General features: G+C 36.9%; 56 protein-coding genes, 1 long non-coding RNA gene and 1 pseudogene across 94 annotated transcripts; 24 read left to right on the top strand and 34 right to left on the bottom strand.

Moving 5' to 3' along the window:
- Window positions 1–2,488: 2,488 nt before the first annotated feature.
- Window positions 2,489–79,671, bottom strand: mub (poly(rC)-binding protein mub). Of its 9 annotated transcripts, XR_010752227.1 has the most exons (10): window positions 51,305–51,407; window positions 49,754–49,884; window positions 39,153–39,209; window positions 38,974–39,090; window positions 38,191–38,457; window positions 37,727–38,017; window positions 36,672–36,783; window positions 35,980–36,256; window positions 33,049–34,210; window positions 2,489–2,502 (listed from the first exon to the last, which is right to left on the bottom strand). XR_010752227.1 is itself a non-coding variant. In XM_066392425.1 (9 exons), the coding sequence occupies exons 2-9, from the start codon at window positions 49,829–49,831 to the stop codon at window positions 31,268–31,270; spliced, it is 1,287 nt and encodes a 428-aa protein (XP_066248522.1). In that variant the 5' UTR covers window positions 49,832–49,884; window positions 51,305–51,407; the 3' UTR covers window positions 30,313–31,267. The 9 variants fall into 9 exon arrangements, 8 of the variants coding, with proteins under 8 accessions (XP_066248522.1, XP_066248523.1, XP_066248516.1 ...); XM_066392425.1 differs by lacking the exons at window positions 2,489–2,502; window positions 33,049–34,210 and adding an exon at window positions 30,313–31,355; XM_066392426.1 differs by lacking the exons at window positions 2,489–2,502; window positions 33,049–34,210 and adding an exon at window positions 30,313–31,355 and having other exon boundaries at window positions 36,690–36,783.
- Window positions 5,581–7,638, bottom strand: LOC136410326 (putative ATPase N2B). Its single transcript, XM_066392438.1, has one exon. It carries the CDS (start codon window positions 7,464–7,466, stop codon window positions 6,156–6,158), a length of 1,311 nt encoding a protein of 436 aa, XP_066248535.1. The 5' UTR covers window positions 7,467–7,638; the 3' UTR covers window positions 5,581–6,155.
- Prp3 (pre-mRNA processing factor 3) lies at window positions 7,874–11,002 on the bottom strand. The gene is made up of 5 exons (XM_066392511.1): window positions 10,329–11,002; window positions 9,528–9,875; window positions 9,098–9,344; window positions 8,770–8,989; window positions 7,874–8,713 (listed from the first exon to the last, which is right to left on the bottom strand). Exons 1-5 carry the CDS (start codon window positions 10,875–10,877, stop codon window positions 8,176–8,178), a joined length of 1,902 nt encoding a protein of 633 aa, XP_066248608.1. The 5' UTR covers window positions 10,878–11,002; the 3' UTR covers window positions 7,874–8,175.
- On the top strand, window positions 11,644–12,865 carry Rab27 (RAS oncogene family member Rab27). Its single transcript, XM_066392274.1, has 5 exons — window positions 11,644–11,805; window positions 11,859–11,926; window positions 12,012–12,126; window positions 12,312–12,424; window positions 12,484–12,865. The coding sequence occupies exons 1-5, from the start codon at window positions 11,662–11,664 to the stop codon at window positions 12,668–12,670; spliced, it is 627 nt and encodes a 208-aa protein (XP_066248371.1). The 5' UTR covers window positions 11,644–11,661; the 3' UTR covers window positions 12,671–12,865.
- A 195-nt stretch (window positions 79,672–79,866) lies between the features above and the next one.
- Window positions 79,867–81,191, bottom strand: LOC136410293 (fatty acid-binding protein, liver-like). Its single transcript, XM_066392376.1, has 4 exons — window positions 81,054–81,191; window positions 80,823–80,995; window positions 80,648–80,755; window positions 79,867–80,137 (listed from the first exon to the last, which is right to left on the bottom strand). The coding sequence occupies exons 1-4, from the start codon at window positions 81,118–81,120 to the stop codon at window positions 80,066–80,068; spliced, it is 420 nt and encodes a 139-aa protein (XP_066248473.1). The 5' UTR covers window positions 81,121–81,191; the 3' UTR covers window positions 79,867–80,065.
- Window positions 81,192–85,683: 4,492 nt separating this feature from the next.
- LOC136410360 (uncharacterized protein KIAA0825 homolog) lies at window positions 85,684–89,252 on the bottom strand. The gene is given in 13 exon segments (XM_066392493.1): window positions 85,684–85,866; window positions 85,925–86,080; window positions 86,185–86,363; window positions 86,420–86,548; window positions 86,645–86,764; window positions 86,819–87,329; window positions 87,332–87,538; window positions 87,584–87,808; window positions 87,861–87,967; window positions 88,014–88,295; window positions 88,626–88,685; window positions 88,741–89,065; window positions 89,121–89,252. Coding segments are annotated over 13 exon segments (2,559 nt in total). The 5' UTR covers window positions 89,196–89,252.
- Window positions 89,253–90,743: 1,491 nt separating this feature from the next.
- LOC136410538 (uncharacterized) lies at window positions 90,744–99,055 on the bottom strand. The gene is made up of 14 exons (XM_066392730.1): window positions 98,813–99,055; window positions 97,849–97,960; window positions 96,389–96,537; window positions 95,148–95,396; window positions 94,391–94,615; window positions 94,172–94,337; window positions 93,713–93,723; window positions 92,352–92,405; window positions 92,188–92,299; window positions 91,991–92,139; window positions 91,686–91,934; window positions 91,205–91,426; window positions 90,995–91,151; window positions 90,744–90,840 (listed from the first exon to the last, which is right to left on the bottom strand). The coding sequence occupies exons 1-14, from the start codon at window positions 98,859–98,861 to the stop codon at window positions 90,786–90,788; spliced, it is 1,959 nt and encodes a 652-aa protein (XP_066248827.1). The 5' UTR covers window positions 98,862–99,055; the 3' UTR covers window positions 90,744–90,785.
- Window positions 99,056–99,588: 533 nt separating this feature from the next.
- Window positions 99,589–101,381, top strand: Rab39 (RAS oncogene family member Rab39). 2 transcript variants are annotated; one of them, XM_066392574.1, is made up of 5 exons: window positions 99,589–99,873; window positions 99,939–100,114; window positions 100,219–100,342; window positions 100,395–100,541; window positions 100,764–101,381. In XM_066392574.1, the coding sequence occupies exons 1-5, from the start codon at window positions 99,766–99,768 to the stop codon at window positions 100,866–100,868; spliced, it is 660 nt and encodes a 219-aa protein (XP_066248671.1). In that variant the 5' UTR covers window positions 99,589–99,765; the 3' UTR covers window positions 100,869–101,381. The 2 variants fall into 2 exon arrangements, with proteins under 2 accessions (XP_066248671.1, XP_066248672.1); XM_066392575.1 differs by having other exon boundaries at window positions 100,395–100,547; window positions 100,770–101,381.
- A 1,721-nt stretch (window positions 101,382–103,102) lies between these two features.
- Window positions 103,103–103,841, top strand: LOC136410368 (uncharacterized). Its single transcript, XM_066392502.1, has 3 exons — window positions 103,103–103,325; window positions 103,410–103,564; window positions 103,623–103,841. Exons 1-3 carry the CDS (start codon window positions 103,214–103,216, stop codon window positions 103,764–103,766), a joined length of 411 nt encoding a protein of 136 aa, XP_066248599.1. The 5' UTR covers window positions 103,103–103,213; the 3' UTR covers window positions 103,767–103,841.
- Window positions 103,842–108,373: 4,532 nt separating this feature from the next.
- On the top strand, window positions 108,374–109,942 carry LOC136410246 (facilitated trehalose transporter Tret1-like). The gene is made up of 2 exons (XM_066392301.1): window positions 108,374–108,424; window positions 108,540–109,942. Exons 1-2 carry the CDS (start codon window positions 108,376–108,378, stop codon window positions 109,856–109,858), a joined length of 1,368 nt encoding a protein of 455 aa, XP_066248398.1. The 5' UTR covers window positions 108,374–108,375; the 3' UTR covers window positions 109,859–109,942.
- Window positions 109,943–112,861: 2,919 nt separating this feature from the next.
- bs (blistered) lies at window positions 112,862–142,428 on the bottom strand. 3 transcript variants are annotated; one of them, XM_066392448.1, is made up of 4 exons: window positions 141,802–142,428; window positions 133,340–133,591; window positions 114,471–114,934; window positions 113,526–113,685 (listed from the first exon to the last, which is right to left on the bottom strand). In XM_066392448.1, exons 1-4 carry the CDS (start codon window positions 142,216–142,218, stop codon window positions 113,631–113,633), a joined length of 1,188 nt encoding a protein of 395 aa, XP_066248545.1. In that variant the 5' UTR covers window positions 142,219–142,428; the 3' UTR covers window positions 113,526–113,630. The 3 variants fall into 3 exon arrangements, with proteins under 3 accessions (XP_066248546.1, XP_066248545.1, XP_066248544.1); XM_066392449.1 differs by lacking the exon at window positions 114,471–114,934 and having other exon boundaries at window positions 112,862–113,685; window positions 141,802–142,413; XM_066392447.1 differs by lacking the exon at window positions 113,526–113,685 and having other exon boundaries at window positions 113,952–114,934.
- A 7,981-nt stretch (window positions 142,429–150,409) lies between these two features.
- On the bottom strand, window positions 150,410–153,678 carry sotv (exostosin glycosyltransferase sotv). Its single transcript, XM_066392415.1, has 8 exons — window positions 152,953–153,678; window positions 152,695–152,895; window positions 152,333–152,643; window positions 152,039–152,274; window positions 151,803–151,983; window positions 151,546–151,743; window positions 150,874–151,115; window positions 150,410–150,815 (listed from the first exon to the last, which is right to left on the bottom strand). The coding sequence occupies exons 1-8, from the start codon at window positions 153,486–153,488 to the stop codon at window positions 150,594–150,596; spliced, it is 2,127 nt and encodes a 708-aa protein (XP_066248512.1). The 5' UTR covers window positions 153,489–153,678; the 3' UTR covers window positions 150,410–150,593.
- Window positions 153,679–153,842: 164 nt separating this feature from the next.
- Zfrp8 (Zinc finger protein RP-8) lies at window positions 153,843–154,959 on the top strand. The gene has a single exon (XM_066392453.1). It carries the CDS (start codon window positions 153,965–153,967, stop codon window positions 154,934–154,936), a length of 972 nt encoding a protein of 323 aa, XP_066248550.1. The 5' UTR covers window positions 153,843–153,964; the 3' UTR covers window positions 154,937–154,959.
- Window positions 154,960–155,168: 209 nt separating this feature from the next.
- On the bottom strand, window positions 155,169–179,839 carry LOC136410309 (receptor-type tyrosine-protein phosphatase H-like). Of its 2 annotated transcripts, XM_066392402.1 has the most exons (16): window positions 179,337–179,839; window positions 178,654–178,926; window positions 178,307–178,597; window positions 177,346–177,687; window positions 175,543–175,875; window positions 175,182–175,490; window positions 174,415–174,708; window positions 174,104–174,361; window positions 173,785–174,052; window positions 157,469–157,555; window positions 156,972–157,201; window positions 156,844–156,923; window positions 156,527–156,787; window positions 156,188–156,472; window positions 156,073–156,133; window positions 155,169–155,437 (listed from the first exon to the last, which is right to left on the bottom strand). In XM_066392402.1, exons 1-16 carry the CDS (start codon window positions 179,443–179,445, stop codon window positions 155,352–155,354), a joined length of 3,567 nt encoding a protein of 1,188 aa, XP_066248499.1. In that variant the 5' UTR covers window positions 179,446–179,839; the 3' UTR covers window positions 155,169–155,351. The 2 variants fall into 2 exon arrangements, with proteins under 2 accessions (XP_066248499.1, XP_066248500.1); XM_066392403.1 differs by lacking the exon at window positions 157,469–157,555 and having other exon boundaries at window positions 155,171–155,437.
- Window positions 177,139–275,461, bottom strand: LOC136410314 (neutral alpha-glucosidase C-like). Of its 2 annotated transcripts, XM_066392411.1 has the most exons (15): window positions 275,389–275,461; window positions 275,255–275,335; window positions 274,978–275,199; window positions 274,767–274,920; window positions 274,501–274,712; window positions 274,257–274,443; window positions 273,625–274,197; window positions 273,308–273,565; window positions 273,004–273,253; window positions 272,793–272,950; window positions 272,631–272,738; window positions 272,468–272,580; window positions 272,333–272,409; window positions 272,225–272,277; window positions 177,139–177,149 (listed from the first exon to the last, which is right to left on the bottom strand). In XM_066392411.1, exons 1-14 carry the CDS (start codon window positions 275,406–275,408, stop codon window positions 272,225–272,227), a joined length of 2,466 nt encoding a protein of 821 aa, XP_066248508.1. In that variant the 5' UTR covers window positions 275,409–275,461; the 3' UTR covers window positions 177,139–177,149. The 2 variants fall into 2 exon arrangements, with proteins under 2 accessions (XP_066248508.1, XP_066248507.1); XM_066392410.1 differs by lacking the exon at window positions 177,139–177,149 and having other exon boundaries at window positions 272,181–272,277.
- Window positions 180,540–181,708, bottom strand: LOC136410218 (uncharacterized). Its single transcript, XM_066392270.1, has 3 exons — window positions 181,445–181,708; window positions 181,194–181,389; window positions 180,540–181,140 (listed from the first exon to the last, which is right to left on the bottom strand). Exons 1-3 carry the CDS (start codon window positions 181,596–181,598, stop codon window positions 180,636–180,638), a joined length of 855 nt encoding a protein of 284 aa, XP_066248367.1. The 5' UTR covers window positions 181,599–181,708; the 3' UTR covers window positions 180,540–180,635.
- Window positions 182,044–183,914, top strand: Sar1 (Secretion-associated Ras-related 1). Its single transcript, XM_066392461.1, has 6 exons — window positions 182,044–182,175; window positions 182,474–182,522; window positions 182,779–182,898; window positions 182,999–183,064; window positions 183,115–183,350; window positions 183,405–183,914. The coding sequence occupies exons 2-6, from the start codon at window positions 182,480–182,482 to the stop codon at window positions 183,519–183,521; spliced, it is 582 nt and encodes a 193-aa protein (XP_066248558.1). The 5' UTR covers window positions 182,044–182,175; window positions 182,474–182,479; the 3' UTR covers window positions 183,522–183,914.
- Window positions 189,329–201,898, bottom strand: Gbs-70E (Glycogen binding subunit 70E). 3 transcript variants are annotated; one of them, XM_066392452.1, is made up of 3 exons: window positions 201,574–201,898; window positions 191,971–193,027; window positions 189,329–191,026 (listed from the first exon to the last, which is right to left on the bottom strand). In XM_066392452.1, exon 2 carries the CDS (start codon window positions 193,018–193,020, stop codon window positions 192,025–192,027), a length of 996 nt encoding a protein of 331 aa, XP_066248549.1. In that variant the 5' UTR covers window positions 193,021–193,027; window positions 201,574–201,898; the 3' UTR covers window positions 189,329–191,026; window positions 191,971–192,024. The 3 variants fall into 3 exon arrangements, with proteins under 3 accessions (XP_066248549.1, XP_066248547.1, XP_066248548.1); XM_066392450.1 differs by lacking the exon at window positions 201,574–201,898 and adding an exon at window positions 196,725–196,987; XM_066392451.1 differs by lacking the exon at window positions 201,574–201,898 and adding an exon at window positions 194,040–194,853.
- LOC136410537 (transmembrane protease serine 9-like) lies at window positions 207,976–212,603 on the top strand. Its single transcript, XM_066392729.1, has 15 exons — window positions 207,976–208,186; window positions 208,239–208,433; window positions 208,482–208,636; window positions 208,689–208,795; window positions 208,880–209,300; window positions 209,353–209,537; window positions 209,716–209,813; window positions 210,512–210,697; window positions 210,757–210,813; window positions 211,132–211,305; window positions 211,370–211,500; window positions 211,582–211,691; window positions 211,748–211,980; window positions 212,050–212,234; window positions 212,385–212,603. The coding sequence occupies exons 1-15, from the start codon at window positions 208,123–208,125 to the stop codon at window positions 212,544–212,546; spliced, it is 2,463 nt and encodes an 820-aa protein (XP_066248826.1). The 5' UTR covers window positions 207,976–208,122; the 3' UTR covers window positions 212,547–212,603.
- Window positions 212,632–214,043, bottom strand: LOC136410328 (thiamine transporter 1-like). Its single transcript, XM_066392441.1, has 3 exons — window positions 213,705–214,043; window positions 213,452–213,656; window positions 212,632–213,401 (listed from the first exon to the last, which is right to left on the bottom strand). Exons 1-3 carry the CDS (start codon window positions 214,011–214,013, stop codon window positions 212,632–212,634), a joined length of 1,284 nt encoding a protein of 427 aa, XP_066248538.1. The 5' UTR covers window positions 214,014–214,043.
- On the top strand, window positions 214,846–217,017 carry LOC136410317 (uncharacterized). The gene is made up of 4 exons (XM_066392416.1): window positions 214,846–215,189; window positions 215,244–215,445; window positions 215,495–216,760; window positions 216,813–217,017. The coding sequence occupies exons 1-4, from the start codon at window positions 214,958–214,960 to the stop codon at window positions 216,988–216,990; spliced, it is 1,878 nt and encodes a 625-aa protein (XP_066248513.1). The 5' UTR covers window positions 214,846–214,957; the 3' UTR covers window positions 216,991–217,017.
- On the bottom strand, window positions 217,434–219,458 carry LOC136410426 (sialomucin core protein 24-like). Of its 2 annotated transcripts, none has more exons than XM_066392582.1 (4): window positions 219,237–219,458; window positions 218,732–218,818; window positions 218,600–218,674; window positions 217,434–218,547 (listed from the first exon to the last, which is right to left on the bottom strand). In XM_066392582.1, exons 1-4 carry the CDS (start codon window positions 219,307–219,309, stop codon window positions 218,201–218,203), a joined length of 582 nt encoding a protein of 193 aa, XP_066248679.1. In that variant the 5' UTR covers window positions 219,310–219,458; the 3' UTR covers window positions 217,434–218,200. The 2 variants fall into 2 exon arrangements, with proteins under 2 accessions (XP_066248679.1, XP_066248680.1); XM_066392583.1 differs by having other exon boundaries at window positions 217,434–218,532.
- On the top strand, window positions 219,752–220,967 carry Prosalpha2 (proteasome alpha2 subunit). Its single transcript, XM_066392633.1, has 5 exons — window positions 219,752–219,880; window positions 219,938–220,014; window positions 220,072–220,329; window positions 220,506–220,659; window positions 220,712–220,967. Exons 1-5 carry the CDS (start codon window positions 219,840–219,842, stop codon window positions 220,884–220,886), a joined length of 705 nt encoding a protein of 234 aa, XP_066248730.1. The 5' UTR covers window positions 219,752–219,839; the 3' UTR covers window positions 220,887–220,967.
- On the bottom strand, window positions 222,165–223,215 carry LOC136410536 (brachyurin-like). The gene is made up of 4 exons (XM_066392728.1): window positions 223,078–223,215; window positions 222,846–223,027; window positions 222,537–222,784; window positions 222,165–222,484 (listed from the first exon to the last, which is right to left on the bottom strand). The coding sequence occupies exons 1-4, from the start codon at window positions 223,165–223,167 to the stop codon at window positions 222,165–222,167; spliced, it is 840 nt and encodes a 279-aa protein (XP_066248825.1). The 5' UTR covers window positions 223,168–223,215.
- On the top strand, window positions 226,537–227,738 carry LOC136410535 (brachyurin-like). Its single transcript, XM_066392727.1, has 4 exons — window positions 226,537–226,613; window positions 226,669–226,823; window positions 226,881–227,125; window positions 227,170–227,738. Exons 1-4 carry the CDS (start codon window positions 226,551–226,553, stop codon window positions 227,496–227,498), a joined length of 792 nt encoding a protein of 263 aa, XP_066248824.1. The 5' UTR covers window positions 226,537–226,550; the 3' UTR covers window positions 227,499–227,738.
- msi (musashi) lies at window positions 234,108–255,980 on the top strand. Of its 4 annotated transcripts, XM_066392682.1 has the most exons (7): window positions 234,108–234,485; window positions 239,076–239,136; window positions 248,351–248,429; window positions 252,695–252,950; window positions 253,065–253,421; window positions 253,479–253,735; window positions 253,852–255,980. In XM_066392682.1, exons 4-7 carry the CDS (start codon window positions 252,702–252,704, stop codon window positions 254,093–254,095), a joined length of 1,107 nt encoding a protein of 368 aa, XP_066248779.1. In that variant the 5' UTR covers window positions 234,108–234,485; window positions 239,076–239,136; window positions 248,351–248,429; window positions 252,695–252,701; the 3' UTR covers window positions 254,096–255,980. The 4 variants fall into 4 exon arrangements, with proteins under 4 accessions (XP_066248779.1, XP_066248778.1, XP_066248777.1 ...); XM_066392681.1 differs by lacking the exon at window positions 248,351–248,429; XM_066392683.1 differs by lacking the exons at window positions 234,108–234,485; window positions 239,076–239,136 and adding an exon at window positions 244,755–245,022.
- Window positions 258,359–259,943, top strand: Scgbeta (sarcoglycan beta). Its single transcript, XM_066392685.1, has 2 exons — window positions 258,359–259,200; window positions 259,358–259,943. The coding sequence occupies exons 1-2, from the start codon at window positions 258,501–258,503 to the stop codon at window positions 259,624–259,626; spliced, it is 969 nt and encodes a 322-aa protein (XP_066248782.1). The 5' UTR covers window positions 258,359–258,500; the 3' UTR covers window positions 259,627–259,943.
- Window positions 259,942–261,796, bottom strand: LOC136410496 (interleukin enhancer-binding factor 2 homolog). Its single transcript, XM_066392684.1, has 3 exons — window positions 261,695–261,796; window positions 261,342–261,639; window positions 259,942–260,973 (listed from the first exon to the last, which is right to left on the bottom strand). The coding sequence occupies exons 2-3, from the start codon at window positions 261,633–261,635 to the stop codon at window positions 260,086–260,088; spliced, it is 1,182 nt and encodes a 393-aa protein (XP_066248781.1). The 5' UTR covers window positions 261,636–261,639; window positions 261,695–261,796; the 3' UTR covers window positions 259,942–260,085.
- Window positions 266,896–270,723, top strand: LOC136410313 (neutral alpha-glucosidase C-like). The gene is made up of 14 exons (XM_066392409.1): window positions 266,896–267,002; window positions 267,062–267,145; window positions 267,207–267,431; window positions 267,483–267,642; window positions 267,700–267,911; window positions 267,965–268,154; window positions 268,211–268,783; window positions 268,834–269,091; window positions 269,153–269,402; window positions 269,456–269,613; window positions 269,676–269,786; window positions 269,836–269,945; window positions 270,447–270,520; window positions 270,583–270,723. The coding sequence occupies exons 1-14, from the start codon at window positions 266,983–266,985 to the stop codon at window positions 270,642–270,644; spliced, it is 2,487 nt and encodes an 828-aa protein (XP_066248506.1). The 5' UTR covers window positions 266,896–266,982; the 3' UTR covers window positions 270,645–270,723.
- An 898-nt stretch (window positions 275,462–276,359) lies between the features above and the next one.
- LOC136410337 (interleukin enhancer-binding factor 2 homolog) lies at window positions 276,360–277,290 on the bottom strand. The gene has a single exon (XM_066392458.1). The coding sequence runs from the start codon at window positions 277,249–277,251 to the stop codon at window positions 276,409–276,411; it is 843 nt and encodes a 280-aa protein (XP_066248555.1). The 5' UTR covers window positions 277,252–277,290; the 3' UTR covers window positions 276,360–276,408.
- A 5,703-nt stretch (window positions 277,291–282,993) lies between these two features.
- LOC136410342 (neutral alpha-glucosidase AB-like) lies at window positions 282,994–284,268 on the bottom strand. 2 transcript variants are annotated; one of them, XM_066392463.1, is made up of 4 exons: window positions 284,130–284,268; window positions 283,863–284,075; window positions 283,619–283,805; window positions 282,994–283,559 (listed from the first exon to the last, which is right to left on the bottom strand). In XM_066392463.1, the coding sequence occupies exons 2-4, from the start codon at window positions 284,015–284,017 to the stop codon at window positions 283,362–283,364; spliced, it is 540 nt and encodes a 179-aa protein (XP_066248560.1). In that variant the 5' UTR covers window positions 284,018–284,075; window positions 284,130–284,268; the 3' UTR covers window positions 282,994–283,361. The 2 variants fall into 2 exon arrangements, with proteins under 2 accessions (XP_066248560.1, XP_066248561.1); XM_066392464.1 differs by having other exon boundaries at window positions 282,994–283,545.
- Window positions 284,269–284,436: 168 nt separating this feature from the next.
- LOC136410347 (uncharacterized) lies at window positions 284,437–287,259 on the bottom strand. The gene is made up of 3 exons (XR_010752228.1): window positions 287,167–287,259; window positions 287,030–287,113; window positions 284,437–284,560 (listed from the first exon to the last, which is right to left on the bottom strand). It is a non-coding gene; the product is annotated as an uncharacterized lncRNA (long non-coding RNA).
- Window positions 287,260–291,653: 4,394 nt separating this feature from the next.
- cpo (couch potato) lies at window positions 291,654–337,989 on the bottom strand. The gene is made up of 8 exons (XM_066392471.1): window positions 337,477–337,989; window positions 299,121–299,198; window positions 298,646–298,699; window positions 298,520–298,582; window positions 297,007–297,148; window positions 295,819–295,976; window positions 293,234–293,448; window positions 291,654–292,437 (listed from the first exon to the last, which is right to left on the bottom strand). The coding sequence occupies exons 1-8, from the start codon at window positions 337,546–337,548 to the stop codon at window positions 292,113–292,115; spliced, it is 1,107 nt and encodes a 368-aa protein (XP_066248568.1). The 5' UTR covers window positions 337,549–337,989; the 3' UTR covers window positions 291,654–292,112.
- On the top strand, window positions 307,056–307,599 carry LOC136410405 (uncharacterized). The gene is made up of 3 exons (XM_066392551.1): window positions 307,056–307,187; window positions 307,247–307,419; window positions 307,470–307,599. The coding sequence occupies exons 1-3, from the start codon at window positions 307,182–307,184 to the stop codon at window positions 307,573–307,575; spliced, it is 285 nt and encodes a 94-aa protein (XP_066248648.1). The 5' UTR covers window positions 307,056–307,181; the 3' UTR covers window positions 307,576–307,599.
- A 1,476-nt stretch (window positions 337,990–339,465) lies between the features above and the next one.
- Window positions 339,466–340,925, top strand: LOC136410444 (3-hydroxyisobutyryl-CoA hydrolase, mitochondrial-like). The gene is made up of 4 exons (XM_066392601.1): window positions 339,466–339,585; window positions 339,641–339,887; window positions 339,941–340,696; window positions 340,751–340,925. Exons 1-4 carry the CDS (start codon window positions 339,583–339,585, stop codon window positions 340,885–340,887), a joined length of 1,143 nt encoding a protein of 380 aa, XP_066248698.1. The 5' UTR covers window positions 339,466–339,582; the 3' UTR covers window positions 340,888–340,925.
- Window positions 340,926–346,003: 5,078 nt separating this feature from the next.
- On the bottom strand, window positions 346,004–351,362 carry LOC136410248 (uncharacterized). Its single transcript, XM_066392305.1, has 4 exons — window positions 351,132–351,362; window positions 347,125–347,311; window positions 346,588–346,750; window positions 346,004–346,424 (listed from the first exon to the last, which is right to left on the bottom strand). Exons 2-4 carry the CDS (start codon window positions 347,309–347,311, stop codon window positions 346,376–346,378), a joined length of 399 nt encoding a protein of 132 aa, XP_066248402.1. The 5' UTR covers window positions 351,132–351,362; the 3' UTR covers window positions 346,004–346,375.
- A 2,032-nt stretch (window positions 351,363–353,394) lies between these two features.
- Rassf (Ras association family member) lies at window positions 353,395–355,884 on the bottom strand. Its single transcript, XM_066392417.1, has 8 exons — window positions 355,740–355,884; window positions 355,157–355,416; window positions 354,557–355,104; window positions 354,333–354,506; window positions 354,095–354,284; window positions 353,845–354,043; window positions 353,570–353,789; window positions 353,395–353,522 (listed from the first exon to the last, which is right to left on the bottom strand). Exons 1-8 carry the CDS (start codon window positions 355,777–355,779, stop codon window positions 353,462–353,464), a joined length of 1,692 nt encoding a protein of 563 aa, XP_066248514.1. The 5' UTR covers window positions 355,780–355,884; the 3' UTR covers window positions 353,395–353,461.
- A 1,858-nt stretch (window positions 355,885–357,742) lies between these two features.
- On the bottom strand, window positions 357,743–364,431 carry LOC136410278 (uncharacterized). 2 transcript variants are annotated; one of them, XM_066392351.1, is made up of 7 exons: window positions 363,981–364,431; window positions 360,767–361,032; window positions 360,470–360,684; window positions 360,259–360,404; window positions 359,377–359,497; window positions 359,194–359,321; window positions 357,743–359,137 (listed from the first exon to the last, which is right to left on the bottom strand). In XM_066392351.1, the coding sequence occupies exons 1-7, from the start codon at window positions 364,097–364,099 to the stop codon at window positions 358,129–358,131; spliced, it is 2,004 nt and encodes a 667-aa protein (XP_066248448.1). In that variant the 5' UTR covers window positions 364,100–364,431; the 3' UTR covers window positions 357,743–358,128. The 2 variants fall into 2 exon arrangements, with proteins under 2 accessions (XP_066248448.1, XP_066248447.1); XM_066392350.1 differs by having other exon boundaries at window positions 357,746–359,137; window positions 360,470–360,711; window positions 363,981–364,430.
- A 5,435-nt stretch (window positions 364,432–369,866) lies between these two features.
- Window positions 369,867–372,833, top strand: LOC136410221 (progestin and adipoQ receptor family member 3). The gene is made up of 7 exons (XM_066392273.1): window positions 369,867–370,048; window positions 370,591–370,688; window positions 371,018–371,250; window positions 371,305–371,461; window positions 371,513–371,665; window positions 372,290–372,478; window positions 372,527–372,833. Exons 2-7 carry the CDS (start codon window positions 370,593–370,595, stop codon window positions 372,758–372,760), a joined length of 1,062 nt encoding a protein of 353 aa, XP_066248370.1. The 5' UTR covers window positions 369,867–370,048; window positions 370,591–370,592; the 3' UTR covers window positions 372,761–372,833.
- An 8,115-nt stretch (window positions 372,834–380,948) lies between these two features.
- Ptx1 (pituitary homeobox homolog Ptx1) lies at window positions 380,949–402,891 on the bottom strand. 3 transcript variants are annotated; one of them, XM_066392400.1, is made up of 5 exons: window positions 402,601–402,891; window positions 396,593–396,935; window positions 391,696–391,830; window positions 387,203–387,438; window positions 380,949–382,399 (listed from the first exon to the last, which is right to left on the bottom strand). In XM_066392400.1, exons 2-5 carry the CDS (start codon window positions 396,858–396,860, stop codon window positions 381,809–381,811), a joined length of 1,230 nt encoding a protein of 409 aa, XP_066248497.1. In that variant the 5' UTR covers window positions 396,861–396,935; window positions 402,601–402,891; the 3' UTR covers window positions 380,949–381,808. The 3 variants fall into 3 exon arrangements, with proteins under 3 accessions (XP_066248497.1, XP_066248498.1, XP_066248496.1); XM_066392401.1 differs by lacking the exon at window positions 402,601–402,891 and adding an exon at window positions 398,699–398,983; XM_066392399.1 differs by lacking the exon at window positions 402,601–402,891 and adding an exon at window positions 397,124–397,234.
- A 12,872-nt stretch (window positions 402,892–415,763) lies between these two features.
- Window positions 415,764–420,364, top strand: Sap-r (Saposin-related). Its single transcript, XM_066392304.1, has 11 exons — window positions 415,764–415,920; window positions 417,086–417,203; window positions 417,265–417,745; window positions 417,798–418,006; window positions 418,061–418,580; window positions 418,644–418,928; window positions 419,062–419,284; window positions 419,340–419,467; window positions 419,518–419,710; window positions 419,790–419,929; window positions 420,020–420,364. The coding sequence occupies exons 1-11, from the start codon at window positions 415,884–415,886 to the stop codon at window positions 420,146–420,148; spliced, it is 2,463 nt and encodes an 820-aa protein (XP_066248401.1). The 5' UTR covers window positions 415,764–415,883; the 3' UTR covers window positions 420,149–420,364.
- Window positions 420,365–423,761: 3,397 nt separating this feature from the next.
- Window positions 423,762–424,313, top strand: LOC136410534 (ras-related protein ced-10-like; annotated as a pseudogene).
- A 3,030-nt stretch (window positions 424,314–427,343) lies between these two features.
- On the bottom strand, window positions 427,344–429,379 carry LOC136410533 (uncharacterized). The gene is given in 5 exon segments (XM_066392726.1): window positions 427,344–427,828; window positions 427,873–428,197; window positions 428,236–428,536; window positions 428,590–428,911; window positions 428,962–429,379. Coding segments are annotated over 5 exon segments (1,851 nt in total).
- Window positions 429,380–430,772: 1,393 nt separating this feature from the next.
- jvl (javelin-like) lies at window positions 430,773–456,759 on the top strand. 4 transcript variants are annotated; one of them, XM_066392560.1, is made up of 10 exons: window positions 430,773–430,841; window positions 449,025–449,262; window positions 449,323–449,553; window positions 449,604–449,826; window positions 450,676–451,075; window positions 452,663–452,761; window positions 452,817–452,977; window positions 453,131–453,312; window positions 453,445–453,704; window positions 456,267–456,759. In XM_066392560.1, exons 1-10 carry the CDS (start codon window positions 430,788–430,790, stop codon window positions 456,579–456,581), a joined length of 2,163 nt encoding a protein of 720 aa, XP_066248657.1. In that variant the 5' UTR covers window positions 430,773–430,787; the 3' UTR covers window positions 456,582–456,759. The 4 variants fall into 4 exon arrangements, with proteins under 4 accessions (XP_066248657.1, XP_066248660.1, XP_066248658.1 ...); XM_066392563.1 differs by having other exon boundaries at window positions 453,445–453,800; window positions 456,267–456,408; XM_066392561.1 differs by lacking the exon at window positions 430,773–430,841 and adding an exon at window positions 442,983–443,272 and having other exon boundaries at window positions 456,267–456,756.
- Window positions 456,760–456,926: 167 nt separating this feature from the next.
- Window positions 456,927–459,847, bottom strand: LOC136410414 (polycystin-2-like protein 1). The gene is made up of 10 exons (XM_066392566.1): window positions 459,824–459,847; window positions 459,572–459,776; window positions 459,295–459,519; window positions 459,014–459,242; window positions 458,733–458,963; window positions 458,593–458,682; window positions 458,387–458,539; window positions 458,027–458,232; window positions 457,856–457,962; window positions 456,927–457,481 (listed from the first exon to the last, which is right to left on the bottom strand). Exons 3-10 carry the CDS (start codon window positions 459,405–459,407, stop codon window positions 457,300–457,302), a joined length of 1,311 nt encoding a protein of 436 aa, XP_066248663.1. The 5' UTR covers window positions 459,408–459,519; window positions 459,572–459,776; window positions 459,824–459,847; the 3' UTR covers window positions 456,927–457,299.
- On the bottom strand, window positions 459,614–460,495 carry LOC136410418 (uncharacterized). Its single transcript, XM_066392571.1, has 4 exons — window positions 460,389–460,495; window positions 460,219–460,329; window positions 460,050–460,162; window positions 459,614–459,997 (listed from the first exon to the last, which is right to left on the bottom strand). Exons 1-4 carry the CDS (start codon window positions 460,480–460,482, stop codon window positions 459,872–459,874), a joined length of 444 nt encoding a protein of 147 aa, XP_066248668.1. The 5' UTR covers window positions 460,483–460,495; the 3' UTR covers window positions 459,614–459,871.
- On the top strand, window positions 460,309–464,208 carry LOC136410413 (GA-binding protein subunit beta-1-like). Of its 2 annotated transcripts, none has more exons than XM_066392564.1 (9): window positions 460,309–460,356; window positions 461,235–461,333; window positions 461,394–461,546; window positions 461,598–461,961; window positions 462,026–462,142; window positions 462,202–462,312; window positions 462,389–462,514; window positions 462,568–462,806; window positions 463,889–464,208. In XM_066392564.1, exons 1-9 carry the CDS (start codon window positions 460,324–460,326, stop codon window positions 464,048–464,050), a joined length of 1,404 nt encoding a protein of 467 aa, XP_066248661.1. In that variant the 5' UTR covers window positions 460,309–460,323; the 3' UTR covers window positions 464,051–464,208. The 2 variants fall into 2 exon arrangements, with proteins under 2 accessions (XP_066248661.1, XP_066248662.1); XM_066392565.1 differs by lacking the exon at window positions 460,309–460,356 and adding an exon at window positions 461,009–461,041.
- Window positions 464,209–465,527: 1,319 nt separating this feature from the next.
- eff (ubiquitin-conjugating enzyme E2 eff) lies at window positions 465,528–470,518 on the bottom strand. The gene is made up of 5 exons (XM_066392570.1): window positions 470,194–470,518; window positions 469,655–469,718; window positions 467,838–467,869; window positions 467,479–467,662; window positions 465,528–466,686 (listed from the first exon to the last, which is right to left on the bottom strand). Exons 1-5 carry the CDS (start codon window positions 470,215–470,217, stop codon window positions 466,547–466,549), a joined length of 444 nt encoding a protein of 147 aa, XP_066248667.1. The 5' UTR covers window positions 470,218–470,518; the 3' UTR covers window positions 465,528–466,546.
- A 1,261-nt stretch (window positions 470,519–471,779) lies between these two features.
- Window positions 471,780–477,454, top strand: LOC136410171 (cytosolic carboxypeptidase-like protein 5). Of its 3 annotated transcripts, XM_066392202.1 has the most exons (10): window positions 471,780–472,254; window positions 472,868–473,011; window positions 473,068–473,213; window positions 473,272–473,604; window positions 473,725–473,996; window positions 474,049–474,209; window positions 474,297–474,600; window positions 474,914–475,118; window positions 475,311–475,502; window positions 476,055–477,454. In XM_066392202.1, the coding sequence occupies exons 1-10, from the start codon at window positions 472,161–472,163 to the stop codon at window positions 476,739–476,741; spliced, it is 2,538 nt and encodes an 845-aa protein (XP_066248299.1). In that variant the 5' UTR covers window positions 471,780–472,160; the 3' UTR covers window positions 476,742–477,454. The 3 variants fall into 3 exon arrangements, with proteins under 3 accessions (XP_066248299.1, XP_066248297.1, XP_066248298.1); XM_066392200.1 differs by having other exon boundaries at window positions 474,049–474,600; XM_066392201.1 differs by lacking the exon at window positions 471,780–472,254 and adding an exon at window positions 472,297–472,417 and having other exon boundaries at window positions 474,049–474,600.
- Window positions 477,455–477,971: 517 nt separating this feature from the next.
- Window positions 477,972–479,898, top strand: LOC136410429 (leucine-rich repeat-containing protein 15). The gene is made up of 2 exons (XM_066392586.1): window positions 477,972–478,155; window positions 478,355–479,898. The coding sequence occupies exon 2, from the start codon at window positions 478,356–478,358 to the stop codon at window positions 479,502–479,504; it is 1,149 nt and encodes a 382-aa protein (XP_066248683.1). The 5' UTR covers window positions 477,972–478,155; window position 478,355; the 3' UTR covers window positions 479,505–479,898.
- Window positions 479,899–480,126: 228 nt separating this feature from the next.
- Window positions 480,127–483,384, top strand: LOC136410275 (8-oxo-dGDP phosphatase NUDT18). Its single transcript, XM_066392345.1, has 5 exons — window positions 480,127–480,675; window positions 480,921–481,058; window positions 481,110–481,256; window positions 482,629–482,905; window positions 482,954–483,384. Exons 1-5 carry the CDS (start codon window positions 480,416–480,418, stop codon window positions 483,143–483,145), a joined length of 1,014 nt encoding a protein of 337 aa, XP_066248442.1. The 5' UTR covers window positions 480,127–480,415; the 3' UTR covers window positions 483,146–483,384.
- Window positions 481,252–482,632, bottom strand: CycJ (Cyclin J). Of its 2 annotated transcripts, none has more exons than XM_066392346.1 (6): window positions 482,426–482,632; window positions 482,269–482,376; window positions 482,042–482,213; window positions 481,704–481,982; window positions 481,489–481,654; window positions 481,252–481,431 (listed from the first exon to the last, which is right to left on the bottom strand). In XM_066392346.1, the coding sequence occupies exons 1-6, from the start codon at window positions 482,465–482,467 to the stop codon at window positions 481,308–481,310; spliced, it is 891 nt and encodes a 296-aa protein (XP_066248443.1). In that variant the 5' UTR covers window positions 482,468–482,632; the 3' UTR covers window positions 481,252–481,307. The 2 variants fall into 2 exon arrangements, with proteins under 2 accessions (XP_066248443.1, XP_066248444.1); XM_066392347.1 differs by having other exon boundaries at window positions 481,252–481,425.
- A 724-nt stretch (window positions 483,385–484,108) lies between the features above and the next one.
- Window positions 484,109–486,315, bottom strand: LOC136410415 (uncharacterized). The gene is made up of 4 exons (XM_066392567.1): window positions 485,788–486,315; window positions 484,920–485,063; window positions 484,571–484,863; window positions 484,109–484,508 (listed from the first exon to the last, which is right to left on the bottom strand). Exons 1-4 carry the CDS (start codon window positions 485,794–485,796, stop codon window positions 484,334–484,336), a joined length of 621 nt encoding a protein of 206 aa, XP_066248664.1. The 5' UTR covers window positions 485,797–486,315; the 3' UTR covers window positions 484,109–484,333.
- Window positions 486,316–488,170: 1,855 nt separating this feature from the next.
- Cam (Calmodulin) lies at window positions 488,171–498,996 on the bottom strand. The gene is made up of 4 exons (XM_066392569.1): window positions 498,837–498,996; window positions 498,318–498,492; window positions 491,194–491,436; window positions 488,171–488,989 (listed from the first exon to the last, which is right to left on the bottom strand). The coding sequence occupies exons 1-4, from the start codon at window positions 498,837–498,839 to the stop codon at window positions 488,961–488,963; spliced, it is 450 nt and encodes a 149-aa protein (XP_066248666.1). The 5' UTR covers window positions 498,840–498,996; the 3' UTR covers window positions 488,171–488,960.
- A 1,229-nt stretch (window positions 498,997–500,225) lies between these two features.
- On the bottom strand, window positions 500,226–505,857 carry Ttc7 (tetratricopeptide repeat domain 7). 2 transcript variants are annotated; one of them, XM_066392558.1, is made up of 13 exons: window positions 505,591–505,855; window positions 504,936–505,087; window positions 504,757–504,884; window positions 504,474–504,688; window positions 504,290–504,416; window positions 504,065–504,239; window positions 502,682–502,879; window positions 502,329–502,527; window positions 502,104–502,272; window positions 501,612–502,045; window positions 501,322–501,560; window positions 501,075–501,271; window positions 500,228–501,028 (listed from the first exon to the last, which is right to left on the bottom strand). In XM_066392558.1, the coding sequence occupies exons 1-13, from the start codon at window positions 505,715–505,717 to the stop codon at window positions 500,896–500,898; spliced, it is 2,493 nt and encodes an 830-aa protein (XP_066248655.1). In that variant the 5' UTR covers window positions 505,718–505,855; the 3' UTR covers window positions 500,228–500,895. The 2 variants fall into 2 exon arrangements, with proteins under 2 accessions (XP_066248654.1, XP_066248655.1); XM_066392557.1 differs by having other exon boundaries at window positions 500,226–501,028; window positions 504,290–504,688; window positions 505,591–505,857.
- Window positions 505,858–506,154: 297 nt separating this feature from the next.
- Window positions 506,155–507,028, top strand: LOC136410625 (cytochrome c oxidase assembly factor 5). The gene is made up of 3 exons (XM_066392889.1): window positions 506,155–506,490; window positions 506,542–506,643; window positions 506,699–507,028. Exons 1-3 carry the CDS (start codon window positions 506,383–506,385, stop codon window positions 506,738–506,740), a joined length of 252 nt encoding a protein of 83 aa, XP_066248986.1. The 5' UTR covers window positions 506,155–506,382; the 3' UTR covers window positions 506,741–507,028.
- Window positions 506,839–510,974, bottom strand: LOC136410623 (uncharacterized). Of its 7 annotated transcripts, none has more exons than XM_066392882.1 (9): window positions 510,643–510,974; window positions 510,274–510,494; window positions 509,629–509,679; window positions 508,626–508,795; window positions 508,456–508,575; window positions 508,140–508,398; window positions 507,975–508,089; window positions 507,726–507,913; window positions 506,839–507,674 (listed from the first exon to the last, which is right to left on the bottom strand). In XM_066392882.1, exons 2-9 carry the CDS (start codon window positions 510,470–510,472, stop codon window positions 507,457–507,459), a joined length of 1,320 nt encoding a protein of 439 aa, XP_066248979.1. In that variant the 5' UTR covers window positions 510,473–510,494; window positions 510,643–510,974; the 3' UTR covers window positions 506,839–507,456. The 7 variants fall into 7 exon arrangements, with proteins under 7 accessions (XP_066248979.1, XP_066248980.1, XP_066248981.1 ...); XM_066392883.1 differs by having other exon boundaries at window positions 509,629–509,661; window positions 510,643–510,973; XM_066392884.1 differs by having other exon boundaries at window positions 509,662–509,679; window positions 510,643–510,971.
- Window positions 510,975–511,186: 212 nt separating this feature from the next.
- LOC136410622 (sodium/hydrogen exchanger 9B2-like) lies at window positions 511,187–514,706 on the bottom strand. Its single transcript, XM_066392881.1, has 7 exons — window positions 514,456–514,706; window positions 512,699–513,046; window positions 512,416–512,649; window positions 512,128–512,368; window positions 511,799–512,069; window positions 511,618–511,748; window positions 511,187–511,561 (listed from the first exon to the last, which is right to left on the bottom strand). The coding sequence occupies exons 1-7, from the start codon at window positions 514,554–514,556 to the stop codon at window positions 511,373–511,375; spliced, it is 1,515 nt and encodes a 504-aa protein (XP_066248978.1). The 5' UTR covers window positions 514,557–514,706; the 3' UTR covers window positions 511,187–511,372.
- Window positions 514,707–520,790: the final 6,084 nt, after the last annotated feature.

The raw sequence follows: 520,790 nt of genomic DNA, 5'->3' as shown, positions 1-520,790 counted from the left end.
ACACAATATAGACTAACTTTTCATAAGTCTGTTCCCTATTTATTAAAATGTTCTTGTGTATTCCAATATGTTTTTTTTTGTTACAGCAACGAAAAGTAAGTGTTCTGTTATGTTGGATCACTACTGTACAAATGTGAAACAATCATAAACCATTAAATATCAGAATCTTCGAAATTTTGAATAAAATTATTTGTCCTAATATTAAGTCACTCTTCTTTTACCTATAATAGTAAAAGCTGCAAAGCATTCATTAATATTATATGTCTTACATTCATTTCACTTCCCATAGGACAACAGTGGGCAACAGAAATATAGATAACAATAACAACACACTTGAGACTAATCATTTGGAATATAATTCCTGAATAAACTTGAACTGAGAATTTTATGCCATGTTGCAGGAGCATAATGAACAGACCATCCTCACCTGGTGATCTGCATGGCTGAAAAGACAGAATTATCATTTTCAGTCCAGATTGTCTTAGGACTCTTTTGAAGGCTTCTCAGCCTCCCTTACTGGGTTACTTCTAGTGACCTTGATGACGCGGCTTCTATTCCCTCCTCAGAATCAAACTGCTTGAGAAATGTCAGTTTGCTAGAAATTCTAACATTTCTTTCTGATGGAACAACCTGAACTAAGCCAAACAACTATAGATGTAGCAGACTTTCTTCATAAATTAACATACAGAATTATTTAAATTTGCTGATTATTATTGACATCTCAAAAATCTGAAGAGATGTTAAGTTCCTTAAACTGAGTCAAGGTTGGGCATTTTTATGCCTAGCAAAACTGCCTTTGAAAATTCAGAAAATTTTAAAAAGTCCGATTCCGAATTTGATTTAATGCAATGGTATTTATCCTTAGGATTTATGGTTTTATCATTAGGACATTGGAAGGTTTTTCTTAAAATAAATTTAACTTCATAGTTTTTCTTTCTTAAAAGGTGACGTGATCAGATTTGCAATGGGACAATTTTGGATTTTCTATTCATCTATTTTCAGTTAGTTTCACTTGCTTTTGTGGAGACATAAACATTCTTTGTGTTGCCATCAAGTTCCTAAATTTTCAAACAAGGCAAAGAAAGGTTTCTTATTGTTCATTTGATGAATGGGTACCTTAATATTGCATAAAATGTTTAGAAATATACCCTTTTTTGGCCTGTATTGCAGTGACTTTTAATTGCTGACTTACTTTTTAACCTAAATTAAACCGGTTTTCAAGAGGAAGATTGGTGATAAATCTTTATGCATCAAAAGACGTTAGAAATGTCTTGAAGTACGGATCTGGAAATCTACTACTTCTTGAGATTGGTCAATTCAAATATCTTAATTATAATCAATAGCTGGTAACGAATAATATACTAGAAATATAAAAAATTAATACAATTTTACTACTTACTGTATGTTTTGTTTTGTTACAAAGTGAGGTTATGGACATATGACTTTACCTCGCTATTGCACAGGCGCGTTGTTAGACCACGAATTATTTTTACAGTTCGCTGTGACAACGTGGATATTATCTTGAAAAACCGTGCAGTCAAACATCATTCTTGTAAAGTTGCAAAATATGCACCATAACAGAATGGGACATAACGAAAAATCGCCCTACATTAAGCTGGGGGATATACATAAAAAACGTCCCAAACTTATAATTAAAAATAACCGATATTTGGAATGGATTCAAAGTCGTACATGACAAAAGTCAAAGCTCTTGATCTTTATTAAAATCAATTTATTAGAGGGCTCTGTATTGTCAATTTGACAGGACTGAATGTTTTCAATTGCAGCTGATTCATATTGAGTGCAGCAGTGCGGTGAACTCGTTGCTCCAAGTTCTGAGATAGGGCAGCTAGTTGAGAATATGGCAACATGGTTAAGAATGTACAGAGAAGCTGCTCTATTATTTATTTTGATCTACCAGCCATCATTTCATCTAAATTTCAAGAGTGAAAATTACCATGGACTTACAAGGCTCAAATCAGAACCCATGAACCTGTGTATCAATTGTGCACCCATTAAAAAAATTCCATGTTCTTTATACTAACAGTGTACTAACTACCTGAAGAGAAAAGTGTAAATTTAGTTCAGCAATATGAAACAAATGTTTTGTTAAGTTGAGTTTATAACAGGAGCTCAAAAAGAATTGACCTCTAGTCTAGGGAGTATTGGAAATGGAATGAATTGCATGTCTAAGATTAGATTGTTGAAGTACCTAATTTAAGCATGTACTTGTTAATTAGAGCAGTTTTTTGGTTGATGTGGTTCCAAATTGTACATCCTCCAAGGTGTAAGAGGATAAGGGTGAAGACAGGGTCTTTATTTTGTATGCACTGTAAATTACTGTATTGCTAGTTGCTTAAACTGGGTGCCTTCACCTTGCCAGAAATTATTTTTTTGCATTTTATACAGGGTGTCTTATTTAGGTGTGTCCACTATTGCTATCTTCGAAATGGTGATAATTGTGAAATTGATTAATGGGGAAAAAATTGTAATTTTTGAGAACTCCCATTGTAAGGCATTATCATACAATTCACATTTTACAAAAAACATAAAATACTTCAAAAACAGTCTGATAAAAAGAAATATTAATACATTTTCAGTTTCTTTGCTTTTTTATTCTTTATGTTGTACTTTGCTTAGCTGATGCCTTAGCACAAAAAGACACACTTTTACACCTAATATAATCAACTATTAATAGTAATCCTAATTTTATGATTATTGTGTCTTGATTAATCAAATGATTTATCAATTCATTAATTTGATCCTTTGGTCATTCCTGAAAAAACATATAGCAAACATAATATTGTAGTGTGGGGTAGCAGAAACTACCAATGCCACATCACAATAATTTCCTGGGAGTTCTAACTTCTCACGAAAAAAAAGTTCATTTTAATTTTTATCTATGGTAAACAATCCTATTTTCCATACTATTGCCATAAAAGACGCTATTATGGGGCCTGTTGCATGTCTTAAAAGTATATTTTCTCCCCATGTTTGGAAAACATGTTATTAATGACAGGCTATATGACCCATTATCTACCTAGGAGTATAATGAAAATAGTTGCCATGGAAACGAACGTTGTATTTTTGTGTTGTTGTATTAATTTATTCTTAACTTAGGCAAATTTTTACCAAAATCTAGTAATGGAAATAATCGTATGCAAGGTACCCCTTTTATGACCCCTCTACTGAGATCATAGTTATCTTAACAAATAGAAGGTCCCTTAAATTAGGGCATTGTTGCATGATTTAAAACTTAGTCTCAATACATTCTAAAATCTACAATGTTGCCAATTCTTCTCTAAATATAATATAAACTTATAAGTCCCTTGGCTCATAAGAAGATGGAACCAAAACATCCTTAAGGCCAATTTTGGTGTACTTTTGAACAGTGTTGTCAGTTTTCTTGTATTGTGTCCAATTTTCTAGATATGAAATGTAACTTTTGCTTGCCTTATAGCCGTCACATTAAATTATCACACATTTAGGTAGTTTTATTTTTTCCAATTTTATTAATATGACGTGTGAATATTCATGTTTTTATATTGGTCAAAATATGAAATACTCTTTTTTTGTAAGAGTACCTTGGGGTAACAAAATGGTTTACTGGCTAGTTTTTGACAGTTTTCGAATAGATTTGATATTCTCGAAATTTAAAATAATTATATGTGCAAAACAGTTATAAATCAGAGATATACACAACTCAAAAAGTAACAAATAATATGATATTAACAAATGACAATATCGTTCAAAACTAGTCTTAAAAGGAGATAAAAACTATTTTGGTTTCATCTAATTATGAGTAATTTTTAATTTACCAACATTGCTAATTTCAAAATGTATTATTATTAATCTTTAAATTATATACAACACCTCTCTTGCAAAATAACTGAGATCTCACTGAGTAAAGACATCAGGGTTGTAAAATGCTTATGACCCTTATGTCTCAATTCGTCAGGGCTGCATGCCTCATGACTTAAACTTGAAGTCTGGACCAAGATTCTATTTGTAAGACTCCTAAAAGATGCGCCCTGCACAATATACATAGTAGATTTTTAGGGCTGCGGGCTTTATGACTTAAACTTGACTTTCGAGTCGTAATGATGCACTGTACAAACTTAGTGTATAATATGGAGGTGTGATTTTGATAAAAGTAAAATTTGTCTATTGTCCCAGAATCTATGTAGGGAGACCTACATACCTCAAGAGTGTTGGATTACCTACATAATTTTTAATTACAATTCAGTAGGTCATGGAATGTTCATTTTTCCCTGTCTTTTGTCTTCCTATCCATCTTCCTTACACATGCGGGAAAAATAGCAGAAAAATGTAATATTTTCCATGGCCTACTGCTGTGATGTTTAATTAGAAGAATCTACTGATACTACGTAAAAGTAAAGTACCGTGTGATTATTAAATTTGGCTTTTTCACATTTGGGATTTGTTCTAAAATTAAAATCCCACCTTGGTCGGCTGTGCCGTTGGCCTTTTCGAGTAAGGGAGCAATGGCAGCAAGTTTTACCGCGACGCTTTAATTTTCTTCTTGGATTTCCTCGAGGATCGTTCCTGTAAACAATAATGGGTGAGCGCCTCCATTTTTACTGCGTCGGTGCTGCCCAGGCGTGAATATCCGACCGCGATATGTTTGGATGACACATTCCACCGGTTTCAAATTCAACCACTAATGCACTAAACACACACGCGTCGGTGCAGGTATCTCTCCCAAGCCCGACAGACGAGAGATAAATAGCCGGGATCACAAACTAGGCCACGATATTCGGCAGATTTCCGACGCGATCTCGAGTTTTTGCCTTTTTTCCATGGCGAATTCGCAGACGGCAGTTGACAATGTCACCCCGAAAAATCAATAAAGTTAACCAACCCCTTATCCTTTCCCCACCCTCTGCTCATTCAAAAACATCACGATTATCATTACACCGGTCGGCGGCGTCAAGCGGAGCACGATTTTTCGACACTTGCCGCTAAACGAACGAACTAACTTTGCCGGGCTTCGGCCTTGCTTGACTCACGCTCAGACGTCACTGTCGCCTTGCCACGTCTCCCCAAACTAAGTAGAGCAGCCATGAGAACCATCGGTCTGTTACGTTACCAGATTCATGGTCGTTTTACGGTGTAGCGCGATCAAATCGTCGTTACTTTCTGTCCCTTGTTCATTCGCATTAAAAGCTTCAAAGTAGAAAAGTGTGGCCGGCATCGGCACATGCTGACTGCCACATACCGAAATAATGTAATAGAGGGGATGCGCCATCTTTCGTTACTCCATTGTCGTCATATAATTCAATGACGTAGAGAAGCATAGAGCATGGTCTTACACTGCGCTCCTGATTTTTATGCATCTTTTTGTGGCAAAGATCTTCAACATGGTATCCTTCAGGGGCGGAATAATGACGATTAAAACAGCAAAAATAATTAAAAACTTTCTTTTGTGCCACAGTGAAAAAGTCGCAAGAAAATCAGATTTGTTACCTGAGTTAAGAGAGGAGGATTTAATTTTTTTTAATTAAAGAAGAGGAAGGGAAACAGGTCTCTCTTTAAGAGGGGAAACCATTCAAACCCCTATACTGAAAAATAGCTTCTATTTAAGTACAACTAATCACACATTTGAGACTAGACGCACTGCTACCAACAGAGCTGTAAAAGGTACTTCAAAAAAGTATCTAGATATTTAGAGATATTTTACCCAAATATATACCTAGCGACTTAGTTTAATAAATATTTTGGCCAAAAATATTGGGAATAAAAATGGAGACTTTCAAATTAAGTCTGTTAGAAGTAACAAGACATTAAAAGACAATTTAAACCGACAAAAATACGCGAATTGAGGGTATTTGAAAGTTTGGTTACTACGACCATTCAAAACAGGGTACTTCTAACCTCAAAAGGGTGTGTCACACCCTCTAAAATGGTCAAGTTAAAGGCACTTTTATGGAGCACCTAAAATACAGTTACTTCTTAAACCTTAAAGAAAATATTTAAAATACTAGGAACCAGGCACCTTTTTTTTTATCTAAATACTTTAAGGGTATCTTGCAGTCACTCTGCCATTCACCAATTCATTTTTTCGGAATTCAAACCGCAAAAAGAACATTTTTAAATTAAACTATCATTGAAACTTAACTATACAGGTATGTACACTACTTCCCCTTATCACACCAATAATCTTCGCTCTGCATTTCGGTCAATCTAGAGATCGTCCTATCAAAAGCAAATATCTCCTCATCCCCTGTAAATATATTAGCAGTAAGATCTTGGTCTCCAATCTTCAAATCGTCCATCAACATCCTGTGCTCGTCACTAATACTGTCTTTGCTGCTCTTGGAGTAGGTGAATAGTTCCTTTATGGGGCAGCTTGCTGATAAAATTACTTTCGTCTTTTGATCGTAGAAGGCATCTATCAGGGTAATGAATCTCCTTGCTGGAGACCGCATTTTAAGTAGATCAATTTGTGGAACGTCTCTTATAATGATAGTATGGAAGAACTGAGTTAAATGAAGGTAATCGTTAGCCCCCAAAGGGCGATCGCACAGCTCTTCAAAGGTACTGTCCAAAATCCCCCCACAGATTTTCCGAAAAGTAACATCCCTGCCCAAGATGACAAAAGTTTTACTTCTGACTATATCATTCTCTTTTGAACATAGGAACTTAAATATAGGTTCAATAGGATCAAGTTTGTGATCCTTCTTTACGAAATAATTAGTTTTATCTCCTACAAGTTTCTGTCTATAATCTATCCCAGAGTCTAAGTTGGCTACTGCACAGTGGCATTTTAAAACATCTATGAAAGGCAAAAAATGTGATCTTTGTAACCCATTTTTGTACAAATCCTCTGGAGGCCTGTTACTAGTTGCCACCATCACTAAACCATTATTAAACAGCTCTGTAAATAACCGCTTGAGAATCATAGCATCTGCTATGTCAGTTACTTGGAACTCATCAAAGCACAACAGCCAAGATTCCTGGACTATCATTTCAGCTATAGGAGGAATTGGGTCGAATGGTTTAGCTTTCCTTTCAGAAAAGTCTTGCACCACTTCCTGCTTCAGTTGGTGCATGCGATGGTGCACCTTAATCATGAATTCGTGGAAGTGAATTCTCTGTTTTCTCTCTACAGTACAGATGTCAAAAAATAAATCCATAAGCATGGTCTTACCTCCACCTACGGCTCCATAGATATACAACCCTTTAGGGGCTTTTTGCCTGTTTTTAGACAATAGCTTACTAAAGAAGGTCTTCTCCAAGGGCTGATAAGTTTTTACATCTTCATACACTCTTTGCAGTTGTTCCGCTACTGTGAGTTGCACTTTGTCTTTTTGCAATTTGCCGGCTGTGATTTTGTTTGTAAGTTCTCCCACTGGACCATCGCTGAGGGTTCTAGGGTTTATTTTTACGGCATAATATCTTTTCAGTGTACCATATGCTATTGGTCTCATAATAAAACGTTTCATGCTGGTATTTTGAGTTGTAAGGCAATAACATTATTAAAATTATTGACTAGACAGGTACAAGGGCTTCTGTAGCTGAGGAATTACTACATTTTAGCTTACGTAATAGTTTATTTAAATGTTTTATAAGCTATTTTTGAAGGAAAGGCGCGAGAAAATTCCCTTTATCGATTTATTCCCAATTTTTCATAGCTGACACTTGACATATGAAATAAGAGTAAAAAGAGTAGATACATTAACAACAGACCACGGTACTGAGAGTTGAGTGATTTCTAATTAGAAGATTTATATGAACATTTAAAAATATTTAAGAAAATGATTGTTCTCATAAAAATCCCTTTTAAAATATTCAAATCTTTCCAGTAATATATGTCCATTTGTTTCAAAATCTTTCATAGAAACAAACATCGTACTGAAAATCAGGTTTATTTTCCACTTTCTCATTCACAAATTATCTGGTCAACATAATATAACAAAATCAGTGATATCTGACGCTAAACAAAAATCTACTTTACGTTTAATTCAATAGATTTATTTTCTCCCAGAAATAGTTTAAATTTGCAATTTTTAGCGTTTATGTAGAAGTCGATACCATTAAATGGAACCAATAAAATTACAAAAACGTAAATGCTAAAAATTGCAAAGTTATTCTACGTTGGTCAAATTGCTTAATCTAATATTAAACATGTAAATCAAGAATCGCCGCACAAATTTAATCCACAATGTCACTGGCTTGCTCCAAGACTGCGCCACTGTATGCCAAATCCCAATAATGCTCCACCCGGTGCTTCTTAAAGTGCTCCCGGGCCAATCTTTCTGTGGGACACACTTTAAACTTCACCTCTCCGAAATTCCTCTGCTTGGTAGTGCCCTGCCATACCAGCACACATTTATTCGGAACGTCGTTGCCGTCGGGGTCTTTTACCATATCTTCCTCCCATTTAATTCGGTTCATCATCAATCTTTTATACTTTTTCAACTGTTTAGTTCCACCTTCTACAACGACGACGCAACAATCCGGATATAAAACCACGCACCCGGTCATATAGAGCTGTTTCGCATTTGTTTCCACCTTGAATTTTTTGGCCGCCAATTCGTGAAGATGGAAAATCCGGAAAATGGCCACGTGGACACCTAGAGAAGTGTCTTCTTTCAGCTTTTTTATTTTTTTTTCGCGCTTTTGTTCGGCGGTTAGTTTACGAGCCGCATTTGCGTCTTCGTGCGCTTTTTGCCGTTTGGCCATTTGCTCTCTGAAAAGTTTATAATAATTAAGAGGAAATTGTGTCTCTCTACAAAATACTTTTACCTAACATGCGCCTCAATTTTAGTGGGGTCTTGAACGGCTTCAGTTCCGAGAGCTCTCATCAAATTCGAAATTCTGAGTTTTGGCTCAGGAGGCGGTTCTAACCCCAGTCGAATTTTTTCCTGTTCCTCCTTCCAAGTCTCTCTCCTTGTCTGCCTGCGCAGCTTCTTTCTCTCCTTTTTGGTTAAGAACACTGGCATGTAAACCGGCTTAATAGGGTCGGCTAAAAGACAAAAAAAATTGTCATTTTACTTATTTGAAAGCAGGATACAACTACAAACATGTGGTTGCACTTTAATCTTAAGAAACCTTATTAGTTTATGGTACTTACTAGGGCATCTCATTTGTGTAGGATGTTCCACTAAGTTGTTAATTGCATCTTTCTTTATATAAATTTTACCATCTGGTGTTAAAGTCTCCAAGTTATCTTCCAAAATGACAGAGTCCCACCATTCCATTTGCGGCACCTCGTCACTAGTACCTTCAGATTTTGCTATTAGGGCTAGTTTGGTCGCCGATGAGATTCCAGTTTTTTTCGCAATTTGGGATATTTCATTTTGTAGTTTTTCCAGTTGGGTCTAAAACAGATGTACTTTTTAATTTTTTTTTTTTGAACATCAAGGTAAACAACAAAAAAATTGTTGAGGAAAGACTTTAACATGCTTAAATTACATAAATAAGGAACCGACAACTATTAAAAACCAAAACAAAGATAACAATAATAGGAATAAAAATTCTCCTCTTTGAATTAATTTATTTACCTTCATCCTAAGCCTTTCAGCCAGTTGCTGAAACTTGCCAGGTTCATGAAACCGTAAAACTCTTTTAGTACGAAGAGCGGGTTTCAACCCGATTCTGGGATCAACGAAACGAGTCTCAGAATTATCTTCGTCTCGCTTCTCAGTTTTTTCCTTGTACTGATCTCGTTTCAGAGCTCTTAAATTTGCTTTTAGTGTGGGTTCTACAAGAGTAAGTTGTATCGCTTTACCTGATCTATCAATTGTCCGACCCTCCTCATCCAAAATGAGGGGTTGCGGTTTATTTGGGATGATGGGGATTTGGAGGGAACTGCCCAACAGGCCCGTTTGCAATTTACTCTGAATTTGGGCCTAAAAATAACAGTTTTTGTTAATCAAGCAGGAAATTTCGTGTAGTCTAATGAGAATAACAGTTTACTATTCAGGTGCCTCAAATGGATTTTTGTTTCTGACTTCATATGATATTAAGAATATTTTGTCAATGTAAATCAATCTAAGCCATTGTTTATGCAAGAAATTGTGTTTCCTGCACTTTTTAAAAGACATTTCTTGGATACAGGGTGATTAAATAAAAAATAATAACAATGGGCCTACAGGATAATAGGCCAATATATCTCTACTACTCATCACTATTTTGAAGATTCTAGCATTTTGCCAAGCAGTGGACTATTTACTAACTCAGTATTATATTAAGTATATTTCAATCAAAAAGTGTAACAAACTTGATATTTATTTGGTGCCTGGATAGTAGTCAATTACCTTAATAACTAAGATACTTGCTATGGCTCAAAAAAATGAACTTACCTGTAACTGAGCAATTTTTCTAGCCTTCTCCGCATCCCCTTTTTTCAATAAGCCAGTAGGAATACCATAAATGCTAGGTTGTGGAATTCTAATATTCCCAATGCTTATATTAGTTTTGCTTGGGGGTGGCAATGGATCCATTTTAAGGTTTCTAACAATTCCATCTTTTTCGGACAAATGCTTATCTTTTTCATGTCCTGATTGTGAATCTCTTCCTCTGTCCCTCTCTCTACTGCCATCGCGTTTACCTCTCTTTGAACCCTTATCTCGATCCCGATCTCTCTCATCATCATAGGAACGCTTTTTGGACTTACGAGAGATCTCAAAATCATCAATCAAACCCTGAATGCGATCAGCAATTTTCGTGGCCTTCTTGCTGTCCACGTAGGAGTCCAGCTTATCAGCAATTCTTCGACGATCATAACCGTTGTTAAGGCAATCTATTGCTACCCTGAGCACTGAGGTGTCACCATTGCCCAACGTTTTATATATGGCTTTCTCTATGTTTGGTTTCAGATCCTCGATTTCTCGACGAGACAAATAGGCCATATTTAAGCACTTTTATTACAATTTGATAGTTTTTAATACAGGAAAAAACCAGAATTTTTGTTCAAATTTATAGAAATTATTACAATACGACACAAACTGTAAATGATCACGAAGGGAGTGAAGGGCGAGGCGAAGGGATATTTCACTTTGACATTTATATGTCTATGTCAAATGACAATTTTCGTTTCATGGAGTAAAAAGTGTTTTCGTGATCAGATCACTCAGCTCTAAGTTAGGCCTAAAAGATAAAATCTTGATTATCACGTGGAAATAATTAAGTACGAAATTAATGAAGAAATAAACATTACTTAAAAGGTATAATAATTCTAAGGCCTCCATCTGGATTCAAAAAGACCTACAAAATATTATTTAATATAAGTCGGAGCAGTTTGAATAGTCCATTTCATCGAGACGGGACAATACCAATTGTTCTATTCTCACGCGTTAGGACAGGTTAGGTTTTTAACGAAAAAAGTAAACAAGCCGCCGTTATTAAATCCAGCAGCAGGTAGTTGATTTTAATAATAAATTTTTTCAATTAAAGTTTCGTAGTATTTATAGTTTATAAGAGTTTCTAACTGATATTTTTGTAAATTACTATATTTTCCCTACTTAAGACAAGTACTAAAAACTAAGCCTTTATAGTTTAACATTAAAACCTGTGATTTCGGAGATAAAATTTACATACATTTCATTTAATTCCAAATACCTCCAATTCCTAGTCCAATATGTAATAAGCCACAGTATAGTGATTAAACATTTATTCCCTGCTAAAATTTCTAGAATGGATTACGATTATCTGATGAAGTTTCTTGCTCTGGGTGACTCTGGAGTAGGCAAAACCAGCTTCTTGTACCAATATACTGATGGTACATTCAATTCCAGATTCATTTCAACCGTGGGTATCGATTTTCGTGAAAAACGACTGGTAAATCTTAACAATAACCTCATTTTGCAACCCTAAATAAAATCAATTTTCAGATATATCAGTCCAAAGGACGGAACTACAGAGTGCATTTGCAATTGTGGGACACTGCAGGGCAAGAAAGGTAACCCTTAATATTTTATAATAATTTTCATATTAAAGCTTAGGACTAAGTAGTGAGTAGCAGTTAGGACACATATTTTTAATAGGTTCCGCAGCCTAACAACCGCCTTTTATAGAGATGCTATGGGTTTTATACTTCTATTTGATTTAACTAATGAACAGTCCTTTCTAGAAATACGTAATTGGATAGAACAGCTCAGGGTATGAGTACCACTGATTTTTCTATTAATTTTGGCTTGTTTTCTAATTATTTTAGCACCAGCACTATATCGCCTTAATGCACCTTCATTTTTTGATAATGCTTTCTTGTTAAGTTATGATTTGCCACCTATTTTTTTTTATCTCTTTTAAAGCTTCAACATATGTAATAATGAATCACTTGTTAGGTTCATGCCTACTGTGATACACCAGACATAGTGCTATGTGGAAACAAGGCTGATTTGGAAGATCGACGGGTCATATCCGAATGGAGAGCAAGAGACTTTGCGGAACAAGCCGGGTATCAAATTTTACGTTTTTATGAATGAATAAATAAAAATACATATGTGTGCTCGTCAGGCTTCCTTATTTGGAAACTTCAGCAGCAACAGGCCAAAACGTGGCTCGCTCCATTGAAACTCTACTGGAAAGGGTGATGTTCCGCATGGAAACTGCAGTAGACACAGCTATGTTGCCAAATCGGCGCCGTAACTTCGACGAAGTGGATTTAAATGCCTCAACTTCTGCTCAAAAATGCCTTTGTTAAATGGTCTTCCAACTATGTATTATTGTGGATATCCAGGGTGATATTGGATAGTTAGTTTATACATGCTCGATAAAAATAAAGAATAGTTCCCTTGCGGTGGTTGTGGTATATAATCTGTAAGTCTTAGATCTGCCAAAGAGTCATTTCTGTGAATGTTCAGAGATTGTGTTAAGGGTATGAAAACACATTATTTAGGCGGCGAGGAAGGTAAATGCTTATATGACGTCTCTGTGGTAGAAATATATTACCAACAAAGTAAAGATTTTTTTTTGTATAAAAGTAAACCTACCTGTTACTATCTTCGTTTGCCCCTTTAAGGAGAGTAAGGAGCAAATGAAAAATAGATAAAATTCCCATATAAAAGAAGCAAATTCCTGTATGGGGGGCTATTATTGATGCTCTCTTTTAAATTCAAGTCTCTGCATTTTGCAGTTTTCTTGTAGATTGGCCAAAGATAATGTTGTTTTCTAGTTTACCAGGTGCGCAAATCAAACAACACGTTCGTAATCCACACTTTATTAAACAAAAAAAAACGTATCACACTAGAGTATTTTAAGTATTAAACATTCTAAACATTTTGCGTAATAATGGAAAGAACAGCGAAGAGTGTGCAGTAAATCTAACATTGTTCCGTTTGCTATAATATACGCACAATCTTTAAGTCTAAAACATTTAATTATTACTTTAACACCGTGTCTGCATAATCAAAATATAACATGCTTTTTTCAGATAACACATTATAGCCCCATCTACCGTTATTGCACATGATGAGGAACCTTCTTTGGCTTCAAAAAATAAATAGGAAAAAATGGAGATATGGGAAGAACAACTGCAACTTTTTCCTCATTGTTAATTGACTGAAATGTTCAGAAAAAGTTGCTTTCATCGAAATGGAAGATTAATAAGCAGGTATAAAATATTGAGCAATAAATCTACCAGGTGTGTCTATCACACCTCCTACTTACCGTTTTAAAATAAGCTATTTAATATTACGTCTGTGAGATATGAGTCGGGTCAAAGTTAGTAAATACAACATCGATAAGTAAGTAAGAGCGCGTGCATCTAAAGGCTAAAATACGATAAGTCGTGTTGTGAACCACTTAAGCAAAGCTTTGCAGCTATTGGAGTAATATGTAATAATTCAGTTTCAGCTACATTCCGTAGCTTAAAAAGTAACTACAAATATATATATGTATGTATATATATATAAGCTCTTATTCTTGAAAAATAAGCATTTTTACCCTGAAAATTTAGTTGCCAAAGTGTTTGTCGTATATACAGAGAGAGCTCATTTTTTAGAATATCGTGGTTTTTGGCAACTCAATTTATGCGCTGCCGCGATTCAACAGCGATAAAAGAGGAATAGTCTCGTAAAATCAATACTGCGTCATTTGCATAAATAGTAAAAACAACATCTTTCAAAATAATCTACGATATTTGTCTAATATATGTTAATAAGACCCTGTATTCGAAAGGCTTTAAACGATATTATTACTTCTTTATGATTGTGTTTATAATTATTTGTTTCATGATGGGGTGGGGGTCAGGGCGTTAGTAATCTTCCTTTTATTTACATTAATACATTTTTGTCGTTAGTATTTTCAAGGTATCATTGCAAAAATATTTTTATGGTCATCAGTCCACGTATAAACGAGTCATTAATTTCTTCTACTACATAATACTTACTTACATAGAAATAATTACGTAATCACCATGTATACTCATATATAGTGTGTAACATATCATTATTGGGATATTTTAGAGAAAACTATGCACTGCAAGATAACAAAAAGTGCTAACAAACCTATGGTCGAAACCGCATCACTTTCGCTATACAGGGTGGCAAAGTTTCACATTTGCAAACGTCTTAATATAAAATGTCAAAAATCAAAACAAAATTATTAAAATAGCTGAATTTCAGCCATGGCATTCTAGATTACCGACCGGAATATGTATTCTTAATTTGCATCGACAGACATTAAGATATGAAATATTGCAAGAAACCAAAAAGCTGAAAAATTGGAGAAAGAATTTAAATTTGATATCAGAATTCATACAGGGTGTTCCAAAGAAGATTCAAAGCATAAAATAGCGCATGACCAAAAAAACCTAACACCCTGTATATAGCTATCGACGATTTTCACATTTTATCGTAGAAGGCGTTAACGCGTTGAATGCGCATGACGTTCCGGTGAGTCATTTCGTACCTTAGAGCGGCGCGCGTGACGCACTGGTACGTCGACTGTTGTAAAAATCTCGTCAGTTTTACCAGAGCATTCGTTGCATGATGTTGGATTAATACCAGCATTTTTAGCAACGGTCTTGACATCTATATTCAACGCAGTCCCGCGATTCCAAGCTTTAGAAACGAAAAACAAGGTATGCTTTCAAATATTTGAAAAATGGATAAAGTTGGTCCTGGCATTCGAAAGTGAAAGACAATTATCAATTGACAAATCATTAACTGGTGAAGAGCTTATTCGTATTTTAGAGGAATTGGACGTGTCTGATATAGAAATTGATAGTGACAGCGATGCATACGTTCCGCATGAAGATGAATCGCCTTTTTTTGAAGATGAAGATGAAATTTTCTTTTTTTCGATAGTTTAGCTAGAACGAATAACTCGCTTATTTTATATTTTCAAACGCAGATCTATATAGTTTAGTTAATAATCCAAACCATACAATTAATGATTCTCCCGATTGGTCCGAAACCCAAACATAAATGAAAGACGCACCATTCAAAAAGCTTTCAGGTTTGTTTAAATTCGGTAGATGGCACAGAATATATATCTAACTTTTTGAAAAATCATTTGTGCTCATATTAGTGCTATATAATTATAGATGAATAATAGTGATCTTCAAGCAGTCTTCTTCTATGAGTTTGAACGACGCGGTAATGCGGCTGCAACCACTCGAAACATCAGCTCTGCATTTGAAGAGGACTCAATGAAGGAACACAAAATACATTATTGGTTAAAAAAATTTTAAGCTGGTAAGACAAACCTCGATAAAGACCGTGGACGACTGGAGCTTGCAATTAATAATGACCTGTTAAAGGTTCTCATGGAAGGGGATCCACGTACAATTCGAGCGTTCGTAGAAGAACTGGATGTTTCAATCAGAACAGTTTTCAATTATTTGCGACACGTCGGCAAGTCGAAAAAGCTCGATAAGCTTCATAATATTTCCCAAAGAAAACTTGCACCAGAAAAAGGTTATGGTGACTGGTGGTCTGCAATTGGTTTCATCCATCACAGTTTTCTGAATCGCAGCGAAACGATTACGGCAACCGTCAACAAATCGTCTAAATGCGTCAGAAATTCAATGCTAGAAAAGTTGAATGAATTGGGCTACGAGACTTTGCCTCATCCACTATACTCGCCAGACTTCTCACCTACTGACTACTAACTTTTTGTGCGAGAAGTGTTTTAGACGCCGCGATGATGTTGAAACGGCCTTTGACGACTTTATCGCCTTCAGAACTGTGGAATTTTATGCAACCGGAATAAATGGACTTGTTTCTCATTGGCAAAAATGTGTTGTATCCAATGGATTTTAATACAATTCATAAAAGTTTGTTTGAATTAAAATATGTGCATTTAAAAAAAGATAAAAATCTACAACTTTATTTTGAGAACTTAATAATTCGTTTTTCCTATACAATAAATACTCCAAAAAGTGTTTATCATACTATGATTTCCGTTTGGCAGTTATAGAAGAAATGCTTCCAGAAGAAGTAGCTGCTGTAAGATATCTAACGTTCAAAGAATCAATTCATAACCACGTTCCTTACAAAATTCAATTTCGTGGAGGTAAAGGGAATAAAATAATGCGAAAAAATACAAAATTTGTTGCAATAACGGAATCAGGAAATATTTCGCTTATCACTGCACATCATGTTCTGATGCACCGAGTTTATGTATTGGAAAATATTTTGATGAGTGACATAAATTCAAATATCTTTTTTCCTACTATTAGGATGGACCAAAAGTTCGTGCGTTTTCAGTGTTGTTGCAGTTTGTGCAATTTTATGAAGTCAATAACATTATTTTATAGGCAAATGTTATACAGGCATCACCAGTTCAAGTGGAAACAGGAATTGTGCAAGTGGGAGAAGGACCGCGTAAGGTTTAATATGTTTCCAACAAAGACCAACAAGAAGTGGGCGGAGTCAGTCCGCTTGATGTTTCCACTTCGATGTTTAGATCAGTATTGAGTTCCCTGCGTTCACGGTGATGGAATTTTTTTAAAATATTAGAGCAAAAAACAGCAATGAAATAAATAAATAAATAAATAAAAATGATTAATTAACCCCTTGAGGCCCTGTGTGCAAAATTATGTACATTTATTTTCAATATATTCTTTGAGCACAAAATAAAAATGTCTTACGCTCATACTGAAACAGCATAATTCTGAACATATTATGTTTAACGTGGAGTAATAGGAAGTATCATCTTTGAAAAATTATGGAATATACAAAGTTAGTCGCCTTTAGTTGCCGCCATGTCGAGACGTGTACAAGGTAAGTGCTGCACACATCTTTGTTAATCCTTGAAGTATTAGAGAAATACTTTCCTTTTTCTAAAACTATGTCTCAGATAAATGATAAGACATGACAAATGTTCGCGAATTTCTGAAATTTTATTAAGTTTGAGGATACATCTGAAGGGCTGTCTGCTCCATATGCATAATTATGTGCCTAATTGGTTTCAACGTTAACTTTTTTTTAGGCAAAGAATACGACCCTGAGAGTGAAGAAGGTATTTCTATTCTTCTCGATATGCTCGAAAATAGTTCAGATTTGAAAATTTTAGTCGATTTAATTATATCAACATTCATATGATTTTTAAATGCACTACCTGTATATTTGTTACAAATGCGAGAAATGTATGGTTATTTTTTTAAAATGTTCGTTTATAAGAATTATTTACACGATTTTAAATATTTGCCTGGAAAAAAGTATAGAAACTATTATATTTTTTATTAAAATACAGAATTTATATTTTCAATAATATCGTTCAGTATGGTGTATCACAGTAAGCAACAATAGCCACAATATGCCAAGAACGCGTTATTTTTTCTCTAAATTAAATAAAAAAATAGTAGACTTATGTAAAAGTGGAAAAAAGCAAATTGAGATCGAGAGATTACTACATATTAGCAAAGGAGCTGTTTGAAAAATTTTTATCACAGTATCGGACTCGTGGTGGTGTAGAAGTTGCTAGTAAAACAGAATGGTCCAGAGGAACCTGAGCGCGTATCGACAAATTAATTAAAAGGATATCTCAACCGACCCTCGAAAAACACCAAAACAAATCAATGAAGACATTTCGGAACAATTTGGTGTCCAAGCAACGTCAAGGGCAATAAGGAACCGTTTGATTGACACTGGACTAAACGGCAGAATTGTCGTTAAAAAACCTCTCCTTTCCAAGAAAGATAGGAAGGCTCAGTTGGAATTTGCTAGAGCTCATTTGTCGTGGACAAGTCAACAATGAAATACCGTTCTGTGGAGTGACGAAAGTGAATTTAAACTTTTTGGTTCGGACGGAAAATGTTATGTGCGTCGACCAATACACAAACGATACTATTTTAAGTACCAAATTCCGACTATCAAACATGGAGGTGGCAATTGCATGGTCTGAGGTTGCTTTTCAAGGTTTGAAATTGGGCCAGTAGTTCAAGTAGATAAAAAAAATGGATAGATTTCAGTAAAGGGACATTTTGAAAAACACAATGCTCCCATTTGCTGAAGAAGAAATGCCTCTGCACTGGAAATTTTAGACAGGACAACGGTCCGAAGCATAGATCGAAATTGGTAAAGGAGTCGTTTTTCGAAAGAATGTTATTCTACTTGAATTGCCCTCTCAATCTCCAGATCTTAACCCCATAGAACACCTCTGGGAGATTCTAGATCGTCGTATTTGCAATAAAAATGTTAAAAACAAAGATTGAAGAATTGTCTACTACACTAAAAAATGAATGGAATCAAATTCCTCTAGAGACGCTCAGAATTAATTGTTACAGAATGGTTATTTAGAAGATATGATTTTTAAAAATTGAATAGTTATCTAAATTAATAATAAATTCCATAGAATTAGCTATATATTAGTCCAATAAAAGATTGTTTTATTCTCACTAGAAAGTTTTTATTTGACTTTTAAAGTGGATACTTTAATATGGAGAACCCTGTAATAGTAAAAATTTTCAAATGGTGGGAAATCTGGTAACACTGGACTGACTCCACTTATATCAGCCGCAACCCACGTCGTTGGTATTTGTTGGAGGCACATTAAACCTTACGCGGTCTTTCTCCCACTTCCAAAATCTTTCTTTTTCCTCTTGAACTGGTGATACTTGTATATTATTTTGTAGCTTTTGAAAAACTCTTTCATATTTACTTATTAGTTACAATTAATTGTTTCGTTTTAGTAAAATTATAGAAAATTTTGAAATTCGAATTCTTTTACGTCATTACTGAAATAGAGCCAGTGAAGCAGCATAAAACATATGAGAACTGGAAAGAGAAGAGGTCGTTTCAGTTCGAGCTGCATAAAAATGGTTCAAGGTCAGTGAAGGGCACGCGGACCTCAGAGATGGGCCATGCTCGGGTCGTTCTATGACGATGAATACTGAAACCATCTGTGAAACCACTGAAGCCAATCTATACTCGCAGAATGTCGGCTGAATTCAATATTACACAAACATCAATCGTTCGTTATTTTACCACTATTGGAAAGATCAACAGATGCTATCGTGAAGTTACACATGATTTAACAGAAAATAGAGTTCAAAATCGTGTAGACGCATGCAGTAAATTGTTGAAAAATTCGCGTGACAACCGTTTTATCTGTCGAATTGTAACTAGCGATGAGAAATGGGTTTACTTCTGCAATCCAGACAAGCAAAATCACTGGCTGAATCCTGGACAAATGGCGGAACTGGTAGTCAAACGAGACCGTTTTTCCAAAAAGACTTTAGGGTGTCTTAAGTGTGACTTAGGGTGTCTGGTGAAATTTTGGAGGTGTGAGCTTGTAAACAATCGTACCATCAACGGAGACTTCTATTGTGCTCAGTTCGATCAAATGTGCGCAGAGTTGAGCCGAAAATACCCAGCAATTGTTAATTGAAAGCGAGTACTTCTGCAAAAAGACAACGCCAAACCGTAGTCAGAAAACCAAGGAAAAGATCAAAGAACTCGACGTAATTGAACGTCTACCACATCCATCATACAGTCCCGACCTTGTGCCATCAGACTGTCATCTTTATGGTTCAATGGCACATTTTCTGCACGGTCGTAGCTTTAATAACTTCGACAAAATCAAAGCAGGGCGTTGCGAGTTTTTTAATTTTAAGGACAAGGAATGGTACCAGCATGGAATTAAGCGACTCGCCGATAGATAGCTTGGGACAATAGAATCAAATGGTCTTTACTTTGATACTTGATAATGATTTGTTGTAAAATTTACTTTGGAAATATAGCAATACTTAAAAAAAAACGCGCAGAAGTTTGGTTCATCCTAATATTATTTATGTTTTGTTGTTCTTCTTATTGCATTTTAGATATGCATTTTTTTTACGCTACTTAGGACTTCTGTGTTTAGTTGACTGTATGCTTTTTTTGGTTCTATTTATTACTTATCATACCTTTTTGTTTGTTTATTTCCTATTCAAAACTATTATTTGTTCGATTTATTGGTTATTCTAAAGTTATTCAAAACCAAGAGTTAGTAGATGTAAATGAAGGAAAACGCGTCATTAGCGACTGATACGAAATATACACCGTTGCGATAGGGTTGGATTATAGTTGCAGGTACATCATATCATTTTTATCGAAAATGTGTACTGAAAGTTTGTGGTTAGTTTAATTACAGTTTAAATATTTTGTGATCGTAGTGTTTTTTCGCATTTCGGGACATAGACTTGTCTATTTTGAATATACTCTTTTGGTATTTTATAATCTTTCCTTTCCGGGTTTATACGTAATCGTTTTTAGATTTTTAGATACTGGTTATCCGTTGTACTATTTTCGCTTTCGAAACATATCAGAATGTCTGACACCGTTAAAATGTCCAGCAGTACAGATACCGCAGATGAACCTATGCTCATCAACTTATCTTCACCTAAAAAAAGATTTTAAAAATTCCATTTTGATACAAAAACTAAAGCGTTAATTTTAAACATATATAAATCTGATATTCAAGATAATCCCATTTTGGTAGTCGATGAGGCTGTGCAAAAGATAGCAAATAAAACAGAAGTTTGTAGCTGCAGTGTCCATAGGATAATCAAAGAGTACAAGGAGAAACATGAATTTTTGGCTCCTAAAGCAAACCAAAATCGTAAACATGTTATCGATTTAGTTGACGAATTTGACAAAAATGCTATAAGGAGAAAAGTTCATGACTAGAAGCGATTTTAGAAGTGAATTGCCGACCACTGATAAGGTGCTTAAAAGCGTAAATGAAGATCTCGATTTGCCTAATTTTAAAACAACCACATTTTATAAGTTACTAAATACATTACATTTTAATTATGAAAAACAGGGTAGAAAGAGCATGTTGATTGAAAAGGATGAAATGGTAATATGGAGGAGGGATTATTTAAGAAAAATAAAAGCGTACCGAAATGAACACCAAAAAATTATTACCTGAACGAGACCTGAATCGATGCTGAGCACACCAAATCAAAAGTTTGGGTTGATAATTCTATGTCAATGTCCAGAGAAGCACTTTTAGAGGGTCTTTAAACAGGATTAAAAAATCCGGCAGGTACATACATATTCGTTTTCATATATGCAATAACAATAATCAAATTTTATTATGGTAAATTTTGTAAAAATAACATAAGGAAAATGTTTTAAGAAAACATTTTTGTAAAATTTTTGGGAAAAGGAAAAGAATTAATTATCTGTCATATTGGAAATGATGATGGATTTGTTCCTAATGGCTTATGGGCATTTAAATCGAAAAAGACAGGAGACTACCACGAAGAAATGGACGGAAACTCCTTTGAAAAATGGTTCGATAAAAAAATTTCCTCACCTCCAGGAAAATAGCGTCATAGTATTAGATAACGCCTCATATAATTTTAGAAAATTAGAAAAAATCCCTACAGAAAATCTGAAATACAACAATGGCTGCGATCTAAACATATCAATTTTGAGGAGGTGGACTTAATAAGGTGGAACCTCTATTAATAGTTAATGAACATAAAGGAAAATATAACAAATATGTGGTGGACGAAATGGCCAAGGCTCAAAATAAAACAGTGTTGAGACCCCCACCTTACCACTGTGAGCTTAACCCGATAGAACTTATATGGGCGAATGTTAAGAATTTTGTAGCCGACCATAACAAAACATTTAAATTTGCCGATATGAAGACCATTTTTACTGACGCTGTAAAAAATATTACTGCCGATAAATGGCAAAGATATGTAAACCATGTGAAGGAAAAAGTAGAAACCAAAATGCGGAAATTAGACAATATAACGAAGAATCGAGTTGAACCGCTGATAATAAATGTTGATAGTGACACGCCTGGTGCAAACAATGAAATTTAAACATATACATGTGTATTTCATTTTCAGTAACATGAAATATATCCTACAATAAAATATAATTTTCTACATTTTCAAAAACTAGTAGATACCTATCTATCAATGAAATATATAGGGTGTCCCTAAAGTCGAGGTCAATCGTTCGGAAGGTGAATGGGGAACCAAAAACAAGAGAAAAGGTTCATATAAACATAGGTCCAATTGTCCTTTGTTTTCGAGATAGAGTGTTGAAATTTAAGAAAAAAAACTTTCATTAATTAATTTTCAAACGGTTTAAGGTTTTTAAATCAAATTTTATACATGAGTTTGGTATATTGGTAGGTATAATCCAAAAAATTAGCAGCTTTAATCATTCACCAGTGACGGAGGTATGGGTGTCATGTGTCCTTAGTAATAAAAAGTTGTAACACTCAGTATAATATGTCATTTAAAGTAGTCCATCATATGTGCCAATGTATCCTGCAAATTTTTTGTCTCTTCTTAATTTGTCGTATTTCGAGTAGTTTAGCCAAAAAGGCTTTGATTAAAGGCATTTTTATGTTAGAATTTGAAATTGCTTTTTTTCGATGTTTTTTTTGCAGAAATTCAAACTTAAGATAGTTTTTATTCAAGACACAATTAAAGTCACATAACAGTTGTGGTCTACTTTAGCACTATCCAAGATGCACCGCATCTCTCGAATGCTTACTTTATACCTAAGCACTTCTTCGAGTTTTCGTGTTATCGTACAAGCTTTGTTTTGATTTTTTGCTTTGTTCAACTAACGAAGTAAACACATCGAAATTAGTGAGCATTTGTTAGTGTGTTTTTCAGCCATATCAATTTATTTGTATGTAGTAATGGATCGTTTAACCGTTAACGAATTAGTCAACATGCATTTAATGTATGGGCTCGCTCAAGAGAATGCTACAAAAGCAAAAAGGTTGTATATGGAAAAATTTCCTCGGCGGTAGGCACCAAATTAACGATTTTTTGAAAATCTTGACCAAATGTTGCGACAAACGAGACAGTTAATACAACATCGAAGAGAGGGTGGGTAGGCCTCGAATTAACGCTAACACGGAAGAAAGAATTTTGAACGCATTCCAGTTAGACCCTTCTGCTAGTATCAGAAACATCTCAGGAGTGTTGGACCAACCAAGAACTACAATATGGAAATCTCTTAACAGAAATTCTATGTATCCCTATCATGTACAACGTGTCCAAAGACTGACCGAAAACGATATGGTTCACATCTCAATTTCTGTCAATGGTTCGTAAGCAAATTGGCACGAATGCCTACTTTCAGTGAAATAATTTTGTTTACTGATGAAGCAGCATGCGATAGAGACGGTATTACGAATTTTCATAATACACATGAATGGATGGAAACTAACCCCCACACATTTTAAAAAAAAGCACCAACAACAGTTCAGTTGTTCAGTTTGAGGAGAAATCATTAACAATTTACTTGTTGGGCTACATTTTTTTGAAAATAGATTAAATGACGAAATATAAGTTGAAATCCTTAGAGATAGATTAGATGTACTACTTGAAAACGTTCCTTTGAACATTCGAGTTAATACGTGGTTCATGTACGATGGTGCAATTTTTGCAAAAAAATCGAAGGAAAAGCAATTTCAAATTCTGACATAAAAATGGCATTAATCAAGTCCTTTTTAGCTAAAGTACTCGAAATACAACAAATTAAGAAGAGAAAAAAAAATTGCGGAATACATTGGCACACATGATGGACTACTTTAAACGAAATATTATACTAAGTGTTACAACTTTTTACTACTAAGAAGGACACATGACACCCCTACCTCTGTCACTGGTGAATGATTAAAGCCGCAATTTTTTTGGATTATACCTACCAATATACTAAACTCATGTGCAAAATTTGGTAAAAAAATCTCAAACTGTTTGAAAATTAAATAATAAAAGTTTTTTTCTTAAATTTCAGCACCCTGTATCTCAAAAACAAAGGATATTTGGGCCTATGTTTATATGAACTTTTTTCTTGTTTTTTGGGGGGGGGGGGGCCATTCGCCCCCGATCGATCGACCTCGACTTTAGGGACACCCTATATATGGAAAAAATACCATCTCTTAGTGCGGTCCTGGTTACAACTCACGTGCATTTATTTACTTCTACAGACTCTTGGTTTTGAATAGACTATAGTATATAAAGAATGTTTGACGCACCTGTACATCGCAGCGCAAATCATATTGACCAATTGCCCGTATTTTAAATGTATTGTTCTACTTAAATTATACGTATACCATATTGATTCCCCATTCTAATGAGAGCGATAATGCATGTTGCTTAAATTGCATCTTATCTAATATAAAAGCAGACAATGCTTCACCGTATTATTGTTGTTTTCAACCATCCGTTATAGCAATAAGTCTCCGATATGTAATTTTTATTTTAAAATAAAGTTTTTTATAACTTTATTGAGATTAGAAATATAACTCGCACACTAAATGAAATCCTTACAGCAGCGAGCATGAAACACTTGTGCGTTATTCCATTAAACTGCCGGAATCTATAATTTTCCATTAAGTTTTGAGATACAAATTTCGTATATCTCATATTTAAAATAGGAGGAATGATTCAAATATCCAGCGCGAAAATTGAATGTTCTGATTGGCTAAATTCAAATTCGATTTACACAATATCACTGATAAATGTCAAGCGCCAATACCGTTGAAATTTTAGTTAAACAGCTAAATAATCGTTTTATTACGTTCGATAGATCGATTTTCATCACGGTTTTTTAGTGTTTTTTGTGATTTATTGTTATTACAATCGGAAAAATATTTGTTTTTAAACTGGTCTGGCTATGGATGCAATTCCACATACGAGTGTAAGTGCGGGTCAAGCTCCTCTTTCGCCATCCAAGAAGTGCAAGCTTTTGGGGTATTTAAGCGTAACGGAAAATTAAAGTATTGTTAATACGTTGAAGATAATAAATATATAATCCAAATTTAGGAATTACTGCTGTGGCTTCATATGGAGCTGGTACATTAGGTAGATTAAGAATATTTTAATTTATGTGTTTTCTGAAATAATACGAGGGCCGTTTGATAAGTCAGTGACTTTTTGAATTTCCCGCGTAATAACTTTAAATGCAACACTACTCCCGTCAACTGTCATCTGTTAGTAGACTACTGTCAAATTTTGAGCAAGTTACGTCATTTAATTTGTGTTTAACAGCCACTGACGATCTCGTGAATTTCGACGAAAATAGAAAAAAGTGAATTTCGTGTGCTGATCAAGCATTATTTTTACATTATAAAAAAACCATCATCGAAACCAAGGAAAGGCTTGATAAATACTATGGGGACTCTGCACCATTAATTTCAATGGTTAAGAAGTCATTAACTGAGTTTCGTTGTGGTCGTACCAGCACAAGTGACACAGAACATTCAGATCGTCCAAACACCAGAAATTGTCGATAAAATCCATGGAACAATATTGGGCAATCGGAGAATAAAAATACGTGAAGAGGCTGAGGTTGTAGGAATCTCAACTGAGCGGGTACATCACATTTCACATTCATATTCACATAAACATGTGGATATGAAAAAGCTATCCGCGAGATGGGTGCCGCGCTTCCGTGTGACCATTTCAAAAGAGTGTTTAGCGATGTTCAGCCGCAATTCGAACGAGTTTTTACGCCTTTTCCTAACCGTTAACGAAACGTGTATCAATCGCAACACATCAGAGACCAAGGAACAATCGAACCAGTGGGTTTCTCCAGGTGAACGTGCACCAAAGAAGGCCAAGATGGGTCTGTCGGTCAACAAGGTGATGACCCCAGTTTTTTTGGGAAGCAGGCGGTGTCATTAACATCGATTACCTTCAAAAGGGTAAAACGATCATTGGTGAATATTATTTAGAGCTTTTGGACAGATTTGATATTGAATTGAAGCAAAAACGACCGCATTTGGCGAAAAAAAGCGATATTCCATCAAAACAATGCACGAGTGCACACGTGCGTAGTCGCCATGACAAAAATCTATAGATTAGGCTACGGACTGCTAATCCACTCAGCATATTCTCCAGATTTAGCCCCCTGCGACTATTTCATGTTTCCAAACCTGAAGAAATGGCTGGGCGGTAAGAGATTTGGGTCGAATGAAGAGGTCATCACTGAAACAAGCGCCTATTTTGAGAACCTTGATAAAACCTATTATCTGGAAAGGATAAAGAAATTGGAAAAACGCTATGTATCGAGCTAAAAGGAGACTATGTTGAGAAATAAAACGTTTGTTGACCCGAAAAAATATCTTTCATTCAAAAAGTTACTCATTTATCACACGGCCCTCGTATTTCAAAGGAGAGGCAAAATCTACAGTATTTCGGGTACGACAAGAACATTTCCAAACAAGAAAACTTTCAGAGCCTGGAAAAGCCCCCAGACGAAAATCTTTGATTGCCACATTTGATGATAGCATCAAATTTGGAGTACATAAAATAGTATATGACTTTTTCTACAACAATGGGATACCCATATGGAATAAAATTTTGAATGAGATTAAAAATGGTCCAGATTTGCTACAAATGAGTCGTTGAACTTTATATAAATTAATGGAACAACTAAATTTTAAGTAAGTCTATATACGGTTATTATTTTTTATGTGGTTGCCTTTAAAATATTTAAAAACCTACACAAATCTACGATCGAAAAAGCATATCAAATATAAATAATAGATACCTACATATATGTATATATACAACTTTAAAAATTAAAAAATCAACGGAACTAGGCAACCATTTGAAACAAGTACATGTTTTTGAAAACTAAGAATTGATTATTAACTTTTATCTTTGTACATTTTATTGTTTCAAAATGTATCATTTTATATTTACAGATTTTTAAAAAGATCTAGAAGTATGTTAATAAAGAAGCAAGACATTGTTACACGGAGACGAAATTACTTGAAAAGAATAAAAGTGTTTCGAGAACAAGGAAGGCCAATTTTTTATCTAGATGAAACATGAGTCAATGAAGGACATACAAAAGCTAAGGTGTAAGTAGAAAATTCAGTGACAAGTAAACGCAAAACATTTAACGATGAATTGACAACAAGTTTTAAAAACTTTCCTAGAAAAGGAAGGTGTTTAATAATATTTGCATATTGGTTCCGAAAATCGATTTTTAAATGATGGATTATTAGTATTTTAAGGCAAAAAAAACTGTAGATTATCATGATGAAATGAATCGTACTGTTCTTGAAGAGTGGTTTGAGAATATGGTGCTAAAATCTCCGGATAATGCAATAATTCTAACGGATAGTGCTCCATATCGTAGTCGTAGATCTGAGAAAATTCCCACTTCTCCTTCAAAAAAAGCAGAAATGCAGGACTGGTTACGCTCAAAAAATATAGACGTTCTAGAAGGCTCCGTTAGAGTGGAACTATTAACAATAATTCGTTCTCACAACGACGTTTATACAAAATATGTCACAGATGAAATTGCCGAACAGAATTTTAAAACAGTATTACGATTACCTTCTTATCATTGTGAATTGAACCCAATTGAATTAGTTTGGGCACAAATGAAAAATGAGGATGCTAACAAAAACACTACATTTCAATTTAATGATGTCAGAAACTTATTGGAAAATGTAATTAAAAATGTTACCTTGGGAAAATTGAAAAATTGTGAGAAACACATTGTTGAGGAAGTGAAGCAAATGAGAACCTTGGATGGGCTGATAGACACTGTTGTGGAACCTTTGATAATATCCCTACAAAGTGAAAGTGATACGAGTGACTAAGATTCGTATTTAGATAATTAAAAGACACAGATAAACCGCTACGAATTGATTTTTAATTGAGTATTATTTAATAATGGCGAAAACATAATTTCAATAACTGCCCTATGAAAGTAATTTTCGTTTGATTTTCCTGCCTTACTAAATGTAATCACATAAAAATATAACGTAAACCGAAAATAGCCCTGAACGGCAAGAACATAAAATTAAATATTGTATTAAAGATCTGTCCATCTCAATTTGTCTGGATATGTGGATATACGGAGTTTTGGTAGAAATATTTAGAAATACCTATAGACCACCGCAAAGATTTTATATGCAGCTCTAGAAAGTTTCCTAGTGTAAATCAGTCTTCACCTCTCACTCCTTCTATTAAAAAAATGAACTATAGCATTAAAAATGTAACTAATTCAACCATAAAAAATCTATTCGCTCCGTTCGTTGGGTCACACAATGGTTGTACGCATTCAACGTGTTAAAGAAAATTGGTATACGAAATCTAAAAAAATTAACTTAAGGCATACGTAAGACAAACGCGAAATATGAGACAAAAAAAGTGAAACTTTCCATCCTGTATGTCGAGCATGGTACGTATTTGACTATGAATCTATCAGCATTTTTAAATTATTTTGCAGAGCACTACCGCCCCCAGGAATATCTCCATAAGGATGTGTTACACTCTGTAGATTTAATAATAATAATATTGCACTCTAAATATGGTCTATTTACTAATGGTTTTTTAATATACAATCGGAAAAAAGTTCAAGAATTTTAGGCATCGTTAGCCGGCAAATAAGGTAAGTCATTTCCCGTAAGTGACGAGGCGATGCGAGCGGCAAAAACAAAACAAGCATCGATTTTATTTCCACAATCCCTGCCATTTATATGTAATAAATAAAAAAGTGAAATTATTCACTGAAAAGTCGCATTCAAACTTAAATTTTGTGCATTTTCTTTGAGGAACAATTGTTAACTATTTATACTCGATTTTCAAGATTCTTAAGTTCTTCCATTAACTGTGTGGGGAATAACTAATTAATCAACCTCTCATGTTGAAATTCACCACGTTAAATCTTCAACTTCTTTCCATGCTTAATACGGTGTTGCCCTAGTCTGCACCATTCAAAGAGCTCTTTTGCTGGATTTTACTCATCGCCTGTATATCTTATTAGCACATCACGAAATCACCTACCGAATTACGATTTCGACGACATATATAGCATTCTAAAACAACACAAAATAATGTTGTAACAATGTAACAACGATGCGCTTCGAACGCGTCTACAGCCAAGCGAATATCAACTGCCTGCTTGCACAACACGACGCCTATAAGAGCCCTATAACTGCTACTGCTTTGCTCTCAAAAACTCTATTATGTTATGTATGGTCGAAATGTTTATAACTCTACATTTCATGTGCGGATGAGCTATTCGAGTGCTATTAGTAATAGTAAAGTCGATTGTCCCTAATTATAGTCCAAGTCAGTAAGGGAGAAGAAAGGTCCTAATTTTAGCACTGTAAATTAGGACCTAATTTCTTGTACACGTTAAGCCTAAACATTGACAAAGACAGGGTATCCTGATCTAGGTTAAACGAGCTTGAATGGGGACACCCTGCCCGATTTAAAATTACCCTACAGAAGAGAAATCCAAATTAGAATTTTTGGTCCACTAAATTACTATCAAATTAGTAATAATGTCTTTTTATATCGCGCGAAGTGTTATACAGGGTTAATTAATTTTGAACTAGAATGACTAGATGATTCTCTACGAGAAGAATATCACTAACGATGCATTTTACCTAATATAAGGTTAAAAAGTTAATAGACACAACAGAGCTTTTTAAAAAATGGGAAGTGTAGTCTAGAACATTCGACCGATCCCATGTTTTCCAAAGACCTCGTATAATAAGGTACGTCTCATTATGTTAAGTATGGGATGGAAGTCCATTATTATGGCAGGAGCAAATCTAGAGACTTGCACTCCAAGAATAGTTCGGTTTTGACTGGGTATTTGCTTGTATAGTTGGGTTAATAACAATATTGGAAGATTTAGGTGAAATCGCAGTTTAATTAGGACACCTGACAAAAGGCTAAAATCAAAGAAAAGCAAGGGAACAAGTCAGCCATTTTGCCGCATGTCCGAATTGGTCAACATGGCCGTAATAGCGTCATTTACCATTTTCAATACGGTTGTTATGACGTTAGAAGAAACGCCAACTTAACGTAAAATGACAGCATTGTTTCAAAACTTCAAGCTGACACCTAAATAAGCTTCATGAAATGGCTCACTATTCAACATGGCCAATAACAACGTCACCTGTCGTTGTCGACTACTCAAATGGCGGCTTGTTTTGAAGTATCAATATGGCGTCCTAAGGTGATTTCACCGTTTGCAAAGCGGAAACAAGGATTATTTACAGGAGATTATTCCCGTAAGATGAAGTGACGTGAGCACGAGGTCCTCTATAGGAGCACAAAACCGTGTTAGAACGCTACCATTTAGGCATTGATTATTTTTTATTTACATGTTGAACTTTCTGTTTTTTTTTTCAAGTAACAAGGAAGAAAAAATTTGGCACATTTTTTACAGGAAACTACTTAACAAAATACTTTATCCACAGCCCGATTATTTAAAAATGCAAAAATCCTAGCTCGCATAATACTCACTTTGCTCGATTAAAGCACGAAATTGCCCAAATCACTCCAGACTTTTTTTCAGGTAAAATTTCTTAACTCTTTGTAAAATTCTCTAAATGGTCAACAAAAAGAACTCCGTTGCCCCTATACCAGCAACGCTGTAATAAATCAATTACGAACCGCAACTTAACGTTACAACAATCCAGTGTTTAATCGCGCGTAGACTACGTATACACCTCAATAAATATAACGCTCTACAAAAACTACTCCTACGTAAATATTGTATATATAAAAACGGAAATTCTTTGGCTTTGTTCCCAGAACCAATTTTACTTCCGGCATTGTAATATTGTCTAATATTGAACTTAAGGCCCGGTCTACATTTTTTCGGCATATGAGCAATCTGCATTTAGAACCTCCTTAAAACGTTGATATGTAAGTTTACAGGGATATGTTAAGTGTAGACCGGCCTTACCTTGAGAGAGACAAATTCAGCACAACTGAAAAGAGCCATGACGAACACCTCGTTATCCGCATAATGGGTGAATAAATATAGATATATAAATATGTCTTTTACGTGTTGGTGACGACACCTCGTCTGACGCAGATGTGATTGGTGAGTCGGTCTTAATGGATGGGTGCTTTCACGATGTGATGAGGAGTCAAGTAGTGGTAGCCGGGCAATCCTGGGAGGGTCGCAGTTTCCATGGATATCCTAAGAAAACATTTCCGAGTTAGTAGTGTACAGACCCCGTGCTGCAGTTCATTAATCAGGTGAGAATAGCCTGGAGATGAAAAGTATTTTTCGGTATAGATCGGGGATAGAAAACGGAATGGAAATCTTACCAGGATGTGAGAGTCTTCTCCGGAGGTTGTTGGTTCAAAGGCATCGGTCTGTTAGCAGGCATTAGGATGGTTTTGGCATGTGGTTGACACACATACTTTCACACGAATTAGGTTTTTTTGGTATTATTTTGTGTATATGGAGGGACTTGCTGGGTTTTAGAACTACACACTTTTAGGCGGATTGAGGTAATCGCCTTCGAAGGATCTGGGGAACAGTCAAATGCATAAGTTATATTAAATGGGAGGAGAGGCTACCTTGTGCTTATTCACTTGCTAAAGGTCTCGATATACAATTAAATAAAACTGAGAATGTGTTCTTATAGACGTTATCAATAGTGATGAGATGAAGGTCATAATAAGGTCGTAAACAGGTAGAAGTACGTACAATATGACTGCGGCATTGCTCATCGCTATTGATGATGTCTTGAAATGTATTTTTGCCGAAATAAAATGCATGGAACTACTCGCTAATTTTTCCTTCAATCCTTGAAATAAAATACATCCTTTCTACACATGATTACAATATATTGTTGAAATCTATGCCGTACAGTTTTAAATAATAATAAAAAACTAAAGGCAGCCTAAACGACTATACCTAATATAAATCTAATAATATAATCAGATATGAAGATTTATAAGACAGAAAGTAAAAAGCCGAATTCTAGATTAAATACACAGAGTATGCATTATACTCTTGTAATGTTATAAATGTGTGGCAGCAACAAGCATTAATGCTAATGCCTACAATACACTAATGAAAACAAATGTATAACATAAGTAAATATATAAAGTTAACCGAAGCGAACGGACCGCAAAAGATTTCTTGGTGCTCAGGTATGTCGATCACGGACATATTAGTGTTATTTGAGCATCCCCGTATATGTTACTTAACTTTAACTTCGATTATGCCATGGATAGCAGATATTTTCCCTTGCGATGGTGACATTTGACAAACAAGTGATGTTTCATTCATCAAATGTCAAATTTTATTAGAAAAATGCCAAATTTTGCGAGAAAAATCACTGCTTTTCATGGAGAACCATGATTTTTTTATTACTTGGAAAACACATAATAAAGATCAAAAATAAATTACGCAAACTGTATAATTGGTATAATTTCTCGGGTATCCATTGAAGTCAAATACCTACATCTAGGAGATTAAACAAACAGTTAGTATTGGTTTATACCCTGTAGTCGTTCTTAAGGTCTAAAGTGCTTTTGTTATAGTAAATGTTAGAGCAGAGATTTTATTTACAAAAATACCATTTGTGCAGTATAACAATTTTTAGACCAATGATACAGTTTTAAAATAAATCTAGCGAGCGGATGGGAACTTTGGTAGTTTAGTCGGCCAATTTACTTGTAAATCTGTTGAGATAATCGTGATAAAAACGTATCTCGTAAAAATTCAAAGTAAACTCTTACGTCAAAAAATGACATTAGTATGACCTAACTTCTACAACGTCCACATCGCGTCTAAAATATGACGCCTAGGCAATAAAATGGCAAATGACGTATAATAAACGTCAAATTGCAATTCACATTTTAACTCATTTTAAGACGTAAATTCGCCGACTTTACAAGATTCTCGCACGCAATAAAAAATATCGCTATACTTAATAACAGCTGAAATAATCGGCACAGTGAGCTGGGAATAAACCATCGACTTTATATATTTGAAGAAGCAATTACTATAAATCTAAATGGGAACTGAGACTGCTGATAAGGGAGCTGGGAAACGCAAACAAAGCGACGACTAAAATTTAAACAAATTGAGAAATAAATCACAACCGCCCATGTCAAATTTAAAATCAGAATTTAACCAGGGGTCGCATAGAAAAGGTTTTTTATAATTCAGTCTAAAATTGGTAATTATAATTAAATAACAAAATTTTATCTTAATATACCAGGTGCTTGTGAAAAGTGGTGATTGATTTAATGCATATTTTGAATTTGAAAAACTTACAACAGGGATAAAACACCCTGTATATATAAATATTTTTTTCAGGCGACAGCGCAGTAATTATAATTATAAATTCCTTGAGCTGTTACGCCCATATCAAGGATTGCTACTAGACTACCGAAGGTAGACCAAACCTACCCTAAACTACCAAAAATGGCCCCAATGCGTCGATACAATTTATGTCCTACCAGCGAATTCTAAAGGCGCTTTCTACCAACAACCCTAAGGACCAACATATCAAAGTTATTTTAACTTTATCAAAAGGATGACTTTCTCTATGGTTAATCTGAGATGAAAATTATCTGCCTGGCAAAGTTATCAATACGGTGATATATCGACCCTAATCCGAATTCGTGGTCACTTCCCCGAAATAACCACCAACCACTATCAAAAATATAAAGTCAACGGGTTTCCCTCAAACCGGCATCTAATACGGATTATACTTATTTCTCTCGTTCTTCAGTTTATGGCCCTCGTTGGACCTCCCGTAACTGGAGGAGGAGGAGGATTTGTGCGACCTATGCACTCCGGTCGTCTGCACGGGGGCCGCGGATGCGCCGGCTTGCGCGCTCAACAGTTCGGTCAAGCCGCCCAATGTGCTCAAACTGGTTAAAGCATTTAGGGCGCCCGGTTTGGCTAATAATTGGGCTATCGGGATGGCACTGGCCAATGAGGAGGTGGCCGCAGACGTGGATGTGGAATTGGAGCTGCTGGCATTGGGAGAGCCTTGGGATTCTAAGTTGGCCTTTTGGAGCTCGACGCTGCAGGGATACAAAAGGGCATTAAGGCCGGCCAGGTGCGGTCGGGAGGGGGAGAGATTCAGGTGTCTTCTACTACTAATGCTTCTTTCAATTTGCCAGGAACCTTCCGAAAAGGGTTACGTTTTCCTTCAAGTCGGAAATCCCAATAACGTTACAAAACAAGTGGTTCATTTATTAAAATGTCAAATAAAAATCAGGAACAAGAAAGCGTAGATTATCTAACTGAAAATCGATAATCGAGCTGTTTTGGAGTTCAAAAATTAATAAAAAAGGAAAATTTTATGAGCTTTTATGTGATAATTAGTAGGTTCATAAAAATCAGTAATACACGTGATGTCTAGGCTGGTGCAGGTTGTTTCAGTTTCTAATGTGAAAGGAAGTTGAAAACATGATTTTCGAAGCTTTTAAATCTAAGCTGAGCATGAAACATCTCTAATACCTGTATGCTCTCCGGTAGGCTGTTAGCAAAATTCAAGTTTGCTCCTGACAAGAACTGATTAAACTTGAAAACAAGAAGTCCTTGTCTCGGAATTTAATGCAAGCCATCAGTATTCCCGGAAAGTTTTCCTCGGTCAAGTTATTTTAAACGCACATCGCGCCTACCTAAGTTTTCGAGACAGCCCGAATATGAGAAGTTTGTAATGTGCAGGTAAATCGCAACTTGCCCATTTGAAACTTTGTTGCGATTCCATCTCCATATCATTATTTGAATTATTGATACCTATATGTATAAAGGGTGTAACATAATATCATGGAGATATTTCAAGGGGCAACAATACTTTGTAAAACAATAAAAAAATGCTAATAGACCCAAGGTCGAAAACGTACCACTTTTAATATACTAGGTGGCGAAGTTTCACATTTGGAAATGTTTTACTTAATGCAAAATGTCAAAAATCAAAACAAAATTATTAAAATGGCTAAAACACAGCCAAGGCATCCTAGGTTACAGCTTGGAATATGCAGGCTGAACTTTCTTAATTTGCAAGTTCTATGAAAACGATGGAAAATACGAAAATACTCCAAGAGACCAAAACGCTAAAGATAGAAGAAGAAATGTACATTTGGTATTAAAATTCATATAGGGTGTTCCAAAAAAATGATACAAGGCATAAAACAGTACACGACTAAAAAAAACATAACACCTTGTATATGGCTACCGACGATTTTGATATTTTATCATATAGGGTCTTAAAGAAAATAATTGTACGACATTTCAAAAATTTGACTCAACACATGCATGATAAAAACACAAAATGAAAACAAATGTGAAACTTCCGCCCTGTATATCGAAAATAATGTATTTTTGATCATGGGTCTATTAGCATTTTTAAATTTTCTTTGCAGAGTACTATCGCCCCCTGAAATATTTCCGTAATGATATCGTACACCTTGTATATGTATACTATTTTGTTTCCTATGTGCAGTGTGGGTTTTGAAGCGCTTAGTAGTATCAGACAGAACTCAAAAATAAATTGGAATTAGGTCAGGCTTGTGAAAGATGTTACAGGGGAATGCCTGCTTTGAAAAAACCGAGGTTAAGGTTCGAACACCGGATATAAAACAGGAAAGAGTGGTTTCACTCGCACCTTCTTTCACACCGCAGGAAGTGTCACACAAAATGAGGGGTTATGCGTTGCAAGAATTGATTTAAAAATGCTACGAAAAAGTCCTGAAAAAGCTCCAATTCGCACAAAAAAAAAACACATAAAAATCGAACATTCAGGACTCAATAATAGTAATCGAAATCAACTTCTATTATCACTTACCTCATGTTGATCAAATATTGAGCCAACGCTACCGCATCCGGAGCACCGGAAATAGTGATTGTCCGGTCCGAAGATCCGGTTTCGCGATCGTCACAATTGGAGATGCGAATCATCGCTCCGGAGATTTGCCTGATCTCAGCAATCTTAGTGCCCCCTTTGCCAATCACGCAGCCGATCAGTTCATTGGGAACGGTCATTTCGGTGGTCTGCTGATTCGTGTTTTGTTGGGTGCGCGAGTTGGAGGTGCGTAGCTGCGAACCCGCCAATGCGGCCAGTGCTAAAAACAAGATAAGTTAGTTGTTATTTGTCATTTATTGGTAGAGTAAAAAAATGTTAAAAGTAGAACTACGTTGTGAGAAAACAAGCATGTTTTTTTTTGAATGGAAAAATAATTTTACGCCAGCTTCACGTTATACTTTTTAACAAAAATTTTGAAAGAAACTTAAATATACATATATTTGTAATTCCCTAAATGAAACAAACGGACGAAAAAGGCAGTTTCGTCACAGTCGTTTGTCTAGCCGCCATTTTTTTATTATATGACTAATAATGGCTGTTACGTCACGACTATTGCAATAGGTAACATCTTTTGGCAAAGCGTTTAACAAAGGAAAACATTACTGTCAGGACAAATTTGGAGAAGTACTCATAGAACTTGCCAGAAAGGAAATGTTACTTTTATGGGCACCAACCTTGAGTAGCTGTCTCACCTGCAGGATTTAGTCCTCCAGTGTTTGCAGGGGCCAATCCGCCTAATCCTAAAGCTGCTAATCCAGCAAGCGGGTTCTTGGTCAAAGTGGCCACCTGAAACAAACAACGTCGCATCTCCTAAAGTTTCATTTCTGTACATATTTTAACACTTTTCGATATAAATTTTACTTAATATCTGGAAGAGAAATTAACTCCTGTAAGGGACTCATTTATTTGATAATTAAAGATAACATTACCCTCCTCTTTATCGATAAAAAAACTTGAGTATCGCCTTAGTATTGTCGCCGGCTGCCAGATGTAAGTGATAAAATGAACCACCCATAGGTTAAAACCCCCCCCAAAAAAACATGCGAATTTGGCATTTTTTTAAGATTGAGAAGCAGTCGATCGTGGAATGTTTCCCATAAAGTGTTCCAAAATTAGTGTAAAAGATTTCAGTGCCAAAAAGTATTGACAAAAAAGATACAGGATGTCAAATTTTAAAATAAATCTTTATATTTTTACGTCAGCAAGCTGTGATACAGTTTTGTACCATTAATTATGGGATACCTTGTATATTTGTAGATATGTTGCCGTCAAATCTCCATGATCTACGCTTTTCCAATAAATATAGAATGAATTAAACAATATTAAGTTTATAAAAAATACTTTAGAAGGTCATCAAGCAATAGGACAGTAACAAACACATTATACAGGGTGAAGCAGAAATAAAGAAATAAAATTTTCTGAATTTAATTTATAAAACGCCTTCGGAACCACGACGGATTCCGGCTAGAAATTTGCTTCTGATTCACTCTGCGTATCTGAAACATACCCAAAAGGTTCTTGTAAATCGATGCGGAAAGATGATGTTTCGCCGAATGAGGCCCTGGAAAAACTACCCCTAAATAACACCACCAACTACCTCCTAAGTCACAACAACCTTGCGGGTTCAAAACGGGCTAAAGATAGAGACAGATGAAGGGGGGCATATCACAGAGGAAGAACGATGATATCACTGGAGGGTGGTGCGGGGTCACCAATACGTCAAACTTACGTCTGGCAGCAGGTGCTGGGGCGGGAGGGCGGCGTGTGCCGGCAACGGTCCGTTCTTCAGCTCGAAGATGGCGGTCGGGGGCGGCTGGGGGGCGACGGCGGCCATTGCGGGCCCGAAAGCGGCACCGTGATGGGGTGCGAGGAGGGGGGAAATGAGGGGGGTACTTACGTCAGCGTGTGCGGGTACGGCGTAATTGCCTTGTATCGTGTACGCCTGACCGCCGGCTAGGATCACGGGACCGCCGACTTGGGGTTTGGGGCGGTAGGGAATTGTGGCTCCTTTAGGGGGGGACTGAAATGAAACACAAAGAAAAATCATCAATTAAATCTTCACCTCAAGGTTAAGAGAATTAACAGTTAATACATCATAGAATTTTTCGGCATTTGAGCTCAATTTTAAATGCATTTTATGGGATTTTTCGTACATTAACTATTATTTCCTTTATCCCCACTAAAAAAACTCACCTCGAGCATGACGTTACAAATGTGATAAATGCACTGTGTAATCGCTTCTCCGGTACCCGAAATGGTGACCGCTCTCTCAGTGGAATTGGGCAGCATTTCGCTGGCCACTTGAATCGACGCCCCTGTCACTTCCCGGATCTCCTTGATTTTAGAGCCGCCTTTGCCGATCAACGAACCGCACTGGCTGGCCGGTACTATGAGCCGCAGAGTAATGGGCGGCCGCGGCACGCCGCTGTTCACATTGTCCTGGAACTGCGACGAACACCACTACGTTCGGGAAATAAGGGGATTAACGACACTGAGAAATGCGAAAAACATACACAAAGTGTGATAAATAAAAATGCGAAGTTCCGGAGAGTGACTGAAAATTACTGACGATGTTAAAGTTGAACATCTTTATCTGTATCAAATAACAGAAGTAAAATTTGGATCAACGTAATTCCACGTCTACATATATCTTTGTAGCTTTATTTAACACACCTCAGGATAAAATAACTAGTGTTATTGCTAACCACGAGATACCAATTACTGCTTGAGAAAACATTGACACAGGCACTACAAGTTTTTTTTCATTTTTTGTGTATCACCACATTTTTTTAAAGGACAATTTTCCAAAACTAAATATTTTCTATAAATATTTGAATAAATTAAACAGGTGGCTCACAGGTCTTTATTTTCTTAAATTAAATTAGATCAACCTATGTTTTTTTTGTAATACTCTGCGGGTGTGCCCTGTATTTTTGGAAGCAAATAAAAGTTACACAACATCAAAAACGACCTTACCTCTTCAAACTTCTTCGCAATAAGCGAAAAAGCCTTGAATATGGAACTGGGGGGTCCCGTAACTGTCACAATTCGTTCTGGACACGATCCGTCTGAGATATTTATTTTGGCTCCAGACTAAACAAAACGGGGATAAATATTATCGTTGAGAAATTGCCACAAAATAATTAAACACTCACCTCTTCTCTAAACCTCTTGACGATTTCCCCTTTTTTTCCTATGATACTACCAACTTCCTGAAAATAAAATTAATATTAGCAGGATTTTCCATTTCTGTTCGTAAAAGTACTATTTTTGTGTGGAAATTAATTAATGTAAAATATAGTTTTAGATATTTTTCAAACCACAATGTGATATAAAAGTGGGATTTTGAACATAGCCCTCCGAAACTTTGACCTCGACCCTATGCCGACTACGTAAGGCTGTCATCAACCACGTTCAAAAATTCAATTTGCGACTGCTGGTTCCATAACATTTAATAAATATTTAATTATTCTGACAAAAACTTAATTATTATCACTTCGACTCCTTATTCTCTTTAACATATAAAGGTCAATTATTGTCTTATCTGTGTTCTCAAGATATTTAACATTTTTTAATATTTCTTGATCATAAATAATTATCCAAAGAAGACCCCCTCGGAGATGTTGCTATTCAAATTTTATTTCATGTATCAAATTAACTTTCCATATTCCCAATATGCAAAAACATTAAAATTTAAATATATTATTTCGCGTCATGTATCGATTTTTAGGACCGATGAGCTGTACCTTTGCAAAAGGTTGTGAAGTTTTTTGTATGTTTGGAAGCGATAACATTTCTTAGATGATTCAGTTGGGTGTTAGCGCGGTGACAAACAAGATGTTTCTTATCCATGGGTAATAATCATTGGAAATTAACACTGTTTTTTTATTTTAAAGACGGGCGGTATAGACACTAGTGTAGTTGGCATTCTGTTAATGAAAGGGGGTGTTATCCACAAATTGTTTTCAAAGAACAATGACAAACCACTAGGTAAGTTGTCATTTAGTAGGCAAGAGGGGATGTTCCTAATTATATTCCGCTCCTTTTTTCTAAATTTTGGGGTTGTTTTTTATTTTAATGTCTATTCTGGAGTATATGGTGATATGATAGTATTCTACTGTTTTAAAAACATGGCAAAACTCCTGCTACTTAACAACTCAAAATAGACGTTGCCGCCAAATTTTTAATTTTTCATTAAATCATTTTGAGTTTCAATCCGAGATGTGCGATGGTAAACGGCAACATGGGAGTCTTCTGTTGTTCCAAATGGAACATAACAAATTCTGTTTAATGAGTCAAAATGGAAAATTGATCCTGTATTTTATTCTTTCGATTTTAATTTAATTATAAAAAAAACTTATAAAAAAAGGAAAAAAATACAAAAAGTCAATTAAATTATACCTATAAGCCACAATAACTCTTGCCACATTTTCGATTTCTTTAGCGGCAACATTTTAGTTGTAGCGTCTACGCTTATTTATCCCTTGCTATGAGTTGTCCAAGTGATTGGGAATTTTAAATAATACGAGCGCCTCTTTGATAATCTCTTTCCCACTACCCCGAACCGCGGAATGCTACCATCGATCCAATGAATCATGCATTCCACGGCACGTAGACAGCAAGCTGTTTATTCGCACTTTTGAAGGGCATACACTACATCTTTTTTTTTCTTAACAAAATTGTGTTTACCACACTTGTACAATAATTGAGATAATAACATAAAATTGATACATTAACTAACGCAACTAATTGTAACTAAGATAACACTACTAAACTATCGTTGAGATATTCATGCAACATAATAACTTATATGTATTAACATTAAATCATGACAACTGGAAGCAATTAAAACTATAATTTAAATTATTACTATATTACTTAGTACTTTTATTTTGAGCATAGGAAATCATGATTGCTCATTATTTTGGTCTTCTGTGTGTTCTATTACCTTTTATTTTCCTTCTTCCTTCTTCAAATGTACAACATTTCATCGTAGCTGTTGTTTCGATTCATCATTTTCAATTTGTAACTTGTTTTCGTTTTTCCCCGTTGCCGTATGTAAAGTAGGATTGAAGTTAGGAGTTAGTTTATTTTCTTTTATTACATTTTTCATGCATACTTTATCTCCCACTCCAATATTATTGGCCTTTCTCTCTCACTATATTCTTTTCCCATGTTTTTCTCTAATGTATCACTGTCCTTTATTTCTTGTTCAATCATTCTGGTTTCTGCATTGATATCAGTTGGTATTTTGTCTCGAAATTGCCTCCTGAAGAATAGTTCTGATGCTGGCAATGTACATCATCATATAATCTAACAAATACTCTTTCCAATTTGAATGTTGTGAATGATTTATTTTCAGCCGTTTTAATAGATCCTTATTTTACCTCTCTACTTCCCTGTTTTGTTCAACAAGAAATTGTATTATATAGCTCTATTCCAGAGTTTTTACAGTATTTTTTCATTTAGTCACAATATAAATTGTCTACCATTATTAGCGGTTATTGACTCGGGATATCCTGATCGTGAAAAGATTTCTTGGAGTATTTTTGTGGTGTTTGTTGCCATGATTGATATCATAATGTGTACTTCTTTATAACGACTAAAATAATCAATAATTACGAATAAATAATGGCCTAGGAAATCGACCGCGATATCGACCCAGACTTCCGTCAGTAACTCTTTTCGTTTCATGGGGTCTGAAGGATTTGGTCTTGTAATTATCGTACATCCCTTACAGCAATGAACTGGTTTTTCAGCACCTGAACCAATCTTTAGCCATCAGACTTTCGTTCGAAATAATTTTTCAATGCTTGGGTGCCCTTCATGTGCTGCTTTTAGTACTAAGTTTCTGAGTTTATAAGAAATGACTATTTTACTTCCCCGGAGTAAAATACAGTCAAAAAAATATAGCTCTGATGCAACTGCTTGGAAAAGTTTTATGGCGTCCTGATACTCATTCGTGTTAAGCCAAGTTTTAATTTTCGTGATTTCCTGACCTCCAAGAGATTTCTCTTTTTATTTCTGTTAATGGTGCAGCCACTGGTCAAGAGTATTCAACAATTTGGCCAATGTGTCCTTTGTCGAATGACTCTTTCTATTTTGACTTCGCATAATCTAGACAATGAATCAACTATATTTGTTTCGCCCGGTTTGTAAACTATTTTGAATTTATAACTTTGTAGTAGGAATACCCGTCTTTCAATACGATTACAAAGTTTTGATTTAGGCCCAAAAATCACTTCTAATGGTTTGTGGGCGGTAACGAGATCAAATTCTTTTTTTCCGAATAAGTAGATAAGGAAGTGCTCTACAGACCACACCAACGCAAGTGCTTCCTTTTCGGTCTGGCAGTATCTTTTCTCGCAACTAGATAAGCTTTTGTTGCCACATGCAATCAATTTGGGCCCTGCTGCATTATGCTGGACTAAAACGGCGCCTAGTCTCACCGGACTAGTATCTACAAATACCTGAGGTTTATCTTTGGGGTCATAATACCCTAAAGTGGGTAAATTATATAATCTCCTTTTTAAACTACTAAATGTACTTTCTTGTTTTTGTCCCCAATACTTTTTGATATCAGCATCTTTCCCTGATTTGAAGTGTTGAATTTTTCTTTTAAGGTTTAAGGTTAAGGTGGCTAAACTTGCTATCCATTTATCTATATAATTAATTAATCCTAAAAAGCTATGCAATTTTTCGATTGACTTAGGAGCCAGGAAAAACTTAATTACAGATACGTATTTATTCAACGGTTTACCTCCACTTGAGCATAACTCGGGATGTAAAAACTTAATGGTATATAGGTTAAAGGTACATTTTCTTTACTTTAGGAGTAAAATATTTTCGTATAGAATTGCTAAAATGGCCTTCAACCATTTATTGTGTTCCAATTGATCTCATCCAAATATAACAGTGTATCATCGATATCACTCGCAGTACCTTCACAAGATGCCAAAATCCTTTTTAATATCTTTTGGAACATTTTGGGCGCACACGACATACCAAACATAAGGCGCTTATATCTAAAAAGACCTCTGGCAATAAAAGTAATTATATATCTGCAATTTTCGCTTAATTCAATTTGATGAAATGTATCCTTAATATCTAACCTTGAAAAGATCTTTGCTTTGTGCGAATTTGTAATAATTGATTCATAGTTAGTAGTGGATGATTTTCTCGCATTATTGCCATGTACGTTTTTCTCATATCCACACATATCCTGACGTCTCCATTCGGTTTCAAAATTGGTACAATGGCTGAAACCCATCTGGATAGACCATTCGCTGGTTCGATAATATCAGAGTTTAATAAATTTTGAATTTGCTTATTAACTTTATGTTCTAAAGGAATTTGAAGTTTCCAATGCGGTTGAACTACTGGATTTACTGATTCGTCAATAAGAATGGTTACTAAAATGTCTTTAAATTTTGGAAAAGCGAATATCGCATTAATGCTGATTAAAACTTCAGCTCCGACGCGTAGTAACCTAATTCTTTCGCCGCAGATTTGCCTAACAAATTCTTCGTTTTATTTTTTCTGACAAAGAAAGTAGCAACAATTTCAATTTTATTTGCAACACTAATTTTAGCATCAAAACAGCCCAAAACATCTAAAGACTTGTTACTGCCATAAGCCATGAATATTTTATTTGTTTTTTTTTTCGATTAAACGTGTTTACGTTCGAATTTTTTAAGTAGTCACACGCCTCGTCTTTAATTATATCACGTTTATTTCCCGAATCGATTATCATATCTAAAAAAACTTTTCTACCTTACATTTGATATTGGAATCGTCATCAATGTGAAAAATGTAATTTATTTAACTTTCATCGGGATCTGATAGTTTCTATCTTGACCTCTTCAGTTTCTTTGTTCCGTCACTTTTGAACTTCCGTTTTGGTTTTTTAAATTTGCTTGGCTTAGTCACACATTTTTTTGAAATATGTCCTCTGTATCCACATCTTTTGCACACCTTATTTTTTGATGGACAGTTAAAAACGAGACGGTTTAAAGAGCCACACCTAAAGCATAACTTGACTTCTCTCCTTTGTTAATGTGAGGTTGTTGCGTCACTGGTATATATTTTATTTATTTCCTGAAATATTGATGTTTTGCTTTGGAACTCCTCCATTTGTCACGAAACTGTTTCAAGTGCGTTAGCTTCTTTAATGATTGCATCTAGTGTGATGTCGTCGCTAATCGAAAGAATTTTCTTCCTTAATTCGTTTGAGTTGCACTTCTCGACGATTTGGACTATTAAATTTTCTTCCTCGTTAGTGAATTTACATTTTCCGGCCTGATTTCTGAGCCGCATCAAAACTTTTTCGAACTTTTCTCCTGGTTCCTGTTTGAGAAGCCGAAACACGTGTCTCTCATATATTTTACTCTGTTTAGGAGCAAAATATTCATCTAGCTTTTAAATGGCAATTTGGTAAACGTCACTCCCTTCTGTAGCAGCTATCACATGGGCTCCTGGCAAATTGCAATAAATTTCTTGGAAGCTTAATCCTCCCACATGTAATAATGTTACTTGCTGCTTCTGAGATTCATTAATATTGGCAGCGTCTAAATAAATTTCTAAAGCCTTCTTCCATTTCTCCTATTTGATTCAAATCGTTTCTGCCTCTCCCTCACATGCAAATGCTTCTATTGGCAATAGCTTTGACATGCTGTATGCCTTCAGCTTTCAAGTTTTACTCCCAGTTAAATATTTTGCTAATCGATTTGCATCTTCTGCAAGGTTTTACTTTTATTATTTTATTTATGGTGTGTATCGTATTCACAGACTCATATTTTTCGCTGTTTACGATGTATTCTATTCACAGATTCTACTTTTATTATTTTGCTAAGTATCTTATTCTATTTATTGGTTTAAATTTTTAACCTTATTCGAATTCGTTTTACGATTCCGTTTATATTGATTTTATATGGCATTAGACCTTACCACTTGTACTTTTCTATATCTTCATCTTCGTCGTCAATATGTAATGTTTACGCTTATTTATCCCTTGCCACGAGATGTCCAGGTGATTGGGAATTTTAAATAATACGGACCTCCTCGACAATCTCTTTCCCACTACTCGGAATCGCAGAATACCATCGATCCAATGAATCATGCATACCACGACACGTAGACAGCAAGCTATTTATTCGCACTCTTGAAGGGCATACCCTACAGTAGTTGAGCCACTAAGATCATTCTTTTCTTTTTTTAACTTGAAGTGTATTATTTGTTGAGCCCACAAATCGATACAGATCTTTTCGATTTCCAACCTTATTCGTCGCCCACCGCAAATATGTATCTTCACTGCTTACTTGAAAACACTCATCATTAAATAAAAGGTAAAATCAAGTGGGTTCGAACTTGAATTAAGACTTTTCAATATAACTTCAGTTTCGTCATTATTAATAATGGTCTGTAACGCTCCTGACAAATGCGAGTTTTTTTTGTAGAACCATTCCAAATCTGTCTTTCTATGAATAATACAGTAGCACAGCTAGTTTCAAACGCCATTGAAGATCAATCACTTTTCAGTTTATTTAGATTCATCACCACATATTTTCACCTATTACGTTCCTGACTTTTGATATCTAATTGTCCTCATCATTTTCAGTGTTTGTGGAGTCGTTTTAATGATATTTTTGTATGGAGTAGAAAGTGTGACCCAGTTTCAGGTTCCATTGGAGAATTTAAATAAATTAAATTGGTTTGATCAAAAGACTCCAAAGGTTTGTTCAATTTCGTCACTATAAATTAACGCTGCTGACTTTTCGCAAATTACCCAGGCAATTTCTGTTTCCATAGAGCAAACTCAAGACTGTTTTTCGTTGAGTGCTTTACAGTAGCGTCTTAGTATCGAGAGTTGTTAAAAATTCAAAAGAAATTTAGTTGGTTTGAATGACTTTTTTTGTGATTTTAAAACGAACTAATAACTTATCGCATTTTGCATCTCCAGATTTTTTAACTAGCTATCCTCGCAAGTTACAGAATTTCAGTTTCTGTAGAACTACCTTAAGGTCTGTTTTTTATGAGCTTCAATACAATGGCGTATTCTCTTTCAAGTGTCATTAGGTAATTGATTTTTTTTATTGTACATCGACTTCCATGTACAGATCCCTGAAATCGGCTGTTTGCGGAGACGTTTTTTTAAGGCCACGTGGAGATCGATAACATCTCGTCCTGACTACTTTTTGATTAAAAAATGCCTGTTACTGGGGGGAAATGAACAGAGGAAAATACAATATTTGAGGAAAAAGTCCCGGGGGGCATGAAAGGAACTTGTTAATATAGCTAAAAACATTTTCGGAGTTGTGATTTTCGGATCGAGCGCCCCCAAAACTGAGTTCGGAGCCGCAGGAGATGTGATTGAATATTTCGGCTTTTTTTATGTCTTTTTAACAATTTATCATTCAATCTTGGCCCTGTTGGTGTAGTTAACAAATTCGCGAATTACTTTACGAAACGTATTTGTGGAAGATATTATCGAAAACTAAGATCTTTGTTTAAAAGGGTTATTGCGCAATGACTGGTTCTTCTCTGTAACATTAATGTCGTAATTAATGAATAAGTTGTAGTTTACAAGTGCTATAATGCATTAATGAAACTGTTGTTTTTACTATGACCTTTCATGCAAGCGAAACTTAATTTAAAAAGATTCTCTTTGTAGTTACTCTAATACAAAACCTGTTTGGATCTTCTTTGCACACAATAGATTTAACTATATATGTTTAACATCAAATGCCAAGGTTTTTCCTTAAGTTCCTAAAGACTGTTATTAATCGATTTGGTTACTTTAGTTCTCAATTGAAGAAAAGGCATAATTCATGGCTTTATACGTATTCCAAAGTCGTTTGAGGCAATTTGGAAACGTCAAACAATACACACAATTTGCTTCGGAGACGGCTTTTGAATTAATTTTTAATTTATGCGAGACGTTCAGACGAATATAATTTTCGAAAGCCATACATAGACGCCCTAATAGGATTTGGGGGGATATTAAAGAAGCCCTTTATTTGCCCGAAACCGGCTAGAATTTCATATTTCTCCTGTCTTTCTCGTAATCGCTTTCCTCGACGAAAATTTCAGTTATGATTCATATTTAATGTATAAGATGTCCAGTGTATTTTTGAAAAATTAAGTCTTCAAGCAAAAACGCTATAGATACATAACTTTCTTTTCATAAAAGTTCAACCATAAAGATTATTGCTTGCCCGAGAATACATACAAATTTCAATAAAACGGAGAAAAACATTCTCAACGACGTGTGTCTTATCTGCTAAACCCTCTGCGAAAGAGTTGATCCTTAAGTAGGAAATTTTACTTTATTTTCTGCACGGCAGATTTGAAAGGGCTTTCATGCGCGTCATGCTGCAATAATTTATAATTTCAGACCAACTCCTATAGTGGAAATTTGTAACTTTCCTTGCAAAACAATAATTACGAATTCCGACAATAATTAATATTTACTTAGACCCTAGCCCCTGTCAGCTTGTCAAAAAAGGACGTTTCCCTTCTCTCAACGAAGTGGGACGTAATTATTTATTTAACATTTGCAATTAGGGTAATCGTCCTTTATTTGGAATTGATGGACAACTCTAAGAGAAAATTACTCGTCTGTCTTGGACGACCTAAATTTAATTATTACAACAAAAAAACGAATGATAAATTGGTTACGCGTTAGCGCAGTTTACTGAGTAATAAATAAACCGGCACAGATGCGGTTTATTCCGTAATTTTATTGCCTAGTGGTCATTCGCACAAAGAAAAACATTTTGCTTTTAAGACGTGCCAATTAAAAATATAATTTTAATTATAGATTGATAGTGCCGGCCGCTGGCCAACTACTTAAACAAACAGGCGGTCTGGGTCAGTCTGAAATCTCTGCCAAAATATGCAATGATTTGTTTTGAAAGTATGCGACACACAGTCACACTTATCTACTTATATCTTGTTTTTGCTACGTTTCCTGAAACATTCGCAATTGCGCATGGAATTCGACAATACGAGACTAAGTTGGTAGACGGAGAAATGATCGATTAAATGGCTTGATTAATTTATATTCTCTTTTAACGTCAAGGAAACAACAAAAAATAAACAATTTCTCCAACAAAATTTAATAACAGAAGTGGAATTTCGATCACAGTCATCTTAAACAATTGACGGTTGCCATATGCTTGCAACGTAATTAGCTAACCACCTGCGTTCCGAATTCGAAATGGAGAATTTTCCTAAAAATTTATAGTAAGAAAAATCGTTTTCTCTTAAATCTAGTTACACAGAAATTTTATTTTGACACGCTATTGAATACAAGGCAGGTAATTTTTTAATTTGCAATCTTCAAAAGGGACCGTTGGTATTACTGTAACACCACATCGACGTGAATTGATTTTTTTAGCCGAGGTACTCTTTCACTAATTGATAATAAGAAAGATCGATTTATTATTTTTTCCACATGAAATAATTAATTGCTTTTTTGTATTCTGTCTTTCATTTCAGTTTCAATATTTTTTTTATCAAAAAAACTTGACACAAAAGTTGAAATTTCGAACACAGTCACCTCAAACAATTGATAGTTATCGTATGTTTATAATGTAAATTTATTATCAACTATGGTCCATTTTTTTCGAATTTTTCTTTTTAACCTTCGTCATTAATTTTTTTTATCAATGACAAACATGTAAATTGTGATCTGTTGATGCTCGGAAGCGCGTTCCTCCCTAAAAGCTTTGCAGGACGAGGTCTCCATACGTGCTCTCTCGCATTAAATCGTGGTTTGATGTGGAAAAGTGCGATTACACGTACGTTTTGGCAGGTCAATAAGACCCAGGTAAGTGGAAAGACGTCGTTGGATGGTGTCATAGTCAGAACGAGGCTATGGAAGTCAAATGTTGGGGTAAGATAATTTGTGTTTACACGTAAGTTCAGGTAAATCAATAAGAACAACTTAATTGAAAAGATACAGTTTGATGGTGCGACACTCCAATACGCCACTTAAAAAGTGGAAAATTTTCAACAGTCACCACAAATACTTAACAGTGGCCATGTGCTTATAATGCAATGTTCTACTCAACTATGTCTTAAAATTATTATTTCTACATAAGGGAAAAAAAATTAACCATTTTTCTCCACTCATAACCAATAAAAACTATTCCACGAATGTCATAACTTCGGGAACATAGGGAATCCAATAAACACATTCCTCAAAATGGCAAAACTTTCATGTTGGATGGATAATAAACCGTCTGACTAATAAATCATATTAACTCTAGAGTAAAACTTCCCGATACGTAAAAATGCTATGCATATAGCTTTCCTGAAAGTTATGTGACAAATATGCTGGCTAAATACTTGGTAGATATTTCCTAGTATTCCAGGAATATTAATTAAATTGTCTGGCTATTCTGGGAGAGGTCTCTGTTTGGGAGAAATGCATACAATATTTAAAACAATGCGGCAACAATGTAGAATCTGTCAAAAAGTGTCTTTGACTATTCAACATGACGCACAGAGATGGAGCTGCGAAAGTGTGGAAGTACGTTAAGAACTACATTAGTCAACTACTTTTCACTGATTGAAATTTTTTATTAATTTCAAACATTCCCAATTCTTTCACAAAAACCTACACATGTACATATTAATACATTATTCCTTTCAATCGTTGTCTATATTTAATGGTTTCAAATACATGATGAATGTATCATTTCTCTGTTTTTAAACAATTTTCAATACAACAAATATGTACATTAAAACATACCTTTCCCTGCATAATCAGTCTGATAGTTAATGTGACGTTTGGGTCATCGTTACTATGGTGCTTGTGGTCCAAGTCCATGGTATTTTGGCTAGGGGGTTTCAGGGTGGTGGGAGGGTGCAGTGTACTTTGTTCTGCAAAGAAAATGGGCATGTGTTTTTAACATAATCGGGCAAGTAGCTGGGGGTGGTCTAAGATCATCTATAAAGCAATAGGGAAAACGGGTAAACTAACTACTTACTTACATCCCTTATTTAATTAAGTTTTACTAATTGATGAAAGTAACTTAAACGCTTTAATCAAGGAGCAAAACTTCAGGCAAACAATACTTTTAAAAGTTTCGAAACGGGTCGTTTCTAGAGAAAAAAAAGGAGTACTAGGGCTCCTCGGTTAGTCGAACACAGAAAAGAACTATAAATTGGATGAGACTTTTCAATTTTTATATTACGCTCAGTTCTAGATTGCGGTCCGAATTCCTTCAAAAAGCATGTTACAAAGGCTTTGGTTTGATGGGAAATGTAGCGTGTTAAATAGAAATTCCTGTGTTTATGGTTAAAGTTGCAGTAAGTAATGCTTAGGTGTTGCAATATGGCATCAGCGTTTCTTCCTTAACTTATAATTTTTTCGTGCCAAAAATATCACTTCTGTTCTACACTACTATTCCTCATTCTCAATTCTAATTCATATAATTTTAACATATTTTTATGTTGCACATGTCTAGGAGCTATTGTCAACTTAGTAAATATACTAATTTAATAAATTTTTGACTATTGATAAATTTTGAGATAATTCAAGAATTTTTTCGGTTTTTTTTTAAATTTTGATGTGACCATTTTATTGAATTTAATTAAATTTACAGGTTAAGCTAATTTAGAAATTTTTTTATTAATTACTCTATCTATTTAATTTGTTTAAATTTATCTAAACCCAACTAATCGGAAGATTAATCGTAACAATATGGAAAATGCCTGGAGAAATGTTAAATTTCCAAGGCTGATGTGACTTACTTTATGTAACATTAAAAACGAAAGTTATAAAGAAAAAAATTACATTTTTAAAACTAACTAGACAAATCAAACATGGGGTCACCAAATACATTTGGACACTTTTAGATTCTCTTAAATGGGATCTATGTCTATGAAACAATTCAATTATTGGGGTCAGTATCTGTATCTCATCTAGAAAATTCCAATAAAATTAGTGTAGAGACCTTATTATAAAATAATTCTCTGAGGAGCATTAACTTCAAGAGGTCTTTCATTCAAAAAAAATTCGACACTTTCTCTCCTTTTTCTTACTTTATACGAAAACACTTGTAATAACGGAGTATAGACCTAAATATCAATAAAAAGCCGCTATTTAAGAACTAAAATGTCCCCACACAAACTGAATTAACATAGCAAAACACACCAGCCAACGTCGAGGCAAACTAACACCATAACCAAGCATTTTAAATTGGCCCCAAAAACCATTATTAAGAGACCTTAGTGGGGTTAAACCTTCTTCATGTGACCAGTTACCTTTGTTACTATAACAATCACCAAGAAAACTTACGTTTAATTAGTTTTTTTCGGTAGTAATTGCAAAATTATATTGTGAGAAACTCGGCGACGCGACCCTACCAATCACACGTGCTTCAGACTGCTGTGCTATGGTGCCACTTTATTCAAAACAAAAAAAAAACTTTTGTTCTTAAGCCAGTTTAACTCGAGATCCTTTGAACAGATTACATTGGAGACTAGAAAAATGTGTTATTATAAACTTGGATAACTTTCTAGTATCATTTATAGAAATTTAAATATATAATAATCTAATTTCATCGTCGGATAACGGCTGGAGTTTAATAAAATGCGCGGAAGTTTGGCAATGCGCAGCGAGAAGCGCCACGGCGCGGTCATTATTTGAACTCACAACCATAGAAACAAACGAATATCGAATCCCGGCTGAGTGAAGCGGGTTTCGCTGCACTTGATGGTTATGAAATGTTAGAGAAATAATTAAAAATGTATAAATTAACAATGAAATCCCGCAATTTTGCAACTTGACTCATGGTAAGTACGTTCAACCTAAAAGTATTTCGCTTTGGAATGTATCGAGGCGAAATTTTTTGCAGTAAAATTGAAAAAAAATTATGCCGAGTGAGCAGAGTACTTGGAATTAATACAGGTATAAACATGGATGGCTCTAAATTTTATTTGCCCCATAAAAATGAAAAATTCTAACGGTGTCTTCAATTTTCATCATGTTTTCGACGTTCCAATTATGCAGCGTTTGGAAAAATAATGTTTCCAAAGGTATTTTCATTTACTTCCCGTTCCAAATTGAGCGTTCACCTACAACAAACCAGTTTTTCGGAATAGCGCATTAACGGTAATTAAATTCCGCGAATTTTATGCCAGGATTAATGGCGTCATTTTGATATCGGCCGTTTTCGTTTTGAGACTTTTTACAATTATTATTACTATTACTATGAGTATTATTGTTATTATTAATCACGTACTTTAATGTCGGGTATTGCTCTTGTTCATTCTTTCCAGCATCATTCCGGGCTGAAATATTCCCGTTTCCCAATTAGAAAAAGCGGCCTCCACAACTAAGACCGCAATTTTTCCTTGAACATTTAAGGTAACTTCCCTCCATTTATAACCTTCCCAGGTGGTAATTACTAATCACGACACTTTACTTTTACGCCTCCCTTACACCAATGGCGTCCCGCCTAATTTAATTACGCCGTTTCGGAGCAGATTTTCCGGACACTTAATATGCGCCGTAAAACGTTCCTTATGGCAAAAAGACCTTAGAAACCCAGGTGAATTATAACCGAAATTTAATTCACGGTTAATATATTATTAATGGAGAAAATATGGGGAAAATTGGGATTTTCTTCCCTCTCTCGTGTTTTATCGCTTCAAAAGTTTGGCCCTCTCCGTGCAGCGCTTCAAAAAACGGTTTAACCATATGGAAGTATGAAGGGATATTCACCCCCATATGTTAGTTTTTAAAAATGCATCGTATTGTTTCCATTCGGGGGGTTTCGAGATTAACCAGCTGGAAAAGTTTTTAGGCGCGCTCTGGATTACTGCGAGGCTATAATTAACGGCAAAGTGGATGTTAACCCGAAAACCGAATAACCTGGTTGGAGGCGAAATATTTCAAAAGCTAATTAAGCTGTTGTATGCATATAAGAAGTGTTATTAATGTAACGGTAAAAAGGGCTTTTGCTGAGAGGAACATTTTGTTTCAATTCCGGCAGGTTCATATATTTCAATTAATAAACGACCTGCAAATTTGGAATTTTTCTATCGTCTTTCTTAGCGTAAATGTGATAATACACAAATTTTCGAGGTTCTGATGACCTTGTTTTGCATTTTTATAAATACAATATCTAGCACGATAAGCATCTACATTTTCTTCAACATTCAAGAAGTATTTCCTTTTGTAATATAATATAAACGCTTTTAGCGTAATTGAACATTTGAGATATTGTTTGGCTGCTAAACAGTACGGCAGCGCCTTTAAACAAACAGCGACATTTTGCCTCATATCTATTTTATAACAGCAGAATATTCAAAATTTCAGATGTTTACGATTTCCATTTTATAATCTGAAAATTGGGAGTTAAGCAGATTTGAGTTTGGTCTATTACATACATGGGACCTCGTAACTCTATCTTACTTTGTTTGAGAGCCGTAGTAACAAAAATTGAAAAAATCAGCGTCAATATAGCCCAATATTTCATCGAAGAATAAAAGAAACCTTACAACCGTGTTTGGGCATTTTTCATGCAAATTGAGCACATTTGCAATGCAAACATTCACACACAGCTATTCGAACTAAATATTTAGTGTGCATGTGGTTATTAGCTTATTAATTGTTCTATGATTAAATCAAATCATCCGTTAATTGGTAAACCGTGCGGTAAGCCTAATTATGCAGCATAGGCATGTATTTGTTTTCCTGAAATTGCATATTTCCAGGAAAAAATGGTAACCCTTTATATCCCCTTTAAGCCACACTCAATCCCGAATAATTTATGCAACTACCTATTTGAGGGTTTGATTTGTCACAAATCAATCAGGTGTACCTATAGTGAGGCACCTTTCCAGCTCATTTGTTGAAAATCTGCAATGGCTGAGGTTAAAGGGCTTCGTTCTTGCTTAATTGATAGCTCTTGTTAATAGAGTCGGTAATCCTTTGGATTACAAGGATCTCTCTTTTGTAAGCCGGATTATGCAAATCGAGGAACTGGCAAGTGCATTAGAAACGGGAAGCAATAAGCCATATGCGTATAAGTCGTGTTTTTTTTTAATAATCGTTATTATGTTTTCTCTCCAAAGGAATGTAATTTACCTAAATGTTTTGTCTTCCAAAGTCAACATTATCCCTCGCATTTCATTTGATTACCAGGAGGTATGCTATTAAATTCCCTCCAGTCACGTCTTATTTGGAACATTTAGCACGCAAAATTTACGATTTGTTAAAAGACGTTAAAACCTAATAATTTCCTCCTCTCCTCGAGTTTTCCGGTTATCTTTTCCTTCCCCGTTCACGACAATGAACTGCAGGAATTTTATCCTTTACGATCATCGTGATGAGGAACATTTTTTGATTAAAATCCTAACTGATTTCTGTGTAGGACCATCTATGCTGTTTTAAGTTCAAACTCTCGTAATGCTGTTTCATATTATATAAACAATAGAAAGTTGTTTTGATTATGATTTCATAATAGTATATGCTTCATGGTTCCTCAAATGGCATAATAATAACCGTAAATGGACTTCTGGCCCATTAAATGGAGATATCAAACAGATTACATAATGCGCCATGACCTCCTGGGTCAGCCAGCAGCCTATATCACGTTATCTGTCATTATATCCAGATGTACACATACGAGTACAGTCCATTAACCAATTAGACACTTTATTAATTAATGCTTTAACGTCGTTTTTAGCAATTTTAATAACGTCTAAACAAAATAAAAAGTCAATACTAATTGTGTTGCACAAACCGCGTTAAACTCGGTAATAATGGAGAAACATTTCAAACAGCCAGTGGTTTAATTAAATGTAATATAATAAGTATTTGCATTTTCAGTGTGTACAGTACCCGTTGTTTAACCGCATACAGGGTCTAATTTTGCCAACTTTTTCAGGGCTTTTCTCATGCAAATACGATTTAATGAATTCGACTCAGCTAGAAAATTGCCTGGAGGCACGTCATAGTGTACTCTAAAAAAGAAATTGAAAGTTTGTTGTCCAAGTTTATAATGGCAGCGATTGGGGACAAGAGTTTTTAATTAAAAAAACCTTGACGAGGACATTTTAGTAAAGGTATTTTTATGATCTTATTCTTGGAGTAAATGTTATAATGTAATTTCGTCGGAGTTTTACGAGGAATTTCATGAGGAAAATTGAGTTCGTTATTTATGCCAATTTCGGTTTTAAGTTTTAATGACCCTAAGTACCCAATCAACCAATTTTTTGTGGAAAATTATAAGAGGGGAGTGTCCTCTGCAATGAACATATAACATTCAGACCCAAAATCTACGTGGGAAATTTAAATAGCATTGTTTCGGTCAATATCGATTGAATTATAAAAGCCTTAAGAACACGATTAATCAATTTTTCATGAACATTTTTTGCAAGAGGGAAGTGACCTTCGTAATGGACGTAGAATTTTCAAATTCAAGCTTGGTACAAACTTCTCAATCAAATAATTTGTAAGAAAAATTTCGATAAGGAATTGCCCTTTAGACTTTAACCATACGTTAGCAACATTTCTGGTAATTATCGCGTGTCGAAAAACACTCCCCATTCGACGATTTCAGTGCAACTGCAAACAATATTCCTTCTCAACTTGATCCTTTTCAGAAAATTCCAAGAAGCCCAAACAATAAAAGTGCATTTTAGCCTTATAGTTCTCAATCTTAAAACCCCTTTTTATCTCAAAATAATATTTCACAGCTCAAGGTCTGAAAATTGAGCCGAAAAATAAAATATGGTTTCCTCGCAACAACAAGATTTACGAATAGAGCATACGTGAGGTCGCGTGTGACTTTCACATTATTGTGGCAAACCGTGCGTTCCCTCCTTCAATAAATTATCTCTTTGAGTGTTTTATTTCCATCATTGAATTCACAAGAGCTAAAACTGTTGCTCGTTTTAGATGGATTAGTTCCGCAAAAATTGCTCAAAGTAGGTTTATTTTACCGAAAAATGTGTGTGTTTGGAGTTATATGTCCCACTGGAGTCCCCTAATCCTTAATTACGGCCAAAATCCGATAACAGCGATTTTCGTTTCGTTTTCCAAAGTTTCCCTTTCTCGCACGCGCTCCCACCAAAAGCGAAATTGAATATTTGGCTTCGCAGTCTCCTTTATTTCCCGATTTCTCCCCAAAGGAATTTAGCTCATCCCGATATTTTATTGGGTAGTTTCTTTTCCCGTTGGCTTGACATAAATATACTTCTTCCTATTAAAAGCCACCTGTGTTTGGGAGACCCTTTTCAATTATTTAGTTTCGAAGTTGAATCGTTATGGAGAATGATCAGATCTTTATCCCATAAGATGCAAATTATTCCGTAAAGAGTAATGACATTCACGAACATTAATACATTTTAAGCGTGCCGTCAAGTATTATAAAGGCCGAAATTTCCAAGCTAGGAAGGGCGGATTTTTCTTCATTTAAAGTAAAGGAACGTCAGCCCTTAAAGCACATCACCCTTTCCGTTAAAAGCCTGTCCTAGCTATTTGAGTTAGTTTCGGCGAAGTAATTTTGTAGGCAACGAAATATTGACTGAGCTTTTTTGTAACGTAATAAGTAAAGATTTTCCTATAATGTAAATAAATGTTCCCAAACACCATCTTTTCCATTGCTAAAAATATGATTTTTTTAATTTAATCGGGGGCTCGAATCCACGAAACCGCGAAATTTTAGGAAAGAGCTTGAGCAATATAAGCGTAGTTAAAAGTTCAGTAATCCTTTGATAAATTAATGCATTTTATACATAATAGAGGACGATAATTTGAATATAAAAACGATAAATTTTGCGTGGTGTAAATACAGCCATTAACTGAGCACTGTGGTCAAGAAAAATGTGGAATGTAAACTGACGCTAAATCCATCTTTTTTAATTTTCAGAAAAGTGATTTTTGAGCCATGTAAATATAGTCAAAAGTGACGAATGATTTGATAAATTGATGCATTTTTCATCCTGTAGAGGAGTGAAATTTAAACTCAAAAATGGTGAATTTTGTGTAATGTAAACACAATCAACAACCGAGCCCTGTGATTAAGAAAAAATGCAAGTTTGAAATCCACTCAAAATCTGTCTTTTTAATTGTCATGGGGGAAAGGGCAATATTTGCAAAACGATATTACAGCTTGATATTTGGTTGAGGTTCTGTGACAACACAATTACGATTTTTCACTAAGGCTTAAAACAATTCTATGGCCACTTAATTGGAATGAAACAGCGAAACGCAAGCTGTGCGAAAAATTTCCCGCTGATGCTGAAAACCCTCGAGTAAAACAATGGAGACGAGTTCGTAGGAATTTTCCTTTAAAAAAGTTTCCTTCCTTGAGATAAAACAGTTGCACGACTGCGAGGAAATCAATGCTTGACAAACCTTTTCACCGATTTTTCACTCTTTGTGACTTAAAACTTAATGACCTGCCTTTGGTTAAACACAGAAATACTGTTTCATTTTCCATTGAGTTTAATTTTGTGTTTATGTTGGGATACCTCGTTTTTAATTGAGTGTCTATTTTTTTGGGTAACTTCAATTCCTGTGTTGATATCTTTCACTAGGAAAAGCCTCTTAACCGCATGTTTTGCTTTAAGCTTCCTTACATTTAAAGAACTTTTTATGAAAAAACTTTTTAAGTATCCAATAAATTAGTTTTTATGAAAAAGACTGTATATATCATCCAGTAAATGGGTTTTTGTGAAAAACGTTCGCAAGGACTTTCGTCCGAGTCCTTAATGAAGGGTGAATGTTAATCTCGGTTAGTTTTAATTCAGAATAGAGCGCAATTACACTACTCCAACAATCGCTACTTATGAGTGCGGCCTTACTCCCAAATCGAATAAAAGCGAAAAAGGGAAAAGTGTCCTTCACAATGGACATCCTATTGTTTTTACCTTAAATATGTGTAGAAAATGCTAATAACATCAGCTGTGCAAAGTGATGCTGAATTCTGTTGAGTCTAATTACCCAGTCAATTGATTTTCATGGAAAAAATTCTAAAGGGAGTGCCCTTGATGTTTCAATTTGAACGATATCTCAGCATTATCAAGGCTGTTGTTTTTTCTCTCGAATACCTGTGCGAGATCCCATAGCAGAAAAAGCTTTTGCAAGAAATCTATATTTCCCTTCGCATATTTTGCTTGAAATTTACTTACATTAAAAAAACAGTTTCCTGGTTTTTGTTTATTTTGTCCTTGAGACATGGGAAAGGCGGTTCGATATTATAAGTAAAAAAAGGTAAAAGTAATTGAAAATGTGCAACAGGTGTTCCATGAGTGTTTTCGAGTGAGGTTTTTGGGTGAAAATAAAAGTAGGCAGGTATTATTGTTATCAATTTCCGCAAAAATTTGCCAAAATGTTCCTTCACCGATTACTCTCCGATAGTAATTTTCTGCTCTAAATAGTTTTCTAGTAAACTATCTGAAACTCAATGAATACGAGAAATTTGCACGCAATATGGTTTTTCAAAGCCAAGTTATGAAATAATATTTCCACTCCTATTATATTTCATCAAAGACATTCTTTCAAAGCTTTGAAAAACTGATCAAATACTGTGGTGTTTACCCAGGCAACAATTATTCCCTTTTAAGTGGAAACTAAATGCAAAGTTAAACTCGATAAATTAAATTTGCTAATAAATAAATAATGAAGCAGAAGTTTTCAGGCTGTCAGGAAACATTATCTCTAACCTGCGTAAAAGTTTAATTGGTGTTAAACTTTTACTCTACCCTATTATTGAGATTAATGGCAGTTTTTATCTTGCAATTGAAGTAGAAAAATGTCCAGTATTTTAAACGCGAATATGCGTATCATAAAGCAATATTAGGCAAAATTCTGAAATCGCCGAATATGGTTTGTCAATATTGGAGAATCTCTAATATTATTCAAACCATTAAATTGCAAATCTCCAGTAGAGGCGCACAGCAATAAAGTGAAGCTACCGGGTCTGTTTGAAGCGTTTGCAAATAGTAAATTTCGACGAAGAGGGCCATAATCATTATTTACCCTTGTTTCCACATGGAAGGCGATAGAAATTAGGGACCTCTCCGTAGGGCCAAACCCGATATAAAGGGACGCGAGCCGCGCGCACAAAAGAAACTTTCGCGCTCATCAAAATGTAAATGGCTCAATGCGGTTTATATCCAAACCGTCTCGCTAACATGCCAAAGTTAACTCTGTATGCCTCGGTGTGGATCGCTTCTCAAAATTATTATCTATTCAATTTGTACGCCTAAACGTTCCAACTTCCTGCTAAAGGGGAGGTTTATGCAAAGTCGATTTCCTGGATTTGGAGTCAAGCGTGAGAGATAATCAATCCAGTCGTTGGGACAATGAATAAAAGCGTGAATTGTAGCTACGAAACACGTGTTCTTGATGGCTGGATGAATTTGCGTTTTCTTTCCATGTTATAGTGCCTTGGTGATTTACTACTCCTCGGGGAAATCTTTGATAAAACCACTTCATTTGATTTAATGCTTCGCATTATTTAGAAAATAATGCTATTTATCAAAGGTTTTAAATGCGAACACTGCACTGGGAGTGAAATCGTGGCAGCACTCACACGAAGCGTGCAATTTCTGAACATACCCCCTAACGAACATTCCATCAGGAACAACAGTTGCCATTGTCATTGATTGAGCAATATGGTAAGCATTTCAATTAAAAATTTAATTGCCTGTGATTCAGGTTTAAAAATTCCTTATTTAAAATTATTTTACACGTAGATTTAGGTTTTACTATAAAAAAATAGATAAGAAATTCATCAGCTTAGCAGCTATTTAAAAACAGGTAAGCCAGAAAGGTTGTTTGAAAATGTGTCTTCTAATGCCCTCCTTAAAGGCACCTGTTACTACTGTTATAGTATGCACTTAATTCGACTTAATGGACATATTCCATTGGTTTCTCACTCGTGAAGTAACCTCAATACGTCCCCCAAGACATTCAAGTAGGTATTGTTAAACAGAATATAGTGCCAGATTTACTCTATAAGGATTCAAGAATTTAGGTCTTTAGTAAGCACTTGCAGTACACTGGTATTACGATTACTATAATGTTAGAAGTCTTTAAGGGATGCTTTGCCCAAAATTGTGCCTACATAAGAGCTTAATTTAAACTTAATAGGGTGTTTCAAAAGGTTACTCAAATGATTTACCAGTAACTGTGAGACTGTTCTTAATCCGAGCCTACTCAGCTTTAAAAGGTTTTCATAGTAAAGTAATGTATATTCAAGAATTGACACGGTAATTTAATTAATCTGACTAATTTATCGAAATAATTGTTAGTCGATGCTGTGTTAGGCACCTTAGGTTACTCACGTGTATATATTTTCAGTGTGAACTAATCAAACATTGACGAGTTCGTAGAGTAAGTGAGTTAGTAAAACCTATTAAGGGAAAATTTTTATACTAAATTGCGGACCCTTGAGTATCAGGTAATTACTGAATTTTTAAAAAGATTATAGAAAGAATTTCAACCCCATTAGAAATTTATTAGCAGCATATATTAAGGGAGTAGAACAATAGTATTTTCATTAGAAAGTCGCTACCCTTTAATTTGGAGAAACCAGGCAAAAATACATATTAAGTTTTGTCTGTTTTTTTCCATTTTTTTATAACCAAAACATATTTCCCACCTAAAAGTTTAATGGTGTTTCCGCCTCAGTCGATGGAACTTTGAATCGATCTGTTCCCTAATTATACCCCAGGGCAAAGTACAAAATACCTCACCTAATCCCCAGCCATTTACTTTTATATTAAGACTAAATCCTTTGAGCCTCGTGTGGGTTTCAAAAGCTATAAGAGAGTCTAATTTTCCTCTCCTTTAAAAGGAGGAAATTTTCTTTTAATGCAAAACTGCCTTCGTCGATCGCTGCTGCTCTATGTAAATGTAGCCGATACCTTTGCATATCTTATTACATTTGGCCGCATTTGTCTGCCAGGCGCAATTTCCTGCCCAGTGCCATTTTAGGTGGATGTAAGGCCATTATACCATCAGAATCTTGGCAAAGGCCCGTGTTACTATCTCGTATATAAAGATTGCCCTGGAATATTACCATTGAATTGCTAGGAATAAATTCTAACAAATAATCAACAAAGGGGAATAAAATCCCATATATTGAGACATCAACGTGTTTCGGATTGTTTCATTTCCTTTGTGTCTCGAAACATATTGTTGGGCTCATACATATACCCCCAGATGTCCGCGAATACATTCTGCCTTTAGGCCGCATTATTGTATGTACATTGCAGCGCTCCATGTTCGACATGGTTTAAATCTTGCTTTCAATAATGGTATGCTCGCCATTACGATATCGCCAAGCCCATACCATAACATTGCCACCACCTTAAAGTCAAATTTTAGTCACTCATTTTCTCTAGTAACTCAGTAGACCTCAATGTAGCCCGAGGGTATCGTCAACTACAGCAACATTCTCCCTCTTCTCAAACGTCAAAACGTCGTAACGGAAGTTAATTGATCTTACATTAACATAATACGTTTCTAAACGTTGTTTGTAGTTTCAGGAGTGACATACATATTGATAAAACAGATATCTTCTAAGAGCCATCATTGCTTCTTAGTCTTTATTAACATACTAATTTTCCATAATAATTAATAATCATAAATTGCAAAGACCTCTTTATTCCCTTCCATTCGGTTAGACCATGATGCCAATCAACTTTATCAGCATTAATAGCTGTGATGTCCGCACCAAATCTAAACAGGGTTTTAGAGACATTTAGTTTATTTTAGAGCTTTTGGTATTTTTCTGGGCTGCAGGGTTCGCATTAATATGTATGGTTTTGCTCAAAAAATAAATAATGTAAAACCGTTTGAAAAGAAGTGTCATGGGGACTGAAGTTTGCAGAAAATATTTTAAACAATTCAACCAAATACAAAGCAAACCTTTCTGCCGATTCATGAATATTCAGTGTATTTTAATTCACATTCGGCCCCCTTTTGAGGTTAATGTATCGACTAAATTCTTTGTAGTATTTATAAATGTGTACGATTGATTTGAATTAAATGTGCCACAATAATCCATTCATTATTATTTCATTTTCAGCACTATATTTTAAATTTTTGAAATATTTCAAAGATATGAAAGTCCTAGATTTATAGGCCACTCTATGCAATTAAGGTCCCAGGGCTCCCATTATCCCGCAACACAGAAGAGTACTAAAAAATATAAGCCATAAACGGTAACGACATTGCACCTCCGATGTAACGTTCCTCCCTCGGCCATTAAATTATTGCAGAGGTTTGATGCAACCATCTTCGAGGTAAAACCGACTTTCTGCGCTTTTACAAGTAATTGTTATCGAGTTGGTTAAAACGGCAGTTCAACGATCTCAATCGTTTGAGGGTTGGAGCCACTTAAGAAAATTAATGGCTCAAACTGAGGAAAAATAGGTAGAAGAAAAAGAGAACAATTAAGTCGATTTTTTCAATTTTCGACACATATTTCATTACACTAAACAAAGTCTAAAGCCAAAATAGAAATAAACCCTCACTTAATTTGCTTAAATGAGCGAGACTAATGCATTAGCCAAAACATAAAGCCCCCAGAACAAACCCCCGACTTCTAGCCATTCGCTATTATCACTGTCCATTATTCTCCACGTTCGCCCTCATATTTAATTTATGAACAATAAAATATGAATGAAGCTTGTTTTCCTTGAGTTGCACCCACGTTGTGATCTATTCGAGGTAGAGAGAAATGACCCCAGAATAAAGCAGGAATGATACATTTTTATGAATTAACGTTGGTGACGTCTATCATTTAGTCCACAAATTCAAATAGTTGATTCTTAAAAAAAGATTAAAAAGCGAATTTAGCTTTTAATTGCTATAATTAAACCCTTCTTCGCTGAAACTTAAACATTTAATTGCAGACTTTATGGCTTCAGCCAAATAAATTCACCTTAACGACTAAATAGTAATAAGCAAAACCAACAAGGCCCCCCATTTATATTCCGATTGCGCGACTTCTTGATACCCATTGATTATGCTCCAGGGACGGGACGACGTCAGATCCGACTCGGGTTAAAATTCAGTTATGAAGATTTAGTTTTGGAGATCTGATCCGGGGGAAGAGATCCCAGTAGCGTGAAAATACGTGCGGAGTTCTCAAGCTCGCAGATTTCGCTCACTTCAATCTCCCATGTGTTTAGCCTGATGGCAAATAGCGTATAAGTTTCAAGGTTCAAGAATTATTCAACCAAATACTTGAATGGAATTATCTTGCATGTTTGTTTCCGGCGTCATGTATTTGTCAATTTAGAGACGCGAAATACTTATATAGGCGTGTAGAGATCTCTAAAGCCCCGGTAATAGTTTTCCATATAGAGTCCTTGAAACGGATACCCAATTATGTCCCCTCAAAACCCAGTTAAACCCGCAAACAACGAACTTCGAATTAAAATTAGGTGCAGCGGACCAAGGCATTACCCTTTTGTTTCGGTTTTTGACCCTTTTGGTTAATTCGCAAACCTCCTCTGCAAAACAAAAAATAGCCTATCCTAATTAAGTGGCCTATTGCGACGACGACTAATAAAATAAAATGATTAATTGCGGCATTATGAACCGGACAAAATCCCCATCAACAACACAAATTGATTGATTGGAAAAGAGAGTGAATCGTTCGTGCAATAATGGAGGAGGGTCATGTCAGACCAAAATGGAATTTGTATCTCCGGGGATATACGTGTAAGAGTCTAAAGCTAGCTGAAATCGACAGGGCGTTATGAGATTATCTCTAGGAAAGTGCCGTGTATTTTCCGCCTTTTTAGGTCTTTTATATGGCCGACTACGTTTTCTGATTTCCTGTTTGTAACAGTTTTTGAAAGAAAACACCTTTTTTGCTTTGTTCAAATTAGTGAAGTTTTTTTTTCACTCAAAATTCCATTGCTTAATTACTTTGAGTTTGGAGCAAAATGTAAACTCAGTCGTATTCACTGTTTACTGTAGAATTTTCTTTATTATTGCATAATCACTTAATACTAAAACTAAACTTTCGTATACAACTCATTTGAACATTGCGAAACCCAATAACACAATGTGAAATGAGCTTGGGAACAATACGATGCTCCAAAGTTTTAAAATTGCGTCAAACCCATTAAAATCGCAACAGAATTACCTGGAACTAACCCTGGAAGAATACTACGGCAAGAACAAAGAGACTGTTATTCCACAAGGGCATTATAGCAAATTAAATTTTGCGAATGTAATTTAAAATACTGATAATCTTGAAGCCTTATAATTAACAGGCAGACAATAGAAAATAATTAGCGAGACTAATGAAACAACATCAGCCATCGGGCAAAGCGAAGTCTTAAAATCTGGCAATTTGTCTGCACTATGTTCGGGTTTTGTGCCCCCTTAAGTTATTCCCGTCAAATTCAGGATTCATTGCGTTTCAGACGAGTATCCAAAATGGAATTTAACAAAATGGAACAACAACCGAACAAGCAAGACAAGTGGAAACTAATTTATTTCCTGCCAGTAACGTTGTTTTAACCCCCTTTTGTAGTTGGTTTTTAATTATCAGATGTTTTTCTAAGGTTTGTTCGAGCTGAGTCGGGAGATTTTACCTTTTTAGTACGTTTGATACGCGGACATTCAATTAAATCAGGATTAAGCTACAAAAGTTGACTTCAACGAAGGGTTAAAGAAAATCCTCCGTAAATTCCTTATTTAATTACATATATATTTTTAGTTTGCTGTACTAGACAAACAAGACAATTCCGCTTGGAGACACCGTCTTGGAATGGCTGAAAGGAAATATCTATATACAGAGTGATGAGGGTTGAGAATTTACGGATATTTGGGTTGAATTCTCTGAATGAAAACGAAAATCGAAAAATAAGTCAACAGCACACAAAACTGCAGAAACTCTCTCATTCGGACAGTCCCGTTTTAATTAGCATGATAAACGGGAGATGCGGAATCGACTGCTGAAGAGGGTAAATCTGGAATTAATCCGCTAAGTCAGAAATTCCACCGAGTGGATCCTGTACTGCGATAAAGTCTCGAAAGCTGCTCATTAGATGCGTCCTTCGAAACATTGAAAGCGCTAATTGCCGGAATTTAGATTTAATTAAACACTGATGTATATTTCCTTCAAAAATTCTATTGGAAAACCTAATCCTAATTGTAGTACATTAACTTGGTTAAATAGAATAACTGAAAATATATTATATTTAAATGATTTCAGGAACATTCACATCACATTCACATCTACATTATACTTGGTATTACCGTATTTATCATATTCCTCAACGATTGAGCGGGGGAATTTAAGAGTTTTTCCATATTTGAGACATTCACCTTCCATACATTTTATAAAATTGTTAATTTTCATGTTTCCTTTTTTTGTGTCACCGAAACAGTAAAAACGGTTGTCGTCCGAGTTCTTAATAAAGAGCGAATGTTAATTTCAGTCAGTTCTAACTGAGAATAATGTGCTATTGCACCGCTCCAATAACCCCTTCTTGCGTACGAAGCGTTATTACCAAATAAAATGGAAGAAAAAAAAAATCAGTCGGCTTCAAACGTATAGAACATATTTATAAATTATTCAATTTCGGCTACGCAGGCTAAAGTGGATGCCCCAGTAAATGCTCAGTTTTATTCAAATTGGAAAAGTTTCCATAACGGCTAAACTTTGCCGACTTCGGATTTTTTACCAAGACCTTTATTTACTCCGTAAAGAGTTTCTGCGGATTAAATTTATGTCAACACTTTCAAGTTTTATTTAGGTCCCTGAAACGGCAATGAATAATTAACCTTTCGCGGCATCAAGATCTTCAGAACAAATCAAATCGTAAAAAACTGAAAATATTGATTAGTAATAATAATAATTATAAATGTATATTCCTACATGACGTTAAAGTCACGGTGTCAACGATTTTTAATGTTTTAGGGACTTACATGTTTAGTATTTGGTAATAGATGTCAAAAAATAAACTGTATATTCTTTGAGAGAATACTCACGCTCAGTTTTCAGCAACGTTGCAAGTCCCCGGTGACTTCAATCCTCTGGATATTTGACACCATAACGTTTGCTCTTAATCCCCATAAAAATTCCCCCAGTCGTGTAAATTTATCCAAACCTTGAGACGTCTGGGAATGTCTCTTTGTGACGTATTTTCTTTATTCAAGAGATGAAAATGTCTTCTAGTCATTCCACAATAAAGAAGCGTTTGTCTTCATATTTGCCAGAGCTAAAATTGCTTTCTTGGTTTTTGGACATTAATCGGAACAAAGTTCCAAATGGGCAAGTTGCGATTTACCTGCACATTATAAACTTCCTATATTCGGGCTGTCCCGAAAACTTAGGTAGGCGCGATGTACGTTTAAAATAACTTGACCGAGGAAAACTTTCCGGGAATACTGAAGGCTTGCATTATATTCCGGGGCAAGGATTTCTTGTTTTCAAGTTTAGTCAGTTCTTGTCAGGAGCAAACTTGAATTTTACCAACAATCGACCGCGGAGTTATACACGTATTAGAGATATGTTGTATGTGACTTAGGTTTAAAAACTTCAAGAGTCGTGTTAAAAACTCCCATTTATTGAGGAACCCTGTATATTAGTGATTTTTCTGAGCCTTCCCATCACAATAAATAACTCCATCAGATAAAAAAGTTCGAAAACCGTTCTAAAAACGCCAAAAACCTTTACCAAAGATTAACCAAATCAAGGCAATACAAAGCTACTTTCAAATCCATTTAACTTAACTTTTAAAATAATCTAATGTGCCTGCGGAAAATTATCAAATACGCAATTAAGTTTATTAACTGTTCGTTGCAGTTTAAAACGAGTGAGATAGAACAAGAATTTTCAAAAATTTTAATAACGTTTGACAGCTCCATCCATTTGTCAAATGAGTTCAAAATGACGTAAGTGTGACGTATTGACTGTATACTGTTATCTATAGTGGCAGATAGCGGCTCGATAAAAGACTAATACAGGGTTGCCATTTTCGCTTTTCATTTTATTACAGGGGAATTCAGTAGGGATATAGCTACAAAAAGATCTGAGAAAATATCTTTATAGATTAGCTTCATATCGCCTGTCTGACAACGCAAAATTTATCAATATCTGTCTTCCTTTAATTCATTTTTTAACTACAAAACATCTCGATTATTGATTTCTGATAATGTGCGCTTTATTGTTCCCGATTTTTATTAGAAATTTTAATAAATGAACCACATTGTTATGTAACATTATCGAGGTTTCCAATTTTACATCAAAGAGCTATTTCTGCCATGGCAACAGTGGAAATATTCATTTAAATTAATGCTGCCAAATATTTACGTAATGCCGCCGGTTTAATTAATTTGCAAGTACCTCTAAAACAGGTGCTCATTGTTCGAATTAGTGAGGTACAGAAAAGTGTCTAATTATTATTATTGTGAGTTCTTTGGACACTTAGGAAGCAAAATATTATCACACTGGGTACATAGGTATCGATGTAAATTGATAATAATAATAATAATAATAATAATAATAATAATAATATAATAATAATAGTGTAATACTAATAATAATAATGATAATAATAATAATAATAATAATAATAATAATAATGTAGAGAAGGGTAATAATATCGATTTTTGGTTATTTATAACCCAGATATTGGTAGCTGCAGGACAAATTCGAGGCAATATGTATATGGAAAATACTGTTGCGGATTGCGTTTAAATCCGAGGAGTTTTCCCGCAAAATCGACGTCGAATGATCGGGCCGGAAATTCTATTTACCGCCTTTATCGCATTTCGATGTATTATTTCGTGCGGGGTGGCGTTTGTGGGTTTTGGCTTGACAGGCCGAGTGACAAACACCCGAGCATTAGACAGCTCTCGGGATTGTCTTGTTTCCCATCAAATGTCGCGGGATCCTTTCTACGTCGGCTGCATTATTTATTATATATTTTGTATTGTTAAAGAAACTTTGTCTCTCCTCGACAGAGTTTCGAATTATTGTTTGTAGTTGAATCAGAAACCAGAAAAATGCTTGAGTTGTAAAAAATGCGTGCGAGCAAAAATTTATCCATATTTTATCAATGATGTTAGTAAATCTTAGTTGGTGTGACAATAAAACAAAAAAAAATTAATAGAGGACGTCCTGCGTATTGTGTGCCATCACTGTCATATATATAACTTAACTTTGGCATTCCAAAGAGTCTGGACAGACAGACATAATGACTTTAGCCATATTGGAAACAATACGTGGCATCGTGGGACGTCCTAGATCTGTCACTTGGAAAGTTCCATCGCGCTCATACGAGAGAAACTCCATCCCAAAGTACCAAATACACTTTTAAAACATAAATGTTTGAGGAGCATAAATGTATCATTGTCAATTTCAGTTTGAGGGGAAACTCGAGTCGAGACGAGGCGAGATTGCGAGAGTATCGAACGGAAACCTTCTGCCGGTCGCATATGTCGGCAATTTATTTCGGTTACAGTTCTTGCGATATCGAACTGTTCACCTGACTGACAGCTTGGTGCTGTGGGGAAGTTTTCGAATTAAAATTGTTTAATCCAAAGTGGATGATAAGAGGCCAGTCGTTATAAATATCCACTGATATCGAGAAGTGGGCAAAACTCTTCTCGGATTTATTTAAAACTCGAAGGGAAGATAAAGGTGCCCTCTGAATTATTTAATAGCGAAGATGGCCGAATTTCGCGAGTGAGCTTTTCTTACAGCGAAGAAATTTAACGTAATTAAAATCCTCCAATATTACCTATTATCACAGCATTTTTCGTAGGAGATTATGATGTAATTCTACTATGTACAGGGTGGCGCACTTCACCTCCCGTCTCCTATAGCTCGGTTATCATTGACAGTAGGATTTCGATATTTTGTATACTTTACCTGTGTCTTAGGAAGTACTTCAGGAAAATATTTCTAATTATACAGGGTGTCCCAAAAAAGTGTGACGATACCGAACTTCTTTTTTTTTAATGGAATACCCTTTTTTTTTCATATTTAAATGCTTTCTATGATTGTCTACATATTCCTAAAATTTTGTTGAGATCGGTTAAATAATATCAGCGAAAAAAATTAAAAACTGAAAAAAATTACATTTGCCCCTCTAGCTTGAAAAAATAATAAAAAATAGAGATAATGTCTATGTAAAGAAACTACTCAAGATGCTTATTAAGCATGGTTTAATAGTTATATTTAAAAAATTTCGATGATCGATATTGTACAGGGTCTCCAAAACTTAGCGTCACATTTTTCAAACTTCTAAGTGTTTTATTTTTCTTATTTTAAATTGGGACTCCCGTATATTTTAATTTAGTTCGATGCAGAATTCAAAAACAAACATTTTTCGAATTACATGTCTGTCGCAATTCCCAACACTTCAAGAGTTGTTCGCGGAAAACCATTCCAATAGTAATTAAATTGATTAAAAAACTACGGTTGCTATGACAAACGAATTATTTATAGGACTTATTTTATAATTACAATTATCTTACAACCATTACACATATAAAGTATGTGTTCGAAATGTCCTCCGTTCTGTTGAAGACACAAATTAAGATGACTATGGAAGGTCTTGTAACCTTCTGCAATTCATAAAAAAATCGAAGGTGGCTTTGAACAAATTCGAAAAAAAATTTCGAACACATACTTTATATGTGTAATGGTTGTAAGATAATTGTAATTATAAAATAAGTCCTATAAATAATTCGTTTGTCATAGCAACCGTAGTTTTTTAATCAATTTAATTACTATTGGAATGGTTTTCCGCGAATAATTCTCGAAGTGTTAAGAATTGCGACAGACATGCAATTCGAAAAATATTTGTTTTTGAATTCTGCATCGAACTAAATTAAAATATACGGGGGTCCCAATTTAAAATAAGAAAAATAAAACACTTTGAAGTTGGAAAAATGTGACGCTAAATTTTGGAGACCCTGTACAATATCGATCATCGAAACTTTTTTAATAAAACTATTAAACCATGCTTAATAAGCATCTTGAGTAGTTTCTTTACATAGACATTATCTCTATTTTTTATTATTTTTTCAAGCTAGAGGCGCAAATGTAATTTTTTTCAGTTTTTAATTTTTTTCGCTGATATTTAACCGATCTCAACAAAATTTTAGGAATATGTAGACAATCATAGAAAGCATTTAAATATGAAAAAAAAGGGTATTCCATTAAAAAAAAAGTTCGGTATCGTCACACTTTTTTGGGACACCCTGTATAATTAGAAATATTTTCCTGGAGTACGTCCTAAGACACAGGTAAAGTATACAAAATATCGAAATCCTACTGTCAATGATAACCGAGCTATAGACGGGAGGTGAGGTGCGCCACCCTGTATACATAAGGGGTTTATTTGTTCATTTTTAAGTGTAGTACTTTTAAAAGCGTAGAAAATTGAAGTGTAGGAAAATAAAAAGTAAGAAAAATAAAGCAAAGCAAAATAGAGCGTAACAAAATAGGGCGAAACAAAATAAAGCTAGACAAAATAGTGGCAGTAAAATAATGAGTAAAAGATTCGTTATTGAAATGTTAGCAAGAGTTTTCGTCCGTACCCATAGTAAAGAGTGAGTGTTATTCTCAGACAATTTTAACTGAGGATAGTGTGCAATTTCACCGCTCTAACAACAACCGGTTGTGTGTGAGACCTTACTACCAAAGAGAATAAAAGAAAAAAAATATACTCTTGAAGTATCGGTACCTGTACTCGCTAATATTAACTTTGCAAAACTTCAGCGAAACGAACCAATATGATTATCGATCTAATGCGGCGAATTGGCACAATTCAATATTGGATACTCTACATGAAATGCATATTTTCCATTTTTCCTTTTCGGGCCCGGGCAGAAACATTCGAAATTAATTAACTTCATTGCGAGTTCTATATTTAACGAGTCCAGTTTTTGCGACCTTTGTTTTTGATAATAGAAATTATTTTAAATGTTGCATTAGGATTATACTTTGATCAGGTTTAAGTAACTAAATACGTTTTAGCTTTTCCTTTTCAAGGGTTGTGAGGAGAACTGTTTCTTCCAGGCAAATTTTGATTTAGTTCGAGGTGAAAGCAAAATCTCCTGAAATGCGTCTGTTCACTAAACGGTCAAAAAATAATGAAGATGTTGATTTCTTTTCAGGTGGAACACTCGGTATATGGGTGGAGACTTCATACATTTTATGTTTAACTGCCTTAATACATACATGGAAAAGCTGAAAGTCGTGTTCGACATAAAATAAATGCATGGTAGAAAGCTTTCGAAATTCCATTCAATTACTTTATCCCGAGCGAAATAGTTTTTCGAGTTTTCACTCTGTCAGACCTTCGTCAGTCGAAGATTTTTCTTTTTCGGCAGGAACACGTTAACCGACATTTTATTCAGATTATTGGCAGTTTTTCCCGCTTTGTGTAATTGCCACCTTTCGATAAGCTGATGTCCTGAAGCTCGATTTTTTTTCATGGGACACTGTGCAATAAAAAGAACACTTTAAAATTTCATATAAATCCTATAAATTTGGAATTGAAGTCTCAACAAGTGTCCTTGTTTCAATATTTACTTTATGTCATTTCAAGCTTTCTTGTCAGGCGGACAGCGTTGTCAAACGTTAATAAAATTCCCGTTCATTTTCGCATATACTTACATATTAAAGAGATAATGCAGAATGTATGCTCAATTTGGTGGAAAATGAAGATATGCAAATTGGCTCTCTTAATCGAAATTGCTGACAGTTAAAATCCCGAATTTGTGGCCCATAAGAGGGATTATGGTAATTTTTGTAAACACTCTTCCTGGATTCTAGGCTAATAAGATTCGGTTCTATAATAAGGGAATTTCGAAGAAAAAAATTTAAATGAAACAATAAAAAGGAAACGAGAGGGTCGAAGAGGGTTTTTCTCCATTAACTGCCAGGCCATTCATCTGGAACATTTCCGAGATAACAATGTCAACTGAAAATAACTCGAAAATCGACGTTCTTAGCCGATTTAACGGCCAAGAAATTATTTAGTTAACAGTTTAAATAGTTCAACTCGTTTTGTTGGACTATTCCGGATTGCCAGCTCGGAATAAATGCCGCCAGAGTTAAATTAGCTTTTAATTTCGCTTTGAAACAGGAGACGTAGTATTTTTCGTAAAAAAATCGCCCGTCATTATAAATTCATAACTACGTTCCAAGTTTTTTCCTCTGGTACTTTTACCTGACCTTTTTCTACTTCGAGCAACCCGATATGCATACCGCGAAATAATAGGGTCTCTCCTCCAGTTAACGAAGAGACCTTGCATATTTTAATGGCGAAGTTGGATATGGATCCGATTACGGATCCAGAGAAACTCCGAATTGTTTTAGAGGAAAAACTGTCTTTACATGATGGAAGACACGATAAAAGGAAATAACGAGCTGGGATTTGGATGTTTTAGAATCTGAACAAGTTTTTTTTCTTTCTTAATTCATTTTAATTATTAAGCGTTTAACCAGGAATTACAGCATTCCTGAACCGATGCCAAACGCACAAGCCCATTTGGCTCGTCAGCAAGTCAGCTCTTAAATAGCTGAGCTAAATGAATGTAGCATCCATTATTGTCTTTGTCGGCGCTAGAATATGTAGCTGGCAGAGTGTACTGATAAGTCTCTGCGAATGGATTTCAATAAAATGGGACATAATGGCCCTTTGTGCTCCTGCTCAGTTGAATGGGGTGCGAGCACAGTGTCGATTAATGGAATGATGAAATGTCAAGCCTGTTTGCCATAACCGCAATATAAATCTCCCTGGAAGGGCAGATACAAATTTTAATAGAAGAAATGGGCCCTGTATAAGGGCCCTATCATCGGATAACGAATCCATTTACTAAAACTAATATTTTCGAGAGACGAACCTGCTTTATCTGCCTTTTAAAGATGAGCGGGAACGTGCCAATTTTCATTTCGAATTATTGGCCGTAGATCTGGAAATCCCGTTCCAGGAAAGACATTTCAAATTGAGTTAACGGCTTAATCTTATTAGAGCACTTGATAACCGGGTTTATCTGATGTTCGATTTCGAATGGAGCAATTTGCTTTCAGATCATTTTTATGCAGGGATGTATTCAATTTCCGTTTGTGAAAATTGTAAAAATCATGAGATCTGCCGATTTCGTCTCATAATATTTCCATCAGATACTACGGCGATAAGCGAAAACGGTAACTCTGCAACGGTTTTTTGTAAGACCGCTATCTTCTTCTATACACGTACTTTGTACGGATGACTTACGTCTAAGTCATTTGGATCCTTTTCAGTAAAAGAGCAACATTATCAGACTTTTCTCAAATTCTGATTAATTTTTTTTTTCAAAAATTCATTTGCTTATTCGGTTTGCAACTTGATATGTTCACTTCAATGTGTCTGCCGATTCGCTAATTGAATTTAGAATTTTAACTAAATTCAAAGTTGTTATTTACCTGTCGAGCACACTGCATGAAAATCACGTCGAGTATGCCCCTGTTTATTCCCAAATTGAGTCGTCAATTTTAAGAATTAGATAGGGAATTTCAGTCTACAAATCCCAGTAAAAGGCATTGGAGTAGATGGTTCTTGAAGACGGTTATTCAATATCTGTGTATCTGCATCTTCAAAGGGAACTCCGTCGATATAAGAATGAGCCTTTCAATTCAAAATTCATCATAAACTCGTAACTTTTCCTTTAATAATTATTGGAAGATATCGAAACTTGTTTAATCAAAATCGAGCTATTGACTGCTATAAATAGTCATTACCGTCTTGACTCATCCAATCAACTAATTATAGCGAGACATACTGAATAGTATCTCTTACCCAGTTCTCTGAAAACTTTCTCAATTAAATATCGAATTGATTAATATAAGCGCCCCCTTCCCCCTCTGATGCTTGAAAGTTCGGTTTCTATATATGTCATTTCTCTTTGAAATTGCTAGAGCACACCTGAAAGATATTAGAGACTCGACGAGAAATTCATTATTGAGAAATTAATCAAAAATTCATTTTTCAGTGAAGGATTTTTTTAATCGGACATATGGTCGTATTGTCAGGATTTCATTTCAAACTGGCAGTGTTCAGTTAATTAAAACTTCAAGCTCTATAATTGATGCGAAATTTTAATGGACGGCCATTAGCGAAAATATGCAAGTATTAATTAATGATTTTTCCGTTTTCCCTCAGGGAAATTAGCTGTGCATACCTGCAATTGAATTGTGTATGCATGTGTTTTCCAGGTTGAAATAGTAGCGAAAGCAAACATTTCCATCATGGCAACTCTTAATCGAAAAACTTGACTGCAAATTACAGGTTCGTTAAGTGAACTCCCGGAATCTAATTTAATTTTAATACTAAATTCGTTTAACAGTGAATTAAGAGCACTTTTCCACGAGAACTTTTTAAATTTCGAAAGTCGTTTCTCACGTAATAAAACAGTCGCCCTTCGCCGCTCTTCTCTTTCAGTTTTATTGGAATAATTGATTCGTTATTTTAAGATAAGTTTCAAAACTAGGTGGGTTCTCTCAAGACAACTCTCCGGGACACAAACTTTTTCAATTGCAAAACAAATCCCTCTTGAAAGTTCCGAACGTGTATTATATTGTAAAGTTTTGATAGTATTGAGTGCACAAGGGCGAGGCTTAAGGGATGAAGTTCCTTTTTTTCCTTGTGTATAAATCACCGTCAATTTTAGTCCGAATTTGTTCGACCTTAGACGTCAAATAAATCAATTAGGAGGGGTGAGAAAATTGAGACTACACGTCATTTCGCGAAAGAGTTTATATTAGGAATTTCCATTTTGTGTGCTTGATAGGGTTGCAGAAATCTATCGAATGTATCCCAATTTGTCAATCGATTTGGGCTACTAATCTATGTAATAAATGGCCTAAAATCACGACCCAGGTACTTTAGTGATTTTAAAATTTTGTCGCGCCAAAAAATCTTACATAAAATCCGTAAATCTTGCACTAATCAGGTCCGAGCAGCGGCGATTTTTAGGGCAATTTTTACAGAATTGGGGAATTGTATCTTCTTCTTACTCAGTTTTCGAACACCTTAATGTCTTATAATGGGGGTAAGATAACTGAGGCTTTAGGGTTTTGCGCAAATTTAAAAAAATTAATATGCAAAGCTTTCGCTTATTACTAACAGGTAAATAAACATGTTTCGTTCCAGTAATATGCGTTTAAAAAGTCGTTTCCCATTTAAAACGCGTTCATTCGGCCGAATAGGTTTTTCAAAAATTTGCATTTTTATATGATTTTGATCACGGTTGTTAGGGCGCGGATGCCGCAGCAAATAAACCAAATAAATTAAATTATCATCGACATGTTTTGCGCAATATTGTTGATATTTCACCATAGGGTCAAGTTTTTATGTATTATATAAAAAGTGGCTTTCCCGCCTTTACGGTGTTATAAACCACCAATTTTTGCACTATTATTGCACTGTTTTTCTTTACGATTTGTTAAGCGAAATGGCACAAACTTCGCAATATAACCCATTAAACTTTTCAATTTACAGTCTATTTTAAAGTTTAAGCGTAAGCGGCTTTGCGTATTTTGTTATTCTAACTATGTTAATATCCAAAGGATTTACCTTAATTAGATTAGAATAAGTAAGTAGGTAACTTTCTGCTGCGGTTTCGCCAACCTACTCGAATTATTCAGGGCTTAAGATGGGGCGAAAATTACTATACTTACATGTTTAACAACAGGGATTAGCTAGAAAGAAAAAATGGCAACACAGCGCTTAGAATTTATTTCTAAACTAATGCTGAGGGCGCTACGAATGGCGGGTAAACATGAATACTGTCTAATTTCTGCCAATTGATTGGCTGGGATTCGCATTTTTTTGCCAATACATTTTTGAAATCGTCAAAATGCAACGTTGTCGGATGAATAAAAACTATTTTCATCTTCCATGGAAGCGATGAAAAATGCCTAAAAGGGCTTTGCCAGGAGTGATTGAATTCCGACCTGCATTACGAAATCTCGAAAATGGATGTAATAACCCTGGTAAGAATGTCAGAGTTCCTTCCATGAAATTGAATTTAGTTCTGATAAATGTGGGAGGATAAAATGTAAAATTTCCCTATGATTTCTTGGGCATTTTAGTATTAAAGCAAGTGTTTGCTTAAATGTATCAAAAAAATATTGATACCTCACTAATCTTCATTGGAGAACAAACATCTGGAGACGATGCACAAATGGAAAAGTGAACAAACAAAACTCCATCAAAGTTTGCCACATTCGCCTCCTACAGGTGGCATTAAATTAAATTTGCAACACTCAGTTTGGGGATTAAGGGAGAAAATTAGACGGATCTTCCATTACGTGTTTAACTTTTGCTTGTGTATGTTTGTTTTGGCGCATGGCCATTTTATGTTACGTGACGGTTTTTGTTTATGCTCGATAGAAAGTAGTTTTGTAGGCTTATAGGGCTTCTAGAGACGATTAATTTTGGGTACTTTTTGAGGCAATTTTCATCCACGAATTCTTAAATTAATTTTACTCACACTTAATGCAGTTGATGCAATTAAAAGCTTAATTAAAGAAATATTTCCGGCATTCCTGGAATGTAAGACATTGTCTTTCGTCCGTTCTGGAGAACTTCCTCAAACAAGACAAAAGGAAACGTTTCGCTTTCCAGGCTCACCTGGAGTGCCTCCTACAGTGTCTTATATACACATTGCCATTTGTGATGTGCTTTCCAGATGCATATTTTGCCCCTTTAACGGGAAATATATTTGAAGGTATTATTTGCAAGCGCTTATTAGATTAGCCATAAAACACAATAGAAAACCGGTACACAATAGAGTTACATTTTGTTCTCGTTCGAATAAAGCGCACCTTTTGTACCCTTAAATCTGAACAGGCGTTTTATTCAACGTGTATGTGTGCTCGGCAAGGCAAGGGATCATTTTTCACGGATTTTATGTATAGAAAATGCCCGGAATATCGGAAAATTTTATTTCCAAGCAAACTTAGAATTATTCTCAAATCTTAACATGAGTCACAATGAGTTTCCTCTTGATTCAACATTCGGTTTAAATGGCGCTGAATATAGCGCACATTGTCCTTGCAGCTGACAAGGAGCACAATATCTCGGAATGAAGCTAAGTGTAAACGCGATAAGTAGCTGGATAATGAATTTCAGTTAAATTGAAGTCTGAATGGCCTTTTGTCGCATTCAATGTCGTCGGTTGGGAGGAAGGAATCGACATGTTTTACGTTTAATATACCGACACCTGATAAGGCCTTTTATAAGTTTAGAGCATTAGAACTTTCCGGTAACAACGTTATGGCGCTAATTAATGCATTTCTAACAGACCCGACTACTTCAACCAACTTAATCTAATAACAACACTGTTTCAGTGCGCCCTCATAGTCGCTTTATGCCCTTCAGTTAGAATTAAAGGGAATAAATTCAAAAATATCGGTCAAGAAGTACTGTAAAAATTAGTTTTTTTTGCCGAAAAGTGAAATTTCGAACGCAGTGACACAAGGGACGTTCCAGAATTTAGAATTATGTAAATACTTCCGGAATTTTTTTCCTAGAAAAAGTTGAGTAATTTTGAGAATAACAAAATGTTCCTCAGCAATGATTCATGCTCTTTTAACGTTGTTACTTTAATTTGTTTAAAAATTAACCTTTAAAACGATTTACCGACTGCTTTAAATCTCCTTATCTTGGATAAGGGTAAGGGCTTTCTAAAGGGTCTCGTAAAACCCAAAAAATGCCATTTACCTTCTCGCAGGAGGGAATTTTCAAACGTAATAACGAGTTACGTGAAGGGTGTAAGGACAGGACTATTCTTTTTGGTCGGTTTCATTTAAAAGTTCGTTTACCGTGTGTGCCCAGGCCCAGCTAACACATTTATTACAATTAGGAGCTCTGTCCAGAATGTGGACTGAGAGTATGTGGGGCTTTATTTGTATTAATAGCTTTTGAAACTTTCAGAGATCATTTTGGGTTAATTGGAGGTATTTTTTTAAAGTCAATCGCTTCTTGAAATCCCGAGATATCTGTATTTGAGATTAAAAAGGCGACAAAAATCTGATTCCTCCCCTTTCTCGGAAATTAAAAGATATATTGCAATCCGTCCAACGGACTCTAGCGTAGGGTGTTTCAAATACAGAGAGTTCCATGGGGATTATTTCAAAGGGAGAAGATACAATGTCACTTAATTAAAAAAAAATGTTTTTAGAATTTTACGAACAATTCTTTGAGTTAGTTCAAGTTATTCCCTATGTAATAAAATCAGCAGTCAAGCGGTGCCCGTCATTCTTATATCATAAATTTTCCCTTTAGTTTAGGCGTTTCTTAAACATCTATTAATTCCTTATAATTCTCATTCTTATAATCCTTTATAGGCACATGAATTCGGTGCAGCGGGCCAGACCTACAGACAAAGGTGATGTTCCTCCTTCACTGCTATTAGGACAAGGTCTCCACACGTGCTCTCTGTCATTAGAACATGTTCTAATGATAGAAAGTGCAATAGGATGTAAGGACTAGGGCTTTGAAGGGTATGGATTCACTTTTGTGAGAAGGTGACAAACACGAGGAAGAGAAGTTGCAGCCGAAGGAATAACAAGGCATAAAAAAGAGGTAAGAGTATTACTTGAATAACTCGCAATTATCTTTAAAAAAATGCGAATTTAAGTAGCTTTTTCAGTTAGAATGGTGAAATTAAATTTGTCTCTTTAAACAGTTACAAACACGGGTACAAGCAAAATCTGGTTTTGTTTAATTAAAAATAAACTCGCTTTGAGAACACACTTACTTGACCTAACCAAAATGACGTACATAAGGCATTTACTTCATGAGTTCCCGAAATATCCATTTTTTCTTGCTATAGATGACAAAATTGGGCATTTTTATCATCAAACAAAATCCCCGTTTTGAGGTGTTTAGTTAGTACGTTTGAAAATATTGTGTGCGAGTGGAATCAAATATAGACTTACGTGATTTCTCATGTATCAAAGAGAGATAGATATATGATTTTGGTTCTAGTTTTGCTAATTTCCCGGATTTTTCCAATTATTTTTCGAGCTATTTTAATATAAATCTTCTCTATGGGTAATGTGAATATATGAAAAATGGCTTTTTCTATAATATTTTCACCGTAATTGAGAGGTATGAGTTCTGCTATATTGACCCCAGACGAAGCCCTGAAAATGCAATCGCGCAAAATCTCTAACGAACTCTGCTTGCACTTTGAGCACGATTTGATTTAATTAAGCGACATTTGAAAAGTCAATTAGAAACCGCAACCGTGGTTTATAAATACGCATCTGTCTTGCTCAAACCAATTGTCAGCCTGGCATGAAAGTGCGTTTCGTGAGTCACCCGCGGCAATAAAATACCGAACAAAAGTATATAGTACATATACTTACCAACGAAGTTGTCGTAGAATTATTTTTGCCCGAACGTGTGTACGCTCTTTCCGAAAATAAACTTTCTAAAACCGGCCTTAAACGTACGAAAAAACGCTCTTTTCGCCTCCACAATTCGCAAAAACTTGAGCTCAAGCCGAGTTCACTAGGTGCGCGTTACTCAGGTAAGTGGGCTTACGGAGAAAAGGGAAGGTAACTCGGGATCGGAAAAACGTAAACCGCTCTATTCCGGTGCCCACTTTGGACTGGAGCGAGATAGCGCGCACGGGGATGCTGGCAGAGCGTCGCGACGCCTCTGGATCGGGCGTCTTCGTTCCACGCACCGTCCAGACCGACACCAGACGCAGAAAGCCAATGGACCACGTTGCGAATCCCCCCTTTTTACCTGAATAAGGTATGTGATTTATGCCGGGGTTATTATTATGATTCGTCGGCAATATTTCATGGCTGATTTCCGTGGATCGTCGTAATCGCGTTAATAAAATCGATACGGTTTTTGATTTTCCTTGTATTGCGGTTTATTGTTTCTTTGTCTTTCCAATTATTGAAATAGTCCGCATTATTATCCTTCTTATTCGCCTCTTTTGAGGGTGAGCTTGGGCCGCTTGAAATACCACTAAAACTGTCGCTTAATTAAAAGAAGAATTTGATTAAAATAAATTAATTTGCATGTTAAAGATGGTTCTTCAAAGATTCGATGATATTCTGGAGTAATACCGTTTCGCCACTGGTATGTTTTGGTTGTTGTTTTGAATGATCTAAAAAGGAAATCTTAATTACAAGAGAGTGGTAACTAAGGAGAAGCAACTCTTGACAAATCATTGATTTAGAGTAGCAGTTAATATTTCTAAAATTTGATGAAATTACATATTTTTTTGCCATGAAAAGTAGTCCGAATTGCGATTTTAAATGTATTATAGCTTTGCAAAACAAGGGACTACTATAGAGGCAATGGAAAAATATTGCCAACTACGTTCGAAATTAACAAAAAAAAAGAACAAGGACTACCTTGATTTTTTCATTTAAAAGTAAGTTTCTACGATTTAAAGAGACAATACTTCTTTGCTTAAATGGTTAAACCGAAAATGAGATGATTCAGTGACGTGACCGTTATCATTATCGATTTTTAGATAGTGTTTTAGACTTTGTCTACCAACACTTTTGGGTTCAATAATTGAACGTTAACTAAAATTTGCACGTCCCTTGATGAATGAAATTAATTATTACATCAGGGCTTTTAAAAGCACAGATAATTGCATTAACCTCACCATAATCAGGCTTTTATCTGAAAATTCGTATCGTCTGATCCCTCTGTCGAGCGTCGTGCCCGTAGATTCGATTTCCAGTGTGTGATCGTCGATTTTCCTTACTATGCTCTGATGGTCGTTTGGAAAAGAAAAACTTATTGAAAATAAATTTTTATATTGTAGTATTATGTATTACCCTTAGTTGATAGTCAATGGCGATAGTCTCATCTACAAGTTCGTCCAAAAGCAACACGGTTTTGTGATGAAACTCCCCGCTGTAGCTTGTGAAAGTCACTTCTTTCCCTTCGATCAATATTTCCAGCACCGGTTTCAATTTGTTCACACTTTTGGCCCGGTCCTCAGGAATTCCTTTAATTAAACAACAACAGAACTTAATAAAGCCCTTCGGCTGTGGATTAGAGGTTACCTAGAGCGATGAGATGTTCGTAAAAATTCTCATTTCTGTCCAAGAGAAATTTCCCAGTTACCGACATGCTCGTAATACACAGGACGATACTGATCCGAATACACTTATTTCATTATCTATTCATAGAAATCACCGATAAATGATTTTCTCGTTATCACTTTACAGGTAAATGTGTCATTTGAGATAACGGTGAACTTTGGTTTCGTTTCGACAATATTTACTTAAAAAAAAAAAACACTATTTTCGGCAAATATGGGGGTGTTCAGTTTGTTGACAAGCGGATTAGCCAACTTATGGGATTAATTAGCCCATAGTACTCTCTTGCAAGCATATTGGCAGAAGATTAAGTTATCTCTAGGGGTCTGAGCCAGTTCAATTATTAACATTGACATACATCGGCGAACGCTGATCTGTAAATAGGCTTACGGCTTTGTTTAATAACCCATCGGCTTTACCATGGCTGGTGTTTCTCCCCCTCAATTTTTCCATCGATTCTCCTTCAAAGGCACAAAAATAACATCCTTTTGATTAGCGAAACGTGCGCTAATCTCTTGACTGTAATCGTGCTTTCCGGATGTGTGGACGCCTCGGATAAATCTGCCTACGGTTGAATTAACTGTTTGATGTTAATTCTCGTGAACGCGGCCTAATTCTAGAATTTCGACAGTTTGCACTATAAATAATATAATGTGGGTTAATTCCAGATGGGTTGTGAGGCCCTCCTGAAGATTTAATGCGGGCGGACTGTGCGCCATCGTTCGGAATTTCACATATTCTATTCAGGGTAAAAAATGGCTAAAACCAGACCTGGAAATATTGCCTTTTGTAGTATGCTCGAATATTAGATACTAGGACGTAGAAGAGTGTTGGAGAAATGTATCAAATGAGATTTTTTGAGGGAAATTTATCATGCGAGGAGGATTTTTTTCGTTGGAAAACTATAGGAAAAAGAGGTAAAATATTTGCTAAAAAATCGTAGAAAATTGTTACTTATATCGCAAGCTCAACCAATACATGAAATGAATTTTTTTAATTACAGAAAATGAGAATTTCGAAGCAAACTGTATGAAAAAAGGGGCAGTTCCTTATGCTGATAATAAAAAAATATAAGCAACTGCATTCGAAGTAGAAAATATTAAAATCACTTTAACATTTTATACAGACTGTCCCAGATAAGAGTGCTCTACACAGATCTTGTAAACCATGAGAAATAGGGAGGTGATTAAATTACAGAAAAGTTGCTCCTTTCTGTGTTCTGCAAAATCATGTCTTCAAATTTGAAAAGTTCCGAATAAATTCGAAGTTATTTGAGAAAAACTGATTTTTCGTGATTTATTTTTTACTGTTTTCTGATTTTGTTTCAAAAGATATTTTAAAATAAATTTGATATTTTCATTGCTACTTTTTTCTTCTACAAGATGGTGTTCTTAGATTTTCGATCCGACGTTTCTTTTCTTCGAAATTATCATAAACTTTATTTTTTTAAATAGTTATCAAATTTTATTTTACATTCAGTAAATTCTACTTTTTCTTCTGAATCCAACGATATATTGTAGTTATGATTTATTAAATGGTTTACTCCAAAAAATCTCATTATCCTTTTTTCAACATAATATAATAATTAATATTTTTGAAAATATTGCATCTCAATTTAGGCACATCCGGAATTTTTCAAATTTGAAAATATGGTTTTGCAGAACACAAAAAGGTGCAACTTTTCGCTAATTTAACTATCTCCCTATTTCTAATGGTTTACAAGATCCCTATAGAGTGCATTTTTATCCGGAACAGTCTGTATATTATTATTTTTTATCAATTTAATGCTAACGGACGTACACCATCACTATTAGCACACGATTCTACATTTCCTCTTCCATTTTTGTTTCGTCAAGTTTGTATACAGGGTGTCCCGAAAATCAATGTCAAAAATGGTATCACGAGATTATTTGGGTCAAAACATTAAGATTTAGGTCAAAAGTTATTCGAAGAAAGTTTCTCGTTTAGATGATATTGGCGGTCAAAGTTCTTAAAAAAAAAACATACTTTTTGCTATATCTCGAGAATGCTTCAATGGATTTTAATGAATCCCATTGTGCATTTATTCATTGGTACGGGGATTATTTTCATGTAACATTCACGTCTTTTCGCAATGTGAAAGTGGTAAATTCTTAGCCATCTTCGTACAAAAATTATCAGAACTTTTCATTGGGAAGCTGCATCGTATCATTTTTTTTCTAATGATACATTAGCCCTTTCTCCAACTTTTCTACCTCTTGGAAATTTCTCGTACGGTTAACATTTCACGTCGAAAAAAATTATTTTCTTTTCTCATACAGAACACCAACTTGCCATTCCTTCGATGATTATCGACACTTGTCGATGTGAACACTGACGTCAATTATAGAAAATGTCATAAAAATTAATCCAAATTTTTTGACGTTTCTTTTGAGTTGTTTCTTTTAAGAACAATAATGGCGTTTTCTAATGAAGAAATGACTGATATAGTTAAAATATGGGTTTTTGCAAGTTTTTTTATTTTTTTAAAATTTTTATGAATTCAGTCTTTTGATTCATTTTTATGACATTTCCTATAATTGACGTCAGTGTTCACATCGACAAGTGTCGATAATCATCGAAGGAATGGCAAGTTGGTGTTCTGTATGAGAAAAGAAAATAATTTTTTTCGACGTGAAATGTCAACCGTACGAGAAATTTCCAAGAGGTAGGAAAGTTGGAGAAAGGGCTAATGTATCATTAGAAAAAAAACGATACGATGCAGCTTCCCAATGAAAAGCTCTGATAATTTTTGTACGAAGATGGCTAAGAATTTACCACTTTCACATTGCGAAAAGACATGAATGTTACATGAAAATAATTCCCGTACTAATGAATAAATGCACAATGGGATTCATTAAAATCCATTGAAGCATTCTCGAGATATAGCAAAAAGTATGTTTTTTTTTAAGAACTTTGACCGCCAATAGCATCTAAACGAGAAACTTTCTTCGAATAACTTTTGACTTAAATCTTAATGTTTTGACCCAAATAATCTCGTGATATCATTTTTGACATTGATTTTCGGGACACCCTGTATATGTATACAGGGTTATTCGCCCAACCCGTTCATTAGAAGTTTACTAGGATCTAAAAGTGATACGAATTTGAAAATTTGGAATTAAGTTAAGCCATATAAATAGTGAAAGAGTGAACCCAAGACTATGTATTGACATTCTGCAAAATATGGATATTATATCTTTAATAACTACAGAGATATGCAATTTTACAATTGGTCATTACAGAGGCATGTTTTTAATTCAAGGTCAAATATCTCAAAAACGGTAAGAACTAAGTATAGAACATTATACAGAAAATGTACCTAAAATATTATGTAGAATCTAAAAATAAAATAATATACTGGGGGTTCCATTTGAAATTGAAGCAAGTTACAGCTATTTCCGATTAAACCGGAAGTGACAGGAAGTTGAAAATATTTAAGAAAAATAGTATATGTCGAACTTAACTTAACTCCAAATTTTTAAATTCGTATCACTTTTAGATCCTAGTAAACTTCTAATGAACGGGTTGGGTGAATAACCCTGTATATTCAATCGATTGTTTTTAACTGCTCTTTTGCCATTTAATTGCTTCTTCGCGGAGATTGGGAAGCCAGCAGCAGGTAAATTAAGTACACGTAAGCTTTGAATGTCCGTCAAAGCTATCTGGAGCTGACAGGCCTCGGACAAAATCATTATCAGTTTATTATAGCTCGCGGTCTCCATTATGCAAAGTTAATTGCCGCTTTTTGTGCGCATGAAAGACGGTGTACAAATAAGAAGATTTATATAGAAATTGATCGTTTATTAGATTTGTACAGTTAATTAGAGGAAATAAACATTTGCGTATAGGACCGAACGTCATTGGAGCTAATGCCGGACAGTTAATTTCCCGGCTTGTCCCAACTGCCCTTCTGCCGGCCATAAACGTACATTTTAATACCCGCATTAACGTATCAAAAATAAGCCCTCTGGAATCAGACTGAATTTCAGAAATCCGCATTTCAACTATGAATACGTTCAATTCAGACATGTTTTAATTATATACGTTCCAGGAACAGAAGCGAGCAGATGTCGCGGGAAGCTCAAGAAAAATGTCATTAATTTGGGGCGAATTAATTCGCCCTAGTTACGGAGAGAAATTGGGATCCGGGTCAGCAAAATACGAGACAACTGTGTGTTGTGCAATATCTTTTAATTAACTCTACCTGGATCGTATGCCCACAGGGGGTTCAATTTAACCGCTGAAGGAAGCTCCACTAATAAAAATTCGATGAATTATCAAATTCTGAAAATATCCCGATTCTTGAATCTGGGGAAAGATTCATCCATGAACGTTATTCAATTGATTCAATTTCTTTTTAGATTGAAATGTCAATTTTAGTTTTAGAGAATAAGGTACACAGTGGATTCAGACATATCTCGTGAGTTCAAAAACGTACAGGGTGATTCACTTAAAATCACAAAGCTGTATAGGCATTTTAGTAATAACTTTCAGTAATCAATGCAGATTTTCAAACAAGAATCTAACCCCACAATCCAATTAATTTAGGGTTAACACTCTCCCATTTTAATAATCACTGCTTCAACATCAGACTCAAATTGCCAACAATCTCATTATCGCATATTGATAATCTGGCTGAAGCGCCACTTTGAAATTCCCATCTACAAGACAGCTGCGTCCACACTTTTTCCCTAGTTATTCCCATGGGATTTTGCAATAAATGCTGCCAGTTTGGTTTCAGATTATTTGTCAGAAGCTGTGGAAAACTGGAAATTGTATTCAAACTGCCAGTTATTGCCTAGGGCAAAAATTACCTGGTCAAAAGGGTGATATCCAATATGGAACATCTTGTGGAGCAGGGGTTCGGGGTTGTTGAGAACTCTGTTGGGTTCATCTGTGGTTGTTTTGGGACTAATTCCCAGTTTGAAGAAGAGCCATTCTTTGTTGTATTTCATGAAATGGAAGAGTATCTGGAAATGTATTAATATCGTAAAAAACTTAATTATTTGATTGGTCATCAACTATTTTGTGGGAAATTGATTTATTAATTTTATATTTGTACCATCCAACCAACCTTAAGGCTCCTTTTTCCTCTAGTGGTAGTCAATAAATCACTGACAACAATCTCAACTATCTCCTGATTTAGTTCCAACTGCGTGGAGCTTGCATTGATGAACATACTGAAGTTTTCTTCAGCTTCATTAACTTGAACTAAAAACTCTTCAATCTGATCGGTGTGTTTGTTATCCTCATCTGTTGTTTTCATAACTTTGTAATTTTCATTTCTTAATGAAACAACTGAATCTTACCAATACTGCAAAGCGCTTCAGCTGCAGCTATTGCGGAGCTGCTCAGCGACGCAGTGCTGGTTCTTCTGGAAGAGCTGTCTATTGATTTCCTTGAGAGTCTTCTTTGTTCTTCTGCAGCTGGAACAGTGTCTTCAAATGTGACTTCTTTTTTGAAAGGGAGAGTTTCGGATCTGGCTAAAATAATTATTATTGGGTAATTGAGAAAACTTTAGTTATTGGTTTTACCAATGAAACTACTGTAGAGGGCACTGACCAAAATCTGCATTAGCACAGAGTTACTCACAGGAGTTACATCTACTGGAATTATTTCTTGGAGCAAATTGGAGATTTTCAACAGAGAGGGATCTACAATGATATGATTGTTATTTATGATCAAAGATACCGTTTGATGAATCACACCAATCATGTCCCAAAACTGGCTCAAACAGGCGATAACCAGGGACATTGCTTGGTACATGGTGGCTCCAGTTTGTAGAGCATTGATTACATTCTCCTCAATTAAACTCAAAATTGGGGAGGCAATGTTGAGCATGGCTTCATACCACGGAGGACGAATTTGGTTCCATACATTGCGTCTTTCGAAACATTTTGCCCAATTCACACTCTCCACAATAATTTCCAGTAAAATATTCTTGATTTCTTCAGCATCAGCCACATGTAGCAAAACTTCAGTTGCAGAGAAGATAAGTTCGTGATAATGGTAATTGTTTAACGTAGGAGTAGTAGTTTCTACGTCCTTGCAACTGCCATCCCCTGGACACAAAAAGTTACCACAATCGGAGGTTTTAGGGTTATTTCTTTGGATTTCTCCTTGGAATTTCTCCATGAATTCTTTAAGCATTAAATGGAGGATTTTGAAGTTGTTTTTACATAACACCTGGAAGATGTATAAGTTTGAAATGAGTTTGTTGTAATGGGGTGAAGCGGTACTTTTAAGAGTAAAGCCCAGTTGGGTTGGGGTTGTGCTAGAAGCACGACGAGTTCAAGCGTGTGTAATGGTTTTTGCGAATTGCTAAATATGTCCGGAAGAGAGAATATTAACCAGCCGGCTGGGGAATTTGCTTTGGGATTGAAAAGCACTGCGCTTTTCTTAAAAACCTGTAAATGATTTCTATATTGCTTAGGTTACTAAATTTAATGGAACGTAATACCAATAGTACTTACCTTTTGAAGCGAATCCAACGAAGCCCCTCTCAGCAACAAACATACGTACAACTCTTGACATTTAACATGAATGTCTCTTAATATTTTGCTTTTTATTTTCTCAATTTGAGTTCCGAGAAGCTCTTCTGCAGTTTCGCAAATTGTTGGCAGCAACTGAGCTACGCACATGAGCAAATTGGTCACATCAACCAGGAGCAGTTGGTTTCGGGCCTCGGTAGGAACGCTCTTAAATTGTTCGTTCTGCGAAATAACCTGCTTTTTGAGTTTCAACACTCACCTGAGTATACCTCACTGTGAGTATGGTGAGAGACTCATTGAGCATTCCAGAAAAAACGCGTTGAGCCATTTTAGGAGGAACCGTATCCCATAAGTCTTCTTTAGTTCCTATTATAATTTAACGTCAAAAATTATTTGGTTTTTTATGAATTACCTTGCATATATAACCACCACATTTGAATGGTATAAGATCCTCTTTCGGATTCAAAAAAGGGTTTTTCATTCTCCCAATCAAGGCAATCTGCATCCTGTAGGATATACAGGGATAGTAATCTGGAGTGTAAATCCAGCAGTCGTTCTGCCAGGGCTTCGCACATTTCGTTGTACTTTTTATGGCCTGCTTGTAGAGTTTGAATGGGAAGGTTTTTATCGTCGTTTAAGACTTGAATGTAGAACCACAGGCAATTTTTAAGGAGGGCTGCGGCCCCAATTGTCCCTAAAAAGTATAGGAAACTAAACAATACTAATGGTGACTCCGTATCTCAGAAACTAAAAGAAATATTGCAATAGGGTTTACGTTTATAAAGTTTATAGAGATGAATTTAAAATATGTTTTGAGAAAGTTTCTCCACGACTTCCCGAGATATTGGCAATTCAAATTTAAAAAATAACGATAAGTTGTACCTCCCCACTCCAGATTTGCCTTTGTAAATTCCCATGTGTACGACGCTGATTTTTCACTCACTATTGTCTAAATTACGGTCCTAACCAGTAGCGTAACTTGCTTAGAGTTAAACTACTTTTTCAAAACACTTTGTTTACTCACCTGTCAAAACTGTCAAATCAGCATGATCCAGTGCTTCTTGAGTCAAAAGGTGTAGATGTTCTAAAAATTGATATTTTTCATGTGTTTATGCATTTCGGACACTTGATTCGAGTACCTAAAAGCTGATCAGCAGATTTACTCAAGTTTACTATAAATTTTGAAGGATCTGATGATCGCACAACTCCCCCACACCCCCCAAGAGCTTCATCATTCTCCCTGTTTCCCTCAATGTTCTTTTGGAACAGTCCTGCAAATGTGGAGTTGTTATAGTTTATTTTGTGGTATTGTTGAGTACCTGAAGGTTTCCTATAAGCAGCAACATATTCCTCCTCCCACCAAACTGCCAGTTTGACCGCTGCAAATGAAGCTGACCGTGGAAAATCCAACTTACCTCCTATAATTCCAGGACAAATGGTTTCTTGCAGCACCGCCTGTTTCGCCTGATGCGAATGGAAAATTAATGTTTCTACTAAGTGGAAATGGCCCGGGAAATACCTTGTAATATTCCATATCGCGCTGAATTAAAATATTTACTTTGTCCATTAAATTTCCATCTTCCATTACCTCCATTTCGGGCGAATTAAAAATATAAATCGCTCTTAAACGGAACAACAGTGTTCGCTAAAAGCTTTATTCGGGAAGTGTATCGACCAAACAAAACATGTGCGCTGCCCCAACAGTCGAGTGCTTTTGTTGTATTTTAGGAAATTAAAACATTTTTTTGTTAAAAAAAAAAATTGGACCAAAAATATTCATCAGCGGCATCACTTTTTCAATCTGGAATGTCAATACAATCTACTTCAATTTTTAATGCATTTTTTAAAACCCATCAAACCCTGATATATAGTAATGTTCACCATTGCTTATAGTGCTCGATATACTTTAACTGATTAGCGTATTCATAGTCTGTTGAGATTTAGTCATGTGTGAAGTTTATGTCTTTCATTGTTTTTTTGTTACTGCCGGTTCTTCACTTGTAAATTGTGTTTTGAACAGCATTGTTTTTACTGAATTAAATCTGCATTTTTGTGAAATTACATGCAACTTCTGCAGAACTCAATATATAACGAATTATTGACGTATCAAAATGTTTTCAAACTGAATAATTTTTAGAAATAAGCGCGTTCCAAATTTGCCTCTTTTTCGCCCAGTTTTACGATACAAAATTGCGCCTAGGACGTCACTGCTTTTGCTACACTCACATGATAGCCACTTGTCAAATGAAATTGTCAGATAGAAACCACCACAAGTTTAGTTCAAATGTTGGATCTTCTGAATATGCCCATGAACAAGTCGAACATTCGGCAAGAGTATTTGATTATGCTCTTACATTAAAAATTAATGTAACATGCACCTTTTTGGTTTGATTTTTTCCCAAAATTTTCAGTCAAAAATCCAGCAACAGCATCATTTTTTCAATCTAAAACCTCGATTTCGTTCGTTCGTTAATGGATTTTACAACCCAATCAGGAGACTCACAGGAACTCAGATCAATAGTGTCAACAAAAGGCGATATGACGTGTTTGACGAGCCCGAGTAGTTCAACAGATATTTACGTATGTAGGACCGAGCAGGGAGAGATTGAAAATTCAATTTCCGTGAATTAGTTCTGTTTGAATAGCGAATCTGTCATGTAGAACGTAAAATGAACATTCAATATCAATTCCGTTTTGTATCGAATCTTCCAGGCCGCTCTCGCCATTCGCCGTTTAGTCCATGATGGAGGAAAATAAAGTACTATACGTAGACTTAAATATAACTCATTTTATTTATTAGAATATGAAACAAACAACGTATTGAATCATGTTTTACGTGAAATATTCACGTTCTGTGCAAAATATCACAATCATCAGGAATCTTTAATTTAAGAATCTAAGTTCTTTTGGCTGCCAGTTGCAAATTCGAAAACATTCATACATACATGAAGTTTTGTAAAGATGAAAAAAGTATTTTAAATTTTTTTGTATCGTCTGATACATTCAACAACCAAAAAGATTTAAATCAAGGCGCACACCTCCCTTTTTCATGCATATAGTTGCAGTGCGCGGTACTAGAAGGCGCCACCGTTTATTACCTTCGAGAGCAGTTAACAAATAAGCACAGAAGGAAATACTGAACAGTCAAAATAAATTATTCTACACTATGTTTAATAGTTTAAAATCAACCGATGTAGATTCCTGTATAGCCAGTGTCCAGATAGTAATCTCCTTGATTTCTAGAACAAAAATTGAAATGTTTATTGAGGGTTTTTTGCGGTAAAATATTGCTCCATTATAGTGCTGTCCTGTAGGTTTATATGTGGCATGTAGAAATTCAATTACTTCATTTAGTGCTTAGGAAATATTCTATTTTAAATAGACCGAACTTACCTAGGCTCAGCTAAGTACCCCAAGTAGGCAACATCATTATTCCTGCATTTTCCCAACTTAAAAAAAACATTGTTCTTGCACTTCTTGGCCGGCATGCTTTTCGGTGACAAAATCGATTCCGCGTACAATTGATACGATCTAAAGTGATTGCAAAACACTACAAAAATGACATGAAAAATAATTTTTTTTACGTCTATGTAGGGTGTAAACCTAGCCAATTTACGGCGATCCCGTATCTGGATATCACCTCTGGAATGGTGCATCCGGGCTGTTTTGTGCCGCCATTTGGCCAGAAATTCGCGTGTCCCACCGCGTATTTCATGCCGAAAACCCCGGAATTCGTGTAAATTACATCGACGAAATCGGCATCGGTGGGGTCCAATCTCTCGTCAATAGGGTTGCCGTTGAATAAGGGTCCAGCGGGGTCTAAAGCTAGAAGTTGAGTGACTTTTTTTCTGTAACTCAACTAAATTTGTCAGATACGCCTCTGGATTTTTTATTGGTAGTATTTAAACTATAATAAATTAGTGATGCAGCCTGTCCGCAAAGGCAGTAATGAAGTTTTCCAAGCCAGAATTTTGTTGCTTTGTACTTGAATTTTCAAATTTCCCATAAAATGGGAATAATAACTCAGAAATAAACTGTGAATATAATTCACTGGCATAACTAGTCTTGAAAGTCAAATTCTCACCAGTAATTCGAGGCAATTTTCCGCTTTTCACATACTGTCCAGTCATCCCCGCAATTTGTCCCCCCAAGCTCAAACCAATCACATGCAAATTTTGCAATTTCAGCCCTTTGGTGACCAGGAAATCAATAAAATTTGCGGAATATAGTCCAATTGGTCTACAGTTTTTGGCCGCTGTGAAGTAGTCCGGTCCTGCAATTAACCGCTCGTTTTGCACTAGAATTATATTGTAAGTTCCTTGTTGTAGGTATGCTAGAAAAGATTTTAGAATTTTAAGGAAAAAAAATATTTAGAATGTTTTGTAATACCATTTTTGATTGATTGAGCATCGTCTGCTAGATGGGATTCCAAGAATCCATGGAAGAATATTATGGTGTTGTAAAAAAAGTCTATTCCTGAGGCGATTAATGATTCGTCATCATCAGGGATTAGGATTTTTGATTCGTCAGGATTATTCCTAAAAACAAAATCATTCATTACGTCTCTTTTTTATTTCATTAATTACCGTGTGTATAAATGAAAAATTGTATCTCTATAAGGGTCGATTTTCGGGCACAATCTTCTATTAACACTCCACAATTGAAGAGAGAAATTTTGCCAATGAATGAGTGGCGGTCCTAAAAAAGAGTCTCTTTACAGTACAATAAACTTCCCATAAAAAATACTTACCAGGTAAGTTGGTGAGCAAACAAAACACAGACACACTCGCCGACATATCAACGACTGCGATAAATTAAACAAACATTGTTAATTAAAATTTTGTATATGAAATTGAAACAAACCACTATTTCTGGTCAGTAAAGCGTAATGGGCATTGCACAAGCTTGATATATTATTAAAACATGTCTTGTGGCACAGGCTCAGCGACTAAATAATTTTCGTAGTTTTTATCATCGAATATGAAATATAAAACCATAAAAAATTGTCCAATGGTTACAGTAATTAATATTGGATGCCAAAGAAGCACAAGGTCCCTTAAGAGGACCTTGTTTCAAATGTTAAAACAGTTAAATGCCTGCTTTACTATCATATTGTTCTAAGTGATAATTAATGATAATTGATAATTTGGTGATTCATATAATATTAATTATTCGTAAGTCAATTCGTGTCATTAATATGCGTGGGTAAATGGACGGGAACAATGTTGAAAGGGATAATAACTTAACTTGCAATTAATGCTGCGGTTAAGAAAAAGCAATATAGTTTTGAGAAAAGTGTCATTGATCTCAGTTTTTGTGTCACTTGTTTAGAGCCGATGAGATAATTTCCCCCTATGACAAAACTACCTCGCAATTTTCTAGATACAGAAGTAGAGATGATGATTTTCTCTTTTTTTTTTTGATAATTTGCTTCCCCACTGAAGCGATCCTAAATTTCTCAAATCCAATTTGCAGGGTGTTTCACTTTATTGAGATTTTTTTCGAATTTTCGAGTGGTTTTCGCGTATTTAAAGGCGGTCAGACTTTTTCAAAGCATATAGTTATAAAGGGCGGGGTTTTCCTTTGATTTTTAATATTTTTTATCTCCTCCCTTGTAATAACCCTGAAATTATCGATACCACTTTTTTTAGAAATCTTAAAATGTTTTGATGATTTTGTTTTTATTTGGGACCTGTTTATTCTTGGCTTTTTTCTTTAACCCTTCTTTACTGAACTGAGCTTCTAGTAACATAAATTAGTAAGAATTTTTTCAAATAACTTTTGTAAAAACATCCCATTTGTAACACCACATGTGAATCACTGGCGTAACATTTTCCTATAAGATTAGTTCTTGAATACTGAATTTTTTCTTATACTGTAGAAACGTGTAATGTTTGCTCCTGATTTTTGAAGCAAATGTTATAGTTAAATCAGAGCCGCAACGTGTTCCTATAATTTTTAAAATTTTTTAAATGATTAGTCATGCCTCTGAGTTTTAAAGAAAAATATAATGAATTAAAGTTGTTAGGATGGAGGAACGTTGAGGGTGTTTAAACTGTAAATAAAACTTTTTAACTCAGTGATGTAGCACTTCTTTATCAGTTCAACCACCAGCCAGAAACCTAAAAAGCAAGATTAACCTAATTCAAAACCCATTTTCATTTTATTCAATAAATAAACTATATATTAAACATGATTATTACTTTGTACACAACTAATTTTACAAAATATACAATTACCTACCAAAGATGTAACAAGTCTTCGAAATTATCATATAGTGGTGAAATGGTGGTAGTAATGTTATTAGCAAATGTAAGAGAGAGAAAGATCAATATAAATAAGATTGTAGACATGAGAGAAGGTAACGATTACTATGATAGGAACAACATAGCTATGAGAAAAATATGTACTAATTAGAAAATCCTATATGAATATTATGAAGGTAAATACTACGTTTTTGAGTATGGAGAAGCAGCGTTGGTTCTAAGGTAAAAATTCCCTTTTGCTCTGCAAAGAAAACATAGTACATAAATGTTTTAGGAGACATAATTTAACAAAATAAGTTTTTACCTAGGATCTACGTAAAGCCCCATAGGGGAGCTAAAGCTATTCTCCTCATTGCACACCCCCTTCGCATAATCACTCCAACTATCGCAGTTTATGGCTCCTAAAAATGCATGGGGGTTCACTACTGATTCCGCAAAGAATTGGTAAGATCTCCAATGGCTGCAAAAAGCTAAGGAAACAAGCTATTTTAATGTAATTTCAAGTGAGTTGAACTGGACTTACCATACTCCATAAGAGCATCAGGGTTTCTCTTTTTGACTTCATTTAAATTGCATCCGGGCTGCGGGGCTATGCCCTTATTGGGCCAAAAGTCTACGTGTCCAATTTGATGGGGGTACCCAAAAATCCCGGCATCGGTGTGGATGACGTCGACGAATTCAGCATCGCTCGCGTCCAATTTCAGACTTTTCGGCCATTTAGTGAAGAGAGGACCCGCTGGATCCAGACCTGGGAACAGAAAAACCCTTTAAGTGAAAAATTCATCCCCTAAAACACCCTTATCCCCTGGTTAAAAATGCACGAGGTTTCCGTCGATGGGTCACGGAAAAATTGATCTGCTTAAAATTTTCAAGGGGGTCGTCCGTAATGGAATGGATTACTTTGTGGAAAAGCAAAGTTTTTCCTTTCCAGGCCCTTTGTACGTAAAAGCCCTGATGGCCGGCAATCCGTCCTGGATTGAGTGTCCAACATGTGGGGATTTATTTAGGGATTTGCGGACAGATTTTTGACTTCTTTTGTGGATGGAGAAAAGAAAGAGCTTTGGCGGGATCTAGGCGAATTGTTGCCAATTACCGTTTCGTCCCTTCCAAAGCTCTTAAATTTCCCAAAGTTTGCTACAATAATCGTATTATTCAAAAAGGCAACCCTGCAATTATTTTGTCAACTGTTTCATCGGCGTAACTGGGTTTTATGAAAGTGTCAATTCAAGATTAAATAATGGCTGTTAATATTTTTTTATTATGCATAAATCTCCATTTACCAGTGATGCGTCGAATTCTCCCGCTCTTTACATTACTTCCGCACACTCCCGCCATGTGTGCTCCCAAGCTCAACCCCGTCAAATGTAAGCTGGGCAGATACAACCCCCTTGATACCATGTAGTCAACGAACTGCGCAGCATATTCACCAACAACTCTGGTGTTCTGCGCAGCAGTTATGTACCAAGGTCCCGCCTCCAGACGCGGTGCATTGAGGAGGATGATGTTGTGGTCGCCACGTTGTGTATAAGCTGAAAAGGTGAAATAAATTGCCGTCATCTGACGATATAACGGTGGGAGATCAGTATTAATCACAAATGATAAAAACGTACGATGTCCGATCAAAGTGCAAATCTGGATAAAATTGGAATGGTTATCGTACCGCATGATGAAGGATGCTCGGGACAGAAGCTTCGAGTTTACCTCATGCATCCGTCATCCAACGATATCTTGAGATCAATCAGAGTGGTTGTTCTATCGTTGGATGATGGATGCATACTTTACACAGTAGCTTTATATGTAAATCGACAAAAATCTTATTATTTTGCCTCATGAATGACCCAGTATGTGTATCTCACATATTTTGAACGACTAGTTGCATTAATTACACGCTTATTAACTATTATTACATGGGTGTAAGAAACACGTAATATATTACACCAGGAACGCATTTCTATGTCAAGATCGGTCAATGTCGAGAGACTTTCACTACGCTGTAACAATCTGCAGTTTGAACAATGTTTAGAAAGGTCAGTGCAGTTCGTAATGATGGTCAATTTTTAACGAAATTCTGCATTTTATGTGGGCGAAGTGTTAGTATAGTTTCCGAGCTTAATTACCTGCCTATTGGCATACGAAAATTAGAAGTGGTAAATTTAGTTCTTTGAAATTTAGCGTTACAGCAACTGAATTTATTTAAAGCTGCTGCGTGAATGGAAGCTCAAAACTGAGACAATGTCGGCGTTTTTTGGTCAATTTCGGTGATCAATACAGATAACACGAAAGTAACTAATCAAGATATCATGACACCAAATCTCCCTTCTTTACCACCAACCATAACCTTGCTCTGAAATATTTAGGAAAACTATTATTGAGAACCTTTCACCACACAATTCTTTCCTAGAGTATAGTTAGAATTTTTAATTGCTAAAAATGCAAGGTTATCTCCATAAATCGCGGAACATTTCTATGGGGGTTTATTATTCATTAGTCCTATTTTAATAAATTAAACAAAATATCTTACCAGTTCGAATGTACGTGGCAGGTATGAGCTGGTAGGACTCAAAAAAGGCGTGGAAAAAGAAGATTGTGGGCTCGGAAAAATTGAAGTGCGAGTTTGCTAGAGCTGCGTCATCGTCTATGCGCAGGGGGGTGGGTGCTAGAGGGTTGTGCCTGTGGAAAACATTTCATATCATTACTTTGAAAATTATATGTCTGGATAAAATGGCGGATGCGTTTGATGTGTGAACAAAATAATTTGTACTTGCAGGGGTTGCTGTTAGATGGCGACTCTCTTGCGGTCTCCAGGGATCACCGTAATAACTTACTGAAGTCAGAATTACGTTTCTGTTCCGTGTGTAAAATAAACGAAATCTTCATTTGACGATTCATTATACTTAATCCCATGGTCAGCAACATTGACTTTCCTGCAGTTACACCTAAGAAAATCGCTATAGAAAAATTATACGCCCATGAAATTGCACTTTCGTTATTTGTCATTGTGTGTCAATCTATCGCACATTTCTTAAGAGGTGAATGGACCAGGCTTGATCGAAATGACATTTTTCCTTCTCTTTGATACATTCGCCCAGACAAGCAGGTTAATCTAATACATGCATATTTGCTAACACTAGAAATTAATAATTGTATGCTTTTAACGTAAAAGTGGGTCATTATTTTCAATCATGCAATTGGTTAATCATAGACATTGATGTAAAATTCTCTAGCATATATAACATATTTAAAATTGTATTGTCATGCATGCAAAATTCTTCACTTAAGGTGTAGGATTTTGGGAAACAAGAATTCTGTCAAGGCAAAAAAAAATTGATAAATTTCTTAACGGTTTAAGAATTATTGATTGAAAAAGTGATAATCAAATTTGTGGCTTTGTGGGTCATAAACGTCTAAGTGTGTCATTTTTTTCTTATTGGCTAAACACAAGGTGATGGACTACCTCCTCTCTCCATACAGCCCATGCATCTACTGAATTTGACACACTTCATAATATAATAGTTAAATTACATGCGTTTTAATTAAATAATAATTTATATGATTTTTATTGGTTTTATGTTTTTTTTTCTAAAACAATGACTCGCTCCGCGTCTTTCATGCATCACTTGGAAAGTGGTCGATAAGGAGTGTCCGGTAACTTAACCAATGGTCATTGTTTTCATTTAATAAAACGTAATTAACTTTTATAGTTTCTATGATTTTATGTAATATCTTAATTATTATTATTATACCTCAAATTATTCAATATTGCTTATAGATAGGAATAGGAACATATGGAGAAAATGATCCCATTTCAGGGGTGTTTCATTTAAAAAATCGAGTTTTGCGACGTCAAACGTGAGATAGTTGGAGATCAATTCATATCGTCACTGAAAAACTCCAGTTTTTTGGAAAATACTTATCGATGTGCGTAGAAACATATATGGATATACAAATATAGATTTAGATACAAACGGAAATATGACTAACCTGGTGTAAAGTTGAAAGGATATATCCCTCACTGGGTCAATATGATTGCACTTATTCTTGTTCAGTGGATAAAGCTGCAAGTTGGCGCCGTCCAGAACCACACTAGGTGGCCCTAAAAATTTAAATAATATTTAATTCTTATTATATTTCTATGTAATTGAATGAATAACGTTACATACATACTTAGAACGCCGCAGTGATTATATGAGAATTTCAACACGTGCATAAAACATAATATATTCAAGGAAGAGAGATTGAATAATAAGCAATTTCAAAGGTTCATTGAGGACGTAATGGGAAATTGAAACACAATAATCACTCGAGTGTGGTATAATGTATTTCAAGTTATGATGAGCATCAGTAGTGGGCAAATAAATAATTATCCACCTTATTAGATATTAGGAAATTGCAGTTGAGTAATAAAATTGTATACTGAACGGGCATAGAAATGCTACTTTTTATTTTCCTTTTCAACTAGGGATTAAGGGTCAATACATGATTTGCAATAAACCAAATTCATTGCAATGAAATGATTAATTGCCATCAAAATTTGAGCAAAAAACGTGACTATTGATCGTGATTGTAGGTGGCATTAGATAATGATTATTCATATGGTTGGAGAAATGGAGTAATGAAGCAATTTTGCCCTGAGCGATAATTATTTTTTCGCTAATAAGGCCAGGTCCGAGTCAAGATAATATGTAAAAGACATTCTCCTCCTTCGTTCGCATTAGAAAAATTTGAAATATTGAAATCTAAATTTGCCTAATTATCATATAATATTAAATTATATATTAATAATATAATATTAAAAAAATAAGCAATTTCAAAATCCTCCTTAAAACCCGTTCGCAATCACGACAAAAGCCGAAAACTACTTACGCAATTATTTCAGTAAGGCACAAACCAACCGCAAATGTATGTATGTGAAAGGGAAAGTAAATAGTAAAAATTTTCGACCTACCTGGCAATGCGCTCAGCAAACACACGAACATGTAATCCGAGACACCCATAATGTGCAATATCAAAGTGGTAATTGACCGGGCCAATTCCCTCTAACATTTCGTCTAGACCTAGAAACAGTCATCTAGGCAGGTTGGGGCAGGGGTTTACACCAAGAGTATCAACCAAAAAACTATTACCGAGCGTGAGTCCATACAGCTAGAGAAGGCCGCACTTGCGGGAACTAGGTTTGGGAAGTTACTTCGTTATTTTTGATCTAATACCAAGTAGATACATAGATATTGCTCTTAAAAATCTAGGTTTTTTGAAAGAAAATTAGGTTTATAGCAAGAAAAGAGAATTGTTGTTTTTTTCCGTTTCAAACATTGATTGTAATTATACAATACAGATATCGTTGTTTTAATGTTGATTTAACCGTATTTTGATTACATTAATTAATTCTGCAAAGGAAATCTCCTGAAATTCCTATAACCGTAAGTGGAATTTAATTACCTAAACAGTCATTAATTAACTTAGAAATGAACAATGCGCTAATTAAGAATTAATCACTGCTACTAGTAACGTAGGAAATCATTAATCTTGATGATATGGTGAAGGAATGCGCGCCAACGCTGCGTATTCTTATAAACGTGTTATAAAGGTTATTTTCAATATATAACGAAAGATGTCGCCACAATTTTCAACTAATACGATTGTCTTTATCTTTATTTCTCTAATAGAAACGAAAGATATAAAATCATATGGGCTTATTTTACTCACACACGACGTAAGTCATTGTATGTCGCATTTGACACTGACACTTGTGAAATAATAACATTACAAATAGAATTTATAAATAATACAAACCCAAAAAAAAATGTTTCATAATTTTCCCTTTAAACTCACATAAACTGCGCTAAACTTGTGGAATAATCAAGATTTAATTGCAACAATTACAAGGGTCAATGGTTTAAGATGGTCGAACCGATATTCGACTACCAATTTCGCCTAATCCTAATAGGCGACAGCACAGTGGGAAAAAGTTCTTTGTTGAAGTATTTCACCGATGGAAAATTTGCTGAGGTATGTTGGAAAGCTAGTTATCAGTGAGGAATGCCATTGGAGCAACCTCAGTATTTTTATTAAAGGTCTCTGACCCTACTGTTGGGGTTGATTTCTTTGCCCGATTGATCGAAGTGAAAGATGGGACTCGGATAAAGCTTCAGTTGTGGGACACTGCAGGGCAGGAAAGGTTTCGCTCAATTACAAAATCGTATTATCGTAATTCCGTTGGAGCTTTGTTGGTGTATGATATTTGCAATAGGTAATGCAATGACATGTAAAACCTGGTTTTGCTGTAAAGCTTAATTATTAAATCTATTGTAAAGTTTGGTACCTTTTGAGAGTGACAGATAAACAACTTCTCAGATCCAGCTTTGAACACATCCCTCAATGGATGAGCGAGGCCCGGCATCACATTGAGCCTCATAGACCAGTTTTTGCTCTAGTGGGTTGCAAGGCTGATCTCGTCAGCAACGGAGGCCAAAGAGAAGTAGGAAAATGACTTTTAAGTAACTATATTTTTGCAATTGGTAAATGCCTAGGTATCAAAAGAAGAAGCAAAATCGTTTGCTGATAATCATGGTTTATTTTTCATTGAAAGTTCAGCAAAAAGTGGATTGAACGTAGAAGATGCTTTCAGGGCTGTTACACAAGTGGTTTATAACAGAATAAAAACTGGAGAATATAAGGTGGGAGTGGAATTCAGAGATCCACTGAGGGCAAATTGCATAATGTATAATTGTTTTTTATGGCAATATTTAATGCAGTGGTGACCTAAGTCCATAATAGTACATATGTTGTCACCCAATTAAAAAAGAAATGAATATAAAGATCTTCTCATTAACCAAAACTGCAGTTTGCCCCGCAGACAGATAAGAAACATTGGGATTAAATCGCCGACTTTATTTTAGGTTGAGGATGGTTGGGATGGCATCAAAACAGGCTTTTCTAGACCCAACAGTCTAGATTATGATATATCTGAAGCCGAGCCTACAGAACCGTCATGTTGTTTGTAGTTTTGTATATAGAATTTTCGCGTAGGTTGTTCAATTTTATACCAAGTATTGTGACTATATTAAGGTAGAAAAGTAGAATAACGTAGATTCAGACTGGGACAATTCGTTTTATAACCAAACATAGGAATATTTTATGGAAATTGGTCTGGAGGAACTGACTTTATTATTAGGTTGTTTTGTTCATCAGTTTTAGTCGCGTTTTTCAACATTCACTCAAAAAATACGTGCCGAAAAATGAAGATCAAGATAATTTAGTCAAGAGGTTAATTTCCATAGAAACAACGAAGACATGCCAATCCATAAAAGTTATCTTCTAGATAAAGTTGTTTTCAGTACATAGTTTTATCACAGATTAACCACTAAAACGACTATTAATTATTAAGTATAATAATCTAGTCTTGGAATGTTTTGTAGATTACTCTTAAGGGTACCTATTTGATTTAAAGGGATTTCCATCCCTGTATTTATCTTTGTAAATATGAAATAATGAACATAAAGGAATCTCAATATAATTCTTTTGGTTTATTAAAATCAAATACACGGTAGATAATAAACCATTACAATTTTATTCCCTGTGTAATGTTCATAATTAAGCTTTGTTGCCATCGATTTGAGTGGGAGGTTCTACCAACGAATTCTTTTCGTAGCCCTTAATCCGAATAGACAAACACTTCCTTCACCATACTATCCAGAAACATTGTGTTGTTTTGTTAAATTATAATTAGGTCAAATATTTTTGAAATTTATGGTTGAAGCATTATTTTCTAATTAAAAAGATGTATTAGGTAACATCATTGTATACTTGGCCCAAGCATTGATTTGCTGACAAAAAATAGAGATATAGAAAAATTTTGGTTATTTAAATTTGTGCGAAATTCATCAGGAGTCATGGCGTGCCATTTTGGACTATGAAAACTCAAGGTGTTCCATATAATTTACAAATTCTTTATTGCTTTTAACTAAAGTCGGGTACAAACCAGAGCGGTTGAAATGAAATTCCGGAGAAGTAGAGGGTTTGTTTTTTTGTTTCTTTGCTTTCGCATCCGTTCAACATTGAGGGCCGTATGGTTCAGGAACAACTGCTGATAGCATCACAGTGGTGCCAATTATAAATTTCAATGGACAAACAAAATTTTTTTATGGAAATTATTTTTTTTGTGTCCATTATAATGAATTCGTTCGATTCGGTTAGGACTTATCGTTATTAATTTACGGTGGTTCCCAAAATGGCTGCGAGCGAAAATAAGGAAACATATCGCCCCTTTTGCGGTGTTAATTACGGCCAAATGTCCCATTCGGGTATTGTCATATGTCAGTTTTTGCGCTTATTATTTCAGGCTCTTTTGGAAAGCGGATTGAGCAAAAAAGGAACTCTCCTAAAAACCCGATTTGGCACATTAATTTGCAACAAAAAAGATAAAAACCTGCAACATTGAATTACTACATCGATGAGGTATTAATCAAATCAATGAAGAACCAAATCGACAAATCATCGAACGCCTCGAAACATAATAATAAAATATAAATAATGGGGCAACGTTTTATTCTTCATTGCTTGGGAAAGAAAACGTAATGGGTTATGGGCAGAAAAAGGATGAAACGTATAAGTGTTTTACAACGCGAATAGGCCTGATGGAGGTTCTTGGCAAATGTCCCGGACAAAAATAAAAATCCAATGCAATTTTGCATTTATATTTAGCATCAAATGCGTTATTTTTGTTCAAATACTTATAAGAAATAACAGAGAAAAATTCTTAATTTGGGTTAAAGTTGACCTGATTCTTGGTAATCAAATCAATTGCATTTCGTGCGGTGTCCCTAATCAAACATTACAGAAAATCAATTTATTTCCCATTATAACAATGGTCCTATGTCCGCATTGTTATGCTGTATATGTATGGTTAACAATTTGTGGAAATCCATGGTAAAAGGGCGCAAGTCAGTGATGGTTCGCCCTAAAGTTAGTTCGAGGGAAATTATAGGCGGTTTGGGGTTTTTAAATTGCAGTTCTGACAAGACAATTCATAGTCAAATTCATTAGATTTCTTAATCAAGCAGAGGTAAGAGTTCCTTGATTTTTAACAATCATTAGAAATTTTCCCAATTTCATACTCTTCCAGGCATAAAATTCTGGACTTAAAATCCTGAAAACTTCACAGTAATCCTAGAATTACCTTTCAAACCATTCATAGGCACAAAAACATAAACTTGCATTTTTCAAAGAAATTTCATATCACGGCTCAAGTAAAAAAGACCACATATATTTCACACGATGCACGATCGATAATCCACCCATCATTACTGTAGACATTTCAATGCCATCGCTATAACTATTTCACTATAAAATGGGCTGCAATGCCGCCAAAAATATGGCAGTTGTGCCCATTGATGGGGCGCATCGAGATTTGGAACCGGGCAAAATTGGGAGCGCCATTGTGAATAATGTTCAAAAAGCAGGTTCGTACTCAATACCGTACTCAATAATCTCCCTCTCCATATTAAAAAAAAAAAAAAAACAACCTTTTAAATGCTTCATAATAGAGCATGGGATGTCATTTGAAATCACCTTTGATGACCCTGGAGGAGAACCTCCAAAGCGACTATTGGAGTTGCATCAGGAAAGTGATAGTAAAGGTGTCGTGACGTTGGAGAAGCTGCAGGAGAAGCTGGAGGAGGCGGACATTAGAAGGCAACAAGTGGGGGTTTTGAACGTTTTTTTTTGTTAGGATAAGGCAACGGGTGAGTGTTTTTCAGATTTTGCAGCAAAGAGTGCAGTCCGCGAATTTGCTGAAAAAGCAAAAGAATGGTGATAGTAATGAGGAACAATCACCGAATCACTTAAGAGTTCCGAAATCGCAGAAATCGTCGTATCCTTCTCGGAAAACCCACTTGAAGTGAAGATTTAAGTTTCCGAATTCCGTAATAGTTATTCATCAGAAAAGCCTTTTGTTTACATAAGGATAACACATATTACAAAACTTGCATTATATACTACATATACAGGAAAAAGAAAAGGGTCTATTTTTTTATATGTATATTTCTGGAAGGAAAATATTCATCCAGTGTCTAAAATTGGTACTGAACTGAAGTGTTATGTTAAAATTCCAGTATGATTTCACGGCAAAAATCCAGGGAAGTTCGTCTGCCTACGTGTCAAAACTCCATTTTGATAGTCCATTACCAAAATAGTAGTGAAAACCAGTGGCGCAACTACGTGGATTATTTTACTTCGAAGGTTCTAGTTTTGGGGTAAAAGAGTTTTCGCATGGTTTTTCGCAAATTCGTCTCAAATTTTACATAGAAATACTTACGCATCGCTTTGAACGCATTCGGTTTCAACACTGCAGGAATTCGTTGCTTTAAATTTAATAAACATGCACAAGGGGATTTACAGAAATAAGAAAGTTGAGCACCAGGAAGTTAGCTGCTTCGCATGCTCGACCAGCAACACATTTTCTTCTCAAGACTTGCTTACAAATGGGCATTTAGGAGTGCTGACACATAGTAAATATCCCCTTTCTTTCTCGATCTCCACTCGACATGAGATTAGCAGGAATGCTACAATATTACACGTCGGGGCCCGACACCACCTTATCTCCGATATTTTCAAGTCGCATTGTAAGAATTTATCTCCTAAACACCCTTTTGCATTCCTGCAAATTATTTTCTGACTCCGGTCATAATCTATCGGAGATGCAGTGACCGCGGCGCGCTTTGATGGGTCAGCAAAAATGGCGACCCAGTATATGACCGTCACGGTTAACAGTAACCGGAGGAACGGCCGTAATTTGCAGAATTGGTAGGCTTAATCTTATGCGTTTTCTGTAGTGCAAATTACTGTAGACGAAAAAAATTGGTTTCAGATACATTTAGTAAAAACCCAAAGGACCTAAGAAAAAGTACTTTTTGACCGTAAAAAAATGTCTCAAAAACTAAAATAGATATGATACATATTTCGCAGGTGTTAGCGCAATAACCCTCGAATTCTTCCCCGAAACTCCAATTTATTCCTTCTCAACCAAAGATAATTCACTGCAAAAACCCATCTAGCAGTAAATCACGAAATCCCCGGCTTTAAGGTCAATTCAATTGGCACCTGCACCGAGAAATGGAAAGATATACATACAGCAAGAGCAGCAGGAAAGGGACAAAAATGCTGTGAGATGAATGGTGCGGCCGTTACTCAGCCAGATTCCTGGGCCATGGTAAAAAGGGAAGCCACACCACGGTCAGATGGGTAAGGTCACAGTGCAGCCGTAAACCGCTCGCAGAAGAAAAAACCAAATATATGGGCGTTGTGCACACATGTAATTAATCCAATAATTTACTGTAAACGGTCGGCAATTGCCTGAAAGGTCTTTGAAAGATATTTGCGTCGTTCGATTTATGGGGCCCATAGACGGTGGGGCTCCGTGACGGGGGGTGGCAAATTTCGTCTCGTTGGGCTCGTTTGATGGATCTCGCGTTTCTTGGTTATATTGCCCACATTAGCGGGAAATATTGGTCGATGTATGCGATGCTCGGTGGGAGATCATTGCTGACATTCTTTGCTTTGCTGCGAACCAAATTCAAGAAAATTGTTCTTATTCGTGTTTTATACTGAAATTCTCATTTTTTGAAACTTTTCGCGCAAATCTTTCGGGAATGGATGGAGTAATCGTTTTAAAAAATTGCCGAAATTCATCGTTTCGACGAGCTCTTTAATTTTAAACTGCAGAAAAATTGCACAGAATCGTCCCGAATCAGGCCCTGCCCTGTAACAATCACTGATGTCGTAATCTACTTGACTAATACTTTTGATCTCTTTTTTTACGCATGCAGCAAACAAGGACCGCGATGCCCATTTGACACATTGCGACCCGGGAAAGTGGCCGAATTTCCTGGTTTAATTAATTGGAAATTAAGTATGAGGTACGTAGGAAATTACGGGAAGTTTTATTTGGGTATGAATCATTCATTTTCCAATAGTTCGTTTCGTATTGGGTTACAAATACAGTAACAAGGTGTGGTATATAAGACACATCGTCGTAACACATAGTACCAACCGGGGACGATAGAGGCACTTGAGCATGCGGCGGGTAATTTGAATTTGAAACTGCCTTTGGTACGATAACGATTCGATAAGAATAATTCGAGCGAAGTTAAACTAAAAAGAACAATTTCTAGTAATTTTATAATACAAAGTTGCAGTGTGCTTCAGATAGGTAAAATGCGTCCTTTTTACCAGTACTTTCTCACGGAAAACATCAGCAACAATGCGACTTAATGAATAATTCCCTCATCGATTCCGACAATACGAATTTTCCCATGATTAAGTCGACTTTATTCACCTTTTTCTCCCTCGCCGAACCAGCCCTGCCAGTTCCTGGCGTGCCTCGTCATTCTTCCAGAGATTGGGCGGCTTTTTCAGCGGCGAATAATTAATTATAATTGGCCCGATATTACGCGGAGATGACCGACATTTGATAATTATTGTTGTCGGTGACGGTGGTCACAGGAATTACCGATAAGGTAGCCGTTTCCGGCAGCCTTCGCCAAATAGGGCGGCCGCGGGAGCCGCCCATATTGGGGGCCCCGCCAGACGCATTTTTACACGTAAAAGGTTGATGTGCCTTATGCGGTTTCTCTTTTTGATAAGCCACTTAAGTAATTAAGCTAATGCCTGGAAACCACTAGATAAGTCGCAATGGCGGGTCTAGGGGCGCTCAGTGCGCCGAACTGTCCGAATTTACGTCTGCCACTGCTCGCAGTGCAATTTTGGAAAATATTTTGATTTTCACAATTGCTTCTGGCACGCCATTAATCCGTTGTAACTTAAACCAACCTGTTTTTACTGTACTTAAGTGCGCAATTTTCGTAAATTCTGCAGCACTTAGGATGCCCTAAAAATCATTGGCGTATCACGTCCGTGTGATATCCAGCAATAATTTTTGTTTTTAATTCGGCTCGTCGAAATGGTTCCCGCGTGAAAATTGCGATCCAGCCCGTTTTTCAAACCGCGAAGAACCCTCAGAGTGAGAGAAGAGATTTCTCGGAATAGGGTCAAAGTTAAAGCAGTTTAAGGTGACGCACGACACCTCCGATCGTTGCGAAACGGCAACGAGATCGCGATCTTTAGCGATTATCTGCGATGGCATGTGAAACCGCTTAAACAGGATCGCAGCAGATCGTTTTTTACCTTGTATTTATTATCTTTAATAGGAACTATTATTCGTTTTAGAAACTTGTTCAATGAAACGGCTATAAACAATGGAACTCGGGTATAGAGCACCTGTGCAGCATTGAACCGCACGCAAATTTCCGTGTAACACTTAAGATCAATTTATTTATTGGAACTCCGTTTCAGTTCAATGCTGACATAAAAATGTCTGCCGTGGTGACAACATTCCGAAGGAGCAATTTCAGGTAATTAACACATACGCACGTATGGGTTATACTTTTAATTGCCATAGTTAAGTCGATACTTTATACGCCATCAAGATCGAATTCTTCGATTAATGCTGGGGGATCTGACCCTGGACTACCCACCAGAAGGGCCACAGGAGCTTCTAAGAAGATAGAAATATGTTTGCCTCGCCGAAACCGCATAATCCGCCTATTTCCACCACGGTCTTTCAAAACGTTCTCAAGGTGTTCCGTACGCCCTTGAAGGTCTTAACTATAACCTTCCAAAATTTTCAAAATCCTACTATTTCTAAGAAGTCGATTGAAGCTGTCCGAACTGTCACTGCTCTAACCGTTTTAGAGACATTTTGAAAGCTTAATAGCGGCGTTATTTCACTGCTTAGATTGACGGAGTTTGGGTTCGTTTTCAGCCGATTTTTCCCAAGAAATCGATTGGCACTGTTAAAATCGACGCAGCTCTAACCGTTCCGGAGATATTTTAAAAATTCCGAAGTTAACCGTCATTAATTTTTTACAACACCTGAGATGGTTCTTTCCTCAATTAAGAACTCGTGTAGGTACCACGTGAGGAGCGAATTACTATGCTAAATCGGTGCTTGAACCATGACAGTACTTAATGTTGGAATCAACTTGTCAAAATCATAATCTTGCTATTGTCCTGACACGAGTGATGATACGAAAATCCTGCTCACAGTGCGCGATAACCTTTCGGAGGTGAAGAGGAGAAACATAATAGGACATAGTAAATTATCCTACTTACGATTGTTTGCCTTAAGATAATATTGGAAAATCGTATACTCCTTGACTATTGAAATGCTAAGTTAAAACCCAAATTATGAATATGCGGCTTTATGAAAGAAGTAGGCGTTTTGCGTATAAAACTCCTCATTTTTGGGCCGAAACTTCATCAAAAACAGAAAGAATTTCAATGCGAAACGGGGCTGAACCGCAGCATCACTTCAATGTTTTCTCAGTTTTCGTGTTCATATGACGAATAGCAAATAGATTAAAATGTTTAAACTTTACATAGGAATTTTTACTATAAAAAAAAAATTCAATCCTATAAATTGTTTCATTTTGTCCGCCTCTGCATAGCTACAAGATGCTCCAATTAAAGAAGCGATACTTCGGCCATTTAGCAGCATTCTCTGGTAGATATCCAACAAAAGTCCAGGCAACTTCATCGGGAGAATTTACCTCCCTGATAAAGTAGCCAGTGCTTTGATTAATCGGTCCTAAACATTTTACAGAATTTTTCCGTTTCAGCTTGCCTAATCGCCTTCGAAACTGGCATTTGCTATGTCTGGACCTCGCCCATTTTGCCCAAACTGACCTCAACAGAGCCCGGCGTTAACCCTATAGGGACAGCCGTTACCATTACAGAATCTGCCTGGATAGTCTCCTCGATGACCTTAGCCCTGATTGTAGGCCCTTTCTTCTCAGTTGTAGGACTGAGGTACTACACCAAGAAAACCATATTGCTGATCTCCATGGCTCCACTGGGGGCCTCCCATGTGGTCTTGTGCTGGGCGGATCGCGCCTGGATTTTCATTTTTGCAAGAGTTTTAATGGGACTAGGCACTGGGGCTACGTGGGCCGTGTTGGGGAGCTACATAGCGGAAATATCCGAGGACCGAAATCGCGGATTTCTAGGGAGCGTCTGCGGAATTAATTCAAACTTGGGAAGCCTCCTGGCGTACATATTAGGACCGTACTTGAGTATGCAGTATTTCAGCCTTGTCAATCTAATCCCGGTCGCATTGTTCTATCTCACTTTCTCTTTCATGCCGGATAGCCCTTATGACTTGGTTTTGAGGCTGGAGTACGATCTTGCGAAGAGAAATTTGGAGATCCTGAGGCAGAGCAGAGATGTGGAGAAAGAGTTCGAGTTTGTCAAGGAGACAGTTGAAGTTGGAAGTAAAGATAAAGTGCGTCTAAGTGATTTTCTGAAGGATAAGGCATTGCGTAAGGGATTGTTGTTTTGCGTGGCCTTGATGGCCTGTCAGGTTAGCTCCGGCATCAACGCGGTGTGCAGCTATGCAGAGACCATTTTTCAACTAGCAGGGAACTCCATTCCTCCTGAATATTCTCCAATGATCTTTTCAGTGTTCTCCACTGCATCGATCATTATCAGTTCGTTTCTGATAGACAAAATCGGCCGGAAAGTACTAATTACCACTTCTTGCATCATAGAGTCAATCTCCCTTTTCTGCTTAGGCTTCTATTTTTTCCAATTGGAAGGAAATAGAGATGTTTCAAAAATCTCCTGGCTACCCCTGAGTACTGTAATTGTCTTCTCGATGGCCTTCAATTTCGCCCTGGGGGTAGTTCCTTGGATCATCGCAGGGGAGATTTTCCATTCCAGTGTCAAAGGAATCGCCAGCACTATAACGTCGTTGAGCAACTTCTTTATGTCTTTTATAGTGACAATGTATTTTCCTTATATGGTGGCCAGTGTCGGGATGGGCTGGACCTTTTGGAGCTTCGCCGTTCTTATGGTGTTCGGGTCGATATTCTGCCTGGTATTTCTGCCCGAAACGAAAGGGAAAAATTTTCAAGAGATTCAGGACATCCTGAAGAAATAATTGGGAATGTACGAATTGTCAAGTTTGCGATCAATGAGGCCCAGTGCTGTTGTATATTGTATCAATAAAATTATTTTTCTATGATAGAGCTATTTATCTAACCATTTAGGAGATTTATAGTTTTGTGTAGCGAGTGGGAGTGACACGAGTTACACCAAATAGCATTTTCTAGAACATACAAAACATTTCTGAAAGTGTTTTAAAATCCCTCTCACTGAACCTCTCATTTTTACCCTACGTAGAGAGATCACTTAATGACGCACTAGCCATGGTCGTGCGTCGACATTTAAAAGCAGCTTTTGTTTTTCTCTTGACACCTTAGACATTGACACTTAGTCAATATAAGATATTGACATATACAAAACAACAATGTCAGACGGTTAATTTACATACAAGTGATTAAGACAAGAAAAATATCCTCGGTGTTATGGGGATGATTCAAATGTCTGTGAAAGTGTGACTGATTCACGTAATACCTTCACGTCTCGACACCTCAACAAATGACAAAGTGAAGCGCAATTTCGTCGATAAACAAACTTAATTGCAAATCTGCTGGTTGCAAAAATTAAAATAAAATTTATTGGACAATAAGGCAATGAATCAGAGGCGCACTACCGGGCGAAGAATATTAATGGTGTTTTGAAAGACATTGAAATTCCTCCCAAGCGGTTCTCAGTTATTGGCACGATTCGCCTAATCATCGGTACGCAAAATGACTGAAAACGATCCTCGATCGACCCGTGACACAAATATCTACGTGGAACTGTGCTGCACATCACATATTGCTATTTCCGGTTTTAATATTAATGCTATTTAATTATATTAGATTATTATGTAGCCTCAAATTTCTCAATAAACAATTTCATGACTATTGACCATCATCAATAGGCACATAAAATTTAATATTTGGCATTGAAAACATTGAAAATGTTTTAAAACTCCGAGAAGCGATGTAGGACATTGATATTCATGAATATGGAAAACATTGAAAAAGACGAGGTCAGGGTCATCGTACGAGGGGCCTGAAGACTCAAAGATTAAGTCATAATCCTCGGTTTGTCACTTTGAAATTTTCTGGAAACCCTATGAAAGAGCTACACTACTAAGTTCTGTAAAGGGATTCAAAATGTGTTAACAAAATACGTTTCTTCACCACCGTCATTGCATGAAAATATTAAAACATGGTCCTGTTCGCTTCTCTTTTTCTTTTTTAATAGTAAAGGTTGATTTTTTTGTAGTAAACTTTAATAGTAAATCGTTGAACAATAATGTTCAACATAAAACGTTGAACAATGGTGTTCAACGTTTTCAACGTGAAGATGTCAAATACCGAATGACAGTTTTACTTTGATGTGACATTTGGACAATGTAGAGGGGCCCTCTCTTGTAGGATAGTCATATTATAATATAAAGTAGGGTATTCACATATAGGGTGATTTACTTTTTCAAGTCTAATGCGGGTTTCTTAATTTGCATAAAATTCTAATACTTGTTTCTTTTTCAGGTCCATGTAGAAACAATCGAAGTTTATTTTATCACTTACCGTGTTTAAATGGTTTGAAAGGTAATAAAATTATAATTATCGAGTAAATATTGTTTCATTTTTTGCGGAATATGTCGTTTCCTATAATCCATCTACAAAGTGCAAAGATAAAATTTATCTACACTTATGTACGATGCACCAACGATGTATGTAGTGTTTGCATTTCGAAGCCAAATATTTTTGAAATCGGAGCAACTAAAACTTTCGGGTCAAAATTTTCGTGATGTGTGCGAAGATTGAATCGTCTAAAAACCAGTGGCGTACAGGACAATTGTGCACTAAAAAAATGAGTTAAAATTAAGTGCTCCGATTTCAGCGAGATTGGGTTCCGCAGTAGGCGTACAGTACAGTTTTGATATGCCGCAGTCAAAACTGGAATAGGACAATTTCAATTTTTGAGTCCAAAAAATATCATGAACTATACATCATGACAATTTTTGGAGCAAAAAATCGTAGTTGTCCTATTCCAGTTTTGACTGCGGCATATCAAAACTGTACTGTACGCCTACTGCGGAACCCAATCTCGCTGAAATCGGAGCACTTAATTTTAACTCATTTTTTTTAGTGCACAATTGTCCTGTACGCCACTGCTTTTGCGAACACCAAATTTTGGCGTAATTATGAATTTTTTTGTGTAAAATTTTAGATCTCAAAAGTTTTACTAAAAATTTAACATGTCGTATCAGGAAAGCAGAAATGCGAGGAAGTATATTTAGCTCCTGATAATCCTTGAATCGCCGGCCTTCGAAGGACCAACACGGTACAATTTTTATACTCTTACCACTAGATCCTCCATTGTTACTGATTATAGTGAGTGAGGAATTTTGAACGATTTTTGCTTGAAAATACAAGGTAACATTCCCCATAACGCAGGCAGGTATTTATTTTTGGATGAGAAAAATAGGAAAACGAGGCGCCTGTTCTAAGATATGTTTGGAATGATTTTCCCCCGCCGGCCAGGAACATTTCCTTAGATTACGCTCCCATCTATTTTTGGCTATTATTCGGCCTTAGTTGCGAAAATAACACCGTGAGGCATCTGGATTTGGTTTGATTTATTTCTTATAAGGCTCGCATTACCGGAGACTTTAAAATAGACGCCCATCTCGTTATTAATTCAAACTATGGCTAAATTTAGGCCGTCAACCCGGAAATTTTCCTGCGAAGCCGAAATTGATTTTCCAAGAACGCGAGTGAGTACAGTAAGACGAAAATTGAACGTGAGCGTAAGGCCATTAAAATTGACCGGAAGAGGTAGCCATGTCTCGGATTTACTTCCTCTTGAGGGTCGGACTTCTTTCCTTTTGCATCGGCAAAATCTAACGGTTCGGCTGGCGAACATTAGGCCGAGAATAACAATTTAACTTCAGTTATCTAATGCACTCTGTGAATGACAATAATTAGGCCAGCGAAGTTCTGTTTTATCTGAATTTTTGGTGACCTAAAAAATAGTCCAAGTGATAGTTTGAAATTTATTTATTAATAACAAGTCAAATCTTTGGTAAAAACAGCTTACATTTATACAAAAACTACGCTTTTTTGGTTGAGCACGTGAGTAAACAAATAAATAAATACGATAATTTACGACTTAGAAGTACTACCTAACACGTAACGTACGAGTGAGGGCTCATGACAAACGATTGAATGGAAAGAACTTTCCAAAAAAAAAATGATGGCAGTAAGGATAAATGACGTAAAAGTCCTTTTGTGAATACAGTCAATTCCAGAAAACGACACTACCACATAAATAAATCCCCAAATAGTTCTTTTTTTCACCTAAAATGCAATTAACGTCAATTCCCATTTTCATCATACCCAAATTACATTCTACCATTAACAAAAACCACCCCAAATCTCGCAACCCTTAATTCGTCTTCTTCTTTGTCACTTCCAATCCGCTTCCCTGCTCATTCATCATACTGAAGGGAATAGTGATGAACTGATGTTTACTGTTCGCATCGCCTTGAGCTAAACTCAGCAATACTCCCCCGTTAGAGGGGGTAGCATACATCATCCCCTGGGGGGTCTGGTACATCAAGGGCCCCAGCACACTTGCTTGTGACGTATTTGGAGTCGTAGGTTTCGACGCGGTAGAATTTGTGGCTGAAGGGGATGATTGCTGTCTGGGGATGGGTTTGACTTCTATCGGGGAAGAAGGGGGGGAAATGGAACTGAATACCTCGTGGTCGGGGGTGACGAAGACGGAGAGAGGTTCCGGCTCGGTGCCATTCATTTCGTCATCGGAGCAACTGTCGCTAGATTCTGCGCCTGATAAGTTGCCAGCCTGAAAAAAAAGTAAATTAGGGGTTAGACTTGTAATAAGTAAAGTAAGTGGAGCTACTCTTGAATCTCTCTCTTCAGGCATTTTTAAGTATTGAAAAAATGAACAATCTGTGAAGGTCTGGCAACATGGCTGGCTGTTTGACAACTCGCGTCACCGTATTAATCGCTATGTCACTTTTGAAACAGAAGAGCAATGCCACGTTGCCATTTTATTAACTTGAGTTTAATAATTTATTCAAAAATGAGAAAAAAAAATAAAAGGAAACGTTTTGGTATTAAATGTTTTTTATTTTTATCATAATAATTATTACAAAAATAGTTCCAAATAACAAGCGATTCTATACAAACAATTCAATCAAACCACGGAGAGCATTACAGAAAATAAACTAAAAGTGCGGTAACGTAACTTTACCGCACACTAAACCAAACATTGGGCAGAAACAGAATATTTTCGTAGGAAAATCGTATTGCTAACGAAGTACGGGAAGCAACAATAGCAACAGCAGTAGCAGTCAAATTTTTTTCACCGATTAGGCCAATTTTAGCACAGCCATTACCTCACTGACTCAAGAATAAGTAAAAAACTTCCCCACCTAGTCTTATAGTCCAATGAATCGACCCTAAGTAAAGAAACACAGCTACTCTGACAGAGTTTAGTAACTTTTGTGGAAGAATCTTTCTTAACTCTCAACCGATAACCCAAACTACTGATTCACCGTGATGGTGGTAGGAGCTATCCCTATTTCCCCCCTATTCACCACCGAACTAATGGGCATTATCACGTACTTAGATTCGGGGGTAATACCCAAAATCATCCCCTCTGACACACTGGCGAAAGCCACACCATTTGGGGTTTTCACCACTAAGGGCCTCGCTTTGGGGCTGTCTGCGGACGGTTGCGGGGTTATCACTAGTGGGGTTGATGGGGGAAGACGCTGCAGTTGTGGAGGGGGTGGAATTATTGCTTTAGAAGGTTGGGGAGGACTAGTAGATGGGATGGATATTTTGACTTTATTGGATTGGATCAAGGCGTTATTGAATTGCTTAATTTGGCTTATGATTGAGGACTTGTCTTTGGTTTCTGGAGTAGTGGATATAGGGGTTTGCGAAGAAGAGTGATTATTGCTCGAAGAGAGTTGCGGGATGCCGTTGTTTTGAATGTGCAGCTTTTTAGGCGGTTCCTCTTCCTCTTCGGAGGCGTCCTCATCGTCCTCCTCTATTTCGCTGTAGTCGCCTCCTGGGAGGTCTTCCTGGAACAAAAGAGAAGGGTTTCAGCGCAAAAAAAATCATGAAATCGGGAGATTTTTCGGTGTTACACAAAAATCGAGAACAATTGGTTATTTATTAATTGATGAAGATTAAATCAGTGAGGATTAAAAGAGAAGCGGCTTGGATTGAATTAATATATGATTTTTCACTAATGCATGATTTAGCGCGCGTTTTGATTGGCTTAATGTGGCCATAACTTCTCGTATCTGGCCAATCACAACTCATGCTTCACATGTTACTGGCGTCTTTCACTTTCCGTATTAAATGTTTTTATAAATAATTTGCAACACTTTGTATGTGATATAAAGGCAGTAAGCTCAGTGTTAAAATGCGTTATTCTAGCACAAAAGGCAGGATTATTAGCGTAATTCTATGGCAAAAACTTCATAATTATTCGGGGTTTAGTAATGTAATTTGAAAACCACGCACATGCCAAAATGAAAAATTATGCCTACATACCTCAAAAACGAACCTGAACTGACTTTTTGGGAAGAACTAGAAACTGGACTATAAATCTGATATTCCAGTCTAAAAGTGGTTTAGATTAGATTTGATCATCCATAGGAGATTTTATGAAAAGTTTAGTGTACTAATGATGCTACTAATATATGGAGATGGAAAAGTTCTTCTCCTGCAAGTTCTCCCATCAAAGGATTTATAAGAGGTAGCATTTCTCGCTTTGTCCGGGATCCTCGAACAATCTGTAAACAAATTGTGACGAAACACTGCTTAAATCATCCGGCTGTCCGAGGCGGCAGTAAAAGTATGATTTCTCTCTCGAGAACAAACACATGGCGCGTCGGACTGCATTTTTTCCGCTTCCCAAACTGTGAGAATTCCTTCGGTTTTCAGACTGAAACGAACTTGTCCCCGCGCAGGTTTCGGTCGGGGGTTTCGGGGGATGCGAAAAGAGACCGCGGGGGTGTCCCCAACGGGGTGAAACGGAGTCGGAAGCGGTCAGATGGCCAGGGGTCAGTGCCCCACTGATCAAAGACCCCGGCGCCAAAACGCTTGACAGCCGCCGCGCTGTTCCCGATAGCCTTGTCCGCCGGTACCACCGCCGCACTATTAGTCCAGTGGCGGGCAATTTGGGGTTTAAAAAATAATTGAAACCATCGAAATTCTAACATTGGGAAAAATGGATTTTCGAACGCAGTCATAGCAAACCGTTAATAGCGGCCCCATGTTGACATGCAAATTAATCGTCAGCTATGTTCAATTAATAATTTTTTCCGTCATGTTGCAATATGAATATTGCATACGTCTATGTAAAGGAAAACTACATACTTTTGGTAATAAATAAGTGTTCTTATTATACATGATTAAATGCCCAATGCACCGTTTCTTTATCTGGCAATTTTCGTTGCCCGATTGTTGTATTATTGAAATTCCCGAATGCCGAAAACTCATTAACGTACAGAAATTGTGTAATTACTAAATGAAGCCAATTTTTTAATTTTAATACGGCAGAATTATCTTTCCACCTGCAAGCCGATGGATCGGGTTTTGCAACCGGCTCTCTCGTAAAATTAATTCATTTTTACACATTTGCCTGGCCGATGCGAACGATAATTTATGTACTTAATTAGGGGCGTCGTTTCTTCAAAATCTTCAGGTTTTTATTAGCAACGACACCGGCAAAAACGAAATTGATTGAAAACATCTACACGCAGGAACAATTTGCGTTCACAAATTTGCTTTTTTTTTTAAGTGAAAACTTGGAAATCCTTGCATATTTGGCAACACTGACACGCATCTGGCGGCTCACGTCACTTTGGCCAATCCACGACATTTTGAAAACAAATGAAGAAACTCATGTTGCCATTTATTGATCGTTGTGCCCTGAAGTGTTTTTAATAAGGAAGACAGAATTTGATAACTATTCATAGAATGTCGAAAACAACAGCTTATGTCACCCTAGCAAACGTTGTGCCATGGAAAACTTTGTTTTAAATTCTTTTTAAAGTAAAATTTGCTATTTTTTTAACGTAATGTGTCCTAATGTTACGCCTATGTACATCGCCATTTTTTGGTATACCCAGCGTGATTAGATTTTAGTACCCATTATCCCTTTTGTCCTGTATAACAAAGCTTTAACCACTTTTCTTTGTAAATACTAGAGGTCGAGTATACCCACTTTTCGTTGAATATACGGTATAGCTGCAATACCCCAACAGAAGATCAATCTGGCTATTCATTTGAGTGTTGCGCTTTGGGGATAGAGACAATAAATTGGCCGATAATTGCCTCTTAACCGAAGTAAGACTACGTGTGGTACCCCTCAGTTTTAGTACTTCAGAACTTCGCAAAACTTGCAAACTCTTTCTCGGTCAAACTGTCGCGTTGACGTGTACTTCGTTAAACGAATTCTTCATTTTTGCAAACCTGATTGGGATGCATTATTTAACAATGAAACAAATCACTTTATAAGTTGTTTCGGAGTTTGCTGGACCAAGAACAATTACGTCAAGCCCAAATATTCTTATAAGACACTTTGGTTGCGTGATTCGCCAACCAACCAACGAATGATGGTGCGATGGTCGGCTCGTGGGCTTCCGGATTGACGGGACCAAAAACTTGCAAGATGCTTCTCGTAGAGTTACAGGGAGGTGATGAAGGGAACTACGGACTGGATAATCACAATCGGACCATCCTAAGTTCGCACACTATTTCGGGCACGAATTACGAACAAGCTTCCTAACTAGAGCTAAGGTGTATTGGCAAAAACTAATGATTCAAGTGCTAAAAAGTATCGATAAGTACAAGCGAAAATATGGTGCCAGCTAAGTTCCTGGAAAAGGGTGTTTATGTATGACGAAAGAAACATAAGCAAAAATATAATAAAAATAGCGCTCCACGGCGAATGGCGAGAGGTTGACTCTTAACTTGGGTCTAGTAAAACACAACAATAATCTTTTCAAAACAAATTAGCACGTTGCCAATGTTTCTGATTCAGGTTGACTTGGATGAAGTTGGGTCAGATACTTTTTTTCTAATTTACAAGGTTCATGTATGGTCCACATAATAATCCACAAAGGCCCACTTCTAACAAAATTATGATTTCATGAGATATCGATATAAAACCACCTCCCTATTTACTCTAGCAATTTAATATAGCTCAGGAGACAGGAGACTCGTCTGTATCGATCTGCGCAAGAATTGACACAATCGCTCATCTCTACTACAAGTTATGATTTTTCAAATATTTATGAACTTTGCAAATTAGGGGAAGTGTCTGCATTGATTAATGTCTAAAAATCACAACTCTTAGTAGAGATGGGCTATGGTGTAAATTTTTGCGCAGATCAATGCAGAAGAGTTTCCTCTCTCAAAAGCTACTTTAAATTCCTAAAGCAAATAGGGAGGTGGTTTTATATCGACGTTCAGAATTTCATAGTTTCTACTGCTCTTTCTGGACTTCTTTGCTAATAAGTATTAACATGCAACATCATTCAGTTCAACGTCATTAACACCGACTTATTACGAAGTGAAAAAACGAGTTTACACGACTCTTACATATATCAAACTATTTTTAAAATATTACGACCGCTTCAATAAGGGAATAGCTGATTCGTACGTGTATAATCAGTAGCGACTCGTGAATAAAACAAACTCGTTTATGAGATAATGGACGTGCGATTCGGCATTGATGGTCGTGTTTGCTCATTTCTGCATTAGAGTTCCAAATCCATTAAGACGTGGAAAAAAGCACAATGCGATCGATTCCGATTAACAAATTATCGTGCTAATAAGACTCTGCGTGGGGGCTTCGCAAGAGAATGATTTCACGTTTAGGGCAAAAAGATCCATTGGCATCTGCATAACCGAGCAGCAAGAAGTATGCGAAGGTATTTGTGTTTCGTTTATTGATAACAACTGCACGAAATTCTCGAGATTCGCAAGAAACGAAACAATAACAGTTCCAGGGGCGGACTGCACGGGATTGGCAGACAAAGATGATGGAAAATTCGGTTTCCAAGATTGCAGAACTTTTTTTGTTCCCCTCTCCCCCTGTTTAATCCGCCCCTGATAGGTTCTATTTTTAAACCAAACATGCTTCTAGGAATGCGAATTCGATGCATCTCTCCTCCTGGAGCAAAAAACGGGGACGAACCAGCAGCGACAAAGCAATTTCCATGATACAAGTGGGTTTTTCATGGTTGTCTTTCCCCATTTGGTCTGGTCGCAACCAATAAACCTATAATAGGCGAGGCAAAGCCACGCTGTCTACGCTTTTCTATTGGAAGCGACCAGAAGTTGTCTTCGTCAAATTTGGAAGACGAGATGCGAGTGTAAATCTAGTCGCGGTCGAGCCAAGACTACTAATTATTCGAATTAATTGTTGTTTGTTGCCGGGCGCATTGTCCTGCTTGCGCTGAGGATTTGTATCTGTCCTTATCGAGGGATTTATCTGCGATTTGATGACTTTTAAATGTATGGAGAGGCCGGAGGACGTAAAGGAACCTTGTCCGACATTCGGTCCGAACACGGCCGAAGACTTAAGACCGGCCTCGCACAATGGGGTGCTAAATCGAGACCCAATTTCAAAAGGAAATATTTCCTATCGGTATTTTGCATATAAGGACGGTAAAGTGGTGCCAATATCTTCTACACAGCCAACAACCTACGTAAATCTCATCATTTGCGACTCTCATGTGTAAATTTTTGGAAGATAAATGTAAATCGGAGGCATCGCCTATGCTTTAACCTCAACTTTACATATATAAAATGATGAACGCAGGTAACGTCAAATTTCTATTATGGGTATAAGGCAACTCTCAATTGTTTAAGTCGACTGTGTTCGAAATTGTCACTTTTCCTACTACTTTCCCTATTTATCAATCAAGCTTTTGAGGCTCCGTTGAAAATCGACAAATTCCTGTTTAGTAAGCAAAAATTTGGGACTCGATATCTCCTTTTTGGCTTGAAAATGATGGTTAATGTTCTATCTATAAATCAGTCAAATAGAAAATGCTTCGTTCCTTCTGGAAACAAGGATGGCAAAATTGAAATTTATGAAAGAGCAAGCAGTTCTCTACGAAATTACGACCTTTTTACCGCATGGAACTTACAGTTTCCAGGGATTTAAATTCAAATTTGAGAGTTATAAAAGTACAACAAATGTGGCTCTCATTGGATTCAATTATGTACCAAATTTTTTCACTTCTGGGGACAAAAAAGGGAACAAAAACACGCAGTACATCACGACCAGCATTTCGTCTGTTTCCTAGAAATTTTCTCTAGGAAGTTTCGCCATTTCTGCATTTTCACAGCTGTCAAATTTCGAAAAATTCAATATTTATGTTCTACAACACAGGTTAAATTTCTCAAATTATTCCGGGAGATGAAAACAAAATTCCCGTGCATTTTTGATTTTCGTTGAACAAATTGGAGAGAATGCACCGTCAAATTCACAGACGGAGAAGCCTTCATATTGCTGCATAATGCACGAAAGCAAAAAGAGTGTGATCGATGTAGAGAATTTACGTCACATACAAAGTGAGCCTGAGAACGTGACCCGGTGCCGAAGAGTTCGACGAAACGGGTTCCGAAAATATTCCCGAGACAAAATATTAATTTCAGCATGATGAAAAAATTTTTTGTTCCGTGAGAATCTGCCAATTATTATTGATTTTGACAGGGCACATAGATGGACAAGACTGCGTGAATAACTGTAAGACCATCTCTTCTTGAAGGGAAAAAGTCGATTTTTAATTAAAAGTGCTCAGAAATTTGTTTTAAGATCAGGCACTAACAAGCACCAACTCCATGTGGGACAATTGTTATCATCATCTCGGCACAGTTATTCAAGGAAATCATCATCGTTGAAGCGCCCATGGGCCGTTTCGTCGATTTTGCGATAGCAGGTAGTACCCACACGCCCATAACCGTTCCCATATGGTTTTATCAGGTCCGAAAATCGGAAAAAGGCGATCATATGTCGTGTGCGCCCACGCAACATAAGAGTTGCTCCCAAAGACATAACGCATGAATATAATAAGTCAATATTTTTACCCGATAACAATATAATGGCCATTGTTCGGGTAATTGTCGTCTCGAAGGCCATTCGTTAAGTCCTGCGAGTCGGTAGCAGAAGAAAGACCCAGATTAGGATCGGTCTCGCAATAATATCCAGATGCGTCCATGATATGGGCCACTAAAGATTGTAACATCCGATTTTATCTGCTGCTTATTGAACATAATTGAACCTGTGTTCTCGGAGCGATAAAAATGTCCATCTTTGTTACTGCATTTGCTGCTACTGCTGTTGCTACTGCTGCGCTTTGTGAGTGTCCCATCTTGATGGTTAATTTAGGCTAATTGCGGACGGTTTTTGTACCAATTTGCAAAAAGAAAATTAGCAGACAATTTTCGAATCCATCCAAAACCATCTCTGAGCTCAAAATATTATGAATTGCACTCGAATCTTAACGAAAATATCTGGCCAGAATTGTAAGTTTGCTCTAGAAGGGGACGCAAAATTTTTCACCCGTTCTACACTTTCATAATCCTCAAATTTGGCTTAAAAAACTTGTCCTGCATTGCGTGTCTTTCTTGTTTTCGCAGAGACAAGAAGTGAAGAACTTGGCTTCACAATTTGAATATTATGAAAGGAAGTAATTAAGAGTATTCCATTAAATTATGAACGGAAAAAATGGCGTAATTCAGCATGAAGGTTTTTAACCAAAACTGGACGATTATGAAAGTACATGACCAAATAGCGAATATTTTTTTAGATTAAATTATTAACTATACGCTTCACATTTTGAATCTCCAAAAAGGAAAAAAGAAAGCAACACAAGACAAGGATATTGATCGGTTTTTGAGTTCAGTGAAAGTGCAGAAATTGGGAGCAATCTTGGGTCAAATTGTGAAGTAAATTCTCTTCACTCTTTGCGAATTGGAACGAAGATAAGAAGGCAGTTCAGGACAATGATTTTGACCAAAACTCGATTGCTATAAAAGTGTAACTGTAGAAGAAGAATGTAACTTTGTCTAATCTTTTTGAATCTTTGAGATTTTCCCCACAATTTGAGTTTCGTGAAAGTGTAGAAATTGCGAGAATTCTTCACTGTTTGAATCTTTGGAAAAGAGAAAACTGACAAGGATTGTGACGAACATTTCACTGAACGTGTAGTGCAGTTGTGAAAGTGCAGATATGACGAGTACTCTTGGGCAAATTGACAGAATTAAATATGAAAACTGTAATTTATTAAAATTTTCCCATGTTAGCTTTTGATATAGACAATAGTCTCTCATGTAACATATCGCCGATTCGAAATAAGAATAAACCAAAATCAATGTTCATGTCAGCGAAAACTTCTATCTCATCACGAAGAACGAATACCCCATCATACTTACCCAACGGTTTTTAAAAAAGCAGGAAGTGGACACTTACCTGAAACAAAAAAAAAACAATTAGGCAATAAATCAATATTAAAACACGGTTTTTAGGCCTTTCATAACCGAAAGATTGAGACAGCTTTCAGACAGGCATGAAAGTAGACAACAGATCTAATTATTAAGTAATTTCTAATTTTTGAACCCACTGAATTTTATCCCAACAAAAAAATAACATCAGTGGTACCCTAACTATCACGATTCCTGCAATTCTCCCAGCCAAAACGGACATTCCCCGGCTTGCGCTCTTAATTTATGCGAAGGTTGGTGGTACCCGCCGAAAGCATGGAACCCTTGAGCATTCTTTCGGTGGCAAGATGAAGCGCGTGCCGCCACGTGATTTTTTGCGCGGTGGTACCAAAGGGGCCCCGCGGCTCGCAAAGCCCGGTAGCCCCAACAATAGCCTCGCCATTTACGGCACCAGCACCATGTAAGGCGGTGCGAGGCGGGTACCACCGACCGCAGCGCCACCGACCACAAACGCGGCCCAGAGGTACCATTCAGCGCAGTGCAGTTCCTAAGTTTGTTTTGCGTGTCTTGGTGACGGGTACCACGGAAGACTGCGGAAAATGGTGAGTTATTTTTTTGGGTTATTGGTGAATTTCAATTTTTTTTGTTACTGTAAATAATTGTCTTCTAAGCGTGAAATCATTTTAAGTTTTGTGTAAGTTTACCCGAAGGAAAATTTCCATTGAAATGGAGAAATATGACAAAAATTTCAGATTTTTTTCAAATAAATTTAGCTAGGATTTTGATGAATTGGAATTTGGGTGATATGTATGTGGTTTTAATGTTCATTTTAACGATTTAAAAATTCAATTTTATTAAATCAAATGCATCAAAAGTGTCTTCAAAATATGCTAAAATTACCCCTGTGTGAAATTTTTGACATTTTGGCGAATGTGCTTTTATAAAAAATCATGAATTTCAATTGCTTTTTCGCCACTTGTACAACTTTCTTTAAAGTTCCTTAAGAGTAATTTACAGTTCAAATTGACCTAGGTACGAAGTTGCACGACTTCTTTGTAACTTCAATAAAACAAACATCCTCAAACTCCCATTATTTTATTTTTCTCAAAAGAAATCTTAATTCTCCTTCATTATCTTGAAGCAGTTTCTTTCATCAGCCAATCCTCTCCTATTCTAATATAAGATGGGTAAACAATCCGAGTGCTTCTCTCTGTTTAATTAACTGCCATCAAACATCCTCCTTTAAATCCAACAATCCGCGATTCCCATGGAGGAGAATGTACCATCTGCCACCCGTCAACCCCGAAAAACTCTTCAAATCGACATTTTCTTCCATGGGTTTCAGTACCACCGCGACCGGGTGCTGCGGCGCTTGACCTCGTATCCGCACATCTGGTCTAGGAAATCCCGGTTTTCGCCCTCTTGTTCTTGCTCCAGAGGGATGAGCTTCGCAGGAGGGGTGGGTGATGGCGGAAGGGAGCCCTGGGGGGCGGTCGCAGCCCCCTGGGGATGAGGGGGGCACGTGAAGGGGGACGAAACGCGAACAGGTGCGAGCGGCCTGTCCCCCCCGGGCCCCCGTTGGCCGCGAAGAAGTCGGTCACATCGAGAACGCCGATGTTGTCGAAAAGCGTCTCCGGAGCGGCTAGAGCTGCGGGTCAAAGAGATCGTCATGGGTGATTAGGAATGTGGGGTATGTGCATAATAGATAATGGGCCCATTACGCACGCTTTATGTTTTCAAATTTGGAAATTTTTCATTCCAAATTGTTTGTTTATTCTCGCATCTCCGATAGTTTCCGACACATTCAAGTTCTCAGGCAAACAAATAAAAATCCTTGATATGTCCACCTGTCAACGTCAAAAATAACTGACAACATTAAGCGTGGAAACATAAAATTTATTTCTATTTATTTCTATGATAAGTTTACCATTTTGAAATCTACTATTTTTATTTGGAAAAATCTAACCAGACCTATCCGTCAATTTCTGCACTTGAAATCCAACAAATATTGACGGCTTGTAATGTCACTTTCTGTCATCTGTCAGTCACATGGGATTACTGAACTGCTACTGTCAGAGCCTCCCTGACAGAAAAATGTCTTCTTTTGTTTGTAAACCGACAGAGGCCATTTTGAAGCGTTACAGAAATAGTTTTTTTTGGCTAACAGCTGCCTTTTGAGCCTCAGCGTGGGCTTGTGATAAATCGTAGCAAAGGAAATTTAATGCTATTTCAAGTATTGTTTCAAGTAATATAGAAATTCTTTGCGTTACCAATGTTGCATTAAATGAACCCATTATTTATCTAAGGGAAGCTGGAATGTTTGTTAAGGAATTTAATAAGGAAATTTCGGATTTTATCTATTAAAACAAAACATATAATAGAAGACTCAAGTCAAACTTAAAAGCTAAGTTATTTCGTCATATAAACTAGAGCGACATTTTTTATAACTTATGCGCAAATGCATATTCTTTTGCAATTATATACGTCCGATCCAATTCGAAGATTTCATCACAAGCAATAAAAAGAAACTTTTAAACAAACTTGCTTTAATAGGCCAATAAGATGCGAGAAAACAATAAATTACAAAGTGGCGCCAGACTTGCTTTATGGCTTAAGTTTTGTTTGTTTAAAAATGACATTATGTGTTGATTGCTTGAAAACCAAAGCAGTGCATACCAACGACAGTGAAGCATTACCAACTTTTAAATTTAATTTAGAGCCACCCTGTAGCCTCTCACAACGTCAATTCGTTACTGAATAAATTTGCGCAATATTTTCATAACATTATTATTATCAAACATTGTTGTTTTCCCTCCTTCAAATCCCACTCTAATACAATGCAAAACACGATATTACGTCTCATTCAAACCCATGGTGGGCGAATTCTTAATTACCCACAAATTGAGAAATCCTTCAAGAGTAGAGATGTTAAACACATATTATATCATTGGAAATGCTACACGGGTAATTAAATACTGGAGAAGTGGTGGAGCCTCACCCGGTACAAGCCGATAAAACCCTCCATTAGCCAGTGGGCGTAACTTCGGCAAATTGAATTAAAAAAAATCCTTCGTCATTGAAATATTAATTACTCCCATTAATATTTATGTAATCCTTAAATGCTCGATGTAATTAACGATTTTATAATTTCGCTTTTTTTCCTTTGGTTTCAGCTACACGAGAGAGAGAGAGAGAGAGAGAAAGAGATAGGGACATAAAGAACCAGACATTCAATGGAGGAGGTGAAGACGAACAAAATATTTCTACTGGTTTTCATTGATTTAAGTCCCTATTAATTATTATTGTTGTTTGAAACTTTTATGTATACATAACCATAAGATAATTATAGGTTAAGATCTGGGAGATAAACTGAGGATTAAATTCGTAAATTTAAAAGGATTTTTTGGCTAAATTTATCCTCAGCTTAACTCTTAATTTTGAAATCGGCATTAACAACGCCATTTGGAATTAATGGAAGGAAACAACTACTTTCTTGTGTGGTGTTGTGTGAAATATATTGAGTGTTTCAATGATTTTAATGCACAAAAATAGTGCACACCCTGTAAGTTATGTTTTTTTTTGTCAAGAGGAATTCTCTTGAATATATCTGGTGTCCGAAAACAGAGTCTAAGTCAAGGAATTTTTTTTTTTCAATTTCATGACAAATTTTTGGCCGATGTCATCAAGTTTATACAAAAATTTCATTAAAATTCTTGTTGATTTCTATGTATTTTTAAGGTGAAATTTCAACTAACTTTGCGAAATGTTCTTATTTTCTTTTCTTGCAGAATTTCGACGAAATTCAGCTAATTTTGCGATATGCCAATACATTGTTTATTGGCAGAATTTGAATGAAATCTAAGGTAAAATGAAGATTTTGAGAAATATTATTACGCTTTTTTTGAAGAATTTTTATGAAGTTTTTAATAAAATATGATTATTTTAAGAGGAAATTCCGATCTATTTCTTGACTTTTAACTCGTTAGTGATCGCTAAAATTCAAAGTGATAAGCTCAATATAAACTTTTCTATTAAAAAAATTCATTGAAATTTTTATTGAAATCAGAATTTTAAAGTAAAATTTCAATAATTTTTTTTAGAGTTTTCATTAAATTTGTGGGAACATTTGAAAGAAAATTTTTTTTAGAGATATTTCTAAAGAAACGTAAAGTGTAAATAAAACTTACAAAATGGCTGAAGAATGGCTTTAAATATTAATTGTTATAGTCACTAGTGTGTGCGTGTGTGTGTGTAAATAATGCTTTAAATATATGTATGATTTGAAAAAAATTTTGTTTCTTTTTTCCTAAACATTCCTCCGTTACGAATTGTTGTGGCTTAGACCAAATTTACAGTACTGTGGAACGTTGGCTTTATTTTTAAAAATTTTGAGCACAAATTCATAATTAGTTTCACTCTCGGCTTAAGCACACTTCCCACGGCACGGTCGTCCCGCAAGGTGAAACCGTGGAACGCCGACCTTATCTCACTTTAATAAGTATAAATTAATCTTATCTTCGGTCCCCTCTAGTTTAACTATATCAAAATGCGCATATTTACTGTCATTAGATCGTGAGAATTCCCTGTTTCGGATGCGTGACATAATTGAAAATATCTTTGAAGCAATATGATAATCGGATGGTTACATTATGCGACGAAGACTCGTTGTTCGGACGATAAAATTGCAAAAGCGTTACATTTAAAACATGTTTATTATCACATTCGGGGAACATGTCATTCTAAGCTCCTGCACGAACATATAAATATACATTTTATTTATTTATTTAATCATAATACAAAAATGAATGGACGCCAAACACTTTCTCTTAACTAAAAAAATGTTGTTTTTGGTTTTCCCTATACAGTTACAATATTAACAAAAATAACAAACTAAAATAAATAACAAATATAAATATTGTCACTGAAAACATGCTTTATATTATAGAAATTGTTTATGTACACAATGGTTTTAAGGCACGTTCACATTGTGATTTCGTTGCTCAAAAAAACACTCTACAAAATTGCCTATTATACATGAAACTAACCGTGACATTTTTCATTTTTCAATGGACTAAATCTAGAAACGTATTTACAAGAAAATAAACCATTTCGAACCACTAAAGTTACTCTAAAGCAGACTAGAGGATCATCATGTCGCAACATTTAAAGCTCTTCATGTTTTAATAAAACCGAGAAATTGCAACAAATCAATATAGTAGTAAAGCACACTAGTTTATATACCATTCAAAATGGCACCGTTCAAAATGGCAACCCAAAATGGGCGGTTAAATAATATTCACAAATATATTTTAATCCATTTTAAGGATCTTCTGTCAAGCGATAGAGGATTTAAGGGGATCTCATTTTATGCGATTAATTTGAATGAGAAAATTTCGGAATTTTGAAAAACGGTCCTAGTGCAGCATTTTTCGAAATTTCCGAAGGAAGAGAAAGATTTTGAGAAATCTGAATCAATGAAATCAATAATTTCATATCCCAAAAAATCTCTAAGAATGACGATTTGTTTATTACAGTCCTGTCTTTACTCAAAAATCACAAAACATTTTGAGTATGTCTTTTTGTGTGTGCCCTTTTAGCCATCAATCTCTTCAAAGCTTTATTCAATTTATTGACTAAAAATGAGCATTTTCTTACCTTTATTACATTTCCTCCTTTCTACACTGAAAAACCTTCGTTTTTTTACCCAAAAACAAATGTGCAAAACAACCTGATTAACCACCATAACAAAAAATCAGCAAACCTTCTGGTTTTAACACTTCAATGAATTTCACTCCTTTGAGAATCTGCAAAAGACAACGATAAATCCTGCAACAAAGCACAATAAAACTCGACTTTATTAGGTGCAGAAGAATTCCTCGTTGTCACCTAATTACATATGGAACGTCATAAAATTCTCTATAAGTAAACAGTTATGACTGCCATATCCGTGGGTATGACTTTTTACATCTGAAATGCGAGTAGTCAGTATCGAAATTCAGGGAATCGAACATGGAGATGTGCTTTTGTCTCGTTTTGCCTTGAGGCAAGTGAAACAATATTTTTATTAGCTCAAATGCACAAGATTACAGGAAAAGTAAGTGCACGGTCGAAAACATATAATAATATGAAATAAAGAGAGTTTCTTTTAGAGAGACGTCGCTAGATGGAGCAGTTCAACTAACACCATCTAGCGTCGCAAATTCGCAATATTTCTATATTGATTTTCAATAATTGAATTGTCAGTAATTGAAAGTCGGTCCCTCCCCGGAATTTTTCCGTTAATTATAAAATTTCTAATTAAAAACTAGACCGCTCTAGTAGGAGATTAATTTTTTTTGGGTCTCCGTTTGTCCCATTAGATGCGTATCATGGTTTCGATTATGTTAATTACTTGCATATTTTTCATTCGTTGCTTAATAACATATGTAAATTACGATATGCCGCCTGATAAAACTTCGATATATGATACATTACACGTCCGTGAAGATGGCAGATAAGTCGAAACGTATCCTTAGGACGTTTAGGATTGAATTCTACGAACTTCGATCAAAATACATACGAAACATTCTTCTGACGTGTGAACCATCGGCGATAGAATTACCGAAGACTGTTAGGAGATCGAAGGCAGGAGAAGAGATGTAGGCCAATTTTCGAACAGTGTTAACACCGAAAACACCCAGAATTTAGACCAAACTCGCTCACACAAAACTCACGGTAATCGTGAAGAATTCTCCTTCGTCGACTCGAAGTCGACTCGAAAATGGTCAAAAACTCGATTTAGGATTCTTTCTTTCTTTTGCATTTCCTTCAGCTGATTAAGATGCAAATGATCAAAGCAAAGCAAATATTACGCGAAGCATAAACAAATATAATAGGCATTGACCCTGATTCCGGCGGCAAGGATATTGCGATTTTAAACGGCCGCTGCCCACGCTGAAGAAACCACGTAGGAAGACCGTAGGATACATTTCAGTTACCTTATGACTTCATTTGTCATTTTTAATGCCCATAAATGGAGATCGTTCGGGGAAGTGCCAACACATGGAAAAATTGCCTAAAATGGCCGCAATACTTCTACATCTACAAAAAAAAATGTCAATTAAAGAAAGGAATCCCTCGTCAAGTTTTTAGTTGATATTGACAAGAAGTATGGAGCTTCCTGAGGAATATATATGATTTTGCTTTTTCATGCGAAAACGAACCAGAAAGCATCCTGCAGGCAAAAAGTCTTGTAACTGTAGATTTGTTATCAGGTTGATTTGCACAAATTCTATCTTCGCCGAGTGAATGCCCTTTAACGCCCCAATAAATCAATTATATGCCTCAACTTTCCCGCATCTACCATATAAGGGCATCTTCCTTTTATTCTCGAATCCAGTATGGAAGCAACATTTAGAACTACACACATTTTCATGCAAAACCTATAGCTACAAGCGAACAGCTGCTACCGCATACGCACTCTCGTTTTTGTAAACAACGTAAACTGTGGAAAATAGGTGACATTTCGAATCGAAGTCAGGTCTTAGTCCGCTTAAAAGTACCATATAATATCAAGAGAGATCATGCAATTGGAGGTGAGGCTATTTTTTCCACTCTGAAACTATGAGGAAAGACGCACCTTTCTGTCCCTTATTAATGGCAATCTGTTTGATCAGTTCGATTAATTTCGTTTCTTAAGGCAAAAATCCTGAAACTGACGTTCTCCGGAAAATGACAACAACGCAACGCTCTTCTGTTTACGATGGTCCTAGGTAGATATATGACAGAGGCGACTCCCTTCCTGTCAAATCCCGCTCCTTGTTGCCAGATTTCACAGTTTTTCCCCAGAGATGCGTCGTTTTTTGAATGTCGACACTAATTAAATCTTTTGCAAATGCAAGTTTTTGAAAAATTATCTGACAATTTCCAGAGCAGCTAAATGTTTTTCCACGTCAATTAGTGCTTAGTAATAATTTTAACCGAGCCATCGTTTCTCATTTTTAATCAGTTATTAGTCCCCGTCATTTCGGCACATAATATTCATATTTCCCTCGCAAATGCGCAATTAATATGTTCGGTCAGTAATTACCTGTTTAATATTGGATGCTGGTTTCGAAACCGGCCATTAGACAAATACTGTGCCATTATGTTCCCTTATTAAGTGGCCCCGCGGTCTAAAGTCTTATGCAAATGTGCGCGGGTAGCACGCATTGCTTATTCAGATCCGTATCGCGCACGAAAGGCTCATTGACATTACTTCCTTTTCGCGCAAACGGAAATAGGCGAACGGATCGATACTAATCGAACGTTTATCAAAGCACATATGCCTGCTTTAAGCCCCGAAATCGACTTTAATGGGGCTTCGACGAAAAGGAACAGTCAAAGAGAAGCTGAATAAACGGTTCGAATGAAAATAGTAAGTAAGAAAGAAATTTTATGGTTTTTTTTTATTTATTTTTTTTTTTTTAAGAAAAAGTGAGGTGCAAAACAAAACATTCCCAAGACCTGGGACTGAAAATTGAGCCGACTGCATCAACTTTTTTTGCACGTTAAAGGACTTGTTAAAACCGCATGTAAACTCCTAATTAAACGCAATCATCCGTGAAATCTTACAAATAAGACAACGTAATTTGGCTGCGCAATGAGTCACCGAACAAGTTGTCGACAGCTCCACCTGACAGCTGTACTGTACGGCCTTAATTGCTCGTGAGAACACCGGTGCAACCCCCGAAAAAATTCCCAACCGGCAAAAACCACATCGGCAATTTTCCGATTTCCAAATGCGACGGGCGATGAGAAACTAAATAAATCTCACGTCTTCGAAATGCGTGAGGTCCGTGCTCCTTTGAATTATTCACGAAATGTCGGTCAATGTGGATTTTTTTCCGAACACAATATACAGAGGAGGTATGCGGCCTTTTTGCGCCTCCGAGATGTCTAGATAACCGCACAAATATTATGTTCATATATTAACGCGTTATGACAACAACACACTAATCGATGGGCATGCGAACTCTTTCTTCACATGGGAACATCCATCAAAGCATCGCGCTAACAGGCAAACAAACATAGGTACAAGAATCTGATGGTGGGTACTATGCGTAAAATTGATCAAATTTGTAAGTCGAATAATGAGACCTTTTCAGACCAGAGTTAAAAAAACACCACGGTGAAAAATCGGTATATTATTGACAGCAAACCAGGCTTCTTGAGCGATTATCTTAATTGCGATCAACGCGGTTAATTATTCAGATTTAATGCGAAAATTATCGAAGAGGTTTACGTAAAGCCTAAATGGTTCGAGAAGCCAGTTTAAGGTGAAATAAACTGGAAATCAATCACGAAGGAGCTCTTTAAACACCCCTATTTCTCTCCCTATTGCGAGTTAATGTCGCCGAGACATCAACAGTGAGTTGAGACGGAAAATCACCTATCTTCGATTTATATTCATTTTTGAGTCATTGTCCTTTTTTCTATGCAAGGCTCATCTCTAGGCATCCGACTATTTGTGCTTAGTAATAGCAACGCTGCGGGCCAGATGATGTTTCTTAAAGACGGGCGTCGCATCTTGCCACAAAGGCACACTCCTCTAGTTTTTGATGGTGAAACTCAGATTTTGAAATTTCATTTTAATTGGGAAATTTTCAAATCTTCTATCATTTTCTGGCTTAATTAAGCTTCCTCCCCGTATATAAGATTTTTCTATTATTGAAGCTGTGTGTATGCCTGGTTGCATATTAAAATTTGATACCTTAGAATGCGACGGAACGATTGAGTGTGACTATCAGGGAAAATTAACAAGTGAATTAATCTTCTGCACGAGGGAGAGAGTGGGAAAATGAGATACGATTTGGGAAAACACGGGCGAATGCGTGGAAATGGTGGAGAAATTTTTGAAAATTTCAAGTGTTTGTGAAATATTTCTTTGTCCCCCATCACTTTTTGGTCGCGACGAATTTTAAATTTGCAAAAGATTTGTAACGTTTCCCAAGCGATTTTTTTCGAATCGAATCGAAATTTTCCCATATATTTTCAAGCATTTCTGTACGTTTTAGTTTGCGGTTTACCGACGCTCTCAGACATCATCTTAACAGCGTCTCATCTTAAGTGATTTTATTTATGCAAACCACTTTTAATTAAGCTCGGCAAGCTCCGCTTTAATATCAATTATTAATATCTCTATATGCAATTATTCACGGTTTTAATTGTACAAGTAATAATTACTTGTATGTCCCGCTAGGCGTAAAGTAAACATGAAAAAAATCCTTATTAATTTCATCGAACCGATCTGGTAAATGATTAGCGCTTATTAATAGAGCCATTTCTGCATTTCTGTAAGATTATTTAGAGGTTCCCACGCAATATGTGTTCTCGCCGGCTGGTAGCCATCATCGAGTGCTCTTCATCTGAGCCACATTAGAGGTACTATAACGGTGGAGGCCCGTTAAGTGCAGAAATCGATGTTTGAACTAGACAAATCGTTTACGTAATATGGGAGGTCTTTATTATTGGACGGAAACACTCGATTTCAAGAAGTCTTCATGAGTTCGGAGCGGGAAGTGCCTGCTGCAGCTTTGGCTTTTGCCATTGGGTGTGAATATGTCAATACTTCTCTTTAATAGTTTCGACAATTCAAGATTGCCTCGAGAAATTGAATTTAACCCGACTTATTGATTTCCGAGATGTACAAATTTCATTACCATAATTGGGGACTCAGGCGAGCACGTAGAGCCTTATAGAAAACTCCCCCAAATATCTAACACGACTGCTCCAGAGCCATCTAACTATAATACACAAGCAACGAAAAATGCTCATCGCTGCGGGTGCGAGTGCATATGCGAGTGGGGATGTTGAGGGTGGCCGTAGCCCTGATGGGGCGGCGGCAGGGGGCTGGGGCACGCTTGCGAGTAGCCCCCGTGCTGAGGCGACCCCCCCAACGTCAGATGGCCCTGGTCTAAGTGGGAATAATGGCCTTGACTAGCTAGCGAGTGCGAGTGCGAGTGCGGATGCGGCGAGCCGTACACCATTTGTCTTACTTTGGAGTCCTCGTCGGAGATGTTGTACGTCAGTTCCGTTTCCTCGAAACCAGTGGCGGACATCCGCTGGTCCCCTCCGGCCGAGCCCACCGGGGGATCTGGAGAATTCAAACAGGTCTGGATCAGCGCTTTTCCCGCCTCCGAAGTGATCATGGGTTGCAGCTTCCGAGTGGCAAAAGTGTACACGTGACCCGTTTCGGAGGCCACCAGTAGCATCACTTGAGTGCCAGTTAACGTTGACAGCTCGTACGCCTGAAAAAATAAATAAAAAGCCGCCTTAATGAGTGTTGCATTCGAAGCGTAATTGCGCGTATGTGTGTTAATCCAACTTGGAAAAAATCTCCATAGAAAACAAATGTTGTCAGTAACATTTGACACACAACTTGGCACATATCTAACAAAATTTGGCATTTAGTCAATATCAACTCCATTCATTGGCTAAACTTCACTATTACAAAGAAAAGAACATCTGCTCTCTATGGTGAACCGGTATTTTTCCTAAGTCGGAATAACACATATATGAATATACCATTTCATGAATCATCAACTTCTTCTAACAATAACCGTGATTAGGGCTCGTTATGCAATCGAGCGCTTCGATGATATCTCGATTGTGTAATTGTACCTTTACAAAGGTATCGTACTTGCCACATTTTAACGTCTTGTTGGAGCGTTAAATTTGTTATTAATTCCCGGCAGCTTTCACGAATGGCGTGGGTTCCATTATATTTCAGTAGGATGGCTCGTGGTATGGGCTTTGGTGTAAACGGTCTGAATTGCCAGATTAACACACTTGACCAAAAATTAGTGTGTATAAAAATACAATCTGGATCGGTGCAACTTGGACCGACCGGAAATAACCAATCGGTCTAACAACAGACTCAATTTTCGAAAATTGAGATATTATTGAACAATTAAATTTTTAGATTAAGAGTAAAATTGTCCGGAGGTGACGAACACCTAAATTGCATGTTAAAAACCTTGTAGGTGAGGGAGGAAGTTTGCACCTCCGACAATCGCTTTCAGAACAACTTTACAGACGTACAAAGACGTCTTTAAGATCCATTTTCAAGGAATTCGACTATAAAAAAAATCCAAAAGCTTGTTCATAAATCTACGAATTAGTTATCTTGCGGTGTCAGCCATCCGATTATAGTAAAACATTACAGGTCAATAAAAAGGTCGATTAGCTCTCTATTAGGCATGGTATGTGTGTATGGTTGTGGTACAAAAAAAATGAGGAAATGCTTCTAAATGGACACCTGAACTAGGCATTTGCAAACAACTGCCATTTTCAATAGTCATAAAAACATTCCCAAGTAAAGGCGGATAGTAAACAATAATTTATCTGGTTAATTTGTCAATAAGTCAACAAATCTGCGTGTAACACGGCTGAATCGGCGGGCACTTATTAAATAACCTCTCGATATGGTAAGTGCGCCCATACAACATTTCTTTAGGTCTCTCCTCCTTTTGGGTCTTCCTTAAACAAAACGATGGCCTTAACCTTGCCTTGTATTGTTAGTTAAAGATCTGCATCTAAATTGGCGTCAGCATAATGAAAAAACTAAAGCAAATAAACACAACTGAAGAAGATATTAAAGGCGAACGGAAGATAATTGAACTACCACACTATACCGAGTGTTAAACAAGTAATAGATCACAAATTAAATGCACATATAAAGGAGCGTAATTAATGCAATGAGCTTATTGGTTAAATAAAATTAACGATTAAATGGCCGTGCTCATAATTCATTCTGTAATGACGACGGTTCTCACACATTTTTGTGCGGCCTATTGAACACTCGTCTTGATTTACCAGGAAGTCGCTGATGATTGCTCTATTTAATTCTCATCGCATTGAAGATTATCCATAAATGTCTTCGATTTGTATTCTGTTGGTCCTATGATGAGAACCGAAGAATTATTCGTTTTACCACTCGAAATGTTCTGTGTGTGTTAAAATCACGACGCATCTATTTTAGATCGGTTCGAAGCTGTTTTCGATTTCATCCGTTGCACACGTTCCATTCTAAATTTGGTATATACACATATAAAGTGGCCACATTCATAAAAGAGAAGTTGTTAACATCCGACGGCTATTTTAAAAATAGCACCTCTGGCCGGGCTTTACTTCCTTTTTGAGTGAAACGGGATTTATGTGACGTATCCAGAAATAATGATCCCAAATTTAGACCAAAGTCAGCATAAGATTGAACACCCGAACCATCTCTCGTGCGATCAAATCGATGCAAATAACTCATCAGACAGCTCTGACGTCCATTAATTGACTTAATAACAGTTGACGGAATTGTTTCCGATATTTGTCTTCGGTAGTTGCCGATTGATTTGAAGATACAGACTTCATCAAGTCGTTTCATCATCAATATTCTTCGTATATAATTGATCTGCTTCATTACACTATTTGCCTATCCATAACATGGGGAAGACACTAAGTGGACTGTTCGATCAGGAGTTTGTCGTATAGGGTCAGATAGAGGAGGCTAAAGAGAGGACCAATTTTGTGCATCTTTATTCATATCCGGGGACATAAGCGTAGTAAACTAAACTTTGTCCACAATCTACTGAGTAACTATTACTGCATCTAAACAGATGATTTCATGATTGATCATATATCCATCTCTCTTGCGCTCAAGGTGACCTTTTAGGAAATTTTCCGTCCTAACTACTCAACAAATAAACCTCGAAATGAAAACCAAACAAAACTGAAAGCATATCCCCCCAAGTCCTAAAAGACGCTACTTAAAATCCATTTATTTCTGTGTGGTGCATTTCTAAATTATTCCATAACTTCATTTATTCATATTAAATAAGTGATTGTGACAGTGCCACTAGAGTCCTCCTATCTAGAATCCAACATGAACGAAATCCTTATATGTATTCATATGTACGAGGATCGGGTTTAGTAGAGCCCCAAGATAGACCCAATTCATCAACAATGAACTCTGATTGATGCTGGTAAGTACATAAAGCATTAAACTTGGAGAGAGGAAGATCAGCATAAACAGAAATAGTGATTCCCCTTTGGGATTAACAAACATTTATGATGAAATTAGATAAGTTAAATTTAAACCCTAAAACAAATATTAAGAGACAGATATCCGGTCCCTAATTCCGATATCGATTTATGTTTAGGCAAGAATTGTGCTTCAAATGACGTACCACGTGCATACTAGACGATACATAATTCCCAGATTCGGCATCAGAAAATCAGCTTTTGGAAAACTGACACCAATGTAGCATTGTAACATATGGCATGTATCGAGGGTTGCCGGCCCATAACCCTATATCTCATATGAGGGTAAGGAAGCAGAGTTGCCGCTTTCAATTAGCACATTTGCTGACTTTGAGGTAATTTGACAATCTCGAGTGAGACTGAGAATCAGCAACTGTTTTATAGAAATTCGTACTTTTGTCAATATCCACAAAATTTTAGGACTTAAATTCATCCTTAAGGATACATTTTCATTTGCTTGAGTAAAGATTTATATTGTTGTCTCCCCCATTGTTCAATTATTCAACTTCCTTTGGTTGTATTTTTTTAGTCTTCCTGTTCACACGACTCTTCCTTGATATTCTTACGTTTGCCCCTAAATGGACTGGGCGTTCCAAGCTCCTGCCCACCGAAGGTTTTCCCCCAAGAAGCTCTCAAATAACCTCTTTTTGAACGCATCGCTGGTCAATCTCACTGTGCACATTCCCCAAATTCCCATGAAGATGCCTCAGAATCTTTTTTTAGGGCGATAATAATTGTGATCCGAAAGCCTCGAGGCGCCGTGATCCGGCAACGGCGCTTCATCGTCGTGGAAGATCTTCGTCATAAAAAATCGCATGAGATATGCATCTGGGCACAATAATCCAAATTCCCGTCTATCCAACACTCGATTGGGGCGGCTTTTTGGGGCAGAAGGGGCGCAACCCCGAAACCATCCGAATCCGCCCAGGGCCGGAACGATTCCAGCACCGCAACGTTTAGAATAACGCGATATAGGAACACGTGACCGAGATAATTACTATCGAGTCGGCACATGGGTATTATTATTGTGGTACTGTTACATTGTCGAAGCATGCCCGCATCTTCAAGAAGTCGGAAGTCTACGCACATAAGGATTTTATTTTCTTCTTTTGTTTCATATACACAATTTTAGACAACTTAGGATAACAACCGACAGATGTCGTTGGATTCGAACTGCCCCTACTATCAGGTGCCGCCGCTGAAGAAATTATTACTTGTTCGGGTATGTTAGGCATGAAGAAATTTTAATAAACATCGTGTAGATTTAATAACGTGCAAACTTTAATTGGGTTAGTACGAGGCGACTCGCAGAGAGATGCTTGATTTATGCTTTTTTATTTAATTATGGCAATCGCAGTTATTTATACCACCAGTTGAGGGGTTTTTGATAAGGCTTGGAACAGGAATGTGGTTCCATGGCATCTTCCTAATTAACCGGGGAAATGCGGTTCTGTCTTCGGAACCCGGCCACGTGTTGGTGTTAGATTATATAACTAATCTTGAAGTAATAATTGACTGTTCGATTTAGTTTGAACTTTGAACTTACGCACCCATATACCTACGACTTAGGTAGAACTGAATGTGCAATTGATGGAAGATTAGGGCTATGTAGACGCAGCCCAAATCCCTTCAAAACTTGTCAACTTTTTATTTGTCCAGGTCTGGATCTTATTTCTCTGACGCGAGAACAAAAATATTTATCCTCCCTTCATATTCTTTTACGCATTTTGGACAGATCATTACTGTTTAATCGAATAAAACAAAACGAAGCACATCACAAATGACACCATATTAATCATTCCTTCTTCCAGCCACGACTGTCTCGATTAAGCACGCTTAAGGCCCCATATGGTCGTCTAATGAACGGTTACATGGGCGAGAATGGCGGTGATAATGAGATAAATCACGGCTATCCGGAATTGGGTCGGGTTCTTGTGGATTACTAAAGCTACTAATTGAACCTGATGACCGGAAGGTACCAGCGACCATCATCTCTTGGTACGCGGTGATGCATCGATGCCCACGGATCGAGACGGGAGATATTATCATTTTTATAAAATACAGTCACGGAATTTTAATCGGTTAAAACACATGTTCGTACCGAGAAGAAAAGGAAGAAGAAACGTGCTGGCACATGCGGTTTTTTTATCAGCTGTAAAACTCAACTAAACAAGTCTCTCTCGGGACAAAATGGCGGGTGTCTATTGAAAATTTTCCTCAATCCTAGAATTTCTGAATTACTACATGAAAAGCACGAATGTTCTTACATAATGCATCCTCACTTCTCATCGTCCGACAAATGATGCATTTATATTTAGCATGATGCGAGTTCTCAAAGCACGTTTAGACAGCATTTTACGAATAAGTTTTACACGCCCCATATATTTCTGAAGGAATAATAAATGAAAGAGATTAAAAGCAAATAGTAAAATTTGAGTTTGGCTGGCTGTCTCGCAGCATGCGGAATCCACGAAATGGGTCATATTATTTTAAGTCTCAATGCAGAGATAAATATTTTCTATTTTGAGATGTGTTTCGAATCTGTGAACGCGACTAGAAAGCACATAAGAGTATGTTGGACATTTTAGAATGAATAGAGAGCAAATCAGCTTCATTACAGATGTGGACATATAAGTATCATCAAGATAGTTTTCTATGATCTTGTGAGACAGGACCTAAAAGAAAGATAAGTTGAAGTCAAGGTATTTTGGAGATATATACAGGGTGTCCCAGATAAGGATGAACAGCATGGGGATCTCGGAAACGGTAATAGATACAAAATGGTTTAAATTGGGAAAAAGTTAGGCAATTTAAAGCAAATTAATAATCTGTTTTTATATCGACGAAATTCCGAATGGTTACGAAGATATCCGGAAAAAAACGAATTTGGCGGTTTTCGTTTTTTGCAAATAACTCTTATACGGTTATAGTTAGAGGAATAAAAGTTTTACATTATTAAAGCACTTTTTTGAGAACTGTTTAGCAGTGTTGCCAGTTTTCTTGTTACATCCTTACTTTCGGAGAAAAATGAGTAAACTTTTGATTTTCATATGGGCGTGATATCAATTATTTATATTTTCAAAATCGTCATAAAATTCCCTTTTCAGCCATGCATTACATTTAATATTTTTCTCAGAAACTCTATGAGTTATAGCCATTAAAGCATTTTTTGATAAGTAGGCCATGATTTTGACTTATAGTAATGGTGCACATTAAATAAATGAATGCTGTGGAAACGTCAACATTATTTAAAAGTTGTAAAACCTTAAATGTTGTTATTAAATACATAATTTGAAACAATTATTTTTTTAATTTTAGGGTGATACCAGTAATATATTTATACTTTTAAATAATGTTGACGTTTCCACAGCATTCATTTATTTAATGTGCACCATTACTATAAGTCAAAATCATGGCCTACTTATCAAAAAATGCTTTAATGGCTATAACTCATAGAGTTTCTGAGAAAAATATTAAATGTAATGCATGGCTGAAAAGGGAATTTTATGACGATTTTGAAAATATAAATAATTGATATCACGCCCATATGAAAATCAAAAGTTTACTAATTTTTCTCCGAAAGTAAGGATGTAACAAGAAAACTGGCAACACTGCTAAACAGTTCTCAAAAAAGTGCTTTAATAATGTAAAACTTTTATTCCTCTAACTATAACCGTATAAGAGTTATTTGCAAAAAACGAAAACCGCCAAATTCGTTTTTTTCCGGATATCTTCGTAACCATTCGGAATTTCGTCGATATAAAAACAGATTATTAATTTGCTTTAAATTGCCCAACTTTTTCCCAATTTAAACCATTTTGTATCTATTACCGTTTCCAAGATCCCCATGCTGTTCATCCTTATCTGGGACACCCTGTATATATATATATATATATATATATATATATATATATATATATGTACATGTACAAACTGGTTTATTTAACTGAATACCCAAATTAAACTATCACATCATCTTCAAGTGTCACGGCTAATTAGTGAGGTGTGGGTTAAACGCCTCAAATTCCGCTAGAGCCATTGTCCCTCCTAATACGTCTAATTCCAGAAGAGCAAACATCAGACACATTTGACGATATTATTGTGTTCGATAATGCCTTTCCCACGGATTCTGAATAGTACCATAATGTGTAATGTACATGACTCGAAATGTCTTGTCAAGACAAATATTGGCTCGACGAGTCGCGAGAACCGAAAAGTCCAATAACGGTTAGTTCTTGAGATCTTTACCGCGACTTGTTACGCCATACGCATTCTATTATGATTCACCCACCAACCCACATGTTATACGTCTCTATGTTGGAGGGTGCTTGGTGTTAATGTTTGTGTTGGTTTAAATATCAATTTTCCAACGTTAAGGGATTCCTGACTGCGTTCAAACTCAATTTTCATCATTCTAGAACTGATGATATTTTGTAAATAGTTATTAGGCATTTTTCTGGAGATTTATATTTGTAGTTTTAGAAGTGGAAGATACGGGCTTTTAAGGCATTTTGTTAATGGAAATTATGAATTGGTGACAATTCTATTACACAGTGAGAACTTCTTTCACTATTGTCAGCTGAAAAATGATTAGGAAAACAGTGAGGAAAAACTCTGTGAATTTTTATACCTATCGCTTATGAGAGCAACGATAATACCCACTTAAATTGGGTTGTAAAATAACTTATTTTTTCAAGTATAAAAATGCATGTTAGTTTTCAGTTCACAGACAATTTCAAGTTTTTCTTGAATACCAATTAATAAAATTAAGCTCGGTTTTTAATGAAAAATGTTCAATCAAAAAAGGAAAATCCAAAACAACGTTCGGGAAATTCGGTGAATTATAGGAAATTAACTGTCACGTAAAAATGACAAAATATGAGAAAACATGAGTATATAATATGCATATTACTGAATTTTACCTAGTAAGAGTCAAAATCATTACAGAGGGGAAAAAAAGAGGCAACATCGCAACATATAGCGGCCTATGCGCATGGTGCCACTCACGTGTATAGGCCCTGTTGACAAATTTACCTGTAGTGATGTCATCGGCTTTTGCAGCCTGCTTTTCGAGAGTCAAAATTGGGGGAAAAAAACAATTTTTTCAGCCAAATTTTTAGGTTTTTGAAAGAGTTTAGGTGAAAACTTAACTATGCAAGAGAAGATAGAAAACTCATAATGGAAAAATTATTATCACATTTTTCAAGAGAAAGATAATTAGATCTTTTAGGAATTTAGAGTGCGACTTGCACAAAAACTAGAGAAATTTTACTTTTAAGTACGGAAAATGATTAAAACCTCTCACAGCCGGTTATTTAGGTGCCAAGAGAAATTTGGCGATCCGGCAACATAGCTAATACTTCACCATATGCGTCTGACGTTTAAACGTCACAAGCAGTAAACATTGAGGTTAGATTCGACTCACCTTCTTCATAATTCCCGTTTTTCGTTTAGAAAAGGTGGTGTACCGCCTCAGTTTGTTCTCAATGTACTCCATTTTGATCTTGACGCGGCCTTTCGTCTTTTTCCCGTTGCTGGGGGGCGACTTTTTTGCCTGCATCGCACTGTACGACTCGTCGTGAATGTCATTTACCCCGCTGGATTCAAATCCCATGCCGTGTTGGGGAGTGAGGCCCCTTTCGTCATAGCACACATCCGTTTTGAGGCCCCCCCGAGTGCCGCAGGCACTGGATACCATGGTGTGCCGGGGGGACAATTGCTGGAGGCTGGTAGAGGGTCGCCCCAGGCCCCCGCCGTATATTTCAGGGGGCGATTCCCCGCTTAGCAGGTTCATACTGTAGCCCAGTTGGAAACGGGAATCTCTCCCGCCAGGGGGCTCCATTTCGCACCACAGCTTGGGAATAATATAAACAAACACACGGCACTGAAATGCGGCGTAAGATAATACGCAACTCTGAGGGCAGAGGGCACGACAAACTCACAGTTTCGCTCGCGACAGTGAGACAACGACTGTTCCGCCCAGCGCGCTCCTACGGCCAATGCTTACACTACCGATATGCGCAGGCGTCTAGCTCAGACGTGCCTTCCTTTTGGCTCCTCTCTACGTGATCGCTACGAATCCTGTTTAAATCCAACGAACACACTTCCGAGATAACTGTACGTAATCCGACCTAAGTGGTCTCGGCATGAAAAATTATTCCGAAAATACACTAAATTTTCCTCCGAAAATGTGGGGCCGCAATTAGATGTGTGCACCAATACGCTCTCCGTTCCCCCAAACAAATCGAACAATCATCGCAAAAGTGGGATGTATTATTACATGCACTGGGACAGCCCAATACCATATTTAGAACCGAACCGTGCCGTATATGGTAAAGATATCCCTAAATGGTGAAACGAAATCCCTCCTTCATTGGCGGCACGATGGTGCGTCGTCAAAGAGGTATTAAGTGCGTTTGTTGTGCTGCAAGAAGGCGCCGAAGCGGTGTGGTGGCAGCACCCGCTCATTAAGATCTTCCCACAAATTTTAGTCCTTCCAAAGATTTTTTTGTGAAAATTTGGGCTCAAACTACAGCGCGACGGCACTCCAGAATGTGAAAAAAATAAACAAGGAATAAATCATGACCCCAAATGCCAAATTAATAATTACTCCTTTGGTGTGCAACATCAAAATCATCTACATAAGGGCAATATTAAAAATGCAAGACACATGCGTCTAAAAACAAACGAGCGCCCTCCTGGGAATAACACGTCCGCATGTGTGCAAGATTTGATGTTATCTGACTTTCTTGACAGCTCCAAAAATTAAAGTTGATCATGCCAGCGTTGCATTGTTATTTCATTTTATATGCCCTTTTCATCTAACATAACCGCTGTGAACTCGAAAATTCCCAAGAAACAAAATAGAACTTGTTCTAGTCATTGAAGCTTGAGTTCCTTCCCAACGTCACTGTTAACGATCACAAGGTGCATAGAAAAAGAAATCGAAAATACTTAATCGATATTAGAAAAGTCTAGAACGTTCCAAAGTCTTTAGAGTTGGATGGATGTTCTCATAGATCACCATTGTTAGAAGCTGTGTTGTATGCGAGAAAATTCTTTAAAGCTCGAGAATTTTTTCTGGAAAGATCTAAAAAGTGGTCAGAACTAATTATTTTTTAAGTTCTAGTTTCTAAATCTTGAGGTCTCGATCACAATGAAAACTTGTGGAGTTCAAAGCAGCTCACAAATGGTCCATGGAAGATTCTAGAATATAATTCTAGACATTTCTAGAATTAACAACTTCAAGCTCTCCGATATCGTATGTTTCAGGCTCACTTTCCTCCTTAATATTTTTTGATTATTTTTCTTTTCTTTTTTTAATTAGTTTACAGCGCTTTTCAATGAATCTTCGTAATTCGGTATCATCATATCATCGAATGGCAGATGCACGAAAAAGAATTATAAATTGAATTGTGAGGAGCGCAAAAAAAACAGCACAACTGTCGTTTTCACAGAGAGTTATCGTCATAAAATCATATAGCTTTATGAGAAAATGGTTTCAACGCGACGTGATAACGGATTGCTACGTCATTTTGAAGTGGTTACAAAAATTGTCAATTTCTAGAGAAGCGATGTCATAGTTTCGTTATAAATTTTAGGGGTTTCCCACAAATTTTGCTTCTTCCTCATCTACGAGGCATAATTTTTCCATATCTCTAATTCCCCATTACCCCAAGGTTTTGAATATAGATGCTCCCTCCTCCTACTTCGGTGATTATATAAATTTTTTTCTTCTCAATTTTTTCAATCACTCTTTTGCAGTGCCCTTAATGAATGAAATTTCCTTCATCCTATCTTTCTTCGCTTTCATCGGCTTCCATATTCTCTTTTGATGCGATGCAGCATCCTTCCTTTTCTGTTCAGTTTGGAACGCACTAGGATCAAATCAAAGTTTAGAGTCAAGGAACGTTCTCTCAATTTTTATAACTTTAATCATTGAAGCTTCATTGATCTTTACGATCAACAGATGATTGTCATATGGTCAACTTGAAATATCTTTGTCTGATCGAAGCGGCAACTAGACTCGAAATCAAAGTGTTAAATTGACATTCATTCAGCCTAATCCCCCTTGCTCTCTAATTGAATTTACGCAATGCTCAAATCCATTTAAGGAAAGCAGATCTGAAATTATGTCAAGTTTAATAGTTAGTTACTAATCAGCAGAACATCATTAGATGTCATTAATATATGCATGGAGAAACAACTTTTCTTTTGCACGTTACCATTTTTCGTATATTGCATAAAACAATGTGTGTCACTATGATGATATTATTCTATATTCGGCTAAAACCGAATAAGGCCCGATACCATTTCCGGCAACATTAGACGCAAAAGTGGTCTACCGGGTCCACCTTCGTATACTGCTCAAATAAAGCCATCGCCTAATTTGGTGGTTACACGTGGTTCTGATTTGAACTGGTTTACTGATCGTTTCTTGATCAGCTGAGTCGCTGCCATTTAAATATCTATACCAATTTTTCATCAGTGAAATTGACTTTTATTCAGTGGCCAGTCTAGGAGGGGTAAGGCGAAGGAAATTCATATATCCGCCCCTGCTTACGGTACTCAATGTGCAGCACGTTTTAACGAAGTTTTTCAGCATTATCTCTCCTGTTTATGATTATTCTTTCAGGTCCCACGAAATTACGCCCGACACACCATTCGGCCACCTGTCATTAGACGATTTAATGTGTTCCTCTAGCAATATCTACTGGTTTTGAATGCAAATTCATGGCTCAATAAGTACGGAAATTTGTTGTTTTATTGACGCCATCCGTCGTTAGGTGATTTAATGTCCTCCTCTAGCACAATTCCCTGGCTCTGAACGCAGATTCATGGCTCAATGAGTTCGAATTTTTTTTCTTTACTTGGCGCCATCTATCATTACGCGACTCAACGTGCTCTTTTATCACCATCTACTGGTTTCGAAGTCAAATTTACGGGTGACCGCGCAATATGCTGTTTTTGTTGTTATTGGAAATACATATCTTTAATTAATCATAAATAATGCAAATTAGCGCCGCCATATTTGGTGGTCAAGAGGTAAACACTGTGTGAATATTAGTCAGCGATTTATTTTAACCGATGGTGGTGTGAAATGTGATAATCATAATTAAGAGTTTTTGCGATTACTGAAGTAGAGCACCAGATGGTCGGTCGCGTCTTCGAATCGCAGGAATCAATTGTGAGTCACATAAAACAGGTTACAATTATTTATACGTCGAATAAAAGAAACAATAGTACTCGGAGTCGGTGAGTACTGGTCGTAGGGAGTCCCTTGACCGCTGGACAGCGCACATTGTTCGTCCGAAGAAACGTAGAAGTTGTTTCCCGCGAAAAAAGCGGCTCTAACCACCGCAGCGTTGGATTATCTGTCGCGGTTCACCTGAAAAACTGCCTTATCTTGCACATTACGGACAACTAATTGGATATTTTAAGGATTTTTTTTCGGTTTGCGAATAAATACTTGTTACGTGTTTGAAATCTTAAGTAAGACAGCACTCAACGAGGAGAGACATTTCGTTGCCTCGCATTGTTCGGATGTCATCCGCTACGTATACTACGCCAATGTTTGTCCGACGAAAGAATGCGATAATTAAAACGATATATCGGTCGATTTGTGGGTTCTGGAATTCTTCATACTTCGCAAACCAAAAACAGCGTCTTCGGCCGCGATGCGTACGTGTTTGCGCCCGAAAAGTCCAACTGAAATAATGTAGTTTGCATTCATAATTTTGGCGGAAAAAAGTCGTCATAAAATCATTTCTGGAAACACCCATTGGAGCCTCGCAAAGATACCCTTGGCAAACACCCCTCGATTTGTAGATGTCGATCGTAAAAAATTCCCAGATTTCATCGTTCGAATCGTAGCGAAAATGTGAAATGCATCAGCACGCAAATAGGCGCAAAACTTACGTATCTCCGCAACAGCAGCACCTCCCTGCCATCCTTTCTTCGTCTTCTTCTGACAAAGGAGACTCCATGCCCTTCAAAGCCCTAGTCCTTACACCCTATCGCACTTTCTCTCATTGGAACGTGTTCTAATGACAGAAAGTACGTGTGGAGACCTTGTTTATAACTCCGTTATTCCGCACCAAAATCATTGATCTATAAGGGAAAAATGATATTTAAACACAGATCCGAAATTTTGCCTCAGCTCTCCTCTCCTATCAAATTTCCTTGGTTCGTGCAATAATGGGCAACCGAATTCCAAAGAATGCAGTATTTTTTTAAATTTGAGTAACGAACGAATATGAATCATAAAGTGACTTTTCATATCACATAATATACGTATCTTTTTCGAAACGCTCTTTTTTTAAGTTTAGCTAACTGCATTTCTACGGCAAAAAAAACCTTTTCCTCGATAAAATTCAGCAAAGCGGCAGTTGCTGCTTACTGTTAACAATCAATCGAAACGATTCCAGCTCGCCGAAGTGAATCAGGAAGTAAGTGTAAGTTTAGTAATTATATCGAACGATAGTTTTCATCTAATTACTCGCAACTCCGCGGTCTTTATGGACAATTACATAGAAACCGAAGTGATTATCGAAGCGGTCAAACCAGCTCTAACTCTCAAGTAAAAAAACAATGCCCGCTGTCGACTATTTTCAAACAGAATCTGCTTAGGAATCGATAAGTCGTTTTTCCCATCGTAAACATCGTTTTTCTGAGGCTATTAATAACCGAACCCCACAGAAAAATCCGCTAATTAGATTTTTCCCTCTTCTAAGAATATCGCAATCAAAAGCACCAAATACGTCTTCGGGACAAGGCCAGTGCGGTACCTTGAACATCATCGATTTGAATCTCAAAATGGAGAACTTACTTATAGGAATTTTGTATGGGGAATGAAATTACTGATGAAGCTCTATTAAAATGTCTAAATGAAAATAACAAAAGTGATCAGTATCAAAGTAGATTCGGTTGTAAAGGTTACTTGTAAAGAAAATTGTACAGAATTTCTTTCATTTCTTAAAGTTTTAATGTAGTTTTCCTTGTGACACACCACTGGTATAGGTATACCCATAGGGAGTACCTCTACCATTTGTGGTAAATTGCAACGGCTCGCTAGACCGCTTGGCACCAACAATGCTACTTGCTAAATCACTCCGTATAATTATTAAAGGGAGGTCGATTTATTTTATTGTTTGTTTATTCTAACATCAGCCATTTACTCAATCGGCTTTGTAGAGGCTTATTAAGGTGTTATTTATGCGGCTTTTCAATGTCGAAGGGCACCCGTTTGTTTCTTTCGCTATTTATGTGAGTAAAAGTGCGGGTGTGTCTAGTAACACGCAAGTGAGGAAAAATTTTCATTCAAGTTGAGTGGTAGAACCTTTTTTTTAATTAAAAATATTCTGGTGGGAGCCAAAGAAACTTCCCTTCATTATGTAATGTTCAATCACATATGTAATAATATTAGTGACGAATAATGAATATAAATTTCACTTTTCTAATGTTTAAAATGGTTTAAAAATTGCACAAAACATAACAAACATGTAATTAAAATTTTGGGATTTTTTACGTGACACCAGTGGGAATTTTAGTAAAATTATAGAAAATTTTAGAAACATTCTCATTTTTTATGCTCAAAAAATCTTAATTTACTTCCTCCATATTTCAAAAAAACCTTTTTCCTTCTTTCTCGTCAAACCTAAGAGGTAAATTACTGACAAATTTATAGCGAGACTCAACGATTTCTCCTCACTACTGGAAACTAAACACGAATCGTTCATGCCACGTACAAGATAAAGAAAAATGAAGTAGAACGCAAAAACGCAACCTCAGCATCATTAACGCAGCCGACGTATTGTATATTTCTGCATAACGTTTGTTGAGGTTTAAAGTAAAAAAGCCGATGTTTTCAAAGTACCCGTTGTCGCATTCCCAGTACTACTGTGTGTCGTACCGAAGAAATGCCTCGATCGGCGAGTATCGATCTCGAATAAAAATAACATGTTCAATTGCAAAAAATCTATACGCAGAATTGGACGGAAAAAATCTCTTTTGCGGTACATTTATTGCGGATTGTTCGCTTTTTCTGTGGAGAGGTGAAAAGGGACGCCTGAAATTGCGCTGGATAGCACGGAATTTGATTCAACAAATGAATAAAAATCTAATAACGAAATCCCCATACGGAGACAGGAAAAGAATGCCTTTAGCCTAATACAGGAGATAGATCTATTAAATCCAAAATTGTTTTATGAAGGACGCGAGCCATAACTTGAGACGACCAAAGGAGAATAAAGAAGGATCTTATCATGTTGCAATACCAGTCAATCATCGCGGTGAAGATCGTAAATAGCGGTTTAGTTCCTTTGTTTTCATTTTTATTGCCCCAATTATGAAGGAAAAGAAAAATCAAATCAATTGAAGATCAGAGAATTTTGTGCCAAATTGCCATTATCATCATCATGAATTTCCGCGAAAGGATCAAGAAAGGAGTTTTTGCTGAGCAGTCATATTTTCATGTACAATTTGAAGGAAAATAGACGCATTAGTGAACGCTATTTGATCTATGATAGCCGATAAGATTCTAAAGCAGGCCCTAGACGAAGCAACATAGAACCGAAGAGCAAAAATGGACTTTTTGCTGGTGCGCGGTTGTTGAAGTTCCCCAACATAAACACGTATATCACTCAACGTAGAAATATTAAAATTTTTATATCGAACAGTAATGATTTTACAAAAGAATGTGTTTAATCGATATTCTTCATATCAATACAAGACCATGCGAAAACTCCCACTCACGTCAGTAACGAAGTTGTTTCCGGAAAAACGTAGTTAATCAAGTGAAGAATTTTTTCAATACATTTTTTGTATTAAATCATGTAAAAAAGGTAATTTTTGTTCCGTTGTAACTTTAATTTATGTTTCATTAGTAGAAGCATTAATATGAAGTAGCAGGTAAACTAAAATGTTAAAATATATCACTCTACAACATACACTTGTTTAATGTCGAGAACATTGTAACGGAATTAGTTTGTTGATACAGTGTTATTGAGAATATTGTTCAAAACTTATCGGATTTTGCATTAAAACTCTGACTAACATCTCAAACATTATCCAGTCACCAGGAATTTTCCCGTTCTGTAACGCACTTTCGTTAGATCGGCGAATAAAACTGGCGAAAAGACAAGACGCGCTACAACGGTAAAGCCTAGATTAAGGGATTTTTGAAAGAATCAACGAACGCGCGAACGGACGAGCACTTCACTTTGCATATTTTCATGCATTTAAATCGCTTTGCTAATGTTAAACGCGGTTTTCACATTAAAAACTATGTCATGTATGACAATGCCATTAATGAATAACGACCAAGGAGAAAATGGTCGACAAAACAATGGAATGCAACTCCTGCGCGAATAGCGAAGCTGACGTAGATAGCGCATTCATGGCATATTAGGTGAATTTTGCGAAGATTTTTTTGGAAAATTTTGGGAAAACGAAGCTGGTTTGGAAATTTAATTTGATTAAGTGACTATCTTGCAGTTTTATTGGAAACATTAAATTGTGAGTATGAAGAAAATTTCAGGCTGACTGATGGTGTCAGACCCATTGCGATATTTGCAACAGGAAAATTTTAAAAAAATGCCCTTAGTGTGGAATTTTACAGATTTGCCACAAATCGATCGATTTTCATTCGACCTCATTCAAGTTTGGCAGAAGAAATTGAATAACATTGAAAGTCTTTGATTTTTTTTAGATTGCTCATATCTGAATTTCCGGAAATGTAGGGTAAATATGTTGATACCAAGGGCGTTGAAATTCAACAGTATTCCTCGTCTAGGGGCCGCTTAAGTTATTATGGGCAGTACCAAGAATGACCATAAACGGTGTGCGATTGCAGACTGCCTGGCTGCGTCGTTGGTGAGAGAGTTCAGTTGGCCTTTATTGCGAATAAAGAGGATTCTGCGGGAGATGCGCCGTGAATATCGAGCGGAACATGGTTTATAGCCCGTTCGGGCTGTGAGAACTTAGCATCGGCGGGGTATAAAAAGCCACAAGACCGGCAGCACACACACAAACAATGACGACTTACGCATACGATTGTTTTCTTCGTGCACGTATAATTTAATCATTATAAAGTATTCAGGTGTGCGCACAGTGGCGCATCCAAAGGATAAGTGCCTATTTGCCATCGATTTTTATTTAAAACGAACACATGTTGTAGCTATCCCTACATAATAATTAAACCCATTTTATACCTAAAAACTACAAACTGCCGATGTTGTTAAATCTCTTCAATTTCTCCGGGAATGCGTCTTTGAACAATACAGGATCGGCCCTAAATTCCACAGATTTGAGAGGCATACGCCCAAAAATGTCCGCAAAACGATCTACACACTGAGAACGGGCCACCATATGTCCCATATCAGCAGACAACATCTCATTATTTGTGCATTCAGGACATTTGAACTTTTTCCTTGGAGTCACCTAGAAAAAAAAAGCATAAAAAACCCTTTCTGAATCTCTTTTTCATTACTCAAATTACCTTTATTGGTGGCTTATCGGTGACGTTAGCGACCAGAAAATTCATCGCTATATCTTCACAATTCATATTATCGTCTACCCAGTCTTTTACGTTGGATGGCAAGGTATTGGTATACAAATAGCTCCAGTATTTGTGCAGGAAAGCTGCCCCCGTGAGCACCATGGAAATCTCATTCTGCCACTCCGACTCGTATTTCCAACTGCTGGTCACGTTGTCCCAGTAGTGGGTTCTCGAGGGAAATCCTTAAATGATTTTCAACTGCTTAAATTGCACTTTAACGGAGGAGGTGATGAAATGGTAGTGAATCTTCCGAATTTTCTGTTTATTGAAACAATTGGTTTTGTAGATTGAGAATATAAAGTCGGTTCGGTAGGAAGACTTGAGAGGCACATGACAAGACATGATTCTTCCAGTTTTTGAGCCCTAATGGCAATGTTATCTAATCTTTTATTAGCTACACAGGAATTTAGAAGTATTTTTCAAGTCCTGTTAAATCGTAGTACGCCCCTGTCTTTTGTAAAACCAACTTGCAAAATTAAGATTTTACATGAATACTTCAGTGGCGTATTTTACTTTTCATTCCTGAATTGATTGCTACGATTTTTAAAGAATTAACTTGCAAATTCTATCATTTTATAAAAAATCTTGTCTTTAAAGCCTAAAAATACTCACCCACAATCCTATCTGGAAACTCCCTCCAAACTTCAAAGGCAAACTCCACTTCATCAGAAGTAAGCATCACTATATCATCATCAATATGCAAAACAGCTTCAGTCTCTATTTCTCTATAGGGGTAAAACCGATTCGACAGTTTATTGGCTTTGGTTTTGATCACGTTGATTGATTTGGTGATTTTAGGGAATTGAGATACTGGAAAGATTTCTGATTTGCAGCAAAATTTGGGATCATCTGTAAATAATATTACTTACTTGAAGGTGGCTCCTTCTTCTGATTATTCCAAACCACCACAATTTTCATTAAACTAGGAACTTTGGCTAGACGATCAATGAGGGTAAATAGACTTTGAACTCTGTCATAAGTTAAAATAACTGCAGTAAATCCCATGGATCGGGGTGCAGTTATGGGGAAATAAAGAGGATTGGAATTCATCTGAAATCAGGATTAAAATGTGCTAAGTTTTAGGCAAATTTCAAATCTACACTACCTCAGAAGGACGTAAATTCAACTCATCATAAGTGCGACCCTGATAAGGATACACTCTGTCCTGAATTATATCTAAACTACTTATGGCAATTCTTTCCATTGAAGAGAAGTACTTGTTATATACAAACATAATAGATTTTCTCATTTCATTTATGCGTTTTTCAGAAAGTAAATTGATTACGTCACTAAGTGTATGTAAATGGCTTTCCATTATGAATATGGCAACACGTTTCCAGTCTAGAAAAGCCCAAAACTTACTCCAAAACAACTCAAACTACCAAACAAATCTATATACCAATCACATCATGAAATGGCATCACATGTCCATCCATTACTATCACAGGTATGCAATTAGCTGCCATGGCTTCTAGCAGCACCAATTGGCCCATTCTCTGTCCTCGAAAAACCAGGCAAAAAGTTGAGCGTTTCAGTACATCGGGATACACAAAGTGTTCTCCTGAATTTACTTGACAACGACTAGTATATGGCTTTTGGTTACAATTATTTAATATTAAAATTTCCTGTTCATGAGGTTTGTTTAAACTGTGGAGTTCCTCCAAAAAATAAGGGTCAATGTTGATTTGAGAAGATACAATTTTCCATGTTCTGCAATTTTTTTATTAGAAAATTTGAGAGTTTTTGAAAGCAAAAACTCACCTAATATTATCAATATTTGTAACTAATGCTTGATCAGCAAGAGGGCTGAACACTGGAATAGATATATCGAACTTTTCCCTGAATGTGTGGGTGTCAAACCCTGCTCCAGCAATCATAGCATTGCCCAAATTCAAATTAAGCACTGATAAATAATCTTGGGATATCATATTAAACACCAGGTGGTTTTCCCCATTGCTCCAGCTAAAACAAATAACAAAACTAAGTCCTCAAAAACCTATTATCAGTAAATAAACTTACTATGGTAGTTGATTTAAAGCTTGAGAAGTCAGATTTAAGTTGATTCTCTCATCACTTAGAGTATCCAATGATGATACAAAAAGGCATGCTTCATGAGGATTTGCAGTATAATATTTTGAATTAACAATCCCTTTTATTAGGCTATAATACTCTCTAGAAAGCCCTTCAACTACCTCGGCCCCATTTCCATCAATATATTTGACAAATGGATAGACATAAACAGTAATCCTATCATGCCCAGTATGGCCACAGTGGTAAATGTTGAAGCAATCCCAATGCGTGCATCTCAAGTTCTTTTGGGGAGCAGTACTGCTCTCTAATTTAAGTACAACTTCAGGCAAATGCTCCACATTGTTAAGGTCAATTTTGAGGAACTTCTTTGACTCATTGCTAGAGAAGTTTACAAATGGGAGGCTGAGCACTATGAGAACAGACACAGCCAAGAGGATTAGAAAAAAGTTTTTGTACTTTTTTTGCGAGGCAGAGGCGGTGTTTAACAGAATATATCCCGCTGATGCTCTAGGATTAATCGTCATTTTAGTAGGGCTCCAGTGGGGTGTGAATTATTGTGTGAGGCATTGCACTAAAAATTGAAATCCGCTGTGTTTGACTAAATTGATAATAATGTAACTGCGAATGAGTTAATGTTTGTTTATATTAACGGAAATGTAAATGGTTTTTAGAACGGATATTTTTAATTATTATTTTAGATTAATGTTTATGGTTGTCAAAAACACTGATTCGTGTGTCATTTAAAATTTGATTATTGACATTTGAGTATGTTGCTATTCTGTTTTATTTACTGAGAAAGAGTGAAATAGCCATGATTTGCTGTTTCAGTCTAAAGACAATCAGCTAATTGGCAGAAGCAGCCGACTTCTAGTATTTGTTTATTAATTGTGGTAAAACACGTGGTTTTTAATTATTTATTTGTTAAAAACTTTAAAACCTTGTTCCAATCATCTTTATTTTCTCATCAAATTTGCCTTCAATATCATCCCAACCAGGTAAAATGCCTGTCTCAATAGGCCTCCTGGAAAAATGCCCCTCATCGAAGCTGCAAAGCAGCTTCTTCCCCAGTAAAGTAGGGGGTAAGCCTGCGTGGCTAAGCCTCGACCCCCTTCCATCCTACTCAGACTTATCTTGTGCTCAATGTAAAAAAGTGACCATTTTCCTGTGCCAAGTCTATGCCCCTTTTGAGCATACCCCTTGTGAGCAACTGCAGCGAGATGAAAACTTTCATCGCACTCTGTTTGTGTTTGTGTGCCGCAATTCCGCGTGCAGCAGCCCTGACATTAAAGTCTTCCGCAGTGCTTTGGCTAGAACCAACGATTTTTATCCCTTTTCTCCAGTTGAGGATGCAGTTTCATTAGTGGATGTGTGCAATTTATGTGGTATTTCTGCCCATCAGAGGTGCGGTCAGTGCAAAAAAGTGATTTATTGTTGTAAAGAACATCAAGTGATTGACTGGAAAAGTGGTCATAAACAGCAGTGCAAGTTGGGAGTAAATTCTGAGTCATCAGGAGAGTTTTTGTTTCCTGAGTGGGAATTATTAAATGACTTTGAAAGCAAAGAGGAAGATCATAAAGATGAAGCCATTGTCAAGGACATCAATATTGGCTCTTTAGCTGACGTAAGTGAGTCAGACTTAGAACCCTTTGCCTCAAAAACTAGGGATAAAACTTTTTCTAAATTCAAAGAAAAAACTGCCAATGATCCATACCAAGTGATAAGGTATGAGCGAGGGGGACAACCTTTGCTCATAGCAGAAAACCCTATTCCATCACATATACCAAATTGTGAATATTGCGGCTGCACAAGGATTTTTGAGTTTCAAATTATGCCTCAAATGCTCTATGAACTCAATGAAAAGCATTTAGATTGGGGAGTTTTACTGATTTATACTTGCAAAGACAGCTGTAAGGGAGATTCAATTAATAGTTATAAGAGGGAATTTGTGTTTCAACAAAATGTTGCAGAGTAAAGTTAGTTTTATGTTGTAACAAAGGTGATTTTATGTTTCAATAAAATCCATTTTCTGTTTTAATTATTAAATTAATGAAGAAGGTGGCTGGTTTTCATGGACTAACCTGAAGAGCCTGCAGCTTTCCCAGTAGGAATACCCCTATGGTCAGATCCAAAAGAGCTCCTTCCTAGTTACAGTACAGGGTTAGGATAGATGATCATGGCAAGGTTGGTTAAGGGCTTTTTGATCCTTTAGAGCCTCTGGATGTGGGTACTTAAATGTATATGGGAAATTAAAGGTTTTGAAAACGTTCAATAATGTCATTTTAAAAATATCAGTCATAACATCGGTCATTAAGTCTAAGGCGAATTGTCTCTAAAATATCAACTGTTTCATTGAATGTCTCTTGAATAGAGCACTGGACAGGTGTGTTTTATAAAGCGCTCTCAACTATTGTATTTTTCCCTAAAGAAGCTGGGGGCAATTTCACATTTTGATATACATGTTCTGAGTCTTCATCTGCAATTCAATAGAAGTAGGTAAATATATAGGGTGTTTAACAATAGTAAGTAAAAAATTAAGAGGGTAAATCTGTGGGTGATTTTAAGAAAAAAGTTCCGATAAACGTGAGTCCGTTTTCGCTTTCTGCCTGCAATAGAGGGTGATAAAAAAATGAAAGAAAATGCAAATACATAATTGTATTTGATTTTTTCTCTTGTAATGATTAATGTTATAAAATATATTCTAGACCTTTTTTTACAGAAACATGGAGCATTCAGAAAATAATTTTTATATAAAAAAAAACAATTGCGAATTATATTTTTCGTTTAAAATGTTCAGGATCACATCGCTGGGGATACCCCTGCTGAAATTAAAAACATTGTTTTTTTTAAATAATATGTCTCTACACCTATTTTACGCTCCTCAATTTTAATCAAAATATTTAATGTCGGAACGGAACTTATTAAAAGAAAACTAATAAAATTTTTTTTTGTTACTCTGTATTTCCGACAAGACGCGAAAACAAATCCATATTTATATGAACTTTTTTTTGTAAAATCGCCCACAGATCCACCCCCTGATTTTTTTTTACACACTATTGCGAAACACCCTGTATATCTAATTTTTTCTACATATGTATTATGGCAACCTACCATCCCCAATAGGATTCTCTAAAATGCTTCTCAGGAGCTGATAAATATACATATACTGCTTCTGCAAAGAAACGCAATATGCAGTGGCTTTACGCCTCAGTTTTCTATGTCTTACCGTAGTCTGCACCATGTTTTTGCGCTGCTTCCTCAGCTCTAATACTGTATTAAATACATCTACATTCCCCCCTTCCTTCAAGGCTTGTGTTAAAATATCCAGGGCGATGATTGTTCCAGTCCTTCCGACTCCGGCACTGCAGTGCACCACTGCCATTCCACCTTCGTGAGACCAGCGCATTCTCATTTTGTGGCAAAATAACAGCAAACTGTCGTTGTTCTGGGGTATCCCGAAATCTGGCCATTCCAGGAACTGCATATGAGTTACTGTAAGTTGTCTCAAGTCCTATAAAACTCTCCTTAATTACTTTCCTCCGGATTTTACGGACTTTTTGCCTACCTTCCGCACTTGTAAAGTGCGCACACAGTAAATTTCAAAATCAATCTCCACAGTACATCTCACTTCAAAGTCGTCTCCGAATATCATGGATTCATGGTTGTTTGGGAAGTATTTGAAGCACTTTTCCTTCCCACTTTCGATGAATCGAGCCACCATTACGATTATGGTCACGTTCTCTTGGAAAACCATTTTCCAGAACTCGCACGCAGTGTCCGGCAGTGGGCCTTGGGTTGCTATGTATTCGCTGTTCCCAGAAAAACCCTGAAAGGATCATTGTTGACCTTACACTCATGAAAATGAGTGAAACTGCTCGTCACCTTAATGTATGATGCATTAATGTAGTCCGAACTAATTTCATCGTCCTCATCATTGGTCAGTTTTACTCTAGTATGGTCAACTGAAAGTACAGCGTCATTTTTTAAAAATTCCCATAATACAGACTTACAAGGCAATATATTCGTAAACCTATTCTTCCTCTTGTTTTCGGGGGAAAGTGCATAATCACTCTTGAGATCTAGATACACTTTCTTACTTTTATCGTCTAGTTCCTCCCACTGTTTTTCCAGAAAATCGGGGTTTTTTTCCAAATAATCGCAATATTCAATAAAGTTATCTTTAGAGATTTCCGTTAAAGGTTTCTCACTGAACAGGTGGTTCTGGCGCTTGACGAGTTTGCTAAAATTGAGGGAAATGGAAGTGGAGGGTTGAAAGTAATGTTGATGAAAGCGATATGCAAGCAAAAGCGAGTTAGAGTGATTTTTATGGTGCAAGATATTGATAAGTGTCTAGAAGTGTTGTGTGCAGTTGTTGATTTTTTTTATGTGCCTTGAGTGAATACCAAAACCCATAAGGAAGTATTATGCCAGCTCTCATGCATAAATAACTGTTAAAGGCGTTCTTAAATTAAGTTAGTTTAAGTTTAATTAATAGACAAAAGCTTACATAAATGGATCGCGGTCACTATCACCTTTCGGTTTTTCGTGTTCACCTCGATAATGCTGATTATGAATATGGCCTTTTATGAAACCGCTAAAATACAAAGTAAATTAATGCTAAACTTGTTTTTTCAAAGCTCGAATAATGTTTAAGTCTGATGATACACAATGTTGTACATACAGTGTGGCTCAAAAAATGCCCTTAATTTAAATACAGTGGGAGACCTTCTCCTTGCATTCATAGTGTCTCCTCCAGGATAGTGTGTTTAGAAGTCAATACAGGTTTAAAGGTGACGGACAACGGGAAACTTCCCCATAGTGGGGAAAATGGTCCGTTTGGTCTTAATCGAAAAGCCAAAGAAAACGAAGTGCGCAGCGACTACGTACAGAGCCATATGCCGTAGTTTACTGGGTACTACGTTGGTCTAACGGTGTCCCTCCGATCACTGAGGTAAAGCGACATCAAGCGTGGTCAGCAAATGAATGGGTGACCGGAGGTGAAGCACGATCTACAGCATCACCACAAAAAGAAGCAGCCCTCAGGCAAAAAAAACACGTCAGAAAAAACCATAAAAAGGTAGGTCAAAATGAAATAATCTAGCAGAAGACCAGCAAAAAAAGTCTTCTCCAACACTGAGGATATATTCCTCAGGGCTAGTTCCGAGTCGGACAAGGGTTCTTTCAATTCCAAGATTTTTCGTGGGTAGGCGCTTCGGTGAATCCCACACTACGCAGCCACAAAAAAATATCAGGCCGGGTGTCTTTAGAAGATTTTTCTTATGATAAAAAAATCCATATGCCTTTATAGATTCAGCAAAAAAGCTTTTTGAACTCTTGGTGGGACAGAGGCTACTGAACAAATTGGAGAAAAGAAGCCTGATCTCAGAGCTTCAGTACGGTTTTAAGAAGGGGAAGCTCACAGTGGGCGCCTTGCAGGGCCGGCCTTGACAAATCTAGCGTTGTGGACGAAATTTTGACTCACCGCCACGTTACCTCCAAAAAAAACCGTCGCCCAACCTCATCCACCCAAAAGGCTGACACTGCTTCTGAAGTAATGCTCACGTGGCCCCAGCAGGAATTATTGAGTGAAGAGTGGGAAGGAGTTTAGTTGGTCAGCAATCCCAAAAGGAAATTAAGCCAATGCTATATGGACACGCAAGAATGCTTTATGCCAGGCCCATAGGTCTCAAAATTTACGCTCTGTAAGTAATATAGATATTCAATTCAGCTGAGCGTAAGTTCAGTGGTCACTTTGAGCCACACTGGACACAAGGACTTTGAAGGCGAAATTAGAGACATTGTAACAGAAATTCATTCCCATTATGCTTATTCGTGGATCGATGACTAAGAATGTATCAGGTGGTACATTATACCGTGCGGCTCTAAACTTAACCCCCCTTTTCGCCACACCCGTTTACTTTTTAGCAAATTGCAATTTTTGAAAATTAAAATGATCAAAAATTATTATCTTTGACGTTTGTTTATTTTTCTAAATGTTGCTTACGTCACTGGTAAAGTAAAATGGCCGATTTTAAAAAATTGAAACATGGGCCAAGTGATATCTTAAATTAAAGGTATTTTTAAATTATATTTAATGCTGCAATGCCATTTAAAATCAATCGATTAGTTTAAAAAAAAGAGCTATAAATAAGAAAAAATAAATTTAAGAAATGCAATATAAATTCAGTTTCATAGTACATAAATAATTTTAAAAAAACTTGTTTGTTGATAGGAAATTAATGAAAATAAATATTCTACATGGGCATTATTCTGACAAAAATGTAATCTATCAACAAATTTCTGTTTTGCATTAATGAACGTTTATTAATAGATCTGCAAATTTCTATAATTCGACATCGCAATTCTGTTAAGTTCTCTGGTGGTGTAACAAAAACCTTTGATTTAATGTGGCCCCATAAAAAAAGTTCAAGGGTGTCAAATTAGAAGATCTTTTTCTTTTAATGCACGCATAATTAATGAATTATTACCGTTTTTGAACACTACTTGACTTGATTTTTTTTACTTTCCACAATAGGTTTTAAAAAAACTATTCTTATTGCACTAAAGAACTAATTTATGAAGATCAGACTTGCAAATGCTCACAGACAATTATGAAGAGTAATGAAGTTTCAATGGGTAAGGGCGATTTTATCTTGTGGTCCTAATGGACTCCACTTCTCCCTCGCGCCAGGGATCTTTACACGGGGCCATACAAGGGGATAAGATGGGATGAAGTGGAGATGGCCCCATGACGATACAGATGGCTACAAAACTTTTGATATTTTATAAAGATAACCGAAGACTGATTTGTATTGCCTTTATACAATATATATTTTTTCCTATTTATAGCTCTTTTTTTGAAAACTAATTGATTGATTTTAAATCGTATTACGCCTTTAAATGTAGTTTTGAATTACCTTTAACTTGAGTTATCACTTGACCCATGTTTAAATTTTTGAAAATCGGCCATTTTGGCCTACCGTTGACGTAAGCAACATTTAGCAAAAAAAACAAAAGATAATATTTTTTGTTCTATTTAATGCTGCTTTTGAGTTTCTTTTTAATAATAATTTGTTAAAAGGAGTCTGCCGAAGGTGCAGATAAAACGTGCTTAGCGCGAACATTTAGTTTTTGTTTTTTTTTCTTTCTTTTTGCCACCTGATCTTTATGATCGACAAGAATTTTATGAATTCATACAGTGACAGTCAAAAAGGACCTTAATATACGGGGTCCTTCGGAAAAGAAGGATGTACCCCGGGAATTCGCAAGGGTCTGAATCGGATAGAATCTCCCAGGGGGAAGAATGTATAAGACCGAAAATTAAAAAAAAAGAGATAAGAAGCTCAAATGTGGCCCTACCATACCAACACCAACATAACAAAGCAAAAGACCAGCATGGAATAAATCGGAAATCTCAATGAACACACAACCAAGATACTTTAGCATCAATCTCATTAACAGCAACAACAACAGCAGGTATGTCATCCATTCAACTAACATATTCGCACACGTTCATTGGGTTCGCCTCAACCACCACCTCTAGAATTCAATTTGCTCTTAAATGGGAGAAATTTAACGAAGATAACAGGGCTACTATTATTAAATAAGAAAATAATTTCCTAGTAAGAACCAACCATGAGACCAAAACCTCTCAAATCTTCCGAACTCTCAACAAGGAATGGTAACATCCGTCGAACTACATCTTAATGGCAATACCACGATAGCATAACAAACCAATACAAGCCATAGAATATCACCTTCCTACTCAGCAGTAGCTAGGGGTGTCGACTTGAAGATCTTAGATACGTTTCTGAAACATCTAGAAAAACTAAAAATCAGATTCTGTGAGAGAATAATTTCAAGACAAAGAAGTGCACCAGCACTCACGGTAAGACTGATTATAACGGCTCTATCGACATATGAGAAATTAATTAATGAACGTATTGTGCACCTTCTGTGACGATCATTTAGACTTGTCGAGAGCAAACCACCTGTGCCTGTCCCGGCTCCATGGGGCCGCTGCAGCCTATTTAACCATCGGACCGGTGCTGCGAGGAACCTATAAAATGTAATCGATGTCGGGGTTCACATTCAACTCACACATGATCAAACAAGCCAAGAGGTTTAGATATCTCATAATAATAAATAATAAAGAAAATGCTCTCCAGCAAGGAGATCTGGAGCCGCTGCAGCAATGCCATACTCGACATGGTGAAAAAGAAGGTGCAGATCGCTTAATCCTGCGGAACGCGGAAAAAAGTGAAACATTTGCAAGTTTTTTAATTGAGCATTTCATTAAAATTAGTTTCTTTAAATGGAAAAAGTTAGGGACATTAGAAGGGAAATAACATATTACATTCCTGCCACCGTTTAATCTTGTCACTCGGTACAGCACAAAAATAGCCACTTTTTCTTGCTAAACATACCACCTCAAAACAAGACACAAATGACCGTTTTAACACAGAATCACACACAGAACAGTAAACAATGATCCAATTTTAAATTAAAACAACACATAAACAGGCATCGTAATTTCCTCTCGTTATCCCTAATACTTTCTCAGGGTCCTACATCAGGCAGGATTGAAATAAAACCGTTTTTAAGTAAGTTCAGGAAAACTCGCAAAAAGAAGCCACACGACAAACTGTGAAGAATTTACGTGCTTAAGAACCAGATCAAATAACACCGAAGCCCTTATCGATTCCGAAGCTATATCCCTCAAGGATAGTCCCGGGTCGGCGAGGGTTCTCTAAACAAACGAGGTTTTTAGTGGGTAGATACTCTAGTAGAGAATCCTATACTACCCGGTCTCCGCAACATCTAACCGGGTGTCTTTGGATGATTTTCCTCGAAAAAAAAAATCCAAGAAGTTTGAAATGAATGATTACGAGGCAAAAGTCAAAAACTATTTCTCGCAATGATAGGAGGGACGAGGGCCAGATTTTTCTGCTACTTTTAACTCATTATTGCGTAACCGACAAGGAAGGAAACCGACGAAAAAAGAATCGTCCAGAAGGGCAGAAGAACGCCATGTCGGCGGCGCAAATCAAACCAAAGATCCGGAGGGAGTCTTCGACTCACCTCCTCTAAGAAGCGTAAAAGGGCTTAGAGAAATGGCAGAGTAAAAAGCGACGATCCCGCTTGACTTTGTTATCTGATACCAAAAACAAAAAGTGCGATCGAGGACTTCGAGCAGAGGCTCGAAATCTTCTGCAAACCCGGGTTTTTTTAGTGGGTAAAACCCCACACAGGCTGGTAGTACCGACTTCAGTATCGTCTTACCGACAAGATTTTTATTCCCCCCCCGGAAAAAAAGGTCCACATTCTACGAACTCGTGTAAGTCTCCCCTTTCAATGAAGTGTGCCGTCTACAATGCAAACCAAGCAGCTTGGAGCAAAAGATGCCCGAAGAGACCGCCTACCTCAATAGATGGTATTTGAAATGTAAAAATTAAATGCCTTAACAAGAGGACGGTCGACGGGTCAAAAACGATAAAAGAAGGAAGCAGAATTCACTTGACTTATCGACACACGACTACATAATACATAAATATAAGCAACAAATCAATGAATCAAACAATACCAATAGGGGAGGACCTCTTAAAAACACACACAAACGATTTGTCGAAGACTTAAGCATTGACACAGCATTGACGGCGGTAATTTTCTTTGGTACCCATATACAGTCTGTCTCAGATAAGGATGGACAGCATAGAGACCTCGGAAAGGGCAATAAATACAAAATTGCTTAAATTAAGAAGGTTGCGCCATTTAAAGCAAATTAATAATCTGTTTCTATACTGGCTAAATTCCGAATGGTTACGAAGATATCCGAAAAAAACGAACTTGACGATTCTCGTTTTTTGCTAATAAGTCTTGTACGTTTACAGTTAGAGAAATGAAAGTTTTACGTTATTAAAACACTTTTTTGAGAACTTCGTAGCATTGTCGTCGGTTTGCTGTTAGATTGTCGGTTTTCTTGTTAAATTCTTATTTTCGGAGATAAATTGTTAAACTTTTGATTTTCATATAAACACAATATCGCATATTTACATTTTTAAAATTGCCATAAAATTCCCTTTTCAGCCATGTATTACACGTGGTATTCTTTTCAGAAACTCCGTGAGTTATAGCCATTAAAACATTTTGATAAGTTGACTATGATTTTGATTTGTAGCAACGGCACACAACAATATTTCCAAAAATATTTTAAAGTTGTAAAACCTTAAACTTCTTTGACGTATGCATAATTATATTTACTTTATTCCGTATTCCTGAAATCAGCGTAAACTAAACATTAATTCAATTAAATTATGTTTTTAATAACAACAATACGGCTAAAATTCGATCGAATAGAAGTTTAAAATTATAACAAATGTTTAAATAAACCATGATTATTGCCCAAACATAAATATGCCCTTTTCACCGTTTTCATAGCATTTGTTTATTTATTGTATAACATTGCTATGAATCAAAATCATAGTCGACTTATCAAAAATATTTTAATAGCTATAACTTGTACACTTTCTAAGAAATACCAAATATAATACATGGCTGAAAAGAAAATTTTATGACAATTTTAAAAATGTAAATATGCGATAATGCGCCTATATGAAAATCAAAAGTTTAACAATTTATCTCAGAAAGTGAGAACTTGACAAAAAATCTGGCAATGCTGCTCAGAAGTTCTCTTAAGTGTCTTAAGAAAAGTATAAGAAGTGTCTTGATGTAAAACTTTAATTTCTTTAACTGTAATCGTATAAGAGTTATTTGCAAAAGACGATAACAGCAAAATTGTTTTTTTTTTCGGGTATCTTCGTAACCATTCGGAATTTAGCCGGTATAAAAACAGATTATTAATTTGTTTTAAATTGTGCAACTTTATTCTAATTTAAGCAATTTGGAGTCTATTGCCCTTTCCGAGTTCCCCATGCTGTTCATCCTTATCTCTGACAGACTGTAAACATATACTTTGCGGCTCTAAATTGACCCCTCTCCCCTAAATTTTTAATAAATTAATTTTCTTAAATTTAAAAGCAGCATTAAATAGGACAAAAAATATTATTTTTTAACGCTTGTGTATTTTTTAAATACTACTTACGTCACCGGTAGCGCAAAATTACCGATTTTTAAAAATTAAAAGATCGGTCAAGTGACGCTTCAAATTAAAAAATCTTTCAAAACTACTTTCAATAGTGTATTGCGATTCCAAATCGATCAATTAGTTTTTGAGAAAAACAACTATAAATTTGGTAAAAAATGTTCACAGAAACACAGAAATTCAAACTAAGTTAAATAGTATGTAAACAATGAAAAATGTTTGTTTATAAAAAATTGGTTTGTTTTCCATTTTGTGTTTACAGACAATCTTTGGTTAAAAAAAAATAAATGAAAATAAATAAAGACTGGTTATGACTACAAAATCGAAAACTAACTACTTTCCTATAAACAAACATTTTTCATTGTTTACGTACTATTTAACTTAGTTTGAATTGCATTTTTTACCAAATTTATAGCTTTTTTTTCAAAAACTAATTGATCGATTTTGAATCGCAATACACTATTGAAAGTAGTTTTGAAAGATTTTTTAATTTGAAGCGTCACTTGACCGATCTTTTAATTTTTAAAAATCGGTAATTTTGCGCTACCGGTGACATAATCAACATTTAAAAAAATGAAAAAATATCAAAAAATAATATTTTTCCTTCTATTTAATGCCACTTTTGAATTTTGTAAAAATGATAATTTGCTAAAAAGATAACGGCGGTGGACAACTTAGAGCTGCACGGCATACTAATGATAGACATGCTCGCTCCTAAGAAAAACTCCCAGACAGAACCCCAAGATCAACTAAAGCAAACTATAACAAGGGTAGAACATTCACTCTAAAATTACTTTACGTTAATATTAACAAACACAATAAAAAAACAACTAATATACAACTACATTCAACGCTGCGACACTAACGACTGCATATTCGTCAAAACTAAACCTAAATTGGGACAAATATCTAAATGCAGAACATGACACTTTACAGGGTGAGTCAGAGTTAAATCGCCGTCCGTAAATTATGCATAGGGAATTTGATTTTAAGTAAGAAAGTTCTAATAGCTCTTCAAAGATGACCATCGGAAATTTCTTTTTGCTTTGTGTTTCTAAAACCATTTAAGATAAATGTATGAATTTGTGTGCAAAAATTAAACTGAATCAAGTGGTTGTTTCAAAGTTAAAATTAAAAAATATATATTAATCAGAGGCGTTCGTTCAGGGGTTATGTGGAGTTTAATAATACTTTTATTTTAATTTTCAAAATATTCTGTTCATTTTTTTATGTTTCATCAAAAAAGAATTCTTTCAGTCAAAGATAATTGGGCACAATTTCGATTACAAGCTGGTTTGAGGAAACACACAGTTTTGAGAACAACAAATTTATTAGCAAAAAATTAGAAAAAAAAGAGAAGAAAGTGCGTCGTCAAATAGCTAATTTTCAAAAATTCATAAAAACTCAGTTTAATCTCGATTACAAGCTGTTTTGTGCAAAAATAGGAGGCTTGGACAACAATTGAGGGTTTGTTTGTGTCGAAGTTTGACATCTTTTCACATGTCAATTTATTAACTAAAATTTTAGTGCATTTTAGACTGCAAAATGATGCCAAATATTTACAATACAGGTGAATACGCGAATATTGTGTTTGTTTACGTGTGCTGTGACGATAATGCACGTGTTGCAGTAGCTGAATATGCCCGTAAATTTCCTCAAAGAAAATTGCCTGACATCATTATTTTTCAACGCTTTTCAACGTCTTAGTGAATCAAGATCAACTGTATCGCAATCACGAAAAGATGGGATTTTCGCATCCCTTCAAAATGATAGAAGAACTCAAAATATCTTAGACCATTTCGATGAAATGCCTTCTAGTAGCACGCGGAGATATTCTTTGCAATTAAGATATTCGCAGAACACTGAATAGAACTATAAAAGCAAATGGTCGTCACGCATATCATTTGTAGAAAGATCATAACTTGCTATCTGAAAACTTGCCACAAAGAAAAGAATTTTCAGAGTGGTTCTTGGGACAAATAAGAAATAATGCTTTTTACTCTCGGAGGATGATTTCGACTGAAAAGGCAACTTTTATCCGTGCTGGTGTCGTTAATCAACATAATGCTCATATGTAGCGGCACGAAAATTCTCATGCTATAAAAGACACCCATTTTCAAAATCAATTTTCATGCAACGTTTGGATAGGATTATGCGATGATTCACTCATTGATCCATATTTTCTGCCCCCACGGCTAAATGGTCCGGCTTTTCTTTTTTTTACAAAATGATTTTGAAGCAGTCTTAGATGACGTGCCTTTATTTAATAGAGCAAACAAATGGTTTCAGTTATATGGATGTCTTGCTCATTATACTCTACTAGTCTAACAATAGCTGCACCATAATTTTCCGAAAAGATTAATCGCTTGCAGTCAAGACTTCTCCCGTCCTTGGCCTGCGCGCTCTCCACATTTAACCCCCTTGGATTTTTTTGTATGGGGTATAATAAAGAGCAAGGTTTATGCTGAGTCCATTAACAATGAAGCTACTCTCCGGGAAAGGATTGTTCAAGTAGCCCAAGAAATCACACAAGGCAGAGTGCCGTGCGAATGCACCATCTGTCGTCCATAGGTGCAAACTTTGCATTGAAAATGATGGCGACCGTTTTGAGTAATTTTTATGAATTTTTGAAAATTAGCTATTTGACGACGCACTTTCTTCTCTTTTTTTTCTAATTTTTTGCTAATAAATTTGTTGTTCTCAAAACTGTGTGTTTCCTCAAACCAGCTTGTAATCGAAATTGTGCCCAATTATCTTTGACTGAAAGAATTCTTTTTTGATGAAACATAAAAAAATGAACAGAATATTTTGAAAATTAAAATAAAAGTATTATTAAACTCCACATAACTCCTGAACGAACGCCTCTGATTAATATATATTTTTTAATTTTAACTTTGAAACAACCACTTGATTCAGTTTAATTTTTGCACACATTCATACATTTATCTTAAATTGTTTTAGAAACAGAAAGAAAAAATTAGTCCGGCGGTCATTTTTGAAAGGCTCTAGTGTTCTTAGCAAGCATTTACAGATACATTTTTATTAAAACTTTCTTGTTTAAAATCAAATTCCCTACGTATGGTGGTTTAACACTAACGTACTCTATGTATGCAAACATGGCAATATCACAAACAACGTAAGAGGGGGTGCAATGATGATGCTTAAACCGGCAATGAAATTAGGTAAAGCAAATCCCCTTTCAATTAATAACCCTTCCAAATGAATGTCTACACTTTACCATTCCTTTTATGGATGACAAAATTCACATCTTTCTGGTATACAGGGTAATTTAAATGCGCTGCTCGCTACTGGAATCTCGAAAATCATGAGAGATACGAGGTCGCTTAAATTAAGGCAAAACTGCGCATTTTCAAATTTTGTTTAAAGCCATTTTAAAATTTGGAAAATTACGATACTTCCAAAGATAAACGAAAAAACCGAAATTTCCACAATTTTTTTACGTTATTTGAGGAGATTTTTCGAAATGAATTTCACTTCCTCATGAGCATTTTTGGTCCTTTATGAGATGACGTCATTAGATTTTACATACGACGTTTCGAAATTTGGGAACCACCATTAAGTTAATTTTTTTAAATACGGACCTAAATTTTTTATTGCACTTTTGGAAACCTTTGATTTTCTAAATTAAATCATGTGTCACACTTGTAATAAATTTTAACTAATGGTGCAAAATACATTTTTAATAAATAAAATAATGAAACCTTCTCTCCTGATATTTTTAAGAGTTCGCCACTCTATGAGGCACAAAGTTGAATCTTGCATCTTAGCAAAAGGACATTTTCAGCAGTTCCTATAGTTTTGTTTTTATTTAGATTGGCTTAATTTTTCTGTTACTTCACTAATTTTATACATATAATTCATTGTTAAGAAATGCTTCAGATTTTCTCTTGCTTTTTTTACTCCTTCCTTTACATGCATTGGTAGCTATTTATGCAAACTTTTCGTAAGTGACAAAAGACAAGAGAATAATTCAAGATATCAAAAAGTCAAAGAAATGAAGAAGGAATCTAAATGTGAAATTAGAATTTATGCGGGGTGTTTAAAAAAAAAGTTAAGAAGCAAAAAATTGCACGTGACCCAAGAAAACATAAGACCCTGTATATGGAAACCAACGATTTTGACACTTTCTTGTAGAGGCTCTTACAAAAATATGAGGATACGAAATTTCATTAAGTTATCTTTAGCCATGCGAAAGAAAAGAGCAAAACAATTTTTAAAAATTTAGCATTGTCACCCTGTATATCAAAAAATTGTGCATTTTTGACCATGGGCATATTAGTATTTTTTTTTATTTTACCGAGTACTACCATGAAATATCTGCATGATGATCTGTTACACCCTGTATACACTCACACTCCAACATTGAACCTAATATTCAAACTAAAGCATGTCTCTACAAATGTACTATTTTTATCGGAGACTTCAACTTTAATAGTCCTCAAGCTTAATGGGAACAAAACAATACAATTAAATGAATTTTTTTAAATATCCGACTTTATAAGACAACACAGACTACAGACATTCCTGATGCCAGAGAACTAAGATTCAACACCAGACGTTTTACTACATACAAGGAATCTTAAAAATATCATAAATAACATGAGTTTGACCAACAAACTTGGGTCAGACCATCTCGCAATAACATTTAACATTGACTTGCAATTGACTCAAGCAATGGCCCCTATAAATCCTATCTCTAACAAAAAGAATTGGAAGAAAACCGTCACAGACAGAGACCACATATACAGGGTACTTAAAAAAGTTGATACAGAACTTAACAAGGTGAAGGTGGAGACATAAAAGTTTCTATAAACATTGGTGCGACGGAGCATCGTTACTGAGATATAGCTCTCCAAAGGGGTACTATGATTTAGATATTTTTTAAAATAACTTTTTTTCTGATTGAAATAATGGAATGAATATTGTAGATAATAATCGTACCATAAGGATCTTTAACTATTATAAGTTTCATCAAAATCAATTATAAATAAAGGTTCCTAACTACCATTAACAGAAATTTTTCGATTTTTTTAAATTCTTTTAAATTATCAAATAAATAATATTATTTTTTAATGAATTAGACTTTTTTAAAGAAAAAAATTCCCTGCTTTTTTTCGAATTATACATAGTTTACTCACAAATAATATTTTTTTTAATAACGTATGACTCAGAACAGTAACATTTTTTAACATTGTCACATAATAGCCATCTTTTGTAGTGGCATTTTACTATAGTGATTGTCACTTTCATATTTTTAATAAATATTTCATAACTATATTCACGGTTACTAAAAGCATGATGGCCCACAGTTGTAAAAAAATCGAATGTAAAGCAAAGTTAAGCACAAAGATCACAACTAAAAAACCAAAAAAACGTAAGAATTTGAATGATAGGAAAGTGACAATCATTATATTGAAAGCGTCACTGTAAAAGACACTTACTATGTGAAAATGTTGCTGTTCTGAGCAATATATTATTTTAAAAATAATTATTTCTGACTAAACTATTCAAAATTCGAAAGAAAAATCTAGAATTTTTTTCTTCAAAAAAATACAATTCATTAAAAAAATTCTTTATTTGATAATTCAAACAAATGAAAAGAAATTCGAAAAATTTCTGTTAATGGTAGTTAGAAACTTTTATTTGTAATCGATTTTGATGAAACTTATGATAGTTAAAGATCCTTATGGTACGACTATTACCTACAATTTTCATTCCATTATTTTAATCAGAAAAAAGTTGTTTTAAAAAATATCCAAATGATAAGAGCCCTTTAGAGGACCATATCCCCATTACGGTGCTCCGTTAGATTAATGTTTATAGGAGCTTTTTTTACTATTTTTCGCTCTACTTTCATCTCCTTAAATTTTGCACCCAACTTTTCTAAATACCCTGTATAACTATATACTATCACAGACACAGCCAATATCGATCGAAAATCTGCAACAACAGATTTTATCGTCCATAGAGACATTTTCTCCACAACTAAGGGAAACTTTTTACTAGCACTCGCTATCTACATTTATATTGAAAATAATCAAATAAAAAAGATACGCAGACTTTGTGCACACACAAGGGACAACACCCTTGAAAGGACACTTAATAACTTCAACAGAAACATAAAGACAATGATATATCAATACCGACAAGAGAAATGGTTGAAGGCATACCAAGAGATTTAAAAGGATAAAGGGAAAATACTCTGGCAGAAAATTAAAAAATTATCGTGGTACAAAAAAGCGCGCACAATGAGTACTGTTAAAGAAGAAGGGCCAAAGTCGTATTCAGACGAAGAAAAAGCTGTTTCGCTAGAAACTTCCAAAGAACTTTTGTAACCTCAACAAACTCCAACTTTGGCAACTCAAATTGGGATCTGGTGAACAACTAGCATGACAACTACTTTAATAACTCAAGGGACTATGCTCATGAATTAATAACAAATATTAATTAATTAAATAACATGAAACACTAGCACACCTTAAAAACGTAACTTCCGGAAAAGAGAAAATAAAGAGTGCAATACTCAAGAACCTGACACTACAAACGCATGATCTTACTCTGAAGCAACTTAATGGGACTGCATTACAGTCAACTTAGTGCGAAAATCGTGGAAGAAAGGAATAATAATGTCAATTCCAATAAAGGAAAGGGATAAGACACAAACAAAAAATTATAGGCCGACTACCCTATTCCCTGTAGTAAGCAGACTATTTGAACACCCTTTAAAAACAGACTACAGAAACTAATTGGCAAACATGCCCCAAAATATCGATTTGGTTTCAAGTCGAAGCATTCTGCTATTCACCCATTATCTATTCTAAATAACAGTATACACACCTTAATGGTGGAAGAACAAATGGTCTATTTATGGACATTAATAAAGCTTTTGTCAACTCGGCGCAAGGGACTATTGTACAGGGTGTCCCATTTTTGATGGAATTATTCAGAAATCCCGTTTAGAAATAAAGATGCTTAAAAATGGTTTGCTCAATACTGTGCTATTTTTCGAAAAATAATTCATGATGTAAACGATTTTTCCATAGGTCTCTCTTTCTGTGATACAAAGTGAAATTGAAATTGTTGCATTTTGGGGCCCCTTTTGTAACTTTTCTATTTAAAAGAATTTTGTTATTTTGAAAATGGATTCTCATAATTTTTTTTTACGTAGAATTCAGTAGTGATGTAAATTTTCTTATTCCTCTAACCATTTTTGAGATACAAACACATTTTTTTTAATGGAACACCTTGTATTCATTTAATCTATTGTGTTCCCCTTTGAAGCGCTTTTCAGCAACATGTGATGATATGATTGGAGGCATTCAGAAATGCACGCAAAATTATAAATTTAGTATTGAAACAGACATCATTTTTTCGTACGCCACGACAAAATAAATTCTTTAGGTAAAATATCGCTTATTTTAAAAGTCTTCCAATTCCCTAAAGAACCGTTTGAAAATGTTGTTATTTTTATTTAAATTTAGTAAAAAAATAGGGCTTTCCGTGAAATTATTAAAAAATGAAAGAAACGAACAAGAAAAATCGCCCTACATCAACTTAGGAGATAATTTTTTCATGGCTTTCTTATTATTATTATTTATCACAGTGTGTAGATGTTTTATTACTGGGAACCGTATTAATTTTAGTAAAAGAGCGATATTGAGAAATACTCAAAACAGTGCAGTTGAGTTAGTGTAAATATGGTTTATTCTTTGGAAGGTAGGACTGAAATTTTTTTTTTGTATGGAGTGCGACACCACTATGTCAGAGCAACAGCCAGGATTCAATCAGAATTTAAGTCACTAGAACGTTAAGAGTTTGGTTGATAAATTCACAAACACTGGACCAATGTGAAATGAACAAATAACCGAATTTTGCACGATGGCATTCAAATTGAAGCTGTTTGCAACCGAACTTACCAGCTCTTTACGAAAGATTTCTTCAGCAACTGGGTTATATAACAGCTCAGTTCGTAAGGTATTGAACATGCACAAGTTTCACCTTTACAAGCTTCAAATTCACCAACAGCTTACAGAAGATGATCTTGATAGGGGAATCCAATTTTATGAAGAAATGAGTCAACGTATTGATGAAACTACTAATTTAGTCAAAAATATTTGCTTCAGTGGTGAGAGTTCTTTTTCTTTGAGTGGGAAAATTAACTGATATGACTGTCGTTTTTGAAATGATACAAATCCCCCATCGGTTTCTAGAAGGACATACTCAATGACCGCAAAAATTTAATGTTTGGGCGGGAGTTCTTAGGAATGCAATTATCAGGCCAATATTTATTGATAGCAATTTAAATGGACAACACTACTTTGGTTTGCTTCAGTATTTGATCAATGCTTTAATCGCCGATGCTCTGGAGAATGAGTTTGACGGGAATGGACACCCAATGTTGGATAGGGATTTATTACATTTCCAACAGGACGGTGTATCTCCACATTATGTTTTACCACTTAAACAATTTCATGACAATAATTTTTCTGATAGCTTGATTGGTAAAAGAGGTACCATCGAGTGGCCCGCTAGATTTCCCGACTTTACACCTCTCGACTTCTTCTTCTGGGGACACCTTAAAAGCGTGGTTTGCGCTTCTGTACAGGATCTTCAAGTATTACGTCGCAAAATCGTAGAAGCTTGTCGTAACATTCCACAACAGATGTTTGAAGAAATGCGGCGAGAGTTTGAAGACCGTTTGTATTATTGCACGGAAAATGTATTTCGAACATCTCTTGAAAAAGTAAAAATTATTAAAACATTTTATTAAAAATACCAACACTTTGGCACGGTTACTTAGAGAATTGGAAGACCTTTAAGATGATGTGTCATTTGAACAATGTTCCCAATTTAAAAAAATGAAGGGATTGCCATCCCTGCGATATTGTCGACCGGAGGTGAGAACTTTTTTCATTCTTCGTGTTCCCCTTCTTTTCTAAGGTCGACGTGTCTCAACATGTTTAACTTTAGTTTATATTTCTACAAATCTGGGGAGTAGCAAGTTTTTAAAAATACACTCGGTATAAGAACAAGGCAATCGGCATGTTAACAGCAACAAAAACACGCAAAAACATGTAAAGCGATCTGTAGACTGCTATTACACTATGGGTTCATACTAAGGACGAAGCCTACAGAAAGAGCGAATCGAGGCATACAGACCACAGAACACAGCGCATTAACACTAATATCAAAAATAAGAAACCCTAATAAACCAACACACAATTCATCAAATAAAATGCTATACGAAAGCACAAATCGGATGAGGATGACAAAAATAATAGCGAATTAAAGGACAAAATGGGACAACATCCTTCACAATTGGATCACCCTGACCCCTCTCTGCTTAACAAGGCAAACGAGACAATCCCGTTTTTTTTCCCAACATCCATCCTACTGGAACACTTCCAACCACAAGTATTGTAAATACTATACAGTACAGAATATGTATAAACGCAATTGTAAATAGTGCATTCGCGTAATTTACCATATTGTAAATCACATAGGATGTTAAAAGGGCAGAAACACTAAAAGGTCGATAGCCTGTTTCTTTGATTCCTCGATTGATTTCTGGATAGATTAATTTTTTTAGATAAATGGCATTGCTATAATTATTTGGTAAAAAGTTAATCGATGGGGGGAGGGGGGTCAATTTAGAGCCGCACAGTATACAGATATTCAGACGAAACTGTTTAAATACCTACTTAAAATAGCCCTTTCTCCACATAACGAACCCGAAAAATCCAATGGAGACGAAGAAGAAAATCCCAATTGTGAGCCCTAAAATAAGAGCCAGCTTGCTCAAGGGAGCGGTAACTATAGTTACCGGCATTAAATTTCTGTAAAAATTAGAGTTGAACACTCTGATGAACAGGAAATAGGTTTTTCCAGGTGACAAGGGCCTGTTGCAATATACATCGTCTTCTTGGCAGGATTCGTTTTTACCAATCACCCATTCAGTAGAATTAGAATCTTAAACAGGTTATTATTGAAGTAAGTGCATACAAAAATGGGTAATTTTACTTGCAAACGGGTCCCAGAACATGGGGGTTGCTTGGTAATACACAGTAACATTCTCATCAACACTTAAAGCAGGCCATTTCCAGTTGTCCCATTGATTGTAAAATCCTCCAGTAACGTTTTCACTAGAAATTATGATCGCCATATAGAGAATGTCCCCTCGGTTGCTTTCAAAATCCTCCTTTTTCAAAACCACCGTGGCGTCTGTTGTGGTGGTGTTTATCTCAATTGAGGATAAAGTGCTATCATTGAACGTTGGTACTGTTGAGATAGAGCGATAAATTTGCGTTAAAAGACAGTAAAAATAACCGCACCTCCGGCTGAAGAACTGAAAGTCACAGACTTAGTGACGAAAAATTCGGTGTTTTTAACAGTGATTGAGAACTCATATGAATTTGCAGGTTGAAGCTGGAAAGTGTAAGTGATGTTCGTGTACTCTGCTATCTCTTCTTCCTGTTTAAAATTGCTGCTCTCGAAAACATAAGAGTAAGCTTGAAATTGCCCATTAAAGCAACCAGGCTGGATGGTTATCTCACTGGTAACATTGTACTCCTTCTCGTTTATTGTGTTGTTTTGAATGATGCAGGAAACGTTTATCAACTCTGGAGCTAACGAGGAAATATACAGGGTAAACCTTAAGTAGGAGTTTGGCTTTTAACACAACATAGACCTCAAGAAACCAAGCAAAATCTTTATGTAACATTTTTTCGAAATGTCAAGAACAACCGAAGTGTGAGTGTATGAAAGTTTTAATAAATAGCAAAACCTTTAAATATAATATTATTCACTCCGAGGTTACAAAAGGTGTTCGAAATTGATCATTTCAGTCGTAAATACCAAACTTTTCAAACAACTCCACTGATAAAAATCACATAGATTTAGGTCTGATGATCTCGCGGACCATCTTATGATTCCATAGCGACCTATCCGCCTGTTAGGAAATTAATTATTTAAACCCCTGTACTTCGCATCTAAAGTGAAATGAAGTACCGTCGTGTAAAATTCATGTGAATTGTCTAGTATTTAAAATTTACCCTGTATATAAAGTCTATGGCGGAAAATATCGTTATTATACTCTTACCAGACACGAGGGATGTTATGGATAGCACTGAATAGTTTCCAGTGCCTACTGAAGTCACTGCAGCAACCGAAAAACTGTAAATAGCCCCTGGAATTAGGTTTTCCGGCAAAGACCATAAAATATCAGTCACAGCTTCGCTGTAATTTTGACCAACACTCGTGCAGTATTTAGTTTTATTCCAATTGTTGAGCCCCATGTAGCTCAATTTCACCTCGTAACCGGTGACAATTCCAGGATTGTTAGTTGGTGTCTTCCAGGTCACATTGCCATTGCCAGTTATGTAAGAATTTATCTGGGGGGCATTTGGGTCTGTAAAAGCCGTTTCAAACGTTTTTGAAAATATGTAAAGTGGTTCGCTTACAGTTATCCCCAGTTTCAAATGCTACATTAGAGCTGATGCCCTCAATAGCTTCCTCAGAATCATTGATAGCATAAATTGTTACGTTGTAGTTTGAGGCTGATAAAAGGTCCGGAAAAATATGGCTTAAATTCGATTTAACTGAGACATTGAACTGGGAAGTCTCGTGGATTTTTGAATTATAGCTATAGGTTCCATTGAGCTCAATTACGAAATGTGTTACAGGTCCATTTGTATTGCACGGCATTTCCCAAGATATCGTTACGTTTCTGTGGATGTTTAGAGCCTCGCATCTTTCATTAAGGGTTGTGGTAACATTTCTTGGAGAATCAGATGCTGAAAGTTTAAGTCTTATTTCTGTTGTGAGGAGTTTTCTCAGATATTCGGCCTCAAAAATCTGGAAGGGGCAACGTCGCAACCGTTGCTTATCAGCGCTCTGATAATATATAACAGTGGCGTTACTGCCCAACTAGCAAATTTTGTCTTATGTATAAATAGTTTTATCCCGGGTGTATTGTTAAAAACTTACCACCCTCTCCCCTCCCCGGATTTTTAGAAGTGTAAATTAAAGATAAAAATGCTGACACCTCAGTTTTAGGATTAAATTATCAAAAAAACAACGAACAAGAATGGGCACTTAACGTTGGATGGGGATTTATTACATTTCCAACAGGACGATGCATCTCCACATTATGTTTTACCAATTAGAGAATTTCTTGACAATAATTTTCCTGATAGCTCGATTGGCAGAAGAGCTATCATCGAGTGGCCAACTAGATCTCCCGACTTTAACCTTCTCGACTTTTTCTTCTGGGGATACCTTAAAAGCGTGATTTACACAACTTCTGTACAGGATCTTAAAATATTACGTAAAAAAATTGTAGAAGCTTGTCATAACATTCCACAATAAATGTTTGAAAAAATGAAACTAAGTTTTTGTTTGTTTGATGTTTGAGAAATTGAAGCATTCTTGCGTGGAAAATAATGGAATGCATTTCAAACATCTCTAGGACAATTAAGAATTTTTAAAAAAGGTGAATCAAAAAATTGAAATTTTAGCACGGTTGTTTAGAGAATTCAAAGACCCTTAAAAAGCTGTGTCACTTGACCTATATTGCCTATTTGAAAAAAACGAAGAGGGTGCCACTTCTGCGATATTGTCAATCGGGGGTAAGAACTTTTTTATTCTTCCTTTTCCCCCCTCTATTCTAAAATCGATGTGTCTAAGCATTTTTATTTTTTCTTTACAATTCTAGAAATCTGGGGAGTGATATACTTTTAAAAATACACCCGATATACAGGATGTTCCAAATAAAATGAATCTTAAGGGGATTATGGAATGGTAAAAGATACAAGGTGACTCAAATGAGAAAAAAAAATTTACATTTTTGTACCTGTTCAGAAAATGTTCTAAAATTAAAAATAGGTACAGGAATTGTCAAAATATGAGCGAAAAATTGAAAACTGAAATCTTTTAAAAAAACCCTACGTTGATAAATCTCAAAAATTTCTTTATAAAGTATTGCAGATTCAGCTTTACTCGTCTCAGCCTTTCTCAAAATAAAATCGACAATTTTGCTGTATTTTACACACTTCTATTCGCCGTCTTACACAATATACTCGGTAGCGAAACACGTTTTTTTTTTTTATTTAAAATAGGTAAAACGGCAAAAATTCTCAGAAAGCAAAAATATTTTCCCCCACTTTCCTAACACATAAAATGCCAATTGAGCGGTGATTCACCAAAACGACGCTGCCGGATATACATATAATTTTGCATTCCAACTGATTTGTAACAAAACGTACCTGCATTCCAAGAGGAAAAATTCGTAGCTTTCGATTCCTCTCCGTCTCCCGCAGTGGAACTTGCCCTCATCACCACAGAATAATTAAAATTTGGCAAAATCTCATCGTATGAGAAACTAAATGATAGTAGCTTTGTTTGATTGATAAAGTCCTTCCATTCAGCCTCGGGTAGAGGCTCACAACCCTCACCCAAAAAATGGCTCTCGCTGGTTTTATTGTGTCTGTATATGGTGAAATTATACCCTAGAATTGTTGTCGGATATTTTTCTGGCAGTTCCCAAGTTAAATTGAAATTCTTGGCTCCACTTTGGGTAATGGATACGTTCTGAGGGGCCGTTGGAGCTGGAATATATGCATGTAGATTATACGTTTTTTCATAATCTAATATACTGCGTAACATAGAAAAGAGAACACCCCGTAAAAATGGTTTGATTTAAATGATTTTTGGTACGCATGTTTCTCATACTAACAAAATTGATTTTAACAAATTCGATGGTTAAATCCCGAGAAAAACTTAATAACATGTCGGTCCTCTGCGCTGTGTTTTGTTCTCCTGAACATGTCTAGGCATCGATTTAACAAGGTGATCGATGTCCTCTGAGGGATCTCATTCCAAGTTATCTGTACGGTATTACAGAACGCTACTCAAATATCCCAGATATGTTCGATTGGTGATAGGTCTGGAGATCGGGCTGGCCAAGGTAACAATTTGATTTCATTTTCTTGGAAGCAATCCATAGTAACCTGAGCCATGTGTGGGCGTGCATTATTTTGTTAAAAAACTCAAGTCCAGAGGTTTCTGAGATAGGGCAGAAGATCCTGCTGCAAGACTTCTTGAATGTACCGCGAAGCGGTCATATCGTCTCTGATGAAAACTGAAGGTGACCTGCTGTCATGAACAATCAAACCATTTTTACTTTGTGTTCTATTTTCTACATCACGCACTATAGTATGGACCTACGAATTTCTAGAGTTGTGAAGTTCGCTTTCCACAAAAATGCCTGATTATCAGTTTCATTGAAATTGCATGAATACGTTGTAAATTCGGACAGTCCGTCCATGAGCAAACTTTTATTATCTGGCACTGATAATGTATAGTTCGTGTGATTATTCACCCAGGGAAAGGTGTCTGAGGAAATACAATTCACTTCAATGCTAGAACTGGTACACAGATCTTCGTTACCCAACACCACGTATAAATTGATGCTCGTTGGTTTTATTTCTATATTTGTTAGATTTGTTATTACTGGATCTGGAAATTGTAAATAAAAGCAGAAATTTTGCAGTAACGAACTAAAGAGTAATTACTTGTAGTACACTGAACTTCGGGAGTCGAAGTAACTGTGGTGATACTATCATCCTTATTGATAATCGTATCCCGAACGAATTGTCTAGTGATAGTACTGGGCGAGGTAGTAGCACCATGCATTTTGGAAGCCTCAGTAAACTGTTCAATCGGAACTGTGTCTAACGAGACAATCTTGAGCTTTGTGGTGAACGCCAAGGTCGTCTCTCCATTTAGCGCGTCCGCGCTAGTAGTGGCCGGTTCGGAGTTAGCAGTTTGATTCATTCCATTTATACCTAAGAAAGTTCATCTTTACATCTGCAATTACTGCAAGCAGTCAGTACTAATCTCGATATACCAGCAAAAATCAAGATGACTATGATTATGATAGCGCTAATCCATCACTTAATTCTGCATCCAACTCTAATGTGATCGATCAGGCTGAGGTCATTAATCGATGATTTGCCGTTCGGACTTAATGGTAAATTGAAGTTTTGAGGGGTAGGAGTTGATTGAGAACCTGAATCGGTTGGAAAACGACTGGATCTTTGCTCAGGAGCAGTACCGGCCGTTGTGGCGGGAAGGGGGGGGGGGGAATACTTTCCTGGTTGTTGGATTTTCTTAAGGGTAGAGGGGCGGTAATTAAAAATTTCGCCCAGGGCGCCAAACTTGCTAAGGCCGGCTCTGCTCAGAGCAATAAGCTTACCAGCGATGGCCTCATATTTGCTGATTTTATTCGTAAACGAAGTTTCGGCACTAACAAACACTAAAAACAAAACGAGATGCCCTAAACGACAACTAATAAACGTTTCCATATTAAATTTCCCCTGCTGGTGAACGTACGTGCGCCCCGGTAGACTCCTTTGGTCTTTAGTACCGGACGCGTTTATCAATTTGTCGATGCAAAACTATCGCATAGCACAACACAACCGCACAAATTAAACCTTTAAGTTGTGCCTAAACACTTTGTCTTTCCTCCATTTCACATGGTTTTGCGTTAATTTCGGTTTACCCACTTACTGATTAATGCTTCAATGAATTATAACACTCCTATCTTATCAGACCATTTAATATTTGCAGATATAAATATTTATCGTTTCAAAACTTTGGGCGGTGACTCAGCCTGATGAGGCCCCAAAAGCCGGGAGATGATCTGCGTTAAGAACAATAACACTAATGACCGAAAACATTCATTGTGTGATAAAGCGAATGAATTTGTTGTATAATGATAGAGATAAGGCATTATCTCTCTCACAAGGATCGAATTACATTGTGTATGGCGAACGTTCAACTCGCTGCTATGCACATGTTGCAGATGAGTTGAACGTGTGTAAATACAGTGGCATGTAAAACCAGTTGCATTTGCACTAATCCAAGGAAAAACACTCGAAGATAAGGTTTTGAGGAGATGCGAGCTATTGCAGTTATGTTCATTAGGCTACATGCATAAGGAACTGATAGACTGCCCGGTGCTTGTGGGGACGAACGAACCACGTTCACACCTCTTGGAAGTGGCTCGCAGGAAAGGGGTAAGCGGATAGTCCTGCACCGCTGGATAACCGTTCATGACAAGTAGCAAGCTATGGCAGTACCTATAGTCGACTCGACAGCGAAATTATGGTCGGTCTACTGACTAACGGAAAAACAAATTTACAATGATTGTGTGAATACATAATTATATTACGAACAGAAATGTTCCCAACACGTTGTTCTAACATATTTGGCACTTTATTTGCGCTCTGAACAACATTAAGAATTAACACAAGAGAGGCCAAAACCAAATCTAAATTATAAGGGGTGATCGGGCCTCAGTAGATTGGGATAGCAAATGGTTTGCTAGTAATTAAAAGTAAATCACATTTTGACACAGCAAACCACATAAAAAATTGCAATGAAAGACATCCACTAGAAAATATCAAACAATATTATTTTCATCTCAACTATCGTCTCTGTACATGCTTTTCAATGCTCTATCAACACAGCACAATCAATTACACACTAAATATCACCTGTTACTTAAAGGAATATGATCAAACAACTTCAATAAACTCTTTCTTATCATCAAGTCTGTTTCTCCTTCTCCATCTTTCACTCTATTTTGCCGATAATCCAGTGGCATGAACATGCTTTTACTGGAAGTCTGTCTTGGAGTAGCTGAAATTGACCGGAAATTATTTTCAATAGGAGGCAAAGTCACTGCATTTTTGCTCCTCTCAAATCTCCTTTGATGTTGCACCTTTGGCGGGAGGAATGGCAAAGATGTGTATTCAGAAGAAATCTGAGTTTTTTGTTTAGATACAGATTGTGGTGGGTTTCTCTGCCTCAAATCAGAGCATTTTATTGAGGATATTTTGAGGTAATGGTCAATTTCTAGGCTTCGAGGTTTTCTAGGTAGTGAGTGATAGTTTCTTGCAGGTTTAAAAGCTGTTTTTTTATTAATGTTTTTTGTAAGTTTCTGCTCCTCATTAGAGCTGGTGTCAGAGTTTGCAGGGGTACAATGACCCAAAATACTAAAGAAATATTTTTTTATTATCAATTACAATTAAATGGGATTAATACTCACTAAAGATGAGGAAAAAAGGATTTCCATTCATTAATCTCTGACACATCATATGGTGAACAATCTAGCTCAGTTCCATGAACAATACGATCAAGTCTCTCAAGCTCAGACTGTAATTTTTTGCTTGTTTCCGACTCGAATTCCTCGCTCCAGCTCAGAGAGCTGCTAGAGCTTAATTCGGTGACTTGAATTCCAAAATCTTTAACAAAGTATTAACTAGATTTTTTACTAAAAGGAAAAGTGAGGCTACTTGCCTTCTAAATCACTGACATCTGTGGAAAATGAGTTCCTTGGTGTCCCTGAGTCGTTATCGTTAACATTTTCCCCTAAATAATTATCCAAGAACGTTTGGCTTAAAGTTTGAGGGTTTTTTATGGGAAGACTGGGGATATTTCTGTTTCTGACCATTGCTCCTGAGGGAGTTGAGTTTAATAAAGCGATGATGGAAGTCGTCACAAATGGAAATTTGAATTTATAGTTTTTTTAATTAGGACCAACGTTTAAGCGTTTTAATTATATCGATTTAGTTGATTAATTAATTCATAAAAGATTAATGGTATAAATCTTCAATTATAGCTGTCAAAAAGCCAGGTAGTTAATCAAAACATATGGAGTTTCCTTTAAACCGATGATTTATAGTTTGAATGTTAGATGGCGCCATAAAAGCTTGCACTGAGCTACTCCGACGAATTGAATAAACTAGATTAAAATGGAATAATTCAAGGCAATAAAGCAATTAAAACTCAATAATTCCTTAAGATTTTAAAATATTTACTGTAAATTGAAAGGAAAATTTGCATCATAAGAAATATTACATTTTTTCAACCTACTCTTGTCGCTCTAATTCAATGCTGACAGTCACAGCTCTCTGACGTAAATGCAGTGACATTATCTGTAGTTGTGTCAACTCCGTTGGCTAGTTTACTAATTTTAGTTAAATAATTTAGCTAAATTAATAATATTTCTTATAATTATTCATTATCAGGTACATAAACGTATTATCCTCACATATAAACCCTCATATATATCACATACCACGCTTGGCAGCTTTAAACTCCTTACAAAGAGCTAATTTCACTGACGTTCTACATTGTCACTTCGTATTCAGATCGTCACCCCCCAAACATCCTGTACAAAAATCCTTGTCCTATTTAATTATCCTGCTTTAAAAGTATTGGGATCTTGTGTTATCATAATCTGGCCAGTCATCGTGGACCTACAAGTCATCATTCATCCACTTGAACTTGAATAAAGTGATTTAAATTCTCTGTTTTTTCTTGCAGATCAAAATGTTTATCTGGGATTGGTTTACTGGAGTTTTGGGGTATTTAGGTAAGAATCCTTCTTGATTTCATGTTTAATTTTCACCACTCAATTTGATTAAAACAATAAAACCAACCTAGGCCTATTGAATCAAAAGCGAAAATACATATTTCTGGGCTTGTCCAGCTCAGGCAAGGCCACCTTAATTGAGCAGCTGCTTGAAGACAATAAACTTGATTTTATTCCTTATGGGTTTGATCAGGCGCTAATGGATAATTCGGGTAAGACAGTGTGACCAAACTAACATGTGCATGTGTGTCTGTAGGTCTGTGGAAGAAATCTGGCAAGCTCCTCTTCCTGGGCCTGGATAATGCAGGAAAAACCACACTGTTGCACATGCTCAAGGATGATCGGCTCGCTCAGCATCTTCCAACACTTCATCCTAGTAAGACTAATATTATTTGCAAGGCTAAGGCTAACAGTGTTTTTATTAATGTGTCTTGTGGGCTTGAGAGTTGAGTTAAATGTGAGTTTTTTTATTTTAGCGTCTGAGGAACTGTCTATTGGCAATATGAGGTTCACAACTTTTGATTTAGGGGGCCATTTACAAGGTATTTAGTAGTAGTTAATGAGATGTATTTATTTATAGTGAAAATTCTAGCTAGGAGAGTGTGGAAGGATTACTTCCCAGCAGTAGATGCAATAGTGTTTTTGGTAGATGCAAGTGACCGCTCCAGATTTGTGGAGAGCAAACAGGAATTAGATTCTCTTCTCACTGATGAAAGTTTAGCAAATTGTCCAGTCTTAATTCTGGGCAATAAAATTGACTTGCCATCTGCAGCCTCTGAAGATGAACTTAGGAATTTCTTAGCACTTTATGGGCAAACCACAGGAAAGGCAAGTTCTGCTCTGTTGTAAACAATTACACCCTAATTTCCTCATTTCATTTAGGGCAAAGTCCCAAGGACAGATCTTCCAGGTCGTCCTCTAGAGCTCTTCATGTGTTCCATTCTTAAAAGACAAGGCTATGGTGAAGGTTTCCGTTGGTTGGCGCAGTATATTGACTGAGTCTATCCTTATTTATTTTGTGGTGTCACATTTGTAATTGGGTTAAGCTAGAAGGTGTCAAATTAAACGGCCTCTGCTTGAAACTTTGTAGGTAATATTGGCGGTGTGAAGAAACTTTTGTTCAAGTTTAATTAAAAGTATTGATCGTTTTTTGTATATGTGAAATAGTCGGTAGCTAAGGGATGCGTTTCTTCATGATGTTTGTTATCTATAACGTTTCCATTTCAGGGAATTTTACGGTGCGAGTTTCTACAATTATTATTCGCGTTTGTAGTTGTGATATTTACATGCGTGTTGATCGTTTGTAATTGGAGAAAGTCGTCCTCGATATTATTGCTTTTTATCTCACTCTCTGTCAACCTTTTTTTGTTAATAATAAAATGGATTTCGTAAGTTTGTTCTTTGTGTCGAGGTGATTCATTTAATTTTTCTAAGTACAATTGCTCATTGGGTTCCCCAAATTTCGTTGCTTAACCGGTGAAAAATTTGGACGTTTTTGAGGCAATGTTTATCGCTCTCATTGACAAATACTGATTGAAAGGTGCAATTTGAAGAACCTTAAAAATTTTAACTTATTTCAGTTCCTAAAAGCTGTTATTTTAACATGCACTACGCCACTGTTTATATGATATAATAGGCCCTCAGAAAATTTTAAATCCTGTAAACCCATAGGCGTGCCAAGATTCCAGACTTTGACTTCTATTTCTGAAGACTTATTGAACACACAAGCGCATCTGACCCTCAAGTTACCAATTTTTCTGCAGCTGCCTCCTAGACTGTAAACTTCTCTTATCACCAATAATATTATTGTTTTGCCAAGAACTTGAAGTTCAAATTGACTACGCATTGATAGCACTAAAGGGTAAAATGTTTTCTTCAACGGATGTTGACAAAACAACGCGAGTATATCCATCCGAGCCACACGTTCTGGTCGTGTTTGAACGTTAAAGATCTGACACAAATATGTTGTATAATGTAATAAATTATATTAAGGCGGATTATGTCGTATGAGGGGTCGACCCGTACTGTTCTTTCGACACCAGAGGTATGCGGGGGTATTTTTAACAGTATTTTTCTCGTGAGGTAATGATGTGCAATTTATCGGTCTTCAGTAATTAATCGAGGCACTTAATTATTTCATCGTAAGATTCTGCGGGAAAAAGGGACGCCGGTCAACGGTTTTTATTGATTTTTTCAGACTCGCATACCCAAACAATACTTTACTTCGTTCGACTATATCAAAGCACTAATTAGTTTCGCACCATTCCCGAGATAAATCATTTTTATTGGCGCGGGTGTAAACACGAAATTTTGCGAAATTTCGCTGCTTATAATTAGCGCACTTTTAATCATCTAAAAAATGCTTAATTTATATTATTGATACGGTTAAAACGCCAATAATGAGCAGATATGCTCATATCTTTGACGTCAATTTAATTAACCATTATTAATGCGGAGTACAGTACGGCTTTAATGAGGGGGGGGGGGGGGGGGATAAGGCAGGGGATTTTCCTGATCAGAGAGTATTCTTGGGGGCAGGGCAGGGGAGATTAAAAATTTCGCCCAAGGCACCAGATTTGCTAAGACCGGCCCTATCGCCGTTCAATGTTTGGAAAGTGGCGAAAAATAGATAATTCCCCTCTCCTAAATATTTTTCGAAATTTTCTGTGTGATGTTTATCGATTCAATCTACTCATATAGATCCAACGTTGACCGTGGATACCTCACTTGAGGTTGCCATTTTCGATACTTAAAAAATGCAAAAATTAGGAACTAAAGTGATGCCGTATCTTGAAAACTAAAGAAGATATGGCCAAATGAGTGCGGCGTTTTATAAAGCTCGCTGAGGCGATTAATTTGAGCTATTTTTTAAGGCAATTGCCCCACGTCTGCCAGAGTTATCGCCCCTCAAAGTTTGAAAAGTAGGAAAAATTGGTACCTTCCCTCCTTTGACATTTTTAGAAAATATAATACAACAAAAGTTTGGCTCAAGGCGCCAGCCTGGCGGAGTTGGAAAGACTCTAGAAAATCCCTCTTAATTCCGAGCACCATTGTTGCCATTACCGCGAAATCCTTCTCAAATAGATTTTCAAAAGTATCGTCACTTTCTCGCAATAAAAATAATTTTAAAGTGGCTTGCAAAAGAGTGATAACGATTAAATATTGATCTGTCCTTCTGCCTCCCATCGTGCTAGCTGCGTGATTATCATGTTTGTATATTAATCGTGTATTAATGTTATTGCAAGAAGCCACTAGTTCTGGCTACATGGAAAGCGGGATTTTTTGTATACTCCTTGAATTGAAATTATTTTGATAATCAAATCTAGATTTAACAAATATGCGTTTTACAAAGAATTCAGTTACAAATGTCACAGGGTAATGAATGGATAAATTTCTTGAAATCCATAAAATTTCCTTGATTTCACACCAAATTTGATGCTTCTGTTCGCACTGGGCCAAGGCCCAAATTACAAATTACAGTTTCCAAGGACTTCGTCTACTAAACCTCTGAAAATTTGCCAAATTATGTCCCTGCCTGGCGCCTGAATTTCATATTTTTAGCCTAGTTCAACCCACTCATCCATCATACATTTTAAATAGAAAATTTTCCATTTCCATCTACCATAATCTCCACCGCAGCGAATGGATTTAAGTAGTGTTTACAAAGTTTTTTAGGTCGTTGACACCAAAACTGTTAAAACCATTTGTTAAGCTGCCTCCTTATCATCAATAATTTGGCGAATTAAAAAATATCTTTAATGTTTCTGCTGGTGCCAATTAAACTTATTATCATACCACTTTTTGATGGTTCAAATGAGGCAATTTGTATGTGCTCGATGCACATTTTGGGGGACCACAATATGGGTCATAAATCTGCAATATTTACTGCGCAATTGATAGAGAATTATTATTGCCATTTGGTAATACCTATTTTTATAGCACTTTATCGACAAAAACATGAATTATTTGGTTGACAAAAGCCTTTTTGGCGATAAACCCAACAATCAGGTACATGCAGGTCATCTTCTGATGGGGGGTCACAGACCTTTCCGCACCTCCCCGTAGTGACCTCTGGACGTCTCCTGCTCCGAATCCGTGGTAACCACACCCGAGGAGGGCGAGAGAGGTAAGGGACGCGGAAGGTAAAAGGACCGATGTATCTCATGAGAAACCAGCCCTTAGGGCAAACATGACAGAAAAGGTCATAAAAGATCAAGACGAAATGGCGAAGGGATGAAACACCTAAGGACGGCCATACACGTATGGATACCCCAATGCAAAGAGAAACACCGCAGGGGAAACTGCACACATGCAAGAACAATTTCCATTGCCGAAGGAAAAGCAAAAATTCCTGGCGCGTGAAGACATCGAGATTGGTAACGACACGATACGGGACTGGAAGGGCGTAGACAAAGTATTGGGAAGGAGAAAGAGTGGCGTTGCCCCGCAACTTGAAAGGACACAAATCGAAAATAGGCAGGCGTGAAGCCATCACAAAGGTCCTCTGGATTACATGAAGGGCGAAAAGAAGTACAACATGACCGAAATGACCCAGAAAGATAGTAGATGTTGAAGAAAAACAATAGATGACGAGAGCGCGGAATCAACTAGGAGAAGGCGAGTGGATAGTTGCGGAGTCGGAAAAAGATTCTTTCATCTAGTGGTTTTTAAAGGTTTTAGTGAATCACACATTAAACGGTCGCAAGAGCTGACCTTAGCAAGTCTGACGCCCTGGGTGAAATTTTTAATTATCGTTTCTGTACCCTGAAGAAAAATTACCAACCAGGAAAGCCCTGAACTGTCGCTCAAATTCGCCACCCTATAGTGTCGGTACTGCTGGCCGCCAGAACACGAAGCCAAATGTCTTTTGAAGATTTTTTCGTAACAAAAAGATCATCTTATGGTATTACATGTAATATATTCGCTTCATACAAAAAGCGGTATGATTTTAATAAATTCTTTAGACTCTTGGAAGCAGAAAGTGCTCTAGAAAGGACTCCTCAATCATTCAATGCGGAGCGGTTTCTCGAAGACCGCTGATATATTTATTTATTTTTTTAATTCTAAAACTAATTTAGTATATATGGAAATGCTAATAATAACATAACTAACTCAGTGCCTACGCACGCCAGACAGCCGGCTGGTACTTGAATGGTACTCGAACAGGAATTAATGCTTCTTTGTAGTTTCCCGCTGCTGTGAAAGCAATTGCGGTTTATGCATTACCGCAATAAATCTGGAATGGTCGATATGCAAGAAACAGAGCCATGCTCACGAGGAAGTTTACAACGACCTCAATTGGTATATCTTTAGAGTGAATTTTCTTGATCAAATAGAGCCCATATGGTTCGCGAAATAAACACACGAACTTAACATGTAATTGATGAAATTTAGAAATAACAAATTTAAGTTAATATTGGGCTTACGTAACTGATCTGTTTGCTGATGAGGATTTTTTTTTTGGTCTGGAAAGATTCGTAATTACATACTAAATAAATATGTTAAAAGCGTCAACTTTTTCTAATAATACAAACTCGTATTTTCTTGGAATTTGTCTCAATTGCCGCAACATCTGAAAGGGGGACTGGAACTCAACCAAACCTGGCCCAAATTATGCACCTGGCAGGTGCGTACGCTGATGAATTCTGAATTTTTCATGCCTGACCTAAAGGACACTTCTCTCTTGCGTTAATTCGCATAAGCCGCTTGATTGAGCGTATAGAATAACCCGAGTCCAACCAAACCTGTCATAAATGACATCTCCGGTACAGTGTTAGGATCTGTATGGATAAGGATATGGAATCGAAGTCGACGTGGCAACAGGGGCCATCCGCCGTAAGGCGTTATCTTGGTGTTTATACATCTACCATCATACATAACCGCCCTTTCCTAGGCACTTAGCTGACGCTTCTTGTCCTGAAAGGCACTCATTCTTTCTTGATGTTGTTTTCACACGGATGTATACTCTAGTTCAATGTCAATAAAGTCTTTGCTGTAGCTAGAAAGGTTTTTTGCGTGAAAGAGCGTCTTTAAGAGTGCGAACTGAACGCCCTTATTCCCTTTACAGGAATATCAGTCATTTTGCAAATTCGCGGTTTTCTTGATTCCCCGCATTGCAACGCCGTTTTTGGTCTTTCGAGTCGGAATTACACCACTTTAGTGCCGCGAGGACATGTCCATTTTGGCCCCACGATTGTCATTGTATAATTAATTAATTCATTTTGTAAGCTTTAAAATGATACGTCACTTGACCCATGTTCCGTATTAAAAAAAGGGGGTTGCCACCCTTGCGATACCGTCCATCGGGACATCGGGACGGGGTGGGAACTTTTTTAATTTTTTGTCGTCTCCCTCAATTCGAAGGTCGGCGTGTCCCAGTATTTTTACTTTAGTTGATACTTATAGAAATTTAGGGGATAGCAAGAAAAAATAGAAATAATTTTAAAAAAATACACCTGGTATATTGAGATACACGTAATAGAAATAATTCAATAGTAACGCTTCCTGGCGCGTCAACAATCCAGGACACTTTCTGACCTCTATATCCCTCCCGAAATCAAGGCTTCCAGCCTGATTTGTAGGCAAATGAATCACACCGCCTTGACCCTCAACGGTGCATGTTCACCCTTGACAATCCAATAACTTCAAATTGGACTCTCCCAGTTATTCCATTTAAAAGAAACACGCGAAATTATGACCTCGCAATGATATACATAGGTGCTGAGGTTGCATAAATGGACATGTATAGGCGAACTACATGTGTGTAATATACAGATGCAATAAGTTCGTGCCAAGAAAAAGGAAACTTTGCATAGGACAATTGTAACACATTATTTAATAACAAAAATGGGCATTTATGTACAAACCTCAATAAAATAATAATAATAATAATAATAATAAAAGACGTAGCTGCTAATCAAATATGTACATACAATAAGTCTTATACGCCTAAACTATAAAATATCCAAACAAAACATGGTAAAATATATAAAACTGATTGATCATGTGATGGTTATTTAACAAGCGACATGTGGGGTATATAATGTGAGGGTGGTCACGTTTTACCTTAAGTAACGCATCCATGTAAACATTAGTAAAATTGAGTCACCCAATACATAACAATAATAGCAATCTCAGAGATAACTCATAGAGTTAAACACATTAGGGTATATTATGTAAATCAAATTTCGATAATAATTCGTTATTTACAGAGCGAGCCACTGACAATAATAATACATTATCGTGGTGCAATTTGATATACCTACATGCAGAATGATGCCATTATCTTCGGGTCCACTGTGTATCTCGCTTTGAACTTGCATTAGTGCATGAGTTCCTCATTAAAGTGGTACCTTGGCAAACCTACAGAGTGTAACACATCATCATGCAGGTATTTCAGAGAATGATAGTACTTTCCCAAATAATAAAAAAATGCTAATAGGCCCATAGTCAAAAACGCATCATTTTCGATATGCAAAGTAGCAAAGATTCACGTTTTTTCTCTTATTTTGCGTTTTTCCCACGCATGCTCTGAGTTAAATTTTTTAAATACAAAACGTCAAAAATGAAAACAAATTTATTAAAATGGCCGAGACTCGGCCATGGCATCCTAGATTACGAAATATGTAGATAGAACTTTTTTAATTTTTAATTAAATATTTTTGCAAATTTTACGAAAACAGTGAAAGATACTGAAATGCAGCAAGTGACCACAAAGCTAAATAATTGAAAAAAAAATCTTAATTTGGTATCAGAATTCATAGTGAGTATTCCAAAAAAAGACTAAAAGCGTAAAACAGCACATGGCTTAAAAAAACATAACACCCTGTATATGATTACCGACAATTTTAGATTTTTTTTGTAGAGGATCTTAAAGAAAATAGGTGTATGAAATTAAAAAAAATTTAACTCCAGGCATAGGCGAGAAAAATGCAAAAGATGAAAAAAAAATGTAAAACTTTGTCACCCTGTATATGGGAAATGGTGCATTTTCGAACGTGGGCCTGCTAGCATTTCTTAATTATTTTGCAGAGTACTATCGCTCCATGAATATCTCTATAATGATATGTTACTCCCTGTACACAGATACTTTATTAAGCTGATTATTCTTCGAGACTGTTAAACGTAATCGAATTGAGCTTATCGAATTTGAGTAAAAGTCTCATCTGCACCTCTACTGACGACTTAAGACTATCTTTGTACAGGTAGACGATCTCACTTACGAAATATTCACAACTAATATATCAGTCTTTTAAAAATAGGTACTTTATACAGAAGAAATAATCAATTTCTCTCGCAGCATTGGCACAATATCAACCACACGTTCACTTTCGGTATTGGCACGCGAAAAAACCGTTTAACAACAACTTTTTCCATTTATTTTGTTTATCACAGATCTAGCAGGCTGGACGTACTATTAGTTTACTTAAATTTGCCTCCATGGGTTCCCGATCAACAGGTACCAACTATTCTTCCATGCTTCAGTAGTGTTTCATTTGGCGACACTGAAACAGAACTTGCGGATTTGAGATTGTGGAATCGAGGGATTTGTGGTGAAATGTTTCATGATAAAAAAATCGAAGTTTGGAACTCTCATGCATAGATCAATGGATCAAACTGATCGTTTTTGGCTTTGTCATTTTTTTCTACGAGTTTTGACTAAGATCATTTAGAGTGGAGGAATAGGACTTTTTTGACCAACGGTCATTTATGTTTTTAATAATAACGAAGATTTTCGACATTTTTTAACTATCGAAAAAGAAGCGTTTTTGGGTTATCGGGCCTCTATATGGGAAATGCAAAAATCTACGTTTAGGGTTCACCATTCTGTCAAGAGGAATAGCACTTTCCCTCGCCCAGAAACTTTCCCAAGACCACTGAATTAGCACTTAAAAACAGTATTTCGGTTTACATAATTAAATTATATATAACAACAGTAGTTTGCATGCCTGCTCAGCAGGTTATAGTCCGAGAGGGCGGAACAAGTGTATGGTAATTTACTATACATATTTAAACGAGCTGCATTGTCCGTCGAAGAGATATATCTCGAGAATGAGGAGGTAAAAGATTAGAGGAGGCTGTTCCAGTGGTTAAATTTAAATCGGAGGTGATTGCAGTTTATTGACATTGAGGTTAAAGCCGATATGATCATTCATAAAGTAATTGTGATTTTTAATTGACCAACGAGCGGCTATTGAAGGCCAAGAAGTCAATGTTATCGCTTGAAATATGTACTAGGATTGTAGGACGATTAGCGTCAACAACTTGGAAGAGAAAGAAAGAAATGAAGGCGCAGTTATTTCGAAAACCGATGAAATAGCTATAGTAGGATGCACTCGGGAATAGTTCCTTGGGTATCATGCCAAAAACTCCCATGTAATGAGTTGAAAATTTGGCAAACACAGCGAGGTGTTATACAGAAAAAAACATTTTACTAGAAAATACTTACTTTTCGTGACATTCTCTTCAAGTCAGTCCATCGGCGTCCCGATCGGTACCGCCTCTACCAATAAGGAGCGGAGTTTTCCAGGTGGTTCCAACTGGCGAATTGCGACCAAGTGTCCAACTTGGCCCGTGGGGCCTCCGCATATTTTTTATTGTGATTCACATTCCTTTGGTTATCAGTCTTGTTGAGGAGAGAGTTATCGGACAACGATCTGTGTATTGGCGCCAGCGCCTTCTTCACTATGGCGTAGTTTTTGCCGTTGTTGTTGTCCCAAAACTCCTCACCGTCGCATTTGAAGCACACGCAGAACTCCATTCTCCTGGACTTGAGAGGCAAATTGATTTTGAAGGAGAAGGTATCGAAGACCACGTAAGTGGCCCCATTTAGGATGTGGTTGGAAACATAACCGCAGAAGGCGTCTTCATGAGTTTTCCAGCTGTCGCAGGTGCTCCGTACAAACACCTCTTTATGAAACGAAATGTTCTGCACTTTAATGGTGCCAATTAGCTGATCTTCATTTTCTTTGATAATGACATTCTCCAAAGACACTTTCTGCTCATCCAACTTCTTCCTGAAAGTCACATAATCCGATGCAGGTTGCGGAAATGTCACCTCCCACGGCTCATTCTCGACTTCAGCTTCTGCAGTAACACCATGGGTGACCTCAGCTAGGAACTTCATGCTCCACAAAGGAGGTACATTAGAGGGCTCCGTCATGACCCTCACATGAGTCAAGGACATGCCCTTATCATCAGCGAACACTACCTTTTTCTTGAGCTTTGTAGGGCTGGTGGGATCTTCGTCGCTGGAACTGCATTGCTCCTCAATGGGGCGGATCACCAGACAGGGACGTTTAGGAGAGGTTGAAGGGCGGTGAACTGAATTGGTGTAATTATTGAACGAGTGCTGCATTTGCCTGCAACTTGCCGCCCTTTGCAGCTGAGGGCCGAGATGCAGGGAGGCGAAATCGCTCAGGAAGCTGGTCGGTGGGCTGTGGCTGAAGACAGGGGGGCTGTGCGGTAGGAACATCTCGAAGTCGACCATTGAACACATTTGAAAGCTGAAACACCATTACAGTAACAATTATCGCTAATAATAGGACAAAATTCATTGGTTTAAGCGAGAAGGATGGCCAGACTTGCTACGTCAAAGCATTAATCCGATGTTTACAATGGATCACGCTTTTTTTTTGGTATATATCAAAGATAATTTCTAAATTTAATCCTGATTAGTTTACGTTGGATTTTGCGGGAATTCAGGGGCGTGAATTTGAGCATGTAGGCAAAAATGGTTAGAAATTGCCAAAAAAAAAACAGTTTATTTGTGAGGAATAGTTGAGTTTAAGCGTCCCAAACTGCAACGAACTTTATGGAAAGATAACAAGGTCACTAATAAAGTCATCTACACTACTGCTTTTACAGCATTTTAGTTCTTGATATTTCCTCCGGGTAATTCTTAAAATTCTACCCAATTAAATTTGGAAGTAAAAAGAAGCGTACTCTATGCAAATTTGCAAACAGCTAGCTCGAGAGATTAACGAGAACTTCGAAATAAGGAATTTGGAAAATTAAAAACTATTTTCAGAATCCATCTACGCCAATGCCTTGCACATAAATTTGCAGACCGAAATTTCCTGTATAATCCTTAAAATAGTGAACTGCCACTGTGAGAATGGACAGACACGTTAACGTGAACATGTCAAGTAACGAGTCGAATAGACATAACTGGTTTTTAAAATATTTAATCGAACAAGAATTTTAGAAAAGTCTGACAACGTTGTCCTCCTACTGAAAAGGTTCGGAATGGATTAGACGTGACGAATCACCCATATGAGTTACGTGTATGGGGCCAAATGACAACGTGACAAAAGAGTGTTGCAAGGTTGCCATTTTCATTCACATTTCCCAAACGAAAATTGAGTGCAAACCGAACATCAGGTAAACCTGGCTGTGAAGAGTTTTAATAGGATAAGCCTTGTTAACTCAATTTTCAAAATTTGAGCACGGAACGGTATTTTCAGACTTAATAAACTCATCTGATCCAACACCATCCTTTCTTCTGAGCCAACTCACATCTAAAGGGCATTTTACGGTAACCACTCTGGCGACAGATCAAACCACCAAATAAAAAATATCACTAATTTGCTCACTGCAACTCGCACTTTTCACTCTGATTGTCACCGGCCAAATGAGCGAACAATCAGGCTTTTATATTGCAGAAGACAATGATAAGGCCTCATTAACAGAAAAATTCTAGATGATGTTTTCGAAACATCCCGTGCAGATAATGGGGCATAAACGGAAATTTCCCAGAATATTTCGAATTGGTAGATCTTACGCGTAAACTTTCTCGAATCTGATACCCCCTGATTTAATGGAATAAATGGTGTTCTTGGACGCTATCGGATGACATGGTCGCCATAAAACAGGTAGGAATACAATAGTGTGTGTTGTCTTTCTGTGGATAAATGGTCTTAATTAAATTTCCGAATGGGTGAATTCACATTCATGCCCACTGTCTGTCGTAGTTGTTTGTCATTATCAGAGCAGGGCAGGAAAAATTCCCCAACCCACGTTTGTGCGTTTCTACTTTCATTCACGAACGTGGGCAGGTTTGTGGAACGGCAGGGAAACCGGAGAAAAATTATTCCAAGAACAATGCGAAACTAATCGCGATCAAACGCTCAGAAACTTAATTGGATGAGGCTGATAAACTAACTATTGATGTATGTAAGGTATATAGGAAGTTGTCCTAGTTTACAGCAGGCGACGTCTAGACGATAAGATCGCTCGTAACGAGCTTATCGCATAACGTCACGCAATGAGCACGTTTGCGAGTTCGAAAATCTCTTCGTTTTTTGATTTCTATATGTAAATGTCTCCCGTCAATCGGGGCTAAGAATGGCATTTGTTGAGCGCAAATAACGTAAATGTCTTGGTCAAAGTGTTTGAGGAGTTAAGGATAACCCCGTGGAAAACAACTTGTTGCGATCTCCCCTCCAAAGGTCTCCTCGCGAATGGGGCTCCTTCATAGTGACAATCCTTGGAATCTTTTATTCTATTTGGGAATAACGCTTCCCATACAAGTAGGGGGGGAATTCTCAGTTAAAACTAACTGAGAGTAATATTCGCCCTCCACTAAGGAGTTGGACGACTATTTTTGTTGACGTTTCGGTGACAGATCCGTCATATTTTTCAAAATCGAAGCACAAGTGCTAGGAAAACTAAAATTAACAGTTGACTGTCATACAGGGCATTTTTTGTGAAAATATGGAGGTTTCGAGTCCCAATCATAGCAAAAATGGTTTTTCAAAACGTGATCCCATCAAGGCTCCAATTACTAGAAAATCGATAAAGATAGCTATAGGGAAGTGTATTGAAGAATTGTTCCCTATAATTGACCAGTTCATAACAGTCAATAATATACAGGGTGCCAATGGAAAAAATCCTATTAAATCCTATTTAATAACCTCATCTAAAATTGTCACGTACAGAGTGTTCCATTAGCAATTTACTTCCATCTAATTTCCTTATTTTTGACATTAGAAAAAAGATTCAAACGGGAACCCTCCTTCACTTTAGGAGTAGAACTTAAAAATGGCCTCGTTACACCCTCCCGCATGATTTATCCCTCCGTACGTAACCCAAACTTCCCGATTTTAGATTTTAAATTCTATTTAAAACCCAATTTTTTTACATTTTTGAATGTCTCGTTAAATTTTAAGGTCAGTTTATGTAAGGTGCCCTATTACCGTTTTCGAGTGTTTCCGGAAATTTTGAAAATGTTGACAACTGCAAGATCCCACGGAAATCAGTGTTGATCCCTAACCATTGCGAATTTCGGAAACGGCCTTTTAAGGCTAAGAGAGGACATAATAAGCTACTTTTTGACCCACAATAAGGGGCAATTTTCGGGAACTTAGAAACGGCTAGATTTAGGGATAGGGTCATGTTAAAAAAAATTGTAAATTTTTTAAATTTGAACACGATGCCGTCGAGAAAATTGGGACATTTGATTTGAAACAAACAAGTTACTGACATTTGAAATCATGAAAATTCAGAGATGGATTTCGAGGGTTGTGAACGACTTTTTCACAAATTCAAATATGTCAAAACGTAGCTTATTAGGTCTTCTTTAAGCGCTAAAGGGCCAATTTCGAAATTCGCAGCGGTTAGAGAATTCCTTGGGACTCTGCATCTGTTAAAAATTTTAAATTTTCCAGAATAATCCGAACACGCTAAATTTTAAAGATAAGACACCTTACATAATTGACTATAAAATTCAACAAAAAATCTAAATGTGCCAAAAAACTTAGGGAATTTGACTTAAAATAAGGAAGTTTATGTCACGTGCGGAGGGCGGTTGATGCAGGGAAGAGCAACGGGATCATTTTAAGTTCCTACTGTTAAAATGAAGAAGGGTCCTCGGCTGAACCTTTTCTCTAATGTCAAAAATAAAGAAATTAGATGGGGGGTATATTGCCAATGGGGCACCCTGTATAGCAGGAATCAACCCTAATGAGCAGCAGATTAAAAAAGATCAAACACTATTCGGGATGCCCTATATAAAAAAGGAGAGTTTTCGCATCTCAAACTTAACGAAAATAATTTCTCCAAATTGTCGTGACCCATAACATTGGGCTAGGTCCAAAAACCTTGGAAAAGGTCTCTGGAAAAGTGACCATTAATTCGAACTGAAACCGTGACGTTACGTCCCTGCCTATCGTGTCTATACTTATATCATCATCATATGCGCACCTCATGCCTGATTAAAATAAACTGGCTTTCGAGATTTAAAATAACTCGGTCTCTCTTATCACGCGACCGGTTCATGATGCAGTTTCAATGTAAATCACATTTACGAGTATACACATGTTCGGTCCACTACTAGCCGAGCCGGTTATCTGATGGAACTGTCCCGGTTAGGACCGAATTACCATTTTGTGGTCAAATCTAACTGATAACTACGTTTTAAAAAGATGCGTCTCTTTACCTTAAGGCAGCGCGAAAGTTTTGAACTGACCCAGAGATCTTCTGGTCAAACTTTAAATGGAGAGATAACTGTCCCCTTCCTTTACGATTGTGACATTGCAAATATCAAAAGTTTAAAAAGTATCTAATGGATGCCAATATTTTATTTACCTTTCTAAGGCAATCTGCATATTTTGGCCCTAGTTTGCGGTGCGTCATGGGCATGGTCTGATTGTGTTTACATCTACTTGGAAAGAACGCTGGAACACTCTAAAATTCCTCTTTTCACTCGTTAAGGACAGATTTTTGTTAAAAAAAGGCTGAATTTTGCCCAGTCGTTTTGCAACCCTCAGTGATAAAAATGTCGGTGACAACGCAAATGCTATTGGGACTGGTCTCAACACTCCACATAAATAAGGAATAAACCTGTTTTAATGTATTCAGCTAATAATGGTGCTTAAAGCATGGCGCGAGCAGAAGCAATTAATATTGCAATATCAAGGGAAATTTGTTATCGAATAAAAAAGTCGTCCAGGACTGGAGCAGGAATTGAGAAATAGAAAAATTTCGTCTTTGGTATTTTGCTACCGGATTTCAACCTTCGTATGGTGATTTACCTCGGAAGATTTTACGAAAGCCACGGCGACTACTTTAGGGCGGTTCTGCATGAAGGAAGTAGACTTTGTCCAGGAAAAAGAGACCAAGCCGCTGACCACAGATCTTTAAACATAAAAAATCTACATATAACCAATTGGCTCTTCATTTCTCAAAATATACAGAGTGTTACAGTTCAATTTTAACTGACTTCTCCTTCCAGACAAAATCCACCGAGTGGTACTTTTTTTAGGTCAACCTCTTTTAGATACCGCCCCAAACCTTTTGTGATGTATACCACTGGCCGCAGAGTTTCGAAAACTGCAGTTCATTTTAGCACCTTTTGTACATCTCGCATTTCTTCGTATCGCGGCAATCACCTCCGAGTCACGGGCGAAAATAGAAAATTTTTTGACTGAAAGTCCATGTGAGGACCCGCGCAAGGATGACTTCATTATTGTGCAAATTAATTAAGCTTAATGAGTAGAATGAGAATTTCAGCGCCTCAAAAGTGCCGACATATTTTCTGGTCAAAATCCGCTTTTTTCAGCCACCCTGTACATTGCGAAGAAAGTATTTGACTTTAAATCGTCCTCAATAAAACCGCTTCCATTCGGCCCAATTAAATCAAATTTACAGCGTCTAAATTTACGAAATATTAGTCATTGAACTTGAAACGTGTTGGCCAGTGGTCTGGACGCAATTTATCTTTCTTCTAAATTTTCATGCTGACTCCCTACGAAATATCTAACTCTTCCTTCAGGATCATGCACCCAAATAGACACTTTTGCAAGAGGTGAACAAACTCCTCTTTCGAGTTATAATTAAACCGAAGTTTTACGACTGGGAACCTGTGGATACCTGAAATACCCATCGGCCAGTGCTAAATTTAGTAACCGAGGTTAGTTAGTACGTGTTAAAATTTAATTATTACACCCGCCTTGCAACGCGGACCTCATCTACGAGCAAACTCGTATCGAGCTCATTCTCGAAGAGAACACACTCGAGGACCTTTCGACGTTGATTAATTATTATTATTATTTGCGCCACAAATTGCATTCTCTAATTAGCATGTCCGTATTCGGTTAAGAGCCCTTGTGGATGCATGGAGTGAGTAAATAAACCGAATTTAATAAGAGAAGGTGCAATCTCGTGATTTATGGCCTAAGAGGTAATGGAACTAAGAAGTGAATGTCTGTTAACATTACCACTTCATCCAATTTCTATGCCCTTTAAAAATCAATGCAGTATCTGCAATCGATCATGATCGAACTTAGTTTCCGGTACGAGTACGCCAAAGAATGGACTTCATTGTCGCACACTTTTTGCAATATTTTTAGGCACCATTATTGACTGAGTAGAAGGAAGATTGATCGTTTCTCTGGACAATACTGTCGAAGAAAGGAGATATCATAACATAATATTTCACTGTGACAAGAGGGAATTGTTGGTTCTGAGACCTGAGGAATTCCACGTAGAAACTCACGATCCAGATAAGGAATGTCTATAAATGATTTATTAATTTATTGTTAACAACATGCGGACCGTATAACTATCTGATAATCTTTGTTACATTCCACTCTATGTGCATTTACTATCATATAGATGGATATAGAATTTCTATCGAGTATAAACCCTCGCGAGGTATGCCCCTGACATTTTTAATATCGTCAGAATTTCCACAGATTTTACAGAAATATTTATTTGAGGCAAGATGAGGGCGCACCCCGAAAGTGTTAACTCTCTTGATAAGAGAGTTAACGCTTTTTCGTTAAACTCTTTTGAGTACCATCCTGCCATCTGCAATGTCAGCAACTGCGAACGAACAACCAAGTACCCCTCTGATTTCCAGAAATATTAAATTTTCTAGTACTTTAAAGCAATTTGAAAAAATTGAGGGCATACCTACAACGTACGTCCTAAGACACATATCCCTGAAGCGATATCAATGTCAGAGCCTTAATAACGCCATATTGTAGACAATGTCGATAATGTAATTAAAAACAAGTTTCAAATATGTCTGTTAAAATATGGTACTATTAATACCGAGCTGCATTAGTCTGCCTACTCGAGACAGCCCATATGGGTTTCCGTGTAAGTGGGTGCAGCGACCAGATTGGACGATTTTTAAATACAAGAGTCTGGGTCTGGTGCGTGGGACGTCTCGGTTCGCGTTTAGTAATCCCTCACTTCCTTCCAATGAATGAAAAGAAGAAATGTTTGTCGAAAACCCCCTTTGGAATCAAACTAAACTGCTTTTGAGTAAGAGAGCTTTGCGAAGAGAATAGGGATCAGGATTGAAGTTTTTTACTTGTTTAGGTTTCTTGCGTTCTAGTTAGAGACAAAAAGCGCGTCTGCTAAGGGTGTTTTTTAAGTCTTTAGTACTGTTTATCTGAAGGACCATTCATAATCTTATGGGATTCGATAAGAAGGTATAAATAGCTTTATTGGGATATTATTAAACTTTTATGTGTGGGTTTTAATTTATTGATAGTTGATAATACAGGGATTAGTGACTAAATAATGACTTAACCGATAAAGAAACAATAATTTCTTCGAATCGTCACATTTTTACTTATGGAAAATTTTCCATTTACCCCTCAATGTGTTTCTGTCCTTTTAAATTGACAATGGAGAGGTTTTTCCTCAATGGCTTGCACAATATCATCCATAAATGTATGATGCATGATTATCATTATCTCAAAAATATAGCATACTGCACATTATTGTTATTATCGTATTTTCATAATTGTTATTTGATGATAGGAGTTAAAAATAGGTTTTTATTATTGGTCGATTATTTACTTTTTTCACTATTATAGAGAGATGATAACTGGGTATGGCAACAAGTCGTATTTTTCCATTGGATAAACCGCTAGTGGGGTCACAATTTAATGCAAAAGTTGGCAAAAATGCACTGATAAAAATTATCCAGACATAAATATTCTTTTATTTACAGTCCTGAGTATATGCAACTTATCAATTCTAAAACGAATATTCCGCGTGACAAAACTGAATTCGCAACTTTTATCATCTAAGAAACGTTGAAAAACGTGAACCCCACTTCAATGCTAATTATGACATAATATTACCGATCATCTGTCATCTGAAAATATTTGACATTATCCCTCTCTCATTTAATAAATTTCGAGGAATTGGCGAGAACTAAAAAAATGACAACACTGCGACATTCATTTGTCAAGCTGACCCGCGCATTTTGAATGGACGTGACACTGTCAGTTGGCGGAGTAAAGTTGCCGGACTTAAAAAATTTCTGGTGAGAATGAAAAATTCACGAATACTCGAAAAATCGATGAAGACATTTACAGAAAAGTGTATCCAACCCCCTCAACTCTCATAAACCTAAATTAAAAATGTCTTTTGTCTTTTTTTTGTTTGAGCGTTCCAATTTCTCACGAAGGCCATTTTTTTCGATTTATTTTAGCATTCAGACCTTGCCAAACGTTCTTGCAAAGTAAAAATAGGCAACACAAAATAATCGTGTTAAGGCAGGTCGTGATAGCGCGTTCCTAAGCATGTCGAGACAGATTAGGAATGCGATTCCGAATAAATAAACAAAGTGGTGTTTACGAGGTGCTGGTTTGTTGAAATGGCGAAGGTAGGTAAGGAGGAGCCTGTTACCTCGATTTCCCCGGCTAAATCAACTTTAATTATGATAGTTCACGGGCAAGCTTTAAAAAAGTGTTAAGGCCACTTTTCGCAAATTTCATTACGTGTTGCAAAAAAGTAGCCCTAAGAATAGCTCACTAGCGGTACAAGAATAGTGAATTCCATTGAAAGTTTTGAATGGATTTTCCCCTGGATTTGGGCCATCCACTAGGCCGTTAAACTCCTCAGATAACCCTCAACGACATAATTATAGAGGTCATGATAAGGCCCAGCCATCTCGACATGCAAAATTAATGTTTGCAATATCAGAAAATTGGTTCACGGTTTAAAAATGGATTTGGGACCTTCGGCAGTATAAAAAAATTATGGTTCAGGGATTAAAAAAAACATGAAATAATTCGATTCAACTTACCTTTTTTTTTGTAAATTTCAAGTTCCAAAAATCAAAGTTGAAGGGTAACAACTCTCTCTAAAGTTGCACTTTTAAGCCATTTACAAAACCGGCGCGCATTTTTCACACTTTCTTCTCGTATAAAATCTAAATTTCTCTGGCCATTATTATTTACATGTTAGAAAAAATATACAGAAGAATATTTGGTAGCTCAAGGTATCTTCAATTATTGAGAGTACTTATAGCGTGCGCAAATGTCAGTGAGGAACTTAAAACTGGTGGTACGACCGGCACCGAGCAGCAGCTTAAGCCGGCTCTCCCACTAATCGAACCGACTCGAGACTTATCTCCAAGTCAAAAATGCTCATTTCGGTACGAAATGATCAATGTCTGCTAGACTGATGCCTGATAGCATCCTCACGTATGCATGAAGTTCACACAAAATATAGCTTTGCATCATCATTATTTCGTCATTTTTCCAAGACTAAAATCAAAGTCTTGCAACGTCGCACCCATCATACTACACCTTCCACGACCCCATTCCAATGCCCTAAAACCCTCGACAGGGAAACAACAAAAGAGCACAGCCATGTTGCCGTTTTACAAAATTACTGGAAATTTTTGTTTCGTCGTTTGTTGAGCAAACTATTTTGGTACCTTACCCAAATTCTGCTCGTTTTTGGGATTTTGTTTTATGGCCAAAGCCTGGCATAGAAAGTTACACGTTGGCATCAAAACTGATTTTGTGTCCGAAACGTTTAAATTGATGAGGTTCATTAAGAGGTTGTCTTTTATTAGAAAGCTTGTGGATATTTTAGGATCAAAATATTGCAGAAATACTCCGACCGTGTGCTAGATAATGGATGAATTGAATCATATGAGTTATTTAAAAAAATGTAACTAAATATTAAGGCATTCTACGCCTCTGAGCGTCCGCATACTTTAAGAGGAATGCTTCCCAAATACTAATAAAAATTATCAACTCGGACTAATTAAAATAAAAGCATTGCTAATGAGCTCCTTTAATGTAAAAATCGCAAGAAAGCCAATTTGAAGGGTATGATTTGTGTAACATCACTATTCTTCTTTCTAACCTCTAAATTTAAGAGAAAATCATGGGCGTTCACAATATCCTTACCTCAAAGATCAGTAGCGCATATCTTACTGCATTCCACTTTTCTGTTCTGATCTTCGCGTTATGCCAATTTTAAATGATACTGCGCTCGTAAAAATTATTGAAATGATTTGCGTTTATAGCAGTAATTTGGTGAAGATTAGCTTACCCTCCTTTCTCCTTTGGATTATTAATATTTGCCAATCACAAGTTAGTTTCCCAACATATTTGCATAGGAATATTTACTTAGTAAAAGCCGGCAGAGATGGCCGTCGTAAAGAATTTCGAAAAATATTTTACGATCGTGTACATGCGGCTATTTAGTGTTAGCTATTAGTAATTAAAATAGGTGAAGCGTAAAGTGCAGGCGTTTAATACTAATGTTTGCTTACCGTTAGGAGTTAGGAGGACAATTCGAAGGAGAAACTCTCCTTCGGATTTCCTTCCTTCGTCTCCTTAAAAACCATTAGAAGAGTCAACAATAAAAATTACCGTTAGTACACCATTGTCACTGTACCTGTAATGGATACTTTTGATAGACACACGTGCACAAATATACTACCTTGCAAGTACTCATGCATAAACCAATACAGGCTTTCAACGGGACATTCAACGTTATACGCATGCATAATACTGATGATGATCATATTTCGCTTTGCACGCCACTGTCTCATTTTCGGCAACTCAAAACTAACCCCGTCACTGGGTTTAAAAACATCATAGTAGGCCTGGAGTTTCAACTTCCCTAGTATCACTGTCAAGGTGAAACCCTACCAGGACTGCGATTCTCATTTATTTCCGTCAATTTGGAACTGTTTCTGTTTTTGTCGTGTTTGTAGTTTCTTTGACAGAGACAATCAGTCCCTTGAGAGTGCGATAGATATGTCAGAATGACGTAAAATTCATTGGGCTGATGCTGATGGGGCGGATCGGTTCTTGAAGAGAAACTACTATGCCCTGGTAGAGGTATTTGCTGCTGCTAAAGTATAATGAAGATGTTGTTATCTGAACATTCCAAGAGATGGGCTTTCCCTTAATAATTTTCCATCTTCCGGCTTCACTATCTCGGGAATTTGCGCTGCGGTTGAGTTAAAAAAAGAGATTTAATCCTGTGGTCTTATTAAGTCGACTATATCCTAAATGTTATTGCGTTGAGCTACCTATACACTCTTATCATCGAAACAAACCCTGAGATAACCTTGAAGAAAAAGGCATATTTTTCCAATATTCGTGATATAATAATAAAGTTTTATGGTTCTGTTTATTCGGCAATTTATATATATAGAGATCACGCGGAATCAACCAATCAATAACAAGTTGCATTGGAAGTCTCGAGTGACCTTTGCAGTCCGATCCCATAAGAAACTGGAAAGTAATTATTGGCTCAATTGCCGTAAATACGATGATAGATATCCATTTCGGAGCCGAATTTTATATTCGCTTTTTGATACTATAACTACCATAACCTATGACAACAGTAAAAGCGTTAAAAATGGTTGTCTGTTTTTGCTTGATCGTTTTTAAAGAGCAAAAATTAACAGGGAATCGGTAGCATAAAAAGAGGCTCTACAGGCGGGGAAAATACTATAAAATATAGTGTGATTCGTACACAAATTAGACACCTAACGATGAGTATATGTATAACAGTCGGCTCAGGCGCAGAGCATCTCTCTCTAGTTCGCCCTGTATATTCCCGTTTCCCAAATCGGCGCCATTGTTTCAGTAAACATTAAGGATTTCGATAACACGTTCCACGAATAGAAATGAACTTTAAAAAGCTATCAAAAGTGTAATATTTCGAAACTGATTGCATTTATTGACAATCCCCAAGTCAGCTGGTGAAAAATCGCAATTTAGAGAGATAAAATGCTTCTTTTTTCACTATTAAGCCCTTTGCTGTCTTCTCAGCATCACGTCGATACGATTCGTATCAAATGCGCATAGAAAAATCATGCTATACAGGGATAACCATATCTATTTTGCATCCTTGAAAGCTACAATCGACAATTTTATCAGCAAAAAGAATTGCATAAAACCTCTAGATATTTCAATGAAAAAAACGCACATATGTGGATGCAATTAAACGATAAAAACTACATGGTTTTTGCACTTTAAGCTTATTATTTACTGAAAGGTCACCAATTAAACTAATATAAATATGCAATAAAGATTTTCCTAGTGAATCTGGCAACGTTGACAAATCTGATGACCGTGCCTTGATGTCAAATGCTGACAGAACGAAATATAAACGCCGCGTTGCCATTTCTCCAATTGAGCTTTATGGTAGGTAGCACTAGAGCTGAATTACCATGGGTTCTAGTAATTGTAATAAATTGTCCCTAGGTAGTACTCTCTCTCTATTTCCCATATCTATGGAGATAAACACACTTTATTGGAGAAATGGGCACAAGACGTATGGTTGTAGCCGGCAGACATATGGTGCGGACACTTCCCGTGGTACTAACAATGGTTGGAGGGCAGAAGCAATTGCTCGAGTTGTAAATTATTTACACACCTCTTATCTAGCATGAATTATTACTAGAAAATCTAGTGTGGGATAGACGAGACTTTCCCCCTGTGCATCCCGTTGAAATCGTGACGTTGAACCAATACAAATATAGATTTATGTCCGCGATTGACCAAAAAATATGCTTAATGGTTGGTAATTTACGATGAAGTTTACATTGAGGGATACGGAATGAAACATTCTCTTGACACTGTAGCGGAGTCAGAACCTAAAATTTTAAAAATATGTGAAATCATGTGATTCGATGACGTCAAATTACTGCTGATTTTTTCTTCATTTTTTAGAGCGCAATTTGTTAGATTTTATCTCAAAGATATATGATAATTTCCAGCATATATACGCATTCAATTCGTACTTGGTACGACCCTGCTGCCTAACTTATCATAATTGAAATGTACGTATTCATAGAGGGACGTATAGACTTCCAATTGATCCATAACTCATTAATGTGAATTGAGATAGTTCTGAAAACCTAGACTCAAACGCGGTCCTAGTACTACCTTGTCTCCATTTTACATTGTTAGAATTGAGTAAGTTGTTGCTGATACAATGAGGTATTATTTACCATTCTGAAATGTCTCAGATTGAGATGAACAGTGGGCAATTAAAATTACAGAACGAATTTTCTTGTTTTGCCCGAACAGTTATTGCTCTTTTGTGTAAGTATTGTTCATTACAATAGCAGCAAAAGCATTTATTAATGGAAAAATGGAAGTTGATTTTCTTGATGCAAACTTACTTGGTTATTGTTCATGAGCAAAGAATTTCCAGATGGAGTAAGTACCCACAAAAAAAATTAAATACATAGTAATTCTGTGATAGAATGTTACGAATATAGCAAAGCTGTGTATCAAAAAGAGAAGTAGCTGCTGTTCTCCTTGCAGAGTAGCGGCACCCCCAAGCTGCACTCTACATGCGCTCTGATAATCTAATCATAGGGGGAATCCCTCCAAGGCCCAGGTATTTAAAACTTGTTTATATTTAAGTAATTGTAAAATTTAGCCCTACAAAGACTCAGAAGTGGACTGGTTCTATGTATTATCAGCGCTTATTAATCAGCAAAAAGCATATATTAACTGCAGTCCATTGCACAGTTTCCGAATGGTAATTTCAATGTTGCCTTTAAAATTCAATCAATATTTCTATAAATTCCACAGTGAGCCTCTTCAAAAGGTGCGCTTGAGCAATGTGAATTTAAGAGAAAATGACGACTACGTGCAGGAAATTAGTATTGCCAAATTCATAAGCCATCTCTAGTATAAAAGACCCATAAAGTATCAGAACATTGTCCTACTGGTTTTGAAAGAAATGCAATTTTTACGGCGTTTAAGTACTTTCAAGATGTATATATCTGTGTCAAGCTGTGACTACAAGATTTGGGAAACTCTCTCATTGTACTCATTTACCTTTAAATTAGAGCTAGATTTATTTATTTATGTTGTTTTAAGACAAACATGAAACCAGTGATATGTTAATGAAAATCGAATTGGGCGTTATTTCGAATGAGAATTACAGTGAATATCTGACTCCCAAAAAGTACAAAATGCCTAAAAAATGAATTCAGAAAATGTTGTATGCGGAGTATTTGGATGAGGGGAAAGACACTTGTCAGGGTAACTCAGGGGGTTCCATTCATGTAATTTTAATAGTCAGTATACTGTACGAAATGAGTTAAAAATATATTCGCCATAATATCAAGAAAATACTTAAAACTTCCAACTATAGGAAATATTATGGTCAAATACTTTTACTTCGAAATTCAATTTTAGATTATTCTTGACATACCTTATTGTATCTACAACATCATCGGAATAACCTCGTTTGACCGATTTTGCGAAATGGCCAATTCTCCAGGAATCTATACCAGAGTAGACCAATATGTTCAATGGATTGAGGAGGCAATTTGGAACAGAAGACATTGCACTAAGGGTAATAAAACTAATTGAATAATAAATGTAATTTGAATTATGAGAATAAAGCTTATTTGCATAAATATTTGACAATAGAAAATACTTATTTTCTGGTATGCTGACTGCAGATATATGTTTAATAAATTAACTACAATTGATTGTAATATCATAGCATTTAGTACAGTAAGAGGTTCTAGGACTTAAAATTAAACAAATTTGGAAATACATAGCAATAATATTAGACCCTTAATAGCCTTAACCATTTCTTAGATCCGATTCAAATCAATTAACGAAAAAGTAGATTAAATTTTATTCGCCATATTATCAAGAAAAATAACTTTATTTCAAATTACACACTCAATATGAATCTTCAGCTTATATAATTATAATGAAAATTTATATGTTTATTAAAGTATTTATGTTCTTTCAATTTAAATTATCAATGTTAATGATGAAATTTGTGATTTAGATATTTTTATATCACTTCTTTTAATCATGTGGGGGTATCAGGTTCAAATTTAGGCCTAGTATCTCCTTATTTCATGTAATTTTAGTATGTATAGAAGAAATTATAACTTTTTTATTTTGGAATATACAGGCAAGTTCAGCCGCAGAGCGTGGCTAAACCTAAGCAAATCTCAGGGTATGATGTATCATTTTCTGTACATCATATCGTCAAGAAAAAATTCCACCTGCGTCTCTCATTTAAATTTGTACTTGATGCAATTCTGTTTCTTGAATGATAAGAGAAAATTTGAGTATATTTCACTTCTTTGCATAAAGCAACCAATTTCCTTCAAAACCTTGCTACTTACAAAACCTGTATTAATTATATTACATTAACATTGTTTTAGCACACAAACCTTCTTGGAAATTCCATTAATGAGCGCTTGTTTTGACTGACCTCTTACGGTCAGAAACTGATTATGCACAGAACAAGAAAACACTCATCATTATTAGTAAATCTAGTTTTGCACGTACGATAGTGCTAACGAAGTGTAAAATTAGTTGATTTGACAATGATTATATATATTTTTTTAATACTAACTAGTGCAATTTTTGTTCGTGGACAATTATATGAAGGTAGATGTGTGATGAGTGGAGAAATTCAAGAGGTTTAGTGTTAATATTGTAGGCGCCAAATGCATGGAAACTAGAGTAAATCAGTGGGGAATTTGTAAGCCATTACGACAATGCCCGGACGCAATCGAAAAGATCCAGAAGCGCATTTATCCCACCACATGTTCGTTTCAAGGCTCCGAAATTGTAGTTTGTTGCCTCAGCCAAGACGAGAAGAAATCTAGAATTCCTGGAGAAAAATCCCGAGAAAGTATGTACTTCTTCGATGATGAAGACTCTTAGAATTTAAAGATTTTAGTGTGTAGGAACTATTCTCAATATGTATGGGAAGTGGAGCCCAGTCCGACCCTACTCGTAGTTGCGGAAGACATTTATACCAACGATTGTCCATTTAAGCATCTTTTGCTTGTAGTTGGAGGGACCCCGGCCTCAAGAAAGGAATTTCCACATATGGTAAGTCATAGAAGAACTTAAGAAAATAATTGGAAAAACTGTGGATTTCCAGGCACAAATAGGATTCAGTGAAAACCCGATTTCATGGGGCTGTGGTGGGGCGTTAATCAGCGACCAATGGGTATTGACCGCTGGTCATTGTTTAGAGGATCGAAGTCTGTATGTATATCTGTGTGTTAATCAATACACATTTTAATAGTTACAGTCTTTAAGAATAAATTTCCCCAACTCCTATTCTTTCAGAGGTCCAGCTTTATATGCAAGAATGGGCTTTACCGATATTGACGATTTGGAACACGCACAGCAATTCAGTATAATTCAGAAAATTGCGCATCCAGAATACTCAGTTTCCACCAATTATCACGACATAGCTTTAGTGAAACTGGACAGGAAAGCTGTATTGAGCACATGGACGCGTCCTGCATGTCTCTATACAAGCAAATCTTCCCCATGGACCAAGGTGATTGCCACAGGGTGGGGAAAAGTTGAGTTTGGAGGTTCTGAGAGTCGTGAACTCAGAAAAGTTGTTTTGGAGCTCTACAATGACACTTTTTGCGGTAAAGTCTACAGACGTGAATCTGCTTCTAGTAGACTCAAAGAAGGGATCAAGGATGATTTGATGCTGTGTGCTGGGGACTCTGAGGAGCTCAAGGACACTTGTCAAGTATTTTTCCAAACTTCAAATTATATTAAAAAAATAAAGCAAAATTCTTTAGGGAGATTCTGGAGGTCCTTTGCAAGTTTACAGTGACAGAACTGAACCCAATATGACCTGCATGTATGATATTGTGGGGGTGACTTCCTTTGGAAAAGCCTGCGGGTTGCAAGTCAACATTCCAGGGGTGTACACTAGGGTATCCAACTACATCAAGTGGATTGAGGACATTGTATGGCCTCAATAGTTGTATGATATATTACTCAATAATTCCTGCAGACTGAACAACACATTCAATGTTATAGATATGATTAAACTTTTGTAGTTTGAAATCTGTGTCATTGTGTACGAAAGCCAATTTCACGGCTTTGGCGATAAATCCTCGGTGGATAATTTGATGGAATTGGTCATTATATAAAATATATTGTGATCGTGCGTATGTAAAAATGACCAAGTGTTGGGTACTGGTATTGGTGTTGGGTGTAAAGTTTGCTGGATTCGGGATTTTGTCTCTTCGAATAGGTAAAAGCTTTGAAAATTAATAAAAAAAGGCACCTTGAATCGTCTCGCACTTCGCTAATCGAAGAAGCAAAGAAAGGCATGTGCTATGCCGTAGTTAAGTCAGAAAATCACTAATTCATATTAATTTCCAACCAGAGAATAAATCAAATATTCGAACAATTTCACGTTCATAACATTTCCATTTTTTCCCTTATCAAGGAATTTTATTCATCAAAATATCACAATTTAGGGGATGGTTTTTTGTTAGTTACCATAATTCAATAACATTCATAATAATTCTGATAGGTCTTTGAAAAATTGAGCGAAACAAGGCGTTTTTCTTTTCCTTCGTAGAAGCGTCCCATTGTTGATATGGAGGCGTGGCATTATATTGAGTTCTTGTAAAGGAGGTGAAGCAAAACAAACCACGTCTCCCTCTTTGCTAGACAAGAAAACGAATTGGTGAAACTGTAAGGATTTAGTGTTCCAGATTTATCCCTTGCCATGATTTTACTGGTTCTTGAAAAATCTGTCAAAATTAACTACGCCTCTCCCATCCTTCATTAGGATTTCCGATTAGTCCGAGCATTTTTTTTTTCATTTTACTATACTAAGATCCCGTTAGATTTTTAAGGCGGAGCAAAAGAAACCACCCCTCTTTTCTTCCTGGGCAGAAATCCTGACGGATAAATTCACATTTCTTTCTTTCGTTTCTTCAGCCCAACCAACATGCCTTTTAAAGAACAATATTGGCCGATGCGTGGATGCCCCGTCGTGCCCCATGGGACCCAGCGCCCTTGTAGCCAGCGTGAATGCCTCCCAAAAACTGTGCGATAACGGAAAAGTATGCTGCATTGTATCAGCAAAAATTGTCACCCCTGACAACTTTCCTGCTCCAGCAATCGGTGAGATATCACGAAGAATTATTGAACAAATCAAAAACTGATTAAATAATATTCATAAGGTACAGCACCAGCTACCGGAGGAGTGACATTAGTACAACCAACGTTTAGTACTGGAGGTAGGATATCTAACCTCCCCTCAACTGACATAATCCCTTCGTCTTCACAATACCCTCTATGCAGTTGTTTGATAATTCATCCTCTCAGCTCTGTATCACCAAAGTTCCCTCCCCTTACTAATTCTGTAAGCACTCTTTCCACAGGAATTACTGCTTCGCAGGGTTCAATCCCTTCTTCTTCAACTCCAACTTCCGCACCTCTTTTGTCTCCCTCCCGTCTCTCCTCCAAAGGATGTTATTTTTAATTACCAATATGGAGAGTACTGGTATAATCTCCATTATCACTTCAATATAAGTAATTTCTTGTTATTTCTTAAGCTATTTTGCCTCAAAACAACTTAACCCCAATTGGGACAGTTTCAATGCCAACCCCCATTATGATGAGTAACATTGTGGCGGATCCAAATCTCCATTATTACCCCCCTACGGCGAGTGATACCGTGGTGGTCTCTGCTGAGGTGGTGAATAGTGCTGCGGAAATCTTTGATAGGAGTAAATAAACAGTTTTTAGGAAAAATAACAACAATTAAAATTACTTTTTATAATATTCCATTAGAGTGCGATTTGTATTATTCGATGCTGCAGCCCAAAATCGCTCAAACAGGGACTCAGCAGAACAATAATGGATTTCCTGTTGTGATGATTTTTGGTGGTGTTGATACTGGAGATATGGAATTTCCTCATATGGTAACGTTTTATTGTAGTTTGGCAACATTGATTACTGGCGTATCACGCAACAAAAGGCTAACGCGGCGTTGCCATTTTCAGGCAGCTCTCGGATTCGGGCCCAGTAACTCTATTCAGTTTCTATGTGGCGGCAGCCTGATTACCGAAAACTTCATACTAAGTGCTGCTCATTGCCTAATCAGCCCCCAACTGTGTGTATGTTAATTTCCCTTTAAGAATTGTTTTAATTAAATTTTTCTCCCCTTAGAGGGGAGGTCCAATATGCAAAACTAGGCAGTATTTACTTAAGCCCTGAAGGACCCAACGTGCAATTACTCAATATTGTAAATAGAATCCCTCACGGGCAATACAATAGTCGCACCCAGTACAATGACATTGCTTTGCTGCAGTTGGCCCACCCAGTATCGATTAACTCGTATGTCGCCCCTATTTGCCTATTTTCTTTTACAAATTATGAGGATAAGAATCTAATTGCTACAGGTGAGAATTAAAAATTTGTTTCGAGCTTCAGAAACCATTCTGAGCTAAACTAAAATTTGCTTTATGGAGGATGGGGCAAGACTGAATCTTCTCCCTCAAGTGTGACTCTGCAGAAAGTGGCTTTAGAAGCGTTTTCTGAGCAAGAGTGTCAAAGGGCGTATAGTCAAGTATCACAGCAGCAGCTTCCTCTAGGGATACAAGGAGCTATTCAGATCTGCGCAGGAAGTCATTATCAAGGCAAAGATACTTGTCAGGTACTAGTTAATTTTGGTATGGTTTTATTCCCATTTATCTCAAGTTTTACCCGAATAGTTTTACCCACAGTAGGGGTTGTAGGCTCCAATTTTGATTTCAAAACTCGTTTGATACAAATAGATTTTCCAGCAGTTTATTTGTTCTTTAAGGGCGATTCCGGGGGACCTTTGCAAATTCGCAAAAACAACAGATGGTACCTCGTTGGGATCACCTCGATAGGCCTGCAGTGCGGCCAAGCCAACGTTCCAGGGGTATACACCAGAGTTGGATCCTATTTGCAGTGGATAGAGCAAAATATCAATAACAAATGAAGACAATAACGAATAGAAACAATAACAAATAGAAACGACGACAAATAAATTTTATTATTGTAACAATATCAGCAATAAACTGATTTCAACTGGCATCTAAAGCGTTTGACTTGGTAACTTGTGATTTTGCGGATCTAATGCGATTGTAGATTGCCATAATTATGAAAATTAACCCTAAGACTAGATGGTACCCCCCATAAACCAAAAACTGCCCTCGGGATTGCAGTCCAAACCCTATATTTCCAGTGACAACTATCACCGTTAAAATCGCCTGAAACGATAAGGCTGCAAAAGTATTAATCCCGAAAATCAACCCATAACTATCCTCCTTAATAAACTTGGCGATCTCGCTGCTCGCAATAGTGATCACGAAATGAAATAAAGCTCCAAAAACCACGTAACATATGTAACTAACCATAATGCGGTCAGTTTGAGAAGAAACCACCATTAGAGCTCCCTGAATAAGCGAACAACAACTGAGAACAATCTCTCCCCAATTTATCCAATTCACCCTTAAGAATCCCGCAATTAAAGCTCCTAGAAACCCCATTAGGGTCAAAACAGCCTCAACAACCCCATTGTACCGGGTGTATTCTTGGTCCCCCACTATGGTACTCCAGAGTGGCTGCATATAGGTTTGAACTTGGACAAAACCGCATGTAGCCAATGACCACCAAATTGACCATTTCACCGTGTAAGCATTGGAGTAGCCGTGTTTAAAATGCTGAAGCATAGTGCTGAACGCTTGCCTTGTTTTCTTGGTTTTAGAGAGCAGCAGGGTAGTTTCTTGATGGAAGTATATGGACTTTTTTACTGGGGGCAGGAAGAAGCTCCAGAATGTTGCAGCAATTAGTGCTTAAAGCAGTAATTAGTCAATTATCACTAATAAATAAATAAATAAATACCTCCTAAAGTGATATAATTCAGTTGTCGGAAATCCATAACATCGAAGGAGACTAGCAACTGTCCAAGAATACCAGAAATGGCTCTTCCACCCAAAATCGCAGCTCTAGTATGCGAAGTCACTTGCTGATAGTAGTGTCTGTCTACTTTGGCATAAATGTATGTATAGTAGGCCACTTCACAAGCCATGAAAGACCCATAAAATACCTTCAAACAACTCTAATGCCCATCAATTAGCACTCAAAGCAAACCTACTTCAAGGATTAGCAGATCTCGAAGGCTCGTAGTCCACAGCAGCATGCTCCAAACAATAATTCCAGACAATCCCGAAAATATTATTAACGGTTTATATCTGGCCAAATCAGTAATAAGAAAAACCACTACTAATAATGCCAAATAGGAGTAAATTCCTGCAGGATAAACCTGCTGGTTTACCTGCTTGTCTGTTACATTTCTCCAAGGGCCGATAAGGAATTCGTAGATAAATGGTTCGGAAGGGCGAATTTCTTTTAAAAACCCGAAGGCACATAATAATAAAGAGACCAAGAACCAACTTATTTCCATGGTCACGCGATAACATAAAACTTAATATCAAATGAGGATTACACAGCACTGGAAACCGATACCAACAATACGTGTCGGGAGATTTAATTGATATCAAGGCACGCATGCTATTGAGGTGATAAGGTTTTAGTGAGATTTGAGCCACATAATTTTCCGTCAACTTACGAAAATTTCACTAAGTGTCATAGCGAGAGATTTACTTCTGATAATAAAAAAGTTCAGATTATCTCGAACTGAGTGTCAGGTACATTAAAACTGACAATGGCATTCGTTTTTCTAGGAAAAGTTAGCTGAAAATGAGTACCATGTCGAGGGGCCCAGCTTTAAGAGTAAGGGGGTTGGGGCACTTCTCGAAGTACGTCAAAACTGATAACGCTATTCTCTTTTCTGGAAAAAGTCAGCTAAAATTAGTACCATGTTGAGGGGTTCAGCTTGGATAATAAGGAAATTAGCTGTTTTTGATGTAAGCGACAGTTATGTCAAAACTGACAACGGCATTCCCTTTTCTGAGAAAAGAGTTAGTTGAAGTTGAGTGCCACGTCAATGAACACTATACCAATCACTCTGCTCATGGACCACTTGATATGAAATTGATTTTCTGCATTTTTTCCCGAAAACCGACGGCCAGTCAGTTTTAACCCATGTGCCACGTAATGCGACAAAATCCTAACTTCCTTATCATCCCATATTAACCCTTCGCTATGGTACTCATTTTCAGCTAATTTTTCCCGGAAAAGTAAATGAACATGTCAGATTTGACGTAACTCTTAGTCGGCTCGGGCAAACCAGCAACTTTCAACTCATTTTGAATGAACATATGCACACACCTAAACAAACTCAAGGCGCTGAACCCATAAACTTTAAAGCGCCCATTAGCGTCAAATAACAAATTATTATTCTCACAAACCGATAAATCTTAGAAGACCGCCATCTGGAAAAGCGGAATGGTTTTTCGGCAATATAACGCCCTTGAACGATACCCATTTGAGCAACATTCGCTAGTTCTGTACAACTATCGCGATAACGCGCTTGCTACCAAAAAAATGACCAATTTTTTAATGTTTTTTGCCCTATTTCGTATGTTGCTAGCTGTGGAGGTCACATCAACATCAATATATGAAGAGAGTATTAGCGATCAATTGGGGACGATGAGGAATACCGTTAAGGTGCTCTCAGGTGAGAGCAATTCAGGCGAAAACATGGTAAATTATTCATCTGAGATAATTTTAGATCAGTGGGAGAAGTGGAATACTCTGTTTATCACGTCTCTGGAGCCCCGAATTGCATCAACGGCATCCACTTTGTCCAGCATTGACAGTAACATTCATAACCTACAGGAAAGAGCTCATGTGTGGGACACTTTCCAGCTTCATGTGGCTGCCTGGAATGACCAATTGGCAACTATTGATAGAAAAATTGATATTCTCAAAAAGTAATGAGTTTTATGCAAATTTCAAACGCTCAAAAACGTTTCTTTATAGGGCAGTGGAGCAAATCTCGTCAATGGACTCTAAGGTAAATTCGTTGTTGGCCAAAGACTTTAAGCTGGATAAGCTGGTCAAAATGGCCAATTCTCTTTTGGATATGACGACTAACATTGAAAGCGACGTAAAATCTAAGCAATTTTGCAATAAATCCGCTAAGGACTCTTTGTTTGAAGAATTTGCAGCTCGAGGCATATTAAGCTCCCTTAAACTAGTGGAGAGAAAAGTTGATCAGCTTCTCAGTACCAGACAATGCGACCATTCTAGATCCGAAGAAGTGTTGAGACCCAGCTCTAAATCTATGGAAATTTTGATTGGTGATATTTCCTCAAAAGTAGACGTAATTTTCGACTCTATAGCCAAAACCAATGATGTGGATTACGCAGAGGATTACGTGGAATCTATTAGGAATTTGGAGGGCAGCGGAGCTACCCATAAAGTTCAAAACCTGAAGCACAGCCCTCCATTGACTTGCCAGCTGCCAGTTCGAGATCTAGAGGAGAGAATGAGAAGGATGGAACATAAAATTGATAATTTGATTACCGAGGGCAGAAATAGGTTGCAGCAAGGAGATATGGTACAATTAATGGACCTGTGGGCCAAAACTGTTAGTGCCAATCAAACTAGAAATTTGCAGTTGTTCTTGGACAACTACTTCACTGCAGCTGATTCTAGATTTATTGCAACCGCTAAAGCTGCAGCTACCACCAAAAGAACAATAACAACTCCGACACACAAAAGCTCGTCTTGCAATGAGTTGGGGGACCATAGCCCCAGCGGTTCCTACACCTTCTTCCTCAATAATCGCCATGATTTGCTCTACGAGCGATTTTTCAATAAGCAATTCTGCGAGCTCAGAAATGGAACTCTCTGGACCGTCATCCAGCGCAGAGACAATTACACCATCCAACAAAATTTCAACGTCTCTTGGTATGACTATAAATTGGGCTTCGGAGATCTGAGAAAAGATTTCTGGATGGGCAACAATTTCCTGAGCAGATTTTCTCAATCTCAGAATCTGACTCTGCGTATAGAACTTGAGGATTTTGAGGGCAATTCTGCCTGGGCTCAATATGAAGACTTTAGAGTGGCGGGCGAAGATGAGGGGTACCAATTGACCATTGGAACATATGTAGGAAATGCTTCCGATTCTTTCTCCAGCCACAATGGATCGCGTTTTAGCACTTATGATAAAAAAAATGATCTTGCTCCTGACTGCTGCTCATGTTCCATATCGTATGGAGGTGGATGGTGGTTTAACAGGTATTTGCATGAACTCTGTTTAAGCGTCGGGAATCAAATTGTGAAATTTCAGATGCTTTGAGGCCAATCTCAATGGAATTTACTACAGGAAGCCGACGGAGAATAGGCATTTTAAAGGCGTGATTTGGGAACTTTGGCTAGGGAATTATTCGCTCAAGAAATCGCTCATGATGGTCAAGGCTAAAGACGTTAACAAAGGTTTTAGTGTAGCTCAAGTAGAAGATCCTTAGGTGGATTATGAGTTGGAAATGCGGGATATTTGGTGCTTTAATGGAATTTAAGTTTTGCTTTTTATGTAAAATTAAAAGGGATTTTTACCTGAAAAAAATTTATGATTTTGAGAATTATTTTTAATTTTCCTTAAATATAAAAAAAATTATTTGTTTTTTAATGTTATAAACCTCATTGAGCTATCAATAAGCTCCCTTCAATTCTTCTATGTCTAAATAGATCCCTCGATATGGTACTGATTTTCAGCTATGTTTTCCCAGAAAAGCGAATTTCATAATTAGTTTAGACGTATCTGCCCTTCACGGGTCTCTCTTAACAGTGATATTTGGTGGGGAGTTTTTTTGCGGGCTAAGACTGTCCAAGTCCACCCAAGGAATCTGGCTGTCTCAAAGTACCTCCAGAGGAAAAGATAAGAAGGGGAGCTGAATGAAGAGAAAGCCACTTTGACTCCAGAATAAAGAATTATACTATAACTGCAAAACAACATCAAATAAAAACACAAGTACATAATCCACAAAGTACAAATTTTGAGATTCTTCAATTCGACTGAAATCAACTGCATGGTCTAATAGAGAATAATAGTAAATTTACAATGTTTAAAACAAGCTTGATAAGCAATAAAACCCCAACTAGAAAAAATATATTTTGATATACAAATATCCCTTATCAAGTTTGCTAAAGCGCGTTTTACTGAGTTATCGGTAAAATGATTTGACCAGTGATTTGACCCAATAAAACACGTTTAAGACTAGTCATTGCAACAGTGCATTTAAGTAAATTTAGTCTACCCGCTACTTAAGAGCACTTTCAAAGGACAGAAATGTCGTTTTTCTGAATTATATTATTTAACACAACACCACAAACCCCTTAAGTGTATATTTATATTCAAAACTACCTACTGTGTGACCTTAAATTGTTCATTTTAACAGTTAGTCTTTTGACATAATGAAAAAGAAACTATCACATATGAATATCAAAAATCAATATCTTTAATGCCGAAAACTAAATTCCTCATTCAAAGAGGGTCATAATTGAGTGCAAGTAGCAATTAACCTTTTAGGTGAAACAGTATATGAAGCTTACCATAGTTCAGTCTCTAAAATCAGATCTAAAAATAAACGAGAAAATTACATTATTATTAGAGCACTTAATTTGGTTTCCAGCATTGTAACACACAGGTTTAACTCAACCGAAAAGCAGAAGCAGGACCTAGAGAGTGTGATAATTCATCTCTGTACGGGCTTTGTAGAATTTAAATGCCACAAAACCTATAGCTACCAATCCCAGAGCCAAAATAATACCTCCCACAAAACTGGGCCCATCAAATTTTCGGTCAAGATGGGGAACTGTAGTGGTAGTCACAGGTACTACAGTTGGGTTTAATGTAGACGTTGGTTTAGTTGTTGTTTTTGTTGTTGTTGTAGACTTAGGCGTAGTTGTCGGTGTTGAGGTTGGGGGTGAAGTTGGTTTAGGGGATGCTGTAGTACTATTTGGAGCAAAGGTTGTGGTGTTTGGGGTTGAACTAGTTATTGGAGGCTCAACTGTAGTAGGTACTCCTTAAACCAAGGAGGAGTTAATGATGATATACTAAATTACTTTTATGCTTACCATTTATTTCAGTTATAGAGGCATCAGTAATGGTTCCTCCATTGATGACTGGATCGTCAGAGTTTACAGATTTTTCTATTTAACATAAATCAAACTATATAAGAAAATATAATTTAATATAGTAATGCTTACTAGGGTTGTTTGTTCCTGTTACAGAGGTGTCAGTAATAGGGGGCACTTTGTTACTGATGGGAATGTTATTATCATTTGCAGTTTTATCTATGCAGAAATGGAAAATTATAATGTATGAAAATTGTATTATGGTGCCTTCAGGTCAAAATTGCCTAAAGACTAAATCTTTTCAACTTGATATTAAATATTATACTTTGAAGAAACTTTATTAAAAAAATTTAACTTATAATTCAAAGGTCAATCAATAATAGCGAATGGAATATTTGTTTTTTTGTGTGAAATATTCCTTTAAAATATCGAATTATTTGGAAAATGTTTGTAATATATGCTTCGAAGAGCATTTAATGCTATTCCATTAGAAACAAACGCAGAAAGTCAGCTCTTTTATTATTGGTAGACGAACAATAGCCCAAATGTACAATTAAATATCAAATTTCATACATGGAAATCAAAATTAATGGAGAAAAACCAACAGAACACAAAGAATTTGCATCTGCATACTTACTCCCAGTGGGTGCAGATTGCTGGGCGAAACAGGCGCTGAAACTTATCAATAAAACGAAAGCAAACCACTGCATATTAATTAAAGTTTATAAAACTTGCTGGAAACGTTAATTTTTCTTAAATGTATGCTATTTTTGATAAATAAAATGCAGCAGAAAACCTGATCACGAAATGCAAATGAAAAAATTTGTTAAAACCACATAGACGTCAAAATCAGCAGTTTTCAATGTATGACATTTAACGTGGGGAATGTCAACATTACTATTTTTATATTATCTAGGAGAGGTCTATTGTGATGTTAGAAAGAGCTAGATATTATAAAACTCTCCGTTTTAATGTTATAAATGTAGCAAAATATCAATATCTAATAGTTCCTATAGAGAAATTCTGTGTTAAATAACTATCTTCTACATAAAATTTTAAATTAATATATATTAGAGATTATTATAATAATCTTGATATGTACTCTTGAATAACGCTCAATATCCCGATGCAACAGATGTTTTAGTGTTCACTGTCACTGTCATTATTACCTATCATGATCGGCATGTTTTAGTTTTTTAAAAGGTTTGTTGATTTATCTGCACATAAACTACAAGTAATCATGGCTTCAGAACGGTACAGTTTCTCACTTACAACTTTCAGGTAAAACAACTTAAATTCCCCTTATATTCAGTACATTTAAACAATAATTTCTTCCAGCCCATCCGGCAAACTAGTTCAAATCGAGTATGCCTTGGCAGCGGTAAGTGCAGGGGCTCCCTCAGTGGGTATTAAAGGTAAAACTCACACAAATTTGGCTTATTATGAGCAGAATAAATTCTCCCCATTTGCAGCATCCAATGGGGTAGTTATCGCCACGGAAAACAAACACAAATCAATTTTGTATGATGAGCACAGTGTGCATAAAGTCGAGATGATTACAAAGCATATTGGGATGATTTACTCGGGAATGGGACCCGATTATAGGTTATTAGTCAAGCAAGCTCGGAAAATGGCTCAGCAATATTATTTGGTGTATCAAGAGCCCATTCCCACTGTTCAGTTAGTGCAAAGAGTGGCTGCAATCATGCAGGAGTACACTCAATCGGGAGGTAAGTGAATTTTTTTTTTTCATTTTCATTCTAAATTGTCAAACATCATTTTGTCCTAAATTATTTTCAAAGAATTTATTTCTCACGGACTTTTTTTTCTTAATTTCTTTGTGCTTCCATATTTTGCTTTAGATTTCAACTTATGATATTTTTTTCAAATTATGACATTTCCTCAGGTGTGAGACCATTTGGTGTCTCATTATTGATTTGTGGCTGGGACAATGATAGACCGTACCTCTTCCAATGTGACCCATCTGGAGCTTACTTTGCCTGGAAAGCAACTGCCATGGGCAAAAATTACATCAATGGCAAAACCTTCTTGGAAAAACGGTAAAAGTGTTCTGTGATTTTGTTTCAAGCCATGATTTTCATGGTTTTGCAGGTATAGCGAAGATTTAGAGCTGGATGATGCGGTTCATACTGCAATTCTCACATTAAAAGAAAGTTTTGAGGGGCAAATGACTGCTGATAATATTGAAGTAGGGATCTGTGATGCCTCAGGATTTAGGCGACTGGAACCTTCCCACGTTAAAGACTATTTGGCAAATATTCCTTAAGAATCTAATTGTTCTTTTTACTTAAAATATTTTTTATCATAATGGCTTTCAGTTTTCAATAAAACGTGTGCTTGAGACTAATGGCTTGCAGTATCGTTAATTTCCAATAAAAGAGATCAACGCGAAGCCCATTTGTGGCCACATTAGGGATAACGCCCTATACATATCTATTAGTATTAAATAATTAAAGCGTAATAAATACGTCCAGCAATAATCTAGTTCCATTAAAAGCTCAATATAAACTGGCTGGGCGTGTAATGAACATTTCAAATGGATTTAATTCCGGGCACTTTATGTGACAGTAAGATCAATGACGTGTTCGAAATTTTAATATTGCAGAGACGACCGTAGTTTACTCGTTGAATTAAGCCCAAAATAAATTTCGCGGCTATAGGAAATTTCTTGCATGCAGCTGATTTTATACCATATAGCTGCTAGTGGATGGAATTTCGCAACATGCAGCGGCGTCGTTCCCGTCGACATGCCAAAACTTACCTATAAAATCCAAAAAGCAACAATCAGAACCTCCCTTTTTAGTGTAAACCACAAGTTTATCTTACCCCGATTTTCTACTCCCCTCGCCCCATCCTATTCGAGATACTATCCAACGGCGTCTCTCTTCATTCTGAGCAGCCCTCTCCTCCCTCAAGGTCCTAGCTCTTACATCCTATCGCACTTCCCCACATTAAGCCGTGGTTTAATGTGAGAGAGTACGCGTGGAGATCTTGTTCTACTTAGCCTTAAGGAAAGAAAGTGCGCCAGAACATGCAGCCACAATTTGCGTTGAGGGGGTCTCAATTGCAGTCTCGATCTACTACTCCCACATCATACAGGTAGCGTCATGCATCGGCACTTGACAATTGCGTTTTTCTCGTTAACTTGGTCAGTATCTTTGGATCTCTCTGTGAGGTTCCAATTGGACTCAAAGGCACAGTCTTCTTTCTGAAAATTAATACCAATTAAATAATGTCACGAGTCCCAGTGATTAAAGTTCGACAGCATACGTACAAGATCGTGCTTGTACCCATTCTTGCAAAATTGAAAGTGTTGTAAAATAAAGATGATCAAAATGCTTTTGCAAACCTCCGAGACCTCAATTGGGGCATTCAGGATTAAAGGGGGGGTCACATCTCTTAGTTTTCAAAATACCAGGTATACCTTTAGTAACACTTTTTGCTATTTTTAAAGGCTTTAAAACAAATAAAAAGCTCGTGTCTGGTTGGGATTACTTATACTACGTAAAACATCATAATTTATTTACAAATATAAACATGTCCTTCAAATTCCGGAATATTTGCGGATCCACGAACGATACGCCATGATCCTTGTGTAAACAGAAGGCTTGCCAGCAGTGCACTTGGATCCTCCAAAAGAGAGAATTCCAATCAGCTCAGTACCTCTCACTAACGGTCCTCCGGAGTCGCCATAGCACCCCCCAACAACTCCACTCAAAATATCCTGAGGTTGAGTGCATATTTGCCCAGAAATCAACGTCACATCTGAGTAAAATTTTTGGCAGTAGCTATTCTTAGCTACAGTCAAATAGACTTTTCTTAGGGCGGGAGTAAGGCCTGCCGAGGATGTATCTGATGTGGCTCCTATAAAATCCCTGTGTTATTTACCAACTTTTGAAGCCTGCATTAATCTAACCCCATCCAGAAAGGACGCTCAACTGCCCGGAATAATCCCCACTAAATGATCCGGGCAGTCCTATGGCTCTCACATACTGGTTAAAGCGGATATGAGAGATCTTGACCAATGAAATGTCGTTTTCCTGAACCTTACTGATACTCTTGAATTTGTGGTGCACAATGAAGTTGGTTGTTTTGTAAATTTGTTGCGTGGACTCTTTATATTTCCAGTTTTGAGCCCCCAGGATCACATAGGCGTATTTGGCACTGCGAAGATATTCTTTTTAAAAATAGGGGCGGGGGGAGACAGGGGTATAAAGGGACTTACTTGTAAGTGCAGTGGGCTGCAGTTAAAATGTACTGAGCAGAAATCACTGCCCCTCCACAGAAACAGTTGCCATTAACAACGAGAGCTGCCTGATAGGGGAGAGAATTTGCCTTCACTTCAACCCCTCCGACAATGCGAAGCAAGCTAGATGCTATCGAGGTAGAAGTGGTTGCGTTTGTTTCCTGCTCAAGGATTTCAATATATACTCAAGAAAAGCATTTTTTTAACTTACATTGTCTTTCAGTAGTACAAACCCTCGAGACTGACTCGTGCGTATTATTACCACGTAGATGAGGTAAAAATAGGAGCACTTGACGTACATTATTTACTACAGTCAATATTGATCAATTATTTCATTCATACTTCCCTGATTGAGACGCAGAATGCGAATGAACAGTTTTCGGATTAGCTTTTGTCTAAAGAGGATTAAAAATCTTTTATGAAATTGTTTTTGTTAATTGACATCATATTTTAGGCAAACGCTCTTTTTATATTTGGCTAATTCCCATTATGATGATGGTTTTGTGATATATTTAAATTATAGAAGGAATTTATTTAATTCCTTGAAAGGTTCAGAAGAAACTCTAAAAATATGCCTCATTTAATTAGAGAAAGTCTCGGGGAAATGAGAGCTTTCGGATCTTAGTCTGAAGAGGCCCAAAGCGATATTATCAGGATTCCTTTGAAAATTCCTCAAAACTAATTAAAATTAAATTTTATCGAACTTCCGACACAGTGGACCTTTAAAAAATATCAGTTTCTCTATCATATTGCGGTTGATTTTCCTCTCTAATGCCATCTATGAACTCTATTTCAAATACGGTTGCCCGTCAAACCGCTGCATGGCGCTACTGAAGTCTTAATCTCACGTGTTTGTTTTTTGGCTTGTGGATAATAGGAATTTCTAAAATATTTCCAAGGAATTTGAGGATTTTTCAGCAATTCCTGATAACATCATCCGATAGATTAAATACAAAATTCCTCCTGCATACTTCATTATGATAATAAATCATTATCAGTTTGAATAGCCTTTTCCGGCTCTTAAACCGATTTGACAAATATTTTGCAGGTTGATTTAGTTGTCTTGCAACACAGGTGCAAAAGCAACGAATTCCCCGGAAGAACTGTTAGAAAATTAAACTCCATAAAGTCCTGAACGTTTCCTGATTAAATTGCTCCCAAAGTCAGGAAACTTAATTGCCGTTTTATTTATTGCAGGCATTTCCTCCTTGTTTGCTACGAGGGTGTAAGTAATTGATTTTCTACTTTAGGTCAGGAGAGTGCGTCAAAAAACTCTTTTTGTGGGTACTTTCCTAAGCTTCCCGCGTTTGAACCAGGATCTTCAAAACTAATAGCCCTTCGGATGACCCTTTGGCATTTCGCAATTGAACAGGGAATGCGACAGAGCTCCAAAAATCTGGATTCTTCAGTTGAATTTAATCGGCATTCAATTAACGTAGTTCAATCGACCTTCAATCGATTTATAATATCCCTGATTTAATTTTCATTTCTGAGAGATGAGGTGAATTTCAGAAATTTTATCGGTAGCGAATCCCCATTGAATGGATATGTAATTTTCATATCTCATATCAATTTCCAGTGGGTTATTGGCTAAAGTTTTCTTCGATGGACTTGTAATGCACAATTTTAATTTTTTACTATATGTTATATTCAGTACCGGTCTTATGAGGGCGCGAGATTGGGTGACGGCCCAGAACGGCGTACTTTCCTGGTCTGCAGATTTTCTTGGCCACAGGTAGACGGTGATTAAAAATTTCGTCCACGGCGCCAGACTGCCGAAGGCCGGCCCTGGTCATTTTCATATACACATTCAAATTATAAAATGTAATGAAACCATTTTCTTAAGAAGATTAGAGAATCTGCCATATGGGCCTATTGACGTGGCTCAACGACGATTTCGGTTGCCCATCCACCTATGGTCGACAGGCTTGTTTCCAGAACCACCAAACGACGAAAGTCCTGCTCACTTCCGCGGTACCACCATGAGACATTTCTTCATTGAGTCAATTTTAGTCTTTAATTCTGAATTCTCTCGGCTTTTGCCTCCACGATTTATCCTTGACCATTTTTCAGACATTCCCCCAGTTTTCCTTGTTGCGTGTTAGCAAAGTTTCGATATTTTCTTTTGTGATGTTTCCTCTACATTCAATATTCGCTCTTTGCCTTTTGTGCCGGAATCGAACATGGATGCTCCGAAATGTGGACTTGTCGGCAATAGTAACAGTTAGCCTTAGATTACTTACCGGTCTTTTTTATTGACGTGCTACTTTACCGAGTCTGACCATAGCTTGGGTGAGATAGTGGTCTATTTCGCTGGCACCCAACGAGTGGGATAAACCACTGCGTCCATCCTTTGTATTCTTGCCATCGCAGTGCCATTTATCTAAAATATCGTTTGCAGTTGAGTTTTCTTCTCTTTGTAGTCTCCCATTTGCAAATGAAAAAGCTGCGATATTCCTGCTGCAAGCGGATCGGTTGGTGGCAGACGAGCATCGGCCATCGCTGCCGCCCTTGAACTGGTTCGCTACGTGGATATACTTCTTCCGTAAGGTTCCGGTATTTCCTGAAATTGGTCGGTCTTTTCCAAGCGGTGACCCTGTACAGAATTACCGATGGGACCGTGTTTCCCGATACCCCTCGCTTAGAATATTTGGGTTCTCAGACGTTTGACAATCTTTCCGCCATTTTGTTGATGATTCCCTGCGCACTTTAAATTTTTTCTGTGACGTAGGCTGTCATGCGCATGTTCTCTTCCAGCCACACTCCCAAATATTCCACTCTGTGGCTCCTTTTACTTCCTTATTCTTCTGCGTTGATGCGCGCGACCCCATCAACCCTCCCAGCTAGGTAACGTAAACCTAAACTAACCTAAAGTGCCATGCAAACGATCTCTCTTTTATTTAACTGTGAGCAAAAATAGATCGTTTTAAATACGTAATAATTCTAATGTAAATTACCTATATCTACTTAACTTTGTATAGCGATAATTTTTCACAAAAACTCGACTTAAGCAGCGTTTGCTGCTCAAAAAGTCATGAAGATTGATAAATTTGCTTGAAATTACCTATAGTAATCTGTTGATTAATACTTGTCTGAAAATTTTTTTTTTCGGTTATCAAAAGTTTTTTACTGCACGAGACAAAATATTTAAGAGTCGAAGGGCAACGCAATTTCTTGGTCGGCAGTTTTTTAACGTTTTTTACCACAAAAGACCTATTTTTGACTTAGTTTTCTTTAGTCAAACTCATGCATATATATATTTTTATTTATGCACTTTATCGTTCTTCAAATCCAATCTATTTCTGCTCAAAATTTCAGCCCCAAAAACATTTACTGGCCTCTAAAAATTGAACTTTTTATTAGCCACTAGATGAGCAATTTGTAATAATAGACCGGAAAATGTTAATCCAGGTTTTGGCTGAGAAAGAGCTTCAATATGGCTAATTATTTTAAAAGGTGTTTTCATATCTATTATTATTGATTGTCTATTGATTAGATGAGAGGGTTACCCAGCACCGAACTCAGCTGAAGGAGAAATACATTTTTCACATACTAAATTAGTTCTCTTTTGGTTTTTGAGTCAAGAAAACCATCGATACGGCTCTGGAAGAGAGCTGTGTATATAAAGGTAAATACCAAAAAATCCTCAAAACCAATCAGTGATGCAAACAGTACTTCAGCAACATGATAAAACTATCGCTTTTGCTGGTGACTAGAATTACACTTGCGGCGGCAGCTCCATTTCATGTAAGTTTAAGTTTCAACTCCCATCGAGTTACTTACTCATTATATTAAGTTACAGGATAATGATGGGAGTATCAGAGTGGTCGGAGGGGTTGAAGTGACGCCTCATTCTCTACCCTACCAGGTGGGGCTGTTAATAAACGACCAAACGTTTTGTGGAGGAGTGCTCATTTCGTCCAAATACGTCCTCACAGCCGCTCATTGTGTCTCACGGTAAATAACCTCTTACAGTAATGACTTATTACTGTTGCTTTAAGTTGTTATTTGCAGCTACTCAAGCATTCAAGTGATCTTAGGGGCACACAACATCAACTACGTGGAAGATACTCAAATCATTTCCTTAAATCCCACAGTGATAGTGCATCAGAATTATAATGGAAGTTATGAAAACGACATTGCATTGCTCAAATTGAGCAAGTACGTGCGGCTTACTCAGGAAATTGAGCCAATTTTCGAATTGGCCGATGAAAGTTGCGGGAATTTTCTGGGAGCTACAGCTTTGTTGTCCGGATGGGGTAATAATACCTCTAAAACCCTCTATTAGCACTTCATTCCTTAATCTTCCCAGGCTATACATGCCACAATGGACCGTTGGAGAAAAAGCTTCGGAAAGTAAGCGTGAACGTGATGTCTAATGCGATATGCAGCTCCTCATTCTCTTCCCGAGACGTAACAGTAGCTGAGTCTCACCTTTGCACATGTGGGTATGATAGTATTACTGGTCAAATTGGGGCTTGTTTTGGGGACTCTGGAGGACCTTTAGTGGTCGGTAGCACCCTAATCGGACTAGTGGCGTTTGGAGATGATATCTGTGAAGCGGGGAATCCCACAGTTTTTACCAGAATTAGCCACTTTCGAGAATGGATTTACAAGTATTCGGGAGTATAGATCTTGAGTTTCATAAACTGGATTGATTCGATATGATTGTTGTTTCTTTCCCTCTTCCATAAAAATGTGATTAATGCCGGCCGAAGGATGACGTGCCGCGAAGATTAAACGGAAGCAGCCACTGAAAGCCATCAAGGACATGAGCGGATTTTTTAATTAAGTAATTAAATTTCCGCATCGTCATTAGGGCAATTAGGGATCGTGCAGGTAATTAAAAGTCCATGCAGGGTTCGAACAATTAATTACTGGTCTTCTTTGCACGTTTAAGGCATTCCTTACATTTGATTTTATATTCTTTCTCCCTAAGGGAATTAACGCATGCATAACTTTGAACAATCGGTATAATCACTTGAGCATGCATAAAATATGCGTCTTGTAGAAATATACAGGGTATCCCAGCAATATTATTAGAAATTAGTATTTTTTAATTAAATTTAAAGTTTGATACCTCCACTCAACTGCCACCATCATGGTATCTGCTGGTTTTGGATCCTACGCCGATTTCGGCAGTATCTGCCTCTTTTGCTGAAAATTCTTAATCAGGTATCAAGTATTGGCATGAGGGTCATCAGACACAGGATTGGGGTTTCTAGGTCTGTGGTGAATAAGGAGAGGGAGGAATTAGTAAAAGTTAAAAGAATTATATTTAATATAAATATTTCTTGACAAATTGGTGAAGGATTTGTATTGCGATGAAATAAAATCGAAAAAATATTGAAATATTTTAAAAGCCTAATCTGAAATCTTTGTTTCTATTCCACTATATCCGCCTAATCTTAGAGCCACTACTATATTATAGTTTCAATATTGGGCGATTTTGTGGAGATTTTCTCAGTTAACAAAGGCACGCAGGAATTCACATCCAGGTTCTCTCCCCATTTAGGCGTTAACAAAACGTCACCACAAAAGGTGGGGAAAGTTTCCAAGTTTGGGGAACTTTTAAAACTTTATTGCGACCATAAATTCGAGATGTAAGCGGATTTTTTTGCATCGAATTCCTAACATATTTTCTTCGTTGATAGCAGATTAGCATATTGCCTGTAGCCTCCTTATTTCCAATGCTTTATCCATCTCAAGCAACCGAATGCATTATTTGTCTTAATTCCATGAGGTCTCCATTGTATTTCGAGATATTTAAGGACAAGGAGGGACTCGCCGCCAGTTAATCTTTAGTTCACACGTTTCCAGAGAGTTAACGTAATGTAAAGGATTGGCACGTTCTCCAGACAATGACTAAATGCCGACGTTTTGTTTGTCTTCCTGCAAGGGTAAATCATTTGACAAGCCTCCGATATGGTAGCGAGGAATAAAACGTTTATTTTCTTAAAGTTGAAATTTTCAGGCTGTCAAGGGCACAATCTCGTCTTTTTAAGAGAAAAAGTCGCTGCTGTGAAGCAAAAAAGCGCGTCTCGTGATACTATAACTGCTTGTGACAACTACATTATTCTTTTTTTCGTCTGAGTGAGCTCACTTTCCAGTCGATGAAGCCCCTTCGAGATCAAATTCCTTGCGGTCATCAGACAACGGTTCCCGATGCAGCCAAAATTCGTTCTGTGACAGATCTAAGGCGATATGAGTCCAAGATGCTTTTTTCAATGTTAAATACGTATTTCTTCTTCTGTGCAGGTGAATTTCTAGCAGTATATAACATTTCCTTGTTTTAACGAGTAACATAATAATAGCCACAAAGAAAAACATAACAATAGAGCAGCCTTTTTCGTAGTAATTTGCGGTAGTGGAAGTTTCGCGCAGCAGAAAATGCAAGGAAATGAGAGATTTGTGTTTTCATTATCTGGTATTACTGCTCCATATTAAAATGAAAGCTCGGATTAAGGTCTACGAATGGAACATGAAAAAGCACAATCTCCCTCCGTGGAAACCATCAGAGGAGAGATTCTGCACCATCGGACAAAAATCTTAGAATTTATCAGTTCAACTGAATACAGATTATCCAGAGTTTACAACCCAAATATTCCCCAGCTATGCATTAATTATCACATTAATCCGTGATATTTGACAAGTGGAAATGATTTGCTTACATTCCCCGCATTTCCTGCACCTTTCGATGGTCCTCCCAGGAAGATTACAATATCCGTGATTTATGTTTTCCAATCCGAGGGAATTCTATTAAAATCTCGCAATAACCTCGCTTTATAATAATGAGGTTCGATGGTTAGCATCGCCCTATATAAAATTGCTGAACTTTCATCCCTTGTCTTTGCCTATTAATCCCCAACACCAGACTCAATAAATCGGTGAGCTCCACTCCAGCAATGGCCACTTGAAAACTCTCCAAGTTGCTCGAATACAGAGGGAATATAATGACAAAAATTCGGATGAGCAGGAAAGGGCGGCAATATTCAGTCATTTGCAGATGATTTATGGCAAATCTTGCTGATCCCGACATTTTTCAACGGCAAATATACCCCGCAGAGTACAGGGGGCCTCTTATTGTTTATTTCTTCACAGAGAATGGGGGAGATATGGTGTTTCTGTGGTGTCTCTATATGGATATACATATTTGCTAAACCCCGCAGGAAATTATGCGGAATTTACGGTACAAGCAACACGTACTCGATTAATTATTGCGTTAATTATTTAATAAGTTTCCTGTATGCGGCTGACATGTGCCCTGGACAGCTGCCGACCAATTGGCCATCGGCCCACGCTCATCAATCATTGACAGCCTGGATCCCAACAACGTAAAATGTTACAATGTAAAGTTACAGCATGCCGATGACATTGCAGGATAGATTAAACCTATGTAAACATATTAAAATTACTAAAACCTGAGTAGATATTATAAAATTGAAGAGAATGAGTGCCTTCTTGATATAATGGTGAAGGAGAATTTTATACTAAAGACGACACAAAACTTATATAAATTGTTAAAATGTTTACGGATTCCTATTGAATTTTATAAATAAATGTTTAAAGAATTCACTAAAAAGCCCTAAGGAGCTTAAACTTACACAGGCCAAAATGTTAGTATTTCCCATTTCCATGTTAATTCAAGATGAACAATACATGTTTTCTTGACATGATGGTGTAGGATAAATATGTATTAAAGTTAAAAGACCTTCAACTTAATGGAATTTCAATTAAGTTTTCCAGATGAATTCTTAAAGAACTCTCTAAAATCACAGAAAAGAGACCGTCTAAACTCTAAGGAAACTAAACCAATAGATATCCCATTTCCAGGTTTTGGAAAGCTAATTTCCTTCTCCTTTTCCTCCCCAGACTACAGAATATTTACAACTAGGACTTTATTGAATCTTTTATTTTCGCATAGGGTGACTTGTTTATTGAAAACTGCCACCGATATATCGAACTCGAGCCTAAACCAACACAAATCTAGCTCGTACATTACCTACCTCGGATATTTCCAGCAGGAAACCGAGAGTTTCAGATTTTCTCCTGCAAATTGTAAGAAGGATTTTGTCACAGCCGAAAATCATAATTGAATGTGGATATTTCCTCTCTTTTGGTCATTATTATGTGGTCAACAATTCCATTGGCCATTAAGTTTAATGGGCGCGGTTTTAGTGTTTCTGGTGTGGGACCGGCTAAAAAACTGTCACCAACAAGCCGCAATAACTGAAATTTATGTAGAGAGGAACAGAATAAATTTGACCGGTCGTTAAGTGCACAACTTCGAGGGTTTTCAAATATCCAACAAATTTCCCTTTTGTTCCCTGTACTGGTTATTAATAAACATGCACCAAAATCTCAAATAGATGCCACGATAATCTCCACCACTTTGTCCATTAATCATCCGAGCTTCAGGTCTAAATCACCGAAATAATATGCAGGTTTTCCTGAACGTCTTAGACGGGAACTAATCAGGTTTGTGGTATAAGAAAACTCCGGTAATAATTCTTCGTTAGGGCTAATCCGGACTTATAAATTGGTTTTATTCAACGTTTTGCCTCGCAGAGTTGAATTACTTTTTGATAAAAATAAACGCAACTAAGTTCAATTTGTTTTAAACCATCGGATTCTCCAGGAACTTCTAGTGTGAAATCATGTGCCATAGTTGCCACGTTGAGCAAGAAACAGAAGAGAAACGCACGATCAAAACCGAAACAAAATGGCGGCTTCACATGCGACTCTTCATATCATTGTCCGTAACGAGCAGGATAACGGACTGGACTACGGCATATGATTTTAGGCTAGAATTTTTTGGCAAATCCTAATTTGACGTTCAAATAAACGGAAATTAATAAAATGACGTCATACCCATGCTTTAATTTAATGCTTTAATTTTGAATACACATAGTAAAGGCGAAAGTCACGGTCCCATACATGAGCCTCAAAGCACTTTTCACACGTTTTTAATTTAAAATTTTTCTAAACGGCCTATTGTTCTCCATAGGATGCGGGAAAATTGATAGGACCAACTCGACGTCGCATTGACAAAGGGCACATGTAGCCCTTTATTGTCGCAAAATACGTGTTTTATCTTGTACCGGTGAAGGTGGTGATTAGACTCGAGGGCTGTTTAGAGGTGTCTTCTTCCTGCCTCCTAAGGGGTGTTATTTCTGCCAATAAAAGAATGGCTGCAGGGAGTTTTACACCGAAACTGATGTTGAATAAGCGATTGGATCCAGGTGTAAACTTTACGGTCTTTTCTCGCTTTAGGGCAAGTTTTTATTACCTCTTCGATAAGGACTTTATATTGCTATAATTTTGCGACGCACTGTATTATAAACTTTTTCCATTTCAGCCAATCCAACTTTGGTTAAAATATGTTAATTTTCCTCATCAAATTATCGTTTCTTGAGACGGAGCATCTGCTCCCAGCGGTTTCTTGTAAACTGTGAATAAGGCGAAAAAACAGAGCATTAAGAATGCAAATATTATGACAGAATCGATTAGGGCGGTTTTTCATAACTTGACTCTCAAGCTCATGTCATAATAATAATTCAGATAACATAAAACGCCGGAAAGTGAGTAAATTCTTTGAATTTACGAGGCATTTAAGACCCCATTTTTCCTTCAAATGAACACGTTTATTTTCCATTTACATGTCACAAATGGGCATTCACCAAATATACGTTCCTAGAAAATTAGATTTGCACCAGAGATTTATGCTCTTCTTGGTGATTTGAAGGTGTGTATGCTTTTTGCCATTCCAAGCGTGAAGATAACACATTTTTGAATCCCCCCAAAGCAAAGGGGGATTAATGGCAGCAGGATGTCGTTTTCACTCGCTCCGCTAATAGTCCTCCCAATTGCCTTATTGACTGGAAACCAGAGAGATAAGAATTACAATGGAGAGAGGCCCGGTGTGTATCATCAATTACGGCACCTTTTTGAACTTGCTATCTAATTTTTTTTTATTCATCGGCTCTAGAACATCCTGATGTAATTGAAACCTTCATTAGCGTAAAGCCGATAATGAAATTTGAGGTTTCGGGCGAAATACCGAGGAATAATCTGATTTTGACCTCCTTTATGTTTTAATGGTCACATGTTGAAGTTTGGAGGAGTATGAAAAGAATATTATTGAGCCTTCAAGATAGGCAATCAACATTACAACTATGATGTGTAGCTTGTTAAATCGCTATAACGTTAGATAATTCTTGATAATATGGCGGATTTCAATCAGACTGAAAAATCATAAAACTATTAAATCCATGTCTCTTTATGCTAGTTTTTAACGTTATTTTATTTATTAGCGAAGTATGAGTAGATGGCGCTGATAATGAAGAGTCTTCGCGTAAATTGTCCTTGCTTTTAGGTGCGTTTTTAGCTGCTGTCTTAAAATTAGTTCAAATTTTTTTGGCATATTTTATAATTAGCGCGAACGTAAGGCAGCACTTTAAAATAGCATCTGGAACTAACTAACATAAACAGTACGTCACAGAAGTATAGTTCATAATTTTGAAATGAGGCTGCCCCAATACTTGCGCACGTGTTTGTCCGTCTTGGGCCTAGTTTCTCAATCGAAACTACTGCTGGTTTAAATTGACCTATAAAGCTCACCCTAAGAGCAGAAAATTTCGGTATAATAATTGTGGCATTTAGACCATTGTTGCGCAATTATTATTGGTTATGCACGATTTTGCGGCAACACCCTTCAGCTGGATTGCAACAACGACTATTATAAATCAGTAACTCAAGGAATTACCTTTCGACTGTTTCCAAAAGTGATTTACTTAACGCTAAACCTGCGTTTCTTCACCTCATTTCGCACAAATCCGCTCTGGACGTGATGCGATTTAACAGGCCATCAAACATGTTTCAATTTCTGCAACAAATGTTGCAGGGCTCCATTGAAGGACAAAAAGTTTTACTGCAATTTTGTACCCTCGACTTTGTTTTATTTTCACACATCATTTTCTTTTGAGGTTAATTCTAAATTAAATTGTTTAGATGCGAGTGAAGCAGGTGACCTCGTCATCGAGGGTCTACTCCGTCTCTGTATGATCCACAGTTTTCAAAACTCTCGTAGGATTTTTTTCGCTTGATTGTTTTCTTTCTTTGGCGGCAAATTGTGGCCTGAAAAACACAAAACCAGTGCGAAATCTCCAGCCCTGCGCCCTGCCGCGCCGCCTCCTGCTGCCCACACGAACCGCCGCCACTTTCTGCCGCCTCCTGCTGCAGCAGGGCTACACACAGATCGTTGCGAGTAGCGTTACGGTTTGCACGTTTTCGGGGCCATCAGCAGGAACCATTCACACCGGTTGCGCCGCCAGCAGTCACGTGTGGCAACGTCGCCGGAAGATTGTTTCTTCGAAAAATCCTTTTATTTTTTTTGTTTTTTGAGTGAGTGAAGAAGATTGTCATTTGTTTGTGTGAGAGCAGGGGCGACAAGTCAGTCGAGGTTATGTGGTCGCAGGACAAAGAGTCGATTCTTCTCACGGTTTGCCCGAGTGGAATTAGTTCGGTTCGCTGTTACAGTTAAAGACGTTGTTGCTTTTGTGGGAAGTCAACGTTATCAGCAGGAAAATATCGGCGGTAAAGTTGCAAGGCGACAAAAAGGTAACATTGGCAATTATCTACCAGAATTCTCAAGATTTTTTCAGTGCCGTTGGTTATCTAGATCTAGATTTAGAAAAACTATATATAATTTACTCTAAAGGCCCTAAAAAAGCAAAATTTCGGCCTGTGATGCTTTTTCGAATGTATAATAACGAAGAACATGCTCCAGCAACATTTCGCACATTTTTGTAGCAGCACAGGTTCTCACAAATATTCTTCAAAATTGTCGTGCAAACTTTTTATTACTGCTATATCGACGCAAAACAACATTTTCTTGTGTCTATTGCCCATTTTGTGCCATTTTTTGGGAACCTATAGAGTCAGCTCAATGGGCTCTAGAAGCCTGCGCAAACAGAGTTAACATATTTGGTTTCTGAGGTATAGCAGTCACTTGATACCTTTTTTTTAATTGGGAGAACCCTCCGGAGAGCTCGTAAAATAAAATATCTCATATTACATTTCCAATAATTTAGTACCTCAATTGAAGTATCCAGGAAGAAAGGAGGTACCTATTTTTTACCACTTCCTAGACTTTGGGTACCGTTATTTCAGGGACCCGTGGAATCAACTCACTGAGTTCTAGAAGCCTGCGTAAACGGGGTCAAAATATTTGGTTTCTGACGTATAAGTGTCTCTTTGATACATTTGTTTATTTTAGAGAGGCCTTCGGAAAAGATACATATATCCCATACTTTGATTACCGCAATGATTGTTGACTTGGTCAACCTGTAGTGCCTTGACTTGCAGTTGACCAAGTCAGTAATCAGGTAGAATAAAGTATTGCTCTCCATAGTTGTTAGACTAATAACTATTACAACTAGGCAATAATCCAGTTCTTCAAGTACGCTTTAACAAGAAATATCCATGATTTGACTACCTACACAGAGGTTTAGGCTCTTCCCGAATTGTCACTTCCTGCCAGACTACACTGACATAAGTTGGAGGAGTTTTCGGATAAATCGTAAGGATCAAGTATCGACAATTGTGTAGAGAATGTAGATATTTCTTCAATTAAGTTATGACGATTTGATATTAACACTTTTAATATTTACTTTAATTCGTTGTGTTAAGTGTTATACGTGTTTATGTGGGAGAATTCATGTTTTCGGCCGGATTTTGGTTAAATCGATTTAGACGAAATAATACCGACAATATACATACTTACAACGAGTTTGTCTATATGAAGTAAAACTGGCCTTCAACCTAAAGTAAACTTTAGACTTCAGGTACCAGCGATCTGAGAGATGTCGTTGTATTGCTATGACCTCGGTTAGCATTAACCCGTCCAATGTCATCAACACGAGTACTTAAGTTCTTCAGTATCAGGAATTATCCCCATGTATCGTTTAGCTCACAAAACTTTAAAGAATAATTACCGAAGGTTAAAGCGAATATTTTAATTATTACAATTTCATAAAACCAATTTATTCAAGTCATCTTAACCCTGCTTCCATTTCATATTTATGTTTTCGCTTGGCTTGTCAAGGTTTCCTGCTGCCTGCGGCAGCTCGTTTTGTTCCCATAAACGAAAGAGAATACGTAGGTCGAAATACATAATTAGTTATTAAAATTGCGCCAGTTCTACAATCAATGTACTCTAAATCTTGTACGAAATGCAATTAAATGTAAATAACTGCTGGAGCTGAAATAATGATTCTCTAATTCGAATTGCAATGGGACATCAATAAATTACGAGAATAATAATTAATTAAAGATTCACTAAGTCTGGACTGTTTGGCATGCAGACAAAAGCTAAATATACGATAAGTTTCATTAGGAATATCTTTGATTATAAAATAACGACGAAAGCCACGATCTTAAGGATATACGTGGGAGCCGGGATCAATATGATTTCTATATAAAAGAACAAAAATTCATTTATGAGTTGTTGGCAATCTGTCTTTCCAAGCATGTCTCTGGAAGTTAGAGAAATTGGATGAGAAGTAGTTTTTAGACTCAGCCCTTGGGGGCGAGTTTGAGATGTGCAAAATGGATTTGAGCTAACTTTGTTGGTGGCAAGTAGTATTTGAATACCTCCCTTGAGATGAGAACTAAAAATTTCTGAAAGGAAGATTCTCGATTGGTATAGTTTGATTGACAATTATAATAATTTCTGAAATAAGATAATAACAAAATCGCTTAAATTGTAACTCAGCAGGAGTTCGCACGTAAATCATCGCCCTATCGAAAAGCGATCGAATTAGCAAAACCGACTCTAAACGAAAATAGTCAAGTACGCTCTATTAATAGCGGACTTTTCCTCAAAATATCCTCACACAATAATTGGCTGTCTGCAGTTTTGAGGAGCCCCAACGTGTTGACGACCAAAAGAAATAAGTGCCAAGCGAAATTTTGTTTCACAGATTCATGTCGAACATTTTTTCTGTCGATTAAATCAAGTGGAAATGCATAGTTTTCTCTCATATTCACGAGATATTGATGATCAAGATTGATCATTCTTCCCGGATCCATCCTTTTTCGTGTCTCTCCATGGGTCTATTGAGACAATTTTCTCCCTCTTCATTAATTTACCCAGGAAAGTTCATCTTCAGGGGGTCCACTTTTTCATTACTACTACCGAACTTTTTGCGGTCTTGAAACTAATTCGAAGTGGACCGAAATCTGTTCCCGTAATGGTCTTTTTTTTATTGACCTCGGTGTTGGCCGCAAATTGGCAATCAATCACTGCATTTTCATGTAAAGCGATCGAATTTTATTGGCAATTTCTGTAGCAGTTTTAGAAAAAGTCAATTGGAAGACATTTGCTTTAATCAAAGACAGGAATGTGAAGAGTAGTGGTTGATATGGGAATGTTGCAAAACAGTCTCCTTATCGCAATCTATTAAAAATGGAAATGAATAGCACTATTGGATTTTTATTGCCAATTCTTTGCATGATAATATGTATCATTGAAGCAGTAATGATTATTGTGATATCAAATAAATGCGTTCATTTTAACAGTTTTTTTCAATAGACTCAAAACCATTCTATACATTTTTTAAAAAATTAGGTCTGTCTGAGACTAATTTGCTGACGACTGTCTCGAATTGCGACAACGTGATTGGTCAGGGGCACACTTTTACGATAACAAATAAGATTTTGATCAACTGGTCTACTAAAATGCCTCATGATTTCCTTTAATGAATTGATTGTCTCAATGCTGTGATATCAAGAGTTTAAAAGAGATTTTGAGCATTTTTTAAATTTGTTGTATTTATCTTAATGATTTTCATCTAAGTTACTCTGACTTTTAAAAAACGTTTTTGAAAGAATTCAATAAGATTTCAATAAGGCATTTGAGTTTTTATTTACATAACCGAATCTCATCCCTTTCTCTACAATGCATTATCATGGCCATAATTTTATACGTCGACAAACCATATTTCTTGGTATACTTAATTATAGGTAGGTGGTTCAAAGCCATGACCAAGAAAAAGGCAACCTTGGGTCACCTTAACCGTTTTTGTATAGGTAGGTATTTGATCTTGATCCGAGGACATCGAATCGAGATTAAATATCTTCGATTAATGGACTTAAACTCATTTTTACTGAGGATTTTTTAATCAAATTGAATGTAAAATTGACGTTTCATGAATTGTTGCTCCACTTTTGATTCAAATTGTTCGTGAATAGTAAATTTGTTTTCTTCACCTCTACTTGACCTCGGGTTAAGCCGTTTTATTGAGCCCTAATTATAATGTTCCTTGGGTACTCCATAGGTTACATTTTCACCATCTGTTTTAGAAACAACAGAATTAATGTGTATCATGATGGTAAAAAGAACAATATACATACATAGTTACATATCGACATATAGAGTTCAAATATGAAAAGCATGACCTCGGCTTTACAATGTTTGGTATCACAGGAATCATGTGTTGATTACCTACGCATGATCAGAAGCTAACTGATTTACTTATTTATTTATCAACATAGCCCCTGCCCACTCTTGCACATTATCTGCTAATTAATACCGTTCGACCTGTATTGGTACATAAACTTATATAGAAGGTATTGAGAGAACTTGGCCATAGGTTTCTGGTGTATAAAATCCGATATTTCTTTCAGATTAAAATGATAAAATGTGACCTTGGTTTTGCAGAGAGGTATATGTGTTTTTTTAATAAATTCCTGATGTTCCGATACAAATAAAGAAAACTTTAACCTTTCCAGTAATTTATAGTGAATTTTATGCAGTTTTAAAACTCCAATTTCGTAAGATCTTATGCCTGAAAATCTAAAAAATTCTCAAGATTCATCTACTCAGTATCTAAAGATTGCTCATTTTCTCAATCATCCTTTCACCATATGGGACTCAGCATTTCATTGAAAATTCCTACCTCATTTTCACGGTAACATACAAGGCGTTATCGGTAACGAATGGCAAACTCAATAATTAAATTAGCCGGTGCAGGTAGCGAGACTCTTATCGGCTGCAGGAAGCTGCAGCAGCATCCAGCAGGAAAATACAACAAACAAGTTAGCAGCATAAGCATGCAGTTTATTTCGTTGCATTTGAAAGCAGAAAATCAATTTTAAGTCTCGGTTTAAATTAGATTTTTCTCATCAGAAAGTTTCTTTGTGTTTCAGGGAACATCAGGAACAGATGATAAATGGCTGTCACAATTTACCCGAACATGAAGCTTGATTGGTGAGTAACTATTGACCATGTTTTGCCCTGGAGCTGATATTATTTTATACTAAACCTAGATTTCCATACATTTTTAGTAATTTGTGAAGGGACTTAAAGACTATAAGAGGGGTTGTAAATATAACCGAATAGTGCAAGCTTATTGAAAGCTAAAACAACACTTTCCTTTACATATGTAACTCTTCGACCGAATTTCTATGGAACAAATAATTATTATTCCACACAGTAAAGACTCATTAACTGTATGTTAACAAACGGAATATAATGTTACTTGCATAATTCACGCGGTCACTACAACTTTAGCTGGTCAGTTTGCACTATTATTCTCTCCCATATTTTAGCATGAAAAAACACCTATTATTAAACCTGTCTATTAACGATCATTTCGTAGGAACTCCTTAAAGCCTGGTTGCATCCCAGAAACTAACCTTCAGTTAAGCTTAAACTGCGATTATGCAACCAGGCGTTAGAGGCCTGTAATTGTCACATTGACCCCATTATCAGTTTAGTTTTGGTATTAAAACTTTTAGGAATTAACAATATTAATTAGTAATAAGTAATTTAGCCTCCTTTAACACCTGATCTTAGGCCTATAGAGGTGCACAATTTAGGGTTATTATATTAAGACTATTATAATTTTTGGTGCTGTTTCATATACATATGTAGTTTCATAATTAGACCATATAGGTTTCATGGTAAAGTGCCGATTTCGCATTAATAAAATCTATTTGGAAGTATTTTTCGATATTAGAATCTGAGGAAATCGGCTTTTTGCTCTGAACTTGATAGGTAATTAGATTTACATGCGTGTAAGGATAGTTTAGATTTTAAAATTGCCACTTATATTACTTTGTACTGGATTTGATCACATATAAGGAAATTGAAACTCTCCAGGCAATATAAAACATTAGTATATGCTGCTTTATAAGTATTCTTTTCGCATTATGACTCTTTTAGACAAAAATTCAAATTTTTCAGTCAAATTATTCATCGTGCATTGTTTTATGGTATTTAACGGGGAAGGCTGTAATTTTTTGGTCCTTGATGTAGTTGGTTTTCAATGGACTCCAAGCGGTTACCACGGAGATGCTAACGCCAGGGACACTCAATTGCAAAAATTTACGGGCATGACCATAATTTTTCAGGAATGAATTTAAAAAGTTTTTTATTGAACTAATCCACGCTACGAAATTTAATGATAGCAAAATTTGATAATTTTCGAATTTTTCAACAAATTGAGGTCATAGATGCTGAGATAACGTAATCGAGGTACCTTTAACGTATGCAAAAGCAACGAATGTTTATAAATATTTTCAAGGATTTAGCAAACTCATCAGCAAAACGTCGACGGGTACAAGGAGGTTTTTGATTTGGTGCGATTAATGAAGTCTGTTCTGGAATTTTAACGAGTTACACAGCTTGTGCTAGCAATACAAGAAAGCGCAGTTCTATATTCAAAGATTTTATTTCCATCCCCCATCTTCACCAGATATTCATATTTCATAAATCTAGGCTCTTTATTCTCAATATAATGAATTCCCGTGATTGATGAGGCACATCGTTTTACCAGAAAATACGTTAGTATTCCTTCTACTCAGTTCATCGCTAGATGGGGCGAGTCTTATTTTAGTAACATTTTTAAATGGAAACTCCCTTTTTTGGGTTTGAGAGACTAATTCGCGGATTCAATCAAGCCTCAAAGACTTTCCGGGATCGTCTAACCATGCAGAAGCCATTTTTCACCCTTCTCGTGGATATGCGACAATAGAGGCGCAAACTGAGGGAGCCGACTCAAATTGTTAAATCAGCTGGAATTTGAGAGATAGAGCGGCTGACGTTAATAAAAAATGACGTGAGTTGTTAAAGAGGAGATCGACATTTTTTTTTCGAGAAGTTACAGCTCAAGTTGTTCCTTTTCGTTCGATGTAACTTTCCAGCCACAGTGCCCTTTATACCACACAATTTTGCAGAGAGTTAAGACATAAAAATTTAACCTTAAAATTAATTGAATATGATAACAACAATAGTGATGAAATATTTCGGCAAAAGCAATGCATTATACGCCCCATTTTGTTCTTAAATCACCTGAAATTCCATCAGTTAACTTAGGCATTAAATGGATTTATAGTTATTTCCGAGTCTAATTAGCACATAGCCGCAATTCCCTGATTTATCCATTAAATTGGAAAACTGAAAACAAACAATGGAGAGATATTTCGCATTGCGACATGGTCTGTCATAAAGTAATTGTTTAGTGAACGTTTTTGGTGGAACCGATGGGTTATTGTCCCGGCTTAAAGTCCATTACCTCCATTTCGGGTTAAAAAGGAATCGGTCATGGGGAACTACACTTCTAGCTGGTAATTGGAGAGTTATATAGGTGAACTCAGGTATAGGATATCAAATATTATGTGAAATGATGTTTGTGTTATGTGAAATTCAAATCTAGATGCTCACTTTTTCATGAAAATAGATTAATTTTGCCGGAAAGTAGCATTTTCATTTTTGTAGTGTGTGAGTTTCCAGAGATTTAGTTCCATTATGGACCTGCGCTTTGGCAAAATCGCTCTATACATATTATATGTATACGTTTGTAACAGAACTACGTTTCCTTCGATTTCATTGCTCTGTCAGCAAGAGTTGAGACGACTTTACGGTATCTGGCCTTGTTACGGTCCTGTAAACTGTCAAATTGTTCCACAAATTTCATACTTTGCTGCTTGTCATATATCTTAATTCAGGCTTTCCAGTAATGTAAATCAGAGTGATGATATCCGTATAGTTGTAGAGCTACAATTTCTTAGAATTTCCTTTGCTGACTCATATTGTGGTGGCTACATTTGTATCTGGCTCTGAAACGGTTCTGTAACTTGCCAAATCGCGCTATAAATCTCATAGTTTGTGGAGTAAGTTTCGAGCTTTCCAATAATGTAGATCAGCGCGAGGCGGTTCACCTAATCTTTCAGTCACAATTCTTGATGTTCATTGGGCAGTCAGAAAAAATGAACCAAATTTGAAAAATTGTAAGTTCAAAATGTTGGAATCTATAATGTTTTTTTGAGAATATTCCCATATAAGCCAAATAACATGACAAAAATAAGATAAACGGCAAGAAAGAGCCAAAAAAGAAAATATAATTTATATAAATTCTTCCTCATCCATTAGACGTGGCGACAAGTTATAGGAACCGCTTCCCAAGACTTAGCTGCAGTCCTTAACTTGGGAACGAACTCGCCCGGTGGCGCTACGGTCGAACACAAAGCAAATAGCCGTTATAAAACACGGTCAATTGCTGCAAACTTTCCACGTCATGAATTCGTAATTTGGAAAATAGGAATTTTCATAAAACCACGTCGCACCTGCTCGTAATATAGTGAGCATTAGAATAATACCGATAAAAGCTTTTGAAGCTTAAAATATAGATTTAAGTTTTTGTGGATTTTAACCCGAAATAGGGATGTAAGTAAGTAATGTGTGATGTAACTAGTAATGGGTTAAATTCGGAATTTAGAGTATATGTACAATTCAGTTTTAGCCAATCTTTTTGCTAGCTAAATGATTCTTAAGGTTCCGATAAGGGCAAATGACTCACGTCCGCTCTCCTAGGAGAGCAAAACCTCATCGGTACCCACTGTTCTTTGTGTATCTGGTACCTGCCCTGGCTCAAGGCTGTTCTGATGGGTACTATAACAAACACTTTACCTATCATAAAAGAAGAATCACCAAAAGATCTTAGACCCCTGCAGGGTTGTGTTCAATTTTATCCCTTGGAACTGTGAATCATCCGGCAAAACTGGTTGGGATTTCGTTAATTTTAAGAAACAGAATTTGCATTTAAACTGACAAAATTATCCAGTATGTTGCCTCATGATTTGCACGCATTATTGCAGGAACCCATCAGGGCATTGCATCTATAGTCACGATTGTGGCGAAGTTGAAGGTCAATACCAGCGACTCCCACTTTGCCCTGCTCGAAGCAGGAAAATCGGTTTAGAACTTATTCGCCCATGTTGGTTATTCACAGCTGTTTCCTGTTTATTGAGCCTCATTTTCTGTTTTATTAATTTTTCGATATTTACTCATTTTCTCGTTTATTAGTCTTGTAGTTTTGTTGGTGCCTGCAATCCTAAAAAGCTTTTTAAAACGGCCTCCGCTGGTAAACTTGAATTTAAATAAGTGTTTAAAATGAATTATCTACTCCTATTTACCGAAACAGATGGGCAATAAATATCGTATGAGAGAAGCGCCAGACATCCGCTTTTCTGTTAGATTAATAGAGATGGTTGGCACCTCGGTTGGCACCTTGTTTTCTTGTTTTCCATAAATAAAATGGCTGAAAACTTCCTTTTATGCGCAACAAAGTGCGATTTTTTCACGTATGTTATAAGGAGCGTAAACTGGCAAACACTTTCTTAAAGTGGATTATCCATCACACGTTTCCAGTATTCTGGAAAAGCGCTTTACGTATAGAGCTTGCATCATGCGGAAACCTCGATGAAAACTCACTTTTGAGGACTCGAAAAGCTAAAGGCATTAAGAGCTTAAAAATTATGTTCAAAATTCTGAAAGAGAAAATCTAAGGGGGGAACAAACTTTAGAAAACATTCAGTTATGGTTTCCTTTACTTTATTAATTTGGAAGTGATTCAGGAAACCTTTGGAAAACATTCTTAGAAATGACCATCCATCGCGTGACATCAGCTGATGTCGTGACTGACGTCGCGACGGCACCAATGCCGCAGTGCCATCCCCGGCAAACACGGTTCAGATTTGTGTACCGGCATCCGGTAAGCGTGCCAACTCGCCAAATTTACGACTCCCCTGGAAATAGTTATGGAAACGCCGCTTTATTGCCTGCCATGATATGTTTTTAGCTTCTAGAGGGATGAACAAAAAATTACGTGAAATAGGGGCTGGGGTGCGCTGCACGATAGTCCCTTGTCCTTGAGCTTGTATTTATAAACAGATTATTAAGTTAAGGCATTTGGTTTTTCAGGCAAAAGTTGTTATTATCCGGGTATATAAGGTTTAAATGATCTTGAAACTATTTTCCCAAAAGTGGAATGAAGCAGTTCCCTGGATAACAATCCGTCTTTTCAAATTTTCGGAAACTTCGCCAATAAGTTTTCTAAGAGGATGGGGAAACTCTGACTAGGAAGAGACAAAATGCTCCTTGAAAATTTTTTTGCTGGTTTTTGAATAATTCCAACCTCAACTTGAAAATGGTGGAAAATCATTTTACAGTATTTAGGATGCCAAAACAAGAATTTTTCAAACACAAACGCCCTGTGTTTTGTGCGATTTTAGAAATTTGCAGCTCATTAAGGTTAATTTACCTATGGCAAAAATACTGAAAAACGGGGAATTTTGGCTTTATTTTGTGACAATTCTTAGCATGACTTGGGCACTTAACAGAGCAAGATTATGAATTATCATTAGCTTTTTACCAAACTATTTTCGCTCAACCTCTACCACGAAAGCCCCACTTTTTCGCTGCTTTTTCTCAAATTTTTTTGGGTCTTAACCGCGTGTCCCACCATTGCCATGGGTTTTAAAACTGAGTCGAATTAGTCACGATCCGTGCGATTCTTCGCAGGCAGCGGAGCATGTGGTGGGTCGGGACAAAACAGCCGGCGACGGCCGCCTGCCCGCCGCTGCGGCCGGCAACGTGCAGCTGCCTCGAACGAACTCCCGAAGCCGGTTCAAAATCAGTCTCAACGAGGGTCTCGGAGGGTGAATGTGTAGGCGCACGTGATCGCTCTTTCAACCCGATTTAACTCGAATTAACCGATCGAAAAATAATGCTGTTCGAAAACCCGCCGGCCGCCGCCACCAAGATATTCCCGTACGCCATACCTCCCCCAGTTCTGCCGCCCCCCATGGTCGGGTAAGTTCAATCGCACCCAATATTATTTGTCCGTATCGTCAACCCAACTAAATGCAGTTTATTATCGGGCATGTTTGATTTGTAACTTGTAACCAGCCGATTAGTTGCTGCCGCTATTGTTCTTGTTGTACTTAAATTAGGCCTTTTAAAATGCAAATACAATAGTCCCAACCACCGAAAAGAAATACAAGAAACACTCTTTCTCTTGCTGATATAAGTACATGACGGATTTTGTCTCGTGTTAGCTTGGGTTGTAGACAAAGACGGGGATTAGTGGCTTGTGTGGTTTTCCTGCTGCTGCTGCTGCTGCGAACCAATCGGAAAGAGTGGTTTGGCACTACGTTCAATTCTCGTCTTGTTTTTGTTTGTTTGCCGTAAACAAAGAGGTAACTAACCGTTAGCGGGAGCAGGAATCATCTACCTGGTCTAGTCATCGTTACATTACCCAAATTCGTAATATATAATTATTGTTGTTTGACAAAACATTTAGTACTTGTTAGTAGCGGTTGTTTAACGTGGGAGCAGGATTCTATTGTAACAAGTTTTTGAACTTAACTATCAATAGTAAATAAAAAGTATTTTTGAGTCTGTATAACGGTTCTATTTTTAATTTTGACCACCCGGTATTTCTAATTTTTAAACATTCGAAAATTCACCTTCAGTTTAACATCAATATGGAACTTGCCGAGAGCTAACAATAACACAAAGTAAATAGAAATTTCTTATTATCTTCACAAACTCATCAGAAACATACGAGTTCCACCGTCTTTAGCCGCGATAATTCGGTTTCGTTTAACTTTAACTTCCGAGTGACTTAACAAATAAGCTTTTAATTTCTCCTAGAAGGTCCGTACATTCAGTGAAACCAAGAACAGTGTGATAAAGTGCGCTCAGCTTGCAAATCCGTATGGCAAAGTCGCTTTATTGACCACGGCAAGAAAATTTTCCGATCTATAACATATGAATTGTACAAAAATCTCGGTTATTTTCCAGTTTCCGGTGCTCCAGTTTGTTTGATTACTACTTCATCTTCCCTTTGTTTCTTTTGTGTCTGCAAAGGCAGGAGCCGTCTTGGCGTGCCAACAAGATCCCCTTTTCTCCCGTCTGCCAGTGGTGTAGTTCAGCAGTGTTTCTGGCGTAAAATCATATTCCACACACATCACCTTCTTAATTATTATTGCTGAAGCTGTCCCCGTTGCTCGAGTTTATGTTAAGCAAATGTTTGTTTTCTAGCGACAATATTTATACAATTTGCAAACAAGTTTCCGCGCAAGGGAAACCTTCCAAAACTCAATTTTCCGATAAAAATAAGGCAGCCTTAGTAATGAACTTCACAATAATCCTATTATTACCTCCTCAGTTGTAACGAACAGGGGAAATTCGATATTCACCTGGAAGCGAATACTTAAAAATGCAGTATATAGTATTATTTACTTATGAATTTGTACAGTGTCCATATTGCCTTAGAGAAATCTACTTTTAGTGTATAGTATTAGAATAGAGCGTAGGCTTTAGAGGTAACACATTAATCGTCGTTTTTACCATTAAATGTGGGTCTTTAGCACAATTTCCATAGTTCTAAATTACGTAGGCATATCTGTATGTACTATTATATTTTAGTGTTTAGTAGTCCTTTAGTGTACCAGTAAATGTGATCTATATTGTTCAGCTCAATGATGAACTGAAAAATTTCCTTTTACATTTTCCACAAGTAAATATTCAGGTTTTGATTAAAGTTCTTCTGAAGCTTTGAAAATTCCACTAAATCCCAACAGCAATCCCTGGGATTCAGTCAAAAATTTTCAATCTTATCTCTATTAACCTCTCCAGAATATTTCAAACCTCTTTGGATTTCTCGATTTTTCTTAATATCGAATTGGATTTCCTAAGCAATTACTACATTACTATTACACGTTACACTATTTGGGGTTTTCGAAGGTGGTGGACCTCAAAAGATGCTTCAAAACCCCAATAAACATACTAAGATTAAAGAACACATGAAAAATGCACATAAGATGCAGAAACTGTTAAGAAGCTCAAAGCATCCTTCTTAAAATCCAAAATTCTAAAAGGTCAACAGGGAACCTTTACAAAGGATTCAAAGATCTCAAGAAAATTTTCCCATGCAGAACTAAATTTTTTTTGAGATTTAGAAATCAATTGATTTTTAGACTTCTTGAAAAATCCCATGGACTGCCCCAAAGCTCTTCTTTAAAAACTCTAAAAATCCAAAGTCAGTTTCGACTTCCTCGGAGTTCCCTCAATGAGAAAAGGCGAAAATTCTTGGAGGTTTTGAATTCTGGCAGCGTACATAGATCTTTGAAAATCCTATGAAGACCACAAAAAAGCTTTTGAAGTCTTAAAATACTCACAAAGAGTTCCATGATATCTCAGGGCTGACAGTGGCTCCACGTAGAAAATAAAAATTATTGGAATTTTCAGAATTACGCAATTTTTAAGATTCTTTCCGCCATATTCAATTTTAGGGAAGAACAAAATGGCAGATGTAAGGTTAGAAATTGTATAGCTGCAAATTATGTTTTCTCAACTTCTCAAATTTGTAAAAAAATTACCCTTGAAGCTATAAACAATTTTAGTTGAAAAGCTTAAAGAGTTGTAAGAATACGTTACCATTTGGATTTTTTTTTTAAACTCACAAAATTACGGATTCCGAAGTGGAATTGTATAGCTGTTACAGCGACGATATCTGCACTTTTCAAATATGCCATAGGAACCTTAGTACTATCCAAAGCTTGAAAAGATGTCATGTTATACCTGAATATCTGCCTGTGATGATTTGCTCCAAAGGAAATTTTTGAAATTCTCATCATTTGATAAAAATTAGATAAAGTTTGACGGATAATAGAAAACATTTCTGGAAAACAATGTCTTTATGTAATTATGTTTGTCTGTGAATTTGTGAGTTTTTCCTTGAATATTTTGTTTGAAAAAAAATTATTTCTATACAAAAGTTGTAAATGAGAATCTCCGCATTTCATCCAAGTCAAAAGGAAACACCCACAAATTTGTTACTGTTAAAATCTCTTTAGTTCTTTTAATCTATACAAATTTGTAGGAGCATTTCAGTATTAGTTAGATGTGTATAATTATATTGTATTAAGGGCCCTATCGGCCTTTCTATCAATAGCCCAATAATCCCTAAGTTAAGTGTTAACCCTAGATTAACTTTCCAATACAAAATCACCTATAGAACTACCTACTACGTGCATCACTAAACTCAGACTAGATTCGCCTTGTTCGTAGATTGTTGCACGTTTCGGGGGGTACTGATGAACAATCAAACTGATGATTTTATTTTTGGTTTAAGTTTCACAGAGACCCTCATGAAGAAGAGAGAGAGGAGGTTCGAAGGCGACCTGCAAGAAGAGGAAGGGAGGGAGACGAAGGTAAACTTTGAGGATAGACAAAACCATAGAATTAGATGAGGATTAAGTTTATTTAGGTCATATTATATTTTGTGCATAAATGTTAGTTTGTTAGCTTAGAAAAAGGTGATACATTTTCTAGGGGTGATAATTTTATACCCCCGAACCGGTTTAAAGATCGCAGACTCGTTATATTACACCCCATAGCCCATTAAAGTCCGACGAGTATTCCGGGTCGTCTCACGGTCCTTTTTGGAGTATTGATTTCCCGGCTCCGTCTGCGGCTCTAAAGATACCCCAGGGAAATTATTTGATTTCTTCCAATAACGAAACCGAATGTTTTGTCCTGGTTTTGCATACCGATAATACTAGTTAGAGTTAAACTAAAGCTCAGTTTTCCACTCTATAATTATTAAACACGAGTTTACTAAAAATGGGTTTAATGCATGCAAAACGTAGCCAAAACTATTTCAAAATAAAGCAGTCCCCTTTATATCGATAAAAAATTGATAAAACTCTGAAATAACTACATATCAAAGTGCCAACATGGTCAGATGTATGAGTGGCTGCCTGACACCGTGTGTTGAGAATTCACAGAAATGTCGCCAAGAGCATTACTTTCTTTTGAGCAATAAATCATAATTGTTTCATCTAGGGAATGGATCCTTGGGAATGTCGTCAAAATGACCTATCAAAATAGCTTGGGCGTACTATACAAAATGGACAAATATTCGTCGTTTTGATATCATTCCTGGGAAACATTCTCTGTTCCATATTTATTAAGCATGAATATTCGTAAAATCCCAAATGGTGACAACTAAAACCATAAGTAGTAGATTTCTATATAATTCTGACAGAGAAGTTTGAAAGTTTAAAACCGCAATCTACTGACTTTCCTTTTGGAAAGAATAAATTTCTACTTTTTGTATTGTAAGAGCAGTACTCAAAAAGACTCTCAGAGTTCTACATATTTGAGAATTTAAGAATATACTCCTTCAAGGTTTTTTTATTTTGAATTTACTGACTAAATTTTCATTTTTTTTACTGAAACTAAAATTATCTTTAACTTAATAATTTGAATATGCTCTAAAAGTGTGCAGCTCATAGCAATAAATCTTATAGTTTGTTTGTAATTTCTACTATTGTTCTTTCCAAGCTTTCCAATGCTGAATCGTAAATCTACTGATTTTTCTTTGGGAAAAAATATTATTTTAATTTTCCCAAAACCGAACTTTGCTCGTAACTATCTCGCACAGAAAATGTCGCCCTTCTAAACACATGCAGCTAAGGCATTGTTGTATTGTATTGTAGCCCTTATTTCGGATCCAACCCCTGAGCTATTGTCATGTAGAATCGATCCCTTTCCACCACCGAATCGTGGGGAGGAAGTAACGATTTTTGTCTCTATTATTATTGCCAGAAGAGCTTGAAATTATTCCAAGGATAATAGAAACATGCATACTACCACGAAATTCCAACTAACCTACTTTGGCATAGAATAAATTCTATGGAATAGAATCACGCGAAGCTGCAGCTGTAAAGCTCCCTCTGGCGGCGAGTGATAAAGTGGAAATCTACCTGGGGGGTTGTATGGTAGAGGGCGCGAGTGAGGGCTCAGTATTGACCCGAGGGAGGGAGCGACGTCGAAACAACAATGGCCCTTTAGAGGACAAACCGAGGTTTTTTGGTTAGGTTCAAAGAATACACTCAAATTACTCGTTTGTCTATGAGCTAACTTTATTCTACTGCTACTAACTAATTTACACTGAAAGCCGGTTTAGGGGTTTGAGGAGGGAGGGTGCTGGGTGCAGAGTATTCTATGTGTGTATAATACGAGGCACAATCGATTACATAGTATTAATGTATGGTACAGTAAGTCGACCCATCAAAGCTACTCTAAAAGTTAACAGTTAATGTCTACAGAAGCAAATTTTCCTGTGGGCAGTTTCAATCCTCGATTGGGGCACTTTCGGGGCACTGGTCAAAGCTGAGGGGCCGCAGCTCTGGTCATGTCCCGCAGCAGCAGTAACTGGAAATAGTACTGCTGTGACAGGACAATATCAGAGCCAAGGGCGCAAAATTCGGCAAAATGGTGGCAGGACAGAGCAAGGGGGTTGCGACGGTTTAGGCGCGTCGCGACGCGATCTCTACGACGACTGAGAGGCGTCGAGGACACTGCGCGTTCCACCCCGAAAAGCGCTCAATCGCCTCCATGGCAACGGGTGCGACCACCTTGTTGCCGATTTTCATCCGTTTTACTCAGTTTTCGCCCTCCAAAAACAACAAAACTAAAGAAAAAATTGAAGAAAACTTTTCAAATTTTGGAAAACACAACGTTAAACATTGAGATGAACAAAACACAAATTACTTCGTTATAAATGAACGAAATCGAGTTTATAGAAGCGCCAAATCTGCAGCTGAAACTAATGGATATTCTGGATATAACATTTCTCCTTATATTTGGCAACGTGGGGATGGAGGGAAAGAGCCGCGCCCCATATCACTAATGCATGTGCACGTGTTTCGCGCGCCTCCACCAGGGGGAGAATATTGATCTCCCCTTTTCCGATGACCGGATGGAGGAATTACTCCGTCAACTCGTCCTACCTGAACCGGACAAGATGGACAGGATTTTGCCCCATTTTTGATGACCATTGGATGCAAGAGGAGGCCAATAAAGACGCCAGGGGGCGCTAGAACCTGTTGAACTAAAGTTTTCGGTTTAGCAGGAAAATCAGTTTTTATTACAGTGTGTTCAAAATGAAGATGAACGTCTCAATTTAATTATGAACTATACACACAAACCATTAAAGAGCTACCTTCCCTTCTGTGTTGGATATTTTGCCCTAGGTCCGTCACTGGCTGACTGAAGATTGGAGGATTTTACAGGTTCCCTATGATTTTAGATTTTAATTCAAGTAAAAACAGTGAAGAAAGAACCTTAACCAAAATTTCTCACAAATTTCTAGTAAGACAAATTCGATTAGAAAAAAGAAAAAGAGGATTTCCCAAGAAAAGCCGAGTCAAGATTCTTAGACGCAATTTTTTCAAAAATCTTCGGAAAATTTTGGCAATACCGTTGACACAGGTAACGTTCTATTGTCATCCGCCATATTAGCTTGCGCTTAGTGATTTTATAGGCGGACGTCACATCAAGGCTTACTGCAAGTCGGCCAGTATTATCGAACTTCCTAATTTCTCTCTGATTATCATTGACGTTTAATTGACATTTGATAAATTCGTAAATTTTTTCGAAAATGCAGGTGGAACTGGCTGCTGGCAGGAAAAAAACCATAAATTGTCATGATTTCGCGCTTGAGCAATGATTCAGTTTAGGGTAGGGCCCTTTGTACCTGTTCCGTTTCAGCAGGAAATTAGCGTTTTTATGATCCACAATAAGGTGATTAGTTTGTTTTATCTACATTTTGTTGCTTGATGCAATGTTCAGTGATATTAATTGTGAAAATAAGGTTTTTTCTTCAGTTTTTATAGATTTCTCCTGTTTTAGAAATAATTTCGTGATACTCCATGCATTGGCAGTATTAAAACCTCCACACTCCCAACTTAATTAGAGCCATATAGTATTTATAGGGCTCTAAATCATCCGAATGTCAGGGTCCTAAAGGGGGCCCGCGCTATCAAAATTTTAATGAAATCCCGCCGATATTGGAATACGTGAACGGTTTCCTTAATAATGACCATCTTTATTAAGAGCATTCACTATTGCATCTTCGAATTGGGAGAGTTATAAAATTGAGTTTAGCGTTCAATTAAGAGCAACAAAAACAAGATCAGTTAAGTGAAAAAACTCGACTTAAAAAAACACGCTGTATATATTCATTAGGAATGTCACCTGGCATAGTGCATTATTTCTAACAGAATATTTCATAAATAACTAAAAGAGAAGACGTCCATTTTTGTTAAATAGAGAATTAAATTAGCAGTTAACCTATTTAGGACTGATCAATATCAGACCTACATAGCTTATTTATTATTACCAGATAAATGATCGAAAACACATCCATATTCGGGCAACTCGTAAAGCCCAATTTGATCCACTTACAATTTTCTTTTAATTATCAATTTTTTCATCCAATAAATTTGATTAAAATAGGAACAAGGAAACTGCTGGGGGAACGAGAAATAAAGTCATCCATAAAAGCAGGAGCTCGCTTTTTTTGGCAAAATAAGACGACAAAACAAATTGCCCAATTTTCCATTAAAACTTATCACAAAAGAACTTTCAATCGGTTTTCATTGTAACTAACTTTGAACTCCTCTTTCAGCGCAACCATGGGCGAAACCAACGGTCTCCTGGAGAGCCACCACCATGAATTGGTAACACTCAATGGATCCCATTCCGGATCCAGCGGTAGAAGCACACCCATTGGTCAAAATGGGGCAAGTGGAGGGGATCCAGCTCCAGGCAAGCTTTTTGTGGGAGGTCTCAGTTGGCAAACTTCCAGCGAGAAGCTTAAAGAGTATTTTGGCATGTTTGGCAACGTCACTGATGTACTTATTATGAAGGATCCAGTAACACAGGTGTGTGAAAATGAGAGTTCTTTCATATGTTGAGGGCCATGACATTCTTTATTCTTTAGTAACTGACACGATTTTTTGTAACAAAATAAAATTTTCACGGGTTTAAATTTCCAGAGAAGCCGTGGATTTGGCTTCATTACGTTCTCCGAACCAGCCAGCGTGGACAAAGTTCTCAAAGTACCCATTCATACCTTAGACGGCAAAAAAATCGACCCCAAACACGCCACCCCCAAAAACAGACCGAAACAGCCCAACAAGACCAAAAAGATCTTTGTCGGAGGGGTCAGTCAGGATACTTCAGCCGACGAAGTAAAAGCGTACTTCAGCCAATTTGGTAAAGTTGAAGAAGCAGTCATGTTGATGGATCAACAAACAAAGAGACACCGAGGCTTCGGTTTTGTCACCTTCGAAAACGAGGACGTAGTCGATAGAGTGTGTGAAATTCACTTTCACACCATCAAGAATAAGAAGGTTGTATTCAATAATTCCTATAACAATCTATAATATTCTCATATAACAATGGTTCAGGTGGAGTGCAAGAAAGCTCAACCCAAAGAAGCTGTGCAAGCCAGTGCGCAGCTCCTCGGCAAAAGACTGATGCTCAGCGGATTGGGGGTGAGATTACCGGCCCCTGTCGCTGGGGCTGTAGCTGCTGTTAACCCTCTAGCTGTGCAGCCATTAGCGCATGTGCAAGCGGCTGCAGCTGCGGCGGCTGCTGCGCAAGCTCAATCAGCTGCTGTAGCTGGGTATGGGAAGTTATTATATCCACATTTGGCGGGTTATAGGTAAGAAATTTTTCATTGTGCATGCAAACATTCTTAATGAGATTAGTTGATATGATTTTAATCAGAAGAGCTTAGCAGATTTTTCAAAAAATGTTTCACTATTTTTACTTTTCCAGATATTCACCATATCCCATTCCTGCAATGACAACAGGAGCAGCGGCGGCGGCAGCAGCAGCCGCAGGCAATCCAGGAAATCCCGCAGGAGCTCAAGGGGGCGGTCCGGCTTCCGCCGCCACATTGACGGCAGGGCCTCAAGTGACCGCCAGCCCTTATCAGGGCTACAACTTGACAAACGTGGACATGTCTAGTTTCCAAGGCGTGGATTGGGGTGCGATGTACGGCGTGGGCATGTATGTTTAAGCTCGCCATAAAACTCGCGGTTTTGCTCACAATAACTATTTTAAACGGAACCTTTTTACGAAAAAAGACCTGTGTTCCTAAACATGTTGGCAAATTGGACGTTTTAGGGACGGTCGAACGCGTCAAAAAGACGCCGAACTGTGCCTACTGTTAGTCTTATTTAAGCGGTATTTTTAGGCCAACTTTTACTCTCATTAGTTTTTCGCTAGGTTAGGAAACGAGGATTCTCATTTTGCGATGATGCTGAAGTGAGCCGAAAATGTTATTGCTCATATCTATGGCATTAAGCAATAACTCGCAATAATCAGTATTAATTCCAATCCTCTCATCTCAGACTCTGTTATTCCTTTTGACATGGCAATAATGGTTCAGAATTAAGGTTGTGGTACTTGGCTAAGTACTTATTACTCATGACTGATACGTGGCAGTACCCTTTTAATGATATTAACTTATTCGTTTTTTGGAGATCTCATCGGTTTAAGTTCTTAGATTGTAAAACCTTTATTTACATTAATCCTAACCTTTGAAATTCCAGTTCACCCGCATATCGATAAACCGCAATAAGTACTTAAAAAAAAAGTAAGTAGTTAGTATTACATGCAGCAGCATTCCATAAAAGACATTAAGCATTAGCGTTTTTGTAAATAAAGAGTTACGTACTGATACTAAATATATTGATAACTTAGCTGCGGACTAACTTTTTTCATACTGCAGCTGAATTGGTTGTTTATGTACCGTTGTCAATTTCGTAAGTAAAATGTGGTTTTAGGGCGGAGCAGGATTTTGTCAGAATCGGCAGCAAAAGTGTAAATTTCGGACGCAGCTGCACGAAACAACTGACTGCTTGCCTATTCACCCCAATATAAAAATCTTGCCAACTGCGTTCCCGACTGCAAATTGCTGAGAAATTATTGGTGTAACTTTACATATACTACACTCTACTTAAAAATCTTAAAGTCTATTGAAAATCTTAAATCTCAATATACGTTTCACCATGATTTGCCTATAACTAAAAGTGGGATCTAAATTTTTTTCATTAACAACTGACAAAATCCCACTCAACACTGCCTCAATTCCCACTCAAAACATGCGCTCCTTTCAAAGCGCGTATGAAAACCACAACTTGCTCCTAAAACCTGATATTTTTAGCCACCCCTAAGTATTATTATCTAGGCGTAACTACTTAATATGTAAGCAAAGAGCAACTACTCGGTGATATATGAGCATATTTCGTTGTTAACATTAATTATTGTGATTTGCGGACCAAGGAGTCGCGAGCCGCAGTTCTAGGCTGCGGCGCATAGGAACTAAGAGCAATTAGATGTTTTAATGTATTTTGAGTGTCAAAAGACATATTGCTCCTAGAGTCTTTTGCTCATAAGGTATTTTAACTCATGCGTTAAGGGCAACTTAATCGGTAAGTCATTTTTTGAGCTGTGTGAACGGTAGTTACTTTGTGTCTTGGTTCAGCTTCTTTAGTCTCATTCCACGAGATTTTTGGGTCACAGTGCCAAATATTTATTTCATTTGAACAAGTACAGTCGCAGAAAAAAGCAATAATGTTGTGAACGCAGATCGAACCCCTATTTTTGTACGTTTCTTTGAATCATTTGTAAATATTTTTTTTTGGGGGCGAGGAGGGGGGTAGCCGACATTGAACATTGAGAAGGTACTATATTATCCAAGCTATTGAACTAACTTGTTACTTAGTTTAGACGTTTGGCGTACATATAACTTAAATATTACTGTAGGAATACGAGTAATGTGTAAGTTTCCTAGTTACTTAGCGTAGTCTGTAATTCCATGTGTAGTTTAGCGCGTCTTTGATGTCGCAGATGCACTTGTAGTTGAGCAGTTTCGAATAAAGTAGTTTCATAAAGTAGAACTTCTGCTTGTTCAACCCCTATTAATACGCTTTTTTTTCGGATTTTTCCTAACGATATCTTCCTTAGTAGAATGTTCTTAACCAAAATCTAGCTGTGACACAGTAATATTGATTTTTACTTATTTCCACACCGAATTTGTGTTCTACTAAACGTTGTGTGTTTCTTAGCAGGGTGCCCACCAGTAAGTATTTACCACCACAAACTAACCCTCTCATATCGAGTGGTAATTTAGGTGTTTGGAGGGATTTTGGGGTAATATCTGTGTATATGTGTACATACTGGGAAGAGTGTTTCTTGCTGATTGATAGGCAAAATTTGACTTTTTGATGTGTATAGAATTTTCTCGAATTTTTCTGGAAAAAAAATTAAAGGAAAATGGATTCCATGCTGAGGGGTTTCTTTTTATCGAAATGAGTGACAGGTACGTCAAAACTGATAACGACATCCGCTACTCTGAAAAAACTTTTCTGAACGTGAGTATCATGTCGATTGGACTGTCTTTGATAATAAGGAAAATTGAATTTTCTCGAACTCAGTAATAGATATGTCAAAATTAGCAATGCTATTCGCTTTTTTGAGCAACATAGCTGAAAATGCATACCATATATATGGGCGAATTTTTACGTGCTTATTACTTAGTTCGAAAAAAAAAGAATGCCGTCATCAATTTTCTCACTCAATTAAAAAAACGTCTAACTTATTTTCAAAGTTAATCCCCTCGAGATGGTCCAAAAAATTCCTAAATAACCCTCCACTCATCATCAATATCGCACCACACATTACTACTAAACAGGGTTCACCACCTTCTTGAATACAGCAAATTGCAACAACAACAGGAAGTAGGTAAGGTAGGTATGTCAGCAAGGAGCACCACCAAAAAACAGCAAAACAAATCGGGTTGAATAAATTGAAAACTAACAAATGTGATGTATAAACTCGACAATACACAATATCATCGACTTATATTCCATTGAAGGCTTGTGTACTAGTTACTAATAAAAAGTATCATATTTTTACTTATAATAGAATCTGTGTTTTCTGGCCTGCAATAAATGTGTTCGTTTCGTAGAAAGATACTATTTAGACAATGAAAGAGCATCGTTTTTAACAAATATACTAGTAGTTGTAGGCGTGTAGGTACTATCTCTATTTGAAATATAGTGCCTACTTAGATTGTGTGTCTTAGTACCTCCATATCTCACGAGTAGGAGTAGGAATGTTTGATTAAGCAATCGGATAGACTTGATTGATAATAAAGCCTTATTGTCTTCCTTACACACACCAAAGAGGTGATAATATAATACAAATAATAGGAGATATTGTAGTTGCATTTCTGGTCAGTGGATATAGTTTTAGTTCTTTCTATAGTAGATGATTAGTGATACCGAAACCTAATCTAAATCTGCTGTGATCCTCTTGACTACGATTATCACTGAAGGAATTTCACTAGAAAGGTCTCAGATTTACGGACCAATATTCAAAATTGCGTATAAGTACAAGCATTTTATTTATTTTTCACGTATGTGTAAATATATCATTAGTCGACTGTAATATTATATCTACAATATGGAAATGATTGTGATGTACAAATTTACCAGTATAAGTAGCCTTGTCGGAGATAAATAAACTAAATATACTATTGAATGGTATTATTATTATTAAAATTCGGAAAATCTTGTTTTAGTGGAATTTGATAAGATTTGACAGCACCACGCTGAGCAATTAATTGGATTTTGACACATAAATGCAAAGTTGCAAATTTTAGATATAGAAAAATGCTCTGTTAAAGTGAGTGGCGTAGGTTCTTTATTTGAGCGCTGTATAGAATTTTTCGAAAAAAGCCACGAATTCAAAACAATTCGTTTTCGCTTTTGCGATCGCTAATTAAATTCCTGCATTATTTAAAAATACAAAAACATATTATAGTCAGTTGAAAAAAATTAAATCTGAAATCGCTTGTTTTTCACTTTCAGTTTCCCTTTTATCGCGCCCCTGTCGAGTTCCCTAACCAAATTATCGAAATATGCATAAAACATATTAAAATTAACGGCGTAGATTATGTATGCTTTGATAACGTCAAAAAAATTTAACTAAGTTAACTAAATGAAAAAAATATTAAAGGACAATTCAAGATGCGAGAAGGATATTTTTCACTATTTCGCTAGTATTTTACGAAACTTGGCAATGCCGCTCTTCGCGTTTAGTTATCAATCGCGTTCATTTATGACCTTTCCTAAATGCTAGTTTTCACTCAAAGTTGGCAGATTTCCTGTTAAAAAAGAAATTTGCTGGCACCGCTTCTTTTTCATTTATAATATTTCTGAATTCCATTTCATAGGTATAAACTAATTATTGACATCGAGTGTAATTTGTTAAAATTAGAATGCGACGCTGTCCAATATCGCGCCGCCCAAACACGCAAAAGCAGCGTCGCGGCGCCGCTTTCGCAATCGACCCAATCACTCCGTATAAACGTAATTCTCACTGTTTACATTCCCTCTCATTTTAACCCGAGAAACATGACTGAAGTTGAATCTTCTTCTCCTCAACCTTCCGAATTATTGTCCGAAGAAAACGACGCGAGTTTCTCCAAAGAAACCACTCTTTTGAGCCATAAAAACCCGAAAAACAGCTTCAAAAATGCATACAAATCCGTGCAGGAGTACCAAAAACCAATCCCTCGAGGAAGAAAAACTTTCGCTTTCTGGACTTTGGTGCTTTTATTGTTCCTTTCGGCTGTTGGGAATTTGCTCCTTACTATGACCATACTGGGAGTGCTGCGGATAGGAAATGGTATGCAGAGCATAGAACTGCTACCGGAGCATAGAGTGATAAAATTATTTGGAGACGTGGATTTGGGCCGCATATTCAAGCAACACGGAGTTATGGAAGGCTTCAAAGGGGAAAATCTTGAGGTAACTGGGGAAAACAGCTCTGTATTTGTAAACCTTTACAGCAGGTTAAGCAGAGTATTCAATAAAGTGGCAGTCGAGAGAAATGGTACTTGTTTCCATGGTTTAAGCTCTTTTACTGTGGAAAATAAAAATAAGAAGCCTTTATTTGATGCTAGTAGCCCCAACTTTAAAAATTTTAAAAATGTAAATGTTTTCAAAGGAAAGAGCATTGAAACCAACAAAATTCGAAGCAAACTTGATGAAAATTTAAAAATTGAAGGGGAAAGACTGCATTTTAAAGGCAGTGAAGGTTCCAAACTTGAAGGTAAGTTTCAGAACCAATAGTTCTCAGTACTTGCAAGTTTATCTAGAAGAAAATTTCTATTGAAACAAGAAAGTTTTAACTATCTTCGTAGTTACCTAGACTTTGATTTTTTAGCACTTAAAATCTTTAATCAAAAACTTCTCAAAACATATTTCAGCCAGAGAGATTGTATGGAGCACAGACCAGGACATTTACCTCAAAAGTATTAATGGCTCAATAGTACTGAGTGGAAAAGAAGGAACTTATGTGGACATTCAGAGACTACCCATAGCTAGATTGCCAAAAAATAGCTACCTAACTGCCCAGTTTAAAATCTGTGTATGCATGCCTCAGGGCAAGCTTTTTAGGCTGCCAATAGCTAATGTTAACGACCCAGTTTACTGCAATCAGGCAGATATGTCAGCGCAGTTTAACCCTTGCATGTAAATCTGAAGATTAGTGATGTACAGTGTGTCTCAAATTTGTTAATGGTATCCACAAATTATCAACAACGATTGAGTTTTATGTTTAAATTTTTTTTCCTTAAATCTCGAACTTATATGGAAACTATCACTCACTATGGTGTCTGGTAAGTGATTATTATTTTAGATCAACTTTTAACCTCTGATTACCCACTGATTTGTGACACACTGTAGGTATTTGGAATGCATTTAAATTGATAATTTTTACTAGAAAAGTAGCTGAGCTAGAAGGTATTTTGTTGGTTATATGCAGGTTTATATGAAATAAAATTATTAAAAGTGTGTATCTTTTTTAATGAGATTTAAAAAATACAAAAAGTCACTGATTCAATTTATCTATATCGAGACTGAAAAACGCGATATACATAACAAACTTAAATTGAATTTGCAAATTAACAAAAAGCAGTAAAGTAATCTGAAATACTTAAACCTCTAGGGTTTCCATACTTTCATCCCCTTCGCCCTCTTCCATTTCCTCATCCTCATCTCCATCCTTCTTCTCCGGTGGATTCTCATAAGCTTTGTCCAAAGGAGACACCACCACTCCATCCCATACAGACATTTCTTTAGCAATATTGTTGCTTCCCTCCATCCCCAGGATCTGCTTGTAGCCTCCATGAGATAAAACTCTCAATAAAGTTTGTGCAGTAAGGCAGCAAATGTCCTGTTGCTCCAAGGTTATAGCTGTATGTATCCTCAAGCTGACCCCTTCACAAGGATCAGTTATACCTGCAGATCCTGGCAAGAAAAGGCCCGCAGCTAACAGTTGAAAAACTCTGCGGAAAGCCACGTTGATAGGCAATGCCTGTCTGCTTGGATTATGCAGGATGGTGAAATGAGCTAGGAGATCCAACATCCATGGCGTCAAAGGCTCGAAACCTTCAAATCTAGATCTCACATCGCGTAGAAGACGTATGAGCACTTTAATTGAGGAATGATGCGCATTCTCCTCAAACCACCTACTATGACGAATAGCTGCTAAATGGCTTAACATTATCTTTTGATCCAGATGAATCTCTGGGTCCAATTTGCGGATGTTATGGTGTAAAGTGGTGACCAGCACTCTCACACAAGCAAAAGCATTACGTATTTCGAGACCACGTTCATTTGTTGAGTGAGCCAGTTGCTCTCCTTTAGGGACAATTTCATTTTTCATTAAATTCTTCAAATCATCCCTCACTTTATTGCCTAAGGCTTCAACAGCCTCTTTTGTTGGCAGAGTTTTTAGGATCACAACTATATCAGCTACGTTGTGTCCAGTTACCATTGTGCCTTTCTTGAATGAACCCACTTGTCGTACTTCATCCAGTTGCTGAAAGAAGCCCACTTGAAAACTCACAATAAACACAGCTTTATGGAGATTAATAATTTATAGAGGAACAGATCGCTAATGCATTTTAGTGATAAAATCTCCTTTAAATAGCCTTTAAAATTTGCATACTTCGATAGTTGTAAGAAAATATGTGAAATCCCAAGGTTCATAACTAATTTTTTTTATATTTCCAGGAGTATTTAGGGTTCTAAAATATTGAAAACTGAAACTTGATAACTACTCAAATATGCAACTTTGTACTGGTTTAAACAAATCATATCTTTTTAAAGTATTTCTCTTGAAGTGGTGGGAGAGTGCAATTTAAAAAGAAACAAATCTCCAAAAACCTTTTTATAAAATCCACTTACACAAGCATCAAAACTTCCAGGGGCAACCACTAAATTGTCCAACACAGTCTGGATCTTTGTAACCAAGTTCAAGATTGAAGTTTGCTCATTAGGAGTAGGTGACAAATCTGAGTTTCTTTTTAGCAGAGCCTGTGTAAGGGGTGCCTCATCAGGAGCTGGTTTGGTACGGGGAAATGCGGACTCGCATAGGGCTAAATCAAAGGGATGTCTGGGTAGGAACAATTTAACTTTGTAAGGGGGACGCCCTCCAGGACCTCTGTTCATGCCACCGCGACCCCTCATGCCTCTGGCCATAGCCCTACATAACAGGGTATGTTCTATAGAAGTCCTAAGTTGAGATTTATGCTACTTACTGCAGGTTTTCGGGGTTAAAATGAGAAATTTCAGTGCAATTCAGCTAAAACTCGTATAGTGTGTGAAGCCGGTACACAAACAAAGATGGAGGAATAGGATTTCTAATATAAAATGACAGACGATCCGTCAAGCTATCAAATCATTTTTAGCGCTTGCGCAAAACTAATTACAATGAATAGGAAATGATAAAATTACAAAGACCTGTAGATTATGAAAATTAAGCAGAGAATTCAGTAACGACGTTGTTGAATTGAACATAATATTTACGATATTTTGTGAATTCGAATTGACGTCACTTCTTCTCCTTTATCATATAATCCGCTAGTAAGTTGTCGATACAATCACAAAATCGATGTTCGCATCTAGGTGGTTTCGCCAGTGAAGGAGGATTACCACTATCACCGCATTACTTGTCATATTCGGCCTTTATATCATCATCATGATTTCTCAATTGTTTTTTTAATGATAATAAACGATGTTAAGTTTTTGTTTTAAATCCATGGTAAACTATGTAAACTAAGTAGAAAATTCAATAACAATTTCAATGCCTCTGAGGTTACATAATATAAACGAAATTGTTATCCCATAGACAAATTCACCGTAGTTTTTTCTTTTTACACGGTTTGGTACCGTACCGGTCTTATGAGGGGGATGAAGTTGAGCGAGGGCCCAGGACAACAGATCAAGAACGGTGGCGACCTTTCCTGATTGATAGTTTTTCTTGGGTGGTTGGGGGTGGGTGATTAAAAATTTCGTTCGAGGCTTCAGATTTGCTAAGATTGACCCTGTCACCGTTCAAAATTTGAAAAGTGGCAAAAAATTGGTACTTTTTCCCACTGATATTTTCAGAAAAAATCTCGAAATTTTTAATGTGCTGTTTATCAATACAATGGACTGATATGGGACTTATGTACAGTGACTCGCATTAATATTCGGACACTATGGTATTTATGGAAATATTAAGTTTTTTGCTAACTTATTATTAAGTAACATTATTTATTGCATAATCATTAGTTACAACCATGTTTCTAGTATATGTAAATACATTTTTGATGTTTTAAATTAAATTATATACAAAGATACTATCGAACACAGAAAACAAGGCATAATTTTACTGTCGCAAAAATATTCGGACACATACCAGGAACATAATATTTGTGAGCAAAATTTATATATACAAAAAACATATAAACAAATTAATACTTCGTATGATTGCCTTTATGTTGTATAACTTGTTGTAGCCGTTTCGGCACGTTTTCAATGTTTTTTAAATGTAATCTTCAGGTATGCGATGCCATTCTTCAACTAATCGTTGTTTTAACTCGTTTTTGGAGTTGATTGGCTTACTGTGGACTTTACGGTCTAAAAATTCCCATAGATTTTCTATAAGGTTGAGATTAGGTGATTGTGCAGGAGGATTTAATACTTCAGGGCAATTATATAATAAATACTCTTGGACTAAACGCGACTTATGTTTTGGATTGTTATCCTGGTAAAATTTAAAATTGTCACGTATACTTAATTTTTCAGTACTTTTTAGTAAATTTTGTTTTAAAAGATCCAAGTACATAACTTTATTTAAATTTCCTTCAATAAATACTAATTCGCCTACTCCGGCAGCTGAGATGCAGCCCCAAACCATTATACTCCCTTCGCCGTGTTTCACAGTAGGCCTGAGATTATTAATTTTTAGCTCTTCATTCTTTTTGCGCCATACCATTTTACGACCATCAGATCCAAAAATGTTGAATTTTTTTTCGTCAGCAAATGTATAATGCTTTCCGAGTATGTTTTCTCTTTCACAACGAATTCATGAGCAATGGCGAGACGTCTCTTGTGATTGACTTCCGATATGTATGGCTTTCTTCTGGCTACTCTTCCGCTGTACTCGTCTTTTTTTAATAATCGTCGAATTGTATCGGGATGCACTTTTTTGCTACTGTACTCTAGTAAATCAGCTGTCAATTTAGGAACACTCAGTCTAGGGTTTATTTTAATTTGTTTAATAATTTTACGCATTTCACGTTCATCAATAAGTTTCGGGCGTCCTTTTTGCGGAATTGATTCAATACGATCTTCTTGAACAAATCTTCTAATTATATCACCAACTGTACTTTTACTTACACTTAACAAATTACCGATTTCTCGATACGATCTGCCTTTAGCGTGGTGAAAAATAATTAATTGTCGTACGTCAAAAGAAATATTTTTGTCTTTTCGCCCCATAATGTGAATTTTAGTAAGTTATAAGTTTGCCTTCAACGCACTGCATACAACTAACAAGAAAGTTGTGTCTTTGATGCATCTATAATCTTTTACGATCATAAAAAAGTCTGTATGCAATATTTTTCTATTATTTTTTACCTGCATTGCACCGCACCGCATTCCGTGTTCGAATATTTTTGCGACAGTAAAATTATGCCTTGTTTTCTTTGTTCGATAGTATCTTTGTATATAATTTAATTTAAAAGATCAAAAATGTATTTACATACAGTCAGTCAAAAAAGTCTCCATACACTAGTCTTTTTTCGGTACATTTTTTTAATATGCTTTTTAATTTACATTTAATTACAAATATCCTTTAAATTATTATAAACAATATCCCTAGCAATAATTTAAAAAAATAGTGAAGTCGTTTGGAATACGTCATTTTAACAATAAAAAACCAAATGATATTAACAACAAGAAAATATGTAAAAAAAGTGTCCATACACTTTAAGAAAACGCTATTTAGCACTATCAGTTATTAATATTTTATCACACTGGATTTGGTCAGGTTACCCATGAAACAAGTGAATCATGTTTGTTTGCAAAAACGTCATTTTAAAGTTGGTGATTTAGTCGTACAGTATCAGAAGAAAAATGAATAATAACAACCGTGAAATTCCAATTTCTATTAGAAAAATCATCGTAGATTTGTGGAAAAAGAAAACATCCTTTAGAAATATTGGTAAAATAATTGCAAAATCTCATGCCACTGTACAGTACATAATAAATCAGTACAAAACCACCGTTCCTATAAAGTGCGGCCACGCTCCGGTTGACCTAAAAAGTTATCCGCACGGGAAGAGTCTAGTATCGTAAGAAAAATTAAAATTAATTCTAAAATAAGTGCACCTAAACTCGCTGACGAAGTCAGAGAAGAGTTCTCAAAAAATGTAAACCCTCAAACAATTAGAAACTGCTTGCATTGAGCAGGTTATAACAGCCGGATGGCGAGAAGGAAACCATTGATTTCAGAAAAAAATCGAAAAAAACGATTAGAATTTGCCTTGGAATATGCTACCAAATGCAATGAGTATTGGGAAAGTGTCATCTTTAGCGATGAAACGAAAATGAACCTTTTCGGTTCAGATGGCCGGGATAGAGCCTGGAGAAAAAAAAATACAGCTTTGAAAATTGAAAACGTCTGTCCTACGGTAAAGCATGGAGGAGGTAATGTTTTATTGTGGGCGTACATGTCAGCTAATGGGACCGGGAATTTAGTTTTCATTGACGATATTATGAACCAGCATACGTATTTAAATATTTTAAGAAATAATTTAAAACAAAGTGTTCAAAGACTTGGCCTTGAGGGGCGTTATTTATTCCAACAAGATAACGATCCCAAGCACACTGCTAGACTCGTACGTGAATGGATGATTCATAATGTCCGCCAACAGCTTCATACACCACCGCAGTCACCTGACGTGAACCCAATTGAGCACCTGTGGGAAGAGTTAAAGCGTCGGGTGAGAAAACATCAAATTAGTAATAAAGAAGGTCTCAAAAAGAAGATAATTGAAGAGTGGGAGAGTATTCCACCAGAAGTTACAAGAAAGCTTGTATTGAGTCTTCCAAAAAAGCTTAATGCTATTATTAGAGCAAATGGCAATTGTACAAAGTATTAGATTTTAAGAAAGTTGTAAATTCATTAAAGAAATGTTAGTGTATGGAGATTTTTTTTGCATAATTTCTTGTCGTCAAATCAATTAATTTTTTATTTTCGAAATAAAGTGTTCAAATCACTTCACTTTTATTTTTCTTATTTCTAAAGAGATTGCCGATATTGATTTAAAAGATATTTCTAATTAAATTCAAATAAAAAAATTACACTAAGAAGAATATTGAAAAAAAGGTTAATGTATGAACACTTTATTGACTCACTGTATACTAGAAACATGGTTGTAACTAATGATTACGCAATAAATAATGTTACTTAATAATAAGTTAGCAAAAAACTTAATATTTCCAAAAATACCATAGTGTCCGAATATTAATGCGAGTCACTGTATGTTAACTTGAGATCATAGAGCCTAGGAAAAGCATTTTTTAACCATTATTTTTGGCAACTCAAAAACGTAAAAGTTAGGGACCCATGTGGTGCTGTATCTTAGGGACTAAAAAGATATGACCAATTAAATAGAATACGATGTTTTATAAAGCTCATGGAGACAATTAATTTGAGCAATTTTTTAAGGAAATCGCCTCACGCCCAATATTGACCTTACGGTGGTGTGAGATTGGGCGCCTATCAAAAAAGACCGCTGTTTTTCTTTGGGGGTACGGGAACGGTGATTAAAAATTTGGCACAGGGCGCCAGACTTGTTAAGACCGGCAATCATTTCCTCATCATTAAATATTAAATCGGAACTGCAACAGAAGTCAATTTGCCCTTATCTCATTCAAAGAGTTTTAATTCATCTATATGTATATGTCGGAGATTTATTAGTCCTTAAGTTAGAATTGTACCATTAGAACCGATAATAGATGAGGGGCAGACTGACAAAGCCATCTTGAAGATAAAGCATTGTCAAACGAGGTCACTACTACCGACATAATTAAGTGCCCACATGTGGGATTTGTCCACGCGAAACAGGGACTAGCAGGTACTCCCTTTTGGGTCTGAAGGACCACCCGATCGGGGAAAGTTAAGAAGAAGAAAGGAACAAGCAGTTAAGAGATAGAAGGGCAGAAGGGCGGTCGAGTAGTAGTGAATTCGTTAGTTTGCCTTTCTACTTTTATTTTCTAAAATATTATAATGTTAAACATGGAAAACGTTCCTAATGTTATCCCGACATATATTTTTTGGACTTTTTTATGCATAGGAAGCTTGTTGACGCTAACAACTTGATATTGTTTTTATCAGATCGTTATGATCGACAAACAAACTTCTTGAACTTTTATACATAGATATATATTATATCAATTAAATAAAATAAACGAGTTTCATACTTTCCAAGCAGTTCTAATGATCTTTTTAAACGTTTAAGTGCATGACACAATTAAAACGTCGTCTGTATAAACAATGCAAAGTTTTTTTCTAAGGTAAATTGCTGTATAGAAGCAATAATTATCACAGTATGTTTCTTTCTTTTCCTTTATAGACTTTTGGCGATTATAGCTGTGATTTCACCATGCCTAAGCGACGACGAATACCCAGCTTCATGTGCTATGAGACCAATTTGCAGGTAAGTTCCCTTATTAACTCTTTTTCTCTATTATCAATCCTCCCCACCACATCACCTACAGCGACTATCGAACGAGAATCCCTACGTCAGAAGAAACCTACCAAGTAGTGACTGCTGAAGCTGTTGATGGAATTCTTCAATTTGCGCTTCAAAACAAAGCTGGAAACAATTTGACCCTAATTGTGAGAGGGGTGCAAAACAACACATTCCGAGTCACCATAGAAGAACCTGATGAACATCGCTACCACTTGGAGTATTCTTTGGAAAAGGAACCGACTCTAACCCCGTAAGCGACTACATAATCCCTCTTATATTCATTATATTTTATTTTTTAAAGACTGAACGTAACATTCAAAAACGAGACTTCATTAACTGCATCAGATGACACTGGATACTCTACTGTGATAGTCCTATGGGATTCCTCACTGCAAATCCAGTTTTATCACGGCTCTATTTTGGAAACAGTTCTGGATGGAAATAGATTAATTATGGAAAACGTATTTATAGTTGTGAAGAAATTTGCCAGGCAAACGTCGAAAATAAATCCGTTTTAGACTAAAGAGAGCCAAGCTTTCACTTTTGCAGTCCAATTTAATGAGGTCAAACGCCTAATAGGACTCCATGAAAGAGCTTCAATAGTGAGTTTATACCACACTGCAGATCTTAAACTAGATCCCTATAGATTCAAGAACGTGGATTATGCCTATCAAAGGATAAATTCCACGAAACCCATGTATGGGACTGTGCCTCTTATCTATGGATTAGGGTTGGTTTGGTTGAAAATTTTACGATCTAAAATCATTGAAGAGGAAATTTCAGAAATAATCATGTTTCGGGAGTTTTCCTGCATAATGCAGGAGAAATGTGGATTGATATCAACACTGAAGATCAATCAGCTTATTTTATGGTTTATAGCGGAGTTCTGGACCTTTTCATTCTAACTGGACCTAGTCTAGTTGAAGCTGTAAGACAGTATACAGATTTAACTGGAAAACCTCATTTGCCTCAGGTAAATAGATACTTATCACAACAGAGTTTTTATTTGGTACTTAATAATTATTCCAGCTATGGGCTTTAGGATACCATCAAAGCAGGTATGGGTACAAGACTGACGAAGAAGTTAGGGGTATTGTGGAAAATTTCGATAAATACAACATTCCTGTGGATGCAGTATGGTTGGATTTGGACTACACTGTCGGTCGCAGATATTTTACTTGGAATGAAACTGAGTTTCCTGATCCTGTGGGATTATTAAATTGGGTGGATTCCCAGGCTGAACGAAAAATGATCGTTATCTCAGATCCACATATTAAAGTTGATGAAGATTATGAAATTTTCAAAAATTGCCTAGAAAATAAATATTTTATCTACAATGAGAATGGAAGTAATTTTGTGAGCACTTGCTGGCCGGGAGATTCCAGCTGGGTGGATTTCTTAAATCCTGAAGCGAGAGATTATTACGCAAGTTTACATTCCTATGATTTTTTTCCTTCTACGTCCACTTTGGCTGGATTCTGGAACGACATGAATGAACCTGCATCCTTCAATGACAACGACGAAAGAAGCCTTCCTTACGACGCTTTACATTACGGAAATGTCACTCATGGAGAAGTGCACAACATTTATGGAATGCTTCAGGTTTTTTCTCACAGTATTCTCTCTCTCAAATATCTTATAGTTAAGTGTAGGTCATGGCCACCCATCAAGGGCTCATGGAGCGAGATCAAGGGCAGCTGCGCCCTTTTGTTCTGTCCAGATCAATTTTCGCTGGGGCTCAAAGGTACACTGCTAAGTGGGCTGGAGACACTGGAGGAGGTTATGACTATCAGAGAATGATTGTTCCCATGACGATAAACTCAAATTTGGCTGGGATAGTTTTTTATGGAGGAGACGTTCCTGGGTTTGGTGGTAATCCCACTGAGGAATTGGCCACCAGATGGTACCAAGTAAATAAAATAATATGACGATCATTTTTATAACTAAAAAAAATGGCCACTGGTTTTTTAGATTGGGGCTTGGATTACATTCTTTAGAGCACATGGTGACATGACTACCCTCCCTAGAGAGCCCTGGGCTTTTTCTAACGAGACTAGGGAACTAATTCATCAATCTATTGAAATGAGGTACCAACATTTACCTTATTGGTATACACAGTTCTTTGAGCATACTCTCACTGGTGATCCCATAGTAAGAGCTCTATTTTATCAATATCCTCATGATGACGAGGCTCTAGATATTAATGATGAGTTCCTAGTCGGTAGGACGACTTTATAGGTCTTATTATTACAGGATTTAACGTATAAATTCCAGGCCCAAATATCCTAGTGGCGAATATCTATTTTGCTAATGCGACTAGTCTAAGAGTGTACCTTCCGGGAAAATATGACCTTTGGTTCCAGATTACCGGAGACTCCCATAAGGTCTACCAAGGAGGAGAATGGTACACGATTCCTGTGGACATTTCTTCTGTAGATATAAAGCATTGGCAGCTTAAAAACGTTGTAATAAAAATATTTAATGTTTAAATTAGATTCCAGTCTTCTACAAATCCGGAAGTATCATCAGCAAGAAGGCCAAAGTTGGTAGATCTACCGCAGAGTTAAAACTTGAGCCTTATGAGCTACATGTAGTGGTGGATGAGGTAAACTTGGGTTTCAAGTATTTTGTAAATCTATTAGAATTTTTTAAAGGGATATGCCAAGGGACGGTTGTACTTTGATGACTTCCAGAGTTTTGCATACTTGGACAAGAAATATGTTTACTTGGAAATTACTTACGAAAACAGCACTCTGGATGCGAAGTATGTATATGTTTATTTTAAACCAATAATCTAACTAGAAGACCTGGGTATGTAGCAAATAAGGATCGGAATATTCCACTAAAAGTAAGGCAATTTAAAACAACAAAAACGTAAAAGGTCATGATGACGTTACATAATCTGATTTAGCGGTCATGAGTTAGTATCTCATTGTCTAAGAAATCTACAGCAATAGTTAAAAAACTGAGGGTAATGCCGTAACAAATCATGAGATATCATTACAGAATACCCACAAATACCATAAATATTTTCATAATTGCTATTGTTTCACAATCACTTTTCATACAAAAGAACAAAATCGAGACGCTGTAAAAACTAGCGGAAATGCCATAAGCGCTCTAACTGAACCTCGCAATCATTCTCTGGTTTATAGCTTCTCATTGTTAATTATCGGTTACTTAAGTAAAAAATACGGAAATTCACTTAAAAAATATATAATAATATTGTCAACATTTTCCTAACATTGCTCTGTAATATTAACAGGTTAGTGGATGACGACATTGATCCATCTGGATTTACATTTGATGTCGATGCAGCGATCATATACATCAATAACGGTATTAATTATTGGTATTTTATTTACTCATTTAAATAAATTTTTTCCAATTACTAATTACAGGTGATGGCACCTACTCGACAGAGCGATTTGATGAATTCAAAGGTACATATTCAAGACCATAAGACTCCATCACTGATCTTTAAAACAAACATATTCTGTAAAAATGTATTTAATCTAATAACAATCAGTTTTATGTACCCACATATATTGTATATATCCACACGGTATAAACATGACCGAAGCTCCATTTCTCGAAGAAAATATCCTTAAAAAGGAAAAAAGTATATTCAAGAGCCAATTGAGACATAACAGGTCTTTTGACCTCAAATTGCTAGTTTTGTGTCCGTACTATTATTCAGATAAGCCATAAAAGATACACGGTAAATACCGTAACTTTGCTTTTAATTCGAAATAAGTAATGTAAAATTCGGAGGAACGCCATTAAATGAAGTCCCTGCCCGACCTTTCAACACGTGTATTTTTCCCCATTTCGGGAATGGTAAACAACGTATGTATAATATCTGCATGTTTTTCTCTGTATCCCGGCATTATTACACAATAATTTCAGTTACAATATTAATTAAGAACGAGAAAGACTTACCGAACACCAGAAGAATGATATTTTGAATGCCGATGAACAATCTGGAAACAAATGAAAATTTGAAAAAAGTTCATGGCGTAGTCGTGGTCTTGCCTTTGTTTAGACTTAATAGATCAAAGTCCTGACAATGTTATCCCAAGAATAATCCTCACGGAAATTGATATGATGCATATCCTGCCTTAAATATATGGCGTGCATGGAAATTATTCTCCTGCAAATGTTACGTATCATTTGCTCAACTCAAGTAAATTGTAAAACACACAGTAGAAAAATAAAAAACAGAGTTATAGTTTAGAAGCTCAAGAATCAGCTACGGGAGTAGGAGGGGACTTAATTGAATATTACACGGCTCAACTCAAATAGACCATAAAACACACAGGAGAAAAACAGAAATTATATTTTTACTCAGACAGTTGTAAATGCTGTTAAATTCGGAGAAATGTCACCATATCAAGCTTCCTACTATCGATTTTGAATGTTTTTTTCCCTTTTCGAGAATGGTAAATAACTTATCTATATCATCCATATTTTTCCCCCCATATAGGCGTTAATTATACTCTAGCTTTACTTAAAATATTCATAAAAAACTATAATTATTTACCAAAAAACTGCAGAATCCACAGGACGTACACATCGGACGCGTTTGAAACAATATATTTGAAACAATTGAAGATTTGGAAAAGTGAGCGCGCGCAGCCCTGGCCCTCTTAATAATAATGAAAATAACCGCCAAACGGCAACTTTAGAGTTACGCGTATAGATGACGACGGCTGCTTAAATGTCAAGAATAAAGGTTACTGGATACTCAGAAGTTATTTTTATGTTTATTTTTCCAGTTTTTTCCAAATGTGAAGGTAAGTTATCAGTTCTTAAATTAAAAATAATTATTTATTGTCATTTAAAGAAGGGCCTATATTCTTGTAATAGGAGCTGCTTTTTGTGTTTATATAACCACGATTTCAACATCTATGAATCGCGTTTATTAAATTTTTGGGAGATGTTGTGTGTTAAGATCTGAAGCTGATGTATCTCGTGTTACCTTCCACAGAAACACTCCTGACAATATTCAAACTCTTTTATTTGACTCATTAAACCCCCCTCTTACAACATTTTAATACTAGTGGAAAACTGCTCCTTGGTGTAAGTGCCATCTCCTGAAAAACAAAAATTTATGCAATTGAACCTCTCTGATTATGGAGATTTTATTACCATTATTTGTGTAAACGTAGAATGAATTAGTTTCCAGCGGATTAAATCCAGAAGAGTCAGCATCCTCATCAATCGACCTGAAACAAATCGGTTGCGCAATTTTCCCTTTTTAATGATTATTCTTGTTTTACTCACAGAGCAGTTATATTAACACCATCATATGCTAACGCATAATAGGCGTACTTTTTGTTCAAATACTCAAAACTTTCAAAATCATCATAATACAGCTTCCCATTGGCATTTCCGTTCTAGAATTATGATTATTAAAGTTATATTCAAAAAATGCTTAAAAATATACCTCATCAAGTATCACATGAAACTCATATGAATCTTGCAACTCGGAAGTAGATCTTCCAATTTCAGTTTTACGGCTCAATATTGCTCCTGATTTATAGAAAACTGGAATCTAAATTTAAAATTAAAAATCTATTACAAAGACACATGTATGTAGTAAACTAACAAAGGTAATATCGACTGGGATTGTATACCACTGGCCCCCTTGATGCACATTATTGGTTTCCCCAGTTATTTGAAACCAATAGTCGTTTTCTCCAGGCAAATACACCCTCAGACTAGTTGCATTCGAGAAGTATACATTGGCAACAAGTATATCGGAACCTAAAAAGGACATTAGCAATAAACACTACTCAATGAAACTGGTAAGCATTCACCAATCAAGAATTCATCATTAATATCTAACGCCACGTCATCTTCAGGATAATCATAGAAAAGTCCTCGTATTATTGGATCTCCAGTGATGACGTGTTGGTAGAATTGAGTGTACCAATATGGAAGATGTTGATATCTGAGCTTAATAGATTGCCCAATAAGTTCTCGGGTTTCATTAGAGAATGTCCATGGTTCTCTTCGGTTAGAGCCTTGATCCCCATGGGCTCTGAAGAATGTAATCCATGCTCCCGTCTATATACCAATTCAAAATTAAGAACTAAAGCTTATCGATGTCATTAAAATTACCTGATACCATCGGGTGGCCAATTCCTCAGTAGGGTTTCCTAAAAATCCAGGAATATCTCCACCATAAAACACAATTCCTGCCATATTAGAAGAGATAGTCATCGGGACCAAACTGCGCAGGAAATCGAAAGAACCTCCAGTATCTCCGGCCCAATTCGCTGTGTATCTTTGAGAACCCGCGAAGACTGACCGAGATAAAATGAAAGGACGCAGTTTTCCTTCGTCTCGCTCCATTAAACCTTGATGAGTGGCCATTACCTAATAATAAGTGTTCATTGTAACATAGCGAAGGAACTTTGAATAACTTTCCAATCAACCTGGGTAAGGGCATACATGTTGTGCACATCCCCATGAGTTGCATTTCCATACTGGATTTTGTCGTATGGAATGCTCCTTTCCTGTGAATCATCAAATGCAGTAGGTTCGTTCATATCATTCCAAAACCCGCCTAAAGATGGAGTAGACAAGAAATTGTCGTATGAATGAAGCTTTGCGTAATAATCTCTCGCATCTGGGTTGAGAAAATCGATCCAACTGGCATCACCCGGCCAACAAGAGCTCACGTAATTGCTCCCATCCTCGTTAGCAATAAAGTAACTTCCATTCAGACAGGCCTCATAGATTGGGTAATCCTCATCTATTTTAATATGAGGATCGGATACTACAACCATTCTCCTGTTAGCCTGACTTTTCATCCAGTCGAGAAGACCTTTAGGGTCAGGAAAACCGGTAGGATCCCAAGTGAACCATCTGCGGCCTATTGTATAATCCAAATCCATCCAGACAGCATCAACGGGAATATTGTATTTATCGTAATTTTCGACGATATCTCTAACGTCGTCTTCACTCTTATAACCCCATCTGCTTTGGTGATAGCTCAAAGTCCAGAGCTAATAGAGATTTAATTAAAAAAAAAGATTTTGGTGATGAGTTGATAATTCAAACTTACTTGAGGTAAATGTGCTTTTCCAGTCAGATCTGTGTACTGCCTCACTGCATCCGGCAAAGTTGGTCCTGTAAGCAGGAAAATGTCAAGAACGCCGCTGTAAACCATGAAATATGCGGATTGATCTTCAGTATTGATATCAATCCACATTTCTGCAGCATTATGAAAAAACAGTCCTGAAGTTATGTTTCTGTAGAGGGAAATTAATGAGTGCACTGAAAAATGTAAGAATTAAAGATTATCTTACCCGAATGCATACATAAGAGGTACAGCCCCGTAACAAGATTTTGTAGAGTTCATGGCGTAATTTCCGTAGTCTACAGTTTTGAATCTATAGGGGTCTCTTTTGAAGTCTGTAGTGTGGAAGAGACTAACAATGGAGCTGCGCTCGTGAAGCCCCATTAATCGCTTTACGTCATTGAATTTGACTGAGAAGGTAAAAACTTGGCTCTCATTTGTCTAAAACCGAAAAAGAACCAAAAAAATACTCGAATAAGTTTTATCTAAAAATACGTTTTCCATAATCAACCGATTTCCATCAAAGACGCTTTGCAGCTCATCATTATGAAATACTTCAATTTGCAACGGATCCAACTGTACTTTGACGCTATTTCCTTTTCCGTCTGACGCAACCACTGAAGAGTTATCTGATGATGTTACAGTTAAGCTAAATTAATTTCTGTGAGATTTATGTACAATTTCTTCAATTTATTAAAGATCTTACGGGTTTATCACGGGGTCTTTTTCCAGTGAATACAATAGATGATATCTGTGCAAATCAGGCTCTTCAATAGTTATCCGTACAGTGTTATTTTCCACTCCTCGGATAATGAGCAGCAGTTCATTTCCAACTTCATTTTTCAGCTGAAATTCAAGGACTTCGTCTGAGGATTGTAACTCTGCTTTGTAAATTTCGTTAGATTCGGGAACTTTGGTGCGGAAATCTCTGCAAATAAAAAGATTCTGGGCTATTTTGAGTTTAACAAAATTCGAATACTTACGAGCAGACTCGCCTCATTGAACATGAGGCCGGGAACTCATCTCCCTGCACTGCAATGGCGGCAATTAAGACAAAGAGACAACTAAAATTTTTATATAATATAAAAGGAAATCTGGATAAATTGAAAAGAAAAACCTTGGAAAAGATGTCCACATTGTTCTATAAATCCAGTCTCATTCACTAAATCATCAATGGTACTTCCTACATTTTAATGAAAGGTATATATAGTTAAGTGGTGGGAAAACACAAGAGTGTAGATAATCATGAAGAACTTGTATATATCTTCGTTTTATCTAAGGTATTTGGCATTTTGTGACAGTATTTTTATAAATGTTTACTAAGTGAACAAGTTATAGAAAACACTAGATTTCGATACTTAAATGCTAAGGTCAAGAACCATTTATCAAAACTTATTGGATGCGTATTGAGGCTATCTTTTATGTTCTTTCTACTCGATTTTTCCTTATTATTGAGTTTTGCTAAGTAGAGAAAACACTGCAACAAAAAGAAATTTTGGTTCTTTTCCTTGTACGTGATCGCTCGAGTAATCTTATTCTATCGGTCCTCCCTCCCAGTATAAAATCTGTGTATGCCTACCTCAGGGCAATCTTTTTAGGCCACCCAGAGCTAATGTTAACGACCCAATTTACTGAAATCGGGCAGATATGTCAGCGCAGTTTAACCCTTGCATGTAAATCTGAGAATTAGGGATGTATAGTATGTTTCAAATTTGTTAATAGTATCCACTAAATTGTCAACAACAATCGAGTTTTATGTTTAAATATTTACTTCCCTAAATCCCCAATTTAAATTCAAACTATCACTCACTATGGTCCCTGGTAAGTGATTATTATTTTAGATCAACTTTTAATCTCTGATTACCACTAATTTGTGACAAACTGTAAGTATTTGAAATGAATTTAAATTGATTATTTTTACTAGAAAAGTAGCTGAGCTAGAAGGTATTTTGTTGGTTATATGCAGGTTTATATGAAATAAAATGATTAAAATTGTATATCTTTTTTAATGAAATTTAAAAAATACAAAAAGTTACTGATTCAATTTATCTATATCGAGATTGAAAAACGCGATATACATAACAAACTTAAATTGAATTCACAAATTAACAAAAGGCAGTAAAGTAATCCGAAATATTTAAACCTCTAGGGTTTCCATACTTTCATCCCCTTCGCTGTCTTCCATTTCCTCGTCCTCATCTCCGTCCTTCTTCTCCGGTGGATTCTCATAAGCTTTGTCCAAAGGAGACACGACCACTCCATCCCATACAGACATTTCCTTAGCAATATTGTTGCTTCCCTCCATCCCCAGGATCTGCTTGTAGCCTCCATGAGATAAAACTCTCAATAAAGTTTGTGCAGTAAGGCAGCAAATGTCCTGTTGCTCCAAGGTTATAGCTGTATGTATCCTCAAGCTGACCCCTTCACAAGGATCAGTTATACCTGCAGATCCTGGCAAGAAAAGGCCCGCAGCTAACAGTTGAAAAACTCTGCGGAAAGCCACGTTGATAGGCAATGCCTGTCTGCTTGGATTATGCATGATGGTGAAATGAGCTAGGAGATCCAACATCCATGGCGTCAAAGACTCGAAACCTTCAAATCTAGATCTCACATCGCGTAGAAGACGTATGAGCACTTTAATTGAGGAATGATGCGCGTTCTCCTCAAACCACCTACTATGACGAATAGCTGCTAAATGGCTTAACATTATCTTTTGATCCAGATGAATCTCTGGGTCCAATTTGCGGATGTTATGGTATAAAGTGGTGACCAGCACTCTCACCCAAGCAAAAGCATTACGTATTTCGAGACAACGTTCATTTGTTGAGTGAGCCAGTTGCTCTCCTTTAAGGACAATTTCATTTTTCATTAAATTCTTCAAATCATCTCTCACTTTATTGCCTAGGGCTTCAACAGCCTCTTTTGTTGGCAGAGTTTTTAAGATCACAACTATATCAGCTACGTTGTGTCCAGTTACCATTGTGCCTTTCTTGAATGAACCCACTCGTCGTACTTCATCCAGTTGCTGAAAGAAACCCACTTGAAAATTCATAATAATCACAGCTTTATGGAGATTAATAGGGTAAGAAGAACGATTTTTATTTATTTTACGCCAACTGTTAATTATATGCAAAAATGATGAGAATAAAAAAAGTTTTAAAATTATGTGTAGTATTTAAAAAAAAGTTTTATCGAAATCGGCTATTGCAGAAAAAAGTTCTGAAAGAAATAAAATTAGGAGTTGCTGATTCCAGCCCTTCAGAAACGTGAATCACAGAACAAACACTACCAGAAAATAGAGTTGAACTAGCTGATAATGTGTACCAATATTGAAATTTCTAAGTGTTACCATTTTTTAGAAAAAAAAGAGAAATGATTATTTTCCGCCATTTTGAAACTCGAATATCTCGACAGGAAGGGCCCAAATTGAAAAATTTCATACGAAAGTTCCCCTCTAAAATGGCTGGTAGAATACCCTGTTAAAAGATTTGATCATCATTCCGGAACACCCTGTATAATAACATCATACAATAGAGCTTGGATTGACTGCAGACAGCCCATCAATATCGCTTTCAGCGTGATGATCATAAGAAACTACGAAATTTAGATGTCGTCACAAATTTTGCTGCTTTATGTAGCAACGAGAATATTGATATTGTCATTCGCCCGTCAAATGCAGATTAAATGACGGATGAAGAAGACCTTAACGATGACAATTTAAATTGCGCAGATTTACTTCGTGATGTTCTTGGTATGCTAGAAGTTTTTGTAAGACCTTCGAATAATGCAGAAGAAAATGAATCAAACTCGAATTCACAATAGGAGAATAACGGCAATGAGACCATTGCTGCTAAACGAATTCAACTTTTATTAGCAAAGAAACCAAAAAGCAGTTTATTGCGCATAAAGGACCCTAGCATTTTCCCACTAAATTAGCAAAAAATTGGAGGTAATTATAGTCGCTGACAGTCAATGTCTAATGGAGCATTTGAGAGAGCTGAGTTAGTTGCCGAAGAGTTGAAAAAGCCTTAGTCCAATTGAGAAATGGACTTATTATTTTTCACGAGACATTTAACAAAATACTACCTTACGTTTTTCACCAAGCAGAACAAGAGATCTAGGAATAGTACCAGCATTCTAGAAAGCATCCTGCAAAATTCCAACGGACACTTCCCCCAACAAATAACCAATCAATTTCGCTGCCGCTTATGTCAAGTACACATAAGAGGGTAATGTAAAAAATGTTTTGTTACTTTATGTATTGAAAAAGACTGTTTTGAAATGTTTCATAGCAAATAGAACCGAATATGCACAATGTACTCATATGAGTGCAGCTGTTTATTTTCGTTAAAATTTACTTTCTCGATTTTTATTTCACAAATGCGTGACCTGTATATGTGTTTCAACAAGTTTCAATAAAAGATAATTCGATGTTAAATCTAGTTATTGTTTGGGCGTTAATGGGTTAAATTGCCTTTAAAATTTGCATGTTTCGATAGTTATAAAAACAAAAAATTGAAATTCCGACGTTCATAGGTAGTTCATTTTTTAATATTTCCAAAAAGAGTTCTAAATAACTAAAAACTAAAATTCGATTACTACTCAAATATGCAACTTTGCACTGATTTAAAACAATAGAAACGTAAGAGGTGATGATGCCGCCATATTCTCTGATTTTACCGTCATGAGTTAAAGTCTCATTGGCCGAAATATCTACAAAAATTGTGAAAAACTGATGACAATGCTGTAAAAAATCACGACATATCATTACAGAATACATGCAAATATCACCGGTACTTTAATCATTGGCATCACTTCTCACAAAATAAGACTTATAAAATCGAAAGCTGTAAAAATTGGCAAAAATACCGTCAGAAAACATAGAAATGATATAAACACTTTAACCGAATCTAGCAGTCATCCTTCCGTTTGTGTTTAATTTTAAAAGATTCCTGTTTTTCTATAAATCAGGAGCAACACTGAGTCGCAAAACTGAAATTGGAAGATCTACTTCCGAGTTGCAAGATTCATATGAGTTTCATCTGACACTCGATGAGGTATATTTTTAAGCATTTTTTGAATATAACTTTAATAATCATAATTTTAGAACGGAAATGCCAATGGGAAGCTGTATTATGATGATTTTGAAAGTTTTGAGTATTTGAACAAAAAGTACGCCTATTATGCGTTAGCATATGATGGTGTTAATATAACTGCTCTGTGAGTAAAACAAGAATAATCATTAAAAAGGGAAAATTGCGCAACCGATTTGTTTCAGGTCGATTGATGAGGATGCTGACTCTTCTGGATTTAATCCGCTGGAAACTAATTCATTCTACGTTTACACAAATAATGGTAATAAAATCTCCATAATCAGAGAGGTTCAATTGCATAAATTTTTGTTTTTCAGGAGATGGCACTTACACCAAGGAGCAGTTTTCCACTAGTATTAAAATGTTGTAAGAGGGGGGTTTAATGAGTCAAATAAAAGAGTTTGAATATTGTCAGGAGTGTTTCTGTGGAAGGTAACACGAGATACATCAGCTTCAGATCTTAACACACAACATCTCCCAAAAATTTAATAAACGCGATTCATAGATGTTGAAATCGCGGTTATATAAACACAAAAAGCAGCTCCTATTACAAGAATATAGGCCCTTCTTTAAATGACAATAAATAATTATTTTTAATTTAAGAACTGATAACTTACCTTCACATTTGGAAAAAACTGGAAAAATAAACATAAAAATAACTTCTGAGTATCCAGTAACCTTTATTCTTGACATTTAAGCAGCCGTCGTCATCTATACGCGTAACTCTAAAGTTGCCGTTTGGCGGTTATTTTCATTATTATTAAGAGGGCCAGGGCTGCGCGCGCTCACTTTTCCAAATCTTCAATTGTTTCAAACATATTGTTTCAAACGCGTCCGATGTGTACGTCCTGTGGATTCTGCAGTTTTTTGGTAAATAATTATAGTTTTTTATGAATATTTTAAGTAAAGCTAGAGTATAATTAACGCCTATATGGGGGGAAAAATATGGATGATATAGATAAGTTATTTACCATTCTCGAAAAGGGAAAAAAACATATTTAAAATCGGTTGTAGGGGGCTTGATATGGTGACATTTCTTCAAATTTGACATCATTTACAACTGTCCGATTAAAAACATAATTTCTGTTTTTCATCTGTGTGTTTTATGGTTGGGCAAATGATACGTAACATTTGCAGGAGAATAATTTCCATGCACGCCATATATTTAAGGCAGGATATGCATCATATCAATTTCCGTAAGGATTATTCTTGGGATAACATTGTCAAAACTTTGATCTATTAAGTCTAAATAAAGCCAAGACCACGACTACGCCATCATGAATTTTTTTCAAATTTTAATTTGTTTCCAAATTGTTCATCGGCATTCAAGATATCACCCTTCTGGTTTTCGGCAAGTCTTTCTCCCTCTTAATTAATATTGTAACTGAAATGATTGTGTAGTAATGCCGGGATACAGAGAAAAACATGCAGATATTATACATACGTTGTTTACCATTCCCGAAATGGGGAAAAATACACGTGTTGAAAGGTCGGGCAGGGACTTCATTTAATAACGTTCCTCCGAATTTAATATAACTTATTTCGAATTAAAAGCAAAATTTCGGTATTTACCGATTATCTTTTATAGTTTATTTGAGTAACAGCATTGACATAAATTCAGCAATTTAGGGTGAAAATATCCCGAAATATGGCTCTTGAATATACTTTTCCTTTTTTTGAGGATATTTTCTTTGAAAAATGGTCCTTCAGTCATATTTATGTGGATATGTGTATATGTTGTACACCAAGTAATTCAAGAAGGTGGCTCGTCTTTATAACTTTGTTGTTTTTAAATTTAGAAAGTTGAAATTTGAAGGAAAGTTATTTGAGAATAGAGCCGATTGATTGACATTAACGACGCTTATGTAGCACTTCCGGTTTAGCCAGAAATGACCTCAACTTTCGATTTTTAAATGTAATGCCCTATACATTTTTTCTTTTTTTGAATCTAGAAGTCATTTGTGTTTAAAAATATGTCATTAAAAAAAAAATTTTTTTGTGGTTTTTTATATCAAGCTACGCCACTAAGGTATACGTATTAGGTACAATTTTAGATCAAAATTATGGGGGAAAATACTAATTTGTCATTTTACTTAGTACTTTTTCTTCTATAAGCAATTTAAATGATTAATCTTTAATTAATGGGAACAACTGTTTTTCGGTATTTAAAAAATGTATAGGGAATTACATTTAAATATCGAAAGCTGAGGTCATTTTCGGTTAAACTGGAAATGCTAGATAAACGTCATTAATGTAAATCAATCGGCTCTATTCTCATATAACTTCCCTCCAAATTTCAACTTTCTAAGTTTAAAAACAAAAAAGTTATAAGGGCGAGCCACCTTCTTGAATCACCTGGTATACCACGTATGTGGATATACTAAACTGATCTTTGTTAGCTTAATGCATTTTTACATAATATGTTAGTTTTGTCGATAAATGATGGAGTCTTATGTATGTATCTTTTAATTATCAAGTCATTCTATCGAGTAGGTGCCATTACCTGTAATGAGTAATTGGAAAGAATTTATTTAATTGTGTAAATAGAGTACCAATAATTAATACCGTTATTGATGTACAATGATTATTGAATCGACGTCAAATGTAGATCCGGATAGATCAATGTCGTCATCCACTAACCTGTTAATATTACAGAACAATGTTAGGAAAATGTTGAAAATATTTTTGTATATTTTTTAACAGAATGTTCGTATTTTTTATTTAAATATCCGATAAGCATCAATGAGAGCCACAAACACCTGCTACAAAGATACGTCGTACGCAGTAAACTAACAAAGATAATATCGACAGGGATTGTATACCACTGGCCCCCTTGGTACACATTATTGGTTTCCCCAATTATTTGAAACCAATAGTCGTTTTCTCCAGGCAAATACACCCTCAGACTAGTTGCATTCGAGAAGTATACATTGGCAACAAGTATGTCAGAACCTGAAAAGGACATCAGTAAAAACGCTACTCAATGAAATTGGTAAGTACAATATCTACCAATCAGGAATTCATCATTAATATCCAACGTCACCTCATATTCAGGATAATGATAGAAAAGTCCTCATATTATCAGATTTCCAATGATGACGTGTTGGTAGAATTGAGTGTACCAATATGGAAGATGTTGATATCTGAGCTTGATAAACTGCCCAATAAGTTTTCGTGTTTCATCGGAAAATGTCCATGGTTCTCTTGGTTCAATGGTTTCATCCCCATGGGTTCTGAAGAATCTAATCCGTGCTCCCGTCTATATACTAATTCAAAACTGAGAAGTAAAGGCTTATCAACATTATTAAAATTACCTGATACTATCGAGTGGCTAATTCCTCAGTAGCGTTTTCTAAAAACCCAGGAATATCTCCACTATAAAACACAATTCTTGCCATATTAGAAGAGATAGTCATCGGGACCAAACTGCGCAGGAAATCGAAAGAACCTCCAGTATCTCCGGCCCAATTCGCTGTGTATCTTTGAGAACCCGCGAAGACTGACCGTGATAAAATGAAAGGACGCAGTTTTCCTTCGTCTCACTCCATTACCCCTTGATGAGTGGCCATTACCTAATAATAAGTGTCAATTATAACATAGCGAAGGAACTTTGGATAATTTTTCAATCAACATGGGTAAGGGCATACATGTGCACATCCCCATGAGTTGCATTTCCATACTGGATTTTGTCGTATGGAATACTTCTCTCCTCTGCCACGTTAAATGTAATAGGTTCGTTCATGTCATTCCAAATCCAGCTAAAGATGGAGTAGACAGGAAATTGTTGTATGAATGAAGCTTTGCGTAATAATCTCTTGCATCTGGGTTGAGAAAATCGATCCAACTGGCATCACCCGGCCAACAAGAGCTCACGTAATTGCTCCCATCCTCGTTGGAAATAAAGTAACTTCCATATAGGCAGGCCTCATAAATCGGATAATCATCGTCTACTTTAATATGAGGGTTGGATACTACAACCATTCTTCTGTTAGCATTTTCATCCAGTCGAGAAGACCTTTAGAGTCCGGAAGCCAGTAAGGTTCGAAATGAACCACCTGTAGCCTATTGTATAGTCCAAATCCATCCAGACAGCATCCAGAGGAATATTGTATTTATCGTAATTTTCTATGATATTCTTAACGTCCTCTTCACTCTTATAACCCCATCTGCTTTGATGATAGCTGAAAGTTAAGAGCTAATAGAGATTTAATTAGAAAAAAAGGTTTTGGTGATGAGTTGATAATTCAAACTTACTTGAGCTAAATGTACTTTTCCAGTCAGATCTGTGTACTGCCTCACTGCATCCGGCAAAGTTGGTCCTGTAAGCAGGAAAATGTCAAGAACGCCGCTGTAAACCATGAAATATGCGGATTGATCTTCAGTATTGATATCAATCCACATTTCTGCAGCATTATGAAAAAACAGTCCTGAAGTTATGTTTCTGTAGAGGGAAATTAATGAGTGCACTGAAAAATGTAAGAATTAAAGATTATCTTACCCGAATGCATACATAAGAGGTACAGCCCCGTAACAAGATTTTGTAGAGTTCATGGCGTAATTTCCGTAGTCTACAGTTTTGAATCTATAGGGGTCTCTTTTGAAGTCTGTAGTGTGGAAGAGACTAACAATGGAGCTGCGCTCGTGAAGCCCCATTAATCGCTTTTACGTCATTGAATTTGACTGAGAAGGTAAAAACTTGGCTCTCATTTGTCTAAAACCGAAAAAGAACCAAAAAAATACTCGAATAAGTTTTATCTAAAAATACGTTTTCCATAATCAACCGACTTCCATCAAAAACGCTTTGCAGCTCATCATTATGAAATACTTCAATTTGCAACGGATCCAACTGTACTTTGACGCTATTTCCTTTTCCGTCTGACGCAACCACTGAAGAGTTATCTGATGATGTTACAGTTAAGCTAAATTAATTTCTGTGAGATTTATGTACAATTTCTTCGATTTATTAAAGATCTTACGGGTTTATCACGGGGTCTTTTTCCAGTGAATACAATAGATGATATCTGTGCAAATCAGGCTCTTCAATAGTTATCCGTACAGTGTTATTTTCCACTCCTCGGATAATGAGCAGCAGTTCATTTCCAACTTCATTTTTCAGCTGAAATTTAAGGACTTCGTCTGAGGATTGTAACTCTGCCTTATAATTTTCGATAGATTCGGAAAATTTGGTGCGGAAATCTGCAAATAAAAAGATTCTGGGCTATTTTGAGTTTTACTCTTATTGGCGCAGAAATCTGAAATGAAATATTTCCCAAGTGGCACAAAGAATTTTTTTTTAATGTTAAGATTTTATTTAGGTTAATTGCTATAACTGGTCAAATAGAAAGTTATATATGCCCTTTTTACTCAAAGAAAATACTAGGTGTTTGAAAAAATAGATGGTTAAAATTTTGTACGTCCGGAGCACATAGGTAATTAAATATTAAAATGATTTTGAATTATATTTATTTTTAAAATTAGACAAGATTAAATATATGAAAAAAGTAAAGAATTTTTAAATATAGAACCTTTGGAAATAGTCTTTTTTGCTGTCCAAGGAAAGTTCGTCGAACTAGTTTTGTCTTTGTACTGCATAAACCACATCTCCCGATTTCACGTTGTGGCTGATAGGCAGCAAAAGTTAATCTTATTTGTTCGGGTACATATGGTTTTGTGCTTTTTAGTAATCTGAACCACCGAACCAAAATCAGTTTTTTTTTAGCATGACATTATAGAAGGTGCAATAAGGTGTTTATAATGGATCTTCTAAAATCTTTTGAACTCATTCTTTCGCCTATATTCAGTTGCAAGTAAATGCAGTGCATTTATAACAGCAGCATCCATAATATAAGAAAATATGCGATGCCACCATTTTTGTTTTGCCTATTAATTTTGTAGCTTGCTAACAGCTGATCAAATTTATCCACACAATTCATGTTGGCATTGTAATCAGGGCTCTCGGACATGGCACTAATACGACGGTTCCATCTCTTTTCTTGCGCTTCACTTCCATGCAATCGTCCGGCTTATGATAATTAGATAACAAATTGCACAGACCGCTCGTCTGTCATTTTATGGCTAGTAATTTAGAGCTACCAATGTACCATTGAAATTCGCCTCATTTCAGTTGTTTGTCGGGTTTGAACTTTGGCATATATTTTCGGCTAGAATTTACTGTTCTTACCGCATATATAATTTTTTGTGCTGGAGTTCCTGCATGAGCTCTATGTTGTTGAAAAAATTGTCAAAGAAGAGCTCTTGTGCCTTTCTTATTTTCGTCAGTAGATTTTCCCACATAGATATCAAATTTTAAACAATAATCAGATTTATCACAAAGCATCCAAAATTTATATCCCTTTTTAACGGGCTTTTTTGGCAAATATTGCTTCATCGCACTTTCGCATTTAAATTTGATCATCGATTCATTTAGAGCAAATATTTCACTCGGCAATAAAAACTCTAGAAACGATTTTATAAGTACATCCAACATTGGTCTTACCTTGTAAAGATGGTCAAATTGCTGCGAGTGGCGATTAGGCATTGCTGAGTTGTTATTCAGATGTAGGTGACCAAGTAACGATCAAAAGCTCTTCTGCATTATAATGGCGTTGATATACCTAATGTGAAGACCTGAAGCTGTCAACCAATAATTCTTATAACTTGATGAACGCTTGATATCCATTAACAAATTTATGTCTAAAAAGACAGTTATCTCCTCATTCGTAGTTCTGCTATAAATCTTTCCAGTATACATATGTTCCTGTTCCGCATATAGATTAATTTGAAACGTTACATGGCTCACGAGAGCTTCATCAAAGAAAAGACGGAATAACGAAAAAGGATTTTGTTTTTCAGTTGTTATTTTCTCGGGTATTCTGCTTATATCAGTGAATGGCGGGGGCGTATTAGACATTTCTGGGTGATCTCAAGCGGGAAGCACATTACAAGAAAGCGGTGTTTTCTTAAGTTTAGCTTGAAACATTGCCATTGTTTCATTTTCGGAATCACTATCGTTATCGCTTATTTCTGATAGTTCCATGTTATCAGTACCATTATCTTCAAGATCTTCTGTTTTCGAAGCTGATTCATCGCTTGGTGGAGGCAATTCAGTGTCTACGTCATCATTATAAACTTCATTCCATAAATCGTCTTCCGTCATCCCCTCTAAACGAAAATTCAATTCAGCATCTTCAAATATGTTTCTAAACCGAGTAAACGTGTTCATGGAGCGGTGGTTTGCAACATGAATTGCACTTTCAAAATCTCTTTGCTTGTATTCTATTCTCATAATTTTAAAAACTGCAGATGATACTTATGTGTAGATTCCCAATGTTCAATTTTTCTGTCGAATGTAACAAGTTTCGACTGTATTGGTTGTAAAAAACGATTATTTTCTACATAAAAAAACACACATGTACTTAATAGATAATTATCTAAATAACTTTTGCCCTTAGGTGGATACACCAGTTATGACAAGTTTTTAGCGTTCACTACCACCCAATGGACGGTCTAATAAGCGTGGATTATAATTTGAGCAGTTGTAACAGTAGGAATGATTTTGCATATGTAATTTAAAATTTGATCCACCGCCGTTTTAATGACTGAAAAATGGTGATCCATTTTGTCGACCCTGATCGCGATAAGAGGTAACAAATTGCGAATACTTACGAGCAGACTCGTCTCATTGAACATGAGGCCGGGTACTCATCTTCTTGCACTGCAATGACGGCTGCAATTAAGACAAAGACTGAGCTAAAATTTTTGTATAATAAAGAGGGAAATAGGGATAAATTGAAGCGAAAAACCTTTGAAGAGATTTCCACATTGTTCTGTAAATCCAGTCTCATTCACTAAATCCTTAATAGTAGTTCCTGGATCTTAATGAAAGGAATATATAGTTAAGTGGTGGGAAAACACAAGATTGTAGATAATAATCGAGGACTTCGGTATGTTGGTTTTAGCTAGCTATTTGGTATTTTGTGACTGCATTTTTATAAATGTTTATTAAGCGAAAAAATGACAGAAAATACTAGATTTCGATGATTAAGTGCTAAGATCACGAACCACTCATCAAAACTTATTATTGGATGTGTATTGAGGCTATCTTTTATGTGCTTTCTACTCGATTTTTCCTGTTTATTGGGTTTTGTTAAGTGGAGCAAACACTCCAACTGAGAGAAATTTTGGTCCTTTTTCTTGCATGTGATCACTCGAGTAATCTGGTTCTATATCTGGTCTATTGGGTTTTTCTTGGTAACAACAAGTGCTCCTCTGTTTAATCGCTACATTAAACGATACAGAACAGGGGCGGATATATCCGGTTTTGTTTATCGACGTGAGAAAGAGAAAGATGAACGGATACCGTGAGTTCCAGCGCCCCCTGGTCGACAATACGTTTAGGCCAGATGGGCGAAGGGCGAACAAATAATTCAAAAACTTGTTTTTGCAGAACTTGAGGTTTTTTTGAAAAATAAAGCCCAATTTAATTTTTAATACATATTTATTTCCCATCTTTTGGACCCTATACATTTTATAGCTAAGTACATTGTCAGGTAATACAATCTTTGTATTTTTACTTTTTTTTTGGAATGCTTTTCTGTATGTTTTACCATAATCATCAGGGCAAGATGGTGGGGGTGAGTAGTAGGTAATACCACGCTTAATCTGACTAGTATCATAATTATTACTTCTTGATGCTGCCTCTGACCGATTCGGTTATGACGCCGGATCATCAGGGCAACAGCAGACACCCAGAGTAGTAGAACTTGTATTTTTTTATTTATTATATAATTCTAATTCCAACAAATTTATCCGACACGATTTTACAATAGTTTAAACTAATATTTTATTACTCTATAGTACTGTTCAAATATTATTACAATAAAGATATGCGTTCCCTGGTCGATTAACAGGTAATCTAAGGCTATAGGTTGGAATTTGCTATTTTCAAAATTCACTGATGAATTCAAAAATAGCAGCTGGGTACAAGTACATTGCTACGCAGCAATAGAGAAATCATAATCATTACAAGGCTTCTATTAGGGAACAGCCCCCACTCTCTGGTTCAAAATTGACTTTTCTGTTATTAAAGAACGCAGAGAATGAAGACACGTTGTAAATATACTCAGCGCAGATACTGTACTCTCCTACTTTGTAAATCCTTAAATATTATCAAATTTTCATCGTTAATGCTAAACTTTAAGATGTCACTTGACAAGGGGCACAGATCATGATATGTTTGGAAAGTGTTCTCCTTTTACTAAATATTACCCTATTACCTAAAGCAGAGAAGGCGATTGTGGCTAGTTCATATAACGTTGATAATTTATCACATATTCGTGTCGCTCCTGTAGATGAAACTAATGCGACCACTGTTCCTCCTTTATTAAGAACTAACAACCACTCACAAGTTCCATTATAACACATAACAGAGTTACAAGACGACATCTAAGGGTCGGATTGCATAATGTATAACAAGTATTTAAATTTTTAATAATTAATTTAAGCTGATATGTTTTATGTAGTCCCCGTAATGTCAGGATCTCCAGTGGAGGTTTAGACTGTGACCCGCACCCACCTCACCGAGACTCGTGCACTTAATATACGGCACGAGTCACATTCACGTTCATGTCTGGTTGACATAGAGTTTTATGGACGGAAATATTACGCAGAACGGTCATTTTGCCCTTTGAGTACGTTATTTCTATCAAGACTTTAAGTGAGGTAATGGTTGCAATAAACCACGTGAGGGTTGAAGTAAAGTGGGATATTATTGTACAGAGTTTTTCATTAAAAGAGTGTGCCTCAGGAACTGAAAATGGTGAAAGTTTGAAACGAAAGTCTTGTTAAAGAATATGGCCAAGAGAAGTACTGTAAAAATATTTTCATTTTTCTTTATTGGTTGGGAATAGAGTGCGACAGCAACATAACTCTTGCGCATGTTTATTTTGTTTGTAAGTAAATTACAGTGGACTGAATTCCCAGAAAAATTTCATTCTCGACAAATTCTCTATAGGAAAATTAATCATTATTTGCTTAAATTTGTAAAACAAATCATAATACTAAACCCTCAAATACAATAAAACGTTTAAACATATTTGAGTTTTTTGAAAAAATAATTAAAAGCACGTGATTTTCATCTAAAAATTAGATTTGATTACGGACCACTTGTCACAATGGCCCACCACTGGTTTCACATTATCGGGTTTCTGCTGCTGTGCCCTCTAAATTTCTGATATGATGAGAGTTTTTGCATTGTAACTATACAAGGTGATTAAAAAAAAACACTAAAATCGAAAACCCTCTGGAGTCATTTTAAACGCGAAGCTAAGACCCGAACAATACCGTAAAACTGACACCATTTGTAAAAATGAAATCCAAATATCCCTCCACGTGTCTTGTCACCAAATTCTCATGCAAAGGCAACCATTTTTGACGACTGAAAAGCCAAAAATTAAGGGCAAAATCATCCGCATTTATCTGCATTTCAGGCCCCCTCCCCCCGAGGGCCAAGACCCGACCCAAATCTAATTGACTTTGTCAAAAATTGAGAATCCCTTATTTGCGCGGTCTTGGACCCTCCGAAGGGAACGATAAATATACCTACTTTAATGATAGTATTATATCACATAAATTCACACGAAAAGCACTACGACACTAGGATATTGAATAAAATCTACTTTAAAAAGTTGTGGAAATGAAGTCGCGAAAATGCCGCCGCTGGACTACAGTGGCGGCTTTTTCGGTCAGCAGTAACAGTAAAAAATTATAAAATTATTATATAAAAATAATTGAATGTTAATTCTTGTAGAACGGTTAATTAAAATTAATAAGAATATATTAAGTTCATCTATTTAAATTTAAACTTTGGTTAATCCTCATGCATCCATATATGCATTGCGCCCATATAGGGATGCACAGGCCAGTACTAAGGTACAGCAACAGCAACGTTCTGCCCTTCTATTAGCTATTATACTCTAATCTATAGATTTCATGCATGTTTAACTTGCAAGATAACAAATGCTCGTATTTAGTCACTACAAAATATAATAATTATTAGATACGAAGCAAAAAGCCCTTATCATCGAGAAGTACTAATAAGTTGAAGCTTTAAAATTTAGCCTATATCATGTTGTCATCACCGATGTCGAGGAATAGATAGATTTTAAAATATGTTTTATATATTATGTATAGTAATGTAAGAGAGGAATTTATCATTATTAAATTTTAATTGATATGTTTTAATTGGACAAGTCCTCCGTGATTGCGTGGTTTGAAAGAGGAACTGAACCACAACGTTTCTATCGTAAAATCATTAGGATCTTCGTCGCAGGTAAAAAAACTAGAATATAAGGGGCACTTGGGTAAATTACAATTTACAGCTTAAGTAACCTAATTTACAATTTTATCCATTATTAAAGATATTTTTAATAAGGCACAGGCCGATTTCCATATTGCTCGAGTGCATTCATCTCTTTAACGGAATAATTAAAGAGATGCAGAATTTATGGAAAAACCCTGTACAAATCTAATCATAAGAATTTACTAAAATTAGTAAAAAATCGCTAGACTAGAAGATCCTAATGTGCCTGAACACAAAGTCGTCAAGATCCCGAATTGCTATAAAATGGACGTTTACATTAAATATATTGACAATATTCAGTTTCCGCTATTGCAGTGAAACAAACTTTCGAAAGAAGCTTCCTCAAGAGACTCTAAGAATTCCTAACACTAACAAAATTTAAATCTAAAACTTAAAATTTAGGGCACCTTTGGTTTAGCTTATCCTTTCAACTACGATAAGAGAGATAAAACGGGACCTCCCCTAAAACGGTTAATAATCTTTGGTGGGGAACGGTCCCCTTTACAGGGGAATTACCTAAAAAATCCGGGATATTTTTATGTCTAGCGAGAGATAAGATTAAGACATTTTTGTTTTGTAAACGATAAAGCTCCCAGTTGCCACTTTTTAGCATCGTCCGGCCAATATCATCCCCTTCTGTCAAGTGCTGAGGGACATGTACGAGTTAAGATTGTCCATTTTCTTCTCCTTTTGTTCCCTGGAAGATCGGAAAATGATCAGAGTGCGTATTAGCGGGGTCTGCCTGTTGCAAAAATACCAAAACCCCCCTCGAGGAATTTTTCTTTCTTTAAAAGATCCAAACTGCATCGTTCTCTAGAGCGATGAACGGAGGGATTTTTCCAATATGCATCATAAATACGTTATTTAAAAAATATTCGTACAACGCCACTGAGTGTTGATAAGAGAAAACCTCTGCCTGCTCCCTTCAATTTGGGAAAATTTCAGTCTGATTGGATGATAAGAGAATAGGGTGCAAGGATGGCATAAATTGCAGATTAAAACGCATACAGCGTATCTTTTCATTGATAAAAACAGTAAGCTGGCAACGGGGCGGCATCCCGGAAAAATCGGCCGCATTCTAGAACGTTCTAGACCGCCTGAAAATTGCCTGCGCCATAAAACAGCAGCTCAGAATATTTAATGCTTGACGTAACATGTTTATTTTCTTATCAATTTTCCCTGTTTTAGCCATAATCCATCTATCAACCAGCTGATATAAATATTCTTTAAGCCGTAATCTAGACAGATCGATGTTTTGACACAATTCCTTTCGGAAAATGCACCATTATGTATCCTTTGTCCTAAATCTTTCACCCATTACTACCAACATAAAGAACAGAAAACAGTGCTGGTGCACGGTGATGGAAAATGATTAATAACAACATGCAGCTACGCAAAATGGCGATTTCGATGAAAATGGCTCTTGTGTTTGAACAATCGCAATCGCCATCTTGTAAGAAGAAGTGTTAAAAGGACACCGACCTCAGCGGCCGTCGCCATCTTGCTCCTGGCGTACTCAATTCGGATTGGTCCGCGATCGGAGGAGAGAAGAAACGAGCCCTGCAGCTGCGCCATCACGCGAGTGGCGCCCCCTACGTCGCGGTATTCGACGAAGGCCACAGGGGAACCAGTGGCAGCCGCGACGGTACCGCCGGCAACCGCGCCGTTCTGTTGCTTGTTGGCGTGCACGCGCAGGCGACAGAAGCCGGGGAAGCTGTGCAAGAATAACCTGATGGTGCTCAGCTGCTTTGGTGGTGATTGGGGAAGCGGCAGCTGTTCCAGTGACGTTGCTGATTTTTGGTTCAACAACGTCACCGAAGAATTTGTTGTACTGGGTGGTCAAATAAAAATTGCCAGGGAGAAGAGGGGAGATGATAGCGCTGTAAAGTGTCAATAAAGCCAGCAACAGATCGTCACTTCATATGTCATTTTGTGTCAGTTGTTGTGTTTATCCCCCAGGGGGCGCCTCCATTTTTTGAAGTTATCGAGATTTGAGGAACTGCTGATTGTGAAGTATTAGAGAAAAGTTTGTTGGTTAAAAGAGCCTAGAGAAATCCCTACGAATTATTTTTAAGCTTCCAAATCAACCGACGGATGGAACAATATATACAGTTGTTTTGCAATTGATCCTTGAGAGGGGCACGGACTTTTTTTTAATCTCCTTCATTTTTATTTGACCACTCGGTAGCTACAGCGATTGTTAAGTGGTTATATAAGTGCATTTAGTACGTAAATTCACACCTTGAATTTTACTAGACACATCTCCTTATTCAGAAAAAAATCAATTTCCCCGATGGAAACTCCATAACATCATAAACCGCCGGTATAATTCAAGGTGTGAATATCAAGTGCAAAGCCGAACAAAGTGGGAAACTACGAGGAACGTTATAGTATAGTAGTGTATCCATGTTGCTAGGAATTAAACATGTCAGTGAAGTGCAAACATCACAATAATAATTATTATAGTGATCAAAATATCGACAGATAAAAAGAAGGTTGTGGTTACTGACCTGGCGAAGATTTCCTTCAGCTCGTGCTCGGACACGAACTGGCCCAAATTGGCGACGAAGAGGGTGGAACAGGGGTGGTTGTTCATCCCCATCCCCGGTTGAGACGAGCTTGAGCCTACGGGGGATGCCAGGGCCGGACTAGGCAGAAAATGCGGCAAAGAGGCGGCCGCGTGCACTGACGTCAAGGCGGTAGGATGAGGCATTGACATTGGTGGCTGCAATGTGATTTTCTCAATAAACAAACATACGACAAATGAGTAAACTGAAAAATAATGATGAAAATAAGCGTAATAAAACATGCAGCGCATCTATCTAGAAAAAAATAGTCTATTTTATATGAGGCCCCATCTATTGATTATTCAAGGTTCAAATTTTAAGAGAAAAAATTACACTGAATTAATCAAAACTAAGTTAAGTCGTATAACTTTTAAATATTTCGGAGATGACTAGAGAAATTGAACAAGAAACGACTGTTAAGAACAACCACTAGATGGCGCTAGAAAAGACTCAATATTACAGCCACTAGATGGAGCTAAGAACTGATATAACATGATATTCACACAAATAATTGATAATTGAGTGTATGTTTTAAACCCAAGACGGGTTGTTTAGTCAAACGTATATGGACTGTATTGATGCCTAATCTTCGCTCTACCTAATTGTGGAAAAACTAAACATTGAAGCGAGTACGGTGCTCAAAAACGAATCGAAATCGGCCGAATTAATCGGTTTTCGGGTAACAATCAAAACCGCTCAAGCCAACAAACGCAATTAAAACCGCCCTTAGTGGGGGTTGTTGTGAAGGCGCCACATTCTCGTGCGATTTCTGATTTGATTTAATTAAAATTTCGCCCCTTTGATGAAGACATCGAGGGTTTCATCGAAACGGTTTTGACATATACAGGGTGGTCCAATTGCTATGGGCCACTATTGCTATCTTCTAAACCATGGACATTACAAGTTCGGTTAAATTAGGCAAAAGTTGTCAAATTTGATAACAAGTTAAGATCTCGAGACGCTGTTGCCAAAATTTGTTCGGTTTCGGAAATATTGGAAAAAAATAGAATTTTGCCAAAAACGTTTTTTGTAAATAAACCGAAAACTAAGGGTTTTAGAAAAAAGTTTTTCTCATAACATTTTATTGTTTTTTAAGCTTCTACATACTAATGATAAATTTAAAAAAATAGCACTTTTAGTTTCTGAGATATCGACACTAACTTCAATTTTTTAAATGCGGACCTGGATTTTTATTTTATTATTTTAAATGCATATTTTATCCTAATTTCACTGATGTATTACATGTTTACATTTGCCGACGTTTCGTTAGAAAAATTCATCACCAGAGTTTATTCTCTAAAAAATACGAGTCCAACCCTGAAATTGAGTTGTAATTACATGTAGGCACACTTGCTACAAATAATTACAAATGTTGAAAATGTCCCCCATTACTTTGAAGACATTTTCGAGCGTTTTTTATAACTCTTTTTTGTAAATTATTTAACATAATAGGCATCAGTTTTTCACAGGCGGCTCGAATTTAAAAAATAAAGTCGTCCAAATCTACAGGGGGTGTTTGATAGATCTGATCTTTAATAAAATCCCACACCGAAAAATCCATGGGCGTGATATCTGGTAATCGAGGTGGCCAACTTATAAGACCATTGTTTCCAATCCAAGCGTTGAGTTTCCAGGTATTTAGATATCTAGTGCAGCGACGATGATGATGTGCTGGAGCACCGTCTTGTTGAAAATATTTAAAATTATTTTTAAAATTCGAGCCGCCTGTGAAAAACTGACGCCTATTATGTTAAATAATTTACAAAAAAGAGTTATAAAAAACGCTCGAAAATGTCTTCAGAGTAATAGGGAACATTTTTAACATTTGTAATTATTTGTAGCAAGTGTGCCTACATGTAATTACAACTCAAATCCAGGGTTGGACTCGTATTTTTTAGAGAATAAACTCTGGTGATGAATTTTTCTAACGAAACGTCGGCAAATGTAAACATGTAATACATCAGTGAAATTAGGATAAAATATGCATTTAAAATAATAAAAGAAAAATCCAGGTCCGCATTTAAAAAATTGAAGTTAGTGTCGATATCTCAGAAACTAAAAGTGCTATTTTTTAAAATTTATCATTAGTATGTAGAAGCTTAAAAAACAATAAAATGTTACGAGAAAAACTTTTTTCTAAAACCCTTAGTTTTCGGTTTATTTACAAAAAACGTTTTTGGCAAAATTCTATTTTTTTCCAATATTTCCGAAACCGAACAAATTTTGGCAAAAGTGTCTCGAGATCTTAACTTGTCATCAAATTTGACAACTTTTGCCTAATTTAACCGAACTTATAATGTCCATGGTTTAGAAGATAGCAATAGTGGCCCATAGCAATTGGACCACCCTGTATAAACGTATGTTTCTGGAAAAGTGTGGAAAAGGGCTGTTTCGACGCTCAAACATTGAGTAGAACAAACAACCCCTTCTGGCAAATCGGGGAGGCAAAAATCACTAACGTGGTGGTGGACTGAGGCGCCCGCGTCCATTGGACTTTTGTCCGAAGATAGTCAAAGATAGGAACGTACTGGCACCTGGGGGTGCAATGCCGGATGCACCAGGGTGGCGTGTTGGAGGGCTGCCGCCCCCGGGAGCTCTGCTGCTGCTGCCGCTGCTGCCGCCGCTGAGTAAGCCAAAGGATGATGCCACAGTTCCGGACCTCCAGGGAAGAAGGGTGTTCCCAAATCTGTAACGTAAACTTTTATTTAAAATGAGCATCTGTTTCACGCTTGTTGGCAATTAAGAGTGGAGTCACAGTGAAAGGAAAACAAACATTCGAGAAGGGGTTGTAGACCAAAGGCGAGCTAAACGGAATAATTTGCTTGGTTTCAATAGGAAGGAAATTCCATATCTGACTCTGGAAAGTTCATAACTATCACATTTACTTTATATCGACCTTGTCTTATACATTTCTGGGGCTTTTCTGAGGCATTCCTGAGGCATTCGATTACATTACTACATCACACGTCATATTATCTTATGGAAACCCAATTTCAGTGAAGTTTCTCGATAACCCGAGAAACTCTCCATCCAACCGAACAGTCTGGACGAGTTCTCTGGCACCCCAAATCAATTAGCAATGCCTGCTCAAACTTGAAAGTTGCTCTTGTCGAAAGTTCAATCAGACATGGGTTGAATTTAAATATTGCTAGTTACGTAATTTACGTTCTCTGTCCTTTCCATTACATGAATTTGAGGTGGAAGAAGGTTGGAGAGACAATTTGCCCTGTAATGAGGGTACGTTAATTGGGAATATACCTGCACAAATTCCTCCAGTTTTGAGGCAATAAAATTCCATTTATCCGCAATTTTCCACCTTAGAAATGTATAAAAAAAACAAGGGAAATGTGTATGTACATGACAGACTTACCTACAAATAGTATTAGTAAGACTAAGCACAGCTTGCACACCGTGTATATATCAAGTGAGGTGTATAATAAAAAAGGTTTTAAGGGATGTGACTGTGTTTAATAAGGGGTGAGTCAAAGGAACCACACTGTCTCAAGAGCAAAGTGGTTCCTTTAGCAAGTTAACTACTACCCTGAAAGCATATTCTCGTATTAAATCTACAGGTTGGCGCAGAAAGGAGTTACACATCAAAGTTTCTATGAACTTGGTAACACAATAGTTCATATTTTTAACTGAAAAAGTGATAACGGTGGACTCCTTGCCGTGCCACCCTGTATATGAGTCAGGGGAGGCAGTGGTGTACTTACGTCCGGTGAGGGGGTGCATCAAAGTTGGGTGCGTATTGGCTGAGTTAGCAGCTTGCTGTTTGGGCTTGCTAACCTTGGTGTTACTTTTAGCAAACTCCAGCCGGATGGTCTGAGGCATGTCGGGGTCAAACCGTACGCCCTGCTGCAAAATATTGCCCACAAAGTGTGATTGGCGGTGGTAAAACTATGGTACAAGGCTAAATTTAAATCCCTCTTTTCATGAATTTCATAAAGATAGACCCGTCAATGTGGTATTAATTTTCAACCAATTTTTCCCAGAAAAACGATCCTCGTTATCAGTTTTGACATAGCTGTTACCCAGATCGAAAAAATTCGATGTTCCGAAAAATTGCAACTTCTTTATTTTTAAAGATTTATGTCTCAATATGGTCATTTTCAGCTAATTTTTCCCAGAAAAGCGATTGCCAGTGTCAGTTTCAACATATGTATCAGTCAATTCGAAAATATCAAGATTAAAAAATTATAACTTCCTTTATTTCTAAAGACGAACTGTTCTCTCCTTGAGGAACAATTAACCATCGTTCTTCTCCAGAAGCTTTATCATTTGGGGGAGTTAATGTTTAATTAGGATAATAGCACTGGACATAAATAATTTATCCCCGGGACACGGACTCGCTTATAAATGCGATTTATGAACCCTACGTGATACTATTAGGGCAAGTTTCGCCATCAGACGCTCGTTTTTTTTCCGAGTACCTACACCGCAGGCTATTAGGAAAGTGAGAGAATTCCGGTGCACTTAAACAGCACTTAAGAAAACGTTTTATGGAGATTTATCTTTCCGCTATATTGGAACCAAACCTAAACGACTAATTCTTGCGAAGATACACTTTAAATGCTGGCGCCATCTACTCCCTTTGTTTCAAGATCTTTTTGCGGCCGTTCCTTTGTCGCTCGTTTAGTAGTTGGCATACAATGGCTTGAACAATGACCATAGAGGTTATGTAAACCTTAATTGATTGGCCAATCTAACCTTTAACTAACTTTTTCAGAGAGAAAGTGCCACCATTTTGAACTATTTTGATTGAGGACAGTATGGCGACCGAGGGCGGAATCTTTTATTTAATTGAGGTTTAGTTAAGGCGGATGTGCCGTCACTCTGTGGTGCGGGTGCATGCATCTGATTAACCTTAATGGAGGGGAGAAATTAGATTCAAAACATCCCGAATAAAGCTCCCTTTCCATTAAGGCATTTAAAACTCCCCTAAAACTAAACCATAGTAGGTTGGATTAGTTCAAATTTAACCCTCGGATAGTGCTGTAGAGAATTGCGAGGATTAGCACACCACGAACTTAAAGGATGCGTGAATTTTTGTTAAAGTTGGGGTTTGGATCATACAGGGTCTCCAAAAAGTATACACTCAATTGTCTCGGATTATTGTCTCGGAAATAGTGTAGTAGTGAACAATTGAGCGTTTGCATGAGTACTTTTTGGACCCAATGTATGTCTCGACTGGTACCTACAAAAAAGGGTATGTGTACGAGCACCCACCTGTAGGTCCTGTTTAGCTGCCTCGGCCCCCGCCCTTGTGTTAAATGTGACGAAGCCAACGGGCTGCAAATAAGACAAGAATTGTCTCGAATGGCGATAAAGATGGTAAACAATTAATTGACTCACCGATGCAGTTTTCCCATTTTTGCTTGTTACTTTTAACAACGATCCCTCATATCCCTGAAAAAAAAAATACAAATGTCAGTTTTGATAGAGGAGCCTCGAAGCCAGATAAAATCAACCGAAATCGAGAGATCCCTCGAAATCTATAATTTGTAACCCTATTCCCGTTAAGTAAATGTTTACTTAGGTTTACGTAGAAAACTTAATTTATCAGGTTTCCCATCTCGTCCCTATAACGCGAAATGTCAGGAACGGACTCTTTAGTTGGCCTGGAAAGAAGTTCCAGATTTACGAATTTAAATGAGTCCAAACTTCAGTCTAGAGAGGACAAAACTGTATTTTTTCTATAAACTTGAGTAAACTGAACAGATGAATATCGAATAAACTTCCTTACACTCAGGAGAAAGTGAGTATAAATGGGGGTGAAAAATGGCCCTTCCTTCATGTTACCCGTGTAATAAATACTGACAAGACATACCTCATACGCCCTGAACAGAAGATATAATTCTCGAGGCTTGGCATCCATCGGGAGGCCGCTGACGAATAATGTCCGAACCTGAAAAAAACAAAAAAGAATTAGAGATCAAACGGGATTTGTTATGTGAGAGCTAACGCCAACTAACAGATTTGTCAGGGGGCCTTAATGTCCCTCCATTATTTTCTATTATAATATAATTATTTTTAACGAAACACTCAAATTTGGTTAGGACTTTCTCTAATTGTTTGTGCCAAATACAAAACTTGCTTTCGCCATTTTGCGAAGATTTTTCAATGACTTTCTGGTGTATCAACTTTTTCCTAATTTCCAAGTTTTCGGTCTCTCGGTTCATGCTTCAACATACTGCATCGTCCACTTTTCCCGTTAAAAGCATTAATTATGAAATATTAGAGCTCGTAACTAAAGCTTATTGGATCCTTAAAACCGGGCTCGTGTTTTAGGTGTAGTCGTAGACGAAGAACAGCTGATGTTAATGCACGACTTTACGGCCGAACATTAGTTCAGTCCCTTCAAACAGGTGCTTCGCGCACCTGTTCAACCGATGTTTCCTATGTAAGAAATTTGCCGCTCTTGCAGATGGTATTACGTATGTTCTAAGTAAAGATAAAAACACCCTACATCTGTTGAATACCTGAATTTTCGTTTATTTCAAATCCGAAGATAGCTGAAAACGGGGGGAAAATGGAAATGTGCTGGTAGGCGTATAATGCACCTGCCTGGATGACTATTACGGCAAACATTAATCAGGTGTTTTTTGAGCGTCAGATTCGTCCGAACCTTCCATTCCCCTCATTTATTGTCCCTTTATAGGACTGTGTAGCACGTTTTTCAGTTAATGATGATATTGGCAGATGGAATGGCAGTTGTTAATTATCTACGGACATTTACAGTCGAGACCCCTGTTTAACTATAGTGAAATTTAAACTAGCGACAAAAACTTGTTTCAACACAAGCTCCTTTACTAATAGAGTGCTTTACCAGGCTTACTGCACCCTCTCTCTCCTTCTCATTTGACAAGGTAGGTGAATGATCGATATACCTTCACACTTTTACACGTAACTGGGGGTTTTTGACCCTATTTTTGTATGACTTTTGTCGTGGATCCATTTAACATAATGAGACTTATATATAATGCATTTTGATATGTTATAGTAGATTTTTTGCTATTCACCATAGCTAAAATTGATTGATTACAATGTGTATATAAACCATGATTTCCTACACGGGATGAAAATGGCAACGTTGCAACAGTCTTTTGTTAAGCCGCCATCTTGTTTTTGCTTATTATTGATATGGATTTTGCGTCACACAGGTAGTTGTCAAACTAGCAGCAGCATTGCCAAATTTGGTAAAAAGTCTTGTGACTAATGAAAATTGCTTAATCAATGAGAGTGAAAAGATTTAAGAAAATTTGATGCATATCTCGACTCAAACTGGAGTCGTACGCGTTTCGAATTCTAAGCAGCAAATAAGTTTAAATATTTCTAAGGTTTGAAATTTTGCAAACGGGGATTTGCATAGAAAAACGCAGGGAAATGGATTTAAGTGCCTTTTAGTATGTAAAAAGCTTTAAAAATAAATCGAACTAACCTGACCTGAAAAAAGAAACCGATAAATTGAATTATAGTGCAGTTTGACACCAACAAACCATAAGAGTATGTGGTTCCAATTTTAAATATAGAAGAAAACAATAAAATAAGTTTAAAGCGTCTCTAATGTTCACAAAATCTAAAAAAAAAACAATTAAGTGAAGATTTCTTTTTTTTTCCAAAAGACAACGTATGAAAAATCCTACTCGGGAAGTAGGGCTTTAGGCGCTGTCCGCGCTACCCTTGAAGACCTACCTCCTGGACTCCACTTATTCTCAAATTTTTCATAACAAAAATTCAACACAACTGAAGAATATTGCAAGAACTAACAAATCCCAACTCTTACTTCCTCCTCCCCATTTATCTCCACAGCATCCATCTCCCTCCCTCTCGTAGAACAACCAAAAACTGTCCACTCTAATGAACGATCAACGACAAAACAACTCTTATTAAAGGTATTTCCTCCGGATGCGGAAGCCGGTAATGCGAGCGCGAAAGACGACTCCGAAGCACCAGAAACGTAGCGCAATTTGGGGCTCTCCGAAGCAAACTGAGGGCGCGAAGACCTGCCATCGAAGGGATTGTTTTAAGGGCTCGTCTTGCGCCGTTGCCAGGTGGTGGGCGACACACACGCCGCTTTATCTACCTGAAATATTTACGTGTCCATTATTCGACTGATAGTCCACTATTATTATGTTATTGATCCTTCGTTGTTTGACGATAATTGACAAAATGGTGAAGGAGTTCACATTTCCTACGTGCTTTTGTTGTTAAAATGTTTACATTTGTATACGAAATAGAGTGAACATAAAGTTTCGGAAATCCACTTAGGGAAAACGTACGTGCAACTCAGTCGAGACAAACTTAGCGTAAAAGTTATTTTACATAATTTTCCGCCCAGTTGAGTCGACCAAACGTTCAGCGTAATACACTTGATATTTCCTAACAGTCCAAAACACAAGATATCGAGTTTTGCTGGAATGAAATTTTCGAGTTCAGTCTCTGAGGGATGATAAAAAGTTGTGTGTTGTTTAAAGCAAAAATCGGAACCATTTTTCCGAATTAAAATTAATAAAGTCGCTCTTTTCAGAGAGAATGTCCCGTTCTGCTCTAATAAAACCCAAGTTGCTGTTAGTGCTTCTCCCGCCTTTCTAAACCTGGCTTAATGCCCTGAGTACGTGGATCGCATTTCTTTATGGGTTTTCTTTTAAACTTCCCCCATCGAAATTCAAATGCAATACCACTTTTTTCCAGTTTCGGATCAAGAAACATATTGTTAAAATTGTCAAAATCCTGCAATTTTTATTAGGCAGCATCAAAAGTGGTAACGCTGCGTCTAGTGCTGTTCTAAAATCTGAGTTTTCACTGATATAATGAATTGTTTCAAATTGGAAAACTTCTTAAATAAGATCTATTAAAGTCCGCTTCCTAAATATAGACAGACCCGAGAGAATTTAGGCATCAATAATTGGAAAGGAAAAATAACATCTCAGGACTGAGGTAATAACTTTGGGACTTAATTGGAAAAAAGAGATCTTAATTGAATTCCTATCCAGGCACTCGAATCAATAAATTGCTATTTCCAACAATTATTGCTGCAATTAAATTTGCTTTTCGATGAAACTTAGCTATTGTCATCTCCTTTACTATAAAATATTAACTCGGAATTGTAAATTATCACCCTACACTAGCCGTGAGGAACCCATGATGTTATCCCACATATACAGTCAACCCTGGGGGGAATCTCAGCAGTTAAATTAGAGCCTCCGAATTAACATGGGCTCAAAGTTACAAGAAACTTCAATTTGCAGCGTTTGGCTCCTGCAGGCCCGTATGAAAAGCAAGTGCCCCTTATTCCGTCTGAGGCCTGCTGCATATTTGAAAGGTTATATCGTGTAATGAGTCGAGGGCGTACTCGAGGGAAACGTATTGCCGAGACTGTATAAGAGTTACGTGCAAGGAAAATTTTGAACGTGGCCTCCAGAATGATAGTTCCGAGGCCATCTATATTAATGAGCCTATTCAACGTTGATAAAGGAGCCCTGCTATTGAAACGCGGACGAGGTATTATGGATCACTCTTTAGGCACCAGACACCTTTCTCAACGTCGCTTGAAAAGTCAAAAATCATAATTTCATTGTTGCCCTTTCTAGTTCCATCTCAGTCACTCTCCGTTCAAAGGTGTCAATTAGAAGTGTGCTGCGTCCATTTTTTTCAATTGTCATTGATTTCAAAAGTGCAGCTGTAAAACTTGACAGAGGTGCCATCCAATAGCAAAAACCGTGCGATTATTCTTTTCATGACAGATTGGTGCAGTCATTTTTTTTTGCGGAAAATCAGCTTTTCCCTTTCTCTTTTTGCTCATAACGCAGTAAAATACGATTATAACGCACATATTTTCATTTCCTTTTCAATTAAACATGGGAATTGCACATTGCACAATTCTAGATTAGAGAAATTTGCATTCCCATTGAGGTCAATTTGTTTCGTTGGATGATCGTCAAACACGCAACTCTTTGACTACATTTTGCGCCAATGTTTGAAGCTTCGTTGCCTCAAAGAATACTCGACAAATTCCGCAGGTTTCGAGCTTAAATTAATCCACACCTAAGAAGACAAAAGCTCTCGATTAGGGCCGGTTAATTGCAGTAATGGCGAAGGCCGTCTAGGACTAGAATAGATTAATTTTCTAGGATTTTGTGCTGCAATGTGCGTGGTTTCCGGACGAGTAACCACATTGTGATTGAGTTCGAATGCACCACTCTTGTTATCCCCTCAATAAAGAAGATTTATACCTTAGACAAAAACCATCAATCTAATCCCTCTTCTAAGCAAGGATCTAAGCCATGTTTCTCGACAATTTGGTGAAGGAAAACTTAGTAATAAAGAGATTTACACCACAGAAACGTGTATGTCCCTTTTCATTATCTGAGGACGTAATTTCTAAGGGTCTAATATCAAAATATACGGGTCCATAAAAATCCAATAGGCATTTATCATTTAATGAAGAACCAACTACCGTGCAGACAATAGTTGCTCCGTCCTGTTTTATGTGCCTCTAAAGAATTTTACGGTGGCCAGATTCCTATAGAAACGAGGAATTATTTTCACTAGGCTTGAGATCCTGAAAATAAACTCGTATTTCATCACATTTTACGTAGAAAGCTAAACATCGACTATGCGTCGTAACATGACACAGAAGCCTTTGGCAGCCCTTCCTGAGGACAGAAACGACGTTCGGACAAAGAAAAGGGCACTAGACGCCTCGAAAGCGACAAGTTCATTAGGGAGGGAAAACGTAAGGGTTCGCCCTTATTGCTGAATCTTTAAGCACCGCTGTTTTGTTCAAACATCAGCAATCGGAATTTTTAAGGATCATGAAACTTGAAGCAGTACCCTTATTTGATCCAATTAACATGCTTCTCCGCCCTCCGGTAATTAATGTTTGACAAGGGGTAATTGCCAGAAGAAATAACGAATTCATTGTTTTTTTTTAAATTTTGTCTCGTTAAATTTGAATAAAAAAAACTTTTCTAGTAATCCGGCAACGTTTAAGAGCGGTGTTCACCCATGCATTTATGTACGTCCTTTCCGGTTAAACACATGTCGACCGTGACCACGAGGAAAGATGCGGTGATAAGGAAAAAATAGCAACTGCAACTGCTGAAGAACCGTTTTTGAAGGGCTTAATGCGGAAAGTACGTGTATAAACAGAAACATATATCTTGAACAAGACTGTATTATATGATGTCCTTTTGTTCTAAATAATTCACCAACAATACCATCAACTAAGGGCTTTCAAATGTATTGTACGTGTAAAGCCTACGGGCACGAGCTCTATTCTTTCCATACTTTAATTTGTTCTCCTCTTAATTGTTTCATCCATTGTTTATTGTCGATTATTAAAAGAGGGCAAACTTCCCTCGAGTTTTTCTTTACGATGCCTAATTACGGAACTTAGTATGTTTATAGCCGCAAAGTTTGTTAGAAACTGTTTCGTAAAAACAATTTACCGAGGTCGAAAAGTGCAAAATTAAACTGTAAATTCCCGGGAACCGCAATGGAGCCTGTCGAACTTTCGGTTTTTGATTTATTTGTAGGTTTGTTTCGCTTTTATTCGATGTAAAAATTCATTTAAAAAGTTTAATTTGGTTTGGAGTGGTAAAGCAAGTCGATTCATGTATAAATATTGGCGGTTTTCTAACAATATCGTGAAGGAAACCTGGGGTTTAATTCAAGACCTTTAAAAATTTGATGAATTTGGCGTGTCAATATAACTATCCTCGATCACGAACCGCCCATAACAGACTATAACAAATAAAGACCGTATAAACACCCATAAAGCAAATTTATATTGAAACTTTATTAAAGACTTCAGCTTTGAACTATTTTTTTTCTTAACAATTTGGCGAAGGAAATTCTGCCGCGATTTATTAACAAAATTACTGCATTTCCACCACAAACATTCTCAAGCATTCACTAACTCAATGAATCGCTCAAATTCTTCTAACAAAAAAAAAACGCGACCTTCAATATATTTCCCCTCAGTCGAATTCCGACAAATTCCCGATGTGTTTCGGGCAAACAAATTGAATTGTAAATATCCTTTTACCGCCTAAAAGGCCATTGGAGATCGAACCGGGAAGCGAATTTCCCAACGAAGAACAATACCCGAAATGGAACAACTTGTGCTTTTGCCTTCCTGACTAATTATTCTCTCGGAAATTGCCCAACCGAAAACTTTTGCTGTAAATTAAAGAATCCGCTAGTTGGAAAAAGATTTAGAGGAAATATTCGAGTTTGACTTCCTTAATGGAGAGTGGAGAGAAGTTATTCCTTAGTGAGCTTTTTCGATTTTCGGGGAATTCTTCAAAATAGCATTAATCGTATTTTGAAGAATTTTTAATATAGAAACATTAAAGTATTGTGAAATGTGTTTGAAAAAGAGAAAAAGAGAGAGAGCGAAAGATAGAGAGAGAAAGAGAGAGAGAGAGAGAGAAAATGTTCACTTCGATTGAATACGTTATAAACAAATGCAGTTCTCTGATTGGGTGACTATGTGAACAGTCCCGTAACATTTAAAAGTGACACATTAGAATTTTTCTGGTCCTTATGACAATTTATAAAACTACCATATAGAGGGCATTAGTGGCGAAATGTTACACTGGACGGTGGAGCTAATTATGGACTTTGAGTCAAAATTGGTTTTCCATTTAACGGAAATTGAGATTTATCAGCTTTATTGTTCATGAAATCTCGTTTTTAGCATATTACCTAGAGTTTTTAAATAAACCTGAGGCAAATAAACGTGAACAAATGGGTGGAAATTTGTTTTGTGGGTTTTGAATTTGTGAGATTTTGACCCACTGTGTTTTACAGGGATGTCCCATGTAATAAAGAGAGACGGTATACGCATAGTAGATTTTGCACAAATTTTTTTAATTAATTTTAAATTATTATAGAAGCAGTTTTTGAGGTCCTTTTAAACGCGAACATTAGCGAACCCTAATTAAATCATCATTTTTTAATCACACCTGAAATAACGCTATTTCTCCGCTCTCTTCCCTTTTTCAGACCAATTTTTAATCTCCCAAACAGTCTGACAAAACAACTGATTTAATCCCGGTAAAAAGACTATTTTTTCTCTGAAATTTCACTTGGGCTCCTTTGTTTCGCGTTTATCTCATCCTAAATTGGTTTCATATCACAGAATGTCACGGCATTTCATTCTGACATAGAAAATAAGATAAATTCTTCTGCCAACAAACGTGCAATCGCCTCAAAAAAGTTCCTATACTTAAATGAAAAATGGATTTCGCGAAACCAGAGAAATGCAGATTGCAGGGAAAATTGATTTTTTTTGAGAAAATAGACACGTTATTCTCAGCCGATGGTTTCGAGGGCTCGTGCATGGAATAGTAAGTAAATATTTACCCTAAAAGTGCGCCCATATATCTCCATCCAGGCCCGAAGAATTATTGCAATAAATGCCATCGCCTGAGAGCCATTTCTCACTTCCTGTGTATGTACCTTTTGAGATACGGTTTGGGAATTTTTTGACTGGAGGAATTTATGGACTTTTGCGGCCCCTTCGGGGAGGTTTAATAGAAGATATAGTGTCAGCTTCAATTATTTATTAACAGAGAAGAAATAAACAAAAAAATGAATGTATTGATACATAGGAAAACAACAATCTGATCATGATCGCCTTAACATGCTTTTTTTTAATGCCGTGCCCAACCTTTAATTTTAAGGCCGCATCCTGTTGTATGGCGGGTTTCCGCGAGATTTTTTCTTGCCAAAACAGGTAATAGTGTTGATAAATTTACCGGGTTGTACTTGAAAGGAGAACTACTAATCCGTTCACGTTTCGGCAATATATAAACCATATGATCGTGCACTTGGAACTACATACAGTTTTTCGTCAAACGAAAAAGGTATTACTCACATCATGAAAGTAAGTACGACTCTCTGCAGGTTTTTTTAGTCTTAAGCAATTTTTATTTTATTTTTTAGGCCGTTGTCGCCCTTCTCGTCGCCCTTGCAGCCTACACCTCCGCCAGTGGCGTAGTGCTCCCCCAAGCTTACAGCTATGGCGGTTTAGCCCTCGCTAGGCCCTTGGCCTACTCAGCTCTCCCTCTGACCTACTCTGCGCCCGCTGTGATCGCCGCCCCTGCTATCAGATCAGGGTAGGTACCCCCTTTTTTTTTAATTTCAATGCCATAAAGGTTCTTCTTAGATATGTAGCCGCCAACCCTGGAGCTATTCACACCGCACCCCTCCCTGAAGGGCCTCTGGCTTTCAGCCACCATCTCAACCTTTCACCCCCTGCAGGGACTCTTTAAAGTAGAGAGAGGATTCGGGAGAAAAATGCTGTGAAAAGGAACACTACAGTTACTCATAAAATTGAGCATACATTTGTTCAAATAACATTCTTTCTTAAATAATCTGAGAAAAAAAATTAAAAAATCTGAGATCCAATACATTGAAGAGTTTTTATTTTCTACAGTGATTTATATGATTTTCAAAATGATAATAGATTTCTAAATAATGCCATGACAACAAAAAAAGGAAAATTATTTCGTTAAATTGTGATACAAAATTGAGCGTATGTGCACTTTAAATTAATAACGTGCCATGTTTAAAAAAAACATGTTTAAGGTTCAATTTTAATACTTTGTGGAGTTTCCCTCAGCATTTATCATGGTTTGAAGTCGTCGTCGCATTGATTGGATTAATTTAAGCGTGTAGTCGGGTGATATTTCCTCCATCCTCCATTCCTCCATGCAACAAAATTTACGTTCTTTAATTCATCGTTATTTTCGAGTTTACTTTTTGTACTTTAATTTTTAATTTCCGCCACAGATTTTCGATAGAGTCTATGTCAGGACTGCACGGAGGAGTTTTTAGCGACTTCGGCACATTATATTATATAAAAGCCATTCCCAAATTGTCACCGCCGTATGCTTCGGGTCCTTGTCTTGCTGAAAATAATAAATCTTTGACATTTTCATTTTTTCAGCTGAAATTTTCCTTTATCACTTGCTGACGTATACCCTCACATCACAGATTGTCAAGTTTAATTTAATTCAGTATTCAGTTGAGTATTTGAAGTTCCCTGTAAAATTTTTTTTTATTCTATCCAAAAAAGTGAATTTTGATTTCGTCAGAAAAAAATAACTCAGTTCCAAAAATTCAATGTTTTTTAATGTATTTTGGAGCAAAGTTTATTTTCTTGATTAGATTTACTTTAGAAATGTATGCTTTTTATGAGCTATTCGCCCATTATAACCATTATTTCTAAGTACTTTACAAACTGTTTCTATGGATATTGATCGTCCAATCTTTAATCTCACTTCCACAGTCAACTTGGGAACCCTCTGTTTGGAATCTAGTTTAATTTCGCGTACAATAAAACGTTCATCATTTACGCTAAGTATCCTTTTTCTTCCTCGCCCGGTTTTATTCTTAAGCGCTCCTTAATACCGATAATTATTTATGGCTTTTTGCATTGTGAAATGTGTTCTGCCAACAATTAAACCGATTTCTCGCATAGTCTTTCCTGAAGAAAAAAATTTAACTAATATTTTCCTTTCGGATTCACTAAATTCACATAGCTTAGTTTTCGTTATGAAAATTCTCACAACCGTGTTGAAACTGAACTTGTCAATGCAATACTAATGAAACAAAACCTTTATCAAAAACATTCCGATGAGTTTTTTGTCATTCTTTTTTGTTGTTATTTGGTTTTGTACTGTCAATTTTGCATAAGAATGTTATATCATTTTAATATTAAAGAGCCATACAACTCTAATATGCTATTGTTATTTATTTTCTTTTTTTTGGAACAATGATGTGAATAAAATAATTGCTTTAAACTATTTGTTTAAATATTATTTATTATGAGTCAAGAAGTGATGAAACAATCGATTTTTAACAATATACGCTCAATTTTTGTGAGTAACTGAATGTAAGTGTAATAGTTATTTGTTTTTTATTTACTCTCAAAACCCCTTATACAGGTATCACCGGTTCAAGTCGGAACATAGGAATTGTACAGGTGGGAGAGAGACCACATAAGTTTTAATATGCCTCTGACAAAGACCAACAACGAAGTGGGCGGAGCCAGTTCGGCCGGCGTTTCCAATTCAATGTTTAGATTAGTATCGATTTCCCTGCCTTCGTAGCGATGGGAATTTTTAAAAATATCAGAGCAAAAGCAGCAACGTAAGTAAATTAAAAAAAAATTAATCCATCGCAAGAACTTACATTAGTGAAAATTCTAAAACAGCGAGAAATCTGGTAACACCGGACTGACTCTACCCACTTCAATAGCTAGCCCTGCTTTTCATTGGTCTTTTTATCAGAGGCATATTAAAGTTTATGCGATCCTTCCACTTGCACAATTGCTATATTCCGACTTGAGCTAGTGATACCTGCATACGTCTTAACACTTGAGGAAATGGGAAAAATGGGGTGCTTGGTGCTTATTTTGCAACATGGGCATGCGACTTTAGCGGAGGTGTGTTGTTTCTGTTAAGCGACGTTGTTAAAGGAAGCAAAATTTCTTCCTTCCATCTGAAGGAAACTTGATGAAAGGCGGACTTGTTATTGAACCAAGAGAATGGTAACTTTGTGCTTAAAGATCATTTTATGAAATCATCGTTCGATTTTGATACGAGGGCGTTTAGTAGAGCGACGTTGCCGGATAAAGCAAAATATCTTTCTTCGGGTTGAAGCGCATTGAAAGCTTGAACTTGCTACTGAATCGAGGAACTGACAACGTGGCGATTAGCGCTTGTTTTACAGGTTGGCTATCAGAATTTGCCAAAAGAAATACCCGTTTCAGCCAAGCACCTTTGCCGAATGCGAAATCAAATTTTTCCTGCACACAAAATGCCTTTATTTACGCAATTCGACAATATCACACAACAAGTTTGGACCTGCAGTTGGACAGGTATCAACTGCTTCTCTCTCCATTTTCAACATCCGTTGAATCTCCCATTGAAAAACACACCCTTGCCGAACTTTCGAAACAAATTAAACTTTCCAGAAATTGGGCAGGAGTTTGGAAATGTAAATTTAAATTATAATTACGTTGAGAAAGTTAAACACAAACTTGTTCGGTTCTTCTGGCGCTCTAAATTAAAAATTTAGGTGATATATTGAATGGTGCAGTTGGAGAAAATTACGAGTAAAAAGTCCTTTTATACTCTCGATTCGGGAAAGTACCAGAGTCCCTGAACAGAGCCCTATTTGTAGGGCTTGTTTGGACTTTATTTCCCCGGGCGCGAAATTCTGTAGTGGTCTCTTTATGGAAACCTACGTGGGTCTCTTTTGACCCGAAAACCGCGAATTGTGGGGAAACGAGCCGCAAACCTTTTAATGAAAACTACTAATTAGAGATGCCCTCTTTGGAGCTCATTATCCCCGAAACTCCAAGTTTGTAAGTGGAAGCAGTACTTTCTGCCCAATCCGCCAACGGTGTGGACCTAGACCTTTGTCAATGTCAATGCCAAACAAGTGCTACGCGCGCAGTTGCCATATTACGTTTAATAAATAATCGCAGCACTTTCGGGAATATTCCGATTACTAAAGGCTCGATTTCAAGTAATGTCTGACTTGCGGTTTATTTCGCTCAGTTTGAGTAATTAATAAGGGAACATCTCGAGGCTCTGGGGAATGAATAGAGGTTCGTTATCTTAAAGGCGGTTAACTCTTGAAATTTCTCGAAATCGATCCGATTAGCGATACCCCATGAAACAGTCCGCAACATCCTTTCAAACCAAAAAAATCTATATTATGTATGTGTGTGTGACGAAGCCAGAAGTATGGGCAATATGATCCTTGTAGCAATTCTAGACTGATCCCCGCAGGATTTACTTCAAATCACTTTATACGTGTAGGAAGATTCGTGTCAGGATATTGATCCTAATTCCCCACCCTCACTATTCGAGGGATAAATCGAGTTTTACAAACGCTTAGAATTAGAATGTAGCAATTAAAAGTTTCTTTATTCATCGATAAACAACATTAAGTGGATAACGCACATTGGACGATTATTTATGGTTCGATACGTGAAAGGTTCTTAATGGAGTTTATATGGAAAAGGCGGTAAAAGTGGAAGCTGCCATACTTTGAAGGCTCGTAAATCATCAGCCTCCCGTGCGATACATAAGAATCCAGAAATATTGACAAAACAGAGGAATTGTATACTGGGAAAGCTGCATTAACCCTGGATAATTGTCTGTGGAAAAGCCAGTTTTGAAGTGAATACAGAAAAGCTGAACTGTCACCTAAAAGCTCAGGGGGCTTTACGGTTTTAAATTCCGGTAAATCGTTTTCTTCAAGCTCTACGTTTTGCACATTTCTCTGTATACGAATTACCTGAGCATACAGGATGACGCAAAAACATAACCTCATGTGAGCCGAGACGTCAAACCCCTTTTGCTGGCCTCATCCTGTATGCGACCACCGGCGTTTTTTCATCAGAGCTGATGAATTTTGTTGCTAAATAATTCCGATCACAATGGCAAGAAAAACGTTTTAACGGAAATTAAGATCAAATTTGAAGTACAACCCTGCAAAACGACAAACTTCAACCCGAAACCTGCGAACACGTAAAAGCGTTTTGGAAAATAATCGACACGGACCTAATATAGAATTCAGCTGCCATTCCAGAGCTACAGAAAAGCCACTGAAGTTCACATTTTCACTGTCCGGAATATGCATAATAAAGTGGCTGTTAATAGCGTTTCCGCGTCTGACGCCACTCCGAATATCCCTAATTCCCGTGTGAACCTGAAAGCTTTTCAATTATGTAACCATTTAAAATCTACTCTGGGCATACACTGTGACGTCATTTGATTGTACGATCATCTGTTCAGTGACAGATGACAGGATGACAGTGGTTGTATAAAATCGACGAAGTTCAGAATCAAAAATGGGATTTTATTATCAAGAAATTCCGTGGTTATTGTTCAGAATTACGGTTCTCCGCGTTAATGCAAAACAACCGGAAAACTGATAGGGATCTTCTGTTTCTGACATATTAAAGCCGGGAATGGGAACACCGAGGGATCGAGAGATCAAATCCTATTGTTATTTCCATATAAGCCGGGCGTTGAGGCCATTTATTACCCTCTCCGTCGCTCTGCAAATCAATCGATTTCGCAAATTTATCGTTTAATTTGGAAAAAATGATGGAAGGCAATGATTAAATTGTTACATGACAAATTTGCGTCGAGATTCACATCGTTGATTCTGCATGCAGGGTAACGTATATTATGCAGATTGAAAAGTCATATGTCGTAAATTAGGAAAATTTGACAGGTGATAGATACATCAAGATGAAGTTTTTTTTTCATGCAAGATTACTTATGATATGTAGATTTTTCATGTGTCACAATTAAATACAGCCATTTGAGGTTTGACAGATGCATCAAAAGAAAGTTTTTGTTTTTTTTTTTGTTCATCATTGAAATTGATGTCATACTTTGGATACAAAAATTTTGGAACCATTTTTCAGACTCATGTGACAGTTTTGATATTTTTTCTTTTTATCCTGACATCATCCTGTATGCGACGAATTATCAAAATACTTAATATTAATACTCGTACTTGATAAGAAAGTTTTCTCTCGTTTCTCTATCTTAAACGAGGACCATAGAAACAGCCTCGTCAATCCACAAACTGCATGTTCGTCACGAACTAGGGATGTACACCGTTAAAACTTTCAAGAAATTGAACTTTCCGCTGGAACGGATTACTGGATCGGATCCAATTTTAAAACATCCCCTTTCTGTCCATTGATCCTGCAAGTTTGCGGGGAACAACTTTATACTGCCGCGGTTGTTTTCTGAAAGTAACGGCATTATTTAGATAAAAATCCAAGGGATGCATACCCGGTGACGTCACTTGTTTCAACAATGAACGAAATTAATTCATAATTTTGCAATCTCAACACAGAAATGCAGACATAGACAGGCCATTACTGAGGGATATAGAGGCGCAGCAGTATCCTTTGGGAGGAGCTATTCCATCAGCCGGGAGACAATCGGAATACGAAATTCGAACTGTGCTCTGGATAGGCTTTTGGTTTATTTATACTCTGCCCTGTCAATTTCCTATCCAGCACAATTTCCCCTCAATATAACATGAAGCAGGATTCTTTAATATTCCAGCGGCTTTGTTTCTGCTTTGGACGATAAAAGTTTTTATTTATTGTATGCGCAATGGCCGACCAATTCGTTACCCTTTAAGGTACATTAGCATTCACGACGTGTTGGAGAGCCGTATATCATCGACGTGTATGACCGAAGCTATTGATTGCGGCACTAATGATATGCACAACAAAGCGTGCCAGGCTGTTATTATTTCCAAGGCCTTTCGAGTCATTGTTACACTTTTTCTCATCATATTAACCACAGCGATTTATTCGTTTGAACATACGGATATTTTACTGGATGACGCACATTATTATTAGTTTATTTACGTTGATTAGGTAGTTTGCGCGCATACCGAATGACGTCATCGTTCAGCTTTACTTGTGAAGCTATCAATCGATAGTGATCAACCTTGGACAATTGTTACATTCTTCTTGCGTAGTTCCGTAAACTCGCCACACCCCTGATCAACATAACCATGTATTGCGATAGAACTGTTATGTTGCAAATCACGTCATTGTGTATGCACATCCTTATTTATATCCCATATTTTGTTTGGACATCTACATTCATTATCGAGCGAAACACAGGGACGTACTCGTTACTTAATACTTAAATTCCGAAAATCAATCACGAAAACAATCATCCTGCAAACAAAAGGCCGGATTCGCATTAGCTTAAAAGCTTTCAATTTCCTAAAGTGAATTAACTTTCGGTTTTGTTTAATTTCTTCGCAAAACAATTATCACTTTTTGGGTTGATCATCGTCCGAAACAGGCGCACAAATAAAATAAATTTCATCCCCGACAGGGTAAACATCAAATGCAAGAGGGTTGTGCAGAGACATTTCTGTTTTAGGGAAAAGGCGGAGGCGCTCCCTCGAGATTCCATAAATGCCGATCCAACATAGAGAAGTTCGGCAGATATAGAATGGTGGAAACTTTATAGATCGGGAAAATTGCGGCTTTGGAGGTTCTCCCAAGGTCTGGTACGAGTTCGAGTGATCGATACTCACGTGATAATGGGTTCAGCGGCTTACCTGAAACAAAGCAAAGTTTACTTTTAATTTTGTAGCCACGTGATAACGGGGGAAAGCAGGTATTGGGAAAATTCAGGGTAAAGCAACATTTAATAAACGCGATCGATTATGGATATCATAGCGCAAACAGATAACAAGAGATTGCAATTTACAGGTTTTCCAATCGCTTTCTATTAAACGGAATTGAGTTTGATTATTTGGGAATTTGATAAATGATTTATTCGGGCAATATTAAAAGACTGATTTTAGCTACATAGAAGCCCCAAGTTAAATTAGAGCAAATAGGTTAAGGTGCGCACGGGATAATGCGGTTGCCGTTGCTCTGGGACGGTTCATCAGCCGAGGATGAGCGACATCGCTCAGTATGCTCATTTAGATTTAACATAGAGAAACTTGTTGGTTTTTCTTTTGGCGTGAAACGCAGAATAAAGCCGTAAAATGTAGCCAAAATGCGGGTCATTATCCACCCCAAACAGTGTTTTCCACTAAGGCCTTATTAGCTATTTACTTCCCTTTCTAATTCCTCTCGCGAGGACGGCTGGACGAGCAATAAACAACGAGGATGTAATTTGCGGAAAAGGCACGAAATGGGACAACATAAACATGTCTTTCTGGGGGCCGTTGGGGACCCTCCTTCCTGAATGTCACTTTAATAATAACTTTTTGCACTCGCGTCCGGGCAAAAAGGCATTTTTCGCATTTCTCGAACCAAACGGTGGACATAATTCCTGCTAAACGTAAAATCATTTGTATAAAGGGGAGCGGAAAATAACATCGCTTATTTTGAATCAATGAAGTAATCATCCTCGATATCAAAGACCCTTTGCTATCTAGCGCACGAATTTGGAATGCGTGATCGATGAAAATCAATCGGTTTTTGAGCCAATTATCTAGAGAAATAATTTGGGTTATCATTAAAATGTTATATTTTTTATTGCATAGAGTTGTAACGGTCGAATTAAATGGAAATCCGACGGAGTAATGTCTGGCGAGTGTGGTGGCCCAGTGCGGTATTGCAGAATAGAACGCTTTCCGTTGACGATTGCTTGATATGTTTCGATTAAATATTGATTTATTTCACCTAGTTGATCACAGTAAAGTTCTGCATTCACAGCTCGTCCAGGTTCTGGCACTTCAAAATGAACAATTCCGCGAGTGGTCTATAAACCACACGAAAGCATCCTTTTAGGATGTAAACCTGGTCTGTACTTCATGGCAGTTCGTTCGGAGAGAACCACTGCCTTTTGCATTTTGGATTACCATACAGGATCCACTTTTCGCCCCCAGTACTCAAGCTATAAAAAAACGCTGCTATATTGTACCGTTCAAGCAATATGGTGCATGTAATAGATCGCTTAGCGTTGTTTTCTTCGGACAGATAATTTGGCGCCCACGTCTATTTGGTCACTTCCATCATTAATTGTCATGGTCTAAAGTTATTTATCTTCCTGGCGGATACGAGTCGGAAGGATGAAAAATACCAGATCTACTACTCAAAAAACATCCAACACCGGTTATGTACATACCTCTTCTAGTATTTGGCCTGCCATTTAGGAGTAAACAAGTGACGTTAACCTTAAAACGTTTTTGACACCACTTTGACATACACAATCAGCTGATAAGTGATAAACAACTATTGATATGCGCAGAAGCGGCATTTCTCTCGGGTCCCATTTATAATTTGGTCGGATAAAGTGAATGGGAATCGACGTCAATCGCGTCATCAATCAATCCCCTTGACAATTTCGCCCGAAAAATGGAAAATATCCGAAACTTTCCAGAGGAAGTAAGAACCGTGAGTGTTAGACTAACCGATTTATCAATATAAGCCCGCAATCACTTTGACGTTAAAAATCGGTCCCATTGTCTAATGATTTATGACTATGTTTTCAAAAGTTGAGTGCTAAATTGACTATTTGCTATTACCCCATTGGACTTTCCCAGGGAACTTAATAATGCATTTACCGGCCTGGTTTGTATTTAGCGGTCTCCAAGCGACGGGCGCAAATACCGAAGAAAACTTAAATATTCTTAAACGAAAACTCATAAAAAACTTACAATTGCGTGTCGAACAACGAACGAAAAAACATATTAATAATTCGTGGTTTGGAATTTTATAGTGGTCTTTCCAACGACCCGCATTACTGTAATCGCCCCGGGACTCGGTTCGTTTTATTAAACACTGTGAGAAATTACCATACTGTTCGAGGAAACTGCCTAATAATTCGAGCGATTAACAGTTACTTCAATTTAATTACGAGACATAAAAGTCATTGGGATGGACTCATGAAAGGACGATGAGAAACTTTTGTCTTGGGACCGCGGACAGTAACACAAAATATCTCATATTTCGTTGGTCTCAGTGGCAATTACTTTAATATGTACAGCGATGAAGGTCCAGAGTTTTAGAATAATTCAAATTACTTTGCGAGCCTGCTGGGTGACGTCACGTGAAACTTCACGATTCTTTCTTTTAAGGCACTCGACGTCAAAATACCTGCGTCATCGCGCAGCCACAAACGACTTAATTGCATGGAACGAAGAAATTATACGCATGCCTGGTAGCGTAATGAAAGTAGCACCGCCCGTTTTCCGATTCCAACCACGTCATCTTGTATGAGAAAATTTCTTCAAAAGCAAAAAATAGCTCAGCCTTGGTTTTTCTCTTATGTTTTTAAGATATCGGCAACAGATTCACCCGGCAGCTACGTCATCCTGTATGCACTGAAAATAACTGAGCACACAATATAAGAGATACTTTTAGTTTTCTATGTTATAACTCCGGTTTATGGTCTCCACTAGAACTGTAGGTCGCAGTCGTAAAATTTTTATTAAAAATTCCCTCTTGCTTAGAACAATATCAGCCGCCCTCTGTGTTTTGTTTAGGCACTATGCCAGCGGAACATAAAGAAATACATAAAACCTATATATTATACCTTCGTCCGGTTTTACACCTTCCGAAATTTCAAAATTGCACTGGGTCGTAAACCCAAATTTACGACATTACACTGTAGCAGTCATATCCACTCCCAATATGACGTCAAATGGTGCCCCAATGTTCTCAGCGAACAAGAGAGAGGAAGCCCACCTCTCTTCTTTGTCTTGATCAACTTTTGGTGACTTGCCTGCGTCACTCAGCATGCACTCTCTCATTGATTTGTATCGAGAACTTTCTAGGCTTCATTTCACCAAAAGTTGCGTGTTTTCATGTGGTCCCGAGGGGGAAAAAGGAGCGTCGCGGGAGCGCCACGAAGGTGCGCCGCGACGTCATCATAGATATAGCCGCTGCAATCAAACCGAATTATGTTGTGTCGTTATCTGTAGTAAATATGCATAATCGAAAGAGGTAACCAGCGCGATGTTGGACCGCATTTAGGGGAGGAAAGTATCCAGAAATATCTGGAATTGAATTTAAAACGAAAACAGGGGGCACGTGTCACGGGGGCGGAACGGGGTGTAAAAGGTTCGGGGTTAAAAACAGCCACAACGAACACCGGAATAAGTAATCAGGCAAACCGATGCCGACACGTTGCTATAAATTTAACTAAGCGGATTTCGAATTGCCATGAGGCAAAACTGTTTGAAAACTGTTAAAAATCTATGATTGTTTTTCTCTCGCTCTTATTTCTTTTTACGAGTCCTCATGAAGGGACCACACAAAGGTAAAACGCGGTTTCAATATTTAATTAACTTCAACTCCGCGAGGGCCCATCTAATGCTTTAGACAATGTTTATCAAATATTTACGAATCCGCCATTAGTGGAAACAAAGTAGGTCAACGTAGCGATAGCAAATGGAGTATATACAACCAGCAATTACATTTAATCGCCCAAATGTATTATTCATATTCCAGCTTACCATAATGACATTGTAACGGACCACAGACTTCTGTTCGTTAAAAGCGAGATTGCGGCTTTGTCTTTGTATTTATATCGACTAGAAACTTCCTACATTTGCTCCCCCGAAATCCCTTCAGCATTGTCAACAATCGGTGATTTACAGCAGGCAGTAAATGCTATTTTGCATAGTTAAAAGCTGATTTCAACCGCTCCACTCTCTGTAACTAGACTGTTGGTATTTGGTTGGTTTGCTTAATTGTTTATCGCCGGGAGACGGCTTGCACATAGATAATTAGGCTGTAAACACTGTGCACAAAATTCTGACGAAATGGGGTTGGATGGACCAAAGCCTCGACGAAATGGCGAAGGCGAAGCGACGGGCCAGAACGGAAATTTTACGCGATAAATCACACTGTTTTAGCGACAATAGAATTTCTTTAATAATGGCGAAGGAGCTTCTTGACGAAACGATGAATGCTCAAAATATTCAACAAGGTATGCAATAGTCGTTAGTCATTGCCCATTAGTCATGGTCACAGATGGAAAATTGCCATTGAAAACTAGATAGATTGGTGGAGGTTTCGAGAGCGTTAACGGAATAAAATTTATGGTTTCTATTAAGAAAAATGGAATATGTGATAATATCGTGGATGCCGAAGGCCACGATGCTTTTGAGCGAAAATTTCTGAGGATATGCCTTGTCAAGAACTTGCTCCCTTTTGGACAATTATCTCTTGCCATTCTTGGGGTCCCCATGCTCCGGCAGAAAATATGCTGCCCTGTCTATAAAGGAACGAAAGCAGAGAATTTTCAAATAAACAAGCCAAAAGCGTGGGCATACAGGGCGTCGTCACAGCCCCCTCAATTGGGAAAAACGGAACCTCAAATGGCACGCAGGAAAAATTGCGATATCCAGCAAACTGCTTATTCGATCTTTATGAAATGTTGTGCAGTTTGATAAGGAGTTGTTGTTGGGCTGATTTTGTGTAAGAGGCAGGACACGCGGACGAGAGGTTTTACATATTTTCGACGAAACCATTCAAAAAATAATCTGGCAGGAATTAGCTCTTCGTATAGTGAGTTTCGAGATGTCGATTTATCCGTCGATCCAATAAAACGTCTAGGAATTTCCCGGCGAATCCGACAACAAATTTTAAGTTGGCCAAGTGGAAGTAAATAAATTCTCTCTAAACGGATGAAGAATTTATTAGATCCCTTCCAGGACACTGGAACAAGTCAATAAAACGTCAAACGAATGGAGAGGAACGAAAAAAATTGGATTTCGCTAAATTATTTATAAAGCTCCCGCCGGAGCGTCTAGAATAGACAGTGAATATCAAATAAACGCCAGGAAAGTGTCTTTCCAAGGAAGTTTCATAGGAATGACTAATGCATACAGGGTGTTTCATAACAGCATGCCAAACGTTCAGGTGGAGACCCTATGGGTGATTTCAAGAAAAAAAGTTCACGTCAACGTGAGTCCGTTTGCGCTTGAATAAAGTGAAGGAAATTGCAGGTAGCTGCGTTTTACTCTTTTCCATGAAAACGGTTAATGGCATGAAAAATATTCAAAAGACCGTTATTCACAGAAATATGGAGTATTCGGAAAATTATTTTTACTTAAAAAAAAACAGTGGCAATTTATACTATGAGATCGTTTAAATTTCATATCTGGTTACCTGTGGAATTTTATACAAGAAAGACAGAAAATAAGAAGTAAGTCGTAGCTTGATCATGTGTCGCAAAATGACGTTAAAATTAATTTTTGACAAATGAGAGCCGAACGAGGTTATGTTGCTTTATTTACTTTCACCGACATGCGTTCTTTTCTTCAACAAACTTTACGGCTGTCTAGGTATGAATTTTAAACGACCTCTCTGTATTTTTCGTCTAAAACGTTCACAGTCGCACCAACGGGGACCCCACTAGTAAAATTAAAAACATTGTTTACTCCTTAAAAAACATGTCCGCACATCTATTTAACGCTCCCCAATGTTCGGAAAAATATTTAATGCCGGAACGGGCTCCTCAGCAAAAAACTTAAAATATTTTTCATCGCCCTGTATTTCCGACAGGGAGCGAAAACGGGCCCAGATTCGTTTGACCTTTTTCATCCCACGAATGTTTGACTTACTATTATGAAACACCCCGTATAATTCCAGATTTGCGGCTTTAATGTACTTAATATTCCCGCCTCGGCCATATTCTAATTTTAGTTCGGACACGCAACATGTGAGAGCAAAAAAGGGAAAACATTTCAAAGTCATATCACGCAATATTACATGCCTGGCAATTCATTTTCGCAATGCGTTCTAGTATAATTTATAATAAATCAAAATATTATTTGCTTGGGCGATAACGCCTTTAAATAGCTCTTTGGGGGGTCACTCGCTCACAAAATACAATATTGACTTTCGGAAAAAATTGAAACTGTTAACACGAAATCAGCCCATTTAAATCTTTTTAATTCTGTCTTTAAGGGCCCATCTTAATGGCAATTCCTTCGAAATTCTCGGAAGAATTTCGCCCAAAAAAAAAACAGTGAAAAAGTCTTATTGTCGGGCAATGCGATCGGCTTTTTATAACCGCAGGGTGAATAAATTACGCCGACTTAATGAAGACGGATGGCTGTGTAAAGAATGGGAATTATGCGATGTAGTAGCTGAATGCAAGTCTGTCGTCTCAGCGGAATATTATCTTTTGCGTTCAAGACTGAAAATTTAACGAATATTAACGAGAACCATTAGCCCTAACTGCTAGTTTTTATTTGCCATCCATTAGTTTCGCTACCCCGAGGAGACGCGTTTCAAATAGAGAGAGTTTCCGCCAAGACCGGGAACTCGAAGGAAGTTTGGCAACGCTGAAAGAGGTGTCATAATCTGACACTGAGACAAAGCGGTACATGAGAAAATTGTCGTTCGTAGCGCCATCGCCAGATGTCATCACCTGAGACCGCCCAGGTGATGCCATCTAGCTGGACACGGGCATATAGGCCTTCTTTGCTCTGTACAACTGAAAAGGTGCCCCAATTTTGGGGGAAAATGAAAAGCGGTATTTAGCACTTGAGGGCGAACAAACAATGCTGATTGGCTGAAAGTTTAAATTAACTGTGTTTTTTGTGCCGCTCCCCGTTTCGTTTGCATTGCGAGGTCCAACAAGATTTATTGTTCGCCAAATATAGTTTTCGGCCTTTTGTGACTTTTTGTTTAGGGACTTTAATTAATTTTTACCTCCTCAGGGGGGTTTCCCCCACAACGCAGTTCCCTGCCATTAACACAAATAGTTCCAGCAGTCACTTAACTCCACGAGGTTTCGCGCCCTTTGGGTGCATGTTCTTATTAAATATTTAACGTCAACCTTCTGGATGCATGAATTATGCCAAATAATATTTAAATGAGGGCAAATTTGCATTACGTGCATCGCTTTAGGCATTAGGAGCTTTACGTGTACAAAGCTTCACCACCGAGCTTAAAACAATATCTTTTTCTTAAATCGAATCTTAATGTCATTTTTGCCTGTTTCTGGAAACTTGCACTATATTCCTGGCAGTCTTTTTGTTCCTCGAAAAGGATTCGGGCCCGTTTTAATTAAATGAAAACACGCGGATTTTAATTCCATTTTTATATGGATTAAATTAAGGCTTTTTAATTAGAGCCCGCTCCACTACCGTTATTAGTACACTTTGTGTAAACTGACCTATATTCTTTTACGCCCAGGGAGATTTAACGTTCGGATATGCACGTATTTAGGTGTGCGATCGTTTAAAATTTAATAATACGTACAACGCTCGGATACGCTCTATCAGCTAACTTTAATCAGCTCGCAATTAAACTATGCGCTGCAGCTACGAAGTTAAATTAATTGGTGTCTTATTGCGTGAGTTACAGGCAGGCCCGGATGTCGTCGATTACCTGATTAATTGCGGGATCATCACCTCTAAAGAGCAATTTTGAAGCGAAAATCTGTGTTTTCTTGACGGAATGGCGGAGGAGTTTTGCGGTAAAAATTCCTACGTTTCGTTAAAGAAAATGTGTGGGCCTCATTAACAGAGATTGATGTCTTCATTCACCCTAACATTTACTCCTACAATTAGCTCACATTAGTTCAGATTATTTCACGTTAGTTCAGGTTACGCCGCGCGGTTAGTTCGGGCCACGCACGCCACTGCTTGAAATTACTAATTATTCTTCCTGACAAGCAACAAAGTCGGTTCGACTGGTGGATATTTATTTAAAGCGTTAACCTTGAGATAATTAGAATTTGTTCCCCTATAATTGTGCGGTTTGCGAAAACCATCCAGCTAAATAGCGCAAAGTGAAGTGGCCCAGCTAAACACACCATGGGCACTTAACAATTTCGTATTCCGCGGCACGCAAAACTCGGAAAACTATCTATTTTTAATATGATAGTTTATGCTTGAGTATAAAATTTTATATATTTATGTGTGCGGATTCGTGACGGACCCGAAATGATATGGTTGTTCCGTTGTAATCTAGAAGGAGGCGTGTAGAGTTGGTATTACTATGCTTTGCCCCTCTTGTGCAATAAGGAATTACTGTGGAAAACTCACGCCCTCGTGTGGTGAATTAACAGTCTAATTCCGCAAGGTAATAAGCCCTTTTCTCTACATGAAACGTGATTCTGTTTTATTTGGAAAAAACGAAAATAAAGAAGGAAAAGACACAGAGGATGAGTACACAAAGGCAACATATTCTCCTTCCGCGGACACGGGAATGAGAAAAACGGATTAATGGTCGGGCATACGCCATTAACGTGACCGGTACAACACGAGCTCTTCACTGGACAGGAACCATAATAAAAAATTCCATCCGGCGGCCGGTACAAATAAACAATGGACACACACATGACCGCTCAAGCGAGCAATTTACTCGAGATTGACTTCCGGAAAGGCAGGGCCTATATGGGCCCGTCAGGCCGGAAGCTCGCTATTATTTCGCTTTGGAAATGGAATCGATCTAATGCGAAATGATGGTATCCCATGATATCATATTCCCATAATCGCACTTATTTTCAGGCGAAATTGCGAAATTTATGTTTTGTTCGGGGTTAGATTAGGCACGGTCGCGGAGGAGGATATCCTATAGGCCTGGGTAATGACGAAAACGTTGCTGCAAGGCAGGAAGGAGTCCACCTGGATTGACCTCATATGAAAATTTGTCCGGTGTATTACCAGTAATGAAATTTAAAGAAAGGACTATAAAACCCTAGGAGAAGGCTCATAAGAAAATTCCCGATAGAGGCTCTATCAGTAATCGTCGATTCGGACCTCATTAAATTGGAAATTTGTGAAGAAAAATTCCAAAGCATTATATTAATGTAAAATTTAATTAATAAAAAGGACGCTTTTGCATAGCAGGTTCGCAGTTCTGCCTACAAGGGTAGATAAATTCAAAAATTTGTCTCTTCATCTGTACGAACATCTTTAATTTAGAAAGATGCAAAGTGAAATCGGGAAATATTACAGGAAATATTAGGGCTTTCGTATGAAAAAATTGCCATAAAGATACTGGTATTTCATCCGGAGTTCTAGACCTTCAAATGTAACTAAAATCCTTTGATTCTAATTCGATCAAAACATGATTAACGTGGTTTAATAGCAATATTATGGTACTATTATCCGAGTTTGAGGGCCTATTAAAACTTTCTAACCGAAAGGAGGCATTCTTCCCCCCTTTTCGCCAACCCTGCATAACGATTTGGGTGGTATGACAGCGATTTGTCTATTAAACGACTTGGGAAACTGACATGCAAGAATCGATCACGGGATATCCAGTGCCAGCCTGTCCTGGGACATCCATTGTCATTCGTTCGGTTTTCAAGACTTTATTTGTTGCGATATCGAAAAAGAGAGATTATTTAAAAAGAAAATCAAGTTCGAAGTCTAGGTCCAACAACGAGATTAATATGCAACCAACAATACGTGAGTTACTTGATAGATTCTATACCTTATGATAACATCCGACAGGTGTCGCCTGGGTCAAACTAGAAATTAATAACCGAGAAGTTGTTTCAGGTATAGGTATTTGAAATAATTAGGCAGTTAAATTAGCAAAACGTAGTTTCACGCTCGGTGTCTGCGAATCTAAGTGGCTGCAGCAGAAATTTTAAGGACGTTTTGCACTTCTTGCAAGTCGTGCTGATGACACAAATACCGTTAATTTCTGCTGGTGGAAAATAGACCAGTTTCCGGCCGTCGGCGTAATTTGGACAATTTCCCCAGCTTGCTCTCGACGGCAGCAATATCAAAATATGAATTTAAAAATAATTCCCTGTTTATTTTCCTAAGAGCCCGATGCGACTAAAGTGTTTGTTTTGTTTCAGGAATATGGACAAACTCGGGGGAAAATGAAAGAAGCTGGTGCAGCTTTCAGTTGAGTGCTGAAAGGGGTGCAAAAGCGTTCAAAGAATTCCATATCAGAAAACTATATCTGTGTACAAAGGAAACGTGTGTTTGAACATTGAAAATCCCGTCACATTTCTCTCTACATTCGAATCAGCGCAAAAACATATCTTGATATTCAGGAGCATCCCTCGTAAAATGTATTGTTGGCTGCAGCATTCGATATTACAGCGCGTAAACAAAGCGAGATATATGGGATGTAACTGCATTTGAAAGAGACAAGACAATGAGGATTTTTGATTAACCACCAATCAAATGTTACCGGAGATGCGTTGAAAGTTTTACAAATTGTTTTGAGTGAGAATTGAATGTTTAACGCCACAGTGAGATTTCGGTCGAGATTCTTCCATTTTGATGTGATAAGAACAATCATTATAACGTCCCAAATAAAACGTATGAGGCGGTGCGTTATCACGTATGCTCATAACACTGCATTAAAATTTCTCCATTCATTCTTTGAGCTCCATCGCTTGTAATAATATGATATTTAAAGTTCTTTTAACCTTTTCGCACAGTACTCACGGGCACGGGCGCTTATCAAGAAACCGCTTTACTGCTTTCCGCTGTAGCGTCGGTCCGATAACGAAATATGATTTATTCATGACGGCAAAGGAACTGTTTAGAGTTTAAAATATCGACGTTTCGATAACAGCCTAAATACGCAAAATATACCTGTTTATATCAAACCGAGTTTCCAAGAAAACCCTCCAAAACACCCCTTTGTTTTGGTTGAAACCGGCGCCCCATTATGGCAGCTTAAACTAATACGCGAAAAGAGAGTGAGAACTGGGGAATTTGTAGAGCCCAAATTATCGCTGGGCTCTTCGGAACTTTTGACTTTAACTTGAACGATTTAGTTCCGGGGAAAAAAACGGAGTGAGAGCGCAGTTTTAGAACTTTCTAGCTCTAGTTAACAGACTCAGTGACTCATTATTCGTTGTTTACGCGGACATGAAAACCCCATCGATTATCACGCGAATACTCCATTGAACCCGAAGATAAAACACACATACGCCACACCTGTTGTTATTTTATTGCGCCATTAAAAAGGGTCCGAACAACGTGTACGGCGCAGCCATAACAGTTGCGAACAAAATTGTATACCGGAACGCTGTAGTATAGACTAAAGCCCCTAATTTAAATTCGTATTTACGGTCCCGTATATTTTACCTCTCTGCATAAACACCTGCATTATTACCGTTTTTGTAACTGTTGCCATACATTGCCATAGGTTGTTAAATTGACGTCATTGTGTATGCGACCCCCAATAACGATTCGTCTCGTAATTCCATTGAGAGAAGCTCTTAAATTTCATAGAAAATTGCTGCAAACTTTTACTCTTCGGTCTGGGGGAAATTAAATAAAAGCCAGTGGGAAACTTCACTTTGAATTAATCAAGTTAATAATCTGGCTGGGAGTTAGTTAAAAGTTCCTTTTGCAATGAAAATATGCATTTTTCGAATCGAAATAAAGCGATTATCCCATGTCTTGAGGGGAGATAGTTGATTGAGTTTACGGAGTAGGTGTCATTGACTAACTAAAACTATCCTGAACTCTGCTGTACACGAGCCGATACTCGCGTGCATTTTCGAAAGTCACAGTATTAAAGTTAATTAATTTGCGTAATTAGCAGGATATAATCACGGACGCCGCAGTTTGCGCACGTCCGTGAATAATAATAACAGGTACACACACATAGGTGGACCAGAACTGACCATCAGGAATTCCTTACAATAACATGCATTTGCTGCATTGAAATTCCATCACCATTTCTGGTTGTGGATTTGATGTTTTCGCCCTGTATAGCTCATAACCCACTCGAGTTATTTAATAATAATTATCATCCTAACTGGAGGATTAATTAAATTCCATTTTGGAAGTTAATTATTATTGCTGGCCAATGAAATAACGTTGGTATTAACACTGACATATCCCATAACGCGCCAGGGTTACTACATAAATCAATACTATATGTTAATAATGATAATTTATGGAGGAGTTATGATGAGTTGATTATGGCTGGATTAAAAGGTAAAATTTCTGAAAACCAATTTAAGGAAACACGCACAACATTAATGGATCAGTCCATTGGTAAAAAGCGAAACCCGCTTTTGTTGTTCGGTTTATTGTAATTACAGTCAAACGAGACCTTGAGTTTGTCGGTTCGTAGTTTGCTGCCTTCTGCAAATCCATTTTACAATAAAAAAAACTTAATGCGCAATAAAAAAAAATCCCGAAGCCTACGGGTGGCGCAAAAAAGCCATCAGATTTAACTCTGCAAAACCGGGGTTTTAATTCCGTTTCCCAACGATGCCATTATTCCCCATTTCCCATCCCCCCTCCCCCGGACAAAATGTTGTTCCCCGCAAAACGCTTAATTAGACGGGAAATTAATAATAGCTGAGCAACAAAATTCGAAAAAGCAAACAAAAGAGCGAGTGGCGGACGGCGGCGGCCACCTTTATTAGAAACGTAGGAAGGAAATTTCATCAAACGATATTCCCACGTTTCGGCTGCGGCTTTATTATGTCTCCCCGTTTTATATGAGGCTGGTGGCAACAGAGTTTTTTCCATGTAAAACGCTCGTTAGCATCCTCTACAAGCTCCTATTTGACTCATAGATGATCAAAACAGCTAAAGAGACGTGAGAGGGTTCATTCTATACATAGTTTACAAGCATTAATATACGTTATATCCAGAGTTCAGAAAGAGCAAACTAGAATCACACCATAACTTTCCAAACAATTCCCCAAATTTTAGACGATTTAAATAAAGAGCTTTCAAGTGTTATAAGTCTCCTAGAGAACTAACTTATCAAAATTAATGAAATTGTATTCATAATTTACCGAAAATCAGAGATGTTCGATGTTCTAAATGCACTCCATGATCTGAAAGTCCTCATTCAGCTGTCAGAAATCGATTCTTTCGCGGGTTTCTCTCGGAATGTAAGCGCGTCTCGGCTTTTCTCAAATTTTTGCTATAAATTGGTACTAAAAAAATCTTTGAATGTGTAGAACTATGCGAGTTAATGCTTGGTGTGCTCCTGCAGAGTGTTTTCTTAAGGTAAACTGCGGTTTTTAATACAATTAGACGACTTCAAAGTTCCAAGTTCCCAATGCCATTTTTTATATTGGCCATATTTCGTTCAAGTGATAGGGACAGAGAAAGATGTACACCGTTTGTCTCTTTTTCACGAGCGACAATTAAATATAACCTCAAATGACAAATTTCCACAAGGAAAATACTTTTGGGGCCGGTTTTAAGTAGTTTCAACCGAGTAAGCTCCAGAGATTCAACCCAAACATGTCTCTAATAAATGTAGAAACGTTTCTCAGCACGCCGACACCAATTTACCTTTAACAACCATGGGAAAACACTGGGGAAAACCCACTAGCTGCTTGACATTAGAGCACCCACATTCAAACCTCTAAAAAGGGTCAAAAGTAGGACTAATTTGGGGTGGTTTTGCAAGAATTGCGTCTGGAAAGAAAATCTACATTATACTGAGAACTCAAGAGGGCTTTTACCCCTTGAAGAGGGGCTAAGTTATTTATTTATTTAATCCCTACAATACAATAATAGCTATCAGGTGTAAGTTATGAAGGAAGTTATTCGAAAGAAGTAGTACTTCACTTCAGGAAAATCATGAATATGATGATAAGCTAGTATGTCTATGAATTCCAGCTAGAGACGTTTTATTGAGCATTGACTGTATCTTTTTTAATTTAGTAAACTTGCATTTCTCATTATTCCAAGAGAGATAATAAGTAGTAAATGTTTTCTGAGGAGCAGAACACTGATGTATTTTGGCCAAGATAATCCTAAGTAATATTTTAATAAGGGGTGAATCGCTGATGAATCCCTGTATATTTTCAATCCAAAATACTTTGGAAATACCTCAAAAATTCCTTGGAAATATCTCAAAATACCTGGTAATTATCTCAAAATAACTCGAAATACCTTGAGTATATAGACCAAAATATTTTAGCAATCTGCCCCTCATATTTCAAAGCGTTTTGCCAAACAAAAATTGACAGGGATCTACCCCTGGATGTTTTCTTAATAAGCAGAAATTTTATTTTTGGTTTATCTCAAGAAACTAGGATATTGACATAAGTTTTTCAATATTCAGGTTTTCTTTTCTCATGCACAGCCACTTACAGAAACATACAATGTTGTTTAAGTCGATCTTCAAAAACACATTCAATGTTTTCTTGTGCAATTTTAATTATTTCATTAATTGAAGTCCGACATTGAAAAACACTTTTCTTGATTCAATTCTCATGTAAAAAATTTAATGGCATAATTTTTGCATGCACATTTTATGTAGTGTGAATTCAATAAAAAAACATAAGGTTTAATGTAGATTGAAAGAAGGTGCAAATTCTTTCAAACAAATGTTAAAAATTGGGTGTAAAAAACGAACTCGATTGGATTTCAATGGGGCTGCAGGATAATAACAGTTGGGGTTATGTGTCCCCAGAGATCAATTTAATTAAGCGGGCTTTTATTTATAAAATTCTGTTTCATCCATTTTCGAAAAATGTGAAACTTTGAGCTTTATCCAAGAAAAATTTCTCTCAAGCAGAACATTCCTAGGCTGAGTGTAACGTGATAATAAATACGCACATGCACATTTTATTATTAGAAATAGTGTATTTTAAATTTATTTCGCTTAAATCCAAAAACTTGGAATTGATCTAAATCCAGAAGTGACAACCACCTGCCACAATAAATAATCTAATAACACTCAAAAGTGTTGGAAACCTCACATTTTCTCCTGGTGAGTGTCAAAACAATGATAATAGTACGAATAGGAAACATTGTGTCCGGGAATAGATCCGCGGCAGATGCTCACAGTAGCCATTACTTAATTGCTTATTTATCATCCGTTAATTGCCCCCTATTAGCAAGAGCTGCGGTACTTGACACCGGGTGCGCTTAATAAGATATCATATAGTAATTTTAACTTAACAGGTACTTTATCGCTTGGTAGTAGAGAGATATTAACTGCAGGAGCTTTTGGTCTAAAACTGTAGTAGTACTTGGTACTGTTATGATTAAATTCTGCAGGTGCCCTCATTATGTCTCGAGTGAAAGTCGTATTACCAGCATACACATACGCCTATTAACGAGATAGCTGCTTTGTTACAGTTCTAATATTCGCGTTATGTTAGCTTTAAAAGTATGTTAATTGAGTAGAAATTATTTGAAAAAACCTGGTAATTAGAGGTTCTTCGATACACTTATTTTCTATTGTTTGCTAAGAGAAAAGTTTGCATTATTCAATCAAAATCGTCGCTTTAGTAAGTCTAAATAATTATCTTTGGCATTGTTGCATAGAAACAAAAATACATCTAATTATCTGCTCTCTTTAACAGCATTTGACAACAGCTGTTAATTGCTCGGCCAATTAGAGCTTTTCAAACTGTTAACGCTCATTGGCGTATCAATTTTCGTGTTGTCCTGAAAGCAGCGCGCGGTTCCAGGCTGCGCCGCTGCTTTATGCGGCCTCCAATTAGTTAGAAAAATAGCCTCAGTTATTAATTTAAACGGGATTATTATTCGTAACGGAAAGTGCAATTTTTGTTGCAAAACTCGTAAACTAGCGTCGGTCTGTCGAGTTCTTGCGGCCGATTTTATAAATATAACCAGAGCGACTGCGAGAACGCAAATGCGAGTTAGATCCGAGTGAAGGAAAACTGTTGTTTAAAGACGTTTTTATGATGTTGTTCAGTAGCTATATGGCCCCATAAAATTGGCAATCGTCATGAAAACCAATGCGAAACGATCTACTGATTGTTAGTGCCAAAATAAAATATGTATAAAGCGGCTGATTGCCATGCTACAACAGCTCTACTGACCACGGAAAACATTCATTTCGCCGTCATCTCGGCTTACAAATGATCTTTATGCACTGGGTGTTCCCGTTGACCACTGCCAAGACATTTGTTCGGTCCACCTGTTCGGACACTCGAGAATCAAATAAATTCCCCTACGAAAGTGAGAAAGTGTTAAAACGCGTTTAAGGCCGCCGGTAAATAAAACCGAAACTATTTCTAGTGCACAGTTGATTTACAATGAATGGGTGTGAAAACGTTTCGGCTTAAGTTTATTGTTTGTTACGTCAGATTTAGAATAGAGCATCTCGACCAAGAGTTTTCTTCGAGGCAAATTCGCCACCGGAAAGCACTTAAATATTGAATTGATAGATAATAGGCAAAGCACAGATGCATTTTGCTTCGCATTCACTCACTCCATCTGCCTGTTCTCTGCGCAAAGAAAAGTTTCCTGATTACCAATTTTTTTTCAACGGCACACGAAACAATAAACGCTTTAACGCGTTCTGCAACAACAATAACAAATAGGAACTTTACGTAATTAAAAATATACGCAACGGTTTGCAGCAATTATTTTTATTTCAAACAATTAGACAACGTTTCTTCATGGAGCTCGTTTTTCTTATGAAGTGTTTGCGGGTCAACGACCCTCTTGGTAAATCGACGGAACGAACGATTTTTGTACCAAGCACCAGCAGGAAATAGTAGCCGGATTGATTCGAGCCATCGAAGAAATTGAAACAATTATTCATCTGAGCTTACTCGATGACGCAACGCAAAATGTGCGTCGGAAGGAAGATGTCAGAAATGAAAGATCTGGCAAAGGGCTGACGAGTATGTTAAACCACCTCAACGGTGACGTCAGTCCGATTGCTCCTACGTGTGGTTTTAGTAACAAATTATGTGTCTCTGAACGAGAGAATTTTATGCCAAACACCACCAAACATAAAAGTTTTTGGTAGAAATTCGCAAACAATTACCTCTGAGAATACTTAGTGACGCGACGCAAGATACCTCGAAACGGCTTTAACTCCTGGCAAATCTGTAAGAATATTTGATCGAAAAAAGAGTTTCCTTATATAGCTATTGCCATAGATTTCGGATTAATGACGGCAATGACATCATCCAGATGGCTCATTTGTGATTGCATTTTTTGTTTATTTTCAGTTCCTCGCGTAAATCGCAACACAGCGATTATTTTCCTCTCAAGATCAACAAAGAGGCGTTGTTTGTAATCAAATCGTGTTCACCTACATAAGAACGCGTGCCAGTTTTGTTGTCTGACCGGTCGGTTATGCAACCGATCATTAGTTGTTTGGAATGTGCATTTCTTCACGACCTAAACCGTATTCGGTTTACGTGCAAAGCGCATACTATGACGTCGTGTATTTTAAGAGAAAAACTAGGTGCATACTAGAGAACTTCGAAGCAGTTTGCAACGTCGTACGAATTCTAGTACTCAGAAATTGGTCCGGATTTTTGGAAAGAAACATAAAAGTGAAACTGGTCGGCGTTCGCCTCGTTCTAATATTTTAGGTTAACTTGTAAATTCAACAAAAATGGAAAGTTGCAACCGAGAAAATCGCCTGCAAGTATATCACGCTATGTATTATGGAAATTGCAAAGGAGGTTATTAAAGGTCAATTTGAATAAAAAAATGTTTTGCGACCCTGTTTTTAGTGGTACAGTTCCCATAGGTGAATTAAAAACGATCGTTAAGTGCGAAATTTCCATACAAACTCGTAGTGATAATATGAAACTGTTGTAAAACTGAAAATAATAAAAGTTTGAAAATGTGGCCGCACTCACAATGACACATTGCCTTACTGCTTTGATGTAACAGTCACTCAGATTATCATGGACAGGTTTGACGTAGCTATCACTTAAAAAACAGAAATTTCTAATGCATTCACGCTAACAAGTAAACAATTAACATGGCAGCACTGCACTATGATCTACCAGTCCTGACATCACCGAGATGGTTATTTTTCCTTCGATGCTGGCTCGAATTTTATGTTTTAAAATTCTTGTGATTGTTGCAAAGCATACGGAATGTAAATCCGCCTCATAACGTATAAATAAGCTTCTGATCTAGATGCCAAATCCATAAATTTACGACTAATAAATATCTTGTTTCGATTGAAAGATGTTGATGTCAAGTTTATACGTGTTTCGCTGATGTAACCACTGATACAGGGAATAAATGCAAATAGCCACCTTCAGGAAATTGTGCTAATATAACTGTATTATAGTTGAGCGTAATTTCGATCTAAATAAATATTATGATTTAATATGGTCGCCTAGTTCCGCAATTCTCCAAGACACCTATAAGAACGATGGCAGGTGGTTGGCAACCTGACAGTTCAAGAAGTTGGCCTGCGGCCAATTCGTGCCTGCTGCTGCTGCTGCAGATAACAGTTCTTCCGCTACTTAGGTCATGGTTTTATATCAGAAGAATTCCGCCTAAATTCTATAGCTACGCAAAACTACACCAATTGTGCCTGTAACCTTGCCACTAAAGTTATTTTGAAACCATTTGTTTTTTTATTCGTATCAACATCTGTAGCCTCAAGGACATCTTAAGAATCGTAAAACATCTGTAAAAATGGTAATAATGACTTAAGCGCCATGTTAAATAAAAATATGCAAATTTGTGGCGTCTTCGAAGATTTATTGTGGCGTTCACACCCAGGTGCAAAGTGAGAGGACAAGGAACCGTGTTTAGTATCTGTTATAGTAGTAGTTTATATTATGAATTTAATTGAGAAATAAGTTCAGGGAAGAAATCAATTCAACTTTCAAGTAAAAATGACGAAGCATTCTACTGAAAAAAAAATGGTTGACAATAACTCTAAACAAACCCAAATAGACTAATTTGTTAACGTAGAAATCGGAGAAACTCTTGAAAACCGCGAAACGAAAATACTGAAAGTATAACAATTAAAATTTTCCTGGTTTTTAGGTTTACGCAACGAGGTTATTTCGACCAGTTTCTGTCGTAGCAATCAATAAAACAAATTATGCTACGACCGCTATTTTTATTATAAATAATTAATTTTAAATGAAAAAAAGGTAACGCGCACACACGATGACGTTGCACCTCCTACGCTAGAAACATCTTGACCTCACACTTCCTGGATGTATGAAAGAGAATTATCATTGAGAACGCGTTTGCACATAGATTTTGTCACTGAATTAAGCACAGATATATGTGTCGCAAGTGGCTGCCAATTTCCTAAAGAAAGGAAACCGATTCACGCCTATTTAAGCCAAACAATGTCATAGCCAAAGGAAAAAAGTATTGAATTATACGGTTAATAGTTGAGGTGAAACTGGTAGCTGAAAGGTGATTATTTCGGTCCAATAATTCACGATTTTGTGTGTCAATAACTATGGATTTTGTCAGCAAAGCAAACAGTATTGATAATAGCATTTCCGTGACGTCATGGTTATGATATATTCTAAGAACTGATTAGTATTAATTTATGTTTTTTATGTATTCGAGTCCGCCCTCGTGGCTTAGACAGGGTTGTGAATTTTGATAGTGAAACTGCCTGGCCGTCATCCCGTATGCACACAGTTTTGATTATTAATGTTAATTTCTAATTAGTAATTAATATAAACAATTAATAAACAAAACTCCCGGTGTTACATTATTATTCCTCGAATTGCAACACCGATCTCACTTATTATTCCCGTCATGAACTCATATTTCCTCAGCAATATTACTCTATCTAACATAGGTAACTGTAAATGCGTCGAAAGACAAAGCACTTTTTCCTCTCTTCGGTTTCAGCCAAGTGATTTTACCACAAAATGAAACTAGTACTGCTTCGAACAAAAATATCGATTTAGCTGTACAATGCATGACTTCTCTCTCTATATCGATCGCAGGATGATCTAATTAAAAGCCAATCAATAGTCGAGGTAATGGCAGCTTTTGTTAAACTCTACTGTAATAGGTGTCTCATTTAGTTTCAGGGTCGGCGTTTAATGATACGCCCAATAACGACGATACTTTAAAATTATTTTCGAGTGTATATAGAGAGAACACAACATGAAATCGATCGCGATACGATGTAGTAATGTGGGTATCCGCGTTTTATCGTCGTCGAAGTAATTCAGTCGAGTCCCAAATGGGTCACACAGATTAAAGGCAATTTAAAAGGAATAACAATACATAAAAACTGCCCACGGATAGTTAGTGCCGTCGTTAGGTTCGGGTAATTAGTTAAAATTGAGAGGAACATCTAGGAACGGTGGCTTGAAAAGGTTAGGGGGGGCGTAACCCTGTTTTTTAACCCGTAAAATGTTTAACCATTCTGTCGTTATCGTGTAAATGCAACAAGTGTATGCTAGATGACGTAAAAATTTGCAACTTGCCAACTGTCACCACAATAGTTTTTGATGTTTTTAAGATTAAATAATTTCTTAAAACAATAAAGTCAAAATGTGGATTTAAAACCCTACCTTTTTTAGGGGCGTAGTGACTGTAAAATCAACACCCTTTGCTAACTAAATTTGAATTTTTTGACGAAGTTATTTTACGATATATAATATTTGTATTGAACTTGATTCTGCAAACGTGACAGCGCTCCTAGATGACGTAATGATTCGCGAGCTGTCATTGTTACCACCTAAAAATCAAGTCGCTAGGATTCAGCAGATAGTACCATATGAATCGCGTTGCGTCATCGAGTATGTGAAAGCCTACACTTATATTTTTGCATTTAGTAAGGGACGAACTGTCACTGTCACCACACTCAATAAATGAGGCTAGGCAAACCGAGTTACGTCATCGCGTATGCAAATTACTACAAACAAGACTTTTCCCGCTTATTGTTTTGCAGCAGAGTTCAAGTGGGGGCCAAAGTGAAATTTTCCGGAGTAGTCCCTAATAAACTCTCTTTCGCACACGGGTTTTCGCCCCATGTAGACAAAAGCTTTTTCCGGTCCCGGATTAAAACGGGCGACTAAAGCGCTCTGTTGGGTTGTGTCAAAGAAGTTTCATGGCACAATGCCTCCTTTTTTACGCCTTTTGCCAGGAAAAAGAGGACTAATGCATTGATGTTCATCTTTGCTAATTAATAAATAATTCATTATTGTTAATGTGCATAATCTTTTGTCCGAAAAGGAAACGTTTCCAACCCACACTAAGTTTACAATAAATTATGGATGGCAGCAGGTTTAAAAACGAATAAACTGCAGACAACAAAACGATGCTATTTAGATAATTTACACATGACCGAGTTTCTCATTTTGCGAATAGCTTAAAGCCCTCTGGGAACTCTGCTTTTTGAAATAACCTCTCTGGCCGAGAATATTAAACGTTTTAAAGGATAAAAAATGGAAAGTACTTCGTTGCAAGCAAGCCGACTGTAGGAGGCAAGCTCGTAAACCTAATTGATATGAATACTACACGAGTCTTTTAGAGAGGCAATCGCAAGAATATGGTTCAAGGCTTTCGTAGGACTCGGGGGAATTTTAGCTGCGTTTGTTCTTCGACAATTATCGACTCTGAAGGCATTTGGTGTACTGCTTGGAACTCGACAGACCATAACCAGACCCGTTTTAAAAGAGATTTAAAATTATTGAGCTACTTATTTCCTGGCAATTATGCCTTCGAGGCATCGTTTTGCCCGGGGTTTTGCCCTGTTAAGTTGCTTCTTCGCTAAGTTTTGTTCCTTTTTCTTGTGTCTCAACAAATGCAAAAGTCGTAAGAAGTTCAAGGCGGGGTTGAGTGGAAAAAGCGAAATTATTCCTGCTGTTTTTGTGCCCCCTCGGTATGCCCCTGATTTTGCGGTTTTTCAGATAGCAGTTGAGCTAATTTCACAGGGTTAAAGTATACATGTTTCAGTGGCGTATCGAATTTGTTTAGGAGGATAAAGGCATTTTTTTAATTCACCCAGTACGGCTCTGGCATTTCCGTTTGTACAATGCCAGTTATCTTAAGCTGATCTTTAATGTTTAAAGTGTACATGTGAGAGAAAAGGGACTTTAGTTTCATAAAAGTATTTTTGGTGTCCTCTTCAGCACGCCTCTGGTATTCTTGCTGGTTATGATATTCATCTTATTTTAATCTCAAAGGTTAAAAGCAACCACATTTCAGTGGCGTATCAACGTTCCGGGTGATTTCGAAGATTTCACGAAACAATTTTTAAATTTTTCAAATTTACATAAAATATAAAGTGAGGGCTGAGTCCCTCGGTTCTGAATAGAGCTCTGCAACTTCACGCATCATTTAACTAGCCATATTTGTCTGCACACCAATAAGGACTATATCCGATCATCGTCCTCATTACATGCATCAAAGTGCATATTCATAATCACCCACTTTCCTGCTTAATATTCAGTTCCTCGATAATTACTTTTTGTGCTCAACTAATGTTGCGACCTTAAGGAGTATCATCGCAAATTTGCAGCAATACAATACCCGATGAGGAAAAAAGTGTGCTTGATACAGGTTTAATGAAAATAAGAAAAAAGCCGCTTCAACCTCGAATTAAATTTATTGGATGCATAAAGTGCTGAGCAACTGAAAAGGCTGCGATCAAGAAATGACAGAGCTTCATGGGGACTGAAACGCAGAAATTTTGCTTTGTGTGAAGAGAAACGAGTGTTCCCTTTTGCCTTCGGAAAGATGTTTTTTGTTCAAAATTATTAAAGTCGTGTGGCTATCAGAAAATCGACCCACATTTCCCTTCGGGGGGAAGCAGTTCCTCGCACCCGGCTCTGTTGGCATGGCGACGCTGAAACGTAAACACGAAATCGTCCTCCCCCCCGACCAGGTGTCAATTTCGATCACCCACATGCACCATAACTACATTATTTATAATAAGATAATGGCTAACTGGTACCGATTAATGAATATCATGTGATAATGGATTACGGGGAAATGGCGCAGTGAATTAAAAGAAGTAAACGGGGAATGCGACAACGAACCTCTTCCTCCCCGTTGTTGGTGTTGACCGAATCCATGCTCTGACTGAGGGCTACGCTGAGGGGCGCTTCCATGTCCTGTTCGGGGTCGCCCTCGTGCTTGGCCCTCTTGAGGGACGGCGGCGTCGTTGCGGAGGTGGCTGCGGCAGGAACCCGCGAATCTCCCGAAGAGGGAGGATGCCTGCCTCGCTTAGGGGCGTTCAGGACCTCCACTTTTAAATGGCGAAAAAAAGAAGTCGACCTCACAACAACAAAAACACAAGGTGACGTCGCGCGCGTCTTTCTCTCTCTCTTTTTGGACGTGAACGCAAGACAGTTGTATATATCGAGGACTGTGCGGAACTCGACTGAGACGGCGTCAGTGACGGTGGCGGCACTGCCGTCGGCGGCGGGACGTGGGGGTGGGGCGTTCAGGTGAGAGAGTGAATGAGTGATTTTGTGATGTCGCAGTGGTTGAAAACGTGATACTACGCCGGCCGGTGCCTGCTTCGGACTGCGGCAGGCGCCCGTCGACGTCTCGACGCCGCCAGGTGGCCGTGCGCATCCAGGTGGGGCCCAGGACCGGAGCCCGCCGCGGTCCCTACGCCCTGACCTGGATCCGGGGGGGGTGACAACAACGAATTATTATTTCATATATGGAAAGGCCACCCTTCCTCGACTCGACATCGTTCCTATTAATATTTTAAATTACCTGAAATGGGGAAGTGGGTGCCGGCAGGCAGGTGCACTTATTATTATATTCTCCGCTCTCTACCCTCATACAACATAGAACTAAGTACGAACATAAACCTTATAATCGTTCTTGTAGGAAGTGCGGTATTTCACAAAACACTAGGTGGACTTAAAGGGCACCCTCAAGAGTATGGGTTTGCTCATATCAGGAGATTTATTCCTCCTATGTGAAGCCTCTAGTAGATATGATAGAAATTCTAGTGTCTCCTGACAAAGATCGAAAGATCTTTCGATAAATTAAATAGATTCAAGAAAGGAAGCTTTTCGAAAACTTTTCTTGTATGATGATAATAATGGAGGAACAAATGTTTCACCTTGCATCAATGCCTCAACTTCGTACGACTCGTGTTATGAGGAAATCCAAAACAACCGCAAAATTACTAAAGACTGGACTGCTTAGAGGACCAAATATCGTTGAAAAAAACTCAACAACACAATCATTAGTCTATAATACCAACATTTAAATATCAGGGCCGTCCCTTGGTATGTGTATATTAATTTCTATGACAACCATCCATAAATACATACATACATAAAATAAATTGTCATTCTATATTCGGAAGTCAATAATGAGTAGTAATATTTTAGGTTTTATATGTGAAATGATGCGGTTGCGTGCGGTCTTCCATGAAAGGCAGAGGGACCAAATTGGGATTCGTTTGTCAAACCGGAAAATTGCTTCGTACAAGTCTGTACCTCATGGGGGATGCTACCACCCTAGCTGATAGAGTAAAATAAAAAAAGATATATCAATCTAGAAAAAAATATAAAAGAGATATTAAGGAAAATAGTAATTGTTTTAAGAATAACTTTAGGAATCTTGACAATTTGGTGGAGGAAAATTTCAGTCTTTACTTTTCGATTTGCACATCACGTTACAATAATTTAAAATAGGTGTAAATGAACTTTGTATTTATCTACACCTTTTTCTGAGGTCAAAGGTGGTTTTTGATTGATAATAATGGCAATAATAATCAATCAAACCAGGTTTTTAACATGTGAATACTACTTCTAGATTAGATAAACTTTTGAGCTTTTTACCAGTTAAGTTTTGTTATTACAGCATAGAATATTGTCTTACTTGCAAAATCCTTGTTTCCCTAATGTAAGTATATATGCATAACATATTTTTAAAAATGCTTAAAATTTGTGTCGGTCTGTTTGAGAATAAATAAAAATCAATACTTGTAGGGTAGTTCAACCATTTAACCATAGATGTCGCCACCATTCAGTTGTTTTGCCTCTTTATTTGTGACATGCAAGTAAAAAAAGTGACTGCTTTTTGTTTTGACGTTTTACAAATTAACCTAAAATGTTTATTTGGTAATTTTAATTTAATTTATACACATAAAACCGCCCTTTTATTAATAATAAATAATGGTATGAATCAAGCACAATCCCTCTCACCATCGTATATCAAACCCTATACTTTTAGCTTATAAAAAGCGCCACATTGGGGCTGTTCACCAAACTCTCACAAGCTCACCAACCAAGACTTCTGCAAAATTCTAGAAAAATGTGCTCTGCAGAACCTGATGTGATAATTCAAGATTGCGGTGATAAGGGGCTAATCATTTTAAATCGCCCAAAGGCCCTAAATTCCTTGAATGTCTCTATGGTTGACAAAATTTATCCAGCATTGAAAAAATGGGAGTCTGAGAAAAAACTTGTTATCATCAAAGGTAGAGTATTCAAAATCTCCTATTACTTTAAATCCAATTGATGAGATGTTCAGGGAATGGAGGCAAAGCTTTTTGTGCTGGAGGTGATGTAAAAGCAATAACTGAAGCTGCCTTTAAAGGCAATAAACTAGGCTATGAATTCTTTAAAAAGGAGTATACAAACAATGGTCTAATAGGCTCATACAAAATACCCTATGTTGCCTTTATAGATGGTATAGTTATGGGAGGGGGTGTGGGTTTATCTGTCCATGGCCCCTATAGAATAGCCACTGAAAGATCTTTATTTGCCATGCCTGAAACCCAAATCGGGTTGTTCCCTGATGTAGGAGGGTCCCATTTTTTGCCTAAATTAACAGGAAAACTTGGATGGTACTTGGCTTTAACAGGAGTAAGGTTAAAGGGTACTGATCTGTTCAAAGCTGGTATTGCAACTCATTTAACTGACAGTTCAAATCTAGAAAAGATTGAGAAAGAATTATTGAAAACTTCTAATGAAAGTGAGATTAAGAGTGTTCTTAACAAATATCATAAGAATGATGAGAAGCGAGAGTTTTCTTTGAATCCATATTTGGGGAAGATTGATGCATGTTTCTCTGCACCTACTGTGGAAGAAATTTATTTGAGGCTTGAAAAAGATGGTTCAAAATGGGCTGAAGAAACTATTGCTTTGTTGAACAAAATGTCACCTACAAGTCTTAAAATTACACTTCAACAGCTGGAATTGGGAAAAAGAATGGATTTGCATGAATGCTTGAAGATGGAATATCGAATGGCAGTAAATTGTGTTGATGGACATGACTTCAGAGAAGGTATTGAGAAATGTAAATAAGACAAAATTAAATTTCATTTGGGGGAACTTTTAGGAGTTAGAGCTTTACTAATTGATAAAGACCAAAGCCCTAAGTGGAAACCTGCCAATTTAAAAGATGTTACAAGTGAAATAATAGATAAACACTTTCGAAGACTTCCTGAAGAGATGGAGTTGAAGCATAAGCTGTAAGATACCTTTTTAGGGTTTTGTTATTGTTTTTATTGAAAGATTTATCAATTCACTTTTCATTTATTAAATTTATCTTTAATCCTTTTATTTTGCGTTATGCACCAAGCAAACATTTTTGTTCGCTATACCTGTGTGGTACAACTTTTCAAGAAACATTAGGCGATTGGTAATATTTACCACTCCACTGTAACTCCTTTTTAACAGTTATTGACTTAATAAGCAGCCGAGTTTCCCAACGAACAATAAAGAAGTTTTCTCATCAGCTTTTGAACGCTGCTAATCTCGTAAAGCCGCGATTAACATCCGAAACAAATTTGTATGTTTTTCCTGCCATTGAAAGGCATTAAACAATATAATATCAAAATGAATTTAACATCGTGGAGGAGGAAGGAATTTCATTAATCAGTTTCGAGCAAGAGATTTCTTGGAGGGAGAGATATTATTTAGCAGAGATAACATTGATCTTTTCACTAACGAAAGGTCTGGCGGTTAACGCACAATATAATTGCTTGCTAACGCGCCCACTGTTGCGAGATAATGAATAATTGAGTTCTCCAATTTAGCGGAAAGATAACTTTAAAGGTCCAAAGTTAACCCAAATTCGAGGTCTGGTTGCTGTAGAGGTCCCAAAGGGAAATACTGATTTTATTGTGTGTTCAGGGGTAATTAAATGGAGAGCGTGACAAAAGCAGAGATATCTCAATATCGGACAATCCCATTGGTTGCAAATCGATAATACATAATTAATCCGGAGAGGCACTACACACACTTCTAAGTCCAAAAGCTTCCGATGTGTAGGGAGCCCATGCATGACGTAAAGTTTAATATAATGGGTTATATTAAGGTATTCATATCCTTCCTTCATTTCCCTTTTCTTATACGCCTATTAAATTAAGGATTTTGAATGTAATGTGGCTGAAAAGGATCATTTCCTTACGTTACAAAGCTACGTCTAAGATGAAGGGACCATTCTAAAGATTAATCCTGTCCGGGATTATGTTGCTGACCGTTTAACTTAGCGATAAGAGAAAACGGCCTTAATGATATTTTTAAATTAAGGAAAATGCCGTATAGAAATAGAATTTTGATGATAAGTTGAATGTGTCGTTTAAAAATTCCAATTGTATTATAATTCGTTTTCATTTGAGCAAAAATCACTGGATAATTAATGTTGAAAGCCCATCATGTTTATTCACGCTAAAATAACTCACTGATTCACTGATATAATTACTTGTGAAATGCTTGTCCGATTGGGTTATGTCCACTATTAGCAAAAGGACATATTTCTCATTTGGAGTGAGCCGCACACGATCCATATTATGGCAATTACGGACAGAAAAGGTATTTCTATAACGTGGAAGTTAAATTTTTGCCCTTCCGAGAGTTATCCACGTAGCACGCCTACTCGTTGCAGTATGCCAATTAAGCAACCAGTCATTCATACCTTATCAATAAATGGCAGGAAGGGATAGCGGCATTGCCAAGCGTGTTCTCATATATTCATGTTTACCTCTAAGAGCGTTCGTTATGTTAATACTTAAGAAAAGCGCGTGTAGATTAGTTCACTAGGTCTAATTCTGGCCTTTCCCAACCTCACTAACATTGTTCAATCGCATTATCTCAACCCCCATCGACCATCCCTTATTTGGAAAGTCATATTAATTCTCCAGCTAGATTAAAGGTTTAGCGACATGAAGAGACAGGGAGGATTCAGGTCGGGACACAACACTGACAAAGCCAACGTTTGCGGTGACTTTGGATATATCGAGTTAGAGTTTATGTCAGAATTTAATATCAAGATCGTCTCTCATGGGCATAAATGGATGCGTATTTTCCTGTTGGTATACTGAAAGGTTTAGAAGCACTCGCTTTACATTTCTAAATGAAATTAACTCTCCTAATTAATGTTTAAGCCGAAATGGAAATTTTGTCATATTTGCGCGCATCTTAATCAAGTGGAAATACATGTGGCATTAATTACAATTTAGAGCTTTGAATAGAGTTTTCAGCCTAACAGTACCTCCAAAAAAATTATTTTTTATTTACTGATGTTCTTTAAAGAGAGCGACCCTTTGAGTTGCAGCAACATTAATAATGCGAGTCCCCAATTTTCGCAAACAACTGTGTTTCACCCACATTGCAAAATTCTAATCTATGCATGTTTACAAAATGCAAACTGTTAATTGCAATCTATGAGGCAGCCATTTAAGCCGTTCCGATTGCAAATAATAAATGCAGCAATTCCGGATTATGCTATACAACGTGAATCTTAAGTAGTTTTCCTTTTAACGCCGCATAGATCCTAAAAAAACTAAGCAAAATCTTTATGTAATAACTTAGAAATCTCAAAAACAACCGAAATATACGCGTATAAAAGTTTTATTTAAAAAAACACCTTTATTTATTATTCACTCCGGGACTGGCTACAAAAAATGTTCCAAATGAACAAAATTGGTTTCATTTACATAAATTGTTGCTCGCCTTATCCACAGCTTTGTACACGCTGTTAGAAGATATATCTTTTTCCTCTGTTTCTGCAGTATTTTATATCCGTGCACGCAACTCTACCACTATGTTAATTTCAGTCGTAGATGCCAAATTTTCCATATAATCCCACAGATAAAAATCACATGGATTTGGGTCTGGTGATCTGACAGGCCATCGCATTGGTCCATTACGACCTATCCACCTGTTAGAAAATTGTCTATGTAAAAAATTCCGTATTTTTTTACTTTTTTCATATGTGCATATTTTGGTTGTTTTTGATATTTCGAAAAAATTTGTTTAGTTTTTTAGGTTTATGTCACATTACAAGGAAAACCCCTACTTAAGAGTCCCCCTGTATAGTAGGTGTCATAAAGTAAAAAGTATTTGTGTGCTTCGGGGGTGGTTTTAATAAACCCCTAATACGTATTTTAATAATATCATTGGCGAATATTCAACCGTATAATCTATTCTGTGACTTGGAGAACTCAAAGAACATATTTATGTCTGTGTTAAAAGCATTTCCACAGCCTCTCGAGGGGTTAATTTCAATGCCGGTATGTTCGGAACCAGTGGTATAGAAAATCTGGCAATACCGCGGTATGTCGTTGCATGTTGTCGGTTAGTCACACGACTGTGACGATTAAATGGCAGGAATTTCTGTAACGTTGCCGAGAGTTTTTCATTTTCCAGTAAAGTTAAATTTTCACTATTGGAAGTTTATGTGTAAAACTTACAAAGAAAGTCCTTCTCCGGAAATGTCCTTTTTTCTGGTTTATAGTTGATCGTAAAGAGAGCTAGTGGGATTAGTGTTCGTCCAGGTCGACTGTAAAACAGCATTCCTATTGAATGTAGCAAAATGTAGTTTTCTTGTCCTGGATACATGTAAATTATTCCTTTCAATTAGATAAACATTCGTCTTTGAGTCCTAATTAGAATCACACACAGGTCTTCGCGTCGAGTCAATTAAGGCCGCTGCCAATTAATTCATTTGCCTGAAAGAGGCTCTTCAAAACTTACTAAAATAGATATCAAAGAGATTCAATTTCTCACATATTGAAATTAGTGTTACAGTCTGGTTTGTGCAGGCTTAAACAGTTAATCGAGGCGCTTAATTAGAGCTGTTATATTGCTTCATGGATTTCCGAGGTGTCGGCGTTCAGGATTTGAAAGAATATAAAAAAAATCTCTAATAAAGGTATATCGAAATAAGCCCTGATAAAGCTATTAACACACATAGTAGGTAGGTATTAAAGCTGTAAATAATGATAATTCTCGCGTACCGAAGGTGGTGTTGCTTCAGTTTCATGACGTGCTGTCTCAGATAACTCACATATCAGACTTTTTCAATATAAGTGTTGTACAAATTCATTTGATGGATCATAAATCGAGCACGCACGTCTGTTTGATGCAATTCAGCTCCCAATAAAAGTCGCTTTTCCTTGTCGATTTCTGAAACTTCGTCGATTCCAGAAACTATATTTTATGACTTTTGGTAAGTGAGCTGATAGCTCGTTATTGGTTTTTCTCCGTTGCATGTGGGGAGCAAACAGTTCTTAGAAGGATTTTAATTTCAAAGTGAAAAATTGACGTTGGTTAAATTAAGGTACTCCTACTTTAGCTGAGTTATCTGGAAAAGTTCCCAAAGGTACTTAATTTGTTGCTGATTGATTTACGGAAGATGAATGAGCCTCGACGATTTTCGTGAATCACCGTCAAATTCATCTAGTGTTCCATGAATGCCCTGGTTGCGTCAGCTTGACCGTTTGCGCAGGTATGAATTCAATTGTTCTGGCGGCCATTATTTTGTCAACAACGACATTCCCGCTGTTTGTAATTCGTATTCAAAATTATTCCGCAGTTTTAAGAATTAAGTAGATGAACTGAAGTTTTACGCTTTCGGTGTCGAAACCTCCGTTTTTTGTGTGTATCGCTACTTCAAGTCGGAGTGTTGTGTCTTGTGCCCTAAGCCTTCCTGCGTGCCAAATCCGAAGCTTAAATATCTTGCAAAGCAGCCTATTAGAAGGAGTTTCTACACTTTTAAGGTCCAATTACTCATAACTTTACTTGATAGAATGTTCCCATGGAAATCAAGGAATCGACCAATACTGAACTCTCATTTCCTCGGCACTTAATGTTGTCACCACTGCCAAGTTACTATTAGTAATGGGAAATAAACCCAGATCAATAATTGTTTAATAATTGAGAATTGAGGCCAGTGATGGTCACGTAAATGCGAATTCTCCACTTGTTATCATGTACTCGTACCTGATGGTCAGTTTGAAATTTACAAGGAATTGACATCTAGTTTAATACAAACTAACTTTACAAATTTCTCCGAAATTTCAATTAACCTAATTGAGTGGCAGTGATGAACGTTCAAGTTTACCTACATACATAGCTCTTTTGCTAATGGTTTCCTGGGGAATATTTCTTATTACATTTTTTTTTAGTTTCGTCAAGTCAGTACAATTTTCTGAGATCATGTTTTTTTTAATTCTCATCCCTTCAGGCCTAATGACGTTTAAAAGGAAAGCAGCATGATGTACCCTACGCTCCTGCAAGGGCTAATTTCGTTAGTGATTTTTCCATTTATTTAAATCCTCGAAAGGGTAAAGTAAACTAAATCAAATGCCAGTCAAAAAAATTAATTTGTATATTGTCTTATAGTAATCTTTAACAGTCAGTTTTATTAAGACTTGACACTTATAGAGAACGTTTATTGGAAGATTATCATATAATAGTAGACGATAAATAAACAACACTCAGTATATACAACGTGATCTATTTATATATGCTTCATAGTAACCAAAGATTGGTTGTCAACTGCCTGTGGAATGTCTAAAACACCTCATCAGTCTTAGGCAAAACAGTTAACACCGAACAGATATATTGCATAAAAAGAGAAGTCTACTCTAAAATTGTCTAATAGAGAATGTACAAAAGTTTAACAAGCCTTTGATACGTTTCGTCGTTTGAGGTTTATTATTGTTTAACTTCAGAATTAGCCCCATCGCAATGGTTGTCCCAGCATTCGGCTTCTGGTCTGAGTGCTGTAAAATGAGAAATTTTCCCTTTATTGGAACACATTTCAATATTTTAAGGTATTAAGCTCGGCTGCCACGTATGCCTTCGCTAAAGCCTCTTCAGGTCGTTAATAAAAGGCTAATGATAACGAACATAATACGCTGTTAAAAAAGTCGTATGTATGGGTACCTTATGGAATCAAAACTCTTGGGGGGATATCCACTTCTAATGGGATTCCGGTCCTTGCCGATTGTGTTTATCGGGCCCCATCGAGCGAACATTGATAATGCGCGTTTTTCTGAGGATGACTTTAAGGACGATAGTAAGGTCATCTTTTCTTTAATGCCTACATCTGGGAAAAATATAAAAAATTAGTTCAACCATTGAAAATCATAAACATTCTAAAATACTACTTAAACTTATGTTGAAAGTATCGTTGCTTAGAATTTCATTTATTCTGCAACAGTAGGTAGGAAAAGCCCTCTTTAATGTTGAGATCTACATAAATACAGAAAATCGGGGTATTCGTCCCAGTTATTGTAGAATACTATTGGAGACAATAACGGTGAGTGCGGAATGTGATATATCTATTTTATAGAGCTTTTTATGGACTTTTTTGTTTATGTTTAGAGGCGCAAAATTCCACTTTTCCATATAAAACACCTCATTCATGCCATTTTCCGATGCGGTTTTAAAGGGGATTTTTGGCCAAACTCTCACAACTACCTTCATCTATGTTTCCATAATCCCGCAAAATGTTATTACGCCCCTTGAGGGCGCTCTCCGCTTCCCCAACACTATCCCCGATGCTGCGAATTCTCTCCAGCCAAAGCGGCCCCTCTATCGGCTTTATTGACTTCGTCGATATGTAGAGGACTTGAAGCAGTGTTATCAGAAGGATTTGATTCCACATCTGAAACCAGAAAGTTGCCCATTGTTTCATTTTCTTACTGTAAAATTCTTAAAGGCACATCCGACTAAAATGCCAATTCGATTACTCCTGACCTTATCTCAAGCTCGAATTCGAAGCCTAGATAATTTATGATTGAGAATTGAATATACTATTTCTATTCAAGTCGCTGTCAATTTAATTTTAGCAATTTACATCACACTGTGCAGTAACGTTACGACCTTTTACGACACTGCACGTTTTTCGCAAGTTGAAAGGGTATATGCCGCTATAATGGGGATATCGGTCTTTAACGTGATAAACTTTATTAAACTGCCTAAATCAATTAAAGTCGCTTTGAACACCGAGTGCCTTGTTAATTACACTAATGAAGTCAGCGTTGTCGGTGTTAATTAATTTTTTCATTTTGCGGTATATAGTGGTTTTCAACAGGTATCTGATGGGAATATTAATCATTATTGATGAAATCCGCATTCACCATTTGGCCAAGAAACTGTTTTGACAAATTGCGGATACCACAACAATTATCAATATTTTTTGTTTATTATTTTCGAGTGGGAAGAAGTAAATTCCGCGTTCTTTCCTGCATCAAAAACCCAAATCTGCCTTCATTCGTGGCCTCAAATAGCAATTTCCTCCTCAATCCGCCACCATCTGCAACACGTGCAAACAAAATCGTCATGCAAATGTTCGCGCAATAAACAAGGTTTTCATAGAAAACGACGTACTTCTTTCCCACTTAACATGGTTTTAAAGATGAGACAGAATTATATGAGAGAAGCTAAACCTGAAATTGTCATTATTTGACGAATTAAACGAAAGATTGGAACACATTGTAAAGAATCAATTTGTCAAACGCAGACCGATGAAATTTATGAATACCCAACGCTTTACACAATCGCCAACGTTTAATCGATAAGTCAAGAGATTACAGATTAATTTTAGATATGTTTCTGAATTAAATTTCCTCATTTGCTGCTTGAATTATTGGATGTTACACCTTTGAAGCTCTCTGTTGTTTATTTGAACTTCCCACTTCGAGCAAATCAGTTTTAGCTGTAGTTTTGTAGGGGCGAAATAATGCGATTTTAGCATTCACATCAGGAATTCTTTATGTTTACAAAAAAAAATTAAATAAATACTGCAGGTGGCAGGCTTGAATAGTCTCACGTTAATTTACATAAATCAAACAAAAGGAAATCTGATATGCAGTTTGCAAATGACACGTTAACACATTTTCTTCTATTCTTCATGGATTGAAAATCAATTAAAACCTACGCATTTTTCGCGCTATCCGATATGCCAAAAATCTACAGATCTCAAATATACTGCTGATCCGGCAACGCCACTGCACACAATTGTTAAAATCTGATATCTATCATGACAAATAAAAGCACATCGCAACGTTGCCATTTTTCTGATTTCTTTTTTGCCTTAAGTATTTGTTAATTTAATAATAGATCTTAAAATTATTTAAAAATGTGCATGATTGTGCTTTAAGTTAAAAAATATTTGACCCTTCATAATTCCTATGTCGTTCAATAACACCATGCGGTTCTTACAAAATCTAATGTAAACCATTAGAAACAAATGTTAATCGTAATGTTGCCATTTTTTTACAACATCCATTAGCAGAACTTGATTTCTTTACCCTTAATTATCAAGAAAGAAGTTATGGGAAGTTTGAAATTTATATTTTCAGGAAGAAGACACTTGCAACTAGAAAGATTAATGGCGTCACTAGAACTGCACATTAAAGTTGAATATTTTATACTAAAAGTCGTGTAGTTTGTCGAAATTTAAACAGCAAGTGCATTGGTGTAGGAGTTTACTTTTCCAAATTATAAATGATCAAACTTTCCATATTTTCTTCTTTGGCAATTAAAGTTTGACAGCACCGCTATACTCCTATATCTTCTTCTAATTTTGCAACCACAAGAAGATGCATAGGCGTAGGTGCCCCTTGCCTCAAATTACATAAGCTTCTTGCATGGTCCATAACATGCGTGAGCTTTTCAGATTAGAAAACCGAGCATCTTCGCAATGAGATTTTAATTATATTTTCAACCCAAAAAGATGTTCATCATGTCGCAACTTTTGCTCTCGAATCAAGCCCTTAATTGCCAAGAATGAAATCTCATGAAAATATTTATAAGATATAGAACCGCCTCGGTTTGCAAGTGGATTTCCGTAGTTATTTGACCCACGTAAACGAGGATTTATTTAATGAGTTTTAATTTACCCGATAAACTTTCGGAAAGAAAGTTGGAATTTATTATTCAGACTTCAATAATTAAGCTTAAGCTTGATTATGAATAATGCAGCAAACACCAGTTTTTTCCCTGGATTTGTACATACAATACGTTTTCCTAGTTTCGCACCTTTTCATAAAGCTTGAAATATGTCGGGAATTTTAAATGCCGGCATCCCATTTCGGTCGAGTGCGGAACTTGTTGAAAATTACGGAAATAATTAGAAAGTTGGCTGAAAGGGCGCGAGGTATTATTTTCCCTTCGAAAACAGCTTTATATGAGCATGTGTTTTATTTCTCTTAAGTTAAAATTAAAATTGGATTCAGCTTCGAGGGAATAAATTAAAAATAGCATCGAAAGGAGCTTTGAGCAGCACTCTCGACTTCTTGAAAACACAAAGCAAAAGGAACTGTGTCACACATGTCCCTATCAAATTCCGAATAAATGGAAAGAAATTTCGTTGTGGAGCGGTTTTTCTTGTACCGACTCAATTTGGGAGGCTTTTCGAGTGTCAATGTTTAATGGAAAGTAATGAAGCCGATTCACAGAGCCAAATTTTTACGCGTGGTGAAGCCAAAACCAAAAGAATCTCAGATCTCCTGGTTCGTCCAGTAACACCGCGTGACACAGCTGAGGAGATGTGTCAAAATAACGAGAAAAAAAGCGAAGCACTGCGTTGCCATTGTCACTTTCACATGTAAATTGAAAACTTCCTATTTTTCCAGATAAAAGTGTCGATTTATGATCGTTTAAGAAATTTGCTCTCTCCATTGTGCGTAGCACATTAGTCGAATATAGTGCTCCGCCCTCGCATCCAAGAACCAATCTGCGATGAATAATGCGCCTCCAGTTCACTTACATTGTGCGTCCTTTTACCCGTATGAATTACTAACACTTTTGTTATTTACAGTTCCCTTAAAGGTCAATGTATTTAATTACTCTCCAAATAGAACCTCGAAATAGCTCCAATATTTTTACCTGTAGAATATTATATGAATATGAAATTAGTATTTCTTCAATCTCCTTAATGTATTTTTTTGAACAAATCTATTCAAATTGGTGTTTTTCCTGCGTTTCAAACACCTCCTTAGGAGTGCGTTTAATCCCGCAATGTTCAATTTCCCCTGCGGTATTGAAAAGTAGAATTAATAAATGTAAATTATTTGAATAATTTATTGGAGACTTTGGTTTTTTCCTGCTGAATTCTCTAGAAAACCGATTAGCGGTGGACCGGGGAGAATAATGTTGATATGCGAGAGGTATTTTTATTCGATGAACTGAGGAACGAAATGCGATTTTGATATTAAAAATTCATGCGGTTTTGACAATGTAAGCCCACAGGGAATTTACTTGTGTGTCATGTAATCAAGAGTTATGGAGCTTTAACGACGCATCAAACATTAAACTTAAATTATTGCTTCGTGTCGGGCATTTATCCTGGATTTGAGAGAGTCGCAAAATTTTAATAACTCCAACTTATTGTCTCTACTAATTGAAAGCAAGTCCCTAATTAAAATGTTAGAAAACTATTTCACTTAATTTAATTAATTACCTGCAGTTTAATTACATACCTTTGTGTAAAGAACTCACTGCACGAACTTACAAAAGACTAACCAACTTATTGCTCAGATGAGATGCCCAACCAACTTCCAATGAAGTTCCGATGTCACTGGCGATGATAAAGTTATCGTGAGCGCTCGAAGCTTACGGCACACGTTCCGTAACGTCGGAGTTTAACACTTGTTGCTGGTCACGCACCACGTTTTTCTACTTTTCTTCTTTGGTCCTTGTTTGGGCCAGACTGTAAACTCCTTTTTGCATCCAATCAATCACCGAATGTAAAAATTGCTTTACATGAACCGTTGAGGACATTGATTTTTTAATGCGAGGACGTTGACTGAGCGGAAAATGCATTCAACTGATCGATGTTTATGAGGGGGACGTTGTGCTCTTATCGAACACAAGATCCTCTACGGAAATTAAATGCTTTCAGGTTATGAATTGCGGGGCAGTGTGAATAAACCCGAAAAGATGAAAATACACTCTGGGAAGTAAAGTCGATTGATATAGGAAAATTCATACTTCATCATAAAATATCTAATAAAGTCATTTATCAAATCTTCCACAGAGTTCGTTTTTATTTGCTCTTTTACTCAAACATGGTGAATATGAATAAATTGGGTGTTCATTCATTTTGTCGTGTTTTATTTACATTAACTGATGCTAAGTACACATTTCCTTATCCACATCCAACACATTTTTTTCCATTAATATTTTTCAGTTCTAATTAAGAGCAATTAAAATACGTGAAAAAATCCTTCACCATTTTATCCACATTTTATTGAAGTAGATATTATATCGTTATCCCTATGTACCATATAAATTTGCATGAAACAACAAAACTCCCACGACCTTTCAGCCCGAAAATCCATTGTGTCCTGTTTCCCATAATACGGAAACCAATACAGGTGCAATTTGTGTTATCTTTCAGTTTGCGAGTCCTAACGCCGACCATTATATATTTTTTTCCCACAAATCGGAGTATTGATAGCTGTTCTATTTTAATTGGATTGTCCCGCAGCTTTAAAATTTAAATACTTTTCATTATTCCTACGCAAGCCGATTTCCAATCTAGCGTGCCCTATAGAGAAAAGGTTCTCGAAGCATCCGCACTCTTTACCCAATATCAATATTCTTTTTGGAGAAAAACACATTTTCAGCAAAGGACTTTTAGCACCAGATTATATTGGACTTTAAGTCACCTCAAATTGCCTCCCTTCGCCCTCATTTTTGCCTTTTTGTATCTCGGCAGCCGCTCTGTACCCACTTTAGCCGTTTTCATCAGGATTTTTCCTTTGGGACTTTAAGAGTTTATTCGATTTAATGCAGAAACTTGGGCGTTTTAATAAAAGCGAAAACGCCGTAAAAGCATTTTGGCAGTCGTTATATTAATTCGAAATTTTAGCACTACAAGCCCTATTGCCAGATGCATAGGAACAACTTTGTCTTCGACATATAAAAAATTATTAAAATTTAAAACATCAAGGTTATAGTTTTATTTGTTTGGTGTAATGGCACATTCCTGCAGTAAAAAAGTTGATTATTTTCCGGTATTTCTTTTTTAATTCTTTAGATAAGTTTAAAATTCCCCCTGGTGTTAAATAATTTTTCATCCCTTTGACAACAATGGATATCAGGTTATATCTATTTTATATTGATTTGATAAGCTTTTTGTAACCCTGGCCTGGACGTCATTGATGATTGAGGCGCTGAGAAAAGGTGTAATTCCCCATTTATTAACTCTTTCTCCATAAACGGGATCAGTTTGGATAAACTGTAGTTCATGTTGTGCGTAGTACATGTTGATACTCGACATGTAAATCCTTCAATTGATTTGATCACTATAAGAGGTTCGTAAAAAAAGGATCATTTTGTTGTTTGTTTTTTTTATTAAATCACTATGAAATCTCCATTACAAAAATTAGGTATTTAGTACATATTTGGTTCGCGACAATGAGATGTCTCGAAACCACAATAAAATAACACAAAACAAAAAAAAAAGAGTACAAGGACCTCGGAGGAGCTTAAGATGAATGAAATTCGAGTAAATTTGTATTAATCAGAATGAGACAAAAACGTCATTTCAAATAAATACAAATCGCGCAAATTTTGGTCATAAATCCTTGGCACTCATTCGCTTTTTATCATAAAACAAAAACCGTAAAGTCTTTCTTAAATACTCCACCCCTTGAAAGGCTTCAATTAGCACCATTTCGCAATATAATTATATTAGTACTTTTGCATATAAAAATCGAGTGAATACATATAAATGTATTGTTTTTTCAAGCCTATTGTTATTACTATATCACGATGGTAACTGCGCTAGAAGAATCCCAGAGAACTATACAACCTTCTGTTTTAATTTCATATAGTAGATCATTCGTCTCTGCATTTCAGCAAATCTACGAAAATAATTTAAAAAAAAGTTTTTTGAGACTAAAAAACTCACTTCTCCTTGATTTTCGCCACCTCTCGTTCCTCCTGTGAATAGTACTGATTAAGAATGGCCCTGCATTCCACTAGGGAAAGATTGAGGAACTGAGCTACCTCACTACTAACTTCCTGCGTGGTGCTGCGGTCCACTATAAAAAGCTTTGCTACATCTTCGTGGGGACCCAACATTACTCTGGTCAAAAGGGGACATTCGTCATCTTTCAGTCTTCTTTGCTCTAAAAAATCGTACCCAATAAATTCAATAAATGAGACGAAATTGTGGTAATTTACCGCCATTGTCTCTGACGACAAACAAAGCAAAATGATTCCAATCACTCTCAACTTTGTATTTCTCTAGCATTAACTTGATGACCTCCTGCGAATTCACCATGGAGGTAACCCAAACGCTCATTTGACTACCGTGAGGGGGCGTAAAAATGCTGGTTTCTCTGTCGTAAAAATGTCCATTAATCGAGCATCTTCGCTTTACCTAAAAATACCTTCAAACATCACAAATCTTTTCCCTACTACTTCTGCTTACTTTGCTTCTAGACAGTCTCCTCCCTGGACGTCTCTTAATTGCGGTGCTTTTATAAGGCCTTCGCAGCACTACTTCGTCACCAGTCTGCTCAGAAAGTGAACTAACATCTGCACTTGTAATGCTCAGTCTGTCTATATCAAGGGGACTTGGATCTCGCAACCTTTCCAAGCAGTCCGGCCCTGACATAGATCTAAACGTACGTTTATTAAAGATGGTTTTTAAACTGTGAAAAAATCACCTGTTTAAACTGCCTAAAGTCCATGTGTCGCTAAAGGACTGACTCAAAAGAGGGATTTTATCTTCGCTAACACTATTATCAGTTATTTTAAGGTGTAAAGGCGCCTTGAGAGTACTACTACTAGAATCTTCGGTTATTGTCAAACTGGGCTTATTAATGGTCTGCTCCAAAGAGCTGCAATTTCACTTTTACATTACTTTACTACAGATTAAAATGGTATTTACCAAGTAGTAGAATCACTGTCTGTGCTGATTTGTGAAGGCAAAGGCATTGGCATAGTTTGATATAACTTTTCCCCATCATCTACCTTCCTTTCTACTTGAAGTAGATCATCCAATTCGTCCCAATCCATGTTTTTTACATCCAACTTTGAAGGCAAAGTGACACTCTTAGGCATAATGTTGTTTTTTGGAGAGCCCAGATCATTGTCTGAGAGACTAGAGTCGATAGAGTCAGATCCGCTCTCAATTCCTGTATCAGATTTGCTAATTTCCAAGGTGGTTGTACTGGAGCAGGTTGATATGTCATTTAAACTGGTATCTCTTGAAATGTTCTGCACATCTTCATCAGTATCATATTCAGGACTAGAACTGGCACGACAAGAGTTTCTTTTGCGCACAGTAACCACTGTTCTTTGATCATCATTTTCTTTTAAGTGAATCACCCCATGCACTCCCCAATGAATGCGTAATGAGCCTTCAAGCACATACCGCCCATTTACCTCACGGCTTCGAATTTCTCCACTTTTTCCCTCAAAAAATTGATTGTACACCTTAAACCAAAGACAAATGAAATGTATTTTTGTTACATAAATGTATATTTACTTTAATTTTAGATTCTAAAGCTGATCTTGGCAATTTATTTCCCAATTTCGGAGACTCCTTTTTGCCAAAGCTGGTGTGAGATTCCACCCGACTCCCATGGCCGAAGAGCTGGGGACCAAATAAGGCTCCATAGCAAGGCACATGACAATAAGGCACGCCCTTGTGTTCAGCATGTTGGCCTGGATTCAGCCTTTTGCCGCACTCCTCACATCGGAGACATTCTGGATGCCAGTTGTAACCCAAGGAATGTTTTCTCTCGGCTAAAAGAAAAGGATTTCAGTGTCTCGGAATCGTAGAACATAAACCCCTAATAGTTGTTGAAATTTGGATAATTACGATCAAATGATTTAATTTACAGAAATTTCTCAATTTAGTTAATGTCTTGACCTACACAAGACACTTTTGCCTTTATTTCAGAGACTCCAATGAGCTGTCCAAACATAAGCCTAACAAGTTTTTCCTAATCTGGGGCTCTCCACCATTGTTTAAATGTGTAAAAAAACGTATATTAGTTATTAAACAAATAAAGAAGAAAGAATTTAGTTTAATGTCTGGTAGAAAGGTCACCACAAAAAGTACTTACCGAAATACACAGGCTTCTGGCACTTATGACATTTCCACATAATGTACACAACTTATATCATTGATTTACATTGATAAAGGATGAAAAACTGGAAAAAATTGTTTATAAAACTTAGAAAAAAGAAAGTTCATTAACCCCAAATCTGTCACATTGATCATATGGTCGTTGTCAAAATGGTGTTCTAAGTACCATTTTTTACTGTGGCATGTAGTGACATCTTTGATTAAGTAAGAGAAGTTAATCCAAGAAAAAAGGAATTATTTTTAAAATCGGAATTTTCAGGACAAAGCTTTCATGACATGAAAATTTCAGATATATATGAAAAAACAGAAGTTACTATTGTATCAGTCATCATATTGAAGTGGCTTTAAAAGAAATAAAGTTATAATTTCTTGTGGAACAAAGAGTTTTCTATACTCCATCTACAAAGTATAAGAATAAAATAATGAACGTAGAACGAACAATGCGTGCAGTGTTTGCATTTTTCCCTAGTGTGGTCCATAAACTTATATGTGAAGATGAAAACCACCTTTTTAGCCAATAGAAACACTTTTCGCTTATCACATAATAATATCAGAATAAGTCGCGCCAACTATTTCATTCAGTCATACAATTGGAGTAATATAAAACTGAAATTTGGGAATATCTTCATCAATTCATAAAAAATATTTTGACGAGGCACCATCTATACCCCACTAGATAAGTGACACTCATCTGCAAAAATATTTTTATAAATTTTTTACTGCGACATCTGAGTAGATTTTGTCCAACTAAGACTTGAGCGATAAAGTAATCTATCCCTACATAACAGTTGGGGGTGTGCGTAGTGTTTAGGTGGTGCCACTAATTCATAGAATACAAAAGAACTTCCCAAATGACGGTTTGTTGATGCACTTTTTCAGGACTTTTTCCAGCTTTAAGAGCAAGACTCAATAAATGAAGATTTGATTTTTCCATGGGCGAACGATACAACATTCATATGCCGTAGTCAAAACTCGAATAAAAGAATTTCCATTTTCGTGTTCGAAAATATTATAGCTTATACAATATGAAAATTATTGGCCAAAAAAGACAAGTTTTTCCAATTTGGAACATATTTGATACCGAAGGACAAGGATTATCAGGAGTTTCATCAGTACATCTCCTCGCATTTCTCGATGCGGGATGTTGAGTGTTCAGGGAAATGTCCCACATGAGGTGTTTGATAGATAGTTCCAGAACCATCAGGAGTTACATCAATACACCTCTTCGCCCTTCTGCATTCCTGATGCGAGATGTTAAATTAATCATTGAATGCTTCGCATGAGGTGTTTGATGGATGGTTCCAGAACCATCAGGAGTTACAGCAATACACCTCCTCGCACTTCTGCATTCCTCGTGCGGGATGTTGTATGTCCAGGGAAATGTCCTGCATGAGGTGTTTGATAGATAGTTCTAGAATCATCGAGAGCTACAATAATACACCTCCTCGCACTTCTGCGTTCCTGATATGAAATAAAAAATATCAAGTAAAATGCTATATGTATGAAAGATATTTCATGAAGCATAAGATAATCACCAAAGCTATCTCTTTGGCCGCTAAGAATACGTATCCTTTGTTATAGAATATCATGGTGAATTGTGCTAATTATTTCCTTGATTTATACAGTCACAGTCATAGAGAATTAAATTTTTTTGTTGCCGATATCTTGTTATATTTATTATTTCACTAAAATATATTGATGTTGCGCCATCTATGCACGACTAATGTCAGTAAGTCGTTATCGTACATAGATAACTGTAAATTTTCAGAAGGTAATAATAATTTTTCATTTGGCGGCCTCTAGTTATGAATTACCGCACTGAGCATTATCTAATTGAAGAAATCTGTCTTATGTTTTATTGCCAAATGTTCAATATTGCTGTACCACCTTTACATAATTAACTTTTCATCATCAAATAAAACTAGTTATAAAGGAGGAAATGTAGACTTAATAACTAATATGTAATGAAATTTCAGCAACAGAATATATATCACTTTGTGACATTGAATCATTGAAGTTCTAATTAATATTAGAAGGGATGTGTTGTGTTACAGATGGCGTTTGTAAACGTGGATGTTTTTCTCCTGGTTACACAAACTTTTATTCACCATATATCAAGAAAATGTAGTCTTATGTCTTGACTCATGACTTTACACATGAACTTAAGTATAGTGTTGGCCAAGCATCAAGAAGTTGTGATTTGTTTCTTATTTGTAGTGTTCATCCATAGCAACCGTCCAAATAGATGGTGGCTGTCATTTATGGTATAGTGAAAATCAGGTAAGGGAGGGATGATTGACTAAAGGTGTTCTTTTGCATCATTTTAGTTACCAGTAGGTCTTAGTCTTTATTAAAAGTATTACTATTTACTCCTTCTGATTTTGGTGAGGACCAAATTTTATATTAAAACAATATTCCTCCGCGAGGTCATTAAGCCCCACAGCTTTCTTTAGCTGATCATCACTAATCACCACCAGCATACAAGTGCACCTCGAGCTAATCACGTAAACCTTCCTCCTATCATCCGCGTCCTCTTTATCATATTGCTCCTCGTCAATCACCATCACCACGACCTTAAACTCTAACCCTTTAACCCTCAAAGCCCAAGCTATTAGAAATTCATAGGGTTTCTTGTCGGTCAAGAAAGCTTCAACGTCGCTGATAGCCTCCGGTCTAAATGCGTTCTCCACAAATTTCTGGCAAATCTGGGAATTGATCGCTCCAACTGAAAGCATCTCATTTTGTAAAAAAGGAATGACGCAAATATCGCAAGGTTTGATTCCTTTGGTGGCACATAAATCGACGATCACTTCAGACACCGTCTGGGATATGTTGGGTTTACGTGGAACCCAAAAGATCGGGAGTTCCTTCGCTGCTTTGGGGAAATTAAGTTGCTGAGGTGGGATAAAGTTTTGTGTGACTGCACTGAAGAAATTACAAATATGGGTTGTAGATCGGATGAGTTTGGTTAGAGTTATATTTGGTGTTTTCAGGATTTCCGGAGAGCGTTTGGGCAGTGATATTAAAGCCTGATTGGTGTCCACCATGAACCAAAGCTCCCCCCAAGGGATTTTCTCCTCTATGTGCAATTTTAACAACCGGGAAATCGAATGCTGCTGGAAGGCTTCGAGGGTCGCTAGGCCGCATTTCTCTCTAGGGCAATTGCCGTCATGGTACGCTTTATAGAGGCGGTAAAATGTGTTCTGGACAATTTCCGTCTCGAAGCTTAAAATAATCGCCTCGCTCTCATCCATGAAAATGTGCTTGTAACTGTTTTTGTTATTTTTCAGAAAGTCACAACAGGTTATATAGAAGCGAATAGTGTCCACGTAATCTGCAATTCCCAAGTTTCTGATTTTCTGTTCCACTTGGCATCTACACAAAGATCATTGAAGATCAAGCATTTTTAGAATTTGAGACATAATTCTCACTTGATTCCAGGCCAATAACACACATATAAAGCTCGATTTTCCATATTCAGTTGGCCTGTTTCGTATAGAAGCTGCAGCTTTTTTAAAATCAACAAAGTTTTCCCTGTTCCTGCAAATCCATGCACGACCTGTAATAACATAAAAATTACCAATTTCAAAAGGGCAATTAGTAGAATAACCCACCAAAGCGCCTCCTTTCTGGCAATGGGTGTTTTGAAGCAGATTGAATTGTTCTTGGGTTAAGAGTGCCATCATCTCTCTGTCGATTTCGTCCATAAACACTCCACAGCTCAGCGCAACATATCTAAAAAATGTGTAATAATAGATACAGAAATTTTTAGCTCTTATGATCAACATATGTAGCGGCAGGGGAATCGTACTTAAAAAGGCATATAAGAAAGAAAATTTTTGGAAAATTGCAATGTTGCTTTGACCATCACCTTGAAAAACAATCACCAAGCGCAGTGTTGTCATTTGCCATTTCTTTAAATTTGAAGAATTTAGAAATCGCCCTGTTTGTCTCAAATTAGCATCTTTCTGTAAATTTGTTAAACATTTTCGGCAAATAAATATATCATTTATGACCAAATGCTCTATAAAAAACGACGATTTACTCTAATCAATTACGTCGCTCTTTTTGCTTTCTATAGCCTTCCATCGATGCAACCGATAAATCGAAGTTTTTCAGGTGCTTAATGCTGAAAATGGCAAGTTTCCTCTTTCCAGAAGCATCACCTAGCCATCATCTCGTCTTTTATAGTCGTCTTAAACAGTTCGATAATTAATGCCGCATTGTATTTGTCCGTCTTCTACGGTTTTTCTTCTTCCGCGAAAAGCGACCGGGGCTTTTAAACGTTAATACTCGTCGTTAACGATTGTAGTACCTAATAGTAATTTATTTTTACCGAGTACTCAGAGGAATTGTTAAGCGAAGGAATGCTGCTGCCTTCTTAGGACATTAAAGAGCCATCTCGGAAAGAACTATTTGCTTTTGTGGTGCTTTTTTGCTTCCTAATGCACCGTTCTTGTAATTTGCCGGTTACTGACTGCGGGTTTTTGCCTCACCTGCTCAGCAAATGTGCAAAAGTCCTCTTGGAGCAACCGCTCTGAGAAAGCACCTCCTGAAGGAACCATTTATTAAACTCCTGTTGCTGCCCTATTACATTCTCAAAAACGTGCAAGTTCTTATCTTCAGCCCATCGTCTGATAATCTAAAACACCTTAGAGCTTCTAAATGAATACGTTTGTGGGTTAAAAGGAGAATTATTAGAATTGCCTGCTGTTTGGGGTCCTTAGTGAATTGCCCTAGAAAGGGCCACATGATGTAGCGCTGAATCTCCCCAATAATATCAAATCCCAAGCTGTTTTGAAGAATTTCCAAATGGTCTCGCAGTTGATGCTGGGCTGAGCGTTTGTTGTTTTTTACTATCTTAGAGTCTGCAATTACCTCCAGGTAATGTTGGATTGTTCCTTTGTCGTTTGTGGATTTTACTTCCATGAGAAGAACAAAATATTTTTCTATGGAACCTTTCGTATACACTTAAATATCTTTGAGACAGCAAATTATGCTTACCCAGGTATTTAACGAAGACTACAAAATCATTCTCTCGTATCATTAGCTTCCCTAACCGGTGATTCCTGTTGGAATATCCGCCATAAACGGCATTATGAAAGAATGATATCCATAGATCGGAAATGTTCAAAGTTTGCAACTGCTTAAGCCTTTGGAAAACCAGCTCTTCAGCCTTGCAGCCTTGCCTCTCTCCATTCTTGCAGAAGGTCTTCGGAATGCTATACACTACTGTTTCGGTTTGTGAGGGGAATTCACTTTCTAAATACCTAAAAAAAAATTAAAAATTATTAAATTGATTTTATTGATGTAATGGTGAACGAAAATTTCATAGAATTTGCATGGAACCTAAAAGAGTATAAATGTGAGATATAAATTATTTTATAAAATCGCTGAAAGCCTGAAACCATTATGATACGTCAATGGCTTGCTGCATATTGAGACCTATCTATCCGTAGATTCCATTTTGATTTGCATATCTTTAAAACGTCAAGATGCGTTACGATTTTGCTGATAAAATGGTGAATGAAATTTACATGGGTCAAAGAGCCTTTACAAGTATTAATTTGGGCTTGAGGAGGAAAACACTAAGCCACTGGCAACGATTATCTATCAAACAGATGAAGAGACATTATTTTCGTCGCTCTCACTGGATTTACATAAATATGCACTTAAATGTAAAAATGGCAAAAAAGTGTCGTGCATACTGGTAAGCAGGGCTGTACTGAATCAATAGCATCTCCTAAGAAGGACTGAATATAAAAGGCAGTTTTCCAAAGGAAATCCGTCCCTGTACACGCATACATCCGCTGCCCATCAGACGCAACTATCGACTTAAGCCTTTTTTACACCGTACTTGACCAGACAAATTCCATCTCTTCGCGGTTTCCCTTTCTTTCGGGTTTTCGTTGCGTCCCTACAGTTGTTGCTAACTGCCCCAGGCACAAATGGTCGATGGTACTGATGGTACCTCGGCGTCTGTTGCAAACCCAAAGTAATCTAATGCGTGGATTAAAGAAAAAAGGTTAAAGAAAGAAATTATCAAGCCTTCAAATAGAAGTTGGACTGTTCCATCACTGATTTGGCAGGGTGTTTAACATTCCTGTTTCCTGCCAAGCCGGTCATTAAGCATTAAAAGCGCCGTATATAGACGTAATCTTCGCCTCGTCCTGCTGGCGTCGTAAAACGACACCAAAAAGCCAACCTCAATGCGATCATCCTTCTGCTAAGCTGGTTCTTGCACACGGTTCATATCCACCCTTTTTGCTTTATTTATTGGTTTTTGTGGTTCTGGTGGTATTAATTATATCGGCTTGAAGGAAATTGCTCACGCATTTGTCTACACAAATCTCCAGCTTTAATCGGTTGAGTTGCAGCAATGATCTGAGAACACTTTTTCTTTGGGATTTTGGGGAACTTCATATCGGCAAAATGAGAGCCGAAACTGCAAAAAATTAGTTCAGTTTAGGAACGTCGCACATCTAAAAAGGACCTCAATGAGCTCTATACCTCTTTAATGAAACATTATGCACCGAACATTTATTCTCATCTTTTTAGGTGAGCTTTAGTCTCAAAGGCCTTTTCCTAGCCTTGAAAGGTACTATACGATACGGGTAGTACTACCATAAAATATGATGTCTGGTACCATTTACCGAGCTTGAGACATGTCGTTGAAAGATTGCGTTTCTTCTCGTCGTCGCACACACGCAATTATTCAAAAAATATTATTCTTCTGCCAGTGAGGGAAATAAAAACTCGCCACTCTTTAGGTACTGGTTCTAAATAACTGGTTCTAAAAACGGTCGCCCGTCCTGTTAAGTGAATCGTAAACAGTAGCGAGGGGGGCCGCGAAGGAAGGAACCTTGCCGACGAAGGCCCCTTGGGACGTGCATACGCTTTAAGTCGTTATGGTTTGTTGGTTCGCGTCGGAAAAAAGTTATGTTTTAAGCATGGGAAAGACGGAATTTCGTTTAATGTTCTGTTTAGAGCATCCTTCACCTTATAAAAATTCTTTAAAACTTCTCACAACACGATACAAAACTGGAAATCTTTTCATTAAAACATTTTTTAACGTTCGTCCGGTAATTAATTAAAATGTCCGCTATAGACCGCGCTTCTGTCAAATCTGACAGCTGCACTCCTTAACCATTGACATTGAAAACAAATAGATAAGCGACTACGGGCGAATCACAGCAATAAGTGCGAAAGAGAGGGAGTTAGTCCCAAAAATGTAAGAACTAATAAGTATGACGTGAATTATGCACCGAAATGCTCCCTCTTAAACGCCTATAAAAACATGGACATTTTAAGAATTAAAAAAATTACGAATCATGGTTCATAGGAGCACATCCTATAGCATACATAATTTATTTTTGAAAAATTCTGGCAGCTTAAACGGACGTTCTGCACCAACAAAACTTCGTGTGAGCACCCACCTACATATTATGGATAAAATGCACCATTATCAATATGAAAGATCTCGTTGAACTGGCCTATAAGATGGATAACTTTTGGAGTATTCTATTAACTCGAATGGACCTTTTGCGCCAGTGCAACTTGGCCTGAACACTCCCTACACATATAGCTTATAAACACAAAAATTTGCAGTCCTAATGTTCGACTAGCAGTGGCGTATGCAGTACCATGTTGATGAAGGCCCCTTGAGACGTGAGTGAGATGTTAATTTACATTGGTTCATATTGTAAGCATAAGAAAGGGAAATTTCGTCACATGTTCTGCTTAGAATACCTTCTATATTGTTAATACATTATGGTGAATCTCGAGTCTCCTAAATGCCGCCAAATTAGAGAAAATGCCCACTAACAAATTTACATATTTCAAAAATCCTCCTCCACTTAATGAATGCGATTGTTTCTGTCAAATTTGACAGCTGCCACATTCGTCAATCATAGGCCTTAAAAAATGCTACGCATTTGATGTGCGAGAAAGAAAGGCATAGTCCTGGCATTTTAGGCATAATCCTTGGCATAATTAACAAATATTGAATAGTGACGTGAAACATTGGGAAGGACCGTTTTTGTCACTCGCTTAATCTACTATTGAGTTCAACGAACAAAATAAACACATTTTTAATCTATATCCATTATCTAAAGTGTGCAGGCATCTATAAAGTCAACATAGGTCAAATCCCAACAAATTTCGTAAAAAATTTAATTACCATAACAACAAGTAAGTTGGACAATTAACAACCACCTACCGGTATAACATCTTCTTGAGGTAGGGCGCCTCTCCGGTAATAGAAGGAGGCAGATAAAGTCTTAAATTCTCGAAGTCGAACTCCCCGCTTGGGCCCCCTTCGTTTACATCCTCTGCCATGATCAGAAACTAGAAGGAACTTCACATTGATGCAACACTATTTCCAGGAGATCCAAGTGAGCTTTTGGAGATAATTCAAAGCACTAACGTTGATTTTGGGATTGAAGCTCTTATCGGTGAAAAACGATCGAACTAAGCGGTCTAGTAAAGGCAAGATAAATGGCATATTTGCTATGTTCTCCTCGCTATGTGAGATAATTTTTGTACTTAAATGAGTACCTTACTGATAGTAATTAAAGCGCAATTTTATAGAATTTTCGTATAGTTATTATCTTTGATTATAAGAATTGAAAAACGGGACAAAAACGTTACCTTAACGAACATGCACTTACTATAACAACTAACGTACAATTCTGCTGGTTTTTGCCGCACCATTTTAGCATGTAAATCACAGATTCGCATGAACCCACTCCTTCCACATTTGAAGCAATTTAGATATTTGGATAATGAATAAGTTGGTGCTTCTGAGAAAAGGTGCAACAAACAAACTTTATTTTAGTCATTTATGTCTTTCGAGGATAGAAATAGGTGTGAAATAAAACTACAGATATTTGCATAAATTATGTAATTCTCTCACTGTAGGTAAAACCTAAGGGGAAACTCGAACGTATAGTGCAAGAACTTCCTGAGTTTTCCTCGCTGAACATCCGCGAGGTTGAGGAACTCCTCAACCGCTGGCCGTTAATGACACGCCAACGGTGGTGGAGTTACCACTCCTCACTGCATGCCTCCACTTCCTAACACATCTTTCTTTTCCAAATCTCACCCTCTGTGACCTGCAAAACAACAAATTCGGCAATTAGCGGAATGACTTAACAGGACTCGGTAATCCCGAAACAAAGAAGTAAACGGTCTCAGTTCAAGGCTACAATTTGCGTCAGCTGTTACAGTAGGTATAATACCTCCATGAGTTTCTTTATTAAGGTGGGCTTAAGTCCAATATTTGCCTTTACATATTATAATATCAACATGAAGATATAGGTGTACCTCCTGACGGTTTGCCAAGCCACCCAATGCACTTAGAAGGTATATCTATAGAGCTTAAGGTTGGAGGTTGCATGCGTATATCCAGCTAAAGAAAACGTTTGCGGCCGCCCTCCAACCTTAAGCCGAGTAGTAGTAAGTAAGTATACCAGTTATGAACTGAATAATTAATAAATTACACAAGGAGTTTAAAAATACTGAAACCTGTTTTATTCCTCTTGAGAAAGTCGTTGACCAGCTGGAGGACAATGTGTATTAAGGCTGTACGCGGGAAAATGACCATGAGTTATCTACAAGCTAACATTAACCCACAGTCAAAACCTCCGCCATTTTGTCAAAAAGCTCGATGAGATCTCTCTTTGTCCTTGCGTGATCCCAATAATCAGCCCACTTAATCTCCATTAAAAATTTGTAGAAAGATGGCGAATCTGCTACGTGCCAAGACTGAAAATATCCTGATGTTGTAAGGTTTTAAAGCACACTATTGACATTCTATATCGTTTTGTGAAAGGACATTCTATTAGTTCAGTTTAGCTTCATGGTCAAGGTAAATGGCATCAGGTTCAACAATCCACGACGGCGTGGGCCAGCTTTATTATTTATTTTCAAATAATAATTCCTGGCAATTATTCAAATGAGAATCATTAATACGTTCGGGTTTACTCATGAACTCAAATCCAGTATCTACTTGTCCATCAAAGCATATGAAAATCGGCTTGAATGCATTTTATTCCATTCAGCTCAGACAGAATTAATTGATCTCAATCTCTGAACGTAACAAAATTAAGTTATAGCATTATTTATTGATATTAAAAAGGTGTTGCTACCTGTCCAACGTAAATTAATAAGGCCATTTTTTTGTCCCTATTGAGTTTATAGATATAAACAACGCTTAATGGGTAGTCTGTAACACAAATTATGCATGTGCATACAAGATTATTGTCTTATATCGGAAGAGAGATTTATTGTTTCCTTCAATATGCGAGTTTTCCTATATAACTGTAACAATCGTTGGAACGGACGACCTTTATTTTTATAATGGTCTAATGCAATTTGTGCAAAGCTTGACGATCTTCATTAGCATTAGAAAACAATGCAGCAAAGTAAAAGTTGCATATCTCGGGTTATATAAGGTGTTTATAGGTTTGATGGTCATTGGCAAAGTCTTTTATAATTTGACTTTTTTTCTGTAATTTGACGAATTGTTACGGGATGTTAAAAGAGGATATTTATAATGCGGCCTTGCCGCAAAGATTTTCAGTGATTCGATATGTGGGACTCAGCTGTTAATTAGTCATCATCAGACAACCCGCTGTGATTTGTTTATATTGTGATAAACACCTTGGTCTTTAGTATGAAACTATTCAATTATTCTTTTTCAAGTCTAAATCATATTACCAATCAGAAAAAAAACTCTTCAAACGCTTTTTTTGCCCAAAAATTTCAACTTCCTACTCAATCTATAACAATTATTACGTTAAAATCTGGCAAGCCTTGAAGTCTCTTCTTAGATCAAAAAAACAAAATTCGAATTCAAAAACTTCCTTTTCTGTCCCTCTTTAACATATGATAATAAAATGGGGCAACGAAACACCGGCTTCTTCTGAATTTTGCAAAATACAATGGATCGAAATGTTGTAAAAATTTGAATAAAAAACATTATTTTTCACGATTTAATTAATGATAAATGAAGTTTGAAATAAACAATTAACTACGACTTGAAGCCTCAAGGTTTAAATGCATCAAAACCGGCCTCAAGTCTCAGCAAAACTAAAGTTAAAACTAATTTTGGCCGATTTGTCGCAATTGTGATTCGGGCTTTACGGCTTGCCATAAGCAACATCCTCTGACTGTTAAAGGAAGAAAAATGTTTTAATTTTTAACTAAATGTCTGCCAAAATGATGTGCAGAAAGGGTTTATCTAAGGGTGAAATTCTATTTCACCAAAGTCGGTTACTACTCCAGATATTCAGGCGAATATTTCTATTTTTTTCTTTAAAATTGCTAATGAGGGACGAAATTATTGCTCTATGAAAATTTCCAAAATGTTTGATTTAAGGTAAGACACCAATCCCGAGTGAATTAAAACCGCACATTGATGGGAGTAAGTACTATGTTATGGACTCCATTTTGTTTTTCTTTAATTAACGCCTTAAGATATGCTTTAGTAAGGACAAGGATGCGTAAAATACCAGAAACTAGGGCAGAAAAATAGATTTTAAAAAAATAATAAAATCAGTAGATTAAATGTAGAAATCACTGTTACGGCCTGAATAAATAGTTTAAGTAAAGTAAAAGGCTATTTAAGAAACATTTAGGAATGAATTAATACGAAAATATGAATTTTCTTGTAAATAGGTTTCTTGACCGATGGCGAATGGAAGTTCGCTATTATCTCCGTCATTATGTGATTCACTCTGACTATCTCCATCTCTCTTTCACAGCATAATTCCATGATAGATCCATCACTATCTATCTCATTGTATGATTTAGAAATTGATTAAAATATTAATAAGATTTTACCTTCCTAATGGCTGACAATCCCTAGTCTTTCTGCCTTTGATACCACTGAAGATCGAAGTGTGATACTGAAAATCTCGCATTCCTGAAGAATCAAGTCTTCCATCATCGCACAAAGCACTCTACATGAATCCTGCATAATTAATTTCACACGAATGAGCCGGCTGTCGATAGAATAATGCCCTTTCAGCCTTGGCGAAGCCAGACTGTAGATGCTCTTACCACTCTTCGGTTCCTCGAGGTCTTTGCCTTGACACGTCACACTCAATATTAATCCGTCTTCATTAATGGCTTTCGAGCCAAACCATCTCTAAACTTTTCTAGGTGAAACCGTGTTAAAACGAGGAGGCAATTGACGTTTGAAAGTCACGGTCGAAGGAAGATTATTATCTAACAGTTCAAAAAAGTATCGATTTCAGCAGACACCAACAAGTCGTTATTGCACTGTCCAAATGGTGAGAAAGTGCAACTAGACATTAAATTTATCTTTTCCGAACAATGCGTACAATTGACTGAGCCAATGATGAAGGCCTACGAGTGAAAAAAAGAACCCGTCTGAAGGAAGCGGTTAAGTAGCCTCACGTGCTTCTTAGGCTCATATAATTTAATATTCCCAGACCAAAGTGAAACAATTATCTTTGGTGGCTTGGTTGAGCCCTTGACAACCGTGGTGGCCTTGAAAGGTTGGCCCCACCTGACGTGGTGAAGCACTGAAGCAACCGACGATGACGGTCAACTTGCAGGCTCGTCTACTGAAGTCTGAAGTGGAGGAATACCGAGGCCTTTGGTAAGTACCTCACGGAGGAAATTTGCTAGTATTAAAAATTGTCCCCATAGAGGTGAGGCAGAGACAAGGCCCAAGTAATCTTCCGAAGAGATTCTTTCTAAATTATCATAAAAAAATACTTATAAATCCTCAACTCACCCTAGGTCAAAACCCTTCCATAACTGTCTTCAATTGCGTCCATCCAAAGCACCAAAAAGCCGACTTTTTTCCGAAATATCTCAGAACTCTTCCGCGCTACGCGTTATTGTATCAGAGAACCATAAAAATGGTCATGATTAGATAGACTGGCCGCAGACGATTCACACAGGTATTAGTGACGGGTAAGCGTGGTACCAACAGGTGGGGGTACCCAAGCTCAGGGAGTTTTAGCAGAGACCGCTTTCCTGGTGGGTAGAAAGCTGGCGGTGGTTTCGCCCCAGTGGTGGCTGTACGACGGGAAAACTCCTTTGCCTTGTGAGGAGTTGAGTAGCCGTGGTCGTGGACAAGAAAAGAAGAAGTAAAGAATGAAATAAAAGAAGCTCGGGCAGTAAAAAGTCACGCGGGCGGAGGGCTGAGGCTGCGAGACCGGTTCGGGGCCCGAGACGACTTCGATGTTGCCAAAGGGGCTTTGGGAGAGTTTTTATTAGGCGGAGTATGGAGTTGCACAAAGCCGCTAATAATCAGTTCTGGTTAATTTGAAAAACCGCTAATGAGTGAGGGGACTTCTGAAGTCGACTTTGTGATGATAGAAGTTCAATACTCATCGGAAAATATGATAATTTTGAGCTTTAAAATATTTTCCATAATTTTTTCATTTGTTTTTTCAAAATTTTAAATTTGCAAAAGAACCCTTCACCTTCTAGTCAGCAAGTTATATATTGAGTCATCATCAGTTGACACGGCCCTTGGGAACCATTTCGTTTCATTAGCCTAACTTAAAACTTTATACGGTCAGTTCTCTTCTTGGATTGTACATTTATGAAATTTAATTGATGAAATAATAATTTATGATAAAACATTTGAAAGTAATTGTTCTAACTAATGAATATAAAAATATTATAATAGCGCGTGTGCAATTTTCTTGATGGGATGGTGAAGGAATTTTCTTCAGGCATGTTTTTCTATTCTATTTTTTCCATGTGGCATCTCAAATAGTTTCCTGTTTGTGACCTTCACATTATCTGGTACTCTTAAACTAAGTAGAAATATTGAGAAAATGTTCACCTTAAATGGTAATAAAATGTATTGCCTCAGTACTGGCATATTTGCGGAAGCCTTTTAAGATAATCGCTAAAGAAATGCGTGATGTGAAGACAAATCGGGTTGAAGCTTCAGGAGAAATGGCAATTCTCATATTAACACAAATATGTTGAGTTTTTATAGGTAGAAATGAAAACAGTTAAATACCACATATCAATTACAACAATAATAGAAAAACTTAAATGCGATTTGCATTAACAAATCCCCATTCAGAATGGGTCTATCGCTTAACTTTTACCATAATTTTACAGTAGTAGTAGCGGTCCGACCGCGGTCCGGGCAGTTCTCTTGCGTGCTCGTGTACATGCCCTGAATCCTCATCATCACCAATATAGAAAGCTCGTTCTAAAGTCAATTAATAACAACGAATAGATTTCGTGAATTTCTGTCCCATTTTCCTGTGGTTTTTACTATAGCAGGTAAGACGTTTATTCGTCACAAAACTAAAGGCGTTATTTGGACTTGATGAGGGTCTTGTTGGTACATTTTTTTTTTGTTGCTTAGGTAATTCCCTGAAAATGTTTTCTAGTTCTAGTAACCCTCTACTAATCCTGTGACTGCAAATACAGACTTCCTCAGTTATGTAGATCTCCGTATGATTTTGGTTTTAATTACGGAAATGGTCATATAACATATTGGTGAAAGTCGCTGTAAGCTTCTTGAACCAGGCAGAAATAATAACACCTCCAGCATTTGAAGTTTCTTATTTTTATATTAATGTTGTTTCGTGTTGTACACAAACAACACTTTTTTCGTGTTTGAGATCATGGAATTGTCACCAAACACAGCGTTGGGTGAGTTCTGGGTTGGTACAAGAAATGACCTCTTGTTGTAACTTTCTCTAAAACAAATCTGCATGATAAGATAAATAACGTGAAATTCACAAGGGAAATCAATTTTTCCACACTCTCATTTCCTCCACACTCCACATTTCTCTTTATCACTATTTTTTTGGTTCCAGAGATGACGGTCACCATTTGCGCAAAAACCGAGCTAGTTTCAGGGGATTCTTCGGACAATGATACCTGTTGTCCGACGTGTGATGATACATCGGAGAAGGTAAACGGTCGATTTCATTCCGTCATTAAATAACTTTCTATCCGCCATTATGTATGTCGTTGTACTTTAGGAATTAAATGTGTATAACGATGTTTGTTTTTCGTACTAGGAACGAAATAGAATCAAACTCACATGAAAAGGGGCCAAACCTGATAATTAATTTATTCAAGCAATTAAGCTAATTCAATCCACGCCAATGACACTAAGTAAACGTGCTTTATTGAATAAACAGCAAAGTCAATGTTTTATTTGTTATGCAATATTCCTTTGACCTTTGCCTCTATTCAATACCGCATCATTTCATGAATTCCTAATGTTTTTTTTTCCAGGAGATACTTCATGTGCACGATCACACCGACTCCCTCCTTGAAGACTTGACTCCTACGGAAGGTGAAGATGATGAAGATTTTGAAGAAGGGACTTTGAAAATATGCGATGAAATATACTATGAAAAAGCCCGAAGGCTCTTGAATTTCGATGAAGCTCCTGAATACATGAGACATAATTCTTTCATCAGGAGTGGATATCGAGGGTTATTGTCTACACAGCTATGCAGAGAAAGGTAGATATCAGGAATTTCATAGAAATTTCGCATTTGAATTTAAATCGATTTCAGTATTTTCTGGTGGACTAATGAGACCATAAATATATGGTCCCACATCTTCGGATTTATCCTCTTTATTTCCCTCACAGTATATGATTTAATGATACTAAAGATAGAGGCGCCTTTAAGCGATAAGATTTTGGTGGGGGTTATTTTGCTTTTTTTCCAGGTAAGTTTTCGAAGACATTTTGAAAAGAAACTTCTAGATTTCCTTTTCCAGGCTTGTATGGCCTTGTCGGCCATTTACCACACATTTTGCTGCCGCTCTGAGGAGGATTGTTACTATTTTTTGTCGTTTGACTTATTTGGAATTGCTCTGTCTCTGTATGGGATTTATGTGTCTGGAATTTACTATGCATTTTGGTGCGATCAGGTATGGTTTTTATCAGTTGGTGAGTCAAAAATTGTCTCTAAAAACAAGTTCCAAGATTTGAAATAATGAAGAGACATGCAGTAAGCTGAAATACCTAAAACGATCATGTCATTTTTGTAGTTTTTATTAGGAAAAACGAAGTCATAAATTAACAAAAACATAAAAAAATCCCATATCATCTGTCCACAGCGCCATCTCCACATTATATATATAAGTACCGAATTTCTCAACGAACATTATTGAGATGTAAAAAACTTACGGCTATTACCGATAGAGGCCGACTTAAGTTCTGCAAATGAATATTTTTATTACTATGCATTTCAATGCGCATTTTCTCCCTCATGCTTATAAAATGGAGATCATGGATTTGTTAAAAGTTTCTTTAAAAAAACATACTTGAAGTGTTAAAAGAGAGATTTTCAAAATCTTTATGCAATTTTTTTCTTTTGTGCATTTAATGCAACAACCAATGTGCAATTCTGTTCATAGCAATCACCATAACGTTCTGAACGTTAACAACATATTGCAAAAATCTTTTGAAAAATTTATACATACAGAAACTATAAAAAAATAATAAAGAAAGAAAAACAGATACAGCCGCACCTCAACCAAATCTATTTTCAGTTCCTGCAGAACTTCTACTTGCTCACAGTGACAATAATCTTCATCATAGCCATGATCCTGCAAATTCCCAGCCTGGGAATTAACGAAAACATTAAAATCACCACCTTCGTATCCTGGGCTGCTTACGGCGTGGTTCCCACCTTCCATTGGGGCACCAGCATGGGCTGGTTCGAGAGCCCGGTTGTAAATGTAAGTTTCTTCGGTATTTTTTTTCCAATTTTGATGATCTTGTTGCAGCTGTTGCTGCCTAGAGTGCTGGGTATGTATGTTATAAGCGGAGCTGCTTTCTTGATCTACATAACGAAGATTCCGGAAAGATGGGGGGTTGGAAAGTTTGACTTCCTAGGCCACTCGCACCAGTGGTGGCACCTTTTTGTGGTCGGAGCATTGTATTATTGGCATAACACCGGGATGATTTACGTGGATTATAGGTTGAATCATGCCTGTGCCAATAGCATGAGGATAATATAGGTTATTGGGCAGTAAAGTAAGATTTGTCATCGTTCTGTTGAAGTACTTATCAATGAAATTATTTTTTTTACGTAGAATTCTAATTGATTCGGCTTCTTCTTACCAATTCTTTTTTGTATTATATTGGAATTACTAATTCGACTTTTTATACGTTTATTTATTATATACTGTGATAGTTGTTTTTTTTGTTTACCTTCCACAATAGCAGTTAGTAGTTTACATGTTTTACCATTTTAATAAAGTTTGATGTTAATTCTGGCTGTATTTTTATTAAATAAAGGATTAAAGGTATTAAATCGAAAAGAAGAAGAGTTTTGCCCACATCGGGGATTGAAACCAATAGCATCTGATTAATACTAATCAGCCATAAGTATAGCTATTCCACTAAATCATCATTGTTTGACAGGGGATACGTATTGGCCATCTACTTACCATAACTTAATTGACCGTAAACTTGTTTACGTCAATGTGCAACACACATTAATCGTTGTTTTTCTTTTCTCTTGAACGTTATTCAGTGCTTTTACGTGAAAGTGAATCGTCACTTTCGCTCTATTCGCAGTAAAGTCTTTGAAATAAACTACAAAAACGAAAAAGTTACAAACATAAATTATCTAGCTTTAATTTTCTTGATGCGATGGCGAAGGGAAAGTTTCCTAGTAAAGAGTCTCGTTTTACCTCAAATATTTTTCTGTGAATAACTTATTTAAATCATCTTATGCGCTTAAAATAAGTAAAATAAATAGAGTATTCAGTCTTAAGTGACAGTGAAATATTGCTGCTTGTTCAACAATTTTAATAAAATTTGCCTTTAATTGCGGATGTGCTCTTATTGCATAAAGGATTAAAGGTATCAAAGCGACAAATTTCTTCTAGGAGTTCTGGTAAAGGGCAAGGGCTTGACTTGGTCGGGCGCTGCGCTAAATTAAGCGCAAAGTCTCCTCCTTGCATAATTGGAAACAACGAGCCGTGCGGGTCTTAAGGGATATCGCGGCTTCCGTGCCCTTCGTCCTGACACCATCCCTTTTGGCGGTTGATTTATGAAAATGCGCGAGCGAACCGATGTGAATTTTCATGCCGCCTAAGCGAATCATCCTATGATTAATTACGTCCCGTTCCCAGGCGGAAATTCGCGCAGGGACGTGAGGAAATCAATGTTTTTCTCACAAAGGAAATGCGTCTTCAATTTACCGTATTTACAACACCGTTACCCGCCAATGCGTTCGTGCCATTCCGGGCATATTTTGGCCGCTTGCGGGCGGCCCTAAGACTGGGCCCGGGTCCGGGGAGCCGGGCCCGGTGTCGTCACATGCTGCCGCCCCAAGACACCGGTCGCCATGGGAACGGGCCCCCGACGGGCGCCATTTTGGCCCCCAAAGGAGGGAGTTAGCGGGCGCGCCACAAATTTATATCTGCCTCATCCGGAGGCTCAAAGGAGATCATTACCAAAGCTTTCTACTCAATTGCGGATCGCGGCGGGTTTGATCTATTTGTCGACGCTCTTTACCTGGCTCAGCCTTATTATTTTATATCATTTCTTTATTGCCCCCGTCTTTCTATAGATTTACCTTTGTGGAGGGATTTTTTTATTCCTGCGGAGAGGACGACAACTCCGCAAAGAGCATTTTAGTGGGCTTCTCTGCCTCTATTGGAGGAAGCACATGTTTGCCCCTTTTTCACGCTTTTCATTTCCAACCATTTATCCAATAAATCAGTCGATTCTGATCATCCGACAATATTTTCCCAGTCGTTATCTTATAATTATCGGAAGGCAATATTAGTTTGAATTTTATCTGAAGGTGGTGTGAACAACGGAATTAATTACTGTAATATGTCACCATATAAATGTCAGAGCGAAATAAAATGTTTGAATAATTATTACATTGAAGCAATCAAATTGGAAAGAATTGGAGCGAAGGTGAGATTAAGGGATTAAGGAGGTTTGCGATTAATCCTTATATCACTTATTGAAAACGGTTCAAGACGAGCTTTTAATGTGGCTGTTTTGTGGCTTTTCGAAAGCTTGCTTTGGTGCAAAGCTCATGTGTTACGGATTATTAGTGACGAGTTTAATAAAGTAGTTAAAACATCCAAAAAATGCTGGTAATCGTTGGGATAATTGGGATAAATTAAGCTATAATATAACAGAGCTTATGGGGATAAATCTCAGTCAAAAAATCATTTTTTGGGGGTTAAGGGTTTTAATAGATTTTCATCTCAGTCTGAGACATTTATGGCAGAATCAGGAAAAGGAGCTACATACTTCCTTCCAAATTGAAGAAATTAGGACAACAATTCCGACAATAATGCTTTTGTGTGTGCCAGGCGTGACTCTCCTCATTAGAGCACACCTATAATAGATACGGCCGTGTGCTCTTTCAACCCCAAGAAGCACAGGATTTTGCTGCGAGAAACCTTCAATTTGAGATTGTGTTGTGGAATTAAAAACTCTGAACAAACCACGATTTAATCAAAATTCTACGAATCCCGGCAATTGAGGATCGCCACTCTTGAAACAATAAGCTGTTGGAAATGTTCCCATTGACTACCCGTCCTTGTATACTTCAGCTTTTTAAATAACGACACTGGCAATTTTTCTGGAACTTTGCTTGTAAATTTGCTAAATTCTGGATTATTGAATCGAAAAATCATTAGTGAGTCAGAGACTTATATTTATGAGAACTTATATATGTGTTGGAAGCGCGTCAGCGGCGAAGTGAGTCAATTCTATAATTGAAATAAACAATCGGATGAAGGGCCTACCTCCACTGCTGTTTCTATATTGCTCAATTCCAAGACCCAAAAGCAACAAGAGGGAGCGAAGGAAGAGTAGGAGGAGGAATATTGATCAAAACAACGTTGTTTGTTCGTCGGTTTCGCATCCCGATAATAATTGGCAGTAAATTATTTAGGATACTGGTGGAGTTTGTGGCGCGTAAGGCAGTCTGCCGGGGCCGGGATTAGGCCCAATCAAGGGGAATTTGACAGCTCTTGGGGGGAATTGTACCATTGTTGTCTTTGTTTCAGTCAACGGTCATGCATGTCTGCACGAATCCCACTTGACTGGAAAACCCATGAAACTAATCTCAATAAAGTCAAAACAACGGTAAAAATACGTCGCGAACATTGGCCGGTGGCACATGGGCCCATAAAAAAGAATTATGAAGGAAGGCCCAGATCCAGGGCAAATCCAGTTGGAGTTGGCGGCACAAGTTGGGGATCAATGGCTCAAGACCGACGCCATACTTCTTGCTGTGTGTTGTGTGTGTGTGTATGTGTGTGTGAGTGTGTGTAGGTACGTTGCGCGCTGGATCTGGATATCTGGATATGAAATATGGCGTTTTCTGTATCCCCACAAAATGACATTCGATCGGTGACAATTTTACATAATTGATGGTGTCGCTAATGATGTTTACCAACTATTCGTGCCTTCAAAGGCGAAAACGTAATTTTATATAAACAGGCAAAATTGATGGAAATAAATCATTGTCACTTGATAAAGTTACGTTATCAAATAAACGGCCAGAGAGAGAGCCGATAGAACAAATAATATATCCGCATATGTTCATAAATAATAACGTTACGATTTGCGTATAAGCACCAATGGTACAAGGCACTTAATTGATACATCTGCTTTATTAATTAACGAGGGCCAAAGACTGCTGTGGACACATTATTAGTCATGTGCGTGCGGAAATTTGTCAACGTCCACCGAAACATCAAACGGAGTTCTCTTAAGACGCGAATCCAGAAAAACGATCGCAATTAATATGGATTTCGTTTGGCAAAACAGGCATAAATCCGGCATGTTGGCCAAAAAGCATCCGTCTTGGTCATAAATACTAATCAGACCAACATGTATTTTAGTTGGTATGCATAGGAGTCGCTTGCTTATGGGGTTGGAGGGTTAATTTTGCCATCCAGGGCACGTTTGCAGTGAATAACTTCGTTTCTAGGAAAATAATGCATCGTGGAGGGAATAATTCTCCGCACTTTTTGTGAATCGATATAGAGTTTTAAGAGAGGGTGAACTAAAAAAATTCGCACTTACATATAATGGAAATAGGGAAAACTGCTATAGATGATTTGGTCTCAAATATCCTGACAAAAATCGTCAATTTGACTGTTTTAAAACCAATTTCTAAAAAAATCTTTGCCTTTAGTACGGTCCTGGCTTTCAAATTTTAAAAAAGCAGGGTCGAATCTTGCATGTTCTCAATTACAGAGTCGCGTATAGAAAACCAGGCACATAGACAAGAGCATTTTTGCGTTGATGCCCTTTGACTAGAAACATCGTTACGATGGTCTGTGATGCATAATGGCGAGACTCGGACTCAGATTGAGTCTCTGAGTTTTCCCCGTATAAAACGCAGACTGCTGCACCAGAGGGAAAAAAGCACAATGCGAAATATATCTGTGTATACAAAGGGGGGACTCTTCTTGGTTTATTTTATATTCCCATCCCGACGTTCAGAGGGAAGTTCGCGAAACGGCTCCCCATGTCGGTAATAACCCGGGTCCGTGCCTTTTCCGGGTCGAAGAATCGCATGGGTGACTGGGAACACAGCCAGAGAAATAACCCGGGATTACTTCAGTGCGTTCCCCATGATTAGATTGTAAAATACTGGGAGTGACGTGTGCAAGGGTGGATAAATAAGGCACATAAAACGGAAATGAAACAGATATAAAAATAGAAAAAGTGGCGCAGTAAAGATGTCTTTATATTCCGCGAACGCGGATCTCGTATCATTTGCATCGGTTTTACGCCTCTCCAAATATAATAAATTATTTCACTCGTTAAATAACTGGAAAAATATCCCGGTTGTTCTATTACATGAGGCACCCAAAAGAGCAATTTTTTTAAACCCGTTTTTATATCCCCATGGCACATATTTCGCGGACGTCCCATAATGTTTCATTAACCCCCCTAAGTTAAAATAATAGCGCACTGTTACATACTACAGTTAGGGCTCTCTCGCAGTATTACATTTGTCGCCAAATCCAATAAAGATGACTATTAGCATAATGGTAAAAGGGCAATTGAAGCGTAGTTGCCGCAGCTCAACGCACCTACTTGAACAATTAACTAAAACTCAAAATTTATACAATACGTGGTATTCCACTAGTACCACGCCGCAAGCGTCATCTATGAGTTGTTCTCCTAAGATGTTAAATTTACAGGTAGAAGAACACAGAGGGGGATTATTGAGGTTGGTTTGGCAACAGGGTCGGACGTAGGCGTTCCTGCTGTCACCAAGCCGCTGCCAGGTCATAAATAGAGCGCAGCAGTGGAGGCATATTGAGGTTGCATTGATATGTATCAGTGCCGGTTTTATTGCGGGTGTAATCCCTCTATCATAGCTCGATCAGCATAATAATAGTTTAAACGTCGGACGGAAACATCTGGGTTTCCCTGCGAACAATAATGGGGTGGAAATTCGATCAGGAAAAGACTGCGGCAGGAGGTGGCCAGGATTAGCTTACATTAGGTCCTTTAATTGAACTTGGTTGGCTTGTGAATAACAGTATTGTTTTAGTGTGACTGAGAATAATTTCTTGGTTACCAAAGGAGACACATTTCCCTCCCCATTCCAACTAACATTTTGGTGTTTTAGTTAAAATGAGAAGTGTCGATTTTGCCAAATCTTAAATTCACTTTATTTACAGAGCAATTAACTAGGATTAATTTGAACTCTCTTACAGTTTCTGAGATCTCAATAATTATGAGTTTCCAATCGTGATCATTCTACATTTAGGAATGTACTTTTTTTGTGCAAAAACTCTCCGTGGTTGGTATGTATACATGTATTAGACAAAGACGAACTCATTTATGTGATATCTTTTTTGATACAAACTATTAGCGGCAATATGGCAGTGATTCACATTGTAAATATCCTCGAGAAAATTCAAGTTTTAAACGAAGAAAAAGTCATGAAATGGGCATAAATTGGTATCTTACCTTGAACAATAATTTTCTGCACAATTTCCTGCCGCTAATTATGCTTTTTTCACCGAAAAAACGCAATTTTTCTTTCTACATTTGACAGTGCCTGAAGAGCACAAAAACCTAGGGGGCGCTAGCGACGAAAACCGAAAGAATGCATCACAGTGGCGGCTATTCGTGGCAATTCAGCCAAAATCAATTTTAGTTTAAATATAAATTCAATTTGCGATAGGTACAATTCTGTCATATGACTACAAGATGAGTAGGTGCAATTTAGGGTTCGTTTTATAATCTACTGTTATTACCGTACGAGATTGGTGACCGAACTCCATTTGTAATCAGCGTACGATGAATTATCACTTTGCGCACTTGTTAGGTAAATAAACCATACACAAGCAAAGGCAATTTCCCAAGACAAGGAGCTCTGCTTATTTCCCTCCCCGTTTCTATTAGTGCAATTTGATTGCTTTATAATCTGTACACAACAGTAATCCCAAGGGACATCGCACGAGGAGACATTCGAGCCTGATAGTGTCAAGCCATTGTGATCGTCCATACGACCAAATGATTTGATTAGTAAATCTTGCGTAAAATACAATTTCGAACGTTTAAAATAAGGGAAAAAAGGGACGAGATTAATTAGAGAAGAAGTTCCCGGTTATTTCCACGCGACTTTATAAGTGAAAAAGGAAATAACCGAAGGCTTTCGTCCGGATCCTTATGTTCATTGCTTGCAGGAGCGGACCCGAACGGGCCAAAACTCGTTAAGGGCGGATTAGGGCCGGCGTACGTTCAAAATGGCACCGCATTTTCCAGTCAGTCACTCACACGCTTCTGCTTTTAACTAATTAAATAGTTTTATTACGGGCCTTTAAAAGACGACAACGTATCCGAAGGCGAGGAGAAAAATAAAACTTAGGCTTGTCGGCCTTATTTTCCCTTTATAACAGACGTTTATTGGGGGGATTTACCCATATTACCCAAATGATTGCCCAATTTTTAATTAAATTTGCAACTTTACGTAGCTGCATTATAGATTGTAAACTTAACTCTTCCATGATGTCGGAGTGGAAACCACCTCATTTTGTCTTCCTCCGAGTCATGTGTCAGCCATAAATCTTTCTTGTTCCTGATATCAGTATCGATTATTTGGCCCATTTGTTTCCTGCGAAGCGCGAAAGATAAATCTTTCCTTTCTATTGACTTACAGACATTCCTGCTAATGTATTGCTCAGGCAACGGTTTAATATTGAGGCCCAGAAAAATGGAAAAATCATGAACATTTTGCGAAATTTGGTGCAGCAGAAATGTATTGTGAATTGCCAAAAATGCAGTCTATCATGAGCTGACATAATCAATAACTATTAAAACACACATTGTTTAAATTGAATTTTAAAAATTCGGGCAAAGCCCGATTTCTGAACACTTTCACTGCACTCCCTCCAGAACAAAAACTCACATCATTTTTAATAGCACCTGCGTGCGCGAGACAAAGAAAGATTTAGTTATATCGACAGCAAAATCTAAAATACGAAAAAAGAAATAAAAACAATTACCAAAAATGGTCCCGTGGAACTTAAAGCACTGACAGCAGGTATAAGATCCTTCCAGAGATATATCGGAACCTGTATTTCATGCTTGTATGACAAAGACAAATGTATGAACTTGATCGGGTTTTCGGTGTAATTTGTTTACATCATGTAGAGGTCAAGTTAGAGAGTTAGAAATATTGAAATATGTCAAAGACCAATCGTTAGGAGACTGCCATCATACAGTGGGAGGAAATCTCTATTTCGCCGGTCCACAGTGGGATTAATCCCGTATTTCGCAAGGTTATAAGAAAAATATCTAATTTTTTAATTTTATTAATGCTCAGTATAACTGACCAACTAGAAATGACTTTCAAATGTCAATAAATAATAACGAACAGCCTTCAAAAAGCATTAGTGGGCTTTAATGCTTCCCACCAAGCATTATCCCCAGGACTAAATTACTCTTGTTAGCCGAAATCCGGCAGATTTTTATTTTCAATCGGGCTCGTTTTTAAGGCTTACGCTCTTAAATTAGTGCCGCGTTTAACCGAAATGGCTTTTCGATACATTCCATTGTTGCCCATAATATACGTAATAGAAAAATCGAACAGGTAGCTCGTTTGCGAGTTTTGCGTTATTACGTGTTATCGGATTTTGCATATGTGGGGGATTAATTTAATTAAAAAAGGGAGATTGAAATGAAAGAAATGTGGAACTTATATTTTTTTATTGTGACTAGATGGTTGAAAATATTAAACCACTGTTGTTATACAGACGATATGCACAGAGTATATTTTCACTTCAAATAGGTACCTAACATTCTGTACAGTTTTAGAAGCTACCTATAGACAATTCTTAAGTGAAATAGAAACAAAGTTTTTATAACATTGCACTTGGCAGCCGCTTTTGTACTCAACACCCTATTATAATCTCTCAATGCAATTTAGTTGTAAGGTACCGTAATCCACAATAATTGCACCATTAAAAATTAAAGATAAACTTATGTTAGGTAAAGGAACGTTTCACGTTCCGATGAGCAAAATAAGTCAATAAAACTATAATAAAAACATGCTGTCTTTGGATTGATAATAAGATTTGGCACGATTGCGTTATTGGTACTAAGTACTTAACATAAACTTTGGTTTCAAAGCTTGAAACAAACTTGAAGAGTTCACAGCGTTAATACATTTAAAACTAAGTTTAATTACATTATTTACACGATTTTTTTCAAATAACCACATTTAAGTTTATTTTACAAGGATGTTTAAGTAGACAATGTAGACATCAAACAAATATTTTTCTGTATGATACAAATTTACATCTGATACGGATATGATCAGAAATATTGCTACGATTCCCTTTATATTTTTGTAAAGAGACCTTTAGGTAAAATTCCCCAAGCTCAGCCCTGGGTTAAACCCTATTTTAACCAGGCAAGACCTTCTAACCCCCCAAAATCCTGATGCACTGCTAACCAAATCACCGAACCTCACTTCCATCCTCATCAAGCCTCTATCAGTCGTCCTGGTCCTCGTGCTTCAACTGGTGGCCCCCAAGGGCCTCATCCTCATCTCAGCCCGGCCTCTCCCCCACTCCAATTCCGCTACTTGCATATTGGCAGGCCTGCAATCCTGCTGACGTCGACCTCACAGGACTCACACTGGGGTAACTCACAAACCCTGTATGCTGCTTGGCTTTCAATCGGAGAGAAGCTATGCTGGAAGACATGGCGGTGCACGGTTCGGCGGCTGACCGGTGGTGATACATTGAATAAGGGTTGGCGGGGGTGGTGTAAGGGCAAGGTTGGCCGCTGACCGCCCCCGGAGTGCTCGTGAGGCCGCCCCCCATTCCGCCAGGGAGCATCGAGCCGGCGGCTCCGCCCATTGAAGCTACAGAAGTCGCGGCGTTGAAACAGTTTACGGGGCTTTGGTGGTGGTTAGAGGGCACTACAGGCCAAAACGGCTTAGTTCCTAATGGACTGGGGACTTTGGTGGCCCAGTTGTTGTAAGTTGAATAAGAGTAGAAGCTTTCGTCGCTGATTGCGGGCATGAGGCCGTTGAATTGAGTCCCGAAGCCGGTCTTGAATTCAGCCGCCGCATTCATGGCGTTCATGGCATTGCGCTCCCTTTTCCTCCATTTCGCCCTGCGGTTCTTGAACCACACCTGTAACAACGAAATTTTTCATTAAATACACACAATTCCCACCGAATCCGGCAGCGAGATCAAACGGTAAATTTGCTCCGCATCGGAATTATACCAAATCTAAAGATAAATATTGAATACACATCTAACTAAATTCCTATTTATTGGAGGATTACCGTATGGGAAAACGAGCTATTTATTAGTGGAGTCGTGGTTTCTATTAAATTTGATTTTACAGTTCATGTGTGACAACAAAGCAACAATAAATTAAAGTCAGAAAGGCATTATTGGCACCGAAATTGACGTGGGAACTCGCCCGGAAAACTAATAGTGGTTTCCCTGATAACAGCGCATTATCGACCTAATTCTGATGTTACGAAATTTAAATTCCAAAAGGGGCATTAACATTTTCATGGGAACGCACGCTTCCTTTTCGCACTGGCCGACATCTCAATCACAATCAAAGCAACACCACATAATATACAGGGGAAGTTTGAAATTGCCTTTTAACAGGCGCATCGGCACACGTCCCTCGCCCTTTTATATAAGCAATTCATACCATGTTAATCGGATTAGGCATGCCGCACAGTTTCATGCCTCATCAACTGAATTTTCATTAGGGAGAGGCAATGGGTCTGAATATGTTTAAATAGCATTGAAATCGGGAAATAGAACTTCTTAATGTATCTGACGCAAGCTGCGTCTCTGGATTTTCACATTCGACTACGCCTCTGATTTAAAAAGATGAAGAAGACTTGAAAACCCTTAATCTCTGTGTTGCTGGACTAGTCTAGCGTAAAAAATAATTGAAAAACGCTGAGTTGCCATATCCCCCTTAACCAAAATTATTTAATTTGATCGTACTAACCTGGGGGGTTCGATCCTCCAATCCACACACTCACTCACACTCAAAAATTTTTATTTATAAATTACACAGGTAACGACGCACTATAGATTTTAATTAACAAAAGTAATAAACAACGTGATTGCTCATGCCGGTCGATGTTTTGGACCAAACAAGTACATCCAAGGAGCGCAGATGCGGACGTATATATGGAGGTCTGCCTCCTGGATTCCGACTGCTTACGCAAGCATTTGAGGAATTTTCAAATGCTCCATACCGCGAGGCCGGAATATCTTATTAATAGACATTTCAATGTGTATTTTAACTAGCTGAAATTGGGGAAAAGAAACCATCTCAAGACCGTGTCCAAACATTTTTTCCAGGTATTGTAGCGCGACTTGCATTGAATTTGAGTACGCAGTACACATTGCATCCAGGAATTTATCTGGGAATTCAGAGACTGGCATAGCAACACCCTGCACCAGCCCGATGGTTTAACTGAAGACATTACAACATATACCTGTAAAAGCAAAGATGACAAAAACGAAGCGCGGCGTTGCCATTTTCCAAGTTTAAATAAAATTTCCTGCAATATTAAGACTGCTCTGATCCACCTATGACCCATTTGGGCAACAATTAAATTAATTTAGCTGAAAATGAAACTAAATCAATACAATTCAGCGGCGAACCGTTTGAGCCATCATCTTCCATTACGGGGGCATTTTATCTCGCGTCGGGGATGATTTCTCCCCCACGTGGTGGGCAACGACCCGTCTAATTGCGGCCGCGATATGAAGACAGACGAGCCGCCCCATTGGCCGTACAGAAACGGAAAAATCGAGGGGAAAAACTGATGCCACGAGGGAATTCTTTTATTTTCCCCGTCGGTAGCCGATGGGAAACTGTACGTGTTTTTCACTTTTTAATAACCGATCGGTACCGGGACACGTATATCGGCCCCCTTTTTATTTCCGTTATCGCCCCATTAGTTATCTCTTGAATAGCCATGTAGACACAGAGTGTTATTATCAAAGAAGTCAACAAAGTGATGAACACCAACAACCACCCAACAACCAGATGTTATCGGAGAACACAGGTTTACATGATGTTGAAGTGCTTTTCTTCGGGTTTCAAAAGGAACCGCGTGTAGTGGCGGCCTTCAGACTATACAAACATGATGTTTTATAGGACATTTTTAGGCCAAAACTATCAAATACACAGAAAATTGTGATAAGATGATAGTAGATTATTTGAGCCAAATACATAACTAAAGCTACTAAAGATGTGCCGCGGCTATAAATATTTAAAACTATAAACGGTAAAAGGTCGAAACGAAAATTTTATTCGCGAACGTGTACTATTACACCCTGTATACGTTACTAAGAGTAGATATGTTTCTGGCTTCCTCAATAACAGTAAGTGAAGCACGTTCCAAGTGAACTGATTTGTAGGATGGCTCTATATTAAACGGCTCTAGCAAGTAGAGCCTCCAAGTATAGAACAGGGCTTCCACACAATCCCCTTAAAGCCGTCAATTCTTCCCACATACGATTTTTAATGAAGTATTTTACGTCGTGTGGATTGCCTTAATAAACATTTATGGAAGATTAACTGAATCGTCGATCGACGGTAAATCACCCGGGTCGATTATTATGCAAAACATTTTTCATTAAGCGTCGCAAAAATGGCCATCATCAATCACGACGCCGCAAAATTAACGTCGTCGACCTGCGTGTGGCGAACTTTTCAATTATTCGGGAATTTGCACGTGCCGGTCCCGATTTAATCACACCAACAATGTTTCCCTTTGCCCTTAGGGCCCAATCAACCAAAATGATCCACAGAGGGCGAAACTGTAATGTGCGACTTTGATAGGAAATTCCAAAACAGAACTTTCTCTTGTTCTTTCTTCCACATCTCAAAATGCCCTTTTTGATTCTTTTGCTCATCCTGTCTGGCACCCCCCAGTGCTTTACTCTGCCTCTGTCTCCCCACAATATATTCTTCCGTATAAAATTACATTTATTGCAGCCGAGAAGTGAATCAATTACAGAATCACATCAACTTTAACGAGCATTGCAAATGTCTTAATTTATATTCGATTAAGCACAGTTCGTTCGTTTTCGCTACGCATGGCCGTCGAGTCATGCCGAATTAAGGGTGAGAAATAGTGTGATGGTGTTGCATTTACCGAAGGTCGACACACCTGAAAATCCTTCTCAATCATCGCAAATTATTAATTTAATAATCGTCCGGTTTGCGACTGGAACTGGTCGCTATCGCTGCCTATTAACGCGCCCCGTTTATTCCCAAACCCCCCCGCTTAATCATCCTCAACTGTAATGAGATAAATGCAGCAGAGGCCCGTATTTCACCGAGCAGGTAGAGCAGACAACGTCACTCTAATCCCGCCATATTAACACTATAAATCTGGCCGGGATTAGCGCGATCACCATCGCGGATGACCGGCCCATTCCGGGGCATGCATGCCCGCGTGCATATTGCACCGAAACTCATTATATTATGGCATATATATCATATCACCGACGAGGACGTAGCGGTCAGAACGAAGCTGCGAATCGTTTTAAAAATGAGCACTGTAAAAGGGCTCTCAAAAAAATTTGAACAGTAGGGCGTAGGTAGAAATTTAAATTATAAAAATTTTTTCCAAATCTAACATCGATTAGGGGTGTATACGACATCTTCCCACACCACATGAAGCACATTTCTTTGGAGCTATTATATATCTGAACAACAAAGAAAACTTCCAGTTATTTGATAGAAACGCAGAAAATGGCAACGCCTCGTTTGGCGTTTGTTTTTAGAGCTAAACGTCACAGGTTTAGAGTATGTGGCTCTTAATCCCGTTTCTTATGAAGTAAATTGTTGGCGTGTGACACAGGATATTCGCTTAGCGGTTCGTATTAAAATTTCTATTCCCTCTGTTAAACAATATATAAACAGTATGTCCATAGATAGAGGGCCCAAGAGGAGAAATGGACAAAAAATGTCATTTTTCGACAAAAAGTCATTCTTGATAAGTCTCCGCTTCTCGAAAAAATACGATTTACGAAGTTAATTTGAACTTTTTTATACAAGGCGCCCAAAAACTATGAACACATGAAATACTATCAAGAGTAAACTAGCTTTATTTCTCATGTTGGAGCAAAATGGTAAATAAAAAACACATTTCAAATCCTATCCAAAGTTTACGTACAAAATTCCATTATTCCAAAATAGTTTATAAATAATTCAAAATAAATGTTAGTAGATATTACTTATTCAAACACACCTTCCCCGTATTCGACGCATTTCTCAAATTTAATATTGTGACATTTTATATCATGCTTGTTGTGAATACGTAAAATGAGGTGAAAAAGTTAAATTAGAAATTATTTGAATTTTAAAAGAGAAATAAAACTTGGAATATTCAGTTAAAATTTTGAATATCAACTTTGGTTAGGATTTGAAATCTGTTTTTTATTTACCATTTTGCTCCAAAATGAGAAATAAAGGTAATTTACTCTTGATAGTATTTCATGTGTTCGTAGTTTTTGGGCACCCTGTATAAAAAAGTTCAAAGTTATCTTCATAAATCGTATTTTTTCAAGAAGCAGAGACTTTTATCAAGAATGACTTTTTGACGAAAAACGACACTTTTTGTCCATTTCTCCTCTTGGGCCCTCTATCTGTGGACAAACTGTATATTAGGCCTTCTTTTTGTAGCTTTTTCATTTATCAATAAAGGTCTTTCCTTAATTTGAAATATTTTTAAGTTATTAAAGACCAATTATTTTACGTCCGCTGTCTTATTTAATATTGCGAACAACTTCTCATTGCGTTCAATCAAAAACCTTTCGAAATGATAATGACGATTTGTACCATGTGTTTCCAATCGGAACCTTAAAGTTTAACAAAACTGAACGATACTTGCGCCCAAACGACAGCGCCGAGTGTTCCGAAAGATCCGCGATTCTTACCCTAACTCTGGCCTCAGTCAAATTCGTCCACATGGCAATTTCCTCCCTAGTGCTCATATCCGGATACCGATTCCTCGCGAAGGTGGCCTCCAGCTCCTGCAACTGTTGGCTGGTAAAATGAGTTCTCTGTCTCCTCTGACGTTTCGATTTCTTGTCGTTTTTGCCGTCCTCCGGCTCCGCAGACTCGGCCGACACCCCCGCCTCCGTCTTGATCGAGTCCTGCAGCGATCTGCTCGCTGAAATAAACAAACAAAATCGTTATAGAAAGTAATTTTTTTTTATAAATAAACTAAAATAGAAGATGGCGTGTGTCACCTGAATAAATTCGGAATTAAATGAGCGGGCTAAGCTCGGGGAATCCGAAATAATCTATGTTTATAACGGGGCTTTGTGGTTAAAATAAATTTTGAATGATGTTCCAAGATGTGGCCAATGTTTGTTTTACAGGAGTTGAGGCTGTAGGCTGTATAGCTTTACGAGCGGTGTCAAATCTGTCGTAAAACAGGACATTGTTATTTATTCGATTGTGTCGACGAATCTTCGAGTGGAAATTATTGAACTATTTTTATTCCTAATTAATTTATGTCTGCATAAACTAAATCGTATTTTCGGTTTTTTGAGTTCCAGGACCTCAAATGACGTATGCAGTGCAGTTTGAATGAAATCACTACAATTCGTCAAAGTAAAATTCGTATATCCGAAAATTTCACAAAAACACCACATATACTCTTGAAATACGTACTTTTTATTTTGAAAAATTATGTTTTTGGAAACGAAACTTCTAAACGCAACAACTTAATGTTAATATACAAAAAAATAGGCCTGCAACATAAAACCTAAGGCAGGTTTTATAATAATCAAAATGAAACTCATACACCTTAAAAAAGCAAGATAAAATGTTCAATTTTAATATAAGAAACAATGTTTTAATACTTGGTGAAAAGGAATTTGTTTCTTATAACGTATTTTAATCTATTAGGTATTGAATGCATCAGTTTTTCACAATACTCCACTGATATTTTAGCCCATTTTTCCATAAGAACTCTTTTCAGTTGATCTTTGTTGGAAACCATGTGGTTTCTTATACCCACTTTCAACTGACTCCACAAATTCTCAATCACATTCAAATCCGGACTTTGAGTGTGCTTATACCTTTTGGACAATTGTACAAGAGCCAGGACCTGAATTTATTGGTTTTATGTTTTGGGTCGGTGTCTTGGTAAAACTTGAAAATCTCTTCAATATCTAGTTTTTGGACAAGTTGTTTAACGTTGACCTCCAATATTTGTAAATACATGTTCTGGTCCATGTTCCCATCGATAAAATGAAGATTATCCATATCTTTGGCTGACTTACAGCCCCAGACTATAACGAAGTCATCGCCATGTTTAATAGTTGCACGTAAATATTTTTCTTTCAAGGTCTCATTCGGTTTCCTCCATACATGATACTGTCCATCTGAACCGAAAATACTATATTTACTTTCATCTCTAAATAGTACATTATTCCAAAAAGAAAAGTCTTTATCGTAATACTCTTCAGCAAAATGAAGCGTTTCATGCGATTTAGTTTATTAATCCATGGCTTTTTTCGTGCTACTCTGCCCTGCATTTTATTTCAAATTAATTTCGAACTGTTTGTGGATTTACACTTTTATGTAAATATTTTTTTAGTAATCTGGCTAATTTAGGAGCTGATATCTTAGGAGCTTTTGCGACTCCATCTTTCATCGTAATTGTTAAAACATTTTCGGGAACTCTTGTGAACTTTATTCTTAATTCTATTTTCGTATAAAAAGCGATTGACTATGATTTGAACGGTCGAACGGCTCCTATTCACAATTTTGCCTATTTCCCAATGAGATTTTCCTGCATGTAGGTGATGAATTATTATCAATTCTCGTTCAACAGTACTAACTTGTCCGCATTGATAACCCATATCAAAAGTTATACGAGTTAAATAAATTAGAAAAAAAATTAGGAAATATTCACAGGATAAAATTTTCACTTAGTAGCGAAATACAAGAGTAATATAAAGAGTACGAGTTTAACTTTGACTATCATTAAAATATAATTGGAAATACATATATTTTTATAAATGTACTTTTTATTAATGTTGTACATATTTATGTTTTTTTTACCTATTCCACATCCAACAAAATATATATGTATATTTTTTTTATATGAAAGTCTATATTTAGTCTAGTATACCTTTTTCCCACAAAATTTTTTGATGTACCTATGCATCTCATTTTGACTGACCGTATCTTAAAAAAAATCAAAATTTTGCTAAAAATCACGAGGAGGGGGCCTTAAATAATATCTCGTTATGATGAGTCACAAAATCTGAAAAAAATCCTGAATGTACTCAATATATGTCCAAATGACCCTGCTAAAGATTAAGGAGCTCCGATCATAATTCGAATTGTTCCTAATTTTTAAAGTTCAATTTTCAAAATCCGAATTTGAGATCATTATGTGACTTTCCTATTACAGACACCGTAATGGGCCTACCAGCAGCAAAAACCTTAAAATTTTCTCTATAATCTACACTTTAATGGATTTCTATAAAATTGCCAAATATTCCTTTAAATGAATTAAATTTCCAAAGGTGCAGATATTCTCAAAACGTCCTCACAAATCACCGCAACATTTATCTAGTGTGCCATGACGTGCTTACGTCAGTTTTGGCTTCGCGCAGGACCTGAATTCCATTGTTTTGTGCACCATTATTGCCCTCGGTGACGTTTTCTGTAAATCTACAATTTTCTTGTTAATTTATGGTTTGAAAAAACCGGTAAAAATGTAAATGCATAAAAATACGGAAAGTGAAGTTACGCGCGTTTTTGCTAAAATCTCAGTGTGTTTGTGTGGTATTTTATAGAAGAAACTGCATAACTCAAGTTCACAGTGCTGTGTCGTGCGTCCCGCTCATTTCTTTAACCTTATTCGCCGATTTAACGAAAAGCGTGTCTAGAAACGGAAAATACTGAATGGCTGGATAAGATTTGGAGTCTTAGGGAGAGTTTTAAGGCTAGTTCCCGTAAGTTTGAACCATATTTACAATTAAACTAAACACAAAATTCAGTAACGATGCCTATAGGTAAAGCATAGATCAAGTGTTATCAGTTTTAAATGACGAAAAAAATAATCAAATTCCTAACTTGACTACCGACGTTCTTTTGAAATAACACTTCCTATTAAACGTCACTCAGGTAATTAGGAATTTTTGCGTGGCACAATTAATAATGTCAATATTTGTGTAGAGAATTTAGATTATGCAAAATGTTTTAAAGCTGTGGTGTCTTATTAATAATATTGATATTTCTCAAAGAGCATATAGAGGGTTCTGGAAAAGTATTTAAATTTGCATTTAGATTATTTTAAGTATCCAATTCGGTTTATGACCGATTTTGCTTTGCCGAAAAACACGCAGCCACAATGACAACTTGTATCACATTCATGGCCGTTATCGCAATCTTATCAACGCTCACGTATATCTCAATGTCGGTAACGGCCAATGAAATGCGCGTTGATTAAATTAATTATACCGTTGTCTACGATTCGCCTGGTCCACTGTGATTGATTTGGGCGGTATTTTTCCCTCCCAAGGGGGTAAAACGATTCTCTGAAATGAGCGAAATTTCCATCCGGAAATTGAATCGCAGAGTGCAGTTCGTATCAGGAAGACGTAATCCGTGGGCGCTCACCTAAATAAACTTAAAAATTGAGTGCTGAGCTTTTTAAAACAGAGGGAGAAAAATATCCGGGCTGTAATATAGCCGTCTAAAGCTTTGCTTGTTTGAGAAACTGATTAAAAATTCAGCCGCTAAGCCCTGGAAAGTGCCGGTAAAGCTGATCGGAAGATTTCGCAATTATTTTTCCGCTCCGTCTTCTCTCCAGGAGTTGCACGTATCGTTCCGCTTATTTTACACGAAAATACATGGAAATTCGGGCAAACGAGCTCATCATTCAGCCTCCTTAATAAACAGACGAAAAGATACATCAACATTCCACTCGACTCGAACCGTTTTTTAAACCGGGAACATCGCCCTATAACAACACTTTCAGTTACCAATTAATTTCAGTCCGACTAAACCATTTTAATCCTGGATGTCAGACTAATTACTTAAGGCGGCACCGAAATAGCGCTCCTCTTTGCTGCCTGGATTAACTTAATAACATCCGAAATCTTTCCAAGGCAGTAAGTAGTTACTGCTTTGAGTTTTTTTTGTTTGTGTGTGAGCGTCTTTGTACAGCCAGAAATATGACTGAATAGCAATGCCAGGGGAATAACATTTGTATGAATTCTCGACAGTTTATATATTTCAGAAACCAAAAGTTTTTTCCAATAATCCTGGAAATGACAACGCTGCGACTAGAATCTGTTTATGATAGTTATTACTTGGAAGCATGACTTTGACAGAATTTAAAAAAAACAATGCTGCCGACTGTATTATTACAGAGTGATATTTAACAACCAAAATTTCTTACCTTTTCGGTCTCTTGTGCGACTTCTGGCGGTGGTAGGAAAGGGCAGCTGTGAGTGCTCCATCGAAGGAGTAGAGCTGGATGGCGTCATCGACCCGGTCGAGTGGGCATCCCTAAAATCCCCCGTTTCTGCCCAAACTGAAAAAAAATACAAAAAGTTGCTCTTTGTCTGCACTAAAAACCTCAAAAGATAAATAATCATTTATTGATTTGACGGCGAGGCTCTCGTGCGCTCAGTTAGTCATAGTTTAAATCGGCGGGATATATAAAGGATTTGAGGCTCAGCATCTGATTATTTTAGCTTAACTTTAAGCCTTATTTATCAAAGCATTAACCCGCAGGTTTATCCGTCGAATAAAATGCAATTTTCTATATTTAGGGCAGGCTATTAATGAGAAACGACACGGTGAACGGCTCTAAATCAGCAGTAACGATGCAGCAAATGAGAAACATGTCGAAAAGTGCGGTCTTGGGCAGCAGGCCATAAATCACACTCGTAAAAACGTCGCCAGATATAAGGTAGTCGATACATCTTGTGACATGTGTTAGTTTAGGAAAAAGTGCGAGTTAACACCCACTTAAGCGGCAATTAACTTGCCCGACCCCTTTAGAGGAGAAACTTGATTTTTATGTCGCTTTCTTGATCATGGCCCTAAAGATAAATTGATTAATAAGCTCTATAACATTATCAGAAGCTGTTCCTGGCAATATGAAAACTTTTAGTAGAATCTTGAAGGATGATTTTGGCCACTGTATTTATCATACGATGTTGACTAATTTTTTTGGGCTTGTAGAGAGGAAAACATTATACTTCAGAATCAAATATCACATTATTATTAAAACAGGGCACTTAATTCAGTGACGTACTAGGATTTTTCGTAAAAAAAATTAATAATTTGATTTCTAAATTTTCGTCCCTAAAGAATTGTTCAGTAAAAATTTACGAAGAAGTAGAATTTTAGCATTCCACTGTTAAAATTCATTCACACCCTTGAGTCTAGGTCCCACCACAATGTTGTGCGTAAGCGAAACGGTACAACACGTGGAATTTCTCACCCCCTCCAATGGGGGTAGCTGTCACCCGCACAATAAGTGTTAATTTCCAAAAGCCGCTGATGACATCAACACCGCATTGATATTACACGATGAAGGTAATGATCGCAACTCATGCGTGAACAAACGGCATAAAACATTCAATGCTCGAGTGATGACCCTTTCATGAGGCTCGATCGATCATGCTCGCTCCGAAAGGCACTTCTTCCCCATGCAGGGACGGAATGACGTCTTTTCAAACAACATCGCACACGTGGAAATTTTTCGTTAAAAAACATTTTAATACGTCAATAAGAGAAACACAATGGGGCGAAGAAAAAACCAGCCTGTCATTTGTCAACTCGAAAATGAAAAATAAGTATCGTAATGTAAATGAAGTAATTACATATTTGAATATCTGAGTTTGGATGTATGTTTGCTCAAACACATAAGACGCACGAACTCTCATTGTACTGCAATATACGTCGCTGTTGAACAAACATCGTTTTGGAGAATGGTCGTTTTCCCTCAAATATCTCGTATTTGTTCTTTTTTTAATAAACATTGTAAAGAAATATTGTAACCAGCTCGTTTAATGACACGATAACGTTTATGACCTGTTTAAAATTACAAATTTTATTTACCCAGCCTAATATCATACACAGAGATAATTATTGTCTTATTTTCCTAAGATAAAGTTAACAGTTTGCGTTTAGAAATCAACTACCTGACACAGAAAAATCGGCATGTATGTAACAATTACCTATGTCATCTTATTACCTAATAATTAAAATTGTTTTATTATGAAGCACTTCCTCATCTAACCTGAATCATCAAACAGGAGCAGAGGTCCTAATTTTCGCTAAGTAACATTGAAATCCTGATACCTATATCACGTTATTGAACATTTGCCTAGAATCGAAAAATATCATTATCTGTGTAGATAAGCGTTTTAAACAGCAATATATTTCAATTTAGCAGACACAGAAAAATGCCGCTGACAATTCGTATCATGATTGATTGGGGCGGGTGCATTTGATGTCGCACCGATAGCTATAGCATCGATTATTTGTTCATTTATTAAATATTTGAAAAACAAATATTGCACAAAGCGTATACTTATAGGTATTCCATAATTAAGCATTGTCGATGTAGATTTCGGCGGTGTGAAGGCGATTTGGGATGCATGACCCCGGGCCATTTAAAAATAAGTCCTTTCAATAAATTTGGGAGCACCGAATTGTCATCTAGTGTTTACGGTTTAGGCACGTAGTGAACCTGCAACGAGCTATTTCGGATTTTTCAATTTTTAGTTTTGATGGGTTTACAGAACCTTTGTTCGGTGTACTTGGATATTTTGAGAACTGGGTATTAATGAAAATAATTCAAAATTTATTAGCGATTTCTAAGAGCAAAAATACAATTCTTTCCCCACTTAAATATCATCAATCTTTTTATAGTATATAAAAAATTCCTGCAAGTGCTCAAAATTTTTTAAATTCCTTGAATCCGTGCGTAAAAATTCAGTGAAAATGCAAAAAGGTACCAAAATGTTTTGAAAATTTGTTTAAATTCAAACTCAAACACAAAAATTTGGAAATTCCACAAAGTAGTTCAAAGTTTCCGAAAATGTCTAAAAATTCAACAGTTATTTTCATACAATAAAAAATTGAATAATCCTTTAGCACTCTATTTATTTTATTATAGAAGTAATGCTAATCCACTAGAGAAACCTGTAAATAATTTTATTAGTGCAGATGAACAAATCCCAATTTCCGATGCTGAAAATCAGGCTCTCACCAATCGCATAATAGGAATTCAGGACAGCCATCAGTAAATTGGACTAGGCGCGCAACAAATTTATTCAAAGAACTGTTTTTTTTGTAGATTTTAATGTTTTTTTTTTTGTTTTTACATCTGCGTATTTTTAGCTTTTTTGAGATATTTATTATCGATGTTCTTAGATGTTTTATCGATGTAACACCTGGCAGGCCACAATAATAACCCCCTGACAAACGACTTCCGAAATTTTAAAAGGAAGGCGGGATTATCGTAGGTTTATGGGACGTGTCGTGTAGAAGCAACCCAAAATACTCCGTTTTGAGTTGTTTATGTCTCCCCAGAAAAAAATTATCAGTTGCGTTAGAGCAAATCTGCAGAACGTGAGGTTTTAACTTTTTTAGCCTAACCAAACACATGGTTTAATACCTTAATCGCTGATGGAATAACAACAGGGATAAAAGTCTTAAACGTGTATTTTCTAAGGATTATGGGATGAAATTTGAGGAAATGCAAAAGCTGCTGCCGCGATAATGTTGCTGTTTCAAAGCGAATTAATTTTTAGCCAATTTCCCTCTCATAGACCAATTCTAACGAATAAATTCGCTTCTGCAGAGCTGTCATAGTAATAATAACATAGAAAGCCGGGGCTGAAGCACTTGCCGCAGTTCTCATACCCATTTCTTCGCCTCCATGGGCACTGACAATAATTCGATATTTATGAATTTTCCGCCTTCGTACCCCTAAAAAATTGAAGTTTTTGGGGTGCGTAATGACGACACATATCGAACGTGAATTATATGAGGGAAATTAATCAGTTTATTGCATTTTATTGCGATTAGATTTTTCTTTGCGAACATTTTCAATAAACAGTGATGTCACAGAATTTCGTGTAAAACTAAATGACTCATTTGTTTGCGCGCAATTTTAAACGTGTAAAATCTGAAAAAAATCATGTAATTCTACTGTCACCAATAAACAATTCCCGTAATAAATTTACTTTGTTATTAATAATTTATTAAATAGCGACGCTTTTTAAATTGAATTGATAATTCATTTTTACAGCCTGACGTCGAGCAATTTTCTCATCTCATTGGTGAAATTTATGGATTCTAACTCACAATAAATTTTTTATCAATTACGGGATTATGTTTTATCGGATCGTAAAATTTATTGCACGCTTTCCCCCCTCGGGCAGAATGAGGAGCCTGTTTATGGTCTGAGTTTATTGGGTGTTAAGTCATTAGGGCTTGGAGGACCAATTAAGATTTTATATGGCGGAAATGGTCATATTTTTCTTAGATTGTCTGAATTTTAGCAAACTCTACGACGAATTTTAGCATTTGAGAGTTAATCATAGCTTTTTACCAAATTCCATTTTTCTCCTTGTTAGTCCTTGCATTACTAAGAGAACTAAGAGAAATAGGGACAGAATTTCTGTAGATAAATTAACCGAAATAAGCAGGGAATTTAAAAAAATCCCATAATATACAGAGTGTTCTATATTAAATATTATATTTTTGTCGTTCCTAATTCAGCGAACTTGCCTTTTCAAAAAATTACAGCCTACCAGGATCACACGTAAGTTGAAGGTTACCTTCAACATCAGCCCCTATTAAGACCAGACGCATTTTCCAATCCTTGCAAAGCAATTACCACCAGGAAAACGACATCAACCCCTTCGGGCACATAAATTACCAAACCCATCAATCGATGATGCTTGCGGAGGGTGAAAGACAAATTTTCCAATAGAGGGATTAACGCAGTGCACTCCGACAGATGTGCACGTTATTCTTGCAGGGGGTTGACCGCTATTAGTTTATTTTGTTTGCAAAGTCAAGATTAATGATTGCGAAAGGGTTGTTTTGGAATTTCGCCGCCGCCGAAAAGACACGCGACAAGAAAATTAGCTAATGCATTAATTTCCCTTAGATCGAGCTTAGAAGTGTAATACTTCGGATTACCACGGATCATTAAATTTATGCTTGGGAATTATGGTATGAAACTTGATAGCGCATCGAAGATTAACCGGGATCAGCTCGTCACTACAAGGAAGGATTTTTATTCCGAATTGGAAAAGACTCACCACGTTTCAGTTTCTCCAGAGGCTCGTGGTGCAGCGAGGGAGTGTGCGGTACCACGCCATGATGATTGGAATCGTGAGTGGTCACGTGGTGACCAAGCGATCCCGTCATAATCCCGGAAATGGCTGAGTTCACGGATACAGCCGAACTGACGGAATCGTGTAGATGGTGAACTCCATGCAAATGGTCGGAATTGGCCGAGGAGGTGGTGACTCCGGTCACCAGTTCTTGGAGGCACAGAGCCGGATCCGACAGCTGCTCTATGCGGTCCATGAGCTTATAGGAACTGAAGTTATCCAGGAGGGTCGTCGTGGTGACGGCTTTTAGAGACTCGAAAACATGTAAGTCCTGAAAAAATAATGAAAATATTTTTACTCTCTCTTTGTCTGCCTCTCCCCCCCTCTCTTTCTGTCTCATGTAATTTATAATGTCAGTCAAGTTGGCCGTAATCATATAGCGTGGTATAACAAAAACCTCACTGATCTGCCTGTAATCAGAAGTGACACTAGCGATAAAAACCATATCTTTTGACTCACCATGAACAAACTTCTACGTCACTTATAATAAGGTAACGTTCAACATAATAAAACGGAGCATTATTATTATTTATTCACATTATGTATATGGCCTATATATGTAGGTGTTAGTATTTATGTCAAAAGCTCATTCCAGGGAATATAAGATATATCCTCAAAAATACTCTCATATAAACTTGTGTAAAGTTCAGCATTAATGCCACCACACTACTAAAGTTCAATACTTTTAACAAAGGCACTTTCACATGTTTTCTTGTCCAAAAAGGCACCGAAAATAATTTACTTTTAATACGAATTATTATTTACTCGAACGACATCCAATTTGAGCTCATTACAAGATTAGGGATTATCCGCGGATTAAAGATTAAGGAGCAGTTTACAGCGGTTACAATTGAGATAAACAGTTTATCAGTCCGATACAAGCTGATATCGAAGGTAACACGTAATTACACTTGTAAATAAATGTTTTTCACAAGGCGATTAGATTACAATTTTTTTAAATTTTATATAGAAAACTATAAAAAGGTGATGGGAATGTGTATAAGCAATAACAGGGTTGAACCAATCAACAAAGCTTGTAGTCGAATTGGCACAAAATCCCACGCCTCTGATTTATTCGCAAAAATTTGGAATTTCAAATAGGTATTAATTTATAACTTTCATGCAAATTTGCCTCAATTGCTGTACCCCTCCGATTTTCTCATGTAAATTTTGGGTTTGGCACCTACATCTTGCGGTCGTTAATTTACCTGTAGTCCAGAGATGTACCCATATTCCTTATTTATTCATTGTATTTTTTTTTAACTGACCCTTCATCTCTCTGATTTTCTTAGGTAAATCGAAAAAATGCAAATTTGACACTTGACGTATAGTCGTTAAATGATCTATAATCCAGGAGCATATCTAATTTTTTTTTAATAGATAAACGTGCTTTTAATTTGAAACTTATTATTTGAATTGCTACATGACCATATTATGCCACTTTATGACTTTATTGTTATAGTTCCGAAGCTTTGGATTTATCAGTGATATTTCGTAATCATAAAATTATTTACAATCCACGGTCGTGCGTATTTCTTTAGGTTTTCTATGCTCAAATTGCTTCAAAGACCCCGTTCTCATCGCCTCTGATTTTGGCGAATTAATTTTGAAAGTACAGATTTGACAGTGACTTTTTACGGTGGTTAAATTTTTATTTTTAGAATTCAAAGAGGCATCTCGATATTTTTATTCAAAATATACAGTATATATGGGGTTCAATATACAATGTGCAAAATATTGTTCAGTTAAAGAATTCTAATATAGCTTTCATACATTTTGATTGAGAACAATCAACAAAAATTCATATATTTAATTTTGACTAGTCAGAAATTGGTCTATAATAAACGTGTCTCCATCAGGTTTCCTTGAAAGGTTTATCGAATTTCCTATATACATTACAAAGATAAGGCTTACTGATAATGCTTTGAGAAGAGAATTTTAAAACTCTGATGCCCATCAGAATGGTTGCTTCAAATCAATGAAATCTGGCACTTCTCTAGCATTAATGAAATCCAAATAGGGACATTTACATACATTTCACAAGAGTCGTCCGTCGGTCTGCCGAAGAGTTAATCCACAAGATCCGGCGGCGACATGTGGAATTCGGTCCTAAACTCCTTGTAAAATGGCGTCTCAAATTAGAGAAAAAAACGTAAACGAGAATCACTCAAGTAACCTCCTTAAATCCAGGTGCGACGTGGAGCAAAGACCAAAAGTCGGCTAAGTCCGTGAAAAAAGACGGGCGGCTTAAAAGCGGCTTTGGCCGGTTTAGATCGGATCAGCGTCGCGACGCCTCGAGAGCTTTGCGTCTACTAAGTCCCCACCCTCCCGGCCGTCGGCGGCCGCCATTTCCCCCCTCGGCCCCCCCCTTTTTGGGTTATTTGGCCGCCGCCAATCGGTTTGATAGTCGTTCGTTTTGCCGTTAGCGGCGCGCGTACAGAATGAGGAAGCTTTCGAGGAGCTTCGCGAAGCTTTCGGGGCGCTTTGCCTGCCTTTACGGAGATATTTATCTCGAGAGTGCGCCCAGGAAAACGGCGATGTGATTTTCGTTAATTTGAGGCTAATTAAGCAGGAATTTTAACACCTCAAACGCTCATGTAGCCCAACTAATGAGGGAAAGTTACTATAGGTACACCTATATCTTCTTAAAAATTGCTGATTGCATGATTTTTGTCTGGTTAATTCGGGTTTTTGCGAAATTAAAAAAAAAAACTCTTACTTTATAATTGTGTTATTTTATGTAATATATTCTTAGAATCCATTAAAAAATGCAAAATAGCGTAATCTAGGGTCGCTCATTGTCCCTCCAAAATGCTCTCAACATAGGTGTTTTAACATTTTTATCTGTATAACTTAAGCGACAATATCTCGGGAACGACAACACCTATCTACTTTAGCATTTCATCAATCAAAAAAGGAAGAAATGGTCCTTCGCTTGTTCTATTACATGCCTATGTGAAATATGCACCACTTAATAATGAATGATAGTCAAATATTCGATTTTGTTCATTTCCATGTTACTATAGAAAAATCAATAGTAATCTAGTCCGTACCTTAAAATCTATCCATTTCCCTAAAAATGTATACGAAAATGAGATTTTTAACTAAAACCACAAACCTGGTATTTTCGGAAGAAATCAGCAATCACTTTCCATTTATGCATTCTAGAGCTAGTGGAAGGAACCACCCCGTATTCCCATTATTCTCTATCAGCCTAACATTTCCTACTCTACCACTGCTCAAGGAAAAATTATGAAAATAAATTAACCTGAATCCTCAATATTCCAGCCATATTGAAATTGAAGTTAATTCCGAATCGTTTTAAAACCCTTAACTGAGGCTTTTAATCGAAAGCTTTAGCCTTTGAAGTTGTCGACTGAATTTCGGAGCGGCTTTGCGACCCGGATTCCGAGGGATTTCAGATAAACTTGGTTTTGTCCTGACCCCTGCTGGTTACTCCTTCCATAAAACCCATAAAAGTTTTAATCGTTTCACTCAATTAGGTCTTTACGACGCCCTAATGAGGCACTTTTTTCGATCCATGTTTGTTTCTCATTTCAATTAACGACCGCAGGCATCGGGAGCGATAAACATCGCACCTATGCACGGGCAAATAGAAGAAAATATCCGATTTCTGAAGTCACCGTTTATCTCTGTTTGGGGAGCTCGTAAATCATCTTATCTGGTGCCGGAGCGGCAATAAAGCCCGGCCTTACAAACATACCATGCCATGTAGGTAATTGAAAGGGAAAACGTTTTTGGAAAGACCTATGGAAAATGGCTTAAATTAGGAAGTTCAAATTAATTCAATATCACTTTTGCCGTAGTCCTGCAGGTAGACTTATTCCATAGAATTCCCCCTTGTTAGATACAAGAGGAAATTTTGGGGGCGAAATTCTGATTTTAGCATAAGTTCAAATCTTCCATTAGGTGAATATTTCCGTAGGTACTTTTTATTAATGCCTTTTTTTCAAACCAGATGCTACAGCAATTTTATAAAATGTCGGAACTATGGTGCAATATACTAATAGGCTGGCTGTACTAATAGACCCGATGACAGCGTCTCGATACAGGTTGTCCTAGAAATAAATACCGTAAAAGCAGGGGCAATTAGACTTTGATCAAATATGAAGAGAATCAATATAAATATTGATTCTCATTCATTGGCGTTAAGAGAAAATGACTTGCGCATTTGTATTTTAGTTTTACCGATCTATTCAGTGGTGATATTTTCAAATTAAATAATAAAAAATAACAAATTTAAAATTTTTTTAAACACGTATTTTTTAAATACTATTGCTGAATATGATATAAAAATTAAGATTCGAGAGGTAAAAAAAATTGTGCCAGTATCAATAATGGACATATCATTGGTGAGAGTGACCGAATTTGACCAATGAATGTGGATGAAAATTCAGGAAATATCAAAATTTACTAGCGATATGCTAAGTTTCCAACTTCAATCATTCAGTCACACATTCAGAAATGCAGCATAGTGCTAATAAAATTTGACATTTCCATCTACATTCATTTATCAAATTCGGTTACTGTCACTGATGATATGTCCATTATTTATATAGGAAAAAAACATTGTTGACGTAGCTACCGAAGATTTTGTGATAATGCAAGACCCGAAGAGATCTATACAATCTGGTAAAAGAAAATTTAACTTGTGCATCAGAGCCTACGAGAAATTTGAAAAAGGTTTGGAGACCTATAACTTCATAATTATAAAAACAAGCATTTTCACACAGTCATATAATTAAGTCCTATTCTGCTTTAAACATTTTATCGAAGAGAGCTACAAATGTGTAAATGTGTACTATTTTAAAGCTTGATTTGGTAATTTAAGGCAGGTTTTAGTGGTGAAAATAGTCTTTCACTATCCTTTGCAAACAATTAATTTGGCATATTTACGAGAAAATTAGGACATTTCGATATAAATACTTTATATTGACTTATAATAAAACAAAAAAAAAAGTAATCTCTTTCTTTTTCAATTCGATTCGAAATATGTTCAATAGTCCAAAATTTGCCACTTTTAAAGGATTTTTAACGATTATTAAATGGAATTTTACTTAATTAATTATATCGTAAGAGCAATGCGACTCAACGCTATGCAAAATCAAGCCTAACTATAATTCCAAAAATGAAAATAACGCTGAGAAAAGTCATTAATATACAAGAAGGAAATTAAACAAAAAACAATAGTCTCAAAACTTCTCACTGCAGAGATAGTTTTCTTCTCACTACACAATTGCTTTATTACCCTCTTTATTCTCGAAGACACCAAGAACTCTAACATTTAGTCCATTATTGGATGTGCTGAACATTTGAGCTTAGAGGCTTCAGATATGGAGGAAAAAGGTGCAAGTGTGGCTAAATATAAAATGAGCATTAGACATTATTGTCATGTAGATTTGACATGCCTCCAGGCGCCTCTGTATTACTTGATCTTAGACTCGTCTTAGATGAACCAATTTTCTACACTATTATGATCTGATGCTATTCAAGCACAGTGCTAAGATCTCAAAGAGGAACAATCTTATATAGTAGAAATACGCATCTGCGGATGTTTCTCTACTTCAGTAGTATTTCCGACGGAAGTGACTTATTCATCCCTATATAAATAGGCAAAAATACTTCCATGAAGTTATAATAAAATATACAGCTTTTTTCCAACAAAACCTTAGCAAATATTTTAATTTAAATTTCGGCATTCTCTCTATAGAATTATTATTTTATAGCACTGAGCAGCCATAGAACAAATTTGTAATATGAGAAGTTGCACCATTCCGACGGATAATTAATCGCAACAGCGCCTTGGACGCTGAACACAAGAGGGCACTACAACTATATAATTTCAACAGTGTTCATTATATTCTGTGCTTAATGATACATTTTTCTAGTGCCTTTAGCTACGTTTTCTTACTTACCTTATCTGTTTTAGGATGAAGCCACTTATCACTATTATTCACAAGTCAAAAATCACCGTTAGTGCAGCCACAATTTCCCGAAAAACTTCCCGGCAAGAAAAATCAACTTTCCGAAAAGACACCCGGTGCGCTTTTCTTAAAACCTTACAAATCACTAACTGGGCATCAGGCGGTCTAACACGAAATCCTATAAAAGTATTAAAAAGTCTTAAACGCTTAGGTATCGGGTTAGGATTTGATACTGCAAAGTCCCTCTAATCTAGGCCACTTCCCAGCGCGATTTAAACATAAGTCGCTTCACTCTATATATCATAGCTAACGGTGAAACCTTTGCCTCCACAGTCGAGGACCCTCCACTGCCTCCCTCTTCCTCTCGCTCACTTAACGCCGCATATAACCATCCTTTTCTTCGAGACGGGAGAGCGTGGAGAACATGGGGAACGCCCCCCGTGATTTTCAGTGGGCATGCGTACCAATGTCATGTTTCGGTTAGGCTCTCTTTCTTTAATATTAGGAGAACAGCATATGTCTGTCCTCGTTGGCTTATTGATAGGGAGGAGTTGGCAAGGCGTTAAGTCAAGGGAATCTGTAAACGGGCCCTCGTACTGTATTGATACAGGATTAGCGTCTAGTTTTGTTTATTTTCTTTGGATAGTTTCTTAATTTTTGACGATTATAATGGAGCTGGGGGATGATTAGGCGTTTTGGGGGTGATTGATGGGAAGGGGGTTTGGGAAGAGGAGCTATGGAGACTGCAAAGGGGAATATCTGTAATTTTTTTCATGTGTTCAAAATTTTTTAGACACCCCTAAAAACTCGTTACTGCACTGAGATTGTACACATTAGTTATTCTTCTGCTAAAAGCATTAATAAATGAATTAGTCTTTAGAAATCCGTTGCACCAATTAACTTTGTATTGTTTTGTAGCGTAGATTTTAAAAGGTGAATTTTGTAATACATGACGCAAAAATCAAAGGCACTCCAAAAATAATAAAAACAACACACAATTTATTTCACTAAATTTCCAAAATTTTAAAAATCAATGAAAAATTGCCGAAATTTGCTATGCCAATAAACTTCATATTAGTATATAGATGATACTAAAAGAACAGAAGCAATACAAAATTTGAACTAAAAAAACTTCTGCGTCACTGAATTTTTCAAACTGTTTAGGTTTTTAAACGTTCGCCCCTTAAAGGTAAATTTTGAAAATTGATGCAAGAATCAGGATTATATCAAGAGAGGGAAAAGCAATAATAAATTTGAGCAAAAAACTAGTACTTTTGCGCTTGCAAAATTGCAAAGTTTACAAATCTTGCAAGACCAACTACCTACATCAATGAACTTTGTATTATTTTGTAACTAAGATATTCCTTTTAAAAATAGATGTTCTTGAATTCAAAATATAAGAATCAGAGGCGCACCAGGGGGCGCAAAGGTACACATAGCAAAGTTTCAGAAATATTTGTCCCTCTCGCTTTTGAAATTTCTGAAAATGGCTAGAAATGAACAACGCAACGAATTTTGTAATATTTTATAGCTTAAAGATTATTTTTAAAAAGTAATTTTTTTAAGTGCGTGGAACGAAAATTAGGGCTACATTTGAACAGGCAAATGTGTGCCAAATTAAGGCTAAAATGTGTTCTTTCTGTGCATCCCAGCTACGTCACCAGCTAATAACAAAATGGCTCTATTTGAGCACCCAAAAAATGCGCACCTAGTGCACAAGTATGACAGCCGAAGACAATTTGCATCTAATGTATCTATCTAAAATATTACCACACATCACAATCAAACAAGGATCAGTAAAAAAGTCGGCTATTTTTTAACATTATTATATTTCTGTATTATTTTAACGGGTAATACATCAAACTGACATCATTGACGTTTACTGAAAAGTTTTCTTCAAGGCCTCATCCACTGACCAGTTTATTTAGATGTTCAAAATGACGCATTTTCCAAGAATCAAAATGGCGTCGCATAACTTGTCAAAACTGTTAGTTGCTTGCGTAAAATTCCACTAGAGAATAGCATCCCTTCCCTCGCTTGTATGCCCAAGACCCGACCAAACCCCAAAACGAGTAAAATCAATTTCTCCTGAAAGAAAATAAGAAAAAAGAGAAAGAAACGACTGTCCTCGTCAACATCAAAATCGCCGCGGAATAAGAAACAGCACAGCATCAAAATAAAATACACTGAACAAGTGCTGTGTAGTAGAGAACGTTATCGTCAGGCCTGTCAATCAACGGCAACGTCGACGGGCAAGCGCCACCTACAACCTCGCTCGCGCCAATGGCGGAGCAGAAGGGACAGGCGTCCAATATGGCGGCGGACGACGTCGGCCGACGCCGCTCGAGCGCTCGGCATTCATCGACCGCCGCCCGAAAGTTGGTCATGGGGAACAATGGGCCTTTTATTCTCTAATTGACGTCGATTTTGGACGCCGAATTTAATTATTTTCGGCATGTAATTTGAGTGAGAAATGTGTGTGTGATGAAGGAGTGAGTAGGAGAGTGAGAGAGTTGAGTTTTTTGTAAGTAAACTGGGAAGAGTTTAATTGTACTGTCAAGGTCGAGAGTCAAAAACCATTTGCCTAAAACAATCGACTAATGCCGTAATGCTAAGTCCGACTTCTCAGGGAACTAACTTAAAACATGGCCGCTGTAGTAGGCATATATAGACACAAATTTTATTGGATTCACTTTCGTTGCACAAACCTCTTTAAATCTTGAAATAAACAGTTCATGCAAATTTTCAATACGTCCGCTTATACAATAATAATCCACCCCTGACAAACTACATGACAAAAACGTGGGAAATGGCCCCTTTGGTTCGAACAATGAGTTGAAACTTTGATTCAATCTTTTTCGAGAGGTTGTCTACACCCCCTTCAGTTAGTTTAAACTCGAAGAAGTGGCTCGCGTCGAATTTAATAATAACAGAAGGGCTATAAAATCATCCCTTATATTAAAGAAATATTTGCCCGGTGTACGTGTTTTTTAAATTATTCAATAACGCACTAATGAGGATTTAACTTAAATCGATAGTGTAAGAAGGAATTGTTCAACGGGAAAAATCGAGTTTTGAAGATTTAAAAGGGAGAAACTGTCCTTATAAAAAGGTGCTTTTGTTAATTCCGATATTGCGGGAAAACTAAGGGATGGATACGAGAGTTCTTTGGATAAATTGATCTTAATAAGTGGAAAATAAAAAATATCGTTAAATATATAGGGTGTTCTATATAAAAATGTAGTTGTACAATGTAAAAAAGGCCGAAAGTAGTTTTTTTTAATATTAAAATAACTATACTGACGAACAAGTTACTACCTGGAACTTTATCCCTATAACAGACAACCAGATCATTGAATTTTCAATGCAAGGGAACAAACTAGACAATACATACAAATAGCAGAGTAGACCGCACTAAGACTGATTACGAAAATAAGGCACCCTAACAACTTGCTACACAAGCCATCCAAATAATTTATACCAACGTACACACATGACAAGAATAACTGAAAGACTGCGACAAATTCAGGTAAAATGGAAGGACAATCGTCATAAGTCAACCATCCTGAACCCTCTTTGTCTTAGAAGACAAACAAGACAATCCGATTTCCCTTCCCCTCATCCCTACAATGGAACGTTTCCAGATGTATTTTTTTTCTTTTCTCCGCTTTTCATCAATGATTATTTATGTGTGGAACTAAGTGTTTGCTTGGGTAGATAATCTTTTTTTTTTAAAGAAGGAACTCTATATACATTAATATAAGGAATACCAAAAATTCTCATTATAGATGAAGAAGAAATCTTCGTCCAGGTATTGGAGGATCTGGGGCTTGACACAAAGAGCATCTCTGAAGCGATAGGAGTCAGCAAATCACCAATTTCTAGACTTCTATGGCAAGAAAACAACACTCGATACTCATTTGTAGTATTGTTTCTAAGCCACCGTGTATAAGTAAACTAACCTCAGACTGACAAATTCCAGGTTATTGGTGATTCTGGATGATCGGGTGTTCTTATTGGGAGTTTTAGCGCCCGACATTAAACCGTATATTTCTATATTAACCGCGGCAACTTATCGGCCTTTATCTACAGCGAGTTTGATTGCTCTATTCCTGAAACTTAAGATGAGGCTTCAGGTATCTTAAACATTTCAATATGAACATACACTGAGACTGTAATCCTCGACATAAACAGAACCTCACACGACCAATGCCTTAAGCAGGCTCTCTCCGATATTGACATATGGATAGAGTAAGATTAGTAAGCGTACAGAGGCTATAGAGCTAAGTGCGACGTATATACGCCCTGGTGCATCTACGAGGACTTGTAATTCTAACAGGGGATTATTATGCACGTACATATAGAGACAAGACATCTTTTCCATCATCAATATTTGCGGAATAAATTAAACTGTTCATCTTTAGCGCGGTCCTCTCACGCCTACGTAAACAATCCAGAACAAACCAGAAACGTTGCTCTTTTGTTAAAGGTCACGTGTCGGGCACAAAAGACGTGTGTGCCCATGGTGGTCCATCCAACCGACTCCCTTCTGTTTGCTTTAGGCGTCGTGCCGCTCATTGAATTAACTGGATAATGTCCCGAATAGGGACGGGAGGTGTCCGCTCCTATATTGCCCTAATCTGTCATATACTGCTATTGTAATTGCTCTTATAGGAAAATATCAAATTTCCAGAAACGTGTTTACACTAAAAACTACGCCAGTCGTGAAATTTCCGGGCATCCGAGGCTCGCTAAAGGGGCGGAGATCCGTTTTTCGAAGAGTGTTTGTTTGGCAATAAATATCAGTTTATACCGGCGATAAATCGTGCGTTTGTGGTCATCCGAAATTAGTAGAGGAATTAAAATATCGGTTTTCGTTAGACCGAAGATCAAAGATGCACGTTTCGAGATGATTCATTGCGACAGCCTCGAGAGGATCGCAAAAACAGATGTTGGTTGAGAAGGTTAGTCATGCTTCAAAGCGGTATTGTGTTATTTAGTTCATTTCTAGAGATTGGTGATATTTCCTCTTTTTTTAGTGTACTAAATCCTAGTCAATACAGGGTCTGCATTTGGGAGCTGACAGCATCCGTATATGGAAAATTACAAGTTTAATGTATTTTTGAAGTTTGTACTTTTATTTTATGGAGAAAATCCGACATTTTAAAAACATTTTCAACCTGATACGATTTCCGCTTACACAGGAAACTGACCCTTACTTCATTTTTTTAAATGGAACATGGCAATTTTTCCAATGAAATTGGGTTTGTTATCGAAAATAAACATAAGTTTCCCAAAACAACAAAATACCGATTCTCGACTGTTTTTGATTTATTTTGATTTTTACGACTTTTTCGACATTTGTAAAGCTTTCCTAAAACCCAATTATCTACAAAACTATTTGATATAAATTGATGAAATAAATTTTAATTTTCTGGAAAAATAATACATTTTTATTAACAATTAAAAGATTAAGAAAAATACTTCAAAAAGTCTTTGAAAAACAAAATTGTAATTTAAAATTTCTAAATTCAAAAAAGTTATTTCTTTCAAATAGCACTATATTGTTATTTTTGCACCATTAGATTGGTAAAAAAAAATGAACAAATACGATATACAACATAAGTATCAAAAATTAGTACGTTTTGAGTAAATCGAAAAAAACTATAAACTACTTTCTTCTGCGTAGGTAATAGATACATCTCGCACCTGTCATTTTAATCTTTGGGGTCCAATTAAAAATATTCTTTATGCTACACCATTAACGACCAAGGAAGATTGTATTGCAAGGGTGCGAGTTCGTGTACAGGTGGGATGATGTGTACATAACTATTACTTACGCAGAATAAAGTAGTTATAGTTTTTTTCAATTTACTCAAAAAATATTAATTTTTGATATTTATGATATATATCGTATTTGCTATTTTTTTTTATCTAATGGTGCAAAAATAATTATAAGGCCCTATTTGAAAGAAATTACTTTTTTGAATTTAGAAATTTTGAACTCCAATGTTCTGTTTCAAAGACTTCTTGAAGTATTTTTCTTAATCTTTTAATTGTTATTAAAAATGTGTTAATTTTCCAGCAAATTAAAATTTATTTTATCAATTTACATCAAATAGTTTGATGGATAATTGGGTTTTAGGGAACCTCTACAAGTGTCAAAAAAGTTGTAAAAATCAAAATAAATAAAAAATAGTCGAGAATCGGTACTTTATTGTATTATGAAACTTATATTTATTGTTGACAACAAACCTAATTTTATTGGAAAAATTGCCATATTCCATTTAAAAAAAATGAAGTAAGAGTCAGTTTCCGGTGTAAGCGGAAATCGTATCAGGTTTAAAATGTTTTTAAAATGTCGGATTTTCTCCATAAAATAAAAGTACAAACTTCAAAAATACATTAAACTTGTAATTTTCCATATACGGATGATGTCAGTTCCCAAAGGCGGACCCTATATAGCCACCTAGAATGCTGTTTCATGATACCGTAGCTATGCAAAGACAGTCACGAATTCTTAATTTAGCAACCTTTGTCCTCAAGTACTTTCTGCGTAATTTTGAAGCAATCAGAACTAATTCGGGAAATATTGTAATTTTGCAAAATAAGCACAATTGACTCGAAGGGAAATTGAAGCAATTTTGAAGTAGCAAGGGCTGATCTGAACAGAAAAGTAGCGATTTAATTGTAGTGACCAGCAGGTTGTCAGAAACTTTCCTCAAGCTACACATTTAAAGGAGGAAGGCCTGCTGGCAGGGAAACTGGTCAGTCAACGTGTCACAAATTCACTAATACATTTGCTTTAATTTGGACTGGACATTTTTTCTATATTTTTCCAAATGCGAATTAGCTCAGAGTTTCTGTTACTTAATGCTTGGCGATAGGATTTAGATCTTTTATCGGAAATTCCTATTTAAACGAAGTACCTCAGATTGCGTATTGGCCATAAATCCGTCCTGAACCGATTGCACAAATATTTAACAGGTGTAACAGACCCTTCCGATTTGATGGCCCAGTTTCTAATCTCTTAGGCGCCAACTTGGTAGGCAGTAATACGAAATTTATCAACGTTCTCATGCCATGATACCATGTTTGTGCATGTAAAACTACTAGGCAAATAGTGGTAAGAAGGAGGTAAAAGTGTAACGCCTTCAGTGCAAATATAATATGCCATTTGATCAAATAGTGGAGGCTTTAATCTCAGTTTGCTCAGTGAAGAAATGTTTGCCGAAAATGGAAGATTTTTCTCTCGTCAGGCATTTTGGCACGCCATTGAAATATCAACATTGTATTAAAGATCGCGATTGTGGACTGTACATTATGAAGTGCGGAGTGTTGCACCGCAACAAAAGGCCCATTGTAATGGAAATAGAAATATGGGCGCACCGGGATCTTCGCATTGTCCTGCTCCATGCCCGGGATTACCGTTGTTATAACTTCTCTCCACTATTGTGCCCCGTTTACTGTATCATCTTTGTTCGCTTCACTACTATTTAATAAATTACTCCGGCTTGAATGCGTGTGTAACTGTTGTGGGCTTGGCTGCTGACATTGTCTGTGCGTCAGAGATAATCCAGAAATGCCTGTAAACATACCTTAAATGTTTCAATGATTTATGTCACTCTAATCTTGCTCTGGTTTCTCGGCATGGAAAAGCAGGTATTCGGAGCCACTAACTTTCAACCCCTTGCTCTTTATTGTGAAGGAAAATTGCTCCTACAGAAACTCTTCTTTCTTTCCCTGATGGAAATGCAGTCCAAATAAACTTGGCAAATAAACGTGATTTTTCCGGATCGAGTGGTTAATTGTTTTTCCAGCAACATGAACGTGATGTCGCATTTAATAATGGAGAATTTCCAAGTAAGATTTTTTTTTTTATTTGCGGTATCAATCAAGTTAAATCCCATATACAGGGATATCGACCACCTTCCCCTCTCCATATCGGAAGTCTTTGAATTCGGAAGGAGTAAACGCTTGTCTTACATAATACAATCCCTGAATGGGCTCTTTATGTATAACAGTCTCGATGTTAAAGCCGTCAAAGCAAACTAAAAAGATATAAAATAGCCCCCCGATTGATATAGGGGGTTCCTTGTGTATGCACGATGACACTATCGCGACAATGTTCTTTTTGAACGGCTACTTCAAATTCTACTTAAGTCAAAGGGGCTTAGATAAGCGAAGAATAGAATGCCCTTTCATCGGGAATCGGTACCCCTTAAACCTCGAGATTAATGGTACCCCTTCTGTGGATTACAAGAACATCGAACTTATTGCCTTATCGCGGCTCACTCTCCGATGCATCAAAAGGGGTTGATGTAAAAATTAATTTTGCCATTTGCCCATCTGTTTTAATTATTGCACTTTCGCTGACGTCACTTGATGGGTGCAACAACTTTTACATATAATCTAATAAACTAATCGGCATATAATCACCATAGATTTCGCTATAGGGCGGAGTATAAAAAAAAGGCAAACAAAAGGGCAATTTATCCGGTAGCGCCCTCGTGCACCCCGCTGATCAGTCAACAGACCCTGTATATAAAACGATCAATTAGGGCTGCAGAATGGGCGTCCCGCAGACTAAAGATGGATTAGCCATTAAATGTTTTCAGATTATGCACCTGATGGGCCGGATTCGTTTTTTTACCACGTTAAAATCCATTATGATCGTATTGCACATTTATCCTAAATAATTTGCGAATTTCACACTATAAATAGAAGTGCTGTCTTCACATTCTCATTATAGTTATTGTGTAAGAAAATCCAAACAGAGTGTGGTAACACAACGTTTCGCTTCGGTTTTCAATATTACATATAGTCAATTGCACAAGTCATCAAACGAAGTAACAATATGGTGAATCTAGGAATTGACTAATGAGATTAATGATAAGCATCAACGAAAAATCATCAAGAATGACATATTCGGACATCAATGCGCTTTGAGTACTGTATATATTCCTCAGGCTCGTCCTGCGTATATGCAACCAGGTATACACAAAACATATGGTCCTTGAAACCCGAAAACCCAATTCTCGAAGAATTAAAGCGCGTGACAATATATTGTTTATGTTGGTTTTTAATGAATCATTGACAGTGTTCTACCAACAGTTTTAGTGTTATTTAAATTTGGATGATATTTCACGCATTCTCCGAGTTAAGTCTCGTAGAGGCAAACACGTATACACATAACAAATTGTTCTGTTTCTGTGCCGAATAGACTCTCCTTTTTAATGATTTATTTGATCTCAAAGCCATCTGCGAGCGGTATAATATGCATGTCTTCACAAACCAACATTTTTCCCATCGGATGGATAGGGTATTTATGACGGCTGCGCCGATAAGTTATCTCGGAACACCTAATCAAAATGATATTCCTGTAAAATATGGCGTTAATAAATCTTTATATGTACGGGGCTTAGACGAAAAACGCTTTAACACTGCCGTGCATGAAGCAAAACAGAGGCTTGGCAATCTCTTTACAATATATTAATTGGATAATAACGGATCAATCAGTCGGCAAACAGGGATTTGAACCGCTTAAGCTCTGCCTGATCTCGGTAATTTTTGATGACATAATGGTGATATCTGTAATCCCGCGAATAGATATTAGAGAGATCAACCTTATAATTTCTCATTGTCCGATTTTTATACATTTTCATTAGCTCGGGAATCACTACTGTTCTGAGATAAACAGATCCCCAAAGCGGGCTGTTCCACCCTTATCCCATACCCGATTCAATAAAAAGTGAATTTAGGAATTAACCTTACGCTCGTCTGCACCAGAGCCGTAATGTTTGGAGGGTCCGAGGTGTCACATCATCCCCATATTATGACAGGCCATTGTTGGAACCTTAAGATAAATTACTGTAAAATAAAACGAGTCACCCTCCCCGCGTTTTTCAATGTAAATATGCCATTTGTTCGATGCCAAATAAATGAAAAATCGATACGAGGGCCCCGGGCTTTTGTCCTGTTTTTTTTTGGGGCAAAATCAAACGTATTTTAATGCGCAAAGTTTACATTTCCGTGCGTCCAATTGAATTCTGATTAACTAATTACAGCGGAGATTAAAAAGCCACCACGAATCGATTACCGGGCTTAATCCCGCTGTAAAATCAATTTTAAACGGGATCCTTCCATGTAGTGATTCTAACACGTTTTAAATCCCTTTAACAAAATTTCGTTTTATGATTATGATAATCTGTCCTAAAGCCACTAGAAAATCCGTCAATTACTTACTCTATCCCTGTATCGAGAGTAAGCACTAAGCACTAGATAAAGCGGAACATCGAAGTTCTCCTTTATCCTAGACGGCTGCAGGAATATAGAGCGATTCTAATCCACAGGATGGAATTTAGAAACCAGGTGCATTAAAGCTCCTCACCTGGTATAGAGTTTTATCACTGGAGAATATCCAAAAAAGTACGAGAATAAGGTAAAGCAAATACCCCAAACGGCCAACAAAGGGACGTTCTAATATAATAAATCAGGGTGGCGCGATGCACCCTCAAACAAAACCAAACAGATAGAATAATAAATAGCCAAACAAGACAGACAATTTACCGCCACATTACGACATACAAAGCGATGGTTTTATTGTGTACCGCAATAGTAATGAGCAACATCTGGTGGTAAAAAGATGCTTTATGTGTTTAACAACGCTCGTCGGGGGATGGTCTTTTGCCAGAGATGATTGCTCCCTTCGGATGTTGGTCCTCCCCAAAGAGCCGAAGTGTTGACGCAGTTTAGAGAATGCTTTGGGGGTCCCAAGGGGGGCGTTTTTTTGGCTTTTTTTGTTGGTATGTTGAGGGTATGGTATTGTAATTTTAAAACAACAAATGTGATATAAGTATAGCTGGTTAAATGTCCAAGAAAATTGAAAAATTATTATTTAACAGAAAAACTTTGTTAACCCACATATGTATGTATTTTATATTCGCCATATTGTAAAGAACTATTCAAGATTTGCATATAATCTTTTTTTTTAAATCGCTTTAGACTTTTACCTTATTCATAGAAATTTTAGTCACACAGTCCTGCTTAAAATTATCTCATTAGGAGTTTACCGAAAATTTTGAAACAAGCAAGTTCTAAGCCACTCAAGATGGGGAAGTCTCAACTTGCTAATCAACTTAATTATTATTTATTATTTCTCTTTATGAAACTATTGTAACCGCTAAGTGTAATTTTTCCGAGAGTTCTCTGACTCAAGGTTCCTGTTTCACATTACGATATTAAAATCCACTTCATCAAATTTATTCACCAATCTCACCCCGTATAATGTTCTATTACTTGCGAGCTACGCACTAAGCGTGTTTTCACAAAAAAGGTGACAATGACTAATGGTCCTGAGTGAGATAGAAAACAAAAGGATGTCCTGACACATGGTACTGCCAATAGCTTTGAGGTTACAAGAAACGCTCACAAACTTTTATTTTTAATGGAGTATTGTTTACTTGTCCACCTAATTCAACACAAGACAAGTAGATCCTCAAAATGGCGCTTTTCAATATAGAGCTTAATCGGTCTACATCTTATTGTTGCTTAAAACATAAACTAGAAGTTAGGTCGTTTTCCGTATAACCCTCAGGTACCGCATGGCTTCCGGACAAATCCAACTAATCCGGGACCGCAATTTACTTTAGCCCGGGCTTTGTACGGTCCAGCTCGGACGCTGAGTTTTATTATCTCCGTGGGCACACCCGGACTCGGCGGACCGCTAAAGCTGTCCACTAACTTTATTACGGACTTTGCCCGAGAAATAACTGAAACTTGACAGGCTTTCGAACGAAATATGTGGGTAATGGCACATATACCTTGAACACGGAAAAACCTTTCAGAGGAAAATGGTCCAATTTGCGGCCAATCCATTCCTAAGACACCGTCGATATGTAAAACGTATTGTCATGTCAGATGCAATTTCGAGCTAATATGTCTGGGCAGAGGGCGATAACACACCCCAGTAAACATACGCATTAGCCCTCTGCTTTGTATCTTTCATCTCATCTCAAATGTAAGCCAATTACGCGATTGCTTTAACATGACAATAATATGTAATCCGAAATAAGATCTTTTCAATGTTGCCACACGTTACTTTTCTCCGCCATTTCGACAAGAAACTCAAGACCAATGCCCCATTTTTTTCATTATTAAAAACATCTGGTTCTCTTAAACGAAACAATTTTTTAGTGAACTAAATTCACCCCAAAGGTATATTTCATGAGACGTACGCCCCTGAGGGGGTGTCTCCTATCCGGGATGATTAATTACAGAGCGATGAATATGCATGAGCGGGCTGCCGGGATGCGGAGGGCGTTTTATGCGTTATCTGAATACTAAATACTTACAAAACTCCCCGCGTATAATATGTATGAATATAACGTTTTCCACTTACATTTATAATGGTATGCGTCGGAATGGGGATGGAAAAATGAACCAAAAAAACAGGGAAAAGACACAACAAAAGACCAAAAGAAGAGTATGGGATTGTGGATTTGTATCCATAATATGAGTATTGTATGAGTTACTATGAATTATTTTGAAGTGTCATTTGGGGCATAAATTCAGTAACATTGTCAGAAATTGCAATTGTCCCCTACAGAACTTGATGGAAAATCCTCATTTTATCAGGAAATTGCTACCATTAAAAATTAGATATTGACTAATTTAGACCCTCAATCTTGGGATATTCATTAAAGTTATACCCGTTGTACCTGGTGATATTTAAAACACTCTTAATTTGATACCATTTAAGCCGTTATCCCCCTTATCTCCAACCTCTATTAATTTTTTTTATTAATACTCATGCTGCCATCTGACGTTGATGTGTCCAGGTTCAAACACAAGTTTAAAAGGTGTTTAATCATGCAGACGCAAGTTTACTCATTATGGGATAGGTGGCGCTTCTTATTGTTGCATTAAAAGCTTTGTAATCTTATTAATACTTTATTAACGCGTTTAACTATTATTAATAATAAACATTCATAATTATAATTTGTGCTTTATAATCAATTTTACCAAATATTTATAACAGTAATTAGAAAATTGAAGACTAGCTTGGCAACATGGTGATACCACGTGACTTGTCTGAGAGTGACAATTGCCATTTTGTTGATATTTGTTTTGATCCTTCGTCAATTTACGGTTCATAACATTTCGTTGTGGTCAATCGAAGAAGAAAGTTCATAAATTCGCTTTAAAGTCGTTAATTATATTCGAGATTATTTTAAATATAATTAGGTAAAGTCCGGCTAGAGCTTACCCCCAACATGAAATTCATAATTCTAGCCCTATTGGGGCTAACGGGTAAGTTTGTCCCCTGTTTTGATACCTTATTATTTTTATCACAAAGAAAAGAGATTTGATTGACAAGAGTTTCTGCTATTGCCAAGTATTTTTGCGCCTTAAAATGATCAGTTACAACAACACGAATTACTCCTTGAACCTGCTAGAGCTGGAATGTCTTTGATCTTTTAAATTTAAATTAATTGATACAAAAGATTGGTAGTGAGATTGCAGTAAGAGCAAAGCAAATATGGTATTTCACCTAGTATTTTACTGAATTCTAACAAATCTTATAGATATCCGCTTTTTTTAGTGATTATGAAGTAATCAGCTTAATCAGAGATCACTTGAAGCAACAAGATTTTTAAGTGCAGTTTTGGGATATTCACCCATTTATTTGTGGTACATAAGAACTATTAGTTTTAAACCCTGAATGTGTACCCATTAGGAATAAACAAGAAACAAAGACAACTTATCTTCAGCAATTTACAAATAACAATTTTAACAATATTTATCAGGGTAAAGAGAGTTGAATCCTTTGGCCTATCTGTTAATGATAACCCAAAACTGGTTATTTTGAACTATAATGAAGCAATTTAACTGACAAAACAAATCACAATATTATTGATAATTAGAGCATTATCACAATTGGACCATGGTATGATCTCTATTGTCTATTTAGGGCTTTAATTTGTATAATGTCAAGTAAAGCTGGTAACAATATTTTAAAAGTAAATACAAAGTACTAAGAACCCCCAATGTTGGTTATTGCATGATAGAGATCCTGTATGAAGATCTTCATGCAAATTTAAGAATCATTGGCATTTCTGCATGTTATGGTATATTTTATAAAATCTTGAATACAATCAGCCCTCTATTTGTTACACATTTATTATTGTTAATTTGTAGTCCAAATAGAAACATAAAAATGAATAATATAAGCATTACCAAGGAATATGTAGATATTAGTCATTTTGCAATCATACCCTTGTTATCTACAAGTTCATGTGATTGAAATAAAGAACAACCAAAGCTCAAACATTTTTATTATCAATAATAAATTTTATGGTTCTTATGAATTAGCATTACTAAAGAATGCAGTTTCCAAAAAAGTTTACAAATAATTATTAAAATCATTAAATATATATTTTTTTATCTGAATCAAACCTCATAATTGTATTTGCAGCAGTAAAATCTGCATATGTGGGCAGAAGTTTCAAACAAAACCCAATCCACAGGGAACAACATCTTCTTGGTCAAAAAGAATGCACCTATGGCCCATCATATTGGTGTCAGAACTTAACGTAAGATAATGTCTTCCTTAAACTCACAATTTAAGACTCACCATGGCTTCTACCTATTTAGCAATGCTGCTGGTTGCCATGCCACTAAACACTGCATCCAAACAGTATGGATTCATCAAAAGTACCCTGAAGACACTACCAGCATTTGTGATACCTGCAAGGACATGGTGAAGCAAGCACGAGATCAGTTGCTGAGCAATGAAACTCAAGAGGAAATCAAGGAGGTTTTTGAAGGGTCTTGTGCCCTTCTTTATTTGAAGCCGATTGTGAAGGAATGTGATAAAATAGCTGATGAGTTTATTCCTGATTTAATTGACACTTTGGCGTCGGAGATGAATCCTCAAACTGTGTGTGCAGTTGCGGGATTGTGCAACAATGCAAAGATTCTTCAGTTGCTTGCCGAAGCTGAGAGTGGGGTTTCCCATAAACCCACAGATTTAGTTGTGTCCAATACTTGTGATAACTGCCATAATACTATGGCTCTGATCAAAACTAAATTTAATGGGTTATCTGGTGGGGATTTCTTGGATATTCTTTTGAAAGTATGTTTAGGTGAATTTGTTCCGATTTTATTTGATCAGTTTTTTTATGCAGATTTGCGGTCGCATGAGCAGCTACAGCGATGCCTGCATCAACACTGCAATACTCCACTTCCAAGACATATTCTCCTATGTAAAAGAAAAAGTAAATATGGAAGAACTTCCCCAAGCATTTTGTATACTCTTAGGAGAATGTTCTACTTCTTTTCATAGGCATGAAGTAGAGATTACTCCCAAATCTGATATTGGTTATGTTCAAGTCAAGTTAGTCCTTTAAAAAATCTAAATACCAATATTTTTATAGTGATTAATTTGTAGCGGTAAAGATGACTTGCCTTGCCAGTTGTGTGAACAATTAGTCACTCACTTGAAAGAAATCTTGGTGACCAATACTACTGAAGCAGAATTCAAGCTGATGCTAGAAGGAATTTGCAAACAAACCAGCTCACAGATCAGCAAAGAATGTCTAGTTTTTGTGGATACTTACTATGCAGAGATTTATAGTGATATCGAACAAGTATTGGACCCTTCTGTTGTTTGCAAAATTATCGGCATTTGTCCTTCAACAATGGTTGAAGGGCTCGTTGCGCCCTTATTGCCAGTGGAAAATGTGGACTCGGCCATGAGGCTTAGAGATCAATTGTCACATCAGGATGATATTGTAGTTCAAGTAAACAAAATCAAACCAAGTTCTCAAATTTTGTCGGCCCAAGAAATGCAGCTGCCCATCGACTTATTAGTTCCCCCCCATCAGCAATTGTACAATCCCGAAGTTTGCACTTTCTGCCAGTACTTCCTGCACTTTTTACAGCAAGAAATCAGCGATCCCACAATTGAGGTACCATTGAGATCTTGTATTTTTCAGCTACAATATTTTTTCTTAATTTTAATATATATATAGAGTGACATCAAGAAAGTGATCGACAAAGCATGTTCGAAACTACCCGAATCAGTCAATGAAACTTGCGTGAAGTTTGTTAATACATACGAGCCAGTTTTAGTGGCCATTTTGGCCCAGAGAGTGGATCCGTCAGTGATTTGTCCTAAGATCAAGGTGTGTCCTACTGCGAGAAAGCAAATTTGGGATATGGATGTTTTCCATACTGCCAAATCGTCCAAGAGTTGCCCATTGTGTCTGTATGCTGTAACTATGTTGGAGTCTATGATCAAAGGCAAGAAAACCAAGGTAAAGTTGATAAAGAGTTTGCTTTTCATGATAAATTAGCTTGTTAAAAGAAGTTGAAAGTCATAAAGAATGGACTATGTACACTATGAGAATTACAGTCACATTATGGGTTATTTGAAGTGTAATTTTCCAGGACGAAATCGAGCAAAGCCTAAAGAAAGTCTGCAACGATTTACCGAATACCCTTAAGATGGAATGCAAAGATTTCGTCAACACTTACGGAGATGAATTAATCGAAATGATGGTGGCAGATTTCAAACCACAAGAAGTGTGCGTTTATCTCAAATATTGCTCTAATAAAACTCCTGTTTCACAGGAAATGGAAATGCAGGAAGAACGATTTGGAGGCGACACAGGTTCTGCTAATCCGTTAGAGTTAATTTCCAAAGTTTTTAACGTTATTTATTGCAGAAACGAATGTAATTTTCGATGACACAATCGACGGCCATCCCATCGAGAGCCTGAACGACGAAAAGTGCGTTTTGTGCGAATTTATTATGAAGGAGCTCGACGATGAGCTAAAGGACAAGAAAACAGATGTAAGTTATGATACCCAGGGAAGAGAAATTTGATAATTATTTCCTTATAGGAGGAAATCAAATCCCTTGTTCGTGGGATTTGCAAAGAGTTGCCCACATCAGTAAGTAAGTCTTGCAATAAGTTCGTGGATCAATACGCAGATGCGGTCATTATACTGCTACAAGAGGCCATGGAGCCTGCCCAGATTTGCGCTTATATGAAGTTATGTCCTAAAGTAAAAGATCCTTTTGATTTGGTCAGAGGTAAGTGTGGCCTTTCCCTAGCAAATTTTAATATATATTTTTTATATTTCTAACAATAATGCCTTAATTTTAATCATAGAAGAAGTATCAAAATGCGGAGTATGTAGAACTGTTGCGGACGTAATGCAAAGAATCATAAAAAATCCGAAAGTGAACCAGTCCATGGAAAACATCTTTGTAAAGACCTACAGAGGTGTACCTTCTAATATGAGGGAAGCTGTAAGTATCTTCTAAATCGCTTCCTGCTTCCGTTGAACGCATGTTTTTCATCATGTGTATAAAAATTCTTGAGCGTTTCGTTTATTTCAGTGCAGAAACTTAATCATAGAGTGGGGCATCGAATTATTCGAAATGCTTTCCCGTGAAAACAATGGAACAGACTCGGTCTGCCATAATTTGTCATATTGCAGCTCTCCTAGCCAAGTGGCTATCAACTAAAAATGTCTTTAATTAATTAATTAATTAATTGAAATAACTTTACTCATAGCGATGTGGGATTTTTCTACAATAGTGGTAGTAAATAAAATAAAGCGGATTTCACATCATTCTTAAGGGTGATCGTAGCCGTAATAATATTTAGGATCACTGTGATAAATTTTATCAGTTTATATAATTAATTAGTGTTAAAAGTGTAATTATAACATATATAAATAATGGTTTCTTTGCTTATTTCTTCATGGTAAATTTCCTCTAAATAATTCCAATGTCTATCCCAGTGTCTATCGACCTTCTTCCCTAATGAAAAAGCCCTGAAAGAGGTCTGCAAGAAGGCGCCCTCAAAGAAGTATCAGATTTGGATGAAATCATCTAGTTGTTGCCGAATATCAGCACTTGGAACAAAGTTTGTCAGCTGATAACTTTTAATTCTTGCTTTATTATTACATTGCTTTTTTTTAAAGATAAGCTATTGCAAGATCTATATACAGGATGATTCTAGATAAGTGGGACAATCAAATATCTTGAAATCGGGAAGATTTACAAAAAAAATGTTCAAACAAAGTCTTCTTTATTTTCGGAGCCTCAACTTTTTATAATGTCAATTTTTTTTTCAAGGTCACCTTCACCTGTCGTTTGGAGTCAAATTCATTTTTTCAAATGTAACACCCAATTTTTTTTTTGAAATTCGAATTCTTTTTTGGCAATAAAAATGTTTTTACTTGAAACATTTTTTGCTAAAAGTAATGAAATTCATAATAATACCAAACTCTTATCCCGCGAACGCTATAAGTACAATTTTATAAAATTTTTGTTAAAACAGTTAAATTCCGTTGAAAATAATTTACTGTGGTTTTTTATTGATTGTATTAAGACTTGTGTACTCCATAAATCCATCAATGAATCTTATGATTGATTTGTTTATGAATAGGCATAGATTTCGTCTCGCAATCCATACCCTTTAATTGGGTATATGTAGTTAGCGCCAGCAATTTTTAAAATTAATTTTTATTTATGTTCTGGTATAGTCTAGACTGAGACATACACCTTTATTTTTTTGTTATTTTTATGTTTATGTTTAGTTGTAAGATAAAAAGTCAAACAGATTTCTTTTGGGCGGATAGTTCGATTTAAGAGTTAAAGGCTCACGAAAGTAGTTTTATTCGTTTTGTGAATCATTGAAATGGATTTATGGAGTACACAAGTCTTAATACAATCAATGAAGAACCATAGTAAACTATTTTCAACGGAATTTAACTGTTTTAACAAAAATTTTATAAAATTGTATTTGTAGCGTTCGCGGGATAAGAGTTTGGTATTATTATGAATTTCATTACTTTTAGCAAAAAATGTTTCAAGTAAAAACATTTTTATTGCCAACAAAGAATTCGAATCTGAAAAAAAAAATTGGGTGTTACATTTGAAAAAATGAAGTTGACCCCAAGACAGGTGAAGGTGACCTTGAAAAAAAAATTGATATTATAAAAAGTTGAGGCCCCGAAAATAAAGAAGACTTTGTTTGAACATTTTTTTTGTAGATCTTCCCGATTTCAAGATATTTGCTTGTCCCACTTATCTAGAATCACCCTGTATATTTGTTAATATATGTGCTTATTGAAAATACATAATTTAAACGCCTTTTTCTCAAAAAGTTTTGTCGAAAAATTCTAGTGTTTATCTACATTCCTCCCAATACGAAATCTTGATTTGAACCACATAAATAAAGCGCTTCAAAATGAGGAGCCAAATGTGCGAATTCAGTGCTTCTTTTGTATTTTAGTTGTAGATGAAGTTTTGCAAATTTTCAAAGAAAAATTTGTGATGGTATTGTTCACAAATCATCAAAAAAACTTGTACTTATTCACTTGTTCTCGTTCTGCAGTTGATAATGGAATGTGGCCTCGAACTAATGAGCCTTGTCATCCCCCTTCAATTCGAAACAAATTGTTATAGTATAATCCACCAACATATCAAGGAATTGATCAATTTGATTAATAAATGCAGAGATAGCAGAAAAGTTTGCAGTATCATCAAATTTTGTCCAAATGGAGATGATTATTTTGACGAGACTCACGAAATTTCTTGAAAAGATTTTCAAATGGGGAAGTATTTGATTTGTCGAGGAATTGTGAAAGTCAGGAATTAAATTCTAAAAAGTTCATATAAAGAGTATGTTTCAGTTTTTTAGGAATTGATTGTTAATTCTTTCTATGTATACTTAGGATAAAATTCGTAGAACTCTGAGCAAAGCTTGCAAAAAAGTGTATTTTAAGAAATGCCAGAGTTTCCTGAATAAACATTTAAATAAAATAGTGGATCTGCTCCTTGGGGCCTCAACTAGAGAGAGTTTGCGAAATTATTGGAATTTGCTCTATCAATCCTTTAAATACAAATCACGCAGTTGAATTATTCCAAAATCCATTGAATAAAGACGCATTTACATATCCTCTAGAGGGTTACCTATAGAAATTTTTTTTTTATTAGATAGAAGGATTGTATAAGTTTTAAACAAAATATGCATTGCAAAATTTTTTAAAAATGCAATAATTTCGACTATCTCAAAAATTGGTCAAAAATCAAGGATACCTCTGCAGCAAAACATCTAATAGAAAAAAATTCAAATAAAAGATATTCATTTTTTGAAGGTCTACAACGATCTATAAAAAACTACGGGATCGCCATTTGAAAAAAAGATTACCCTTGAAATAACCTTAAAATGATGTTTTGGCTAAAAGTTACTATCTTCATGACATGTCCCCTTTTTCACGGGACAACTTTTATTTGAAACTTTTCATACAACATACCGTTTTTAAGTAATCTTCAATCATAACTTTAAATGGGACCCTGTAAAAAGGACCCTGGATATTTTGGTTTTGTTATGTTATGATGGCTTTGGTGAATATTGAATAATTAATATAGAAAAATAGTTGTTTTTTTGTCAAAACTGCAAAAAAACTTGATCGAGTCCTATCCTGCAACAACAATCCTCTCAGTGACGGTAGAATTAGTCCTCACTGTCATTTGTTTTCCTTTTACGTGAAACAAACGAAAACAATTATAAACTAAAATGTCCGCCTACAGTGCCCTCTGTTACCGTTATTTATTTTACAAATTGTTCTCCTAGGTTTTTTTTATCGTAAGTCATAGAGGTATATGCAACCAGATATACTTTAATGTAACATTTTCTGATTCGAGCATTATTTTCAACCAAATCGCTCTTTTACATAATAAATAAGACGGAAAATTATAAATTATAAATATTGTGATTTCAATGAACGTATGCAGAACCTACAAATTAAGTTTAGTTGATAAGAAATGTTGATTTTAAACCGTAAATGTGCACATTAATAATGCTATTTTGTGGGTAAAACTAGCCTTATTATCATTACCCCACTAATTCATCCCGCAGTATTCTATGAGCTGAGTATTTAATGAGAAGGGCTTGAATTAAGCTTCTGATGAAGCACTTTTTCCTCGCTAACTTAGTTCTAACTTTCTGCTCTGGGGTTTAATTAAAACGATGAAATTTTCACTTATAAATATTCATCTTGCGGTCCTTAACAACCAGCTTTGAAAGCTTCAAATTTAATTAAAAAAATCATAGACAGTTCTCAAAATGCTATCTGTAAAATGCGTAGTGATGGGCGATGGTGCTTTAGACAAAACCTGCCTCTTCATCTCTTACACCATCAACTCCTTCCCCGACAAGTACGTTCCAACAGTTTTCGATAATCACTCTATCACCGTCATAGTAGATGAAAACCTCATCAACCTCCAATTATGGGACGCTGCAAGCCAGGAAGATTATGACAGATTGAAGTCCCTTTTTTTACCCGAAACCGAGGTTTTCCTTATCTGTTTTTTGCTGGGAAACATCACCTTTTATGAAAACATGTGAACCAAATGGTACCCCGAAGTGAAACATCATTGCCCCTACTCCCCCATTGTTCTGCTAGGCACCAAGGTTAATTTAAAAGAGTAGAAATACAACACGGTACGAACACCAAGACAAGATATGCAGTGTGTAAGTTTTTCGTAAGGTACGGACATGGCCAAGGACATTGAGGCTGTGAAGTATTTAGAGTGCTCAGCGTTGACTTAAAAAGGCTTGAAGGCGGTTTTCGATGAGGTCCTTAGGACGGTGCTATACCGACGAGCCCTGGAGTAACCCCGACCAACCTGTTGTAAACTATTGTAATTGAAATATATCATGAAAATATTAATGTTGATATATTTTGTTCCTATGTTGCCCTTCGCTTTGTCCAAATCAGTTGACCCCAATATATCTTGTACAGAATGATAATTTAAATTTCATATCTAGCCAGCTGTGGAATTTTATACAAGAGAAACAGAAGATAAAAAGTAGGTCGTAGCTTGATCATCTCTCTATATTTCTTGTGTAAAAACTGCTGCAATAGCAGATTTGAAAACATATTTTCTATTGAATACTATTCACCATCTGTCAAGAATGTCTGGTTTTTGAAGATGACGAATGGCTTGACTTCAGATCGGAAGGAGTTTGAAGGTGCAAGATTACCTTAAGGTCGTGGAATAAATTTTTCACAAGAGCAGTGGTAAGTTTTTTAAACCATGAAAACATAATTATTAGTTTTTTGTTTAATTTCTCATATTAAGCTGCCCCTCTAACGCACCTCTGGCCGACCTTCTAATCAACTTTCTGAAATCACTCATTAGAGAGATTTGAAGCTGCTCAAAACTATTAAAATCAGTGGCGTAGGTTGTCTACATACAGGGTGACCCAACGAAAACTTTACATCTTGATTTTCAGTATTTAAAATAAAAATGTGTAAAAACTCGAACCCGTCTATTTTTTTATTGTATTTTCAACTCTTAAACTTTAACCCCTAAACGGGGGTGACAAGTTACCCCAAAAATGTTTAATGGGAAGGGGCATCAAGTGATACCTCATTTTAAAAGTGGCTGTACCTGATTATTACCTCTAAGGTTGAAGTCACTGCCATTATCTCGTGGATATTACAGCTTGTATTCGTTTTACGTTAACAGCATTGTCATTGTATATACGCAAAATCTCAAAAAATTAAAAGTTTAAGCGGGTATTTACGGAGATCACTTAATTGGCCTTTTTTTATCTGGAAATCTTGATGGCCAATTGTATCTGGACTTGTTAGGAAATGCTGTTTATCCAGGTATAATGGAAATAATAGAAATGAAGACATGAAATAATAGAAAATGAAGGACATGAAACCATAATTCTTCAACAATACTCCTCCTCATTTCGCCCAGCCTGTGCGTCAATATTTAGATGAACACTTTCTTCGAAACTGGATTAGAAGAAGGAGTTATATTGGGTGGCCACCGAAGTCACCTGATTTAACCCTATTAAACTTTTTTTATAGGATCATCTGAAGTCTAAAATTTATGCTACTCAGCCTGAAACATTGAATGATTTGCGAAGTCGAATAATTCATGAATGCCACTAAATTACACTCTAAATGTTATGTAACGTAAGACAACGCTCTGAACAAAATTTATTTTATTGTATGAATTTCATTTCCACCATTTAATAATTTGATCAGAAAAGTTATGTGAACACTTTTTTTTCATTTACCGACCTTTTTCACAAAAAAAATTACAAATAAAGAAACGTGTCCCCTTAAATTTGAGGGGGTAAATCTCACCTCCTTCAAAACGATTCAGTGATATCGTATTTTTAAAAGTCTTCCTACCCTCATTTTGAAGTCTGCAGCTATTATTAAGGTAAATTAATTATGAATTAAAAGCTTTTTGCCCACAAACTTTGACAAGCTGTCATATTAACGGGGATTATGACAGTGACTTCAAACTTAGAGTTTATAATCATTATCATGTAATTACCTTTAAAATGAGTTATCACTCGATATCCCTCCCGATTAAAAATTTTAAGGATAACGTTCAGATAACGTTCAGGAGTTGAAGTTGGAGAGTTGAAAATACAATAAAAAATTGTCCCCCTTGAATCAAAAATCTACGAGTCCGAGGGATTTTACACATTTTCATTTTAAGTACTGAAAATCGAGGTGCAAACTTTTCGTTGGGCCACCCTCTATAAGCGCAGATCTAATAATTTTGGTAAAAGCAGATTACATGTAAGGACGCCGCTTTCTCGTGCAGCAGTTACACACATTTAATTGAAAGTCGAAATGCAATTAGTACTGTAATTTAAAAAATTCCACACTCTCGGGAAACCATATCATTCATAACGTTATGTTATTTATGATTATTTAATTGTTTGGCTTTCTTTTTAGACGCTCTTACATCGAATGATTTCACATATCTGCACAACGGCGGAACTTAAACTTAGTGAAACGCAACCCAACATCTCCTGAGCCAAAAACATCTTAAGAACTGTAAAAAAATGACCGATCTTCAATGTGGCCTGATGCACGCCCTCAGCACCGAGGACAAGCGTTTTCCAGGGACTTTTCGCCTCGCATGTAAAACAGGGGAAGGGTTCCCTAAACCCGCCCTGTAGGCGGCGTCTTGGGGATACAAAAGGCTGATGTAAAACTGCTGATAATCCAAATGGCCCCCATATTGAGTCCTGCCAACTTCACTTGCAGGTAATGTATTGTATCATCCAGACGAGGATAGAGCGCTGGGAAAGGGGGGCTAATTGCCTTTATTGAGGGGGCAGGGCTGAGCTGCGCAGCGGAGTCAATGCCGAAAAGGATAGAGTTTAGGGAGCTTTCAGTAATGATTCCCATGTGGTCTTTGGAGAAAAGTTGAAAGCACATTTTGATGTCTGTTTAAGTCCGAAAAAAGATTTTTGAAGCTTCAGGAAAGGCTTGATTAAAACCTACGCACGAGAGACCTTATTTCAATTTTTATCGGAGACCTACACACATTGCACACATTCTAATAATAATATAGCAATTTGCCAAATTATAGTGCAATTTGTTTATAAACAATATGGTTTTCTCTAGTACTGAATCCGGTGGGTGTTCCATGTGGTTTACTTCTTCGCATGGGCGAATCTCTAATTTGCGACCACTGGTTGTGGTCTTTTAATACAATAATATGTGTTTTCCGCATGCAGCGCAGCTAAAATATGTATTTGGAATAATAAGCATAAAGTAATTTCAATCGCAAAAATAGCAGATATTAAACAATCAATATAAATATCTATCGACGGTAGATAGTCAATCCTCTCGCCTGCTTTTCTGGAATTTTCCTCCTCTTAAAGACCACTGCACCCAACATTCTCCCAACTAGAGCTGGCCCTGTTTTTCTGCGACCCCCGACTCTTCAGCCTCACAACTTCCATCCCTACCAAGAACCTCCATTCCACCTTCCTTTTCGAACCAACATTATGAGCTTTACTATTAATAATTCTACCTTCCGGCTCTTCTAAAATACTCTTGAAATTGGGAATTTGAGGCATGCTCTTGCAGCACGCCCGATCTCCCTGTAGATACTCTCCGGATCTCTTCCTGGATCTTCTAAGAGAAATGCACGATTTGGTGGCTTCAAAATTTCGCCTCCTCATTTGAAATAGACTCATCACGTTGAAGAATTCAGAATTCACGGATTTGAGGAATTTGATCGAGTGTTTTGTGGTTGCACCCTCGACCGGGATTATTTGGGAAGTGTACAAACATTCGGTTGAAGGTTTGATGCTGATTATGTCCGATTTAGTGCACTCCGTTGTCTTTAAATCTGAACCTATAAGGGACACTGAATAAGCCTCGATTACTGAGTATTTTTACCTATGGCGAAGTTGCTTGCGGGTGCTCTCGCTGGTTGAAAGAACATTTTCCCCTGCACAAAGTCCATTTTCAAGGTGAACTCTTTGGGGCATCGCTTGAGGCGTCCCAAGGCCTCATCTGAGATTATAGAAAAACAGACGGATAAATGAGAGACATGTTGGTAAAGAGTTTTCTGAAGCTCGGGAAATCTTATTGTGATATCCAATCCTTCTTCATCATCATCCTCCTCATCGTCAGTTTTAGGAGGATCATCAAAGGAGGGGATAAACATCCCGTCCACTGAGTCCACCTCTTTTGCATCATCTTGGTTCTACAACAAGGACTCCTTGAAATAACTAAAATTAATTTGAAAGATGAACAAACCGCATCTCCCTCAGATTCAGTTTGAGCTTCAGAATTGCAGCTTTTCCTCTTTTTAATCGTGGCTTTGCTGGGCAGGAACTTGATATATATCTTGTTGATGTCCTTGGACAATTTGGATTTGGGATCAGAATTTATCGAATTTTTGGGAATAAGCGGTTCTGAGGACGCCCGATTTTTGATCATTTTAAGCTCATTTGCGATTTTCTTCAAGTTAATTACATGCTTGTACAAAGCTTCCACCACAGATGCTTGGGTTTCAGGGCTGGAAATTTCTGAGAGGCCTGAGGTTTCTTCCGCCAGTCTTGAAATTGAAATATTTAATTTGGTTGGATCGTGGGTAACAGATTTGCAGACCTAGAGACGTATTTTGTGAAGTCGCTAGTGAGCTTTCTATAGCGCCGAAGCCTCCTTCCTTCCTCCCCCAACAAATGTAAATTATGCCCCTCTTCAGACTCCACTTTACTTGGAAGATCTTTGGAAGAATGTTGCCTGAGATTTTTCTGTACTGTTGAAGACTCATTGAAGCAAATATTCCTCACAGCTCTAGCCTCCTCTATTGGAGCTCCATGCGAGGATTTTTTCTGAGAAATCATTCTCGCACTCCTAGAATTACTGGAAAATTTCGGAATGAGACTGGACCTAAATTTATGCACAACTTCATCCTTTTCTCCTCTCTCTATAAATCAAAGATGTTTGACCACCATTTTGTCAAGCAGTAATTCAAACCTTTATGATGCTCTTCATTTCCCGAATGAATAAAAGATGTCACTACAGGAACGGCACCTCCCGCTATCCCTGGAAGTTCACACTCACACTCAATGTGCACTCTGTTCTTGGAAGAGTCATCCCCCATTATCTCCTTTTCGAACTCACGAGGCCTGCTCGACGTACTCCAAGTGGGCAGCTGCAAGATTTTGCTCCTTTTCTCTGCCGAGCCCCTTCCGTCTGGTGAGTTATCAAATCTGTGATTTTCTTCCCCTTTTGTAATTTCTTCCCCAATTTGGACGTTCTCTTGCGTGGAATTTATAGAAGGGCGTCTGATCCCCGCATCTATTGTCCAGTTGTGCAAGATATCCGCAGTTACTTCCAGAAGTTCGGTTTCATCCTCATCAGCTTTAGCTTCATCTCTGCTAGGACTTGACATTTTGCTTTAAACAGGAAATTTACGAAAACTTTACAGGTGAGTTTCAATCAGATTCATGACACGAGCATCCCTTGTCACTCTATAGTAAAACTCAGTAAAACCTCAAAGAAATGCCTGTTTAACAAGCATCAAAATGCCATACAGTCCACCACTCCTTCCCCAGACCAAAATTGCCAACACAAAGAAGCGCAAACACTGATCAAAGTGTACCCATTCCTTCTACCAGCCTCTGTATCTTGATCTGCGGTTATTTTGGATAAAAAATTCTGCACGGTGCTCTCCTTTGAAACTTCTAGCGACAATTCTACAACTTTCTCCAATACTGCCCCTACTATGATATTGAGAATCACAGCCTGCGAGTGACAAATCTGCTCAGGAAAATCAAGCTGTAATGAGTACCCCAGACGTAATTGTCCGACCAAGGGTTAACCAAGATTACGTTTGTAAATGACGATGGAGTATAGAAATACAGCGATTTACTGCTTAAAATTAGGGGAGGAAAGAAGACTATGTGGGTTGATGGTTTCACTTAAGCCTACTTAATCAGACCTTATTTATTGGAAGAGCCCGAAATACCTACAGTGTATCGTTCTATTATCGTTCAAGTAATGATCGTTTCTAGCTGTGTAAGTCCGATGTGTGAGGTCATTCCGTAAGGTCGAATAATTAAGTTATTAAATTATAATAGATTTGTAATGGTGTGTGTTATTTGCAGACAATTGCGTCATGCACATTCAAATAAGCTTCTTTCACAAAATAACGCTGTAATGATTTGACCCGATACAAAGTGTGGTTCATTGAAATAAATTCTTCTATAATATAATAATATATAATTTTTTGGCGTTTTTTAAGCTAAAGTACGAAAACATAAAAATTGAAATCAAAACGACTTAATTATTATTGAATAGGTTCTTTTAGACCGAATTACTACGTGGCACTACTAAACATGTTGCCAGTATTCACATTTTGAATATACGAAATATGACAATATAGTTTTTCCTGAAAATCTTCTGACATTTGACAGTGACGTGTTATCAATTAAAAAAAATGGACGAGTAGAGTGAATCATATTCAATACGATTTTTTTAGTAGTTCGCCTTATTTTCCTCCAATAATGGTTCAATTTTCAATGAAAAACACCTCAATAATACCTACTAATGATATACAACAAATGACCTACCATACAAAGTCAGTTTAGCTCCCGTGAATCGCGTAATTAGTTGACCTTATTCAGCCTTGTTAAGTGAGAATTGATTAGTCGCTTTTCTCAATAGTTCGAGAAAATGAGTACTTTTTTGCAAAGAACGATGAGTGCTAACTCATTCAACTACAGAGTTTGTAAGTGCTGCAACTCAATGACTGTTCAACAGTGTGCGTAAGTCTGTGTGAACTCGAGGTTACAAATCGAATGAAGATGAGTCGAGGGTATTTTGAGAACACAGAGACAGCATTTTTGTACAGGGTGAGTGTGAATTTTGTCTAACAAGTTGCAATAGCAAGTAGGAAAATTTATTTAGGACATTTAGATGGGATAAAAAAGTGTTAATTTGGTTTTGTGAAGTATTTTAATAGTCATATTGATGTAAATAATCATCACATAACCATACACATCATGACAGTAAATGGCAGTAGATGAAGCATGCCTCTCTACAGCACACCCATCACAACTAAAATCCTTTCCCCCCAATCTCATTCAATTCTCTAAAAAAAATAAATAAATACAGAGAGTAGCTTTGATTTTCAACATTTTTTGCCAGACCTGATGTCCCACAAAACCTGCCAGGAAATTACCTTGGTTTTCTGTGAAACTTCTTGGATTTCCTATGATCTTCAATCCTACCAGATCTCCCCTTGCAAGACAAAATCTAAATCTACTGAAGCAGATTTGTCACCATAATTTTAACAATAATTTTTCATCCGAGTCTGCTGTAACGGTGAATATGATTCTCAATTAGTTTTAATTGAGAATAATGTGCAATTCCAGCCCTGCGTGTGCCTGATGTGTTATTCCCCTTCCCCAAACAGCATGTAGTCAACATCCCATTCCCCTCATTCACCATGGGTGAGGTTCTGGATTATTATGTTGGAATTTCTTACAGTACCAAAGAATGACAAACAGAGACCAGTATTAGATTGAGCAATTTAAAGTTGTTTCTCCTTATGTAATAATTAATAATTTAATTACACCCAACCGAAACAATCGAAATGTACTGTTACAATATGCGTAATGAAAACGGTGAGAAAGTGTACCGAGCAGTTACTTACCGATCTTTTATTAGGTGAAAGCTTATATAGGAACTAATTTTTGATGCTAAACCGAGTGCAATTTAAAAAAAAAGCTGCGCATACAGCCTTTTTTTGCATATCATGTATAAGTGCCCAGCCTTGCAACGAGGCAAAACTTCATATAGTTGACCATTTGCCAGTTTTTCCATTACTGCGTATCGAAGCGGAAGCTCCCACGAAAGGCAAAAATATCATGCCGGTAATGGTTCAATGGGCCTGCACAAATAAATGGGTTTTTGTTAGGGATTTGACGAGGTCATGCGCCATTGTGCACTACGTATTGTTTTGCTACTTGTGATGAATCTCAATTGGTTGGAGCTAAAGTCAGGTGTTTGAGTCAGCCACCGTGTCATTCGCTTCAGATCTGGGCATCAGCATCTAGCAACGATTAATTATGTTAACGATAAAATCTCGATTATCTTACGTATATAGAAAGTGGCTGAGCCACCGGGTTATAACGCATAAAAAGATGACGATGTCTTATCTGGATGGCTACTTTTTTTAAAGATTATATATACAGCGTGGAGGTTTTGGATGGAACAGTCCATATAACTAAGATGTCAAAGATATGCGGCCAAAATCCTCGGACACGTCGATTTTTATTTTTTCTTGCAGTTTTTTTTATGGTAAATTCATGTATACAGGGTAGTCCAAAAATCAGGTACAACCACCAACTTTGTTTTTTGAAATAGAAACACCTATTTTTTATTTCATTTTTGAATTCTACGCAAAATTTAAGTGTGTTTTATGTATTACGTCCTATACCTAAACGCAACAGGTCTCGAGAAATTTACGATTAAACATATCAAAAACTAAAACTTTTGATTTTTTAAAAATTTCTTTGGTCCTGAAAAGGACCGATATTATACAAAATAGCATCCCCTCATTAACACATTGATGTTAGGGCTTATTTAAATAAAATTTTCCTGAACCCTGGATTGGGAGATGAGGGGTAATTGAATGGCCGGCACGATCACCTGACCTCACGCCTTTAGATTACTTTCTGTGGGGTTATCTTAAGAGTAAGGTATACTTTAACCAATCAGCAATTTAAGAGCCTTAAAAGAGAGAATCTGTACTGAAACAAGAACAATTACCCTAGTAATGCTTTAAAATATCAAACAGGAGTTCATTCATCGTCTTGCTTACTATCCAGAAGTATGTGGGATCCAATTTGAACATATAATTTAATTGATGCTTGTTGTTTTATTTTGTATTAAATCGGTCTTTTTCAGGACCAAAGAAATTTGAAAAGAAATCAAGTTTTCGTTTTTGATATGTTCAATTGTAAATTTCTCGAGACCTGTTGCGTTTAGGTATAGGACATGGTACATGAAAGACACTTAGAATTTTGTGTAGAATTCGAAAATGAAATAAAAAATAGGTGTTTCCATTTGAAAAACAATGTTGGTGGTCGTACTTAATTTTTGGACTACCCTGTATACATGAATTTCCCATCAAAAAACCGCAAGAAAAAATAAAAATTGACGTGTCCGAGGATTTTAGCCGCATATGTTCGGCATTTTAGTTATGGGGACTGTTCCATCCAAAACTTCCACACTGTATGTACCTGCATATTTCGAGTTTACCTCATTTTTTCCGAATCCCGTTACTATACCCACTTACCGAACGATTATCTAAAATTGTCTGTTTGTGAACACGACCGGCAAGTTGCGGTATCTTCAAAACGGTTGTTTCGGAGGTTAACCAATAGAAATTGATGGAATCTGCACTTAATTAGAACCCGTTCCGGGGGCGCGTCCACGCAATGCTATACGCGCCCATTTGTGTAAAATTCATTAATTGTTGTTGGTCTTGGTTGCGACCCATCTGAGGCATCATTGTACAACTGCAGTGCTTTGACTTTGCATCCACTTTTAACCCCTTACGCAATGGTTACTTGCCAAACGAATTAAGCCGAATTAGCTTATTCTAGTGCTTAACGCATAAAATATCCTGCATTACGCAAGTAGCACAATCGGAGTATCATTGCTGCGTACGCGGTTAATTATCGCCGCAATCCGGCGAACTGAAATGTTAATTTTTTTCAACGAGCATCTGAGATTGCTTTAGAAAGTCCAGTTTAACGTTATTTACACACGTCTATTAAAGCATTATTTAAATGGGATCAGATTGCGGATATGTTGTAGCAAAATGTGTCAGAGCGTCTTGAACGGTTACCTAATAATGGTAATAACGATTGATCAGCCTTCAAATGCTTTTTAGGCGATTTCGTTGTGAAATTTTTTAACACGCAATCTTGCCGGAACGAGTTATTAAGTTATTGCGATATTGCATTAAAAAAACGTATTTCTGACAACAATAATTCTTAAGGCTGATGCTTTTTACAATTGTAATCGTTACATTAGCAACCCACTACGGACGGCCTTTTTTAATTGAGATACCACTTGGAGTTCTTTGCGTCCCACCTGGGCAAGTAGGCTGCATGGGAATTAAATGCTTGCCCACTCTAGAAAATACACTGCGTGACAGAGGAAAGAGAACACGTAGTAAAAATGGTTTCAATTGAATGATTTTTGGTACACGTGGATTAACATAAGTGCATCGTTCAAAAATGAAACAAATTCGATGACTAAAATCTGAGAAAAACGTAATAACATGTCAGCCCTCCGTTTTATCTTATACACTTCTGGACACGTCTAAGTATCCATTTAATGAGATGATGAATGTCCCGTTGAGAGATATCATTCCAGGCTATCTGCACGGCATTACATAGCGCCGCTAAAACATCCCAGACATATCCCATTGGTGATAGGTCTGGAGATCGGGGTGGCCAAGATAAAAAATGATTGCATTTTGTTGGAAGAAGTCCATAATAACCTGAGCTACATGTGGTCGTGCATTATCTTATTGGAAAACTGAATTGCGAAGTGGGGCAGAGGATGCTGCTCCAAGACTTCTTGAATGTACCATTGGGCGGTCATATTGTCTCTAATGACAACTAAAGGTGACCTGCTGCCGTTAGCTATCACACCCCACGCCGTTATTTCTACAATCTGGTATTCTGGCCCAATAAGGTTGATTTGTTGTTGCACTTTTTATAGTCAAAAAATATCTAAAATTCCTGATAAAGCAAAAAACAAATGCGAGGACGTAATTGAAAAACTGATCGTTTTTACATACAAAAAAATTATTAAAATTAAACCATTTCTACGGGATGTTCTGTTTTCTATGTCATGCAGTATATTATTATATGGTTGTTAGTAGTTGTTTTAATTACTCTCAAGTGCAATAGCAACAAAAAAATTTGTTTAGCTCTTTTTGCTCCCCAACTCATCCTTTGAGGGAGTACTAAGTCTGCACAAGATATAAAGACATTAAAGTCGTTCCCGCGATGTCAATATCGTGCCATTTCTGGCACTTTCTAACAATTTATTTATTTGTCATGAGAAAAATGTTCAAAACATACTTAGCTTAGTGTTCTGGCGACCAGATAGTGTAGGATTCACCGAAACACCGACCCACTAAAAACCTCGAGATGCATGAACCTTCCTCGACCCAAGAACTGTCCCTGAGGGATATATCGTCAGGGTCGTTGAGAAGTGCGAGTACCCACTATCCACTCCACTCGTCTTCTGCCGATTGATTCCGCTCTCTCATCTGTTATGTTTTTAGAACATCTACTGTGTCTGGGTTATTTCGGTGTTGTTGAACTTCTTTCCGCCCCTTGTGCCAACCAAGAAGCAGAGGTGAACATTTTCATGAGGTTTCTCAAAAAGCTGACATAATTTCTCTAAGATGTAAGGGTTTCTGCGTAGGGAATCACCCCAGTGAATCAACGTTCGATCAAATGAAAACATGCCTTGAAAAATATGCCACGAACGTAGACGTGTCAGACAAGGATCAGAGATTACAGGGACATTTCTAAATGGAGAAATTAGGTTATTGAAATTTGCAATAAACGTGGAGAAAATTACCCTTATTCAGATTTTATAGAATACGCCATCGACGTAGATTTATTATGGTCATATTGGTTTCTCCGCTGCCAATAAAAATAGTTAAAAACTTTTTTCTGGTTCCTTCGCCATTTTGTCAACACCACAGGCATTTTCTACTTGTCTCATTTCTTGGATAATGTTAACTTTGTCGCTGACGCTCAAACTAATAACAAGCGGTGCTTTCAGTTTCTTTGTCTTTCATACTTTAATGTTTAAAACTCGCTGATGCGGAATAAAATATACATTTCACTTTTGTTTTTCATCGAGAGACAATGCATCTAAAACAATAATTGAAAGTTGTACAAAGGTATAAACAAACAGCATTGCTTAATCATCGGCCGTTTGCATAACGATTTCTTGCACTAGTTGATTTATTAAAAAGTGCAACCACTGAGACGATTCGAAACTACGCCAAATTTCCCTCCTCGTGAGGTGATCCTTCGCTTTTCCACGAGTTTTCTGTTGCCTAAATGCAGTTTTCCACGTGTTTACATAGAAAGTACATATATAAACTGAAATAGTGCGTATGAGAGCAGATCCATTACATTTTTTGAATGTTCGCTGTTCCAGGCAATAAGCACAGTTAAATATCGCAATTTCAATGAGTTTAATGAGTGGAGCACTTGGATTTTAATAATTTACTGCTGTCAGGTGAGAGCTGCACTCGGAGAAAAAACGTTAATTGATGGGTTATGCTTTTGCAAGGAATTATTGTACGCTGAAGGTTTCTGCTAATAGATTAATTCAGAAATAAATCTCGGGTTCCTGCAGCCGTATTGTCGGTGAAATTTAGGCATTGAAATGTAGAAAGCGTCTCTTGAGTACCTATTTCTAAATTAATTGGCACCAAATCCTACTACATGTCGATTAATTTGTTGTTATATGTTAACTTTCCATAACAACTATTATTTGTAACAATAAGCTTTAAGTTGTAGGTCTGAGTTTAGTTTAGTCATTTCCTCTTTAGCAATGCCCCGAAGGAAGCATAATTTGTTGATGCAATTAACCTCTTCCGTTAACATCAACTGTGACTTGTGCACAGATTTTGGGATTAACCCTCGTGTTGCCCTTGAAAAAAGGTCCTTTTATAAATATTTTGCTTTAATATCGTGGTATTTTCAGCTTGATGATTTCAGGGCAGGGCCGTGTCATGCTGGGAACGACACCGCCCTGCCCCACCCAGGCCTTATCAATATCCCTAAAGTTGGTCACGATTCGTGCCATCGCCGAAAGTCGGGTTTGCAGATGACACTTCTGTTATTATTTAATCGTATAATTTCTTTTATGTACAAATAATTCATATACAGGGTGGCCCATTGAAAACGAAACAGAGGCATTTGCGGGTACTTAGAAATGTATATCTGAAAAATGCTCGGACACGTAAACTTTATATTCGAGGGGGACACATTATAAACGTATACTCGCTCCTTTCACTTCAACACCCTAGCCGGGGTGAGTTAAACCCTTAAAATCTTAAATGGAAAGTATGGTCGAGTAGCACCTTGGTTGAAAGGTCTTTCGATTCTTGTTATAATGATACCCAAATTAACTAACTTTTATTCAGTAGTTTTCGAGAAATTTGGAAAAATGTGATTAAATTGCCAACAAGTGGAATGCTCTGTTAAAATCGTAAATTAGGAAAATTAATAGTAAAACATTAACAAAAGTTCTTTTCATTGATAAGATACTCAAACTGTTCACCATTAGCTTCCATACAGTAATACAAGTTCTGTTCAAAACGAGTCCTAACATTTTGAAGCATCTGTGGAGTTATCAGACGGCATTCATTAACAATTCGTCGTCGCAATTCTTCCAGAAACTCCGGTTCTGTTGCGTAGATCTTGCTTTTCAAATGGCCCCATAAGAAGAAGTCTAACGGAGTCAAGTCTGGAGACCTAGCCGGCCACTCTATAGGACCTCTTCGCCCAATCCATTGTTCTGGAAACTCTCTGTTCAAAAACTCCCTAACACGTCGTGCATAATGTGGAGGAGCTCCGTCTTGTTGGAACACTAATTGGTTGTCTTGATAGCGGTCATCATGTTCAACAATGTCAATGAATAAGGGATAAACAGTATTCCCCAGTAATTCCACATACGTCTCCCCTGTCAGATTGCCGTCAAGAAAGATTGGTCCAACCAAACGGTCCCCAAAAATACCTGCCCAAACATTTAATTTTTGGGGAGTTTGAGTGTGGACAGCGTGAAAAATTCTGGAATTATTATCTGCCCAATAGCGACAATTATGACGATTGACAGTAGAGTTTAGAAAAAAAGTACATTCATCCGAAAAGCAGATATTGAATAAAAAATTTCCGTTAGCAGCTATCCTTGCAGTCATACGTTCGCAAAACTCCATCCGCCGATCAAAATCATCTTCATTCAATTGATGCACTAGATGAATCTTGTATGGATGATATTTATGATGTTTCAAAATTCGTTGAATAGTTGTTCTAGAGATGTTACTAACTGTAGCTAATTTCCTCGTGCTCAAAGTTGGGTCTGCAGCTATTTGTCCTAAGATTTCAATTTCGGCAGCTTCATTTCTAATTGTAAATTCACGTTCAGGATCCCGTTTTTTGTTGAGTACTGATTCGGTTAGTCGAAATTTTGCAACTAGCTCTAAAATGTACTTTCTACCAACATGTCTGTTTGGATATTGTTCATTGAACAAACCCGCAGTGCGATTAGCACTCTCGTCGTTTTTGAAATAAAGAGAAATTATTTCCACTCTTTCCTCTACAGAATACACCATTGTAAAATTTTTCCTATTTTCAAATTTAATTCACTTAAACTCGATGCTGAAGTTTATTCGGTATCTAACATTTGAATACTTCACTGCAATAGCTGCGGTGATATTTTATCTCTCTTTTTTTTAAATGTATTCAAAGTTTAAATTCCATTCGCCTTTTTCTACTTCCTCTGCCTCCTCTACCTACCTGATAAGATGTAGTAGATTTTTTTTTATTATTCGAAAGCAATAACAATTGGTGAAATAATACAACTAAACTTAATCTGGTCAGTTTACAATTAATAGTCACTACTGATTATTTTCCTAATTTATGATTTTAACAGAGCATTCCACTTGTTGGCAATTTAATCACATTTTTCCAAATTTCTCGAAAACTATTGAATAAAAGTTAGTTAATTTGGGTATCATTATAACGAAAATCGAAAGACCTTTCAAACAAGGTGCTACTCGACCATACTTTCCATTTAAGATTTTAAGGGTTTAACTCACCCCGACTAGGGTGTTGAAGTGAAAGGAGCGAGTATACGTTTATAATGTGTCCCCCTCGAATATAAAGTTTACGTGTCCGAGCATTTTTCAGATATACATTTCTAAATACCCGCAAATGCCTCTGTTTCGTTTTCAATGGGCCACCCTGTATAAGTTATTTTAAGCTTTTCACATCCCAGGGGTCGTGGATATATGCAGTTCAAATTTGTTTTTGCGCACTGGAGCGTGTTTGACGCCGCACCACCACGCATATCCCTTTTACCAGTGTGGCTAAAGACAAACAACAACTTGATTTTGAAGTTTGTGTAATACTTTTCTGAAACGAACTACACCACTGTCTTTTAGTAAATTCAAGATCTGAGTTTCGTAAAAACCAAAGGCGTCCTGGGCTTTTTTCGATACCACTAGGGGGATGCATAAAATGCATGCACATGTGTTTCATTGGATTTTTGTCCCTGTGAAACAAAAGGAGCAAATCTAGAAGCAACTATCTTGAAGTTAGGCCTTGAAGAAATAGATGTGGGTGGCCAAGGGATTTTGAAGCTGATACGTTCCTGCTAGGAGTTCCTGTTCCTATTTACATCGGTTCCCGTAATTGGTGCTCTATTTTTCTAGATAGATTTCCCTGGTCGGCCAAGCAAATTATAATTTCTCAATACTATGCTGTTTCTGGTACCCTTATTAGTTTGGGTCCGAAGAGGTCAAAAGGAATACTTTCTATTTCCATTCGACTTGCAATAAAAATGAGCTGCAATGAGACTTTCTGCAAGCACCACCATGCAGGCCTTTCTATGCAGCAATTCATTCCTCAAGTTCTCCTATACTGCTTCCTCATAAATTTGCACCTCATTTTACTCATTTTGGACAAGAGAATGTGTGTCTGCTGAATGGCATTAAAGCGAATATCCTCAGTATTACTGTCGTTACATTATTAACTTTAAAATCAATTAGACATCGCGCTAATTAATTAGGTATCGTGTTTAGGGTGTACTATCGTCTAACACCCAGAAACACCTGGCGTCTGCAGTGGTACGTGGTACTTCTTAAGGAGACCATAAACCATGCTAAAAAAGTCGAATAATAAATTAGGCTTCATCAGTAACGTTCGGTTTTGACGATATTTCTCCGCTCACGCTTGCAGATAGCTCGCCTTCGCGTTTGGTATAACCATAAATCATATTTTAACGATCACTAGAATTCTTCTTGAAAATGTTGCTTAAAAAAAGCAGATGCTGACGCTTACGCCAATTGTTCTCAGAATTACGTCACGTGTGTCGTATTACACGCGTTACGACACGATCGGATCAAACAGTTTTCTTCACGGGTTTTAACAATCATCCGAAAGCCCACGTTCCACCTTCTGTGGCTTAATCGTCAGTAATATGAGCGTAGTAATTGGAAGATTAGTGATTGGGAAATTATCATCTATGTGGTCGAGAAATTGCGTTAATTGCGATCTTAAAACGAGGAGTAATGGAGGTTTTGTGAGATTTTGAGTTATTATCTTTTTTGCACGGCCACGCCTTGATCCTGCAAAAGACCCGGTGAAAGGTTCTAAAATGACTCAGAGAGAGATGTTGATCTAGGGTTTATTGGTAGTTTAGACTTGTTTGTATAAAGCCCTTTAAGAATGATAACGACCGGACAAATGCCAAACAAATCCAATAGGCATTCATTCTCCTTTAGCTTGATGGTCAAGCAAGAAGTTTCGTGGTGTGATACAACAATCATTCGGTTAGTTTCAAGCATAAAAGAGCTTCTTCTATTGTGCCCAAGAACTATAAGTTATTTACAGTTAAAATGCTGCATTTTAACGGAGGTTGCAGGAGAGGTTGTTCGTGCGTGGTGAGTGATACAGCAGCGATTATTCCGCCTGAGCAGGTGCAAAACCCATCAAAAAGCACCTGCCTTCATCATCATCAATGAATTTAATTGCCCATATTTTTTCAACTAAAAGTCAAAACCCTTTATACGATTTTCCTGCAAAATTGTCGATATTTTTTCTGCGTCGTCAGTATCACGCTACCACTCTCACATAGTACTGTCTAGACAAGGATGGGTACGTGTGGCCGATGGAGTTTGCATTTGCGACGTAGGCAACCAGACAAACTCTCAGTCAATTTAATTATATAATTATTATAGGCATTTCGAATCTCGTTTCAGTGGTTGAAATCAAGCAAAAAGTCGCCTCAATTTTAATATCAAGATTCTTGCTAAGATTATTCGATATGTCATAGAATTTCTTTTTACATAGGATGTTTCAAACATGTGCTTAAAATTTTAACTTCATCCCCCCATGAATTTATACATATACCGGGTGTTGCATCGCCAAACCGACTATAAGAAAACCCATGTAAATTTCAATACCATCTAATATTATTTCCCTTGTTCGTTCAAGGGCAAAATTATATTAGACTTTTTTGAAGGTCCTTTTATGAGAGACTTGCACGCAAAATATGAAAAAAAAATTTCTCACCATTTGCGAGATATTTTGAAAAAAGCTTTTTAACCTGCAAACTTATAATGCTGCCCTGATATTTTCCTCAATTAAACCACCAGCAACCGTTAAAAAACTTCGACAAAACTCGTTTACATGTCATAGTAGATAATAAGGTGACGGTTGCTGGTGGCTTAATTGAAGAAAATATCAGGGCAGCACTATAACTTTGCAGAGTGTAGAAAAGCTTTTTTCAAAATATCTCGCATATAGTGAAAGAAGACAATTTTTTATATTTTACATGCAAGTTCCTCATAAAAGGACCTTCAAAAAAGTCTAATACAATTTTACCCTTGAACGAACAAGGAAGATAATATTAGATGGTATTGAAATTTACATGGGTTTTCCTATGGTTGGTTCGGCGATGCAACACCCGGCATACCTCAGAAATAAAACAATTTCGACAAAATGACGATTCTTATACAGGGTGTTCTAAAAGTTTCCTTATGTTATTTCCACAATTTACCGTGTTCCCTGAATTTCAGAAACAAATCCTATTCAAAGTTTAAAACTTAAGACGTCTTTAGTTTCTTGTACAGGGTATTCGTCCTTCATAATTAATATCACAAATTCCAGGATAATGTGATAAATGTGTGTTTTAAGTTCAAAATCAATTTTAAAATCTCTATACTTAATTAATGATATTTCTATTAAGCAAAAAACAAAATTGCGTTCTTTCCATTTCTCCCTCGTACATGCAACTCCATCGTATTCTTCCCTGCTATTGCCACTATCGCTCCGTCTCTCTCTGATGCCATCAACAACGCAACGCAAGGCAACGAGGCATACGTCATCCCTCGTGAGAGGGCTTGTTTACGGGGTGAATCGATAAAGTAACCACTTTTATTATGTAATTTCGAACTAAAGTAAGCTGAATTAAACCATTAATTTCCGTATTTGCTTTGCTTTGTTGTTGTCCAATATGGGAAGCATGGTCAATTTACTAATGGCCGCGATTATAGTCCTATTTATAACACAAAATAGTAAATACCTACTAAGTGAAAGTAGATATAATAATGGATTTAATCTGCCGGGTTGTAGGTTGAGCGCAACGACGACAATTTGCAAGGTTTTAATTTTTTTAAAATAGCTGTAATTTAGTGCCCAGATAATCTCCAAGAGGAGAACGTGTAGGTGTAATTGAAAACAATTTATTTTGGTCCGATCGTACTGGCATGACCCGCCTTAATGCTCGATCCGCAGTTTAGATGCGGATTTATAGCACTTTCGTGTAAACAATTACACTTACTGCTACTTTTGATTTAAGATTGGCGGATTTAGTGATATAAACGACCGTGGAGGCACGCCTTAAATGGCCGACCCAGCCATGTCACTATCAGTCAACAGTGGATGTTTATCCGGAAAATACTGAGCTTTGATCATTCTCCTCTTAATAATCTAATTTACCCGCATCTAAGTCCCCAAATCGTCCCAATGGTTCTTCGAGTGCTGCGGAGTTCTGCTCGCAGTATTGCCAGCTTTTGCCATCAGCCCTCAGCTGTGTCACAGAAATTTCAAACTTATCGTTAAAAAATTTATGAGACGAGGCAACACTGCCTGTGATGACGCTGATGACGCTGACGGCTGCAGCAGCACGGTGCGACGCTGCTATAGTCCGTTCTCCGCCGTCGTCGTGGATGTCGCCGTTCCTGCGGGCCGCTCTCGAAAAGATCAACAACCTTCTTTCCACTCTACGAGAAGAAGTTTTGTGTGTACTTAAAGAATAATTGACTCAACGACGGGTTTGATGGGCGGATTTGGTGCGTGCCGGTTTATTAGTGGAACCAGACCAGTCCAGGTTCCGCGGAGGATGGATCCCGACACATTTGTGCCGCGCTGGTTTAGGTGTGATGGAGAGTGGCTTTTGGATTAGGTGTATGGACCTATTGCAGTGAGTGTGAATGTGGAATGAGGTCAGTACTTTTTGGCTCACAATTTTATTTGTCTGGAAAAATCGGTAAAGAGTCAATAATCCATAAATTGCCCAGAAAGAAGCTATCGAGGCAAAACTTTATTTGTCGACCTCCTCAAGGATACAATGGAAATTGCGTTGCGTGGGGTGATTTATACAATTTGTATATTAATGGAAAACTCTTCTTATTCTTTCACACCCTTGTCGTAAAGATTTGCCCTTGGATTTACCTCATCCCCTATAAATATTACTCCCCGATGGGATGTTTTGGGGGTGAGAATACCATAAATTGAGATCTAGGATTACCGGATGTTTTAGGAGTTTAATTTTCTAGTTATCAAAAAGTTTGAATTCTGTTTGAAATTGAATTATTTTTGATTGTGTTACAATGGATTGTCTCAGATAACGTCTTATCATTATCAACTTCTCATTAGTACTATTTTTGCCAATGAGACATCAAACAGTTAGCCTACACATAAAGGGTACTTTATCGCTTTTTCAAATGTACCCATTGCTGCTATCTTTAAAAGGGTGGAAGGTACAAAATGGGGCAAATGGGGAAAAACTTAACTTTCAATGTGCTTTAATCGGTTCCAAGCTAGCACCCACAACAAGAGTAATGTTGTACTCAGAATGGGGCAAATTTTGTGGGACCTTGCCACACCCCAATTGCCCTAACATCCATGGAAGAAATTCTTGAGGTTTAAACTGCAAATTGGACCCCTCAATAGCCTCATGGTAGGGCGAGTTTTGAAAATCCTTAGTGGTATCCTCAGATTACTATTATGAAGAACCTTATAAGGTGTTTCCTTACACCAGGAACATTTATGAACTATTTCATGTGATTGTGAGTCTGTTATCAAAACCAGGCCATTGACATCATAAATCTACCTCAGACGATGCTCATGACCTATCCGATGCTGACTCCGTGATGTTTTTATATGAACGAAGAAGACTACCTGACTGTGATCACATACCTAGATAGAGGATCACTGAGTAGACAACTTGGACACCTGCAGATACTTAGAAACCAAACGAGGCAGGAATTTTGGCAATTTTCAAGTATATTTCATTGCGAAAGTCTTTCTCTGCAAAACCATCAATAATTTCTCTTTATTTTAACTGCGAGCAGCCACATCACCTGTTGTATGTATACATACATATGTATGAAAAAATCACTTTCCATGAGCCATCATCGTGCATGCAATATGCTTGTAATACAAGTACGGATTTGACAAGAAAAGTGATACCACAAATGGTGCCTAGGTCACCACTTTCTATGAACCACACACGCCCGTTGGGTGCAAGTCATAAGCAAAACGCTAATTTCTTCTTTGCTTGTTTCAACATTTCTCAGAATTGTTTTATCGGTCATCAGAAGTGGGTCAAGTTTGTCCATATGAGGCCCGAATTTGTTCAATGCGAAAGTATTTAGGCGTCGATTAAGGCGATAGGATGGTGACAGAGAAAGCAATTTGAAACATAAATCGTTGGGTGATACAAACAGCAATTTGTGTCTCATTGAATTGAGCTATTATTCGACCTTGAGTTACGGCTTCAAATTATACCAATGAAGACTGTCGTAATGCAGGCGAAAAATGACTCTCTCTGTATCCCTCTCTCTAAAGGAAATTGCGCAATATGCTGTTAATAATAATAAATCCGACGAATAACAATAATTATAACGAAATTAACCGTAATTTCGAGTTTACGGATATAGCAAATCACGTTTTCCGATTAGGGTCCTCATTGTGGCCAAAAAAATTCCAACACAACTCACGAATAATTATGTTAACAATGGGAATTGTGGTCTACTACCTTCCGTGTAATTCATGTACCCACGGCTATAAAAAGGTATTATACAGGTGTCCTGTGTAAAATGTGATGTTGCCAGAATTCTTCAAGTGTAGACAAAACTACTGAGAGTTATCATGGAATTTTGCGAGGAAACAAAATCATTGATAAAATGGTGAACGCACAGACTTAAGAAGCTGTTAAAAGTTCAAGGAAAATCACGACATGCAGATCGATGGAATTAAATCAAGATCGTCCCAGGGAGAGATCGTAAAACGAGCGAAACTGATTAGTCCAGTAGATACCTACCTACTTGTTAATCTCATCACAAAGTCTGATTTTTCGATTAATAGATTTAATCTGGGACGGTCAGATAATAATGTTTCATTTGCGAATAAGTGAGAGTGAGGTAAATTAGCATAAAACAAACAACTAAAACCAAATAACAAAAACGAAGGAGCTTTCTTATCACTGTTCGAATTTAATCGGTTTCTTGCCTATCAATGTCACTTTTACTTTTGCTACTTTAAATTCGTGTGATCGAAAAGAGAACGAGATTTTAAGCACTTTCAAAACAAATTAGAATGAAAGTTTGTAAATAACAATTATATTGGAGATAATCGATGCAAATCGCGTTTAAATGATAGTGACTCAATTTTGAACCGATGACATTGCCCTCAGCGGACATATTGAATTGTTACGTTTCGCAGCGCCCTCGTGAATAAGTAAATTTCCCTTCATCGTTTATGGACAGCTTTATTATATTTTTCTAATTCGAAATGTGTATTTTTTAACAACCGTTGGTAATGATTGAACTACTTAAATGGCCTTTTATTGCCAAAGGGAAACGGCCTATGACCAGTTGGTTGGTTTATGGCCTCTTGTTGTCGTCTTTGAGTGCACGATTAAAGGCGAAAATATGAATGTGCTGACCTCGTCTGCGGCCTACCCGTTGACGTGGACTTGTGTAGGATTTCGATTTCGGTTTTGGCCTTATTTAAATGGTCGTTTGACGATAACAAACAACGAACTACATGAGGATCTCATAGGGGAAAAAACGAGATGTCGCCTCTGTTTTTTTTTTGTTTTTTTTAATTCAATGACCTATTTGAGCCTCCATTTCGAGAACAACATAGAAACCATAGATCTGGATTTCTCAGAAAAATCAGTGGCGCAGGTATTGCGTTAAAGGTTGTGACGCCTTTAACGCAATACATACATTTTTCAAAATTAGACTGTGATATTGGTAATCTATATTATCTGATAGTTTCCAAGTCCAGGATGTCTCTGGTACAATTCGGTCATCGATTTCAAGGAGGATCAGGTTTTGAATTGATAAAAAAAGCAATGGTGTAATCGGCTTTAAAAAATTGTAAAAAATGTGTAAAATTTATTTTTTTTCGCTTTCGATCACACTGGTTTCAAAATCTAGACTAGTATGTCCCTGATTTTCTAGAAACTTAGTCCATCATTTCCCAAATTTAAAAAAAATCTAAAAATTATAAGGAAATCAGTGAATAATTTCTCAGATACGTGGCTTCTTTAACTTCTAAATTTCCACTACTTTTACAATCCTGCAAGCTTCTTGAAGCTTAAAAGAAGCTCTTCAAGGCGACTATGCGCAAATACAAAACTTAACATAAGCAGATATTACAGACAATGAGCCAAAAAAAGGATACTATTTTCCTCTACACTCGAAACAATGAGGTTGTAATTAATTAGCGAACCGAATAGTCCTGTTTGCTTTCACATAAATTCCTTGAACAATAGAAAATCATATGCAATGGCGTAACGTATTCCTCGTTAGGCTCACTTATTTGTTACGAGTTGCGAGAAAAGGATGTTTGAATGGGTTTCAAAAGCAAATTGAGTTACCGGGAATTGGAAAACGAAACCAACACAAAATCCAGACCAAATTTAAATTTTTGTCAAGTACCTGTATGTATCTACGTGCCCAAGATCATCCAGAACCCGAAACAAACCTTGTGTTATCTAGGCCAGGGCCGGCGCTATGAAATCGCTATTAATTACTCATTCATTAAGTGTGAATGCTATTTATCATCGACGTTTTGCATTATGCACAGTGCCGTACCGCCCCAATTCCCAGAATTTATCGGATGTTTTTATAGAACCGGAGAGTGGTCTATTAGCCTGTAATAGACGCCTTTAAGGCCCATTTATTATGGGTAAAATGATGATGGATAATAAGTGAGTTCCTGCTGCCATTATCTGTTTGCTTTCCCTTCAGCTATTTGGATGTTTTTATTCTGTCACCTCCTTTCTGAATTTAGACTGCAAAAATCGATTAGTAAAACCTGCAAGGCGTAACTATTTATTACAGAAGCGGATGCCTATTTTTAGCTTACACACTGTATATATTACCGTCAAGCAGTTGCATCCAAAACTGTCGGATCAATGGGAAAATGTGTGTCGTTTATAATCACTCCTGAACGATGAATTAAATGTAAATTGATCCACTGCCCACTCGTTTATATTTAGCATACATCGGCCATTACCTAGGCCAAACTGGACATTACTTTGTAAATTTATTCATGCGTGTGTCCAATTAAGCGTGTACGTGCCAAGACTTTACAGGAAAAATGGTAAATTTAGACCCATGGCGTCGATTTTGAATAATGCATTTGTCAGCAGTTAGTAGCGTGTAGAAAGGCGAGAAAGTTGTCAAGATCATCATTCCCTGGGAAGATGCAAATTTTGATTATCTGATTATGAGGAAGCGATAATTATAAGGTGCCAGGGAAAAAGTTTGCCTGATGGGAGGCCATCAAAAGACATTAAAAAAAATATAAAAGAGCGTTAACTTTCCTTCGTCGCACGGTTTATCGAAAGAATCCTCGAGGATACATATTTCCTTGTGCTTGATTCGTGGAAAAAAAATCTCTATAACTAATTAATCGTAACATTCCTTGCTAAACGAGAAAACGGCCTTCCTATAGCGAGTCAATTCATTTAATCCATCGAATTCAATTAGTTCCATTAAATCGTCAGCTTTATGGCGGCAATTTGGAGGAAGGTCTTAACCGTAAAAAAATAAATAAGCAGCATCTAGCTCGATAATAATCGTTATATTGAGAGGACTCTGTAATGTATTTATCGATATGGATTATGCAATTATTATAACAACTAGTTCATAATTTCTGGCTTCTCCTCCTTCTTTTTTCTTGCATGCGTTTAGACACAGAGAGAATAATACTCCGATTCCATTTTTTCTTATTCACTTGTCAAATGCGTCTGGTGACACCTATTGACAGGCATCATTAGTTTCCGCTTATAGCTTTTTATTCATGTACAAGGAACGATCACAATAAACTGATTTATTATCTCCATCGTTATAGTAATTCCACTGCAGCAATAGTGATTAGGAGATTTTCTACCCAGTTTCTCGAGTACACCAAATTAGCCATTAACCACTGCTTCTCCGCAATACGGTTTGCGCAAATTTAAGTGGAAATAAAATTAGGTATGAGTAGAGAAATTGGCCGAGAAACATATGGCAAATACGAAATCTGAAGCATATTTGTGTGCATCCTGCTTATTTTTATTATGGGATTCCGACGAAAATTGTTTGGCGGAAGAGCGATGATGAGATTTTCTCTTTATTAAAGCTGGATTTATGGCTGCTTTATTTAAATCTCCATCTCCTCTTTCAAGGAATTAACACTAAGGCTTATATCATTAGTTGTTACATCACCATCAGTGATTGATGGCTCCTAATAAGCTAAAATACCAGCCTACGTCAGCGGTGTTAATCAATGACCTTAATACGTAATCCGTGAGTCATTTGTACTTGGAATGCCGCAATTTATACAGTGTTTATTGTGTTTTACAGCCAATGAAATTGTATTTAGCATGGATTTTATCTCGCAATTATCGCGTTTATGGTAAACAAACCATAATATGTTGACTTGATAACTAAAACGGTTTCTCATTGATTTCAGGAGTCTGAGTCCGTGGGCCATGGCGTGGAGTGCCTCGGTGGGCGCCCTCACCAGCCCACCGGGCCCTTCCACTATCTCATTAGCGAGCAGGCAAAGTCCCTGGTGGCCCTCCAAGAGTTGCAACACGAGGTCGGGGCTTTGCTCGAGTTTCGCGACCTCGTCATGGAAACCTTCCCCAATTTGCGTTCCAAGTTGCAGCAGCAGCAGGTCACCAATTCGACGCCGGCCACCATGACTGGTATAGATATTCTCCAATCAAACTTAAATTTTTGTCTACATAGCACAATCTCCATTTCAGGCCACCATCTTCATCACTCTAACATTCCTATATCGATAAGGCCTGGAGATTGGACTCCGGGGATTCGGGTGCGCAAGAAATTGGGAATTTCTAAGGAGAAGAAGAGTGTTAGTGAGCCAGCTACTGGGTCCTCCACCTCAGCAGTCCAGGATTCGGGGTTTAGCACTGAGGCTTCGAGTAAAGAAACCCATAGTGCATCTTCTACGGTGCCTACGTCCACTTCTGCCACAGGTAAATTATTGAAACTGTAGGTGAATGGTCTATTTTTTTTCTGGGAATAGGCATCAGTGAGACTGACGAAGCAGAAGATGAGTTGTGGAATTTGCTGGATGTGATTCATCGCAAGGGAACTCGGTTAAAAGATGAGGTTGAAGCCCTGCAAGGCACCCTTAGGGATCAAGCGCCATTCGGGGATTCCGGGGGAAATTTCCAAAGGGTTTTGTTCCATTCGTCTGCTGATGATGTCAGGCAGCTTAGACAAGAAAGGGATTTGTTGCTTGATAGGTGAGTCGAAATATTTTTTCATTGGAAATATTTGGGATACTAAATGGAGAAGTTTTAAAAGAGATTTTTAAGGGCAGTAAGTCGGGATTTTAAAGTCAAATTAAGGTTGTTTCGGCGATGAAATGGTGCTGTGAGATCAAAACACACACGGAATTGGCAACTTTAATTAATCATTTTTAGCGCTCCGAAGATGGTTTTAATTTAAATTCGAAAGGTCGACAATTCCAGCGATATTCTTTTTGTACTCGTTTCATCATTTGTCGTATTTTTTCAACTTAAGACTTGAGGTTTCGAAGCGAGTAACAGAAACTCTTTTGCTGCCTCAAGAGATGTGTGGTTTGGTTACGCACTGAAAAATAAACCATTATAACAGAAGCCGAATGGTGGCCTTAATTAGACACCACCAAATTAAGGTCAGTCTCGTGTTTTACGAGCATTATAATGCAATTTTTTCAATGTTTTACTCGATTCCCAGTGGGTTTATTACAGTTACACTAATTTCCTGACAAGTAATCCGCTTGGGGGTGTCGACATCTATTGTCTTTGGGTTTTAATTATTTATTGCTTTCTGTTGCCAACTCGTGTGGTCAACGTTTCAAGGATGCTTCCGGGTAACGCTGTATAAAAATAGATAGAGAAATAATGTCAATGCACTCTCGGTGCATTGAATTTAATATCAATGCACATCTGTCATAGTCTGACCTTTAAGACTTATTTATTTATTTATTATTTAAGACTCATAGTATCCCATGCGATAATGCTCTAGGATACAATTTAGCAAGAACCCTTTTTCGAATAATCGCACTTGGGGTTCACTTTGATTGAAAATCTTCACAATTCCCTTATTAGGCTGGCCGAGATGGAGGCGGAAGTCCTCGCCGGGCGTCTGCACACCTCCCGCCTCCAAGAGGACCTGGAGAACCTCCTATTGGCCAAACAAGACTTGGAAGAACAGCTGAAGGCGATTGTGTCGCAGCGCGGCGAGGTCAACTCGCGCATCCACGACCTCCATCTGCAGTTTGTGGCCAAAAGTGAGGAGAAACTGAAAGTGTTGAGTGGCAAAGATTCTAGTCAAACGCAACCCCTGTGGACTTCGAGACGATTTTCGGGTAGTGAATTGGACGGGGTGCTCGGGGATCGGACACCGAAGATCTCGTTGCCGGACAGCCGGAAAATCGCGGCCATTTTGAGGGAACACGACCCTCTGGTGTTGCAGAAACATCTGCTTGTATCAACCGTACAGAATCAGGTAAGCGAGGAGTGACTACGTGCGATAGTAATTGATTTAACGTGAATGGTTAATTTATTAACGGGTAATTCGCAATTATAAATGTTGAATAATCGGGTGTTATTGCATCGGTGATGGCGCGCCTTGAGGTGCTTCATCACGCGATGAATACAGGGGAAAAGCTGTCGAGAAGAGAAAGAGGTTTAATTGTAAGAAAACGTGTCTAGGAAATGTTCTTGAAGATACGTCTTTTTCAGCAACCTCTTAAGATTTGCATTTCAAAACTAAACTTAACCGATCTCTCCGTTGTAATTCATAAAGGTTGTCTTGAGAGCTCGTGGACCAAACGCAAATACATACGGACAGAACAAAAAAAAATGACCGCCTTTCGCCGTAAAAAGTGTCGAAAAACCAGAGCAAGTTCACTGCGAGTCCCAAATAAAACCCGTTTTTAATGCCAAAACAATGCATTGTTTCGTGTTTTGATCGAGAAGAAGGAACATGAAATGCAACAAAATATCATGATTTTGCACAGAAGAAACTAATGTAAAATTTACGTTTTTTATGTTGAAATTTAACCTTAAACTGCGGTTTGTATAGGCGACCAATATCAAGGTAACCGATACGATGTTATGTAAAAAGCGAATGTTATGGAGACCATTAAAACTATCACTTCTCATAAGAATTAAGTTCAGAGTTTTGGCCCGCAGCTGATCAAATTTTTGCGTTATGTGCATATAGATCTGTCAACTGTTTCGCTTAACTGCGTTCGAGAATCCGCTTTTGATTCCAATTTTTGGGGTCGACTCGCTTAAGATTTTCTATGTTTCTTTGTAGTTTTGTTCACTCGCAAATAAAATATGACTCCTTGGATCAAACATCCGTTTTTATTATTCCGAGAAAAGGCACGTTTGCGATATTAAAATAGACACGCAATACTAGATGAAAAAGGTTTAATTATAGGGCGGGCCACGATGTACGACCTTGTAAAGGTGAATCAACTGTCTTGTGAATCATGCTTCAATAAGACTTGAGGTTGAGGTTGAGATGTCTGCAATATAAGCTGCCATATCTTCCATAAAAGCTCTTAGCGAAATTTTTTAACCTGTCAACTCTAATGCCTTTATAATAGGGTAATCGCCCGAGTCTGCACTTGGCATTAAACGTGACTGGATCGACAAATCTTCTTTAATCGCTTTACTGCTAATTTAATGTCGATAAACGCTATAAGGAATCGCTCAGACGTACCATAATTGAGTGGATAAAACTGTGTCACCAGCGGTTTTCAATTGTAGTTGTTATTGGACCTGAAATAGTACCGAAACCTGCTAAAATACCGTTTCTGGGGAAAAATCAATGAATAGTGGTTTTATAGGAGCAGAGAAATCACTTCGAAAACGTCCATTTGAACCTCTAAAGATAATTGAAGGTGAATTTTTATATAAGTAATATCGAATCTCAGGAGTTCAATTTATTTTTTACCTCGTGACTACAAATTTTAATTAGCCGTCAACCTTGACTGGACTGATTTAACCTCGGCGAATGCTTCGAAAAAAACAATAATAGAATTATTATTCCCTTTTCTGACCATCTACATGGTTTTTGCAGGTTTTGAAACAAAAACTAGATTCGGCCAGTGATTTAGAAATGGGTCTTAGGGCAAAATTAGACAAGGCTGTGGAAGAAAACGAGGATTTGCGTTTCGAGGTAAACTCCTTCAATCAGCCGATAGCAAAGTTAATACAAAAAGGTTTCTTTTCAGCTGGAAAACGCAGCTATTGAGCTGGAAGGTACCAAAGCCCGAGTGAGAGTATTGGAGGATCACCACAAATCCAGTGTAAATAATAAAAGCACGTCGCCTGATATTATCCCTGATGTCCTTAGTCAGGAACAACATAGGCCTGTTTCCAGAACCGAAATTAGGTAAAAATACTATGCTATACTATACGTATGCTTTTTAAAACAATGAGCAATTACTAGTGATGGCATTACCAGTTTCTTGGTTGTTTTTTGAACTAAATATTCATTAGAACATGCGCATCCACCATCTTGTCAGGATTATTATTTTTCCATTAGTACTGCAAGCATGAAAGCGATGAGCCCGTTGCCGATTAACCTGCACATGGACCATAGCAGTAGTACAGAGTCGGCACACGACCAGGCCGAGAGTAGTAGGAGTAAAGAGAGCATTGGCTCCAAGAGCAGAAGGCCCAGCAAAATTCCCTTGAAGAGCTACACGGCGCCCAAACCTCCAGGTGGTAAGCAAACATTTAATACATTCTTGTAGCTTGTACACACACAATAATGTTGTTTGTAGTGATTCAAGCTTATCATCATTTCACCACATACACACTACACATTCATAAATTCATGTCATCGCGCACCCGCAGGTAAACACAGCCCGGCACCGCGCAGTCGTAGCGGCGGCGGCGATTCTCCGCACCGCTCGCATACTTCCCATTCATGGAGGAATCGGAACGGCGCAGAGGCAACTAATAATTCGTTGCCCAAGTCACGGAACGGCTCTCTAGGTTCTGCGCGCGACTCGCTCTCAGGCAAGTTGCGCAGCGGCGATCCGCCTGCGCAGCTGAGCAACACGCTGAAAAAGACGGGAGCCAAGTGGACCGGGGGCACAACTAAGGGCGAAAAGGTACGGTCCAAAACATCCTCAATATGGGATTTCTTCCGGCGAGACAGCAATCAATAGCAGGATTTATTTTTCGTTGCGCGCCACGCACTGAGTGGAGTAAGTCAGGCTTTATTTTTATTTGCTTCCAGAGGCTTGTCGCTTTGGTATGGTCACGTAGGAGCTTGTGGGACGTATGGGATGGTTGTAGATGTAGTTGTTGTAGTTGGGCATTGCGGAATCATCTTCACGGCACCAACGATAGGTTAAGGGTATTACAGAGTGGCGCGTTTAGCTTAACTTGTCATGAAACACGGTACAGCTTAAGTTAATAAGAAGTTAAAGATCTACATTTTATACAATTTTCCTTACGACTATCTTCCTTATTTTTTTTCGCAGTTTTCCAGGAAAAATAAAGAATCCTGTTTTCCCCAATTTTTTCATGATATTGAAAATTAGAATCTAAAAAAATGGTGTCTGAGCGCACTAGCCTCGATGTCGCTGCATTGAAATTTTCTAAGAATGTAAGAATTTATAATGTTAAGAACGGTGACGTCCATTTTACATTTTACCATTTGCAGATAAATATTGATTAAATATTTTCAATGTTTTTAAATTAAGCCATTGGGAATGATCCAATCTACACACAAAAATAGATATTCAGCTTCAGTTTAAATCCTGAAATGTCGAAGTTTTGAAAAATGAATTGAAAATGTCTAAGAAGATAGTGGTTATTGATATCAGCCTCGACGTTACCAGTTTTATTAATTCCTTTAAAAAATCGTACCGGTTCTTAGCGCGAAGATCATAATCTTTAGATATCTAGCAAGTCCAAGACTAAAACTAAAGCAATAGTATCATTTTCTGTTGCGACTAAGTCCGACTAATTAGCGGGAATCGAGATGGTATCGAAAACCCGTCTCTATGTTGTTTTATTATGTTAAATATTAAATTAAATTCTTTTCAAATTGCAAGGTTTTGTGCAATTCCTGGAACTGCAAATTTCCTATAAAATAACTTCGGCAAAAGGCAACAAATAACCCGATCAACATGCCACATTATCAACTTAAAATGATGAATTTCTATGTAGAAAGTATCCGTTTCAAGCATCATACAATTTAAGTTGGTTGGTGTAATAATTCCGAGCTACTGTAAATTTATATGCACGGACAATCAGAGCGAGACAAGATATTTACACAACTACAATGGTAATTGCACATCAGTAACGTACCGAAAGATTTGGGTACGCTGGAGAAAAGAAACTGGCCAATTGCACATGTTTAATTAGCAGTTTTGTAGATCAAGTTTGAAAAGTTTAAAACTTCATCAATTTAAGGGAAAAGAGAATAAAGGTACCTTCAATTCAACCAAGTCTCGAAGGGTGAAGTAGATTCTTCTTCCTCCTCTTTTGCATAATTATTTATAATTCAGAAACTGTATTAGACAAGCAAATATTACTGAGGAAATGCGCTATTACATGTGCCTAATGGCAATTACATGAATAAAAGTAATTCTATGATGGTTATGTGAATAATGTAAATGTAAAACGATATTAATGTGGATGCAGTGGCTCGCGATGTTACGTAACATTCAACGGAGAAAACACAGTAGTTGCGGTGAAACGCGGCTTAAATTGATCGCTGCGTTATTTTGTTTTATAACGTTTAATTTTGTTAAGCGTTCAATTTCAATTATGTCGTGTTGCAATTGGCCCGGTTGCCTAACTTTTTGCGGTAATGCCGCGTCGAGGAGAAAAATCCTATTTTTGCATTCAAAATGAAAGAATACTAAAGAAAAAGCCACTTTAAAACTTGCCCAAAAATTACAAAAAAAAATGCAATAAATTACGCCGAATCAGGTCCTGCCCTACAGCGGAAATTCGCCGGCTCGGCTGACGTCATGTCAAATTTATGATCGTGTTTTGTTTTTTTTTACATGCAATAAACAGGGACATCTATTGCCGTTAGCAAATACCCTCAATTGATTTTTCATAAACACGTGTTTTGTTATTGTTTTAACGAAGCGTCGGAAAAGTGGCCAAATTTTCCAGCTAATTCAATGGAAGTCAAGTGTGAAGTGTGTAGAAAATTGCGAGAAATTTTAATGTAACAGGGACACTTTAATGTTCATATGTTTCCCTTGGTATTAGATTGAAAATTGAATAAAACTTATAGTTGAAAGTCATGCTATATGGTTTTAAACACCGGCGATAGAGGCGCTAGAATGTGAAGCGGAAATTTTGGAATTAAAAAGTTGAAACTTTTCGTTTTTAGGTATTTTAACGCAGCTTAAGCGTGCTTAAGGCTGTTAATTTTGATCTACTTAATCGATCAACGACCGCTCCTGGTAATATGGTAATTTCAAGACTACCTCTGATCATAATAACACTGCAAAAAATTAATTAAACGCGTCCGAACGGGCAACACCCCGTGCACAGACCAGTTAGCGGAATAATGGTTTAATTAAGCGAATGCATGTTGCATGTCCTCTACAAGTTATAGTGCCGCATAACTTTTTGATTTATGCAACGGCCTTTATCTATCAATGCTGATGCTCCTTGTAACAACAGTGTCTCTTTGCTTGCAGACTCAAAATTCGCCACCTCCAAACGCAAAATCTCAATCTCCATGGATTCTCTCTTCATATAGGGCGGAGCCGCAGGACTTTCCCGATTCCCTGATGGACAGAAGCTCAATGCACCAGACCATTACCGATTCGGAAAGCCGCCGCTTTCAGACGGCCAATACTTTTCTATGGGAAACAAGAACCGACTTCTACGACAGCATCGATAGCAACATGGCTTCTTCTAGTTGTTATTGTCGCTCTCATGGCGAGGATCTGGCTGAGTGCGACAGTTTGGAAAGGGAGCTTTTGAGTCGTTCATTATTTAGTGAGAAGTGAAGTTTAAGTCCCAACAAACGTGGTTGCACAGTGGTCGGAGCGAAAATTTCTGCAAATAGGTTTGATCGAGAAGTATTTCTGTGTCTCTGTAGAGCTTCAATTTTTGAGGTCTGATGTCGGATTAGAACTAAAAAATTAAAGCAGAGGAGTTACATTGATCTCCATGCTAAACTTTGAATTTGAGACTTATCATGTTTTCGTTATACTCAAAAATTAAATTTTAAAAAACTTTCCTCCGGAAGTGGTCGTTGTACGCATTTTATAATGTATTTATTTTCAATTATTTCTAGAACTGTGATAGGATATTAGAGAAGTGGCAATGTCTTTTATGTATTATATATTCTCAGTTATACCAGTTTTAAATCTTTTTTATTCTCCATTATTGTCGATTTAAGCACTCAATTTCCTCCTCAGAGTATCACTAAAGTTTCTATTTATACATACACATAAAAAAATCCCAATTTCGCCACAGATTGACGTTATATTGTGATATCTTAGAATGCTCATCACAACTGTAGCTGAACAAACACCTTATTGATAGTTTAATTAATACATTTGTTATCAATATTAATAGTAGTGCAATTGGTGGTTTCAAACTCCAGCAGTTTCCATTTAATTTTTGAACTGAAAATTAGCTTGTGCTACTGTATATTATGTATATACCGAAGTATCATTTTGTTTATAAATAAATACATATCAAAGAATGAAAAAATTACAATTACAAAGCCTTAACTTTGGCTTTGTCTTGCATGGTTTCAATCGTCCTCAAAAGCTCGTGGACCTTCTCCCCGACCATTAAGAGAGTGTTTTCCAATTCCACTAGCTTGTCATTTTGGTTTTGGAAATCTTTCCATCTCACCACATGTGTTTCTACCCTTTTCCTATCCAGTTCCTCCTGAGCTGAGGGAAAAAATGGTAAAACTTCATCAATTTATTTTCAGACACCATATTGTCATGATGTAGGAAATCACAATGTGATTAGAATTGAAAATGACATCGCGGTGATTAATTTAAAGCTTAAAGTGAAGAAAAACTGAGCAACAATCTGAAATCAATGGAAACATAAAATGTTGAAAATGATGAACCCTGCCGTGGTTGTTAAAGCACCTGATGACGTAGTAAACCAAATTCGAAGAATAATCACAAGTAAGTTTCTTAACCTCAAATCTCTTTTTTCGTTAGATTTATTTTCACAGAAATCTGATTCTGAAGAAGAAACAACAGAACTCTGCATTGTCATTTCCTAGAAAATAATTGAGAAGTAAAAAACTTACCGAATTTGTCAAAAAATCTCTCAATATCCTCCCTCTTCAAAACGGTCAGAGGATTAATATCGTATCTCGTAAAGTACATTTCAATTTCTCTATCATCGAAGTTCAATCTAAATAATTCAATTTTTCAGAAACACTACTGTGTAATAATTATTCCAAAAATTATTTTTTTACTTGACCAGTGCGTCTCTGATTTGGGCAATATTCGTGTTAATAATCGTCTGTTTCTCTTGTTCCTTCCTCACTTTACATCCAAATTTCTTCAAGAAGTTGCGATATCTGTCCGCTATGTATTCGGTCATTTCGATCTCTTTGGAGGCGATTGCGATATCGATTTTTACATCAGCGTAAGTGTCGTTGATAATTGCCAGAAACATATTCTAAACCAAAAATATCTATTATGTATATGAAAAGCCAGGCGAGTTTACTGATGGCCGTCCGGTTTTGCTGGCACGTGGTTGGTTAAAAACCGAATTTTGACTCGTAACATTTGGTTATCAATTAACTCGCCTGATAGATTTTATTTTATCTTACAAGTAAAATAAAGAAAACTAGCACAATGTAAGTAAGGAAGTAAATAGGAGCCACAATGGAATTGGCTTTCTGAATGGTTTCATAATCGAAATCGCCCAATATTGTGCGTAAAAGCGTGAACATTGACTGCCCAAAACTGCGGAAACTTTCAACCTATCAACATAGTTTTAAATTTTAATATATTTACTTCCTGTGATGATTCATACCTGATTTCCAAACACCAAATACCCAAGCTCTGCATATGCGAAGTAGGCCACAAAGAACATGACGGAAAACCCTAGAATATCTTTAGCGCACTAAATAACGAAAATGTCTTAAAACGAAATGATTTATGTTAATTTATTACTTTTCGTATGGTGTTGTTCAGTTGCGACATTCTTCGATTAAAATTCAGGTACTTGAAAGTGCGCAAATAGACAAAAAAGAGCAATGTAGCCTCACTTATTTTGATCACCTGGTTTATTACTTTGGCACTTTCCAAATTCCCATAGTGGTCGGGATGATTCAGGGTTTCTTTAATGTCGGGCACTATTACTGTTCGCATGTATTCAGTGCTAATGGCAATTTGACAGGTGAGCTAATAAGAGGTGAAATGAAGAATTAGATAATTTTTATGCGTGAATGTACCAGTATAACGGTAATATCAACGTAATTCCAAACACGCAGGAAATATCTTGCTTTAAAGTAGATTATCTCTCTAATTTCCTCGGCCGAGCAAAACAAAGCATAAACACAAAATGTGTAGAACAAAATCCGGAGTGTCCATTTCCAAGTAGTGGACAAAGGCGTTAAATTTGCAGTTGAAAAAATGTAGCTTGGAGTCACCCCCCCTGTAGGTAAAAACTCGAAAATCAACCTAAATTTTTTAAAAATATGACAGAAATAGAAAAGGGACAAAGATCCCGTACTTGCAAATGCAATACAAATTCATATTAACGTTGTAAACGCTGAAATCAATGAAAGCCGCTCTAGTTCCGCGAGTGATCCACAAGTTATCGCGTAAAGTATCCAGAATATTCATTGTAGTCTTCAGATCGAGAGAGAAATCGACATAAAATCCACCCCCTGAGTAGGAGGTTAAAGTACCCCAGTATCCGAAGCTTTTTGTGATCGAAGAGTCGCTAAAAACCCATCTAAAAGCATAGAAACTATAGCACAGTATCTATACACATTTGCTGTTATTACGCTGTGGGTTCTCCCAATCCGAAGGTCTCTCTGTCTTCTGAACGACTCGAAAATATGTTGTAGCAATGCACAAACAATCGTCTGAAAAATCCATGAATTTCACATGAGGTGTCCGAGACTTTGACCTGTCTAATTCTTGGGACTCCCAGGATAAAGTTTTCATTAAGTATAACTAAAGTACGGTTGGGGGATTGAATAATCCTTTCTAAATTGAAAATTATTAATCAGGCCGCTCAGAGAAACGTATTTTACCTTTGGATGAAATAGATTCTTCTATTTCCGCCTCAGAAACTAATTCACCTAAACCAAAAATTGACAAAAATATACCTGGATGTAAATAATACTTCCATTAAAACCTTTTTCCTTCCTCAGAGCCTCCACTTCGTGACCCCCATAAATTTGCGTTAAAACATTTCCGTCGATGTACTAAAACTGAAATTATGAGCCCTGAAAAACTTTTTTTTGAAGAGAATTTTACCTCCCAAAACTTATCCACATTCATGACTTCTGCCAGGCCTTCTTCAACCTCAAAAGCCTTTTTGAATGACTCGGTGAGGTAATACTCTGAGCTATCGGTTTTGCTAAATATATCTATTATAGCAAATTGCGCTATTTTGTAGGGTTCTTTGTTAAAAGTTTGGACTTACAGATTGTTAGAAAAAGCAATGAAATTAAATGGAAAATAATCTCTATGAGTGTGGCTGCCAGGAATTCTTGTCTGCCCAGGCCTTCGGCTATACTGGATGTAACCCATGAGGCTGAAAAATTGTGTAATTGGAAACCAAGTATGTTATAATGCTGAAGTAAAATGTTATACGCTTTTTGGTTTTAGACCTATTGGGGGTTTCTTGGTCGATATCAGTCGTCGAAGTGCGTGTTTTGAAAGTTTCATAATCAGTATTTTTCTCCATATTAGACCCTTTTGGTTTCTTTGAATAATTTTAATTGGTTGTCAGGATGACGTGTCAATTAAGCAGAAATTTATATTTCTCAAAACTTCAAGAAATACGGTACAATTGTCTTTTAACGAAAATAAAATTAAGTATGGAGCTCCAGGGTTCACTGATGCAGTATTGCCAAGTAAATTTCATGTCTTTGTTAAGCCTATGGCAGTTAAGGAATCAAACTACACCGAGTGTATACAGTTACACTCGACAATATCATTCAATTAAAAGAGATATGTTCACGTTACAAACAAGACCGCCGAACGTCTCAATTATTCTCTGTAGATAAAAATACATGAACATTCTGAAGTTGCCGGTGAAAATTTAGCAATTAGGTGACGTTTTTCTACATCGTGATTGTGAGTGGGTTCACTCGGATTGTATGATGACTGAACGCACTCTTGGGTTCGATGTTTGACACTTTGCACGTAATTTGTATTTATTTCGCGTTTTTGAGGTTAAATATATTATTAAAACTTGCTAATTTTGTTTTCTTAATAAAGTTTAATTATTCCGAAAATAGCTGGTAAGTACATTCTCTTAAAAATGAAAAACTGGTCATTTAATCAATTTTCAAATTGGTCACTTCCGTTCTGGGCAGGAAAAGGAAATCCACATTTCAAGATGGAGGGCTTTAGGACTTCCCTTTCCTGTTTTTGAAATGTGAAAAAAATGTTGCCCTTTCAAAGAGGATAAAATGTGTTTTGCCGCAATTTCAGGCTATGAAAAGACATCTGGAAGAAGAGACAACAAATGTGAGGCCTATCAAATACATATTAACTGCAGACAATAAATTACAAGCACTTCCTGATATCGAGGTAAGAAAATCATCTCTTTTCAAAAACATCAATTTCTCAATTGCTGCTTCCTGACTGAAGGACCATAGTATTGCTGCCAATTCATCTTTTGTTTCACAAACTCTACAAACCATCAACAAACTTGGAAAACACTTATTAGAAGCTGCCAAGGATGGAGATCCTGACAAAGTCAAGGCCCTACTTTCTCAAGGCTCCCCTTTCACCTCTGACTGGGTAACTACCTCAAATTTACCTTTACTTCACTTTCACCATTGTTTAATTTAGTTGGGCACAACTCCCTTGCATTTAGCTGCCCAAAACAACAATCTCAAGGTATGTGAAGTGGTTCTCAAAGGGGGCATCTCACAAGATGCACGGAATAAAGTCGATAGAACTCCATTGCATTTAGCAGCATATGAGGGCAATTACCAAGTCGCAGAGATGTTAATTAAATATGGGGCAGATATTAATACAGCAGATATGCTGCACATGACTCCTCTTCATTGGGCAGTGCAAAATGGACATACAGCTGTAGTGGAACTATTGGTGAGGAATGGGGCCTGCACTACCTCAAAAAACAAATTCAATCTCACACCCCAAGACATTGCCAATCAGATTAATAAATTGGAGCTAGTGGAGTTATTGCAAGGTATTAATTAAAAGTTATAATATTAACGGAAAAAAAAGTGTTTTTGCATATGTTCTTTTGATAGCTTATGAAGGAGATGCACAAGCTGCCTCCCAAGCTTTAGTAATGCAGCTTCAGGAAGATGATGAGGTCAATAATGTTATTGAAACTGCAGAGGAGAATTGTGAAGGAAAACAGACTTGTAGGTCTTTTTCTGGTAGTTCCAATTTATAAATTGAGTTTAATTTGTTGGGTTTATAGCTGACCCAGTTATTGTTATTGATGATGAATCTTTACCTCCAGGAGAAAATATTGGTGAAGAAAGCACTGAATCATCACCAGAGAATCCATGCTCTGTTACAACAACTGAAGGTAACTTTTACTAACAAAAAAAAATCATTATAAGCCCTCTTGAGCAAATCTAAAGCTTTTGATCAATTAATTCAAGAAGATGGTGACTTTTCTGCCATGAAGCTTCTGCAAGAGCATGGAATTACAATGTTGCCAATAGACAGTGATGAATCCAATATTCTGAATGCAGTAATGGAGAGTGGGCATTCAGTAGTTTTAACTGGTAAATGCTCAAAATTTAATATTTTTTAAATGCAGAAATTTTTTTTGCTTCAGATGTGGGAAAGGAAGTACTAAAAACTGTGAAACAACAAGAAGAGAAAGTCATTCCCAAACCCAATCCGCCTAAAAGAACCATCACAGTAACGTTAGATCAGTTTTTGGCACTCACCAAAGGCAATTTTATTCAAAATGTCCTGCCGAACAATCTGAAAGTGATTTCAGGACGACCCAATATCCGGAGAGTAGTTATGAAGAAGAATAAAAAACCCACTCCCTTTGGCAATAACTTGAAGGTATTTACTTTATACATGGAGTCCAAAAATAACGTTGAAATATTTTGGGAGGAGATTCTAAAGATTAAAATAATAAAAATAATTCTTATAAACATACATCAAAAAATGTTTCTTAAAGAGGAAGCTCTGAATATTGTTTTTCGTAGTATTTTCGACACGGTTTGTGCTAAAATTATGAAATTCGGTATGTTGTAATAAGTTGGAATGGGAAAACTTTTTTGTGTTAATAATTGCAGATTTTAGTCAGCAGTGCCACATACAGGGGGTCTCTTAGGTAAATGTTGCCCTAACTATTTTGTTTGTGACATTTCATTATTTTTGAAATCAAATTAGTGAATCGCAAATATTTTTGAATAAAAAAGGTCCTCTTATTTCATCTCCTGAGGATAGATTGCTTTCTAGAAAAATGGGTTTTTATGAAGAGATGCACGATTACATGGACATCGAAATGCATCTTAAACATAGTAGGCATCCTTGTAAGAGAAATATTTTTTTATTAGCCAGCAATAACAAGGCTAATATTATTAAGGATTTATCACTTATTCATAATAAATGTTGAAAATAGCCTACATTCATCTCAATGCATTCTCTAATTCTTTTCTTTGTAGATTTCGATGTGCATGTAATCGTGCATCGGTTTATAGAAACTTATTTTTTGGAAAACTGTTTATTGTAACATCTTGAAGTAAATGGACCTTTTTTATTTTAAAAAAATCTGGGATTCAGTAATTTGATTTCCAAAAATTAAGAAATATAATAAACTAAAAAGTTAGAGCAACATTTACATAAGAAAACCTCTGTATGTGACGTCCCTGACTAAAATCTGCAATTATTAACACACAAAAAAAAATTCCCATTCCAACTTATTATAGTATATCAAATTTAATAATTTTAGCACAAACCGTGTCGAAAATACTGTGAAAACCAATCTTTAGACTTCTCCCCTTAAGAAGCAATTTTTAGGGTATGTATATAAGAACGTATTTTTATTATTTTAATCTTTAGAATCTCCTCCCAAAATATTTCAACATAACTTCCGGACACCCTGTATTTTGTAATTTTTTTACAATATATGATTTTAGGTGCAAAGCATCGAAAAATCCAGCACGGAATTAGATCTCGTCTTGGAAGAATTAGAAGAGGCAAAAAGAACCATAGAAGAGTATAAATCGAAATTGAAGAAAAAGGAGGATGAAGTCGAGAAATATAAATATCAGCTCAAATTGTTGAAGAACAACAGCTAGTCCAGATTGATGAAAATTCTTCGTTTTTATATATTTATGGGCGTTTATTCTTTATTGACAATGTACATTTTATAATTTCTATTTTCAGTTCTTTTGTTAACCATGTTGAGGAAAGGAATTGGATTTTGAAATTTTAAGTGGGTGGTACGCACTATGAGGAGTAGCCGTTGATATTTTTGTACGATTTTGTAATATATCGATTCCCTCAAATATTTTAACCAAATATTTTAGTAGTGAGAAAATTATGCAAATACACCACAGTGGCGTTAAATATTTCCTTTAGTTATAAAGTTATAATGTTGCGAAATTAAAATTTGGAATGTTTTCACTATTTGAAAAAATATAAGAAAATTAAGAAAAATATTTTAACGTGGCATTTTCTATAAGCTTCTAAGGTAAATAAGGCCTTTCTACGAACATATTTCTGTATTTTTTTGCGGAGCCATCTAGGTGCTACTAGCCAAACTGAGAGTTGTCCTATTAATTATTAAGACTAAAATTCGCCGCGTATGTATAAGCGATATTGGTTCTTCGAGGGCCAGCTCAAGAACTATCAGGAGCTAAGTATACCTCCTCTCCCTTCTGCAATCCTAATATGAAGTGTTAAATCAAGTAAAATTTCCTATATGTATGTGTATGAGCGATATTGACTCTTTGAGGGCTGTTTCAAGAACTATCAGGAGCTAAATATACTTCCTCACACTGCTGCTCTCCTGATAGCAAATGTTAAATTGCAGTAAAATTTTACTGTATGTGTATGAACGTTATTGATTTTTCAAAGGCCGATTCAAGAACTATTAGGAAATGCTGCCCTGTCTGAAAAACATGAACCACCTTTTTTATCGAGGCCCTGCTCGTAGAGGTGGAAAAAATCCTGTGTGCATCAGTATTCCGTCGTTTGTGACGTCACTTCATTTTTTCCTGACTGATCGCGCTACCTGAACAGCATACGCAGCACCAACTGTTAAACAAAGACAAATTCCTCTATCGTACAACTTTTAGTTTTGCTAGTCACGTTTAGATGGTGCAGCAAAAAATATTAGAAATATTTTGATGGAAAGGTTTTTCTTGCTGTAGTAAGACATAGATAACATTACGTTAATGTATTTTCCATGCAACTAAGGATAATTAAACCTATATAAATATTGATTACTGAGTACAAGCAGTCTTTTCTTTGCAGATGGTACTTCTATAGGTCCCCAATTTTTAAACTAATCTATTGTATTCAGTATCACAGCGTACTTTGCCATTTGTCAATAAAGTATCATTTTCTTAATCGCGGTAAAGGAATTGTTTCTTAGTTTAGTCTCGAGAAAATTGTTAAGATTAGTACAATTTTCCTGACAATAGTAGCACCGCTCTTTCGCCACAGATACATGAATGAAACACCGGAAAGAAAAACTGCCGAATTTTTTTATTTACCCACCAAGAATTATTTTAGCCATTCCGAAAGTCTCAAAAAGAAACAACCATCAAATCAGAGTTTAAACATAATTTAATAAAATCACTGAAGAGGGCAAATATAAATATGTATTCTAAAATTTTATAATTATTTTACAGAGGTCTTTCGACAGCATTCAAGGCCAAACTAAAAAAAAGAATTTACGAAGGGATTGGGCAGGAGTCAGCGCGTCGGGGTCCCGGAATTATCCACGTTTGGTACCCAATCTTGCTCGCCAACGATGGTAGACTTTCATGGGCGTCACAACGACTGGCGTAACGTCATTCCACTGATGAAAAATATTTATTTGACCGATGTGGTATTTTTTGAACCAGTGGAATGGCTCCCTTTGAGTTAAAATGGCAGTTGCACTGTCATTTTGACACTCACGAAGATTTACCATATTTCTACATTTCAGTGAAAGTAAAAAAAAGATTGACGTCTGCACTCTTGATGACGTTAACAATTGCGCCTCGAAGATGTCTCCCTGAGTGAAGTAAAATGAGTCCCAATGAAATGAATGAGGGAGACATCAGGAGGTGGAAAACCTAAGAACGCGTGCAGTTGTTGAAAAATCGCAAGTTTATTTCTATCTCATAATATACCTAGCAGAACCACAAAACCTACAGTATTAATTTAACTAACAATATTTGATTTAATAATACAGTAATAAGTGTATGTTACGCCCTAACGGTAGGGTCAATCCGGGACCCGGGCCGGACCGAACACGCCAGGCTACCGAAAACGTTTAGAACGGTTTTCGCTTCTGAAACATCTTCATCGCCGTGCGGGCCAGGAACAAAAATCCACTCCTTACAACCACATTTATATTTAAAGGATCAGAACCAAAGAAACTATTTGGGTTGTTAATTATAACGTGGCGACAGTCCGGGAGCGCGAAGCGCAAAAAAAAATGTACAAATTATAAGACGTTTACTGATGAGACTGAGCCGATCCCCTTCCATTGTTGTTGATAACTGTGTTGTTGAATAAGTTTTGCGTTTTGTTTTGTTTACCATCTAATTAGGTGTAGTGGTGATTTGGGGGCCGGGCCATCACATAGCGTACTTGCGAGTCCACTCGCGCGCCAATTCATTGTATTTCTCGCGATCTGTCTTGTATATCCTAGCGATTTCGGGAACTAGAGGGTCGTCGGGGTTCGGATCACACAGCAGTGAGCAGATTGACAACAGTACTAGAACAACAAAAACAGAATTTAAGCACTACTATGCAGGATGTTCCAAATTTTATGTAAAATTCAATGATATAACAATATGGCACAAAAGATTTTTCATTGATATCTTTTTAAATTCGAAATTTCCAGTCTCTTTTGAAGAGACTTTGTAGGATCCAATTCACAGGAAATGCAGAGAAAAATCTATTTCACATAAGTTGGTGCTTTACAATGGATTTCATCAAAATTGATAATTTTCACGGAATAATGCTTTCTGAAGTCGTAATGGTGATGGAGGGTATTCCACTTAGTGATCTCTTAGTAGGGGAAAAAATGAGAATGTATAAAAATGATGCTGGGCTAAGAGCATGGACAAGACTTAGACTCATCATAAACTAGAAAGAGAGATCGTCATTACACACACAATAAGAAAGGGAAAACTTTAAACACTTTATACATTCCAACAATCCTTATTATGACTGTGCATTAACGACGTGACAAAAACAAAGAGCTTCTCTCTACATAAACAATGCAGGAAATGATTTGATAGTTTCACAGTACCATGCACTTTTAATCTGGATATTCCACATTAACGTATCGATAAAAGAACTGTACGTGGGTCAAAGAAACTCCCGAAATTAAAAAGAAGGAAATTTGTAGTTTTGATGTGACCTGTGAGGCAAATCTTTAAATTAAAAATAAAGGTAAACTCATATAGTGATGATGTAACAAATTACTCTAAGCTCATTTCCGAAAGTTTAAAAATACCACACATATACCAAAAATAACCAAAAAACTGATAGTATAACTCACCTTTTGAAATAGTTAAGGCTGGAGACCACTGAGACCTTAAAATATCAAGGCAGATACTACCATTACTATTTATATTTGGGTGGTAGATTCTTGTCGTGAAAGCCACTTTGGGGGGCTTAAACGGGTAGTCTGTGGGAAAGTGAATTGTTAAGAAAAATACGCCACCTTGGTATGGACTATCCGGCTGAAAAAGACACAAAAACCGACTAGATTATAATAGTTAAAACTCAGCTAAAGTGACATCAAATCATGCCAATTAAACCAATTTAACCACATGGTGATTTGGATGAAATTATTGAATTGAATTCAAACCATTAAAACCTGTTACTTGATATGTGGCAGATTAACATAATACTTACTGGTCCCATAATTGTGGCTTGCCAATGAAATACTGAAAATAAAACATACAATAATTAACAAAGAATAATAATGACGTTTGTGTAAGCATAAAAATGGCCGCCTAGAGCTATCTGTCTTAATCTAACACGTTAGAAAATCTCATAATAAAGCAATGACAGAAGAGAAGGTCGATCATTTTATAACATATCTTGGTAATGTACCTTTCACCATAGCATAAAGCTCATTGTGTTCAAGAAATCCTAAAACAATGTCAAATATAAAAGCTTTGCTCTGAAGCACACTTTTTAAAGCAAGTTATGAAACTAGAAAGAAGTAAAGCATACTGTCAAAGCAATGAGTGACGGTTTTTGCACTTATTTAATTTTCTAAATAATACCGTACAATCATGAGTATTGCTTCAATGACAATAAGCTAACTATTACTAAAAAAAAATGTTAATATATTTTTTAATGGTATAAAAATACAGGGTCCTCCCCTATAACAAAAATCAAAATTTAGTAACAGAATGCACCCATTTTGTTTGTATTCAAGACAAAAATATTACTCGAGTATTTACAATTTGAGTTTAGATTTCATGAATTGGGGATGTACCCCATCCAATCAACTATTCCACAACGGACACCTTCTATCTATCTCATATATAAATTATTAAATGTATGAGGAAAATTCTTTAACTTAAATACCAACATAACTGGACCTATCTCAATTCTAAAAAGATCCCAAAGTGAGTCACCATATGTTAAAATGTAAGACAAATCTATACTATTTAATGAGGAAATAAGATTTTTTAACCCCCTATTTCGCTTGAGGTCATGCCTTAAGACTGGAATCAATATTATACAGCTACTCTGTCTTAATATGTAGACTTTGTGAGGTTTTGTCAATAAATGCCTTTTAAACGATCTATTTGTTTTGAATTTAGTTAGTTATATCATATGGAATATTACTTTGAAGCTTGGCAAAGGAAGCTACAGGCATTTTTATCTTGCAAAGGATTATTAGAAGTATTGGGATTTATTCAAGAACCAGTTGCAGATGTTATTTTACTAAGCTAAACTTCTTAAAACGTCTGTGCTCTCCTTGTTTATTCTCAGTCTAGTTATGTTTTTCATCTTAAGTTCATTTCCATAGTTTTTTGAGATAAGGATCTATTTAAAAGATAACCTAGTAGTGGACCTATGAATTCTAAACTTTTTCAAGAATCAAAATGGGGATGCCATTTAAGCATGTTTAAACTGATTTGTTTCAAATATCACACAGTGTAGGATGTAAATAATCTGCAGTAATATGAAGCAGTCAAAAGATGGTTCACAACTACTGTGCACTGAATGACACAAAATTTCACTTTTAGTCATATCAGTATTCAAGAGTAAGTTGTTGCTCAAGAGTTTATCGACACCACCAGCAAAAAAAGTAACAAAATTCTTTTGCAATCAATGTGGAATTGGAGATGTAATAATTGTCTCTGCAAACTCTTGCAAATCTATAAACAAAGTTGGAGCCACTAAAAAAATTTAAATAAAATTAAATTGACGCTTTAAAATGGTTGAAAATGACTCTCACCAAGTAAAATACACCAATGCAACCTTCCTCTAAGGAACAACCAAGCTCTTCTCTAAGCACAAATTTTTTTTTTTTTTAACTACGAAATAAAGCTATGAAAGACATAAAAAGTGAAACCATTGAAATGGCTTGATTTTTCTTCTAATAGTAGATTACACCTCACTTTTATATTCATGAGGATTGACCATAAAGACCCAGAAACAAGTATCATTTCCAAACATCGACTGATGTAAATATAAATTTTTCCACTTACAGTCATCGCCAACAGGTCCTGCTGAACATTGTGCTGGAGGGTCCCTTCCAAGGTCTTGTAGTTCCTAAAACAGGGCACAAAACTGGTGAACCACCTTGAAACAAAACCTCCCGATTTAATAATAGAAACTTGAAAGTCAGATGGTGAGGTTAGAAACATGTGCATGGGCACTTGTAATGACAAATTATTGGACTTAATTTTAGAGGGGCTGATTTAATACTTTCTTCAGTACGTCAACACATGAATGATTTAAGGAATATCTTTTAGAAACATTTTTCCGTTTCATGTAGGGATGTTTTTGTTTTGTATGTATTTATGCATTTTTTAAAACTTTTTCTCAGTAGTAATTTTTTTACTTTGGAGACTTTCAATATAATTGTGAGACGAAAAATGTGCTAGAATCGCCCGATTTACAGCTAGTTTCTCACGTTGAAATCCTTCAGATAGCATTTCACAACTCGAGGGCGTTTTTCTCCGAGGGAAAATACAAGCGGGACTCGAAATATTTCACATTCAGCACGTAGAACACTGCATCCTACCTTATTAATTCGCTTTAAAGCCATTTGGTTCTCTGTGTGTGGAATAAACACTGGATTTTCCACCAGACAATGAAACGGTCAGTCAAGGACCTCTCCGTCGACTGCAAAGATGGCCTCCTTCAAAACACGACGTAAATCAAATAAAACCTTTGAAATAATTTTATGGCGATTTTCACTATGGGGGTTGCACACTGGGTTCGATGCTGCCACGGGGGATTTAAAACACCTCAATTAAACGCCCAGAAAGGCTGCATCAACTGAAAAATGCCCAGGGATTGAGAGTTGAAGTGACTGATAACTTCCGTGGCGAAATTTCTGTCGCATTTTTTTATTCTTCGAAAACCAAAAAGTCTCCGTCACGGTCGGTAAGGTAGGAATCTACCGTGTTACCCCTAGGATTTGGTTCGAAGTGTTGCTACTGCCCGGTAGCTAGCTGCAGATACACGCATTCCGAGTGCTCGAACAGATCAAATGATGTCTTGTAACAATTAATTATAATGTTCAGTTGCAGAGACAAAACAAGATTAAATCAATTAAATATGCACAGCTAAGATTAAAGCGACGAACCGCTCCTAATGCTCGCTCTATATTCGCTCACTTTAATTATTAGCAGCTCAGCTTATCAAGGCCGTACTTAAATACGTTTTAAGGTAAACAAAACGAGCGAACCATAAAATTTCGTGTTTTACAAGCAAAATCAACGTTTACTCGATCATGTTTAAAATTTCACCAAACCCAATTCCAGTTAAAAGAACTCGTTTACTGTGACAGTATGTAAATTAAGAAAATAATCCGCTCTAAAAATCGACCTCTAGGAATCCAATAGAGCGAAATTAAATGAGAGTTGGTAAGTACTTGCATCAGTTGAATGGAAGATTTGATTTCTACGCAAAATAGTCCAAGTTCCGAATTTTTATCGTTTATGCAGAAGGAGATACGACGAGTATGACGTAAATATTAAAATTATAATATGGAAACTTGCAAGCAAACATTAATTTGCGACACACTCACGCATCCGCAGAAAGTACTTTTATAGTAATTGTGTCCGAAAATTTAAAAATTTTTTATCCATTTATTCCATGTATTGGCTCATTTTGTTGTTACTTTTTCATTGATTCAAACCAACATTTTCAAAGCCAATTAATGCATTCTTAATGATTTCCAAATGACGACTTTAATCCTCACAAGCCTCTTCCACATTACTTACTGGGCCTTTCACCTGCTCAGCTCGTTGTTCCTGTGTATCTTCTACATTTTAACAACCCTCTAAAAATCTTAATTTTACCTATAATAACCCGCAAAATTCTGTCTGTTAACTCTAAAACATCTTACAGTTTTTGTCGCAGGCGTTCTTGAACGTTCATGATTTTTTGAAAAGTAAAATTATTTGCCAAGTCATTTCTGTACCCAGACCTGCACTTGAGCACATAGTGTAGCTGCAATAAAAATGAACTTTGGCGCCATCTTTAACTGAGGGGAACAAGTGACTGTTGATACAGGACAAGACATAAAACAAAATGTCAGTGGTAGTTTGACAGGTCTGTCATGACACAAAATTATTGAAAAACTATATATTTTAATTTAAAATAGACAATTTCTGCGTTTAAACAGGTTTGTGGCCTTTAAATTTGACATATTTGCAATCAGACTCATGGAATTTACAATATTTCTAATTGACACCTAAATACACATAAATAATAATCAGCTGTTTATTGTCACAACCCCCTAAACAAAATGTGTAGGCTTTCACCCTAATTTACAACCAATTTACCCCCTTTATTAACAACCCCTTTAATTAACTCATTTCCATTCCTCAAATTTGTGAAAAAAAACAGGTTTCTAGGTCAATCGCTTTGTTCTCTATGACCTTAGCATTCCTCAGGCACAAAAGAATCTCACTTTTCAGACAGTTTTCCCACCAATATACACAAAAATAATGTGCAATCCTGTAACAAATCCCTTGTGAGATGGATGGCATTAATTGTGCCCAATTTACTTTCCACAATGACTTTGATTCGGCAAACCTGGCAAGAGTGGAATTTGTTTCAAATAGTGAAACGGGTAAGTTAATAAAAACCTGCATTGGTTAATGTTTCAAATAGATTTACATATTTGGTAGACAGTAGATTATATTTGTCATGAATGGGCTTGCTACTGCCCTTACAAGGTGACCTAGAAGATCAGACTGTGCCTTCCATTTCTCTCTATATTCCAAGGACTCGAGGTGCATAAAATCAATGGTTGACTTCAGAAATAGATTTATTTCTGATGTCAATTGCAATGTGAATCACAATTTGCAATAAAGTCAGAAATCTACAACTGACTTTTGTAATTATATATATTGGGAAACTAAACTAAATCTCAATACTTTTTTAACAGAGCTAAACAGAAAATTTTCCCACCTGAGGAAATTGCTGATAAAGGTGTCAATATGTAATTCAGTTTATTAAAGCAGTTATGGAGATGTAAAGTATTGCATTTCGTGATTTTTTACCAAAATTCTCTATCAGGAGAGTTAACAATTACCCAATTTTCTTTCCTACGATATAGGTGAAATTCTGCCTTCCGCCAATGGCGTGGCCCCATTTCGGGACGTCGGTCAGTAAATTGCTCTTGTGTGGAAAATAAGATTTCCCTCATAGCAATTTTTTTCTCATTCCTACAAACTTTTCAGCTGTTTCTAAACAAAGCTCCACCAGCAGCAATAAAATCGCAATCGAAATTCCTGATGCCGAATTCAATCTTTGGACCAAACCAGACTGTAATGGAACAGAATTTGAAAATGGAAATAGAACGTGGTTTTATTTTGGCATTAAAGGTAAATTTTCAATTTTCAATCTTACAAATCAACTTTTATTCTTGCCCTTATTGCAGCTCCCCGACCAGGTCTGCTTGTCAAACTTAATTTGGTGGATTTAAACAGACAGGGAAAAATGTACAGTCAGGGCATGGCTCCTGTGTTCAGAATCATGCCTGGGAGGCCCAAATGGGAACGAGTTCAAGATAAGCCTGTATATAGTGTAAAGTTTTTCTTAAAAAAGTTCTAGGAATTCCTATAGTTGTCTATATATTTTTTAGATAAATGAAGATATTTTCACTTTATCTTTCAAATTTCGGACACCAGAAAATCTGGAGAGTTGTACATATTTTGCCTTCACGTATCCTTTTGCCTATTCTGAATTGCAGAAAATGTTACACAACATTGATGCCAAGCACTTTTCTATCCAGCCTATTGCTGAAGATGATATTTATTATGTGCATGAAACTGTATGTCATTCTTTGGAAGGACGCAATGTGGATTTGATCACATTATCCTCTTTTCATGGTATTACCACTGAACGAGAGCCCAGATTGAAAAGCTTGTTTCCCTGTATAGATGAGGAGAGGCCCCATAAGTTTATTGGGAAGAAGGTATGATGTAAGACAAGGGTAAATAATTTATGTGACTAACTGCTACAGGATACAACCTCTAAGTGTCTATTTCTTTTATGCACCATACCATTTTAATAAAAATGAAAATGGGAATTTTAGGTGATTTTTGTCTCAGCCCGGGTGCACCCAGGCGAAACCCCTTCTTCCTTTGTTTTCAACGGAATTCTCAATTTCCTGCTAAACAAAGACGACTTGCAGGCTCAAATCTTAAGAAAACACTATGTGTTCAAACTCATTCCATTTTTAAACCCTGATGGAGTAGCCAATGGGCATTACAGAACTGACACAAGAGGTGTGAACTTGAATAGAATTTACCTCAACCCCACCCTTACGGAGCACCCCTCAATTTTCGCTGCAAGAAGCTTAATTAGGTAGTAATTTTGTGTGATAAAAATCGAGTGTTTTCTGACTGATTGGCCTTAGGTACCACCATTTTGGAGAGGAAAAGGAAGATAAGATCCCCAAATGCGAGATTTGCCAACACAACCCTTCAGCGAATCACGATAATGAGCACTTGCATAAACTCTCTAACATGTCCCTAAATGAAGAACAGTCCAACAGCAGTATCTCCTGGTGCACCAAATGTAAGGCGAGCATCCTCAAGCTGGAGAAAACGATGCCGGGAATCTCAACTTTAGTGCCCACCTTTAACCAGCCTTCGCGTTCTTTAGGGCATAATTTCTGCCGGCAGTGCGGCTGCAAGTTGACTCACACAGAGACTAATGAAGAGGTCAAATTCGAAGAACACGTTACGGTGGGCAATCACGGTGACGTCAATGCCAACGAGTCCGGTCTGTTTCTGTACCTGGACCTGCACGGACACGCCTCAAAAAAGGGCATTTTCATGTATGGGAACCATTTTGATGACTTGGAGAGGCGGGTCGAGTGTATGCTGCTGCCTAAGTTGATGGGATTGAACAATCATCATTTCCATTTTCAAGGGTGCAATTTCACTGAGAGGAATATGTATCTCCGGTAAGAAAAGATACGATACTTGACGGTTTTATAATTGTGTCTGGCACAAGTATTATACAGAATACATTGCCATTGCCAGATGTTAGTTACACATTCTACGCCTTAAGATAATATTTGTATTTCTTGGAAAAATTGTATTATAGGGCGTTGTATGCTTATTTAGATGCCAAAGAGATGATTTCCATACATCTTCACTTTGATTTTGAGAGAAAAATAGCTAGTCAAAACTATTAAGTTTTCAAATACGAATTGGCTTTAAAACACTATACAACGTTTAAATTCTAATGTTTATTGAATATCAAAATGTTTTCAGGGATAAACGAGATGGAATGAGCAGGGCCGGCTCAGGTAGAGTGGCTGTTCTCTCCCTTACCGGAATCATCAAGAGCTACACCTTAGAATGTAACTACAATACTGGTAGATTGGTGAACGTGTTGCCGCCCACCGTGAAGGAAAATTCCGGCAAAGTCCACACTTTATCCGTACCGCCCAAATACACCCCTCAGATATTCGAAGAGGTAACTGAACGTTTGAGCTATTTGCACCAGTGCTCACTCAATGCAGCAATATGGCCTATTTTTTCCTTGTTTCATTATGATGTTTAGTAAAATGTTAAACAGACGCAGATAGCTTTTATAAACTGAATGTGGACTGGTGCGAGTGCTCGTTCTCATCAAAAGTAATCGACATGCTTTTAAAATTACGATTAGGTGGGTCGGTCTTTGGGTGCCTCCATTTTGGACCTCACCGGTCACAATCCGTTGTCCCGTCTGCCAAATTCGGAGTTTCACAATTTGGGTGGTCTCAGGGAGTGGCTGCGCACGAGTTGCTGCTCCAACAATTTCGGAGATGCCCGGCCGAAACTGTCGCGAATGCGCACCCCCTCTCAGGCCCAAAATCAGGTACTTGACAATGATAATGTCGATGACATTCCCGTTCACATAACTACGTGTACTGTGTCGTAAATGTTCCGGCCTTTGCCTAAACTTCTGTTCTCTTTTTGCCAATACTATTGTATTCAATTTGAGCAAGACATTTTGCTCGAATTATTGTAGCTAACCTGTGATTAAATTCTTGTAGATTTTAGGTATTAGATTGGCGGTCTTCATGGCGCTTAACCATTTCAAGAATCTCATGTATTTTTTTATACCTATAGCTTTTTTAATTAAAGTTTTAATAACCATTTTGTTTTAGTTGTTTTACAAGTTTGTGTTGCCGCTTGTTTCGTATGTTCCAAGAAATATCTCATTCCCAGTCCAGAGATATTTTAAAGGAACAAATTTTCATTTAATTGACGCACTGTATATTTTTTTCTTTGGCAGCTCCTCTTGAGGTATAACATCGCCGTTACGTCACATCCTTCCCAATTTTAAACTGTATAATCGAAGAAAAAGGCAGAACACCTTTTTGTAACGTACAATGTAATAAAGTTGGTAAGTTTGTTATTGCTTCAGGGCAAAGGGCGAGCCGTGCAGCGACCCAGAGCGTCGGTGCGAAAGTCGGTCAAACAGTTGAACAAATCCAGGACTTCAGTGCCGGTGGAACGCAAGGAGAACCTGGCTTGCCACGCCGCTTTGAGCCTGCCGAGCTGCTCGAAATCCTCGGTCAAACTCAACCGACCGTTCAGATCCAAAAGCAGGAAAGACATTTGCTTGAAGACGAAGAACGCGGCGTCTAGTGAAAAACTGCAAACTAAAGTTGGAAAAGGCAAAAAACCACCACAGACAAACCCCAAAGCAGAGCCCCAACTTCAAGATAAAGAAAAGGAGGACGAGTTACACTTGAGAGAGATATGCTTCATCAAAAACCCAGAGGGCAAAACCATGATTGCCAAGTACAAGAACAAAGACAGCGAGGAGTTTGACGATAATTTGGTGGTATCTTGGGACGCCCCCACGTCTAAAGCCACAGTCTTTACCCACAAATCCAAGGTGGCTACTTCAGCCCATTTTATTCGTAACAAGTCGCCCGCCGAGCCGAGCACCAGCAAACAGGGCAGCTTTCGAATCCCCAATTTCACTAAGAACCCACTGAAGACCAAATTCAAAAAGCAAACTCTAAGGAGGTTGGTAAGTGCCACCGAGCTTGGTAAGATTGACCGTAAAAAGAAGAAAAAGCTGCGCATGAAGTCTTTGAACTAATTATTGCCAAATCTTGTGCGAAATTTGCAGTCTGAGGTGCGTAGAGCGGACCCTAATTATTAGTGTTTTGCCATTGCCATGGGTTTTGACTTTTGTATTTATATACAGTTTTAATTATATTACAAAAGAGTATGGTATTTTTGCTTGGAGGGTTATTGTGAGTGACAAACCTTGTTTTCTGCAATTCAAACGATTAATAGGTAATTTTTGAAATTAAGAATTTGGTAATTAAGGATTAAAAGTATATAGGTAGGGGTAGCTGGGTGTTTGACGGTTAATGGAAGTTGTTACAGCAATTTAAATCTGTTCCATATTTCCTATAGCTGGATCTCAAATCATAACAACACTATATAACATTATTTGCATAACAACATTATTAGATAACTATCGAGTGTGTCCTGTTCTCGTGCTCACACTGCAGGTATTTCCATTATTATCGAAGACGGGGCATTCGCTCAATGGAAAAAAATTTGATGAATTTTAAAGACAATTTTCAGAGAGAGGATCCTATCTATTTCTGATAATGACAAAAATCCCTGTAGTATGTGAATTAACACACTGTATAATGTGAAGTGTGCTTCGCTTAAATGTAGGTGGTGTGTGTAGGGGGCGTATTTGGAACCAGAGAGTGATATAATTTTGTGATTTAATTAGAGAGAAAATGTTTATTTTGCCTATTATTTAACTGAAAAATATAAAATTTATTAACCCGAGAGTTTTATTATTAATTTCATTTTGAACCTGGACAAAGAAGTGTCTCATGAAATGCTTGTTAGGACAATTAAGAAACTAAGTATTTTGCGAAAATTAAAATTTTTCGGTCCTTATGGCAGTGTCTCACTTGGTTTGTAGTAAAGAACGCAAAACTGCCGACTTTAAAACGGGTTTTCTGCCTTACCAGTCTATGAGTCACCGCTGTCTAAACAATATACCGATAATGAAGGGGCTATTCTTTCACAATTGCACTTTCAAAAGCAGTTTAATCGTCTTAAATGCCGAAATTTTTGGATTTATTGATACTATAATGTCCGAGGTTTTAAATCGCGACGCCATTTCCTTGAAACAAGATATTAAACTGACATGATACTTAAAAAAGAAATGTGTGATGCAACCAACTATACAGTAATTGTATTGATTATTTTTCTCTCTGTTAGACCAAAGGACATAAATAAAGAGGGGAAAATAAGCACCTGTGAAATCAGCTGATCAATGTAATCCAAAATTTTTCCTATCTGCCAGGTTTGTTATTGACACCTGTTGTTTCTATTATTAATTGTTGTTTGGTTTTAATTTATAAAGAAATTGTTGTCTCTAGAGGTTTAAGGATCTTATTAAGTAGCAAAATAAGGACAATGCATTTAAAAATAAATTGCTAAAATTTTAGTTCAAAAGAACTACCTATATTATCAATCAGGTAAGCAGGAGCTAAATCTTATCTCATCATTCCTTCACTCATTAACGCCACAGTTGCTTCTTTGGCCTTCACATTATGGGATTTCCTTTATTGGAATTACCCCGTTACGAACCTACACTTCATTGTTGAGAAATCATTCAATCAAGTGCATGAATTTAACATTATTCCATTGCACCTGCAGTATTTTTTTATTTTCCAGAATGAACAATTCACTACTCAAATTCCTGCCTCTACTCCCAGTTCTGCTGTGTGTACAGGCTTCAGTAAATAGATGCGCTAACAAGCTGCTAGAACCATGTATTTGTGGAGACCAATACATTGAACGAATATCAAAGTTCGTGGTAAACTGCACTAACACAGGATTCACCACCACTGAAGCGCTACAGGTATTGCCTGAACAGACAAATGTTCTAATATTCACAGGGAATCATTTAAATGTGTTGCCAATGAACATTTTTGGGGACAGCCCATATTTAAGTGAACTACAAGTTATTGACATGAGCAATAATGGGATTCGAGAAATTAAAGGGAAAACATTTCATCATGTAACTAAGGTGCAAAGACTTATATTGAATCATAACAATATTTCCATTGCCGAAGAGGATGATAGAAATTTTCACCATCCCCGAGTATTTTCAAATTTTTTCAATCTGGAAGAATTGCATTTGACAAATGCATTTGCTGATAATACTGATTCGGAACTAGCTGATGATTTACATGACATTTTTGTGAATAGCAATCTAACCAAACTGTATAAGTTGCATTTGGAGCAGAATGAGATTAAAGGCTGGAAAGATGAGAAGGTATTTTGTGACCTGCCAAACTTACATGACCTCTACTTAGGTGACAATAAGATCCCCAGTCTAAATTTCAAAATTTTATGCTTAAAAAAGCTTCGATATTTGGATCTGGAGTACAACAATATTACGAAATTCACTCAAAAAGATTTGGACCTTTTTGATCAACTGCAGAATGAACCTTCAAGGTCTGAAGTACTTACACTAGAAATTGGCAATAATCCCTTAAAATGCGACGCTGCAGCTAGAAATTTATACCTTTGGAGCCAAAATACCAGAGTCAAAATCAGAAATGAGGACCAGTTGAAGTGTATCAATGCCAAGTATGGGCAAAGGTACATAGTGAATTTGAAGAGTCTCATAGAGTCCAAACAGGGCCGTGTTTCGAAAGCTTTGACAGTATTACTGGTAGTATTGATATGTATTTTAGTAACTTTAGCGTCTGCCTATGTGTATCTCAAAAAAGATAGCGTTCGAAATAAGTTGTCACCTGTGTTTGAGGCTATTACACGTAAAGTGCAATATACCACCATTGAGTCTCAAGAGGTTTAAAATAAGATCTCAGTGATTAAAATCAGAGTGATGTAAAAGTGCCGTCCAGCGTGTTTTTATCTAGTATAATTTGTTTAGAAACTGATTGTATATTGTATTTTTATATTATTGCGTTAAAGTTCTGGGATTTCCAGTAAAGGTTGTATAAGTATTAATGCGAATATCCTTGGGGATTTTTTTATGATTATAATGTATGAAATGTTTTGTAATAATTGTAGTTTTAGTTTCAATACAAACTAACGGGCGCAGTTTGCCAAGTAATACTAATTAACTGGAAATGGCTCCTCTTGTGACTGTGTGATAATGCTGGTGCCTCTTAATGACTAAGTTTTTAGTAATATAAGTTTTGATATGCTGTACTAATTTATAATTTTTTAATAAAGTTTACTAAGTATATATTATTATATCTTATCAGAAGCGTTAGACATTTTTTTATTAATTGAAATTACAGAACACCGAATTTGATAATAATCTTATTACGTCGCTTAACTCGTTAATCATTTGTGTTTGTCGTCACATTTGCGATGTTGTCACTGTTAGTTGTTATATCTCACTTCTCATAGTCTATCCTTGTCTGAGTCAGGCAATTAGAAAAAAACAGAACAGTAGTTTTTGTCGTACCTAACTAACCCCACTTTTTTGTTATTATTTTTTTAGTTGTCAAACAAATTAAACGGTAAATTTTCTCTTTGGAATTTAAAATATTCGCTTTAGGCTACTGCTGATGTTAATTACGCATTACCACACACACAAGTGCAGCATTTACCACTAGATTATATGCCTTTCAATGCGGTAAGAAGAAAACTAATTGCAACAGTACACCAGGCATTGGCCCAGGATTCACTAGTTCTCAACATTCTTTTATTGTTATCTACGCTAACGGCATTACAAAATTTACAGTCTTTAAAAATATGCCTGACACAGTCGAATCGAATCTAATTAAAGTCCTCAAAGGCCTGCCCCTATTCAGCGAGGAGGCTGAAATCTGTGACTTTTCTTTGGAGGAGCAAAATGAAGCCCTAGAATCCCAAGGCATTCAACCTAATGTTGATCCGAATTACAAACCTACTGTGGGCGAAACTGTAACTTATATTGTGGCATGTGTAATTTTAAATGAGCAAGGAGAGGTACTGATGATTCAAGAAGCAAAACAATCATGTGCAGGCAAATGGTAAGTAAAGTTTATATTGCCTGGAAGGAGAGAAATTGTAGTCCAGATTAGCTTGAGTATAAAGCCTACAGAATATTTGGCATAAATTTGGTGTTTTTGGCTCCAAAATGTACCCTGACATGCTCAAAGTATCCAATTTCTATTAGAAAATTTTACTACAGTTCATAATACAATGTGCAGAAATTTACAATGGGAAAACTATTAACAAACGACTATACGAATATTGTTGTTGGTTTGTCATAAAGGTATTTGCCTGCTGGAAGAATGGAGAAAGGCGAAACTGTTATAGAAGCATGTAAAAGGGAGGTGCTAGAAGAAACTGGATTGGAAATTGATTGTACTACTCTCTTGATGGTTGAGAGTGCAGGAGGGGTATGGCTAAGGTATATCGAAGCTCAGAAAGGATATTCTTGGCTTTAAGTTTTGCTTTGTAGATTTGTGCTCACAGGTGAAGTATCTGGAGGCATTTTGAAAACACCCGCGCAAGCTGATAAGGAATCTCTACAAGCAAAATGGATTAACAATTTGGAGGATATCACTCTGCGGGCTTCAGATATAGTGGAATTGATTGAGAAAGCTAGGTAAATCAATATATTTTGCAATTAATTTGAATAAATAAATTTTACTGTGGTTCAAATCTTTCTTAAAAATGAACATTTGGGACAACTCTGTATACCGCAGCTGCCACAATAATTCTCCCTGAATGTGCAAATTGAACTGGGATACAGCGTCAAAGCGTCAACCGTTTGACTATACCTAAAATTTGTTTTCCCCAAATTACTGCTTTCAAATATCATATTCTGCTTGTTTTACTTGTTAATATGAAGAGTGTAGAAAGGGCCGCGGATATCTTCGCTCGTATAGTCAGTTACTTGGTGGAGTCTATGGCTCCATGGAGATAACCCGCATTCCGCCCTACTAATTGCTATAATTCCTGCAGCAATCTCTGAAGGCCTGAACTCTTGCATGTAGTGAATGTCTGATGGAATTAACGTTTTGACGTTCTTTAAGGTGGTTCTTATACTCACTGTCAATGACATGATGCAAATATTCCAACGCTCCGCTGTGAATTCTATAGAAGATGCCTCGGAAATCTTCACAACACTGCGTTAGGTCCTGCTGAGTTATAGCAGCTTTCATGTAATAGTGCGTGTAATGAGCAGCTGTGGGAAACTTAATGTACCAGCAAAAGTACTCCAAAACTCTCATTTCCAGTTGCTTGTGCTCGTCCACAGTAAAGCAGTTTTGAACTAAGGCGTTTAATTCCGAAATTTTCGGTACATTACGGGTGTTTTCCTCAAATTTTACTTAAAGAGGCATATGATTACATATAACTTTGTCTATGTTTCTTTAAAAAGGCTTTTACCAGCTAATAACAAACACACATTGGCTACCAGCAATATTTTCCCAGGAACGACATTGTGGCCATCCATGAAGGTGTCCAGAAGGTATACTGCAAGATGCAGACTACAGTGGCTGTACTTTCGTTCAATGCACCTTTCTCTCAGATATTTTACAATTCGTGGTCGGCATTCCAGCTGAAACGGCCGTATAGTACTGACTACTTATGAGATGTGGTTAACAACAACAAACCTGCGGAGAGGTGTGCAAAAAAGGGATTTTAATTTTCTCCCTTTGCTTGATTACTTCCTTGAAACTATCGGCGTATTCGTCTAAATCGCTCCAAGGCGTAGATTCGGCCTAAAATTGCGTGTTGTGCTTTCAAAATGGGAAATAGTTGAGTACTTACGTAGGAGCAGGAATATTCACTTATAAGATTTGTCATTGTCATTTGGAGCTGTGGCACTCAACGTTTAAAGTAAACTGGTTTTTTCTTATCACCAAAACTTGTAAATTTCTGGCCCGAGTAAATAGCGATTTCGGCCTTTTTATGTTTACATTTTATGGCCTATATACCTAAAGCAGGTGCTATTTACATACATTTTTCTATAGGGCCTACAATCACGCCCGCAAAACAAAAGACCACACATGGCACCCCGACCAACTGCCCTGCCTCAGACCCTATTCTCAGCTACTCCTTCGGCTGGTGATAGTGATAAAAAAGAAAGCAACCAATAGGGTACACATCCTGCTCAGCGAGCGCACTTCGTGGCATTTGCCCACCTGCCAGGTGAACCCCAGCAAAAGTTACCATTCGACTTTGAGGAGGTTCATGGTGGACCTCTTTGGAGCTGAAGTTCCTACCCATAAACCCCATGGGCTGCTATCTGTGAGTGCGAGGAAAGTCCTGAAAAAAACAATATTAATTTTGCTTTAGGTGGAACATGATCCAAGAGATGGGAAAGATGGGGCTGCTCTCACTCTGCTGGTTTCGTTTAAATCTCCTCTGGAGGAGGTGCCGATCATAGGAAAGTGCGTCTGGCATGAGGTGTCGAAGGAGTTAGGCGATAAGCTTTTGCAGAAAGTAGTGGCTCGAAATGGCACCATCCAGTTCCATGTCATAAAATAAGTTTTGAGAGAATGAATTTCTTGTTGATATTATTTCAAAGTTTTATTCGCTTATTGTTGTAAATTTAATATATTTTTATACCTTTACCGCCTGTATGTTCATAGGTTTAAGTGTTAAACGATTCAGTTAAATGATCTATCACCTCTTGTTCCTTTCTGTGCATTTTAAACTTTAATTCCATTATTATTTTGTGTATGACAAGATTATAGTTAGTTTGTAAGAAATATAGGGAGGTCAAATAATTGTACAAATCGGTTTTTGCCTTTCCGTACAAACGCGTCCACAGGAGGATTATATACCTTTTTGTGAAACTGGGCTTTTTTGCTCGCAACCGATTTCGAGCTCAAGGCCGTTTAAAAAGAATGTTTGGGCTTTCCAGGTCGATCGGAGCAGTGGCGTGCAAAAGCCGAAATTTGTTGTTTTTTTTAATGCTCTTTTCCAAAAACGATTTAATGCACCGAAGCACAGGCTAGAGATAGATATCGGGGGCTGTGAGTTCCCGAAAATAAACCTATTGGGAGATTTCGTGCAACTTTTATACTGACTGAGTCATTCGCTTTATCATCCCGTACCTACAAAATACGAAGAGCGAGAAATTTGAAAAAAATCCTAAAGTGCTTTACATATGCGCGCATGAACTTGCCAGAAATGAAAGTGATCCGATGAAATTGTAGGGAATTTCTATACGCTTCATATGTATTATATTGAAAAATCCATTAGGGGCCGCGATTCATGATATTATGTGTCATGTGAACAGTTAAAGAAAAAGATGACTTTATAGAGCTTTCCAGTCACCATAATAACAAGAAAACAATCCTACGAGCTGTAGCGGTAAAAATATAGATTTTATAATTAGAGGTAATTTTTAATCTATTAAGCAAAAACTATAATGGAATAAATATAGAAAATAAACAGGAGCACGAACGTATTTTATTGTCTTTGGTACAAATTAAACCTCTTCATTATGATAATTAAAATATCTATAATATACACCGTAAGCATATGGCAATAAGCTATGTAACTTTATTCTTAATTTTATCATTTATTTATTTAATTTTTGTTATTTTCAATGTCAGTTTCAGCTTAATAACTTATTTTTTAATTAAATATTAATATTTATTTATCTCTACAAATATTAAACCGAATTTCGCTCTCTTCATCTGGCGCACTGACCCTCAAGTTGATAAACTAAGCCGCATAGCTATAATCTTTCCCCTGTATATTAACTCTTACGAATGTCTTCTTGTTGGGCTCAAAAGAGGTAGAATCTATAGAGTCAAGGGAAAAATCTGGAAAATCCCTCGTAATATCATTGTGATACCGATCCTTTTCCAGCTCCTCTGCCTCCTCCTCCAGGAATTTTCTATTAAATAAGATAATAGAAATTTTATTTTTGTCAAATCCGCAATCTCGCCAAAAACTGACCTATATTCCTCATCTTGCCCTTCACTCTCAGGCCTTTGATGCTTAACAGTATTAGGGGTGAAAAGGTTGTTTAAAGGGGGAGCAAAAAATCTTCCTCTGGGTATCATTCCACCTCCTCCAATTAGGGCGTTGCGGACTGCAGTATAAAGAGGAGGATTCAAGAGGAAAGGTGGAAGAAAGTCCGCTTGTCGGTTTTGGGGCGGAAGCGCAGGATGCAATAATTGGAACCTATTGGCTGTTGAAATAGCACGAGTTGTTGGTTGTTGTTGGTCATGGATTATCGCGGTTTGCACCTTTAAATATAATATTTATGGAAATTTTTAGGAAGGTTTAGTTAAGCTGAACTTGCCTGATTATGGCCTGCTGGGAGGTGATTTTGTTGATGGTGGAAAGGCAACAGTGGAAGGATCTGGTGCGTGCGAATGGAGCCTGTAAAGTAGAGCCATAAAGCAATTGACCTAATGGTGACGATAGTTAAAGTACTGCGGCTTGTCTGCAAATATAAGAAAAAAACATTTAGTTAGACGGTTAAAATAATAGAACTTTCACTATCTTTGCAAATAGTAATAAATCGAGTTTTTTGTGAATTTAAGTTACTTTAGCTGAGAAAGGCGCAAAACGTGAGCTAAAATGTTGCAACCCACAAGACCATTTATCGCCTTAAATATTATATCTAGTACTTAACCTTCGACATATAACAGGACCAAAAACGTTATTGCCTGTGTTAATTTATCTTCTATAAGATTTACCACTGAGATATACTCCTTACGTGACAAATTAGTATATGTTTAAAATCATGGTTTTTGATGACCATGAATCGTGTTATGATACTGTTAATACTGGCTAGTTTTACACGTCTGCAGAACTATTAGAAATTGATGGTATTCAAAATCAATCAACAACATCTGCAGGAAGAGGATCTTTAAATCAATCGTTGCACGCAGACCCCTTCAGGAAAAAGCACGTATCAAATGTATTCAAGTTGAGGCACACTTCTGCAGCACGCGTAAGAATCTGATGCAACAATAAGTCATAATACCTGCATTTCATGCTGCCATCACTGACTACTGAATAATTGCGGTTATTGGCATTGAGAGTGAAAAAGAGAAATGCGATAGCATTCCTATGAAAGTGCTCTCATTTAATTTTTAAAAAGTTAATATTTAATAATCCGTCGCTGCCAATATATTATCATGGATTAAATTCAAGTAACTAACCATCGACATTTTTATCAAGATATGCGCACTATATAACACCAAACACCACACGTTAATACAGCACAAATCAGATACCTTCAACGCACAGGCGATCGTTACTAAATTCCAACAAACACGAGTTTAGTCAAAAATAAAAGTATCTCAGCTGCCCCCTCTATAAAAGGCCGTTTCTGATCCTTTCAGATTTAATTTACTGAGCTCTATCAAGTTCAATAACAATCGGCTACGTTTACTTCGAGGCAAAGCCTATGCGAAGAGTTTTGTAACTGGGACCAATTCTTCATATAGAAGAACTTGAGACTGAAGGAATCAGGTCGCGATAATGTGACAATGTGCAACATCACGATGTTTTTCTTTCAACTTTACGTGTTGTAATAAGTGTGTTTTGTTATATGTACATTCCCACAACTTGTTCGAAATGATGATGTGGGAATTTGTTTAGAAGTTTCGCAATTAAATAAGTTCATCACTTTTACCAGAGAATTCCAAATTTTTTGCACAATCTGACAACGTCGACTATAAGGAAATCGCCCTGAAATGCCGATTTTCGACTATAATTTTTCAAACAATTGCCGAGTGCCGCGTTGCCGTTTTCTCATCTGAACAGAAAAATTCTTAAACTCTAGTCCAAATAGTTGATATCACCGCTCTTTCTTTCGCATTGGGCAAAGTAACGATTTTCTCCTATTAAATCCAGTAATAAGAGGTAAAATCAATTAACTATGAAATGTAATTCCTTGCGCATTTGTGCGTACATTTGCAACGAATCAATCTTTACCTCAACGATTAAGATTGACCAACAAATTGCATCAAGAAAGTTGCCTAAACAAACTTATTTCCTTTGAATTGAATTTTAAGTAACAAATCGAATCTTCGGCCTTGCCCAGGGCATTTTGGGCCGAATAAAGGAATAGTGAATGATACGAGTAGTAAGTGTAACAAAGTCATGGACATCAGATGGTCAATGAAATCACCGATATTAATCAAACACCATTGAGGATATAGCAGCAGCTGTCTGGAATATTGTAATTACACCGTCTATTAACATTCTAATGAAATTAACCACTCACTACCTTTACCTCGGTATTGTGTCATAGTATATCGAATCCAAATCAATCACGTCGATACGTATTAAGTTCGCGAAGCAGGAATGTATTACGAAAAAACATTTCTGCTAAAGGAGACATGCACTTTCCTTATTGTTTGCTTTAGGTATTCTGTCCATTCGATTGTTCATGATGTCATATTATTTATTAATTGAAGTTTGTAGAAGTCTGGTGGTGAATGGTCACCTTTAGTTAAGAGCGTCATGACACACACGCACAAAGAACTTGCCGGATTTGTCGGTCTAGGACACACCTCTTAGATTTTATAGACCAAAATCTCTGAGATTGTATTTTGTATTATATATAGCTGTCATTAATACTCCTACTTGAAATTCCTGACTTCGTTCTTGAATGTGTCTTTACCCAATTATATACGATGAAGATTAGAAAATTTAGTCTCAACGTACTTGAACTTCAAACAGCCACAACCAAAAAGCATGAAAAAATTAGGTATATTCAGCCATGGACTTAAAACTATAATTAAGTCTAGGTTTTGAAGGACATGATCTGACTATATACGTTCTCTGTAAAAACAATTATTAATGTAGGTATAAGTGATTAAGCATAATTTATTATTGGCAATTAGAATCTGTGCAAATATTTGATTAAAAACAACGTTTTATGGGCAGTTTATTCAATTAAATATCAGCAAACATGTATCACAATGAAAAAAGCAAAAAAACTGCGTGTCCCGATAAGCGTCAAAGATAAGAATTATTTATGGTAGCCCTGAATGAAACTTAGACGAATTGTATCAGTGGCGGACATACAGTCGGGCAGTTAGGTATTTTGTCCAGTGACCCACTTACCCGTTACAGATGCACCACAATGACCATAATAAAATAACATTTCTTTGAAGAAAAAAGATCGAGATTCACATCAAGTCTTCTTGATATTATGGTGAGAGTAAATGTTCATGCATTTCTTGTAATTCAGATATGACGTAGTAATTTGTATTACATACCATTCAAATTGTGTCTTATTGTTGTAAGGTAAACGATACAACACGCAGTGGCACATCTGTCTGAACAGTTTAGTGCTTTGCCCCGGACTCAGGGACCCACTTACCGTTGGGTCTACCATTGAATTGTACTATACAAGCTAAGTACTTATAATCTGCAAATTCATAAAATAAGCGGTCAAAGCAATGTTTATTGAAAATATGGTGAACGCAACATTTACCTAAATTTGTCGTTCAGGCACAGTCGAGCGCAATTCCAACTAATTCCATCATACTTTCCTCCATTTTTCCACGGCTCTAAATGAAACAAAGCAAATAATTTACGGTTGATTTTTATTGTAAATAAATAGTAACATAAAAGATCAGTAATAATAAACTATAACGGGTCCGATTAAGTGACCAAAAGAGAACTATTATTATTTCTAGCCACATTTAGTTCAAATTTAAACACCTAATAATGTCACATGTAACTTCTAGTTACTCTCCTATGCTGTAGTAATAGTATGTAAAATAACCTAGTACGAGAATAAAATGGAAATAAACTCTTATATTTAATATTTGAAAAAACTAAACATAGTCATTCCTACTACGGTACAGTACATTGGGACAAAAAGAAGTAATTGATTACCTAAACGTTGCTCGCCTCCTGATGGTCGAACAAACTGACTAAAAGGGCGAAACAAAACGGGGCTTATTCAACCACCAGGAGCGGTCCAGAGGCAACGTACAAACTCGAAGAGAGTACATTCTATTATAAGTGCACAAAGTACGACGATTTTGGGAGCGACGTTAATCGATAAAACTGCATTAAGTACGATCTCATACCTTGCGAAGGTCTAGTGAAATTTCGTGTTTGTTTTACTTGAGTACTCCAGGGGCACGCCCAACAAAATATATTACAAAAATTTACACATAATCAATTTATAAATATTTATTACGATAATTAAAGTATGTCTTGTAAACTAAATAACATTAAAGTTATTCACATAATGGCCCGGATGCCAATATACAAGCATAAAGTTCAGTTGGTGTGAAAAATGTAGTAGAATTTGTTTTACGGGCCGAGGTGAAACAATGGAAAGCTGAAATGCAAAATGTTGGCTTCTTCACTTTGACGTCATCATGGTGACAAACTCTGAAACAAAAAATTGTTTATCAAAACGAATCTGCTTGGAAATCATACATAGAACATCAAATAATACTAAGTCTTCACCAGAGAAGAGGCGACTTTAGGCTGCAAGAAACGATTAAGTCGCCCCTCCTGAGGCTCAAAAAACAACGAAATTATTACTTAATTAATGCACAAAACAGTAACCATTGTTTTTTTGGCTGTAGTTAGTCAACAAAAAAGGCAGAAGCGTCGCGTAAAAAATCTCGAAGTCCCAGGAGAAATAATGTCTGAAATTGTGTGAGGAATGTGCCAGAGACACCGTTTCTCCTAGGTATGGTGAGGGATCTTGAACCACTATGTAAATGAAACAACAAAAAAACCACGATAGTTTTAGAATTATTCTGAACAAAAACTGATAACTTGCCAAAACGATTGTTTTACATTATCAGCACAACTATATTAGGAACGACATTTTTAAAATAGTGACAACTTATTAGTGGCATTTTAACCGACTGTTTCAACTCTACATCACCACCACCATCCGTAACCTAAACATGAACATACACAGGGGCTCCGAAAGCCAGTGAAGTGTCAGAAGTAACAAAATACAAAATGGAAATTTGTAAGCGAATTTGCTTTGCGGTCATTTTACTAGTTGCAATAGATTATTATAGTAAGTAAATAGTAATTGATAAATTGCATACACACATAAGTAACAAAATTAAAAGCTCAAATTTGTTCTTTTTCTTTTAATTTTTGACCCATTGATTTCTCTTTTGTAGGTGACGTTCTTGAACAAAACGATAAAAAATTACATTATTCACAATTAAAAAAAGCTAAATTTGATGATGGTGGACCAAAATAAAGTCAAAACGTCTGACGCAAAATTTACATCTATCTTGGTTTCGTAGATACAGAGTGTGTTTTAAAAAATGTCTGCGTTTCAAAACACTCCCTCTATACCCTCTATCCAATGACATATCGAAAAAGTAAAAAGTGCAGTTGATTTTCTTAATGGGACGCTGAAAATGTTCCAAAAACGTTTTTTTCTGTCTGAAAATCGGCTCATGCGCTCGGCAAGAAAACTTGCACACAACATCGCATTCTAAAATGGTACAAAGCGGACTACAAAACTGACCAGCTTGAAGCGCGTGTGACTGTAGTCGAGTACTGAGTGAAAACAATGAGCGATAGCGCTCGGAAATCTGCAAAGAACGAATACAAACTGCCAGTCATACGCCAGCCAAACTCAAATATAATTAAAATAAAATTGGAAGAAGGACGTAAGTTTAAAGCGAAATCAAGAGTGTAAATTTACTCCTCTTTAAATCAGTTGAAAATTATCTGTGAAGCTGGTGACGGCCAAAACATAAACTTCCATTCAGTTTTGGCCAAAAATATATCGTAATATACGGGGCATTAAATAAAAACCATCAATTTAACGACCATCCTAGATTTACGTCCACTTTTTATCCTTCTTGGAATGTGACGCCTTCTTTGCAGGCTTGACAGTTCCCTTTTTGCCCTTCTTTTTTTAAATTTTGATATGCATGTAAAAGGCCTTAAAATCTATCGAAAAAAGAAGCCTTTCTTAGTGGTGATTACGCAACGAACTTCTATATATAACAACGGGGATAATCGACGAGGGTATCAGGTAATCAGATAATATGAAAATACTTTAAGCTTTTCCACCGAGGAAATGCCACAATGCAGGTATCAATGATAACTTATCGTAAATGGCGCAATTAAGTTGTAAATGTTGAGTGAGAGGATCAAAATTTTACGTAACTTAAAAGCAATTTTAGGAAGGATTTGTGGATCTCTTTACAGAGGATTTATTGAAGAAACATTTTTAAAAGTGCGACTAAAGGAATGATTTATCATTTTCGCATTTTTAGAATGATGTTCTTCCGAGCTTCAACTCGGAATAATACACAAAACTTCGTCACCACTTTGTAGTCTCTTTTCACTCTATTTTGGAGGAATTTGAAAAGCAATATGCCCGATTTACCTTACAAAATGTGAACGAAACTTCCAATTTTAGTCGAAAGCAATTTTGCCCAGCAAAAGTGATCTCGATATGTTATGGCAACGATGAATCGCTCACGATTAAGTTTGGACATAAAACGGGTGAATAAACTCAAACCCTATTGGGGATGAATTTCGAGGTCATACTTTCAACTACTGATGAAATGAAAAACGCACCAAAAAAATCAGCGTTTGCATACCTTCGTAATTGACCTGGCCGTCACCGTCGATGTCCGCCTCCCGAATCATCTCGTCCACCTCTTCATCGGTGAGCTTTTCCCCCAGGTTGGTCATCACGTGGCGCAGTTCCGCTGCGGAAATGAAACCGTTGCCGTCTTTGTCGAATACACGGAATGCTTCGCGGATCTCTTCCTCGCTGTCGGTATCTTTCATTTTGCGTGCCATCATCGTGAGAAATTCAGGAAAGTCGATCGTGCCGTTACCTGGAAAATTGACCACTCACGCAAATAGCCACAACATTTGCAGGAAAAGTTCATTAAAACATTCTTGAGAGTGATTTGATTGCAGTGCTCAGACATTTCAGCATAATTAAAGTTGGCTTACCTAGCCACACTCAAGGTCTTTTTTTTCGTTCTAGAAGATTTTATAAATGTCCTGACACGGTAAAAACAATTAGTGCGCCTAGCTCTGCAGTGGGGTCCATTTGCCTACCTTATTTATGGTAAATTTGCGGTTTACAGGCGCTCGCGCTTGGGTGTTTACAACCGCACGAGTACAGTGAATCACGGATAATAATTATTATTGACTTGTTTTTTTAAGTAAATAGTGCAAGTGCCATACCTATTTGGCCACCGGCCAGGCTTCACTGCTGAGCGTTTTCTGTAGTCGCCTTTTTTCGACGTCTACATTACTTCCAAAGTTAGATTTGCAGGGAAGTGTGTTTCGTCTCGGCATTGCCGGAAATCCACCCGCAAAATCCTGGCCGATATTATAAATAGAAGTTGTAAATTCAATGTCGTTGTTACATTGACCCAACCCAGTGCAGGATAAGCTTATGTAAACAATTCCACAAACAGGAATTACCACATTTCACACACTCGGTTTGATAAAATTATCGCAATTGCACCGTGTTTGTGGTATTTTCCTTGCAATTTTCAAAATTCGAATTAATACGTCAGACATAATTAACAGGCAAATATAGGCGGGACGAGCCCCCTGAGTTTATCATATTTACTCTTCGCATTTAACACCTCTAATCAATGCCAAAGCAGACGTAAGTGATTATCGCTCGAGTGTTATAACTACACGATTACGCCCGTAGGTGCGTCAATAAAAATGAAATGCTGCGGTATCAATGAAAATTGTTTTTTAATGGGACGTTTGAATTGACGATTCTCAATTGAGTGCTAAAGATCTACAGGATATAACGTATCATCATGAAGGTATTTCAAGGGGCGATAATATTATGCTATATAAAAAAATGTTAATAGACCCATGGTCAAAAACGCACCGTTGTCGATATACAGGGTAGAAAAGCTTCGTATTTTTCTCATATTTTGCGTTTTGCTCACGTATGTTTCGAATTAAAATTTTTTAAAATACAAAAGGTTAAAAATCAAAACAAAATTATTAAAATGGCTGAATCTCGGCCATGGTATTCTAGATTACAGACCGAAATATGTAGACTGGACTTTCTTAATTTGCGTCTATAGATATTTTTGCAAATTCTACGAAACAACTGTGAAAGGTATGAAAATACTGTAAAAGACCAAAAAGGCCAAAAATTGAAGAAGGAATTTAAATTTGATATCAGAAATCATACAGGGTGTTCAAAAAAAAGATACAAAGCCTAAACTAGCACATGACCCAAAAAAACATAATACCCTGTATACGGCGACCGATGATTTTGATATTTTATTATAGATGATACATAAAGAAAATAGATGTACGAGATTTCGAAAATTTAACTGAAAGCATACAGGAGAAAAACGAAAAATATGAAAAAAAGTGAAACTTTGCCCCACTGTATATTGAAACTGATACGTTTTTGGCAATGGGTCTATTACCATTTCTTTATTATTTTACAGGATACTATCGCTTCCTGAAACATCTCCATGATGATATGTTACACTTTGTACATTTGCCAAAATAAGAAAATTGTTGAAGATTATGGACACGATGAGATTTTACCTACCATACACAAAACTAGCTAGATTTTACTTTCATTACTGCGTATTTCTCGTCCAAATATAGGCAGCTGTTCAACTCTGGACACGCGAGTGTTCATCAATAACTCCCGATTTTGTTGGTGATCAATAAGGTGAGTAATTACACAGTCGACATTAAAAATAAATCCCCTTCAAGCAGCCGACTCACTGTAATTACAACAAAATGTCTAAAATACTGATAACCCGACAAGACAAAAAGCAAATATTCAAGATTTTTTGTCGGTATGCGCAAAGCATGTGTTCATTACTCAAAAACGAGGATCGGCCTTGGGCGAGCGCCGCCAGTTTATACGGCACAATACAATTTATTTACTTTAAGGAATATTATTACTGGTGTTAAGAACACTAAGCCGACCATTTAAACTGGGTAATGTGCCTATATAACGTGAATTTTTCGTAATTATTAAGGTGGAATTATGATTATTTTATGAGGTAATGAATTCGGCATTGCGACATAAAAAGGGATCTCTGTTTGGCAGCAGCATACAGTCCACGTGACAATGACACAACCAACCGGCAGTTGTGATTTTAAAACAATAGAACGTTCCCCTGTTGCCATTTTCAGACCATTTTACGACTCAGAAGAAACAAGGAGGTGAGGAAGTCGAAATGGTAATTCGCAAATATTTTCCCACTGATTAACTCATTACGGATATCATCAGTTTGACGCTAAACGCGAAAAAACTTAACGATGCGAGAATTGGAATTTCTCCAGGTGGAAAATTTGCAAATTACTGCATTAATTAGGAGCCTGAGACATGCTAAACTTCATTTTGTACTGAGAATCCTGGAATTTCTTTGGCACTTGAGATGTTCTTGACTAATTTGCCTCCTTTGCGCAAACACAGAAAAGGTTTCTAAGCGGGCTTGAATTATTCAAACCCCTGAAACAGCAGGTTTCGACACTTACAACTATAATCCTAATAATTAGTGTTATCGATTGCGATCTACATGTATAGGAAAAAAATGACTGGCAAGGAGATTTATCAGTGTTTACGTTGATCCAGTACACATTACACTATCGCAGAATTTTTATCTGTATTGATTGCTTCATCACCGAAATGGAATCATCAACATCATCTTTTGAACACCATCCCGCAAATACCATATTGGAAATTCCGACCTTTTGACGTAATAAGGCGAAGATAAGAATCATTTCGGGTTTAAAGCACGAACCTGCCCTCACAAGGACGATTATCTGGAACACGCAAGTAACCCCTCCCCTCTCCCCCCGATATTGTGCATCCAGATAGAATCGATAACCGTCCCGAGCGTGACTCAAATGGTGAATGGTACGCGTTTTCCACGTGATCACCGTTACTTTCCTGAACCTTTTTCATCATTTGGCAAAACTATGTGCATACATTATGAATGAATGAAGCAACGCAGTTTTGTTCAGAATCAGAAAGTGATTACTACCTAGTTTACTACTCTAATTAATGCTTGGGGGCCAGGTTTGGCACACAATCGATATTTTTAGAATGGTCACCCATTTACATCTCGCAGAGACAATGTTTGGGTATTTCTGTAATGATGACTCGCCTTCACAATAGGAACCACCGCCAATTATTATTTATCGAAGCTATTGTTAATGGCAGAGGAATTTGAGCAATTAGAAGATGACAAATTGTACGTGATTTCAATTTGCCATTGCACAAATTTGGATGTACGTACATACAGTCATTAAAAATGGCCCTATCGACGGAAATAAATAATCGAAAGCATGAAGCATTCCTGAAAATATCGTGTCAGGCTGCAATGAAAACAAATTCAATAAAATTATCTCCTTAACAAGTGCAATCTCGATTTATTCCAGTGCCACATCTACAATACATGTCAATCAGCTGAGTTTCAAGGTTCATCTCGGCACTTACAGGGTATTTCTTAAACATGCGGCATAAATTTAAAGGGGCATTCTCCGAGTCCAAATAAGGGTAAAAGCTCCTATAAACGTATGTCTGGAATCGTTTCATTTCTGGCAGTTTGTTTTGGTTCATAAGCGTGCAAGAATTTTAAACTGAAAAACGAAGCGAGGTACGAGAAAATACCTAGGGGCAGAAAAGTTCAATTTTTAGTTGCTTTATTGGAAATAATTATGAAAATCTATGGGGTAAATACGCTGGGTGTTACTAATTTTAAGTGTAATTTCGACAGAGCAACCATGTACACACGCCACTGAAATTTCTAGAACCGAATATGACAAACAACACAGTGTGCATCAAAAGCTGAGTACATGAAGAGCTGCGCCACAACCACAGATTCCATATTCTATGGTTTTTCATGTTTCGCGTGACCACCGAGACTTAAACTCAAACTCTTGTTTAAAAAAGGTACCACTTATTATCAGAGCAAAAATGTGGACTGACCTGGATGAAGCACCAGCGCGTTGCGGCAGAATATTGTTCTACAATAGTTTATTGAAAATTTTTCGTTGGAACGTTGGATTGGTCAATGAGGACTCATAGCTTGGCTCTCGGAACGCCCTATTTGAACCCCAAAGATTTTTATTTTTGTACCCTCAGAAATAAAGTAGACAAGTTACCAGTCCGAACAAAAGACCATAGTCTGAACCGTATCCATGCATGTGATGAAGCACGGAGGAGCCCAGCTCACATAACACAAGCGATTAATTTCTTGGTCCAGCATTGTAGAAAATCCCCATAGAAGTTGGAGGATTTCTGTTGTTTTTGTTTTGGGAAAATCAATAAATGAAAACAACTAGTGCAAGGGAAATAAATATATTATACGGGGAAAACTACGTGCTTATGGAAAATAAAGCCAAGAAATGTGCGGTGGTCCAAACTCAAGAATCATCACTGGAATCTGGGAAACTGCAAGGAATAGAAGATTGACTAAATTGTAGCAAAGTTGTGTATTCTCAACACAATGCCTTTATAGGAATTAGAAAGTCACCTACAAAATGGCATTAGAAGAATTTTCATGTGACGTTTCTACTTCTGTGAAAACCATCTTGTTTCTTGGATTAATGATTGATGAAAGGACAGGTTACATGTATCCAATCATCTACTTCCCAATAAAATGTCTTGGAATTTTGGGTTAATTCTCGTATCCAAAGAGTATTTACCCTACAAAAACCGTGTATACCTCGTATATTCAGAATGCAAAACGAGGACAATTATAAGAAGGTGCTAATTGGAAGAAAAATTCAAAATTGGTGGATAATGAAGACTTAATTGCGTCCCTACATGCAACGCATGACTACCTGATTAGAGGTGAAACTAATCTTAAGACAGACAAATATAATTACTGCTAACTACAGAAGAATGCGGAGCATTCGATTGTAAAAATATATAATTGCATTCCTGGGGTAGTGCGAACTCTGCCAAGGAATAAATTAGAGATAGTGTTAAGGAAATACTTATGTAAACATGCGTTCTGTTGATTGAATTATTTTTTTGTGTGATGAGAGTGACCTATGGAGTATTAATGTGCTCTGATGGGTTTACTGTAGTGGATATTTTTGAATGAATTCTCTTGTTGCTGTCGCGTTCCGGGCTATTAGAGACACAAACGAACAACAGGAAAGACGAGAGAAAAGGAAAAAACCAGTCACGTGCACAGAACAACCGAAGTGAGGCACTTCTCACTCTCAATAACCAAAGCTACGTAATGGGCCGAGGAGCTTAATAGATGTTAACTACCTTCTTTTTACGTTTCCCCTATCGAGCAGATGAGATCCAACATCAAATATCTCATGTTTTTGGTCAATAACCTGCGAAAGGATTATAGTGTTTCTAGGAGCAGTGGGCTTAGCAAACACTAAAAAACCACTGAAATAAAATCGCGAACGCATTCACTCATCATTTTGAGAGTTGTTATGGTGATTTCTCTAGTGAACATCGTAAAGATATTTTATGACTTGACTTATTTAAAGCTTAAAAATTAATTTAAAAAATCAAAATTAAGTAATTGCAAAAAGGGCCCTTGTGGGCCCAATCGCAAGGGCCTTACTACTGCTACATTCTTAAGAAAACTTGCATTCAAAATATCCCAAACAAAACATAGAATAGTGAAATGTAGCAAAAGACAAAATAATTTAATACATTTTATTTGTTTGGCACGGGAACCACATTTGAGTCAGTGAATAAATCTTGGATATGCACCTACTGCATAATTGTCCTTGACACATTTAATAGTACAGATGAGTAATGTCTGATTAGCTGGGTACCTCAGTTTTTGGGAAAATTTATGCTCGCAACAAGCTAAATTTTAGTAATATAAGAAGAGTCATTAATTAAATTTAATGCATCTTTGCCTTCGTACAAACATCTAATTTAACATGAAGTTACTCTATTCTTTTCATTTAGTCTCATTCATGTTGTGTAAATTTGTTAAAAATGGGTGCCCAAATCTAACTGACCTAAAAAGATCCCAAAGGTAGTGCTCATTTTTCATCGACAGGATCTCTTGGAAATTTTGTATTGGAATTAAGAACTTAATCAAAATAATGAGGATAAAAACCTACTTCCCCTTGTCACACCTTAGAACCAGAAATCATGGTTAAACAAGTAAAATGTGGAAATTAGAGAATATTCTAAAGAAACTTTAAAAGACTTAAAGAAACTTAAAAAAATCTAAGGAGATTTGATGAAACCGAGGGATATCCGAGGATGTCCAAAGATGTTCTATGAGATTTTCTAAATGAGGCAACCTTTTGTCCCAAATATTGAGCAGTAAGGAGCCTCTTGGACAGGACTAATAAAAAAAGTGAAAATGGGATGATTTAAATACTCCGAACCTAGACCAATCCCCGTCTCAATATCAACATCATTGCAGAAACTATTTGACAGCATATTAGCAATTAGGACCTAAAACAAAGTTCTCTTTAACTTCAATATATTAAAGCTTATTACCATTGTAGTCATTATAATTTGGCCCAGAGTCTAAAAAGCTGAACATCTAAGAGCACTTTCTCATTGAACTATAACGGTGTAAACATAGGCAAATCTGGATGGAACAACTCAATCTTTGACCTACTTAATTAGGTAAAAAACAGATTGAAAAGTTCATCCTTGTACAGGAAATTAAAGCAAAGTGAACCATCCAATTGCAAATGTTCCTAATTAAAGACTCCTAATGAGCTGTGACTAATTAATCAGTCAAAATCTACATACCGTCCGCATCGACTTCATTGATCATATCCTGTAATTCGGCCTCGGTGGGATTTTGCCCTAAAGATCTCATAACCGTTCCTAATTCTTTGGTGGTAATTGTGCCGTCTCCGTCCTTGTCAAACAGCGAGAACGCCTCTTTGAATTCGGCGATTTGTTCTTCGGTGAGTTGGTCAGCCTAGAAAGGAACAGGCTGAAGAAGCCACCGAAATGTTTGTTGTATGTTTAAAGTAAACACCCCATTTCCTACGTAATGTTGAAATGCAACAGATCGATATATTTGACGTTTTTTTTTCGGGGAAATTCTGGTGCTGAGTATAGTTAAATGGTTTCATTGGAGGTGTTTGCCAGGCCGTACCCGCAATGCGTCAAATCCTCGGGCCGGTCTATGTGGGTACCCCAATTTTCGAGAGCTATTTACCAACAATTTCGAAGGGATTTTCTAAAAATACTCGAACCGGGGCGAAGCCTGGATCTTGGATATGGATTTAAAGCGTACGATGATCGGAAATAGCCACTCACCATTGTGATTTTTTAAGATTACACTAAAACGAAATTAAATCGACGCAAAACTTCGCTGATGACAACTTAACACCGCCAAAAGCACCAGCCAACTGTTTCGTTTTCTCGTTTTGTTTAGGACGGCGTTGGGGGAGGGGTATCGGCAACGGCGCCGCAAACACTGCCGCCAAGGCGCAATGGCGCGGCTACGACATAAACCAGCAAATATTCCTACGCGAACTCAAAAACCCTTTTTCAATTACCCAATTTCCTAAACCCGTTCCCTGTTAAACTTCACAGAAACCATTTCACCATCCTGCATCTGCCATCGGAGAACACCCAGACCGGTCAAATCCACAAGAGAAACATGAATATATTTTTCGCTGCGGAATGTGTCAAAAGTTTGAATGTCGGGCGCGGCTTGTTTACAACGTTCACTTGAGGGATCGGAGCGCGCCGATTGGTTGACGGTTACCTGCAATGCGTCAAGCAGGCCGTCGCACGCGGTGCGTGACGTTTTCATAGCGCCGCGACGCTAGGTCGGACGACGACGTCGAGCGTCGTTCTGCTGATTTTGTGTGCGGGTGCGGCAACAAGAACTGGGCATGCACATACAAGAATCGTGCCGCGTCACTAAAACCAACTTCATAACATCTAATTAGGTCTGAATAATTTAAAAATTGGCCGCTGAGGCCACTCCCGGCCACGCGGGGGCCCTCGTCTAGCACCAAATTTATTGCAAGGCTATTAATAGACACGGTTTTCATATACATGGAAAATTATTGATGGGAGCTTTCATGGAAATTTGCACGTATCATTGTTATGCGGAAATTTATTTGCAAGCTTAAATAACCTAAATACAAGCTACAAAACGATATGGATTATATTTTTTACCGGAGGACAATAAATTATTATTCAGTAGATGTAGTATTTTTAAATGATACGTAAAAACATAGTTTTTAGCTATGGTAAGAGATACTAATATCGGCAATAGAATTTGCAGTCACCATTATGTCTAGAATTTAATTATTCTTGGACTATAATCTGCAATTATTAATTTTAAATTTTTTAATGTTATCCTCTATTGCTAAACATTAACTATTAAAAGGCGGTGCGTTGCAACTCTCTAATTCCACGTAGCAAAAACTTAAATAATCATGTGAAAGAGCATAAAATTTCCTATCAAACAGCACGTATGCGCTGTGGTCTGATATTGCCTGACTTGAATAAAAGTAAGCTAAAGTAGTGTCGGATTTCCGCTGCGATTACCCGGATTTGAGTCCCGAGTCATCGCAGGTGATCGGTGGTTATAAACTTTTTTTTTATGTATGATCTATGACTGTTGGAAAAATAGTATACAGAATCTGTAAACAAGTTTGTTAACATTTTTAATACAACTGACTCTTAATCTAAAAACAAGTGAAATATTTGGAACATTTATTTAATAAAACTCGTCAACCAACGTCAAAGTTATACCATTTTCATTTACAAATAAATTATGTTCTAAATTAAATTGCAATAACAATAATTAAATATCCGTTACTTTAGACAAAAATATACAATACTTAAGTACAACTGATCTACATAGAGAGAGAATCCCTCACAATACAATGCATAAATGTTCATTTCAATAGGCTGGTACTTTGGTAGACAATACGTGATTTAACTTCACTCAGCTACTTAACAGTACTTAGTTGTGCATTTAACACGCCTAAGCCACTAAGTCTTAAATAAATTGTGAGTTTTAAAGGATCAATTAAAATTTTAGGTTTTCAACTGGAAATTATTTTCAAGATTTGTGTTCACCATTAGTGAACACATTGTATATATTGCAAAATATAGATAGCCAACACCAATAATATTATTGTACCGAGTGCCCCAAATATACCAATCTCACATAAATGCTTTCCTTAGTATATCTACATAATAACATTAAAACGCTATTTTTTTTCTCTATCACCTGTACTAATTATTATTCCGAAACGTTGTTGTTTTGTTGGAAATAATTATTACTTGCACAACACCTCAAAACTGCTCTCTTCTCGACTGTCATTAAATCCCCTTTAATCTCTTAAATAACTTATTCGAAACACAATGGAACAGAATTAAAGGGCAATATAGGATTATTTTCTTCTTCCATTAGCGCTGTAGCCATGGCGCTACCCGCCTTCTCATACTCGCCCAGCGCCTCTAAAACTTTGCCCAAGTTGTACCTGAAACAACCAAATTAAATTACAACAAAACAATGCTGTAATTTACCATGTGAGGGTGTTATGAGGCTCGATTTTGGCTGCTTCTCTCAAAGTAGTCTCCGCCAATCCCTGCAACCCCAAATAATGGTAGACTAATCCCAGTTGTTGTAGTGATTTAACATGGAGCGGATTGATGGCCACCGCATTTTGGAAACAAACCCTCGCATCCGTCCATTCTTCTTGATGCATGTGTAGCAGCCCTTTCTACAAATTAATTCTCTTTTATTCTCTTATTAACCCTCATTTAAACGGACCATATGCATGATGTGATGGCTTAACGGGTAAATGTGCATGGCCTCTTGAATACACTGCTGCACATCCGCTACTTGATTTAAAGAGAGATAGAGTTCAGCTAAAAGGAGCCACACTTCAACTTGCAGCATCCACGCTCTTTGGGGACCCGGACGCGGACTAAAACTGCTCATCGAACTGGCAACTTCGCTTAGGGCCTGCTCAACCCTTGTTGCTGCAGTATTATGCAGCTGAAGAGAGCCTAGAAGATTCATGTTAATATAAAAGTTATCAAAAACCAAATATCCTCTACTTGAATCTTTATCTGACATTTCTGAAGTGTACAGTTGAAATACCGAGCGAGTATCGCTCTTCCTATCACATTCCGGAGTATCCGAAATAGTCTGCCCTTCATACAAATTCTTCCATAGCTCCAGCATCTGCTTGGCAGTCACCAAAGCGACTTCTCCACCCTTCTCATGTAGCTCTAAATGCGCTTTAAGATACAACAAATTTAGACAGTCCGGATATTCATCCAGCGCATTCTCCACTATGGACAAGGCCATTTTGTATTGACGTTCCGCGGTTAAAATCAAAGCCAGCAAGTGCAGAGTAGACGAGTGTTCTGGCTGCAAATCCAGCCCAACTCGAATGTGGTTTTGAGCCTCGGCAAGGTGGCCTGTGATGGCCAGTTGCAGCCCTAGGAAGTATCGAGCGAGATGGTCGTTTGGTTCCAATTCCACAGCACTGTTCATGCGATTTTGTAACAGAAGATTTTTCCCGTTTTTAATGATTATTTTTATACCTTCGAATGTTGTCTATTGATTTACAGCGGAAGGAGTCTTGCTCCTTTTTCAGGAGGCTATTTTCTGATTTTAAATAATAGCCTATGCCCGTATAAAGATGGCACCTCCCTAAGAGGCCTGACGGATTTGTCATCTCTTTCTCTCTGGCTTCAAGGCTGAAGTGCACTCCTACATGTTGAAGAAAAAAACTAATTCTATTAACATAATAGGTATTTGAAACTCACCGTCCTCCGGTAAATTGAGGTGCTCATAGCATAATTTGGCGGCCAAAAGACAATTATTAGAGTTTCCAGGCTCTAACCTTATTACTTCACGCAACACTGCCAATGAGTGCTCATAATCTCCTATCGACAGTAAAGCAAGCGCCTGCTGTTTCCACAAATGTGGATCTTCAAAAGAGAACTTCATGGAGCGCTCCAGTGACTACAAACACACAGTCTTATTCAAGTAGATATATTGAATTTCTAATGCATTTGCAAACAATCGTAGGTAGTATAAAGTGAATGCATTGTTAACATGCTTTTTTGCCTGGTCAATTAGAGAAGAACATGTGCGGATTATTGAATTATATGTTTACCTCCTGTAGTAATGCAACTTGTCCCCATCTTACGGTAGCTATGGTAAGTAAATCGTAAACTGTGGTAGCGTCTTGACCTGCGCTTAATCTAATATCTTTAAATTCAGGACTTTGAGAGAGGACTGCGTGCCTAACAGCCATTGACTCGGCCACCAAAAGGACCAGAATCACTTCTTCGCAGTCAGATCTTGGCACAAACTGTAAAAATTTACCTTGAAATTATCAAATTACATGAAATCAAATTTATATGTGAGATGGGTTTAAAATTTAAGTTGATGTTATCTGGGGCAGCTTACGGTTGGTAAAGATCATACAGTTAGCTTTAGGTTCGTTATCAATACGGTTATTTTTCGCGCACCAGCCAGAAAACTGTCGCCCAATTGTATTGGCCTGAACAACCAGTTATAGCGTTTGCCTTCATCGCCACGGTACAATCGTCAGCATACATAATTAACTTCAATTTAATTTAGCTTTGTGCATCAGATTTTAAAAAGGTTGGTCGTTTAAATATAAGATGAACAGCAAGGGGGATAACATGCTGCCCTAAGGAACACCCTAAGGCGAGCTGTAACTATTTGATTTAATTTGTACTCATCTGTTCTCTATGAAAAACCGAAGCCAGTCCCATCTTAACCTTTTTATGTCAGGTGCTTGTATTATTTCATATAGAAAATGGCTGTTAACACAGTCAAATTCCTGGATCAGGTCAAAGACAAAGTTAATACGCATTTGAAGGAATTAACGTCAACACATCGATGTGGTCGTAGACAAGTTGCTCGTCAACCCATGCTGTCCGTGATAAACCCAGAGTTTTCTTAAACAGCTTTTGTTTGAATTCCAATTATTTTTGAACTACTCATTGGTGTGAAAGTTGATGTATGATGTGATATGATCCGGTTTTGATCCCAGTAACAACTTGTATCAGATTATCAATAGTGTTAGCCTTCGAGTAGATGCAGCAACGAGTGAGCAATTTACAAGGATGAAATTAATGGCTGATGGGGTCTGATTGAGTGCGTTTCTGATAGGCTTCAAGGGTAACATTGAGAATTTTAAGCACCTGTAGGAAAATACTTATTGAGTAAAATGGAATTAGGTGAATGATAAATTATTAGAAGAACTATTAAACAATCATTCGTGCTTACAATTCAGGCAGAGCATTTTTCTGGGTTAACAGTTCACATAAAATCATGAATATTTAATTCTGTTCATCGATGTTTCGGATTAATATTCATAAATGCAATCAAGAATTTAAGTTGGTAATGATAGTTCTTATTACTTATTAAGAAGTAAACTTTAAGTACACAATTTACTAAGCTCTGTCTGAGGACAAAGTACCTATTATATCAACCATTACATCTGAAGTATCTTTCTTAATTTTACCTGATTTAAAGAGGCATAATATTTGGGCCTCCAATGAGATACCTTTACTGCGAGATTTGAAGGCGTCTGATACTTCTCTCCCACCAGTCCTTGTAAAAGCAATTCGGCTATTTGCGTTAAAAATTTCAGGCGCATATTGTGAACGCCTTGTGACTCCATGGCACATACTGTGTTCCTTAAACATAACAAATCTAGAAAAGCCACATTTCAATTTTACCTGAATACCGGTATCTTTCCAGTGATTGATCCGGCTTGCCCTGCTGTAAAAGAGTTATAGGAGCCGCTTGTAAGGCTTGTTCTAGGACTTCACCCAGAGTTTTTTGCTGTCCTGGAGGTTGGGGTGAGTGACTGCCTGTGGAAAATTTATTATAAACTTTTATGTTATTTGAAGGATGAAGAATAACTTTACCCCCAGTATTTCCAGTGATTGTGTTAGTGTTAAGAGTTATTTCCTTCTCTAAATTTTGCATGTAAAGTAAACTCAAATCAGAGGCTAATCCAAAACATCTAGCCATTTCTTCTTCTTTTTCAGCTTTTTTAAATTTACTCAAGTGAGAAGAAGTGTCTTTTTGCAAGCAAAGCCCTTTTATTGCATATGACTCTGCCACAATTTTTAAACTTCGTCTACATGAAAAAAATTGCTTTTATACCAATAACCACAAACACACAATAACCATAAACAAACATCTTACAGAGGTAACTTTTTCTCTGATAAATTCTGCAAATCTGCCATTTTGTAATTTTTAAGTGCATCTGCATATTGCCCACAAGCATAGTGGACTTTTCCAAGAAGTAAATGTGCATCCATTGCTACCCCCGCCTATAAAATTCTCCCCATATTAACTTACCTCAAAGTAGAAGATTTACATACCTTAATGCCTGCATCTGTGGTTACCATATTGAGGTAGCGTTTGGCTTCAATCAAACCAGATCTTGCCTTATGTACATTTATTTCTATGGGTGGGCATTCTTCCAAAAAGTTCTCCAACTTGCCTTCTCCAATTAAGAAGTCTGATAGACATACTAAAATGTTTAAATTGAGTTTTTAGTTTTTGGAGCTTTTGAGATGAATGAATCAATTTATACAATCTACTTATAAGAAAAGAATGAAAGGGAAAAGTAGATATAAAGAGGATGCATATTAGAGCTTGAATTTCACATTCAAAATGTCATTTGACCACTTTATGATGTGCACTCCCCATTTAGCTTGCCCTGCAGCAAAGTGTCTGTGAGTTGATCTGATAAATTTCTCAGAATAATAATTGATCTCATCAAATATAACTTCAAAATAAAATATCAGAGTTCTATTTTCCTCTTTTGTATTGCATTACTATTTAGTTATATTCAGAATAATTATCATTGCTGTAAGTTCTGCTACACAAATGCTTGAATCTATCTAACATTCCATTATATTTTGATCATTCAAATTACCTACATACGAAGTATGCAATAGTGGACTTAATGAGGCAAAAATGATACGAAGTTAAAGACACTTTCAGCTACACCTTATTGGACTTAGGACTTACTAAATTCGTTGGATTTATCTTTAAGCTGCTGGGCCAATTCAATTACTTTAAGCCAGTTGCCTTCTTCTCGGTTCTTCTCTATTTCAACTTCGATTCTGGATATGCCAGACTTCGCTCTTGTCGTCATAGTGTTGGGGTCCGGTTGAACACACGGGGGGGCCTTGAAATTGTGAAGTTTTATGATCAATAAACGAAATAAAACATTAATTAATGTTGTTAGTTATTTGAAGTAATTAAACTACATCAACATCCAAAATACATAACCTCAAATTTCATGAATGTGACAAATTAGGTGTTATTATTGACGCTTAGTGGGTGATTCACTCGGAAGGACGTCGGAAGCGGTAGATAATAATTATTAATGCAAGAATGCATAAGTGTTCTTTCTTTAAATACTATAAAAAAAGTTAATTAAATTATTACATCTTCCTAAGACCACAAACCATAGTTAAAATACAATTTTTTTGCACATTGCTAACATTGTCTAAGTTGTTTACCGGGGTAGTCAGAACAACACAGAATCATGTGATTTCGAAAGATACTTATCTTCAAAGTTAGCCTTCAGTTCCCGAATTTTTAATTTATCAGATGATTTCATTTTAAATTATTACTTTTCAATATTTATCAATTACTGCTGTCAGAACTAATTAATAAAGCTTTTCTGAATATTGGACAGTTAAAATTTAAAATTGCCACTTGTCCATATTTCCTCACATATTCATTTCTGAAGCCCTCCAAACAATCCTACCCCCTTTTCTTTTGGTCTGTATTGCAATAGTACTTGACAACAAAATGATGAAATTTACTGAAGAAAATGAAACCTTGAAAGACAAAAGTGCCTGTGCAGGTGTTCGAGCAGACTTAAAAATGTGCCTACTGCAAAGCGAGTGCTGTCAAATTGTAAGTACTCCTCAACAACATTTTCTCTAAGTTGTAACCATAGATTTGTAGCATAGAAAATCCCCTAAGGAGTGCTTAAATGTTACTGATGGCAGTGTTCCCTCAGACTGTTTTGCACTGAGAACTACCTTTTTTGAATGCAAAAGATCTCTGGTAAGACACATGATGTTTTTAAATATTTTTATTGAAGCATTAAATTGTTCTGCAGTTAGATGCCAGACAGAGATTTAGAGGCAGGAAGGGATATTAATAAGGCAGTTATACATAAGTAGATAAAATAAGCTGTGTTAAGGTTAAATAAAGTAGGTATTTAAATTGAAGTTCTTTTGTTTGGAGCAGTAAAAGGCCTTTGATTAATATTATAAAGTTGTATTACAAAAAAATGATTATTTGGTAATAATACCATTGCAATTATTGCAAAGAGAAACTGCAGTAATTATTATTTCTTCATTATCACTCTTATCACTTAGTAGTAGTACATTTTCACAACATTGTGGTTTGTTACATCTTCTAAACTAATAAATAAATTTGGTCAAAAGTCTCCATGAAGAAAAGCAGTGCAAGATACTAAAGTTTCCAACACAGTTTTCTAGTCTACCATACAGGTGAAGACCTCATTCTTACCATTAGGATAACAGAAACCTAGGATAACCTCTGATATGATATCAATTTAAGTTTACATGGTTGTTTTACCATGCAAATTCTTTTGTACATACTAGTAGGTATTACTCTTAACACCATGTTGATAACTGCATAACAACTCACCATTATTAACACTTAACATTTTAAAAATACGCTATTTTGCACTTTAAACTGGGTGTGATATAGTTTTAACAGTGGATCCTTAGGGTGTTTTATTTATATCACATGATGGCACACAGCCATTTTCAATATTATCTATCTACCTACTTCGATTTATTTCATGTGCATGTTGATTGTCATCACTCTCAACTGCGAGTGAAGATTTTAGAATGACTGAATGGGTCTGTACAGCCCCGTGTAACCAGTGAGCCTGGCTCTAAGGGCTGGTAATAGTAATGCACATACGGTGATATCTGGCAGTAAATTGGCGCACTCGCACATGAGCACGTACATCTTGTCCCCTTTGGGACTCAAGGATTTATGTAGGGATATTTTCCTTAAGCCCGCCCTTTGGGGCAAATATCGGTATATCATTCTTGCACCTAGAACATATTTTTATTCTCAATAATTGCATTAAATAACTGTTCTCTGACCTGTCCAGTACAGCCAGTTCCTCTCGAATATTTCCCTGTCGTCTCCTTCAAACACTTTATAAACCGATATGATGTAGCCAGTGTTGGGATTGTGGATTTTTGGCAAGGGCACCCCGATTTCGTGAATTGGAGGCCTGCATATTGAGGCCACCTCGCTGTACAAATCTAAGGTGTGAGCTGCTGTATATCTTACAGAGGAAGTGTAATATGTACTTATTGTTAGACCCTTAAGTTCAAATTTCTCATTACCGTGTAGCTCTGGGATCAAATTTCGTTAAGCTGGCAGTGCGTAAATTGTTGTAAAACATTACTGGGTTGGTTTGGGATGTATTTATCACATAGTAGCTTATGAACGGGAACTCAGCTAAAGTGGAATAATTTAATTAAAGCAGAATTACGTAAGTTGGGTCTCACCATTCCTCTCCATATTCGCTAATAGCATTCCGGTTACCGCAGTTTTGGCCGTCGCTACCTCGTTCACGAGCTCCCCTGCAGTGATGCGCTGCTTAAATAAAGGATTCAACAAGGGAGACTCCAGCACGGGATCGATCGCCTCCAAATGGCTCATAAGATGGCATAAGACACATAGTTTCGGGTCGGGTACTTCCATCACTTGTAAATTGGCCTGAGCCTTTCGCTCGAGCAAGCCTCCGCCGAAGGACGGGGGTGGTTTCTGCGAAATCGACTCTGTGTATTGTTCCTTTATCGAGAATTACCTCCTTCTACCTACTGGTAAAGGCACTCCTGCGGGAAGAAATCTATCTAAACTATGAATAGGGATTATGAAGCAGTCTTTTTCCACCCCGGACAAGGAGCGGGCCAGCTCCGAGCTGCCATGATTGAAGCTGACCTAGAGATGAATTTTTTTGGGGTTTGTAGCCAAGGAGAATTGCAGAGTACCTGTCTCGTAGGGGTAGTTTTATTGGCTTGCGCGGGCCACTTCAGGCTGACCGAGGGGGTGCGCGTTATGAGGGGCTGAGGCAGGTCAGACTCCGTCATGGCTGGGGAGATGGTCGTGCTGGGGGGAGGAGGTTCCCCTCCAGCACCGGTCATAGGGCCACAACGCGGCTCTAGAAACAATTTTAGGTTTACAAAAGGAGTGTAGTGTAGAGTTGAAGGAATGTTAGGAGTGTTACTTAAGTCAGAATTTTGATTGGGTTATCACTAAGTTTATGATTGTGTTTAGAATCTCCTAAGCAGTACCGGCCTTAGGGGGGGGTCCAAGGTTGGGAGATGGCCCAGAGCGCCTGACTTGCTAAGGCCGGCCCTACTCCCAAGATATATGGAGATCGGGTGATGTGAAGAAGTACGCCACATGGTGAGTATAATTAGTCACACAGGGTCATCAAACTGTAGCAATAAAAAACCAGCTAACAATACCCCAGCGTCCAGACAGATCTAAATCAAACGACACGAAAACAGCGGCACGTTAAAAGCATTCGGATTTTTGGCACACCTAGTGGTGACTTAAATCCGAGCATTTTGCACAATAACATACCAATATCCGCGGGAGTGGGGCTCGTTTTTATATTATTTTGGATACCTGCAGGCCATCACAAACAAAAGGTAAATCGAGCGGAATCGACTGGAAAATGCGTGCGAGACCGTTACCTGAAGGAGCGCGCGGATCGTGTAGAGTACTCAGTATGTGCGGTCCTCGAAAACTGGATAGTTTTCTAAAAATATTTTGTCGCACGAATTTAAACAGCCAGGGATGGGACACTACTGAATAAGTATTGATAGATCTGCACGGTCAGAGATTATTAAAAATATTGAAGGATATTTTTGTAAATGAATTTGCCTTGCCAAGGAACGTTCCAGGCGCTTTGCGGATGTTAATTTCGTTAGTTACTGAGTTAGTAAACCAACAATTGCTTGCGTGCCACGTGAAGCTACCAGAGACCTCTGCCTTGCGGGAATCTGCGGCTTGAGTTACCTGCGGAACCAAGAGATCCTGAAAAGAGGAAATTACATGAAAACTTCTCTCGATCACAAATTAAGCATCAGCAAACGCAATACATTCCCGGCCATTTGGGGTATGTAACAACTATCAGATTAGCGTGAAGAACATCTACATATGGTCTGGTGCAGGGCCGGCCTTAGCAAGTCTGGCGCCCTGGGCGAAATGTTTAATCAGCATCTCCCTAGCCCCAAGAAAAGGGACCGAAAAAGTTCCCTGGTCTGCCGCCCTGGACCGACGCCCCCCTTTAAGGCCGGTACTGCTTTGGTGGGAAGAAGCAGGTTTCTTCTTCGAGGGTTAACAACATCACGGAAATTCAACATTTAACAGTCGTACTTACATAAAGTGGGTGCGAAGCAACTCCGCAATTGCCAAAAAAATATGAAACAAAATTATGCAATTAAAAGTCGATTAACAAGGCCAAAACGAGCTTCATAAAGTGACCTTTAAAGCCCGGTTATTTTTAACCCGAAAAAAATCCATAGAAAGCTCTCAAACATACGGTATTTGGATAACACATTAGCGAGGTGACGGTATTATAGGAGTTTGCCATTTTTTATTCAGGAACTCATAATTTATTACGCTTACCATCGGAGTCGTCCTGATAGCTGACCCTAGGAGGACTAAAGAACAGATGGGTGCGATAGTGGTGCTCCTCCATGGGAGTGTATCCCTGCTCCCTGGTGCATCTTTTGCTGGCATGCCTCCCCACAGTACCTTTCACCCCTTTCCCAGTTATCGGACCCGACTTTTGCTCCCTGAAATTCTTTCTGAACATCAAATTCATCTTGTATAGTGTTGGCGTTTCTCTGAAACAAACAGTTTTAGTCTGAGACCTTTACGCTCAAAACTTAAATGTTTGTATGCATCACTAGGAGTGCACATCAAGGTGTCCTTACGACCCTCAAATATCGATAAAAACAGAGACTTACTTACATAACAACAACCGAGTCTTACCTTGAAACGATAAATATTCACAATCAACATAAACAACCGAAAAAATCCAGTTGCACAAACGAAATCCTGGAAAAATCAAGGTCTGTGCCACAATAGTGGTTACGTACGATCTGAATCGATCACGCGGGGCCACGGGGCTGATTCCCACGATTTTACACGCTATAGTGGCACACTGACCGCGCGAAATTGGGGTGACGAACTGAAAAAAAGACCTTTGGGGTCGTTGGATAAATCAAAGAATATTCGGGGCGACGACGACGCCGGCAACGACCGTATTAGCGTGGCGTCGCGACGTTTTCTGGCTGCGCCATACGCTCCCGCTGACCAATAAGCTGTCCTATTTTTGAGATCTACGGCCGTTGGCCAAGGTTAGGCTGTGCTTGTCCAGGTTCAATTAGTTGATAACTGGGATAATGAAAGGTTAAATAAAACAAAACAAGCAGTTTCTTGGCGTTTGTTCTGTTTCAATTGAGAATAATGGTTAATCAATTAATAAGCAAATCATTGAATTAAAGAATTGGCCCTAAATAACAATGAAATTATACAGTTTTTTTAAGTACATACAATACTGGCTTTAGATGATATGAGGTCGGGTGAGGGCCCAGGGCGGCGGTTTTTCTTGGGGTATGGGGGCAGTGATTAAAAATTTCGCCCAGAGCGCTAAATTGGGTAAAGCCGGCCCTGTGTACATATAAACCATAACAAAAACACTTTTCTTTCTTAAAATTCCCTATCGGACGTCCTCCGGGATAACGTCCCTCTTTAGAAACTTGGTGCCAAAAACGTCCATATATATGGCCAAAGGGGGAGTGGTTACTATAATGGACAAAATGCATATCATCATGATGTTTTCCGCGTATTGATACTCCTTGCTTTTGTGATCGGAAATGAGTCCCATTAGCACTGGAGCTAGAGCAGCCTAAAAGTTTCTCTTTAGTGCCCATTAATAGCTCTCGTAATGTTTCTGAGGTATACTTGCACCGTCGCCTTTGTGGACATAGCCATTGAACAAAATATCTTTTCCTTAAGAGAAAAAACTGATCCAATTCCTGAAACTATGGTGACAATAGTCCTGGCTATAATCCCTACCAAGAGAATTCCCGCCCCTAAAATACACATGCATTAATCACAACCATTTGCTAAACATAGTGTATACCAATTAAAATGACATTTCCTTGTAGTTGATACAACTTGATCTGTGCCCCAGTAATGGCGAACAGCACAGGCTCAAAAATTGCCCATAAGAACTTGAAGCATTTGGACACAGGGTTGTCCCCCACTGGCCACCCTTGCTTACGCCACTTTAGAGAAGAAATGAATGGAGCTACCACGCAGCCTAAAGGCCCTGCCCCCGCGAAGCCCACGGCAGTGCTTCCGAACACCGAAATAACTCCTCCAGCAAGGGTTAAAAGTACCCTTAGCGGCGTCTAAAAAATGTACTAAACTTTAAATTCATTATTGTAAAGGTTACCCGATTCCACTGACTGCCATTGAGTCTTGACTATCTGGACAATAACTGCAAATGAAGCCCCACAAGAGACCAAATCCTACACCCCCAATGAGGCACACTGGCAACTTTATTATAATATCCGTGGGGGTGCCATAAGAGAAAATGAAGCTCTGGACAATGGCGAAGCCAACAATTGAAAACACGTCAGTTAAAGCTGTTACTGCCATCAGCAATGTAGGGACGCCCTTGTAAATCCCATAGCCTTTGGCTTTCAACCTTCAATTAAGTTTTTGCTCAGTAGTAAAAGTGTTTCGGATACATACCTTAGCAGGGAAGGAACAGTTACTGCAGGGGAAATTGCCGATAACGCAAAGCCGAACGCTAAGCTATAAGTCCAAGACATTTTGAGAAAGTAATAGGCCAGGCCTCCTAGTACTAGAGATTCCGTGATCCATGGCAGAATTCCTAGTTTAGTGATGTCAAATTTGAGCCGGCGTAGGGCTACTGAATCTAAGCCCAAACCTGCTCTGACTAAGATCACTATCAGAGCTACCCCTCTGCAAAAAAAAAAACTAGAAATTTGCTGCAAAAAAGTATTTTTCTTACCGTAAAAATTTGTTGATTTCGGCGAATGATTCATCCAAATCAACAACCCCGCAATTCTGAAATAGAGCCCCGATAAATAAATTCCCAATAAGAGCCGGTAAGTTCGTAATGCTGATCAGCCACCCGGCAAGCATTGCTGAAACGCTCAAAAACACAATTTGAAAAATCCGCCCCTTCGGGGGTAGCACTGTGTCACCCAAAGTGATATATAGGATGAACCAAGTAACTATTGCTATTAGGATGAATGCCAGAGTTCTGGATACTTGTTGAAACGAAGGGCACCATTTGTATTTTTGGGGCCACCATTTGGGTTGCCAAGGGGAATCTACGATAGGAAGGGGGAGAGCGCTGAAAATTCATTTCTGTCAAAAAACAAATGTAAGATTTAGCTAAATAAATGTGTGAGTTGGAAATAATACCTGACTTGCATCATGTGCGTTTCTAGTGCCATTTAAAGCGCGTTCTAAAAGAATTTGTTTTTTTAGAAATATTGAAAACACAAAATCAAGCACTGAGGCGGTGCTGGCACCAAAAAGTTCGTTTATTTTTATCAATTCTAATTCAGGCTGGGTATAATGATATGCATGTTGAAGTATAATGGGTTGCCTACCTCAAATCTCTGCTTAGTGTATTATTATGTCGAGCATCCAAAGAGACTTCATTCGCATTATTTACGTTCATTCTTCTATCTCTGTATATACCATCAAATTCATCAGAAATTCCTGTATTTTTTCACATTAAGTATAAAATCTCTAGTTTAAAGCAAATTGAAAACCGACTTACCGAATGTGGGATTACTTACTCCATTAGAGACACTTAAACTGGGATTCATTTTACTTATTATATTTAAGCTGATATCAAGAGAAATTAATTGTGAATCTATGAAACAAAGTAAACCTCTAAATATTACGCTACAGAACTATTAGAATGTTATGAGGTTTATAGACATTTTTGCTATATTGGAATTATCTTGCTTAAGGATATCGTCTCGTGATTACCATATAGAACCGTCATATTTAACACATCTTAAAAATATGATACTAATTGTTGTTAATCTGCAAAGCACGTGTTTGTTGTGTATACACTGTTGAACCCATTTAGTATTGACCAACTCAATAAGTTATACAAATGCGTAATTTATGAAATTTTAGATTTTCTTCTTATTCAAAAGAAACAAATAAAAGTGCCTATTATCACAGCATCGCTGCTCGTTTCTTTTTATCAGCAGAACAAGGCCGAGAAGGTTGAATTTTAGATCAACGTTCAGTGTATTTTATTTAATCCTGTGCAAATAACAGCCACTTTGCACTTTCATGCTCTTCCAGTGTGACACTAAGCATATATATATAATACGCACATAGATCAATACAAATAAAGCTAAATCAGTTGAAATTCAGATTTTTCTTCTTTTAAATCTTCGATTTCTGGTATTTAAATGCATATTTATGGACATAATGGTGAACGAAAATTGGCGGTATATAATTTGCGATGTATTAAGGACTTCGCGACACTCGTTAGATAATATAATATAGTCAGATAAGCATTATATGCATTCCTTAACCTAACTCGTTACATGTAAATAACTATTTTTATTCGAATTTATTGCGCCTTGTCTTTGAAAACAGCCGAAAATTGAATCGACTTTACCGGTTTTCCGGATGTTTGAGTTCGAAAAGGAACAACGTCGCGTTGCGTATTTACGAGTAAAATCCACAATGATCCATATCTCACTTTATTATGCCTAAAAATAAACGTACCCCGTTAAATCTTGATCTGAATATACGGCTTCAAGATGGTCAAAGTTTTCCATGTCTTGTAAGCTTTGCAATATCGATGTATTGCTCCCATGACTTTGCATTTTGCAAATAATCCACTTTCTATAATCACACTGCTGCTGCAATTAAAATAGTCGCGTGCGCAGCTTTGCCTTCAAGGTAAATAAATAATTATAATATAATATTATTCATCAGTTACGAACCACTCAAAGAGATAGTATGGACCTAAGCTGCTCGATGCTGCAAAGAACAATATAGTAATTAAATATTCATGTGCTCGTGATAAAAACGAGGATGTTAACGTGTTCATTAGGGTAAACATTTTGGGCTACGCAAGTGTGTTAGTTGTAAGACATTCCAGGATCTCGAAAACGTTTCACTAGGCGTTCGAGTTATTAAAAGAAAATATGGGAAGCTTAATGGGGTAGTTAATTGTGTAGCAATTCCAGACTCCCTCCATTCCTTATATGATGACAACAAGGCGTACATGGTTCTTAAAGAAATGTCTAATAAATCGCGCTTCGCTAAAATGAATGGCAACTACGCCCACTTACTTTGCTTCAAAGTAAGCGTAGTGTAAGCGGTGAAGTGATACTCGGTGTTGTCAGATTGCGAAAATCATTCTTAAGTTTAAAGATTTTTTTAGATGTCTTAGAAAATTGGAATTTTTTAAAGCTTACGTGTAAATATTTAATGGTTTTCTTCTTATTATAATATAAACATTAATTAACTATTTTACATCTATCCCAAGTTCCAGTTTAGTTCCAATCCAAGTTAAGTTGAATTCACTATTTGATCTCGAAAACCTAAATTGTGTGATAATTTTATTTGATTTTTGAATTAAGTCAAGACCAGCAGAGCTTTTGAATGCCACTATTAAATTTAGGATAATTAATAAAATGTTCCCTCTATTGGAATGTTAAATAGTTTCTGCTCAACTCGGCAACTCTGCCGCAATCTACTTAAACTAAGCCGTATGAGCGGAAAAGAGAGAGGCAATTTATGTTCTGTAGTCCATGGGTAAAAGTTTTGACACAGAGCAGCGTCCTCTTTGCTCTTAAACCCTCTCAAAGTTTTAACTACCCTAATTGCTTTACTTCAGCTGCTGTGCCGCTAAAATATTACAATTCAAAGCGGGTTTTTTTGATCCAACTTCGGTCCGTGCTCGTGGACTAACACTCGACGTTGCCGCATTTTCGATGGAAAGCGATGGTAGTTGGGCTCGTAATCGACACCTGTTGGCTGTTGAAAGTTGGAATGTTAAATGGTACCCGAGTCCCGAGTACCCATTCCGAATTTAGTTAGAGTTCTTCGGTAAAAGGAGACTCGGTGCTTGACCAAACGACGCGGTTTTCGCCCGAACAGTACATGTATCTGTGTGGTTATTCGGGCATTTGTGTGTGCATTTTTCGAGAATATAGTGCCCTTAGTACAGTACTGTGTGTTTTGGATTAACTTGCCATTATAGCAGCTAGTAAGGGAGGAATTAATTTTTATATAGGTAAGCCCAGAAATGTATGGATTAACTTTGTGGTATTGTAGAGTTGCTATAGATCAAGTAGATTAAAAGCTTACCGTTTTTCTGCGTCTAATGCTCAAGAAATCGGGATAACAAAGAAAAGGCATAGGGGCTTCCAGTGGCCTTCGGCCTCGGCAAACAGACCCATCATGGTACCACAAAAGTGGTACTCGCCATCTCAAGGACGTGCCTTTTCTGCCGGAAAAAGAATCAACTAACTGGCTATTTTCGTCCTCATGGTATTATTCAATGGTTCTGCCTGCATATGTAGTTCGTTAGCAAATGCCTTCGTTTGTTTAAGTCCTAAAAATGTGAATATTACAGGAGATATAGTTGAATAATTCAGGTCATTCGCTCAATTAATACTTACCAAGCAGCAAAGTATTTCTGTGAATTATTTTATTCAATTTAACGATTATTAATCAAAACTGAAAAATCAAGAGTCCTTGCTGGGATGTCATTGTTTGATGACATCACGTATGTCTCAACGTATAACCTAAAAAATGAAATAAATGTCAAAATGTGATATGTTAGGGATGGTTTTAAACTGAGGAAGTGGACAATGGGGCCGATTGCGTGATCCTCGAGCCTGGGACGGTAACCCAGGAGGTGAAAAGAATGGGAAAAAGCGGCAAGGATACGCGGGTAGAAAGCGCGACAGTGAATCGAGCATAAAGCTGGAAGAACTGATGGAGGTATATAGTGTCTTATTGTCGTATTAAGCTGTATTGCTAAATACATTTAGCCGAGATGAATATTCATTTTCTCGTCCCTTTTCTCAGAGAAAACATTGTTCAAACCCTCCAGTCAACATCTAAATCCAGAACGGAGCGCACAGGATGAAACCATAGGCTCCCCCCTGCACGTTTCCATTAAATGAGCAATTAACATACTTTAAATTCAATTTTTCACAGTAAAAGTAAAATTAGAAGGAGAGCTAACATGACTAATTAGTTAATTAATGGAACATTCACAGCTTCTTAACTCAAATAAGCGAATCATGGGAAAATCTGTATACATCATCCAAGATATTTGTGTATTATTCCAGGGTAACAATTTGAATTAATGTAAATTAACTGCGATAATGATGATCGCATTAATTACTATTGTTGTCTTATTATTAGTTAAGAGGGTAATTAGCGGCCTGATAAATGGAATTTGCTGATAATTCGGTATGTTATTTGTCTAACAAGCAACTTGGCCTCGATATAAAGAGGGGCTTCACGTAGACGGCCAAAAAAGCGACTTTTCAATAATTAGAAACGCATTATTCCCCCTTTGTGCCGGGCACACATGGCTTTCTTCTCCTTTGATGTACTACAGAGCTAAACAAGGGTTTCCTCCTCATCGGCAGCATTCCTTATTTCTATCTTTAGAACCGGAGGCGTGTTACACCCTCGCAGAGGCTTTTTGACTTCTTTATGCGCCGGTTATTTAAGTTTACTACCAGAAACGTTACATCGCATTGCTCATGTCTGTCTTTAACCGGGATAATTACCCGTGAACTTGCGTGTGGTTAGCCTTTCCAGGGACCCCTAATTGGCATTTGTGTTTAGGATTCCTCAACCGCTATGTATAAATTTATCAGTGAATCCGTGGATGTGGTGTATGTTTATTATTGCGAGCATGGAAGTGGTAAGTTTCTTTCAAAGGTGCGGATTTTGCTTTCTGGAAAATTTACTGCCAGATTCTTGGTCGCTGCGGCCTCATGTAGGCGAATGAAACTGACCGAATCGGCCATATAATACCGCGACCACGAAAACTGGTTTCAAAAAGTAGGTGAGTTTGTCCACACACCGAAGGGGCTCATTTCTGTGTCAGTGAGTCAATCCGCGTCTCCGGTAATAAAACGATAAAACTGCATGTCCGATATGTTGATAGCGACCAGTTGCGCAATTCCCTTGGGTCAATGGTAGCCGTCTACTTAGATGAAACTGTTAATAAGACTTCGGTTAACGGTCGTTTAATACACCAACCAACCGCAGAACCAGGGCATTTTGAGGTCCATTAAAGCTGCGCAGCATTTACGGCTCTACGGCAGGGAATTTGCAAGATATGAGATAATGAAATTAGTTGCCAGTGTAATAATAATAACTATAATAGTAATGAGAGGAATGGATACGCGAAGTTAACCGGTTCTTAAGTAGGTGAGTTTATTGGCCAAAGAGCGAGGATATCTGTGTCAGTTGCGGGATGGTGTTAAATAACAATACGGTTAATTTCGCATTCTTCAGGAGGATTTCCCATTAAATTGTATAGGCGATGGTTTTCTTTGTCTTCGGCTTCGTGGGAGTAATGAATAAGAGAGATTTTAAGAAAAGTCCCATATGCTCCTACCTATCAGCAGTCGGCCCCATTTCTTTTGTTTATGTTTTAAGGGAGAGGTTCAGGTATAGCACACAATTCCGTCTGTCTCTGCACGTGTATTTGAAAGGCTGATTCTAGATAGAGATCGGTATAGCAATAAGGGTTTTAACCTCAGGGGTCTTGACATAAGGGTCCTAACAACTAGTTTAAGTGCTTAAAACCGACTTATACTAACACGAAAAACACATTTTACTAATGCATTTCTCCTGTTACGACAATATGGGCGCGATGCATTCCTCCTCTAATCTTTCGGATTTTCGCCACTCTCTTATCATCGCCTTCAGCAAATAGATGTTAAACTCAAGAGATGGGCCTTCGGGCGTTTAATACTCCAAAAGAAGAATAACAGATATAAATAGCTCCAATTTATTTGCCTAGGAAACGGAATAATTACATCAAAGGACTACAGAGAGATGACATCAGTCCGGCCTCAGGTCTTCCGGTGATGATGACGCTGTTGCAGCTCGTCTTTAACGGATTTTACATTGTACATTCAGTGGTCACCACATGGTTTCAAATAGTAATTAAACTGCTTCTGACCGCAAAATGGCCGCCAGGTACTATTCGTCTCAATCCAGTGCTTCATGAAAAACAACGGTACCTGCATAAATTCGGCCATTTTGACGCCAAATAAAAAATCTTGACAAAGGGGTGAATTACAATCGGTGGTATGTGGGTGGGTTATTAGTTCATCGCTGTGTGCGTACCGTACCCGAATACCATACTAAGTAATGGCCATACCACGAACCAACATTCTTCCACGTTTCGTGTTCTGCTTTGTACCTACGCGGAATCGGTACGCTACCGGCGTCTTTCAGTTTCCTCATTGTTTGATGGGCGATTTACTGGGTCAGGATGGGTGCTGATTATAAATCCTAATAGAAAAGGCTAATTATTTATGTAGGAGCAGCCTTTATGTTGTTTACGAGATGGTACTAAAGCAGAGCAAACAACCATTATGTTACAAATGCCACGCCAAAGTGAGACTTAACAATGAGTAATTGTTCTTCGGCGGGCCGTTAATGGTCCGAACGCTATTTTAGTACGGAATGTACCCATAAGGCTTTGTTTAATTATGTTATTATATAACTTTTATTTGAAAAATTCCGTTGGTGTATTAATGAGAGAATAATGGTTTGCGCTGGTTGCGAAAAGGTAATTGTTCATGTCACAGAAAGTCCAGTATTACACCATTATAAGAGAAAACACTAGAAAAGTTATTATCCACGTTCACAGACGATGAGTAGGTAATCTGATGACGTCGCCCTTTTTGTGTTTTTGTTATTCAATTGGCTAAGTGATTAATTTCAGACGGTTACACCTGTCATTTATTTCTTGAATTCCAGCAACATGGCAGCTTCCAGCTTTTGTTTCCCAATTACCGGGCAGTAATAATGGCGGATGTTCTTTCATGATTTCAATTGAAATTTTTCTTATTTAAAGCTGTGCCCAGTTTTATAAGTGCAATTATGAATGTTCTCAAAAATACCGAGAAACCATCTCCATTAATGCACAATTTAAAACTATGTTCACTACAATAGCAAACAGAACTTTTCCCCTTCATTTTCTCCTCTCAGTTGTCATTAATTTCGCTCAAATGATTGATTTATTGGTCTATAAACCATCTATTTGCTTTAATAAACCTATCAGTATTTAAATGGGAGATAGGTAACGGCAAGAGAAAGCATAATAATTAATGCAACGAAGCCAGTATATCTGAATTAAATGATAAGCAGATGCTGGATCTCTATTAATTGTAAGATAATTAAAGTTGAATGGTGATTAACGTAAGCGCCCTTAACCCCGTTTGTATTTCTTATAATTTTATCAAAATTCCATCAGCTATCGAAACTCTTATTTGCAACATTTACGACGTTCTTGGTATTCATTCACTATATTCAATAAAAATGTGGCTTACGTGTCGCAATAATAATAATTAAATCGAGAAGTGTTTAGGTCGACATTATATTATTTATAAATGCCAACAGCTTCAGGAATGCTAATTTTTCCCTTGCCGGTTTCGGAATCCGCGGATAGATTTATGTATCTCATTCAGTTTTATTAACAATGGAATTGGATGATGCTCATGAGCCAACGGTTAGTGAAAGACACACCCGGTGTTTGTTTTCTGTGTCGCCTTTCGTTTACCGATATTTCTCTATTTTAGAACCAGTCATGGCATCGTTTAGAAGTTGCATTTGAGGGAAGATCTGTGAGGTGTGGCACCGTTGCATACCACAGGCCAGTTACGTCATACTATGTGCGGCCATGTTTCAAAAAAAATCTTGTTGACTAAATGGTGACTAAAGATGTTCATTATTGTGCTGTATGAATTTCTCTGTGGAAGGACAAACGTGTTCCAGCTTAATAATTATTAAGCATTTCTGAGTGAGATGTAATAAGGCCGCGAACGGCGGTATGTAAATGATTG

Source organism: Euwallacea similis, chromosome 8, assembly GCF_039881205.1.
Source record: "Euwallacea similis isolate ESF13 chromosome 8, ESF131.1, whole genome shotgun sequence".
Taxonomy (NCBI): Eukaryota; Metazoa; Arthropoda; class Insecta; order Coleoptera; family Curculionidae; genus Euwallacea; species Euwallacea similis.
The sequence above is the reverse complement of the archived record's forward strand: the minus strand, read 5'-3'. Positions and strand labels throughout refer to the sequence as shown.

Coding starts and splice junctions, on each gene's coding strand:
- LOC136410326 (XM_066392438.1), bottom strand. CDS start 7,466: ATGAAACGTTTTATTATGAGACCAATAGCATATGGTACACTGAAAAGA.
- Prp3 (XM_066392511.1), bottom strand. CDS start 10,877: ATGGCCTATTTGTCTCGTCGAGAAATCGAGGATCTGAAACCAAACATA. Junction 9,876..10,328: donor GAAAAATTGCTCAGTTACAG/GTAAGTTCATTT, acceptor TGTTATTTTTAG/GCCCAAATTCAGAGTAAATT. Junction 8,714..8,769: donor AAAATTGAGGCGCATGTTAG/GTAAAAGTATTT, acceptor TAAACTTTTCAG/AGAGCAAATGGCCAAACGGC.
- Rab27 (XM_066392274.1), top strand. CDS start 11,662: ATGGATTACGATTATCTGATGAAGTTTCTTGCTCTGGGTGACTCTGGA. Junction 11,806..11,858: donor ATTTTCGTGAAAAACGACTG/GTAAATCTTAAC, acceptor ATCAATTTTCAG/ATATATCAGTCCAAAGGACG. Junction 12,425..12,483: donor GACTTTGCGGAACAAGCCGG/GTATCAAATTTT, acceptor TGTGCTCGTCAG/GCTTCCTTATTTGGAAACTT.
- mub (XM_066392419.1), bottom strand. CDS start 49,831: ATGGACTTGGACCACAAGCACCATAGTAACGATGACCCAAACGTCACA. Junction 38,458..38,973: donor TTGCGAAGAAGTTTGAAGAG/GTAAGGTCGTTT, acceptor TCCCGAACGTAG/TGGTGTTCGTCGCAGTTCCA. Junction 36,257..36,671: donor AGGTGAGACAGCTACTCAAG/GTTGGTGCCCAT, acceptor TCTTGTTTTTAG/CACTGGCCGCATTGGCGGGT.
- LOC136410293 (XM_066392376.1), bottom strand. CDS start 81,120: ATGTCGGTAACTGGGAAATTTCTCTTGGACAGAAATGAGAATTTTTAC. Junction 80,996..81,053: donor CGAACATCTCATCGCTCTAG/GTAACCTCTAAT, acceptor GTTTAATTAAAG/GAATTCCTGAGGACCGGGCC. Junction 80,138..80,647: donor CAGATAAAAGCCTGATTATG/GTGAGGTTAATG, acceptor TTTCCTTTTTAG/ATCATTCAAAACAACAACCA.
- LOC136410538 (XM_066392730.1), bottom strand. CDS start 98,861: ATGGGTGTCTCGGATTACATGTTCGTGTGTTTGCTGAGCGCATTGCCA. Junction 91,427..91,685: donor AAAATTGCCTCGAATTACTG/GTGAGAATTTGA, acceptor CTCAACTTCTAG/CTTTAGACCCCGCTGGACCC. Junction 90,841..90,994: donor GGGTACTTAGCTGAGCCTAG/GTAAGTTCGGTC, acceptor TTTTTGTTCTAG/AAATCAAGGAGATTACTATC.
- Rab39 (XM_066392574.1), top strand. CDS start 99,766: ATGGTCGAACCGATATTCGACTACCAATTTCGCCTAATCCTAATAGGC. Junction 99,874..99,938: donor CCGATGGAAAATTTGCTGAG/GTATGTTGGAAA, acceptor TTTTTATTAAAG/GTCTCTGACCCTACTGTTGG. Junction 100,343..100,394: donor GCAACGGAGGCCAAAGAGAA/GTAGGAAAATGA, acceptor GTAAATGCCTAG/GTATCAAAAGAAGAAGCAAA.
- LOC136410368 (XM_066392502.1), top strand. CDS start 103,214: ATGGGCTGCAATGCCGCCAAAAATATGGCAGTTGTGCCCATTGATGGG. Junction 103,326..103,409: donor GAATAATGTTCAAAAAGCAG/GTTCGTACTCAA, acceptor GCTTCATAATAG/AGCATGGGATGTCATTTGAA. Junction 103,565..103,622: donor CGGACATTAGAAGGCAACAA/GTGGGGGTTTTG, acceptor AGTGTTTTTCAG/ATTTTGCAGCAAAGAGTGCA.
- LOC136410246 (XM_066392301.1), top strand. CDS start 108,376: ATGCTCCAATTAAAGAAGCGATACTTCGGCCATTTAGCAGCATTCTCT. Junction 108,425..108,539: donor CCATTTAGCAGCATTCTCTG/GTAGATATCCAA, acceptor TTTCCGTTTCAG/CTTGCCTAATCGCCTTCGAA.
- bs (XM_066392447.1), bottom strand. CDS start 142,218: ATGGAGCCCCCTGGCGGGAGAGATTCCCGTTTCCAACTGGGCTACAGT. Junction 133,592..141,801: donor AAACGGGAATTATGAAGAAG/GTGAGTCGAATC, acceptor TTATTTTTTCAG/GCGTACGAGCTGTCAACGTT. Junction 114,935..133,339: donor TCTCCGACGAGGACTCCAAA/GTAAGACAAATG, acceptor CTTTTGTTCCAG/GAAGACCTCCCAGGAGGCGA.
- sotv (XM_066392415.1), bottom strand. CDS start 153,488: ATGACGATTAATCCTAGAGCATCAGCGGGATATATTCTGTTAAACACC. Junction 152,644..152,694: donor ACAAATATTGATAATATTAG/GTGAGTTTTTGC, acceptor AAAAAATTGCAG/AACATGGAAAATTGTATCTT. Junction 151,744..151,802: donor GAAGAAGGAGCCACCTTCAA/GTAAGTAATATT, acceptor AAATCTTTCCAG/TATCTCAATTCCCTAAAATC.
- Zfrp8 (XM_066392453.1), top strand. CDS start 153,965: ATGCCTGTCTCAATAGGCCTCCTGGAAAAATGCCCCTCATCGAAGCTG.
- LOC136410309 (XM_066392402.1), bottom strand. CDS start 179,445: ATGGAAACGTTTATTAGTTGTCGTTTAGGGCATCTCGTTTTGTTTTTA. Junction 177,688..178,306: donor CTTCACAACTCTAGAAATTC/GTAGGTCCATAC, acceptor CATATATTCCAG/CTCCAACGGCCCCTCAGAAC. Junction 175,876..177,345: donor TTTTTCCTCTTGGAATGCAG/GTACGTTTTGTT, acceptor TTAAACTTTCAG/CATCTGATTCTCCAAGAAAT.
- LOC136410218 (XM_066392270.1), bottom strand. CDS start 181,598: ATGGTCAGAAACAGAAATATCCCCAGTCTTCCCATAAAAAACCCTCAA. Junction 181,390..181,444: donor AGATGTCAGTGATTTAGAAG/GCAAGTAGCCTC, acceptor ACTTTGTTAAAG/ATTTTGGAATTCAAGTCACC. Junction 181,141..181,193: donor TCCTTTTTTCCTCATCTTTA/GTGAGTATTAAT, acceptor ATATTTCTTTAG/TATTTTGGGTCATTGTACCC.
- Sar1 (XM_066392461.1), top strand. CDS start 182,480: ATGTTTATCTGGGATTGGTTTACTGGAGTTTTGGGGTATTTAG. Junction 183,065..183,114: donor TTTAGGGGGCCATTTACAAG/GTATTTAGTAGT, acceptor TGAAAATTCTAG/CTAGGAGAGTGTGGAAGGAT. Junction 183,351..183,404: donor ATGGGCAAACCACAGGAAAG/GCAAGTTCTGCT, acceptor CATTTCATTTAG/GGCAAAGTCCCAAGGACAGA.
- LOC136410537 (XM_066392729.1), top strand. CDS start 208,123: ATGATTATATATATTTTTTTAATACTAACTAGTGCAATTTTTGTTCGT. Junction 209,814..210,511: donor GATTTTGTCTCTTCGAATAG/GTAAAAGCTTTG, acceptor TCGTTTCTTCAG/CCCAACCAACATGCCTTTTA. Junction 211,306..211,369: donor TGCGGAAATCTTTGATAGGA/GTAAATAAACAG, acceptor ATATTCCATTAG/AGTGCGATTTGTATTATTCG.
- LOC136410328 (XM_066392441.1), bottom strand. CDS start 214,013: ATGGAAATAAGTTGGTTCTTGGTCTCTTTATTATTATGTGCCTTCGGG. Junction 213,657..213,704: donor GAGATCTGCTAATCCTTGAA/GTAGGTTTGCTT, acceptor AGTTGTTTGAAG/GTATTTTATGGGTCTTTCAT. Junction 213,402..213,451: donor GAATTATATCACTTTAGGAG/GTATTTATTTAT, acceptor TACTGCTTTAAG/CACTAATTGCTGCAACATTC.
- LOC136410317 (XM_066392416.1), top strand. CDS start 214,958: ATGGTTTTTCGGCAATATAACGCCCTTGAACGATACCCATTTGAGCAA. Junction 215,190..215,243: donor TACCGTTAAGGTGCTCTCAG/GTGAGAGCAATT, acceptor AGATAATTTTAG/ATCAGTGGGAGAAGTGGAAT. Junction 215,446..215,494: donor AAAATTGATATTCTCAAAAA/GTAATGAGTTTT, acceptor GTTTCTTTATAG/GGCAGTGGAGCAAATCTCGT.
- LOC136410426 (XM_066392582.1), bottom strand. CDS start 219,309: ATGCAGTGGTTTGCTTTCGTTTTATTGATAAGTTTCAGCGCCTGTTTC. Junction 218,819..219,236: donor GCAATCTGCACCCACTGGGA/GTAAGTATGCAG, acceptor ATTTCTGCATAG/ATAAAACTGCAAATGATAAT. Junction 218,675..218,731: donor AACAGGAACAAACAACCCTA/GTAAGCATTACT, acceptor TATGTTAAATAG/AAAAATCTGTAAACTCTGAC.
- Prosalpha2 (XM_066392633.1), top strand. CDS start 219,840: ATGGCTTCAGAACGGTACAGTTTCTCACTTACAACTTTCAG. Junction 220,015..220,071: donor TCCCTCAGTGGGTATTAAAG/GTAAAACTCACA, acceptor CCCCATTTGCAG/CATCCAATGGGGTAGTTATC. Junction 220,330..220,505: donor GGAGTACACTCAATCGGGAG/GTAAGTGAATTT, acceptor ACATTTCCTCAG/GTGTGAGACCATTTGGTGTC.
- LOC136410536 (XM_066392728.1), bottom strand. CDS start 223,167: ATGTACGTCAAGTGCTCCTATTTTTACCTCATCTACGTGGTAATAATA. Junction 222,785..222,845: donor GCAGCCCACTGCACTTACAA/GTAAGTCCCTTT, acceptor ATATCTTCGCAG/TGCCAAATACGCCTATGTGA. Junction 222,485..222,536: donor GAGCGTCCTTTCTGGATGGG/GTTAGATTAATG, acceptor GGGATTTTATAG/GAGCCACATCAGATACATCC.
- LOC136410535 (XM_066392727.1), top strand. CDS start 226,551: ATGATAAAACTATCGCTTTTGCTGGTGACTAGAATTACACTTGCGGCG. Junction 226,614..226,668: donor CGGCGGCAGCTCCATTTCAT/GTAAGTTTAAGT, acceptor ATTAAGTTACAG/GATAATGATGGGAGTATCAG. Junction 226,824..226,880: donor GCCGCTCATTGTGTCTCACG/GTAAATAACCTC, acceptor TGTTATTTGCAG/CTACTCAAGCATTCAAGTGA.
- msi (XM_066392680.1), top strand. CDS start 244,937: ATGCTGTTCGAAAACCCGCCGGCCGCCGCCACCAAGATATTCCCGTAC. Junction 245,023..252,694: donor CTGCCGCCCCCCATGGTCGG/GTAAGTTCAATC, acceptor CTCCTCTTTCAG/CGCAACCATGGGCGAAACCA. Junction 253,422..253,478: donor ACACCATCAAGAATAAGAAG/GTTGTATTCAAT, acceptor ACAATGGTTCAG/GTGGAGTGCAAGAAAGCTCA.
- Scgbeta (XM_066392685.1), top strand. CDS start 258,501: ATGACTGAAGTTGAATCTTCTTCTCCTCAACCTTCCGAATTATTGTCC. Junction 259,201..259,357: donor TGAAGGTTCCAAACTTGAAG/GTAAGTTTCAGA, acceptor AACATATTTCAG/CCAGAGAGATTGTATGGAGC.
- LOC136410496 (XM_066392684.1), bottom strand. CDS start 261,635: ATGGCCAGAGGCATGAGGGGTCGCGGTGGCATGAACAGAGGTCCTGGA. Junction 260,974..261,341: donor CTGGAAGTTTTGATGCTTGT/GTAAGTGGATTT, acceptor GGCTTCTTTCAG/CAACTGGATGAAGTACGACA.
- LOC136410313 (XM_066392409.1), top strand. CDS start 266,983: ATGCAAAGTTTTTTTCTAAG. Junction 268,155..268,210: donor GAAAACCTCATTTGCCTCAG/GTAAATAGATAC, acceptor TAATTATTCCAG/CTATGGGCTTTAGGATACCA. Junction 269,787..269,835: donor TACATGTAGTGGTGGATGAG/GTAAACTTGGGT, acceptor AATTTTTTAAAG/GGATATGCCAAGGGACGGTT.
- LOC136410314 (XM_066392411.1), bottom strand. CDS start 275,408: ATGTGGACATCTTTTCCAAG. Junction 274,713..274,766: donor ATCGGTTGATTATGGAAAAC/GTATTTTTAGAT, acceptor TTTCGGTTTTAG/ACAAATGAGAGCCAAGTTTT. Junction 273,254..273,307: donor TGGCCACCCGATGGTATCAG/GTAATTTTAATG, acceptor ATTGGTATATAG/ACGGGAGCATGGATTACATT.
- LOC136410337 (XM_066392458.1), bottom strand. CDS start 277,251: ATGGTAACTGGACACAACGTAGCTGATATAGTTGTGATCTTAAAAACT.
- LOC136410342 (XM_066392463.1), bottom strand. CDS start 284,017: ATGGGGCTTCACGAGCGCAGCTCCATTGTTAGTCTCTTCCACACTACA. Junction 283,806..283,862: donor CCTCTTATGTATGCATTCGG/GTAAGATAATCT, acceptor TTCCCTCTACAG/AAACATAACTTCAGGACTGT. Junction 283,560..283,618: donor GAAAAGTACATTTAGCTCAA/GTAAGTTTGAAT, acceptor AATCTCTATTAG/CTCTTAACTTTCAGCTATCA.
- LOC136410405 (XM_066392551.1), top strand. Junction 307,420..307,469: donor GCCCCTGCTATCAGATCAGG/GTAGGTACCCCC, acceptor GGTTCTTCTTAG/ATATGTAGCCGCCAACCCTG.
- cpo (XM_066392471.1), bottom strand. CDS start 337,548: ATGGAAGCGCCCCTCAGCGTAGCCCTCAGTCAGAGCATGGATTCGGTC. Junction 299,199..337,476: donor CCAACAACGGGGAGGAAGAG/GTTCGTTGTCGC, acceptor TGTTTTTTTCAG/GTTCGGACATTATTCGTCAG. Junction 298,583..298,645: donor AAAATGGGAAAACTGCATCG/GTGAGTCAATTA, acceptor TCTTATTTGCAG/CCCGTTGGCTTCGTCACATT.
- LOC136410444 (XM_066392601.1), top strand. Junction 339,888..339,940: donor AAAACTTGTTATCATCAAAG/GTAGAGTATTCA, acceptor TGAGATGTTCAG/GGAATGGAGGCAAAGCTTTT. Junction 340,697..340,750: donor TGGACATGACTTCAGAGAAG/GTATTGAGAAAT, acceptor GGGAACTTTTAG/GAGTTAGAGCTTTACTAATT.
- LOC136410248 (XM_066392305.1), bottom strand. CDS start 347,311: ATGTGGAATCAAATCCTTCTGATAACACTGCTTCAAGTCCTCTACATA. Junction 346,751..347,124: donor TTATGGAAACATAGATGAAG/GTAGTTGTGAGA, acceptor TATTTTTCCCAG/ATGTAGGCATTAAAGAAAAG. Junction 346,425..346,587: donor AAGAGTTTTGATTCCATAAG/GTACCCATACAT, acceptor CTCATTTTACAG/CACTCAGACCAGAAGCCGAA.
- Rassf (XM_066392417.1), bottom strand. CDS start 355,779: ATGTGGAAATGTCATAAGTGCCAGAAGCCTGTGTATTTCG. Junction 355,105..355,156: donor CTTTAGAATCTAAAATTAAA/GTAAATATACAT, acceptor CTTTGGTTTAAG/GTGTACAATCAATTTTTTGA. Junction 353,523..353,569: donor GTGGCGAAAATCAAGGAGAA/GTGAGTTTTTTA, acceptor TTATTTTCGTAG/ATTTGCTGAAATGCAGAGAC.
- LOC136410278 (XM_066392350.1), bottom strand. CDS start 364,099: ATGGCAGAGGATGTAAACGAAGGGGGCCCAAGCGGGGAGTTCGACTTC. Junction 361,033..363,980: donor CTCAAGAAGATGTTATACCG/GTAGGTGGTTGT, acceptor ATTTTTTTTTAG/GTATTTAGAAAGTGAATTCC. Junction 359,138..359,193: donor TGTTATTGGCCTGGAATCAA/GTGAGAATTATG, acceptor ATCTTTGTGTAG/ATGCCAAGTGGAACAGAAAA.
- LOC136410221 (XM_066392273.1), top strand. CDS start 370,593: ATGACGGTCACCATTTGCGCAAAAACCGAGCTAGTTTCAGGGGATTCT. Junction 371,251..371,304: donor ACACAGCTATGCAGAGAAAG/GTAGATATCAGG, acceptor AATCGATTTCAG/TATTTTCTGGTGGACTAATG. Junction 372,479..372,526: donor TCGAGAGCCCGGTTGTAAAT/GTAAGTTTCTTC, acceptor ATCTTGTTGCAG/CTGTTGCTGCCTAGAGTGCT.
- Ptx1 (XM_066392399.1), bottom strand. Junction 391,831..396,592: donor GCCTCTGGAGAAACTGAAAC/GTGGTGAGTCTT, acceptor ATTTTTTTTCAG/TTTGGGCAGAAACGGGGGAT. Junction 382,400..387,202: donor TGACTGAGGCCAGAGTTAGG/GTAAGAATCGCG, acceptor TCGTTGTTACAG/GTGTGGTTCAAGAACCGCAG.
- Sap-r (XM_066392304.1), top strand. CDS start 415,884: ATGAAATTCATAATTCTAGCCCTATTGGGGCTAACGG. Junction 418,007..418,060: donor ATTGGTTATGTTCAAGTCAA/GTTAGTCCTTTA, acceptor ATTAATTTGTAG/CGGTAAAGATGACTTGCCTT. Junction 419,930..420,019: donor CTTCTAATATGAGGGAAGCT/GTAAGTATCTTC, acceptor CGTTTATTTCAG/TGCAGAAACTTAATCATAGA.
- jvl (XM_066392560.1), top strand. CDS start 430,788: ATGAAGATGAGTCGAGGGTATTTTGAGAACACAGAGACAGCATTTTTG. Junction 449,827..450,675: donor AGGGATTTGTTGCTTGATAG/GTGAGTCGAAAT, acceptor TTCCCTTATTAG/GCTGGCCGAGATGGAGGCGG. Junction 453,705..456,266: donor GCACAACTAAGGGCGAAAAG/GTACGGTCCAAA, acceptor CTTTGCTTGCAG/ACTCAAAATTCGCCACCTCC.
- LOC136410414 (XM_066392566.1), bottom strand. CDS start 459,407: ATGAATATTCTGGATACTTTACGCGATAACTTGTGGATCACTCGCGGA. Junction 458,964..459,013: donor TTGATATTACCGTTATACTG/GTACATTCACGC, acceptor ACCTCTTATTAG/CTCACCTGTCAAATTGCCAT. Junction 458,683..458,732: donor TGAACAACACCATACGAAAA/GTAATAAATTAA, acceptor TTCGTTATTTAG/TGCGCTAAAGATATTCTAGG.
- LOC136410413 (XM_066392564.1), top strand. CDS start 460,324: ATGAGGCTGAAAAATTGTGTAATTGGAAACCAA. Junction 461,547..461,597: donor CCCCTTTCACCTCTGACTGG/GTAACTACCTCA, acceptor TGTTTAATTTAG/TTGGGCACAACTCCCTTGCA. Junction 462,313..462,388: donor CTCTGTTACAACAACTGAAG/GTAACTTTTACT, acceptor AATTAATTCAAG/AAGATGGTGACTTTTCTGCC.
- LOC136410418 (XM_066392571.1), bottom strand. CDS start 460,482: ATGGAGAAAAATACTGATTATGAAACTTTCAAAACACGCACTTCGACG. Junction 460,330..460,388: donor TAGGTCTAAAACCAAAAAGC/GTATAACATTTT, acceptor ACAATTTTTCAG/CCTCATGGGTTACATCCAGT. Junction 459,998..460,049: donor ATGTGGATAAGTTTTGGGAG/GTAAAATTCTCT, acceptor TTTCAGTTTTAG/TACATCGACGGAAATGTTTT.
- eff (XM_066392570.1), bottom strand. CDS start 470,217: ATGGCTTTAAAGCGAATTAATAAG. Junction 467,870..469,654: donor AGGACCTGTTGGCGATGACT/GTAAGTGGAAAA, acceptor TTTTATTTTCAG/TATTTCATTGGCAAGCCACA. Junction 467,663..467,837: donor AAGCCACAATTATGGGACCA/GTAAGTATTATG, acceptor TGTCTTTTTCAG/CCGGATAGTCCATACCAAGG.
- LOC136410171 (XM_066392200.1), top strand. CDS start 472,161: ATGGATGGCATTAATTGTGCCCAATTTACTTTCCACAATGACTTTGAT. Junction 473,997..474,048: donor GCTGCAAGAAGCTTAATTAG/GTAGTAATTTTG, acceptor GATTGGCCTTAG/GTACCACCATTTTGGAGAGG. Junction 474,601..474,913: donor GAGAGGAATATGTATCTCCG/GTAAGAAAAGAT, acceptor AAATGTTTTCAG/GGATAAACGAGATGGAATGA.
- LOC136410429 (XM_066392586.1), top strand. CDS start 478,356: ATGAACAATTCACTACTCAAATTCCTGCCTCTACTCCCAGTTCTGCTG.
- LOC136410275 (XM_066392345.1), top strand. CDS start 480,416: ATGCCTGACACAGTCGAATCGAATCTAATTAAAGTCCTCAAAGGCCTG. Junction 481,257..482,628: donor GAATTGATTGAGAAAGCTAG/GTAAATCAATAT, acceptor ATTTTTCTATAG/GGCCTACAATCACGCCCGCA. Junction 482,906..482,953: donor AACCCCATGGGCTGCTATCT/GTGAGTGCGAGG, acceptor ATTTTGCTTTAG/GTGGAACATGATCCAAGAGA.
- CycJ (XM_066392346.1), bottom strand. CDS start 482,467: ATGACAATGACAAATCTTATAAGTGAATATTCCTGCTCCTAC. Junction 482,377..482,425: donor GTGAATATTCCTGCTCCTAC/GTAAGTACTCAA, acceptor ACGCAATTTTAG/GCCGAATCTACGCCTTGGAG. Junction 482,214..482,268: donor TTTTGCACACCTCTCCGCAG/GTTTGTTGTTGT, acceptor CGGCCGTTTCAG/CTGGAATGCCGACCACGAAT.
- LOC136410415 (XM_066392567.1), bottom strand. Junction 484,864..484,919: donor TCCCAGCAGGCCATAATCAG/GCAAGTTCAGCT, acceptor TTATATTTAAAG/GTGCAAACCGCGATAATCCA. Junction 484,509..484,570: donor GGGCAAGATGAGGAATATAG/GTCAGTTTTTGG, acceptor CTTATTTAATAG/AAAATTCCTGGAGGAGGAGG.
- Cam (XM_066392569.1), bottom strand. Junction 491,437..498,317: donor CAATGAAGTCGATGCGGACG/GTATGTAGATTT, acceptor TCAATTTTCCAG/GTAACGGCACGATCGACTTT. Junction 488,990..491,193: donor CGGCCAGGTCAATTACGAAG/GTATGCAAACGC, acceptor TTTTTGTTTCAG/AGTTTGTCACCATGATGACG.
- Ttc7 (XM_066392557.1), bottom strand. CDS start 505,717: ATGACGACAAGAGCGAAGTCTGGCATATCCAGAATCGAAGTTGAAATA. Junction 504,885..504,935: donor CCACAGATGCAGGCATTAAG/GTATGTAAATCT, acceptor AGAATTTTATAG/GCGGGGGTAGCAATGGATGC. Junction 502,273..502,328: donor CCTCAATTTACCGGAGGACG/GTGAGTTTCAAA, acceptor TTCAACATGTAG/GAGTGCACTTCAGCCTTGAA.
- LOC136410625 (XM_066392889.1), top strand. CDS start 506,383: ATGATGAAATTTACTGAAGAAAATGAAACCTTGAAAGACAAAAGTGCC. Junction 506,491..506,541: donor AAAGCGAGTGCTGTCAAATT/GTAAGTACTCCT, acceptor ATAGATTTGTAG/CATAGAAAATCCCCTAAGGA. Junction 506,644..506,698: donor TTGAATGCAAAAGATCTCTG/GTAAGACACATG, acceptor ATTGTTCTGCAG/TTAGATGCCAGACAGAGATT.
- LOC136410623 (XM_066392882.1), bottom strand. CDS start 510,472: ATGAATTTGATGTTCAGAAAGAATTTCAGGGAGCAAAAGTCGGGTCCG. Junction 508,796..509,628: donor CAGATTCCCGCAAGGCAGAG/GTCTCTGGTAGC, acceptor AATTGTTTCTAG/AGCCGCGTTGTGGCCCTATG. Junction 507,914..507,974: donor TTTGATCCCAGAGCTACACG/GTAATGAGAAAT, acceptor TTCCTCTGTAAG/ATATACAGCAGCTCACACCT.
- LOC136410622 (XM_066392881.1), bottom strand. CDS start 514,556: ATGCAAAGTCATGGGAGCAATACATCGATATTGCAAAGCTTACAAGAC. Junction 512,650..512,698: donor GAAATCAACAAATTTTTACG/GTAAGAAAAATA, acceptor TTTTTTTTGCAG/AGGGGTAGCTCTGATAGTGA. Junction 511,749..511,798: donor AGGAAATGTCATTTTAATTG/GTATACACTATG, acceptor TGTGTATTTTAG/GGGCGGGAATTCTCTTGGTA.